Here is a 487,633-nt window from a genome sequence, read left to right on the forward strand (position 1 = left end):
AAGGTGCGGGTGCCTATATAAATAGAGTGAGTCGCCCGCGCGCCTCAGTTGGTTTTTGATTTTTGAAGTGAACACTTCGGCAAAATGGCTCAATGTAGCCACGGTTCTCGTCGGCTTCGCTCCGACGGGGAAAAATATAATATTGAATTTGCGGAGTCCTCGCTGCCGGGAGCTGTAGCGTGATGCGGACCAGGCGGCGGCGCGGGGCCTGCCGGCTGCTGCGCACGCAGCCATTGCTGAGGATTTCGCAACGAAGGTTTGAGTTGATAAGCCGTGAGTAAAATGCTATTATTTACTGCTTTTAAAAGCTCAGCCACTGGTCATAATGCTCCGGCGCTTGGGGTTTTTATCCCACGCAGTAGGGTCCGATTCAATAGTCGTGGTGATGATTGATCACATATTCCGGTCCTACTAGTGGCGCTTGAGCTAGATACTAACATTAATGACCGCTTTAAGTAAAGCATATGTTAATTTTATACAGGAAAAAATTACAAAAATATATTTTTCTACCCTCAATTTCTAATATTTTTAGAAAACAGTTGATAAAAACTTTGCTATTACAATAATGCACTTGATTATAGCTTATGTAAGGCTTTACAAACAGGAGCTTTCCAGGACCGTCATAGGATTTTTTTGCAGGAAGCACGTGGCTCCGAGTTTCAGTATGTTGGGACATTGTGGCATGTGCGGCGAGTAATGTGATCCGCCGGTACCTACCCGCTGAGGGTAGGCAGGCCGATTCGGTGAAATTGAAGTTTCGTGTAACCTGCACCCGACCCTGTGCTCCTGCGCTGGCCGCCGTCTCGTGGCACCTGCATTGCAGCGTACACCCGGCCCTGCGCTCCTGCCCTGGCCACCGGTTTGTGGTACCTGCATCGCTGCATAGACCCAGCCATGCACTCCTGCCCTGGCGGCTGTACACCCGGTCCTGGCCCTGGCCACCGTTTTGTGCCACCTGCATCGCAGCGTACACCCGGTCCTGGCCCTGGCCACCGGTTTGTGCTACCTGCATTGCTGCATAGACCCAGCCATGTACCTACTCCTGCCCTGGCGGCTGTGTTGTCCCACCTGCATCGCTGCGCACACCTGGCACTCCTGTTCTGGTTGCCAGATCCAAACGCCCCCTGTCTGGGAAGAGATTTTATGCTCAGCGGAACCGCCTGCACTATTGCTAGCACGGTCATCATCATCATCAGCCATCATTATGAGTGACTTATTTAGAAGGTATCGAGAAACGTGCGCTATTCATCAGTGATTTTGGCATATGCAGACGAACGTTTACTGCCAAGGTTGGTCATGTTAGCCATACAAGGGCACACCAACGAAGCCTGAGTAACCACCTGCAGTCGCCGTAGCCGCATCGGCATGGATGACGACAAATCGGGTAACGTGCACCGCTTCTAAAAGTGTTATAGCACTTCAATTTGATGCCTCCGCTGAGGTAGGGTATTCTATTAAAGCAGCTTTCTTCTGAACTGCCCAAAGTGACCTGTAGACTGCTCCCGGGGATAGTTGTGCAATCATTTTTTATTTTATTTCGATGTCTCTGCTGAAGAAACTGTCTAATGCAGCTTTTGTTCTAAACTGCCTAAAGATCATTGGACTGCTCATGGGAATGGTGACGCACGGTAAGTACAGGAGCGTTACTCTATACTGATGAGAAACGAACGAACGAGAGCTGTCGTGCAATCGGCACGTTTAATACATACAAACAGATAGAGCGGCTCGCGCCGCAGTGCACTGAAAGTTCGTTTTTCGTCATATAAAGTGACTCCCCAGACACTATCTTAAGTGTCATGACACATCGGCAGATTCCAGCTTTGAGTCTTTTCTTTTCTCGGCTGTGAGCAAAGTGAATCCCACCGGCGAGTGTTCAACCTAAAAGCACTGAGCTAATTCCTGATTTCGTGAAAGTCGCTGTTGCTATACCATACCGCTTCACAAGTTACCGAATTTATTATGATCCTACTGTCGGGTGATCATGATCGGAGTGTCATCGCGGTTTCTAAGTGGCACCATATTAGCTGTCTTCCTTATGTCCCAGTGGATTGTGAGTGTGTATCCGAGCTCTTTGTTGAAAAATGCGTGAACCTCCTACGCAGCAGCTGTCTACTAGTTGTGTAGCGAATAAATCGAGTAACGGTGCTCTTGCACGAGACGACTACCTTTTGGTAAAATTATAACTCCCTCTATTCTGGGAACATGCATATACCTACTGTGTACTGAGTATCACATCACGTGTAGCCGCAGCCCTACTCAATGTACGGGGCTAGATAATAAACAATGGCAGTCGTCATTAAATTTCTATGAATTTCGAAGGTCATCATTTGGAGCACAATCCAAAGTGTGAAAGTACCTATTCATGCCTAGACGGCTTCTCTAATGAAAATGCATTTTTAATTCGATTCTGGCGCAAACGTTTCATAACTATTTTTCAACACTGTATCTGCTGAAACTACTTAGACTGACTGGTTAAGATGCAGACGTGCCGTTTTCACAATTCCATTTTGAGTAATCCTCAACTGTTTTATGGATCTTTCAGTTAGTTACGTAACTAGTTACCAAGTAAAAAATTACTTGTGTCATGCTCGTACTCGCATCTCATTTAGGAGCTCTCTGGCCTCTAGCTGAAGGCTAGAACTGGTATATATATCTACTAAGCTAGTACAGAGTTATAACCGGGCAGCGGTGACGTGGTAGCTGCTTGATTTATTAGAGTTTGCTGAAAACTTTCTAAACAAAACTTTCTAATAATTAGTAGTCATAATATTAACTCTTCACAGTTCTTTCAGAATGCAATACCAGGTCGCTGAAGTAGGTAACCTTCCTTAGCTGGACAACAACATTATTCGCCGTTCCACTGTCATATCGATGTCCAAGGACTTTTTCTTGGGTATAGCTAACTACCTAAGTTTACCTATAGATAGCCGCAAGCTATCTGCTGTTGGTGAACTGTCAGTTCTGATTGATAAGTCAGGCTCGAGGTGGCTCGTCTAACTGTCCATGTTCCCGCCACCATGATTGTTGCTTCCACAGATTAGAGTCTATGTTGGCTGTCGTTGCATCAGGTCTGATCAGGTACAACTAACATCTTTACGTACCATCTTTATTTAATGGAGCTATGTTATTTTGTTTCATCTAGGTTGACTTAATGGTTTCAAAATCGAACCTACAACAATGTAAGTAGGTACCTACCTACCTACGTACCTTTGAAGTTGCAACAAGGCGAAGCCTTAAGGTTTTGGCCGAGACCTGCCCTTAGTGTTGACGAACGTACCTAAAGGTGACCTTGTTAATGTTTTTCATATGAAGTACTGAACATTTTACTTATCCTGGTGGCATGACTGATCATTTACTTACCCAGTTAAGACATGTTAGCCGGGTTTCATTTATCAACTATTATAATTGTTATTGTTGTGTTAATCAATCTTTATTAATTGATGTCATCTACCAAGGAATGCTGCCAGAGCTCATATTATTCACACATGATGATACAGAATGATAGTAGCCCATAAAATCGGTGCAAAGGCTTATAAAATAACTTTCCTTCATAGTAGGACTGCACAGGAACTCGTTAACCGCCGAGTTAGTTAGAATACAAAATTAGACTGTGTGTTACTTGTCAATCTAGAATATGAATATAGTGACCTGCATCATGTTTTGAAAAACTGAATACTTAGTTATCCGCCAGTGTCACAGCCTTCATCTAATCTTTTCCAGTAGCTGATGAGGCTAAGATATTTAGTTAAATTATCTTCCCTTCAAGCACCACTCCTCGTTCCAAGGACTAGATGCCGCGCCAGGTGTTGCCGGCCGTGTCGTCGTTCAGGACTGACTGAGCAGGTCCTCGAGGCTCCAGGGTCGGCTGCTGCATTTCTGAGGTCAGTCCAGAATTACATACCCTAGTCAGCATGTGCTGACCTGAGCCCCAGCGGCCTGGATCGATATTCTACATTTTACAGCTTTTAAATATTGTTGCAAAGTATTTCACTGGTTCCATCCATTCGGCTAGTGTATGTTAAAAATATTGCCTTGACAATAACAAGATTTTGATCAATAATTACTTATAAGTATTGCTTTCGAAGACCTACCTATATGTATAGGTACATACCTTCCATAACTTTCTGACAAGTCAGGAATAATAAGGAAGTTCTTAAGTCTTATGTATACTTATACCTTTCTTTTTAGTATATCTATTACCTAGAAATCTATGCATTATAAATTTATAGATTCAAATATTTATCTACTGACATACCTACTCATCAGTAGCTTATGGGTCACAGTTGGTTTTCTCTCCACCATGCGATAATAAACACATCTCACAATGTTTAACTAGGTTTCAGATAGGCTCAGACTACATAATAGACGCATTTTTCCTGAAATAAAAATGACATATTATGTATCTAGCCTATCTGAAACCTAGTCATTTCTGCATGGTGATATTACAACTGAGGCGCGCGGGCGACTCACTCTATTTATATAGGCACCCGCACCTTGCAAATTAAAGGTGGAGAGAAAAATGGACTTTATTTAACTGTCACTGTGACCCTTATGATGCCGAACACGGAGAAAGTCGAAACGCCATATCTCCCAATGTTTAACTAGGTTTCAGATAGGCTAGATACATAATATGTCATTTTTATTTCAGGAAAAATGCGTCTATTATTATATCTCGCCATATGGCTACTTGCAAAATAAAATTGGCAATAAATTGTATAATAGTAGGTAATAAAGTATGTAGGTAGCTAGAGTATTGTGATTTACTCTACGGGGCTAACGGATTTTTATTTGGATTTTTATGTTTGCAGATATACTTAGATAGCAAAGTTTTAGACGAGTCTGTAGTTCAGACAGTGGAGCTCCATGCATAAGACTGGGAAATGGTGTCGGATGATGTTAATTTCCCCCCAGAGGAATGCCAAACAACATTCAATATTTTAAGTAAAGAAGCGAAACAATCATCAAGCAAAATAAAACAACAAGCCATATTTTAAGATTTAGGTATATAATATACAGTGGTAACTAATAATAATAAACATGTTTTTAAATCAACTGGTGTTTGGTACTGGTGACGCTATAACCTTGCAAAATAGTTATTGATCAGCGAAGTTCTTGCATTGTTCCCAGACTGTAAGGCACGAGGAGGTTGGTCTATACAGGGTTATTGGTAAGTAGACCTGATCCTTGCAGGAGGTGATAGAGGAGGGCATTTCCAGTCGATTATACCCTATAATGCATTATCCGAAACTTAACCATTTGTAAGATATTTAATATCTAAAGTTTTTTAAATTTTAGCCTAAATGTCATGTTTAAAACCGAAAATAAAAAAACTAGCCATATTTCAATACTTTTTTTGTTTGTTTTGAATTAGTAACATCTTAATAAACTTATTAAAATAATCAAATGTGCATTATTCGACTTAAATTAGACACAATACCTCAAAATAGATAATCATTTTTTAAAAATATTCAAAACCTAAAAACAAATAAGTTAAATTAAAAAAGAATTTCATATAACAATTTATTGTGCACTTCAGCTTAAAAACATTGTCAACTTATAAGCTTTCAAATGAGATATTTCAATATCAAATCGATTTAGGTATCACCAAGATATGGCCAAAACAATCAGAAAAGGTGGACAAAATTCAACAGAAAAACTAACAAACTTAGCGCAATTTAAAGGTAAAAAGTGTGATGGTTTTCAGTCCTGTTCACTTTGGTATGGAAACCCCTGTTGAGTTTTCTCCGCTTAACTACTAAAATAACAAATCTGTTATTTTAGTAGTTAACCCTCCTATAAAAGTAAAGGGTATTCAAATATTCAATCATTTCTTTGTCGTCGTCTGAGTACATTTTTGATCTCCTTCTTCTTCTATCGTGTAAATGCACTAAGCTAACTTCCTCCAGTGTTTTGCTACTCTTATTGCGAGGTCATTGGCCTTCATCAGGTCTCCTTGACTGCACTTTGGGGCATTAGGGCACTCTATAAGGTGTGACGTAGTCTGGAGGCTTCCGCAACTGCATAGAGTGCTGGCATTGGCTGGGAGCATATCCCATCGCCTCAAACCTTTTGATATTACCGAGTAAGTTAACTAGAAATTCTAATTACTAACAACAATACAACCAAAAAGAATACTTCAAAGATTGCTTTTGACATTTGACCAAGATTTTAAATCTCGATTTACGCGTAAAACCGAGATATTGCCGGTTTAATTTTGACGTTTCTCTAAATCGAGATTTGACACTAAATCGAGATCGTGCAAGAGGATTTTGCTGATTTACGCTTAAACTGAGCTTAAGTTGAACAAAATCGAGTTTTAAGACGTTCTTGCAAGCCGCCCTAAAACATCTATAGAAATCCCACACTGACATCTCTTGTTCGCTTATATCAATACGCACTGCCTATGAGTTCTATAACGTTGACGATGTTGAAAACAATCTGAAATAGTTCTTATAGATCCCGCGAGATGGCATGGACAGTTTATTACATTATATTTTTCATTAAATGAAGAGTCATGCCAGTTAGTATGGGGCTGCAGTGGAAATTGTGCCATAATAAAATACACTTTTATATAATTATGAAGATTCATTTCCAACAGTGCGCTGCTAATGGCTTGAGATGAATATGATGAAGTAAAGATACGACTGATGACTCTTCTAGTTGTTTGAAAAGCGCGGGGGCAGTTTCTCAGATGCTAATAGCTAGTACATTAATTAACCCTTATAGGACCCACTTTTCTCGCTCAGCATTATAAAATATTAACAAAACATAGTCTATTTTATCTATATCGAAAAACTAATAAAAATTTGGTACCCCCTACGAGGATACACCCCCGCAACCAGGTATTCTCTACACGTTGGACGGTTGGACCCATGAAATAACGGTCAAGTTAGAATCTACCCAACAGATAAGGTAAGCATCAAAAAATATTACCGATTTTCGTTCTCCATTTGAATGTTTTTTTTCTATATTTCCTTGTTTTTCTCGTAAACCGTAAGAGATTTTATTTTATTTTATTTATTAGCGAAACAAACAGCATTATTTTAAAAATAAACTATCACTAAAGAAATTACAACTAAAATGCCAATTACATGTTTCGACTGTACACCAAAATATAATAGCTTAAATATTTTAAATAACTTATCTACATTAAAGGCCAAAATAATAATAATGTATTTATATAAAATTAATTAATTTAGAATAAAAACTATGATTACAATTTAAAACAAAACAAATCAAAAATATTACATACGCAAGCGGGGGTGAGTGTGTGTGTGTGTATGTGTGTGTGTATGTGAGCATGTGTGTGATGAAGTGTTTGTAGGAGACTAACAGCAGTTTGTCTGTAAAATAATAATACTGTTAGATAAGTATTCATTCCGATTTCTCAGCAATAATTTCCCTGACGTTATTAATGAAAATATTTCTGGATGTTGCAAATATGTCAAGACTGCTAAAGTTTTTATTATAGGATATCATTATTCTTTTCAGAGCGTTATTAGCACAGTAGTTAGTCTGGTAAGGCAGAGGTTTAAAAAGTGGAGTTACTCTGGTACGCTTGATTGGAACACACCATTGCAATGAAGACAACAGTTCAGAACAATCAATATTAGCATGAATAATGTCATACAGTAATTTCATATCCGATGTTACACGACGGTTTTCCAAACTATCCAGACCATAATATTTTTCTAGGTATTGGTAATTATCTTTGTAGAAAATTCGTTCCCTATATGCCAGCTGTCTAATAAATTTGTGTTGAACTGCCTCAATTCTTTTCTTATAAACCTCATACTGGGGTGACCAAACTGGTGAGGCGAATTCCAGAATGCTACGGACATGAGTCATATACAGAAGTTTGAGAGTTTCTGTACATGAAAATCCACGACCTATCCTCATTATGAAACCCAACATTTTATTAGCACGAGTTATTATGCTACTAATGTGTGCATCAAACATCATTTTGTTATCCATGATGACACCCAAGTCTCTAATTTTGGCTTTCTCCGTCAAAATTGTATCAGCTATAGTGTAGCTATGTAAAATTTTATTAGTTTTTCTAGTATAGGATATTTTAAAACATTTTTTAGCATTAAGTTCTAATTGGTTAACCGCACAATAATCCTGTAGACGAATTAAGTCATTCTGCAATCTGTTGCAATCATTCAATGAATCGATCACAAGGAATATTTTTAAATCATCAGCAAATAGATTGAAGTGGGCATTTTTAAAGCATTTGTAGATGTCAAAAATGTATGCATTGAAAAATAGGGGTCCCAAAAGTGAACCCTGCGGAACACCAGAGCTCATTTTGACTAATTCAGAACGTGCCCCGCCTACAACTACTGACTGGCTTCGATTGGTAACATAAGATGTTACCCATCTTAACAGACTGCCATGTACGCCCATGGCGCTAAGTTTCGACAAAAGCATGTTATGGCTCACTTTATCAAAGGCTTTTGAAAAGTCAGTATATATAGCATCCACCTGATTACCGCCATCAATATTATTCAGTACGTAGTACGATGACTGTAACAAATTCGAAACAACCGACCGTTTGCGCATAAAACCATGCTGGTTTTCTGGTATGTTCTTAGTTATTAATGGATAAATTGAATCATAAACTATTTTCTACAATAATTTGCTAATACACGGCAATACAGATACTGGACGATAATCAGTAGCCCTTGATTTAGATCTGCCCTTAAAAATGGGTGCAACCTTCGCTGTTTTCCATTTAATAGGCATGATGCCTTCTGTTATTGATCTATTGAACAGAATACACAGTGGGACAGCTAAGGATTCCTTGCACCTAACAATAAAAACCGGTGGGATGTTATCAAGACCACTTCCCTTATTTATGTCGAGTTTATCAATGTATCTTTTTACTATATCCGGTGTAATCTTGATAGTTCCTAAGCAATCAGTATTCCAACAGTCTTCATCACATGCGGTCAAGTGATTATTGATGTCTACACTAGAATTATCATTGCCATTAAAAACACTACCGAAATAGTCCGAAAAACAGTTTACTATCTCTGCTGGTGAGTTTGCCACATTGCTCCCACATGTAATTCTATTAGGAATCGACGAAGTGCCCTTTTTGACTTTAACAAAGGACCAGAAATTTTTCGGATTATCTAAAATGTTACATTCAGATTTAATAGTAAATTTCCGATAATCCTCCTTAATAAGTTTCTTTTGTCTAGTGCGTAATAGAGCAAACGTATCATAGTCACGGGGATTTTTGTAGAGCTTATACAGTTTATGGTACTTGGCTTTTTCCCGAGTTACTTTTCTTAGGTTATGAGAGAACCAATGTGGATAACCCTTAGCGGGTTTTATTTTAGTCGGAACATGATTACCTATAATTTCGTCAATTATATCATAAAATTTATCTACTGCTGCGTCTAAATTACAATTATCGAATTCAGTTTTCCAGTCAATATTAATTATTTCTTCATTAATAACATCATAGTTGGCTTTAAAAAATTGTTTTATATAAGATTTAGTTTTTATATTGGAACTAGGCAATATGTCAATATGTAAAGAAAGAGTTGGATGATGGTCATCTTCTTTCACTAGTGGCTCCGGATTCTTATTAACAGTGATATGCATGTTGCTAAACACTAAGTCAAGTATTTTATTTAACTTATTTGGAATTGCATTAAATTGGTCAAGATCAACATAAGCCATAGTATCTAATAATGCCATATTGGTTTTACCACTAAAACAGTCAGTGCTGCACACACCTAAGCGATCACAGTTCCAAAATATATTTGAGCAGTTGAAGTCACCGAGCACAATAAAATCATCATTAATATATTTATCTCTGTAAATCATAAGAGCTTCAGTAAACTCTAGCATCTGCTCATGGTGATTTGGACCTGGTTGAACATAAACACAGCAAATATGTAGCACTCGTGTACCTGCCAATGAAATTTGCAACCATATACTGTCAACAAAACAAGACACATCAACAACGGAAGCGTTCAAGGTCTTTTTTATCCCAACCATCACTCCTCCACCAGTAAGCGCGACCGAAGCGAGTCTATCCTTCCTAAAAACATCATATTTACTGATGTCGAAAAGTTCACCATCATGAAATCCATCATTTAACCAACTTTCTGTAATGAAAAACGCATCACATTCTAAATTTAATGTACTGAGGTAGAAGTCATCAATTTTAGTGCGCAAACCGCGCACGTTCTGGTAGATAAAATTGAATTAAATTAAAATATAATCAAAAATAAAAATTGCAATAAATGTCAAATCGCAGCGAATCCATATATCCAATGAGAGTGGTTTATTTATTTTACAGACAAGCGTAAGGGAATAGTGTGGTGAGTTGTGTGGTGGGTTGTGTTGTGTATGTGAGTTTGCGTATGTAAACATAATATTACTATAATAAACAACAATAATAACTAGAAACAAATAACAATCAGAGCCAATATTTAATTTGGAACGTTCCGTGACAGTTTTGACAGGTCGTCCTCGGAACTTATCAGTGTTTTGTCCGCACCGTCGTTGCGCTTTACAAATATTCTGCAGTTTCGCACCCAGACATACTGAAACCCCAAGTTCTTACACAGCGTCTTAGTCTTCTTCAACAGGAGTTTGTTGTTAGGCGTTAGGTGCTCGCTCACGAAGATGTCTGCAGATTTTCCAGGCAGTCCCAGTGCATTTGAAGTAAGCCGTTTTTTTCTGGCAGCAGATATCAGACCATCTTTAGTGAGCTTGGATTTTAATTTAGCTACTATTGAGCGGGGACGGCCATTGCCTGGATTAAATTGAGCTACACGACTGACAAATTCCACATCAGCGCTATCCATTGGAACGTCACATGTCTTAGCCAGTTTCAACAGCATTGACTGAAGATTCTCATCTTTAGTTTCTGGTATTCCACTTAGCTCAATATTAAGCATTCTGTATCCTTGCTCTCGATGCTCGTTATCATTTTGTATTCTCTTTACGGTATTAGTGAGTTCAATTATATTCGATTCCAGTTTTTTTATCGTAGAGATTTTTTTATCATGACTCAGGATCTTCTTCTCAACATCAGTAATTCTATCACTCGTATCCTGGGTAGATTTCCTTATCTCCTCCATATCGGTTCTTATGCTTTTTAAATCATCCTTGATAGTTTTGAGAATAAGAGATATTGAAAAACTAATGAAAGTTTGGTACCCCCTACGAGGTTACACCCCCGCAACCAGGTATTCTCTACACGTTGGACCCATAAAATAACAGTCAAGTTAGAATCTACCCAACAGATAAAGTAAGCCTTAAAAAAATATTGCCAATTTTTGTTCTCCATTTGAATGAAAGAATTTTCTATATTTCCTTGTTTTTCTCGAAATCAATCATATCCAGCCACCTTTCGCCAGTCGTCACCCCATCTAGCCGGAGGGCGTCCCACACTACGTTTGCCTAGTCGCGCCCTCCACTCCAGAACACGTTTACCCCATCGGTCATCGGTTCTTCGACAGATGTGACCAGGGATTATACACGTAATAATATTAATTAAGTACCTTTGCAAGTTTTAAGTAATTATTTCCAGATACTTAATAACTTTTTTTGCTATTCAAGTACTTACCCAAACATAGTCTCACCGAATAATAACTGAATTACTTACCTAATTGAGGTAACTAAACACTCATTAGTCCTCTGAGATAAAGCAGGCGATCAAGCTTGATCACTCTTGACACCGTAACATAAGACCCATATTCTGTGTTCCTTATTTCTGTTTAAGGGACATGTTAAGTTAAATGATGTGGTCACAGACCTAAATTCCGGTCTTTAGCCAGTCTGGTCAGCCATGTTGGAAGAATGTGGTTAGGCTTGAGATTTCCGCTTAAATACATGACTGTGAGCTTTTATGGACACCTAATGATGCCCTGAAGCAACTTTGCAAGTTGTAGGCAATCACAGCTTACATGGCATGGATTGTGCATAATTCTGTGATATCGAAGTTTAGAAGAATGATTGATTTATTTTTAACGCATTTATCGGTACCGGCGTTATTGAGATCATATTAATATAACTACGCCACTGCACTATAGGTACCTACCTCTAAAGCAAGGAATTTATCAGTGAAGGACAGCAGGATATTAGGAGATAGAATCTATATTCTGATCCTGTCGTATTATATCTAGTAGATATCAAATTGGATACAGACAAAATATAAAGTTAAACAAACATTGAATTATTAAACATTTATTTATATTTCACAAAATAATACATCTTTGATAATTAAACCACTAACGGACGGACTTTGTAGAGAATACCACTGGTTGTTACTAAAATATAGATTTTGCATAACATTTTATATAACAATGATATTTATCATATATAAATCAACAATTTCTGATATAAGTAATAGTTTTTTTGTATACCTATCTATAAATCTCAACATTTCAGTGCAATAATTTGTTTTCTTTCTAAAGTTATAACGACTGAAGTATAATATTCTCGAATTATTTTGTTTTTATAAAGTTTTTAATACAGTAAAAGTTAATTTGGCAACTTTAAATATAATCGTTTATAAGCATATTAGATTTAGATACTAAAAATATATCCTAAATACATACAGTAATTTCATATGTGTGTATATTACAACATAGGCTATCTAAAGGATATCTAACATATTTACAAAACTAATGGGAAGTAATGATTTTTATGAAGAAATTATGATATATGAGTATTTTTAAATCTAAACAATCGATATAAAAAAATACCTAGTACCATAGCGTTTGACCGTTTTGTATATCCAATATATTCATTAACGCTAAGTAAACTTGGAATAATAAGGAAGTACGTACAACGCAAGTAGTGAAAAAAAAGATCCCGACGAATTGAGAACTTCCTACTGTTTTTGAAGTCGGTTAAAAATCAAACAAAAGCTAAAAAGCTAGGAAAATTTAACTGTCTACTTACGTAAGTTGAACTCTACTGTATATTTTATCAGATTGGATATAAAAAACGATGCCTACAAATGTAAAAATAATATGGAATATTCCTACCTATAATAAGTACTTAGTATCTAAGTACAAGCTAGCTCCGTCTAGGTGTCTCTACAATACACGTTTTATACTTTAAACATACCTAATACAAATTAACATTCAAACAACATTACTTTTCTCATTAAAATTGAGAAGTCAACCTCACGAGCGAAACTAATGACTTCGCTTTACGAAACAAAATTATGACATACCTACCTACCTAGGTACAATATAACAAAACAATCAAGCTTTGTTCCAGCGTCGACTCAAAACTGCTAATAAACTAAACTTTTAATTGTTTTTTAATGATAAATATCTGTCCGCAATCTGCGGGTGTCAAAGGTACGACCGAACTAAGGACTATGAATATGGCATGTGGGTCAGTAGGGGCGCACCGCTCCGAGGCGGCCGCGGGGGAGGGGGTCCGCGTAGCTGTGGCGGAACTTGGCCGGCTGTTCGCGCAGCTCCCGGTAGTCGCGCTCGTAGAACCTCTCCCTGTCTCTGTCGCTCTCGTCCAGAAGGCGCGAGCGGCTGAACGCTCGCTGGCGGTCGTTCCAGTCGCGCTTGCGCTCCTCGATGACGGGCTCGATGACGTCGTCCTCGTCGATGCGGCGGTCCAGCTCGCGCCGGTAGCGGTCCAGGCGCGGCTCCCGGTCCAGCCGTGGTTCCCGGTCCAGGTAGTCCTCGCTGCCGTACTCGTAGCGCGTGTCGTCGCGCTTGCGGCCCAGGCGCGGCAGGCGCTCCAGGTGCAGCGGCGCGTCGTCCCCGCGCTCCCCGCGGTGTGTGCGCTCCAACCCTCGCAGACGCTCCTCCCGCCGCGCCGGTTCTCTCCTCTCTGGCCGCTCGTCTCGTCGCTCTTCCTCTGGGGAAGAAGTCGAGCGGCCGTTCCTCTCCAGCATGCTCCGCCGGATGGCCATGTGCTGCTCCAGCTCGCGGTTGAACCGCTCGCGCTCCAGGTTCATGAACTTCTCCTTGGCCACGTGGAAGCGGTCCTTGGGCGACGTGTCCGCCACCTTGAGGCTGCCCTCGCTGGCACCGCGCTGCAGTTTGCCGAACCGCCGCTCCTCGACTCGCTCTATGTTCCGATTCGAGGGTTTACTTTCTGCGGCGTATCTCCTCCTGTAGGCCGGCGCTTCGTCCGGGAACTTGTCCTGCTTGTCGATCTTGTTGATCCGCTCGAGCGACTCGTGGCGGAAGCGGCGGTCGAAGGCGGCCTGCTCGCGGAAGGGCGCGAGCTGGTCGCGGAACTGGTCGTCGAAGGCGTCGTGGTTGTAGGCGGGGCGGTCGAAGCGGCGCGGGGACAGCGCGCGGCGCGGCGGTGAGTGGCGGCGCGGGGGCGACGCGCGGCGACGCGGTGGTGAAGCGTGGCGCGGTGGCGAGGCATGGCGCGGCGGAGAGTGGCGGCGCGACGGCGACAGGCGACGCGGCGGCGACACGTGCCGCGACGGCGACAGGCGGCGCGCGGGCGACGCGCGGCGTGGCGACGCCTCGAACGCCTCGTGCATCATGTACGCCGTGCTCTCCGCCCAGTCCTCCTCTGTAAACAAACAAATTAGCAAATTAGCACGCGATTTGCAAACAAATAAATATTTATACGCGGAATTTCCATGACGTGAGATTTCACCGTGAAATAGCCGCATTAATCGGCGAAATTTATTCATGATGGCACTTGCTTGTGCGACATTCTCGACATTCAACTTGACCTATTGTCACTCGGAGCCGCTCAGAGCGTGAGTAACGGGACACTATCTCATCTTTGCGAATGGTCTGAGTGGTATAAGTGGCTAGTTTCTAAGTTATTTTGACACACAAAAATAACCTGTCGAGCTCCCACGCACGCGCTATCGGTCGCGATCGCCGCACTTCATTGTATGGGATTTAGGTTTGTCGGTAATGTCTCGAGTTTCGTACATTATTTACTGTGCGCAGACGCTCTGTTTCTCTTTGCACAATAGTCTTCATTATAACAATGATTAAGATTTCGTTAAGATCGCGGCGATGAAGTGTGTGAAGACTGTGATTTTATTACTTATTTTTAGTTTTCAAGGTTCAAGAGTTTTGTAAAGCAGTGAAAGATTAAACTTGTAAGAGTCGGGGGTTCATTGTCGTTTTGCCACATCGCCGTCGTGTGAATGGTCCATGATTTCAAGATTTCATTTCGTTTATTGTGGGAAGCTTCAGAAGCAATTCATAAATTAGCATCGTATTTCCTAACTTACTGCTTAGGTAGAGGTAACTTGCTGTCTTTATAATTGTTTTTTAACACTAGCTGCATATCAGCTTCACAGCATTTTATTGTATTTTAATAATCTCGTAATTATAGTCTAACAACAAAGGATAAAACTGACAGTCGGTACATCGCAAGTAGAATCCTAAGACTTGAAGAAAAACCCTTTACCATTGTGTGGACCTACAAAAGGTCGGACCTAGACATGTTTACCAAACAATCGTTTATTTTCCGTAGTCTGGGAAAAATCTAGCATCCTTGTCTTTTTTCTATGAAACATTGACTTTCTCCCTCGCACGCCATTGTAGTGCCTCGGAAGGTATGGGAACAAACCCAAATGTCTATTAGCAGGAAAATTACGTAAACTCTGGTAGGTACTTCTTGCATCTTGTAAAGATTCGCATGTGCCTGCTTTCCTATCGGTGAAAATATGAAAACCTTATAAATGGTGCCTTAAAAAAACGCCGAATGGGTCGGATTCAGGACGTTAGCGTCATTACAAACTATTGCTACGTCTTGTTGCATCTTTTTTATATTCATCACATTTACTATTAAGTAGTTTTTTTTTTCACGAATACGCTAAAGTGGTGGAACATAACGTTTTAAATTACTTTATTACATCACTTTGAGTAAATTTGAAATCTACGGTAATGACTCGTTTATTTCTCAGATTATTATTTTGTACCTAATGGGTAAAATATTCCCAAATGGGAAACTTAGAGAACTTTACCTAAGGTGTCGTCACAGCAATTTATAAGCGTTTAGAAATGTAGAGCCTTTCTCATGGAGGTTGAATAGTCTTGTTTTGTTTCAACCATGGAAACATCTGCCGTCAAAAATTAAGGTTTTGTACGCCCTCGTATCTACGTAGGTATATACGTGTACTTATATTTTTATTAGTTTGGGCACAAAACTGCTTGCGACATCATATCGCAAAAATGTGCGTGTGTTTCTGGGCAAGTGCTTGATTACTGGCGAAGTCGCAACGCAGTTTTGTGTACAAGCCCTTTATCTAATAAAGGAGAACGAATTCATAATAAATTAATAATATGCGAATTGAGCTTTGGTTTAGAATAATTGCAAAACAACCAGTAGAACGTGTATTATACTGTAGTGTACTGTAGTGTACTGTGGTATAAATTACTAATGAAGTATACAAAACAGAGAAGTTAAATGGAAGGTTAGGTCAAGTTTTGTAAAAATAAAAATAATTACTGTGATTGCTTTTAGTTCAAACAATGAAGGTCGCAGCTTGATCTTGAACTATTAGGGAATCATCAAAATTAAGAAGTCATTAAAATGTGAAAAGGTTGGCAATTAACTACTCATAAATGCCTGTTGGGGTCGAATTGAACAGCACTCACGAGCAATAAAAAACAAATTAATAGCCTATAAGTAGGTACTTTATATCTCTAATACCTTAATCTTGTCTGAAATAGGTCTCTATCATCAAAGACTAACCACCGACTGTATCACGATCATGTCGTCTACCTCACTTCCTAAGCATCATTTTAATTACACCCCTATATCGTGCTTCAATGTATTTAACGGTTTTCCTATACACATATATCCAATATACTATTACCTGTTTACAATAAGAGCTTCCTATTACTAGAAGAAACGGCTCCCATCATTCAAGATACATCGTGTACAGTTTTTTTACTACAAATTGATCAGCTTTGTGTTTTAATCGTAGGGCGGTACCATAAAAGTGTGTTGAGCGGCCATGTTGAATTTTTTGACGTTTACTTAGGGACTTTTGGTTTATAGAAGTTTTTGTCTATGGTTGGGAAATAGGAAGCTATTGTTTTATGTGTTTCGTTAATTAATAGGTTGAGGGATGTTAAGGCAATTACTGAGTATTTAACTATATAAACTGCCGAGTCATATTAGGTACGTAGAAAGGTATATAGCTCTAGATACATAATTATAAAAAACGAAGATAGGTAGGTACTTTCGATACCATTCGTACCAGGTAAATGTCATGTCTCTATCTCTAGCCGTACAAATGAATCCCATAAAAATACATAGAAACCTTATAGAAACAAATAGTAACCAGTGATTACTAAACATTTCGTGATGTATCAATTTATCGCTTTATAATGATTTGTTTATTATTTGTAGGCAACATGAATTATTCGATCATTTGCTTCCGACGATGAGTAGAAAAACGTGAATTGATTACAATTTATACAAATGATAGTATAAGTTTTTTCAATTTATACCTAATATAAATTATAGGATGAGGTCATATTCACAGCTCAGTTAACATCAATTTGTATAAAAAAGTGGTAGACAAATGAACTAACTCATGGTGAAAAAAAATAAGACAGCATAAGTGTTTTAACGAGAACGTAATTGTTATAATACTTATAATACACGTTCTTGTCTGATGGAGTTCAATTATCGCAACTTAGGCCTACTTTATTAACCGACTTCGAAAAAGGAGGAGGTTCTAAATTCGTCTGTATCGTTTTTTTGCTTCTTAGTAAGATATTAAACAAAGCCAATGTTGCCAAATAGAGGCTTACTGTATGTATTTATATTTATATATTTATGTTTTTGTGTTTGCTTCGAAACGTTTAAAGACTGATTTTAATTCGTTAAGTATTTCTTTGTCTGGTTTTTTATTATTATAATACTCTATCGTGTAATAGCAATATTATTATATAGGCTGTTGCAAAAGTTTTATACCATACTAAGCCGAAATCTACGTGTGCAGAGCTTCAAGATGAAAACAGAATGTCAAAGTTCGCGAAAAAAAAACCCATAGGGCATTGATAGGTATAACATGCTGCACACGTAGGTTTCGGCTTAATACACCCTTTTCGCAACACCCTGTAGATAAATATATGAAACTCACCGCTAGTGCTGTGGTTGTCTGGCTGGCGCACATAATCATTCCGTTCGGGCGACGGGGCCAGGTCGCTGCCGATACCAGAACTGCCCCCCGAAGACTCCAGCTTCCTTCTCGCGTTCACTCCGACGATGTTCTGGTTCAAACACCGGCGGGTGTCGATATTGCTGAGGTTGCCCTTCTGTCGGTGGACCGTGTCGTAGTCGCGCGGTGGTAGCAGAATAGGGCTCTTGCCTGCGGGTTGATGACTGGGTTAGGAAGGGTTGGTATGGGGGTTTGGTGAGCTGATGAAGCGAGTGAATTGTGCGTGCGGTATCACGAAGGATTTGGTTTTGTTTCGAATTTAAATATTGTGAAAATTATATTTAACTTTGGATTAGAATTGAACTTTGGATTGAGAGTGACAAATTATTCGTGATAATATAAATAGTGATGGTGAGGTAATGAATCGATAGATATATAATGAGTAAAGGTAAGTATGATGGGGATTTTGTACATTCATAATTAATATTTTTGTTAGTATTTAGTATTGAGAAAGTTATAAATAGATAAGCGAAGAACTGATAAACTATAAACAAAAACTAAGACCATAATTAAAAATTATTAAGTGTTTTAATATCATATTTTGTTCACAAGGTAACATAAGAAAAACATTACATAAAAAAATACTTAGATAAAAATAAACAGACTTACTTACATTTAAAAAAAACTCACATCACAAAAGCGTGTGCAAAAAAAAAACGAGCAGCAAGCCAAACCAAAGGAAAGAAAACCGACTGACCTATACCCTTTTTACCTGTAGACAACTTTTGCTTCAACTCAGCCGCCAGACTGTCGTAGAGGTTGGCAACGCATCGCTCCTCGTTGCTTCCAGAATCGGACTCCCGGGACACCTAGGAAAAATTAAAATGTGATAAAAATTGAATGAGATAACTTATATGAAGAGTAAAGCCTGATTTTCATTATCTTAGTGATTAGAAAAGTATTAAGTAAAACTTGAAAAACAAGACGACCGAATGGCGTAGTGGTTAGTGACCCTGACTACTGAGCCGATGGTCCCGGGTTCGATTCCCGGCTGGGGCAGATATTTGTTTAAACACAGATATTTGTTCTCGGGTCTTGGATGTGCCCGTAAAATGGCAATAGGCCCGCCCCCTATTACATTGGGACTAACATAACACTCTGGCGAAAAGTGGGTGCAGCAATGCACCTCTGCCTACCCCGCAAGGGAGTACATTAGTACAAGGCGTGAGTGCGTGTGTGTGTGTGAAAAACAAGTTTTTTAATACTGTGGTGCGCTGCGAGTGAACTAAGTAGCATTTACATGTTACAACGAAAGTAGGTACTATCCTAAAGCATTCTAGTAAACAGTAAGATAGTGTAAATCGAGCTTAATTTTGAAAACAGGGAAGTATATGTTTATGACATGTTATGGCTTACGTACGTTGGATATCATGTTTTTATTGAGCAATCAAAAACAGCCTAAACGCTGAAAATACTGAACTTTTTTCAAAAAAGGGGCTGGACTGGTTTCCGCAAAACCAGCCCAGCACGCACTAGGCCAGAGTGGACCAGGCCTACCATTCCTTTATTGGAAGGAGACCCGTGCCCCAGCAGTGGGGATCTCACGGGTCGTGATGGGGACACATGGGTCGTAAACTACATACCTCCGACCCCAGCGAGGAGTCGGGCGGCTTGCCCGCCGGCAGCGCCCCCCGCGTCTGCAGCTTGCGCTCGATGTCGGCGAACTTCTTCTGGTTCTCGGGCCGGTCGATGAGCGCCTGCAGGTGAGCGAACAGCATCCCCGCCGTGTGGTCCGAGTCGCATCTGTGGGCAGAATGGTGTGGGTGGTTAAGTGACACAGTGGTTGAGTTTGGACAAATGATGTGGTAATTAAGTGACACAGTGGTAGAGTCAATGTTGTGGCTCATTATGTGGGAGGAGTCTGGCGTCTAAACGACATTAGCTATAAATGCTCGGTTCGTTATCGTTGTAGCAAAACGTCAGAATCGTCATAAATACAGCGTAGGGGTTGGGCGAAGTTTATGGATATCGATAACTAACCCGTGTAGCGGCCGCAAGGCTCAAAGTCTGCTAAATTTTATACCTAGATGTCAACATGGATTTAAACACCCGGAAATTTCATATTTGTCAGTTTTTTGGTAGGCAAAAATAAGTACTTATGCTGTGTGTGTTATCTGACACGCACTATGTCTTCGGTAGATATAGACGGCCATAAATGCTTTAAAACTCATAGAAGCCATCCGTTTCTTGCATAATAATCTTATGATTGGTTATTTCGTAACAAATTACAGCTGATATCAGATTTAAAGCAATCGCAAAAAAAAGACAATAATATTCAATAAGTGTAACATCAATCATGTGGAATCCGGTTAATATGCATTAATGAGACCACAACAGTGTGAAGTAGGTATACTAATGTACAAATTCTTTAAATATGTTTATTAGTAATGATTTCATTACAATTAAACAACTATACATCACATTATAACTATCGTTCATATTTTAGTCTTTAAGCTATGCGTATTGAAAATAGTACTTACTTCTAAACGTAAGCATTTCATCGGAATTATACTCATAATAATATCTGTTACTTTACGGTTTTGACCTTTTTAACTAAAGGTCTAATATCAAAGCTCTTCTAATCGTATCTGTCGTTTAAGACCATGACTATTATTGATAAATCTATTACCAAATCGTGACAATGTCACCCCGCGATCGAAACCACTCAAGACTAACATGCCTTACAGTCCGGGCACTAAATATTGTTTACCTTGAATCAATGTTGGTAAAATAGTAGGTTACTAGATTGTTCTACATACTATATTTATATCTGAATGTATTCTCTAGTGACTTGCCTTTGATTTATTTTTACAAAACATAATTCAAAATAAAAAATATACAAGTTCGATCCCGGATACGCAGAAATATATAATAAATGCACTACGATTCATTGGTCAATATAAAATGTATATTGTTATCATCAATACTTGCTTAACAGCGTAGAGTATTACGTATTAATAGTATTTTTAGTTAGATAATTGGCCCTTTTAGGTGGTATTTCACCAAACGCTAAACGTATTTAGTAGCCTGTTAAACGTCTGTCAGTTAGTACAAAATTTGATTTAAAATTTGATTTAAATACGTTTAGCGTTTGGTAAAAGTGACCCTAAGATCTTAGCCATCTTTTCGTTATTGAAAAGTTATTCTTTTGTTTGACGCATTGGTTCGTTAATTTTAGGTGACAAGTTAAAGTGCACGTCCTGCAGTCATTGTGCCTAGTTGCGTGCGCGCTAATGTCAAAGTTGAACTGTTATTGACAAGGCTTTATTAGAGTGGTTACCGCATACCGGCTCGTTAGATCACTATTCAATACACATATACAGGGTGTCCCATTAGTCAACGTCATCCCGGTAGAAGATAATCGTAAGTCTAAGCAACTTCTTATCTTTAATTTTTTTTTAGAAATTCGCGGATGACGAGTTATATCACCTCCTGTCGGCAAAACGCTCACTAACTGGACACCCTGTAAAGGGCTATACAGAATCGTCTTTTTTGCTATTTGTTGGTATGAAACTGGAATCTTTGTTTGCCCACTTAATTTATGTTGTTTCGGAATACTTACGTAATCATTATGAAAAGGTATTTTAAATTAGCTCGAGCCAGTTAAATAAAAAACTTCAACGAGGAATCTAGTTCGTAATTAGGTAGTTACTGCTTAAAGCGTTTCTGATCAATACCATAAATCGACATATTGGCAATCCCTCCGTCAAAACTGTGTCAATCAGTGAATTCTAATTCTCCGCAATGCGTAGGTAGGCTTCGGATAGCAAACTCGCATTCTTAGCGTTCACATACCAACTCTAACTGGAGTCCACACACTAACTTTACGAGCGCAACCGAAATCCGAGCTAGCAAACACTATTTATTCATAAACCATTTTAAATTGCAAAAAAATATTTCCATAACTATATCTTCTTAGGCCCTATACAGAAAGAAAACTGGCAAATACTTGCGCCGATCTGTCATTTTCATACTATTTCCAAATCAGCGCTGATAATTACCTAATTAGTTCAGTCATAGGTATATACGTTTTTGGTATTCAGAATAGTCGCGCAAGTCTGACGGACATGGTGCAAGCAGTGGCGATGTCGTAACTATACACGCACATGGGCGGCTGGGCCCTTAATATCTGCATTAACATACATTACCATGTCATTATGTACATGTAACTTTTACATAAAATGAAAACCGTAGGCGCGATGCCATTAAATTTGTCACTACCTAAGACTAGGTTCTACTCGATGTCATGTCTCTATCTCATAGTGTTATACAGGCTAATGTCGGATAAAATAAGCCTCTTATTGTTAAAGAGGTATTTCCTACTATAGTATTAATTTGCCCACATCATAACAATCATAAAATTGTGAATGTTTACTACTATATTTGTACACCTTCCTCATTTATTCTTTAAGTCATTCCTCCACCCAAAGGTTGCTTGGAAGAGATCGCTTTGAGCGATAAGGCCGCCTATTGCTTTAACTCCACTGTATAAATTGTTATTTGTGTTCTGTTTTGTAAATAAAGTAGTATTCTATTCTATTCTAAGAAACAAAACCCACCTATCCACTACTAAAGTAACCAGTTACATAACGGCAGCATTGTTATTCATTTATTTATTGTTATGGTAATAAGAGTTGATGGTATTTAGGCAACTTTTTGCGTATGTATTGTCTCTGCCCTGCAATGTGTTCGAATGTCGATCGAGTGGAGAATGGATGTCGTCTAGCATGTTGTAATGAATAAATTAGATGTAAGCCGTCGATAAGGTCAATCGATTCATTCATGAGTATGTCAATATGCTGGGCGCAAGTGCGTTGATCCGAATGTAACGCCCAGTCTGTCACGATTAATGGTATTTTAAACCACAAGACATTTGGGAGTCGCTGTAATATCAAGTAGTAATAGCAGTTATTTGAAATGTATGAGCTATATTAAAAATAGAGGACGGCCCTATTAAAATCTTTCAGGCACAAGACCCGAGAAAGTAGCTAAAAAAATTCGAGCGTCATCGATGGTCAGAGCTACTATAACGTCTTTAACCACTGCGCCCACACGATCGTCAATACAATTATGCCGTATAGGTATTACAGTTTTATCTATAAATTAAAAGAGATAATTGTTACTACGACAGCTTTAGAAATTAAGTTATACTTACCAATTTGCAGCTCCTTATTTTCAAGTAACTAACTATAATAATTATGTAGTTAAACTGTACCTTATAAATAACTCAAAGGGCAACTATCGAGTAGAAAATAAACATATTTAGGTAGTTACTAAACATCCATAGATCAATAGAGAAAAACACTTTTTGCGGGATGAACTTTAAATAATAGGCGACCCGGCATCCTTGACTTTTGAACGGCATTCCTGCGCCGGATCGTGTCTATATGCAGGCATCTATATCCAAGAGTATACAGTCGACAAAAGATATAATCCACAGCCATCCGTTACGCTTATTTATTTATTTATTATTTAATTCTTTATTGCACAAATATATAAATAAGTGTACAAAGGGTGGACTTAATGCTAAAAGCATTTTCTACCAGTCCACCCACAGGAAGTACAGGATTAACTTAAAGTTAAATGTTAAAGGTATGCAAAAAAATTATAATAAAGAAATTGCAGTTGCTTATACAGAGGACTTAAGGATACCAAACGCTAAACTTAACTAAATTTTAAATAAATTTTATTCTGACAGACGTTTAACAGGCGGCTAAATACTTTTAGCATTCGGTGAAATTTCACCAAAATAATTAAGTATTTCTCAACCTTTTGATCCGGAGCATTTCAATCTATTGGCCAATGTTATTAATGATAAGTGATTTGATTTACTAGAGCTTGTGTTTATGTATGTATATGGATGTGTATCAAATAAATATCCTTTAGCACATAAAAACAAAATCTTTATAAATTAAAAACTTCGCACCGGGGTCCTGGGCTAAGTCGAGACCTGGCCCTGTAGCACGGGGCGCTATTAAGACGTGACAAAAATTCTCGGTCGCACTCGTTCTTGAGGCTGCGCGATGTGAGTGAGCAAATCTCTTGTGACGTCTTACATGTGACCCGTGCTACTAGCCCTATACTGCAGATATATTTATCTTTAACCTATGACTCTTAGGATCAAACATATAAGTAGAATAACCTTTTGTTGACTGTACACAACAGTTTAGTATCATCTTCATCACCTTTCATGGCATTTTGAATCAACTTGTAATAGTAAAGGTTACATACACGTTTGAAACAAGCAACTATATATTTCGTCGGCAGGTAAATGTTGTCAATTGAATGATGAAATTCTAGCTGAAATAAACTAAAGTGTCATAAAAGGTTAGTTTTTTTTTTATAACAAAATTTTAATTTATTTACCGACAACTTATCAAAAGGCCTCGTACGGGGTGCAAGACGCTCACGTGAAGAAGTGACAAAAGATTTCCGTCGCACTTGTTCTCGAAGCCACACGATGTTAGTGAGCGCGAAGCAAAACTTTTGTCACGTCTTGGCGTGTTCGTCTTGCACCCATGCTAGGACTTCTGACTGACTACGGTGACAAACCCTATCTCTAGAAACGCTAACAAGAAGTTGGTATATAACACGTAATGTTTAGTGATTATGTATGGATGTACATATTCATAAGTTTTGGTTATATCATTCAGTCCAACATTGCATCCTCCTAATACTGAAGGTCAAGGTTTTGTTTGAGAATCAACCAATTGCATATTTATAATGATTACGTCTTAATAATTTTGTATTTCGAATAAACACGTTTGAATGAATTTGGTTAGCTGATACTTAATAAGTATACACACAAATAAGTTTTTTTTTAAATTAATAATAACATTTTAACCGAGAAATATAAAAATGTTATGTTAAGTAATAAGCTATATACCTACACATTTAAGGTTTTATGTATTTAAACTTATGTGTATATAAAGAACAAACGTTTTCGTAACTGTTTTTTTTTTTCAATATAATCTTTCATCTTAAAGTACCTACTAAATTTTTTTGCTACATGTTTAGACCTCTTACATAATACAAGTACATTAGTACACATCAATTATAATATTAGTCAAAAATTGATGTACCTACTCAATCGAGCAAACAGCAAGTTTCTTAACTCCTTTTTTAGTCTTACAATAAATTCAAAATTAATTATGACTCAACACGCAACCATCTGTGACACTATCACAATCTCGTAATTTTTTCTTCATCTCTCTTCACGCCTTTTTTTAAATGAAAAAAGGCTTTTTTAGCGCCCAAACGTGCCCAGTTGTACTGAACAATAGGTTTTTATATTAATAAAAACCAGCAGGTGGCCAGTGAAAGTAATTTCGAAATAGGATTGTTGGAGTGCCATAACATAAAAGTATGTTTGTAAATGCTATTAACGTCTCTATCTTGTGTCACTATATTTAATGTGTCGTGCGTACTATTGCGGCATAGTGTTAAGCTCCATAGTACTGAATAATTATAAACTATATTTAGATTGTGTTATAGCTATTCACATGAAGGGTAGTAACAAAAGTATTGTAAGCGTAATGGCGTAACTCAGAGGGTTTATTCTATTCTATTTTATTCTCTGTGGGGGTGTTAGTACCTGCACCTCGCTCTCTCGAGTGGAACCTTTGTGCATATCCCCAAGGTCTAAACTGCCTTCCTAAGCTTGGACCATTTCCCACCACACTGGTCCACTGCGGGTTGGTGGGTTCACATATCTAGATGTGCTAAATCTAGATATGCAGGTTTCCTCACGATGTTTTCCTTCACCGTCACTCAACTCAGAGGGTCATTCTGGACAACTTTTCTTGGAAGTTCATGAAAAAAATCAATCTCCACGAGGCGATACGGCTCGCGACCTATCACGTGAGTACAAATGTACAGCGAGAAGCGGGTGGCTCGCTTGCGAGTGTACCCCTTCGGGAATTACAGTCGTGGGCATTAGTATATTTATAATGTAAGAACTTTCATTAGGCAACGCGTTGATGTCTTTTGTATGCAGAAAACGAAATGTGATGTTTTTAAACTCCCATCGTCAACATTTTATAAAATAAATAGATCTGAAACTTAGAAACTGTTATGTGTACGTGTATCATTTAAAAAAACAAATAAAACACCTTTATTTAATAAATAATATAATTAACTTAATCTTAATGGTTCAACTTTCTACGCTCTGAATAAAAACAACTTTAGTTAAGTTGTAGCACAAAGGTGACTGCGGTCACCTTTCGTCCAGTTATTTCTTTTCTAGTCTAGATTTTTTGCGAATTGTTATGTTTTTCTATTTTACGACTACACAGACCGGACAACTTTTACTTTGACTAGAAAACTGAGTTAGATATTTTTTATACTTTATGTAAATGTATAATTTAACTGAGTATTTGTGAAGTGGTTTCAAATATATTTTTTATTTTACTTAATTTTATGCATCAATAAATTTAATATAGGTATATAACAAAGTTTCAGTAGTTTTGATTTTTAACTTGCAGAGACGTAACCATATTTAGCGGGTGATATAATTATATGAAAAATAAAACAGAATTAGCCCTTTTCTAAGCAGTCAATACGTCTAGAACTAATCGTCAGTAAGGTCTATTCCATAAAAGGCTAGATCCTGTCCAAGTCTAGGAAGATGCTAGGACCAGTTTGGATCAAGTTCATCCTAGTCAGGGCAATAAAAGCCTTAAGGTGTCCAAGTAGGCACTGATTGTAATAATATACATATGTAAGATATTTATTTTAAAATACTTTAGCTGTATGAGTTACTGTGCCGCATCGACTTTCAAAAACAAAAAAAATATTACTCCTCCATAATAAATATACAAAGAGTTAGTAGCTTGAATTTTTTCAGATAAATGGACTACTAAACTCACCCTTTTTGGGTAAAGTGGTATAATTTTTGCAACATCCTGTATATTGTCGTTTAGCTTATGCAAATTTCTCTCTACAATCTTCAATACTCTACACGCCTGATAATATAAACTTCTAAACACAAGTATATCGTGTCTTAGTAGGAACCGAGCAATGTTACCTGCTGTACAGGTTCTCAATCTCTGCGCGTAAACTATGCAAATTGCGTACAAGCAGTGAACTTGAATACCATTCGCAATTAAGTCACCCACACGTAAGTGAGAAGTCGGGGGAGGTGAATTCTGTTCGAGTGTGCGAAATGAAATGAAATGAAATCGTTTATTTTTTCGACATAGAATATTAGAATTACTTGTCAAAAGTAATAATATTAAATAAACTAATAATAGAAAACTTATATTTGACTAGATGTATATATTTACAAATGTTGGTGGCGCTCTTCTGTTGCACCCCACCCAAAGGTACCCATAATGCTGGCTGCCTTTCCTTTTTGTCAAAAGTCAGAAAATTACTCTAAATCATAATATTACTCTAATGAGATTTTACAATGTTCGAGTAGTGGCGAGTAGACGCGAATTTGTATGCAGAGTCGTTACCTAGCGGTGCAGGCGCTTTATCGGCTCCGCGCTATACAAATTTTCATAGAACGGTAAACGAAAACGAAATCAGTAAAAAGTGCATGGCGTATACTCAGAAAATTCCGTAAATTTGGTCGAGACGTTTCAAGCTTTTTAAGCATCTGTCATTTGTATAATTAAATATATATATATATTAATAAAAATAGAGTGTTAACTAAATATTGTAATGTAATTTGCCTCCATAAGACCGCAATACAGTAAATTGAACAAAAAAGAATAAGGCTCCCGAAGCCGTTTTAATACTCGTAGTGCAAGTGATACTGGTAGCAATCAAATATGCATAGTAGAAAACTGTCGGCCCAATAAATTGGAAAATAAAATCAAACAGACGCCATATTTAATCGGGCTGTTTAATTTTGAATACCTTTTAGAAAAAACTAATTAATACTTAAGTGCTGTACGTGATAATCACGTATGTAGAATATTTCACTATGGAATGTGATTCAAAAAGTTTTTAGCTTTAATTTGCAAGTGTCCGAAGGTTATAGCAAATATTTAGGTATGTTTTTATGCGGCATTCAATCATGAATCCCTACATTTTAGTAACACGCATAATCCTCAGCTGCAATCGCATCATAATAATACTTATGTATATACAATGTGAGCTTTCGAACCTTTGACTCATGTTATGATATTTTAGTGGTTGACTTTACATTCGAATTTAACTTTAGGTACAGCTAAATAGGAGAGCTAAATAATTTACCTACCTGTCATTTCTCCATAAATTTTACCTCGACGGTCTAATGACAAAAATGAGATGCCAGATGCTTCCAGTCACAGAGAGCGGCGTATTTAGCAAGAGACTTAGCTCAGAAGGGTCTCTCTAGATTAGAGACCTACTTCGCTTACCACGGCTGTATCTCATAAACATCCCATTTGCATGAAAAGTCTCCTTAGTAATTTTTTTATGAAGCTAGAGTAACCCAAGTTGATGTTGCGAATAATGCGGTTCCCGCGACCCCTAGGCTCGTGATATGTCACCGTACACCGCTATTTGTCTACTGACGTTATGATAGGTACGTCTTTATGGTAAATATATATATTATATACAGGGTGTCCCAAAAGTCAACGTCATCCCTTAAAGGGCTGATAGGTCAGCTCATGAGAGGCCAGAATATCACAATATGACCTTAGTAAAAACTCGATAATTTTCGAGATATTGACACTTTTATAAATTTGCTGAAAATCGACACCTTGGATCAGTTTTTTGCGTGCCGCCGGTACAAAAATCCATATTGTTAAAATTTGTTTGATGTTGCATCACCCTGTATAGCCCTGCTATTGATCGCAGTCAAAATAAATATCGAGTAATGCTGTATGTTTAAAAAAAACACGGTTTTCAAAGTCATAAAAGGTAATCGTATTTTTTTATAAACAACTTTGACTCTACATACTGTAAAAAAAATATACCACGCAAACCTGGCACCTTATTTGAAAAGATTGCTCATTTAATGCAGTTTCCAAAATGGTATAAAACGTTGCTATTGTTTCAATTAACAAAAAAGTTATTGCTATTTTAGTACAAAACGACCTCGATGTAAAATTGTTTGAAGGAAATTTATCTGACTGAATTTATTAAGGGTAAGTCATGTTGGAATGAGTAAAAGTAAAATAGGTGGTGTGGCCGGGAGTGGAAAAACAGACAACGTTGTCAAAGTTACAAAAAAAACGCATTTTGAGTATCTTTCTCGAAAAAAGTGGACTATAGCAACTCCACATTCCCCATAAATGCATGGTAACGTACATTCCTGAGTAGTGCTAATGTGTGATATTGTACAAGTAAAACGCTTACACATGTACATTGTACACCCACAGTATCCAAAAAAGGGACAGATCAGTTTGTCATTAACATTACCTCTAATTACTTGTAATTTATTTTAAAGTTATTGTTAAACAAAACAAAACTCTCAAAATTGTGATTATGACCATTAATGAGTATTATTTTTTGCTGATTATGTACTTTTAATATAATAATGTGGTGTTATAATTTTGAGAAATACAAATAAAAGTCAATAAATGTTTGTTTTTTTAAATAAGGTGTAAAAAACGCAAAATATGTTTTATAAGAGTGTGGTAAGTTTTTTCTTAGCTATTTTTGCGTCATCTATGTTGCCACGGCTGACCCCACCACCTATTTTACTTTTACTCATTCCAACATGACTTACCCTTAATAAATTCAGTCAGGTAAATTTCCTTCAAACAATTTTACATCGAGGTCGTTTTGTACTAAAATAGCAATAACTTTTTTGTTAATTTAAACAATAGCAACGTTTCATACCATTTTGGAAACTGCGTTAAATGAGCAATTTTTTTAAATAAGGTGCCAGGTTTGCGTGGTATATTTTTTTTACAGTATGTAGAGTCAAAGTTGTTTATAAAAAAATACGATTACCTTTTATGACTTTGAAAACCGTGTTTTTTTTAAACATACAGCATTACTCGATATTTATTTTGACTGCGATCAATAGCAGGGCTATACAGGGTGATGCAACACCAAACAAATTCTAACAATATGGATTTTTGTACCGGCGGCACGCCAAAAACTGATCCAAGGTGTCGATTTTCAGCAAATTTATAAAAGTGTCAATATCTCGAAAATTATCGAGTTTTTACTAAGGTCATATTGTGATATTCTGGCCTCTCATGAGCTGACCTATCAGCCCTTTAAGGGATGACGTTGACTTTTGGGACACCCTGTATATAGGTATCACCAAGATATGGCCAAAACAATCAGAGAAGGTGGAGAAAACTCAACAGGGGTTTCCATACTAAAGTGAACAGGACTGAAAACCATCACACTTTTTACCTTTAAGGGGATCCCTAAAGCTAAAATGCTAAAGTCGGCTTGATATACTTGATTAGATTGGAAAAACGGTGGCTTCTATCACATTGATAAAAATATATTTTGTAGCAGAGGGTATACTGAACATGTTAGTTGCTTATAAATTGGTGCAGGATTATAATAAGTATGTTAAAAAAAAATGCAAACACACCATGTCTTTTGCCATTTTTTGACTTATTATGAAAAAACCCTCGAAATCAGAGGGCCCATTTTCATGGAATCTTATATGTATGTGTAGGTAATTAAATTCTTAACAAAGTTACCTTAAAGAGTTGGATTTAATGGACCAGAAGTCAACTTTTTTTGCAAAAAACTAATAAATTCCGGTTTAAAAATGATGACACCGTGACAGATTTCAGATTTCTTCAGTCGTCGCCCTGGTGGCGGCCTGTTAGGAGCGATACCCACGCCATTTTATTTTTTATCAAATATTTCACAAAAACTGATTAAATCAACAAATTATGACTACAAGTATTATAATACATATGCATTTGCTATGGAAAGTTAATTTTCTAATCATTTTAGATGCAGAAAAGCCGAAAATTCTTAGAAAACATTTCGCCTTTTCGATTTGTTTACATTTTTTACTATAGAGTTACAGATGCATAGATAAAGGTAAACATTGCACATAATGACACTTATTAGATTCTCCGAATAAGAACTATACGACATATACAACAACTATAAAACATAGAGGGTAGTTGTCAGACTCTATATCTAGCTCTACAATTTAAACTAAATAATAATAAATAAAACAAGTTATAATTTATATTATTTAATATTATGAAAGTATAGTAAATTCTACCTGCCAGCTATTATTCTCTCTGCTGAGTTTTCAAGATAACTCCAATTTGACACACTTATCTGACATAACCCTACTTTGACACAATGGACACACTGAAGCAATCTCTGGCCGACCTGAGCAATCACTTCAGCACTAGCATGGCTGCATTTCAAGAGGGCCTGCAGAATTCCCAGGCTACCCCATCCACGGAGAGGCTTGCTGCCGAGTTCGCGACGTTCAGGGCATTCATCATGACTGCCCTCGAGAGTCTGCAGCAGCAGGTCTTGTTGATGGCGCAGCAAATGGACCGGCAGGAGATGCAAAGTCGCCGTAAAATGCTCCTGCTCCATGGCGTGAAGGAAGAGAAGAAGGAGGACACAGCTGCAGTGGTGGTGAAGATCATATGTGATCACTTCAAGGACTCGGGATCCTTTAGCGCCAGTGACATATCTCGGTGTCACCGCAAGGGCCGCTTGGGAGGTGACAAGCCTAGGAGTGTCCTCATAAAATTCAAGGATGTCGCCACACGGGACCAGATTTGGTTTGCAAAGACTGGGTTGAAGAGCAGCGGCATGGTCTTGTCAGAATTCTTGACCAAACCCCGGCACGATGCCTTCATGGCTGCAAGACAGCGCGTCGGTGTCTCCAGGTGCTGGACGAGGAATGGGTCCGTTGTTGTGCAGAGCCCTGACGGCAAACAGCATCGGGTTACTACGCTGGGCGAGCTCGACAAAGTGTGCCCCGCGCCGGCGAGCCCAACCGCTCGTGTATCCCCAACTCCGCCCGTCATCCGTGATGCTAAGGTCGTCGTCGCAGATAAGCCAGCTTCCATAGCGAGGCCAAAAAGGGCTGGTACAGTCAGGAAGTAACTTCATTTGGGTGTACTTCTGTTTTTCTTGTTTTAGTTCTACCTTTTTTATTATCAATTATTTTTTTATTGTTGTGATGTTGTGTTTCTAAATGTCAAGTGTCAGTGTCAATCACGTGTCAATTTAAATTTTTCACAGATTAACTCTGTAACAGTTGTCTTTGCGTTTCGTTTCATTCAAAGTTTTGTTTTTCTTAGGACCCTGTTGCATAAGAGTATAAATATTTTATTTTTTCTTTAGCTCTCAACTTTACTGCTGGCAGATGGAATTTAAGTTTTAACTAAGTAATTAATTAGAATTAATATATATTTTAGATAACATATTTTTATATATAAATATTGGTACGTATAGTATTTATTATATGCATTTAGTATGTTCAACAACAGTGATGGTTGCGATTCAGATAGTGCAGGATTTGACTCTTGTTCCTCATCGGATGTTTTAAACAGTAGTAGTTGTAGTAGTTTCATAAGTTTGCCTTCTTTACCTGAAGTTTTGGACAGTCACTTCCATGATGTCCCGAAAAACTTCAATGTTGTGCACATTAATGCTCAAAGTATCCCGTCTCATTTCTCAGATATGCTGGCTTCATTTCACAACAAAAACCTACATGCAATTTTAGTTTCGGAGTCATGGCTTAAGCCATGTCTCCCCACTTCTTCTTATTCATTGCCTGGGTTTAATCTTATTCGCAACGACCGCACCGGTTCTCGGGGCGGGGGAGTTGCCATTTACCTTCGTTCCCATATTCCATACTCTGTGTTAAATTCCTCACCTCAACCACCCCCATCTGATGCAGGTGAACATCTTTTCATAGAAGTCACTCTCTCCCACACTAAGGTCTTGCTTGGTGTGTACTATAGCCACTCATGTCATGTCAACTTCTTCAATTCTTTTGAAAAACTTGTTGCGGACTTTACGCCTAGTTATAAGCATAGCATCATAATGGGTGACTTCAATACGTGTCTTTTGAAAAATGATTCCCGGTCTTCATGCCTTCAATCTATTGTTAAAGCTAGCAACATGAATATTCTTCCACTAGGTTCTACCCATCACTTTCCTAACTCTACTCCCTCTCTTCTTGATCTCATCATTGTATCGTCCACTACTCATGTTGCTAAGCACGGTCAATGTGGGGCTGATGGTTTTTCTTATCACGACCTCATCTTCCTTTCTTATAAAATTCGTCCTCCCAAGGCTAAGCCAAGAATTCTTCTTCAGCGCAATTTTAGTGGAATGGATCTGGATAACCTGAGAAGGGATGCACGGAATATTGATTGGAATGTTGTTCTAGATGCAAACAGCGTCGACGAACAAGTGTCTCTGTTCAACTCACTCTTAACCAATCTTTATGACGTGCATGCCCCGGTCAGGGCAATCAAAGTAAAGCACTTGCCGGCGCCATGGTTGACTGATGATATTAAAGACATTATTTATCGGAAAAATGCTGCCAAGTCCAAATACAAATCTCAGCCTAATGAAGGAAATAAGCAAAAATTTGTAGCTTTGAGAAATCACTGCAACAAGGTGTGTAGGGACGCACAACGACGCCACATCCATAAGTCTGTAGAAAATGGCGATCCGGCCAAAGTTTGGAATTTTCTAAAGTCATTAGGTGTTGGCAAGGCCCGTAATAACGTAGTCCCGAAAGACCTTGATCTAGAATCTTTGAATTCACATTTCTCCTCTACCTCTGATTTAGACTCCGCTACTAAAATCAAAACTCTTAATCATCTTTCTTCTATACCAACACCTGACTTTCCGTCTTTTAATATTCGTCAATTCTCCGATTGTGATGTTGAGAAGAATATTCTTTCTATTACTTCCAACGCTGTTGGGAGTGACAGCTTGAGTCGAAATATGATAGTTCCTATACTTAATATAATCCTTCCCATCATCACGCATATCCTGAACTCCTCTATTCACTCTAGTACTTTTCCTTCCCTTTGGAAAGAAGCCCAAATTATCCCCCTTCCTAAAAAACATAATCCTTCGTCTTTTTCGGACTATCGACCCATATCCATCCTTCCTTTCCTCTCCAAAGTCCTTGAACGTCTTGTCCATCACCAATTAACTGGTTTTCTCATTCGAAACAATCTTATGAATCCCTTTCAGTCCGGCTTCCGCCCTGGCCACAGCACGGTCACTGCTCTCGTGAAAATCACTGATGACATCCGCCAGGGTATGGAAAATGGAAAGCTGACTATCCTATCCCTTCTTGACTTCAGCAATGCTTTTAATACTGTCAATTTCGACATCTTGCTTGGCATTCTACGTTCTCTCAACATATCTCCAACGGTAATTGACTGGTTTCATAGTTACTTGCATGGGCGCCAGCAACGCATCCGTATAGAGGATTCATACTCTAAATGGTGCAGTACCTCAGCTGGTGTACCGCAAGGTGGCGTGTTGTCCCCTCTCCTATTTGCTATCTTTATCAATAGTATCTCTGAAAATCTATCTTCTTCCTACCACCTTTATGCAGATGATCTCCAAATTTATACACATGCAGTTCCTTCTGACTTACCTCGGGCGATTGCAGAGACGAACACTGATTTGAACAACATATCAGACTGGAGTAAACGATTTGGACTTAGAGTCAATCCATCTAAAACTCAAGTTATTATAATAGGCAGCTCTAGACTGTTGTGCAATGTGGATTTTCCGAACCTTCCATCAGTACTTTTTGATAGTATTAATATCCCATTTGCAAGTACAGTCAAGAACCTGGGAGTCTTTATTGATAAATACTTGTCTTGGGGACCTCAACTTGAATCAGTCAGCCGAAAAGTGTTTGGCTCTGCTGCTTCGCTTAGGAGATTGCGTAATTTCCTTCCAACTTCCACTAAGATTGCGCTTTCGCAATCTCTATTATTACCGATTCTTGACTACGCCGACGCCAGCTATCTCGATCTCACCCAGGAGCAACTTAACAAGCTTGAGAGACTTCAAAACTTCTGCATACGGTTTATATTTGGTTTACGTAAATATGACCATATCTCCGATTTTCGCACTAAACTCAAGTGGCTTCCTATTCGCCTTCGACGGAATACCCATATACTATCACTACTTTACAACATACTGTTTAACCCAGCATCTCCTTCCTACCTAAAAGAGCGTTTTAAGTTCCGGCACTGTTCGCATGACCGCACACTTCGGTCTGCACAGAACTTGCGACTGGAAGTTCCACCGCACAAAACCGATTTTTACGGCGATTCCTTCACAGTGACAGCTGTACTGCTCTGGAATGCTCTTCCTGAGGACATAAGACGTGCACCTTCTGCAGCTTCCTTCAAAGAAAGGGTTAAGAGGCACTACCTAAATTCACTGCCTTAGTTGAATATATTATTGCTGTATATCATTATGTATTATTGTATGTAAGTATAGGTATAATAATATATATTATGTATTTATTTATTTATTTTCTTGCTGTATTTATTTATTTAGTGTATGTAGTGTTTAAGTAGTGTATTATACACTTGCACCTCAGCTACCTCTAATTCTATTTCTATTTTCTTTTATAACTCTCTTCCATCCAAAGGTTGTCTGGTAGAGATTGCTATAAGCAATAAGGCCGCCTTTTTGTACTGTTTTTATTTTTAAGTTTTTTTTTTTTGTATGTTCTATTTTGGTGCAAATAAAGAGTATTGTATTGTATTGTATTGTATTGTATTGTATACGGTCAATGCAGTATGCCAAAGCGCGAGCCTGTTTATATTCTGAGGGGTAATTTATTTTATTGTAACGGTTGTGTATGGTAGGTAAGCTACACAATATACAGGGTGTTGAAAAGTAAGTTCATAATTTGTTTTATTTGAAACCATAAACCGTAGTTAATTAAAAAAATATATATTTTAAGATGTGGTAGTCTGTACACTACAGGTTGTTAAAAATAAGTAAGTATTTTTAAAAATTGAAGATCTAAAATTTACATATTTTTTTAAATCTATTTAACAAGCTTTGCAAAAAAGCGGTTAAGTGCGACTGTATCTCGCCATGAAAAAAATGAAATGTTTACTGTAGCTATGAATTTTATGCATTACAAGTGGAATAAAATACCGCATAATATTATGTACAACTATGTAAGAGCCTAGTTTTTAAAAAAAAACTCATAAGAAAATATTAAATACACAGGTTTTTTAACCCCTGAAGGAAATAGAGGGGTGTTATAAGTTTAAAGTAAGGGCTGAATTTTTTTTTTAATTAGGGTGATAGGTAATGTATATTTTTAATGATTTTTTCAAATAGATAAATGTTATACCATTTTTAAATTGCCATAAAATTACCTATAGTTATAGTTATAGAAAAGGGCAGGGCTACCAGTGCCCATTCGCCACTGCAACCTAAAAGATCTATAAATTATGACTCCCCATGCCGAGTCTCACTCTACAGGCCCAGGTATTTTATAAACCTGATATTACCTATACAGGATGTTGCAAAAAGGGTATACTGTGCCGAAAGGGTATGACTCAGGGGTTATTCTGAACAACTTTTGTTCTCCAAGTTCTGGAAATTCTCGAAAAATAAATTCGGTCTCTATAGTAAAAAGTCACGTGATCGAATAAGTTTCTATGTAAAAGGTTTTGTTACGTGAATTTTCAAAATTGTAGAAGAAAAGTGGATCAGAATGGCACCTAAATCCACTTTTGGCTAAGCTTTATACCCTTTTTTCAATACCTTGTATAAAATATCGTCAGCGTCACCTTAGATCGTAATCATCGTAACTCCTCGTCACCAAATTTTAGAGGAGACAAAAATACTGTTTTATTTGTAGTTCTAGTTGGCATACTACCCACCTAAAGTTTTTTTTAACTAGCGTAAAAATGATTTGTTTAGACAGTCTATCTTCCTGTTCAACCGCAGCCTGAGTGCCAGTGACTCAATGACTGAAAGGAGGCCATTAGTGCTCCTAAATAAATAAAGCAGGCCTGTAGATTATCTTTCAGTGTACCGACACATCTGATTGCTGTAAGAGCCTGATAAGCTCTTCGAACGAGTCATACCTCTGTGGTGGTACGGTTTCGACCTTTCGGACAGTCAGTTTGGCATCCGAAATGCGGATTCGAATAGTGGGTACAATACTTTGCGTTCGTTCACTGTCGGAGCAGGATAAGAACCACGGGCGAGTTGTTGCGCTGGCTGTTTGCTTAAAAATAGTAACCGCGTTCAACTCTATCCCCTAGAGGGCGAACCTTTAGGGCGGCTCTTGTATACCATCACTTGTCTTCTTATCTGCAGAAAATTGACAGAGGTCATACGTGTCTAACAAGTACATTAAGGATGCGAAAAGAGAGGGTTTGTTTTCACTGAAGAAGTTCAGTTGCGGAGTTCCACAGCGGTAGGTCTTGGACCCCTCTGCTGTGGAACTTGGCATACAACGCGGTCCTGCAAATCAAGCTCGCAAACGGCGTTAGCACAGTGCATTTTTCTAATGTCACACAGGTCGTGAGGTAGGCTGAGAGCCTCCTTCGGGGATGACATCCCAATGATTCATTACGAAAAAATTGCTGCAGCTGTGCTCGCTATGCAGTGCATGGGCTACTTCCGAATCTGGGGGGCTGTTGCAAAGGAGTCTGTTGCCTCTATACGGTACGGGTTCCGTGCGATCTATGATCCTTCCGGGAGCACCTGTCTTGTCAAGTCGAAGAGAATGGCTCGTATTCGACGCAACCTGCAGTACTGGTGGGATTGGTTGGAGGACAGGACAGCAGGAAGCTGCAGCAGCCGTCATGCTGTGATTCGACGCATAGATGCAAAAAAAAGTTGAAAGTAACTTCATGTTAATAAAATATTAGATCTTAATTTAACAACATAACATTGCAAAAGAAAAATTAACATTGTTGAGTATGTTATTGTAATTTACTAAAGTAGTAATAAAAACAAAGGCTTATTGCATAGTTTTCGTTCACGTTCGCCTACATCGCACGTTGTATATGAGAATAAAGGGTATAATTACTAAGTTTTCTTGTTTAAAAATCACGGTTTGGGGTTTAGAGGAAAACAAATGGTAAAATGCGGAATACAGTTTTTTTTTTCGAATAAAGAGGAAAACATGTGAATTCAAAAAACGTTTCTATTGACACCAAAGGGTACTTTTCGCCGAGAAAAGTGGAGTTACAATGTTTGCGATCTAAAGTGATGATAGAACTAGAACTTATTTTTTCAGTTCACCTGCTGTTGAGTGAAATCGTAATTAGGTAAATGACTCCTTGACATGAAAATAACTTTTTTTTTATAATCGTTATAACAAAACCGTTTTTTTTAATACAGCAATATTTGTAGGTGTACTTACAGTGAGCAAAAGAGCGCAGCAAGGTGTAAATTTTTTGGTTTTTAAGAAACAAAAATATTATTTCTATCATATCCCAAATACACATAAGTACTTTAAAAAAAAATACACACTCTCGCCTTGTACTAATGTACTCCCTTGCGGGGGTACTTACATGTTATTATTTTTCTGGTGACCTCCCCATATCCCTTTGCCAGCTACGTAACCTTTTGTGACACCCTGTATATGCAGAGTTCTGCAAACTACTGTTCTGCTTTTGAAACACCAAAAAAAAACAGGTCGTCTAACTAAAAGGTCACGTGACCAAAAAAAAATTATATGAAGAAGCGTTTTTTTCATGAATATAAAAAATTACGTAGGATAAAAGTTTTTCAGAGTGACGCCTGAGTAACGCCCTTTCGGCTAACTATACTTTTTTTATTACACGGGGGCAGAGTTTAATACAACACCCTGAACTATTAAACTCTGATAATATTTTCGCGATTTTTTTACATTCTGATTTCATTTCCTGGCTTAGAAATAACATCAATAACATGCTGCACACGTAGGTTTCGGCATAGTATTAAACCCTTTTTGCAACAACCTGTATAAATATCGGCACGGGTACGACTTTATATATAATTAATTATTAAATATTAAAAATACTTTCAAATAAAAATAAATATTTTCGTATCACAAAACAATATTACTTACTTAGTATATTTTTAACAAAGTGGCATGTCTTCACTTTTATGTTTTCGAGTACTATGTTAAAATTTCATGTCATTGTCCGTAGAACGCCCCGCATACCTCAACCCCCCCTCACTAGATTTGACAGATTCTGATTTTCTTCCAGCTTTAGTGACAGCCTTAAATTGCGCTAATTTTGTTAGTTTATCTGTTGAATTTTGTCCGCCTTCTCTGATTGTTTTGGCCATATCTTGGTGATACCTAAATCGATTTGATATTGAAATATCTGATTTGAAAGCTTATAAGTTAACAATGTTTTTAAGCTGAAGTGCACAAAAAATTGTTATATGAAATTCTTTTTTAATTTAAAGTATTTGTTTTTAGGTTTGGAATATTTTTTAAAAATGTTTATCTATTTTAAGGTATTGTGTCTAATTTAAGTCGAATATTGCACTTTTGATTATTTTAATTAGTTTATTAAGATGTCACTAATGCTAAACAAACAAAAAAAGTATTGAAATATGGCTAGTTTTTTTTATTTTCGGTTTTAAACATGAAATTTTGGCAAAAAATCTTTAAATATTAAATATCTTAGAAATGGTTAAGTTTCGGATAATACATTATAGGGTATAATCGACTGGAAATGCCTTCTTCTATCACCTCCTGAAAGGATCAGGTCTACTTACCAATAATAGTTTATTTTGAGCTAAATATTTATATATAAATATTTAGCTCAAAATAAACTAACTGTTTAACAATGTCTGGATAATGGCTACCTGTGGAATAAATGACATGCTCTAACTCTCTGTTATATCAGGGATTTATGTTTTAGACATCTGCAGGGTTGCGGGAAAGCAGTGGACCAGAGCGGCACAGGGCCGGAAGAATTGGCGTACAAATAAGGAGAGTTATACCCATGATGATCATGATGATGATTATGTTTTAGACAATGACATCATGTCTTTTATCCCACAGGTAGCAATTATCCAGACATTGTGGAACAGGCCCTTATGCATATTGTTTTCACCTAAAGGAACTTGTTAAGTATTTGTAAGCTAGCCATAGCCTTATTGCTTCGCTTCGACTTAAAAAGTTTTTACATGAAAAAGTAACAACATCCATACTCACAAACTTATGCGTTTAAATATTATTAGTATGATGTTTTGGTAAGCTGATAAGTGATGGATTTATTGTGAAATGACAAAATAAAATAATTAGACAATAGTGCGGCTGATTTGTGATTTCGTAAGATATTTTGTGGACTATTCGTAATGTGTATTTGAAGTGAAAGCGATTGTTTAAAGATCCACTCTAAACAGAAGAAGATAAAAAGTGCCACTCATATGTAAGTATTAAGACAATATTGTTTGACAGAAGTATACTGCAGGTGTCAAAAGTCAAGAATGGATTAGCAAAGAGTTATAGTTTTAAGATAAAAAAATCTATTTAACATTCACTTTAACTTGACCTCTAGATGCAAATAGGTAGAATTTGGTCATAGCTCTTATTTCTTAACGTTAGAAATACGTATATTGTTTGGCAAAGTTTCGTTAAGGCTGCTTCATATGTGACATGTGTGTCACACGAGGTTTGTCGTCAGAATTTGAAAGTGAAATTATGAAAAGTGGTCGTGACTAATGGAGCTATTAGTCCACATTTCTTCAGATAGTTGAGACCTTGATTGAGAAAAAGCATTTTAGAATTGCAGATTATAATTGATATAGGTATTTTATTCAAATCTCTTTTAAACTTTATTTGTGTATTTTGCAATCGTGCAGTACTTTGTCACCCTTTTTTGGATATCCCTGGATTCCTTGGTCATTATACATATTTCCAAAATTGTAGAATAAAAGTTGTTTAGAATGACCAGAGTCTACGACTTAATACACTGCAATGAGGTCGAATATGTTACCTTTACACCTTCAACAATTTAGCGATCCCTTCTCAGACACTTATGGTATGGTATTTAGCAACGATTAGCTAGAAATACTAATACAAAGGACCTCCCAATACGCTTATAGTTACTAATAACGCTTTGTTGGGCAACCAAGTTGCAGTTGAGTTCAAAGCTTTGAAGATGTGCGATTGGATGCACCTGTATTTCGAAATTAGTGGAATAGCCTCTTGGGAAAATGCCAAACATACAACATCGAATAATTGTAGGTACCTATGTGCAATGGTTAATTAGTAATAATTTGCACAATGTAAAATAATTACTTTTCTTCTTTCATGTAAGTAATTTGCATTAATTTTCACAATACAGTGCATTCATGAAAATAAAACTTAAACTTTCAATGGCACTTTCCGGATTTTAACTTTAGTATCGCATATTTGAAAAACTTTCTTGTTTCAGCGAAGATTCTGTTATATTGAGAATTTGAGTTTTACATTTATAGAAATATCCCATATAGTAAATTGTAATTCTATCGACATGCATAACAACGTATGACTCGTATCCAATGAAAAAACACAGAATTTGCAATAGTGTTTTTGTAAAATTCGGCAAAACATAAGTAAACTGAAGGAATCATCTTAGCTGAAAAGAACTAGGTGTAATAGAAGCGCCTAGGAGCGACCTTTTTGAACGAAGTTGCAAAACAGCCTACCGTAGCCGAGATGCAACATTCCCAGCGGTTGCAAGACGCTGCCAAATGCCAATCACGAAGACACCATTGTTCAAAGACTTGCCTAGATTTACCTACAAGGGGCCACTTTAGCTAACGAAAAATTTATAATAATATGGGGGGATATCTCAAACACGGCCATCCAACCCAGGCAGACAGGTTGTGAGGCTGTGGATGATTACAGGCTAATACCAATTAATAGGGATCAAGACCTGCGGAAGCAAGAAGTGCGGTTGTTGGCCATCTTTATTCGTTATTTAGATTTTTGTCTTTGGATACAACACTAACACTCGTTACCAACATAGAAAAACGCAGACTCGTGGTCGTCAAAGACAAAAATAAATATTCGCTAAGGATACCTTTTTAAACCTGAAACAGCATTCCTCAAAAGAAAGCTTACACATAATAAAACGAAAGTCATCAACAAAATAATGAATGTGAAATTATGAGAAACCCAAGGTCAATAAAAACATAAAAGTAGAGGTGAACAAACTAAATAAAATGTTCTAGCTTACTCATATAAAATTAATTATTCCTCTGACACCAAATCGCGCGCTAAACAATGCAAAAACATCTTTCTAACTCCAACAATAAAAGTTTCATTAAAAAGAACAATAATGAGACGATTTTGACGAGAAAGTTCGTTCCAAGTTCAAATACGATTGTTTAATGATCCCAATATATTATATTGTATAGGTTGGTTACACGTGGTTATTCTATTCATTTTTAACGCTATCTTAAATGCTATGTACAAAATATTGCAATCGAGGTCATGGTAACAATGTAACTTAATACTATTAAATTTAACCGAATGCAGCACCTAAATCTCGCTTCACTCTGAATTCTTGCTAAATAAGAGTGAAGTTTTGTTGTTTTAAGGAATCTGCCGCTAAGTAATATCGAACTGCTTATACATACTATCCTCTACAGTTTGCACTTTGTACCTGCTTTATTATTAAATACTACCTATCTGAATATCTTTGTTTGCTAAACTATAACGAAACTCTACGCTATAAACGTGCTATCAGAAGTTGTGTATGCTGGATAAAGTGAGAAGAAATCCGCTGCAATATACTTGTTATTACGCCATTTTATAGAAAATAAATTCATATTGTCCAGTTTTCAACATCGAAACTTTAAAAAAGATGTATAATATTTTTTTGCGAACCCTCAACTATGCTTGAGGTCTTAATGGAAAATCACAGTTTTTGATTTATTTGTGATTGCCTTGAAGGACTCTTGAATAGACTGATTTCACAACGTATGCTTGTACTAACCTGTAAGCATGTACATGCACAGGACACCCGGTAACAGGGTTGTACAGCAGCAGCACGCAGGCCACCACGTCGCCCTGCACCACAGCGCTGGTGATGCTGCCGTGCGGGATGAAGTGCTTGATCGTCTGCTGCTTGCCCTTCGCCGTCACGTTCTGGATGATCTTCAGCCCCTTGTGGGACACCTGCGGGAGTGGGAAATGAGTTAGTGATATAAAAAGGTTAATTTAACACTCGTTGTTATTTTGGTGGATTTGATAACTTTAAATCAGCGGTATAGATTGCCCAGTTTTTTTTTATATTTGCTTTTGTAAAAATATTGATTGGATATCCGTCTATCCGTTTCGTAGTTTTGATGCCACTGACACACACACACATCCAAACCCTTTCAATAGTAACTAATTTAACTAAAAGTGATTTGTTTGAATATGTCTGTAATTATAAAATAATATACTAAATATAATCCAAACAAGTGATCGCAACACACCTTTGACCCTCGTTACTACTCAACAATCGTGTGAATGTTATTTATATTTAATTGATATGCTGAGTAAGTTTGCACATTCTTAAGTACATCACCTAAATATTGCAAAACCTGCCTACCTAAAGTAAATACGTGAGATTTATTTGCCAATCCCGCGTTTTGGTCAACGTCAATGAAACGCTGAATAAACAATAGTGTAGTAAAACGCTAAGATTGCCTCAAATGAGGTTTACAATTTTACCACCGGCAATACAAGCCAAGGTTACGGAAAGAGGCTGCATCCATACAAAAGGTGGATTATGTAAATATTTAAAGACTCCAATTGCCTAATGGTGTTTGGACAAGCTGATATGAAATTACCGCTATTGGATGAAGAAATGCGACGACTCTGCCAGCAGATTGGCCTAATCTTTGTGGCCTTGTAGAACATGTCATTCTTTGTAATGGCCGCTAATCAAAATTGGTTCTAGTTGCGCTGATTCTCACGTTTACTACGTTACTTGATACACTCGTGCTTGTCGTAGTATACATAAGTATACTATAGTGTGTACTTATAGATAAAGACTTTATACTAGGTGCTTGTAAATAAAGTCATTGCACATTCACATTTTTTCTAATATCTCCAACCGTAGCTCCATAAATAACACAGAATCCATATTTTAAAAAAAACTGAATCGACCGGGAATATCTATCTCAAGATCATAGGTTTACCGCATTGATCGGTGCTCTGACCACCCTAACCTAGCATTGATAACTCACCTGTAAGGTAACCTTAAAAGGCTCCAAGTCGCGCGCCCGCTGCTCCAGATGCCTGATGGCCGGCAGAGCGAACTCCTCGCCCCGAAGCCCCCGGGACTCCTGCGCCCCCAGGAACCACACATAGTACGACGCCTTCTTAATGTCCTTCTTCAGTCGCAGCGCCATCTTGGATTTTTGACAGTGGCCTTTATGTCATTGTTTGAAGTTTCTGTAACAATTGAGGAGAAAATGTTTAATACCTACTTACTGGAGGAGTGAGTAGTGAGAAGCAGATTTGAAAGTAACTATTTTCAGCACTTTCGGCTACAGCTGTCTTGACAGCCGCATGTACCTATATAAAATCTAGTTGGGTGTAAACAAATAACTCATTCATTAATTAAGATATTAAATAAGTTATTCCTATTTAATAATTATTTCACTATAACAAGTAACCTTTCTCTTCTCTATTAAGCGATAGCTTTGCTACCAAGCCAGGGTATGTACATACTTTAATCAAACTTTAGGTAGTTAGTGAAAGTTGATATGGATTCCGGCTTGCATAGTAAAAGTTGTGTAAAACTATCCTAAAATATTGTTATTTGAGAATTTAGTGAAAGCGTTTGATTGCTGCTAACTTTGGTGTACTATTAGTATGCACTTTTTAATCTTTATAAATATGTTTAATTTGTTTAAAATTTCATTTTCGTCATAACTTCAATGATTTTCTTTTCCAATCCTAGAACTAGATTGTAGTCTTGAAACTAGAACCTGCCACTTCTTATATGAAGGGTTAAGAAAAACAACATAATTATATTTCACAAGATAACCTAATATTAAATTACTCGTCACATTTAATTCAGGTTTCGAAATGTCGTGTGAAGATATACTAGTTTGCCTTTAGCTAATCGACACAGAAATGAAGTAAATATGTATTACATAATCATAAATAACATTATTAGATAGCTTCATATCAATAAGAACCTTTATATTACCCACAAACAGTATTTGATGTGCGGCCTAAAGAAGCTAGAATCTCTAAGTTTTATAATACACAACATCTGTAACGTGCATTTTCCATAACTAAAAGACACTTACTAAGTTTCAATGTCAACTGAGTTCCAACACTTACAAAATAAAAGATGGCTGATCAGTCCGACTGTCGGAGTGTGAACAATTGAACATCAAGATTTATATTACACACATAAATAACGTAATGATTTGAAAAGCGTAGCGAAAGCGACGTCAGCGGTACATCAGAGAATGCCACTTGGAGCGAATGTTGCCAATTGAGCAATCTGGTCAATTATAAGAAATCTGTTAAGTTAGTAACAAATATCTTCAGTCAGCAAGGTCGTTAAAATGTAAAGTTACTATATTATGATTATAAGTTACTGTTTCACATATTTATGCAAAAAATTCAATCCATTTCATTTTACACAAGTTGTGAAGCTACAGTCTATATTGAAAAACAGTTTCATCCTATGTAGTAAGTCTCAGGTGAAACATGAATGAGCTGAAGAATATATATCGACCCACAAAAGCTCGACATCTATCTTATACCTACCTATCAATCCATCACTGCGACTCATAGGATTCACCTGTATCACGATAGGTAATAGTTATTATTTGTATTCTATACACAGTAACGGGTCTTCTCACACAGTGCGCTATTTGCTTTGTTTTTTACTCCCTTTCAATTGAGTTCACAGCATAATTTTGACATTAACAGTTAGTAACAGTTTTGGAACTAATGATGCGATAACTTGTTACTGAATTTAGTACATACTCGACATTCTAACTAGACGAGCCATTCGTACAGTGGGGGGGTCAAGTTGTACGTCAAACTTTGTAGGTATATGAAGTTAGTACTGCATGCCGCTTAATACACTCACGAACAATAAAAAAGTTCCAGTGATATATTATAGAATGGCGTGTTAAACGTATTATTATAAAATGTAACTTTATCCCGATTTATCGTATGAAACCACTGTGAACTACATAGAAATGTCTCATATACAACGTAGTAGGCACAAAACAAACAGAAGACTGAAATTATACTTTTCATATAATATTCCTTAAAAATGAAAATTTCAGTCATAACACTTTTACTTTTAAATTGCAAAATTTCTGCCAGTGTTTAACTGTGGCCCGTTTTAGTCTCCCAGTTTTCCCACACTAGGCACAAAGTGTAGGTAAGTGCAGGATATGGCGTGTTAATCAGATAATGGCAGGACATCCAGGCCTTAAGCGCAGTCTTCACTATGTTAGATGTTATGTACCTATCTATAATTTGCACTGATTCAACTTTGAACATAGGTTTTATCCAAATGTTCCTATCCCAACCTATCATGGCGTAAGCTGCAAGCGCTTAATAGAGTAGAATAGAAGGCTAATCTTTATTTTTCACCATAAAAGAAAATAATAACAACTTATACCTAAATAAAATAATACAATAAGGCGGCCTTATTACCAGATAACTTTTTCACGGAAGGTACAATTTTCACATACGAACTAATAATAATAATTTCAGTAGTAGTTATTGAATTTTTGCTGAACCACTCTCACGGAACCTATATGTACCCCGGAACACCAATCGGAAACCGCTTGAGGGAAGGAACCGGGGGTCACTCTGTAGATACTTTTTACTCGTTGTACCTCCTGCAGGTTGACTGGCAGAAAATGCTTTTAGCATTAAGACCTGATTGAACATTATTACTGTAGTAGATTGTGCAATAAAGTATAAATAAATAAATAAATTGACGAACGAACGAACAAAATGATCACGCGATCGGCACGCTTAATACAACGAGATGGAGTCGTGGTTAGCGATGCAGTTTTGTTTTTCAGATAGAATTTTAGTGTGACCACCGCGAGCACAGGATTCCATACTATTTTCGAATCAACACAAACATATGAAAAAAACAAATGCCACTTTGGAACTAACAAATTTGCCTTACATTTTGACAGTGGCATTTGACGATAAGCAACGTAAACGGAGGTTTCGAATCCTGTGCTCGCGGCTCTGCGCTACTCTAGTGAATTTACGTTCCAATATGGGACATAGCAGTCAGGGCAGTTAAGGAATATGAATCATAAACTTAATGTGAACTTTTCAGTATTTCCGTACACATATACATTTTCTTCTACAGGGAAATCGGCATATAGCTACATCCTATTTCAGCTCTTCCGTTTACGAGGTAGGAATAACAATACAATAAATTTGCATTTACAGCGTCAACCTGTAATTATTTATCATTAAATTCTGATGACAACTGGCAAAAACTAATTATTCATTGTCTACGGTACAAGAAAGCAGAGTTGCGCAAGAAAAGGCACAATGACATATTGTTTTTGGTATGTACCGCCAGCAAAATGCCTAGTTCCGAATAACAAATCAATAAGTACTTAATATTCCCAGATTTTCTGCTCGGTGGTGTAGTCAAAGTAAGCTTGCCCAATATTCCCATGCCCATCCTTTCTAATCTCGGGCTGAAAAAAACCCGCCTTTCCAGTCTTACCCTTCTCATCAATACATATTAATAAACTTCCATAACTTCCTAATTCCATTTAAGTCTCCGATAAATGGAAATATGTAGTTTTTGCTGTCTCTACAATCACTAGGCAAGTGTGTACGTACCTTAAATTATCATATGTTTGCATAGAATGCGAAGGTAGTTCCTAATTTAATAACCACAGTTACATACTTGGTCGGAGTGTAATTTGGTTATGTTGTGTAACGTCAAACGTATAAGTAGGTACTTAAAGAAAGGCATAGTGACTTTACATCCCCTTTGAAAATTAGACCTAAAGCTAAATTAGGAAAGACAAATACTCCGAATATGATAAAAAAACATAAGTAAGTACCTATTTGTGTATTATAAAATAATATTTATGTACTGGCAGTATGATACCCCTACCGTAGATTATGGCAAAAGCGCAGAAGTTTGTACAGCAGTAAGTAGTAAGTATTTATGTAAATTAGTTAACGTTTCAGTTATGGAGTCCAAACAAATCATAATTTCAAACGTAAGTTAAAAAAACATATATCTTATTATACCCATGCAGTATAGCGTGAGTAGCGTATACCTCCTAAGCGAAACATAAAGTAGGCTTCGAACTCATGACCTTACATAGCACAGCATGTCATGGAGGCCACAATTATTTTTAATAATACATTTTAATAACTACGCCAGCCTTCTAACGGGCTTTTGTACACCTTATAGAGGTATGATCGCCATTGCTATCGACGAACATTTCGCTTTTAATTGCTATGGAAGATTAGATAGCAATTATTTATATATAAAAATAAATTTAAAAGAGCTAGGTATCGCCTTCTTATTCGAATACCAATTATAGCTAGCATATTTTATTATGAATTTAAAAATAAATCAGTAATTATCATTTATGGGTAGATACCTAATACATCAGAATCGTAGAACAAAAGTGGTTCAGTGTAACCCCCACGAGACGGTCACTTTATTTCGCTTTGTGTAATCCTATTTGCAACACCCAAACACCCAATAATCATCAAGAACTTAATAATATTCATGTGACCTTCTCGCCTCGAAAGGTGAAAATATAGAATACAAAAAGCATTGACTTAAATATTACTAGCGTATTTTGAAATCATTGACAAAAAGATATAGTGCCACAAACTTATCTGTTCCGGTGAGAGCGAACTAAATTGATCCATATCTCATTACTTACTAATTAATTTATATTGATATAGATTAGATGGGTTTATTAAAACCTCAAGGGCAAATTACCACTACGGGAAAAACTAAAATCTTATAGAATGAAGAAATATTAGACATTTACTTGAACTGTCACCGGAACAGATAAGTTTGTGGCACTATACAAAAGTAAGTTCTCAGATGATTCACAGATTAGATGTCATCTTCGCTTTTTGTAAACTTGCACCTCCTTACTAGCTCACGCTGCGATGGCATGCGGCCTCTTCTGCGACGCAAGAAGGTTTTATTCTCCGCACAATACTGTAAGTTCACTGGCTGCACAACAATAGTTGGAGAACAAAATAAGCTTGTCAAATATTTAGGGTAAGAGGTTACTCGATCTTCGTTCCCAGGAAACGGATGGCGTTTCTAATAGTAAGAGAAATTATGTTTTTTGACTATGGTTATGGTGATGATATCAAATTGGATCTTTTTGCACTTGCCTTGGCTTTTTGCGTTGTGAGTTTGTGTTTGTTAAGTTGGTGTTGTTTATCGTGTCCTTTTTTTACTAAACTCTGGAAAGCATATGAACAGAAGATTATCATATGCGCCTTTAGGTGCATTTAACCGTACAACATAGGGACTGTTATCAGTGATTATGTTATTAACTTATAATAGATTGGCCACAAAACGACTCAAAAAACGTTCATACTAAACATCAGCAGTGGACCAGTGGTGCATATTAAACATCAGTTTCTTCCTCTGTTCATATTAGAATATCATTGACTGAAACCTAACCTAATGCGCAAATAAAAGTCGGGCACTAATAAACTTGCATTCAAAACAAGAACAGTCGGTGGCTAATAGCGGTTTTTTTTACAGTTACAACACGACATGTGTTTAAGGGGTCAGCAGACAATGGCGGTACATCGGTCAGCCGACCCAAGCGTAGGCTAATGATAATGAGACAATTGTTGTGTGAGACGTAGCCTTTTAAACTAAGTCACGCGGGAAATCAAGCGTGTTTCAGATTTTCCTTACGTTTTTCCTTAAGTTGATTCTCTTTGATGAACTATGTAGCTCAGTTGTAAAGTATGATTTTATGTTATGTTAGTTAAAACTCTTTCTTAAGACATAAATACATATTTTTTATGTTAGTAACAATCTTTACATACTATTATAATTTTTAGAATTGCAATACCTAACACACGAGATATATTATGTACAGTGTAAATTAAAAGCCTAAAAAATAGTGAAACGAATTACAACAATTCAATTTCAACGCCAATAGTTTAACAAACCAATCTGAATTAAGTGTGACATTTACGACAGCATAATAATAATCTATGAAATCGCAAACCGTAGCATATCTAGTAAATTAATTTCTGGTCCACATATTTAATAGGCTTTTAAACAGGCAGAACTGAATTAATAAATTTGTTACGGTTGTTACAGCTTTTGTTGCTAAGTGAAAGTATCTAATTCTTTGGCGATTGTCAATTAATTACATAATGGAATGCCTCGGGCGGTCTCGATGCAATGTACTGACGAGGAACATTAAGGTGCGTTCATATCTTGCAAGACACGGGCTTCAATGAACGGACGGACGACGGTGGTCATACAATCGGTAGGTTGAATGCAACGACACCAGCGCTTCCAAATTAGTTTTTTGTTAGTTAGAGTTACCCTCTGCCATGCCCGAACATTTTTCAGTAATTCCTCGGAAAATGTTTTTATAAAAATGTGTAAAATGTTGTTATAGAGGATTGAAAGAAGAAAGGATTTAAACGTGTTAAAACAGCAGCCAGATTAGACCTATACTAGAAATGGCGCGTGTCGCTGTCGCGCAATATCTGGACCCACCTTTAAATGAACCAAATCACGTAACGAAAATAGTTTAAAAAGAAAACATGCTGCAGTTTCGCAAAGAAGTTAGTTACGATCTATGTCCCAACGTGAGATACTTGTATATATGCCCTACAACCCTAAAATGAAATGATTTGGCGGGAAAGAACACGAACAGTTATAAAAGTAGAATAGTGTTAAACTCTTGTTATCAATAATTTTACAGTTTAGTCACCAAAGACGTTACACGCCAAAAAAAAAGTTTAGACAATAACGGTAGACTGCGTCGAACGGATTATCTTTGTACTGAATTATAGTGTGAAGAATCAATTGAGTATGGTGCAGATTTCAAATAGCCCTTTGGTTTTCCTATCAAGTCATTAAACCTATTCAGTTATCATTTAGAGGGCCGATCTGATTAATAGAATCATCATCATCATCATCATCATCAGCCTATAGCAGTCCACTGCTGGACGTAGGCCTCTCCCAAATGCCAGTGGATGCGATCTTTAGAATGAGATTAATAGAATGCTTACATTCATTCATCATTTATCTTAATTTGTAATTAAGTACTTACTTTTAATCCATATTTAATGGTCCTATATGTATACTATCTGCTTTAAATTGTATACTTACTTTCCTAACACATGCAACTTTACTCACCTGTGGCCACAATCGCAATAAAGAAATGTTTTCAATGGTTGTTTACATATACGAAGATTCGATAAGAAATTGATCGCGTTAACTAGTTATTTATAAGTAACGTAAGTGACTTTATAGGCGTATGATGCGCGCGACCTCGTGGCCCGTTACCCGGAGTCGACGCCGTTGCCGTTGCGTTGACGTCGGTAACGGTATATCAGACATAACCGTTTTATGCTGTTATATAATGCGGGGACAATTATGCAATAGGAATCTTTGACGTTTTTCCTCTTGGGTTACTGTTCAACGTTGTTTATCGGGCGCAGTTATAATAAGAGAGCGGGTTTATTGATTGAGATTGTATTCTGGCTTAGCAAAAAAAGTTAAAAAGGACGAGGCTATTTAATTAATTATTTTTCACAAAATGAAAATTGATAATTACGAGATAATTGTTATCATGTAGAAACTTCATCTTTGGCAACAAAAATGGAAAACCCTATTAGCATAGCCACGTTGTTATAAAATTAACAAGTAAGTATGTACGTATGAATTATTCAACATACAGAATTAATATGAAATCTCTGACTAATCTTCAGATGAACCCAATGATGCGTCGCGCGTTTTTATTAACCAACGAAAGTCGGAAACTGAGCGGAAAAATACATTAATTAATATTAATTATAACAAGACGAAGACAATTCTGAAAGATTATACGACGAACTTCATGTTTTCCGTAATTTATAAAAATTTGTGGAACGCGCAGAAATGAAAAAAGTTTAATTACTTTTTCACCTATAATTTGTGTAGCAAAAAGTGCATCCTTTATTTACTGGTACAATAAAAATGAGATTTTAGCTTATAATGTATCCCCCTTATTCTAAAAAAAGTTACTGGACGCGTTAGCCTGCTATTCAACTGTTTTGTCACTCTCTGTCAAAGAACAAATTGTTCTCTGTCAGGGAGTGACTAAACAGTTCAATAGCTAAAGCGTCCAGTAACTTTTTTATGAATAAGGGGGTATATTGTCTGTAAGTGGTCGCAATCATAATTATAACTTGACAATCTTACATGATAAGATCGTATTAATCTAGTCCATTACTCCAGAATAAGACCACTTCGACAGTAAAGTGAGTGTATTTGTTTTTGCCGTTTTGTGATTAACGAGACGATACATGTCGGAATAACGTATGCTAATAAATTGCATGCCTACTCGCTTAGGTGCAAGTAAAAGTGACAGGTACTCGTAACTAGAGTGTATTATGAATTATTATTATGCGTATTTGCATACTTTATTTTCTAGGAAGTAAAGTTTATAAAGGGTATTCTTTTATCGAAACAACTCATACCTATGTACGAGAAAAAAAAACTTGAGTACCCGATATATCACGTAAGTACATATTTAGCTATATAGGAAAATGCTGATTAAACCTAATACGCACAAACTATACATATAACTATTGAGCTTTCAGATACTCTTTAACTTTGACATAGTCATTCATAACGCGTACTTAAATACCTACTACCAAAATTTGTACTATGGTGTGTCTAAAGTTATTAATCAGCTTCTAAAATTTGTCATTGTATTTTAAGCAAATTGAGGCACTAAAGACCGTCCTTCGTAAGGCCGCCAATCCGACCATATAGATTTATTCTTATTATTATAAAATCAATGTACTTCTTCCCAGAGCTTGTAATTCAGCGAGACTTACGTAACTTCCGGTCAGTGGAGGAAGTGACGTCAGAGGCGGTCGGCGCAGCTTCGATATTCAAACTGACACATTTCACTGAGCACACACAGCCACGCGAATTTACACCTTACTCATTAGCACTAAAGTTCAAAACAATATAAGCTTTTAAGTTTAAACTTAACTTCGGTTATTTTGTAAAGGAGGCGAAAGCTTGTCGCGAAAGTCTTCTTAATATTTGGTTTACCAGATTTTAAAATGTACAGTCAGCTGCATAAGTACCTATACACTTTTGTACCTTGTCAATCTAACCGCCTATCCATTCATTGAAAAGTTTACGGTTTTGTCAGTTTGACAAGGTACAGAAGTGTATAGCTACTAATGCAGCTGACCGTATGTTTATTTTAGTAGACAGTCCGACAATGCAACGGGTAGAAGATGGGATCCTAGCCCTAAATTACTAAAGATGAGAAAGAAGTAGTTGGCATTCTGAATTCGAAACATAATTTATATCGCAATATAAGAGAAACACCTGTATACAAAATAGTAAGTAATTAACACAATAATAATAATATACCTTTGCAGTTTAAAGATTTTCTCCTCGTTTGTCAACCTGAAACAAAAGAGAAATATTTATTAGTGATGTTCTTAGAATACTTTGATAAACCATTTTTAATGAAATATTTTAATTATTAACATAGAGGGTAGGTAGTTTTATAGCGAACTGTTGGAATAATAATGTAAACTAGTAATGTAACCTTATTATGTGATTGTAGTGTATTTAAGAAAAGTAATTTATTTTACTTTACCAATACGAACTTCACGGGCAACAGCTGTTTATTTGTTTAATAATTATGCGAAGCGCATTTCAAAAACATCGAAGGTAAAATGTAGGCAGTGTTGCCAGAATGTTACAAAAGTAACATTTTACGTTACTTTAAACTCTCTTGTGTTACCCGCTTGAAAATGAAACTTTTTGATCTGCATTGTGTTATATTTGAATATATCAGCCGTTGTCAACACTGAATGTAGTAGTTTTGATCAGAAACTGCGCTGAAGTAGTTTTACATTCGTGCAGCCACCTAATTCAACTGGATTTAATCCAGTATGCAAACCTACACATTCTTGAGCTTAATGCAATAAGGGTGACATTGGCAAGTAAAGCCTATACACATAACAGTAATGTTTATAAAGCAAGCTTATCTAAGTTGTATGTTTGCCGGCAGGTGTCGCGCGCCGCCTTATCTAAGCTCGAGGTGAATGGCCCGAGATAAGAAATTTAACTGTTGTGTGTGAAAATTCAAACATGTTGAACATTAGATTCCCTCTATCGTGTTATCATCAGCCAATAATCATCCACTGCTAGACATAGGCCTCTCCCAAGGAGCGCCACAACACTCGGTCCTCGGCCTTCCTCATCCAACCACTACCGGCTACCCGCCTAAGGCAGTATCGTGTTATTCTGATTGAATTTTTATGTTTGTTACTTATGAATGTAGCAAAAGTAGGCAATGAGTTAAATTAGCTCATCATGATCACGAATTAGTAATTTGTGCCGAATTAACAGATTTAACGATCTTAAAATAACACGAAATCAAACGTAAACCCCAATTACATCCATACCAATACCATTTTTTTTCGGCCAGTTTCCCAACCTCTCTCGTCGTGTAGGTGCTAAAGAAATAGATAATAGTTTGGAACGTGATATGGTTATTGTACCATCAAGGAATGTGCTAACTCGATTTCAAAACCGTACCTGTCTCGTTTTACTGACCACGCTTGCATTACGTATTTAGTGGTTCAAAACTTGAGAGTACCGGATAATTCCTCGATAGTACGTTGGTAAGTAGTATGTTGTGAGTGGCCCTGTGACTAGAGCGGAGTTGCGACACACAGGCGACGCTCACAGTTGGCCGCATACTGCCTAATTCCATCCAGAAAACTATTTATTTATTTATACTTTTATTGCACAATTTACAAAAGTAGATGTACAATCAGGTGGACTTAATGCTAAGAGCATTCTCTACCAGTCAACCTGCAGGAGGTTCAGGAGCAGAAAGTAGGGAAGTGCAAAAAAAAATAACAAATTCGTAAGAATTACAAAAAAAAACTGAGTCTCACAAAATATAAACCTAAACCTAACATTCTAATAATATATAATATACTTACATTACATTTGATTAATTTCATATTCAAAAATACGAGCTTTTCCCTACCAGGCTGCTTTGCATCCTGAGTTTTGGGTTAAAAGTAGCTTGTATAGTTTAATCAAAATCGGTTTATTTTATTTACTTAATCAGAAACAAAAGGTCACACACTACAGAGATATTTATTAGATATACGCTAAGTTGCAGATAGGAACTGTCGCTAATGTCGACTTCTAATGTAGGTATTGCTGCCTTACTTTGACAGTATACGGACAGAACAAGACAGACTTAGATTTAATGCCGTCATCAGATTAAAGTTCCTTTCTGCAACTCCGCCATTATCACATAAAGACATTTAATCATATTACTATAATGTTACCTTAATGACCACAAAAATAAAAATAAACTTAGAGTTTACTTACTATATAACTGGTTTAGTTAGGTTTTTGTAAAAGAAAATAATATAAGAGAAAAATTATGAATATTTTCAATTATGGGATAAATAATGGTATCGGGGCTATGAAATTATAATTTATTTTAATTATGATATAGTTTGAAAAAACTATTTAAACTTACGTACATACCTACCTCCGTATACAACTATGTGCCCCACTGTACCAACATTACGTTATCTTAAAACTTTATTAGTTCTTCCCAAGTAACATTTTTGGTTTTGGAAAGGTTTTGAAAAGGTTCTAGAACCTTTGTATGGAAATCAACTCGTGAGACTTAGAAGGCTCGATAACCTTATATTAACCTTATATTAACCTCCTGAGTGCAAAAAGGGCCCACGTTTTAGAACCTTTCTGAGATCTACAGCAAAACCTATAGCTCAAACCCAGATCCTTTTGAACTACTTACACAGAACCTAAATAAAACCTTCACAACCTTAATTTAACGTTAACATAACCTTGGAAGACAACTTTTAAGTTCTAAATTAGTCCTGGATGTAACTCTACTATAACTTGTAACACATTTGATGGACATTTGTAATGCCTTTCCAATACTCTCGGGTTTTAAAATGTTTCTGTGTAAGATTTTATAGTAATTATAATAAATGGCGCCATTACTTGACACTTTCCAAGACTCAAAATGGCTAACTTGTAAGTGTTGTATTAATAAAAATATAGTACCTAAGTAGTTAGGCTGAAGTCGGGAAATATGAAAACCTTGTGCGACTAGCACTTTATTGTGATACTTTCGGATAATAGTTCTGTATAAGTGACGGGCCTTTTGTAAATAATAAATTTGAAGATATTTTAATTAAAAAAAATAGATAATATTTTATGTTTGGTGTAAAGTTATATTAGAAATAAAAGTACTGTCTATATAAAAAACATATATTTGGATTAGTATAGCAAACGCTGCTAAATTTTCCCCTAATTAATTAAAATGTATCTTTTTGCAAAGTATTTTTTTGTTATTTCAGTGAAAAAATATGGCGGCCGTTAGGAAATTACTAAAAAGCATTAAACATATTTTGAGGATGCCTATAAAGCTTTAAAATATTCTTGAAGGACTTAAATCATGCCTTTAGCTTATAGCCAGTGCTTAATGATTTTGGTTTTCACCAAGTAGTCCTAATTTGTTTGCCTAGACAACTCTCATCAACCTAAAGGTTTCAGATAGGTTTTTAAAAATACTTATAAGTGATTTCAATATTCCATAACTTTATGGTTGTATCAACGTTAAAAATTTAACCTTAAGCTCTCACTTTAGCATAATGCTAGCTTTTCTAGAACTTTTTCAGGAGTCTACGACAACTATAAGATCCTAGAACTATATGCTCTTGAAATACATGTTAAAATAACGTTAATATAAACTCTTATCAGCAGCTCCAAGGTTGTATTAATAAACAATTAGTTTTAGGACTTAGTAATCATTCTCAAGTACTCAATATGACCAGATAGCAAAGCATTAACCTTTTCACAACCCTTATAAAACCTAATGGCATTTCTTACAACCTAAGCTCGAAAGAAATGTTACTTGGGTTATTATGTGTAGGTATGTACGTGACTAGAGTTTAAAATACATGCGCTCATAGCCTTGTGGTTCACCAGTCATAGATATGATCAAAATTCATGTAATTGACATACATTTGTTGGAAAAATTCAATAATATAGAAAATGATTTACGAGGCCTACTTTATAATCCAGAACAAGTAAAAATTTAAATATTTATACAAAAAAAATGCTATGATATACAGTATACTTGTGTTGCTGACAATTGGTTAGCAATAATGGTGATTCTATTATAATATAAACGGTTAATTTATTATAAGCAAGAGATACCTACCAAGATATTGACATTGAAATGGACCTTACATACCTATATGATGCATAATGTAACCAATCAATAAAAAAATATGTAAATTTTGCCTTTCTAAGGAACAAATAATAAATACATCACAAAGACTAACAGCTTCATGTCTTATCTAATTCAAGGTTCCAACTTAGACTTCCTACAAATAAACCTAGGTTACGTCAAACTGGTCTGGACCTAGGGCTAGGTAACGGCGCGACTGGTTCTAGCTTAGAACAAGATACAAGAAGAAGTGCAATGGGCAAAGTTAATTTGTGGTGGAAAACTATAATTTATATATACTTACTGTATATAATTTACTGTGTTTGTTTATAATTTTTTATTTTTATGTTGTGTGATTATGAGCCATGCTCGAAATAAATGAATTTGAATTTGAATTTGAATAAACATACAGAGAGTGACAAAACAGTTCAATAGCTAAAGCGTCCAGTAACTTTTTTATGAATAAGATTAGTTAAAATGCATACTGGTTGGAATTTTACCATTGAACAACTAGCTGTGGATTAACTAAAGCTGCTGAGTAGTTTGATAATTAAGCAGCTAGAAATATTTTCAATGTAAAATGCAATACCTAAAGCTACGTCTTCCAATCTCTCTGTCCTAGGGTCAATAGTTAGAGCCTAGGTCTAAAACAGTTAGGCATGGTGATTCAGAACAATTTCGCTGTCAACTAGGAACAGCCCTCGTAAACTTGTCTTCATTGGAATTTTAGAAAATATCGGAGATAGCAATCAACCGGATCTTGATGGGAAAATTTACTACTTAATTCATGAAAATCATTATAAGTTTTAATCTATCAGTTTAACCGTATACAAAAAGGTTTTAAAATATAGATAAATATTCCTTAGGTAAGTACTTAAAAAATAAAAAATCAAACACACTTTGATGTAACAGTTTCGGTATGTTTGATGTCTAAATGGAAAATTATAGCTCAAAACTCTGAGTTAACCTTTTATCACTGAACCACTGTAAAATATATTCCATATTGCAAACTTAAAAGACCCTTGTCGAGTGGCATTAAACAAGTTCTAACGTACAATATGTAAACCTACACACACACACACACACTCACGCCTTGTACTAATGTACTCCCTTGCGGGGTAGGCAGAGGTGCATTGCTGCACCCACTTTTCGCCAGAGTGTTCTGTTAGTCCCAATGAAATAGGGAGCGGGCCTATTGCCATTTTACGGGCACATCTAAGACCCGAGAACAAATGTCTGTGTTTAAACAAATATCTGCCCCAGCCGGGAATCGAACCCGGGACCTTCGGCTCAGTAGTCAGGGTCACTAACCACTACGCCATTCGGTCGTCAAATGTAAACCTACCAATAGGTATATTAAGTAACCTTATTGCTATTATGAACTCATGTCACGAGTTATTACCGGAATATAGAGGTCACTCTACCTTACAAAAAAAGAAATATAAGAGATGTTGCGGTAATAAGGACTCTATCTCGTTGCATTAAACGATTACATGACAGCTCTCGTTCGTTTTTGACAAGCTAGAGAAACCTTCCAGTGACAAAGAATGTTAGCCAGACGTCTGAACTAGCAGTCACCACCTTGATTGAAAATTAAAGTTATTATTATTATTGATTTAATTTCAATTAATCTAATCGATAACGACTAAAAATATAGGTACTTAGGGTGGGTTGCACCATTTAACTTTAACTATTACAAACGTCAAATCTCTTGAAGATTGATCTCTCTCGTCAAGGGATTTGACGTTTGTAATAGTTAAAGTTAAATGGTGCAACCCACCCTTAGCCCCTGTTCCACAATGTCTGGTTAGTCGCTACCTGTCGGATAAAATACATGCTGTCACTGTCTAAAAAATAATAACAGAAAGTGACAGCATGTATTTTATCCGTCAGGTAGCCACTAACCAGACATTGTGGAACAGACCCTTAGACTAATAAACTTAAGGTATTTTTTTTAGTTTTTTTTCCTATTTATACGGACTGTCAACGACCGCCGGCACCCGTTACTCCAATATTCACCATATCTTGACCCCTGGCACCACTTAGTGTCAAGCAAAAATAGCCTCAATTTGAGCGTCATAAATTCAAATCCGTGCTACCAACTTAAATTCAGCAGTCTATAGGTGCTGGACTGCTGGTTAACCCAAGATTAAATGTTCAAACACAGATAAGACACGGATTTGAAATAGGATACTATAAAGCAAGCTGAAGTGGCAGTGGGCTGGTCATATCTGCCGAAGAACCGATAACCGTTGGGGTAGACGAGTTCTCGAGTGGAGACCACGAACAGGCAAACGCAGCGTGGGACGCCCTCCTGCCCGCTGGATGACTTTAGGCGGGTGGCGGGTAGTAGTTGGATGAGAAAGGCCGAGGACCGAGTGTTGTAGCGCTCCTTCGGAGAGGCCTATGTCCAGCAGTGGATGATTATTGGCTAATGATGACGATGAAGTAGTATAGTGTCTATGTACAGTACATTAACTGTAAAAACTGAAATTACTTCCTATTTAAATACTTTCGTGAATATCAACCGCATATCAGTATGAAGTTAATTACCGTAACAATTATATATCTATTTGATACAAACAGCGACGCATCTTTCTTTCCTGAAATTATATTCAGTCAATGAACATCAGATATTTAAATAGAATGCCTAAACGCGTGTGCGTTTTGTCCGCATTGCAATAATAAAGCCCGTCACAGACTTAGTTATTATATAATATATTTTCTATACATTTTCGCAGTGACCGCACACTCAGATATAATATATATTTCTGTTAAATCACCAATTGTACGGTATATTAATATATATTATGGGTATAGAACAGCTGATTTAACTACATAAATATACATATATACATGTTAATTATAAATTATAAATATCAACACCCAAGACCCGAGCACAAATATTTCTTTAAACAAATTTTTATATCAACTATTCTTTGGCCTCCCATCGCCACTTCTTGTCTTGTTTGTGGCCGAACAAAGACGTGATTCAATTTTAATAGCATTCGCCACGTTTAACGCAACAAAAACACGACCAATGGCGTAAGCTACGGATTTTACTTAGAGCAGGGGTCACTCTAGACTGCAAAAAACCCTTGGGAGCTCCGCTGCTTATCCATTGCAGGACATCTCTCGTTAGTTAATCTTTTGACAATGTAGAGCAACCCGCAGCTCCAACGGCATATAAGTCAGCGATTCTTTGAGCAGTTGTTTGGTTTTTATAAGTTTTTGAAATATACCGATTGAATCAGAACTTAAAACAATTGAATTATAATCAAAATTCCTATGTTTCACGCAATTTATGAATCTCCTACGAACCTCTTTTGTCAGTACTATGAATAAGGTATATAAACGAATGAATAATAAGTACTTAGTATACACACATACATAGGCAGTGACTGAAATCTAGTTTTAAGGACATCCGTTATAGAAAATTTTCAGTCGGAAGTAAAATTTTCCATCTCAGTGTATTTTTTTGTAAAACTTCTTGGCAGTAAATATAAGCGTTGCTTAAATTATTTATATTCTTTGTATCCTAAAGGCCTTAACCTCGACTTTCCCCGCAGGTTTCTAACCTTCTAAATATTTCTCCCTAACAGCCTCATTGATTGATGCACAATTAAACTTAGTTAAGATATATCAATTCACTGGCGGATCATTAAGGCATTCCACTATTGATTTATTAGTACAAGCCACTTACTGTTGCTTGTCAAAAGTATTTTATGAATCCTTATGAACCATGTCTACTGCATTACAATTATAACCGATACAGACAAACCATTCACAAAATAAGGGTTGCTACAGACATAAAATAGTCTATTTTTGCACTTGTCATTAAGGTCTGTGTTGTCTGAGATATAAGAATGATCTGTAAATACGATACAACAAGTTATAGTGACTGGTGCATGCTCGCCCACCACAACTTTCTTGGCTGAATTCATTATAAAATGTACCTATCAAGGCCGATTCGAGTTAAATTGAATGTGTAGATAGATACAAGGATTCTGTAAACTCCTTGTTGTAAAGAATAATGGAGATAGGCGCGTGGGTGTGGCGCAATGCAAGTATTTGTAAAATGTAATTGATATAAAATTGTTGCAATTCGCAATTAATTTACGGAGAAGGTCTGATACATGTTCGTCCCACTATTCATACTTTTAGTTAATACTTACGTTTTACAAGCATAATTTTATTTTGCAATAACAATTAATACTTCTACCTATTTCTTGAATCTTAAAATTATGATAAGTGGGACAACACTTTTTAGGATTTCGTACTACAAAAGGTAAAAAAGGAACCCTTATAAGATCACTTTGTCTTCCGACTGTCTATCTGTATGTCAAGACCCTTTATCTTAGAAACGCATAAAGATATCGAGTTGAAAAAGACAAAGTTTTCGGCAGCAAAATTCAGATTGCAAATTGGGTTCTCTCATTAATCTCTACCGTCAGGATGCTTACATAGAGAATAGGGTTCCCTGTATCTACTTGTACCGGTAACCTGATTAAACGAAAGCGCTCATGTCATTTAAAAATCCGAAAATGCTCCGTGAGTGAGCGCTTTCGCATAATCTGGTTACCGGTACAGGTAGATACAGGGAACCTGATTCTCTATGTAAGCACACTAAATCTACCAAAAAATATCTGATCTTTACTAGTATAAATCGACAGATCAGCAAACAATGCCCTGACAAGTTGCGGCCACACAATGGGAGGTGCGCCGCGCATTCTCACTTGGTGATGAATTACTGAATCTGTGTCAAGACAGAAACACCTAATGGTTATGATAATTATAACTTTGCCAAGGACCTTACTGTCACTTCTAAATGGCTAATACAGAAGGATTGTATTGGGCTGGTTTTGAACGTGTTGTGAACAGCTCTTAAATATAAATAGCAATAAATTCGTCGATAGGAGATATAGGAGGGAGAAGGTAGAATAAAATACATACGAGTATAATGAATGACTGCCAGAATACATAAATATCATTAAGTATTTTTATCTACCGTTGACTTGTAGTTCTTTACTGACACAGACCTGGGGCTGCAAATCTACATTTATAGATGTCAAGTGAATGTCATATTTGAAAGTTATTTTAGGCAAATATATCATTATTATATCTCATTTTCTCGTGTTAAATCCAATTGGCTCATATATACAATATGTATACGATTTTATACATATTGTCATAAAATGTCAAAGACTGCCAGTCGTCGGTAGTATTAAAATTGGAATCATAGAACAACGAGGACTCGGGTGCGGCACTAGCACTGGAATAGATACTTCGCAGTTAAGTAGTACTAAGTTGAGTAGATAGCGGCAGTAGTAACCGCGTCTAAAATCAACTGAGTAAAGTAACTGAACTGTCAATTATAAAATACTAGCTGTGCCCGCGAGCTTCGCTTCGCCTTAAAAAGTTTTCCCGTGGGAATTCCGGGATAAAAAGTAGCCTATGTTCTTTCCCAGGGTCTATACCATATGTATACCAAATTTCATTCAAATCCGTTCAGTAGTTTTGGCGTGAAAGAGTAACAGACAGACAGACAGACAGACAGACAGACAGACAGACAGACACAGTTACTTTCGCATTTATAATATTAGTTAGGATTGACACCATTGCAGCTACAAAACTATGAGGAAGTATGCAAATAAAAATACACAGGAAAGTACTTAAGTATTCTGCGCTTGCGCCTTCGGAGAGATTAACATAAGAAAATGTTGATTTAGGTCAGAGATGCCAAGATAAACTGACACGTGCTGTAAATAAAAATATCGATATTAACGATAACGGTAAGATAATACGAACTGAATATAGTAACGGGTCCACCGTTAGTTATATTCAATAATTCAATATGCATTCCACATACGAACATTACGAACCCAATATCGCGATAAAAACTTAATAGTAAACAAGATGCCTTGGCCGTGAGACTGGAATGGAGATACAAGGTTTTTTGAAGATACGAAATACTTAATAACCATTAGATAAATCTACTAAAGGTGTCGTAGTAAGAGCTTCGGTGTTAGATATACGTTAAACAAAAAATCCTTCGCAGTAACATCATGCTATGAAAGCTTTGGTTAATTGTGTTGATGCAGGCATATTTACGAAAAAGGTGTTACGAAGACACTTATTAGGTAACACTAACCCCCTTATTACAAAATTTAGACTAAAGATAATACAGGTTTAGAATCGGATATAGTCCAGATCCGTCATAGATATCAGTGGTCTAAGGCCAGGATTAAACAAGAACTATATTTAGTAAGTATTCGTTTTATATGTAATAAGGTGGTAAGTTAGCATCTAGACAATAATGAACATTGTTCATAGTAACTTATGGTTATTTGTCTTTTATGTTTGAGAGAAATCTTAACTATTGTTTGTCTTTGATATGCTTAGTAAAAGTGGTAATTGACCTAGGTAATAGAACAGTTCCTCCAATCTTTATATTTATACTCAGAGACCAGAGTAATTATTTATGTCATCGTATCCTAATACGAAGGAATCCAAAAGTGTAAATTCCAACCTTCTTATGTAACGCATACTTCAGCGTATGTTTTCACTTTTTTTATTGCTTCGTGTCTGTAACGCTTAGATGTTTTAGCAAGAGCACGTAAATTTGGCTAACTTGCCGAGTTAGCAGCAACACACTAAAACGTAACGTTTACAAATGAAGTGCAGACTGCAGATTATAATTATAAAATTGGTGATATTTATCTTGCAGTGATTGAAGTTGGTTTCAGTCAAGGACGTTATGTAAGTAATTAATCAAAAAATTAAAGAATGCATTTATATCATGAATACATTCTTGACGAAAGTGAACTAAAAACTATACTCCCCATTCGGAAATAAAAATGGCTCTAATAGTCTAGGAGAAGAACGGAGGCCAAATCTCCAGATACAGAGGATCTCTCTTGCTGTGCAACGTGGTAACGCAGTCTAGACATACACTACAAATCAAAGTTCCTATAACAGCTAGCCTCCTGGTACTCAGGCTGTGTCGTACCGGCGAGCGGCGCCCTCGCGCCAAGGTGACGGTTGACTGACCGCACATTCCAACTTCGAATCGACCAGATATTCTCATTTTCTTATTGTTCTTCTGTTGGCGCGATTGTAACCAGCCAGTGTTTTTCTTTTTATGTTTTATTTCATGACTTTTTCGTCTGGAAAAGTTGCCAAGGAGGTTTTTTTACGCACTGACCTCTCTATTCTACACCTGGTTGTTTAGTATGTATTAAATAATTGGATATTTATCAATAAAAACCTTCATTTTGTTCAACACGGAGTGTTTGTTGTCTATTTCATACCTATTTGGTGCCTCATTTCCAACCCAACTTTCCTCGCTTGAAGCGCTCAAGTGTCCGGGACAAAGTGTTGCAACAAAATCAATGCATGTATGTATTTGAAAACTATAACATGTAACCGGTTAACCTTGACCTTCCGACGCATTTGAAAATGCTTAGTACTGGTAACTCGCAGGGGTCTCCTCTATGTGGTCGGACGTTGCGTGCTGTCTCTACATACGCTTTCCATTGAGATTGTCGATTGTTTTGCAATGCCGTTGTTCTCGTTTTCTATTTTCTGTTCAAACTATTATTATCTAACTCTGTAAGGCTGTGGGCTACTGGTGCCATTTCTTCAGTTCAACTTGATTAACCGACTTTTAAATAGGCGTTGGATAGACATCTATGTAGAATTTTCCTTACCTATCTTCACGATCCAACATCTGCCTGAGTAGTCTCCCGACTCTTATTATATTTAAGGTACTAAAATTAAACAAAAAACCCATTATAGTGAAAAAAAAACTGTGTGATTTTTGACTAGTTCACTTTAGAAATCCCAACTCTCCCTAATAGGTAGAAACCTAACGTCTATTAAGCGGCCCTTTCATCTAATCCATTCTTCACTGCCACTTACACGATAGCAGTACTAAATCCAACATACATACACACATACATAGCTAATAACATTAACCTTTGCAACGGGACACCGCTTTTAACACTGGCCTTGCCTGCTTTCGCTAGCTCCACTCATACCGTCTATTCACCCAATCTATTGTCCCTCATCTGAAAGGACTTCCAGCTCTAAATCAGCATCTATTACTACGTAATAAGAACTTCGAGTAACTGCTGTAGTACTAAAGCTATAAGTCAATGAAAAGTGAACAGAAAGATTGGACTCCACCCTGGTGAAGAGGTCAAGCATAGTTACAGCTTAGTTACACCTTGTGTCCAGTTGCGTTTCTATTGCATTGGAATTAAGGTGGTTTTGCAACGGACATTGTGAGAGTATGGCTTTAGCTAAACGAGTGGTAAAGTTGTTTCGCCTTGATGATACGACTATGAAAGCATAGTCGTATGCTCCTAAGACGTGTAAAACATTTAGAAAGGAAGCGATATTATAGCACAGTCGAGCAGAATTCTAGAGTGACAGAGGGCAAGCATCTAAAGCGATGATGAATCGATCTGCCTTTCCTAGTGGGATCATAGACGTGTGACTTTAGTGAGTGTTTATGTTTTGTTATGCTATGAACAATCGTTGGGTAGCGTTTAACGTAAGCAGATTCAATTTATTAATTACATATGCACTCACGACTGTAATCCCCGAAGGGGTAGTCAGAGGTGGCTCACAAGCGAGTCTCCCACTTTTCACAGCACAATTGTACTCACGTGATAGGTTGCGAACCATATCGCCGTTTTGGAATAAGTACAATGCACACGTAGTGTTCTTTTCTCTATGCTATGCACTTAGGATACAGGAATCTAGATGTGCTGGTTTTCTCACGATGTTTTCCATCACCGTAAGAGCACGTGGTATTATTGTACGTTTAACGTAAGTAGATTCAATTTATTAATTTCATCATCATCATCATCAGCCTATGTCAACCCACTGCAGGGTATAGGCCTCCTCCATGTTATGCCAAGTCCCACGGTCCTGTACTACACTCATCCAGTTTGGTCCTTTGAATTTATTAATTTATTATCAATTTATTCCTAAGTATTTAAAATGTTTACAAACTTTACAATGTCATCTATAAAGAAACATCCTTCAAAAAGCCACATCCTTTATGTACCAAATAATTACCAACTATTGACGAAGTCGTGCTCTTTTGAGTGTCGTATGTTTGTTTGCTTAAAAGTTTAGTGGCTGATTAAATAATTGATTAGCACATTTATCATAAATTATGACAGGCAGCAGGTCAGAGGCCAAGTGAAGTGTACTTGCAATTGTACTCGCTAAAAATAATAATTTGTGTAATTGTGTATGGTCTGTAAATAACAGGTACCTATGTAAAGATTAACAACATTACCTAATTACCTAAATTATTTAGGTATTACAATACAGTTGGTGGTATTTTTATGTAAAAATAATAGTTAAGTTATAGCCCTACATGGACTTATTAATTAATTAAATGATAGACATAATTTTTTTAACTTTTTCACTTGCATTTATTATGAATAACGATAGCATTCTCCCCTGCCCAAAAACTAATCCTCAGAAATGTCAAAGAGGCAACTCGGAAAAGATTAAAAACGCCACAAAAAGTATAGTTAACAAAAGAGGCATTAACATACCGATGCGCACGCGCGGGCCTCGAACCCGGGACCATTAGCGCGCCCCACACCCTCCTACCTGTCGGGGGAAAAAAAACTAACGCACGCCGGTACAGTCAACAGAAAAAGGGACTGCACAGATTTCACAGATGTGGAAATTAAAGAAAATGTAAACGGGAAGTTAAGTAATTTAAGCAAGAATTAAGTAATAAATTATGCCAAGTGTTTTTTTTTTTGTAATCGTGAGTTTGAATTTGTTCTTGCTATACTCATATATTATTGGTTTTTTGACATTCGAAATACCATACATACTCGTATTTGATGACTGCAAAGGTAAATCAACTTTACTTACCAGACATAAGGAAACATAGTGGAAGCTGTATAGTAAACTTTGAATGATACAGTAGATAACTGTTTCCTCCTCCTATTAGTCATAAAATCATTATAATGGTTTTCATAACTAGTACCTAAATCTTATTTCAATCTTCGTATGCAGACTGTACTATATACCAAACACTTCGACGCCCAAAGCTTATAAACCAGTTTATAAAATCAGAGGAATATCCCATAAGTTCTTAAGTCTCTAAACAGTTTGAGGGCCGTTTTTCAAAACACAAATTACCGACTATAGCGTAGGATGGAGCGGGAGGATGATGCAACTCGGTAAATTCTCTCTCCTTCTAATTTACATAGTATTATTTCTAAATGTTCCTATTGAATCCAGGCAAGAAGCGTAACGTTTTAATATTTTATTTTATTTATTTTATTTTATTTTATTTTACTATATTAGGAAAACTTAACTAATTTATTTTGTAGGTAACAATGTCAGGGTAGCTTATGTTTCACAAGTTTCCACCTCTAGGTAGATTAGTTAGGTAGTATAGAGAGAGTTAACTAAAGGTATAATTAGACTTAGAATATGATTAGGATAGGTACTTATATTCTTCAGGAGATGTTTATATTCTTTTAAATAAAAGCATTGCCGAACCAATGCTGTAGTGTGATGTCGCGATTTCGATTCCAGGCCGTGCACATATTTGTCAAGGACTGATATTTAATTTGTAGTACAAATCCTAACTAATCCTAACTAATATTATAAATATGCGAAAGTTACTGTGTCTGTCAGTCTGCCTGTTACTGTTACCGGCCAAAACTACTAAACGGATTTGAATGAAATTTGGTATACAAAGACAAAAGACAAAGACAAAGACAAAGACATTTATTTGCGTCAAATGTGGTTCATACATATGATGTTACATTTTATAATCAGTTCAGCACATTTCACCTTACAGGCATGCAAATATTTAGGCCAATAAAAATGGATTAATGAAATTTAGCAAAATACAATAAATTGAAACTAATAAAATTCTAGACCCAATAAAATTACAATAAATTAAATTATCTGTATACTGATAATAATTATTACATATATTGATGATTAAAAAATAAAATAATTCAAATTACAAATTTAGTGCATTGCAAAATTTCCTATTGTATTAAGTAATCATTTAAATTCAAAATATTCTTTGGTACTATAAAAACATTCCATGACTAGCCATTTTTTTAACCTATATTTAAATTGATTAAGCGGTAAATCTTTAATAATTTCTGGAAGCTTATTGTATATACGGACTGCCATCATATAACAATTATTTTGTGCTTTTGCTGTTTTAAAACTTGGCAGAACTAGTTGCCTTGGGTATCTAGTGTGAAAAGTTAATAAGTCACCCTTTTTTGTGAAGAGATCAGTATTTTGTTTCACAAAAATACAAATTTCATAAATATATATACAAGGTAAAGTCAAAAGCGATAATTCTCTAAAGTAGTTCCTACATGATACCATTTGGCTGATGTCACACATTGCTCTGATACATTTTTTTTGCATAATAAAAAGATCATTAATATTTACACAATTTCCCCATACCACAATTCCATAATGCAAAGCTGATGCTACGTAGCCATGATAAGCCATTAGTGCTGTTTGTTTACCTGAGATTTTTGTTAGCCTATACAGTGCGTATGTAAATCTATTGATTTTACCAATGACATACTCAATATGATGTTTCCATGATAAATTTTGATCTATTGTAAGTCCTAAAAATTTTGTTACCTTCGAAGGTTTTACAGTTTGGTTTTCATAATTTATATTTATTTCCTCTGTGGGACCTTTCCTGTTAAAGAAGTGCATATATGTGGTCTTATCAATATTTACGCACAGATTATTATTTTTAAGCCAGTGAATAACATTTCCTATAGTACCGTTTACCTTTCGTTCAAAGTTATTTTTACCATCATCTTGTATGACAATCGATATGTCATCTGCGAACAATGTACATTTACATGAAGTTACTTTGGGAAGGTCATTAATATAGATTAAAAATAGCAGAGGTCCTAGGACACTGCCTTGAGGAACTCCCAATTTATTTTCTTTAAGAGAAGATCTATAAGCAACAAGTTCATGTTTGTCATTGAGCTTACTTATCTCTACACATTGATAACGTCCTGTGAGGTATGATTTAATCCAGTTATTTGCTGGGCCTCTTAGGCCATACTTTTCACATTTACCCAGAAGGGTTTTATGGCTAACAAAGTCAAAAGCCTTTGTCATATCAAAAAATACTGTTATTGTGGGTATTCCTTTATCAACAGTTTCGGTTATTTGTTTGACTAAGTTAAAACATGCCAAGGAGGTCGATTTGCCTTTCTGAAATCCGTTTTGTTCTTTTACTAATAAATTAAATCTCGTTAAAAAACTGGTTATTCGTTTGTGCATTACTCTTTCGTATATTTTAGAAAGCACCGATATTAACGTAATGGGGCGATATTTTCCCATATCTTCCTTGTCACCTTTCTTGTGAAACGGTTTGACAATTGAAATTTTTAATTTCGTTGGAAATTTCCCTTCTGTAAATGAAATATTAATCAAATATTGAAGGACTGTTGCCAGCTGCTTTGCACATGTTTTTAAAATTTTAGTTGTTATGTTGTCGTCACCTGTAGCATTTGTATTTTTAAGTGAAAGTATAATTTTAACTATTTCATTTTCATCTGAGGGTGCAAGAAAGATGCTTGATTCCGAAGATTTAATACAATCAAGTGTTCTTTCGTATGTTTCATTCGTGTTATCTGAGTTGATGAAAAAATTATTAAACGCTTCAGCAACTTTTAAAGGATCCTCAATTGTAGTGTGGTCAATTTTAATCTTTGAAATTCTATTTTTGGATGTCGAGTTGTTATCATTGTTATTTATTATTGACCACGATGCTTTACACTTATTTTTTGAATTGTCTATGTAATCTTTAGTTTGTTTACGTTTAGATGAATCTATACACTTTTTTAAAAGTTTACTATAATTCCTGTATGTAATTTTACTCTGTAGTGTTTTTTCAGTATAATATTTAAACCTAAGATACCTTTTTGTACTACACGACTTCCGTATTCCTTTTGTTAACCATTTTAATTTATTGTTTGCTTCATTTTTTTTAGTAACTCTAATTATTGGGAAGCACAAGTTATATAAACACAATAACTCGTCATAAAATTTGTTAAAAGCTTCATCTGGTTCTTTTATTTCAAAAACGTCAGTCCAGGTCATTTCTTTCAAGCATGTCTGCATCTTCAAGATATTTTCCTGACTGTAGTCCCTTGCATTTTGAAACCATTTAGTTACAGGTTTTAAGGAATTATCAACTGAGATTTTTAGAACTTGTGCTGTCTCATGATCTGATAGTCCTAGGTGATGTATTGACCCCTGGCCATCACTAACATTGCTAATGATATGGTCAATGCATGAATTCCGTCTTGTCGGTTCATTTATATGTAACTTTAATTTATATGGTTCTAAAATGCTTTTATATTTAACTACTGTTGGTGTCTCAAGCAATGTATTTATGTTAAAGTCTCCTAGTATCACAACTTTATTATTCTTAAATTTACCTCGCAAATGATATAGTAGTAAATCCAATTTATTTAGAAAAAGTAATTTATCAGATTTTGGTATGCGATAGATACCGACAATAACAAGTTTGTGCTGTGGAATTTCTACCGCACAGCATTCAAAAACATACGGCACCTGTAAATTTTGTGGTAGCGATATTTCTTTTGTTTGAATGTAATTACGACATAAAATAAACACCCCTCCACGATTTTTGCCAATCCTAGAAAACGAAGATGCCAAGACAAAATTCTTTAATCGAACATTTTTTTCATTTCCTGTTTTAATAAAGGTTTCTGTGAGACAAATGACGTCAATTTGTTCACCTCTCTCTTGAAATTCGTTTATAGCGATCTCCAAGTTATCTTGTTTACTTAAAAATCCCGCGATGTTTTGGTGAAATATATACATTAAATTACGATCGAAAAAGATTATCCTTTCTTTGTGTGGCCGTAGTGTCAGCAAAAGTACGTTTGTTTACTGATTTACTAGCTGAAAAACAGTAGTAATATGGTACTTTTCCTTGTGTGTTAGAAGTACGCGGGGGAATCACCTTATTTGTTTGACCTTTTGAAATTTGTTTAAAATAGTACGGGATAGTACCCTTTAGACTTTTGTCCTTTTTCTGGTTTGTTTGGATTTCACTTTTATTTAAGGTTTTTTTATTTTTTCCGTTTACTGTTTTCTTATTATCTTTTGTAATAAACTTTTCGTTATAATCAGTACAATCAATTTTAAAGTTTATTATCTTACACTGATATTTCAATAGCATTGTTTTTGACATACTCATTAGATTCAGTTTATCATATTCAATAAAATGGCTTTTTGGGAAATTCGAGCATACTCTTTTATTTTACAGGTGGTATAGACCCTGAAAAAGAACATAGGCTACTTTTTATCGCGGAATTTCTACGGGATAACTTTTTAAGACGACGCGAAGCTCGCGGGAACAGCTTGTTAAATATAATTTTCTTATTACATGGTAACACTTGTATACACTTGTACACTTGTATACTTATTACATGGTAACACTTATTACATGGTAACACTTGTATATAGATTATACACTGATTAACTGCAGACTAAATGTTCTTTTTCGTGGTCTGTTGAACGGGTTCCGCTCATCTGGCATAATCTTTATTGACCAAAACTCATTTCGCATAACTCGTATGGTCTAAACTTTTTTGGCCGAACCATCACTTTGCCAAGACTTATGTGGCATAAGGCTCGTTTCGTCTAAAACTCTTTAGGCACAATCTTTAAACACCTAAGTTTCGTTTGCTCAAATTTATGATCGTCTATACCTATGTATAATCTTGTTTCTCCTAATGTTATCTTAATAAATAATATATTAAGTATGTAGTAAATGTACAAATTGTAGTATTTTTCTCCTACATCCCGAAAATCACGATATTGTATGATCAAAAAATCGAAAGTTAACGACAAATATAATTATTACAAACCCCATGAGATCGAAACCTAAAAATAGGTGCGACGACGAGCAAAGCGAGGAGGAGCGTGTTAGGTGCACATGTTCATCAAAACCAAAGCGGAGCGCAGCGAAGCGGAGCGGAGCGTTTTCCAAACAGCGGAAACAATACAAGGCACCAGTTTGCGCTATGTAGGGAGACGCTCCGTCAAAGTTAAAGCCAAACGAATATTATTACTTTGTATAAACCTATGCCATAGCATTATTAGGCTATTCAAGATTTGGCCATACCATTATTAGGCTAAACAATGTTATGCGAAATAACTTTTTACTAAACGAGATTTATGCCATACGATTTTCGGCGTAACGAGACTTTGACCAAACGTTACTATGCAATACGAGATTAGGCAAAAAAATCTTATGCCAAAAAAGGTAGAACCCTGTTGAACAGGTAAATGTGTATGTTCATAGTTTATAACGTGCGATGTTATCGTCGCCATCATTGAATCTAAATAATAAGCGTGAAAACTGAACATCCTAACTAATATTATAAATGCGAAAATAACTGTGTCTGTCTGTCTGTCTGTCTGTTACTCTTTCACTCCAAAACTACTGAACGGATTTGGATGAAATTTGGTATACATATGGTCTAGACCCTGAGAAAGAACATAGGCTACTTTTTATCCCGGAATTCCCACGGGAAAACTTTTTAAGGCGAAGCGAAGCTCGCGGGGACAGCTAGTTTCATTATAATTACATAGGTACTAATGGCGACTCATGAAATAAAAACTTACTCTAGAGTTGGATTGTAGTTTCAGTAAGTAATGCTGGATACATACCTGAAAAAATAAAATAAGATAAGTAAATATTTCATAGGATAGGTCTATTACGAGAACAAGGTAGGTATCTAAATTTTTACGTACGAGTACATACAATTATTCACGTGAACACAATATAATTTAATTTATGCTTACTAATTAAAAACATGCATAGGTATATAAAAGAGACGCGTTTTGTACATAATTGTCTACTTTAATTACTACCTTTTGGCACATTACTCTCACGCACATACTAGTAAACATATATTTAATTATTACCTAACACCCATTTTCATTGTTTTCACTTTATCATTTACGATATTCTAGTAATTTGGTTCGAAAAACTTTGAAACACGCTTTAGAATTTTGCAATATTTAATTATTCTCCTCCCTGTAATGAAATTATGGTATACTTACATAGCACCTAAATTTTAAATATGCTTACAGTGCTCCAAAATTGATAATGCGCATAGAAATCTTTGACAGATCGGTTGTTTTCGATTATGTGACACATGATATTGACTCCTATTTCTTTCGAAAAAGATGCAAAATGCAAGTGTCTTTTTAAGGCTCTTACGATTTAATGATTCGGGTTTGAAGATCTGCATGTGCATTATTAATTTTGGACAAGTGTAGTTTGTTTATGAATACACATGTATTATATTTAATTATATCATAACAGTCAAATTTTGAATATCTATTTACTCATTTTGAAGGGCACTCTAGACATTAGACATTCAGTCATCTTAGCAAATATGGTTAATGCTTACACAAGGTTCTAGCTCGCTGAATAATTACATATTTCTAAGGTTATCAACAATGATCTCATAGATGAACGATAACGCTATAAACGCAGAGATTATAAAAATATTCTTAGTCGTGGACTTGATACGGAAAAAAATAAAAATATAAACCTTATGATATCATTCAGATTTTTTTGTAGCATCATCTTTTGATTCGTCTTGGCCTATTTCATAAATACAAATATACCCACGTAACTATAGTTATGTTTTTAAGTAGCATTAATACTTTAAAAACGCAAATATAATTTTGATTTTGGGTTTAGAATACACACTTATTAGAGCACTAATTACAATACACTTAACGGAAATGATAAAATTAGAATATATTTTTTCAGTAAAAAGTCACAAAAACATACCTACTCGTATTATTAATTGTTCTGTAAAAATTCACATAAACTTTTTTTATAATATTTTATCATGATAAAGATCCATTTAGGTATTTAGTAAACAGATGTGTCTCGGTTGAACCTCTGGATCGATGCCAAGGCGGACCTGAAAACGCCGAGCTAATGCTAATGACCCTACGACACTCGCAGCTTATGTGATGTCTGCAGGTATAACACGGCCATGTCAGGTGGAATAAATCAATACAGTCGGCGTTGTATGTTCGTCTTTTTATTAGCTTTGTCATAGATAATGACTAGAGATACCTTAGTCTAGACTAGGTGAAATATCGAAAGTCTGCCAGATTATCAGTCTTTGTTGCAGATGTATATGGTATACATGTATAAAAGTTTACTACTTAGCTCGGAAATGCTTCTTGCGAGCATTATGTGCCATGCCAGTCGAGCTATTTGAAACGAATTATAAATAACTAATAATTGATGTAAAAACAAATTTATATCCACGTTTGCAATTATGATATCCATTGTAAAACTTTAGACGCAAAGCATTCGCTTCGTTGAAGAGAAATCACAGGTACCTAGCCTAAGGTATACATAAATTACTACCCTTACACCAATTCAATTAGCAAATACATACGTAAGAATGAAAGTCAATAATCGATAACCACTCATCGGCGTCAGTGAAAACCGAAGCTAATCGTAAGTACCAATCTAATGAACTATAGTGAGTGGAACAATGGGTGCATAACCTTCACTTGTCTTTCCAATCGCCATAATATTGATAAGGTAAAAGTTTTACCAGGTTTTACGCCGCTTGACCGTTGTGACGACGTGTTTTGCGACTGGACTGTGTGATCGTTTTGTAAATGTCCTAGCGGAAGTAAGGAAACAATCGAAAAGTCAAATCAATATTTACCCCATATTCCCCATATAATATTGTCCCCTTTTTAAGGCGTAGCGAGGCTTGCAGTTAAAGCTTGTCTTCTGAACAAAACCGTTTATTACTGAGAATTGAGAAACTAGACTAGTAGATACTGACGGTTGCCTGTAAGAGATCGCTATATTGGACATAATATTCTATTGAGTGGTTATATATGCATGCTTAAAAGCAGTAACTGTACGTCATCGGTGTGCCTCGCAAGTTCAAGTTGCATAACACTCAGGTTAAGAAATTCAAGATGCATATCGAATTTCTTATGTGCAACGGTGTTATACTTTTCCTCGTGTCTTTAAGGTGTGATGGCGACAATGTCCACCGTATTTCGGGATGTTGCGACTACTTACTGTACTAAAGATAATAAAAATATGAAGATGCGGTCTTTTTCATTCTTTTAATAATTAATTATACTGTAAGGATTACAAATGCTTCGGTTATGGTTAAACACACACACACACACACACACACACTCACGCCTTGTACTAATGTACTCCCTTGCGGGGTAGGCAGAGATGCATTGCTGCACCCACTTTTCGCCAGAGTGTTACGTTAGTCCCAATGTAATAGGGGGCGGGCCTATTGCCAATTTACGGGCACATCCAAGACCCGGGAACAAATATCTGTGTTCAAACAAATATCTGCCCCAGCCGGGAATCGAACCCGGGACCTTCGGCTCAGTAGTCGGGTCACCAACCACTACGCCATTCGGTATGGTTATGTGCGGTTATGGTTAAACATAAATGCACAATCCGTAATAATACACTGCAGGACATGAGCTTCCTCCACGACTGGAGGGCCATTGCCATAATATCCTATAGCTTCGCAGGCGAGTTGCAGATATCATACAACTCAGACATATTTATTTATTATTATTTAACACCCAAGACCCTATTATTGCTGTAACTTTGTTTAAATTAATTAAGTACTAACTAGTGTTGTTTTCTTTTTGCACACCTTGTAATAAAATTTTCTTGCACCTCCTGTGGGTTGACTGGTTCAAAATGCTTATAACATTAAGTCCACCCTTTGTACGTTTATTTTTATATTTGTACAATAAAGGATTAAACAACAATAATAATAATAAAACAAATAGGTATCTGCCCCGGCTGGCAATCGAACTACACAAAATGATTGCCTCCTCTAGCTATCGTTAAAGCACTTATATCATTTATCTTTAAAGTGGTTATACATTTGGTAATAACAAAACATAACAATCACTATGTTATTTATGTTATCAAATGATTGCATTGTTTGTTATGTAAGATCGAATTCTTAACTAGAATGGGCCCGTTTACCTTGATAGGTTGACCCCTAGAAGCATACGAAATTATTTATTATTCATGTGAAATACCAATATTATAGATGCCTCTGCTACCAATAAAAAATATTTGTTCAACTATTTGTAACACTCCTTAGGAAATAGTAAATGGATTAAAAATAAAAATTCACAGCTTCAGTTCTTGGGAAATTTTATTTAATAATTAAGTATTTATATTTGGTTTGAAACTGTTTCACTCTTACGATAGTGCGATCTTCATTTATTTAATAAGTAAATAATTATATCTTACTAGCTCTTCCCGCGAGCTTTGCTTCGCCTTAAAAAGTTTTCCCGTGGGAATCCCGCGATAAAAAGTAGCTTATGTTCTTTCTCAGGGTCTGGATCATCTGTATACCAAATTTCATTCAAATTCGTTCTGTAGTTTTGGCGTGAAAGAGTAACAGACAGACAGACAGACACAGTTACTTTCGCATTTATAATATTAGTTAGGATGCCAAAAATACCAATCGCAATATCCCCAAACAATCGAACGTCGCATTTTTTTACTTCACCCATTTGCCGTTTCCAGGGTCCGCCGGCAGTCTTCATACGTTTCCCATACAACTCTCATACATTACATTATGATTATTGCGTTCATAAAAGGCGTTGAGCGGCTTTCTCTCAGTCGCTGCGACCTACTGAGAGCCGCGGCCCGCGGACCTGTTGCCGGCTTTTAGTGCATCAAAATATGCAGTTTCTAAAATTAAATAGCACCTTTTATTGTAGAAACATATTTTGAAAGTTTATACTAGTTGTGTCAAAACAAAATGCATCTTTGAGGTTCATTGTCATCGTTACTGCATGGCCACAGCTGGTATATAGGCCTTACAGTGCCACAGAAATTTGTCCTCGGCCTTCCTCACAAAAGTACCTACTATTTGTAACCCTATACAAGTACTGGGTCCTGTAGCCAGAATGTGTCTTTTGCTCGACTTATCCACCCTGACGATAACCCTTGAGTTTATTTATGATAAATATTCATATATTTATATGTACTTATAATATCTCTCATCATAATATATTAAACAATCTTCTCTCTCCGAAAACCGCAACATACAAAGACCAAGACTAGTGACATTGATCCCACTTCAGTATGCCACGTCTCCGTTCCACTCTACATAGCTCGAAGACAGCTCTAATTTGTAGCCTATTGCAGCTCAGACTAGACCCAGGATCAATCAAATGCAACCTAGGCATTGCGATGCTCCCCTGCGCCACTTGATAAGCAATCTAGGGTTAAGTGGAAGGCATATCATTGTGCGACGGATAAAACAAAACCTATCAACTTTCTCAACAATTGGTTTCTTGCATAGACTAATACATTAGTCTATGGTTTCTTGATTTGAAAATGGAGTTTCTAAATTAGTGTACGCTGTCGGAAACGGTAACTGCATTGTTGATTCAAATGTATAAATCTAATTTTGATATAAGTAGGTCTGTATATTTTATATAATTATGCAATTAAGTAAATAATAATAATATAAACCGATTGTTTTTGTCTCTAAGAGGTGTGGCTGACGATTGATTCCCTAGGACAGTTCCTGTTTAGAGTCAAAGTAAGGTGTAGAGTAACAGAAGATATGACGCAGCTACACCGTAAGTATTAAATAACTACTTACAATTAAGTAACAATAAACGCATGAGTAGTCTTGCGCTATACTTTCGACTCTATCTTATTATTTATAAGAGTCGTTTTGTATTTTACACGGTTGTTGAGATTTTTGACTGCATCCGCAGATGGTGTTTTATTGTACAACATATTACAGGGCTCATATAACTTGTTGTGTCATTACATAGGCATTTATTTCGTAACTAATTAATTTACTGCTATATCGCAACTTCACAAAAATTCAAAAAGTAACCACGTAATCATCATCCTGCTCTTGTCTTGTTACAAAAAAAAAAAACTGTTACTAAAGTCACGAGAATAAGCCCTTTTTATCAAAATACTATCGGCGCCTATTTCTAGGCGTTATTAGTCAGTAGCTAATACATAATAGGTATATAGATAAAAACGTGTAGGTAGAGTACATGATATCCTTTCAATTAAATAGTTTTAGCACCTAGTTCAAGATATAATTCAGCGCATTTCAAATTTGTACCTTTACTGAAGTCATCACATCACAAAGGTACCTATAATACATATTATTGGTACAAAATTCTGAATATTAGGTAAGTATATGTATACTTATATTTAAAAGAAGGTGCTCCAATCATGCATAAGAATTCCCCCACAAATAAAAACTTTCATAAAAATAGTGATTTATCTTGCAACCTGTTATTATATGAAAGCTCTTTATTTAACCGTGTAAGAAACAAGAGGTAATGAGGTAACGGATGTTTAACCTACCGGCTATGTAACGTGACTGTAGGTAATCAGCCGCTTAAATACATTGCCGAATAACGATAAAATAATAATCGAACAGTACACCAGCAGTGTAAGTTCGATCAAATGAGTTGACTAATATACAGGGAATCAGAATTTCAAAATTCGCAAAAAAAATTATTCATTTTCCATAGAAATTTCGTTGGTCACGTGACTTTTTACTATGGAGAATGTTTTTTCGCGAATTTTGAAATTCTGGTTTCAGTTTCGGGCTTACCATACTGCACATGTAGGTTTCGGCTTAGTATACCTTTTTTACAACATCCTGTATATAAGTGCGTTTTCATCTGGCATCCGAATCCGCATGCATCTGTTATTAAATTTGTTTCATCATAGTGACCACTAGCGGCACTGGTTTGGTTTATCGTATATATATAAGAATACGAAAAAGTTCCAGTGTCATAAGGAACGTCAATGGAAGGTGGAAGTTATTTTTTTTGCTCGTGAGTGTATTACGTTTGCGTAAAATATCCACGAGACGACCGAATGGCGTAGTGGTTAGTAACCTGACTACTGAGCCGATGGTCCCGGGTTCGATTTCCGGCTGGGGCAGATATTTGTGTAAACACAGATATTTGTTCTCGGGTCATGGATGTGCCCGTAAAATGGCAATAGGCCCGCCCCCTATTACATTGGGACTAACATAACACTCTGGCGAAAAGTGGGTGCAGCAATGCACCTCTGCCTACCCCGCAAGGGAGTACATTAGTACAAGGCGTGAGTGCGTGTGTGTTAAAATATCCAAACTTATACTTTTGCTACAGGCGTGATTTTAATGATAACAATCTCATGTGATTGGAGGCAAGCTAGAGATAGGGTTTTCATCTAAACCGACTAAGAACCGTCTGCAGTTTAGACTGCGACTGTAGCGAGAACCGGAAAAAGTAAATGATGCCACGTACTATAACCGCGGGGAAATTACTGAGAAATAAATAAGCTTAGACTAAATGATACCCCCAGGGTACTAGCGAAGCATTAAGATAGGTACGTATTGGATAGATAAGTAGGTACAGTGATCGCTATATACATATATCCACGTATACGTGTAGGTACACTTTTGTGCCTTTCAGTGTATAAATTCTAAAACTGTCAATCACCTCATTGGTAGTTTCTGAAGTTTTATTTTGACACAGTACAAAAACACACAATTGTGACGAAGCCTCCCGAATGCAGTGTTGGTAGGTAACACACACGAGATTTCGTGTTCTTTTTATTTATTTTGATCAGAAATTATATTTGAATATTATTATCTATTAAATTACTATTGAAAGTTAAACCACCATCGAGCTAAGCTAACTCCACAAACTCAACGCATCAAAGCTTTCTTTACATATTTTCATAAAAACTCCAACTTCCTCCGCAACCACAGATCATAGAGGTATCAGCTAGATATCATAGACAATTATAATTCTATGGCTGCGCGTGCGCATCCGGCCGCGCGCGTGGCGCGGAATGGTGACGGCGACATCTGCCGGCGATAATTACAGTTATATTATTTCCTTTCCAAGAACCACCATCGGAAATGACGATTATGGTATTAATGTGTGGAGAAATCATCGATTTGTGTTGTCGTTCCTTCGAGAACCTTCATCTTCCTCTTCTAGAGCCGTCTCCTAGGGAAGGTTGGCAATCATCCTGCTGGTTTCCGTCTTGGAGGCCGCCGCACGAAACAATTCTCCAGTGCTCAGCTGGAACCACTGCAGGTTATGAAATGTCTCCATTATAAAATTTTGCAAATAATGCATTTGACTGACGGCTGACTATAACAACAACATTATAAAACGTCTGTGCTATGTCTGTATTATAATACAAGTCCAGTCAAGAGTGGACCTACGAAAACGAAACGTCTATTTGTACGGTTGGTCCAGCTTGTTATTGAGCATAGTTTATGACCGCACAGTTTCTATATTAAGCCGTGGAGCAGCACCCTGCCCGCGCCGGCTAGGGGTGTTTCATTGAAACTTTAATATTATCTATCGATAAATTATGCAACCTTCACAACAAGGTCGAGTCTGAAAGTACAAATTATAATTTTAGAGCTGTCAAACTATACATTTTACAGCGAAAAATGACATCTACGGAAACATTCATAGAGCCGAATTGTAAACAAAGAATTTAAGGTTTTTACAGCATAATATAAGTATAAATACTTATAAGTTTCTGATGGTTATAATAAATTATTTACAGCCTAGAGGTATTATACTCACCCAATCGGCACCATCTTCACATGATATTGAGACTATTATTTAACTCATAATGGATTTATTTTTATGTTAGGTAAAAAAACGCTATAGCTATTACAAAATCGAATATGAACTTTATTATCTTGCATAACTACTATCTCCATTAGTTCCGTAGTTATCGCCTCATCGCTGATAGCATCTTACACTGACGTATGAACTATGTTACAAAAGATCTTTAGAGATGAATTTATTACTTAGGAGTTAGCTACGGCCTGTTACAAGGCTGATGCTAGTTTTCCACCAGCCTATTTTATACCCTATCTTATGTGAACAAAGTTAAAATATTCTTAACGTTTGTAATTTATACGCTTCATTGCAATCGGTAAATTATCAAGCATACGTTCATTTTGCCTCAGAGGCGGCTGATGCTAGTCCACACTTTGAATGACTAGAAAGTCAAAACTATGAAGTGATTGGATTTCTTGTCTAACGTTTTAATAATTTAAACGGCCAAGCTGTTAACAAGTTCTTTTACGTTATTAATGGTTGGACTTTCGTCTTTTAAGAGACAAAAGTGGAAAGCACTTTGTAGGTATACAGGGCTTTAGTAATATTAATCGCTTAATTCTCGTAGATCTATATAGATAGAAAAATATATAGATATAAGTATATATTTTCATGTAAATACAAAGTGGTTACTATCAGATGAAATTATGGTTTCATATTTATGAAGTAATAACCGTCCACTGCTGGACATAGCCTCTTTCAGGAGCAACACACACATTTTTTTATTTATTTCTACGTTCACTACAGGCACAAGTTAACCTATTCAAGACTGTCGCGTCATGTATTTCATCTCATGTAGGAAGCTTCAACTGTCACATGTCAAAAGTCATCGTAAATAATACACGACCTGTTATGTCCGAGGTCTTCGCTAAATACCTTCCTGACTTTAAGAAAAAGTTTCATATGTAGCTACGTGCTTAGGTTTATTGTGCCGTATTTGTATGAACAAAAGGAAGGTTTTGCCATGAATATCCGAGTCTTCCACTTGAGTTAAAAAGTGAATCTTATAGTACACACATATAAATCATAGTTTGCATAATACGCTTCAGTGATTTGAGTTTGTATCGAATGAAAATAATTGCTAATGTTGATGTGAGTCTTGACTCTCGATACAGCCTAAGTGAGGTTATGTAATACAGTCGCGTGAAAAAACAATAACTTAATACAAAACGGAAACAAGTTATTATTGTTGCATTTAGATAAGCACTCGGCTACCTATCTGTTTATACATGTAGCTAACCTGACAGTTGTGTAAATTAATACTTTACTTTGAGATTTGGACTCTTCCTTGAATAACTACATTATTTAAATTTTTACCTACTTCTATTCGAGTTCAATATGTAAGTAACTATTGTAAAATAAATTATGGACGATAGAAGGTAGTATAGAATAGAATACTACTTTATTGACTAAACAGGACACAAATAACAAGGTACTTATTTGACTCCATTTCATTCAAACAATTTAAGAAAATAGTGCTTACATTACATCGATAACCTTCGAACCCCATCTCTATTCACCCTACAGAAAGTCGCATCCCATACTTCATCATCTTTTATTTTTCGCCACCAGTGATGTTGCGAATGTTTTTTTTACATCGACCTTACCATTATTTAGCATTACTTACTCTCAATCAAAACATAGAAAAATATATCTCATGAAAATAATCTAAAGGTACACTTTCCTCTGACCTTGAAGTTATAAACTACATTAAGGAGGTACATTGTACCATTCCATGGTAATTCCTTCTCCCGATGCCCTGACGTATGATCTGTAGCTCAATCACAGAAAAAGTTGTACTAATTTCTAGGCGTCAGGGTTGAAATTGAAATGTACAAATATGGACATAAGATTGTATTTTTATAAAAATAAGAAGAATTATTGTCCTACGGGTGGTCTGCTGTCTGCGATGAATTATAATTTGTTTTGTCTCTTTGTGATTTGTTTATGTTTTGATCACGGATTTTTATAAGCACTTCTTTGTTTCAAATAATCTATAATTTTAAATATAGTATGAATATGTAAACTATATTAATTTGTGATCATAATACATCTGAATCAACAACTAGATTGGTCTTAAATATAGTTTTGTTTGCCTCAATTACAGCAGTACGCAACGATACCTAGATATACGCCTAAGCCTGCGATGCGAAGCTCGCGCAGAAAAGCTAATTTTTACCAAAAAGCTAAATCTAATGAAAAACAGACAATACACATCACAAATAATAATGTATTCACGATAGGCGATTGCAGCCCACTCAATCGCGCGTAGAAAACGAAGAAAGCAGGATAACGAATTACCAAGTTACATATATTCACCAGGCACCAGTGAGAAGCAGGCAGCTTGCCAAATATGAGCTTTCGCCTTCAACTTTCGTTCCCAAATCTCGCAGAGTGAGATGCACTCTCTCATACAACTCCATACAAATGAGAATAAATAAATATTTACACGAGCATTGTGTGACCATCGTGAAGAGCCACTTGAGTTTGGAAAAAGGTCATACGCTTCAGTTAAGGTGTTCTTGGAATTGAGTGGCTTATTTATTTATTTAGGCTAAACTTAAATCTCATGTAAGTTTCTTCTGAAAAGTCGTGACAAGAAAAATCTACGATAAAGTGTGTGTGTGTGTGGTGTTCTCTAACTAAAGGAGCGACCATAATATTTTAATTACCGATGAACTATAGAACCCCCATTTTTGTATTATCCCCGGTTCTAAGCCACATACTGTAGTTAAGTCAATAATACAAAAATATACCTATATTTAACTTTAAAGTTAAAACCAGAACTTTCATTTTTCGAACGCGTTGATGTCTTTTGTATCGAGAAAATGCGTATAGTCTAAACGCATTCAATAACATTATGATTTAAAGTAATTATGTTATAAAAATGTCAGAGGATTTTTAGTAAATATAGGTAAATATTGTTATACTAATATAAATAAAATTATTCTTATTTATTAATGATGTAAACCATTATTCAAAATTATTATTGCACCTCGAGTCAATGCTCCAACTAATAATTTGTCTCAGTGATATGGTCCATTATCTTATACATTGAGACATGGAATTTGTATTTAAACTGCACCATAGGTCTTATGTTGAAGAAACAATAACATATAGGTAGGTATATAGGTACATTTACAATCTGAAAAAAGTAAATAAGTAGACCAACCATCAAAAATAAAGGGTGTACCACAAACCATCAGGAAATTGAAACCACAGCCGCGGTCTGTAAGTGTTGCACTGTCATTATACCTGCACTAGTACCTACCTACTGTTATTAAAAACTTTTTGAACATATCTGCATAATCCCCACATGTTGAAAAAGAAAGTAAGCTTTCGTTTCATTTCAACGGAGTACGCGTGATGCATATATGTCTTTAGGTTATTTACCGGGCAAAGAGCTGTCTGAAAGTTAACTATGTTCTCAACTCAAATTAAGGTGCCTTCGTATACATTTATCTGACCTACTTACATAATTGTTTTAAGCTCATTAACTTTATATACCAGTTATTTTAATGATGTTATTCTTACAAATATACAAACAATGCCACCGAGTATTCTCTTAATTAGAACTAAGCACTAGTAGATATTTTGGACTACCTTCAAACATAATTAATGGCATAACACCTCGGGAAGTTGCATGTGACTAGCCAAAAAATTGCATGACAATAAGCTATTGAACTGACTAAAATTGACACAATAGATTTGAGACTCACCAGTCGAATTATATCCGCGCACAAATCACGGAACTCCAGCTATTATTGAGGAATGCAACAATTTTTTCTTAAAAAATCGTGCTCTAATCACTTTAACCTGAAATTAAAACTTTCAATCACTACCGTGTCCTTGCTTTTGGCGTAAGAAAACATTGCTTTGCTACCAAATAGGTACAGTTAGTATTTTTTAGAGAAATTCAGTTTTCGTATGCCAAAAGCGGCTTAACAATCCGCTGAGGTTTTAGGATTTCATCGAGTTAGCAATTTTTCAATAATGAAGCCACATTTGGCAGTATCGAACGCACCTCACGACACTTAAATGTTTTGTACACAACGAAACTTCAAAGTATGATAATTGATAGCGTTAGTAACGCTTGTTGTTATAAAGTAGCTATCGTAAACTACGTTAAGGCGTCAGTAGCGCGGGGCGGCGCGCGAGTCACTAAAGTTGGAGAAGCGAGAAGACGCCGTGCGCCCGAGCAGCTCACCTTTACTTCGCGCCGTGTAGTGTGAGGCAACAGTCTTGGTCATTGACTCGACTGCGGTGCCAGTTGTGGTTCGCTGATATGGCAACCGTTGTCTCAGTTTGGTGATGTTGGTTTTGTCTTTCTTAACTTGAATTAAACACTTTTTTGGTTGTTTGCGCTGGGTTTCCGTAATAGTCAATTTTAAAACGTTTATTGTGTGGGTCTACTCCTTATCCATTATTCCATTTAGGTACTACGTCATATAATCAATCAATAAATTAACATCACTAGAAATAAAATTTGATGCTATTTACCATACTTAGGTACTCAATAAAGTTATTAACAAAACACTCATGGCGAACTACTGCAACGGTAGCCAATAAATGTCTCTAGATGAGGATAGCCGGGAAGGAGAACATAGTATTGTTTAACCACTAAATCATAAGGATTATTATTATGTAAAGCAAAGAATTAAGTGTTGCCGGATAATGATGATGGGTACTTCCATAGAAGTAAATAAACTAACGTTTTGTGGATGCATCATTGGTTGGTGCACAGGGGTATTGGGACTAGTGGGTAGGTACTAAGTACCTAGGTAGTGGTAAGTAGAAGTATATAGTACCATCGACACATTAGCAAAAACAATCCTCAAACAGAGCTAATCTTTCAAAAAATTGTAAAATCCGTACAGTTACGTCCGTTTTATTTCTTATATGGTCAGATCGATACAAGTTATGTCAGATAGCAGTACTGATGACTGGACCGACCGATGAAAGATAAATGAAATCATCAAATTCGCCATGTATAGTTTTTACGCGTCTCCAAACAAGCCTCAACACAAGTATCAACACTTTGTATTGATACCTTCTACAGACGTCATCTCGAAGAGCGGCCTCGATATTTGGATACACACACAAATATACAGATTCACACATACACACACACAACATAAGACACCTCCTATATGAGATACTTACTCACCTCATGAAACAAAATATGTCCTATGTAAGTACTTTAATATTATTATACAGTCGCGAGCAATGAAACAGTTCCAGTAACAATATAGCACCATTGAATAACAAGTATACAGTCTTTATTCTATGATAGCACCAAATTACTCCTAAACGGAAACGGCTATCTTAATGACGCCGTCTGCAATATTATACCTAGTACTTTTAACAGCACGTCATAATTGATATTATAGGAACTAAAACATTTAATATTCAGTTAAAATTTTCAAGTGGGCATCTTGGAGAACCAAAATCATCAAAAAGTTCCAATAGTTACGATGAATTTTTCAATACGATTGAACCATACCACTACTCGTACTCGCTAAAGAAACTTCCATACATGCCTGAAGGCCTCATAGGAACTGGCTTCAGCGCGATATAACTAAACACACCCATAGTAGGTACACCATGAACAATCATCATCATAATCATCACAATTAATTATTTGACGAGCTAACGAAAGTTTCCTACTTGAAGTGGGTCACAACCTGCGCTGAACTTGACTCGGAACCGGTCGTCCTGAGACCTGTCGAGGTATTCCGGTGAAAATGAGATACCTATGTTAATTGTGGGTGGGGCGGGCTGGAGAGATTTCGTGAATATTTTAGGCAGGTTTTATCTTCGATGCGTTGTTGTGTTCTTAGTGTTGATGTTCGTATCTACGCTTTCTTGTGGATGGGTCCTCAATATCCAAATACAAATAGGATATTTCGCTTAGGTAGCGTCGAATAAAATATTATTTCGATAATCCGATACAAAAATCCATAATAGCTTATAGTTACTTACATCAAACGTTGATCATTTTACGGTGATCACCAAGGGATATGTACAAAGGTTCCACTCGAGAGCCACGTACAGGAACTTCACCCCCTCCAGAATATAATATAATACAGATATAGTATTAATTGAATAGAATAGAATACGGAGGTCCCCTCACTTCTCTGAAGTAACGTTCCTTCCACTTCTCAGCTTGGATATCCCAGTATACAATGGTGACTGTTTAAATTTTGTAATACGATTCAAATACAAATATGATATTTCGCTTAGGTACTGAGCCGCGAGCACAGGATTCGAAACCTCCGTTTACGTTGCGTATCGTCAAATGTCACTGTCAAAATGTAAGGGAAATTTGTTAGTTCCAAAAGTGACAGTTGACGATACTGTTATTTTTCCATATGTTTGTGTAGATTCGAAAATAGTATCGAATCCTGTGATTGCTGCACAGGTATAGCGTCGACTAAAATATTATTTCGATAATCCGACTTCTCAGCCTCAACATCTCAGTCTACAACGGTGACTGTTTCAATTTTGTAATACGATTAGTTAAACATTATTTTTGTTGATCACATAATTATTTCATAACCATCCTACAAGATGAAATTTAGCTATGTCTAAATATAGATTTCTTAATATTTACTAAATGGAATATACTTAAATTAAGAAATATATTTGGTTTTACCTATTATTGAGAAAATCAGACGTTTCCAGAGTTAGAAATTTGGTAATCAAATTGATTTTGATCTGAAATACATAGCTATATTTATATTATGTCATGTTGTGTACCTATAATAAGATAGGGGTGGTTATTTATAGGTATGATATATTTGATTACTAGTCCATTAATAACCTACCTATCAATATAGGCAGTAGGCACAATATAACAGTAACAAAGTTACCTACATTTCTTTATGAGCTTGTAGCTTTAAATAGCCTATTAACTTCGACAAGCTGTTACCTAGATCGAGCGATAGCTTAGACCAATTAACTACTCTAGAAAATAAATTGACTGACTAGACCACCTTATTAATCTCAATGAAAAGTAAGAAGCAATCTTTTTTACGACTTGATGTAGTGAAACAGATTGAGTAGTGCAAAAAGCCACATTCACTACAAACATGTTTTAGTTAACTGATAAATGCGTAGATAAATAATACATATTGGCTTTTCAATCTACGGAAGGTACTGACCACCCAAAAACCTGTACCCAGTAGTAGACAGGTACCTACCTACATCTAAATCCCAATCAATCACATTCGTTAGCAAAGTCAAGATCAAATTAATAATAATTTACATACCTTGCCTTAGGCGACCTTTCTCTTCAATAATACTTAAAAGTCATAAATGAACATACCATATTCACATAGTGAAAAAAAGAATATTTATGTGCCTACATAATGGTTATAATAACATACCAGCCTAAATATATTAGTTATTTCTGCATATTAATGGTGGTAAATGTACCTATTATTTTAATCCAAAACATTTGAACGCGCCCGTCGGACTGCAGGTCTAGTACAGGTTTGATAGTTTGTCGAAAACTATAAAAGTTTACGTTTTCTCGCATACTGAGTGGCGCCTCTAATGGAAACTATCATGAAACTTTTGACAGATAATGTATGCAAATGACAGGAGAAAACTTAAACTTTTTTCGTTTTCATAAATAGCAAAACCCGTAGGTACCCGTAGGTCTGATTTCAAAAGTGACATCAGTGCCAAGTCTAAGGAAACGATTAAACAAACCATTTCTAAAGCACGAGTAGAACACGGTTATTTCAGTATCGATTACTATTTATTAAAGAAGCTACGGATCGGAGGATATACCTACTAAGAATTGTAGTATTTGTAGTGCGTCTTTGCCATATAGGTAAGATCAATAAGACCTAAGTCCTAAAACCAATGGTGGACGTCGCTCGCGCTCTTTTAACACATTACAGGCCAGCGGCTGCGGCACGGGTCTGTTATCGACGTCGATAAACTCGTTCAAGTTCCTTATATCAAAGCGCCGTATTTATGGCGGAGTTCGATATAGAGATATTTATCTACGTCGATAACGAACCAGTGAAGCGGCAACTGTATCTAAACAGGGTGCTCGGTACATTGGTCAAGTTACGTGGTTTAGTGTAGGTGTAATACAAACAAAAACTCATGAATTCGTATATAAACAGATATATATTTTGACATTGTCAACTTACAAATATTAGGTACCAATCTTCTATACAACGTAACAATACTAATTATATTAAAGTATAATGTTATGTACTTAGACTTTTCATCTTGCACGATCGATTATTTATTTATTTAATACAGATAATTATATAACTATTCATAATTATGATGAATTTTCCAATCACTGTGTTCCCAAACACCCATAAATTTATTGAAGTTATAAATAAAAATTGCATCTCGCACAGGCTTAGCGCGAAGCAAAGTATGTTCAAAAAATCAACCAGCATGAATTAAAGATGGAGCCAAAAATTAACACATTAGTGTTATCTGTGTGATAAAAAACACACTATACGCCTTTTATCCCACAGATAACCTTTTTATCCAGACATAGTGAAACAGGCGGTAAAATGTACATAAATAAATTTCGTTTCAAATTGCCAATGGTACATGATACTAAGATTAACCCTTAAGGATATAATATGATAAATTTTAAAACATGATTATAACATACTTATAGGCCTAGTACCCAGTAATACTGTGACTAGAATTAAAATTCTAACAGGCGACACAGGGATGAGAACTACTAAATAGCACACCTCAAATTAATAAAACTAATTTCATTCACTTTTTGTTACCAACAGAAGCTTGTAGAAGTTGTATCTTTAGATTACTACATGAGTGAACCACCCTAAGGGCGTATACTAAAACTGCTTAACACTGCCTATCTAGGTATCACTGTCTCTATAAATGATGAGTGACAGGGGTCATTGTATATGACGAAAAAAGAAATTACGGAGCGCGACCCACGACTCTATCTCGTAAAATCTTATTGTATTAAACATGCCGATCGCACGACGGGTCTTGTTCTTTCGTTTTGCCTCAATATAGAGTAACCCTCCAGATCGACACTGGTAGCTAGCTTTCTACGCGAATTTCCCCAGTAAGGTGGGCCAAGATTCATGTCTAGTTAGACATTAAGATCTCGTTAATTCATGGAAAGTTATTTTGTATTAACAGAGATTCTGCTTGGTTCGTAAAATCAAAAAAAAGGGGATAATACTAAAATGGAATGGTTTTTATAAAAGCAAAAATAAATAAGTCTTTGTGTTTTTAAGACTTGCACGGATTCATAAATATTATAATGCACCTTGGAATGATGTCCCGTCCAATATTCGAAAATGTGTCGTCATTTGCAAATTTTACATAAATTATCAAGTTTTGTTTTAATATGATTAATTATTATAGTTAAACAAATGATGCAGCTGAGTTAATCATAAAACTATAATACATATTATTTCTTCGTATAGTGCCACAAACTCATATGATAAACGTATTGCTGCCATAAATAAATTATTAGAGAAAATGTAATGGAAATGGAAAGTATCTGTACTAATATTAAGGTTATAAGTAAGTGAAGCAAGTTTGTGGCACCCCATACATTTTGTTGTTATCATTCTATCTCTTTCGTATCTACACCCAGACCTGAGATGAGAGAAAAGGATGCTCGATTGCCAGGCTGATTGCCCCCTGGAGCAGAGCGGGTTGACGGAACGGAGAGCGAGGCAAAAATCGACCAATAGCTTTGGTCAAAATCTCCACTCGTGAAATTCTATTGGTGGATTTTTATTAATCCGCCCCCCTCTAGTGGTCAGGCAACCTTAATCTAGCGTCCAAAAACCACAGCATAGATAATAATTTTAGTCAAGTCTGAGTATATGCGATGCGATTGTGACAGTTTTATAGTACAGTATAAACCCTTTTCAAACGGTCAAAGGTAAAACATTTTGTTCCTCCTATCGGTTTCAAAATTTAGGCCATGATCAATAAATTAAATCTATCTAATTCTTTTTGTTTTCGTTTTTTTCTCTCAATAAGTCATGCCAAGATATGTTCACTCTTCACTTTGGTCCAGCAGTTAACCATATTGAATCAGACAAGTCTAAATTAAATGGCACACTTGCTATAACATTTTGGTCTAATAATCATTACAGTGCATTGAAATTTTAACTAAGGTACATCCCGACTAGACACAATCAGGGTTTTCTTGAGTATATTTTACTTGAATGAATGATTTCCGAACCCTTGGTGTGGTATCTATTCCTCCGGGTACATTCAGAGCTCAGTACAGGGACTAATACGGGCTGTGATAGTTTGCTTAAACTATGAAAGTTTACGTATAGCATAGAAAGTGGCGCCTCTAGCGGGAACTCTTATTAAATTTATACGAAAAATTATTGGTTTTCAAGATAACGTTTAACTTTTAAATTTTTGTAAACTCAAAAAGCTGTATTGCCAAATATGTGCTCAAGAATGTCGCGTCTTAATAGGCGTTTAATCGAGATGTGCCTAAGTTAATTGTGATTTGACTTAATAAAATGATTCACAACAGAGGGCACCTAAATTATAAAGGACCAACATTTAATTCGTTTATGTAACTTAATAAAAAATCGTTTTCTATTCTTATAGGTTACTTTCACACTTCCTTACAGAGTACGTTTCATAAAGTATGATGTATTTATGTGTTAGAAATGCTATCGAGTAGTAAAATATGTATAAACAGATATATTAAGGTAAATTAGACCAAATTCATTAGATAAGAATATTATGTTATTTATGTTGGAAATGATTAAAACTGTACAATGCAAGAAATTAGTACTCATTCTTATAAACAATATAAACACAAAACAATCGTGTAAATCACAGAAAAAATATCATAATTTAATAGGGTTCATTTGTTTGGCCAAGTCTATCATACGTTAGGGCTCATTCACACATGACACTCACTATCGCACTACGCGACAGCAACAGAATTGTACCATTGTAATGAGCCCTTAGGTAAAATAGACTTGGCCAACGATACAAATCAATTATGATCCATATGTCTCAACCAAAGACCAAGCATTAACTTCAAAATGTGCATGATACACTTGTACATTTCTCCGTCATTCAAATTGTTGTTTTCGTCCCAAACCACTAACTTTCTATCCTTGTTTTTCATTATAACATTAGTAAACAGTTTTCTAAAAACCCTACTGATCAACGACCCGCTATCTCTTTCACTCTTACCGTCTCTACATATACGACAATCACAATCGCTACTTAGGTCTAAACTTTTGGAAGTATTATGGGAAAACGAGTCTTCTAGTTTGGCAACACATTCTATTTTCGAATCAACTAAATTTGTATTATCTGGCACATCTGTCGAAACGAACATGTTCAGTTTAATCCTCCTAACGTCTACGGATATGTTGCCTAATTCTACTCTCTTATCTTTTGGAAGACCAAGTCCTACACTCGACAATGACATGGTGGATTCCGACTCGGATATACTTCTGCCTCTCGCCACAAACAAATCGTCGCAACTGTTACTGTTCATCATTTCTTTGACCAGAACATCCTTTCTCATACTGTTCTGTGTCTTCCTTCCGTCGAAAGACAGAAATCTTTCGAATGTTGGCTTATCCTTTGTAGATCCTATCGTGAAATTTCCATAATCCAGCAACCCACCACTGTTCTCGCAATTTCTGCCAACACTCATGTCCCAATGAAACGATAACTTTCTGTTCCATTTTGGCGAAACACTCCCTCTGTCGTGTATTTTATAACTGCCTTTCAATGTTGACGCGAAATACGCTCTTATCGACTCTAAAGATGCTCGCCTATTTCTCGACAGCGGAGAAACGGGGATATCTTCAATACTGTACTGCAACCAGCTACGATCCGACCCACAATAAGAGAACGAGGACGCCACGCTATCTAGGGAGCCGGTGACGCTTACACTTTGTAAGTACCTGATAAGTTCAAGCCCGGTCTCTAAAGAAATCGACCGTTGCAATGCTACGTCACATGTTTGTTTTACTATTGGTTCGTACCGGCTGCCTAGCCACGTGCTCACCTCCGATTGGTTGAGATCTAAGCTGAGCAGTTCTTGCCGCAAGTCCTGATTGGTCGGCGGTGTTGGCTCGAGGCGGGTGATTGGCAGGGACAGTCTACGCGGGGGCGTTGGGGGCGTTACCGGTGGCGGCCATCTTGGTTGCGAAGGTGGACAGGGAGCGTCGGGGGAATGACCCCACGGCAATGTCAGACTCTGCAAAGAGCTTGCGAAAACTGTGGAAGTAAAAAATATTTGTCAGTACATATATACATAATTAAAAAATAAATTTAAAATATTCCTGATACTTTTACATACTTTCAAGTTAAATAGTAAGTATTTAAAGTACTAGTTAGTATTTAAATTTGAAATCATATCAGATAAAATATATAAAAACTTTTCAAGAAAAGGGTTATCGAATGTTTGTTAGTAATTCTTAATTACTCTAAGGTTATAAGAGTTCAAGCGTATAACACCACTAAAAAATAAAATAATCTAAGCACAAATAAAAAGTAAATAATTTAAAATAAAAACCCAAAAAATATTACGAAAAATAAGTGTAAATAAATATTTTATTAGCGAATAGCTTTGCGCATAGACCATTTTACTTCTGTGGCACTGTTCAATGGTTTGATTGTCAGCTCTAGTCTAATATAGTACGTGTAAATGTTATACATATTTATCATCATAATATAATATCAAAGAGCTGACAAGCCTAACCAACAACCAAGTACCTCAAAGTTCGTTCTCGCGCACTATAGTGTTGCCCGTTTCGGCTAAGTCAGTTCCAAGGGCCGAAAGAGATGCGAGGCGGCGGCGACCTTCGGCCTTCGTCCTTTGTAAATAGAGCCAGCCAAAACCTAACCAGAACATAACCATTTTGCTTTTAAAAAATATATAAATCATGATTTTCCTAGTAGTGCAAGTCCTATCAAAAGGATAAGTAAAACTTTCGCCTTTTTTTTCGTTAAGAAACAATCAATGATAGGGAATACAATTAAGAAACGAGTATTTTCTGAAAGTGGTTAATAATGAGGTGAAACCTAAATAATACAGTGTTAAAAAATAAAAAGATAAGGTATAAGAATACAGTAGGCATGTAATAACAATTTAATTCTTGTTTCTCCGTTCATAAAGATAAATTGGAAAGTTAAATAGTATAAGGTAGGAAGGAAGCGTCCGTAGTCGAGCGGGCCTCAGTGATCGCTGAGGTTAAGCAACAACTGACACGGTCAGCCATTGGATGGGTGATCAATTTCAAGTGGTGCTTTTCTGGACGCTTCCGTGCTTCGGACGGCACGTTAAGCCGTGGGTCCCGGTTGCTGCTTCGGCAGCAGTCGTTAAGCCTAGTCAGAGGCCTTCGGGCGGCTTGAAAACATCTGACAGTCGGGTTGCCCACTTACCCGACAACTCTTTCAGCACAAGCTTGCTTGTGTTGGGGTCCACCAACCCGCACTTGGCCAGCGTGGTGGACTAGGCCTAAACCCTTCCTTCATTGGAAGGAGACCCGTGCCCCAGCAGTGGGGACGTAATGGGTCGTGATGTGAAATAGTATAAGGTATGCTTTTAATCCCGCGATTGTCACGGGTAAACATTAAAAGCATTCAATTTCAGCATATTAAAATCAGCTAAAATCTGGCAATGAAAGAAATAGTGTACAGAAAACGATAGGAAATCAAAGGAAACGTTTTTTTATAAAACTTTTCGCTGGTTAGAATGATTTTGTCGCCTTTTCTCCAACACATTTTTCATTGGTTAGAAAAAGACAAACGATTCTCTAAATCGGCGAACGAACGAATGAGAATTGACACGCAACAAGATAGAGTGGTGGTTAGCGCTGCAGTTTTGTTTTTCCTATGCTCCGAAGCGCATCGCTAACCACGGCTCTATCTCGTTGTATTAAGCGTGCCGATTGCGTGACAGTTTTTGTTCGTTCGACGATTTACTGGCAGTTTCAATAACTTTTTCTACCGATTTCTGGTAGTTACTTTCATACGATTTTGACAGGTTGTAACTTTTAATGTGTCAAAATAGTATGAAAGTAACTACCAGTCATCTGTAGATAGAGTTATCGAAACTGGCAGTTAGACAGTGACCCCCTTGTAGCACACATCCCTTCAATACAGGATGTTCAAATCATGCGATGTCGTGCGCCGTGCCGTGTGATGTTATTCATTCTCTATCTCTTTCGGCCCTGGTTGCATTTTTGTCGGTCTCTTTCACTCTTATAACAAGACACACTTACCTTGGAATTTGGAAAAAGTTAGATAGTTTGTCTACGAACTAAAAGTAATTTAAAGCCCAAAATCATAAAGTAAAACCCAAAAATGTACCAGAACCAAAAATATAATAATATGTATATGTATAAAGTGTAAGTGAAATAAGCGTACATTTGAATATTTTAGAGGTGTGAAGAGAATTGAGTGCACAAACACCATATTTATATAAGAAAAAAATAAACAGAAACAGAAAATGAACAAAACCCACATACATAGAAAGAATTAACAAACAAAAACAATCACCGAATCAAAAAATTACAACTAATAATAACAACTACTTTTCGTCTAGAGTCCGACAAAGCTATGTTTGCAACGAGTAAAAGATGGGAGATATTTTTTCTTTTAACTGGTATCTCTAAATTATTGAAGAAAAGTACGTACGTACTGTCGTACTACGTCATTGTTAGATATTACTTAGAATAGTTATTGCCCTAATAAGTTTAATAATAATAAACTTTTTAAAGCTTTGTCGGGCTCTTCCATATAATAAGTGACAGTTGGCACGTCACTGGAGGAGGTTCGAAAAAACTTTTCCAGAATAGGTTTCGTGAGGAGGAGTTCGTGCACCTCGAAAAATACATTATACAATAACTGTTTCAGCCACGCTACACCACACTACACAGTGGTACTCACAACTTGCGTATACACTACACAGTGAAACTGATCCGATTGGCCTCAGTCTACTATACAATAAATATAACACATTTTCTAAGCCAGACTACACCACTTCCCCACTACACAGTGGTACTCACAACTTGCGTATACACTATACAGTCAAACTGATCCGATCGGCCTCAGTCTACTATACAATAAATAAAACATTTCCCAAGCCAGACTACACCACCTCCCAACTACACAGTGGTACTCACAACTTGCGTATGCCGCCGTTCTTCTTCCAGGGCGCGTCGTCGGGCTCGCACGGCAGCGGGCCCTGCACTGGCGCCTCCTCCTCCTCGTTGGTCAGCGTGCTGCTCAGAGACGGACTCGTGTCTGACTCGCTGGGGAGATTAAAATAAAATGTGTAAGACAAAGTGAGATTCCAGGATCTGGAGATGAACTTAAAGCCTTATGCTTTTTTGGAGTTGGATAAATGAATAAAAAAAAGAAAGCTTAATTTACTGCTGGGGATAGCATCCTTATGTTTGGTCCAACGATCGCGACTCTCCGCAAATTCAAACCACTCATCACAGACATAGTGTCTGTAGGGTCCTATATGCATGATTCGAAATGTAGATATTGGTTCCACAACGGTTATATTTGATGTTTTAATAGGGAACACCCAAATATTCCGAAAAACTTTTTTCCGAATTTGATAACCCCGAATATGTAATTTACGAAAAATTGCAATACCGATTTTTTTAAATACCGAATTATAATATTCACGAAAATTATAATTTCGAATATTATAATCACGAATATTGTTATTACGATTGTTAAATATACGAATGTTAAAAAATACGATTACTTTAATATACGAAAAATAAAATACCGATTTATTATAATCACGAAAAAGTCAAATCCCGATCGGAAATATGATAATTCGTGATTTTGACAAAAAAACATAAACTTCTTTAAACATTAGAACCAAAACCAAAAGATAGGTGCGACGACGAGCAAAGCGAGGAGGAGCGTGTTAGGTGCACATAGATATCGAAAAACAAAGCGGAGCGCAGCGAAGCGGAGCGGAGCGTTTCAAATATAGAGCAAAACAATTGCTAGGATTTTTATGGTGTTTAAACTTAAAAACCTTAGGACCTAAACCTAAAGATAGGTGCGACGACGAGCAAAGCGAGGAGGAGCGTGTTAGGTGCACATAGATATCGAAAAACAAAGCGGAGCGAAGCGGAGCGGAGCGTTTCAAATTTAGAGCAAAACAATTGCTAGGATTTTTATGGTGTTTAAACTTAAAAACCTTAGGACCTAAACCTAAAGATAGGTGCGACGACGAGCAAAGCGAGGAGGAGCGTGTTAGGTGCACATAGATATCGAAAAACAAAGCGGAGCGCAGCGAAGCGCAGCGAAGCGGAGCGGAGCGTTTCAAATTTAGAGCAAAACAATTGCTAGGATTTTTATGGTGTTTAAACTTAAAAACCTTAGGACCTAAACCTAAAGATAGGTGCGACGACGAGCAAAGCGAGGAGGAGCGTGTTAGGTGCACATAGATATCGAAAAAAAAGCGGAGCGCAGCGAAGCGGAGCGGAGCGTTTCACATAATATAGCTTATAAAATATTGTTTTTATACGCATTATGCTGCATTATTCATATAACCATTTCTTGTTAACTAAGAAACATTCGGGAATTTGTATTTTCGGAATATTAAAACTTCGGGATTCGTAATTTTAACAATTCGATATAATAAAAAATCGTACTTTTCAAACATCGTAATAATAATATTCGGAAAATTGACTTTCGTCATTTTAATAAATGTGTTGTTTGAAATTTCGTTTATAAACTATTCGTGATTTTCGTTATTCGGAAACTTAAAATTCGGGATTGTGAATTATTCGGAACTATGAAATTCGAAATTTTAAAAATCGTTATTTTCATATTCGTAAAAAAGTAATTCGGAATTATGTAGTGTACCCGTTTTAATAGAATAATAGCCCCCTAACGGAGTTAACATTGTTAGGATAAAGATTGCAATCATCCTAACAATGTTAGCTAGTGACTAACTAATAAAACTGATAAACACACATTATACCACCCAAATTCCTTCACCATCATCAGCGATTACAAAGTACCAGGAGCGCATACCTGTCAGGCGGCTGCTCCACCCGGAGCGCGTCCAGCTGCTCCTCGGCGCGGCTAAGCTTGAGCTTGAGCTCGTTGCGCTCGTGCAGGATGGCTCGCAGCTCGCGCACGCTGAATGTGGGCCGCGACGACTGGTCCTCGTCGTCGCAGCTGTCCGGCGAGCCCGCGCCGCAGGAGGCGCACTTCTGGGTGGAATAATGTTAAAGATTAGGAAGACATGTGTGAGACTTGGTAGAGTTCTGGCACGAAAGATATAGGCCATAAAGAAAAATTCATGGGTGCCATCGGCCCTCAGAAAGGAGGCTACTTTCAAGACTAGAATTTATATATAATATATGTTTTTATGTATATGTTAGGATGTATCTTATATTTTTATATCAACTAGGAGCATAATAGAGTCACAAAGAGGTGAGAAGAGGTAAAGTGAGGTCCCACTGCGGCGACTGCACTATGGCGCCGAGCTCTGGACATGTACCAGGAGTGCATACAATGTGAACAAGTGTAAGTCACCTGGTTCTGTGCGGAGTTCTGCTGCAGCGCGGCGATGTCCCGCTGCTGCGACTGCACTATGGCGCCGAGCTCTGTGCGCTCCTCGCACACTAGGCGGAGCTGGAATATAAGAAATTCAACATTCATTTATGACTTCACAAACGTCTGCTATCCTATTAATTTTAACATCCTAATTTACCTCTGTCTTATTTATATGAATATTAATCATCTTCGTCTATCAAGTAGGTTAGGAGAAAATACGAAGAGGACTGAGGAACATAAATACATGGACACCCTTTAGTAAGTAATGTATATTTTATTGTATTTCATGATAAAACTTGGGAAAGGTCGTGTTTTAGCTTGCAAGGTCAATCGACCTGCGGCGGCAAACATAATGCAGATAGTTAACATAATTTATATGTAGGTGCTTATGCTGATGTAACGCCCTTATTCACAATACCAGTATAACAGTAAGTAGAAAGGCTATGTTTTACCTCATATAGTCCTCGATTATCACATTCAGTTATATGAGGTAATGATTATTAGTTATTAGGTTAATCCACGTTTATTAATGAAAGAAATCCAATAATAATTACTCTATACTATGTAATGACAGTTAGGACCATCTGCAAGATAGCCGATATAAAGGTGTTGAAAATACAATAAGCCAAAATAGAGACGCAAGGGCTCGGCTCGATGGGTACAACTTTTGTTCTACGTTTTCGTAAAAAAAATAATGCCTTAGGTCATCCCAGGATTATTCAAATCTAACATTAAATGATGCAGCTACATATTAAATTATGTTCATGCATAGAAAAAGAATTATTCAACAAAAAAACATCATCCCAATAATTTTACCAGCAATTAGTACAAACAAAATAATTATCTCTGTAGTTAGGTATTTAGATTGTGGTCATAAAAACTGTGGCATGCCATAGTCGGCATTCTATTACTACCATTATGTGTAATGAAAGCGTATGATCGAGTTTTTATCCATCATTATTATTTTGTACCACTAATAAGTTTCTTTTTAAAACCTCCAATGAGTTATTCGGGAAATCTATACAATATTTTAAAAGCTATGAATGAAGCATCTTGTATTTATTTATGTACAGTCAGCTGCATAAGTAGCTATACACGTTTGAACCTTGTCAATCTAACAAACCGCCTATCCATTCATTGAATTCAATTGACGGTTCGTCAGTTTGACAAGGTACAGAAGTGTATAGCTACTTATGAAGCCGAGCGTATATGTAGCTCTAAAATAAAACTTAAATTGAATCCGTCAAGTTTTCTAATCATTCTAACCGCACACAGAGTACTAACACGTGCCGAAATTACACCGCAAACGACTGCTTTACGACCCACATTTATGAGGGCAGTAAAGGGTTGTATGTACTAAACAGTTTGATGTGTTTCCCCTTTATCTATCTTGACATGTTTCCCTTTAGCTGTCACGACCCAATCTCGAACACTATTATACTTTCACTCGAGCTAAGTTATGAACTTTGGTATGTTATTTTCTATACGACTACAAAAATCATATTTTATAGTCGTAGGCAGTGTTGGTAAGCTACTTATGTTTTGCTTAAGTTAAATCAGATGACTAAAATAACTATGTGTCATGGAAGGTGACTGAATGTGAATGGAACATGAATAACATACTAGGTACTTATGTAAATAACAAACACATGTGTATATGTAATTATAATAACCGATTGTGCGAATGTGATGCTATGAATGAATAGATGACTGCCGACTGCCTACCGGATGCCAAGGTGATTAGTAAGTCTAGGTCTTCTGTTAGGTACATGATAATTGATACTAAGTGGATACCGTTCGGATCAGCTCAGTACTAATCTTTACATTTTTATTTTTAAACCAGATGTAAAAGCAATGGTCAAGCTAAGTAACTAATCCTCAATTAGAATATAATAGAAAGCTATACGGTAAGAGCATGATTGGCAGTCGTTGTCCGATAGCACGGCACGCGAATCACGTGTCATTTACACATTACGGCGAGGCCCCATTGCTGCTATTTTGTTTATGACAAGACGGTGAAAATTTTATGGAAAACAACGAAGCGCGACGACGCACCGCAGCAATGGGGCCTCGCTCATACAGTCTAAACATTCACTCTCCGTCGTCGGTACGTACTTTAATACTATATTATACACGTAGGTATAATAAGGGGTTGACTCAGGGCTCATTCTGAACGACTACGACTTTTGGAAAATGAACAAACCCTTTTTGCAACAGCCTGTATAATAAAAACTATAAATAATAAGTCACCTGATTCTGCATCTGCTTCTGTTTCCTCCTGAGATCGCGCGACACCTGTGCCAGCTTTTCCACCTGTCCGCTCAGCTGCAAAGAGGCCAGAATTGCCATTTTAAAAACAAAACAAAAATTATTTAATAACCTCCTTGCAGGTTCAACACCACGTGTCACTGGCAGGCAACAACAAAGTAAGATTAGAAGAAAAAAACACTTTCGATATCTGTGTAGTGATATTGATGTGTCGATTATTTATGAGATGTGTGAGATAAGACATTTCACCTTCGATATAATCCAGTAGCTAAGGTTTTGGCATAAAAACATGCGTAAGAGATAGCTGGATTACATATCTGTGATATGTGGGGGATCGTATTTATCGATTTGGATTGAAGTAAATGAAGAGTTGAAGCTTCGGATTATTTTCCGATTTACAGCAAAGAAATAGCAACGAATTGAATGGGCTGAATGCAATGCACCTTCTACGTGCCCTGAAAGGAATTACATGCAGTATATTTATTTTAATGTAGATATTTTTAACACAGAGGAAAATCCATTTAACAAATTGGAATATCGTCAATAATGACATGTAAGTTTCCGCTCGTGTGTTACGTGCAATCATTTGTCATACAAATTGGATATACGATCCGCACGCGGTGACTGCGGCTTTATCAATGTCACACACCATGTAACTATCTCATGACCAATATCAACTGATTTTCCTTATCAGCGGTACCAGATTAATAGTAAACTATTGCTATTCATTTATGAAATTGTTAAATAACAAGATACGATCTAAATTAGCAGCAATCAGAGTGAGATAAATATTTTAATCGTGATTTTTACATGTAGTTTGATAATCAATGCGTCAAATCGCAAATTATTAACAGATTACGTTTTAACTCATTACAACACAAAATAAGTGGCTAACGAAATAATATAAACGGTAACAAGAAAACTTCTTACTCTGAAAAGCCATTTCATAAGAATCAAAAGATCTGCCACATCTTATGATTCTTATGAAATGGCTACCCACAGACCTGTATTTGAATAGACAACGCTTGTCTCATTCCTTGTATAGAAACCAAGCATGCCATTATTTTTATACCTACTGTCACGTCAGTCACGTCACTTGAACGATTTAGTTTAGGAACGTCCCTAATGACACTGCGCTAAGGAAGATAATTTCACTCCCTTTTTACACGCGAAGTACATGCACTTGCGTTGTCTACTCAAATACAGATCTGTGTGGCTACCATTATTTTTCCCCGTTTATTATGAACGTTAATAAACGCAGTACAGAACTTATTCCTAGTCCTGCTCTCCTAGTCTTCGTTATGCGTTTGAGTCGAGACAGCATCTGCTATCCCTGCTTTCCTGTACCTTTCTCAAACTGCTTTAAACAAAACAAGAGATCAACTATAAGGGTATTTATCGGCACTCTTGGTTTACTTATGCTGATGATGAATAAACTCACGCTGTCAATGAGCTGTTGCTTCTCCTGCAGCTGCAGCTTCTGGTGGCGCAGGGTGGAGCGCTGCTTCTCCGCCGTGCTGCTGAGTCAGAACAACACCTCCTGTTCCTACTCTCCTAGTACCTATCTCTCACAAAACGCTTTCGACAAAACAAGGTACATATAAGCAAGAACTTCTTCCTGGTTCTGCTACCCTAGTACCTATTCAAGTGTAACTCACGCTGTCAATGAGCTGTTGCTTCTCCTGCAGCTGCAGCTCCTGGTGGCGCAGGGTGGAGCGCTGCTTCTCCGCCGTGCTGCTGAGTCGGGACAACACCTCCTGGTCCTGCTCGCGCGCTGGCGACGGCGGCGCGCTGCTGCCTGCGGGGGGAGGGGGGACTTTCAGTGCTTGCGAAAGAGGATTAGGCTGTTTTTAACAGCATGCGGATTTCATCACGCACGCGGGATGGCACGACATTTCCCCGCGTCTCGCGTGCATATTCCACGCGTTACAATGAATACTTGTATAAACACGTGCTGGGCAATCGCGCGTCGTGATCAAATCCACATGCTGCTAAAAACAGCCTTATGTATACTTATAGTTTTCCTTGCGTGCTTAGAAAACTGAACGAAGTAGTGAGGTAGACGAAGTTGTCCAATCAGGATTGTAGACGAGGTCGTCTGAAGGGGCCTAGTGATATTATTGTTGGATTTCCGTGAAAGGTTCAGTCCAGAAAGTATTACGAACTCATAGCATTGTTAGTCTAAATGGGCCAGCTAGCAAATGCAGGCATTTAGGCTTAAACTGTAAAAAGTATTGAATTTACAGTAATACATAAGCTCATTCATTTTCTCATCATGATACATTAAGACAAAATAACCCCTCTTTTCGCCTCCACATCTATTTATCCAGGTATGAACTTTGTGCTCGTTTTAAGACCATTATCTTTTTACCATGATGTTGTGCAATAACTAGTTTCATTACCAAGGTTACAAGGAAAAAAACGCGGTTTGAAACTTGGCATTAAAGTTATTAAGCAATTCATTAAATAACTTCTCATAACAACTCGTATTTACAGTGGCGTGGCATTCTAGCAGCTTAGGATTAGCTCGTAAAATATTTTGGGAACGCCTAAACAGATTTTCTTCCAATATGCCTAGTAACACAACAACTTTCAAACAGACATGCATAAAGCAACATACAGATACATGACACGTCAAACCCACAACACGATTCTTTTTCGGTCAAGGGTAAACTTTAAAGAGTACACACATATTTTTTTGTTGTGTAATTACAAAATTCCTAACGCAAGTCCTATTGACTACTCCCCGTTAGTCAAATAAACTACCAGATTCAACACATCATAAACATAATTTGTTACGTCCTGTTGAGTCGGTACTATCTAGCTGACCCCAGCGGACCTCTATTAATTCTAAAAATAGATATTCTTATTGGTATCTTGTCTCTTTCGAGTCCACACCCTATCATCTTTTCACCCTATATACAATAGCGACTCAAAAATTGGGGTTATTTACACCTCATAGCACGCTAGTATCCTAAGGGTGGGACAGTATGTAAACTAGGTACCTAGCTCTCATTTAGCTATCATCAACCAGGCATCATACCCATGTGTGTATGTAAAGTATTAATTGCAAATGTTATTTTTTAATCCGATAACTGTTACTTTGCATTTATCCACGTGGTTACTCAATCGGAACCCGGTGAACCGTAAAGTGAATTAAAACATAAATACGTCAAGGTATTCTGATCCGGGATGTTACGAAAGTTCCTATTAGATAGAACTAGAACTCGCTAATTACACTGACAACTTTCGGATGAAATTCTGGCAGCCAAACGGAGAGGCAATTTTCATAAACTAATCACTAAATTTAATCATCTTCCAATAAACACTCACTGCTCAACATCTTATAATTAATATGCCGGTGACAAACGCTAGAGGGATTACAGTTTGCCACACCGTTGTGGAAATATTACAGAGCAGAGCTTTATTGTCATCCAGTGGCAGAACTGCCATGAAACACAGGTCACTCTAATAACATAGGTGCCTATTTAATTTTCAGCTTGATGAGCAAATCAATGAGGGGCTTATAATTGACTCTGCCTCAGCCCATAATTTATTAATTTTCAGTCGTGGTCTCTGCAAAATATCCAGAACTTTCTACACGTTTTGCCTACACAGGTGGGTGTATTGTATAACTTAGGCTAAACTCCAGCCCAGATAGAAATAACTTAATCAATAAAGTCCCCCCACGTGCGAGGCGAATGACTAAACTTTATATTGCTTTATCCAGACCAGACTAAAGGAAGGTAGGTACATAAAAGTCAATATAATCTCGTGGAATTCCATTTAATTAAGGCTGGCAAAGAGAGCGACGGTGTTTTATTAAAATTGTATGCCGAAACTATGAGCAAACAAAAGCAGACACCTTATTAAGGCTAAAAACCTGTCCACGTCTAGAGCTATAGGTATGTAGGGATTTTAAATTGTAACCTAAAAACATTTACGTAGGGACTTAAAAGCCTGGCGAAAAATCCTGACGTTAAATTGTGAGCCTTACTGCTAACGACATAAGAGTCACGCAGTATGAAAGTTACAGGTTGAATAGTAGGTCTTTGTGTCACTATTTTGCGACGCGGAAGACGCAAAGGTTACATTCCCGTGCAGTTAAATGCCACGCTATAAGTAGCATCATAAATCAGACGGGAAATACTGACCCATATAAGTTGCCGAAATGGCTAACATTTTAAAAGGTTGCTTTCAAAAGGAGCTTGACAAGCTTTTATCATATTTTTAGCCCCAGTTTCACTATAGTCTGTTAGATCATTAACACCCCTGTTACAATGTAATGTCATCAATTATACGTCATCTCCATATTAAATTCTTAACAGATGTGTCAAAAGTCAACAACTAATCCCTTGTTATGATCTAACAGAGTATGGTAAAACTAGGGCTTAGTTTCAGTTTTTCATTGCGTCGTCTCATCGTCATTACTGCAATTTGGTACTTTTTTATGCCAGTTCCTTTGGGACGTTCGGCAACGCACCAATGGGGCCTCTCTCTTACCATCGCTGGGCGCGTTGAGCGTGCGGCGCAGGCGCTCGTTCTCGTCCTGAAGACGCGACTCGGCTGTCACCAGACATTTACAAAAAATCTCCGTCGCGCTCGTTCTCGAGGCTGCGCGATGTGAGTGAGCGCGATGCAAAACTTATGTCACGTCTTAAATGCTACTAGCTCAGGTCCGCCGACTCGTTCCGCCATTGCTCCTCGACCGCCTCACACTCACCGTCGCTGGGCGCGTTGAGCGTGCGGCGCAGACGCTTGTTCTCGTCCTGCAGGCGCGACACGGCCGTCACCAGGTCCGCCGACTCGTTCCGCCATTGCTCCTCGATCGCCTCGATTTCCTGAACCAAAATGAGAAAGTTAGTCTTTATGTTTTACTACTTTTAGGGACATACATACAGCTACATCATTGAAGGGTTATTCGGTGGTATTCAAATAGGAGGTGTAGGTAACTAGGTATCTATCAACAGGCGATTGACATTATACATAAACTATTATAGTATAGTATAATAATTATACCATAAATGTTTCGTCCGTACATGTAGTTGTACATCTAACTATAAGCGTCAGGGCATTGGCACATTGGCACTCCCTGTTCGACAAACGTTGTTCACATGATCAAATTCACATTCGCAATCCATCATCAAGGATCTTCAACACTTTTCTAAAATCTAAGGGTAAGTAAAATATTTTTTTTTTTATTGACAATGGAAAATAAATTTTCCATCTTTTATTTAGTGTAGTCGTAGTCCATCATGAACAAAGATTTCAGTCTTAAGTACATAAAGGGAAAAATATATTAAAGGAAAATGGTTCTTGTCAATGCTGCCTGAAAGCTTGTTATTGTGCGAATCAACAAATCTTTTCGAGACCCAGCATTTCACAAGCCAACCTTTTATCTTGATGGAATTTAAAATCCCCGACTTATTTTTAATTCTACAAGATTTTCTATGAATGGGAATTTAGATTGCTTCAAAGATGTTTTTGTGCTTATTGTGTACATACTGTGTAACGAGACTATATGGTAAATCTGCAATAAGGTTTATTTTAGTAATTACAATATTAAACGATAGTATGAATGTAAATTAATTGATTTATTTACAATTGATTCATTAATGTTTCTGCACCCACACTCAGCCTACCTCGAAACGGAGTACTGTAGTAGTGGCGTGATTGTGTGTGTGTGCTAATCTTCATTACTACGGCAGAGTGGAGGGTGTCCCACGCTACCATTTCCCATTTGATTTATTTACACTTACTCATGAATAAATGTATCGCCTTCAATGGAAGTTTATAAACACTTTTATCTGTACATTCTGGCAGAAAAAGCCGCATAAAGCGACCTAACCTACATTTATAGCGTAGGTTTCTAAGTCCTACTATTTGCACATTATTCTAATGTTTTGAAATAAATTATTTGCATTCTGCTAAATACATACGTCAAGGTAATAGTGGCATATAGCTGATAAATTGATTTTGTTGGCCAAGGTCTATTGATTCAGCACAATAACTAACGGTATCTAAGCATTTTAATGTCAAGAAACTTACCGCTATGTGTATGTAATGATACCAAAATAATCATAATCTGTACGAAAAATATTATGCATTTTGTATAATTATGAAATGATTCACGTAACTTGACCAAAAATAGCGACACATTAACATTATCACTCAAGTCAAATATCAATATAGCATCTCGTGCTAAGTGAAAATAAGAAATAGTGCAAGTAAAGTAGAAGAAGTAGTGTAATATTTGTGCCTACCTGCTCTTGGGTAAGAAAAATCAGCTGATTACAGCTTGGGTGCAAAAGAAAAAAATTACAGGAAAATTGTTCAAGATTCGTGGACTCTACAGCAATACTTGCAATTTCGGCGACCAATCAACTAACTTTTAGGTCTTCTTCAGCATTATTTATGCATAGGGCACCGTCCAGCACCCTTTCCATCTTATACAACTAAGTTCCCATTCATGTCGTTCAACGATGCTCTAAGAAGCCATATTATGTAGTAAGTGTAAAAAACATAGATAGGATTTCCAGAGGGTATTTTACCAACAACGGTTGTACAGGAAAACAACTATCTCAGGAGACTAATTTTGATGGATGGGTCCATAATTTTGGCTGGCATTTCATTCATACTAGTAGTTTTGTTTGACCTACATGCACGACCCTACAGAGTGTATGGCTGAATTTGTGTGGAGGAGGATAGTGGGAAGGCTGGAGTGTCACTTTTTAACCAAGAATTCTCGAGAGACGGCCTATTCCCCATTATATTAGGTCTCGTAACATAACAAAATATAAGTTAGGAGTCGGAACATAATGTGGATGCAGTATTTACACCCCTGCCTACTACCCCTAACGGAGCACATTATAAAACAAAGTGTAGGTATATGTTATATAGTTATAACAGTCATGTAGTTTTCACGATAAAAAACTTCTGAGGCTAGACGAAGATCAGATAAGGTAATTATACAAGGAACCTAATGCAAGTGTTTTACGAGTAAATGTGAGTTCATTGAATCTCATCATTGTGTTTATTTGTACAATGAAATATTGATACAGATAACAACGAACATTATGATCTGCTAGAGAGCTGAACAAACAATAATTCATGATTTTTTACAAGTCAAGTAAAGAATACATTTATCTTATTTTGAGACTTCTATAGATTGTCATTTGTCATGTTAAGTGATATAGAAATAGTACCAAAAAGTAGAGTTACCTTAGATCAAATTAAGTATTACTGATTAACCGACTTCGTTTTGACTGGACCCGTGGAAAAAGTAATGTGTAATACAGGTCTGTAAGGCTACATTTTCTATTAAATAAGAATACCTACTTAGCTATATTATGTATGCAAAATAAAGGGTGGATCGGCATAGTAAACGAAGTTGCAACGATATTAATTAGGAATACTAGAAAAACATAACGCAAGTGTTGTGAAAATGTAATTATGTACAGTTAATGTGTTTGTATTAAGTTTTTTTTTATGAGATGAAAGACTAACTGATTACATCCATTTAACATAAGTTAGTAAATGGTTAGTGCTTGCAGTTACGAGTAGTATGCAGATAAAACAAAATCAAGACTCGAAATCTCATATTCGTATAATCTCTCAAGGTTATCACGGGAAAAGACTTTATGACTTCAGAATTATGTGTTACTAAACCGAAGTAAGAGAGCCCAACCCATCGCATATTATTAAAGCATTTATATCATAGATTGCCATAACGCCTTATGAAATATATCAAAAGTACGTTAAACTAACAAATGGATAACGTAAACTAAGTAATGCAGCGGTATCTTACCAAACAACGGAGGCCTTCAGTTTAGGCATTTGCAACAAAAACTGTAATTTAAATTGAGGTTGCAGTCGGTACTCCAAGTATAGTTAGCAAATGACAAGTACTTAGGGACCTTATCTCGTTGCAGTAGAGTCCAATCGATAACGGCAGATGATGATTAAATCTTGTGCATTTATACCAATGGATTTAGGTATGATTGAATGTACTCAGAGCAAACACGCATACTGAGGATGCTTCAACCAACGTATTGTTTAACCGTTGGTTCAGTTATTATAATGAAGCTCGGCCAATTATTTCATTTGTAAGATGATACCTTAAACGGTAAAGAAACGATGTTATAAGTTTGAAATGTTGTCTATCAAGGGATTGTTGTGTCTGACTGTCTGTGGCATCGTAGCTTCGAAATATCGTAAAAATCTGTTCAACGGATCTAAAGTTGTAAGGAAATTTCTTATGAAAGCCTAATCTACGGTTTACTTCAGTAAGGGTATGGTCAAAGATTACAAAATAAGGTATGGTAATAGTATCTATGATCAACAGTATTTTTTGTTTGAACAGAAAAAAACGTTGTATTACAACTTAAATGCGAGAGGGGGAATGGTCCAAGCTTAGAAATGAGTTGAAACCTAAGGGATACGCACAAAAGTTCCAGTCGAGAGATCCAGGTGCAGGTACTTAAACCCCAACAGAGAATAGAATAGAAAGGTAATTTTGTCAATCATTTGTATAGTACAATTTGAGATGACTATTGCACCAGTGATTAACTTTTGCTTTCACTATGTGAGTAATTGACACAGCAGTTAGTAAAAAGTTATCAATATGTAACGGTTCAAACAGATAAAAGTAAAAGTTCTATTAGAAACTTACAAAAAAAGTGTTGTAAACTCAATACATGTATAGCCTGCTACAAGTAGGTATAGACAGGCAGTATAGGAAATTATTACTATATGTAGGATCATAAGTTATAAACTGGTAAAAGTCAATCAGTAGTAGTAGCATATTATACTAAATATTTGAGTTCAAGCTTTTTATATGAAATGCCCTAAATATGGAATTATGGTACAATAAGGCCATTGCTAATTTGGACTGGGACTCTTGGCCAATTATTAAGGTGTCTATGATATCAAGTGCATTTATTAAAGTTATTTATTTTATAAGTACATAAATAAACTTAAATTCATTAAAGAGTGTTATATTTTTTCTTTGAGACACTATTATGCACTCTGTGGTTAGAAACTAACATGAAAGAAGTGTAACTGTTGAAAACAGAATTCACCAATAATAATAAGCAGGAGTCTAGGCTGGCTGAGCTGAAATCAAGGGGATATGTACAAAGGTTCCACATGAGAGAGAGATGTACCGGAACTTCGCCCCCTCAGAATAGAATAGAATAGGAGTCCAGATTAACAAGGCTCTTCTATGTGTACATTAATACCACATGTTTTAGCAGGATATGAATAATTACTAGCAAACATGCATATTCACACTTTGGGAGCGTACTTAAAATGTGTGATTTAGATTTATCTTTGATGATTCCTCAATTATTTATAATTTGTACATTGAGCAGAAATAAATAGGAAGTGTCTATTTAAAACATGAACACATAAAAATAGGAGTCACAATGAGTATATTGAGGAGGCATGTGTTTAGTGCACATAATACTATGTCAATAAGGACCCCAAAGTGTACTAAACTGTGGACGCTACAAAGTATCTTACATCTATGTTTACATGTGAACCACAGGGCTTATAATACTGATTATACTTTGTAAATTATAGTTGACAGTGCAATAAAAATTCCATTGCACCGCTCAAATACTAATTTATCTACATCGTGACATTGACCTAAACACCATGTGAAGGTGTATTGTAGTATATATGAGGTAGCTGACCCAATGAGTGTATATAGCGACTTCGCCAGTGGTGCGATGTCACTGTCGCGCAATAACACAGCCCCTACAGAACTGTTGCACTGTTGCAACTGCTTGCGCCCGATGCAAACAGAATGTGTCGAAACGAACGCTGGTTTCGTGCACTGCTGCACGCACGCACCACCAGCCGAATTCAACTAACAGTGACCTCTAAGCACTTACCTTTTCGAAGCGTTGTCTGTATTCTGCCTTCTCAATCTTGTCATTTTCCAGCTGCGATATCTTGGCCGTCAGCTCCTGTAGTGCTTGGTTCTCCTTCTCCGTGCGCACGGCGAGGTTCTCCAGTAGCTCCAGCGCATTGATCACCTTCGGCAGCAGCGCTGTGACGGCGTCAGCGCCGTATCTCTCGATTATTATTTCACATTCCTTCCCGATGTCCGCGGCCAAGTCGTACACATCCACCACCGTCACCTCGTCCTCGTAATCGGGCATCTTCATCGAGATACGCCTGCGGTACGACATTGAAAACACTTTTTTCACTGTATAATCACAATATAAAGATAGGATCTGTCCGATTTATCGAAAACTGACCACCTTTCCCAAATACGCCATCTTCACTTGATTCCCCCGTCACACGCACACACAAACACACACGAATGTCACGAATGACGGTCGGGAACTGACAAAACAAAAGTACTCTGTGGTGTGGAATGTGAATGGGAACGAACGAACTAAACAAAAAGAATGAAATAATCGATGTGACAAAATAAAATTCGTTCAGGGTAGTGCTGTGCTATTTCCGTTAGTAACGAATATTACAACGGTTACCAACACTGTACGATAATAATTAAAAATATAAGAAGCGGAAGTTCCGTATATCCTCATCCTCACAACTCACAAAGCGGTAAACCCAGTGGTGTACTTATAAAATGTGGTTGGTCTTTTTGAATTTTAACCAGCACTGCGTTTGTATTTTCTTATGTAGAACCAATTTTCTGACATTATGCTTTTTCCTGTAAGCATTGCACCTATATTTAGTATAAGTACCTACCTACCTGTATAAAGCTAAGTAAGTATACCTAAGTAGGTAAATAAGTGCCTATGTACAAAGCTTTGATTAAGTATATACAAAGTATATAATTCTAGTTAATATTAATGGTAAAAAATAGTTTAAAATTAAAGTTCTATGAATTTGGAGATACCTAGTAGGTAAGTACCTATTTTTAATTACATAATTTACATTTTATCAACATCGTAATATGACATGCTGTACTGTGTGCCTTTACCACTTTTAAACCAAATGTAGGTAGGTACGTACCGAAACTACCTGTAAACTTATTCATACTGTCAAAAATGAGCATATTTATATCAATTTAACATAGGTAGGTACAGTAAAGCAGCAAATAGAAAGCAGTATTAAATAGAAAGCAGTATATAGGCCTACTTTATTATTTATCTGAAAATAGTCACTGAATGCCTTCGAATTAATTCACATATAATTATCACATGGCCGACAGATAGTGAAATTATGTCGTAGCCATAGAGTACAACGTTAAGCGTTTTCAAGTAGGTACCTATATAAGGTTGTTATCGATTTGTAGCTTGCAAGCGAGAAGAGAAGCGAGCAGCTGAAGCAACAGTTGGACGCTATCAACAGGCGGGAACGCGCGGCTTTTGCGCCATTTTGTAAACAAAAAACATTCGTACACTTTTTTTATTCAGTGAAACAATGAATTACACTAATCAAAGTAAAGCTAACAAATTCGTGTGTCCTAATGACCGCCAGCTATCTTTGAGAGCTAAGTAAGTTTTGTTCTATACAAGTTTGTGTATTGTTTTGTTTGTGTTTTGTTTTGATCTCAGCCAACTAAGTTAGCTGATTGATACGAAATTAAATGTAATTAGTCGGGAGTTTGTTAATTACTTATTTTAGTAAGTGGTAAGTACTACTAAGTACTTTGATACAGATGGGTATTTAATCTGGCATCTTGTCTGAATTTTTACGTGTACAGTCATCAGTCATGTGCATATTGTGCAGGAATACACTTTTGTACCTACGTTAGTATCGTTTTCCTACATTTATTTACACTATTTAAATGTACATGACATTCAGCTTAACTTTTGCATGTACTTAAATATACCCTAACAAGCGACTTGACTCTACTAAACTCTACTTATTTAAAAAAATACGTACTTATTCATATTTATTAAGTGTTGTCGTTGAGTTTGTTTCAGTTAGGTTCATAGGATTTTAAGATTCTTGCGAAGGAATGGTTGCCAAGAAGCGAAAGTACCTAAGTTTAGGTTATAGTCAAATTATTGTATAGGTAGCTGCTTTTAAATAAGTGCAAATAAGTGCATGGAGTAATAAATATAATAATATATAAGCATAGGGCAGTGGCCAGCTGGGCAGAGCTCTGATATTTAAAAAAATATACAATAATGATCCCATTTATTTTAGCTGTTGTTTTAGAACATTTCGATTAAAAAGCCACACCAAGATTTTTTTACCTTTTATGCCAAGTATGAAATAATGCAGTATAAATGCGAAAGTATAACAAGTAGAGACACTTAGTACATATACTATGTATACCTAAGCTATATACTTATGAGGAAAATGTTTAATCAGGCGAGACCTTGTCCGCTACCTATCTGCCACCGACGTATCCGCTTCCGGAACCTTCCGGCGAACATTTATTTATAGCTGACAACTATTTGTAAGTTACTTCGAGGTACTAAGTGCCAATTTCTCCATTCTCGGTTAGAGCATAACCAGAGAGTAGGGGTTAACTTTTGACACATCTGTCATGAATTTTGTATGGAGATGACGTTTAATTTATAAATAAATCCCTGTCGGTTACATAACCGACAATGGAGAAATTGGCACTAAGTAGGTACTTTTCCAGTCAGCTTGTTCTGAGCACGGAGTTACTATCACATTCGGCAGCTTATGAGTCTTATGACTATCAAGTGGAGCGGAAAACCTTCGCCCACTCATTTTAAAGGATATCAAACAGTTTTAATACAAATTAATAGTTCAAGTACTTACATATATTTGCTATCACTTCAAAAGGCATAGGTACTACTGCTATGTTACACCGAAAAGTAGTTAAATCAGGAAAAAATATATTTACCGTTCTGTTAAGTCCATTGTAGAGAAAAATCGAGGTACATTATTTTTGTCAGTATAGCAACGATGTTTTCACGCATGATGTAAGTAGTGTACCTACTAAGTGCTCGGTGGTTACAGGTAAAAACCTCACACCGTAAAAAGCAAAACACAAAAATAATAGAAAAAGTTAAGGATTAATCTCAATCCATTTCCATTTTAGTGAACACTTTGTACTTTTACCACGACGTGGAAGATTAGTGAAGCGACAACGGAAGACCGTAGCAAGGTCCCGGGGTTCGCTCTAGCTTACTATAACCTTTAAAAACACCCGACATTCAAGGCGCATAAATGTTGAACGGCTTAGTCGATTTTTATAAAACATGGCAAAAGAGCAATCTGGGTAACTATGACCCAAAAAAAAACAAATTGAAAATCGGTTCAGCCATTTGGAAGCTACGCTATTCCAAAGACGGATACACATATAGGGATACGCAAAGTTGTAACGTCCTCCTTTTACGTCAGTGGTTAATTACGTCAGGGGTTAAAAAAACGGTCCGCCTACTAACTGCTGCGGTAACCACGACTCTATGTTCTCGTATTAAACGTATCGATTTCATGACAGATTTGATAGTTTGTCAAAAACTATAAAAGTTAACGTTTCCTCGCATACAAAGTGGAGCCTCTAGCGGAAACTATCATGTAAATTTAGACAGGTAATGTATGGAGATGACAGAAGAAAACCAAAACTTTATTTAATAAATTGCAAAACCCGTACTTGAGGCCCAGGTCTCGATCGTTCGTTTTTTCGTTAAGCCAGAGTCGTCCCGACGCCGACGCTTTATTCTCCCACATTTGCATATCTATGGCGTCGTACGGCTATATTTAGACATGTAGATTTTTCCAGATATAAAAATACTTTTAGTTTTTATGTAGGTTTACTAGATTTAATATTTGAGTACTAAGCTATACAAGATGGAATTTAATCAGTGTGCGAATCGATATGCAGTGTTAATGCACTCGACTTAGGTACTTGATATGTAGGTATTTCTTGTAAACGGGAACTCTGTCTCATTGTTCTTCAAATTACCTAACCACTGCTTTTAAAAAAGCTTATAATGTGCTACAAAGAACAAACATAAAAAAACACTTTAGCCATTGTGGGTGGAAAATCCGAAAACGAAAACTTGGATTTCAGAACTTTTTCAAGACCATTTACGCAGGAGATTAAACATGACAAAAGTGAAAAAGACATTTTCTTTTCTTATTTTTTTTTTACAAAACCTAATTTAATACGCCATGAGTATTATTTAAGATACTTTACTAATTGGTACTAGTTCTATAAAGTATGGATTTGGATTACTTTTTTTTTTTTTTTCTTTAATTAGCCTATTTTGTTTCCCACTGCTGGGCAAAGGCCTCCCCTTTTTCCTTCCACACCCTTCGATCCTGTGCACTCTCAGCCCAGTTATTATCAAACTTATCCAGGTCGTCCCGCCATCTCCGTCTCGGCCTGCCTCTCCGCCGGCGCCGTCGCCCGGCACCCACTCGGTCGCTATCTTGGCCCACCGGTCCGGGTGCATGCGGCAGACGTGGCCGGCCCAGTTCCACTTGAGCTTCGCGGTCTCGACACCAACATCGACTATGCGAGTTTGGGAGCGTAGTATGGTGTTTCTGACACGGTCCGTCAATTTGACACCTAGAAGACTACGACTACTACGACTACTCCATCGCTCTTTGGCAAACCTTCAGTCTGGTCTTTTGATGTTCGGTCAGTGACCATGTCTGCGCGCCGTAGGTTAGGACGGGCAAGATACGCATGTCAACGAGTTTGCGCTTGAGTGACAGTGGAAGGTTACCCTTCATCAGCTGCTTCATAGACCAGTAGCTCTTCCAGGCGTTTTCGATACGTCTATGAATTACTTACATATTATTTTAGCGATGTCCAATATTCCTACCGGAAAAGCATATTTATGGCGAAGCAAAGCCAGCGGAAAAGCTAGTAGTTCAAAATCTGATAAATATGGACATCTTAATAATTTTAAGTGCTCGAGCCTTTGAGCCTACGCTCAAGAAAATAGAAGTCAATCTTTATTTTACTAACAAATGTTTTTGTTAATTTGGTTTAAACTGGATTTTTTGAATGGCATTTTGATTATTTAGGCCGCAGCTTTAATCACAATGTCTTGGTAATAGCTACCTGTGGGATAAAAGACACTCACGGTAATTATGTTTTAAACAGTCACAGCAAGTCTTTTATCACATAGGTAGCTATTGAGAAGCAGGCCCTAATTATAGTACGGGAATAATGTATAGTAAAGTTATTGTATTTCTTTGTAACATGACTTGCTACTGTATCACCACCGTACGAAACTTTTCACCGCAATCAAAGCTTGACAATAAACGGCTGCTGTTAGAGTCATACAGTAAGTGCCAATTTCTCCATAGTCGGTTAGAGCATAACCAGGTATTAGTGATTGACTTTTAAGAAGTCAAGAATTTTATATGGCGATGACGTATACTTGATCAACCTTTCCCTGGTTACGATCTAACCAACTATGGAGAAATTGGAGCTAAGTTTTTCAGATTCCACACATAAGCAATGCGGCCGATGGCTAATATTCGATCGATGGTGGTACAGAATCCAATTCATATTTTTAATACCTATAAACAATTTTAATTAATATGAATTATGAACTAACTCCACAGTACACCTTTAAAGTGCCGCTTCAGTTATGAGTATATTAATTAACATTGCACGTGGAGTCCACTTCCTAGGTACTCTCGGCTATTCTACTTATTGTTATTACATTTATGGCCGTCTCATACTACAAAAGCGTAAGGAAAGTAATGAAAGCTCTACTTAATTTAAAAGCAAATTAATATTTGACAAAACGACTTCGGTATGATGATATTTTTTGCTTTTTATTTATTTACTTAGACAATTTTTGGCTTCAGTGTAGACATCTCAGTGTACATGTACAAGGACTGGAATAATTAGTAATAAGAAAAGTAATAATTAAAGGTGCTTGGTGACTCGAAAAACCAGTAGCTATGCAGCAGTCACACATTGCAAAAACCAGTAATTGAGAGAAAACACAGACTGTTTCTGAAATTACTTAGGAAATTGCTGTACACATCAAATAAAAGCTCGCAGTGAGCTCTCAATAGTGGTAACAAAGGCTGCATTATTCAACAATAGGTCATTTACCACAGTCGTTGAGTTGTTAGTTGTTAGTAAACAGTAGGTACTACCTACAGCACCTACTTACGTTTCTACAGTAAAATTCAATGCTGCGGTATAATTGATATTGAAAATTTATTTATTTATTTAACTCTTTATTGTACAAATATTACAAATAAAAATACAGAGGGTGGACTTAATGCTAAAAGCATTTTCTGCCAGTCAACCCGAAGGAGGTACAGGAAAAATAGGTAATAAGGTGTACAAAAAAGAATTTTAAAAAAAGGAAAAGAATAGTAAACCTAAGTCACTTTAATATTATACCTATCAAATCAGTATTACTTGTCAGGTCCCACGCACAATGTTACGCTTTATACCAAAAGTTTCATTTTATGATAGATTTATATGTATTTATATCTAGCACTGCAAATGCAAAGATAATTATTTCAAATCTTTATTCCCTTACTACGAGTCTACGACTAGGCGCTACGAGCTACGACTGCTACGAAATGTTGCTACGAAAAGCCGTAGCATTACCCAAAATACAAAACATAACCTTTTATTTGAAACATTGCCTTTATACATTTCAAATTACCTAATTACAATGGCGGTTTTATACAATACATTCGATCACGATACCCGCGTCGATAAGTAGAGATTTTAAAGAAATATATATCAGGTAGGTCGATATAACAAAGAAATTCTAAACAGGGAACACAATACCTCCCCGGGAGCTGTTATTAGCTTAGCCGCAGCCGTGATCGCCGAGAGTCCTTCAGTTCGTATTTCACTACACGAGAACAAAAGATGCCGTCGTACTTATCGACTTAAATTACAAACGATTACCTTTGATTTTATACGTACTTTTCTAAGTAGGTCGTCCTTTTTAACTTTCAATTATATTAAGTATTATATTTTTATACTCCCTCGCCACCAACGATGTCTTCAAGAGATTTTATTTATTTATTTATTTACATTTACAAATAAATGCCATTACAGTAGATACCAATGCGACATTTTTTAAATATAGAAACTTTACACACATAAAATAATAATAATTACAAAGTTACAACAATAACAAATTTTACAATCTAATAATTTTATACTTGATTTTACTATCAAATAATTTCTATCTTATAGATTTTATATACATTTTTATAATATTTACACAAAAAAATATTTTAACAAAATAATTAAATAACAATATTACTCGTACCTACTTTGTATTTCCGTAGCACATGAGGTTGATGACTGCTTTCTCTAGCTCGCTCATCTTGCATACCAGGATGTCGACCTCTATGACTGTATTAAGTATGTTACTTTCAAGGAGCACCATCAATAACATACTGTCGGCTAATTTGTTTCCAGTTTTTATTGCTTTTGCAGACGTAATCAGTTCAACAGCAGGTATGACAAGCCAACTGTAGCTTGTAGATGTTGAAAATGCCGACTGTTTTGATAAACAATATAAGTGTCATAAAATATAAACATACAAAAAAAAACTAAATACAGTCCAGTTTACTGTCAAACCGAGATAAGCTTTTTAAGTTCAACCTAATGAAAACCACCACCAAAGTACCAAATCTGTAAAGTCAAATCCAGAACTAATTCAAAATAAAAGCTCTCTTGTAAAGTGAGTTATTTATACACTCACGGGCAATGAAAAGGTTCCACTGAGAAAAGCACCAATAAATTACTCCTAAGCTCAATGACGCCTTCTGCAAAATTGAAGTACATTTAACAGAGCATCAGAATATTACCAAATAAAAACTATAATATTTTGTTCAAATATTAAATTGACTGTTTGAAAAAATTGGGGTCGTTTGGGGTCTGCATTTTGTGAGTAGAACTTTTTCATTTCCCGTGAGTGTATATTATTATGTGTTATTTGTTCGGGTCATTTTTTGCACTGACACTCATGTAGTTCGCATGTTTATCAAAGGGCGGCACGTTTAATCTCAGACGGACTGAATTTCATTTTTGATGTGAAAAAAAGGTTAGCGTTTCTCCTCATCTATCTATGTATACGTGGAAATTACACCTTGTTTATGCGATAACTTGCTATCTCGCCATTAATCCAAAAAAGGGGAGATAGCAGCAGTGTTTCACCCATGTTCACTATAATGCCGAGGTTCTATACATAAAAACTAGTATTGTTCCTTAGTTTTGAGTATTTTACAAGTAAATACTTAGTAGGTACTACGTTCTTTGCCTTTGTCGTTTAACCCAACTGTGGGAACGCAAAAAGATAAATGTTTTAAATTTTAAATGAAACGTCAAATCACAAAAGCTGCTCGTAATATTCCTCTGCCGGACTCATACCTCTTCGGAGGGAGACTGTGACTGGGCAGTTATTGCTATATATCTACCTCCACGCTTGGCAGGCGGACTGGACACAACACAAATATTTAACAACCAAGACCCGAGAACATAGAACACGTGGACTCCTCCGGTGTACCCTCGAGAACAAGTATCTGTATATCTGTAATATCGGCATCGAAAGTAATTTTCACAATTATTCCATTGCAGGGCCGCCTGAAGGGCACAGCTAGAGTGTTAACCCCCCTCGGGGATGTAGGTACCTACTCAGACCTAGGATCTAGGTCGTTCTAATGGCCTAGTTATTATTCGTTCACTCCGGGTGTTATTTCTTTCTCGGCCAGACCTAACGAACTTCGAGCATTACGCCATAATGTCATTAGAGAATATGCAAGGTACAAAATTATCAGTGATCAACTTAAGATAAGGACCTGTAAATAATAAAATTCACATACTAAGACTCCGTAACAACTTCATGCAAATTTTATAAATAAGATCACTTTTGTGTTCTATTAGATTTTAAATTGATTAATTTTACCTCTCTCTATATCGGTGTACCTAGCACAATGGTATTCGGGTCGACCACTCATAAAAGTTACCCCCGTTGTGCGAGTTAATTGAGTATCTGTCCAACGTCTGGACAATACCAATGTCACGTTACATGGGATTGTTTTCGTACTTACTGCTAATTAATTGGTCTCGTTTCTCCAAATATATTTAAGTGTAATTTAACAAATAAATGTAGCTTTACGGTCGATATGCAGCGATAGCTCAGTCGGGTAAGCGCCCGCTTCTCATGCAAGAGATGCGGGTTCGATTCCCGGCGCTGACATGTACCAATGAGTTCTTTGAATTTAAGTACAATGTATACCATCGCTCTTACGGTGAAGGAAAACATCGTGAGGAAACCTGCATATCTAGATTTAGCACATCTAGATATGTGAACCCACCAACCCGCAGTGGACCGTGGTGGAAAATGGTCCAAGCTTAGGAAGGCAGTTTAAACCTTGGGGATATGTACAAAGGTTCCACTCGAGAGAGCCAGGTGCAGGTACTTACACCCCCACAGAGAACAGAATAGAATAGGTCGATATGCGGTACAGTGTCAGTGCCAGGTGCAATAGCCCGACATCTTACGGAGCTTATATGTATGAGTACAATCGTTAAACTCAATAATCACACCTGTAAGATCAATAATCTCGAGTGGCTGGTCACTATATAACGAAAACCGAAGTTTTGAAGCGCGAGCCACGACCTTATTTCATTTTATTAAACGTGCCGTTTGCACAAAAGCTCTCATTCGTTCGTTTTATTTATTATTTGAACACTTTATTGTATACAGAAACAAAGTAGGTATATGAATACATGTACGCCATGTTGGCTGAGCACGGAGAAATTATATAATATACTGTAATCCATCTTAACCTAACCTGTGACTCACAAATAAATTATTTTGATTTTGATTTTGAATACATAATAAATGAAAAACACAGTAAAAGCATACAAGGGCGGGCTTATTGCCAAAAAGTAATTTCTTGCAGTCAACCTTTGTTAAAAGAGTTATTTACTAGCCCCCTTATTCATAGAGAAGTTACAGAACGTTTTAACTAATAAACTGTTTTGTCCCTCTCGGTCAAAGAACAAATTGTTCTTTGTCGGAGAGGGACAAAACAGTTTATTAGTTAAAACGTATTGTAACTTTTCTATGAATAAGGGGGTAAAAGTATTTAGTTACAGGTACAATAACAATACTACACTCCCGGGCAATGAAATAGTTCCACTCACAAAATGCCAACACCAATCGACCCCAATTTTTCAAAGATCTAGATTTAAAATTGGAACAAAATATTACCGTTTTTAATTCGTAATATCCTAATCCTAAATGTACTTCAATGTTGCAGAAGACGGCATTAAGCTATAGCCTTTTCCGTTTAGAAGTAATTTGGTGCTTTTTCATTGCCCGTGAGTGTAATACAGCCTACAATGATTGCTGCGTTTTCCGTCAGTATAGCGTAACCCTCCACATTGCAGACTGCGCACGGGGTGGAGCGCGGCCCGCAGCGAGCCGCCGCTCACGCCGGACGAGCGCGAGGCCATCGCCGAGGTGGTCCGCCGCGCCGAGAGGCTCGAGGAGGTGGAGGCCAAGCGGGTGGGCAAGCTCGTGTCCAGGCTCGAAGGTAAAGGGACTAGTATTGCAGGATCAGACCGCTAAAGACTAGTTCAAGTAACAATCGGCGAAATTAAATACGATGCGATTCTTGTTTAGTCCTTAATCCTGACCGAGGGAAACACTCTTCACACTCTTGCTTGGCGAAATAAGAGATTTCTGTGAGCTGACACGATGATCTTTTCGTCGTATTTGGTCAATCTATGCATGCGTTACTCAGCCTAAGGCCGTGGTCGGATGAGGAAGTAAACATTAGGCGATGTGGCGCTCCTTGTTGGAGAATTCAATATGCCTAGGATGGCGATTATTGACCGATGATAGATAGATAAAATACACTTTATTTGTACACCAAAAAAATAAAACTTAATTAGGGTGTTATTACTACTGACAGACAGACAACCTTTGGATGGAGGGAATAAGAGATACTTATTGATGACATTAGGTGTTTATACTTGATACTTTGCTCTTCTGACCCAGGCATGCGTCGCTCGGCGCAGGGCCCGGCGCCGCGCTCGTGCCTGCTCTGTGGAGAGACGCCGCGGCTGCTGGCTCCGCTGAGGACCTGCAGCGTCTGCCGCAACGCCGCCTGCCCCAAGTGCGTCATTGAAGGACCTCCACACCGGTGAGCAAGAGACGGGTTAAGATGTTGAAAAGTTATTATTGCAACCGAAATTAAAAATTAAATATTGCAAGAAAAAGAAAGTGTTATCAAATGAGTATTTTTCACAATGAGGAGGAGGGAGGAAGGCAGACAAGAGGAGTTCTGTCGTCTAAATAAAAAGAAGGCCAGGTTCTTCATCCAGAAAAAATTAAAAAATATACCGACCTGCTTAGACAAGTAAGTAGCCGGTGGTGGCGGCCGAGGGTCACGTTCTTTGCTGAAACTCTGTTATCCAAAACCATATAAAACTAACTTTTATTACTATAAATTAATTGTTTTCTCCAACGTTACCAGGAGAGCAGACGACAGGAGGAGCAGATCACCGCTCTACTCGCGCGACCAGTACATGTGCAACATCTGCGCAGAGACGCGTGAGATGTGGAAGAAGTCAGGCGCGTGGTTCTTCAAGTCCTTGCCCAAGTACATCCTGCCAGAGAAGCGCACCACCGGCCGGTACCACGACACCGAGCTGTCCCGGTCTTTGCAGGTAGGGAGGGGATCACCAATTACCAACATTTAGGGAGCATAGAACAACGCGGGCTCGGGTGTACTGGGGGTTTTAATTATTAATGTGGATGTGAATGGATAATTTTTTTTTCAATGTTGTGTTAAAATTATTTTGGTGCCTTCAGATCGGCTATAATATTGATAATATATGTACTTACTTATACGAGCTTCATTCCCGCATACTGCTAACCACATACGCACATCATAAAGCATATGATTGCAAATTGAGTGCAAATCATTTCCATGTTTTAACATGATTTGTGAGTTCAGAGCGAAGAGAGATATCATTTGCAATTACAATGGGTGATCTTGATTGACGCGCCATTTCACAATTTCATTTTCCATATGGAATTTCCTGGAATCCAATATTGGATAGCTTTGAATTTGGTTTCAAAATAGCGCAGTACGAATACCTGGCAATATTGCATTTCTGCGTTTTCCGTATTCCTCGTTTTTTCAGAGGTAATAATATGACTACCTACTAGGTAAAGAAGAGTCCTATATTGACTCTACTATAGGTAGTAATTACAATAGCCACATTAATGTTAAGTACTTACATAGATTGTTAGGTACTTAAGTAATTTTATTCCGAGTTTTCAGTATCCAACTCTACGATCAATAGAAGATGGAACTGCATAAATGCATATGTAGATCACTTCACTATGTCTTAATTTATTCTAATGACATACGCTATCCCATTTCTGCTTTCCCTCGGGATATTAAACTTCCATAAGTTCGGTCCGGAATGTTGCTCGGTTCAAAGGGCTCATAAAAATGCAAATTTTTTCAATACTTTGAGAAAGAATTCTAAGGAGGTTTTATTTTTGGTTTAGATTGTAACTTTCGCTTTTAATTTAAAAGCTTGTTAAGCATTATATTGCACAAAGTATTTTGTAGCTTATGCAAATTACCTACCTTCTTTTATCTATTTGAGGAATTCTATAGCTCTTAGATTTTAGCTGTCGGGGAATTCATAGCTAATCCACATAATATTGCAGCAACATTGTTTTATAATCACTAATCACAGCTTGAACTTATCCACCACCCTCTAACAATATCCTTTGTTACCATGTCTGACCACGTCATAGCCGGTAACCTGATCTACATTATAGCGATAGCATTGTCATATCAAAATAGGATACTGCTATGTCCACCTACCTATCTATTCATACTGATACGTCAATATAGTACTCCCGTAAGTTGCCAGGGCTAGACCATCTTATAAAATATGAATAAAAATATGTAGGTAGCATATTGACACTCTGGGAGGGGTCAGTTTTATTTGCCCTAGACTCTACCAAAGGCGAAATCCATGCTGAAAATCCACGCACTATTAGTTGTGTGAGCGTGTGGGTTTGGTGTGAACACGGAGGCTGTTCTTCTTCTTCGGCTTCAAGAGGTTCTAATCTTTAACTAGATAGACGACTTGCCGATTCCCCGATAGTACACAATATACAGGGTGTTGCAAAAAGGGTATACTAAGCGGAAACCTACGTGTGCAGCATATTATATCAACGCTTGAAAATGAATCAGAATGTCAATATTCGCGAAATAGTATACCCTTTTTGCAACATCCTGTATTTAGGTAGACGTCTCAGTCCAACGTACAAGGTCTCCACTCGCAAACCTGTCGATGACAACCACCTTTATAACTGCAATCCGTCTTCAGCAGCAAGAGGCAGGCAACAGCAGCAACGAAGGCAAGACTGACTCGGAGCCCGGGTCCCCGCTGAGCGTCAGCGCGCCCGCCTTCTCCCGCCAGCCCAGCCACACCAGCCAATCAGAGAGCCGCAAGTCCGTCATACTGTCTCCTCACGTGAGTTTTCTTCTTCTTTTTTTTAGCCTTTTCCTTATTTACGGTTGGCTTCGTCTCCTCACGTGAGTATCAACATAAAAACATACGTCCAATTTCAAGACAGTAGGTAATGATGTTCCTAAGGTGGTTCACCGTGGTTCTCACACAGCTTCAATGCGAGTCCGAAGGTTTTAAAACAAAACATAAAACCAATGAAATACTAGCAGAAATGATTAATTTATGTCGCAATTAAACAATTTATTTTATCAGTAAGTAGGTAGTTATTTTTTTAATAATATTTTGATTAAAAGGACACACAAAGATTTCAAACAACTTTTGTGCCTAGTAAGAATGAATTCAGTATAACGTACCGCATTGTTATTTTTATATATAAGTAGATGTACTATTAAAATAAAAACTACATAATGTATTCCCGTTTCATCGCAACGACAAGCGATAATATCATTGAGTGAGTATTATCACATGCATCCTGTTTGATGTTTGCTTTTATAGTGTATTTCCTACAAGATAAATGTATTTTATTTTCATTCGCTTCATAAACTTTCTTGTTTACGTTGACAAGAGTATAAAATATTGTTCTCTACATTGATTTATAGTTATAGTGTACTAAATAACTCAATGGCTATTTGTGTCATTTTCATAAATCTCACAATATGATGACCTAATAGGACCTAATTAACCTCATTATCCAATAATCGTCTACTGTTGGACATAACTCCCATAGATAGAATACAACCATACATAATAAATCTTAAGTCTCAAATAAAACTGAAATATTTTCTTCAACAACTTCCTAACATATAATACTTTGTAACATCGCCCTTAACGTGTGTACTCGTACTCGTATCAAAGGAGCGCTGCACCTACGCACAACACAATTTAACCAAGGATTTCTTCAACAATAAATATTTACTCATCTTTCGAACATATAAGTATATCTAATGATGCTTTTTTATAGCGATTTACCATTCCAGCTGTAGGAAAAAACGCTTTTCTTTCCAAATTCATGAATTTGAATGAAACGTGAAATCGAAATTATACCTAGTACAGTATATTTATTCAGAAGGCATGATTTGGGTCTGTTCGTTTCCCCATCAATTAGTTTGCTCTCCAACAAGTTGACGTCAAGGCTAGCGATGTGTCATTGCGGGTTAGAGTCAACTGTCTCGATTGTCACAATATCCCGATTAATCGGGAATCGTATGGGTACTAAATTGTTGGATTGTCTCATGGGGCAAGAAATGATAACAATTTTCTTGTCATTGAACTACATTCGTCTGGTTTTCTTTTTGCACTCCTTACAATATACATTTTCTTGCACCTCGTGTGGGTTGACTGGTAGAAACAAGAATCCTTAAATAGTTGTCAAAGCGATTTCACGATAGGTAGCCAGATTATCTTGTACTTCTCCCGATTGTGGGATGTATAGTACATTAGTACATTATCTGTGACCGTGTCGCATCGCTACTCAAGTCAAGGCCTCCTAAATATAGAGGCTCGGGATCAAATTCGAGCTTCATTATCATGTGCCATGGTGTTCTGGCCTTGCCTTGAAGCTATTTTTATTTACTTAGCAAGGTAATTTCAGCTTCTTTATTTACTAAGTTTCAGTCGACACCTCTAACATTATAATCAAAACAATGACAGTGTGATTTTATCTTAGAGATAACTGTTGTCAAGAGACGTAGTGAAACAGGCTCTTATTTTAATTGAGATGTGAAATCTTTAACGTATTATTTTATTTATTTATTTTAACACTTTAATGTACAGAGAAAAATAAATACATAACAATTGAAAAACACAGTAAAAGCATACAATATGGCGGGCATATTGCCAAAAAGAAATTTCTTCCAGCCAACCTTTGTTATTATTACACTCTCATTCTCACCGCAGTCCCTCGAGATTCGAGGTGAGGCGTATGTTTCCAGAGGATTGTTGAGGATTAGCTCGGGATACTTGCCCGCTTTGCTATTCACTCTAAACCGACCATGAATATATCAAGAGGATTTACCTGTACAACCTATTATAGGAGTAGCAAGATGAGATTGAGGTAAGGCCACATAAAAGGTGATTAAATTAAAAATGTATACATTTTAATAGCTCACTTGTTATCTAATAAAACATAAAAGGGGTCGTAAAAAATCTTTAAATTGTTTATTATATCTCATAAACATGTATGTGCATGTACATGTATCTTTGCTTAAACTCTCATTATGATGAATTAATAAAAAACCAATGATAATAAAACGAATATTTTGTCAGTAGATGACATAATTCACTTTCACTGAATGGTGTATCTTAAAGGTTTGCATCCATACAAACATACTTTTATAATTTCGGGGTTTTGGGTTGTCTCTTCGGTCAGTGAACTCACCTCGTAGCAATTATTGCGTAGCATTGGCGTAGCGGGCGTAGCACGTAGCAGCGTAGCAGGAAGTGCTACGCTTGTCGTAGCTAACTACATTCTCTTTTGCACGGATAAAAAAAGCAAATATCTAGTTGAAAAAAAAACACAAAAGTAAAGTCTAGCCATTATGAATTTTGTACGATAAGTTAAATAAAATTAAATAGTTCATATCAAATTCTATTCAAATTTAGATTTAACGTTGCCTTAGTGCCAATTTCACCATTCTCTGTTAGAGCATAACCAGGGAGTAATGGTCTACTTTTGACACATGTGTCATGAATTTTATATGGAGATGACGTTTAATTTATAAATCAATCCCTGTCGGTTAGATAACCGAGAATGGTGAAATTGGCACTTAAGTTACTAATGTGTCTGAATAAAATTATACTTGATTACTATTAGTACTACTTCTGTTTTTTATCGTGTTGACGACACTTTCACTACTATTAAAACGTGTCCCGCATATAATTTACCTATTATAAGTAAGATACAAATCTTTAAAAAAATGTTGCATTCAAAATAAGTCATTTAAATGTTTTGCATATAAATCCCTTTGATATCGAAACAAAAATTTTAGCTTGCTTTAGTTAGCAAGCTATGTAACCTATTATTAGTGAATAGGTATATAATTATATACCTACGTACTGAATAAAGAACTTTATTGCGTATTTGAAATGGAATTCCCGTGAAAATATTTCTTGATTTAATTTCTATAACTCTTTTCTGATACTGCAGCTGTTAGTTTAATACAGGTCGTTCAGGAAAGATCATATCCCAACATAATATACTGGCCAGATAAATACCTGAAATGAAATGTAAATGACCCGAACGATGCCACTCAATAGATACACATTATTTCAGCAAATAGGTATTACACCATAATACGCAATTCCTTCTGTAATTGGGCTGAGCCCACTACAATCCCGTGAAATGATGACGCAGATACAAATCTACGCAAACTAAATAACTATATACTTTTACCTACACCCCCCACCCCCTCCTAAATGTTGTCCTCGCCTACGTGACGAATGTACAGTAGAGCACATAGATAATGGTCCTCTGCCAGACAATAGTAACTGTTATATCGTTTGAATTAAGTATTATATTCGCAAAGGATGACGCCAGGGAGACTGAGTCCTCACTTTACCCATCTGTTTAGCATCTTGAAGACTGGCGTAAACTGTTCGTGTTATTTGGTTAAATGAAGTGTCAAAATACTGGCGTATCAAAAGATCAAATTTAATCACGAGCAGCGATACTTTATTAATTAAATAAATTCAACTCGTACCTAACTTTGATCCTGTGCTGTTTAATTAATATCTTTATTGAAAACACGGTGATAAGCCTCGGTACCAAATTTCGTATTTTGTACCGATTTCAAAACTGTGATAGGCACATTATGTGATTAAGAACAACCTACTTCATTATTTGTTAACATCATAGAATATATACAGTACAAAATGGACAGATACCTTGTAACGTCACAACGTTGTATGTATAATAAGGGCTTCCCGTTGAAAGCACTCGGCCTCGCTTCGTAGACGGATTACGCACTAGAATAGATCTAGCGAGGAAGCTATTACAATAGTGCAACAGACATAGTGCATTCACAAGTTTGTAGCATTTCGTATTGTTACTTAGGTATTTGATCGTTTTCAGGAATTAACCAAATTACATTAGGTATAAGACGGTCTATACACATGTGTACAAAGTAAATATGACATATATGTCGTACCTACTTATACATATAGGAACCCCATTATGTTTTGCAACAGCCGGTTCGTAGCCTTTTTGCCCTTTTTCCGTTCGACTGGCATCCAATATTTCAGTCAGCTAAATATGTAGACATGTATACCTACCTCTAGTACGAGTTTTTCAATTTATGTAAACGAAAAAAGTTTTGGTTTTCTTCTGTCTCCTGCATACATTGTCTGTCAAAAGTTTCATGATAGTTTCCGCTAGAAACGCCACTTTGTATGTGAGAAAACTGAAACTTTTATAGTTTTCATAAACGTTATCAAACCTGTACTAGACGGTATGATCGATAAGAAGTAGTATGTATACCTTCAATATAAAATAGCTCAATCGGTGAGCTACTCGCATTTTTTAGATCATTCTGATGTTTATTTAGTTACTAGCTTTTCCAATGAGCTTTGTTTGGTCTAGCTAGCCAGGTTTGCTGCGGGATATTAAGATACAAAATAGGATTATTTTTTTATGCCCTTTCAAAGGTTACATTCTATGTTTCTATGCCAAATTCGCTTTCAAGCCAAAAAGTAGTGAGCTTATTAGAAAAGTACGGACTAAATCAAAAGCTTTTTAAAAGTTTTATGTGTGAGGATCAACTGTTCTTATGTGTCTGCTTTGAGCCATGTTTCATCAAAATCGGTGCAGTCGTTGAAAAGATCGCTCATTTAACTTATTTGATTAATTAAAATACGGTATCATAAAATTAATTAACAACACCACAATTCACAATTGATATTTATTGGTAAGCACTAATTAAGACTGAACAATTTTAGGTACTTACCACTTTTATTGTTATGTCATGGACACGGGCAAATGCTTTTATTGGTTCCATTGTGTCCATTATGTGCACAGCTGGGGATCCGTGCTATTGACACGAGTGTTAAAGGTTCAGGATTATTACATTATGTATGTATGTACCTAGTTATAGCGATCTCAATAGCTATTCAACGACCACTGAAGCCAGCAGTTTGTAGAGACGTAAATGTCGGGATATGTTAAAGCTTTATTTTAAAAGTAAGTCGATCTGTAGTATAGTAGAACATGAAAATCGCGCTTTATATATTTTTTTAAGTATACAAGGGTAAATTGTCATTTAAACAACTTTTAATCTACGACTTTTAATAATTTGCGAATGTCTACTAATTTCTGCATATTTACATATTTACTATGTTGATCGCGTGACTTTATAGATAGTTGATGGTAGACTATAGGCTATAGGTACATTTTTGTTTTTTTTCCACTACTTTTTAAAGTTATAGAACAAAAGATCCCCCTAAGAACAAAACCCCTCTTTGGCTTACTATACAAGTTTTGCAACACATACTTTTTAAATCTATTTATACCATACCTTTGCAATCAAACAGCGAAAATACGCTTCAATATGATATTCGTAAGATACTTTACCATTATTGTCACCCCATAAAAACCCCACATCATCATACCTGTCACCCCTCCGCAGGACACCCACCGAGACTCCTGGTCCGAGACCGACATCCTCACACACGGAGTCAGCGGGCTCAGCCTGCAGCGCGTGGACAGCACGCAGCGCCCCCTGGCGGCGCTGAAGAGAACCGGCAGCAAGGGCAGCGCCTACAGCCTGCGCAGCCTGCGCAAGGAGGGGAAACCTGCGCCCGTGGAGCGAGCGCCGACGATTCCGGACGCGGGGTTCGGGACTTTGGAGGTACGTTGGCATCAGCAAATAGACGTAGGTGCAGCAAGGAACCTTGTCCTCGGCCTCCTTCATCACAGTAGGTTGCGGATCTCAACACTTTGGCTGAACCAGTGCTGATAAGAGCGCGAAAAATATCCATAGTAGCGCTATAGTAAGCTACCATTATGCATAGCACTAGTAAAAGTTTATAAGTTTAAGACCTAAGATAGGTACCGAAACATGTGCATTCTTAGTACTCAAGTTACTGATAATTTTAAGATAATAATTAGATATTAATTTGCTTTTGCCTTTGGGTTCACTGATAAAATTCAGCCTATATATAATTCAAATCAACAAATATATATTTGAATGTGTAACAAATTGAATTCAATCAACCTACACATTAGAAACTAGCTTAACAATTCAGTCCACAATCACAATCCTCTTTATATGATTGACCTTTTCTTACAGTATATTTCCAAGAAATATTTCAGCGAAAATGTCTAAGCCCTTTCAATTCCCAACACGGACCGTTGAAATGAATAAATGATAAATTCTCGTAATCTGACCACGACAGCCTCTATCTAAGGAAGAATAGCATTTTCCACACACTGCCTGGTTGCTGAGTGGTTCTACCTTTTTTGGCATAAGATTTATTTGCCTAATCTCGTATTGCATAGTAACGTTTGGTCAAAGTCTCGTTACGCCGAAAATCGTATGGCATAAATCTCGTTTAGTAAAAAGTTATTTCGCATAACATTGTTTAGCCTAATAATGGTATGGCCAAATCTTGAATAGCCTAATAATGCTATGGCATAGGTTTATACAAAGTAATAATATTCGTTTGGCTTTAACTTTGACGGAGCCTCTCCCTACATAGCGCAAACTGGTGCCTTGTATTGTTTCCGCTGTTTGGAAAACGCTCCGCTCCGCTTCGCTGCGCTCCGCTTTGGTTTTGATGAACATGTGCACCTAACACGCTCCTCCTCGCTTTGCTCGTCGTCGCACCTATTTTTAGGTTTCGATCTCATGGGGTTTGTAATAATTATATTGGTCGTTAACTTTCGATTTTTTGATCATACAATATCGTGATTTTCGGGATGTAGGAGAAAAATACCACAATTTGTACATTTATTACATACTTAATATATTATTTATTAAGATAACATTAGGAGAAACAAGATTATACATAGGTATAGACGAACATAAATTTGAGCAAACGAAACTTAGGTGTTTAAAGATTGTGCCTAAAGAGATTTAGACGAAACGAGCCTTATGCCACATAAGTCTTGGCAAAGTGATGGTTCGCCCAAGAAAGTTTAGACCATACGAGTTATGCGAGACGAGTTTTGGTCAATAAAGATTATGCGAGATGAGCGGAACCCATTCATAATATTATGTCTAGACGACCGTCTTGCATCGTAGCATAATGACGACGATGATGACGTTCGTTGTGTAACTTTATTTCGTGGGAAAACGGAAAACGGCATTTATATTTGCCATGTAAAGCTGAAATCCTTTCTTAGATACATAGGTAAGTAATTCTTTATTGCACATAAACACAAATTGCACAACGAAATGTACAAAATGGACTATGCACTAAAGCGGGAATGCTTGTGGTTACCTACATAAAATGTACCAAAGTTTTGTGTTTCCCTAAAAACACCATCTATGTAGGTAAATACATCTATCTTAACATGTTAAGTTTTTCCTGTATAAAAACGCGTGTTTCTTTTCCACACCCAGGTGAAGTTGTCGTACGACAGCGGCACGTCATCCCTGGCGGTGACGGTGCTGCGCGCGCGCGGGCTGCTCGGCATGGACATGACCGGCCTGGCCGACCCCTTCTGCCGCCTCGAGGTGTTCCCCAGGGGTGAGTTGTCATACGTGACTAGGTTATAGTAAGGCTGTATTTCGGATTTCATGACGCACGCGGGATGGCCGCCATTTTCCCGCGTCTCGCGTGCATATTCTGTCATACGTATGACCACGTGCGGGGCATTCCGTATGCGTGATGAATCACGCACGCTGTTAAAAACAGCCAGTCTCCACCGTTGATTCATTGATTCTGACCTACAAAAATAAAACGAAAAATAACAAATTAAAAATGAAGTCTTTTTTTTGAATAATTATTTTGCCAGGTATTTTAATTAAATTTTTGATGTACTTAACTATTGGAAAGTTATTCAGAATAATATATTTTGTGGAGAGATTTCATTGATTTTTTTTCGTACTTTGAAGCAGTTTTATGTCCGGAAAAATGCGTAGGTAAGTATATCTACTCAATAAAATTTACGTCCGGCGCACTGCTTTGGTAACAAAAATATTTCCGTGATGACATAAAATAATAATGATAATTATCTGTATCAGGGAGTTAGGTAGGCTAGTAACAAAGTTTTAAACTTCGCAAGTTTTAAACTAAAAGGTTTCCCTGGTGAATTAATTTTACAGCTTTGTTGCTATACAGCTAGCTATCCGCTCTGTTCCATCGCTTCAATACGCTCGGCAGCATTTGAATCCAATTATAGTATAGTACCTTAATAGGCACCTTCTTTTAAATAGCCCATAATTCGTAAAGAGCATTTTTATTTGGCGCCAAAGAGTTTAATGGTATCGAATAATCGGATTATCGACTTCCTTTCCTCTATATTACACGCCACAGCGGTGGGTAAAACAAGGTTAAACCCAATGATTTCAAAAGAATATATACGCCCTGAAGGGGTAGGTAGTCAGAGGTGATCCGCAAGCGAGTCACCGGATTTTCGGTGTACATTTGTACCTACTCATGATAAAATAAATACAAATAAGTAATATATATGTCAATGGTTAAACCTAAAAGACTGATCGCTCAGTGATTCCATCAATCTGATACGGTGTGTGCAGAGGATTTATTGAGACATCCGAAGTGATAAATGAGACACCAGCATTGCATTGCAATGAGATTATCAAATGCGGGGTAGGCAGAGGTGCATTGCTGCACCCACTTTTCGCCAGAGTGTTATGTTAGTCCCAATGTAAAGGGGGCGGGCCTATTGCCATTTTACGGGCACATCCAAGACCCGAGAACAAATATCTGTGTTTAAACAAATATCTGCCCCAGCCGGGAATCGAACCCGGGACCATCGGCTCAGTAGTCAGGGTCACTAACCACTACGCTATTCGGTCGGAGATTATCATACAATGCATTATACATATTATTATAGGTATATGCTCATGACTGTAATCCCCGAAGGGGTAGTCAGAGGTGATCCGCAAGCGAGTCACCGGATTTTCGGTGTACATTTGTCCTACTCATGATTATTCATACAGTAAATACAAATAATACATTTATCTATTGTACGCAATTTGTGACTTTCCCGGTCGAACCCATTCCACGAATTGTGTTTGCTGACAACAGTTCCCAAAAAACAATTTCGAGGAAACATTTGTATTGATTTTTAATTTATTTCATGGGCATACTGTATCTTTTGTAAATTTTCTTCTTTATATACAGGCTATTGCAAAAAAAATATAGCAAGCCGAAAGGGGGTCTACTTTTTTTCTATGTCTTTTGGAAAATACGCGAATTCGGCGTACTGCCTATACTACTTTTGCAATACCCTATCATAGGGATACCCTACATTAGGTAGAATACACACGAAGGCAATAAGCACTAGGCAAAACATAGCTAACTAATCACATCACTTTTATATTGAAAAGTTCTTCTCATTAACCATTGAGGTTTGAGTTTTCGGTAGGTACAGAGGATTTTCATTGGTGTTACAGCTTTAATGAGGCTTGTGGTTTTCAACATGAATTAATCCCCTGTAGGTAGGTACAGCTGAACGAATTCTCATTAAACTCTATCCTATCCTTCAATAACGAGCTCAACTAAACTCTAAATCGAATTTACTGGAATTTTAAAGGCACCTAAGCGATATAGCTAGATCTATTTATAACCTATGTAATTAATCCTCCAATTGTTTAATAAATTGCGTGGGTAAATTTACCTAGTAGTAAATAATAATACAATACAAACCAATATAAGTACATACAAAGGGTAGACGGAAATTTATCAGTGGCACTCTTCCTACCAAGAAGCGTGAGTATAACAAACCCGTATATCTTCCAGAGGGCACCTACTCCAACCGACTGCGCACGAAGACCGTCCACAAGACCAAGAACCCGGAGTTCAACGAGAGCCTGCACTTCTTCGGCATCACCGAGTCCGACCTGGCCGTGAAGACCCTGGAGATTGTGCTCTTCGATGATGACAGGTACCTATACTTACAGGATCTATCCTGATGTGTCTTAGCAAGAAAAGGCTTTCAGAAGATATTTACATCTGGCCCGGATTCTTGGGAGGTTGTTAATAAGGAATGCTTCTACTTTCCAACACAGACTGCCTTGTCCAGATAGTTGCAGCTACCTGACGAGCTACCGAACTTAAAAGCTGATGTAGTAGCATGGAGCCAAAACTGGATTTTAATAGCCATGAAAATCTCCCTTTCTTTTCGAAAAGTCATTTCCTTATAATCATCAATTAATCTCCTCCACGTCTCCCGCAGATATGGTTTCGACGAGATGGGGTCAGCCACCGTCCCGCTCCGGGAGTGCGCTAAGGCTCCCTCCCAGATGCGTCTGGCGCTGACGGGGCCTTCAGGCGTGGAGCCCACCGGCCCGAGGGTGCTGCTAGCTCTGGCCTACAGCACCAAGCGGCGGGCGCTGGTGGTCACCGTGTGCAAGGGCGCTGATCTACCGTCGCAAGACAGCAACGGGTATTCGGACCCGTTTGTTAAATTGTAAGTGTTGTCATCTTGTCATCTATACTACCTAGCTGTAGTGTTCACCTTGATGTATTGGTATCTTATTGCAGCTTTCGGTTGGTATTGCCATCAGCCAATGATATTTTAATACGAACGTATTAGATAATCTAAGCCGTCACGAAGTCCCCAAATCCTAACTAATCCTAGTCCTAATATCATCATTCCTAATATTCCTAATATGAATATTATAAATGCGAAAGTAACTGTGTCTGTCTGTTACTCTTTCACGCCAAAACTACTGAACGGATTTAAATAAAATTTGGTATACATATACGGTCTAGCTAGACCCTGGAAAAGAACATAGGCTACTTTTTATCCCGGAATTTCCACGGGAAAACTTTTTAACAGCTAGTCTTTCATAAATGTATGAATATGGTAGTGTAAGGGTGCTTTTCCACCAGAGATGTGCTATGCAGCTATGCTGCGAAGATGTGATATCTACGCTACGAAAATATGTGACCGTTTCCACCAATACTACGCTAGGTAGCTTTGCGAGGAAGATGCGCTACGAAGATGCGCCGCCGCAAAGTAGCTGTGCGAGAAAGATGCGCATCTCGAGCTATGCTATGTATCGATAGTAGGGAAACGACGGGGGCGGCGGCGCCATAGCTACACCACTCGCGATGGTCCATAGCACATATCCATAGCACGCATCCATAGCACACATCCATAGCACGCATCATTCCATACAAAAAACATATCTTAGTTGAATCCGTTTCCACCAGTGCTAAGCTATGTGCACCAATAATTATGATTGGTGGATATCAAACGCATCCATAGCATCGTAGCATAGCACATCTCTGGTGGAAAAGCACCCTAAATTTGCTACACCCCTTAGCTACGTAGCACCCTAGCGGCAGCTTAAAGTCATTTTCATTCAATGTTTCTGTTTAATTCCAGGCATCTGGACCCCGACCCTTACCACAAGAAGCACAAGACATCCATAAAATGGCGCAACCTGAATCCAGTCTGGAACGAGGAGTTTCTATTCGAGACTCGCCCCACCGAGCTTTCCCGCCAAAATCTGACACTGACAGTTTGGGACAAGGACTACGGGAAGGCAAACGACTTCCTCGGAAGTCTGGTCCTTGGAGCCAGCAGCAAGGGAAGGAGGCTGAAGCACTGGATGGACTGCATCCGGTTTCCAGACCATAGACACGAGCAATGGCACTCCTTAACTGATACACAGCATTTGTAAACGTGATAAAAATGCAGGGCTATGAATGAAAAGATACTGTACTTAGGTAGATTTTTAGAAAAGTGTTATGTAGGTATTAAAAAGCTATAGATAAATGAAAAAATATGCGGATTGCATGTTATGTTGTAGGTGCATTTAAAATTTAAACGAATTTATTGTTAAATATACATCACAAAGAATTACTTTTTACGTTAAATGTTGTTAAAAGTACTTATAAATAGAGAATAACTGATGTGGTACGACCGCGTAAGTACCTAAGTACACACGTGAAGGTGAAGTGGATTTGACTTCCAACCACCGTGGATTAAAGAGGTAGATAGTTCGGAAGATTGTGCCAAAATTTATTGCGATTTTAAACCAATGTAAATGTATCTTCTAAATAGTGTGATCTGTGCCACACATTTAGATGATATTGGTAGATATACCTACCTAGGTTTGATCTTTATGAAAATATATATTAACGTAACATATAAAATGCTAATTATATATTAGGCATGTAGATGTATAGAAAATATTAAAACATATTATATTATTATTAAAATTTAAAAGACGCATAATATTTTCAATATATTAATTATTGAAAAATGTTCACATATTTGTTTTATTTTCAAAAATATGAATTCTTATGAACCCCAACCGTAATTATTATAATACAACATAAATATAGACGACTTGATAGAACTTAACTACGGAATTACTTCAAACATAGCTCGTAAGTAATTTAAAATTATGGTGAACCGTACACAACTAGTTATCAGGGCTCTTGATTTGATAACGATTTTTTCTACTTCGCGATAGTAGGGCCCTTACTGTCACCTAGTAAGTAGTCTGCCTAGTTTGTCTTGTATAGAAGAACATAGTATTTGGTATACGATTGTAATTGCCAATATGCTTATAGCACGCAACGGGCCTCCCGGTGCTCCTAACTTGGCGAATTTAAACCCTGATATGGAATAAATGAACCCGCTTTTCAAGACTCGCATCTATTTTGATCCTATTCCCTGCATGCTAGAATCTGTAACTGGCTGAAACCGCGAATTTTAAACATATAAAAAAGAAAAATAACGCATAGGGAGGTATATAAATATCCGAGTAGTAACGATTATATCTAGATAAATAACGATATATTTAGTTATCAATGTGTGCGGAAACCCTTATGAACACAGAATAACATGTCACGGCTGTCAATTTGATATTTTATCTCGCTCTCGCATCTCCTCTCTCTTTTTAAAGTGACGTGCGTGGAGTCCAAGCTGGATTTCCTCACAATCTTCCAGTTTTCTGAAATATTTTCATGAATTTACCAACCATACCCAGTACGAAGTCAAGATTATTGAGTGTTATTCATACCCGAAGGTATACCATAGTGTTATTGTGCGTCGGCTTTGTTGTAAATCTTCTAACCTAAAAGTCGTGTCAACAGTTTAATTTTCGCAGTTTTTTCGTGTAACTTTCCGTTGTAGTCCTTAATTAGTTTACATTTACAACTTAATTTAGTGTAGCGATTGTATCAGTATATGTGTTTGCAGGTAAATTAACAAGTATTCGTCAAGATGAGTCGTTTCTTCGCGACTGGTACGGACTCCGAGTCCGAGAGCTCGAGCGAGGAGGAGCAGGTTGTGCGCGCGCCAGCCCCCGTCTACACGGTCAGTAATATGCCCTGCAGGTATCATTGTACAAAGTATCTGTATTGATAGAATAGAATATTTTTTTACTTTACTTACTTACATAAATCAGATATACAATAACATACTTATAGACTAGAACCTATGTACAATAGGCGACCTTATCACTGTGAGCCATCTCTTACAGGCAACCTTATTGATCAGAAGTTATTGTGCTGCTTTTTGGTACACAAAACAACAATAACACTATGAATGCATATTCTTCTTGTATGTGTTGGCATAGATTTTGATCTAAGTTACTAAACCTCCCATAAATACTAAAATTTCAACATTTTATTGAGATGCCTAGTTTATACAAACTATAACTAATAACAAAAATACTTTTTTTACACAACAGTTCAGTGATGATGAGGAAGAGACAAAGCGCGTGGTGCGCTCCATGAAGGAGAAGCGGTATGAGGAGCTAGAAGGCATCATCCACACTCTGCGCAACCACAAGAAGATCAAAGACTTCTCCTCAGCACTCGGCTCCTTTGAGGAACTCCAGAGGGCATACACCCGCGCATCCACTGTCATCGCTAAGGAAGAGAATGGAGTTTCACCGAGATTCTTCATCAGGGCTCTGGTGGAGCTCTCTGATTGGGTGGAGAGTGCCTGGTCCGACCGGGACAGCAGGAAGGCCATGTCTAAAGGGAACAGCAAGGCTCTCACCTCCTTGAGGCAGAAACTGAGGAAGTTCTCTAAGGACTTTGAGGCTGACATTGCCAAGTTCAAGGAGAACCCTGATCTACCTGATGATGACAATGAGAAGAAAGGTAATTATTACATATAAATAATACCTAGGATTTCTTAGGAATAATACTTAGGAATCATTTTCCCTCAAATCTTATTAAAAGGTATAATAGGTAAACGGGACAACCGAATGGCGTAGTGGTTAGTGACCCTGACTACTGAGCCGATGGTCCCGGGTTCGATTCCCGGCTGGGGCAGATATTTGTTTAAACACAGATATTTGTTCTCGGGTCTGGGATGTGCCCGTAAAATGGCAATAGGCCCGCCCCCTATTACATTGGGACTAACATAACACTCTGGCGAAAAGTGGGTGCAGCAATGCACCTCTGCCTACCCCGCAAGGGAGTACAGTAGTACAAGGCGTGAGTGCGTGTGTGTTTTGTATAATAGGTAAACATAAGACAGAGAAGAATGTGTGGCTTGTATTAGGTGCCAGTTATCACATCCTTTTTTATAATATTAGTCATAAATGTGGAAGATCTATTATAGCCATCTTTGAAGCTCATCCAAGCAATAACCTGTGTAAAGCACTACCCTGACTCCAAAACAAGCCCTTAATATTCATCACCACAATCAATTTAACTAACAGGCAGACCACCTAACAAAAACTCCCTCAATTTCAGAATCGTCATCTTCCGACGACTCCGACGATGAGGACAAGAAAGAAAAGGAGAAGGTGAAGGTCCGGCGCTCCCCGGAGCCGCCGCGCCGCCCGCCGCCCGCCGACGACGAGTCCTCGGACTCCATGGACTGGGGCTCCAGCTCGTCCGGCTCCAGCTCCGAGTCAGAGGATGAAGGGAAGGGTGCCACCAACCTGAGGGAGCGGTTCTTGAAGAGAACTACGGAGGGAGTTGAGGATGAGGACAGGTAAATATAAAGCTTTATTTTACGTAATATACCTACATATTAAAATATCATACTGTTTAATGATAATTTAATAGCCACATCTTGTGATAAAATTTAATAGATTTTAATGCCACCTTAAGGGATATATCAACTGTCTTTACATACCTGGTATCAAACCCTAGCTACAGCTTAAGGTTTTTCACTATGGTGCAAGGATTGGCCAGTAAGATTAGTGCCAATTTTACCAAATTTTAATTACTTATCTCTACCTTACCATCCTATTTAACATTGGGTACCATCTGCAGGGACAAGCGTCGCGCCCGTCGCGAGAAGCGAGTCCGCGGCGACAAGACCAGCAAGCGCGAGCCGGCCGACGACGGCGGCGAGTGGGAGACCGTGCGCAAGGGCGCCGCCACTTCGGACAAGCCCAAGATGTTCGCTAAGGTGAGAACAGTGACAATATAGTGAATAAAAACGTATATGAATGTTTGAACCATTACAGAGCGTCTACGTGCAGCACGGTATTTGATCGTAAGTGCTAAGTGCAAAGGCTGTTCTGTTATATTTGGTTGGACATACTTTAACGCAAGCAAAACGAATAATTCCAGCCAATTTCAAGTCAGCTAATTTACCTATATTATAATGATGTAGTGATGTAGTATGTCCGTACAGAACCACAAACCACAAAATAAACCACTCACCATTCCACTCCATTCCCCCAAGGACTCTGAAATCGACGCGGCGCTCGTGGTGAAGAAGCTCGGCGAGATCAGCGCGGCGCGAGGCCGCAAGCGCACGGACCGACGCGCACAGCTCGAGCTGCTTCACGAGCTGCGCACCGTGGCCGCCGCACACGACCTCGGCGATGCCTTGCAGCTGAAACTACGCGCTGCGACAGTAGCAGCACTCTTCGACTACAACCCTAAAGTCTCCGACGCGATGAAGCCGGAGTACTGGTCGAAGCTAGTTGAAAACGTAGACCAGATGGTCACCCTACTGCTGGCTCACGAAGACATGGTGTTGAGCGAAAGTATTACTGAGGAGAACGAGCAGCTAGTCGCGCCCCCGTACCATGTCAGGGGGTGTCTGTTGACTGCTTTAGAGCGTCTGGATGACGAGTTTACGAAGCTGCTGAAGGAGTGCGACCCTCACTCCAATGAGTATGTGGAGCGTTTGAAGGATGAGGTGCGAGTGTCGGCGCTTATTGATCGCGTGTGCCAAGTAGTGGAGCGAGACGGCAGCCCACAGGAAGTATGCCGTGCGTACCTGAGGAAGATCGATCATCTCTACTACAAGTTCGACCCCCGCGCCGTCAAGAAAGACGCTCCGGCTGGAGAAGACAACTCCATCAAGAAGATGGAGAAGCTCTGCAAGTACATCTACGGCAACGACGAGTCCGACCGTCTGCGTACCCGCGCTATTCTCTGCCACATTTACCACCACGCGCTGCACGACAACTGGTTCCAAGCGCGTGACTTGCTCCTCATGTCTCATCTGCAAGAGACGGTCCAGCACTCTGACCCCAGCACTCAGATCCTGTACAACCGCACGATGGCTAATCTTGGTCTGTGCGCCTTCCGCCGCGGCAACGTCAAGGAGGCTCACGGTTGTCTGGCCGAGCTGATGATGACGGGCAAGCCCAAGGAGCTGCTGGCCCAAGGTCTGCTGCCGCAGAGACAGCACGAGCGCTCCAAGGAGCAGGAGAAGATCGAGAAGCAGCGCCAGATGCCGTTCCACATGCACATTAACCTAGAGCTGTTGGAGTGCGTGTACTTAGTGTCCGCTATGTTGATTGAGGTGAGTGTCATCCATGATCGTAGTTTTTGGTACGCTATTCAAAAGTATCTTATTTTTGGAGAAATGTTTTATTATTTCATTGATGTATAATTAGAATCGCAATAACGTGCCGTAATAATATGCCGTGGCAATGATTTTTCATCAATAAAATCCATTACAGCTTATCAATACACCATGTCAACTACAGCACTGTCTTAGGGAAGACTCAAGGGAGATAATACAGGCCCCGTCTGTTATTTTATATTGTTTGTTTCTATGCCTTCAACACTAAAAGCTATCTTGTGCTACTATAATTTGTTTCTACCACCACACACCTATAAAATAACCACCCCCAGATCCCGTACATGGCAGCGCACGAGTTCGACGCCCGTCGCCGCATGATCAGCAAGACGTTCTACCAGAACCTGCGAGCCAGCGAGAGACAAGCCCTGGTGGGGCCCCCGGAGTCCATGAGGGAACACGCCGTGGCCGCCGCCCGGGCCATGAGGCGGGGCGACTGGCGCGCGTGCTTGAACTTCATTGTTAATGAGAAGATGAACGCTAAGGTGAGTGAGGTTTCGTTGGTGGAGGTTTTGTGTTGCTGTTTTGGTGAACCAATCGCAGGCTGCATTATGTTCGGGATATCCACAGATCAATAATCCACACACTCTGAGCAAGGTCGATAAATAATCAATAACCCCGTTTCTCTATCGCTCCAGAGAGACTCCAACTATAGCTCTTTCTACATAATTATATTTAGCATAGAAAGAGGTGATGTGATTAGCAATAGGGACCCCTTAATCCGATTTTACTAACCTGCATTCTCCCCAGGTCTGGGACTTGATGGTTGGAGCTGACAACGTGCGCGCGATGCTGGGCCGACTCATCCGCGAGGAGTCGGTCCGCACCTACCTCTTCACCTACGCTCACGTCTACGCTTCACTCTCCCTTAAGTCCCTAGCCGACATGTTCGAGCTGCCGCGCCAGAGGGTCCACTCGCTGGTGTCTAAGATGATCATTAATGAGGAACTGCTCGCGTCGCTGGATGATCCGAGCGAGTGCGCGATATTGCACCGCTCTGAGCCGAGCAGGATGCAGGCTTTGGCGCTGCAGCTGGCTGATAAGGTATGTGGTTTTGAAAGATATTTAATTTTGGAGTTTTATAGGCTTTCGCAAGTCGTAGAACATGATTACTCCCTGAGTCACCCCAATCCGAAATGTTATGGGTGTACATAATTTCCATTGGCAAGATACATCAGTTGCGCGTGGTAGTCTTAAGCCACGAAGAGCTAAAACTATATCACACTGATACCATTGCCATATTCTTATAAAACGCATGTTAATCGATCATCGTCTCCTCAGGTCGGCAACGTGGTAGACTCGAACGAGCGTATCTTCGAGAAGCAGGGCTCGTTCTTCCAGCGCGGCGGCGCGGGGCGCGGCGGGGAGGGCCGGCAGCGCGGCGACCGGCAGAACCGCGAGGGCGGCGGCTGGAACCGGCGCCAGCGCAACAACCGGCGCCGAGACGACGAGCGCACTCACGACGACTGAAAACAACTCTACATTCACTAAGCAGAAACTTCCGCCAGTCACCGCTAGATGGCGCTGTTACTGTAATTCGCAGAGAACATCATTTAGACGCCACGGATTTTTCGCTTAGATGGAATGTTTTACATATTTGTATTTTTTTTGTCTCCATTATTATAGATACTTTTACATGGCATATATAAATATCAACAATATTCCAGGCTTATTGTATTGTATTACAGTGTATTAAAAATAAAAGTTGTCACAAGAATGGAAGGGTTTTATTTTCTAGTTACAAGTCACTGGGTCATTTCTTGGATGAAATCATTCTCTCGTGTACCTACATACAGTGGAAAGATAATAAATGTTAGTGTATGAAATGTTTTATTAGGATACAACTAAGTAAGGGAGTTATTATTCTGGTACACGAGGCCTACAATGACGATTGTTCCATGGTTCCATGGTAGCGGTTTAATGGGTTTAACCCAAGTTTAACCATGGTTTAACCAAACAAAGTATACTCTGTGGTTGCGGTCTTAGTGGTGGACCCTTTTCATCGATAGATGGCGCTCTGTATGTTTTTTTTACATCATGCGTTTTGTTATAGCAATCGTCTTGATAATCAAGCGAGTAAAATAAATAACTGATTCATACGAACAAGCACGTCGTGTTGCACGATATAAAATACACCCGAGCCCGCGTTGTTCTATGGTCGCGGCTGACAACCGATGATGTGTCGGCACCCCATTGACAAAGGAATAAAGGAATCTTTATTCCTTTGTCATTGCGGCACCCAGCCCTCTGGCAGTAGGAGAGAGCGCAATAGCGCCGCATGTTCTGAGCTTTCGCTAGTCTGTGGTGATACGGTGATAGCAGTAACAAAACGCGTTTATTTTTTATAAATGGTGGTCATCAAATTTGCCGTGGAGTGAGTGACGTTTTTACGGTGATTTTTTTTGAGCTAGACTTTGATTGTGCTAATAGAATTATGCTATAAATGTGCCCTAGTTCACAACTAAAACTAAGACTTATTGTAATTCTTAAAATTTATAGTTTGCTGGAAGTTTGAAATAGTTTCTTACAATGGCTGCAACAAGAAGACTTCAAAAGGTATAAAATATTTTTCTCGATTTTTCTTTGGCTTTGCGGATTAAAATATACATATTACTCGGTGTTGATCTGGCCTTATGTGTTATTTTGTGTGAATGAGGGTGTAATTAACCAAATAATTACATTTATGGAGCTGTGACTCATGTCATGACAGTATCAAAATACACCTTATTCTTACAAGTCTGCCTGTTCTCATTAAAGATTCCTCCATTATTTTACTTCGTTTTATATGTGAGATTCAACTTCAAATATTTATATTTCAGGAACTAACTGATATAAGACAGTCTGGACTAAAATCATTCAGAGACATTCAAGTTGATGAGTCAAATATTCTTACATGGCAAGGACTAATTGTACCGGTAAGTAAAACTAGATTGCTCTCCAAATTCTCCTCTCATTGTATAATATTGCACTGAATTCTTATAACCTTTGATTTATTCAAAGGTTATAAGATAATTATTACATCAAAATTATCTATGCATATTTATGCTATACTTAAATCTTATTATCATTCTTTACCATATGAAGCACATTCATAACTCCACCAATCTGCTATACATATTTTGTAACAATATTTCTATTCCATGTAATGTATATTATATCAAAAGCAGTAAGTATACATTAGTAAGTATTCACTAATACTCCACAGGACAACCCCCCATACAACAAAGGTGCCTTCCGCATTGAAATCAACTTCCCAGCAGAGTACCCATTCAAGCCCCCCAAGATTAGCTTTAAGACCAAGATCTACCACCCCAACATTGACGAGAAGGGCCAGGTGTGCCTCCCCATCATCAGTGCTGAGAACTGGAAGCCGGCTACAAAAACTGATCAAGGTAATTTTTACATACCTTAGTGATCATTTCAAATCCGGAACTTCTATCAACAAGTATTTAGATAATAACACCCAAATTATAGTAAGTAATTGTATGATTTGCCACTACTGATTCCAATTCAGTTGATAATATACAATTTCCACAGTGTTAAAATAAATTATATCTACATAATCCTTCAAATACAATATGTTCTAGTGAAGGTTGTGAATTTTCCTCGACCTTATAATTTGATTAGAGGGATTATATTCCATGCAGTTTTAGTCTAATCTTGTGATCAGAAAATGTATTTAAAGATGAAATGAGTATGGTTATGTTATTGTTTTCATCTTTAAATATATTTTCTTTTTATTATTATTAGATAGGCATTTAAAAACTTGCATTACTCTACACCTACCAGTAGAACCGTTTATATTTTTGGACTACTTATCTTTAGCAATGTTGATTCTTTAACTTCAACTTTATTTTGTGGCAATCTGTTGGTTGGTTTTGCCAATAATATGGAACTTATTTACGCAGACAATCATAATGTTGAATTTGAACTAAAGAAAATAATTTTGTATGTTTGTCAAAAATCTTCACACAGATTTAATCATTTTGAAACAACAAAATTTTTAGCTAACTGTACATTTTTCTTCCTACAGTAATTCAAGCATTAGTGGCATTGGTAAACGACCCTGAGCCGGAACACCCACTGCGCGCGGAGCTCGCCGAAGAGTACCTTAAAGACAGAAAGAAATTCACGAAAAATGCGGAAGACTTCACTAAGAAACATAGTGAAAAACGGCCTACCGACTAAGCTTGGCATTTATTTTAACACGCATACATAGATTGATTGTCCAGTGATACTGTTGTCTTAAATACACGAGAGTTTCCTATATAAGTGTGCTTTTTATTGTTACTAAAATATTTTCTTGTTTAGAGTTGGCTAGATTGCGGTATGTTGATATTAGAGGTGTCACTGTACTTCCCTTTCAATTTGAATGTTTTAGCTTCAGCTAGTTACGGTCTGGTACACTTTTGAGGACTCATTTCATTGACAAATTAAAAGAAATTGTTTCGAAATATAGTTAACGATGTGTAGTACCTAGATCATGTGATAGTGCTGTGCAAATAAATGTAAATACATTTTGTAAACACTATTGAATGTAAAGATTGCATACATGCATGTAACTAACTCTATAAAAAATGCAGTTCTTGTAGATACCCTAGCTTGATAATTGTTTTTTACTTTAGCACGAGTTGAAATATTAGAAAACTAATTGTACAAGCATCGATTTTGATTAATGATATCTTGCATTTGCATGACCACTTACAGCATCACATTTTTCACTAACCACTCGCAAATACCTAGTTCTTGGCCATTTTCTCGGCCGATATTATAATATTGTTTCTTTATCTGCACGGGTAATACCCAGTTATTATCTCTGAAGTACCTCCACGATACATACCATCATTGTTTTTATTTTTTGGCGGTGGTTTTATTTTCATAGTATGTAGTATGTGTCTTTTTTATTTATAATCAATTCCATTTACTAAACAAGCCCTTGTGATTCTTGATCTTGAGTATCGTGACTGTACTTAGATGGCTTTTAAATTTTTCACTTAGGTATGCTTAGTTCCCTAAGAACGTATAAATAAATATTTTTCCGAATTATGTATTTTTTCATTGAAAGTATGTAGTATAAATAATAACTCCTAAAAAGAATTTAAGTATTTTAATTTGTACTATAAAAGTATAAAATTCTAATTCATTAGCAGCATTCTCATGAAATATCACTTGTACAAAACTAGACAATCACTAAGTCCTAATAGTATTCAAAAATATAACTGGTGGCGGGTAGTGGCATCACTCAAATCGGCGCAGTCATCCTATATTCATCTTAATGCAACGTTTGCAGCTGACTAACTGCATGGCAGTGGGGCTCTAGCTGGGTGGTAGATAAATTTTACCACTCTCGAACGACGTCGGAGCAAATATAACCGTATTCTTTCTCCTTCATTTCCAATAATTTCAGTCCTGTCCTGTATCTTTTCTAGATTTTTGGTTCATGTCCTCGTTTTGGTAGATTGTGGAACTTGTGGCGACGGCGGCGGCAGCGGTCCTATGTACTGAGTCAAATTGTCTGGAAAAATAATATATTATTCTTGATTATTTTATGTAACTCTTTATTGTACAAAGTGGGTGGCGAAAAGTGGGTGCAGCAATGCACCTCTGCCTACCCCGCAAAGGGAGTACATTAGTACAAGGCGTGAGTGCGTGTTTTTTTTTTTTTTTTTTTTATTGTACAAAGATATTACAAATAAAAGTACAAATATAATTCCAAATACATAGTTAAAAATATACAGTAGAAGTTCCCTCCCTTGAGCTTTTATAAGCCTCACGTTATATTTGCCTCTTCATGGTTTACATTTGTTATCAGAGGATTATAAAACCTATGGTAAATACCTTTAATTCTTCCGATGATATCGTCTAAATAACTCTTCTGATTCGGGTCTTTGATTAAGGTTTTCTTCATCGGCAGAGTGTATTCAGGCGCATACTCGTCAAAGTCATCGTGCTCGGGGATATCTTCGGACAGGCTTCTGTTGAGGACTCTAGATGTGATGCACGTCCATAGACGAGCTGTATTGGTGTGGTTGTAGCCGCCTGAAACAGCGGGCATGAAATGGAAAATCATTCAGTTTATACTTAATGTGAGGTGAATGGAGCATGCATGGCTATAGATATAAGTATATATTTCTACCAACTTTAAAGTTAATTAACCAGCTAAACTCAAAGTGTAGCGCTGGGACCTCAAAGAGGCGTCTGAAGATCTGTCACTTGGACGAAGCATGTAGTTCGAAACTTGGGACAATTTTTGCAAGCGACGAACTAAAATGTGTTACTATTACAACAACAGTCTCACTGCATTTATTATATCTGAAGCATCCATCTCATAAGTGCTGGCTAGCCACTGTACTACTAGCACCCAAGTCAGTCATTTGGTCATTTCACAAGTGCTTAGCCATTTTACTACTAGCACACATTTGCAATACCTCCTCCAAGCAGCAGCGTCGGCTGCCCTCTCTCCAGCACCAGCGCCACACAGCGGCAGTAGGCCAGCTCCGTGAGGTTGGCGCCGCCGTGCGGGTCCCTGGCGAGGGCGTCCGCGCCGCACTGCATCACCACCGCGTCCGGGGCGAAGTGACTGCACACTGCGTCAAGTGTTCTGGAAGAGTGGGGTGGGCAAAGAAAAAATCCATATGTATTTGAATTGATAAAAGTTTTGATTGGATGAGTACAAAATGTATTAATAACATCAAGTAGATGGTGTGTTTATCATAATTATTTTAGCAATTTTCTTTATGATTATGTAGGTATAAATAATTACGAACCAACCTTTCAAAAACATATACAAAGGTCTCGTCAGAGTAATGAGCTTGCAAAGGCACATTGCAACAGTACCCCTTGCCCACCAGACTCCCTACGTCTTCCACTGAGCCTGTCCCGGGATAGAACCCGGGCTCGTGCTTGTGAAAGGACAAGGTGAACACTGTTTTGCTCAAGTTGAATGCATCTTCTACACCATTTCCTGTAAAAAAAACACGATCAAATATGTTCAGTTGCACCATTCTTTTATCATATCCTTCATGGTGTTTTATGATTATGACTCTCAGGAGGTAGAGGTGAATACAACAGTTTTCCATCTTTTTCTGTTGACTACAGCCAACTTTATAAAGGAACATCATTCTATCCTATATCCAAGGGCGTACCCAGGATTTCAGCTAGGGGGGGGCAGCTCATACCTGTTCTGAGATGATGGTCGGTCGGGTTATATTGAAACATTAAAGATAAAAGAATATTAAATCAAAATATCTGATTAAAAAGAAAAGATACTTTGTTTCCAACACTTTATATTGCGCACAGTAAGTAACACGTTTTTAATTCCCACTTGGCAGGAAAATTAACGTTTATTTTATCTTCTAGGGGGGGCAGCTGCCCCCCCCTGCTCCTACCTGGGTACGCCCTTGCCTATATCTCTGTAGCAAATGAACAGTGCCATGTCTATTTTGGGTTACTATTCAAGATCAAAATATATTCATACTGTTATCCTAACTAATATTATAAATGCGAAAGTAACTGTGTCTGTCTGTCTGTCTGTCTGTCTGTCTGTCTGTCTGTTACTCTTTCACGCCAAAACTACTGAACGGATTTGAATGAAATTTGGTATACATACGGTCTAGACCCTGGGAAAGAACATAGGCTACTTTTTATCCCGGAATTCCCACGGGAAATCTTTTTAAGGCGAAGCGAAGCGCGCGGGAACAGCTAGTCTAATATAAATCTGCTAACCATGATGTACATCTAAGTCAATGTACAGGACTTTCGAAAATTTCTTCCTCAACACTCCTATGGCTAGAACAATGTCATTGACATAACAGAAGCCTTCAGCTCCAAACCTGAAATATAATACATTATATCACTTCTAAATTTTTTCCATCCTTATGTCTTTGAGCCAATGGAATAATTTTAGTTTTAGAAGTTTGTTTTAAGACCCAGATCATTCAAATCAGTAGGTTAGCAATTCAAATAAAGTTATCAATAAGTTATCATGTGTTAAAGATTCTAACTGTTGATTTCAAAAATATAATAAAAATTTAGTTATCATCATAAACAATACTGATACCTGCCGGCATGATGCCACCCTCCACACCAGTTGATGGCGACACTGCACAGCCCCAGGGTCAAGCACCGGGCTGCGGTGATGGAGCCTCCCGCCAGCTGGGAAACTAACTCAAACATGTGTGAGATGGGAGGGCAGTCATACCCTGAAATGAAATAAATATTATACATATTGTGGCATTGTTTTCACTAATGTTGTACAGTGAACTTATTATAACTACTATGCAAATACAGTTAGCAAGAGATATACATATTATAACTCAGTGAATAATAAAATTAAAGAATGTGTTTATGTCCTGGGGTGGACTACATATTTATTTTGCTGACTGTACAAGCAGGAAGTATCTGCTCTTGTCATGAGTTGCTATTAGGGCATGCAATACCGGAACTATTTTCAATACCGGTATTGAGTTCCGGTATTGCAACTCAATACCGGGATCCCGGTATTAATACCGGTATTAGACATCCTTGTAATAAATGGCATATATTGTGATTAAAGGTCGTAGAGGTCAGAATAAAACGAGAAAAAGCAATGAAATTCAGTTTTTTGTAATAGATTTTACGAGAATTGAGTATTAGAGTTTAAATTTTACATAAATTATTATTTTTACATCCAGTGTCCGTTTACGCATGGACAACAGTAGATATCAAACGCCCGAAAACTGCATCAAACGGTTGGAAACAAGTGCGCTTTCACAGTACATAGGAATACTATAACTTAATCGCTTTATTATAATATAATATAAGCCTAAAAAAGTCCGATTCCGGTATTACTTCAATACCGGTATTAACTTTCAATACCGGTATTGAAAAAAGCGTAAATTTTGTCCCTGATACCGGTATTACGAATACCGGTATTGCGGTATTGCATGCCCTAGTTGCTATATGGGATGGAGGTCTACACTTCAAGCTATGTTAAGCCCTATCTCCTAGGATTAGGGATCTTAGTACATGATAATGATGGAAGTACATACCAAGTCCGTACTCCTCATCTTGAGGAGTGGTCTCATACTCATCGTCTACATCTTGTATCGTCTTCAAGTGATCCAAGTATAGTTCTGAGTGAAAATCTTTCAAATCTTCATAAGATGCCGGTTTTGAATTGACAACCTGGACATGTTTTAACAATCCGTAAGCGCCTATAAGGCTGTGCACCAATTCAGCCTGTAAAGAACCTTGTCGTTAACAACTTGCCCCGAAGATGAGCCACTAACCAAGGATCCAATTTTACATTTTGTAGTAATAATGGTCGAAGGCTAGAGGTTAAGGAAATACTACTTCTTTTGACTATAAAATTATACTAAGTAGTACTTACACGCCGAGGAACGGCTGGCAAGCGATTACAATGATTAATCAAATCTTGGCTCCAAACATAACAAGTTTTCATTTTATATTGTTATTTTGTTTTGTTTTGAAACTGGCTGCTGAGCTGAATCTGAATGAAAGAAAAAAGCCGGAGCCCGGCACCATAGAGCAACGGAAGTCGGACCGAACGAAAAAAATAGTACTAAAGTCCCACAGAGCAAAAACATCGTAAAGGTAGTGACAGACTGGGCCCACGTACCCAACTTATACAACACGACGCGCGACGTGGAAAAGATAATGTGTTTATTTCAAGTTTATTTACGTTTTGTTCGTGTTTAACAAACTGCGAACTTAAGATATTTTTTAAAGACTAGTCAAAAAGTTAAAGAGACTTTCACTTCGCTCTACTTTGCCGAGAGTCTGGCAGCAGCATTATAACAATTGTTTATGGTACCTAGTCTATGATGCTTTGACCAAGTTTAAATTGATTGGCTAATAATCTGTCAAAAGTTTACCATATGATTTAACCATTATCGCCTTTACGGCTATTGTAATATGATACTTGACACAAATGCAATAGCGTCTATTAGCTCTACATTATGGACCAATGAGAAGAAAGGTGAATGACAAAAAACAAGCGGCCATTTTCTATAAAAATTCCTCCGCGCTCTCCGCGTTCTTTAGCGTCTTTTAGAATAAATCGTTTTAATTTTGTGGTTTTAATGTTGTAATTTAAAATAAAACATTTAGAAACTAGAGTAAGCATATGAACTTTTGATTACACGAAGTCGTGACACATTGAGATTGTATTGTATCATATGATTTGTCTCCACGATCTCTTGAAGGTCTATTACAAAATATTCGTAACACGAAACAAGTTTGTTTGTATTGTGAAAAGCGCATCTTCAATGGTGTTCCTGGATCAAATTGTAGATGTTATCCAGTTGAAATCGATATGGTGAAAGGTTAGTAAAGTATCATTATAAATAATAAATCAAATGGCCTTATAAATTTATTATATCCTTTGTTCGCGGTAAATGTAATTCATTCTTTACCTCCATAATGTGTAGCTATATTGAGGGTATAGTTATTTGGTTAATATTTCTTGATGAGTCGTTATTTCCATTTTAAGAAACATTAATATTGCTCTACCTGTATCATACACACTCAAGTGTTCACCTCATCTACTTCAGTTTACATTATAATAGGTTATTTTTTATTATTATTAACACCACTTAACCTAAGAAGGAATTCCAATGCGTTTATGGGTATACATTTATTATAACAGTGTAGAGAACATCCACATATATCTTGCTCCTCATATTTTTATGACACAAGATGTAAAAATTCTATATAAATATTTTACACCATAAATATACCTACTTATATTTTTCTAAATTATGTCAATGTGCTTCTTTTTTTCAAATAACATTAATTAATGCACTTCTTCAGCCAACACCACTTTGGTATCTTCGCCCGAGGCTGTGAAGACTCCTCACCGCATTGAGTTGTGTGAGGAGAAGCCTGCAAGACCCAAGCGTAGTTATAAAAAACGAAGGTAACCTATCCATAAGTTAACCTATATTCAAATGCAACCCATTAATACTGATAAGATTCTAGGTCACATAAAATCACATTTCTTATCACCATTTTCTGTTTCCATTTACAGAATTATAACTACAACACCAATTAAGACTGAAAATGCAAAAGCAGTGACACCAGCCAAAAAGATTGTACTTCGCACTAGGCCTTTAAAGACTAGCAACGGTATAACCAATATGACTAACGGCCACACACTGAGGTCCAGAACGGCCAGAGCTGCGGCCCGCGCAGCCGAGAGCCACAAATTGACTGAATATTTCAAAGAAGAGCCAAAAAGTCCTAGAACATCCATTGACACACCCCCTGACTCACCCCCTCCTGTCATTGAGAGTATTAAAGTAGAATCTATTAAAGCAGAGAACAAGGTTGCAAATGGTGTAACTAATCATAAGCTCACTGAGTATTTCCCTGTTAGACGAAGTGTGAGAAAGACATCAAAATGTGTAATGGCAGAAAAAATGAGAGACTTGGAAAGAGCTATTCGGGATCAGCGAGAAGATGGACTTGCGGTAAGATGGTTAAAATATGCATGAACTTTCATAGTAATTCAGTTATTCACCAGCATTTATTCTGTATAACATCAAGTATATTAAACAAATTCTTATTTCAGGTTGCATACTTTGAAGGCAAGGGTAGAGGTATCATAGCGACGAGAGCATTCTGCCGCGGTCAGTTTGTGGTGGAGTATGCGGGCGAGCTGGTGGGCCTGTCCGAAGCCCGAGACCGGGAGCTCAAGTACGCACAGGACCCAGAGGCCGGGTGCTATATGTATTACTTTAGACATGGTGATCAACAGTATTGGTTAGTAACAAATATTAAGATTTTATTTTTTGTATTAATTAGCATAAGTTTTGTATGTTAGATTTGCTATGATAATAAAAATAGCTAAGATATAGCACAGCACACTCATCAAAGTCACGATTCCATATTTTCTACCCATTTCAAAGTGATATTGCCTCACACAGATGGGTATCACCCAAACCAACTAACCTAAAACACAATTTTTTCATTCAACCTGAAACCTCAAACCCACCAAACAGCATCCCTCCGAACTTCACCCTCACCGTTCCCCCGCAGTATCGACGCGACAGCCGAATCCGGGCGCCTGGGCCGTTTAGTAAACCACTCGCGCAACGGCAACCTGGCCACCAAGGCGCTGTGGGTGGACGGGCCGCGGCTGGTGCTGCTCGCCGCGCACGACATCGCCGCGGGCGAGGAGCTCACGTACGACTACGGCGACCGCTCGAGGGAGTCGCTGCGCCACCACCCCTGGCTCGCGCTTTGACCTGGGTGAGTTTTTCTATTCTGCTGTTTGCTTGAGTGAGTTCTAGGGTCCTAAATTTTGCCTGATCTACCATAAAAAAAAACTTTAACAGATGTTTAACACGAAATTAGACATACATATTTGATGACCGTGAATATTTATTTTGCCAATTTTGATGGCAGGGCCCTAAATGTTTATGTTAGGTGCTGTTATATCTCCAAAATGTTTTGGGAAGGACCATTGGCAGGCCTGCAGTGGACTACAGGTTGTGTGTGTGCGTAATACAATAATTACTAGAACAGGCCTAGAGCTCTCTCATGAAGCGAAAAAGCAATAAATTATCAGCCTTCCACATCTAACCATAGTAGCTTCCAAGATACAAGCAGAAAAGCACTTCACAAGAGAAATAGTATATATGTTATATCACCGTCTAGATATAGGGTATGGTATAGAGAAGGTCGCACGCGTCTTTATAATATTTATAAGTACATATATTAAAAGAGTAGATACTTGTTCTTGACCTCACATCACATCATACGAGAAACATCATAATAATATAAAACCTACTTGGCAAGCATTTTACATCGTATACCGTTGTATCTCAGACCTACTTATCCATTTATTTAGCACCCTTGCTTGTCAAGCGTAACGACATAGGTCATTGCCATTCAAGAAATTGCTGTAGGTTTTAAATAGTGGAAGCGCTTTACTTCAACAAGCATAACTCATAAGGTATATAGTAAGCAAGTAACGTCTAGTCTATATCCTAGCTAGCTTATGTTAGGCTCTCCAAACTTCGATAAAATTGCAGTCTAACTAAAAATGATGTCGATAAAATAAGTTGACCCACAGAAAGAAAGCTGGCTACCAGCATCATTCTGTCAGATTCATACTTTTGCCCAACCTCGCTGATAAAGCACGGGAAAACTATCCATAGTAAAAGCGATCGGCGCTGGTAATATGCCTTCTTTCTGTTTACGGGCGTACGTACTCAATAAACAAAAGTCTTAAATTGTTTCTATTGTTTCAGGAATTCTTGAAAACACCACCATTGGACGTTTAAGAGATATTTATTAACGTAGTATAATAATTATGAAATCTGTTCGTTGTTAGACAAATTATTTTGTTTGTTTTCGTGAAAGTACGAATTGTGTGTTTAGTGGTAAGACGAGTGGCCTAATGTGGTATGATAATTAAGTAAAGTTTACTATGCCTTAAGCCACTAATATGACCGTTGACACTTTATTAAATAAGGTTTAGATTTGTATGTAAAGCTTACTTCAAGTCGGGATAAGGTAAACGTGCCTCTAATGTTTCGTACTTGTTAAGTGGGTGGTAGTACTTACTCAAACACCACCCACTTCAAAGTTAAGCAAATAAATAATTATTCTGCCTCTGTCATAATAACAGAGAGCGAAAGAAACGGCATAAAAAGACTTGAAACCATAGTATTATACTAAGTCTATGCTTGAAACTGAACAAATAAAGCCAAACATATTGTGACAAAATGACAAATTGTTTTGAAGCATGTTCGTTGTATTCGACTCAGAATTCGGAGTATACCGGTGAAGTGGTGTCCTAAAATAGGATTTGTGATGATGTCCAGACAGTTCATATTGTCTTGGGAGCACTGATATGAAACCAAAATGACATTACGCTAGAACTGCGTACAAAGCTAGTTATACCCGCAATTAGCTTATATTGATAGGACTTGAGAATGAACATTCTCTTTTAGAAAAAAGCATGGGATGAATCCTTAATAAGGCTATGGTTATATGGATCCCACGTTGACTGAACCAAAGTTAATGGTGAAATCCAACGAAAAAATTCATGTATTTAAATGACGGGAGTTTTTTGTAAGTTACCTCGTTATTATGGTTCAGGTGAGTGTTCAATGCTCTCCTGAAATATGTTCAAATAATGCGAAGTAATAAACTATAACGTAGTTCCAAGCATACCTATGAAAATAGCCACGACGTGATATGCTGCACGAGGCATGGAAATTCCTGTATATGGTAGAAAACTACCAATCATGAAGTATTATTATTAAGTCACATCTAATTTTACACGAGATTCAGATGATGATTTTATTTATGGTACAAACCAAAGGGCGTATTCTTAAAGTTTACTAATTTCGGACACAGTACACGTTGATTTCCTAACATAACGTGTACGCCGCAATAGTAACTTATAGAGGCACCTGTTTATGAGACTTCAGTGTCTAGATATCACGACACTAACTCGAATAATTTCGTAATATTTATTTCATTTTAATTTAATTGTAAGTTGTTTTTAATACGCAAGGTTGTTGTTTATATTGCTCACATGTCAATGAAAATTCGTCTTTTTTTGCATCTTTAATTTTTATTTACCTAAAGGGCTAGTATAGCTGGGACAATCGGAATTCATTATGAGTATGTTTATAATTGCGTCTCAATAAAAACACCAGCCATGTAGACCAAAAATATTTTTATGCACCGACACCATACAGTGTCCTGAAACACCTCAACAATTTGTTAACTGTGCCGTAAAAATATGAATTGAAGTAATTATTGTATAGATAGATAGAAAATAGGATCAAATTAGAAATGGCCCACCGTATATAAAAAGTAGTCTTCCATCCAATAATAATTTATAAATCGAAGCTGACTGGTTCTAAATAAAACAATAGAGATACCAATAACTCTGTAGGTTCCTCGGTGGGCTGCATGGAAAGAATTTTCATTTTTTACTAACTGAAGCTGTGACTCTCATTAAATAGAAAGTGCACTTCTTGTTTTAAGTAATAAAAACGTAACTTCAAACTGTATTTATAGGTCTTTTAGTTTAGATTTAAAATAAATTTCCAAACAATTTTGTGTAATGAAAAGCGTATATGTGATAGACTGCATCCAAAATTAGTGAAATTTTCATATGGCATTTGTGTAATAATAATAATTAACATAAGTAAATTAATATATGATGCGCTATGATATACGAGTAGTAATGCAATTTCGATGTATTTTGATCATACTTTGGTTTTGAATATTGTATAATGTTATTTTTTTAATGTTCATAATAAGTCGAGATGGCATTGTGATAAAGTGTGTTCGCAACCTAACAAGTGAAACCTAACATAGTGTTTGTAAACTAGGCGGGATCGCCCTCAATACGTGAAAGTTAATTAATGATTTAATCAATAATAATATATTTTACATATAAATCATAGTGATTAAAATAAATATGCACTAAGTTTGGTGGGGAACCGTTATCATTTTCACCAATATTTTTTCGTTGTTATGTCCTTTTACTTTATTTTCCCTTAAAACAGCCGAATCGCTTGTGATTTAGGAATTTAGATCCAACAGTATATTTCATCCCATTTATTTTCCGTAATTAACAACAGTTTTACCAAAGATAAACTTAAATGTTAAAATAATATGATATTAGTATAACTTGCGTAAAAACTAAGCGATACAAGAAACTATATCATAATTTAATATTTAATTCAGCAATAAAGGCGACCAATTTTTAATTTTCATCTAGTATTTATTCACATATAAAAGTAGTAAGTATAGATCTAAAATCGTTCAGCACACTAATCTATCATGCAAGAGCTTTTTCAGGCTTTGTACATTCTTGACTTCACTTTATTTTGACTCTTCGTAATTTGTTAAATCTTTGAAATCTCACATAAATAATTTCCTGTTGATTGTTAAATAGATAATATTTTTAGACCTAAGAAAGTTGTAATAAGTTTGGATAGTCTTGTATAAATGGGGGATGGAACTTTGAGATACTGATAGTTTGGTGTCAGGCTATTGAGGCTATCAATAATGCAATTTATAATTTCATATAATTACTTTCGTAACTATTGTATTACTACCACCACCACCCTAAAAAGTATCTACCTACTTAAAAAAATGTTTAAAGAACAGTTACACCTATATTTTTTTCTTTGTAATCTATATTTCTTAAAGTACATTTTCATTTGCAATTAACTATGAATTAATGTTAACCCTTATTAATGAAAACCAAGGTGTTATAAGGATATGAAGGTTTAATTGTATTGAAGAGTCGAGGGGCTCAGTCCGGCTTTACGTATATGCGTAGTTTTCAAGCGCTGCCACGCCAATCGCATCTCTATTGGGACGCAATAGAGTTTTTACTGCTACACATCCCAAAATTAATTCATAAAGTCGGCAAATATAGGCACGTATAGTATACGTCAAGCCAGACGAGCACGTACCACTCGTGATGTTATATCAAAATACGCTTGTATATGAATTCTAAATAGTATATAAATCGGCTCCCGACAAAACGTGTATGTAGAGAACAGTATTTGTTAGCGGCTATTTTCCTACATAAAGCTGTTATTTTTAAGAGACTTAATATTTATTTTTACGTGTTGGGCCGTCATGCACTGCCCTAAGATAATCAAGTAGCGATCGATAATTGAGTGAATTATAGAAAACGTAAAATTATGTACTGGTTTTATTCGATTACCTTCTTTCGATTTGTCGTATGCCTAGGTTCTACATGTACAAGTACTACTACATTTACTCCAAATGTCGATTTCCTGTATTATTTGTACCTACATGTAGAACCTTGGTGGTATACCTTAGCAGTAGGTATATTATCCTACCTGTTCAACATTATGTTGTCTTAACTATAGAACTAAATTTAGAGTGATTGAATTTGGCATTTATATAAGGAAAATAATATAAATGTTATCATATTGATTGATATATCAGTCATTTATTATAGTTAGGTACTTATATGTAATATGTGTAGTAATAACAATAAATAAGTAATAGACTTCACTGTATGGTAACGCTAGCTTTGTGATGGTTCTTGAGGTAGTAGAGCTGCGCCTGCGCCTCCAGCTCCTGCAGCTGGCTCACCACCGGCGCCATCTGGCTCACGTGGTCCTGGAACAAAACATCAATCCGTGAATAAAGAAACTATGTACCTATATGAAAATTGCGGACGGAGTCATACTATCTCGCTCCAATCCTAGGTCTGTCAATGCTCCTTAGTCTTCTTACTCTCACTTAGGTATTTAAAGGCCGCCATTTTGATATTGTTTCCTCAATCTCGGGAGTTATATTACTCTGCATTCTGGATGAACGTGTTTTGTAGTTCGGATAAAACTAACAAAGTTTACGTTTTTTCTCATACAAAGTAGCGCCGCTAGCGGAAATCATCATAACTTTTGACTAATAATTAGAATCAGCAAAATGAAACTGTTTTCGTTTACAAACTCAAATTGCCAAACGCACTACTTAACTATGATCGAAGAGTAGTACCAAGTGTTTACCTTATATCCCGTGCCGATTTGTTTCCTCTTCTCCCCGTAGACGACCTTCCCGTCGAACTCGTTGCTGGGCACCTTCATATCCGACTCCACCTGCTGGATCGTGATGTTCAGGTGCTCCTCGATGTCCGCCAGGTACTGGGAAACGATTGTGTAAGTTAGTTATTCTGTCATCATCTCTAATGCATCTAAAATTAGCAAGGCATAGATAGAACACTGGTGCCGGAATGCATTGAATGCGCCATACGATGATAAATTTTTGATTGTTGTAGATTTTTTATCCATTGGAGACAATCCAATGGATAAAAAATCTACAACAATAGAGGATCCCTGTTGGTATGGAACAGATTGTTAAGTATAATTATGATTCATTCTGAAAGTCTTTTGCCATATAGCCCTCTTGCTTATTTTTAGCTTGTCGGTGACAAATGAAATAAATTAGAATTCATCGTGGCAAAAGGATTACCTATCCAGTAGATTTGCGTTAGTTGCCAGAGATGACAGGTAGAACATCGCTCGAAGACGCTCATTTCTTTCACCATCTCACTCTCTGGCACTAACAAGTCATGTATTAGAAAGAGACAGACCTGTGGTTCGTTGTACCACACGCAGCAGCCCTTGGGCCGGTCGGTGGTGAGGCTCGTGTTGAAGCAGTTGCGGCCGCGCGACGAGCACCACTCGCCGTGGTACCACACCTGAGGGCATTAACATAGGGTAAGATTATGTTTACGACTGACAGGTTGTGATATACCTATACCTAACTAGGTAATTTCAAACGCCTCTGATCAATGGTGCTACTGTGCCATGTGCATATATCTATTTAAAAAAAAAAAAAAAAAAAAAACACGCACTCACGCCTTGTACTAATGTACTCCCTTGCGGGGTAGGCAGAGGTGCATTGCTGCACCCACTTTTCGCCAGAGTGTTATGTTAGTCCCAATGTAATAGGGGGCGGGCCTATCGCCATTTTTCGGGCACATCCAAGACCCGAGAACAAATATCTGTGTTTAAACAAATATCTGCCCCAGCCGGGAATCGAACCCGGGACCATCGGCTCAGTAGTCAGGTCACTAACCACTACGCCATTCGGTCGTCGTATATCTATTTATTATGATGAATATGATGAGGCTAGGCATTGCCACTTTATCAGACCTTCCGCTCGCATTTAAAGGCATATGGGAACGCCAACATGAGTGCGAGCGAGGTCTGATGGAGCTGTGGCGGACTCCTAGCCACTACTTCAGATGAAGATCAACAGATGGCGCTCGGAACGCAATACAGAGAAGATGTATGGGAACTACGCAAATTACTATGAAAATCCTACATCGCGCATTCGAAGTTTCTCACCTACTCTGCAATATATAGAAATCCCCAACGCTAACCGTTGGGCAGCTGCCCGCCAGGCCACACCACCCGGCCTGGTCGGAGGATCCTCCCTTTGCATGGGGATGCTCCAACACCTCCAGCATCTCCATAGTGGTGACCCCGTGAAGAACATCAGCGCAGCCTTCTGAAGACCCGCAGAGCAGCCTCCAGGCCATCTTCCATCGACTTTCTCTCCTCACCTCAACAGCCGTGCAGCAGAACCCTCAGCAAGCAGCCCCTGGAGCCAACCAGCCAGCATCCGGTCTCAAAGGGCATCATGACCACCAGCATGCAGCGAACGCGCAGGCCTGGTCACACCCTCGACCCACACCAGCAACTTGGCACAGCACCACTGCACTTCGGCCGGTCAGCAAGCAGAGCCATCCTCTCCTGGTCGACGCAGCACTCTGCCACCATGCTCCACTGCAGGCTCATCCCGACTCACCGTGGACATCGCCACTGCAGCATCACCCCGACTCACTGGGGACTCCTCACCGCACTCACAGTCCCGACTCACTGCGGACTACGCGGCACTGGCTGGCAATCAAGACTCTCGGCTGCACTGAAGACTATCGCCCTCCGGTCTCGGTGGGGGAGTGATGTGGCGGACTCCTAGCCACTACTTCAGATGAAGATCAACAGATGGCGCTCGGAACGCAATACAGAGAAGATGTATGGGAACTACGCAAATTACTATGAAAATCCTACATCGCGCATTCGAAGTTTCTCACCTACTCTGCAATATATAGAAATCCCCAACGCTAACCGTTGGGCAGCTGCCCGCCAGGCCACACCACCCGGCCTGGTCGGAGGATCCTCCCTTTGCATGGGGATGCTCTACCACCTCCAGCATCTCCATAGAGCCTTGAAAGGCGGGAAGGAAGAATAGCGTTAGGTTAGACCGTCATGTGGAAACGCCGGAATCGGAAAACCGATCCGTGGTCTACACGGCTGAATTTGAAGAGCCCAGCAGCCGTGGATGAAGTTAGTTGATATTGGGCGATCATGCTGATGTAATTATGATTGAATCAATCCGTAGACAGGCTCACCTTCTCGGGCACGGTGGAGACGAGGCTGATGGCGAGCCCCATGCGCTCAGCGCGGCCCACGCGCCCGATGCGGTGCACGTAGTTCGACTTCTCGTCAGGGAGAGTGATGTTTATCACTGAGAATTAAATTAAAAATTAAATGGTTAACATAATACATTTGTTTTGAAAATGCACATGTAATAAAGGTGTTTTTATAATTTTCTGGCTTGGCAATCGGTGAAAGATGAAATTCACACATTGTAAAAGGCCGACTCAATCTCAGGGTATCTTGCTCTAATCGTAGTCATTTTCGTAGTAATTAGCCCTTTGCCAATCTACACTGAAAGGGAAGCGCAGAGAAGCACAGTTTTAAGGTGTAAAATCTGTTGAACAGGCTGCAGCAGCCCTTCCGTTTTTACACCTCCAGGTACCTATTGCACATACAATTTATAAATCTTGTTTATTATTAAAACCGTTCAGTTCCCTTTCAATATAGTTTAGTCCAAAACCACACACAACAGACTTAACCTATAACATAATAGGTAAGTATAACTCACTGAAAGGCAGCCCAGAGATATCAATCCCCCTGGCCGCGACATCAGTACAGATCAAGAACTTGACCTCCGCCTGCTTGAACTTCTCGAGGTTAGCCTTGCGCTCCTGCGGCTTGCGGTCCCCGTGCAGGCACACGCACGAGTACTGGGAGCCGCCGAGCGACTTGAAGAAACGCTCCAAGTTGTCGCAGTCGATCTTTGTGCGGCAGAAGATTATTGCCCTGTGGAGGGGTTGGGTTGGATGAATATGGAGTAATATGGTGGCTAAGATTCTACCGAATTGGCAGTTTTGGATTAGAGGAGTGTGCTGTGGAGAGGTTTGGGTTAGAGTGAGTGTGTTGTGGTGTAGGCTAAGCTTCTGCCAAAATTGGCAGTTTTGGATTATAGGAGTGCGGTGTAGGTTTCTGCCAAATTCGGTACAGTTGAGAGGTTTATTTATTTATTCAGAAAGGTTCCATCATAAGAATCATAGTGCGACATCACAACCAAAGTGCGATAGGGTAGAGGAATTTTGAAGTGGATACTACATTCGTAGCTGCTGGAAGAGGAAGTCTGAACTGAACACGTGAGAATGGTGTCCCTTGCGAGACGCCTATGTACGTTGATACGTCAAACCCGAGCGACGCCATTGGCGCGCTATATGCCGCTCGATCTCTATTGGTCCTTTAAAGCGCCGCGCTCCGACAGCTCTCTTACCTATCATTCGTTCATTCATACCTGTCCATCTTATGTTCGTTGATGGCGCGCACGCAGTACTCTCCCTTGAGTATCTTGACGGCCTCGGAGAGTGTCTCGGGCGTGGTGTTGCCGCTGCGGATGTTGTCCTTCGCGTGCACCCCATCCGTTTGTACGTGTCTGCGGATGTATTGCTATAGTTAGTGGCGGTAAGGAGCTAGCTCCTTATTTAGATCGTGTTGAAACGGATGAACTCAGGGGTATAAGATGTATGCATGCGTTTTTTATACACACATTATGTCTTGGCCAACTCATAATATCCTTTACATTGTTAGGTCTGGTAAAACGATAGCCAGTCAGATTATTTGTCAATCGGTGACAGCCCAGGGTGCTACAGTACATCCTACAAACAAAATTTTGATTCCCCCAGACACGACCCAGCATAAGGTTTTCTTGGCCACAACTTAATGAAAAATTACAAATTGAACCCTAACACAGATCTCAACAACGTTCACTCCCAGCTCCTGTGTCTCTCAGTTTCTGTCTAGACCATTGGTACTAAACCTTTTTTTATACAGGGTGGCCCAAAGAGTGACGTCCAAAGGAAAATGTTTGATTCCTTAGGTCAAGGGGTAGCCAAATCACCCCCATGTATGTTCAGCAATTTTTAGTAGTTTAGGAGTTATGATTTTTTTAACTAATTTTTTACGAAAATCGACCTCAGTGGATCAATTAGGTTTTATTATTTTTTTGGATAACTTTTTTAATATATTTTTTATTTTTGTGTCATCCTCTTAAGTTGTTCTTTTAACCATAAAAGTTTCAGCTTCCTAGCTGTAATGTAAGTTAGTTATTTTTATGTCGAAAGTTCAAATTATATCATCGAGCTAGACTGCTCTGAATTTTCTACTTGAAATTAAAAATTGAAATAGATATTCTCATGGTCCCTTATTATTTTTAAAAACTCCGCAAGGTTCCAAAATAAAATAAAAATAAACTATTGCTTAATGGGGTATTATTTGCAGAAAACAGCCTTCAAAGGTACTTGGGTGGAAATTACCTAATAAATTATCTCATAAATCTTACAACTCAGACTAAAACATTTTACTAAGAATTTACATTCAAAAATGTAACTTAAATAAAAAAATAGTAAATAATTTTATTTTCCCTTTAATTTGATACTTTTTCTAACTGAATTAGTCCTTAGTATAACAGGAATCTTTCAACTTTCTGAAACAATTGACTAATGAGGTAATTTCCACCCAAGTACCTTTGAAGGCTGTTTTCTGCAAATAATACCCCATTAAGCAATAGTTTATTTTTATTTTTATGCTATTTTGGAACCTTGCGGAGTTTTTAAAATTAATAAGGGACCATGAGAATATCTAGTTCAATTTTTAATTTCAAGTTGAAAATTCAGAGCAGTCTAGCTCGATGATATAATTTGAACTTTCGATATAAAAATAACTAACTTACATTACAGCTAGGAAGCTGAAACTTTTATGGTTAAAAGAACAACTTAAGAGGATGACACAAAAATAAAAAATAATTTAAAAAAGTTATCCAAAAAAATAATAAAACATAATTGATCCACTGAGGTCGATTTTCGTAGAAAATTAGTTAAAAAAATCATAACTCCTAAACTACTAAAAATTGCTGAACATACATGGGGGTGATTTGGCTACCCCTTGACCTAAGGAATCAAACATTTTCCTTTGGACGTCACTCTTTGGGCCACCCTGTATAAGGGCCACAAACACGTTTAAGACATGTAGTCGCGGGCCACAAGTAATTTTTATTAAAACTATTTTAAAGCGATGTAAACTATCGAATATTAATATAAATAAAACACATGCATATGATACACTGTGTAAAAAGTATCGGGATTAGACCAATAAAACAAAAAATGATTGGGGTACACTACATAAATCCGAATTACTTTTTTACGAATTTGAAAATAACGATTTTTAAAATTACGAATTTCATAGTTCCGAATAATTCACAATCCCGAATTTCAAGTTTCCGAATAACGAAAATCACGATTAGTCAATAAACGAAATTTCAAACAACATATTTATTAAAATGACGAAAGTCAATTTTCCGAATATTATTATTTCGATGTTTTAAAAGAACGACTTTTTATTATATAGAATTGTTAAAATTACGAATCCCGAAGTTTTAATATTCCGAAAATGCAAATTCCTGAATGTATCTTAGTTAACAAGAAATAGTTAAAGTCAAACAACATATTTATTAAAATCACGAAAGTCAATTTTCCGAATATTATTATTTCGATGTTTTAAAAGTACGACCTTTTATTATAACGAATTATTAAAATTACGAATCCCGAACTTTTAATATTCCTAAAATACAAATTCCCGAATGTATCTTAGTTAACAAGAAATAGTTATTAAGAATAGTGTGTTTATTAACAGCATAATCCGTATACAATTTAACAATATTTTTTAAGCTATATTATGTGAAACGCTCCGCTCCGCTTCGCTGCGCTCCGCTTTGTTTTTCGATATCTATGTGCACCTAACACGCTCCTCCTCGCTTTGCTCGTCGTCGCACCTATCTTTAGATTTAGGTCCTAAGGTTTTTAAGGTTCATCACCGTAAAAATCCGAGCAATTTCATTGCTTTGTTGTGTTACTTAACAACAAATACTACAAATAGGGGTACACTACATAAATCCGAATTACTTTTTTACGAATATGAAAATAACGATTTTTAAAATTACGAATTTCATAATTCCGAATAATTCACAATCCCGAATTTTAAGTTTCCGAATAACGAAAATCACGAATAGTTAATAAACGAAATTTCAAACAACATATTTATTAAAATGACGAAAGTCAATTTTCCGAATATTATTATTTCGATGTTTTAAAAGAACGACTTTTTATTATATAGAATTGTTAAAATTACGAATCCCGAAGTTTTAATATTCCGAAAATGCAAATTCCTGAATGTATCTTAGTTAACAAGAAATAGTTATTAAGAATTGTGTGTTTATTAACAGCATAATCCGTATACAATTTAACAATATTTTTTAAGCTATATAATGTGAAACGCTCCGCTCCGCTTCGCTGCGCTCCGCTTTGTTTTTCGATATCTATGTGCACCTAACACGCTCCTCCTCGCTTTGCTCGTCGTCGCACCTATCTTTAGATTTAGGTCCTAAGGTTTTTAAGATTTAACACCGTAAAAATCCGCGAAATTTTATTGCTTTGTTGTGTTATTTAACTACAAATAGTTCTCTATTTACAATATTTTTACTCTATATTTGAAACGCTCCGCTCCGCTTCGCTGCGCTCCGCTTTGTTTTTCAATATCTATGTGCACCTAACATGCTCCTCCTCGCTTTGCTCGTCGTCGCACCTATCTTTAGGTTTTGGGTCTAAGGTTTTTAAGACGTTTATGGATTTTATGTCAAAATCACGAATTATCACATTTTCGATCGGGATTTGAATTTTTCGTGATTACAATAAATCGGTATTTTATTTTTCGTATGCTTAAGTAATCGTATTTTTTAACGTTCGTGTATTTGACAATCGTAATAACAAATCTTCGTGATTATAATATTCGAAATTATAATTTACGTGATTTTTAGAATTCGGCATTTAAAAAAATCGGTATTGCAATATTTCGTAAATTACATATTCGGTGTTTTCAAATTCGGAAAAAAGTTTTTCGGAATATTTGGGTGTTCCCTACAAATAGTTTTCTATTTACAATATTTTTACTCTATATTTGAAACGCTCCGCTCCGCTTCGCTGCGCTCCGCTTTGTTTTTCAATATCTATGTGCACCTAACACGCTCCTCCTCGCTTTGCTCGTCGTCGCACCTATCTTTAGGTTTAGGTCCTAAGGTTTTTAAGGTTAAACACCATAAAATTCCGAGCAATTGTTTTGCTCTATATTTGAAACGCTCCGCTCCGCTTCGCTGCGCTCCGCTTTGTTTTTCGATATCTATGTGCACTTAACACGCTCCTCCTCGCTTTGCTCGTCGTCGCACCTATCTTTAGGTTTTGGGTCTAAGGTTGTTAAGACGTTTACGGTTTTTTTGTCAAAATCACGAATTATCACATTTTCGATCGGGATTTGAATTTTTCGTGATTATAATAAATCGGTATTTTATTTTTCGTATGCTTGAGTAATCGTATTTTTTAACGTTCGTGTATTTGACAATCGTAATAACAAATCTTCGTGATTATAATATTCGAAATTATAATTTACGTGATTTTTAGAATTCGGCATTTAAAAAAATCGGTATTGCAATATTTCGTAAATTACATATTCGGTGTTTTCAAATTCGGAAAAAAGTTTTTCGGAATATTTGGGTGTTCCCAAATGATTGTTATTCATCCAAATTTATTTTATTACCTTCAAAGTATGCTCCTTCAGAAACGATACACATACAGTGCAACTAAAAAGTCCTGACAATAAAGAGTGCGATTTTGCTAAGACTTTTTATCATTTTCAGTTATTTATTTACATTTACATACATTTTAAAAATAAAATACCAATTGATAATGGCTTTTTAACGGAGTTTTCCTTAAATAAATATAATGGATCGATTAAATACGGACTTAAACAATTAGTTATAATCACACTTCCGTTTTCAGGACTTTATAGTTGTACTGTACGCCATCATAGTAGTACTAAACACAACTCTGAAAACAGCGTTTAAAAAAATATTGTGATGATTGGATAATTCGTTGGCGTATATGTATCGTTTCTGAAGGAGCAAACTTTGAAGGTGATAAAATAAATTTGGATGAATAACAAACATTTTTGTTTTATGGATATAATCCCGATACTTTTTACACAGAATGTATACATACTCTCTATTATCTCTCATGGCACGCGGGCCACTGATAAAGGCCCGGCGGGCCACATGCGGCCCGCGGGCCGCAGTTTGAGTATAGCTGGTCTAGACCTTCGATACATACTTGCGCAGCGTCTCCCAGGCCCGGTCGCGCTGTGGGTCCACGTTGACCACCACGTGGTGCACGGTCTCCGGCACCGCAATAACAACCCTTATCCCAGCAGCAACAAGGTACATACTTGCGCAGCGTCTCCCAGGCCCGGTCTCGCTGTGGGTCCACATTCACGACCACGTGGTGCACGGTCTCCGGCACCGCGATAACAACTCTTATCTCAACAGCAACAAGGTACATACTTGCGCAGCGTCTCCCAGGCCCGGTCGCGCTGTGGGTCTACGTTGACCACCACGTCGTGCACGGTCTCCGGCACCGCAATAACAACCCTTAACCCAACAGCAACAAGGTACATACTTGCGCAGCGTCTCCCAGGCCCGGTCCCGCTGTGGGTCCACGTTGACCACCACGTGGTGCATGGTCTCCGGCACCGCGATAACAACCCTTATTGTAACACACACAAGGTACATACTTGCGCAGCGTCTCCCAGGCCCGGTCGCGCTGTGGGTCCACGTTGACCACCACGTGGTGCATGGTCTCCGGCACCGCGATAACAACCCTTATTGTAACACACACAAGGTACATACTTGCGCAGCGTCTCCCAGGCCCGGTCGCGCTGTGGTTCTACGTTGACCACCACGTGGTGCACGGTCTCCGGCACCGCAATAACAACCCTTAGTCCAACAGCAACAAGGTACATACTTGCGCAGCGTCTCCCAGGCCCGGTCTCGCTGTGGGTCCACATTCACGACCACGTGGTGCACGGTCTCCGGCACCGCGATAACAACTCTTATCTCAACAGCAACAAGGTACAGTTCTCCCATCTTAATAATGCGCATGCAAATCTTCGCAAACTGTCGTATTCCCGGAAACACCCGAATCAGTGCCTTAAACAAAGCACTTGCATTTTGATCCTTGTTCGAAAGAAATAGTAGTCAATATCATGTGACACATAATCGAAAACAATTTGGGCGGCCGGTGGCTGTCACCGATCAGTCACCTGGTCTCAAGGTCAAGATCAATATTACTTTTGTGGAATTATAAAGAGCTGCAATTACACATCGTTCTTGTTATTTTTTTCAAATGTGAATTTAATTTCAACTTTAATTATTTTTGACGATGCCATATTATGAGGCACATTTAAGAATAAAATATGCGTCACATTGATAGACTTCACTTTGCCAATAAAGCCACACCCAAAAGACCAAGTTTGTAATTGTAATATTATTGTGAATGATCAGCGCTGTAAATACTTTTGAACTGAGATTTTAATGTAAACATTTTTATTCATGTGAAATAATCAGTGCTGTAAATACTTTTGAACTGAGATTTCAATTTTTTTATATAAACCTGTGTTTGAAATCCATTTCTCCTTATAATATAAACCTTGTGTTATTCAAACCTTCTTTCATCCATCTTTACATCACTTGAAAAGTACCTACACTAACTAACATTTTCGAAGTAAATTTTAATATTATGGAATATTATGAATTATCGAATCAAATTTCGTTACTGATAAATCAATTATCTCTTTTAGCACCAATTACATAATTCTACTAAAATTTCATGAAGAAAATGCACTTAACCACTCTAAATACATAATAGTTTTCTAACGCTCGGGAATACGACCGTTGCCGAACAATTACGAAGATTTCTATGTGCATTATCAATTTTGGGGAACTGTACATACTTGCGCAGCGTCTCCCAGGCCCGGTCTCGCTGTGGGTCTACGTTGACCACCACGTCGTGCACGGTCTCCGGCACCGCAATAACAACCCTTAACCCAACAGCAACAAGGTACATACTTGCGCAGCGTCTCCCAGGCCCGGTCCCGCTGTGGGTCCACGTTGACCACCACGTGGTGCATGGTCTCCGGCACCGCGATAACAACCCTTATTGTAACACACACAAGGTACATACTTGCGCAGCGTCTCCCAGGCCCGGTCGCGCTGTGGGTCCACGTTGACCACCACGTGGTGCACGGTCTCCGGCACCGCAATAACAACCCTTAGTCCAACAGCAACAAGGTACATACTTGGGCAGCGTCTCCCAGGCCCGGTCGCGCTGTGGGTCCACGTTGACCACCACGTGGTGCACGGTCTCCGGCACCGCAATAACAACCCTTAGTCCAACAGCAACAAGGTACATACTTGCGCAGCGTCTCCCACGCCCGGTCCCGCTGCGGGTCCACGTTGACCACCACGTGGTGCACGGTCTCCGGCACCGCAATAACAACCCTTAGTCCAACAGCAACAAGGTACATACTTGCGCAGCGTCTCCCACGCCCGGTCCCGCTGTGGGTCCACGTTGACCACCACGTGGTGCACGGTCTCCGGCACCGCGTCCTCGCCCTTCAGGTCCACCCACGTGGGGAAGTGCATCAGCTTCTCCTGTGGATGGGGAGGGGAGTCAATTGTAGATTACGTCATGAAATTATATTGAGGATAAAGAAAATGGCACATCTTTAGAACGGTTGGACTGGTTGCGATCGCTGTAGTTGTCATAAAACCACGCAATCAAATCTGTCTTGTAGCTAAGTTTCAACAGACAGGAAAATAAAACACAAGTCATATGCACGTCACTGAGGCCGTGAGAGACAAAAATTTGGCAAGTAGGTATAAAGATTGGCATCGCAGATTCAACCACACTACCTACAACCAACCAAATAAACCCGTCAACTCACCGCCATCTTCTTAACCTCGAAGGCGTGTAGCGTCGCCGAGCACACGACCATCTGCAGGCGGCGTCCATCGGACGTGATCTTGGGGATCTGCCGGTGCAGGCGCTCGATCAGCTCCGTGTAGCCCGCCTTGAGCAGCCCGTCCGCCTCGTCCAGCACGAAGAAACGGCAGTGGGTGAGCGCCAGGTAGCCTGGGGGTTAAATAGGGTAGATGTTGTGAAAGTGGATTTGTAAACGAGTAATTGGAGGTAAGGGGCTCGCAGGAAAGCTAGCCTTATCACTCGATAGTCTACTTTCCGATAGCTTTTCGATAAATAATCGCGCGCCGGCGCCGTTTGTCAGGTCGATCAAACGTAACACAGCAGTGTACGAAACTTGTCTATGTCAGTAAATAGCCTGAATTAATAGAGTTATATATTCCTTTAAAAAGTTTAAAAGCCCATGTATAACGGTTGCTCTATGACAGCAGTGGCAGCGCCTTATTACTTACCTTAACCCTTTATACGGCAGGGTATAAGTTCAAATATATCATTGGTTTTGGACTTTAATTCAATGTCGTAAAGTTAGAAATATGATGGTTATAATAATACATATCGCGATAGAGCCCTATAAAGGGTACGAAACTCTTGGTTCAGTACCCACCTCCCTGTATAAGATCCTCAAGTCTTCCCGGGGTGCCCACCACAATGTCCACCCCTGGCTGATCTGCTCCTCGACGTAGCTTGATTAGCGACAGACGCTTTACTGACTGACCAATACTTTCACGACTTTAACCAACCGTAGTCCAGCTATGACTGTCACTAACACACACAAGAACTACAAGAACCAAAAAAACTCCTCACCTCCCTGTATAAGATCCTCGAGTCTTCCCGGCGTGCCCACGACTATGTCAACCCCAGCATTGAGCTGGCTGATCTGGTCCTTGACGTTGACGCCGCCCACCACCAGCAGCTCGCGCACCGCCGGGTCCGACAGGTGCTTCTTGAACTTGCTGATTTGAGTGCAGGTTTGTTCGGCGAGCTCGCGGGATGGCTGAGGAGAAAAGTACATTGTTATACAAGAGAGGAAATGCGCTGAGTGTAGGGCGCTAATAGCTCGAGGAAATAAATAAGGGGTTTAAACACTACGCTTTTCGTTACAAAAACGATGAAAGTTAAAAAAAATAACAAGAAATAAATTTTTTGCTGTACACGAAAAGAGCTATTTTAATTCCTCTTTTCAGGCAACTCATAACTACTTTCATAGCACGAGTGAAGAAAAATTATTTTAAAATCAACAATAGCATGGTTGTGAAAGGATTTTTTCATTCAGAAAACGACATCGACAGTACAAGAAGTATCGAAGTAGAGTTCGCCGGTCAGCAATATTTTGTATATTTCTATTTAAATCAAAAGCCACTCACCTCAATAATAATAGCCTGCGGCGCGTTGTTGACGGGCTTGCAGTCGACAGCGGCAGCGGCGGACACCACGTTCAGCTTCACGCAGTCCTTGGCCGCCGCCGACACCGCCACGTAGCCCGCCGGCGGCTCGTGCTGCGGGGGGCAATGGACGGGATTTCTTCAATATAAGCATAATATCTACTACATTAAATTTATGAAAAGGGATATCAGCTAATGTACTTAGTTAAAGCTCCTGCTGCACAAGGTTTTTTTCTGATTCATAGAGCACAGTTGACAGTCTTTTTCTTTAAAACTACAGTATGGTACATAGTGTTTAAAGGATTTTTTTGAAAATTTTGAATATGGGCTATTGATGGATTTTGAAGCATGTTAAGCTCTTTTATCCATTTCTTACCTTGAAAGGTGTAGCTCCAAAGTTGAAGCTCATTTCTGCGTTCTTGAGCACCACGGCGGGGAAGTAGCAGTCCTTGCGCCGTGCGGGGTCCAGCACAAACGCCACTCCCAGGTCTTCACCGTTCTTTGTGTACCGGATCTCACCATTGTTCAGATTTAGTAGACAGCCTGTAAATGAGAAATTTAAACTTTTACATTTCAGGTTATTCAGGAAGCGTGTATTTTCCATTGAATGATTTAATGGAAAATAATGGATTGTGTGTAAATCTGGTATTGAGTCCTTGGTGAGAAATGTTTTCCTTCACATTTTCTCATATAGAGGTATGTGAAAATGAATGGCTGGACTAGTAATTTAGGACTCTGGGATAAATGTTTTGATTTTACATCAAATGGATTGTAAGATTATGATTTTCTTTTGTAAAATTGTATGTTTTAAGATGATATCTTACCAATGACATCATTCTTTCCAAATGCAGAGCCATAGTCATCAAAGTTTTTGGCATTAGACTTCTTGCCAGTTCCTCCAAACCCAAAGCCCAGTTTACATGTGCCCAGGTCAAGTCGAGCCTGTAAACAAGACACAATGTTAGTAAAACATATAAAATATGACACAGTCTGCTATAAAAATTGGGTTATGGGTTATGGGCCGTATACTAACAAATGCACCAACCATTGTTTTAATTCTGGCATTACTACATATCACATTACTTATTTTTTATGCCTTTTTACTTTTACTATATGGATGTACCATTGGTCTTTGGGAGAGGCCTCTACATCCAGTCATCCAGCAGTGGACTGCTACAGGCTGAAGAAGGAGCATGTACCATATTTATGAAAATACAGATTAAACTTTCTACAACTTACTGCTTGAGTAGACCATCCCACTCGGCACAGGCCTTCATCAGTGACGGTGGCCTCGTAGTAGTAGGCACCCTTCGAGTGGACGCCCTTGGTGGCGCGGCCGCCGTGCCAGCCGTTGTGGTCCCGGGACTGGCAGCGCAGCCCATCTGGAGTCACTGCGAGCGCATCGGTACGATCGAAAAACGACATCGTCCAGTTTGATGAAGTCGTCAGGATGACCTTACTGGTCTTCCCTTCTTGAATATCCTTCAGTGTCTCCCATACTATCTGTAGGATGGGCAGACAGAAAGCACCAGTCTTTCCACTGCCGGTTTCTGCAGCCATGAGGACGTCTCCTCCACCAAGAATAAGTGGTATAGCTTCGGCCTGCACGTCCGTGGGAAGGGTCCATTCCATTTCATCAATGGCTTTCCCCAGTTCGGGGAGTACCCCGAACTCTTCGAAGGCAGTCATAGTAAAATTATATTGAAATGATTTCAAGAAATTTCGATATCGAAAACCACAACACTGCACGATCGCCGGGACTTTTGTTTTTAATTTTAGTTTTTTTTTACAGTTCTGCCAACTTAGCAAATTAAAAATGTTTTTTTTTAATGATTACCTACTCCCACCTTACGACTTCAGGCTCCAAAGGAATAGATCCTAGGCCGTAAAGCAATAAAAAAAAACACTTTTAATTTTCGATATGGCATTGAAAACAGACTCTAATTTGTAATGTCTATGGAAAACAGCTGATTGTCAATGTCAAGCAAGTGCTCAATTATGTAAACATAACCTAAAAACTTAGATTATTTTCATCTTAAATACTAATTTACCATGGAGTTAGAACTTTTGAATACTAACAACCCACAGAGCTCAAGAAAATTGTCCCCTGTGGGTAAAATACTCATTTACACGACAGGTGGATTAGCAGTGGGAGTCAGTATTATTTGCATACCATTCGTTTCACCTGCTTTACGTAAAGTTTGTCTGCCTTACGTCCCGGCTACTACAGAGCAACTGCTTGGAGTGACCAAGGCTTTAGCTGGAAGAAGCGGAAGACTATTGGATGTGGGATCTGGCGATGGGCGCATTGTCTTCACAGCTGCACGACTTGGGTTCAAAGCTGATGGAGTGGAACTGAATCCCTGGCTGGTGTACTACTCGAGAATAGCCGCCCTCTTCACACCGCAATGCCGCGACACAAACTTCTACAGAAAAGATTTGTGGAAGTTTTCCCTGAAACCATACAATAACATTGTCATATTTGGAGTCGAGCAAATGATGCAGGAATTTGAGACAAAATTGGTGAAAGAAGCAAATAGTGACACCACTGTGGTTGCGTGTAGATTTCCACTGCCTAACTTAGTGCCAGTTGAAACTATTGGACATGGAGTAGACACAGTTTGGAAGTATGAAATAAAACGATAAAATTGTAACTTTGTTTTAAATATGTAATCTTAAGTTCTTAGTTTATAGTACAAGATAATACAACTATCAGAATCGGCCGGCTCTTTTTCTTCCTGTGAACTTAGTGTCAGGCTTGGTCTCTTTGCCTTGTTTTCTTCTTCTTTCCTTCTTCTCAATGATCCAAGCGCGGCTGTTCTTCAGTGGCTTGCCTCTGGCATTCTTGCTGGCTTCCCTCTTGGCATACTTCACCTGGAGACTGTCACTTTCTTCAGTACCTGGAAATAAATAGTTTTTATAGTAAAAATACAGATTTTTATGTATTTGTCAAAACTAATTAGTGATTATGAGATTATCTATAAATTTATGTAATTTTAAAATAGTATCAACAATATAAATACAGGTAAATAAAGGGACATTTAGGGAAAGGGTCATTTTAAGGAAGGGACAATATGGGAAAGGGACATTTTGGGAAAGGGACATTATGGACCTGAACAGTTTTAAATAATCATAAATTAATAACAGTCAAATCAGATTAAAGACCATACCTAATGCTTGTGGTAAAGGTGCAGCCCCTCCAGTCATCAGAACAAGGAAGAACTTCTTGGCTTTAGCTGAGTTAGGGTAGTCCACAACCACGCCTCCGTAGAAGCCCGCCTTCATGGCCTGTGACGTGAGCAATTCCAGCTGGCTCTCATTCTCTGGGTAGAACTGGAATACTGCTCTGGCTGATCTTGACTGAAAAAGGAGACAAGAATATTGTTTTTTTTTTACTTCCACCCATATTTGTCCCTAGACTGGGCAAAGGCCTTCCTTGCTTACTCTACATGTTTTATTTGTATGTATATAACTTACCAATGCGGCATACAATGTGCTGAAGAAGTTGTATATCCTTTTGACTGGTTTGTGTGATTTCTTGTCGGCATTGAAGAGCCACTGTATGGCTGAGACAGAGACTGCCCCATCAAAGCTGCCAGCTCTGAATGGAACTCCCTCACCCATATCAGATAGCACCAGGTCTCCTTCAGCTTCTCTTTCTAGTGCCACCTCTGTAATGTTAATTTGTTTTATTAAAGTTTTAAACATGTTTATAAGATAGAGAAGATAATAGAAGATATAGAAGAAGAGAATAGATGCTTCCATAAAATACTTTCCTTTATTGTGATTTTGACCTATTGAAAGTCTATCTACTTTGAAATCTTGATAGCTTTATGTAATTATTCATAAATTTATTATTGATATACTAACAAACACAATAATGATAAACAGTGTGTCTTACCAAGCATAGCAGGGGCTATATCCATGCCTATCCACATGTGACCGGACTCTTCCAGCACGGCCCCGGAGAGCCCCGAGCCGCAGCCAATGTCTAGTAGAAGACATGATGTGTCTTCAGGTAATAGCAGCAACTCCAAACATCTTTCTGTCATTTGGGCTTGGATGTCTATAATGCGAGTACTGAAATTAAATAGGAAAAGTTTGATTTAGAATATGTTTGTAGGGTATTTTAAATTACATTTAGTTATGTAGTAGAATACTAACTTTTGAGTGTATTTTCTTGCTTCGTCTTCATTGTAGAACTGAAACAAAATAAAGATTCGTTTATAGTTGTTTTTTTGTTGTAGAATAATAACTATGCATTAGATGATTTTGGTACTTACTATCTCCGGCGGAGCTTGATGCTCAGGTCTTTTCGACATGGTTTGTTTAGTTTATCCTATCATTCAGTGATTAAATTCAATTTAAATGGCAATAAGTACAAAGATAACCTACAAAAATCCTCGTTGTTATTTATTTTGACTTTTTTCTTTTTAATTAAATTTTAATGAATGAAGTACACGAGGAAAGCACGAGTTTCTGAATGACACAAACCGCATCATTCACTGCCCCTCTCGTACTCGCTGACTATGTGCGACAAAATAAATAAATATGTGCGACACAAGATACGAGCTGAGGCACACCATCCTAACTAATCCTAACTAATATTATAAATGCGAAAGTAACTGTGTCTGTCTGTCTGTCTGTCTGTTACTCTTTCACGCCAAAACTACTGAACGGATTTGAATGAAATTTGGTATACATACGGTCTAGACCCTGGGAAAGAACATAGGCTACTTTTTATCCCGGAATTCCCACGGGAAAACTTTTTAGGGCGAAGCGAAGCGCGCGGGAACAGCTAGTAGAAAAATAAAACTGTCACTGTCACAAGTCAAAACAAACAGAAAAAGCGGGAGACGGTTTTAGATCTCAAGTTCTCAAGATCTATGTAAATATTGCTTAAAATAAATAAATAATGCCGAAGGCACTTAGCTTGAAAAAAGTAAGCCATTCTTTACTTCATATTATATCATTTACAACAAAATTTCTAGTGCTTCGGGTCCTTAAAAATATATTTTTATCACCTTTCAGGTTAGTGGACCAGCAAAGAATCAAAAGTCGATTACAGCTTTCTTTACCAATAGTAATGGGAATCAAAAGACTGGTACTAGTAAGTCAGTGGCTGAACCTACTAAGCCACAGCAAGGGACCCCGCTTAAACGTAAGGCATCCTCTCCACTCAATAATGATGCAAAACATTACATGCCACCTCAGAACGACACTAAAATCATCGAAAATGGAATCACAACTGGAATTAAAGAAGAAAAGGTGTCGCCAATGAAGAAAGAGACTGATTTAAAACACAAAGGGAACATAATAAAAGAGAATCATGTTAATTTATTGTGCCTTGAACAAGACAAATGTGATAGTAACAATTTTAAAATTATTGTAAGTAATAGTAGACAGTCTCCTAGGAAAGCAAAAAATTCAAATGATAGAGCAAACAAGAAAATATCTTCAAAACCCTTACTGAATGATCATGCAGAAGCTATTGCCAAAAATAAATCAAGAATACCATTATCTGCAATAAAAAGTGAACAAATCGAAAACAAAAATCATGTAGACAGGATAGAAAATTCCACAAAAGATAAAAATACTGATGGAGTAACTGAATCATGTAGTAAAATGGAGATCAAAATATCTCCAAAGAAAAAAGATATAAAAAGCCCTGGAAGGATACAAAAAACAACAACTCCAAAGAAAAGTCCTGTAGCTGGTATGTATGTTAGGAACAAAAAAAACTGTCATTTATCATCTACATAGTAGGTATGTTTAACTAGTTGTCTCCTGTCTCGATACAGTCATGACTCATGTCCATGCTGAGGAATGTGTTGGCATCCAGTCTAAACATATTCACTCTTGCCATACTAATACTGTGTCTCATATGATGACAATGAGGGCCTTTGTGAAATGGTGGTAGAGTGATATTATATTATGACAATGGACAAATAATTGTAAAATTTTACGTCCAATAAAGAATATTTCATTTCATTACCTCTATAATGATCTACCATACCATATATGACTTACAATGGCGTGGCTTATTATAAATTATCATGACCAAATATTCCACAGCACCATCAGAGCTCCGCCGGTCACCAAGGATAGCCAAGCTGCAAACACCAGACAAGGCACCAAATAAATCACCAATTAAGAATGCCTCTTCTGTGAAAGTTGCTCTGGACTTCGATAATGTTGATGACATGTTTGGTGATGACTGGGGCAACACAGACCTTGTTGAGGTAAAGTAGACAGAATACTTACTTTAAAAAAATATATTTTTTTAACAATAATTCAGAGTGCTTTTGTTATTTATATGCTTTCCTTTCTCCAGCAGTGGATAACACTAGGCTGATACAAGTATGTATACCAAAATACACTCTACAAAAACTGTTATACCTTTCTATTCTATTATAATACAAACAAAAGAGTTATTTTCCAGGAATGTTCAGAAGACCTGGACTTGAGCACAATGCAGAGATGTGAGGTAGTGAGCGTGGAGCACCAGGGAGGCTGCAAGGTGCTTAGACTGAAAGGAACTGATGATAAGCAGGCCACATGCAGCATTGAAGGGATTTGGTAAGAACTCCTGAATTTTAACAACATGAGGTATCCTGCCTAATGTTACAGGGTGCTTAAACTTGGGAATCCTGGGATTAAAGTTTATGAATATGTCAGGGTATGTGTAATTTTTGTACCTTGTCAAAAACAAACCGCTATGGAGTTGCCTTTACCACTCTACAAAGTTCAATCTCTATGCTTTATAAAATTGTCCAAAAAGACAAATAACCACACTTCATATAACATTGTCATATAAAATCACACAGCTTTCATTCATTATAACTACAACCAACAATTCTTTCCAGGAGCGAAACCCCAGTAACCCCTGGCGAGATAATAAGCATCATAGCTTCCCGCGACCCCACCGGTCGCTTCGCCGTCACCACCACGTCGGGCCTGCTGGTGCTGAGGTCCGACCACCTGATGTCCACCACCAGCGTGGTTGCTGGTGTGTTCTGTAGGAGGAAGGCTGTGCTGCAGGAGCGGTTTAAGGGCGTTGATAGTGCTAATAGTGCGGTGAGTACCGCTAACTACTTATGGCGTTCGTCGGCACTGCGTAAAGAGCACTAGAGACTTAGCATAAGATAATAATACACAGTGGTAACTACAGTAAACACAGTTTATTACTGTCTACTTTCAAAGAGCCGTGCCGTCTACCTTTTATCGCGCAAATACTAGCTTTCATAAAACGATTTTATTCTAGTCAAGACATAGTAGGTAAACCACTTTATCATTATCTAACCCCAACATTAACTTCCAGATGACAATGGGCATTCTAATCCACGAGCTAGTCCAAATAGCTCTGACCAGCCGTCTGTCCAGTTTACAAGACCTCCGCGCCACCGCTGACACCTTGATAGCGCAGTCCACACAGATGCTGTACGACGCTGGTCTCACTGTGGAGGAGACTAGGATGAATATGGAGATTTACTTGGCGCCGCTGTCTGAGTTTATGAGGAACTATGTGGTGGATAAACCGGGGAATGTGGTAAGTGAAGAAATGGTTGTTTTATGCTTTTTTTAAGACAGAAGCTAGATAGATTCATAGATTATTCATTATTGCACACAAACACAGAAATTACAATAGGAAATACAATAGCTAGCATTGGGTTCTGCATACTGTGAAAAGCGGCGAAAAGTAAACTCAAGTATTTACAATAGCTTAACAAAAACCAACTAAGTATGAATTTATTCACAGAATGGTCAGAAGAAGAAGTGGAATGGTCACATAGACGAAATTTTGGATATAGAGGAGAATGTTTGCTGCCCGCAACTCGGCTTGAAAGGCAAAATCGACGCCACGCTTCAAGTTACTATACATGAGAGAAAAGGTATGTTACATGAATATTTTATGATTTAAAATGTATGTGTTTAGTTTATAATATGGGCCACTGATGCCTGAAATAAAGGTTTATTATTATTATTATTATTATTATTTTTAATTTTCTGATGTTATAAATGCTCATGACTGTAATCTCCGAAGGGTTCATCATCATAATCACGGAATCTTTTACTTTTTATACTCTATGAAGCTTGAATCTATCATTTGTACTGCACTGCAGTCTGCGCCTGCGCTGCCCGACGATCTAGGTACTTTGATAGACGGGGAAAAGTACTCGTACATAAAAGTTTATGTCATTACTCCTTACACACTCACACTTACTTACTCACAGTTACTCCCTTGCGCGAAACCCTGTATGCAAACCACCAATCCAAATCTCACTCCCCATTTCCCAGGTGTTACCCGCGCCACGGTCCCCCTAGAACTGAAGAGCGGTCGCGCGTCGCACTCAGCTGAACACCGCGGCCAGATCGTGCTCTACAACATGATGCTGAGCGTGCAGCGAGCCGGTGACCCCGTGGAACAGGGGCAGAGGGGGCTGCTGCTGTATCTCAAGTGAGTTAGCGTGGGACGCCGCCCCACAGTCCCTCTGAGGACAAGAGTGGGACCCCGTGCTGCAGGAGCAGAGGGGGCTGCTGCTGTATCTCAAGTGAGTTAGCGTGGGACGCCGCCCCACAGTCCCTCTGAGGACAAGAGTGGGACCCCGTGCTGCAGGAGCAGAGGGGGCTGCTGCTGTATCTCAAGTGAGTTAGCGTGGGACGCCCCGCCGCAGTCCCTCTGTAGACAGATCATGTGCAGCGAGCGGGGGACCCCGTGGAACAAGGGCAGAGGGGGCTGCTGCTGTATCTCAAGTGAGATAGAATATTCTTTATTTGTACACAACACACACATTAAATAAAGCTACGTAACTTAAATACTATCACATATGTACAAAAATGGCGGCCTTATCGCTTGAAGAGATTTTCAAAATCAAAATCAAAATCAAAATTATTTATTTGTTGAATATAGGTGTAGGTATGGTGTTATAATAGGTAGGTACATGTTGCTTAAAACTATATTCTACCCTAAAGGGTGTACAATTTTTTTATATATCAATATGAATTGAATTTAAAATTATTTATAATACGAAAAATACATTATTAGCTAATTATTATGTCAATAAAATTTTAACCATGCAAAAATTACAAAATAAAATGATAACATTCACATTTAATAAATATACCTACTTAACTAAAATGATTTCATAAACATTCATTCTAAAATCATAAATGGGACATAAATTATATTTTATCTTGGAGAAACTCATTGACACTATAGTAGGCTTTTCCAATTAAGAATTGTGACAGTCGTTTTTTAAATAAATGCAGCACTTGTATTTCCCTAATAGAGGTTGGCAGATGATTATAAACTAACGGTGCCATACCGAATATACTTTTTTTAAATAATGCAGTTGAGCGTCGTGGAGCACTGATTTTGTTTTTGTACCTCTCGCTATTGAAATTGTCAAACAAATCGTAATTAATATTATTTAATACCTATTTAATTTAAATTTAATTATTCATTGATAATATTGTTAATTGGATACCTTCTTTTGTACATTTGCCTGTTACTATTAGTTTGCATGTATTAACTAGTGTGCTATATCACTAAATGTTCGTATGCTTAATAAGCAGTACATGGAATGTACCTACTACCAATTGTATAAGATCTCCATTTACCTGTGTACACGAATAAAGAGTTTGATTTGATTTAGTTTTTACGAAAGTGGCTACCTCTAAAATGTATAAGGAAGGCAATGTTAATATTTTCAGTTCAATAAAGTGGGGTTTGCACGTATCCGTTGGCTTCAATTTTCTGATTGACCTAATACACCTTTTTTGAGCCTTGAAGGCAATTTCTTTGTCTGTAGAGTTGCCCCAGAAGATAAGTCCATATCTCAGAGTGGAGACAACATATGCGTAATAAGCAGCTAGAACTGCCTTTTGATTTACAACTTTAGACAGCATGTGTAAAGCATAGGAAAATGTATTTAATTTCATGCAAACTTTAACTATGTGTTCTTTCCATGTAAGATGTGAGTCAATATTTAAACCTAAAAATTTTGTTGATTTAATTTCATTTATGATTTTATTATTATATTTTATGATAATATTATTCAATTCTGATGTAAGTCTGTAGTTATTTTTAAATGTCATTATATTTGTTTTGTCAAGATTAATTAAGAGATTATTTGCAGTTAACCATTTAATCACGTCCGTTAGTGTGTTGTTGATGTCAGTTTCTAAGTTAATGATATTTTTGTTCTTAAATAGTATAGTGCTATCGTCTGCAAACAATACCATTATATTTTTAGTTTCTCTAGGTAGATCGTTTATGTAGATTAGAAACAGAAGGGGCCCAAGGACACTACCCTGAGGTACACCGTATTCAACCATTCTTGTGTCGGAAACGTAATTCTGTAGTGTTTTTTGGACTGGACATAGTTTTGAAACTATCGTTATTTGCTTTCTTCCACTCAAATAAGATTTTATTAGGTTTAACACATTACCTCTTACCCCATAGGTTTGCAACTTCATGATTAACACAGAATGATCCACGTAATCGAAAGCTTTCGTCATGTCCATAAACAAGGCTACAGTAGGTATTCTTTTGTCTATTAATGTGACTACTTCATATAAAAAGTCGTATATTGCCGAATTTATGCTTTTATTTTTCCTGAATCCTTTTTGTTCTGCAGCGAAAATGTTGTTTTTCTCAAAGTAAGAGTAAAGGCAGTTATAAATTACTTTTTCAAAAATCTTTGCAATGATTGGTATAAGGGGTATTAGTCTGTAGTAAGTCATGTTCTCTTTATCAAGTTTTTTAAACATTGGTTTAATAATAGCTGTCTTCAATTTTGCTGGAAAGATACCTTGCTCTATACATAGGTTCATGATATGGCTTAAGATAGGTGATATAGTTTCAGCAACGTATTTAATAACCTTTGTACAGATATCATCGTTACCGGTACTAGATTTGTTCTTAAGGTTTTTTATAATTTTATTTATATCCTTTGATGTGGTAGGGCTCATAAATATTGAGTTGACATTAGAACAAATGTTTGCTATTGAGGGTTTGTCCCCAGTGATTGGCTTAATTTGGTCGATATAAAAGTCATTGAAAGCTTGTGCAATTTTTTGAGGATCCGTAATAGTATTATGACCAACTTTGATTTTCCTTATATCTTCAGCGGGGAAATTCAGTTTATTTTTATTGATAATGTTCCATGTTGCTTTACATTTGTTATCGGAGGTTTTTATGTAGTAGTCGTTTTGAATTTTTCAAGACAACCTTAGGGTGGAAGGAGATTTATGATCAAAGAGGGGTCAAGTGTACTAAAGAATTCTAAAGGAATAATTAAAATAAAAAGCGTTAGCGTTAGATAGTCACCCTGCCACAGTCCCTCTGAGGGCAGATCGTGCTGTACAACATGATGCTGAGCGCGCAGCGCGCCGGCGACCCCGTGCAGCAGGGGCAGAGGGGGCTGCTGCTGTATCTCAAGTGAGTTAGCGTGGGACGCCCTGCCACAGTCCCTCTGAGGACAGATCGTTCTAGGGCACGAGAGCGGACGCCCTATAGCTCGAAGGTATTGGTTGAATGATGAAGGCTGTGAGTTAGATAGCGTGGCCAGAGTATAGACAGCTTAATCTATATTATTTGTATCTGTGTTTCTTTTTCTCGTACTATTATACCCGCGAGCTTCTCATCGAATTAAAAGCGTTTACCGTGGGAATTCCAGGATAAAAAAAAAACTAGACTAAACTCGTCGAAATATAATAGGCCAGCCCATTTGGACAGGTCGAAAATGTATGGGATGACAGCTGGTGTCAAATCTAAATCATAAAAAATCTAAACAATAAGAAACTTTTGGTGCTTCAAAAGTTCTTTTTTCTTTCAGCCGTTAAAAAATAAGCCAGATTATGTGTCTTTTTATGTATTTCATCAAGTAAATCAAGAGTAAATAGCAAATTTGTGTAGCTGTCCAAACGGGCCTATTATATTTCGACGACTATAGAGCATTCAGGGGTAATGTAGAATAATAATAGAAAAAAACGACCCGTAGGTAGATGCGAAGCTTCTTCAATACAAATTAACTCCTACTTATAATACCTACGCATATAACACTATGCCCTATTGTCCAGAGACGCGGTGGACCTGTGCGAGGTGAGCTGCGGTCATCCAGAAAAACGCGACCTGGTGATGCTGCGCAACCAGCTCGTGCAGTGCCTCGGCGGCGCGCCGGCAGCCATAGACACAGGTATACCCTATAACTTAGCCTCTAAGAAAACGGCGGAATCTTTTCAATGGTAGAGGTTGACGAAGAAAGACAATATTTATACCTCACCATATTTATGATGATGGAAAAAATAAAAATAAACATAAACGTACATTGGGTACAATCCGATGACTGATAAATTTTCCCCTTGAAAGCAGAAACAGTATAAACATGTATTTAATTAATCACCAAAATGTATCTAATTTGGAAATTAAATTCATAACCAACTTTTTCCATATTTTAAAAATTACTCTTATTTTTCTAATTTTAGTATATTCTATTCTTCCATCCTAGTTCCATTAATAAATTTCATTACAGAGAAGCTCTGCGACATAGAGGAGGCGGCGGGCCTGCTGTCACAAAAGCTGCCAGAACCAGTACATCACGAGAACGCGTGCGCCAAGTGCGCCTACCTCACTCTGTGCTCGCTGCATCTGTGGTGAGAATTCATTGTTTATAGTCTATGGTCAGAAATTATAATAATATGCAACTAAATATGCAAATAATATGCAAATAAAAGGTGGTTCATATCCGGCTCGAAGGACCAAAAAAAATAGGGGTGATAGGGGTTATAGACCCTAAAATAAGTGATATAGAAAACCGCCCGGATTGAATGCTGGCAAATGACTGGTTTTATTAATAACTAAAATGTTGCGCGTGTAATTAAAGTAAATTATGACGGTGCGACCTACTTAAGAAATATACGTTGCTCGTACACAGACAGGAGTATGTTTGACTTCTTCCTGCTCTGTTGGACAGAAAATCTGATAAGAGTGTCCCTATGTGCACCAATATAGCATAGATTATCAAATAAAATAATAATATGTTTATCCAAATCCGCCCCAGGCACACAGAAGGCCCAACAGTATCCGAGACGCATCCTCTATCGAAACTCCGTCCGCAAGCCACCGGCCACCTGACAGATGATCACATTAAATACTTCTTGCACTGGCACGCTTTGCTCAAGGTGGAAGAAAAAGTACAGATGACGTCATCACCACTGCACGCCTTGTGGACTGATGATGCGGAGAAGAGGTCGGTAGAATTCGAAATTTGAATTATTTTCTTATTTTTTCAAATTATCTCTATATGATGAGGGCCACATAAGATTGTTTCACAGTACTGTAGGTAAATCTTGGTCAAGCCATTAAGCTCTTTGTTATAGATCCAAGCGAGGAGCTTGCGCCGCTAATCTGAAGCTACAGTCGGTGGTGCCATCCGGCGACAGGCATGTGCACGTCTTCGAGAGACCGGACGAAGACCTTAAAATAGGTAAAAAAATGCCGATTATAAAGATTGAATGAGAAAAAACATCGAATAAAAAGTAATTGATAATATTATTTACAGACGCAGGTAATGCTTCTCAGAAAAAGGGACCGCAAGAGGGTGAATTTTGTATAGTGAGCTTGAAGAACCGACCTTGGGTAGCCGCTGGAGTCATTTCACTTATCAAGGGAAAATACATACACATTTTATTAGAAAGGTAACTTATTTGTACTCATATACTTGTGCTTTTCATCCTTTAAATATTACTTCTTCATGAGTTTCATGACGAAGGCCCCAAGGAAGAATATTTTTTAAATAATCTCATAAGAAAACAGATTCCCTATCTGAATTTAGGTTCGAAACTGACTGCGCCATTACCTACATACAAAATTTACAAATGCATTGCATACTAACTTCGTCATTACAATATCCAACAGAAACCTGGGTCGTCGTCAGACCAAAGACACGTTGTTCTACATCGACACATACGAGTCCTACGCGACTACGGTTCAGAACCTCACCAACCTGGGCGTGCTGATGGAGGATACTGATCGCGCTGATAGATTGAGGAAGTAAGTTACAATATTTATAGCTACGATTGCTGTAAACGGGTTTGATAGCCATCGGTGCGTATCTTAGAACGCAGTAAAATGCGCTATCTGCAGTATTTGAGGCTTAACAGCACCTTATATTGCCCTTTATAAAATTCCTGTATTTAATATTGTTAGCCGTCATTATAGTATCCTGAAACTAAAACTCAAATCGTTGAGCAGAGGCTACGGTACGCGTAAGAAATTACGATAACGGCACGTATACATTTATAAGTTTGACAAGGTTTCAACGCGCTATCAATTCGCTGGCATTATAAACTATGGTTGAATTGCTTTTCCCCTTTCCAGGTTAATAATAGACAAGTCACCAGCGACCTTCGAAGGCAAGCTGCCCAGGGAAGTGGGTCGTTTAGGACTGAAACTCATGCGGCGGCTGAACGTGGAGCAGCAGCGCGCCGTGCTGCGGGCTGTGTCCGCGCGCACGCACGCACTGCTGCGGGGGCTGCCCGGAACTGGTGAGTATACAGTTCAATGGACAACATTTCATTTTCTTTACCCTATATTTTTATTAACTATTCGGAAAGTTTATAAAAAAATAGAGGACCCGTATTTTTTTATTTTGTATATACATTAATTTTTGCATGTTATTTTTAACTTTAAAGTTAATTATTTTAAAACCGGAAGTGACATCACATATTAGGCTCAATTTTTATTTTTGTCTATTGCCTTAGTCTCGAAAAAAAACATAAATGACACTGACAAGTGACATTTAAACTTTGTTTACATGCCAACCAACAAATGGGTCATTAACAAATGACATTGATATTTCTAATCGATACAAAGTACTTATCATGTAAAAAATAAGCAGAAGCATTTTTCAGAAGCATTTTTTCAGCTATGTAGGCGGTGGCATGCTCTGGGACATATTATACAGGTGATTGGAAAGTCGATGTATTCCTTTAAATGAGTTGTATATGAAGGCGTTTCCAGTCGATTGAACCCCATAATGCATTATCCGAAAGTCAACCACTCTGAGTTATTTAAGTTTTAAGTTTTTTTTAAGAATGTTGCCAAAATTTATCTTTATAAGCAAAATATTTCAAAAACCAACGATTTTTTTAATACTTTTTTGATTGTTTTGTATTGGAGACACCTTAGTCAACTAATCATAATCATTAATAGCGCAATATTTAACTTAATTTAGACACAGTGCTTCAAAATAGATGAAACATTAAGAAAATGTTACGAAAGAAGAAAACAAAAAAGCTAATTTAAAAAAGAATTTTATCTGACAATTTTTCAGGCACTACAGCTTAAAAACATAATCAATTTATAAGCTTAAAAATGACATATTCCAATCTAAAATCGATTAATGTATGACCAAGATATAGCCAAAACAACCGCATAGGCGGGCAAATCTCAGTATGGAAACGAACTTCATTTTGTTTAAATTTTAAGGTAAAATGTCTTATAACTGGACTTTTTAGAGCACCGAACCGCTTGCTAATTATTGTTCGATAGCGCGGTTCCTCAAAGGCACAGATCGACTACAAGGTTGCTTCACCGAAATAATGCTTGTCCGATAACACGGTTATCCGAAAGTACTTTTCGATGACGATAAGTTCAACGATAGAATGCTTTTTTCGACTGCCCAGTTTGTCAAATTGTTTAACCACCAAATTAAATCTCCTATAACACTATTCGGTGAAACTTTTCAGCTAAAATATTTGGCACGGTGTTTGAACACGTTGTATTTAAAACAATCATTGTCAAACAGTGCTATTGTCACGTGCAGTAGCATTGGCCAGTAGGCCAATCATGTTTTCGGCGAATTAACCGTCGTCGAACAGTAGTTTTATGGACCGTGTTGTGAAGAATTATTTTGTTTTACCAATCATAATTGAAAATTCCAATCGGCTAACCGTGTTATCGGACAAGCATTTTTTCAGTGAAACAACCTTGTCCTAGATCTGTGCATTTGAGGAACCGCACTATTGGAACACAATAATTAGTAAACGGTTCGGATAAGTCCAGTTACAATACTTTTTACCTTAAAATTAGAACAAAATCTTGGTTGTTTCCCTACTGAGATTTGCCCGCCTATGCGGTTGTTTTGGCTATATGTTGGTCACACCTTAATCGATTTTAGATTAGACTATGTCATTTTAAAGCTTATAAATTGATTATGTTTTTAAGCTGTAGTGCCTGAAAAAACCGACTTCAAAAAACCACTAAAATGTAAGAAATAATTTAAGGTTTACACAAATTCTACTCGTATGTGACAGTACAAATATACCTAAGCAGGAACTGTTCTTTTTTGATGTTGGTGCGGTGAGAAAGTAATCTAAAGAAATATGGCACCAACTTCAAAAAAGAACAGTTCCTGCTTAGGTATATTTGTACTGTCACATACGAGTAGAATTTGTGTAAACCTTAAATTATTTCTTACATTTTAGTGGTTTTTTGAAGTCGGTTTTTAATTTTTTTTAATTATTATTTTATTTTATAGTTTTTAGTTTATTTGCAATAATTTTCAATCAAAAGTAAGGTGCAAATGATACCAAAAAGTCCTACTAATCAATACGAATCATTCAAGCCTAAACACGAAGTAGTTGCTATATACCGTTGAGGAGTTCCCCTGACTGCCTTCCGTTTCCATCATCAGATCAGCTCAAGGTCACCATCATATTTTTTTGTTATAAGAACTATATTTACGTTCTAAATTTCATTAGAATCGGTTACTAGGTGCCCAAAATGGAAATTCATACCCTGTTTTTACCCCTTTACCCACCCTTGGGGGTGAACTAAAATTCTGAAAAAAAAAATGGGACCACCTGGGAGCTCACTTACAACCAAATTGTAGATAGAATTTTGTCAGGACAATACAGTGCAAACACTACATTAGTATTGTTAATTGGAAACAGCTTAGATGTGACAGAAAATGACTTAATAAGATGCTATGACGCCCTTTCTACCATGGAAATCAAGAAAACGATAATCTGTGCCTTTCCCTATTCCGCTTCACGGTCTCATAAGCAGAACACTCAGATACATGAGTTAAATATGTTGATATTTAACATGACATTTGGTCATAGGGAACAGATGATGTATTTCGATACAAATAAATTTATTCACAATTTTATTTTGACCAAGAGTACATTATTTGTACCTAAGTTTTATAAGCGACAGATAGCTAAATTGTTAGCTTACAATATTTATGACCCTGTTATAAGTAGTATAACAGAAGTAGGACCAACTGATACGATAGTTAGTAGTAATACTAATGTAAATTTAAACTGCCATGCACGACAAGAGATGAGCAACTGAGAGTTGTACACCAGAATATTCAGGGGCTTTCTCGCAAACTTCTAATGCTAGAATTATTTTTAGAACAATACGACATAGACATAATTTGTATTACTGAGCATCACCTTAAAAATGATGACATGAATTTTAATGTAAAAAATTACAATGTTATTAGCTCATTTAATAGGAAATCGTTAGACAAAGGAGGATCATTAATATTTGTAAAGAAAAATTTAAAATGTAAGGATAGGAAAGATATTGTAAAATTATCGGTCGAAAGAATAGCTGAACTAGCTTGTGTTGAGATGGACAAGTATATAATTTTAAGCGTGTACAGGCCCCCCTCTTCTGACTATAAAGTATTTGAGAAAGTGATGGAGGATAGTCTTACCATCTTATCTAAGAGCTCAAAACAAGTGGTCGTGGTGGGAGATTTTAATATTGATTTATTAGTTGAGACTTCTATGAAATGTTGTATAATTAATTTGTTCAAGTCATATAATTTAAGTAATGTCTTCCTGGAACCTACCAGAATTACTCCCACCTCAGCCACTTGTATTGACAATATTTACTGTAATTGTGATTTTACTAATCATTCTGTAATCAATTGTTTACCATCCGACCACAGTGGGCAAATTATTACTGAAGGGGATGACTCGTGGATGTGAAGGAAACCGCGTGTTGGTAATACTGGATACTAGTTTATTGTTGCTTGTACAGCGAGGTCCCGTGGAAAGAGGCCGAGACTCCGCCTGTAGCGGCTTATATGCTACCACCACCTCCGACACTGCGCCATCTAGCAGGATGTATAGGAACTTAATAGTGTAGTAATGCTTAATAATCGATCTATGCAAGTAGCCTGCGAGATAACGCTGTGTTTACATAGGAAACTAAGTAGTTAAACCTTCTAATTTATAGATGGCGCTAATATATTGTTAACACAGTTAACATGCTGCGCCCCAAGATTCTAATTAGAAACTAGTTAAGTATTTGGTTTCGAATGGCGCTTATGCCCAAATAATAATTTATTTATCTGTTATTACCTACCTATCTAAGGAAATGAAACTCATGTTATTAGCACGTTTAATTCAATAGTTAGATGGTACTAATATAACAGATTTATATTAAGTAGTTACTTATTTGTATTTTTAATATTTAAATTTCGAATCTAAATCCTAACGACTATGAACTATTTACAATATTGAAGCCTAACCTTTATTTAATGTGTAAGCTAAAATATTCCACAACCTATCATATTATCGGTAACTAATAGACCAAAATTGTTAAAACTGAACTATACGGGTATTAAATGAGATTTAACTAGTTATAAGTTATTTGATTGTTACAATAAAAGGCATTTTAACATGTAATCGGTAATGGACAGATATTGTTGAATGCTCTCTTGATTATTCCACGCGCCGTGCGCATCTCTGCGACCCGCGTGATGCCGTCGCGACCCGGGCAGCAGCCGACGATGCGTCCCAGCCTCCACTGGCAGGGCGGCAGTCGGTCATCTTTGATCAGCACAATGGTACCCACGTCGAGTCCGGCACCCTTGCAGCTTCTCCATTTCGTGCGTTCTTGAAGCAGTCCTATGTAGTCTCTTGACCATCTTCTCCAGAAGTCGCATTGGATCTGCTGCAGCTGTTGGTAGTGAGATAAGCGGTTTGTAGGTACATTTTCATATTCGTAGTCGGGCAATGAGATAAGTGTCCTACCAATCAGGAAATGAGCTGGCGTTAAAACTGATATCTCGTCTGTATCCGAATTTGGTAAAGGGCAGAGCGGACGAGAGTTCAAGATACCTTCCACCTGGGTAAGTATAGTACTAAATTCTTCGTAGGTTAATAGGGCTTGGCCTAGAACTCGTTTAAGATGAAATTTACAGCTTTTAACGGCCGCCTCGTACAAACCCCCCATGTGTGGAGTGTAGACAGGTATAAATTTCCAATTTATTCCCTCATTTGCACAAGAAGCTATTATTTCGCTCGAACATTCGTCGATAAATTTATAAATTGCACATAATTCGTTATTGGCCCCATGAAAGGTAGTGGAATTATCACTCACTATTGTTTTTGGTATACCTCGCCTGGACGTAAACCTTCGCAGCGCAGACAGGAAGAGCTGAGTTTCTAGACCTGAAACTAACTCTAAGTGAATTGCCTTTGTCGAAAAACAAATAAAAATTGCTATGTAACATTTGTATGACCTGCAACCACGCCCCCTTTTGTCCCTCACCGCAAAGGGTCCTGCATAATCAATGCCAGTTGTGAGGAAGGGCGGTGCTGGAGTTACTCTTGACCTTGGTAAATTACCCATTAGCGGTGAGTAGATCTTCGGACTGTTCCTGAAGCACGTTATACATTCTCGTACAACCTTATTAGCGACGATCTTACCGTGTGTCGGCCAATATCTCTCGCGGACAGATGAAAGTAATAACTGTGGCCCTGCATGCATTAATCTTATGTGTTCTCCACGCATTATAAGAATTGTTAGTGTGTGTGAGTGATGTAGAAGTATTGGGTGTTTTTTATCGTAATTGTATGAGGACTGTTCCAGGCGTCCCCCTACTCGAATAATCCCATTTTCCATAAATGGTTTCAAACACAATATGTTTGATGTTTGTGGTAGTTGTTTACTATTTTTTAGTAACTTGTACTCCATTTGGAACGATTCTGTTTGTGCAAATCTAATTAATTCGAGCAACGCATGTCGCATTTCATCTACTGATAAGACCCCGACTATTCTATTGTTCGGATGTCTAGAGTTGTGAATGAATCTTCGCATGTAAACAAATACTCGATTGAGTTTATTTAAGTTAGAATATTTTTTTTTTTAAGTTTGTAATTAACTCGCTTGACTTGTTTGTACTTATATTACAATGTGTCTCTTGTTCAGTTTCGGGTAACGTTATTTCCGTTTTGGGTAGTTGAAATGTAGGCCACTTCTCGATGGGCTCGGAAAGCCAGGAGGGCCCCTGCCACCATAATGAACTACTACCTAACCTTTCAGCAGCTAGACCCCTAGATAACAAATCCGCTGAGTTGTTACCAGAAGAGACCCAACGCCAATCATCGATGTTTGTAATTTTTTGTATGTCATTTACTTTATTTTTTACGAATGTGTTTAATTTTTGTAGTGGTGATTTTATCCATGCTAATACTACATTTGAATCTGACCAGAAGTATTGTTTCGTCCATTTAAATTTAAGCGCATTGTTTACGTCGTCAGACAATGCGGCTAACAGCCAGGCAGCTCGCAGCTCTAATCGTGGAATAGTTTCCTCACGCGCAACTCTCGATTTCGCGCGCAATAATCGAACCATAATCCTGCCCTGTTTATCTATAGATCGTATGTATATAACGGCCCCATAAGCGGTCAAGGACGAGTCTGAGAATCCGTGCATTTCTATGGTTATGTAATCATTGATAACGACTCGCCTTGGAATAGATAGTGTGTCTAACGTAAACAAACTGTTATAGAATGTTTCCCATTCATTAATTAATTGAATCGGTAGTTTTTCATCCCAATTAAACTTTAATTTGAAAAGTTTATGTATGAAACATTTCGCAATGATAATTACTGGTCCTAACATACCTAACGGGTCGTATATCGACGAGGCTATAGATAAAACGTAACGTTTTGTTATTGATTTTGACATTGGTTCCCGCTTTAATCTGTAACTTAATCGATCCTCATTATTATCCCATACAATACCCAATACTTTGTGTGTGTTATTATTATCTTGACCTATCGGGGTGGTTATGTATGTGTCATGTGTGGTACTGTGACTTACCTCGTTTAAGATGGTTTTCGAATTGGATTTCCATTTTCTTAATTTGAAATTAGCTGTGCTCAGGATACGGTCGACCTGTACTGAGGTCTCTGCTAGCCTGCGCTCGTCGTCGTCGCCGTGAACGTAGTCGTCCATCAAAAAATCATGCTGTATCGCGGCGGATGCTAACGGGTACTCACCTTTGTTTTCGTTCGCTAGTTGCGTCAGGCACCGCGTCGCTATATAGGGTGCACATTTCAGACCAAAACTGAGACTCGTTAATTTGTAGGTGAGTAGTGGGTCAGTTTGTGTTTCACGCCATAGAATGCATTGTAGGTGACGTTGGTCTTCTCGAACATATATATTTTTGTACATTTGAGCTACATCTGCGATAACGATGTATTTGTGTTTTCGAAATCTTAACAAAATGTTCGTTATTTTGTCCTGACTGATTGTACCTTTGAATTGAATATCGTTTAATGACATCCCTGAACTAGTTTTATGGGAGGCATCAAATACGACCCTAAGTGGTGTCGTAACCTTTTCGCTATTAATTACCGCGTGTTGCGGTAGGTAATTACATGGTTGAGTGAAATCATCATTTTTTATCATAAGGCCCTTTTCTTGCAAATCCCTCATACAATCGACATATCTTTCTTTAAATTCGGGGTTTTTCTGAAATTTCGACTCTAATGTAATAAATCTTTTATAGACCGCGGGACGAGACTGACCGAGGGAAGAGATAGGCAACCTTAACGGTAAATCTACCACAAAATTACCCTCAGACGTGCGTGTGTGCTTATTGAATATTTTCTCACACTGTATAGTCTCATCATTGGGTAAGGTTCTTGAATCGAACTCATTTGTATCAAATAGCGATTTCATTTGTGTATTCGACACGAAATTACACCTTACTGACTGTGGCGGCGGGCTGGCGCCGGGAATCGAACCCGTGACCACCCAGCCGAGTCGAGTTTTTTGCAGGGTCGGTTGTCCATCTCCCAGGCGGTGTCGTCCTATGCAGAGAAGCTCGAAAAATAACTCTGCACCTATTATCATATCGACTTCACCTGGTTCGTGATAGAAGTCATCGGCTAAGTTGAATCGTGGTGGGATTTTTAAAGACGTGGCATTGATCTGTGACGGTAACTTACAGATGGTAGGTACAATTAGACAAGACAACTCACCAGTAAATTGGTTATCTTTCGACTCGAATGTAATTTTACATCTTTTTTCGATTATCGTGCTATTTTCGTTAAAGCCTAACACCTCCATGTTTATGTGTTGTGTAGGTAGGTTAAGTTTGTCGTATGCTTGTTTCGTTATGAAGTTTGATTGTGAGCCTGAGTCTAATAGTGCTCGGAATGTGTGTAATTGGTTATTTTTATCGAAAACATTGATTTGTGCAGTCGACAACATCACTGTTTTGTTCGGTAATAGATTGTCATCGGTTTGACATAACGTAGTGTTGACTACTTGATTGGTATGCAAATTTATCGACTTTGATTCGTTTGTACCTACGCATCCAGTTGGTTTGGACTCGTAGGTATACAGGGTAGTTGGTTGTGTTTGTGCGCTCGGTTGCGAGTATGTATTTGGCTGAAGTTGTGTGTTTGAATGTGTGTTTGTGTGTGTGTTTGAATGAGTAATGTTGGATGATTGGACATGTAAAAGCGTATGATGCTTACCTTTACATATTTTGCAAGTGGTAGCTCTGCAGGTCGGCAGTGTATGTCTCGTACTCAGGCAATTGTAACATAGTCCTAATTTTCTCACGACTCGAATGCGTGAGACCTCGTTTAGGGCTAGAAATCTTGGGCATTGGTTAATATAATGCCCCTCCTTACAACCTTTTGTCGCCGATGCCTCGGGCCGTCGCCTATCGCGCAACGAAACCCCAGCCCTCTAACGACCGAACTTCACGGGATTGCACTCCTTTCGACTCAGATTCGAGAACTAGGGGTCACCACATGAAGGGGATGACTCGTGGATGTGAAGGAAACCGCGTGTTGGTAATACTGGATACTAGTTTATTGTTGCTTGTACAGCGAGGTCCCGTGGAAAGAGGCCGAGACTCCGCCTGTAGCGGCTTATATGCTACCACCACCTCCGACACTGCGCCATCTAGCAGGATGTATAGGAACTTAATAGTGTAGTAATGCTTAATAATCGATCTATGCAAGTAGCCTGCGAGATAACGCTGTGTTTACATAGGAAACTAAGTAGTTAAACCTTCTAATTTATAGATGGCGCTAATATATTGTTAACACAGTTAACAATTACGTTTCCTTGTACTTTTGAACGTAAGTCAGCCACTTTCAAGTTCAGACCAGTAACATCATACAGAATTGATAAGTTTAAATCTCGATTGAACAGTAAACTTGGCTACTGTAGAAGCTCTGAAAGAAATCCCAATGATGCCTTTAAGGAAATATTTCAAGGTTTGTCTCAAGAATTTGAAAACGTGTTCACTAAGAAAGAAGTAGATGTTAATTGTAAACTAAGTCTTAATGACTGGGCAACATCGGGAATTTATAAGAGCAGACGTACATTATATGATCTCTATGAACAGCGTACATTTACTCATGACGATAACTTTAGAGATTATGTAAAGAAATATACAAAGATATTCAAAGCCGTTTGCCACCAAGCTAAATCAGATTATATAAATAGAAAGATTAAAAACTCTAATAACAAGATTAAAACCGTATGGAATATCATTAATACTGAAACTGGGAAGAATAAACCACGTGATTTAAATTTTGAACTTAAAATTAATGATAAAATTGTTTCATCTAGTGAAGAAGTGGCTTCCGTCTTTGAAGATTTTTTTCCGTAGTATACCGATAGCTACAACTGAGAACCTTGATTCATCTTGCGCTGAAGCTGAACGTTTGCTAAGAGGGAATGCACCGCCTTGCGATCTCGACTTTCAATTTCATGGTATAAATACACAGACCATAATTACCACTTATAAAGAATTAAATTTAAAAATGACAGAAGATTTATGGGGCATGTCCGTTAAAGTTATTAGTCATGTTATTGATATCCTAGCACCCCACTTGGCTAATCTTTTTAACAGATGCATTGAGGTCGGTGTATTCCCCGATTTGATGAAACTTAGTAAACTAATACCGCTTTTTAAATCTGGTGAGAAAAATGATCCCAATAATTTTAGGCCTGTATCAGTTTTGCCAGTACTGAGTAAAATATTTGAAAAAATTATGCTGCATCAAATGCTTTCGCACTTTAGTATTCACGGCCTTCTCCATAACCAACAGTTCGGTTTCACCAAAGGTCGATCTACAACTGACGCTGGTGTCGCGTTGGTCAAACACATATTTAGTGCTTGGGAGGAACGTCTTGATGCTGTGGGTGTATTTTGCGATCTATCGAAAGCATTTGATTGTGTGGATCATGCCACTCTACTTATGAAACTTAAATATTATGGGCTAACTGGCAAAGCTCTTACATTATTGGAATCATACTTGAGCAACAGAACTCAACTAGTTGACATAAATGGAGTGCGTTCGGCTGGCTGTCCTGTCAGTATGGGTGTTCCCCAAGGCTCGATTTTAGGACCATTCTTGTTTCTTGTATATGTTAACGATTTACCGTTTTTGGTAGATAAATTATGTGAGATAGTACTGTTTGCTGATGATACTTCACTTATATTTAAGTTGAAGCGACAAGAAGTCAATTTTGACAATGCAAACAGTACTCTTTCCATAGTTGCTAATTGGTTCACTGTAAATAATTTAGCTCTTAACTCCAAGAAAACAAAATGTATTAAATTCACTTTGCCTAATGTAAGACAAGTAGAGACATATTTGACATTGAATAACGATAAGCTAGAGTTAGTAAATGAAACGGTATTCCTGGGTATTACAATTGACTCAAAGTTGCAATGGGGACCCCATATTGAGAGGATAAGCGGTAGATTGAGTTCTGCAGCTTATGCGGTTAGAACCATTAGACAGTTAACTGATGTAGATACAGCCAGGCTTGTGTATTTTAGTTATTTTCATAGTGTTATGTCTTACGGAATTCTGTTGTGGGGACGAGCGGCTGACATTAATCAAATCTTTGTTCTGCAAAAACGAGCAATTCGAGCCATATATGTATTAGGGTCTAGAATTTCATTAAGAGATACGTTTAAGAAAATAGGTATACTAACTGTTCCATGCCAATATATCTATGAAAATATTATGTATGTTCGTAAAAACTTAAATTCATTTAGTAAAGTAGGAGCCACTCACGGTATTGAGACCAGAAACAAAAATAAGTTGCTTTTCCCCACACTCAGACTTTCGAAAACAAACACATCATTCATGGGGAACTGTATACGTTTTTATAATAAATTATCAAATGAAGCAATAAACCTTACTGAGCAAAAATTTAAGAATTATGTTAAAGCTACATTATGTAGTAAAGCTTACTATAGTATAAATGATTATTTAAACGACAAAAACGCGTGGTCTTGTCCACCTCAGCTAAGGCTATTGAAAAAATGAAATGGATATAGGTACTTAAGTAAAATTGTAGGTACTAGATATAAGTAAAAATTGTAATAGATTATAAGGAAAAAGTTGAAAAGATGCTCGAGGAGTTTCTTTCGCCATTTCTTTCCTTCTCAATGACGGGGCCTTTGTGAAATGGTGGTAGATGACTATCGACAAATAATTGTAAAATTTTACGTCGATTAAACCATTTGAATTTGAATTTTGAATTCAATGCAATACAACAAAAAAAGAATTTTCAAAATCGGTCCATAAACGGCGGAGTAATCGGTGAACATACAACAACAATATATAAAAAAAAAAGATCCCGACGTATTGAGAACCTCCTCCTTTTTTTGAAGTCGGTTAAAAATTGTCAGATAAAATTCTTTTTTAATTTAGCTTTTTTGTTTTCACCTTTCGTAACATTTTCTTAATGTTTCATCTATTTTGAAGCACTGTGTCTAAACTAAGTTAAATATTGCGCTATTAATGATTATGATTAGTTGACTAAGGTGTCTCCAATACAAAACAATAAAAAAAGTATTAAAAAAATCGTTGGTTTTTGAAATATTTTGCTTTTAAACATACATTTTGGCAAAATTCCTAAAAAAACTTAAAACTTAAATAACTCAGAAATGGTTGACTTTCGGATAATGCATTATGGGGTTCAATCGACTGGAAATGCCTTCGACTACAACCCATTTAAAGGAATACATCGACTTACCAATCACCCTGTATAGAGGTCATCTATTAATACGTACTAACCATTTTATATGATAAATAAAAAAAATTGTCAGAAAGTGTCAGAACAGAATTTATGAAAATGACCCAAATAAACAACAACGTCACGATAAAACGTCAACGTCAATCAAAAATGAAACTGACAGTTACTTTGTTTTTAAATCTATAGGCTTTGATCATCAAAATGCATCGCACCTGATGCATGACGTCATCAGCCCTTTTTTACTATTTTATGATTTTCTCAAAAATGATACAACCAAAAAATACAAAAACATTTTTTTTGTGGCCTTTAGAGCTAAATCTCGAAATGGTTTTCGATTTATAGCAGCTTTAGTTTTTTGGAATGTTGTCCATTCACGGAAGTTGACCACTGTCCGTAAGGTATTCGTTCATGTGTATATGCAATGCCGCCATTTTGGTCTAGTCTCGTGAATTTTCTACCAAAGCATTATTTATAAAGCAGCATTTATTATATTCCATTCCACAGGGAAAGACATCTGACAGAACCCTTATTACATTCGAATAAGGGTAGTTTTTGTTTGTATCAGATGTCTTTCCCGTGGAATGGGATATAGTGGTTATTCCGTAGAAAACAGAAGAATGAAAAGTTAAAGATTGGAGACATTGGTTTATTTGTTGTTACAGGTAAAACTCAAACGATAAGCGTGCTGATACAGATGCTGGTGGCGCTCAAACAGCGAGTGCTGGTCACGGCGCACACGCACTCTGCCGTCGACACCGTTTTAACCAGGTTAGAGCATTAATAGTCTTATTTCGTTCCCCCACAAGATTTAGATCACCTGGAAAATTTGTCCCATTTTTCTGTCGTTACATACATACATAATAATGCTCACGACTGTAATCCCCATAGGGGTAGTCAGAGATAACTCGTAAGGCACCCACTTTTCGCTGTACATTTGTGCTCACGTAATTAATCAATAATGGTCGCATCATTAATCAAACTCTTTTTCACATCAAGCTCTATCTATTCTCCAAATACTAATAGCGACTATAATTATTATATCTGCCATTTTTGTACCTATGTGTTGTGTGTAAGCCAAGTGTAAGCTTTGTTATTATTTTTTCTGTTTGCGTACAAATAAAGAATATTCAATCTATCTATCTATAATCGAATCAACAGATTGCCGTCAACTCTGAAGATACTGCGTCTTGGTTCATCTGCTCGCGTGGCCGCCTCGCTGCTGCCTCGCTGCGAACAGACGCTAGCGGCTAATTGTGACACTCCGGAGAAACTAGCCGAGCTCTATGACTCTATGGTAAGCTCCCATTATAGTTATTGTTCTTACGACTCAGTAAAAGTGACTAGAGAGGAATGAATCGCCAGCAGACACTAATTTTTCCTTCTATGTATATATATTTTACTATCACGAGTAAATTATGGGTAACAATAGTAAAAAGACAGGGATTATCAACGTACCCGTTATGGCATCATAGAGCGCTAGCAGTAATGTTGATTTGGAATGGGGCAGTATAATTAATTAGAGTGCAAGAATCAAGATGTTCTGTCCGTCTCCGTAAGAGCACTTTGTAGTTTTGTACTGAAATTCATGAACTGAAAATACCTATTTATGTAGTACCTGCAAAATCCATTGAATAAGGTGATCAGAGACCTTATCCGACACTTCATCTCTGCTTTATCAATTCAAAAGTCATCATACGTGCTTTGAAAAAGTGTACTTTATGAACCAGTTGTTACAGATAAATTTCCCTCGACAGGAGGTGGTGGGCGTGACGTGCCTGGGCGCGGCGCACGCGCTGCTGGCGCGGACCGCGTTCGACGTCTGCGTCGTGGACGAGGCTACACAAGTAAATATTATATGTCGTTTTTATGCCCAGCCAGTTTTCCAAGCTAGCATAGCCAGCTAGTGTTAGTAAGCTAGCAAGCTAGTAGATTTGCCAACATAAAGTCTCAGATAATCAGTAACTGATTATCTGAGGTACTACATTAGCTGTAAAGCTAGATACATTGTACTCTAGCTTTACGCCTTGTGTAAGGGATACACTTTCATGTTGACAGTTACTTACAATAAAGTCATAGCAAAAGTGCACATTTCACAGATACCAAGTACTTTTAAAGGCGAAGTAAAGGCAGTTTACAGCGCCAATAATTTTTACTTAAACAGCTTTGACTAAATTTTAATTGTTTTTCAGGTGCCGCAATGCACGGTGCTCAGACCTCTGCTGTCAGCGAAGAGATTCGTGCTGGTGGGGGACCCGGAGCAACTGCCGCCCGTGGTGCGGAGCCGCGCCGCCAGGTCATTATGAACCTTATTGTCGAAGTATAAGGGTTAGGGTGACATGAAGCGATGGTACCACATAATATTATAGTCATTCCGTCCATTGTGTCGTGGCGCTGCCTGTTCAAGTTTTCATACAAAATGCCGCGATTAATCCTTGTCTTTTAATTAATTAAAGGGGAGGGATCACCCTCTAAAATATGTAGGAGGGTATATCTGCAAATTCATATAAACCATATTTTTATGAGTATGTCATCGGATTTGATATAGAATGTTTAATTTTATGATTTAATATTAAATTTCAATTACAATGTAAATTGTTACTGAATAGATACAATACAATACTATACAGAATTCTAAAAAGAAAAAAACTTTGTTCGCTGGAAAAATCAAGTTATTTCTACATAAGGCTAATAAGTTTTTATACCTTCGCAGACGCCTCGGCATGGAAGAGAGTCTATTCCACCGCCTGCAGTCGCCCGCCTCAACATTCTCGCTGCGTCTCCAGTACCGGATGAACAAAACTCTGGCTAAATTAGCCAATGAGGTGGCTTACAACGGCGGCCTCGAGTGTGCGAGTGAAGAGGTGGCGGGGAGCACTGTGTCAGTAGATTTAAAGGTTTGTTGTCTCTTTCTGTCTTGGTTCTGGGATAGGATATGGCGTATTTGTATGCGCTGACGACAAGCGAACACGATCGTGAAACTTGAATGAATGGATTAGTGGCTCTAGTGTGTCGTTTAGTTTGAGGTATTGGCCGCTTTATATCACCAACGCCTTTACCGATAGATTCTAAATTTACAAAATGTCATCCCATATGGTTATGAGTAATGAAATGATGAAGGAAAACATCGTTAGGAAATTTCTTTTGTAGCACACGCGTAGTCTGTTTTTTATGTTTTCGCTATACGACTCGCGAGCCTATGGTCGACAAATTTCATGATATCATTAACTATTACCTACACTTTCAACAGAAAATATCAACCGTCTACGGCGAAGAGTCGTGGCTTGTAAAAGCGTGCAGTCCACACCTAGATGATGCCGCTCTCTTCATTGACATGGGTGCGACAGAGACAGCTAGCAAGGACCGCTCCTGCACCAATAGGATGGAGGCATGCGTGGTTTTAGCACTCATTGAGGCTTTTAAAAAGGTAAGAGAATACTGCTATGAGTATGTTAAATTTGTGCGTGCGTGTGATGTAATCCGCTCTATTCTTGAGATCTTTAAAATTCAAATGTATATTTATTTGACATCAAATGTTTCTTACAATTAGTAACCTAAACTAGGAGTAATGCCGGTAGGTGATTAGGGTTCCCTTGAAAATTAAAATTTGCTTCCTACTTTTTTATATAATAATTAAACATAATGCTATTCTCCCAGGGAGGCGTAAGTCCACAGGACATAGGCGTAATAGCGCCGTACCGCGACCAAGTAGCATTACTGCGACGCGCTGTAGCTCGACTGAACTACACCGCCGCGCCAGATGTCAGCACCGTCGACCAGTTCCAGGGCAAGGATAAGTCGGTCATACTGTACTCGTGCACAAGAAGTGATGAGGGAGCGGATGAGAAAGTTAAGGTTGGTATAGAATAGAATAGATATGTATTCTTTATTTGTACACAAAAAACATGGACAAAATTACAAAAAACTTAATCTAATTCATGTGTAGGTACAAATAAAATGTATGGGTAATGATAAAGGGGGTGGTTGTGTACCTAAATCGGGTGGTGGTGGCACATTGAGATGGAAAGATGGTGGCTCAATAAAGTAAGGAGTCCGATTCTCATGTCAGGGACAGAGAGGCGAGCCCAAAAGCCTTGACTTGACCTAAAACATTTCCGTTATAATGTACTGATCGATTATAGATCTAACAGTACCTATTTGTTACTGTTAGATCTATACAGCACAGCACCTGCACAGATTTTTATGCCCATCTTCTTTTCCAGGAGGGCGAAGTACTGAACGACCAGCGCCGCCTGGCAGTGAGCGTGACTCGAGCGAAGCACAAGTTACTCATCATAGGACACGCGCGGGCGCTGCGGAAGTATACCCCGTTCCAGCGAGTCATGGACCATTGTGCCAGCTTGCCTATGAACATTGAGGCAAGGGACGAGGTTGCTAAGAAATATGAGGCCTTTTTGTTGTGATGAAGAGTTTGGCTTTGAATGTTTACTTTATAGGTGAAGATGAAGAGGTTATTTATTTCGCATCATGTTGTTATTATAGTAGGTTAAAATTAATAAAAATGTATTAAATTTTATAAGAAGTGTGTGATAAATTAAGTTATTATTATTTTTATACTATTAATAAATGAATATTTTCATATATTACGGTTTTAATGTATAAAGTTGTAAGTTAGTTTTGAAACGCACATTTTAAATCCGTCATGTTGGCACACGTGCACTTATGTCAAAATCATATGTTTGCTATCAGCTGTCACTGTCACTAGTGTCCTCGTTTGTCATTTGTTTTCCGACGCGACGTAGTGCGGGCCGGTGTTTTCCTCTAATTTATTTCGTTTGTTTTCATATTTATCAAATATCTTATCAAAGGTCCGTAAGGTCCACATTACCTAGTAAAAAATAGTCGTTGCCCACGTGTCTTCCAACCAACTTCCAACTCGTTGCGGCCTAAACCTGTAAGTATTTTTAGTGTTTATTTGTTGATTCTTATGTACTGACTTGACACAGTGTTTATGTAAACATAAGACTATAAATATCCGTGTTATCGCGTCCTTTGGCAGCCTCCTAATTGGAGCATGAAAATTGAAATTGAATTCCTTTCTTAGTAAGTATGAAAGTAAGAGTGGAACAGATTATAAGGAGGTAGTTTCAAATTCCTAATATCATCTACTTGGGTATGATTTAAAGCATGAGCGTGTATATACTTATATTATGTATAAACAGTGAATAAAACATTAATTTCTTTGAACTTCTGACATTGTAGCAAAGTACTGTAATAATTTAATATTAATAAACCATAAACAAGTAGCAGTATCTGCTGAGGAAGGTAGAGGACAGGTTATAGTGCTCCTTGGAATAACCTTTGTACTGTACAAATTGTACAGCAGTGGATGACTATGAGATAATACCTCAAACCAGCTTTTCTAAACTCTACTCTTAAACTTAACCAACTTACATAATATCTGATAATACACTATGGAAGACTATAAAGTTATTTTCTACTTATATCCCTATTTTACAGGTTCCAAAATGGTGAAGGCCATTGCAGTAGTCACAGTAAGTGACTCATGCTTCACTGATCCAGCCAAGGACACATCGGGGCCTACCCTTGCTGGTTTCGCCAAACAACTGTTCCCTGACGCCACCCTTCACACTATTGTCATCCCAGATGAAAAGGACATCATAGAGAGAGAACTATTATACTTCTCAGATGAAGCAAATGTAGATTTAGTCCTGACAACAGGGGGCACGGGTCTAAGCCGCAGGGATGTCACTCCCGAAGCCACTAAAGCTGTCATACACAGAGACGTCCCAGCTATATCTGTAGCCATGACTATAGATAGCCTGCAGAAGACCTCCATGGCTATGCTATCTAGGTCTGTAGCAGGAATTCGCAACAGAACACTCATAATCAACTTTCCTGGCAGCAAGAAAGCAGTGACAGAATGCTTTGAGGTGGTCAAACCAGTGCTTTCCCATGCAGTTGGACTATTAACCAATGATGAGATTGAAGTGAAAGGAACTCACGACAAGGTGCAAGGCTTTGTGTGCCACCACAAGCATGGGATGGCGAATAGTTGTGTGGACATATCAAAGGTAGCATTTAGGCCGAGAGAGTCTCCTTTTCCAATGGTGGACATGTCGGAAGCGTTTGCGATAATTGATGAAGTGATGCAGCAATGGAGTTTGAGCCTTGAGGTTGTGCCGATAGGGGACAGTCTCGGCCGCGTGGTGGCGGAGGCGATCTACGCGAAGGAACCCATGCCACCGTTTCCGGCTTCTATGAAAGATGGTATGTATGAATTTATACACACCTATGTAGGTACTACATATTTAAATGATAATAAAATAAGAGGTAAAATTAGTTATGTAGGTACCGTATGTTATGTTAATAGTATTTACAAACAGTAAACATCACGCCCAGGCCCAGCTTCCTGTTTCATTAGTAGAAAGCTAATAGCCGGAAAAATTATGAAAATTCATTCTTATGCCACACACAGGTGGTTCCAAAGTAAATGTTAATTTACTTAATATTTTCATGGCATACCTAATTCACACATTTGACACCTGTTAATTAGGAATGAATTAAGAACTGTTAATTTGTGTCGTTTAACGTGTAGGTATTGTAGGTATCTTCTAAATACACACAAAAATATGGAAGTAATACTTAGACAAAGTAACTGAAAGGCACCTCTACAAAAGACGGATAAACACGATCAAAGAATCATACAAAACCAGCTTGCACTAGGTACAAAGCAATGGCCTCTTCATTGTCGTGCAGAAGTGTTCCTATTACCGTGTCCGCCACTGTACCTGCATTCATTGCACTTCATTGCCATTTCACTTCGCTGCATCGACGATACAACGTGATCGTCATTTGTTTACGTCGAGATCATAATTAGTTCTCATTGGGGACGCACGTGGGAACAACAACCACTGATACTCTTTGTGAGGGCATTGACTGAAACATTGGCCGAGATTATTTTTAAAATACTTTAGGTATAATACAATTTATCACGACCGTAAGATATGCCTACTATAAACATTTGCCTAAGGTCGCGAGCGCGATATTCGATATCCTTTAAGCTTCTCTAAATTTACAACGACATCCATTACATGCGTGTGCATGCGCAAAGCTGGTATGAGGTTCAGATGATGAATAGTCGCATTCACTGATTGTACCTACTACCAGCCACTACCTAATCCCCATGCCTCGTTGAATAGTATAAAATCTAGTGAATCCGTAAATGGTAACATTCATTTAATATCTCCCCATGCCCCCGCAGGCTACGAATGCATAAGATCTTCATATTTAATCCGTCAATGGCCAAGCCAATGTAACCTATCCCCACACCGCACAGGCTACGCATCTATACGCTCTTCATATGGATTTCGACTGTGATGTGGCCGATTGAATACAACCTCTATCCCCACACCCCACGGCTACGCATACATAAGCTCTTTATATTTAAACCGTCTGTGACTAATTAAGTGATGTAACCCCTATCCCCGCACCCCACAGGTTACGCGTGCATCAGCTCGGACGGCGCGGGCGTGCGCCGCGTGCGCGCCGCGCTGACGGCCGGCGACGCGCCCACCATGCCGCTCAGCTTCGGCGAGTGTGTACGGATCAATACTGGGGCTGCTTTGCCGGCGCGGGCCGATTGTGTTGTCCAGGTGTGTATGATGCTGTTGGTGCGCTATGATGGACACAAGAGCCATCTTTCTCTCCATACCGGCGCTGCGTTGCCGGCGAGAGCTGATTGTGTTGTTGAGGTATGATGTTATTGGTTACCTGTGGGTCGCTAATATTATACTTAAAGAGTACGGACACAACAGCCACCTGTCTCTTAATGCCGGCGCTGCCTTGTTGGCGAGGATGTTCTGGATACAACATGGGCCCTTAGTAGGAAAGAAGAGAGAAAGTCAGAGAGACTATACTGTCCCTGACAAACAAATCTGACTGGACCGACTGACCATCCATGTTTCGCCAATATCCCCGGTCCAATGATACACTATCCAGCTGTCACCCATAACTTTCTTTACCGAATATTCCAGGTGGAAGACACGAAGCTGGTCTCAGCATCAGAGGACGGTCAGACGGAGCTGGAGGTGGAGGTGGTGGTGCCGCCGCGCCCGCAGCAGGACGTGCGCCCCATCGGCTGCGACATCGCCATGGGCGCCGTACTAGCTGATAAAGGTATATGGTTTAGTTAGACTACTAGCCACGAAGTACCGATTTCTACCACTACTTACTACTCTACCACTGCGCACTACCGATGGCGCTAGTAGTGCAAGAAACAGGACTTGTATGGAATCCACCTGCAATAAATAGAAACTCCCAACTCAAATTCAATCATTATTTCCAAACTTTACGCCTTACTCGTTATGGGTGTCTTCGTATATGAGGAATCCTGCTGTATGTGCTGTGAAATATGGCTTGGCCTCGAGTGACTTATCAACTTTCGAAGCACCATGAGCTGTCACGCTGTCAGTGACAGACTCTAATCTGACTGGGCAATCCTTTCATCACGGTGATGAACCCTAGTCTATAGTTCTAGTTTTTGTCACCGAGACGCCAAGAAGAAGACATAGGTATGTATTTGGTTTAGATAATATGAATACTAAATATTTATTTGTTTGTTTGTCCGCAGGGGCGATTCTGGACGCGGCCATGATCGGCGTGCTGGCCGGCGCTGGCTACCAGAATGTTACTGTTCGGTCTAAACCAAAGGTAACAACACCATTCCTACCATTCCTTTTCTGCATGCTCCAAAAGGATGAACCACTAGATGGCAAGCATTCGGACACAAACATAACACAAGAACAAATATGTAACCGGCCTGCAATCGAGAACTCGGCGCTTTAGCCAGAATACCCTTTAACCGCTACATAGTTCAGTATTTAACTGGCGTAAATCTACACAAATGCCTTATTGACATGAATTCACTGTCTAATTGGTGTTCAGTTAACAAAATGCAGTTAAATGTTGCAAAATGCTTTGTTATGAGATAGTAAACGAGACGAGATGACTTAAAAGATTTTGTATTTAACATAGGCGGTCAAAAGCTTGAAGATGTAAACTCTATACGAGACTTAGGAGTCATTCTTGATAATGAATTGAATTTCAGAAAGCATTACGAGTACCTTATCTCGTCATGCAACAAGCTTCTTGGTTTTTTATCTCGTTTCAGTACTGATTTCAGAGATCCCCGGTCTTTGATCACTCTATTTAATAGTTTTATTCGCAGTAAGTTAGAATATTGCTCTGTAGTTTGGAATCCGTATTATATATAGTATCCATACTAAATCGTTAGAAAATATTCAGGCTAGATTTTTAAGAATTATATCTTACCGATTTAAACTAAATTACATTTGTAACTCTTACCAATCAAGACTTCAACACTTTAAAATAACCTCCCTCGAATAACGTCGAATGTCAACTTGCCAATTTACTCTACATACGATATTAAATGGACAAATAAACACGACTCTTTTAGAACAAATAAAAATTAGTATTCCTCGCAGTACACAATGCAGACAAGTAAAAAAACTCAAAACCTTCGAATTACCGGTTTGTCGAACTCAAAGGGCATTTCATGAACCTTTCCTTAATATGTGTCGTCTATATAATGAGAAAATAAATCATGGGCCAATAGATATATTTGCAAACCTCCACACCTTTAAAAAAAACTAAGTATTTACATTAAATTTAAAAGATAAGTAACGTAGTGAAGATCTGCATGTACATTACTAATTTTGGACAAGTGTATTTATTTATAACTAGCTGTGCCCGCGCGCTTCGCTTCGCCTTAAAAAGTTTTCCCGTGGGAATACCGGGATACAAAGTAGCCTATGTTCTTTCCCAGGGTCTAGACCGTATGTATACCAAATTTCATTCAAATCCGTTCAGTAGTTTTGGCGTGAAAGAGTAACAGACAGACAGACAGACACAGTTACTTTCGCATTTATAATATTAGTAAGGATTTTTTTCTTTACAATTAAAGTATAGAGAAAAAAAAAACATATTAGCTAGGACTAAATACTTTAATATAAATAACGTATAGCATGCTGTCATCATATCCTTAAGGGTTAGTCACTTGATTGTTTGTTAAATAACATATTTACTTAGATATGTATTGTGTCTGACCTGTTTTATGATGTTTTAAAATAAACATGTAATAAAAAAAATTATATAATAATGTAATGAATGTTGTCGCCAGGTGGCGCTGATGTCGACGGGCAATGAGCTGCAGGAGCCGTCGGAGCTGCAGCTGAAGCCGGCGCACGTGCGCGACTCCAACCGCACCATGCTGCGCGTGCTGCTCAAGTGAGTACCGGCACGTGTCGTGGGACGCCCTCCCGCTGGACGGAAGAATATGGACAGGTAGCCTCTGGTGTTTCTTGGTAAAGGCCTAAGTCCAGCAGAGCACGGTCTTTCTATCCTTTGCATATTACGTGACTGCTACCGCACCATTCTGTGGATGATGCTCAAGTATCTTCAAGTTTCTTCTAGATGTCGGTGAAAAATACGGCTCGACTAGGGTTTGGCACTGTGGTGAAAGTAGTATCCGGTGTATATGCCTTTACGTAATTTGACCATGATTTTAAACTTTTCAGAGAACACGGCTTTGACAGCATAGACTGCGGCATAGCACAGGACGAGCCAACAAAGCTAGTATCAGCCATCTCGACCAGTCTAAGCCAAGCCGACATCCTGGTCTGCACCGGAGGGGTCTCTATGGGCGAGAGGGATCTACTTAAACCGGTCCTGGTGAAGGACTTCGGGGCCACGTTGCATTTCGGCCGAGTGAGGATGAAGCCGGGAAAGCCTAGTACGTTTGCGACGTGCGAGTTTCAGGGAAGGAAGAAATATGTGTTTGCTTTGCCTGGTGAGTTTCATTTATATTTTTTTGACTTACTTACCTACAAACCGATTTTAGAGACGTTGACGTCACGCCATAAGTCTTTCTAAGTCAAGCCAGACCTAAATTACAAACCTTCGACTATCCTGCGCTTATACCTACTTACTAAAATTACGGTAGATCAAGTAGCCTTTTAGAGCAGTTTTTAAACGCGCAGCTGAGACAGTTATGGCGTTCGTTCATAAATATGTACCTACTGACTACTGACCCACTTATCGGTTCGTTCATCACTGTAGTTTCAGAGTGCTAAACATTACGTTTCATACTTATCCTTCTTCCACTAGGCAACCCCGTATCCGCCTACGTCTGCGCGCACCTATTCCTACTCCGCGCGCTGCGTCAGTGCTGCCACCTGCCGCCCTTCCTCGCCATCCGAGTGAAACTAGCGCACGCGGCGGCCCTAGACGCTAGACCGGAGTATGCACGGGCGACGCTACGGTATCCCACTACTGATGACCTGCCGAAGGCTACGCTGATTATGCCTAATCAGGTGAGTGCGACAAATAACAGTTGAAAGTGTAAGCGTTCAAATGTAATGGCTTGTTTTGGGACACGATGGATGGATATTGTGCGGTGGTTTCGCTCAGTGCTGCCACCTGCCGCCCTTCCTCGCCATCCGGGTGCGACTGGCTCACGCGGCCGCACTGGACGCTAGACCGGAGTACCTACGCACGGTCGACGTTGCGGTATCCTACTACACTGGCCTAATCAGGTGAGTGAGACAAATGACAGATGAAAGTGTAAAAGTTCAAACTTAATGGCTTGTTTTCGGCCACGATGGATATTTAGCGACGCTATAGCTCAGTGCTGCCACCTGCCGCCCTTCCTCGCCATCCGAGTGCGACTGGCTCACGCGGCGGCCCTGGATGCCAGACCGGAGTACGCACGGGCGACGCTGCGGTATCCCACTACGGACGATCTGCCTAAGGCTACGCTGATCATGCCTAATCAGGTGAGTGAGAGAAATGACAGATTAAAGCCTTAAAAGTTCAAACCTAAGCCCCTTCTCCCACTACGCGATTCACAAGAGACGCCTCTGCGACGCAACCCACGATCGCCTATAAAAATGGGTGTTCGACGCGTCGTTGACTCGCCAAATATTGCGTCGCATTCGCGTCGCTTGAGAGTCGCGTAGTGGGAGAAGGGGCTAATGGGTTGTTTTGGGACACGGATGTTGCGCGGGGCTATCGCTCAGTGCTGCCACCTAAACCGCCCTTCCTCGCCATCCGAGTGAGGCTAGCTCACGCGGCGGCTCTGGACGCTAGACCGGAGTACGCACGGGCGACATTGCGGTATCCCACCACTGATGACCTGCCTAAAGCTACGCTGATTATGCCTAATCAAGTGAGTGAGACAAATGACAGATGAAATCGTAAAAGTTAAAACCTAATGGCTTGTTTTGACAAAACTTTTAACTATAAGTAATTAGCCGCACCCCGTGCGGTCCAGTACAGTATTCCAGTATTCACGAAACCTTAAGCTGGAATTTCGTATGCGTCCTCGCGACCGAGCGTCCTATCAGCAAAAATTCTTAGGGTCCACGGCGTGCTTGCGCAGGTATTTAAATAAAAATCGTGATTTCGTGTTTAGACGTTATTCCTCTGCCCACAGAGCAGCAGCCGGCTCCTCAACTCGGCGGGCGCGACGGTGCTGCTGCAGCTGCCCGGCGCCACCGACACCACCACCCAGCTGGAGCCCGGCGCCGTCGTCACCGCATACCTCATCGGACGACCGTACTAGGCGTTATAAGGCGTTTACACACCAAAGCCGACACACGATAAATCATAATGAAAAGTGTTCGGCCGGTAGGGCGAGCTTTGATGTGTAGACACGCGTAGTAGTCACCCTACATGGAAATCATGGCGTCTTTGGGACTGTATACATATATGGAACTGCATTCCTGTCATGCATGGGATAGTACTTACATTTATAACTGCCGGAATACAATGCCATGAGCTGATTATAAATCATGATAAAAATCAATTGTAAATATTTATTAAGTCCTAGACTTTTTCCGCAGAAGGCAGAATGATTCTCGAATAAATGTGTAGGTGCTAGTGTTTTTGAAATTTTATTATGAATGATAAACATTACAAATTGAAAATTTATGTGTTTATATGAAAATGTTATAACTTTATAGTGCCTGTCTGTTACTGTTACGTATGATAGAATCGTCGGGAAGTAAATAAAAAAGTAATATATTGTAAAACATTATTAATTTACTTTTATTCAAAACACAACTACATACATCTCGCAAGGTAGTTTGCACATGTTCAGATCATGTTCGCACACACACGCACCTCGGCCGATGATCCATTAGTGTGATGATCAGAGAATATTAAGTATTTATATTACATAAATATATTATTTCAATGTGCGTCGAACTCTTACAAATACTGCATGGGATGATATCTACTATATTATAGCGACATGACCTCGAATGCTTTATTTACACAGGTGTCCAATGAATGAACAGACTTAACAGTAATTAAGAAACTGAATTTGTTTCATCGACCATCGAGGTGCTATTTAATGGGATAGGAAGTACTTTGGGCGAAGTTAAACTTGAAGGGGAAAGGAATCATCAAAATTATAATCACAGAATTTCATTTATAAACCCATTTTCACTTCTCTATAACATTCATTCACTTTAGCCGGTTGATTTCTGGCCAGTTAGAAATTGAAACAAAAAGCTTTCCCCCTCAATAAAAAGGTTTTATACTACTCGTTGCACCTCAAAGAACCTCTTTAGGTAGTAGACCTGTCCGACGGTCATGACCAGCAGTACGGACGCCTCAAAGATGGACCACATGACCACGCGCGAGTTCGTGCTCTCGTTGATGGCGCGGTGGATGCGGTCTCGGACCTGGAAGATAAAAACAAAATGTAAATAAGAAGCATATTGTAAACTGGTGGTCAGTAACAGTGACTTTTGGGTTGGGATTCCGGATGATTAAACAATAAATTTTTGCTCTCAGGTTTATGAAGTTTGTTGTAATTTTATAGTAAAGCCCTCGAAACTTACGGGCCCATGGCTCTGCCAAAATTGTGAACTGTGTATGTATAATTTTGTGCATAAATAAACTGTAAAAATTAACATGCAGTTAATGAGCATGGTAGGAAATGGGAATGAAAGGCTTTGACTGTATGTACATGCACAATGCGCAGAATATAATTTTTTATTCTACCCAATAACTTTCAACTAACACTATATTATTAACCAACCTGCATGTACTCCTGCTCATGCTTGACAGTCTTGAGCGTGGTGCCGAGCTCCTTGATCATGTCCTCCAACTTGTTGTGGTTGGCCTCGTCCTCCTTGCCGTCCGGCTTGGAGGGGGCGTCTCCAACCTCCAGGTTAAACATTACCACCTGTGGAGGGGCAAAAATATATTGTTGAATGTGATTTTGAGGTTTTATCAACAATATAATATAGGTCAGTTTACTTTGCTTATGAAAAAAACTATTATTATAAAGTGTAACAGGCACTATTGGCATTCGCACTACTAAAAGCAATCTCCTTTGGAGTAGTAAAGAATATCCCTTGTCCTCTCATTTGAGAGGCCAAACAAAGTAGATAGAATAATAAATTATAAATACCTATAAACTTTTATTTTACTGAAGACCATTAAACTAGTCTAGCATAACAAGTACAATAATTAATATAAATTAAAACATAATCATCATTAGCATGAAGACTACAATAGAAGATTATTTCAGTCAGATTATGTGTGAATTTTAAGGTCCAAGAATGCATCATAAAAATGGTTAAAAATATCTATCCAAGATCTTTTACACATGTTGGTTTATTTTTAGATTAACCTGTTCGCTACCTAAGTTTCAATTGTATTTAATTTCCCAGTACTTAACAAAAACATACCTTAGGAGTCATGGTAGACATTTTATTGCTGAAGCAGTAAGTATACCGTCCAGATGTATGTGCAGAGAATGTGTACATTCCCGAGGACTCCCGGTCTCCTTTGTATATGACTACACCATCTGGACCAGTTATTGTTACATCTATGTCTAGGAAACCACCTTCAGCTATCTCAAATGTTAAACCTGAAACAGAAAATTTATTTGTCAGTTGTGTTCAGGCCATAAAACTTTATTTTAAAAACTTCCATTCAATTGCAATTAAAGGTTATATACAGTTATGGATAATTATTACAGGTTCGGGCAAAATCTGCCGTGTACCGGAGTATTTAGTTTCAGTTAGAAATTGACTCAATACAACATAACCCAATCCAGAATTGAAGTGGCGAATAATCATAGTCCCCTAATAGCTTTCAAACATAATATTCATAAAAAACAAGGGCTACCGTGCTTTCATCCTGAACATACTACAACATACCCATTTTAGTGTCGGCTTCCACATTTTCGAAGAAGCACTCTTCGGCATGAGCGTCCACTGTTATTGTGTAGCAACTTGCACTGCCCAATAGTCCCACTATTACTAAGGAAACTAGCCATGACGAAGTCCATTTGCACTCCATTTTGTGTGTAAAATGTTTATTCCGTGTATTATACAGAATTCTGTTTAAAATTGCTGTGAAATGAAATTCGGATTTATTTTTCTTTGCGGGCCACGTATGATGACAAATCATGACACAAACTGTCAATTGACACTGACAGCTGTCTTTTCCCTATGTAGTCTATGACTTTCATCTATTCTATGGAATTTTTACTATACTTATTCCGAGATTTTTATTTAGTTCTGCTACTCAGTAATAGATGGCGCTGCTACGCAGTAAAATCCACTTTAGGCTCGGCTTACACGCGCCAACGAACGTCAATAGAATACGATTCGTTTTACTTATTCTTATGTTCTAAAATTCTGTTTTATTTCGCTTTGAATTGTGTAAATCTTTATTTATTTTATTTTATTAGTGCAGCAATGCACCTCTGCCAACCCCGCAAGGGAGTACATTAGTACAAGGCGTGAGGGCGTGTGTGTGTTTGTGTGTAATAAAATAAAAACACACACACTCACGCCTTGTACTAATGTACTCCCTTGCGGGGTAGGCAGCAGGTGCATTGCTGCACCCACTTTTCGCCAGAGTGTTATGTTAGTCCCAATGTAATAGGGGGCGGGCCTATTGCCTATTTTTCGGGCACATCCAAGACCCGAGAACAAATATGTGTGTTTAAACAAATATCTGCCCCAGCCGGGAATCGAACCCGGGACCTTCGGCTCAGTAGTCAGGGTCACTAACCACTACGCCATTCGGTCATATTAATTTGCTACTTACCTAGATCATAGATTAATAAACTAGTTAGTCTATGCCTAGATTAACTAAGTTTTTGTCTAGGATTTATCAAAGTGTATAAGATCTACTATTATTATACTATTAGATTACAAAATGTAGGTAGGTATCTGTTTTTTCTTTAAGTGTATCTGTTGTTTTCTTTAAAATAATATACGTTGCTGACGACATAGGGTAGTAAGAGTCGCAACCATACCCTTAAGGGTTAATTATCTTGAAAACTTGCCTGACCATAATTATTGTTTCAAAACTTGTATAGGAATGTGACCTAGCCGTACCCCCTTAGTCCAGTCAATAAATGACTCAAAATGAGGTGTAGAGTGCGTGAGCAGGTAACTAAGCGATTCCTTCAGAAACTTGTTCAGGGGGCTTAGGTTGTTAACATACCAAAAGTCCTGACTCAGGTGATGAGCGGGGGGGAGGAGGGGGGGATAAAGGTACGATTTTTTGGTTTTTAGCTTATATCTCGAAAACGGTGCATTGGAGAGAAATATTTTCAATCAATGAAATGGAGTTCTTAAAATTATCTAAAACTTTTATATCATATGTTTTTTTCTAATTCCTAACCGTTTTCGAGTTATTACCCTCGCTGTAACTGTAGGCGGGTTGGACATTGACCAGCATAAATGTAAATATATTCTAAAAGGGAATTTAAAATCTACAACTTCTTTTCTATAATTTTTTTTCATTTATGAATAGGTTAGGCAATATGATGCAAAGTTTATGATTGTTTTGACATGAATACATTTTTGTGGAAAATTTCAACTTTTTCTGAGGGTAATAACTCGAAAACGGTTTGGAATTAGAAAAAAACATATGATATAAAAGTTTTAGATAATTTTAAGAACTCCATTTCATTGGTTGAAAATATTTCTCTCCAATGCACCGTTTTCGAGATATAAGCTAAAAACCAAAAAATCGTACCTTTATCCCCCCCTCCTCCCCCCCGCTCATCACCTAGGAGTCAGGACTTTTGGTATGTTAACAACCTAAGCCCCCTGAACAAGTTTCTGAAGGAATCTCTTAGTTACCTGCTCACGCACTCTACACCTCATTCCTTGACTGGACTACCTATAGAGTGCTCAATAATGAAATACGGTATTTTCTTACAGTTTTTTTTATTAATTATACTTATGTGCCTACTTACATCATTTATTGTAGAAATATAATAGTTTATTTACCTACTATTAAGGTATAATTCATAATTTAAATTAGACTTAACTATAATGCAACTTATTTCTAGGTTATCTATAATATATTAACGAAAATCACATAGTTTATTTTATAGGATGCCTCAGATTCTTACAAACCGAAGTAACGCTTGTGTGCTCTCAACCATATCCAATCGGTACAATTCATAGCTACAATACAAACTTTCCAACCAACTTTATATTATCGATAAACTCATCACATCCCTTACGTAAACGACAGTGGCGCGCGTTCGACCAATAGCAGTCGAAGATCCCGCCAATGGTGTACCCATAGTGTCGGGCGTCGATTTTGCTAGTCGATATCGAGTTTTCTGAATGCTCCTACTGTTCCATAGATGTCGTTGTCTGGCTTGGGTGCAGAAGCATTTGACATTTCATTCAGGTTTCTTAGATATTCGCGGAGCTCGTCAGTCCTTTGCCGCCATTTTCTGGCCAGGATATCGATGGATTCCTCTTGTCCGCCGTACTCTATGGGCAGCACTCGGCTCGGGATGTGGTCCAACAGCTCGTCTACTTTTGCGTGTAGGTAGAACTGAGGAACAAAAAAAATTAATTTAATTACTTACTAACATAATTAGTTACCGCTGGGTTGCTAGATAACTAGGTACCTAAGTATCTAAGTACGTATTGTTTCTTTAATAAGTAATTTATTAGTGTGAGGAGCATAATTTACGCATAAAAATATAGTTAACGTCATTAGGTCATAAATACTCATAAAATATAAATAACAGTGGGTGATTATTTTTATAGTTTATCTTAGACACAAACAACACAATGAAAAAATGACTATCTAGGTAGCTAGTTGGTAATGAAAAGAATTTATAAGTGGCAATATATTTTTATTAAACAGGTTATGACATAAGACGCATTGCATTAAGTAATAAGTAGTTACGAATACACCTCAGATTATAATTACTTCATGTTTACTATTATTTTTGATAATTAATTCTTCCTTAAGTGACTCCCAACCTGAAATCTTTTGGTAGGCTATCCTATGACCAAAATATCTTTACGCTTAATAAGAAAAATAGAATGCGTGAACAAGTAAGTACCTACTTATACCTACATTGAAATATAGTGAGATATGGGTGGATTTCAACAAGTCCTAAAAAATCTTCATTTCCGTGGACTTTTTTATCTTTAGGTTTTTTATATTGAAAAAGCGCTTTTATTAAAGTTTTTGTTAATGTTAGTGTTCTTACTTAATGGCTATCAGATAAGTTAAAAACTTAACGAGATACAGATGATCAAAAATTTCGTGCCACGGCGATGACACATGCGTTCACGGAAATGAAATAAGCGTCCACGGCAATGAAAAAAACATCCACGGCAATGAAACTAACGTCCACGGCAATGAAAGAACTTTGCTATGGATATGAAAGAATCAATCCACTGCAATAAAAAAAAACTGTGAGGGAAACGCAAACTTAGACAGATTATGTATGGTAGAAATATTTGGATAGATATTGAAACGAAAGAAAGAACGACAGTATGTATAAAATAATAAAGAATGTAGTATGGAATTCTTTAAGTAGTATAATGAGGTTCGTATTGCAACTTATAAAAACGAAATGTTTAATTTCACATTAATATCGTTCACAACATATAATTAACCTTACCTAGTATAACATCTATATTTTCATAAAGTATAATATTATACATGTATTGACCTACGGTGCCGAGACGTGGTCTTTAGGCCTCTTAAATAAGCTCGGAGTCACCCAGCGAGCTATGGAAAGGGCTATGCTCGGAGTATCTCTACGTGATCGAATCAGAAATGAAGAGATCCGTAGAAGAACCAAAGTAACCGACATGGCCTATCGAGTCAAATGGCAGAAATAGCAGTGGGCCGGACACATTGCTCGAAGGACTGATGGTCAGTGGAGCAGAAGAGTCCTCAAGTGGAGACCACGTACCGGCCGCGGGGAAGCACTGGATGCGGGCCGCCTCCGATCGGACAAGGTGGAAATCATTGGGGGAGGCCTATGTTCAGCAGTGGACGTCCTATGGCTGAGATGATAATGATGATGATGATGATGATGATGATAATATTATACAGTATACGAACTGTTAATTTTAAAATATATTATGATGTGACATGATCTGTGCTGAATTACAAATCACCGAACAAACCACCAAAAGCACGAAAACCTAAAGATAGGTGCAGTTAGGTGCACATGTTCGTCAACAGCGAAGTGGGGCGCAGCATGTGCACTTAACCGCTCCTCCTCGCTTTCCTTGTTATCGCACCTATCTTAAGGTTTTGGTGCTAGGGGTTTTGATGGTGTTGTGGATGTTGATGGATTTTACACAGATTACGTGATATGATAGAATATTTTATGAGCTCTATGCTAAATGAAAGTATATTTTAATTGATATAATAATATGAAATGTATTTTATCATCATCAGCCTATAATCATCCACTGCTGGACATATGTCTCTCCCAAGGAGCGCCACAACACTCGGTCCTCAGCCTTCCTAATCCAGCTACTACCGGCTACCTGCCTATGCTTGCACATTTTGACAGCTATGTCGGTAACCTTAGTCCTGTGACGATAATAATACTTATTTTGTGATTGTTATTAATGATAAATTATACATTTAGTTTTTATACATCGCGATACGCGCCCGTTTTATCGAACTGCAAAAAAAGGTAATAGGCTATGTCTGAAAAAATTGAACAACGCTCATAATTTTTCTAATGATAGGAATAACCCTCCGTATCATCCTAAAAAAATCTCAGATTTTTCCTATGCGTCAGTAATTTTATAAAAATAAAAACATTTCAAGTTTCACAAAACGGGGATATGATGGCACTTCAGGACTTTTTCCATCGTCTCTATAAAAATATATGGGCAATAAAAAAGAAAAAATTGACAGGCGTCAGCTTTTACATACTCTTTGGTCACACGTCTATCCATAGACCTCCCATAGACCTACAACGTCACATCAAAACCTGTCATATTTTTTTTTAATGCCTATAGAGACGATGGAAAAAGTCGAAGTTCCATCATATCCCCGTTTTGTGAAACTTAAAATGTTTTTATTTTTATAAAATTACTGACGCATAGGAAAAATCTGAGATTTTTTTAGGATGATACGGAGGTTTATTCCTATCATCAGAAAAATTATGAGCGTTGTTTAATTTTTTCAGACATAGCCTATTTGACAAGTCCTGTAGGTAATTTCAGTGATCGGTATTATTAACTGTATTACAAAAGATGGTAAATATATTTTTATTTGCCTAATCGTACATACCATGGCGATGAAAACATATGTCACGGAAATGAATAACCTGGCCACGGAAATGAATAACCTGGCCACGGAAATGAATAACCAGGCCACGGCAATGAATACATATTATTTAACAAGACATGGCGATGAAATTTTTTTCATTGCCGTGACTTTTTTTTCATTGCCATAGCAAATTTTGGCCACGGAAACCACGGAAATGAAAGCATGGCGATGAAAATCAAGCCATTAAATATAAATAACAAAAAATGTATTTACTATTCGAAGAAACAAACACTTTATAAGATGAATATTTTCAAAATGCTTTCTTTTGAATGTTTACTCAAGAAGACAAACTTAATTTTATAGAAGTTATATCTATCCACGGCGATGAAAGAAAAAATGTCCAGTGACCAAAAACAAATATAATTTTCACTATAGCGCGAAGACGTGGACACCTGTGTACCTCTTTCCACGTCGAGTAGTTAGGCAACACTTGTAAAAAACGATGAGCGCCCCGAGAGGGGGACCCAAGTTCATAGATAAAACAATATCCTTGATCATGTTTAGGTCACGGCGATGAAATGTAGTTCTGGGACACATGAATTTTCACTTACCGTTCGTTATATTCTTTATTTATTTGAATAAATGTATTTCGTAACAATACTTTAACTATTAATGTATCAAATGAAACTAAGTTTAAATCTAAACACTCAATATTTTTTCATCAATGAAGAATAATACAAAACGAGATGACCTGGGGACAAACACGGCAATGAAAGATTTGGAGGTTTAATATTTTTTTGTAAAGTATCCATTAATCCTATTGATAAAATATTTAGTGCTTCATATAGATTACTATTACACATAACCGGAAAAAAATATTAGAAAATTAGAACTTTGTTTTTTAGTACCGATCTCATTGATGCCACGCAAATTTTGGCCGCGGGAAATTCACCCATATGTGTTTGATGAATAAACTATGAGACTGTAATGTAGCGATAGTGAAACGGACCGATCGCTGCTGAAATAGCTGACCCATCATAATTCTCTAAGCGCCGCTGCATGCACGTTTCTACTTTGTAGATACACGTAGTTACATCGTAACGCCAAGAATTGTTGTTGTTTTGATTTCCGTGGAAGCGGAAGCACATAAAATTTAGCAGAAGAACTAATTTTAATAATAAACTCATTTCAATTCCGGAAAACAGGAAGCGTCTATATTTAGACAACTTGCTCTTAAAGATTTACATTGTTTCCTAAATAGAATCATCATCTCAATGTCTCTTACCCACAAATGTTTCAAGATTTACCCATAAGTAGAAGTGTAAAGAAGGAAGGCTTCAGCTTTACTCTGACAGAGAGTTTGTGGTGCTGAATTAGGTATAAAGGAACTTTCCAAGCTAATGTCGAAATTAAGTAAATGTAAGATAAAAAAAGATAAAAATTCTTTATTCGGTGTCCAGCACCACACACCAAAAATAATAACATACACAAAAAAAATAAAAAAACGAAATTAAAATTAAAACAAACAAAAGTGTTGCTGCCTTGCTTTGGCAGTATATGGATAGAAAATGACAGGCATAAGACAGGCATAGATGTAATGCTGATATTAGCTTAAAGTTCCTTTCTGCAACTCAGCATATACAGGGTGTTGCATAAAGGGTATACTAAGCGGAAACCTACGTGTGCAGCAAGGTATATCTAAGCCTTACCCTTTCTGCAACACTTACAACTGCCCTTTATCCAGGCATCCAGCCATACGGGTACCTCCATCACCGACGATAACAATAAAGTAAGCTTCACTCTCACTCACCCGTCTCTTAACCTTCTCGTTCATGCAGGACCTCATGAGCTGCAGCGACGAGGCGAGGAAGGCGGGCGCGCCCACGATGTGGTTGCGCTTGAGCCGCTGCGGGTAGGCCGCGTGCGCCAGATGGATGCCGCGCCGGATCGCCGTGATGGCCGACGCTACCCGGGAGACTATGCCGCCGCGGACTGCTGACACCTGCGGGAGAGGAAGTGGATTTGTTAATGGGCTGATGGGTCTTAGAGATGGCGTGGCGTGGTGAGAGACAAAATACAGGACTACCAATAATAGACCGAACCTGCTAACTTTAAGTAGTTTTGCCTTTGATCTGGGATTAGATTTGCCTTTGATCCTGATACTTATTACTTAGTGACATACTGATGAAGCGAAAGAGTGGTGTGCTCAGAAACCTTTCCACACGTTGCCAGTATAGATAGCGATAGCGTGCGCAAGTCCAGATACTTGCACAGGTTATATGCATCTATTATATATGGGCATTCAGTGGATGAAAATTCAGTAAGAGAGGCTCACAAGGCACTAACATTGACTAAATACGCTCAGGAGAGAATCACTCAATCACTCAGAATACTGGTCACGCATAACACACGCAACACGCTCCAACTAGCACCGGGTCACACCCTCAATGAAAGCAAGTCAAGGATATCTATAGACCTGATGCTGCCTAGATCTCTAGGTTTATCTGAGGTCAAACGCAGGTACGCTCAATAGATTATCAATTAAGTACTAATTACTATGTTGGTACTAACAAATAAAATCTTGCATAAATACAATAGCGATCAGGATAAGTAAGTAGGTAAGTAATAGATTTAATTGGCCAGTCGATAGTTTCCGTGACTTTCCGGACTTGCTACTTCCCACTTATTCATCGTCATCAAATCAATCATTCATTGACCTTAGATACCTACATATCTTACATATGGAGAGGTGATATGATACATATATTAAAGGTATTAGGAAATAGCCCTTGAGATACGATGGAAATAATTGTCTTGATAGCTGTCTTTCTTTTCTAATCTATTTATTACTATAGTAGTCTTGAATGTATTAAAAGTTAAAAAGTTTTTTATATAAGGTACTTATAAAGGACCATTTACTGACTGTAAAGATGAAGAGAGCAAGAAACTCATATTTTAAAAGTTTAAATGAATACCTACGTATAGGTATCCGTTAAGTTATTTTTAACACAGGCGAATAACCTCTTTGGTATATTTTAAGAACTTGATATTAAGTTTATTCCTTTTGCCTCCTCCGTTACTAAAAATGAACTCGCTACATATAACAAAGTTCCGGTTCCTTATTTATTGTTCTGCTCGGGTTTTTTAGACGCAAATGTATCTAGTTGAAGTAAGAAGCCTATGTTTCTATTTTTGTTTTTAAATTATGTTGTTTGACTACTTACAACTTACACGAGTAGATATACCACTAGGTACAATAGTAGGTATAATATAGGTACAACCAACAACAACATCATTAGATAACTTTCAATAAGCTCTACCATTTTGTGAGAACCTAACTGAGTACATAAAGTAGATACGTAGATATTTAGTTCTTACAAAATAGAACTTACTTACTCTCCTTTGTATTTCTAAAGTAGGAAACAGTATTTACTTAAACGTGGGAGCTGGTAAGTCACCTCATAATTATGTTAAATATTTCCATTATTAGTCGACGACGTTGCTACACTTGCCTCTACGTCAACGGAAGCTACATCATATTTAGCAATAAGCATAATGAAGATGATTCAATCTACTCAAGATCAAGATCAAAACAAAAGACTTTACTTTAGAATAGTGTAATGATTAAACTGTAAGTACCTTCGGGTTATTAACCCAATCCATAATCCGATTTCCAATTATAAATTCTTTATAAGTAAGTACAATATACTCAAAGAAGAACTCTAACTAAGATTTACTTATTTAAAGCACCGATTGTTTTGTTTACGTTTTTTTTCGCATAATTTAAAAATATGTGCGTAAATAGGGGCATTAAAGTTTACTTCCTATCTTGATATACATCTAAAATGGTCTTATTGTTTTTTTTTTTGCGAATACATTTGCGCAAGTATCTATTATAAACAGTCATATATCCACTAGCTTGGCAGGTACCTGTTGTAATGTATGTGTCTCATAATAATAAAATTCTATGTATCCTACTCCTGCTACGTAAAAAATGTTTAAACCATGTTTAAAGTAACCATTTGGAATACACATTCTGTAAACATCTCTTTTACGTTTTTTCTAGTTTTTATGACTATCTAATGTTTTGGTTTAAACTGGCACACTATATCTATAAGTGGCTGTATTGTATAAATAATTGAAAAAAAAAAAAAAAAAAAAAAACACGCACTCACGCCTTGTACTAATGTACTCCCTTGCGGGGTAGGCAGAGGTGCATTGCTGCACCCACTTTTCGCCAGAGTGTTATGTTAGTCCCAATGTAATAGGGGGCGGGCCTATTGCCATTTTACGGGCACATCCAAGACCCGAGAACAAATATCTGTGTTTAAACAAATATCTGCCCCGGCCGGGAATCGAACCCGGGACCATCGGCTCAGTAGTCAGGGTCACTAACCACTACGCCATTCGGTCGTCTTCGGTCAATAAATAATTGACTACACAAAAAACCTTGTTTTGGTTGTTTGTTATTGGCCAAATCTAAAATTAGAATCTAATCTGGTTAGTGCTATATTTAGAATCACTTCTGACGTAGTAGAGCCAATTTTATACCGCCTTATTAATTATAATCTACGTCAATAGTGTTACAATAACATATTTTTTGCGATATTATTACCACACATTGGGTACTGTGTTGTAAAAAATTTGGAAAGTTCCATCATAAACAAACACGATAACGATTTCGAACAGGCTTTAAAACAAATACTTCAATAACATAAAACTTTGTATGGAAGCTTATTGTTATTAGCCGTACCCAACAATCATTTCTAAAGATATTTGTATTATTTTTCATGAAAATTAACTGGCTCACTTTTCCAATCTACTTAAATGAACAATTGAACATAACATATACCTTGGTATCAACCACAGTCCCCTGAACAGATGACAAACCCTAGACGCTAGACATGCTAAAAAGAATACCTCGGTATCTATGTAATGCAAAAATTTAGAGCTGAACCAACAACCCCCTTAGAAAAAATCGTAGTTCATATAAACTGACCTCCCAAACGAAGACATCTCCAGCGATGGGCTTCTCATCCCGCATCCTGACATCACTGAGCAGCAGCACGGCGCGCACGGTGGCGGCCACGTCGCAGCTGCTATCCGGGTAGTTGGGCCTGATGCGGAAGATGGTCACCCGCGCGCCCTCGTCCGTGAGGAGAGGGAGCGATACGATGTCCCTGGGGGAGAAAGAGTAAGGTAAAGCATGGGTGCTGATATGTAATGTTGTAAAGGAGGAAACCATGAACTGCTATGCTCGTGATGATGTTCAAATGATAGCCGTAGTCATTACCATCTCATCTAGCCTTTATAATGCGTTGCACACCATTATAGTGACATGATAGAGACAGGAAGCCTGGCTCTACCTCCCTAAGATTATACAGATTAGATTTAGTTTGAGATACTAGGCTTGCATAAACTTGCAAGCTTCATTGAGCAAGTCCATGAGCTTCGTCATCCAGGGCCCAGCCACACCCTGTCTGCTACTACTGCCTGACTTACAATGGCTTATTACTTTAACTTTGAGGTACCAGGCTTACATGAACTTGCAGATGTCGTTTAGCGGCGGCTCGGTGAGCGAGCGGTGCTCGTACAGGTCCCGGTAGCGGGTGCGGGCCACACAGAACTGGTCCAGCTTCTTGCGCGCTCGCTCCATGTCCATGCGGCACCCGCGCACGAACAGCTCCAGGAAGGGACGGTCTGCGGACAATGGAAGATAAAGATGTGTAGAATACTTTTGTAAGGAAGGGGTCAAGAGAGAAATATTTATGTAGAGCCACTTTCTAGTTGTACTTAGAGTTATAATATATGTACCTATAAGCAATGTGAGTTTAAATCCTGAAAAAAATGTGTCTTTTGAAATGGGTTCGAGCGTCGGCCGGGCCATCCCGCCAGTCCTTTAATAGTAGAATATAAGTTGTACTTATGTGGACAACAATAACCTAGAAACCTTGTAACAGAAACTTAGTTTTTTGTCCAATGCCGTCGGATCATAAATTACAATCATTATGAACCTATATTTAACGTCTCACATCCATTATGGAACGTTCTCGTATCTAAATGCCTCACAAACATAGGAATATTTTTAAATTAATGCAATTTTTTCAATCTTATACTGACTAGTAGAAAAACAACAACAAAATTTGCAAAAAATAACTAAGTAGGTAGGCAAGTATAAGTAAGTAGGTATGTATAATAAAACCTAATCCTGTTTACCTAATCTACGAAAGATCTTATTAGGCTATAAATAATATTCATACCTAAACGGTACAAATTTAAATATACCTACATTAATATGTCTATAAATTAGTCATTGCCTACGTAGATTATTCTCGTTGAACAAGTTTATAAACCGTTAAGTTATGGCTAGGTTTTCAAACCCATTATAAAATTAAGATCATCATTGATTTATTAGGCTTTTTTAATTTGATTATTAATTGTACCGTTGTACGAACATGGGCTCAAGTACCTGAATGATAAATAAAATATATAAATATAGCCATGTAAAGAACATATAATAAAACTTTAAGGATGTAATACATACGTATTAAAACTTTAAGGATGCTGTCCACCAAATATGTACTATATCTATCTAGGTGTTATGCACCCACTAAAGCCTCAAACTAAATTAAGACAAGTAACTATGTACCTACATACCCATTTCGTTATTAAGTACTCAATAGAGTTACATATAGGTAGTTATATTAATACTTGTGTATGTAAATGGTGTAGAATTTCTGGCAGCATTGACCCACAAATTCGGTATAGCGCCGTGAGATACACCTACATACAACAATTGAATTAATATGCATTTATCGTTGTATTTACAACACGTACAAGTATGTATTTACCTGATAAGTATATAAACAATACAAGTCACACCGTCCATCTACGTTGGTCATACGTAGGTGCTGACCAGTGACTACTGCAATCATAATTACGTAATTGACGTATGTATGATGAATACTTATATGTATATAAATGGTGTAGGTGTTATTTATAAACAGACTATGTTTACAGCAATTTTCCAAATCATTGTAAAAATATACGGTTGGATCTAGTTACCTATTATTATTGTACGTACACTTATGTCTTTTTATACGAAAAACACTGGATGCATTATAACATATAGGACTGTATGTATATGTATAAGAAATGGAACCCGCCGGGAATATCGGTTTAAAATCTCGGTTTAATTACCTAATAGTTTTATACCGTGCTTGTTTTCTTCTTCTTATAGTGCCTCTCCATCATTGGAGGTTGGCAGTCAGCTCCGTGTGTACCGTGCTTGTTTTGCCTGTGCCTATTACTCGCATGTAAATGCTGATGCTGCTGACTAAGTACTTAATTATTCTCGGAACTTCCCAACCCAGTTTACATAATTTTTAAACCACACGTTACTTTGCCATCTTCAATGGTCTCCGCCGGTAATTTCAGTGAATTCAGTTACGTAATAAAATGCTCAATCACATAATTAACTAAGTATATACCTATACCCTCTGTCATTTGAGCGCTACTCATTGAGTCTGGGCCAATAATTAATAGTAGGTAGTTGTTGTTGAGCATCGGTAAGTAAAATAAGACGCATTTTTTAGACTAAAACACATTTACTCTACTTAGGTAGTACCTATAGGTATACCTATTAGTAACCTTTGATAGCGAATGAAAGAAAGTTAACTATCCCTTTAGTACTGAACGGGTTATTGGTAATAGTTTATGTTGTAAGTTTATAAATAAACTAGTACTTTAGAGTTTTGTAATACTGTACCTAAAACAGGTTGTGTAGCGTTTAAATATCAACCTAATGTTTTGGTACTTAGATTGAGATTGTTATAGATGTAGACCAACGGTGTTAAATAATACTTTTAAAAGTTTTTTTATTACCTATATTTTAGCTACCTTGTAAGTATAACCATAGACATTAGACACACTAATTAATACTAACAATAAGAGGTTATACTAGCGCGTGAGTTTACACTTTTGATACTTTTATTTTATCAACATTTTGTACTTAAATACTCATGTGGGCTGCTGCATCTAACAGTAAACATAAATACAATAAATACATTACATTAAAATACCTACTTCAATATAAATAAGACTTTTTAAGCGTATTGTCCCCGTTCCTCAGGACGCGCGTTGAATTCTTTTGTATGGAAAATTATGAGTGTACATTAAATAAAAAAAAAATACGAAGTGTAAATGGAAAAAGTAGTTAAGTATTGTCAGATCCTTATGAAATAATCTGTTTGTGCTAAATGGTTACACGTCAACTCCAATTCACACATTTAATTTGGTAGCTACTTGTCTTATTGGGTATTTTAGGGATTATGTCATGTTTAGTTCTAGCTTACGATCATAAATATTTAGGTAGGTACAGCCTAATATTTTGTGTGTGGGCAAGACCTACACCATCAGGCATGCATTTTTTACGATTGCATATCTTAATATGGCGATTGTAATTAATGTAAGACGGCATACATCTGCAGCTTTTATTCGTAAGAAAATGTGTCGAACTTGATGTCACGTGCGTGGGTGCATTGTATCTACTCATTTTGTATTTGCCTTTTTAGATCGATTGATGACATTGAGACGGGGGCCATTTCCGTAAAATTTCCCAAGCGGATATCCTTTACAATACAGGATATTTCTCTATAACTACATGTTCATATTGTAGTGATTTATTAGTTTCCGCCATTCTGATTTTTGTCACAATCCAAAATTAATAATAATTTAGTTTGTATCTACATATTCTTACTGAAATTAGGTCATCGTTCTAGACGTAAATCAAAAAACCGCATCTTGTTCGTGACACAGAAATGCGACCACCGAATTGTACAATCAAAGACGCATCAAGCACATCCAACATGTTCAACCGCATATTAAATAGGCTACTAAATAACATGTGACACGTTCCCACTTGTACCACTGAGTAAGAGGCCAAGCCAAGTAAAGTAACAGCGAGTGAAGTGAGATAGGAATGCTAAATGGAGCCTAGGAGATTACAGAATCGTAGCGTTGCGAGAATGTGCGAGCTACGAACCACAAAGTCGTAGGTACACACATTTACTTATGTGTGCCTCCAACACATAAAATGATCGAATACACATTTAAGTACCATCCTATCAAAAAACATAAGCAAACAGTTAGACCCCAAAAGTGTCAGATAAATATGTAAGTAAGTTGAAGAATATTTATTCGATATACATGGGTATGGAGGATGGTAGCTCTTTATATAAATAAAATGCGCATTATAGAATCATCTCTCATTCGGTTCATCAGTAGGTATAGTTTTTGAGATGAAAGTCATCGGGTTTGATAGTGGAAAGTTAACAATTGTGATAGGTAAGTATTATATACTTATTGGGTGTGAAATCACCGCAGTTAAAATCTAATAAAGTAGCCTATAATCCTCTAATAGCTTTATATACACTAGATCATCATCATCATCGTCAAATATTACGTACCACGCCTGTCACCTGCGTGTTGCCAAACGATAAATGATCTAAGTCATTCCTATTTACGATATTTCGAAAGCTTTTGTTATCATGTTGCAGTTAATTTAAAGTTGGGTGAAGTGGACAGCCATTTCATTTCTTGCAATATCTAGAAATTCTCGTGTACCTACCTACTTTTATGAAAACATCGCCAAGTCAGCAGTGGCACTTATAAGTAGTGTATGAATTACCTAAGTAGCATTATATATTTTAAGTAAGTATATAGGTACAAGGTAGAGTAAACAGAACATTAATATTATTATTACCTACACCACAATCATTCTTTCAGAATTGTTCAGATTCAATCAAACTGCCGTTTACCGAATAGCTGCCATTAACCGAAAAAAATATTATTTCCAGTAGGTACTTAATAGCAAGTATTATTATTATTTATAAACGGATATAAAAATACAGTTTTGTTAACTGAGTACAGTCCTTGTCCTTTATATTATACGGTACATTATGTTTTTGTATGTATTTTACATGCTACGAGTATCTGTGGACCGTGGAAGCATTGAACTACATATAAACTGGTTTGGGAGGTATCTAAATCCACGGGTCTTATTTGTTATAATAACATACACACAACAAAAAGGTAAGTATATGTATGTATTTTTATGCGAGTACATAATGAAATTTTTTATGTTATCTACATACTCGTAATAAAATAAATAAGCATGTTTGTATGATTATAGTTTTTTAGTAAGATTTAAGACATTGTTTCCATCCTATTTTAGGAACATAAAACTTAATATAATTTTTGATGCTTAGTAGAATAGAATAGAATGCTTAATATTGTACTTAAGACGTATGTATTCAAAAATACATATTTCATGTACTTAGTTAGGTATTATTGGAATGCCTAGGCTAGATTGGTGATAATAATTTATAGAACTAGTTTATCTTTAAGTCTAGCGTCATCATAAGGAAACTATTCAAAACTAGAACATAAATAGATAAATTACACGCATGTTTGTATTTACTATAACATTATGTAGGTATTATACATACACAAGTCTTTAGGTTATAAGTAAGTCTTAGGTTTAGGTATTGAATTTAATAAATAGGCATTTAACCAAAGTTAATTATAGACATATATGGCAATAGGCCCGCCCCCTATTACATTGGGACTAACATAACACTCTGGCGAAAAGTGGGTGCAGCAATGCACCTCTGCCTACCCCGCAAGGGAGTACATTAGTACAAGGCGTGAGTGCGTGTTTTTTTTTTTTTTTTTTTTTAATTATAGACTGAAAAAATAGCTTATATATTCGCTAAAAATATTTTTATACTGTTGTTTTCGCTGATTTTAATATACCTACCTACTATACCTATATATCGTATCGCGTCGTCAATCTGCGTTTGACGGTGATAAAAGTTTAATATGAATACGTAAACCTTTTCCATTATAATGGCACGTGTAAGGAAACATAAATTATCACACATAGTTTCAGGAATGGAGGTCCTCAGCCAATGTGGGCCTCACATCTAACTTGAACAGCTTAGTACAGTAAATCTGACCCCTCTCAGAAGCATTGTTACTATGAGAGGGGGGTCAGGTTTCTCTGCGCATGACCGTACCTAAATGCTTTCAGGTTCGTATTCTTCCTTACCCACTGATATACCCTGAATATTATGGAATTCCCTCTACCTACATACTTCAGGACACTTGATAAGGAAATTACATGGTCAATTTATTGCCATTGTTTATTTGCGTACCTATTCAATAAGTAAACATGTTTGCAGTGCAAAATTATAATAATTATGTAAACACTTGTGCTTGAGCTATATAGACTAGTATTGAAGTGTATGAATATTTAACTACATAAGTTGTGTATAAGTTTAAGTTAACACAACACGAGAATTTGTCACCGTGGTTAAAGATTTTTTGCCAATTTTCATCAGAAGGTACCTACAATAAGATAACTATCACATAATTCTGTGTTTCGGGAGTCTACTATCTTGCACCCCCGAAGCAAAACGTTTATGTTTCATGAAAATCGCTACAACCGTTTAAAACTCTTGAGATCTTTTTTTATTAGAATTGTAAAGTTCTCATATAAATTTAGGTAAATACCTTGTGGCAGGGCAGATTTTAAAATCTCACCATCTGTAGGCAACAGAGTTTTGTAAAAATAGCACGTACCACGTACATTTGTATCTTGGGTATTTAGATATACCTACGTATTTGAACAAAGAATTAGCTGACAAATGTAAACTTTTCCAAGTATCGTCAAAGACATCTTATCTCCTAATAAATAATTAATTAATCTGATATTTACTCTTACGGTTGACGATATAAAACCTGTTCTAACCAATGATGTGTTGGTTGTATCGATGCGCTTGTTCGTTTACCGTACCTTAAGACCGGTGTCTAGAATCACCAAATTGTCCTAAATTTATAGCTGATTTGAAATTCCAGAGGGTAAATCCGGTTTCATGTAAGCTATTTGTTTGAAGATATTATAGAGACGTGGTGTTTAGCTATTTTCTGTTATATATCGTATTGCCATTCCACAAGACATACCTGCTGTACTTACAGTCAGCTGCAGAAGTAGCTATACACTTTTGAACTTTGTCAAACTCACTAACTGATGCCTATTTATTCATTCAATCATTGATTTGTTTAGTAGGTAGTTTGACAAGGTACAAAAGTGTATAGCTACTTATGCAGCTGACTGTACCTATACTACCAAATTCAGTATGAAACTAGAGTAAGCAGGTAGGTAACTTACCGAACACATCAGGCTGTGGCAGGTGCGGCGAGGCGGCACACATGGAGCGCAGGTCCCGCACGCAGCGGTCCATGTCCCCGGGACCCTCCCCCATCTCCTGCTTTATTATCTCCAACTGCTTCGCCGATGGCCCTTGCAGGAACGCCATTGCACAAGGAAACCTTCCAAAAAGTATCAAACTCTATGGTCAATAAAACTTTTTCGGACTCCTCGGTCAGGCTGCAAAACACGTGAACTCAAACCTGCTGAGTTCTAAATTTAAATTTGTTGTTGATTTTTTATGAAATTCCGCGATCGGTTGGCACGTTCGCCGGGTTGCAAGCGGGTGGCGGAGTGGACTGTGCGTGCGCGCAGACAGCCTCCTTTTATAAACAATCCAGTATTGCGAGGACGCGGAGGCTGTTCCGACCGCGACCAGTGATCTACTCTATTGCCAACCCAATTATTTGTAGCAATTTCCTTCTGGTGTCGTTTTTTACGTTCTTCTTAATTGGTGCTTAGATGACGTTGTTGCTCGCTGTAGATCGGATCTGTGGTAGAATTATAAGTTTATGAAATAACGTAACTAGGTACAAGGTACATATCTCTACTATTGCAGGCTGTATGTGAAACTCTTATCTATTTAATAACAAAATGAATCATATTCCTTGGAATGTTTACTTAATTAAGTAATTCCTACTTACAATTTCACATGTAAATAATATTATAGTCGTGATTATTATTATCTAGGGTACTTAACTCTGAACCTGCCCTAGTTAGACGACCGAATGGAGTAGTGGTTAGTGACCCTGATTGCTACGCCGCAGGTCCCTGGTTCGATTCCCGGCCGGGGCAGATATTTGTTTATAAACCGATTGATTGATGAGACAGAATTGTGTAGAATGGTATTAATGATGACGGACAATTGTTAATCGTGGTGCGCAATCGGGCAGTTGTCGGGTATTTGGGCACACTTCAAAGGAATCGTGGCGTAGCGTGGCCTGTGGTCTTCACACAGTGGCCCATTATACACAATTCTGTAATGCTTGTAAGTAGTAAATACATAAATAGACTAGCTTAAATCGCAAGTGGTTTCCCAGGCATCAATGAGCCATGCGCCATTGTGTGAACACCAAGTGGTCGTTACCTACAGTTATGCATTGCAAAGCGTGGCCCATCACAAACCATTGTGTACTGGACTGGAGCCTTTATATCGGGGGGGAGTATTTATAGTAGGTCTTAGAATCAAAATAAAACTAATGCTAATGAGCTGTGAGGGTAGTACGGTGCCTGCTGGTTGAATCATTTTACTACTAACTTATGTAGGTTCCTAATCGCCATTGTATACTCTATGCTTTATATCAGTTGAGTTGATTTTAAATTAGAATTAGCGCCATCTATTATGGAGTAGTAAAACCACAAATTATGCAGTTGAGTTCTCAGAATATTCATTTTAATTAACGCCATCTAGCGTTGAGTAGCTATACTAAATTATTTGAACCATAGACATTTAATAGTTTTTTCTTCTGACAAACCATAGACTTATTTATTCTTCCGGAATGTTGGCAAAACTGTAACATAAATGTCAAAATTTCGAAAATTTTAACGGACGGAAACAAGAAGGTTGTTTGTACGAAAGTTTACTAATAATTTTACAAATAAAATAACAATAACGGTGCATAATGTGTTAAAGTGTTTGTTTAAAAGCCATGGAGCCGTCAAAGGAAGCCATCGCTGTTCGGCTGACCCGTCTCAATCGCCAGATATTGGGGAAAGTGACGAGTGGGAACACAACGAATTTTAGCAAAAGAACTATAGACCGCGAAGCTCTGCTTGATGCGCTTACAGTTCTCTACGACGAGTGTAATGATGACCCCGTCAAGAAGTGCGATGAGCTGGTGCGAGCATTCGTTGATAAATGTAAGTTTTCATTCATGTTTGTTCCGTGGTCATTGTCCTTTGAAAGGAACTTTGCTCCTTGCAGGTGGGCATGCAGCTGCTCACATACCAGCATTTGTTGAAAGGTCAATTGTTATATAATTTTATATTCTTATTATTACAAGCTACCAGTATTCTAATGATAAAAGAAAATAAATATTAAATATGGGATCTGAAATTTATGTAAGTACTTATGTTTCTGGGCAGGCAATACAGGATATTTATGTTTGTCAAACAACTGAGGACAAATTGTATTTGTTGCTTTTCTTATAAACAAATATGGTTCTTGCTATTAAAACTGCAAGTGGAGGCAGTTGATTGTAGCCAAAAACGTTTCTTGTTTTCCTTGTTTGTATGCCTAGATTTAAATAGGAAACTATCAGAGATTTCAGAAATGGCTATGCACCACGATAAAAAGGCCATTGTAATTTTCATACACTCAAAACCTGTATTATTTTAAAATATTGTTTGGCATTTGTTATATACTTTATATATTTGTTAATATATTTGTTAATACTGTTTTACTTCAGACCGCAGCACATTGGCGGAGTTGCGCAGGACGAGGGTCTGCATCGCTGACTTCGAATTACTTCAAGTTATTGGAAGAGGACACTTTGGAGATGTTCATGTAAGTATTATATTTAAATACATAATTGTGTTTAAACATTTACTAAAGAGGTGAAGTTACTGATAAACCTATAATGGTGCATGAGAAGTGTGCACTCCATGGCATTATTATATAGAAAAATAAAATAAAACATCTGCTTCAGGTGTTTGCTTTGCTCCAACCTAACTTCTTTTATGTAATAGACATTAAAAATGTATTTTTAGTTTTCTTTGCACACTTTTAACATAGTTTCTCCTGTACACCTGTGGGTTGACTGGTAGCAAATGCTTTTAGCATTAAGTCCACCCTCTCTACACTTATTTATATATTTTTGCAATAAAGGGTTACTTAAATACACATAATATGTGCCCAGATGGTGCGTGAGAAGCAGACGGGCGACGTGTACGCGCTCAAAGTCGTGCGCAAGGAGGCGGCGGCGCGGCGCGCGGCGTGCGCGGGCGACGAGCGCGACGTGCTGGCCGCCGCCGCCGCGCCCTGCCTGCCCAAGCTGCAGTACGCCTTCCAGGTATAATATCACTCACGCTACGTATACTGAGGCCGTCGTTTCGGATCGCCTGTCCTAATATCGGCTGTACAAAAAGGTATATTCCCAGTGACGTCTGTAAGCTACAGACATATAAGATAGAAACATACGGCAATTCTGTCACCACAAAGACTAGATGTCGAGGCGCTAAGAAGAAGAATATCTGCAGCTGGCAAAGTGCCACTTTTTCAGATATTTTATTCTCACCACACTAATTTATGTTTCAGTATCACAAAGTTTTCTAATACGATAGTTGAAATGATAGCTGAAGCCTTTATCGATACATCCCTTGTTCTGGCATAAATCATTTATATCAAATTATCATGAATCATCACAATATGTTTGATCATCATCACTTGATCCTCCCCAGGACAACACAAACCTGTACCTAGTGATGGAGCTGTGCTCGGGCGGCGACCTCGCCTCTCTTCTCTCTCGCCGCTCGGAGCCGCTGTGCGAGCGAGACGCCGCATTCTACGTCGCGGAGACTGCGCACGCGCTGCGCACGTTGCATAATCTAGGTTTCGTGCATCGCGACGTCAAACCGCATAATATATTGCTGGATCGGTGAGTTGGACTACATCTGTTATTGTGTTTGACGAAAGACTCAAATCGAATTCAGTTTACTATGAACGTTGAGTATTTATAAAACAACGATTTTTTTCACTACCTACCAAGGTAAATTTGAGTTTTTCTAAATGGAATGGAACTTTTATAATCATATCGTCAAGGTCTAAACTGCATTTCTAAGCTTGGACCATTTACCACCACGCTGGACTGCAGCCATCGGGTTCACACCATCTTGATGTGCCAAATCTAGTTTCTTCATTTAACTTTATAAGAGGACGTCATATAGACCTTCATTGAAAAGAATTGCACCGCAAGAGTATCAGCTACACCACCACCACAGCGCCTTTCCCTTTTACAATCCAACCTCTCCCCAGATGCGGCCACATCAAACTAGGCGACTTCGGCTCCGCCACCCGCCTGTCCTCCGACGCTGCGGCGCCGCCGCCCGCCACGGCGGATTACGTGGCGCCCGAGCTGCTGGCGGCCGCCGCCTGCGCCGCGCGACACGCCGTCTGTCTCGACTGTTGCCGGGGGCTCGCGCCCGCGCCCGCTGTGCGTTGCTTGTTGTGGTTGGGGGTGGGGCGATTCTGGGGACCTTGTGGGGCTTAAATATACTAGGACTACAGCTACCTGGCAGGCCAAGGGTTGACTAATATTCCGTTCTTCAATACATTTATTATTTGACAGAGAGGGACGAAACAGTTTATTAGCTAAAACGTCCTATAACTTTTCTATGATTATGGCTGTTAGTGCTGAACAGCGCTGAATAGTGTGAAAAGTCGTCTTCAAGGTCCATAGACTGTCATTGCACCGACTAAACCAATCGGTGCTGGGCGCTTATGTCCATTATAAAGCCGTCCCCAGAATCGCACCGTCGTCCATTACGTCCACGGTGTACTTACACAGCTCTTAGTAGGGAGTGTCGGTGGAGGAATGAGTCACGTGCCTTGTGTTCTGTGCAACAACCATGAGTTAACTATAAAACAGCGTAGGCTCGAGCTGGAAAATAATGTAGTTTACTGATGGTTGGCGTACTGTGTGTTGCAAGCATGCTATTAAGGCAAACACACTGGGCTAAAGGGCTGCTTAAATTCCTATGAAAAGGAAAGCTCTTGGCTCATAAGCTATATGTATATAAAAAAACTTACCTATAGGTAAAACACACAACGCAACTTTAAACTTTTATTAGCTTTGTCTTCATATAAAGTGCAGACTTTGATTGTATGTAACTATGGGTGCAGCACCTATAAAAGTTTTCAAATAACATGAGTACTCTATACATTATAAGAATTTACGTGAATCTAGACGACACTGGCAGGATAATTAACTTTGGTACTTACACTTACCTAATTAGAGCTGATATTAACTTGGCACTCGCTTTCGAGCCGTTTTGTAGTTAGATTGTAATGAATTTAGGCATGAAATTGAAAAGAGTTTGAATATGCACACGGAATGATTGTATAGGTAGCACTAGCCACTAACAGCACGGTGTGACGGTTTTGTAAAGTTGTGTTTACTGTTTATTATTCATATCTACTGCCCGTAAACTATTAGAAATTCAGAAACTGAACCCTTCAGCTTCAAAATCTATCCATCCTTTATCGGAATTAAAGAGACCGAGAAATTACTGTCAAATTAGGGCTTTGCAAGAGCTGGAACGAGGTCAAAAGTCCAGCCGAAGTTATGCAGGAGTAGCGCAAATTTATGAAGACCCGTTGACCTCTAGAGTGCCCCAAGACTACAGCAATGATGACCTCTATACTGACACAAGACTACAGCAGAAGAAGGCTAGCAAAGGCTGGATGATGGATATCAATTTGTACCACAAAATCTTAACATAGAAAAAAAAAGATATACATAATCAAAAAAATCCTGGTGATGGTACAACTCACTACATCTCTTCCGCTCTTATATTGTAACTCAATTGTTGGTTTTTTGTCCAGACGGCGTGCGACTACTGGTCGCTGGGCGTGGTGGCGTTCGAGCTGGTGACTCTGCGGCGGCCCTTCTCCTCGGATGATGATGATTCTGTCGCGCTTATACTTAGTAATATACAGAGGTGAGCTCATTTTTGTGGTATATATCGAGTTCCAATGGAATATGTGCCACAGACTAAAGGTGGGTACTGACCAACGTTACGGACTGTAATGTAACATTCCCAGCGAAAATGTTATGCAACGCTTTGTTCTAAAATCGGCTCGTTGCTCGCTGGTTTCCTCGTAACACTACGTACTGACTGCGTAAATGCTCGCTGTGTAACATGTTACGTTACAGTCCGTAACGTTGGTCAGTACTACCTTGAGTATTATAAAGTACCCATCGTGTAAGATCACTAACGACGATTAAATATAGAAATATACAAATATACATCCATCCTTTGTAAAATGAGCAATGCCTAAGCATAGAGTTCTTACCACGTTTAGATTTCCAACAAACAAAACCACCAACCCTCCCACCCCCAGATACGAGCGCTCAGACCCCGCCGAGCTCCCGTTCGCCCCGCCCCCCGCGCCCCCGTCCCCGCAGTGGCGCGCGCTGGTGGCGGGTCTACTCCGAGTGCACGCCTCCAAGCGGTTCAACTATCTGGACACGTTGCAGCATCCCGCGCTCAAGCACTTGACCATGCACACTATTAGGGACCAGGTATGGACGTTTACAGTTTGGTTGAATAAGTTAGGGAACTTAGGGAGTCATTTTTAGGTTCCCGACTTTCCCGAGGTACGTTAAAACTGAGCGACTCTATTGGCGCCTTGGCGCATTGACGCGCTACAAATGCTCTCGCCATTTGTTTATAAGTTCCAAGGACAGAATCAAAATTACCGCCATTTTGGTATTTTATTGTGAATCAATGTCACAATCATTGCACATAGGGGACCATATTGATATTATTGGTCTCCTATACCTTGTTTCACGGGGAAAGACATCTGACAGAACCCTTATTACATTCGAATAAGGGTAGTTTTTGTTTGTATCAGATGTCTTTCCTCGTGAAATGGAATATAGTTGAAAGAAAAACTATCATAGCAAATATTGTACCATCCACGAAACTGTTTGTTATACGCGTATGACTAGGTGATTTTGCCCTGGCGACTTATTTATCGTTTTAACTAACTTGTATAATTCCAGGCGCCCCCGTGGGTCCCCTCGCTGCGCGGGCCGGAGGACGCGTCGTGCTTCGCCCCCGCGCCCCGCGAGAAGCCGCCCGCCCCGCAGGCGCCCTTCCGCACGCGCGCGCCCTTTGCCGGGCAACTGCCCTTCGTTGGTGAGTGGCGAAGAACCATTAGTGCGTTTGCGTCGTCGCATTTATATTTGATTATTCAAAGAGGTATGCATATATTTTATGACATGTCCCATTAGACCGCTGTCGCGTAAACGCAACATTATCATTAATTCGGCATTACATTTGTGTTGTGGTAGTGTAAAATGAGATTTACGGAACACCCATAGAGTCAAATTTTAAACAAAGAATTAAAGGTTTTGACAGCATTAAAATTTTAATTTGTGTCTTCAGAATCGACATCATATTCTTATCATGATGCTTCAGGTTTCTCGTACGTGGCTCCGGAGGACAACGAGGACAGCATCAGCGGCGGCGGGTTCAACGCGTCGCACGACTGCACCGCCATCGACCTCGCCACCTTCAAGTAAACTAACATTTACACCTTCAACTGAAATATTCAGCCGTACCGATATCAGTTCATACATACCCTTTTTAGTTGATGCCCTTGCACCTGCACTCGGGAAGATTTACCAGCCCAACCAGAATGCTATTAAAGTTGATTCTTTTTTGTCTGGAAAATTTTTACACGCAAGAAGAACCAGTCGATTCTGATTGTATAACCTAGGTAAGGTTAACAACCACTTCGTTTAAATCCACATATTATTTGTACAGTCCAAAAGTGGTATACTCAGCTGAGTCACCCACTTTCTGCTTAGTATACCATTATGCCACACTCTGTATATTCAAATAAGCAACTTCCTCCCCCAGGTCAGCCGAGAAGCTAGCAGTAATGCGTGCGCGCGAGATCGCCTCCCTACAGGGGCGGCTGGCGGCGGCGGAGGCGGCGGCGGCGGCGGACGCCGAGCACGCGCGCCGCGGCGCCGAGGCGGAGGCCGAGCGAGTGCGGGCGGCATTGCAGGCGGAGGTCACGGCGCTCAGTGCTCAGAACAAGTACGTTACACGTAGATACAGACAGAGATCACGGCGCTCAGTGCTCAGAATAAGTACGTTATATGTGTAGATATATCACAGCCGGATCGTGTAATGAGCCATATTATATTACGGCGAGCCGTTTCCCAAAACAGCGCCGTTTTGAAATGTGGCGGCTGAACGCTTAGCTGGAATGAATGCAACTGAATAAAAAACCGACTCAATTTAACTCAATGTCATAGCATTCCTTGGACGATGACTATATCCACCAATGCGCGATTGCAGAGCTACGTTCCCCGCCAGAAAATTTCGTCGATTATTTTATTTTTAATTGGAAATGGGGTGCTTCTGAATCGGTTGCCTTCTTGTACTACTTATAATCGTAAGTTTATAATTAATTAAATTCACTGGCAGTTGAAATATTCCAAGCATTTCTATTAAGTATATCATGGTTATGAAATGCCATCATAGTTATGCGAAACATTTAGGAAGGCAACCAGCGAGGTTTTCACCAGCGAATTTAATAAAAAAAATAATAAAATATCATAAAATCTCTCTCGCAGGCGACTCGAGCGCGAACTGGACATAGACAAACAAGAGCGGATGTCGCTCGAGCGAACCATACAGGAAATGACGTCATCGGCCAAGGAGCGCGCCAACTCAGAGCTCAGAAGAATGCAGGCGAAAGTGGCTGAGATGGAGGTGGAACGGAACTTGTTGCGTGAAGAACAAAAGAGGTTGGAGACGAAGGTTGAAGAGATGAATGCGCAATGTGAGAGGAACTTAGCGGCTGCGGACTCGGCTAGAGCACAACAGAGGCATTATAAGGTGAGATCATTAGATAATAAACATTAAACAAAACGCGCTCTTTATAACCGACTTCAGAATAAGAGGGTATATAAATTTGATCAAGGTTTTAAAATAGAATTATATATATTATCGTATAGCCGTATGGCCGTAACCGTACTACGTTTCTTACTTTCTAACATTTTACATGGATGAAAATCATAGAAGTATTGCATTCAATGTACACTTTTTTAATTGTTTTTTTCAAAAATATTCTTGTTATTCAGGAGATAATAGGCTACGTACAAGATTTGAGTCACAGAAGACTGACGGAAATCAGCGTGCGGCCTATTGTGAGTTTACAGTAGATAGAAACACCAGTTCAAACTGTAGTTGTTGGTAGATTAGAAACAGATAACAATGTAGTAAAGTCCACAGTACCATCTCCCTATTTTGAACTGTACTTGTTTCCAGTCGTAACTGAATTATAGTAAGTCACAATGAGATATGATGGATGGAGTACTTATTGCGTAGATGTAGTAGAGCTGTTTTTAATAGCATACGGATTTTATCACGCACGCGGGATGGCCGCCATTTTCCCGCGTGTCACGTGCATATTCGTAATTTGTGCGGCGCAATCCCGCATGCGTGATGAATCCCACACGCTGTTAAAACAGCTTAAAAAGGAGATGTGCTTTCAATCTTTATATATTAAAAACAAATTAAAAACTCAACAGGAATCCATGGCGAAAGAGCGCGCCCTCCGGCGGCAGACGCTCAGCGGTTGCGAGGCGGACAGCCGCGCGGTCGGCGCCCGTATCGCCGCGGCCGAGGCCACCGCCGCCAAGGAGACGCGGGCTAAAGACGAGGCGGAGAGGAAGCTGTTGCAGGCCGAGCAGACTAACCGCACGCTCCAGGTTGAATTGAGTGGTGTGAAAGAGGAGCTGGGGAGGGTACAGGTAATTAACATAAATTAGTTAAAAATATGTGTATATATTCGACATTCCATCTCACTGACGTCAAGCTACTATGCAGGAGGTTATACAAGTTGTGCCCAAGTGTGTCTACAGTAAAGGAGAGGACTTTCAATTCCATCAGTTGTAAATGCCAAATAATCCTAACACACTTGACACATTTTCAACCGAAGATTACGAATGGCCGATTGGATATTTGCCTTTAAAAAATGCAGAATTCATATAATCCAGTAAACAGTTTTCTCTAATCTTATACTTTATACTCTCCCTGCAAACAGGAGTGCTACAGCGACAAGAAGCGCGTTTCGGAAGCGTCTTCCGAACAGCTGAGGCAGGCGCAGCTGCAGCTTACAGAAGAAAAGGTCAAGTCCGCCGCGCTGCTGGCGCAAGTACAGGTATGTTGCGGTATTCTGGGCCTTAAGAGCGTAGAAATAAAATTTATAATAGAGTTACACTATATTTAAAAAAAGAGGATTTGCGAAATGCTTTTGAACGTGAAGTACATGCAATTGAACTAACACTTCCACCAACTATTGCTAACGATCAAAAAATCTAAAATGAACTGCTGTACCGCCCCCATTTTCAAACTTAAAACGTTGAAACGCTAGGTAACTTTATAACTACTTATTCCAAAACAGTGCAATATTTTAGTTAACCTTACTCTTATTCACCCTAGGAGTTACAATCAGAACTCGCAGAAGTGCACCGTCGTGAGGCGGCGCTAGAAGAGCTGGCGTCACGCACGGAGCGGCGCCTGCAGGAGCGAGTGAATGATGCGGATAGTAGAGCAGCCAGTGCGGCTGAGGAGAATGCCAGGCATCGGGAGAAGGTATTTTACATCTTATTGCGTGAGGATTAGAGTTAGAGTTGCCAGTTTCTAACTAAACGACAGAGTGTGATTGTGTGCCAACGGCATCTGCAAGAGTGAGTGAATGATGCGGATTCTAGGGCTGTTAGTGCGGCCGAGGAGAACGCACGGCATCGGGAGAAGATATTGTACACCTTACGTCGTTAGGGTAAGAGTTGCAAGAGTGGTGAAGATTCTAGATACACCTTGTTATGCAGAGGTTAAATTTTAAGTGTGCTTCAACCGAGCGGCGCCTGACGGAGTGCGTGCACGACTCGGGTACAAGAGCAACAAGCGCTGCTGATAAAAACGCCAGGCATCAAGGGAACGTACCAGTTATTGTTGGCATTATTGCGTGAATAAATAGTGGCAATAAGGAGTTCGTAAGAAGGCTATAAACAGCAGTGTGTATGTACTATAAAACACAAGTCACTGCAACGTATACCGAAATCTAAAGGCACCCTCGATATAACGCATATTATCTCCCCCACAGGTGAACTCTCTGGAACAACTAGTCCGGCAACTAGAGCGCGAGGTGAGCGCGCTAGAAGCCCGCAAGAAGGACGCACACAGCGACGCGCACAGCGACACGGAGAGCGTGGGCGAGGACGCGCACAGCGGTGCGCAAGTGCAGCTATTGAAGGAACAGCTGGCGAGGGCCGAGGCGCAGTTGCAGGTTAGTTAGAGTGAGAAAGAACAGCTGGCCAGGGCCGAGGTGCAACTGCAGTTGCACTTCATTGCAGTTGCACTTCACTGCATTGCAGTTGGTTAGATACTTCTAGAAGGAGTTGGCTAGGCGCATCCAACTAGGTAGAGCAGTATTCGAGAAGCTTCGTCACATATATTCCTCGTAGCCAATCTTCTAAAGATGACAGGGTTATCGATCGCAGCAGCAATCATTTATGTATTTAGCCTAGAATACAGCCAGTTATAGACTAAGCTCTTAAAATTCGTAAGTTGAAGTGAACGTGGGCCGGTCATATCCGTCTATAACCAACAAGTATTATTTGTTTACATCCATTAATTACTCAACTTAATATCAAAATTATCACCAGGCACGTACAGAAGAGATGGCGGCATTACGGCAAGAAGCGAGAACGGCCAACCTCGAGAGATGGCGCAAGGAGCGCGAGTTGAACGACCTCTCTGTCACACACAAGACATCGGAGAGGGAGCTAAAACGACTCGAAGAGCGGATCGACCGCGCCACGGAACTACGCAAGGCGGCGGAACAGAAGGCCGCGGCGTTGCAGACTGAAGTGGACAGTCTTAGGCCCCGCTGTGAGAGTGTTAGCAAGGAGTTGGAATTGACGAAGAAGAGGTTGGAGAGGCTGATGAAGGAACACGAGGTGGCTTCGGCGGAGGTTGATAGGTAAGATAATTATGATAAAAGGTTTTTTGAGTTTTCTAGGTTATTCTCAGTTGGTTGTTCTAGGTAGGAGTAGGAAAGATAGACTGTTCTACATATAAAGCAAGATAATGTGATTCCGACCGCCATTTTCAAATTCCTTCTTTATCCACGCGCGTTATACCTGAGAGCGAGTTTTTGTGAGAATGTGATATTTTTTTATCTGACGGCGCATAACCTATTTCTAAGGCCTTACTCTTCATCGCAGGTCACGCAACGACATCCTGAAGCTGAAGAGCGAGCTCCAGTACAGCGAGAAGCGGCGCATCAGAGCGGAGCAACAGGAGGAGCTGGGGGGCCGCGAGCGCGCCGCACTAAGGGACGACGCCGCCGCCGCGAGGGCTGAGGCAGCTAGTCTGGTGCAGGTAACTAATATAAAATTAATAATTATGTATACTGCTGTAGTAACTACGTAACATGACCGAAATGACGGCCATTTCCGCGAAATTAGACTATTTCGAGCGCGTCCTTTCTGCGATAGACGAATAGAAACCGAGCGTGAGCCAATGATTGCGTGCTGCGGCATCACCGGTGTAATGTACAAGGCAGAGAAATCTGACCCCTCTCAGAAGCATTGTTACTATGAGAGGGGGGGTCAGGTTTATGTGCACCTGCCGAGGCAGCTAGCCTCGTGCAGGTAACTAATATAATACCTAGTATTCATTGCGGCTTTTCAAGGGATATAAATGTTATGATTTATTATAGCTTGCGTGGCCATTTATATTGTGAAGAGTAATGGGATAAATATGTTGACATAGAACTGTCGTGGCAAATACGCAATGTGGCCGCAACTAGTAGTAATATGTACACTAGGTAGCAAATAGACGTGGAACATGCGCAGTAAGCTACAATATAGTAAGAAGCTGAGAAGGGTTTAATCAGAGCAGAACAACAAGAGGATTTATTTATTTAATTCTTTATTGCACAAATATATAATAAATGCACAAAAGGTGGGCTTAATGCTAATTTAGGAGGACGACAAAGAGCTACAGTCTCTTTATACTAAACCAGGTTATTCGTATCGAAACCGTTAGGATCCCGATATGATTAAGCATCGATATCTTGCGTCCCGTACATTGATTTCAATGATTACTTCATAAGTTCATATATCATCAGATCATCACACTGTGTTTATAACACATACCATTGTTTATTGTTTAAGTTATATTCCATCATAGCTGTTTTCCCTCCCTACCATAATAATGCATTTTGATTTCCGGAAACAATTCTAGTCTTTCGTTTTAACACTCTGTAACAGTCGTCTTGTAAATTAACAAATGTAACAATAAAAAATATGGAGCGTAGGCAATTTGCGTCTCTAAGGAAGAAAGTGCAGGATTTTTTAGAAGCAGACGCTGAGAACAAATTGAAGTCACAACAGAGTTTAGTGAATTCAGAAATTAAACCGGTTAATCTTCAAAAGATATGGATAAAGAAGAATAATAAGTTTTGGCAGAGTACTAGGCGCGATGGGTTTTATCGCGGTGGTAGCTTGCGGATGCCAGTGGGGTTGGTTAAGGTCCCGTGCCCCACGGCAGATCAGGGGCTTGAAGAATGCGGCAGAGCGGTCTATTTGGTTCGTAGATGGCATACTTAAACGAGGCTATTTTAATGTAAATTGACAAGAGAGTGTTATTCCAATCATCCAATCCCAAAAACAAATGGGTTTATCCCCTGTCTACCTACATTCCAGTGATTGTAGGTCACTCTGCTATTTTGGGATGTTTTCACGCATCCCTCGCGATATCAGATGCTGATTAAGAATTTTCAATCTCCGAATAATGTAAAATGTAATCCATATCGCTATTCAATTCTGCTTCTGCATCTATCATCACGACGTCGATCGACGATTTTCATTTCCCTCTTTATACATTTATCTTTTAGAAATGTGATCGCCAACATTATGTGTTAATTACAGAACAGCAAGGCTCTTCAGGAGGCGTGCAGCTTGATGGAGGAGCAGCTCACAGACCTGGAGCGACTCACGGACCTGCACGAGCAAAAGAACAAGGAGTTAGAGGTATTTATTCAACTATTAATTACTGATTAATTAAAACATTTATTAATTACTAGCTGTTCCCGCGCGCTTCGCTTCGCCTTAAAAAGTTTTCCCGCGGGAATTCCGGGATAAAAAGTAGCCTATGTTCTTTCCCAGGGTCTAGACCGTATGTATACCAAATTTCATTCAAATCCGTTCAGTAGTTTTGGCGTGAAAGAGTAACAGACAGACAGACAGACAGACAGACAGACAGACAGACAGACACAGTTACTTTCGCATTTATAATATTAGTTAGGATAGATAAATTCATAAATATAGTATTTTCTTCATTTTTAACAAAAGAGTGCTGAGGCACATTTCCGATATTGACAGAGTGATGGGTCATTGTAAGGACCAATGGGAAGTAACGCGTGTGAATTTGCCGCTAGGGGCGCTGGTGTCGACTGAGGTCAAGTGACATTTACTTTTCACTAGTTTTCAGTGGTATAATTTGGCGGGCTTCGTAACATTAAATTATATTTTCGTTCATTTCCCTGTTGAAAAGTGATCTCATTTCACAAAATTATCGCAAATATGGATTATTTGTCGAAGAATGTGCACGCTTTGAAAGCTGAATTAAGGAAAAGAGGCCCGAATACATGTATCCTCCTTTTCTTTCCGAACATAGCGGAACTGCACAACATTGCGGCATAGTAACTCGGTATGATGATAGTTATTAATTATTTATAATTAATAAGCTTATGACATACATACATACATATATGGTCACGGCTGTAACCCCGAAGGGGTAGTCAGAGGTGCGTGTCACCAGCTTTTCGCTGTACATTTGTACTCACGTGATAGGTCGCGAGCCGTATCGCCGTTTTTGAATGAGTACAATGCACTGAAGTTGTTGGGTAAGTGGGCAACCCGACGTCAGATGTTTTCAAGCTGCCCGAAGGCCTCAGAGCCAATTCAAAAGTCTTCAACCACTGTGACCTGCCAGTGATGACGTATGGTGCAGAGACGTGGACACTGACGGTAGGACTGGTCTACCGATTTAAAGTTGCTCAGCTTGCTATGGAGAGAGCTATGCTTGGGGTTTCTCTGATGGATCGTATTAGAAATGAGGTTATCCGTCAGAGGACTAAGGTTACCGACATAGCTATCAAAAATAATATATGCAAGATGAAGTGGCAGTGGGCTGGTCATATCTGCCGAAGAACCGATAACCGTTGGGGTAGACGGGTTCTCGAGTTCTCGAGTTCAGTAATTTTAAAGTGAAGACCACGAACAGGAAAACGCAGCGTGGGACGCCCTCCTGCCCGCTGGACTGACGGTCTTAGGCGGGTAACCGGCAAGGTTGGATGAGGAAGGCTGAGGACCGAGTGTTGTGGCGTTCCTTATTGGGAGAGGCCTTATGATGATGATGATGAAGGCCCCTGACTAGGCTTAACGACTGCTGCCGAAGCAGCAACCGGGACCCACGGCGTAACGTGCAGTCCGAAACACGGAAGCGTCCAGATAAGAACCACTTGAATCGGTCACCCATCCAACGACTGACCGTGCCAGTTGTTGCTTAACCTCAGTGATCAGTTACGATCACTGAAGCCAGCTCGACTACGGACGCTTCTAAACTTATGAGATTCAAGATTTTATAATATAAAAAGTATAAGTAATAGATAAAGTCGCCTTTGATAAGTTTGACAGCTAGACCTCTTGACCTCAGTCGACAGTGGCATCAACTGGTGAGCAAAAAAACGGTAGTCCCCATTGCAACGCAGTAATAAATTACGGGGACCAATAGCAACACAGTAAACAAGCTTCGGTTCTTTCGCTACTGTTAAGTTATTATTTTATTCGATGTTGTTAATATTTCCAGCCAGCATAACAAACCCCTATATTTAATTATACATGTATATCAACCTCTTTTCTAAAATCAACGACACCGATCATGCAACCTCTTTCGTAAAAAATCCTGGCCACTAACATGCCACCTACTTCCACAGAAAGAGGTGGAGTCCCTTCGCTCCGAGCTATCGTCTTGCTCCGTCAAGTTGGCGGCGGCGGAGCGCGCGGCCGTGGAGCGAGACAGCAAGCTGCGCGAGACAGAGATAGAGTGCGAGGAGGCCAAGGAGCAGTTGGGGCAGGCGCTCAACGAGATTGATGTTTTGAGGGTATGTTGTAGTTTTTACTTCTTTAGGGCTAATTTCAGTATGGGCGTTTTTCTTGTCTCGTTGCCTACGAATTACTGCTCTAAAATTTAGCCCATATTTGTATCATTTTTCCGTATCAGATTTTCGTATTATAGCCTCGTAACAGTGGTTGCGTATCATGATCGCCAGTTTTACGTTACATTTACATCTTAACAATCCAGATCATTTCACTCTACTTAAATTTCATATTGTTTTACCATTATTAGGTAAACTCTTGCTCTCTACTCAATTTCACATCAGCACCCCCTTCCCCACAGGACCGTCTAGACGACCGCACCGACCGCATCGCCTCACTCGAATCCCAACTCTCCTCGTCAGAGGACGAGCGTCAATCCCTCTCCCAGTGCCTGGCGGGCGCGGGGAGACACTCGCATGCTCTGCAAGAGGAGTGTGCGGCGCTGAGGACACGCGCCGCCGAGCGACACCGCCAGGCCATGGAGCTGCAGCAGCAGCTTAATGATGCACAGGTAGAGTCACTACTGTAGATAGTTTATAGCTCAGGTATAGTGGACTACTGAAGCTATAGTAGTGGGTAAGCCGAAGGGGAGTGGAGTCACTACGATACATTTTTCCTCTACCAATTTTGAAAATGTTTGGTCTCGAATAGCAGGACGCCACCGCCATGGCCATGGAGCTGCAGCAGCAGCTTAATGATGCACAGGTAGAGTGGACTACTGCATATGTCTAGTGAATATAGTTAGATTGGCGTTTCGTCTGCAACCATTGTGGCAAAAATTGTCGTGCTGCTTTTATTTGACTGTACAGCCATCAACGACGGTGCGGCCGTCGTAATTCATAACACACGAGCGCTGCAACAATCATCTACATATATGCTGTGACGAATGATGAATGATGATGCAGCTATAGTAGTGGGTAGTGGGAGTGTGTCAGCTAGTCATTTCGATATTTTTTTTGTTTACGAATGTTTTGTTTTGGAAGTAAGAAGGAGGACAGACCTATGAATAGGGTGAGATAGCAGAAGTCCGTCCTCGATTGTCATACTGTTTCTTTAGCTGTAAGCGTTTTTATTTTTTTAACACTATATATCTGGACAGCATGCGTAAACAGAAGCAGTACGGCTATTGTTAACCGACAATGATGGAAAACTGTTGTGTACTGCTCGACTATAGGGCAGAGGAAAAACGACACCATGTATTCTTAGTGAACACAAAAATTACAGGGAAAAGATATTTAAAACTAAATAGCCTCTTATTAAAATTCAGCTGTCGGCGGCTTCGTTGAAAGCGGTTTCACATTAATCCTAATTACCGTAGTAATAAATATTTTTTGTTCCAATATTGTAGGAGGAGATAGCGGCGCTGAAGGAGGCGGCGGACGCGGCGGCGGCGTGGTGGCGCACGCGCGAGACCAAGGCCGACGCCACGCTGCGGCAGCAGGCCAAGCTCATCGACTTCTTGCAGGTACTGATGAACAAAATATTCTGTAGTTGCACTTGTATAAAATGTTTATGTGCGTATTATAGAAGAGTTATATGTAGAATGTCCGATATTTCATGATGCGGGATATACTCCATCACACATCATCATCATCATCAGTTGATAATCATCCACTGCTGGACATAGGCCTCTCCCAAGGAGCGCCACAACACTCGGTAATCGGACGTCCTCATCCACCTAAGGTCGTCGGTCCAGCGGGTATGAGGGCTACATCAGACAATAGTAGTTATTTGTTATAATTCCCATAAATACTCGTATTAAGAATGCTATAGAAATAACACTAAAACAAACTTGTCCATACTTACCAGACGAAGATAGAGGAGGGCAAGCACAAGAAGTCTCACAAGTGGTTCGGCAAGTCGCCGGCGCGCGGCTCGGCCGGCTCGCCGCCGCTGCGACGCGCCAACAGGTAATTACCAATACAATTCAAACAGATGATGTCACTTTTGTTAAAAGATGGTGCAGTGTGAAACGTGTCGGATAAGTTTCTCGTAAAGTGTTGAAAAGAGCATGATGATGATATCTGTAGTGTGATAATACTCCGATAAATTTTACATAAAGTGATGGATTTTATTATTATGTTTCATATCAATGAAGATGGTTGGAATTTGGATAAAACGCAACGTAAAATTGTATACCTAATACTTTCTGTAAAATAGCTTTAAAATCGACTTCATAAAATGATAACGTTATTTCCAATATCCAGGGAGTTGCGTGATGAAGTGGGGCGGCTCCGCAAGCAACTGTCGTCCGTAAGCGGCAGCGGCATCAACGAGTGAGTACAATCAACATTATACTAAGAGCTAGCTTTATAGACTGTATGAAAGTGTTAGATTATTTTACTTGCTAATTTCTATTGAAATTTAAAATCTCAGCTGCATTATTTAACATGCAATAATAGTCACCAACACTAAAGATAATTAGAAATAAAAAGTAGAAACAGTATTTATTAGCATATTCTTTGTTTCAGCACGTTGGCAACACCAAAACGCGACACTTTCAAGAAAGCGAGAGATCTCAATATTAACAAATCATTAGAAGGAGAGAAAAAGACTCAAGTTAATGGGTATGTTTTAATCACGTACTAATAATAAAACTATTCATCACTTGCCAAATTCGATTAACTGTTATTGTTGATGCATCAAAACTCAAAATTAATCGATATTGCTTTTCTTTCAGTGTAATGAGCATTGACATGCCTGATGGAACAAAATCCAGCAAGGATGACGACGATACGGTCAAAATTGTTTGGTAAGACCTAAAAGGTTATGCATAATGCGACAATCGTCTATTAAAATATTCTTAGCCTTCATATTTCAACCAACACCGGTTACCTACATTATATGTAAGGTCGGTCTAGATAGCCCCCCCCAACGGCCTAGAAGTCGCCACACACTAAGGCCCAGTTTTTTGATCCGTGGTCATCTTTAACTATTAGTCAAGTCACGTGTCAAGCATGACATCTGCATACGAATTTCGTTGGTTTTTAACTAATGGTAGCCATTTTTGACCATTGGTTGAGTTAACTAGGGATCAAAAAACTGGCCCTAAATGATGAGTATAAGAATAGAAAAACTCGTAAATTCATTTTAACTAACAGCACACCCACCCCACAGGAGCGACGGTCACGTGCAAGAGCGCGTACGAGTGCGCTGTTCGTCGGGGGCACTCATTATAGTCCGCGACGGCCGCGAACTGCGCGCCCGCCTCGTGTCTACCACCACGCAGAACTTGCTGCATAATGAGGCACAGAGGGGCTTTACTGTGAGTTTTACTAAAGTATTTTTACTTTATTTGCATATAAAATCATTAGATTAAAAACATGTAACAGTTTTGCACAAATCTGTGTAGCCACTGGCTTTTGGCTGTGTAACCTCTGAAAACTGAGAAATACCTCACGAAAAAGCAAATGTTAGTCACTATAACAAGTATAACAACACACACTACACATTGTCAAATTCCAGATAAAAATCGACTCAGATTCCACCCCGTCGGAAGCGAGCGTAGTCTGTTCCACCATCGAACAGCGCGCGCAATTCATCACTCAACTCACGCCGGCAGCGAGCCGCGGGTACGCGCCCGCCGAGACCGCGCGTCTGAGCGACGACGCCGCCGTGGCGTGCTGGCTGGGAAGTGATGCTGTTGCTTTTGGTATGGACTTGATTAATTATCAATCATTATGTGTTCCGTAGCGACATCTGAAATCCATGTTATGAGATAGCATCTCCCTTATCGTCACGCCAACTTGCAGTTTTCAAATATTCGCGCCTAAATTCCACGCTTCTCATTGGTCAAGCACTCGGGCGGCGTCCTTTCTAGCCGTCAAGTTGGTGAATTTTCCGCCATTATTGCGTCCAACTTATAGTCGTACGCATTGCAGTTTTTTCAAAATCTTGTTTTAACTGAAATATTAGCAAATTTCCAACAAGATTTTGTTCGCGTCTCGCGTGTTGTGTGAAAATACCAAAATTAAGATGGATGCAGTGTCAGATGAGTGCAATTCGACCGCGGAAGTGTTTTCCGCAAGTCAAAATGACGCTTGCCTTTCCGAAGAAAATGAGTGTGTGGTGTACATGCTGCGGTCCCCCGTAGCAGGCGCACCAGAGGAACACAACACGCAAGTGCAGGAGGCGGGCGGCCCGGCGCCGCGCCCGGACCGCGCGGCCGCCGCCCCCGCCACGCCCACGCGTCTCCTGCCGCCGCCCTCTCGCTCTCGTAAGAGACGTCGAGATACGTCGAGTTCCCGAAGCCATGGTTCTCGGAGTGGCAGCAGCAGGAGCAGGGCCAGCAGCTCATCAGAGTGCGCGCGCCGCAGCCGCAAGGATCGCCGCGGCACGCGCCGCGCGTCCCGCCGTCGCGCGCGCTCGCGCTCGCGCCCGCGCCACCGCCGCCGCCGGGGCGCACCCCGCTCCCGTGTCCGCTCATCGAGTTCTTCTGGGCTCGATACAAGGTTTGAAGTTCTGTCGCAGCAGCTGGTAAGTCAATTATCTGACTTAGTGAGTGCAAATAAGGAAAACCAACTAAAGCCACAAAAATTTTTACTTCCACCACAATCAAATGACGAGGTGTGTAATTTATCAATTTCCATAAAAGAACCGTTAGTTCCGGCGGCGCCATCTCATAGAGTGGCTAAACTTGTGGAACATCAACACTTTAACAAAAGTGACTGGAAGTCTGTGCGATATGCTGACACCCAAAAGAAATATTTAGCGTGTCCCGCGTTCGTAGACTTAAAAGTTAACGAAGAATTGGCTAGCCTGGCCGACGAGTCGAGTTCCTTTATTAACTGGCCTCGTATGGAGCGTAGTATTGCAGCATTATCGAATGCATTTTTAACTCAAAATGAAATAGTTAATTCTTCACTGCAAAATGTTATTGACTGGGCGTCAAAGGTCAATGAACCGATAACAGCTTCTACCTTGTATACGAAAATGAAAGAAATTTTTGATAAGGATTCTAAGTATAAACTAGTGTCTCAGGATATATTACAGATTATTTGCGGAAAGCGGAACGAATGTATTGCGGCACGTAGGGGGGCACTTTTGAAACTTATTGGCGATAAATATATCAGTCAGGGCGTTGACAATATTCCACCGTCATCTGAATATTTATTTAACCCAGTAATGCTGGCAGAGTACATCAATAAAATAGGCGGTATTGACAAGTTAAAGCGTGCTACCGTGAAATATAACACTGACCCACAACCTTCGACTTCAAGGTCAGGGTTATCGGTCTTTACATCGCCGACAAGATAACCCGCCCGCAGTGCTAGGCCGTTACAGTCGGTACATCCCGTGCCCCCGGCACACTCTGCTCATCCGTCTTATAAGCCAATGCCCTTTCGTGGTTTTCAAGCAGGAGGGGGAGACAAAAAGTTCGATAACAAAAACAAGTCCCATTGCAATAAATTCGAAAAATCTTATAATAAATGACTTATAGCCGTTTGTAGGTGGCTGCCTTCAATACTACCTTCACGTTTGGGAATCACTCATGGTGCCACCTGTAGTACTAAAACTAATAAAATCAGCTCGAATCCTAGTTTTTTTACGAAACCACCACTGATTATACCGTCAGCAGAAAACATAATAAGTTTCCATACACAGATGTTGCAAAGAATGACTGCTCAGATAAACCAAATGGTTGCAACAATCACCAATTGGATAGCAGAAATCCTCAGGACTCGAAGATTTCACATAATTGTATATCTCGCCGATTAATGCCTTGTCAGTCAGTGCAAAGAGAGAGATCCTCTTAGAACACACAAGAGCAACCATAGATCTTCTACAAAGCTTAGGATGGATCATCAACTTTCAAAAATCCATAATGACTCCATCAAAAAGCCTGGATTTCTTGGGTGTGGGTTGGGACATACACGCAAACTGCAAGTCCCTCCCACCGTCAAAGACAGACAGTATTCAACAGTCAATTACTCGTCTGTTGGCATGTGGCAGTTGGATCCTAAAGCAGGCACAACGCCTCTTAGGGAAACTCAACTTTGCAGCCTTCATCACCCACCGGGGAAGGCTGCATTGCCGTTTTATGCAAAGACACTTATTATTATTATTATTAAATACTTTATTGCACAATAATAAAATTATGTACATAGGCGAACTTAATGCTAACAGCATTCTCTTCCAGCTAACCTTGGGTGTTGTGGAGAAAGTTATAGGTAGTGCGAAAGACTGAGAGGAAAGATAATTTTGTAAAAATACCTACAAACACTAGAATACACTTACTTGTATATAATACATGTATAATAAATATATACCTATAGGTTACCTATACAATACATAAACCTAATACATACTATACTTAACTAAAATAATATTTTATATATATATAATAATATCATCGTCATCACACTTACATACTACTTACAACAAAACATGTGTATTATATCAGTTAAGCTGATTGTTCTGTTTCTGGAGGTAGTGCAGACGAACCTTAGACTTAAAAGTTTCAATGGACTGCGATTGCCTTATATGCAATGGTAACTGGTTCCACAAGCGAACCGCTGACACGGTGAAAGAATCCGAATACCCTGCCGCATTATGCTCTGGGGTTCGAAAGATCATATTTCTACTTGACCGTTGAGGACGGTCAGTAGAGTCGAAGAATGAGAAGCGTTCTGTTAAGTAAGAAGGGGCATTAGGATCATACACTATACCATAGACTAGGGAAACAATATGAGCATTCCTTCGATGACGGATATTGAGCCACTTGAGTTGATTCCGAAATGTAGAGACGTGATCATACTTACGCAGGCCAAAAATATAGCGAATGCATAAGTTGAGTAGACGGTCGAGTTTATCAAGTAGCTCTTCGGTGAGATCAGGGTAGCACACATCTGCGTAGTCAATAATAGGGAGCAACAAGGAGTTGACTAGCGTAACTTTGGTCGAGTACGGCAAGAAATTCTGCAGTCGTTTTAGTCCATGCATCGAGGCATAGATCTTGCGACTAACTTCTGAAACTTGCAATTCCCATGACAGGTTATTCTGAATGTGAAGACCCAGGTTTCTAACATTGTTACAGTAACTCAAGGAAACTCCATCAAATGTTACTGGTGGTAGTGGGCCGTTTCGCAATCTAGCCAAGTGATACCTGCTGCCAACAAACATAACTTGGGTTTTAGTGGGATTAACTAGGAGACCGTAAGCTGCTGTCCATGTTTTGACAGCCTCGAGATCAGCAGTCATCCTGTCAATAGCCTCTAAAACTTCACCGGGACCACAGGAAACGTAAAGCTGAAGATCGTCAGCGTACAGGTGGTAGGAGGTGAACTTAAGGACAGTGACAAGGGTATTGATAAATACTGAAAAAAGGATAGGGGAAAGGACACCACCTTGGGGCACGCCGGCTGTGACATCACACCAGTCTGATTCAATATCATCGGCCCGGATGCGTTGTCGGCGACCACTCAGATAAGAAGAAAACCACTCGGCTACAGAGCCAGATATATTAAGAGAACGGAGTATGGACAGGAGGATATCATGATCCACACAGTTGAAAGCGTTGCTGAAATCAAGAAGTGTTAGGAGAGTTAATTGGCTATCGTCCACAGCCTTACGAAGGTCATCAGTAATTTTTATTAGAGCAGAGCAAGTACTGTGGGATGGACGAAATCCCGATTGAAGGGGGTTTAAGAGATTGTTAGAAGAGAGAAAGCACGAGAACTGTCGCAAGACTACACGTTCCAGTACCTTAGAAAGAAACGGGAGAATTGATATAGGCCGGTAGTGTTTAAATTCCACAGGCACAGAAATTTTTGGGACAGGGACCATGAAGGCTAATTTCCAGAGGAGGGGAAACGTGCCTGAGGATAAAGAAAAATTGATGATGGAAGTAATAGAAGAGAGGATAGAAGAGAGAATCGGAAGCAGCATGTCACGACCAATGCCGTCACTGCCAACTGCTTTGCTAGGGATAGAGAGGATAATCTTTTTAATATCTGACTCAGTAACCGGTGTGAAATAGAAAGGAGTAGATGCTACGATTGGCAAGGCTTGAATGTTGGTGATAGTGAGTGCTTTAGTGAGAGGATCCAGGATATGGGGAGGGGATGAGAAGTGTTGGTTGAGCCCGTCCTTGTCAACAGACAGTGGCAGGTCCTTCCTACACCTTCCAAGTCCCAGAGAGTGAAGAAACCGCCAAAGGTTTTTGGCTGAACAGTTTTCAACAGACGAGTGGATGTGGCGGCGCTTTGCATTTCGGATCATCTGATTGCAGCGATTTCGCGCGAATTTGAAATTGTTCCAGTTGGCCTCCGATGGATCCTTCTTATGTTTGCGGCGCAGTGCGTCACGGTATGCCTGCTGTTTACGTATCGCAGCTGTCAGCCAGGGGGCTGGGGGCCGCTTCATGCGGACTGGATGGAGAGGCGCATGACGATCAAGAAGGTCGGTGACGAGGCTATTAAAGCACTCGACCTTATCATCGATATTGTCGATACGCTCTATTTGTGTCCAGTCGGTTCTAGCAGCATCGATAGCCAGTTTTTCATGGTCCATACTCGCAAAGTTACGCTGAAATATTATTTTAGGTTTCATTTTGGGAATTCTTAACTTGTAGGAAGCAAATATAAGATCGTGATGGGAGAATCCAGAGGCAGTAAACTGCCCATGGGTTGCAATCCGTTCACTGCTAGAAGTTAAAATATGATCAATAAGGGTATGAGAGTCATTTACGTGGTGAGTGGGGTCAAGTTTAGGAATATGTAGGTTTAAAGAAGAAGTTAATGTAAGAAGCTTACGGGAACGGGTGTTATCTTGCAGAAGGCAGGTGTTAAAATCACCCATGAGGACCGCATGTTCATATTCCGGCAGATGTGTGCCAAGCAGTTGTTCAAGCGTGTCAAAGTAGTCGGAATTGGGAGGGGCATAAACCACACCCAACATAAATTTCACAGTATTGAAATTGAGTTCCAGGAGGATGAATTCCATACCTTTGCTATAGTGAGGCGAGGAAGTTGCAAGTATTTTGTACTTTATGTCAGCACGAAGGTAAATAGCTACCCCTCCACAGCCCTTATCGATCCGGTCGTTTCTTATCAGAATGTAACCTGGCAAGGAGAAAGATGTTGTAGGCAGCGACGGTTTAAGGAATGATTCCGACACTAGGCACGCATGAATACAACTACTGGTGAAGGTTGAAAGAAGTTCAGAGTAATGGGAAGGAATGCTTTGAGCGTTAATGTGGCAGAGATTAAGATTCTTAGGGAATGGAGAAAAAGAGTTGTGAAGCAGATCACTGAGATGAACGCAGTCACTGGATGCATCTGAAAGGTTATCAATCGAGTCCAATGAGTAAAACAAATCAGAATCAATCGATAAATCCATAAGCTAAAAAGTAATAATATATGTGACGATGACGATGAAATATAAATAAATAATATATAATAAATACTTATGTTATAAAATTATTATACAATTACTATTTACTATAACTATTACTCAATTTACTGTAACCTAAACACACTTTATCCACATCCACCGCCGGCGCACTGAGATGAGAAGAGATCCTGCAACACAAACATAGTTTCTCAGAACATGAACTTATTGATATGTAATGAATATAAACAAAAAACACAGAGCAAAAAGGTGAGTAATTTCATTTATATCATGTGGCAACATTATACAGATGCGATCACATGACTTAAATCTGTCAGTGTCACTGTTCCAAACTGTCACTGTCAAAGTCAAAAATAATCAACAAAACAAAAATGCTGCGGGTAGGTAATTTTAAAAGACTGTACTGTGTAATATTAAACATTTTCAAGAAAACGGGGGCAAAAGGGATATTAGCTACAAATACACATAAGAAACAATACAGCAATAAGAACTAAGGTGCTGTGGCATATCAAGAAACTTGAAGTAACTACGTACATAGGTACTTATGAAGTGGACAGGTTGGACTTATTTTTAGTAGGCGGCTTAATACCTACAACAATGTGTACTGGGAAACAAATTAGGTTGGTAAACGATTTACTATAAATCAATAATTTAGAGTCTCACACATTTTTGTGTCCTGTAGCACCTAATTTGGTCTTTTTTGCAGCCCGGTCCAGTGCTGGTCGAGATGCCCCGTCTGCCTGGGTCTGTGTGGGCGCCGGGGTCTGGGCGGGCACCGGTATCGCGTCGAGGTCCTGCCTGGAGTTGAGACGGATCTTGTGACCACCGTCCGGAGACTTGAGGAAGACATTGCCATCCTGTGTCCAGCAGTTTTTCATGCCAAACCGGCGACGGGCTTCAAGGAAGATGTCTCGTCTTCTCGCTGTCAGGAACTCGCAGATGGAGATCGCCGTGCCTTTGAGCACCTTTTTCTTGTCCCACACAAGTGCCCTTGTAGCCCTCTCACTAAACCGGACCAGAATGGGACGTGGTCGGTCTGTCGCTGAATGAGAGCCACTGTGAAGTCGGAAGCACTGTTTTATCTGGGACTGCTTGAAGTCACTGAGACCGAGTTTCTCAACACACACAGCCGTCACAACAGTGGAGATCTCTTCATCAGGGGAATCACTAACACCACGGAAGAGCAGGAACTTTCGTCTCCCCTGGTTGTCGAGATCATCGGAGACCTGGGCAACAGCTGATATCTGCGTCCTCAGGAGATCGAGTGCTTGGAGCATGCACTCCCTGAAGCTCCGAAAGTCTGCTGCCAGCTGATCCAGGCTGGGAGTGGTGGTGCTCGTGGCGGCCAGGCGAGCATCAAAGGCGGCCAGCCCCTGGCTCATCTTGGCCTCCAACTTGTTGATGGCAGCCACTGGGTCGGGTGATGCCTGTGTGGGCTTGCTGTTGGTTCTCTTCTTCATGTTGTGATAGATTTTTGATGTGTCAGCAGTGGATTGGATGAAGTTGTTAATTAAAGTGCATAAGCCAGTTTCTTTTGTTTACTTTGATGGAGTAATAAGTAAGTATACTTTTGGTATAAACAGTGTTCAAATAAACGTAAATAAACAAGATATTTTGAATTTATTTAATACGAAAACAAATACACAAGTGTATCCATTGACTACCCTCAAAAAAAAAAACACAAAAAAAAGACACTGACAAAAACTCAAACTATGCCCCCAGACAGAGTTATTGATTCCAGAAGAGGTTTCAACAGAACTAAAGTGGTGGCTACAGAATCTGCACATCCCGTCCTTGATCCACGAACCACTTCAAGTGATATATTACCTGGCCACAGATGCCTCAGACCAGGCACAGGGAACCCAAATAAACGATTCCAAAGTCATCGGCCAGTTGGAGAGTTTTCAGATGTCATGACATTGCAATTGAAAGGAAATGTTCGCTGTTATAGGTGCCATAAGAATGAAATACAAGACACTCAGACATACAACAGTATTACTGCAGACTAGAGCGACAACTGGACAGTTATGGCCTACATCAAGAAAGAAGGAGGGACCAGGTCGTTGACCCTACATTGTCTAGCCAAGACACTACTGGACCTCATTGACGAGCTCGACATTATGCTGATTTACTCAGCCTAGCAGTAGAAAGGATCTTCAGCCTTTGGGGCATACCTCAAATCGGTTCTTGTTCATAAATCTGTAATTTCTAGTATGTGTGAATTCAGTTCTCAGGAAAAAACACCACAGAATCTGGTGGAAAAACACGATTTAAAAGCTATTTCAGTAGCAAAACCTGTGCCCATGAAAGCACCCATCTGGGATGCATGGGTGCTCATAGAATATTTACAACATTCTTCTCCACCGGTAGATAACTGGTTTGAAGTAACCAAGAAAACAGCTGTTTTAATCCTATTATACTCGAGGCGCAGGGTACATGATTTAACTTTGCTGCGTTGTGACAATGAACATTTAATTGACAATGGTAATAGTATAGTCCTAATTCCTGTATTTGGTTCAAAAACAGATACCAACTCATTTCAACAGTCAGGTTTGAAGCTGTTATCGGGGGCAGATCATAATATTGATGTAATTTTCTGGTTAAGACGTTTATTAGAATTGTCTAGTATTAAGAGAGAGGGGAACAGCTCACTGAATTGTTTTTAACATGTAGAGGATAAGTTAAACCAGCTTTGGCTACTATTATTGGTGGATGGATTAGACGTTGCCTTAAGGATTCCGGTATAAGTGCTTCACCAGGAAGTACACGGTCAGCTGTTTCTTCCTTAAACTGGATAGAACAATATCCTGTAAATTACAGTATTTCTAGAGCCAATTGGCAAATCTTTTCGTAAGTTTTATCAAAGAGAATTGCTACCAGTTGTTAAACCAAATGAGGGCAAACGTTCCTTTTCATTATATTTTGAATCTGTGTAATACTCTATTGTTAGTACTCTATTCTTGTTCTTGTTACATTGTGATTGAGATAAGAATATTTTGTGTGATAATAATTATATTTTTAGAAAATTGATTTCTGTTAACAGAATTATTATGTGATATTACATGCCTAAATAGGTACATAATTATTCTAAGTTGTTGTGATTAGGTCCTATAGGTTCATGGCCAATTTATTTCCAATAAATTAGTATTATTATATAATATGGTTTCCTCCATTTCATTGGTATTTCCATAGTTAGTACCTAGATTCTCATCACAGCTTTATATCTGATGATGATCAAAGTACCTACCTACTTCCGGTAGTCCTTACTACAGGTTTTAAAAAAAACCTATTTAGGACACCACTGACCCCAGATATACAACTAACATGTATTCACGCTCTAGTGCCTACTTTAAGAATACTGTAAACATATTCGGAAATAAATAATTTTTAATTTTTTTTTTTTACTTCACATTATTGCGTCATCTCTAGCCGCCAGGTGATAACAGACATTTCTCATAACATGGATTTCAGATGTCGCTACGGAACACATAATATTAGAGTTTTACCTACCATTAAAACTCTTATTATGTTTCCAGCGACATCTGAAATCCAGCAAGCGCTACCTGGCGCTGCATTATTATGATTATTCGGGAATATAATGGCGGAAAATTCACCAACTTGACGGCTAGAAAGGACGCCGCCCGAGTGCTTGACCAATGAGAAGCGTGGAATTTAGGCGCGAATATTTGAAAACTGCAAGTTGGCGTGACGATAAGGGAGATGCTATCTCATAACATGGATTTCAGATGTCGCTGGAAACATAATAAGAGTTTTAATGGTAGGTAAAACTCTAATATTATGCTAAGGTTAAGGACACATGTACGAACAGCCAGACCTATAGTCTGAGCGATGAGGCAGATGTGGTCTGATGTATCGGCAGCGATGCTGTTACTTTTGGTTTGTTGATACTAATAGATACTTAGATGGATATTCTTTGTTTGTAGACATAAACATGTTACATTTTCGGTTTTTTGTATAAATTTGTGTCAACGAGACATTGATAAGTTAATGCATGCATTAACTTATCATGAACACTTCTTGATACGTTCATAGTCACTTCATACTCATTCATTTTGCCTTAATGAACCATAAATTGACGGTTACGTATGTTGTGTTAACTGCTGGTGTTCCTTATTTAAATAAATATATAAATAAATCCCCACAGGTTGCTCCAAGGGCATCTACTCGCTGCGCGGGCAAATCCGCCTCGAGCACAAAGAGCAGCACATGTGGGACGGGCCGGTGTCGGCGCTGGCGGCCGCCGCGACCCGTGTCGTCGTCGTGAGCCGCGGGCAGGTGCTACACGGCAGCCTGCATGCGCTGGAGTCGGCCCTGCGCAGAGCTCCCAACCTGAGCCCCACGTTGCAAGTCGAGAAGGTGTACTGTTTGCCTGAAGGGACCACGTATTCTTTGCTACAGGTGAGTCTGTTGTTCAGCTTTTAGCCCGCTACTGAATAAGAGTGTTGTCTATGGTATCAATGGTATGTGTATCTGTCTCTGGCCACATAGTTTTTAAATAGATGTACTTACCTTATTTCTTTCTTCTCCGAATTCTAAAACCGAATAATCTTATCATCATTTGGAAATACTTTTATTTCTTTTAGTTATTACTAGCTGTTCCCGCGCGCTTCGCTTCGCCTTAAAAAGTTTTCCCGTGGGAATTCCGGGATAAAAAGTAGCCTATGTTCTTTCCCAGGGTCTAGACCGTATGTATACCAAATTTCATAAAAATCCGTTCAGTCGTTTTGGCGTGAAAGAGTAACAGACAGACAGACAGACAGACACAGTTACTTTCGCATTTATAATATTAGTAAGTAAGGATTAGTAAGGATGAAATATCACTGTTCAAACGCCTCTTGTATAGGGTAATACAGTATTTAACACTTTTAAAAGTAACAACACTTCTTCCAGGCCATCCAAGGCGACGCTCCAGACGCCGCGTGTGTGGCCGTGGCGGGCAACCAGCGCGTGTTCTTGCTGCGGTACGACTTCTCCCGCGAGGCGTTCACGACGTCCCGCTCGCTCACAGTGGACCGCCGCCCCTCCTCCCTCCTGCTCACACCCGCCGCGCTATACATAGCCGGAGAACGACCGCTCAAACTCAAACTACCGTCAGGCGTACTAGAACACTTCGCCATGGAGAATGCCACAGTTTCCGCAGCGGCCAAGAAGCACAGCCCGCCCAAAGCCATACTACTGATACGAGAGCATCCCGCAGAAATACTCATCTGCTACAACGAGTGCGGTGTGTTTGTGGACGAGAACGGAAAGAAGACGCGGTCGGAGGAACCGAAGTGGTCGATTGCCGCCGATCGCTTCGAGTTTGTCAGTCCGTTCTTGTACATAGTAGGCAGTGAAATGATCGATATAGTGCATGTGAATGACGAGTCATACCGCGCGCCACCCTGCACTTGCGACACCGACTCTGTTGCCTCCTCCGACTGTTATGCCACTGAACACGTCTTCCATCTCAAAGTCACAGACTGCACGTTCCTCGGAAAAGCACCTAACGGCATCCTAATACAGTCCAAAGTCGGGGGCAATCTGGTGATATCGACGGTAGAAGGCATGGCGGCGTTCAGAAGCATCGGCGCTTCGGTGGAGTCCCTCGCTACTATCTCAGACACGAAGGGCTCTACCGTCAGCCTGGCGCAGTCAACGACCGACCCGAGCACGGAGGAGTCCTCGCGCGACGCGTCTCGCCGAGAGAGTGTTGAGAGCAGAGAGCAGGAGACCGCGTTCCAGGCGGATATTAGAAAGAGAGCGACTCAGTTGCGACAAAAGCAACAGAGGCAGGCGGCTCCATCGAATGACGTCATCAAAGCGGTTCTCACCACAGAGCTGAGTCTCAAGAGAAGCTCTAAAGGCAGTCGCAAGTCGGCGCCGATAGAAGAGGAGACTGACTCCGACACTAGTCAGGAGAAGGAGAATAAACCGAGGAATCCAGCGGATTTGTGCGCAGAGATGTTCACTAAACAAGTGAAGTTCCAAAAGATCTGATGTGTTGCTCAACGTATTGTAATTTATTAGACCAAGTGTTAGTCACAGATATAACAGCATGAATACCTCTTGATATAATTACGTAATCTTCTCTTTGGCTAAGATTTGTGAATATGCAATACCTATAAGTAGCCACAATTAACTGAGTAATTCCACAGCTCTACATTCCTACAAATTACATAGAACTCATATGTATGCAATGTTTTACTTCATACTTTAACCTTTTATTTATTGGCTAAGATTAACACAGCCTCTACTGATGTGCTCTATTACGTTACGAATAGGTTTTGGAAGTTCGATAAATAATTTGCACACATTTAGTCGCTCAGTACTTAACTTAGTTACCCTACGGTAAGTTAATATTTAACTACTAACGCCTCTCTAGAATATAAATACTAATACATAATTAGGTTCACTATTTATGATTATGATTAGTTTTAACTTATTGCAATAATAATAGATAAAGGTGCAGTATTCGAATTTTGCTATAATTTAACTCCCACTTTTTCCGTCATTCCAGTAAACAAAGGAATAGCTTAACGGGGTTTTTTTAACATTTTAACAAATTCCTGCAATTAGAGGCATAATAACGGATTTGACTTCACTTTTAGACGTATGGAATGATTCTTTTAATTCTTGCCATCGTTTTTTTCTAATAAGTATTAATTTTCAATTATTGTGAGGACCAATTTTACTGTGATTTTATAAGATTTTAATTGTGTTTAGACTTAGTTGTATTACAGTGTAATGTAACATTATTTTAAGGGATGTTTGTTTTGTACTCTAACCTGTTGAAATAAAATTTATATTTCCATAAACTCAGGTGTTTTGATTTTGCAATGAACGTAAAAAAATATTAACCTTTTTAAAATGATGGGTTGTTAATCAAGGACTTTTGTTAATTCGCCAAACCATAAACTTGAAATTTAATTCGTCAAATGTTTTGGAGGGTTCCGTACCTCAAAAGGTATAAACGGACCGCTTTCAGAATCAAGTTCTGTTTGTCTGTCAAAAACCTTAATCTCGGGAATAAATATGTCGACTTACCATTTCACTTGCCGCCGCTCCGTCCACTGGCGATGGCGTTGTGGACAATCGTATCGGTACACCCCCGCAATAAGGGGTTCTCTACACGTTGGACCCATGAAATAACGGTCAAGTCAAAATCTACCCAACAAGGAAAGTGAGGTCTAAAAAATATCAACAATAGTCGGCCTCCTTTAGAATCATAGAACTGGTCAATACTTTCCCGTTTTTCTCGAAAATCGTAAGAGATATCGAAAAACTAATGAAAATTTGGTACCCCCGCAGTAAGGAGTTCTCTACACGTTGGACCCATGAAAAAACCGTTAAAGTCAGAATCTACCCAACAAGGAAAGTAAGCATTTACAAATTACCTACTACAACAATCTAAACATATGAATATCAATGAGTCCTAAATCAACTCTCAAACGGGGTATGTTTATACTATGAATTGTTCATAAAATTATTACCTAAAATGGGGATAAGGGGTCTGATACACAAAAAGACAAGATAAAAATTGTTGAATTTTTTATTTACAATCTTATAAATTTACATTCACCTCACGTGCAGTAGGAAGTACAGCGAGCACACACATTCATTTATAACAATTATATTCCACACAAACTTACTACCTCTTTCAAAGAGTCGAGTTTCATCGAAACAAAAGGAAGATAAAACCACATTCTGGCTACAACTTATAACAAGACCATGTACTTAATAAGTGTACTACACGGATCTGACATTACGCAGAGATCATCATTGTTTATTCACAAAAAAAAAACTGTACAACATAAAATAACATACGCGAATAGATTCTGACTTCACATCTTTGTCTTGTTATAATTAAGTCAGTCAAATCTGTACCAATATACAAGTACATTAGAGTTCATAATATTATAATTACAATCAGCTTGCACCAACTCATTTACATTATTTAAATACACGTAGAATCATACGAAGTCATTGGAATTCATAGACTTTTTTTCAAAGAAATACATTTTCATGATTAGGCTAGCAGTACTTGGAAGCCCTCCAGCCTCTACTAGGCACTTTGATATCGTAACTACTCCCATAAAGGATTCCTCTTCGTTAATATATAATGGATAGATAGATAAACCTAGCGGATGGAGGGTGTTTTTGTGACGTTAACAGGTTAAGGTGACGGTAAATATAATTTAATCAAATCACACGCAATAATGGTTTCGACAGAAATTCCAAAAAATCTAAAGGTTTCCTGTTTATTTACGAAACATACAACACTGTTTTAGTCGTCAAAAGAGAAAAAAACGAGGAAAAAGAAAGAAATACAGCATAATTATAACAATAATATAAAAAAAGAAAACATTGCAACTTTAACAGCATTTTTAAATTTTTATATAAATAAATAAAATGAGGTACGCATTATTTGGCTTACCGCAGCGCAAATTAAATACAACGTGTTCTAAGGAAGATTCTGATAAATCGTCTGCACAGATCATAAGGTATATATTTCATTGACAGGGTCCTATGTATTCGTAATAACTATCTAAAGTAGTCACAACCGAAACGAAGTTTCACGTGACGATGCTAGTAGATCGCTCTACCAGTTTCGAGTGTACTTCAACCATTTAGGACTTGTTTCTCATGATTTCAAAAAATAATTTAATACATATTTTTTATGTTGTATGTGCGTAATTTGTTTCCACATAATAAAAACAAACTATCATTTTCGCCAATGCCATCGATCAGTCCATTGATTGGCGAAAAATAAAAACCCGGTAAATTTTAATGCCGGCAGAAACAAAACCCGAACGGCCGAAGTACCTACAGCAAGTCGTACAAAACCGTCCCCTATCACCGTGTCACTGGGTGTCTAGTTCAAGAAGCCGCGGCACTGCGGCGCGCCGCACAGGCAGGCGATCTTCTCGTCCTCTAGCGGGAACTTGTAGTCGTACGTGATCTCCTCGTCGACGCCTATTGGCTGCTTCGAGTAGATCACGATCTTCTTCTGAGACTCGATGGTTATGATTTTCGCGTAGCAGTTCGGCTGGAATGGATGAGAAAATACAATAAATAAATAAAAATATTTATAAAACATTGTCTGTTTATCACCAGATGAAAGTAATGTTTGCGATTTAAAATTACACGATGTTGACACCGAAAATGAATACAGGGTGTTGCAAAAAGGGTATACTAAACCGAAACCTACATGGTATATGTAAGCCCGAAAATGAAATCAGATTTTTGCAACACCTACAAAGGTTACTACATACTAAACCATTTCATTTGACCTATTTCATATTTTATAGTTCGCATAAAATAAGAATGTTGTAGTTTTCTGTTGTTTCTCGTTTCAGGCGTCTCTATAGGAAACTACCATGAAACTTTTGACAAATAATTCGTGCAAAATGCGACCACTACTATTTTTAAGTACATGATTGATTCTATAATGTCTCAAAGTTTTGTGGAAACGGTATTGACCAGTTTTTCATTCTATAAAAACTATGTTTAGAAAACAATACTCACATTACAACTGTGGTTGATAAACCTGGCCAAGTTCCCACATTTCGTCGCATCAATGATGGTATCAAAGTCTATACGGAACAGGTAGGAGGACCCGATACCGGTGGCCTCGTACTGCGCCTCGCGCACGTCCGCCACGATGGGCCGGAGATTTTTATAGTTCGCAAGTTGCATAAACTTTGTGTTGTAGTTTTCGCTCATACAAAGTGGCGCCTCTAGCGGAAACTACCATGAAACTTTCGAACCAAATGTAAATACTGAGGTATTTTTACATTTCTATAAACTCTACAAACTGAGGGGACAACAAAACAACGTTGCATTCCTGCAAACTATAAAAACCAAGCCCACAATACAAGTACAAAAACAGTACTCACATTACAACTGTGGTTGATAAACCTGGCCAAATTCCCACACTTGGTCGCGTCGATGATGGTATCAAAATCTATACGGAACAGGTACGACGACCCTATCCCTGTGGCCTCGTACTGCGCCTCGCGCACGTCCGCCACGATGGGCCGGATCATCTGCCCCACGTACTCGATCACCATCTCGTCTGCTGCTATCGGCTCCTGGGGGGAAAAATGGGTTCATGAATGATTAGATTTTCCCGCGAGATTTGTCGAGATTTTCGCACGGCCATCCGGGATATAGGCCTTTGAAATTTATGAGTACCTAAATGCAATGAACTTGCTACATAGCAAATGTTATAAAAATTGGTCCAGACGTTTTCCCGTGAATGAGTTACAAATATGTATCTACAATTTTTACATCACAATCTGTTTATTTATTTACAGAATAAAGAAATAGCACTCTAAACTAGGGTTCACATTATGAATATGTACTCGGCGATTGCTAGCATGTAAAATGGTAAAACAATATATAAACGTCTATTACCTGAGCGAATAATCCCCAGTCGTGAATCCCGGACTTGGCGAACTTGAGTTGTTTCTTCCTGAACTTGAGCTGGTTGAACTTGAGCAGATCCGAGTCCGTGTCAGTACCTGCGGGAAACACATTATACGTTAGGACATGATCGCGATTTTATTTCTGAGCGACAACATCCTACTTTTATACCCAAATAGCATTAAGAGAATCGTTGTAAACGAGACGCCATTCCATTTACGTCCTTATGAATCTTCACGCCTGTCGTATTTATTTTTGCATGCTTTGTTATTGCTAAATCAGCCATTTGTGAATTTATAGTTGCACATTTTACGCCTGTGGTATTTTCATAGCTATAGTAAAAATCGTGAGAGTTGCCGCAGGCGATGAACGATTGACGAGTGCAGTCGTAGCGCGTCAATGTCGCTATAGACGCATAGGAGCACCAATGATATAATTCCTAACACAACTTACCGAAGGCAGTGAGCAGTCTCCTCTGGTTAGACCTGGCCTCTCTCGACATGTGCTGCATCTTGCTGATCATGGCGGCCTTCTTGTCCTGCTCCTGTGCGGCCTCCAGCGGCGTGGCCGACGCGACGCCGCGGCCGTGGTGGTACTTGTACTTGGCTTTGAGCTTGGAGTCCATCTTGTAGTAGCCTTCTGTACGCGCTGAGCCGCTCTTGTGTCCCTGTGAGTTAATGTTAGATGTACATTAGATTGGAGTATTCGTACATCTAATGGCTTTGTTTTAGACGGACAGGCTTCTAAACATAATAGAACAAAACTTAGGCAGTGTTCAACAAATGTTTGGCTATGTGAAATACCATAGAAAACTTTCAAATTCCGTTCTAAACACCTGTTACTTTTTGTGGTAGTAAAGAAAGTTTGCAATCTGAGAGACAGATACAGGGACTACAATAAATTAAAATTTTAAATAAATTACTAAATTGTGTTTAAAAATACCGTAACTCGTTGAAACAGTTGAAAAGGGCAAAAATAAGGTTGTATATTATAGAAATCTGCACTTACTTGTAGATCCTCATACATGTTGTTATGTCGCTTGGACTTCTTCTTGGGCGGTGAGTACCGCACATCAGTGGGCGGGTGGTCCACCCAGTGCGTGTCGTTCAACCAGTAGCCCTGCGCGTCTTCCGCTAGCAACGTCTCGTACGCTCTGAGGAGACAAGTGTAATATGTGTAGGAATGAATTCAAATCATTAGCCAATAATGGTTGCCGAGTGTATTTTGGCGCGCTTTGGGGGAGCATTAGCCCAGCAGTGGACGATTATTGGCTGATGATGAAACAAAATGTGTAAGCAACATTCTATATCACTTTTACGACACTAATGTAAAACGTGTGAGAGTAAATTTACAAAGAAGTATTGCCCCAATATCTTCTAATCGAAAGTCTTGTAATGTAACGTTAGACTAGACTCGTTTGATTTCGACCGTTACTTACTTTCTTATGCTCTGGCAACACGAATGTAAAATATGTAAGAGTACATTCAAGTTTTAAAAGCTTGGCTTACCTCTTCAAGTACTCGATGTCTTCCCGGTCGATGCCCCGCGTCAAGAACTCGTACATGACCTGCATTTCAGCCATAATGTCTCGTGTCTTGAACGTGATATGGTCGAATTTCGGCCGCACGTCGCCCCGACCATCGTACAATCTGAAATTATGGTATTAGTATTATAAATGTTTCTGTATTTCTTTCATTGCCGTACATTTTTCTATATCACATTTCAAAATATTAATCAGCAGATTTCACACTCACTTGATTTAGTAAACAAACAGTTACATACTTGTTTTGTATTTCGGCTAGTTTGGTGGTCTCGTGTTTTCTCTTGTAGGGCCTCTTCTCCTTCTTGGGTTCTGGAAGCTTCTTCTCTACGACTACGGGCTCTGCGCCCGGCTCCTGCGTCATCCATGTGTAACCTGCAGGAATGAATTTGCGAGAATAGTATTTAGATTTATTTTCTATAAGTTTTTGAGTTTCCAAATCTTTGAAAAAGGTTTGATTTCAGTATGCATTGAAAATACACATACACTAATTTCAGCTCAATCAGTAAATGAAACATAAATCAAATTTAACTTGTAAGGTTATAGACAAAACAGTAGACGAGTAGCAGTTGAGATCTTTTAAAATAATTATAAATAAACATAGTGGCTCCCCAAGACGCCTTTTGGGTCGCTGTGCCAACGGAGTATAGTTCTTGAGCATTTAGAATATGCTTCATACTTATGATTATTTTGTGTACGAGTTTGATCACCTGTCAAGACTATAAATTGTTAATGACAATCTCCTCACCATGGTCATGCTGCAGATGGTTGGCCGTCGACGGCGCGTCGTCGGTCGGCGGGCGGCAGTACGAGTGTTCCAGTGCGACCTGCGACGCCTGCGACGCTTGAGACGCTTGGGACTGCGGCGATGAGGTCTCCGAGAGACCGCCCTGGGGATAGGTTGATTAGTTATTGTTTGTTGAACAAGTAGCAGAAATACTTACAAATATGGCTAGGGTACGTGGTTGGGCCTTTTTATGTAGATGTGGCTAGGGCGCATCGGACGGATGCAAAACTGATATTTAAGGAAATTGCGTCATGAATGCTTCGACTGACCTTAGGTTTATGTTAGCTACATTAATTTAACTGCATTGATTAGAAAAATTGTGTCTAATTATTGCTCAATGTATAGCATTATGTGTTTTAAACGGTCTCAAAAGAGTGAATATGCCGACACTTCATTGAGCTGTAAAATACATACGGAACTTTACATACGGAAACAAAAAAATACTTACATCGTCCATAATACCGTTCATGCTGGGCGCGGTATCCGTATTACTTTGGTCGTCAGACAGAGACACCACTCTCTCCCGCTGTTTCTCCCTCTCTTTTTCTCTCTGCTTCTCCCTCTCTTTCTCCTTTTCTTCCCTCTTCTGAGGCTTCTTTCTCTTCTTTTTAGTGTCTTTCTTCCGTCTTGATTCGAGCATTTCTTCGTCTGACGTGATTTCCCCTTCCTCTGCCTCTTTCTTCTTCTTTTCGGGGGATTTCAAATGGTTCGAGACTGGGCTTCGTCGCTCGATCTTGGGTTCTTCCGAGATCTTGGGTTTGGGTTTGCTTTCAGTTTTGGTTTCAGGTTTACTGTAAGGAAAGTTAACAGTGTTGTAAAGTATTTATTGTTTTGTTCAAAATTTCAAACACTAATTTAAGCCAAAGAAATGTGAATCTCTACTTATTTACGAAACCTTTCATTTGACTATTCATACGAGGTATTGTGAGGGCATTTGCCATTTTTTGTTCACGCATAACTGACACCAGGACAAAGGGAGGGACTAAACATAAGACCTAGGGTGATGCATGTTAAGAACCTCCTCGAGTGACGTGTACGTAGCTTCCTGAGCAGTCATCAAGCGACACGACAACTACGTTTCTTACCCGAGTACTTAGCGTATAACATTATCTATCTATTTACCTATCATGCGGCAAGTCCGCCATCCTGCTCAGGCGCACATGGCAGTCGTCGTACTTGGCGTCGGGCTTGTCGTCCCGCGCGCCCGCAGAGCGCAGCTGCTCCTCCTTGAACTCGCGTTCGATCTGCTCCATGTACTCCGTGTTGCGACGTCTTCGCTCCTGTGAATACATAATATAGTGAGCACTAGATGCGCTGTATTGTATGGATAATGGATACGCATACTTTTTCGTTTAGGTAAAAAATATACTTAAAGCATTTCTCACAACACACCTATTTGGTATCAGAACAATGCAGAAGGAAATATACATTTTTTAATAGTAAACTCATTTTTTTAATGTGTGTAAAATATGCACAGCTATGTTTCTAGATAGATAGAATATTCTTTATTCGTACACATACAAACAAGAAGTTACAGCAGTTACATAAAATAATTTACACTAACACATAGGTACAAAAATGGTGATCTTAGTCTTTGGACTTTGGATAGAAGGCTATTTAATTGTTTATAATGACACTCAACAATTTGAACGTGAAACTTGACAACATAAATTTACAGCGAATGTTACTCCAGTGTTCATATCATACCTGGTACTCTCTCTCCTCCTCCGAGTCGGAGTAGATGCGGTCGAGTAGGGGCGCGGCGGGGGGCGGGGACTTCTCCGCCGCCTTGGCTTCTGAAGCCGACGGCTTCTCTCGCTTGTAGGGCTGTGGGGAAGCATGAACTTTGTTAGCATACTTATAGCGGGTTTTGCTGCATGAATTAGACAATAACCAAGCCTAGGAATAGCTTTCTATCGTATAAAAACAAAACGTTTTTTAGCAATAGTGCAGGTCCATCGAGCCAATTGGTCGTCTGAGTTTTCTGTTTTCAATCTCTGCATACCATTCTTGTTCCTCTTACATATACCATATAACAGTAAAACAGCGGTGCCATACATTTTGGAGACATTTTCTTAACTTTAAGAACCTCTAAAATGTATGGAAATATGTAACAAATATTTTTTTACATAGATTTCAGTGTTGGTCTCATATTTAAAGTTTCCCGGTATATCACTTTATATATACTGTATGTAATTTGCCTAAAATGCATATATCTGCCGTAGTGTTATTTAGGTTACTGACCTGGAAGTCATCGGTGTCGGAGTCGGCGGCGCGGTCGCGGCGCGCGGGCGAGCGCTGCGGCGACGCGGCCAGGTGCTCGTCCGCCTCCACCTCGGGGATCGGCGTCTTTTCTGTACGGATTATAGAGGAAGTTTTTTAGTACACGTAAGTGGATCATAGGGCGATATTCTTGCACGTAAGTTATATAAAAGGAATATGTAGCCGTAAGGGTTACACCCACGAGTTTTCTTCCCATACAAATATTTATTGTAATGTTTGAATCACGCACTCGGGGCGCGGGAAAATGGCGTGTAACTCTGCGTGTATGACGAAATCCACACCATATTAAGACACCCTTAAGTTTTGGGCATGAGACTTGAAAGTTTGTTTGGATGTTTGTTACTCTTTTACGTAAATCAAATTAACAGATTTCAATGGATTTATATTGTGTGCAGGAAACGGATACATCCCTCGATTAACATATAAGCTACTTTTCGCCCCAGAATTCCCACGGGAAAACTTTTAAAGGCAAACCGACTCTCGTGGCAATACCCTGTATTCTATACTGGGCAATCTTCCTCATCCTTACCTCTAGCAGACTGCAAAATGTTACTTTTAGTGACATCAGAGTCTTTTTTGCTTTCTAATAAATATGCCATAGCGAATTGGGTGCAAGATGTAGCAGCATCCAATATTATGGACCTCCACATGACATAACTTTACAGATGGTGTAAAAATAAAGCCTACCTCTAGCCCGCTCGGCCTCGCTCTCGCTGCTCGAGTAAACCCGCCTCAGGCGCTCCTTGTTAGCCCTCAACTGGAACTGCGACACGTCGAGCGAATCATCATCATCACGCTGTAGATGCGGCGCTTGCCACTTATACAGGTTGAAAATTACATGCTCCCGAATAATGTGTAGTTTAGCCCTTATGTTTGTCAAAGAAAAAGAAGAAGATGGCCACTTATACAGGTTGAAAATTACATGCTCCCGAATAATGTATAGTTTAGCCCTTATGTTTGTCAAAGAAAAAGAAGAAGATTGCCACTTATACAGGTTGAAAATTACATGCTCCCGAATAATGTATAGTTTAGCCCTTATGTTTGTCAAAGAAAAAGAAGAAGATTGGCACTTATACAGGTTGACAATTACATGCTCCCGAATAATGTATAGTTTAGCCCTTATGTTTGTCAAATCCTAATCCTAACTAATATTATAAATGCGAAAGTAACTGTGTCTGTCTGTCTGTCTGTCTGTCTGTCTGTTACTCTTTCACGCCAAAACTACTGAACGGATTTGAATGAAATTTGGTACACATACGGTCTAGACCCTGGGAAAGAACATAGGCTACTTTTTATCCCGGAATTCCCACGGGAAAACTTTTTAAGGCGAAGCGAAGCGCGCGGGAACAGCTATAGAAGATAAAGAAGAAGATTGTCATTTGTCACCTCTAGCCCGCTCGGCCTCGCTCTCGCTGCTCGAGTAAACCCGCCTCAGGCGCTCCTTGTTAGCCCTTAACTGGAACTGCGACTCGTCCAGCGACCCGTCGGACGAGTCGCTGTAGATGCGCGGCGCTTGCCGCCGCGGCGACGAGCTCGCTGATGAGGAGGAGCGCGATGATGATGATGAGGAGGATCTGAGGGAGGGGAGTTACATTGTGGTTATCAGGAAAGCATTTTAATATAAATAAGCGACTCTAATTAACATAAGAACGTTAAAGTAGTTTATGAATTTAACGCCGCCGCCGGTGGAGCGCGAAAAGATTTTTACACATTGTAAACGTATTGGATTAGTACATTGCTGCTTGGCCGCTGAAGACAAGCTGGATTGGCCCCTACTCCGTGGCTTCAGCAACCGCTCGCTGCATGCTAAAATGCGTATATATAATGTGCATAATTGTTATTGTACCTGTAATTAAATAGCTAGTAATGTATAACTCTTTCATCGACCAACAAAGGTTGGCTGGAAGGCATTGCTTTTAGCAATAAGCCTGCCCTTGTATGCTTTAATGAGTTTTTCATTTGTAGTACTATGTTTTTGTGTACCTACAATAAAGTGTTCAAATAAATACAGTTGTTATTGCTTCGCACCGCTTGGTTCCGCGATCGGCTGGTGGTTATAGCACACAAGTCAGGACAAGGAGTCAGGAAGCCCTGACCCCTTAGCATGAATATTCATAGTGAACGTGAAGTTGAATTCATCGAGTAATTTTGTATGAAAACATGAACAGCGCCCCTGCCGGTCGGTAGCAGAACTAAAATTTCCCTACAAAATTCATTGAGGTAATTTCACGTCACGTTCACGATGAAAATTCATGCTAAGGGGTCTGATCAAGCTAAACTAGTCCTTATGTGCATACCTGGATGAGCTGCTGGACTGGCGGCGGCGGCGCGACAGGTAGGAGCCGCCGGTGCGCGAGCGCGGGCTCACCGGCACCTCCTTCTCTTCATCAGAGTTCTGCACCATCTCCTCCTGAGGAATCACGTGTGATGAGGTTAGTTCAAATATCAACTACTGTTCACGTTAAGTTTGCTTTCTACCGTACCGATAACCCTACCGTAGTGATGGAGCTGTGCTCGGGCGGCGACCTCGCCTCTCTTCTCTCTCGCCGCTCGGAGCCGCTGTGCGAGCGAGACGCCGCATTCTACGTCGCGGAGACTGCGCACGCGCTGCGCACGTTGCATAATCTAGGTTTCGTGCATCGCGACGTCAAACCGCATAATATATTGCTGGATCGGTGAGTTGGACTACATCTGTTATTGTGTTTGACGAAAGACTCAAATCGAATTCAGTTTACTATGAACGTTGAGTATTTATAAAACAACGATTTTTTTCACTACCTACCAAGGTAAATTTGAGTTTTTCTAAATGGAATGGAACTTTTATAATCATATCGTCAAGGTCTAAACTGCATTTCTAAGCTTGGACCATTTACCACCACGCTGGACTGCAGCCATCGGGTTCACACCATCTTGATGTGCCAAATCTAGTTTCTTCATTTAACTTTATAAGAGGACGTCATATAGACCTTCATTGAAAAGAATTGCACCGCAAGAGTATCAGCTACACCACCACCACAGCGCCTTTCCCTTTTACAATCCAACCTCTCCCCAGATGCGGCCACATCAAACTAGGCGACTTCGGCTCCGCCACCCGCCTGTCCTCCGACGCTGCGGCGCCGCCGCCCGCCACGGCGGATTACGTGGCGCCCGAGCTGCTGGCGGCCGCCGCCTGCGCCGCGCGACACGCCGTCTGTCTCGACTGTTGCCGGGGGCTCGCGCCCGCGCCCGCTGTGCGTTGCTTGTTGTGGTTGGGGGTGGGGCGATTCTGGGGACCTTGTGGGGCTTAAATATACTAGGACTACAGCTACCTGGCAGGCCAAGGGTTGACTAATATTCCGTTCTTCAATACATTTATTATTTGACAGAGAGGGACGAAACAGTTTATTAGCTAAAACGTCCTATAACTTTTCTATGATTATGGCTGTTAGTGCTGAACAGCGCTGAATAGTGTGAAAAGTCGTCTTCAAGGTCCATAGACTGTCATTGCACCGACTAAACCAATCGGTGCTGGGCGCTTATGTCCATTATAAAGCCGTCCCCAGAATCGCACCGTCGTCCATTACGTCCACGGTGTACTTACACAGCTCTTAGTAGGGAGTGTCGGTGGAGGAATGAGTCACGTGCCTTGTGTTCTGTGCAACAACCATGAGTTAACTATAAAACAGCGTAGGCTCGAGCTGGAAAATAATGTAGTTTACTGATGGTTGGCGTACTGTGTGTTGCAAGCATGCTATTAAGGCAAACACACTGGGCTAAAGGGCTGCTTAAATTCCTATGAAAAGGAAAGCTCTTGGCTCATAAGCTATATGTATATAAAAAAACTTACCTATAGGTAAAACACACAACGCAACTTTAAACTTTTATTAGCTTTGTCTTCATATAAAGTGCAGACTTTGATTGTATGTAACTATGGGTGCAGCACCTATAAAAGTTTTCAAATAACATGAGTACTCTATACATTATAAGAATTTACGTGAATCTAGACGACACTGGCAGGATAATTAACTTTGGTACTTACACTTACCTAATTAGAGCTGATATTAACTTGGCACTCGCTTTCGAGCCGTTTTGTAGTTAGATTGTAATGAATTTAGGCATGAAATTGAAAAGAGTTTGAATATGCACACGGAATGATTGTATAGGTAGCACTAGCCACTAACAGCACGGTGTGACGGTTTTGTAAAGTTGTGTTTACTGTTTATTATTCATATCTACTGCCCGTAAACTATTAGAAATTCAGAAACTGAACCCTTCAGCTTCAAAATCTATCCATCCTTTATCGGAATTAAAGAGACCGAGAAATTACTGTCAAATTAGGGCTTTGCAAGAGCTGGAACGAGGTCAAAAGTCCAGCCGAAGTTATGCAGGAGTAGCGCAAATTTATGAAGACCCGTTGACCTCTAGAGTGCCCCAAGACTACAGCAATGATGACCTCTATACTGACACAAGACTACAGCAGAAGAAGGCTAGCAAAGGCTGGATGATGGATATCAATTTGTACCACAAAATCTTAACATAGAAAAAAAAAGATATACATAATCAAAAAAATCCTGGTGATGGTACAACTCACTACATCTCTTCCGCTCTTATATTGTAACTCAATTGTTGGTTTTTTGTCCAGACGGCGTGCGACTACTGGTCGCTGGGCGTGGTGGCGTTCGAGCTGGTGACTCTGCGGCGGCCCTTCTCCTCGGATGATGATGATTCTGTCGCGCTTATACTTAGTAATATACAGAGGTGAGCTCATTTTTGTGGTATATATCGAGTTCCAATGGAATATGTGCCACAGACTAAAGGTGGGTACTGACCAACGTTACGGACTGTAATGTAACATTCCCAGCGAAAATGTTATGCAACGCTTTGTTCTAAAATCGGCTCGTTGCTCGCTGGTTTCCTCGTAACACTACGTACTGACTGCGTAAATGCTCGCTGTGTAACATGTTACGTTACAGTCCGTAACGTTGGTCAGTACTACCTTGAGTATTATAAAGTACCCATCGTGTAAGATCACTAACGACGATTAAATATAGAAATATACAAATATACATCCATCCTTTGTAAAATGAGCAATGCCTAAGCATAGAGTTCTTACCACGTTTAGATTTCCAACAAACAAAACCACCAACCCTCCCACCCCCAGATACGAGCGCTCAGACCCCGCCGAGCTCCCGTTCGCCCCGCCCCCCGCGCCCCCGTCCCCGCAGTGGCGCGCGCTGGTGGCGGGTCTACTCCGAGTGCACGCCTCCAAGCGGTTCAACTATCTGGACACGTTGCAGCATCCCGCGCTCAAGCACTTGACCATGCACACTATTAGGGACCAGGTATGGACGTTTACAGTTTGGTTGAATAAGTTAGGGAACTTAGGGAGTCATTTTTAGGTTCCCGACTTTCCCGAGGTACGTTAAAACTGAGCGACTCTATTGGCGCCTTGGCGCATTGACGCGCTACAAATGCTCTCGCCATTTGTTTATAAGTTCCAAGGACAGAATCAAAATTACCGCCATTTTGGTATTTTATTGTGAATCAATGTCACAATCATTGCACATAGGGGACCATATTGATATTATTGGTCTCCTATACCTTGTTTCACGGGGAAAGACATCTGACAGAACCCTTATTACATTCGAATAAGGGTAGTTTTTGTTTGTATCAGATGTCTTTCCTCGTGAAATGGAATATAGTTGAAAGAAAAACTATCATAGCAAATATTGTACCATCCACGAAACTGTTTGTTATACGCGTATGACTAGGTGATTTTGCCCTGGCGACTTATTTATCGTTTTAACTAACTTGTATAATTCCAGGCGCCCCCGTGGGTCCCCTCGCTGCGCGGGCCGGAGGACGCGTCGTGCTTCGCCCCCGCGCCCCGCGAGAAGCCGCCCGCCCCGCAGGCGCCCTTCCGCACGCGCGCGCCCTTTGCCGGGCAACTGCCCTTCGTTGGTGAGTGGCGAAGAACCATTAGTGCGTTTGCGTCGTCGCATTTATATTTGATTATTCAAAGAGGTATGCATATATTTTATGACATGTCCCATTAGACCGCTGTCGCGTAAACGCAACATTATCATTAATTCGGCATTACATTTGTGTTGTGGTAGTGTAAAATGAGATTTACGGAACACCCATAGAGTCAAATTTTAAACAAAGAATTAAAGGTTTTGACAGCATTAAAATTTTAATTTGTGTCTTCAGAATCGACATCATATTCTTATCATGATGCTTCAGGTTTCTCGTACGTGGCTCCGGAGGACAACGAGGACAGCATCAGCGGCGGCGGGTTCAACGCGTCGCACGACTGCACCGCCATCGACCTCGCCACCTTCAAGTAAACTAACATTTACACCTTCAACTGAAATATTCAGCCGTACCGATATCAGTTCATACATACCCTTTTTAGTTGATGCCCTTGCACCTGCACTCGGGAAGATTTACCAGCCCAACCAGAATGCTATTAAAGTTGATTCTTTTTTGTCTGGAAAATTTTTACACGCAAGAAGAACCAGTCGATTCTGATTGTATAACCTAGGTAAGGTTAACAACCACTTCGTTTAAATCCACATATTATTTGTACAGTCCAAAAGTGGTATACTCAGCTGAGTCACCCACTTTCTGCTTAGTATACCATTATGCCACACTCTGTATATTCAAATAAGCAACTTCCTCCCCCAGGTCAGCCGAGAAGCTAGCAGTAATGCGTGCGCGCGAGATCGCCTCCCTACAGGGGCGGCTGGCGGCGGCGGAGGCGGCGGCGGCGGCGGACGCCGAGCACGCGCGCCGCGGCGCCGAGGCGGAGGCCGAGCGAGTGCGGGCGGCATTGCAGGCGGAGGTCACGGCGCTCAGTGCTCAGAACAAGTACGTTACACGTAGATACAGACAGAGATCACGGCGCTCAGTGCTCAGAATAAGTACGTTATATGTGTAGATATATCACAGCCGGATCGTGTAATGAGCCATATTATATTACGGCGAGCCGTTTCCCAAAACAGCGCCGTTTTGAAATGTGGCGGCTGAACGCTTAGCTGGAATGAATGCAACTGAATAAAAAACCGACTCAATTTAACTCAATGTCATAGCATTCCTTGGACGATGACTATATCCACCAATGCGCGATTGCAGAGCTACGTTCCCCGCCAGAAAATTTCGTCGATTATTTTATTTTTAATTGGAAATGGGGTGCTTCTGAATCGGTTGCCTTCTTGTACTACTTATAATCGTAAGTTTATAATTAATTAAATTCACTGGCAGTTGAAATATTCCAAGCATTTCTATTAAGTATATCATGGTTATGAAATGCCATCATAGTTATGCGAAACATTTAGGAAGGCAACCAGCGAGGTTTTCACCAGCGAATTTAATAAAAAAAATAATAAAATATCATAAAATCTCTCTCGCAGGCGACTCGAGCGCGAACTGGACATAGACAAACAAGAGCGGATGTCGCTCGAGCGAACCATACAGGAAATGACGTCATCGGCCAAGGAGCGCGCCAACTCAGAGCTCAGAAGAATGCAGGCGAAAGTGGCTGAGATGGAGGTGGAACGGAACTTGTTGCGTGAAGAACAAAAGAGGTTGGAGACGAAGGTTGAAGAGATGAATGCGCAATGTGAGAGGAACTTAGCGGCTGCGGACTCGGCTAGAGCACAACAGAGGCATTATAAGGTGAGATCATTAGATAATAAACATTAAACAAAACGCGCTCTTTATAACCGACTTCAGAATAAGAGGGTATATAAATTTGATCAAGGTTTTAAAATAGAATTATATATATTATCGTATAGCCGTATGGCCGTAACCGTACTACGTTTCTTACTTTCTAACATTTTACATGGATGAAAATCATAGAAGTATTGCATTCAATGTACACTTTTTTAATTGTTTTTTTCAAAAATATTCTTGTTATTCAGGAGATAATAGGCTACGTACAAGATTTGAGTCACAGAAGACTGACGGAAATCAGCGTGCGGCCTATTGTGAGTTTACAGTAGATAGAAACACCAGTTCAAACTGTAGTTGTTGGTAGATTAGAAACAGATAACAATGTAGTAAAGTCCACAGTACCATCTCCCTATTTTGAACTGTACTTGTTTCCAGTCGTAACTGAATTATAGTAAGTCACAATGAGATATGATGGATGGAGTACTTATTGCGTAGATGTAGTAGAGCTGTTTTTAATAGCATACGGATTTTATCACGCACGCGGGATGGCCGCCATTTTCCCGCGTGTCACGTGCATATTCGTAATTTGTGCGGCGCAATCCCGCATGCGTGATGAATCCCACACGCTGTTAAAACAGCTTAAAAAGGAGATGTGCTTTCAATCTTTATATATTAAAAACAAATTAAAAACTCAACAGGAATCCATGGCGAAAGAGCGCGCCCTCCGGCGGCAGACGCTCAGCGGTTGCGAGGCGGACAGCCGCGCGGTCGGCGCCCGTATCGCCGCGGCCGAGGCCACCGCCGCCAAGGAGACGCGGGCTAAAGACGAGGCGGAGAGGAAGCTGTTGCAGGCCGAGCAGACTAACCGCACGCTCCAGGTTGAATTGAGTGGTGTGAAAGAGGAGCTGGGGAGGGTACAGGTAATTAACATAAATTAGTTAAAAATATGTGTATATATTCGACATTCCATCTCACTGACGTCAAGCTACTATGCAGGAGGTTATACAAGTTGTGCCCAAGTGTGTCTACAGTAAAGGAGAGGACTTTCAATTCCATCAGTTGTAAATGCCAAATAATCCTAACACACTTGACACATTTTCAACCGAAGATTACGAATGGCCGATTGGATATTTGCCTTTAAAAAATGCAGAATTCATATAATCCAGTAAACAGTTTTCTCTAATCTTATACTTTATACTCTCCCTGCAAACAGGAGTGCTACAGCGACAAGAAGCGCGTTTCGGAAGCGTCTTCCGAACAGCTGAGGCAGGCGCAGCTGCAGCTTACAGAAGAAAAGGTCAAGTCCGCCGCGCTGCTGGCGCAAGTACAGGTATGTTGCGGTATTCTGGGCCTTAAGAGCGTAGAAATAAAATTTATAATAGAGTTACACTATATTTAAAAAAAGAGGATTTGCGAAATGCTTTTGAACGTGAAGTACATGCAATTGAACTAACACTTCCACCAACTATTGCTAACGATCAAAAAATCTAAAATGAACTGCTGTACCGCCCCCATTTTCAAACTTAAAACGTTGAAACGCTAGGTAACTTTATAACTACTTATTCCAAAACAGTGCAATATTTTAGTTAACCTTACTCTTATTCACCCTAGGAGTTACAATCAGAACTCGCAGAAGTGCACCGTCGTGAGGCGGCGCTAGAAGAGCTGGCGTCACGCACGGAGCGGCGCCTGCAGGAGCGAGTGAATGATGCGGATAGTAGAGCAGCCAGTGCGGCTGAGGAGAATGCCAGGCATCGGGAGAAGGTATTTTACATCTTATTGCGTGAGGATTAGAGTTAGAGTTGCCAGTTTCTAACTAAACGACAGAGTGTGATTGTGTGCCAACGGCATCTGCAAGAGTGAGTGAATGATGCGGATTCTAGGGCTGTTAGTGCGGCCGAGGAGAACGCACGGCATCGGGAGAAGATATTGTACACCTTACGTCGTTAGGGTAAGAGTTGCAAGAGTGGTGAAGATTCTAGATACACCTTGTTATGCAGAGGTTAAATTTTAAGTGTGCTTCAACCGAGCGGCGCCTGACGGAGTGCGTGCACGACTCGGGTACAAGAGCAACAAGCGCTGCTGATAAAAACGCCAGGCATCAAGGGAACGTACCAGTTATTGTTGGCATTATTGCGTGAATAAATAGTGGCAATAAGGAGTTCGTAAGAAGGCTATAAACAGCAGTGTGTATGTACTATAAAACACAAGTCACTGCAACGTATACCGAAATCTAAAGGCACCCTCGATATAACGCATATTATCTCCCCCACAGGTGAACTCTCTGGAACAACTAGTCCGGCAACTAGAGCGCGAGGTGAGCGCGCTAGAAGCCCGCAAGAAGGACGCACACAGCGACGCGCACAGCGACACGGAGAGCGTGGGCGAGGACGCGCACAGCGGTGCGCAAGTGCAGCTATTGAAGGAACAGCTGGCGAGGGCCGAGGCGCAGTTGCAGGTTAGTTAGAGTGAGAAAGAACAGCTGGCCAGGGCCGAGGTGCAACTGCAGTTGCACTTCATTGCAGTTGCACTTCACTGCATTGCAGTTGGTTAGATACTTCTAGAAGGAGTTGGCTAGGCGCATCCAACTAGGTAGAGCAGTATTCGAGAAGCTTCGTCACATATATTCCTCGTAGCCAATCTTCTAAAGATGACAGGGTTATCGATCGCAGCAGCAATCATTTATGTATTTAGCCTAGAATACAGCCAGTTATAGACTAAGCTCTTAAAATTCGTAAGTTGAAGTGAACGTGGGCCGGTCATATCCGTCTATAACCAACAAGTATTATTTGTTTACATCCATTAATTACTCAACTTAATATCAAAATTATCACCAGGCACGTACAGAAGAGATGGCGGCATTACGGCAAGAAGCGAGAACGGCCAACCTCGAGAGATGGCGCAAGGAGCGCGAGTTGAACGACCTCTCTGTCACACACAAGACATCGGAGAGGGAGCTAAAACGACTCGAAGAGCGGATCGACCGCGCCACGGAACTACGCAAGGCGGCGGAACAGAAGGCCGCGGCGTTGCAGACTGAAGTGGACAGTCTTAGGCCCCGCTGTGAGAGTGTTAGCAAGGAGTTGGAATTGACGAAGAAGAGGTTGGAGAGGCTGATGAAGGAACACGAGGTGGCTTCGGCGGAGGTTGATAGGTAAGATAATTATGATAAAAGGTTTTTTGAGTTTTCTAGGTTATTCTCAGTTGGTTGTTCTAGGTAGGAGTAGGAAAGATAGACTGTTCTACATATAAAGCAAGATAATGTGATTCCGACCGCCATTTTCAAATTCCTTCTTTATCCACGCGCGTTATACCTGAGAGCGAGTTTTTGTGAGAATGTGATATTTTTTTATCTGACGGCGCATAACCTATTTCTAAGGCCTTACTCTTCATCGCAGGTCACGCAACGACATCCTGAAGCTGAAGAGCGAGCTCCAGTACAGCGAGAAGCGGCGCATCAGAGCGGAGCAACAGGAGGAGCTGGGGGGCCGCGAGCGCGCCGCACTAAGGGACGACGCCGCCGCCGCGAGGGCTGAGGCAGCTAGTCTGGTGCAGGTAACTAATATAAAATTAATAATTATGTATACTGCTGTAGTAACTACGTAACATGACCGAAATGACGGCCATTTCCGCGAAATTAGACTATTTCGAGCGCGTCCTTTCTGCGATAGACGAATAGAAACCGAGCGTGAGCCAATGATTGCGTGCTGCGGCATCACCGGTGTAATGTACAAGGCAGAGAAATCTGACCCCTCTCAGAAGCATTGTTACTATGAGAGGGGGGGTCAGGTTTATGTGCACCTGCCGAGGCAGCTAGCCTCGTGCAGGTAACTAATATAATACCTAGTATTCATTGCGGCTTTTCAAGGGATATAAATGTTATGATTTATTATAGCTTGCGTGGCCATTTATATTGTGAAGAGTAATGGGATAAATATGTTGACATAGAACTGTCGTGGCAAATACGCAATGTGGCCGCAACTAGTAGTAATATGTACACTAGGTAGCAAATAGACGTGGAACATGCGCAGTAAGCTACAATATAGTAAGAAGCTGAGAAGGGTTTAATCAGAGCAGAACAACAAGAGGATTTATTTATTTAATTCTTTATTGCACAAATATATAATAAATGCACAAAAGGTGGGCTTAATGCTAATTTAGGAGGACGACAAAGAGCTACAGTCTCTTTATACTAAACCAGGTTATTCGTATCGAAACCGTTAGGATCCCGATATGATTAAGCATCGATATCTTGCGTCCCGTACATTGATTTCAATGATTACTTCATAAGTTCATATATCATCAGATCATCACACTGTGTTTATAACACATACCATTGTTTATTGTTTAAGTTATATTCCATCATAGCTGTTTTCCCTCCCTACCATAATAATGCATTTTGATTTCCGGAAACAATTCTAGTCTTTCGTTTTAACACTCTGTAACAGTCGTCTTGTAAATTAACAAATGTAACAATAAAAAATATGGAGCGTAGGCAATTTGCGTCTCTAAGGAAGAAAGTGCAGGATTTTTTAGAAGCAGACGCTGAGAACAAATTGAAGTCACAACAGAGTTTAGTGAATTCAGAAATTAAACCGGTTAATCTTCAAAAGATATGGATAAAGAAGAATAATAAGTTTTGGCAGAGTACTAGGCGCGATGGGTTTTATCGCGGTGGTAGCTTGCGGATGCCAGTGGGGTTGGTTAAGGTCCCGTGCCCCACGGCAGATCAGGGGCTTGAAGAATGCGGCAGAGCGGTCTATTTGGTTCGTAGATGGCATACTTAAACGAGGCTATTTTAATGTAAATTGACAAGAGAGTGTTATTCCAATCATCCAATCCCAAAAACAAATGGGTTTATCCCCTGTCTACCTACATTCCAGTGATTGTAGGTCACTCTGCTATTTTGGGATGTTTTCACGCATCCCTCGCGATATCAGATGCTGATTAAGAATTTTCAATCTCCGAATAATGTAAAATGTAATCCATATCGCTATTCAATTCTGCTTCTGCATCTATCATCACGACGTCGATCGACGATTTTCATTTCCCTCTTTATACATTTATCTTTTAGAAATGTGATCGCCAACATTATGTGTTAATTACAGAACAGCAAGGCTCTTCAGGAGGCGTGCAGCTTGATGGAGGAGCAGCTCACAGACCTGGAGCGACTCACGGACCTGCACGAGCAAAAGAACAAGGAGTTAGAGGTATTTATTCAACTATTAATTACTGATTAATTAAAACATTTATTAATTACTAGCTGTTCCCGCGCGCTTCGCTTCGCCTTAAAAAGTTTTCCCGCGGGAATTCCGGGATAAAAAGTAGCCTATGTTCTTTCCCAGGGTCTAGACCGTATGTATACCAAATTTCATTCAAATCCGTTCAGTAGTTTTGGCGTGAAAGAGTAACAGACAGACAGACAGACAGACAGACAGACAGACAGACAGACACAGTTACTTTCGCATTTATAATATTAGTTAGGATAGATAAATTCATAAATATAGTATTTTCTTCATTTTTAACAAAAGAGTGCTGAGGCACATTTCCGATATTGACAGAGTGATGGGTCATTGTAAGGACCAATGGGAAGTAACGCGTGTGAATTTGCCGCTAGGGGCGCTGGTGTCGACTGAGGTCAAGTGACATTTACTTTTCACTAGTTTTCAGTGGTATAATTTGGCGGGCTTCGTAACATTAAATTATATTTTCGTTCATTTCCCTGTTGAAAAGTGATCTCATTTCACAAAATTATCGCAAATATGGATTATTTGTCGAAGAATGTGCACGCTTTGAAAGCTGAATTAAGGAAAAGAGGCCCGAATACATGTATCCTCCTTTTCTTTCCGAACATAGCGGAACTGCACAACATTGCGGCATAGTAACTCGGTATGATGATAGTTATTAATTATTTATAATTAATAAGCTTATGACATACATACATACATATATGGTCACGGCTGTAACCCCGAAGGGGTAGTCAGAGGTGCGTGTCACCAGCTTTTCGCTGTACATTTGTACTCACGTGATAGGTCGCGAGCCGTATCGCCGTTTTTGAATGAGTACAATGCACTGAAGTTGTTGGGTAAGTGGGCAACCCGACGTCAGATGTTTTCAAGCTGCCCGAAGGCCTCAGAGCCAATTCAAAAGTCTTCAACCACTGTGACCTGCCAGTGATGACGTATGGTGCAGAGACGTGGACACTGACGGTAGGACTGGTCTACCGATTTAAAGTTGCTCAGCTTGCTATGGAGAGAGCTATGCTTGGGGTTTCTCTGATGGATCGTATTAGAAATGAGGTTATCCGTCAGAGGACTAAGGTTACCGACATAGCTATCAAAAATAATATATGCAAGATGAAGTGGCAGTGGGCTGGTCATATCTGCCGAAGAACCGATAACCGTTGGGGTAGACGGGTTCTCGAGTTCTCGAGTTCAGTAATTTTAAAGTGAAGACCACGAACAGGAAAACGCAGCGTGGGACGCCCTCCTGCCCGCTGGACTGACGGTCTTAGGCGGGTAACCGGCAAGGTTGGATGAGGAAGGCTGAGGACCGAGTGTTGTGGCGTTCCTTATTGGGAGAGGCCTTATGATGATGATGATGAAGGCCCCTGACTAGGCTTAACGACTGCTGCCGAAGCAGCAACCGGGACCCACGGCGTAACGTGCAGTCCGAAACACGGAAGCGTCCAGATAAGAACCACTTGAATCGGTCACCCATCCAACGACTGACCGTGCCAGTTGTTGCTTAACCTCAGTGATCAGTTACGATCACTGAAGCCAGCTCGACTACGGACGCTTCTAAACTTATGAGATTCAAGATTTTATAATATAAAAAGTATAAGTAATAGATAAAGTCGCCTTTGATAAGTTTGACAGCTAGACCTCTTGACCTCAGTCGACAGTGGCATCAACTGGTGAGCAAAAAAACGGTAGTCCCCATTGCAACGCAGTAATAAATTACGGGGACCAATAGCAACACAGTAAACAAGCTTCGGTTCTTTCGCTACTGTTAAGTTATTATTTTATTCGATGTTGTTAATATTTCCAGCCAGCATAACAAACCCCTATATTTAATTATACATGTATATCAACCTCTTTTCTAAAATCAACGACACCGATCATGCAACCTCTTTCGTAAAAAATCCTGGCCACTAACATGCCACCTACTTCCACAGAAAGAGGTGGAGTCCCTTCGCTCCGAGCTATCGTCTTGCTCCGTCAAGTTGGCGGCGGCGGAGCGCGCGGCCGTGGAGCGAGACAGCAAGCTGCGCGAGACAGAGATAGAGTGCGAGGAGGCCAAGGAGCAGTTGGGGCAGGCGCTCAACGAGATTGATGTTTTGAGGGTATGTTGTAGTTTTTACTTCTTTAGGGCTAATTTCAGTATGGGCGTTTTTCTTGTCTCGTTGCCTACGAATTACTGCTCTAAAATTTAGCCCATATTTGTATCATTTTTCCGTATCAGATTTTCGTATTATAGCCTCGTAACAGTGGTTGCGTATCATGATCGCCAGTTTTACGTTACATTTACATCTTAACAATCCAGATCATTTCACTCTACTTAAATTTCATATTGTTTTACCATTATTAGGTAAACTCTTGCTCTCTACTCAATTTCACATCAGCACCCCCTTCCCCACAGGACCGTCTAGACGACCGCACCGACCGCATCGCCTCACTCGAATCCCAACTCTCCTCGTCAGAGGACGAGCGTCAATCCCTCTCCCAGTGCCTGGCGGGCGCGGGGAGACACTCGCATGCTCTGCAAGAGGAGTGTGCGGCGCTGAGGACACGCGCCGCCGAGCGACACCGCCAGGCCATGGAGCTGCAGCAGCAGCTTAATGATGCACAGGTAGAGTCACTACTGTAGATAGTTTATAGCTCAGGTATAGTGGACTACTGAAGCTATAGTAGTGGGTAAGCCGAAGGGGAGTGGAGTCACTACGATACATTTTTCCTCTACCAATTTTGAAAATGTTTGGTCTCGAATAGCAGGACGCCACCGCCATGGCCATGGAGCTGCAGCAGCAGCTTAATGATGCACAGGTAGAGTGGACTACTGCATATGTCTAGTGAATATAGTTAGATTGGCGTTTCGTCTGCAACCATTGTGGCAAAAATTGTCGTGCTGCTTTTATTTGACTGTACAGCCATCAACGACGGTGCGGCCGTCGTAATTCATAACACACGAGCGCTGCAACAATCATCTACATATATGCTGTGACGAATGATGAATGATGATGCAGCTATAGTAGTGGGTAGTGGGAGTGTGTCAGCTAGTCATTTCGATATTTTTTTTGTTTACGAATGTTTTGTTTTGGAAGTAAGAAGGAGGACAGACCTATGAATAGGGTGAGATAGCAGAAGTCCGTCCTCGATTGTCATACTGTTTCTTTAGCTGTAAGCGTTTTTATTTTTTTAACACTATATATCTGGACAGCATGCGTAAACAGAAGCAGTACGGCTATTGTTAACCGACAATGATGGAAAACTGTTGTGTACTGCTCGACTATAGGGCAGAGGAAAAACGACACCATGTATTCTTAGGGTGGATTTCAACAAGTCCTAAAAAATCTTCATTTCCGTGGATTTTTTTATCTTTAGGTTTTTTATATTGAAAAAGCGCTTTTATTAAAGTTTTTGTTAATGTTAGTGTTCTTACTTAATGGCTATCAGATAAGTTAAAAACTTAACGAGATACAGATGATCAAAAATTTCGTGCCACGGCGATGACACATGCGTTCACGGAAATGAAATAAGCGTCCACGGCAATGAAAAAAACATCCACGGCAATGAAACTAACGTCCACGGCAATGAAAGAACTGTGCTATGGATATGAAAGAATCAATCCACTGCAATAAAAAAAAAACTGTGAGGGAAACGCAAACTTAGACAGATTATGTATGGTAGAAATATTTGGATAGATATTGAAACGAAAGAAAGAACGACAGTATGTATAAAATAATAAAGAATGTAGGTAGTATGGAATTCTTTAAGTAGTATTATGAGGTTCGTATTGCAACTTATAAAAACGAAATGTTTAATTTCACATTAATATCGTTCACAACATATAATTAACCTTACCTTTCGAGCAATGTGTCCGGCCCACTGCCATTTCTGCCATTTGACTCGATAGGCCATGTCGGTTACTTTGGTTCTTCTACGGATCTCTTCATTTCTGATTCGATCACGTAGAGATACTCCGAGCATAGCCCTTTCCATAGCTCGCTGGGTGACTCCGAGCCTATTTAAGAGGCCTAAAGACCACGTCTTGGCACCGTAGGTCATCACTGGCAACATGTATAATATATACTTAACAGTATATATTATACATGTTGCCAGTGGAGCAGAAGAGTCCTCAAGTGGAGACCACGTACCGGCCGCGGGGAAGCACTGGATGCGGGCCGCCTCCGATCGGACAAGGCGGAAATCATTGGGGGAGGCCTATGTTCAGCAGTGGACGTCCTATGGCTGAGATGATGATGATGATGATGATGATGATAATATTATACAGTATACGAACTGTTAATTTTAAAATATATTATGATGTGACATGATCTGTGCTGAATTACAAATCACCGAACAAACCACCAAAAGCACGAAAACCTAAAGATAGGTGCAGCTAGGTGCACATGTTCGTCAACAGCGAAGTGGGGCGCAGCATGTGCACTTAACCGCTCCTCCTCGCTTTCCTTGTTATCGCACCTATCTTAAGGTTTTGGTGCTAGGGGTTTTGATGGTGTTGTGGATGTTGATGGATTTTACACAGATTACGTGATATGATAGAATATTTTATGAGCTCTATGCTAAATGAAAGTATATTTTAATTGATATAATAATATGAAATGTATTTTATCATCATCAGCCTATAATCATCCACTGCTGGACATATGTCTCTCCCAAGGAGCGCCACAACACTCGGTCCTCAGCCTACCTAATCCAGCTACTACCGGCTACCTGCCTAAGCTTGCACATTTTGACAGCTATGTCGGTAACCTTAGTCCTGTGACGATAATAATACTTATTTTGTGATTGTTATTAATGATAAATTATACATTTAGTTTTTATACATCGCGTTACGCGCCCGTTTTATCGAACTGCAAAAAAAGGTAATTTGACAAGTCGTGTAGGTAATTTCAGTGATCGGTATTATTAACTGTATTACAAAAGAAGATGGTAAATATATTTTTATTTGCCTAATCGTACAAACCATGGCGATGAAAACATATGTCACGGAAATGAATAACCTGGCCACGGAAATGAATAACCTGGCCACGGAAATGAATAACCAGGCCACGGCAATGAATACATATTATTTTACAAGACATGGCGATGAAATTTTTTTCATTGCCGTGACTTTTTTTTCATTGCCATAGCAAATTTTGGCCACGGAAACCACGGAAATGAAAGCATGGCGATGAAAATCAAGCCATTAAATATAAATAACAAAAAATGTATTTACTATTCGAAGAAACAAACACTTTATAAGATGAATATTTTCAAAATGCTTTCTTTTGAATGCTTACTCAAGAAGACAAACTTAATTTTATAGAAGTTATATCTATCCACGGCGATGAAAGAAAAAATGTCCAGTGACCAAAAACAAATATAATTTTCACTATAGCGCGAAAACGTAGACACCTGTGTACCTCTTTCCACGTCGAGTAGTTAGGCAACACTTGTAAAAAACGATTAGCGCACCGAGGGGGGGACCCAAGTTCATAGATAAAACAATATCCTTGATCATGTTTAGGTCACGGCGATGAAATGTAGTTCTGGGACACATGAATTTTCACTTACCGTTCGTTATATTCTTTATTTATTTGAATAAATGTATTTCGTAACAATACTTTAACTATTAATGTATCAAATGAAACTAAGTTTAAATCTAAACACTCAATATTTTTTCATCAATGAAGAATAATACAAAACGAGATGACCTGGGGACAAACACGGTAATGAAAGATTTGGAGGTTTAATATTTTTTTGTAAAGTATCCATTAATCCTATTGATAAAATATTTAGTGCTTCATATAGATTACTATTCCACATAACCGGAAAAAAATATTAGAAAATTAGAACTTTGTTTTTTAGTACCGATTTCATTGATGCCACGCAAATTTTGGCCGCGGGAAATTCACCCCTTAGTGAACACAAAAATTACAGGGAAAAGATATTTAAAACTAAATAGCCTCTTATTAAAATTCAGCTGTCGGCGGCTTCGTTGAAAGCGGTTTCACATTAATCCTAATTACCGTAGTAATAAATATTTTTTGTTCCAATATTGTAGGAGGAGATAGCGGCGCTGAAGGAGGCGGCGGACGCGGCGGCGGCGTGGTGGCGCACGCGCGAGACCAAGGCCGACGCCACGCTGCGGCAGCAGGCCAAGCTCATCGACTTCTTGCAGGTACTGATGAACAAAATATTCTGTAGTTGCACTTGTATAAAATGTTTATGTGCGTATTATAGAAGAGTTATATGTAGAATGTCCGATATTTCATGATGCGGGATATACTCCATCACACATCATCATCATCATCAGTTGATAATCATCCACTGCTGGACATAGGCCTCTCCCAAGGAGCGCCACAACACTCGGTAATCGGACGTCCTCATCCACCTAAGGTCGTCGGTCCAGCGGGTATGAGGGCTACATCAGACAATAGTAGTTATTTGTTATAATTCCCATAAATACTCGTATTAAGAATGCTATAGAAATAACACTAAAACAAACTTGTCCATACTTACCAGACGAAGATAGAGGAGGGCAAGCACAAGAAGTCTCACAAGTGGTTCGGCAAGTCGCCGGCGCGCGGCTCGGCCGGCTCGCCGCCGCTGCGACGCGCCAACAGGTAATTACCAATACAATTCAAACAGATGATGTCACTTTTGTTAAAAGATGGTGCAGTGTGAAACGTGTCGGATAAGTTTCTCGTAAAGTGTTGAAAAGAGCATGATGATGATATCTGTAGTGTGATAATACTCCGATAAATTTTACATAAAGTGATGGATTTTATTATTATGTTTCATATCAATGAAGATGGTTGGAATTTGGATAAAACGCAACGTAAAATTGTATACCTAATACTTTCTGTAAAATAGCTTTAAAATCGACTTCATAAAATGATAACGTTATTTCCAATATCCAGGGAGTTGCGTGATGAAGTGGGGCGGCTCCGCAAGCAACTGTCGTCCGTAAGCGGCAGCGGCATCAACGAGTGAGTACAATCAACATTATACTAAGAGCTAGCTTTATAGACTGTATGAAAGTGTTAGATTATTTTACTTGCTAATTTCTATTGAAATTTAAAATCTCAGCTGCATTATTTAACATGCAATAATAGTCACCAACACTAAAGATAATTAGAAATAAAAAGTAGAAACAGTATTTATTAGCATATTCTTTGTTTCAGCACGTTGGCAACACCAAAACGCGACACTTTCAAGAAAGCGAGAGATCTCAATATTAACAAATCATTAGAAGGAGAGAAAAAGACTCAAGTTAATGGGTATGTTTTAATCACGTACTAATAATAAAACTATTCATCACTTGCCAAATTCGATTAACTGTTATTGTTGATGCATCAAAACTCAAAATTAATCGATATTGCTTTTCTTTCAGTGTAATGAGCATTGACATGCCTGATGGAACAAAATCCAGCAAGGATGACGACGATACGGTCAAAATTGTTTGGTAAGACCTAAAAGGTTATGCATAATGCGACAATCGTCTATTAAAATATTCTTAGCCTTCATATTTCAACCAACACCGGTTACCTACATTATATGTAAGGTCGGTCTAGATAGCCCCCCCCAACGGCCTAGAAGTCGCCACACACTAAGGCCCAGTTTTTTGATCCGTGGTCATCTTTAACTATTAGTCAAGTCACGTGTCAAGCATGACATCTGCATACGAATTTCGTTGGTTTTTAACTAATGGTAGCCATTTTTGACCATTGGTTGAGTTAACTAGGGATCAAAAAACTGGCCCTAAATGATGAGTATAAGAATAGAAAAACTCGTAAATTCATTTTAACTAACAGCACACCCACCCCACAGGAGCGACGGTCACGTGCAAGAGCGCGTACGAGTGCGCTGTTCGTCGGGGGCACTCATTATAGTCCGCGACGGCCGCGAACTGCGCGCCCGCCTCGTGTCTACCACCACGCAGAACTTGCTGCATAATGAGGCACAGAGGGGCTTTACTGTGAGTTTTACTAAAGTATTTTTACTTTATTTGCATATAAAATCATTAGATTAAAAACATGTAACAGTTTTGCACAAATCTGTGTAGCCACTGGCTTTTGGCTGTGTAACCTCTGAAAACTGAGAAATACCTCACGAAAAAGCAAATGTTAGTCACTATAACAAGTATAACAACACACACTACACATTGTCAAATTCCAGATAAAAATCGACTCAGATTCCACCCCGTCGGAAGCGAGCGTAGTCTGTTCCACCATCGAACAGCGCGCGCAATTCATCACTCAACTCACGCCGGCAGCGAGCCGCGGGTACGCGCCCGCCGAGACCGCGCGTCTGAGCGACGACGCCGCCGTGGCGTGCTGGCTGGGAAGTGATGCTGTTGCTTTTGGTATGGACTTGATTAATTATCAATCATTATGTGTTCCGTAGCGACATCTGAAATCCATGTTATGAGATAGCATCTCCCTTATCGTCACGCCAACTTGCAGTTTTCAAATATTCGCGCCTAAATTCCACGCTTCTCATTGGTCAAGCACTCGGGCGGCGTCCTTTCTAGCCGTCAAGTTGGTGAATTTTCCGCCATTATTGCGTCCAACTTATAGTCGTACGCATTGCAGTTTTTTCAAAATCTTGTTTTAACTGAAATATTAGCAAATTTCCAACAAGATTTTGTTCGCGTCTCGCGTGTTGTGTGAAAATACCAAAATTAAGATGGATGCAGTGTCAGATGAGTGCAATTCGACCGCGGAAGTGTTTTCCGCAAGTCAAAATGACGCTTGCCTTTCCGAAGAAAATGAGTGTGTGGTGTACATGCTGCGGTCCCCCGTAGCAGGCGCACCAGAGGAACACAACACGCAAGTGCAGGAGGCGGGCGGCCCGGCGCCGCGCCCGGACCGCGCGGCCGCCGCCCCCGCCAGGCCCACGCGTCTCCTGCCGCCGCCCTCTCGCTCTCGTAAGAGACGTCGAGATACGTCGAGTTCCCGAAGCCATGGTTCTCGGAGTGGCAGCAGCAGGAGCAGGGCCAGCAGCTCATCAGAGTGCGCGCCCCGCCGTCGCGCGCGCTCGCGCTCGCGCCCGCGCCACCGCCGCCGCCGGGGCGCACCCCGCTCCCGTGTCCGCTCATCGAGTTCTTCTGGGCTCGATACAAGGTTTGAAGTTCTGTCGCAGCAGCTGGTAAGTCAATTATCTGACTTAGTGAGTGCAAATAAGGAAAACCAACTAAAGCCACAAAAATTTTTACTTCCACCACAATCAAATGACGAGGTGTGTAATTTATCAATTTCCATAAAAGAACCGTTAGTTCCGGCGGCGCCATCTCATAGAGTGGCTAAACTTGTGGAACATCAACACTTTAACAAAAGTGACTGGAAGTCTGTGCGATATGCTGACACCCAAAAGAAATATTTAGCGTGTCCCGCGTTCGTAGACTTAAAAGTTAACGAAGAATTGGCTAGCCTGGCCGACGAGTCGAGTTCCTTTATTAACTGGCCTCGTATGGAGCGTAGTATTGCAGCATTATCGAATGCATTTTTAACTCAAAATGAAATAGTTAATTCTTCACTGCAAAATGTTATTGACTGGGCGTCAAAGGTCAATGAACCGATAACAGCTTCTACCTTGTATACGAAAATGAAAGAAATTTTTGATAAGGATTCTAAGTATAAACTAGTGTCTCAGGATATATTACAGATTATTTGCGGAAAGCGGAACGAATGTATTGCGGCACGTAGGGGGGCACTTTTGAAACTTATTGGCGATAAATATATCAGTCAGGGCGTTGACAATATTCCACCGTCATCTGAATATTTATTTAACCCAGTAATGCTGGCAGAGTACATCAATAAAATAGGCGGTATTGACAAGTTAAAGCGTGCTACCGTGAAATATAACACTGACCCACAACCTTCGACTTCAAGGTCAGGGTTATCGGTCTTTACATCGCCGACAAGATAACCCGCCCGCAGTGCTAGGCCGTTACAGTCGGTACATCCCGTGCCCCCGGCACACTCTGCTCATCCGTCTTATAAGCCAATGCCCTTTCGTGGTTTTCAAGCAGGAGGGGGAGACAAAAAGTTCGATAACAAAAACAAGTCCCATTGCAATAAATTCGAAAAATCTTATAATAAATGACTTATAGCCGTTTGTAGGTGGCTGCCTTCAATACTACCTTCACGTTTGGGAATCACTCATGGTGCCACCTGTAGTACTAAAACTAATAAAATCAGCTCGAATCCTAGTTTTTTTACGAAACCACCACTGATTATACCGTCAGCAGAAAACATAATAAGTTTCCATACACAGATGTTGCAAAGAATGACTGCTCAGATAAACCAAATGGTTGCAACAATCACCAATTGGATAGCAGAAATCCTCAGGACTCGAAGATTTCACATAATTGTATATCTCGCCGATTAATGCCTTGTCAGTCAGTGCAAAGAGAGAGATCCTCTTAGAACACACAAGAGCAACCATAGATCTTCTACAAAGCTTAGGATGGATCATCAACTTTCAAAAATCCATAATGACTCCATCAAAAAGCCTGGATTTCTTGGGTGTGGGTTGGGACATACACGCAAACTGCAAGTCCCTCCCACCGTCAAAGACAGACAGTATTCAACAGTCAATTACTCGTCTGTTGGCATGTGGCAGTTGGATCCTAAAGCAGGCACAACGCCTCTTAGGGAAACTCAACTTTGCAGCCTTCATCACCCACCGGGGAAGGCTGCATTGCCGTTTTATGCAAAGACACTTATTATTATTATTATTAAATACTTTATTGCACAATAATAAAATTATGTACATAGGCGAACTTAATGCTAACAGCATTCTCTTCCAGCTAACCTTGGGTGTTGTGGAGAAAGTTATAGGTAGTGCGAAAGACTGAGAGGAAAGATAATTTTGTAAAAATACCTACAAACACTAGAATACACTTACTTGTATATAATACATGTATAATAAATATATACCTATAGGTTACCTATACAATACATAAACCTAATACATACTATACTTAACTAAAATAATATTTTATATATATATAATAATATCATCGTCATCACACTTACATACTACTTACAACAAAACATGTGTATTATATCAGTTAAGCTGATTGTTCTGTTTCTGGAGGTAGTGCAGACGAACCTTAGACTTAAAAGTTTCAATGGACTGCGATTGCCTTATATGCAATGGTAACTGGTTCCACAAGCGAACCGCTGACACGGTGAAAGAATCCGAATACCCTGCCGCATTATGCTCTGGGGTTCGAAAGATCATATTTCTACTTGACCGTTGAGGACGGTCAGTAGAGTCGAAGAATGAGAAGCGTTCTGTTAAGTAAGAAGGGGCATTAGGATCATACACTATACCATAGACTAGGGAAACAATATGAGCATTCCTTCGATGACGGATATTGAGCCACTTGAGTTGATTCCGAAATGTAGAGACGTGATCATACTTACGCAGGCCAAAAATATAGCGAATGCATAAGTTGAGTAGACGGTCGAGTTTATCAAGTAGCTCTTCGGTGAGATCAGGGTAGCACACATCTGCGTAGTCAATAATAGGGAGCAACAAGGAGTTGACTAGCGTAACTTTGGTCGAGTACGGCAAGAAATTCTGCAGTCGTTTTAGTCCATGCATCGAGGCATAGATCTTGCGACTAACTTCTGAAACTTGCAATTCCCATGACAGGTTATTCTGAATGTGAAGACCCAGGTTTCTAACATTGTTACAGTAACTCAAGGAAACTCCATCAAATGTTACTGGTGGTAGTGGGCCGTTTCGCAATCTAGCCAAGTGATACCTGCTGCCAACAAACATAACTTGGGTTTTAGTGGGATTAACTAGGAGACCGTAAGCTGCTGTCCATGTTTTGACAGCCTCGAGATCAGCAGTCATCCTGTCAATAGCCTCTAAAACTTCACCGGGACCACAGGAAACGTAAAGCTGAAGATCGTCAGCGTACAGGTGGTAGGAGGTGAACTTAAGGACAGTGACAAGGGTATTGATAAATACTGAAAAAAGGATAGGGGAAAGGACACCACCTTGGGGCACGCCGGCTGTGACATCACACCAGTCTGATTCAATATCATCGGCCCGGATGCGTTGTCGGCGACCACTCAGATAAGAAGAAAACCACTCGGCTACAGAGCCAGATATATTAAGAGAACGGAGTATGGACAGGAGGATATCATGATCCACACAGTTGAAAGCGTTGCTGAAATCAAGAAGTGTTAGGAGAGTTAATTGGCTATCGTCCACAGCCTTACGAAGGTCATCAGTAATTTTTATTAGAGCAGAGCAAGTACTGTGGGATGGACGAAATCCCGATTGAAGGGGGTTTAAGAGATTGTTAGAAGAGAGAAAGCACGAGAACTGTCGCAAGACTACACGTTCCAGTACCTTAGAAAGAAACGGGAGAATTGATATAGGCCGGTAGTGTTTAAATTCCACAGGCACAGAAATTTTTGGGACAGGGACCATGAAGGCTAATTTCCAGAGGAGGGGAAACGTGCCTGAGGATAAAGAAAAATTGATGATGGAAGTAATAGAAGAGAGGATAGAAGAGAGAATCGGAAGCAGCATGTCACGACCAATGCCGTCACTGCCAACTGCTTTGCTAGGGATAGAGAGGATAATCTTTTTAATATCTGACTCAGTAACCGGTGTGAAATAGAAAGGAGTAGATGCTACGATTGGCAAGGCTTGAATGTTGGTGATAGTGAGTGCTTTAGTGAGAGGATCCAGGATATGGGGAGGGGATGAGAAGTGTTGGTTGAGCCCGTCCTTGTCAACAGACAGTGGCAGGTCCTTCCTACACCTTCCAAGTCCCAGAGAGTGAAGAAACCGCCAAAGGTTTTTGGCTGAACAGTTTTCAACAGACGAGTGGATGTGGCGGCGCTTTGCATTTCGGATCATCTGATTGCAGCGATTTCGCGCGAATTTGAAATTGTTCCAGTTGGCCTCCGATGGATCCTTCTTATGTTTGCGGCGCAGTGCGTCACGGTATGCCTGCTGTTTACGTATCGCAGCTGTCAGCCAGGGGGCTGGGGGCCGCTTCATGCGGACTGGATGGAGAGGCGCATGACGATCAAGAAGGTCGGTGACGAGGCTATTAAAGCACTCGACCTTATCATCGATATTGTCGATACGCTCTATTTGTGTCCAGTCGGTTCTAGCAGCATCGATAGCCAGTTTTTCATGGTCCATACTCGCAAAGTTACGCTGAAATATTATTTTAGGTTTCATTTTGGGAATTCTTAACTTGTAGGAAGCAAATATAAGATCGTGATGGGAGAATCCAGAGGCAGTAAACTGCCCATGGGTTGCAATCCGTTCACTGCTAGAAGTTAAAATATGATCAATAAGGGTATGAGAGTCATTTACGTGGTGAGTGGGGTCAAGTTTAGGAATATGTAGGTTTAAAGAAGAAGTTAATGTAAGAAGCTTACGGGAACGGGTGTTATCTTGCAGAAGGCAGGTGTTAAAATCACCCATGAGGACCGCATGTTCATATTCCGGCAGATGTGTGCCAAGCAGTTGTTCAAGCGTGTCAAAGTAGTCGGAATTGGGAGGGGCATAAACCACACCCAACATAAATTTCACAGTATTGAAATTGAGTTCCAGGAGGATGAATTCCATACCTTTGCTATAGTGAGGCGAGGAAGTTGCAAGTATTTTGTACTTTATGTCAGCACGAAGGTAAATAGCTACCCCTCCACAGCCCTTATCGATCCGGTCGTTTCTTATCAGAATGTAACCTGGCAAGGAGAAAGATGTTGTAGGCAGCGACGGTTTAAGGAATGATTCCGACACTAGGCACGCATGAATACAACTACTGGTGAAGGTTGAAAGAAGTTCAGAGTAATGGGAAGGAATGCTTTGAGCGTTAATGTGGCAGAGATTAAGATTCTTAGGGAATGGAGAAAAAGAGTTGTGAAGCAGATCACTGAGATGAACGCAGTCACTGGATGCATCTGAAAGGTTATCAATCGAGTCCAATGAGTAAAACAAATCAGAATCAATCGATAAATCCATAAGCTAAAAAGTAATAATATATGTGACGATGACGATGAAATATAAATAAATAATATATAATAAATACTTATGTTATAAAATTATTATACAATTACTATTTACTATAACTATTACTCAATTTACTGTAACCTAAACACACTTTATCCACATCCACCGCCGGCGCACTGAGATGAGAAGAGATCCTGCAACACAAACATAGTTTCTCAGAACATGAACTTATTGATATGTAATGAATATAAACAAAAAACACAGAGCAAAAAGGTGAGTAATTTCATTTATATCATGTGGCAACATTATACAGATGCGATCACATGACTTAAATCTGTCAGTGTCACTGTTCCAAACTGTCACTGTCAAAGTCAAAAATAATCAACAAAACAAAAATGCTGCGGGTAGGTAATTTTAAAAGACTGTACTGTGTAATATTAAACATTTTCAAGAAAACGGGGGCAAAAGGGATATTAGCTACAAATACACATAAGAAACAATACAGCAATAAGAACTAAGGTGCTGTGGCATATCAAGAAACTTGAAGTAACTACGTACATAGGTACTTATGAAGTGGACAGGTTGGACTTATTTTTAGTAGGCGGCTTAATACCTACAACAATGTGTACTGGGAAACAAATTAGGTTGGTAAACGATTTACTATAAATCAATAATTTAGAGTCTCACACATTTTTGTGTCCTGTAGCACCTAATTTGGTCTTTTTTGCAGCCCGGTCCAGTGCTGGTCGAGATGCCCCGTCTGCCTGGGTCTGTGTGGGCGCCGGGGTCTGGGCGGGCACCGGTATCGCGTCGAGGTCCTGCCTGGAGTTGAGACGGATCTTGTGACCACCGTCCGGAGACTTGAGGAAGACATTGCCATCCTGTGTCCAGCAGTTTTTCATGCCAAACCGGCGACGGGCTTCAAGGAAGATGTCTCGTCTTCTCGCTGTCAGGAACTCGCAGATGGAGATCGCCGTGCCTTTGAGCACCTTTTTCTTGTCCCACACAAGTGCCCTTGTAGCCCTCTCACTAAACCGGACCAGAATGGGACGTGGTCGGTCTGTCGCTGAATGAGAGCCACTGTGAAGTCGGAAGCACTGTTTTATCTGGGACTGCTTGAAGTCACTGAGACCGAGTTTCTCAACACACACAGCCGTCACAACAGTGGAGATCTCTTCATCAGGGGAATCACTAACACCACGGAAGAGCAGGAACTTTCGTCTCCCCTGGTTGTCGAGATCATCGGAGACCTGGGCAACAGCTGATATCTGCGTCCTCAGGAGATCGAGTGCTTGGAGCATGCACTCCCTGAAGCTCCGAAAGTCTGCTGCCAGCTGATCCAGGCTGGGAGTGGTGGTGCTCGTGGCGGCCAGGCGAGCATCAAAGGCGGCCAGCCCCTGGCTCATCTTGGCCTCCAACTTGTTGATGGCAGCCACTGGGTCGGGTGATGCCTGTGTGGGCTTGCTGTTGGTTCTCTTCTTCATGTTGTGATAGATTTTTGATGTGTCAGCAGTGGATTGGATGAAGTTGTTAATTAAAGTGCATAAGCCAGTTTCTTTTGTTTACTTTGATGGAGTAATAAGTAAGTATACTTTTGGTATAAACAGTGTTCAAATAAACGTAAATAAACAAGATATTTTGAATTTATTTAATACGAAAACAAATACACAAGTGTATCCATTGACTACCCTCAAAAAAAAAAACACAAAAAAAAGACACTGACAAAAACTCAAACTATGCCCCCAGACAGAGTTATTGATTCCAGAAGAGGTTTCAACAGAACTAAAGTGGTGGCTACAGAATCTGCACATCCCGTCCTTGATCCACGAACCACTTCAAGTGATATATTACCTGGCCACAGATGCCTCAGACCAGGCACAGGGAACCCAAATAAACGATTCCAAAGTCATCGGCCAGTTGGAGAGTTTTCAGATGTCATGACATTGCAATTGAAAGGAAATGTTCGCTGTTATAGGTGCCATAAGAATGAAATACAAGACACTCAGACATACAACAGTATTACTGCAGACTAGAGCGACAACTGGACAGTTATGGCCTACATCAAGAAAGAAGGAGGGACCAGGTCGTTGACCCTACATTGTCTAGCCAAGACACTACTGGACCTCATTGACGAGCTCGACATTATGCTGATTTACTCAGCCTAGCAGTAGAAAGGATCTTCAGCCTTTGGGGCATACCTCAAATCGGTTCTTGTTCATAAATCTGTAATTTCTAGTATGTGTGAATTCAGTTCTCAGGAAAAAACACCACAGAATCTGGTGGAAAAACACGATTTAAAAGCTATTTCAGTAGCAAAACCTGTGCCCATGAAAGCACCCATCTGGGATGCATGGGTGCTCATAGAATATTTACAACATTCTTCTCCACCGGTAGATAACTGGTTTGAAGTAACCAAGAAAACAGCTGTTTTAATCCTATTATACTCGAGGCGCAGGGTACATGATTTAACTTTGCTGCGTTGTGACAATGAACATTTAATTGACAATGGTAATAGTATAGTCCTAATTCCTGTATTTGGTTCAAAAACAGATACCAACTCATTTCAACAGTCAGGTTTGAAGCTGTTATCGGGGGCAGATCATAATATTGATGTAATTTTCTGGTTAAGACGTTTATTAGAATTGTCTAGTATTAAGAGAGAGGGGAACAGCTCACTGAATTGTTTTTAACATGTAGAGGATAAGTTAAACCAGCTTTGGCTACTATTATTGGTGGATGGATTAGACGTTGCCTTAAGGATTCCGGTATAAGTGCTTCACCAGGAAGTACACGGTCAGCTGTTTCTTCCTTAAACTGGATAGAACAATATCCTGTAAATTACAGTATTTCTAGAGCCAATTGGCAAATCTTTTCGTAAGTTTTATCAAAGAGAATTGCTACCAGTTGTTAAACCAAATGAGGGCAAACGTTCCTTTTCATTATATTTTGAATCTGTGTAATACTCTATTGTTAGTACTCTATTCTTGTTCTTGTTACATTGTGATTGAGATAAGAATATTTTGTGTGATAATAATTATATTTTTAGAAAATTGATTTCTGTTAACAGAATTATTATGTGATATTACATGCCTAAATAGGTACATAATTATTCTAAGTTGTTGTGATTAGGTCCTATAGGTTCATGGCCAATTTATTTCCAATAAATTAGTATTATTATATAATATGGTTTCCTCCATTTCATTGGTATTTCCATAGTTAGTACCTAGATTCTCATCACAGCTTTATATCTGATGATGATCAAAGTACCTACCTACTTCCGGTAGTCCTTACTACAGGTTTTAAAAAAAACCTATTTAGGACACCACTGACCCCAGATATACAACTAACATGTATTCACGCTCTAGTGCCTACTTTAAGAATACTGTAAACATATTCGGAAATAAATAATTTTTAATTTTTTTTTTTTACTTCACATTATTGCGTCATCTCTAGCCGCCAGGTGATAACAGACATTTCTCATAACATGGATTTCAGATGTCGCTACGGAACACATAATATTAGAGTTTTACCTACCATTAAAACTCTTATTATGTTTCCAGCGACATCTGAAATCCAGCAAGCGCTACCTGGCGCTGCATTATTATGATTATTCGGGAATATAATGGCGGAAAATTCACCAACTTGACGGCTAGAAAGGACGCCGCCCGAGTGCTTGACCAATGAGAAGCGTGGAATTTAGGCGCGAATATTTGAAAACTGCAAGTTGGCGTGACGATAAGGGAGATGCTATCTCATAACATGGATTTCAGATGTCGCTGGAAACATAATAAGAGTTTTAATGGTAGGTAAAACTCTAATATTATGCTAAGGTTAAGGACACATGTACGAACAGCCAGACCTATAGTCTGAGCGATGAGGCAGATGTGGTCTGATGTATCGGCAGCGATGCTGTTACTTTTGGTTTGTTGATACTAATAGATACTTAGATGGATATTCTTTGTTTGTAGACATAAACATGTTACATTTTCGGTTTTTTGTATAAATTTGTGTCAACGAGACATTGATAAGTTAATGCATGCATTAACTTATCATGAACACTTCTTGATACGTTCATAGTCACTTCATACTCATTCATTTTGCCTTAATGAACCATAAATTGACGGTTACGTATGTTGTGTTAACTGCTGGTGTTCCTTATTTAAATAAATATATAAATAAATCCCCACAGGTTGCTCCAAGGGCATCTACTCGCTGCGCGGGCAAATCCGCCTCGAGCACAAAGAGCAGCACATGTGGGACGGGCCGGTGTCGGCGCTGGCGGCCGCCGCGACCCGTGTCGTCGTCGTGAGCCGCGGGCAGGTGCTACACGGCAGCCTGCATGCGCTGGAGTCGGCCCTGCGCAGAGCTCCCAACCTGAGCCCCACGTTGCAAGTCGAGAAGGTGTACTGTTTGCCTGAAGGGACCACGTATTCTTTGCTACAGGTGAGTCTGTTGTTCAGCTTTTAGCCCGCTACTGAATAAGAGTGTTGTCTATGGTATCAATGGTATGTGTATCTGTCTCTGGCCACATAGTTTTTAAATAGATGTACTTACCTTATTTCTTTCTTCTCCGAATTCTAAAACCGAATAATCTTATCATCATTTGGAAATACTTTTATTTCTTTTAGTTATTACTAGCTGTTCCCGCGCGCTTCGCTTCGCCTTAAAAAGTTTTCCCGTGGGAATTCCGGGATAAAAAGTAGCCTATGTTCTTTCCCAGGGTCTAGACCGTATGTATACCAAATTTCATAAAAATCCGTTCAGTCGTTTTGGCGTGAAAGAGTAACAGACAGACAGACAGACAGACACAGTTACTTTCGCATTTATAATATTAGTAAGTAAGGATTAGTAAGGATGAAATATCACTGTTCAAACGCCTCTTGTATAGGGTAATACAGTATTTAACACTTTTAAAAGTAACAACACTTCTTCCAGGCCATCCAAGGCGACGCTCCAGACGCCGCGTGTGTGGCCGTGGCGGGCAACCAGCGCGTGTTCTTGCTGCGGTACGACTTCTCCCGCGAGGCGTTCACGACGTCCCGCTCGCTCACAGTGGACCGCCGCCCCTCCTCCCTCCTGCTCACACCCGCCGCGCTATACATAGCCGGAGAACGACCGCTCAAACTCAAACTACCGTCAGGCGTACTAGAACACTTCGCCATGGAGAATGCCACAGTTTCCGCAGCGGCCAAGAAGCACAGCCCGCCCAAAGCCATACTACTGATACGAGAGCATCCCGCAGAAATACTCATCTGCTACAACGAGTGCGGTGTGTTTGTGGACGAGAACGGAAAGAAGACGCGGTCGGAGGAACCGAAGTGGTCGATTGCCGCCGATCGCTTCGAGTTTGTCAGTCCGTTCTTGTACATAGTAGGCAGTGAAATGATCGATATAGTGCATGTGAATGACGAGTCATACCGCGCGCCACCCTGCACTTGCGACACCGACTCTGTTGCCTCCTCCGACTGTTATGCCACTGAACACGTCTTCCATCTCAAAGTCACAGACTGCACGTTCCTCGGAAAAGCACCTAACGGCATCCTAATACAGTCCAAAGTCGGGGGCAATCTGGTGATATCGACGGTAGAAGGCATGGCGGCGTTCAGAAGCATCGGCGCTTCGGTGGAGTCCCTCGCTACTATCTCAGACACGAAGGGCTCTACCGTCAGCCTGGCGCAGTCAACGACCGACCCGAGCACGGAGGAGTCCTCGCGCGACGCGTCTCGCCGAGAGAGTGTTGAGAGCAGAGAGCAGGAGACCGCGTTCCAGGCGGATATTAGAAAGAGAGCGACTCAGTTGCGACAAAAGCAACAGAGGCAGGCGGCTCCATCGAATGACGTCATCAAAGCGGTTCTCACCACAGAGCTGAGTCTCAAGAGAAGCTCTAAAGGCAGTCGCAAGTCGGCGCCGATAGAAGAGGAGACTGACTCCGACACTAGTCAGGAGAAGGAGAATAAACCGAGGAATCCAGCGGATTTGTGCGCAGAGATGTTCACTAAACAAGTGAAGTTCCAAAAGATCTGATGTGTTGCTCAACGTATTGTAATTTATTAGACCAAGTGTTAGTCACAGATATAACAGCATGAATACCTCTTGATATAATTACGTAATCTTCTCTTTGGCTAAGATTTGTGAATATGCAATACCTATAAGTAGCCACAATTAACTGAGTAATTCCACAGCTCTACATTCCTACAAATTACATAGAACTCATATGTATGCAATGTTTTACTTCATACTTTAACCTTTTATTTATTGGCTAAGATTAACACAGCCTCTACTGATGTGCTCTATTACGTTACGAATAGGTTTTGGAAGTTCGATAAATAATTTGCACACATTTAGTCGCTCAGTACTTAACTTAGTTACCCTACGGTAAGTTAATATTTAACTACTAACGCCTCTCTAGAATATAAATACTAATACATAATTAGGTTCACTATTTATGATTATGATTAGTTTTAACTTATTGCAATAATAATAGATAAAGGTGCAGTATTCGAATTTTGCTATAATTTAACTCCCACTTTTTCCGTCATTCCAGTAAACAAAGGAATAGCTTAACGGGGTTTTTTTAACATTTTAACAAATTCCTGCAATTAGAGGCATAATAACGGATTTGACTTCACTTTTAGACGTATGGAATGATTCTTTTAATTCTTGCCATCGTTTTTTTCTAATAAGTATTAATTTTCAATTATTGTGAGGACCAATTTTACTGTGATTTTATAAGATTTTAATTGTGTTTAGACTTAGTTGTATTACAGTGTAATGTAACATTATTTTAAGGGATGTTTGTTTTGTACTCTAACCTGTTGAAATAAAATTTATATTTCCATAAACTCAGGTGTTTTGATTTTGCAATGAACGTAAAAAAATATTAACCTTTTTAAAATGATGGGTTGTTAATCAAGGACTTTTGTTAATTCGCCAAACCATAAACTTGAAATTTAATTCGTCAAATGTTTTGGAGGGTTCCGTACCTCAAAAGGTATAAACGGACCGCTTTCAGAATCAAGTTCTGTTTGTCTGTCAAAAACCTTAATCTCGGGAATAAATATGTCGACTTACCATTTCACTTGCCGCCGCTCCGTCCACTGGCGATGGCGTTGTGGACAATCGTATCGGTACACCCCCGCAATAAGGGGTTCTCTACACGTTGGACCCATGAAATAACGGTCAAGTCAAAATCTACCCAACAAGGAAAGTGAGGTCTAAAAAATATCAACAATAGTCGGCCTCCTTTAGAATCATAGAACTGGTCAATACTTTCCCGTTTTTCTCGAAAATCGTAAGAGATATCGAAAAACTAATGAAAATTTGGTACCCCCGCAGTAAGGAGTTCTCTACACGTTGGACCCATGAAAAAACCGTTAAAGTCAGAATCTACCCAACAAGGAAAGTAAGCATTTACAAATTACCTACTACAACAATCTAAACATATGAATATCAATGAGTCCTAAATCAACTCTCAAACGGGGTATGTTTATACTATGAATTGTTCATAAAATTATTACCTAAAATGGGGATAAGGGGTCTGATACACAAAAAGACAAGATAAAAATTGTTGAATTTTTTATTTACAATCTTATAAATTTACATTCACCTCACGTGCAGTAGGAAGTACAGCGAGCACACACATTCATTTATAACAATTATATTCCACACAAACTTACTACCTCTTTCAAAGAGTCGAGTTTCATCGAAACAAAAGGAAGATAAAACCACATTCTGGCTACAACTTATAACAAGACCATGTACTTAATAAGTGTACTACACGGATCTGACATTACGCAGAGATCATCATTGTTTATTCACAAAAAAAAAACTGTACAACATAAAATAACATACGCGAATAGATTCTGACTTCACATCTTTGTCTTGTTATAATTAAGTCAGTCAAATCTGTACCAATATACAAGTACATTAGAGTTCATAATATTATAATTACAATCAGCTTGCACCAACTCATTTACATTATTTAAATACACGTAGAATCATACGAAGTCATTGGAATTCATAGACTTTTTTTCAAAGAAATACATTTTCATGATTAGGCTAGCAGTACTTGGAAGCCCTCCAGCCTCTACTAGGCACTTTGATATCGTAACTACTCCCATAAAGGATTCCTCTTCGTTAATATATAATGGATAGATAGATAAACCTAGCGGATGGAGGGTGTTTTTGTGACGTTAACAGGTTAAGGTGACGGTAAATATAATTTAATCAAATCACACGCAATAATGGTTTCGACAGAAATTCCAAAAAATCTAAAGGTTTCCTGTTTATTTACGAAACATACAACACTGTTTTAGTCGTCAAAAGAGAAAAAAACGAGGAAAAAGAAAGAAATACAGCATAATTATAACAATAATATAAAAAAAGAAAACATTGCAACTTTAACAGCATTTTTAAATTTTTATATAAATAAATAAAATGAGGTACGCATTATTTGGCTTACCGCAGCGCAAATTAAATACAACGTGTTCTAAGGAAGATTCTGATAAATCGTCTGCACAGATCATAAGGTATATATTTCATTGACAGGGTCCTATGTATTCGTAATAACTATCTAAAGTAGTCACAACCGAAACGAAGTTTCACGTGACGATGCTAGTAGATCGCTCTACCAGTTTCGAGTGTACTTCAACCATGTAGGAGTTGTTTCTCATATGATTAACAAAATTATTTTATTAGATATTTGTTTTGTTGTATGTGCGTAATTTGTTTACACATTTAATAAAAACAAACTTAGGTCATCATTTTCGTCAATGCCATCGAGCAGTCCATTGATTGACGAAAAATAAAAACGAATTTGAATGCCGGTAGAAACAAAACCCGAACGGCCGAAGTACCTCCAGCAAGTCGTACAAAAATGTCCCTTATCACCGTGTCACTGGGTGTCTAATTCAAGAAGCCGCGGCACTGCGGCGCGCCGCACAGGCAGGCTATCTTCTCGTCCTCAAGCGGGAACTTGTAGTCGTACGTGATCTCCTCGTCGACGCCTATTGGCTGCTTCGAGTAGATCACGATCTTCTTCTGAGACTCGATGGTTATGATCTTCGCGTAGCAGTTCGGCTGGAATGAACAGAAAATACAATAAATAATTAAAAATATTTTTATAAGTTTGTCTGATGAACTTAATGTTTGCAATTTAAAATTTTACGACGTTGACACCGAAAATTTATATTTTAACAATATAAAATATAAAATTTCGTAATAAACATAGCGTATATCGCTATAACGTAGCGTTTATACGCTATGTTTATTTGAATGCAGTTACGTATAGATGTTTTGTCAGTTATTACATACAAAACCATTTTTTTGCACAAGGCCTATTTCAGGTGCTTAAACTAAGAACGTTGTGTCGTAGTTTTAAAAATGGCGCCTATAGCGCAAACTACCATGAAACTTTCGACCCAAATGTAAATACTAGAAGCAAAGGTTAACATTTTTCATTCCTACAAGTAAACTAAAAAAAACCAGCCACAGTAGTCAATAATGTTACTCACATTACAACTGTGGTTGATAAATCTCGCCAAATTCCCACATTTGGTCGCATCAATGATCGTGTCAAAGTCTATACGGAACAGGTACGACGACCCTATCCCGGTGGCCTCGTACTGCGCCTCGCGCACGTCCGCCGCGATGGGCCGGAGGTTTTATAGTTTGCAAGTTGCATAAACTAAGAACAATGTGTTGTTGGTTTCTCGCATATACAGTGGCGCCTCTAGCGGGAACTACCATGAAACTTTCGACACCAATGTCACGATACCAGAATCAAACGTTAACTTTTTTCATTTCTACAAACTTTGGGCACTACAAAACAACGTTGCATTCCTGCAAACTATAAAAACCAAGCCACAATAGAAAAAAGTAAGAACATTATTCGTAGGTAAGTACTCACATTACAACTGTGGTTGATAAACCTGGCCAAGTTCCCACATTTCGTCGCATCAATGATGGTATCAAAGTCTATACGGAACAGGTAGGAGGAGCCGATGCCGGTGGCCTCGTACTGCGCCTCGCGCACGTCCGCCACGATGGGCCGGATCATCTGCCCCACATACTCGATCACCATCTCGTCTGCCGCTATCGGCTCCTGGGGATGAAAAAAAAAGGTTCATGAATGAAATGAAATTAAACCTTTCTCTGCTTCGGTTAGCCTTAAAAGGTTTTCCCGTGGGAGATTCGGGATAAAAAGTAGCCTACGTGTAAATTCCGGGATGTTAACTTGCTACATGTTTAATTTCTTAAAAAAAATAACGACCCGTTTTCCCGTGAGTGAGAAACATCTATCTACCCATCCATACTTTCAAACTTTTAGGTTTGAGATAAAGTAGGTTGTGCTTTCGGCTTATTACTAAAGCTAGAAATTGACAGAACCAAGATGTATCACTTGAAAGTAGGCTTTAATTATGATCAATATAATATGTTCTGCGATTGCTAAATTAAATATTCAAATCGGAGCTCAAATAATGGAAAACGAAAATAATATATAAAATTATATTTACCTGAGCAAACAATCCCCAGTCGTGAATGCCGGACTTGGCGAACTTGAGTTGTTTCTTCCTGAACTTGAGCTGGTTGAACTTGAGCAGATCCGAGTCCGTGTCAGTGCCTGCAGGGAACACAGGTAAGTAAGTATACATTAGTATATAACCACAAATTCGGAATAATATTTGTGGTCTACGCGACACAACATCCTCATTCTTTCTTACGTACATTCATAATAACTTACGGTATTCATACCTATATCGCAGCGCCACGATGCCGCCATAGACGTATAATGACGGGGTGGCATAAATACCAATGACATGATTCGTGATGTATGCAACTCACCGAAAGCAGTGAGCAGCCTCCTCTGGTTAGACCTCGCTTCTCGCGACATGTGCTGCATCTTGCTGATCATGGCCGAGTTCTTGTCCTGCTCTTGCGCGGCCTCCAGCGGCGACGCGACGCCATTCTTACTTACATTAATAACACCACCCGTTGCCGAAATGTATGTATGCTTATGCTAAATAGTTTTAATACTACTAGATTTACAGCGGCGGATATTGCGTTTGTAGTATTTGCGGGCGCGTTACTTGAAGAATAACAACGTAGCGGCGATACTGGCACCAATATCCTCGTTCGTTTTTATACATTTCGCCCTTCTCATTAGAGAAACCTTTAAAAATGCCTTCGTCAACTTAAATAACTCACCGAAAGCAGTGAGCAGCCTCCTCTGGTTGGACCTCGCTTCTCTCGACATGTGCTGCATCTTGCTGATCATGGCCGCCTTCTTGTCCTGCTCCTGTGCGGCCTCCAGCAGCGACGCGACTCCACTCTTACTTACATTAATAACACCGCCCCTCACCGAAATTTATGCTTATGCCTAGTAATTTGACTACTGCTACTAGATTTACAGCGGCAGATTTCACGTCAGTATTTGTCTGCGCGACAATGTCACCAATAGTCTCGTTCGTTTTTATACATTCCGCCCGTATAATTAGGGTGACCTTAGGGCTTGTACACAAAACTGTGTTGCGACGTCGCATCACAAAACCTGCGACAGTAATCATTTGCTCTGAAAAACTATCAAAACAGTCGCAGATTTTTGCGATGCGACGTGACAACGCAGTTTTGTGTACATTCCCTTAAAAATGCCTTCGTTAAAAGGAATAACTCACCGAAAGCAGTAAGCAGTCTCCTCTGGTTAGACCTCGCCTCTCTCGACATGTGCTGCATCTTGCTGATCATGGCGGCCTTCTTGTCCTGCTCCTGCGCGGCCTCCAGCGGCGTGGCCGACGCGACGCCGCGGCCGTGGTGGTACTTGTACTTGGCCTTGAGCTTGGAGTCCATCTTGTAGTAGCCTTCTGTACGCGCTGAGCCGCTCTTGTGTCCCTGGGAGGTGTGAGTGAATGTTAGATATGAGTATTCGTACATCTATTGGCTTTGTTTTAGACGGAAACACTTCTAAATATAATAGAACATAACTTACTCAGTGGTCAACATTATAAATCTTTCAAATTCCTTTCTAAACACCTGTTAAACTTTTTGTGGTAGTACAGAAAGTTTCCAATCAGAGTAAGATATATGCTGGGAGACAATACTATAAATTAAAGCTATTCATAAATTACTAAATTCTATTTAAACATTCAGCAATGTTGTAGTGATGGTAACCCAACAAACAATACACTTCAAAAACAAAATCTGCACTTACTTGTAGATCCTCATACATGTTGTTATGTCGCTTGGACTTCTTCTTGGGCGGCGAGTATCTTACATCAGTGGGCGGGTGGTCCACCCAGTGCGTGTCGTTCAGCCAGTAGCCCTGCGCGTCTTCCGCTAGCAACGTCTCGTACGCTCTGAGGAGACGAGTGTAAAATGTGTAGGAATGAATTTACAAATACAAATCTTTTGCATTTCTGGCAAATTTTCTGGTTGCAGAGTGTACGAGTAACTTGGGGGAGCATTAGTCCAGCAGTGAACGATTATTGGCTGATTATGAGCAAAACATAACTTTGACGACACATTATGTAAAACCTGTTGAGAGTAAAATTCCAGGGGCAGATCGGCCAAAATGGAATTTATACGAAATCCCTCGTAATGTAACGGTAGACTTGGTTGATTTCGCGCGCGACTATTTTTATACTCTGGCAACACGGATGTAAAATGTGTAAGAGTGAATTTCACACTATAGGCTTACCTCTTCAAGTACTCGATGTCTTCCCGGTCGATGCCGCGCGTCAAGAACTCGTACATGACCTGCATTTCAGCCATAATGTCTCGTGTCTTGAACGTGATATGGTCGAATTTCGGCCGCACGTCGCCCCGACCATCGTATAATCTGAAAACAAGTTTTATTTCATATTTCAGTGAGTCTATCATTAACTGTACCTTTTGTTTAATCACTCATGACTTCGTGACATTTTACTTTTTAAAATATATATTAGCAGATTTCACATTCACATGACTAATTCAATAACTAGTTACATACTTGTTTTGTATTTCGGCTAGTTTGGTGGTCTCGTGTTTTCTCTTGTAGGGCCTCTTCTCCTTCTTGGGTTCTGGAAGCTTCTTCTCCACGATGACGGGCTCCGCGCCCGGCTCCTGAGTCATCCATGTGTAACCTGCAGGAATGAATTTGCGAGAATAGTGCTTAATGTTCGATTTGCTACTGTTAATCTTTTTCAATATACCAATTTCTTTATTTATAGGAAAACTTACAGCTAATTTGATTTACATAAGAATTTTGAAATCGCGATAGATAGCCAATTACAAGTTTTCACTTATATGGTACTGATTAATTTAAATTTGTATTTTAACAGTCTTATTCATAAAAAAACCTTAAAGTAGGTTTACTGAGCTCAATAGCTACGGAACACTTTAAGCCTATTTGAGGTTTCATAAAAATCTCTATTCATAATCGTTCCGTAAACCTTCAACAACTATAGTGATGCTAATAGATTTCACAGACCAAACATTTTGACATTTACCCTATTTAGTTGCCGGTCTGACGAAACCATAAACAAAAATAGCGAAAACTTTCATTCATTTATCAATCTCTATTATCTATGTTAGCCACGGCGCGGCACTTAAAAAAGTTTACATTGGCTTAAAGGCGCAGTGGCCAAGCCAAAACCCACAAAAAAAATATTAAATTTTTACGTTACCATGGCAACTTATTTTCAGCAAATATTAACTCACAACAAATGTCAAATCGTCAATAAAGCAGAACAGCTGTTGACCGGCCGCCATGTTTTTGTACAATAGGAGGTTTACGGAAGGTGTATAGTAGGGTCCAGCCAACTTTAGCATATCAAGGTTTTACGAATCAGTTGGAGAGTTCTTTAGCGCTATTGATCGTTTATGAATAAAGTTTTTTTTGACATTTGCTTATAACAGGCCTATAGGTCTCCCGTAACTTTTTATGAATAAGACCGAAAGTTTGTAAAATAACAATAATCGTTGTATCAACTCTTCAAAATTTCAAAATACTTGGAAAGTTGATACTTTAGATTTTAATCAACTGTAGGTAAATAACAATCTCCTTACCATGGTCATGCTGCAGATGGTTGGCCGTCGACGGCGCGTCGTCGGTGGGCGGGCGGCAGTACGAGTGCTCGAGCGCGACCTGCGACGCCTGCGACGCTTGAGACGCTTGCGACTGAGGCGATGAGGTCTCCGAGAGACCGCCCTGGGGGGAGGTTGATTAGTTATTGTTTGTTGTTGGGATAGCAGAATTGCTTACAAATATGGCTAGGCCAGGGATACGTTTTGTGACTTTCGGTGTAGATAAAGTAAAACGGATGTTTAAGGAATGGCATTAGCGGCATGGAAGTGCGATGCTTCACTGGTTTGCATATCGCATCGTAGTGTTAGATTTTTTATAGCATCCATAAAGTTGTGTCTGCGCTAAACGGGCACAAGAGAGAATATGTCAGACCCCTTAGCATGAATTTTCATCGTGAACGTGACGTGAAATTACTCGATGAATTTTGTAGGGAAATTTTAGTTCTGCTACCGACCGCCAGGGGCGCTGTTCATATATTCATACAAAATACTCGATGAACTCTACTTCACGTTCACGATGAAAATTCATGCTAAGGGGTCAGATTGCTGACAATTCATTGAGCTGTATAATACATTAAACTTCACATACGGAAACAAATAAATACTTACATCGTCCATAATACCGTTCATGCTGGGAGCGGTATCCGTATTACTTTGGTCGTCAGACAGAGACACCACTCTCTCCCGCTGTTTCTCCCTCTCTTTTTCTCTCTGCTTCTCCCTCTCTTTCTCCTTTTCTTCTCTCTTCTGGGGCTTCTTTCTCTTCTTTTTAGTGTCTTTCTTCCGTCTTGATTCGAGCATTTCTTCGTCTGACGTGATTTCCCCTTCCTCTGCCTCTTTCTTCTTCTTTTCGGGGGATTTCAAATGGTTCGAGACTGGGCTTCGTCGCTCGATCTTGGGTTCTTCCGAGATCTTAGGTTTGCTTTCGGTTTTGGTTTCAGGTTTACTGTAAGAAAAGTTAACAGTCTTGTAAAGTATTTATTGTTTTGTTCAAAATTTCAAACACTAATTTAAGCCAAAGAAATATTAATCTCTACTTATTTACGAAACCTTTCATTTGACTATTCATACGAAATTTCAAATGAGGTATTGTGAGGGCATTTGCCATTTTTTGTTCACGCATAAATGACACTAGGACAAAGGGACTAAACATAAGACCTAAGGGGGGTGCATGTTAAGAGCCTCCGCGAGTGACATATCCACTATCGTGTACGTAGCTTCCTGGGCAGTCATCAAGCGACAACTACGTTTCTTACCCGAGTACTTAGCGTATAAAATCATCTTTCTATGTGTACGGTGACCTGCGCCTTAAAGTATACAGGCGGAGTTTTTAAAATACCTATCTCAAGCTCACATGCTGCTCAAGCACATCCACATAAACACCACTGCTACACACATCACACACAACACGTCCCCGGATTTATAACACGTGTAGCTGGTCCCTACATCATCAGGATCGCTATTTTAAAAACTCCGCCTGTATACTTTTAGGCGCAGGCCACCGTACATAGCTTTCTGAGCAGTCATCAAGCGACAACTACGTTTCTTACCCGAGTACTTAGCGTATAAAATCATCTATCTATAGATGGCGTATAATTGATGAACCAATCCTTGGTCGGTTAGATAACCGACTATGGAGAAATTGGGGCTAAATGGGTGATAGAGGGAACTATTTGCAGTCTTCGCACTCTATAATGCATTATTCAAAACTCAACAATTTGCTGTGTGTACCTATCATGCGGCAAGTCCGCCATCCTGCTCAAGCGCACATGGCAGTCGTCGTACTTGGCGTCGGGCTTGTCCTCCCGCGCCCCCGCTCCTGCAGAGCGCAGCTGCTCCTCCTTGAACTCGCGTTCGATCTGTTCCATGTACTCTGTGTTGCGACGTCTTCGCTCCTGTGAATGAATGGTACAATGTTTTGGGATCTAAAGAAATATACGATGCATCATAGTGGCCACTGGAGTTGCCGTACCCGTACTCTTAAAAGATAATGTATTCAATATAGTGTTGCGTCTTCTTCGCTCCTGCAAATGAATGATACAAAGTTTTTCATTCTGGCGCCATATCTGTTTCGTGATGAGCACTAGAGGCGTTGTATTGTATGTAAGAATACGCATACTTTTTCGTTTACGTATACTCAGAGCATTTTCCACCACACCCGTACTTGTTCCCAAGTACGGGTGTGGTGGAAAATGCTTTGTTCCCAAGTACGGGTGTGGTGGAAAATGAGTATACGTAAACGAAAAAGTATGCGTATTCTTACATACAATACAACGCCTCTAGTGCACCGTATCATGAGAAAATTTTCCATAAACTTTTTTTTGTAATTCTTTGTTTTATTGGCTCAGCTATATGTCTAGAATTCTAGATAGACTATACAATATTCTTACAATACAATATTCTTTATTTGTAGACAAACAAACGAAGTAACTTCTGTTACATAAAAAACTAATATATAATACACACACAAAAATGCCGATCTTATAGCTTCAAAGCTATTTTTCTAAGATAGTCTTGGCATGGAAGGCCCTTTAATTGTTGTGTGACACACAAAATTAAACGTGAAATGTGACAACATAAATTTACAAATTTACAGTTAATTTTACGGCAGTTTTTAATCATACCTGGTACTCCCTCTCCTCTTCTGAGTCGGAGTAGATGCGGTCGAGCAGCGAGGCGGCGGGGGGCGGGGACTTCTCCGCCTTCGCCTCTGTGGTAGACGGCTTCTCTCGCTTGTAGGGCTGTGGGGAATTATGCGCGCTGTTAGCTTACTTATATATAGCTGGTTTTATATCATGAGCTTCTACTACGTATGAACTTAGACTATCGTATGAGATTGATATTGTGAAATAAGAGAGCTTAATTGATATTGTGAAATAAGAGAGCTTAGATTCCACCTGGTATAAAAACATATTCAAGATCTAAGGGCACATTCAAGATCTAAGGGCACATTCAAGACCGGAAAGCAGACATCTGTTTATTTATTACCAAAAGCTTGTTTTTTTTATTAGTAGGTTTGGTAATTGAGTCGGGTACATGTACCTGCCGCCGGCAAGTACCCTCATAACATACCACCTTGTATACTATAATTTTGGCGAATGAATATATCTGCAAGCTTATATATTCACGAACAATGAAAAAGTTCATCTGCCATTGACGTTCCATATGTCCCTGGATTTTTTTATTTCCTCGTGAGTGTATAAGATACTGTAGAAGACTGACCTGGAAGTCATCGGTATCGGAGTCGGCGGCGCGGTCGCGGCGCGCGGGCGAGCGCTGCGGCGACGCGGCCAGGTGCTCGTCCGCCTCCACCTCGGGTATTGGCGTCTTTTCTGTATGTCATAGAGAAAACATTCTTTAGTACACGTGAGTGATATGGGACGAATATGAAGCCCTAAGAAATTCATTACGTACCCAGAATTGGTCAACACCCGCAAGTGTAATGATGTTTAATGTGAAATACGCACTCGGGACGCGGTTAAATAGTTAGTTAATAAGAACAACTGAACGGATTTTCCTGAAATTGGGTATGCAGGCAGTGGATACCCTGTATTAACATATAGGCTACTTTTCATCCCGACATTCCCACGGGAAAACTTATAAAGGCAAACCTACTCTCGCAGGCAACACCTTGTATTCTATACTGGGCAATCTTTCTTATCCTTACCTCTAGCCAGCCCCCAAAACGTAACTTTTAGTGATATCAGAGTCTTTATGCTTTCTAATAAATATCCCAGAAGGGCTAGCATGGGGCGCATTTAAGACGGGACAAAAGTTTTGCATCGCGCTCACTCATATCACGCAGCCCCAAGAGCGAGCGCGATGGAGAACTTTTGTCACGTCTTAATAAAGTGCTAGCCCTTCAGGAGGGGCATGATGTAGCTGCTTCCAATATTGTGGGCCTCTATAAGACATAACTTTACAGATGGTGTAAGCCTACCTCTAGCCCGCTCGGCCTCGCTCTCGCTACTCGAGTAGACCCGTCGTAGGCGCTCCTTGTTGGCCCTCAACTGGAACTGCGACTCGTCGAGCGATCCGTCGGACGAGTCGCTGTAGATGCGCGGCGCTTGCCGCCGCGGCGACGAGCTGGCCGATGAGGAGGAGCGCGACGATGACGATGACGATGATCTGAGGGAGGAAGGCGAATTGAGTGTTTTATTTGACAGATGTCACAAGATTGGCGTTTTAACCTGAAGGAATGAATGCGAGTAAATTATTTGTAGAACAAGATATATGCCACTTATGCAACACCCTGTATAGACAGAACAGTACAATACATGTTAGATAAATGTGATGCGTGCAATGTGGCGGCTCTAGCGGTAGATGTCATAATATGTCTGACAGAAAATAAGGTCAACACGAAATCCATTAGTCTGAGTCAAGCTTAAGGAGTCTACACACCAAACCCGCCGACACAGCCCGGCGGCTTGGTGTCGGCGACCCAAACCCGCCAACCCGCCAACATGTGTCATGGGGCTGTGTCGGTGAGTGTCGGCGGCAAGAAATCAGTACAACTTTTTTAGCTCGTACTTGCACGCGCGGGTACGAGTCGCCGACATGATTCTTGAAACAAAGTCGCCGACACCAAGCCGCCGGGCTGTGTCGGCGGGTTTGGTGTGTAGACTCCTTTATCTTCGTAGCGTCAGCAACCGTTGCATGTTAAAATTCCTAAATGTTCTACAGCGTACAGCTGTGATTGCCTCGCACCACTAATTGGTCTGAGAACAGCTGGGGGGTATTTGTTTATAGCGAGCAAGTCAATGGGAGTCAGGAAGGTATGATCAAGCTAAACTAGTCCTTATGTGTATACCTGGAGGAGCTGCTGGACTGGCGGCGGCGGCGCGACAGGTAGGAGCCGCCGGTGCGCGAGCGCGGGCTCACCGGTACTTCCTTCTCTTCATCGGAGTTCTGCACCATCTCCTCCTGAGGAATCACGTATGATGGGGTTAGTTCAAGTATCAATTATTCATGTTAATTTAATAATTGGACACACCGTATACACACAATAGGGATATCAATGCAAAAGTTTATGATAGTTGATGCTAACCTTAGTACCTTTACATATAAGATGGCCTGTCCAATGTGCTGGCCTAAGTTTTCTAGTGTTTCTAGTTTCTATACCTGGTGTTTCATAACAAAGCAGTTGGGCTAGCAGAACCTTTCCAATTATTCGATATTTTTTCTTTTATAGTGGCTGGCTCCTCAGCCAGCCTGTGTCAACAGAGGAGATTACGGTCTACGATGGTACGATGATGATGACACACATACCTGATCACTGCCCCGCTTGTTGTCTTCATCCATAGTAACCGGCGAGGGTATCTTCCGCTTCTTCCTGAAGCTGGGCATCTTGGGGATGGCGGCGCGCAGGCCCAGCCTCTTAATTCTTCAGAAAAACCCAGCAAATATCTCGTTCCACAGCGTAAACCGAATTTATTACGCATTAACAAAAGCCATTATCACACATACCTGATCACTGCCCCGCTTGCTGTCTTCATCCATAATCACCGGCGAAGGTATCTTCCTCTTCTTCCTGAAGCTGGGGATGGCTCTTAATACTTCAGAAAACCCCAGAAAATATCTCGTTCCACAGCATAAACCGACTTTATAAATGCCACAATCACACATACCTGATCACTGCCGCGCTTGCTGTCTTCATCCATGGTGACGGGCGAGGGTATCTTCCGCTTCTTCCTGAAGCTGGGCATCTTCGGGATGGCGGCGCGTAGACCGAGCCCGATGCCGATGCCGTACCCACCGAGCTCGAGACCGATCTCGCGCGATTCCATTATTGATTTTATTGTGTCGACTGATTCTTCTTTCTTGTTTGATATGTCCTGTGGGGTTGGGGTTGGGTTTGATTGCGTTTATTTTTGGTAATTAAGGACAGATTATAACAATTTTATAAAGAATTTTTAATACTCATATAATTGGTGTATGGGGAACTAATTTCATATCTTTTTAATACAAACACTCAGACAACACAGCATCAGAATAATTCCCCAGATACCTTTTATCTGACCATCAGTTAGTTAACTTTCACGATTAACCGAGGCCCCATTGCTCTGGTGCGTCGCCGAACTGCGGTGTTTTCCATATATATTTCAGAGTAATGTCATAAAAAATATATGGAAAACCGCACCGCAGCTCAGCAATGGGGCCTTCCCTTAAATCGCATATTTCGCAATAGACAACGTACAAAATTCGAATAAAAACTGACGAAATTAATCGAATATAACAACACACAAACACACGCACTCACTCCTTGTACTAATGTACTCCCTTGCGGGGCAGGCAGAGGTGCATTGCTGCACCCACTTTTCGCCAGAGTGTTATGTTAGTCCCAATGTAATAGGGGGCGGGCCTATTGCCATTTTACGGGCACATCCAAGACCCGAGAACAAATATCTGTGTTTAAACAAATATCTGCCCCGGCCGGGAATCGAACCCGGGACCATCGGCTCAGTATTCAGGTCACTAACCTCTACGCCATTCGGTCGAAATTATTCGAATGTTGTTAAAAAAGGAGTCTCACCTGCAAAGGTTGTTGCGTCTCGCCAGTCTTGACCGGTTTAGGCGCAGTCTGCTTGCGGCTCTGCTCGTCCCACCACGTCTCGAAGTTCTTGAACGCCGTCAGCTCGATCATCTTCTTGTTGAAGTCTCGCTTCAGGATCTGCTTCAGTTCCGCTGTGATGCGTTCTATGACGCTGTTGATGGTCGGGAAGTGCGGGTTGTCGAGCTCCTGCTGATGGTAATGGATGGATGGATGGTTAGTTCAAGAACTGTGTTATTGGAATATGTTAAGTTATGTATTTGTAAGGTTATTTTAAGAGTTTATGTACTTACTAAGGGGTTGTAGTAGTAGAGAGAAAGTTTATAGATAAACTGCAGCCCTTAGTAGATAAACTCACATATTTCAGGAATATTTTATAATGTTGAAAAAAACATTAAGTAATATAAATACAATGCCGTTTGATAGAGCCCCTGAGTAACAATCAATACAACTTGTGTATGTTAATTATCTTTTACCACAGATTATTAGGACCAAACTACTGCAAGCCTTGCATTCGTATCTCTTTTATCGCGTATTCTTATAATCATTTATCTTGTGATGTTATATTACCTGTGGCGTGACGGGCGGCGGCTGGCTGAAGGGCGCGGGGTAGGGGTAGGCGAGCGGCGCGCCCACGTAGCCCGGCGCGCCGTACACGCCCAGCGCTGCAAGCAAACGCATGGTTCAGCCACGGACTTGATAAAAAGATAGATAGGTACTAAGAATGTAGGGTGATGCGTCGTCCGATTCGTTAGAAAAAATAACCGCCCGTTGTTGACACGTCAGGCTTAACGCTCTTATAGTGGCTCATATGGATTTCCCATGATTAAAATAATTTGGAGCACACTGGCGTATCATCGTCTAAATGCCCCGTCTGTTGTCTAAATATACCTTACTATACAACACATTTGAAAAATTTATATCATATCCGCAATTAATTTCTAGTTGCTAAAAACGCGTTACATTGACCTGCCTTCAGCAAGTTCACTGACAAAACTCCCCTCTGTACAAGTAGGTACATACGTTGCTGCGGCCACACGGGGTGGTAGTAGGGCGGCGGCGCGGCGGGCGGCTCGTAGTAGTACGCCTCGGCAGGTACTTGCTCCTCGATCTTGGCCTCCGTCGACGACAGTGATGACAGCGACATCTGTGGTGGCAGATTGGAGAGTGAAGAAAATAAATAAGGAAATTGTATAATGAAAATTTAACGGAGCTTGTCTTACAAAGTCTGGACTGAATGAGATCCACCGACATACTTACAACCTATAAAACAGATACACCTATCAAATATGACGAAACGAGCTTCGTTTCGAATTCGAACGTTCCACATATACCTTGCAGTGTCTCCTTGGTGACGGTTTCAGAAGCTTACTATTATCTTGTACAACATATTTTCATTGTTATTCTTGTAACTAAGTTTTTAACTGTGTTTCTTGTACTGAATAAATTTAAATTTATTATTTATTTATTACAATAAATCCCACATTACCTGATCATCGTCCAGGTTGTCAGCATCCTTGTCCATCTGCTTCGGGAAGCCAGCTGGCGAGCGCCGCGGCTCCTCGCCCGTCAGCAGCTCGTCCTCGGAAGAAGAGATGTCCGACCCGATCTTGTCTATGGCCGGTATCCGCTTCCGTTCCGCTTCCCGCGCTTTCTGTTTTGGAGTTTTTGGTGCGAAATTAGTTTATTTCAAGTAATATGCGTAGTTTATTTTACCTAAGTATGTCATACTGAATTAATACAGAAAGTTATAACTGTTTGACTGGTGCTTTGCAATATTGAAAGATAAAACAAATAATCGGGAATTGACAAATGCGGTTGTTTTGAAGCGCATTTATTGTGCGCTCGCTGGTTGACGGCTTAGTAGATATAGCGTCATCTATAGAACGTGTGCGATATCAAATTAAAAGGGTTCGAAAATATGCACACTGACTAGGTTTCAAGCCAGTGTGCACACTCACCTTTTTAAACCTTACTACAAAAAAATACACTATAGAAACAAAGTGTTGATGAAAATGGTTAACGGGTGACTCTCAAGGAGTAATTTTAAACCACTTTTGTTTTTTAACCGACTTCCAAAAAAGGTATTCGTCAGGATCTTTTTTTTAAATGTACCTTCTCCACGGTGATCCGCAGACACTCGAGGTAGAACTCGCGCGTGAGGTAGGGCGACGGCGTGTTGGAGAGAGGCTCCGGGTTCACCTCCCGCGCCTGCGCCAGCGAGATCATGCTGCGCCCCGAGCTGCCTGACACTGCCGGTGGGATATATATATTATAAAACGTCATTATACATAAACACTGACGAAAAGTGGGTGCAGCAATGCACCTCTGCCTACCCCGCAAGGGAGTACATTAGTACAAGGTGTGAGTGTTTATATTATTATTTATATATTATAAAACGTTATTTGTGTTGTTTTGGCTTAGTTGGGTAATGAAAACCAAACATCTACCGGTAATGTAAATAAATTCGATTTTGATTAAGTGTCTAGATTTTCTGCAATTTATAGGATGCCAAATGGCCCTCACTCAGCGTGTGTTGTATAGAAAGGTTGCTCCTATATTTTTGGTAAATAATACCTCTTATAACGCCAGTCTCGATTACAAGCCGCAGACGGTTCCAAATCAGACCTAGACTACGTTTTATAGTATAAAGGATAGGACAAACAGCACCAGGGCCAAACTCCCGTTTACAGGAATAACCTTGCGCGTGTTGAGAGCTCTATATTATACCTTCGTCGTCAGAGGGCGGCTGGGGCGCGTCCAAGTCGGGGATCTTGGCCGGCATGTGGCGCTCGTCCTCCTCCTCTGAAGAAACTCCGAGAGAGAGGAACGGAGGCGCCATGCCACGCCAGCACCTCGCTAGCCACCCCGAGTGAGGAGTCAACTGTACCTATAGACGTATCCGTCCGGCGCACCCAGACTAGTCAACGACGCGCGACTGACGCCATTCTGTTTTTTACCATGGTGACCAGCCCTAGTTTAAATTAGCTCTATAGTGTTTGACAACCACGATAAGAATAAGGCTGTTTTTAACAGTGCCATCCCGCGTGCGTGATGAAATCCGCATGCTATTAAAAACAGCCTAAGATTGTGAAAGGGCTGTAACCAATGGGAGCTGTTATTTAATTATTACCTTCGTCGGGGATCTTGGCCGGCAGGTGGCGCTCGTCCTCCTCCTCTGAAGAAACTCCAAGAGAGAGGAACGGAGGCGCCATGCCGCCGCCGCCGCCCGCGCCTTTCAGCAGCCTCGCTAGCCTCCACGAGTGACCAATCAACTGTACCTACAGATTGTTTACGTTCGGCGCACCCTGAGTAGTCAGCGACTGACGTCATTCTGATAGACCAATCCTTTCACCATAGGTTCTGACCAACCCTAGGTTAAATTAGCTCTATAGTGTTTGACAACCACGATAAGAATAAGATAGTGAAAGGGCTGTAACCAATGGGAGCTTCAGCTCTATTCTTGGACTAAGCGAGCGCCTATATCAGCTATTGCAACACCCAGGCTTGCTACTCCAGTTTACTCGGGAGCTAGGCTGGCTGAGCTGAAATCAAGGGGATATGTACAAAGGTTCCACTCGAGAGAGCAACGTACAGGAACTTCAGCCTCTACCAGAATAGAATAGAATAGAATATACCTTCGTCGTCGGAGGGAGGCTGCGGTGCGTCCAGGTCGGGGATCTTGGCCGGCAGGTGGCGCTCGTCCTCCTCCTCTGAAGAAACTCCGAGCGAGAGGAACGGAGGCGCCATGCCGCCGCCGCCGCCGCCCGCGCCTTTCGGCACCTCACTAGCCTCACCGAGTGACGGATCAATTATACCTACAGATTGTATACGCCCGGTGCACCCTGAGTAGTCAGAGACTGACGCGTCTGATAGGCCAACCTTTTACCATCGTGACCTACTCTAGTTTAAATTAGCTCTATCTATATTGTTTGACAACCACGATAGCAATAAGATTGTGAAAGGGCTGTAACCAATGCGAGCTTTTATTTAGTTATTAACCTTCGTCGTCGGAGGGCGAAAATCTCGGCACTTGCACCAACATATTGAATGTAGATTTAGTGTTAAATCTCGATTTATGCCATAAATTTATATGGACTATCTTTTCTTAAATCGAGATTAGACACTAAATCTAGATTTCACTTTGGTGCATGTCAGCCTAAGGGTCTGGCCCTATTACCTTCGTCGTCGGAGGGCGGCTGCGGCGCGTCCAGGTCGGGGATCTTGGCCGGCAGGTGGCGCTCGTCCTCCTCCTCTGAAGAAACTCCGAGAGAGAGGAACGGAGGCGCCATGCCGCCGCCGCCGCCCGCGCCTTCAGCACCTCGCTAGCCTCCACGAGTGACCAATCAACTGTACCTACAGATTGTTTACGTTTGGCGCACCCTGACTAGTCAGCGACTGACGCCATTCTGATAGCCCAATCCTTTCAGCATGGTGACCAGCCCTAGTCTAAATTAGCTCCAAACAAGTGCTTAAAACGATATTTGATAGATTTCTTAGCGCTAAACATCTGTTAAATACCTAGGGCCTTAGCACAAAAACTTGGACAATGTTTAACAGATGTTTACTGCTGTCAATCGCCTACAAAATCTGTCAAATTTCGCTTTGAGCACTTGTTAAACAGTGTTTAAGTTTTTTTGTGGTAGCACAGCTACTGTCTAAGTCTGACAACTACGATAACAAATAGATTGTGAAAGGGCTGTAGTAAGCAAAGGGAGCTTTTATTTAGTTATAAACCTACGTCGTCGGAAGGCGTAAATCCCGGAAACTAATATTCTGGCTCTATTACCTTCGTCGTCGGAGGGCGGCTGCGGCGCGTCCAGGTCGGGGATCTTGGCCGGCAGGTGGCGCTCGTCCTCCTCCTCTGAAGAAACTCCGAGAGAGAGGAACGGGGGCGCCATGCCGCCGCCGCCGCCCGCGCCTTTTAGAAGCATCGCTATTCTGTTGGGGGAAGAGAGGTTTTTCAGTAAGTGTTTTTGAAAACAGCTAGGTTGTTCTGTTAGTCGTATACCTCGAAATCAAAAAATCCTTGTAGCTTTTCACATATTCGCATTTCGCCGCGATATCAAAAATTTTGAATACATTTTTATTGTTGTAGTATAATTTTTGATCGCTACTGACAATTGTCTGAAAAAATCATAGTAGATTTACTTTCCTGCCTGCCTTCACTGTAGTCGCTTTTCACCTTGATAAATATTTGTTTTTAATGCATTATAAGGTACATATCGCGATATTTCTTTTACACTACAACAATATGCGACCCAAATAAGATGCGACATAAAATACTTACCTGCTATTCAAAATATATGCAGCTTAATAAATAAGCTATTGATAATACATGCTACATAAAAATTTGCTATTGTTGTAAAAATATGTTAAAAATATATGCTAGTAACAAAATATACTACCGAAATTATACGCTACAACAAAAAACGCTATCAAGGTGAAATGTGAATAGGTGAAAAGCTACAAGGATTTTTTGATTTCGAGGTATACGACTAACAAATGAAATTGTGGAACATGATAATGTTACTTGATGATACCTAATCACTTTAACTTATAAATGAGGCGCTTGCTAATAAAGTCTATATTTGGAAATGGTTTTAGTGCTTATTTTTACTTAACAAAACGGAATCAATATCGTTTCGGTAACGCTGAATACAGTATCAGAAGGGCTACTCAAGCATCACAAAAAACGAACAAAGGTGAACTGTCATGGATTTCGATTCGGATTCGGATTCGATGGGTCCGTTAAATTTTTTACTACCACAAAACAGGGTAAGGTCATTAGCGCAAAAATATAGTTTTTCGTAAATTTGAGTCACTCCCCAATTCCAGTAAGTATTTATCACTGCTAAGTATACTATACCTAGTATCCAGGTCGACATTCTTCCCGGGCGGCTCTCCCGGCGGCGGGGGCTCCTCGGCCGGCGCGTCGCTCGCCGCGGCGCTCTCCGGCACTTCCGGCGCCTCGGGAGCCACCTCCTTCGAGAAAGGAACGGTTAGTCTATGGTTCGTGGTGAAGTTTTGTTTGGTGTCGAATAGCCTGGTTCACCACGGACGATTGAACGCGATCCAATCGAGCGTAGCAAGGATTTTTGTAGGAATAAATCTTTGCTGTGTACCCGGCTAATGGTGTTTTAAATGTAGATAAAAGCTTTGTTGTCGTCCTAAGGTACCCCAGTGGTATAGAGAGCCTTCCTGTCCTCAGCAACCGCTCCTTGGCAGCGAAATGCGATTTTCATGGTAAAACTTGTCAGAGGAATAAAAATATGTAATTTTTTCCTTTTTCTTTTCCATAAATAAGGTAAAAAAACAATATACTTACCTTGTCATATGAGAACTAATTTATCATGCAAATAGATAGGTATAGGTACGGTGGCCTGCGCCTAAAAGTATACAGGCGGGGTTTTTAAAATAGCGATCTCAAGCTCACATGCTGCTCAAGCACATCCACATAAACACCACTGCTACACATATCACACACAACACGTCCCCGGATTTATAACAAATGTAACTGATCCCTTCAACATCAGGGATCGCTATTTTAAAAACTCCGCCTGTATACTTTTAGGCGCAGGCCACCGTACATAATACAATTTTAGGCATGAACAAACAGCCAATCAAGTGCTGCTATGAGAAAAATGCGAAAGTACATATTATTATCCAGCACCGATAGGTACTTAGCGACAAAACCAAAGATTCCAAGCTGTTAAAAAAACAATATTATGATATAATGACAAAATCTCAGATAACGAAGTTCTATAAAACGTGCATAGTTATGTTAATGAAATTCCAATCTCAAGCATGCTGTGAAGAAAGCGTGGTAATCATGATAATGATACGTGTGTGTCGGTACAAGTGTGATGTGTGTTAAAATAAATATAGGTTACTCTTAGCACAGTGTGAGAAAAAAACATGTAGTGGTCCAACGGATACTGAGCAATCGTAGTGTGGTCCCACTGTACTTTTTTATTACACTGTTATATTTCTATCATCTTCGTGAACCAAAACGTACTAGTGAAATTACTGATATTGCGATATACTTACTACATCATTATTTTACTACGCTACATTTCAATATGTTTATAATTAATCTTCTGAAACTACAATTAAAATTAAAAATACAGGTACCATCCTCGTAAGCTAGACTAAATACAGTGCATCGTAAGTGCCCAGACACCGTACAAACGAATTCGAACTCAGTGTCCAACCTTTTGCGGTTTGATTTCCTTCTTCTCTTTGATCTCTAGCGGGGACGAGTGCTCCTTCATGATAGGTGTCGCTGGTGTCGCCCACTGCGGGGCGGGGGTGGTGCCCGAGCGGCGTTCCAGCTTCGTTACAAGAATTAAAAAGTTTAAGTTCCAAATTCAAAAATGAGTTTTGAAGGTTTGAGGTTTTGTTCTAAATAGTTTGATTATTATTATTTTATGCCAGCAGTTTGGGGTATTCAATTGATTTTTTTTTTATTATTTAAGTATTTCCTTGAGGTTGTGGAATGTGTTAACTATGAAGGTGTAGGTAGTTGTTGATTGCAGAGTATTTTGATGTCTTTTCGTCATCCTTGTAGAGTCCTATGTCCAGGAGCGGGCGATCATTGGGTGATGATGATGAATGTACACAGATATGATTATGAAACAGAGCATGATTTTAATGGAATGAGACATTCAGCACACAATTAAAGGGGGCATGATACACTGAAATTATTAGTATAGACACAGAAATAAAGCACAAACGCACAATATTGAAGTAAGAAGATTTAGCCTTTTTCACGTGCCTTTAAGCACAGGGGACATAATTAGGGATCACATTCCATTGCAGCAATTTCTGTACCAAAGTCAAAGTATAGGTATGTACATTCAGAAACTTTCAATAACATTTATTTCGACAGCGTACAAAAGTATACAAATTAGGCACTACTAGACAGACAGACCACATTTCACCTGAAATAAAGTAGACTGCAATCCAACTGGAATCGGTTTGCAGCTCTGTTTCTGCTATAGCAGTCATTTCCACTGCAGTTGCGGTAAGAATGCAGATGAAACGCAGTCCATTTGTCTAGAGCCTTAATGCACATCTGCACAATATCATCGCAGAGCAGTATACTCGATTGTACACGGTGATACAACAGCTGGACAGTATACTCACGGGGGGGTGCAGTGGCGGCGGCTGCGGGTGCCGCCAGTCGCCCCACCACACGCCGCTGCCGCCCGCCGCCGGGTACGCGCCGTGAGGCGGGTAGCAGTACCTGGAGGGGGGATATACATTTCAGTATTTACAAAGTCTGGTCCTTCGAGCCGGACCAAATAAGTGCGAAAATGTTTTATTTAAAATTCGACATATAAGATTGTTTAAGTACTTAAATGTAGTTTCTAATGGTAGATGTCAAAGATATCGCTAAATTTTAATTAAGTTGGTTCAGGAATCGCTGCTGATAATTTTGATATTTAAAACTTTGTCAACTTAAACGACAAAATGATTCAATCAGTGCGTTCGGACCGTAAAGAATCATATTATGTGTCAGAAACGTGCTGCCTGCAAACAATTATGTTATAGAAACTTAGATATGCCACTCTATTTGCCTGATCCACTGATGTACCACGGTTACACAGTCGCTCAGTCACCGGCCACAACAAAGCCAAAACCCAACTCACTGCGGCGCATAATACGGGTCATACGGCTGCGGCGGCGCCACGGGGGCGGCATACGGCGGCGGCGCGTCGGGCGCGGCGGCGGCGGCGGCGGGCGGGAACTCACGGGCGTCGCGCGGGCGGTCGCGGCTCGAGTGGCGGTCGCGGTCGCGGCTGCTTTGGCGGTCACGCTCGCGGTCGCGGTCTCTGTGCCTGGGGGTGGAGTGGTTAGTACCTAAGTTATGAATTATAAATAACGGTTTTCCTTTCTATACATAAAGCATAATTTTTATGTTTCTAAAGATAAAAGATAAAGATAAAGAAACATTTATTCGACACATAGACAGCAACAACAACAAAAAGAAAAATACAGACTTAAAGAAAAGAAAGAAATACATATACAAGATAACAAGGCCAAAAAAAATAATAATAAAAAATGAACATGAGGCAAAAAATACAGGCAAAATATAAAACAATAACACAACGGGTTGCTGTCCGGAGTGTCGAAACGGCACCAGCTCAGCATGAGCTGTGGACAGTAAGGCCACAGCGCTGATTTTCAGCTGGCCCTTTTAAGTGACCTCAGTCACGTACACGAGTACCTACTTAACTATGTACAAACAAAAAAATAAAAAATAATAATATATAAGTATAGGTATATGGGACGTGTGTGTTGTGTGAATTACTGTTATGATTGTGTATGGTAAGTAAATAAATAATGCAGCTTACATTAAAAATATATAAGTATGTGTGTGTAAAATCTGTAAAAAATAAATAGTACTTGTTAAATAATAATAATAATATATATACTAATTCCATTAATAATACATAAATATAATACATTTAATAATAATACATTTCTCACTTTCATTGAGCCATTAGAAAGCTGCGAAGTATCTTATCAGACCTCAGACATAAAATGTTCGCGTTTTGATATGCCTTTAAGTTTAAGCGGTGGTATAGTAGTAATCTTTGTAATGTAATCTTGTAATCTAGTATACTTGGCCCATTACAAAGATTAAACAAGGATTATTTAGGCAGTTATTTGTGACTTAAATATTATCGGAAGCGTATTTTTTGCCATGTCAAGTAAATTGGCTCTACAATTTGAAATGTACCCATGTATGTGCTATTTATAGTTGTCCCTTACTCAATTAATAATAGTTCATAGGTTAAAGGTCGACTATACGTCAGCCATATTATCTTTTTCTACAAGCACTAGGTTTCAACTAAAATCGCGCCAAGAGCATTTTAATGTTACATTGTATATCTGATAAAATTATGAAGTCATAATAAATACCATACCTTCTTCTACACTTCCTTTTCTTGCCGCTTGTAAATAATAGATAAGATTGAATTACAATTAAATAATTAATCAATACAAGACAGAATACCACATATGAAAGATCTAAAAACCATCGATAGATCCAACACACAGAAAACCACAGATACACATATGTATACTCAAGAGTGTAATGACTGTAAAGTCTGTTATTTTGTCGTAAAAACAACCGAGACAAAAGAATAGACTATAATCTTATGTACGGTGGCCTGCGCCTAAAAGTATACAAGCGGAGATTTTAAAATAGCGATCTCAAGCTCACATGCTGCTCAAGCACATCCACATAAACACCACTGCTACACACATCACACACAACACGTCCCCGGATTTATAACAGATGTAGCTGGTCCCTTCATCATCAGGGATCGCTATTTTAAAAACTCCGCCTGTATACTTTTAGGCGCAGGCCACCGTACCTGTCTCTCAGCCTATCTCTCCTGCTCACACTCACCTGTCTCTATCCCTATCCTTGTCCCTGTCTCGCTCGCTGCGGCTGCGGTGGCGGTGTCCCGCTCGGTAGTCTATCTCTCCTGCTCACACTCACCTGTCTCTATCCCTATCCTTGTCCCTGTCTCGCTCGCTGCGGCTGCGGTGGCGGTGTCCCGCTCGGTAGTCTATCTCTCCTGCTCACACTCACCTGTCTCTATCCCTATCCTTGTCCCTGTCTCGCTCGCTGCGGCTGCGGTGGCGGTGTCCCGCTCGGTAGTCTATCTCTCCTGCTCACACTCACCTGTCTCTATCCCTATCCTTGTCCCTGTCTCGCTCGCTGCGGCTGCGGTGGCGGTGTCCCGCTCGGTAGTCTATCTCTCCTGCTCACACTCACCTGTCTCTATCCCTATCCATGTCCCTGTCTCGCTCGCTGCGGCTGCGGTGGCGGTGTCCCGCTCGGTAGTCTATCACTCTCCCGCTCACACTCACCTGTCTCTATCCCTATCCTTGTCCCTGTCTCGCTCGCTGCGGCTGCGATGGCGGTGTCCCGATCGATAGTCTCGCTCCTCGTCGGACCAGCGCGAGCTGCTGTCGCTCTGCTCCACCTCCTTATAGCGTGCGGGGTGCGCAGGGTGTGGCGGGTACGGCTCTGTCTGCTGGGGTTGGTATACAAATTAGTGTTATTAAGCTGGTAATTTTTAAGAGTTATTTAGTGCCTCCACTGCATTGAGTGGGATGTATTTATAAATGATCCAGTTTATTGAGTTTATCAAAGTTAAGAAAGTGTTATGGGCCAAGAGACAAAACGATCCAACTGAATTTTGTATGTAAAAAACTGGTCATTGGGTTACCAGCTATACTTTTTTAATTTAGGATACAGCAATAAGTATACTGCCCTCCTGCCCACTGGATAACTAGTGAAGAATAGACTCAATCATACTTCATAATTACATATAGGTACATATAAACACTGCCTACCTTCTCAACTATCTTGGTATCTTCCAGCCGCTTGCTAAGCGATGGATCCTTGCCCCTCAAGTCTTCCACCACTCCGGGCGGAGGCAGCTTGGCCACCGGCGGCACCACGGGTGGTGGTTTCCGTTCTGTTGTTTTGCTCTCAAACATCTCTTGACATTTCTTGCCAAAAGCATCATGGAACACTTCTAGCACCTGGAAAAAGACCAATGAAAGGTAAATATGATTCAAAGTAGCCCAAACAGGATTAAAATTTGGGGCCCTGGGCACTAGAGAGACTGGTCTAATTAACATTTTCACCACATACCTGCCCCATAACAGATTTTCCATTGTATTTTTCAATACATAGTTTAGAATGCTTAACTTCGTGAAAAACAATTCTAGCAAATCCTAAATGCCTATTTGTAATTGGATGATAGAATATGGTAAGCTCTTCATAAGGTCCAACTTTATTCATCATATCGCTTAAAAATGCCTTATCAATGTTATCATTGAGATTTGCTATAGTTATTTCCAACTGAGGTGGCACTCCAACATAGTTCTTATCAATTTTGAATCTGAAAAAGAAAAAATCAAATCATTATTTTGAATTTCCCACTTCCATTTCCATCTGTCAAAAAGTTTTTATGTTGGCAGCACTGACAAATAATGGAACAAAAACAATCAAGATATTTGTAAATTTTAAGTATTTTCACTAATAATATGGGGAAAATTTGATAATTATATCGATAAAATACCTATTTAACTTATATTTTATAACTGTAGCCATGAATAATTAGATTTTGCAACAAATTCATATGATGTTGATATAAGTATGAATGGCAAAGTAAGATTTTTGTTTATTTCTACATTTTACTAATTATTCTAATAGAATTGCAGTTCATAATGCTTGTGAATCATTTGCAACGAGGCATACTATATGGGAAGGTATAAGTTTCTTCTGCTTGGTTTGTAAATTTCTCAACAATTGGATCGGTACTCTGCAAGATGTAAATAAAGTTTGAATGTATACCTAGGGACTGGCAGATCAGCTGGCTCCAGTCTGTTCCAGATCCGCGACAGCTGGGACCGGGGGTCCCTGCACTGCACGGGGGGGAAGCTTGAATCCCCCGGAACACATCCATCATATCTGTACAATTTTGTTGCTCCTTTCACAAGGAATGGGTCCATGAGCAACTTGTAATTTTTTGGCGCTTTGTGAAGCGCAGCATTGTGTCCTGGCGTTTTCTGCTCCATTCCTCCATTCATTCTGAAAGAAAAACTGTAAAATTAACAAAAAAATGTACATAACCTCAACCACCCATTACAACTTCTTTCTTTCCGCAGGGTTTGACACCAGTTATGAGTTAATGATGTCGGGGCCTGCGAAAAATTGTTTTTATTATAAATAAACAACAATATTAATCCATACAAACCTTATACGTTAATAATACAAAATTATGACAAAATTAGTTTCCAGTTTTTGTCGATCGTTTTGGAAACATGAACACATGACAAATTTATGAAACGCATAAATTTTTACAAATATTGAGCTATTCCAATGATAATTAACACTGTTCTAAACACGTAATATCGAATTAAAACATTTTTGTGCAACAAGCTCTCTCCATGGTGACATGTCGGTAGCGGCGAGCGCTGGAGTTGTGTTGGTTGGTCTCGTTTTAGTTTGGGGTGTTTATCTCCGAAAATGTTTATACGAGGTCAATTGAACTATGTGTGAAATAACTTCAATATTGTAATTTAAATATGTGTGTTCATTAATATAATTCAATAGATAACAATTTTAGCATCTTTCATTTTGTCATAATAAACAAGAAAAAAGTATTGCACTTGACTTTTTCTTGGTAGAATTCATTCATTCACTAAGGTTTCGTTCATTCATTTTTTTACACCATAGACAACAGAGTAGAGATTATTTCTACATTATGGTTGAGATAAGCACAAGGCTTGGATAAGCATTGTGTCGTAGGTTCGTAGTAATAGTAAGCTGCGTACAGACCGGCCCAACGCTAGGCCTAGTCCACCACGCTGGGCCTAGTCCACCACGCTAGGCCTAGTCCACCTCGCTAAATGTATTTGGACGTATTAACGAACTCCAACGAGTGTGCGGAACCCTTCCTTCATTGGATTGGAAGGAGATCCGTTGAGCCGGTCTGTACGCACCAGTAGGTAGGCATGTCGGAAAGTCTGAAGCTGCGTACAGACCGGCCCAACGAAAGGCCAACGAACGGGCCAATAAATATCCATCGTTGGGATAACCGTTGGCGTTCGTTGGGCGTTCGTTGGCCCGGTGTGTTCGCAGCTTTAGGTGGAACGATCCCGTTACTAACCCATTTTCCTGCGACGTAGAAAAAGAAGATTATAATACCGCAACTCTGAATCATTATTTTACGGTATCGAGCGACAGCTGTTTTTTCTTAATTCTTTAATTATTTCAAGGTTGGCTAACTTGATCTTCTGTCTTTTTTTGACTAATGTCAAAAGTATAATGCTATCCTGTTGTCATCCTATTTTTGAAGTACCAGTACACGACTATATCTTCCCTCTATGATCGTAAAAACTTTAAAATTATTACACTTTATCCTTGGTAATGGGGTCTTATTTATTAATATTTAATTAAATTCGACGTTTGATAATCCTGTAAAAATTAATAAATTCAGTTTAATCAGAAATATAGAAAAAGCGCCAATGCGGCCTTTAAAAAATACCCTATTATGACGTAAATTCTTAGTAGCATAGCAACACTGACTTTTTCGCCATTGTATTGAATTTGTCGAAGATTTCGTTGCGTCATCGATTTAGGTAATTTTTACGTATTTATCACCCAATAAAAGCTTGTAAACTATAAAGAAACTAATCCTAGTAGTGTTTGCAACAAGTCTTATTCATTCGTGAGCTGTGAAATTAAGTGGTATTGTTTTTACAGGAGAAATGTCGAACAAACTGATCCCTGTGGTCAAGGCTGAGGAGGCTGAAGAGGAAGACCTGGTGGACCCCCAGGCTGCCCTCAGGGTAATATATTCACTTTATTTATGTCGCCTGTACTGCTGAAGTCTCTTGCATACACAGTACTTCTAACCATAACCTCAAACTTTATTTGAGGATTAGGGGTTATCTTAAACACTTAACTTTTTTCCAATTTTCTTTCACTATGAATAACGGAAGCTGCGTCCGCTAGTAACAAGAGTAGATAGATTCCACCGTGGACCATTAAATACTGTAAGGTTATTTTAAGCTAAGAAACAACTTTTCAAGATCAAGAGGAAAAATATGGTTTCAATGTTTTATGAATTACATTATCTGCGGGGGTGTAAGTACGCCTGGCTCCCTCAAAGGGAACCTTTGCGCATAGCATAGCCATAAGGTCTAAACTTCCTTCCTAAGTTAGAACCATTTCCCAATATCAAGTCCACTGTGAGTTGGTTTGCACATATACATGGCAGGTTTCCTCACATTGTTTTTCATGGCGGGATTTGAACCCACAGCCTCTTGAATCTGAGGAATTATATTTTTGTATATTACTGTACCATGGCTCTTGTTCGACTTCTATTATCTATAACCATTACTCAATTGTTGATGCAGGTGTGAACTCTTCCCAAATGGAACTGTTGGAAATAATTTAAAGTTTCCTAAAGTTTATTATTTATTTTTTGTTTTAGCAAAGAAAACCAAGTGACTTTGATTCCTACAAGGTTAAATTAATTTTTGTTATTGTATTTTATAGGTTTTAAATAAAATTAATGTATTCAATTATTGTATATTAATTATTATTGTATACTTACCTTTAGTCATAGTTTGTTGCAGTAAATTTATATTTATTTTATCTTAGTGGTAGAAGTAAAGGTGGTTCCATGTAGGTACCATCTTAGAAATCAAATACTGAACAGATTATGAAATTAGTATGTAGGTGGCTAATCCCTCCATAACTTTATTACTTTATGGCTAGTATGTCTAGTCATGTTGAATTATCTGTAGCCTAGTCACCTCCACATTTTCATTGCAGCACTGTGTTTGAGACCAGTTGAAAGTAAAATTGATTTTCATTCACTTTTGAAGCACACGCTTTGGGGCATAATGATCTATCGCCTAATGTATACACACTCTTATTCCATTCCACAATAATAATTTTGTCAATGACAATTCCAGGAAACATGCGCGGAGAAGCCCAACATCCAGAGCATGTGGGGCCGCGTGCAGGAGTGCAATGACCGTGTGAACTCGCGCACACAGACCGCCGAGACCTGCGAGGAGGAGCTCATCGACTACATCCAGGCCCTCGACAAGTGCGTCACCAAGGACCTCTGGAAGCAACTCAAGTAAACCAGCAAATGAAGTCTCTTGCCAACTCGGGAGACTTGTATGGGTTATGTTCACGATGTTGGTAGAGGCAATTTAGTTTATTAGACCATTATTTAATTCTGTGCAGAGTGTGATTAAACAAATGTTGTTTATTTGTAAATAAATATCAATACCGTTCATGATGTCTTTTATTGAAACCAACTGTTTTAGCCATATAAACTCGTTTATTTATTGCATAAATATAATGATTAAAATTTGGAATGACAACATAATTAGATTGAAAACACATCTTTAAACATTAAACTAAAAGTTTAATAAATAGATTTACAAAGAAGAATGGGACATAATATACCAAATAATGAAATAATACAAAATAGGAAATTAAGGTAAACTAAAGTCCAAGTTACTTGGAATGTGAATAATAAGTAGCATAGTCATCAGTTAAAAAGCCTCATTTAAATTAACAAAAAATACATAATTTCACCGATAATAATAATCTTACATTCTAATCAAAAAATAAAAATTATAAACATCTTAGTACCTAGTCCTTATGACTACGAATACAAAATTGACGAAGTCTTCATTCGTGTAATATAATTTGGGGACTTGGTGAATAACATCTAATCTCAAAATTGCCCATTCAATGTTAGACTGTACAACCCGCGCAAAGTTTCTAGACACCTGGCCCAAAAATCTACCCCTCTCCCCTTTCCCCGCGCGAGGCCCCGCTCACGTCCTTTTGTAGCGTTAGCATAAGAATTATCAGATGATTACCTAACAATAAATATTTTTTATCGCATACTTTTTGTTACTACTTTAACAAGTAGGTATCAACTTGAATACTTATACAGGGTGTTGCAAAAAGGGTATACTAAGCCGAAACCAGCATGTGCAGCATGTTATATCTAAGCTCAAAACTGAAATCAGAACTTTAAAATTCGTATTTTTTTTTTATTCATTTTCCATAGAAACTTAGTTGGACAAGTGACTTTTTACTATGGAGAATGATTTTTTTTTTCGCGAATTTCGAAATTCCAATTTCAGATTCGGGCTTAGACATATCATGCTGCACATGCTGGTTTCGGCTTAGTATAATACCCTTTTTGCAACACCCTCTGTATAAACAAATATTTATACATTTTATTACAATATAACAAAAGTCAGGTAAGTAAGTAGGTTTTTAGATAACCAGAATAATTTCAAATATCGGGGCTCTACATGTATATATTATTATGTTTACGTTCTCGCAACAATTTTATTTATAAAATTAGTTCATTAAAACTGCGCAGTATGGCGAGGTTCATTATTTTTGTAGCCGAGGTTAGTTATAAAAATACTGATAGCAAAGAGGATATTTTTTGTAATATCGATATTACTTTTTTTGCACTCAGTACTAAAGACAAATGTCATTTAACCCAGGTGTCTAGTCATCTCGCCCGCCTTGTATATAACCTAACATTGATTGCTACGCCTACAACCTACATGATATCAAATTAATTCTATATTAATGAAGTAGGTAGTTGATAAAATTAATTATAGGCATCAATAAAAACTTCAAGTTATTATCTAGAAACAGAAATTCGGTAAGCCGGTTAAATATGCTGTAACCCATGAAGATAGTAAAGTACTATAGCTGTTGTAACTGTAAATTAGGTTCCAGCTAAACGCACTGGGATGATTTCAGAAAATGGTCTCAAAATGATAGGCACATTGGACGGGCTGCACTCACTGCTTACAAGTAAATGCAGCAGAGAGGTATAACATGATCAGATACAAAAACTATAACAATGAAAATACATGGATATTCAGCCATTGAGATAGAACTGAAGGTAAAACTGTCCGAATATTGAGCACTTTAGTGGGAGTAGAAAGGACAGGCTTCGATTATATAGCTATCCGCCATATTTATATAGATTTTTTATCTGATCATGTTACTACACATACTCACAGTGATTCAATAATACAGTCTCTTATGTTTAAACATAACAAAAATAAAAACAGAATAGCTAATAGACTTCTACTGCAGTTTATACCCCTTTCAGTCACTTTAGTTACCACCGACACATCATTATCGATGCAACCTCTCTCAATACTTATCACCCGTAATTACTTTAGAACAGCTATACTCATCCTGCGGCCCGCGGGCGTTTTTCAGTGGCCCGCGTGCCATGAGACATAATAGAGAATATGCATTTTTTTTAAATATATTTTATTCAATAGTTTACATCGGTTTATTATACAAAAAAAAAAACATATATTTTTTTGCTTTAATCCAGCAAAACGATCACTTAAAAGTTTTTGTGGCCCTTAAAAAAAAAAAAGGTTGAGTACCAGGGCTTTAGAAACAAGCGAATATAAACTTTATACAATCGTAGCCACTAAATAAAAAAACATAATACATTAGCAACTAAACTCAGATTTTATCATTGCAAGAGATGCAAATTTCAAAAAAAAATTAAAATAATAGAAAAAAAAACTTGTAACACAAAATATAATAATTTGGAATGCATCCGCAAAGTTTGTGAACGCAGCCGTAGAAGCTGTCATCGACAGGGTAAATTTTAATTTTCGAATTTATCAGTCGGTTACTAACTGGCGCCTACTTGGAGAACGTTGAAGCAGATCTCACAGACCCGTTGCGGCTTGTTCTGTCCGAACTTGAGGATCGGCACGTCCTGGCTCGAACACTTGTTGCACAGCATGCGCCCGCAATGGCGACTGGAAAATATAAACATGGACTCATTATAGTATACGTACCTGATCTACCTAATGACGTTTACCCGAAAATTAAACTGCTCAAGAAACCTCGAGATGTTTCACAGAAAAACCCAACCGAATAAAGGAACCTATTTGCAGTTCCTAGGACCTACAAGTACTTTTACGTTTTGTATTGGTACCTACTAAGCAGACAATCAGAATGCAGGCGATGGACGAGAATGGAATCTGATTCGACTAGAGAGCCGACCCCGCTTAACAACAACGCATTCATTCTGTCACTGGAATCATAGACTTGGCCGCCCCACGCGCGCCCCGCACTACCTCACGGGGCACACATATTTTGTTCGCGGCGCTGTTCTAGTACGCTATTACATCATACTTCAATGGTTTTCTATCATATCCTTCACTCACCAGTGATGCTTCCGCATGGTGAGCGTGAACTTGGTGCCGCACTCCTGGCACAGCTCGGAGTCTGCCCACGGCGCCTCCGCCGGCAGCGCGTCCAGCAGCCGGTGCAGCAGCTGCTTCGTCGCCACCTGGTGGGGGACGGGGGAACTAGGTTATAGATGCACTGTAGGGTGGCGGATTTTAATGGGTTGGAATCACAAATTTACAGAGCATTAAGTTTACCCTTTGTACAAAAAAAATAAAAAAACACGCACTCACGCCTTGTACTAATGTACTCCCTTGCGGGGTAGGCAGAGGTGGATTGCTGCACCCACTTTTCGCCAGAGTGTTATGTTAGTCCCAATGTAATAGGGGGCGGGCCTATTGCCATTTCACGGGAAATATCTGTGTTTAAACAAATATCTGCCCCAGCAAGGAATCGAACCCGGGACCATCGGCTCAGTAGTCAGGGTCACTAACCACTACGCCATTCGGTCGACTTTGTCGACCCTTTTTACACTTATTTAATTATAGATTTGTGCTATAAATATTTAAATAGATATACAGAGTGTGGCTAAACTGGTATAGTAAGGTGAAAAGGGTTGGCTCAGGGGGTTATTCTAAGTATGACCTATACACTATACTATAGTATATAGTGACTATAGAGTGTCGCTCCTTGGAGAGGCTTATTACGTCCAGCAGTGGATGACCTTGGGCCGTTTATGATCGTTGGATAATCTCATCCATGAACCTACATAGTTCCTTCATCACGACCCATTACGTCCCCACTGCTGGGGCACGGGTCTCCTTCCAATGAAGGAAGGGTTTAGGCCTAGTCCACCACGCTGGCCAAGTGCGGGTTGGTGGACCCCAACACAAGCAAGCTTGTGCTGAGAGAGTTGTCGGGTAAGTGGGCAACCCGACTGTCAGATGTTTTCAAGGCGCCCGAAGGCCTCTGACTAGGCTTAACGACTGCTGCCGAAGCAGCAACCGGGACCCACGGCTTAACGTGCCGTCCGAAGCACGGAAGCGTCCAGAAAAGCACCACTTGAAATTGGTCACCCATCCAATGGCTGACCGTGTCAGTTGTTGCTTAACCTCAGCGATCAGTTACGATCACTGAGGCCCGCTCGACTACGGACGCTTCTATAGTAGTTCCTTCGTCAGCCCACAATCCAAGCCGTCTCTGTAGATAGGTCTCGGACAAATCTAAACACGATACAGCCTACACAAGACGAGACGAAAGTTCCACACATTGCACAGCTTCGAAGCTTGTCACATGGTGCGCCCCGCGTCCCGTATGTGACCGTAGTCAGCTCTCACCTGGTAGTTGAAGATGCTGACTCCGTCGCGGTTCTCGTGCGCGAGGCAGGCGCCGGCGCGCACCAGCACGCGGCACAGCGCGCCCTGCCCGTTCATGTAGCCCAGCAGGAGGGGGGGGTGCCATAGGTTACTGAGTAGTTACTAGCGCCGTGTGTCATATATTACTTCATAGTTACTAGCGCCGTGTGCCATATATTACTTCATAGTTACTAGCGCCGTGTGCCATATATTACTTCATAGTTACTAGCGCCGTGTGCCATAGGTTACTTCATAGTTACTAGCGCCGTGTGCCATAGATTACTTCATAGTTGCTATTGTACCTATTACTACATTATTATAGGATATACAGTATACAGCATAGGGCTCTCAACAGCATCGCTATAGAGCGCGCTATACTCCTCAGTTGCATGCCTAAATTGCCGCATCGACTGTAAATAACAATGATCGTAATTTGGCCGAATTACTGAAACTGAATGAGCGAATGTATCATGTGTAGATGCATCTCGGACAAATCTAAACGCCATCCAACTCACTTAACATGAGGCGCAAGACGGCTACACGTATCAAGAAACTTGTACCATGGTGCGCCCCGCGTCCCATATGTGACCGTAGTCAGCTCTCATCTGGTAGTTGAAGATGCTGACTCCGTCGCGGTTCTCGTGCGCGAGGCAGGCGCCGGCGCGCACCAGCACGCGGCACAGCGCGCCCTGCCCGTTCATGTAGCCCAGCAGGAGGGGGCGTGCCATAGGTTACTGCATAGTTGTTATAGAAATTCTATAGCATACGTTCCGACAGCATCGCTTTAAATTATAGAGCGCGCCCCCTCAGACGCATTCTTTTACTGCGGCACCGAGACGCCTCGACTGAATATAACAACGTCCGCAATTTTGGCCAAATTACTGAATACCGCGCGAACGTATAATGTGTAGATGCGTCTCGAATAACTCAAACGCGATCCAGCTCACTTGACATGGGGCGCAACACAGTTTCACATATAGCGCAGCTTCAACAAACTTGCAACACGGTGCGCCCCGCGTCCCGTATGTGACCGTAGTCAGCTCTCACCTGGTAGTTGAAGATGCTGACTCCGTCGCGGTTCTCAGGCGAGGCAGGCGCCGGCGCGCACAAGCACGCGGCACAGCGCGCCCTGCCCGTTCATGTAGCCCAGCAGGAGGGGGGGTGCCATAGGTTACTGAGTAGTTACTGTTGTATTATTACTCAATTATACGCTATACTCGTATATGCTGTAGCATTCGCGCTTCAATAGCATCGCTATAGAGCGCGCTATAATCCTCAGTCGCAATCGTTTATTGCCGCATCGACTGTAAATAACAACTGCCGCCATTTTGGCCGAATTATGAAATTATGAATTACTGAAACTGAATGAGCGAACGTTTCCCTGTCTCGGATATCTCTAAAAGCTATCCAGCTCACTAACACGGGGCGCAAGTCGAGAAACTTTCACATATCGTGCAGCTTCAATACACTTGCAACACGGTGCGCCCCGCGTCCCGTATGTAACCGTAGTCAGCTCTCACCTGGTAGTTGAAGATGCTGACTCCGTCGCGGTTCTCGTGCGCGCGGCAGGCGCCGGCGCGCACCAGCACGCGTCACAGCGCGCCCTGCCCGTTCATGTAGCCCAGCAGGGGGGGGTGTGCCATAGGTTACTGAGTAGTTACTGTAGTATTACTTATTATATGCCATGTATGATGTTCATAGTTACTATTGTATTACTTATTATAGGGAATACGGCGTACGGCTCTCAACAGCATCGCTATAGAGCGCTCTATACCCCTCAGTTGAATTCGTTTATTGCCACATCGACTGTAAATAACAATGGCATTTCCGTCATTTTGGCCGAATTAGTATCCTGTGTAGATGCGTGTCGAATAAATCCCAACAGTCTTAATCTGTCGACGTTGTGCCATAGGTTACTGAGTAGTTACCATAGTATTATTGCTATATTAGACGCCATGTACGCTGTAGCATTCGCGCTTTAATAGCATCGCTATAGAGCACACTATACCCCTCAGTCGCATTCGTTAATTGTCGCATCGACTGTAAATAACTACGGCCGCCATTTTGGCCGAATTAGTATCCTGTGTCCTGTAAGTAGATGCGTCTCGAATACATCTCAACAGCAACACTATAGAGCGCGCTATACCCCTCAGTTGCATGCGTAAATTGCCGCATCGACTGTAAATAACAATGATCGTAATTTTGGCTGAATTACTGAAACTGTCTTGGATAACTCTAAACGCAATCTAGCTTGCTTGGGGCACAAGACAGTTTCACATATCGCGCATCTTTCATAAACTAGCAACATGGTGCGCCCCGCGTCCCGTATGTGACCGTAGTCAGCTCTCACCTGGTAGTTGAAGATGCTGACTCCGTCGCGGTTCTCGTGCGCGAGGCAGGCGCCGGCGCGCACCAGCACGCGGCACAGCGCGCCCTGCCCGTTCATGTAGCCCAGCAGGAGGGAGGGTGCCGTAGGTTACTGAGTAGTTACTGTTGTATTATTACTGTATTATACGCCATGTATGCTGAAAAAATTCGCACCACAACATAATTGCTAATGGGCGCGCTATCCCGTTCGGTCGCATCCGCTTATAGCGGCATCGATACAGCCGCCATTAATTATGGCCGATTTACTGTTACCATAGACTACTTCATAGTTACTATTGTATCACTTATTATAGGGATACAGCATACGGGTTTTAACAACATCGCTACAGAGCGCACTATTACCCTCAGTCGCATTCGTTAATTGCCGTATCGACTGTAAATAATAACGGCCGCCATTTTGGCCGAATTACTGAAACTGAATGAGCGAATGTATCATGTGTAGATGTGTCTCGGATAACTCTAAACGCAATCCGGCTTACTGAACATGGGGCGCAAGACAGTTTCACATATCGCACAGCTTCAATAAACATGGTGCGCCCCGTGTCCCGTAAGTCACCGTAGTCAGCTCTCACCTGGTAGTTGAAGATGCTGACTCCGTCGCGGTTATCGTGCGCGAGGCAGGCGCCGGCGCGCACCAGCACGCGGCACAGCGCGCCATGCCCGTTCATGTAGCCCAGCAGGGGGGGGGTGTGCCATAGGTTACTGAGTAGTTACTGTAGTATTACTTATTATAGGGATACAGCATACAGCTTTCAACAGCATCGCTATAGAGCGCACTATTACCCTCAGTCGCATTCTTTAAATACCGCATCGACTGTCAATAACAACGGCATTTCCGTAATTTTGGCCGAATTAGTATCCTGTGTAGATGCGTCTCGAATGAATCTCAACAGCAACCTGTCGACGTTGTCGTTTACCTGTATCGGATATCTCTAAACGCAATCTAGCTTGTTTAACATGGGGCTTAAGACAGCTTCACATATCGCGCAGCTTCAACAAACTTGCAACATGGTGCGCCCCGCGTCCCGTATGTGACCGTAGTCAGCGCTCACCTGGTAGTTGAAGATGCTGACTCCGTCGCGGTTCTCGTGCGCGAGGCAGGCGCCGGCGCGCACCAGCACGCGGTACAGCGCGCCCTGCCCGTTCATGTAGCCCAGCAGAAGGGGGGGTGCCATAGGTTACTGAGTAGTTACTAGCGCCGTGTGCCATAGATTACTTCATAGTTGTTATAGAAATTCTATAGCATACGTTCCGACAGCATCGCTTTAAATTATAGAGCGCGCCCCCTCAGACGCATTCTTTTACTGCGGCACCGAGACGCCTCGACTGAATATAACAACGTCCGCAATTTTGGCCAAATTACTAAAAATGAATGGTAGCGAAATCCATCGCGAGCCGAGCCATCTATGTGTCTCGGACAAATCTAAACGCGATTCAGCTTAATTAACATGGGGCGCAAGACAGTTTCACATATCGCGCAGCTTCAATAAACTTGCAACACGGTGCGCCCCGCGTCCCGTATGTGACCGTAGTCAGCTCTCACCTGGTAGTTGAAGATGCTGACTCCGTCGCGGTTCTCGTGCGCGAGGCAGGCGCCGGCGCGCACCAGCACGCGGCACCGCGCGCCCTGCCCGTTCATGTAGGCCAGCAGGAGGGGGTGTGCCATAGGTTACTGAGTAGTTACTAGCGCCGTATGCCATAGATTACTTCATAGTTGCTATTGTACCTATTACTACATTATTATAGGATATACAGTATGCAGCATACGGCTCTCAACAGCATCGCTATAGAACGCGCTATACCTCTCAGTCGCATTCGTTAATTACCGCATCGACTGTAAATAACAACGGCCGTAATTTTTGCCGAATTACCAACTTAAAATGAATGAGCGAACGTGTCTTGTATAAATGCGTCTCGGATAACTCTAAATGCAATCCACCTTCCTAAACATGAGGTTGGTAGGTTAAATTGAGGACAGTTTCACATATCACGCAGCTTCAATACACTTGAAGCATGGTGCGCCCCGTGTCCCGTATGTGACCGTAGTCAGCTCTCACCTGGTAGTTGAAGATGCTGACTCCGTCGCGGTTCTCGTGCGCGAGGCAGGCGCCGGCGCGCACCAGCACGCGGCACAGCGCGCCCTGCCCATTCATGTGACAGCAGGGGGGGTGTGCCATAGGTTACTGAGTAGTTACTAGCGCCGTGTGCCATAGATTACTTCATAGTTACTGTAGTACTATTACTCTATTAGACGCCATGTACGCTGTAGCATTCGCGCTTCAACAGCATCGCTATAGAGCACACTATACCCCTCAGTCGCATTCGTTAATTGTCGCATGGACTGTAAATAACTACGGCCGCCATTTTGGCCGAATTAGTATCCTGTGTCCTGTTAGTAGGTGCGTCTCGAATAAATCTCAACAGCAACACTATAGAGCGCGCTATACCCCTCAGTTGCATGCGTAAATTGCCGCATCGACTGTAAATAACAATGATCGTAATTTTGGCCGAATTACTGAAACTGTCTTGGATAACTCTAAACGCAATCTAGCTTACTAAACATGGGGCGCAAGCGCAAGACAGTTTCACATATCGCGCAGCTTCAACAAACTAGCATCATGGTGCGCCCCGTGTCCCGTATGTGACCGTAGTCAGCTCTCACCTGGTAGTTGAAGATGCTGACTCCGTCGCGGTTCTCGTGCGCGAGGCAGGCGCCGGCGCGCACCAGCACGCGGCACAGCGCGCCCTGCCCGTTCATGTAGGCCAGTAGCAGGGGGGTGTTGCCCTGTAGGGGATAGGGGGGGGGTTAATAAGACAAAAGATGATGGGCACCAATATATGGAAGCTGGGACCAGCACCAATAGAAATGAGTGATACGTCGTTGAAAAGGTATTTTTTTGCAGAATATGAATAACGGAAGCGCTAGTCTTGATTTACTGTCCAATTAGAATAATCGTACCTTGAAAGTTTTTATATTTTATTTCTGTAATTTTAATGTTTTTGTTAGTTTTTTACATTCATTTATAATTTTTATAACAAAATGATCATATTTCATATAATATTATATTTGTTTATTATCTCAGTAAATAAAACCAGTTGAAAGTAATTTCTCCAATTTCAATAATACGTGTTTACGTGTATTACGCCCTAACTGTCATCAGGAGAGAGAGTGCAATGCCATAGAAAAATACTTCCTTCCGATGAATATATTTCAAAATGGACAACTTATACGGATTTGTCGCCATAATACTTTTTTGCTCACTTGAAAAGAGCTATCCAACGATGTATGTCTCATCTTTATTGGACATAGGTCCCAAAACGCCCATTGTCATTTATGGAATAAGAGGCGTTATCAGAATTATGGCCTAAGCAGACCCGACGGTATGGCAAGGGATTTTAATTTTTAATATTGGACATACAATAAACAGGACCAAAAATCCCTTGCCATGTCGTCCGTGTGCGTAGGCCACTACGAAATTCTTTATTATTATAAGAAGCCTGTAGATATTAATTTGCCATTGAAGGCTGATCAGATAGGAGACAGGGTAGGAATAAAATAATTTAATTTGACATTCATTTAGATTTAATTGCAAGTTTTTAATATAACTTGACTATTGCACAGTATTCATGACTCCTGTGAGTAATATTTGCTCGGTATTACTTTATTGCGGCATTGATGCTTTTCCGATTGCTCTCTCATTAGTCCATGAGCACCCTCAAACATGGCCGCCATTTCAGTCATGTCTCGTGACCCGCACTATACTGACCTGCAGGTCGGTCCGGTCCAGCGGGTAGTCGGGCATGCACTGCAGGAACAGCTCGCACAGCGCCGCCGCGTTGTCCTTCTTGCACCAGCACAACTCGTGCAGGGGGTTGCGACCTGGAGAAACGTTATTATCGTGTTATTTATTATAAAAATATATGTCTTTTTGTATATATAAACGTAAAAAGTCCGTAAAAAGGACAGATATTGTCTCTAATACCCAGTCAGACATATAAACTTTGGCACCTTCACTGCGATGATCGGATAACCCGAGCGGATGTCTGTCTTGAAACTGCTGTTTTCTTTTGTTTACTTAATCGAGGGCCCACGCCTCCGGCTGTCTGACGGCACCTTTACAAAACATCGGGAGCCGAGCGAAGCGAGACAATGTGATATACACACACATTATTTGCTAGGCTTTAAAGATTTGTTGTCGGGTTGAGGTATGGCTTTGCTTAGCTTAGTTTTCTAGTTTTTGTCACAGCACATAGCACACCTTTAATGTTAGCTGCTTATAGCTAGTCTTAAATACCGCTCTATAGGCTCTCTTCTGCAATTTCTTCATATCTGTACATATTCTCACTTCAGCGCCATCTATTGACCGCAACCGGAACTACTACGTACCTTTAATGTTGGCTCGTGCGGCGTCGACGTCGGTCTCCTGCAGCAGCGCGGCGGCGGCCTGCAGCTGCCCCTCGCGCGCCGCGTGGTGCAGCGCCGTGTCGCCGCCCGCGTCCGCCAGCGAGTAGTCGCAGCCGCCGCTGACTAGAGCCGAGACTATGTTGGCCTGCCCCGCCGCGGCCGCTATGTGGAGGGCTGTGCGTCTGAGGAGGGGAGTAAAGTAAATAATAATAATAAATCAATTTATTTTCAGATTATCAAATCCATACAATGTAATTTTAATTTTAATAATAATGTAATTTTGAAATAAGTTAAAAAACAACGATAAATAGTGTGAGGGATAACCTGATAATGCTACTCTCTAGGGGTGTCTGGGATGAGGGAAAAATTCCGCAGAAGTTGACTTTCCCTCCAGTGAGAGGGGTAAATACTATGTCCATAGATTCGCGTCCATAGTAATAGAGATCAGAGGGAACCAAAATAAATAGATGTAGAGTTGGTAATAATCAGGAATCAGGATGTCATCCATATAAGCGAGAGATGACTCAAACCTGGAATTGCCCAATACCTTGTTTATAGTTCTCTGAAATACCGCTGTAGAGTTGAATAATCTGAGCAGCATTTTTTTAAATTGATATAATCCGTCAGGTGTCACAAATGCTGTTAGAATTGCTTGCAATCAGGGTGCATTGGTATCTGATAATACCCACTAGCTAAGTCTAATGGATGACCCTTTTCTTTGCAGTTGTAACATAAAAGCTCGGAGTTCACTCACACTTCCACTGAGAGGAGGAACTATAGTACCGTATGCGTGGCATTATGGGTCCTTTATCCATGGTTCTATTTCTAGTGTCCTATATCCATGGTCCTATTTCTAGTGTCATATGTCCATGGTCCTATATCCATGGTCCTATGCCCAGTGTCCTATATCCATGGTCCTATTTCTAGTGTCATATGTCCATGGTCCTATGTCCACGGTCCTATGTCCATGGCCCTATGTGTAGTGACATATGCCCTATATCCATGGTCTTATGTCCATGGTCCTATATCCATGATACTATGTCTAGTGTTCTATGTCCATGGTCCTATCACCACTTAATACTAACTTGCTAGAGTCAGTCTGGCTAGGTCTAGCTCCGGCCAGCAGCAGGCTGCGCACGAGCGCCTCGTCCCCCCCCGCGGCCGCCAGGTGCAGGGGGGGGGGGGGGGGGGGTGAGCGACGCGTCCTGCACACGCGAGTTCACGATCACCTCCACTGAGAGTAGGGACTATAGTGCTAAGTGCATGGCTTTATGGGTCCTATATCCATGGTCCTATATCTAGTGTCCTATATCCATGGTCCTATGTCCATAGTCCTATGTCTAGTGTCCTATATCCACGGTCCTATGTCCATGGTCCTATTTCCATGGTCTTATGTCTATGGCTCTATGTCCATAGTTAGTGTCCTATATCCGTGGTCCTATGTGTAGTATCCTATATCCATGGTCCTATGTCCATGGTCTTATGTCCATGGTCCTATGTCCATGGTCTTATGTCCATGGTCCTATGTCCATGGTCCTATGTCCACGGTCCTATGTCAATGGTCTTATGTCCATGGACCTATGTTTACTATACTATATTCATGGTCATTATGTCTAGTATTTTATTTCCAAGGTTCTATGTCGTCGGTCCTATCTCCACTCAAAATACTAACTTGCTAGAATCAGTCTGACTAGGTCTAGCCCCAGCCAGCAGCAGGCTGCGCACGAGCGCCTCGTCCCCCCCCGCGGCCGCCAGGTGCAAGGGGGGGGTGAGCGACGCGTCCTGCACGCGCGAGTTGACGTCCACCTCCACTGAGAGTAGGAACATGACTGACTCCATGTCGTTGTTCTGTATGGCCACGTGCAGGAAGTTGCGGCCTTTCTTGTCTACCTGTGGAAGACAGTGGGGACGTTAGGTTTTTGGATTTTCTGCAGAGTACAGAGTCCGTCTGGTGTGATTAGATTAACGGGAGTTGATGACCCTTTAAAGGTATGAGCACATTATGTAGAGAGAGTCGCAACATATGATGTAGAGCCGCAGTACATTATGTAGGGCTTCAGCCGAAAATCGCTCTAATACATTTTTATGAACTGTCTACCTATCACTATCACACACGATGCTGAGTCACAGTGGGCTACATTTTCACATACTACAGGATTGTGGCACACTGCGGCCTACAATACATAACTTTAAAAATGTTCAATAACTATGAAGGTATTTACAACGTACCTGTTCAGCGGCATTAGGGTTCTTCTCGAGCACGGCCTCAGCAGCCTTGTTGTTCTTGGCGAGCAGCGCGGCCGCGAACGGAGTCACGCCACGGTTGTCGCGGATCGACAGGTCCAGCCCTAGAAAGTAAAACAGTCAAATTAGGGTTCCCACAATGTTATTATGTCTGTAAAGTCCCTGGACTGGCCCTTTGGCCATGGTGACAGATGATATATCAGCTCCACGTTAAGATGATAGCTGGCCACCAAAAGTCATAAAGAATATGACCAAAAATTTTTAGATTACGCTAAAATCTTTTAACTATATTTGTCATTAATAAAGGTATAGGTTGCCCCTCTATCCGGAATTCTGGCTGGAACCCAAGGACCTAAAGACATGTCAGGTCAAATCTAAAATAACTAGGTACTTGGGTTTGGTCAATTAACGATTTAAAAAAGTTGCTAATTCAGAATGGTTACGCAACTAGCTTAACCAAAAAAATAAATATTGCACAATATTTTTTGTTTAAACTATCTAAGGCTACTGTTGCTAACCTGGCTGTGATAGAACGAGAGAGATGATCCCTGCGTGCTGGTTCTCTATCGCGATGTGGAGCGGCGTCTTGCCCTCCGCGTCGCGTGCGTTGATATCAGCACCGTGCTCTAGGAGAGTCTGTAAGAAAAATAAGGTTTAAATATTGATTGAAGTAGTCCATACTCATTCTATACACTAATACAGATTTATGCCACGTTTTTCTAATACTATGAAAAAACTTTGCGAGAATATTTTGAATAATAATAATAAAGTACCAGGGCAGCAGAAATGCTAAACCTCCGAAAGTCGCACCGCACCGTACGTTATCGTTGTTTTTTTTACCATTTCATACTATCATCTCATACCTAAATTCCAAATGCACTATATAGTACGCTACCTGTATGAAATCTCTCAGTCCCCAGCTACAGCACAGGTGCAGTGGTGTTTGCTTGTCGCGCGCGGGCTCGGCGCCGCGGTCGCAGCTGCACCGGATCACGAACATTACTCCTGGCTACTTTTGTTGTCCTGGTACTTTGTTGCAGATTCCCGCAGGTTTCTTTGTAAGCAAGGCTTTTGCTCCTTGCTTCTTATGTTGTCCTGGTACTATATTACAGGTTTCTGTGTAATCAAAGCTTATGCTATACCGATTTTGATTAAAAAAATATACAGAACAAAAATGGAACCATCAGAGGGTCATACCGTACCTTTGCATATTTATTTTGTTTCTTTTAGTACTGCTTTAACTGCTGCCTAACGTTGTGATGGGCTATATTTTCAAAAGTGTCCAGTACCTGTATAACATCCCGCAGCCCCCAGCTACAGCACAGGTGCAGTGGTGTTTGCTTGTCTCTTGCGGGCTCGGTACCGCTCCGCCGTGGACTCTGCACGTCGCAGCCGCAACGGATCAGGAACATTGCTCCTTACTACTTCTGTTGTCCTGGTACTTTGTTACAGATTCCCGCATGTATCTTTCGTAAGCAAGGCTTTTGCTCCTTGCTACTTATGTGGTCCTGGTAGGTACTATATAATAGGTTTTTTTGTAATCAAAGCTTATGCTATACCGATTTTGATAAATAATTATACAGAGCTAAAACGGAACCCATCAGAGTGTCGTACCGTACCTTTTTATTATTATTTTTTTGGCACCTAATGATGAGCTATTTTCAAGAGTGTCCAGTACCTGAATGACATCCCTCAGACCCCAGCTACAGCACAGGTGCAGTGGTGTTTGTTTGTCTCTCGCAGGCTCGGTACCACTCCGCCGCGGACTCTGCACGTCGCAGCCGCACCGGATCAGGAACATGGCCACCGACTCCTTGTTCTCGTCTATTGCTCTGTATACAAGAAAATCATTACATCGGTATGTGATAAAAGCTTATGTTGCGCTCTCAAGGGCGACCGGTGTGAGCAAGCAAGATGGGTGACGGTGAAAAGACTTTTATCGCTCATTCTATGTTATATTCTTGGCTGCAGGGGCTTCAAGCATGGCGATAAAGGATGGATAGCGCTATTTATCGTCCGATTTATCGCTGAACTGTGCGTGCATAATACATGCGTACATCGCACCGCTATCGCCTGTCCCCGATAAAGACCAGGTGGGGCTAGAACTTACACATATTAGGCATCAAGAGATCACTATATTCTATTTATAAACACCCTCTAAAAAGTTTATTAAATGGGGGACAGTCAATGTTTCATACATAGCACTTACTTGTGTAGAAGTGTTTGTTCACAGCCATCAGGCCCCGGGCCCCAGCAGTCGGCATCAGCTCCATTTCTGACTAGAATCTGTTGACAAAACAAACCCGGTATACTTTACTATTAGACTGCAGTTGATAACTTATTTACAACTAAAGCTGTAGAAACAACTCACGCTAGCAACCTCCTCATGGCCAGAGTACAATAGAGGCGATACCCGTTGGCGTCCGGTCTACTCATGTCTACTCTTCGCACGCACAACGCTTCTATATACTACTACTAGACTACTCGACCAATAGACAATAAATTTACAACCTTACAGCTATAGAATCAAAGTCCAACTCACGCTAGCGACCTCCTCCTGGCCAGAGTCCAAGGCGGCCCACAGGGGCGGCACCCCGTTGGCGTCCAGTCTACTCATGTCTACTCCCCGCACACACAATGCTTCGACTACTAGGCCGAGCCGGCAGTGGATGGCCAGTTGTAGGGGCGTCTCGCCGGCTTCCGTTCTGCGGGTAAATATGGTTTAATTGAGTTTTAATTGAGATCATAACTTCTCTCCTCTTAGCCTATCGCACTACTAACCACTTTCTCGACATCACCAAAGGTTAACTGGTAGAGAATGCTACTAGCATTAAGTTCGCCTTTGTACAATGTTTTTTATGTGCAATAAAGAATTTATAATAATAATAATAAGGGCTAGTACGGGGCGCATTTACAATACAATACACTTTATTTGCACCAAGAACAAAAATTACAAAAAACAAAACTTAAAAATAAAACAGTACAAAGAGGCGGCCTTATTGCTTATAGCATTGAAGACGTGATGACAGGTCGGTCATGTCTCGTGAACAGCACTACACTGACCCGCAGGTCGGTCATGTCTCGTGAACCGCACTATACTGACCAGAAGCGCCCCCTTCTGGTCAGTATAGTGCGGTTCACGAGACATGACCGACCTGCGGGTCAGTGTAGTGCTGTTCACGATTGACGACATTTAAGACGTGACAAAAGTTTTGCATCACACTCACTCACATCGCGCAGCCTCAAGAGCGAGCGCAACGGAGATCTTTTGTCACGTCTTAATTGCGCCCCGTGCTACACGATCAGAAGAGTATATTGATGAATTTATGAAGAGAAACATTTCATACTGAACACAAGTTTTCACAGTCAACTCCTATGGTAAAGTGTTGTCTTGCACCGAGAACACCGCGGTTTGCGGCGCCGCTATGAACGCTTTGTGAGCTACATTATACATTCAACTAAATAATGTAGCTCACAAAGCGTTCAAGTCGGCACCAAGGTCCAGTAGAGACATCAGTCCTGAGTCTTCCACGAAGATGGCTTGAGGCTAAAATATGACCTAGATGAAGAAGGAAAGAATGAAAAATAATTTATTGCTGACCAGCAGACACAATCCGCTCTTACAGACGGTCGAATGGTGTAGTGGTTAGTGACCCTGACTGCTATGCCGAAGGTCCAGGGTTCGATTCCCGGCTGGAGCAGATATTTGTACTCGGGTCTTGGGTGTTGATATTTGTGTATGTAATGTATCTATCTATGTGTTTGAGTAGATATATCAGCTGTCCGATACCCATAATACAGGCTTAGTTTGGGGTCAGATGGCCGTGTGTGAGATGTCCCCACACATTATTATTATTATACTCATGTGTATAGAGGTGGTGGTGCACTCACAGCGCGTTCATGTCGGCGCCGCGGTCCAGCAGCGCGGCGGCGGTGCGCGAGTCCTCGTCCACTATCGCCTGGTGCAGCAGCGTGAGGCCGCTCTTATACTCATGTGTATAGAGGTGGTTATTGCACTCACAGCGCGTTCATGTCAGCGCCGCGGTCCAGCAGCGCGGCGGCGGTGCGCGAGTCCTCGTCCACTATCGCCTGGTGCAGCAGCGTGAGGCCGCTCTTATACTCATGTGTATAGAGGTGGTTATTGCACTCACAGCGCGTTCATGTCGGCGCCGCGGTCCAGCAGCGCGGCGGCGGTGCGCGAGTCCTCGTCCACTATCGCCTGGTGCAGCAGCGTGAGGCCGCTCTTATACTCATGTGTATAGAGGTGGTTATTGCACTCACAGCGCGTTCATGTCGGCGCCGCGGTCCAGCAGCGCGGCGGCGGTGCGCGAGTCCTCGTCCACTATCGCCTGGTGCAGCAGCGTGAGGCCGGCCCCGTTGCGCACGTCGGGGTCCGCGCCGCCCGCCACCAGCAGCATCACGAGGCTCTTGTGACCTGCGGACCGCAATATAATATAGTTTACAAAGATCTCTACCCTGCATCAGATTTTAATTTTATTGAGATGAGTTGCGGGACGAGGTTTTTATGACCTGCGGAGCACAATATGAATCAGTACGTCATAAAAGTAGGAAGTGTACGTTTTTACAGCAGACCCAGTAGCGCCTCTAGCGGAAAATATCATCAAACTTTTGTCTGCTAACGATAAATAATGTATGCAGGTAAAATTTATGGAAACTTTTCCGCTAACTTGCTAAACCCGTACTAGACATATACTGTACTACCACAAAAAACTATAAACACTGAATACCTCCTCCTACAAAATCTGTCAAATTTCGTTTTAAACACTTGTTAAACAGTGTTTAAAGTTTTTTGTGGGAGCACAGATAGTTCTTAACCTTCCGCCAGAAAACCTACAACATATATCCAGTTTTGGCTCCTCGAATACCTTCAGTGAGCGCGACGCTGGCGGGCGTGTCCCCCTGCGAGTCGCACAGGTCCAGCGCGGGCCGCTCGGCCCTCGCGGCCTCTAGTATAGCGCGCACGCAGGCCTCGTGGTTGTTTAGGACTGCCAGGTGGAGGGGGGTTTGTCTGTGGGGGGTTGGGAATGTTAGTGGAAGAATAAATATGGTCATTGGAACGGATGATAGTTTAGCAACGGACGGTGTGGTCGGAGCGCTACCGCCGGCAGGGTAAGGGTTGAATGGTTCTACCTTTTTTGGCATAAGATTTTTTTGCCTAATCTCGTATTGCATAGTAACGTTTGGTCAAAGTCTCGTTACGCCGAAAATCGTATGGCATAAATCTCGTTTAGTAAAAAGTTATTTCGCATAACATTGTTTAGCCTAATAATGGTATGGCCAAATCTTGAATAGCCTAACAATGCTATAGCATAGGTTTATACAAAGTAATAATATTCGTTTGGCTTTAACTTTGACGGAGCGTCTCCCTACATAGCGCAAACTGGTGCCTTGTATTGTTTCCGCTGTTTGGAAAACGCTCCGCTCCGCTTCGCTGCGCTCCGCTTTGGTTTAGATGAACATGTGCACCTAACACGCTCCTCCTCGCTTTGCTCGTCGTCGCACCTATTTTTAGGTTTCGATCTCATGGGGTTTGTAATAATTATATTGGTCGTTAACTTTCGATTTTTTGATCATACAATATCGTGATTTTCGCGATGCAGGAGAAAAATACCACAATTTGTACATTTACTACATACTAAATATATTATTTATTAAGATAACATTAGGAGAAACAAGATTATACATAGGTATAGACGAACATAAATTTGAGCAAACGAAACTTAGGTGTTTAAAGATTGTGCCTAAAGAGTTTTAGACGAAACGAGCCTTATGCCACATAAGTCTTGGCAAAGTGATGGTTCGGCCAAAAAAGTTTAGACCATACGAGTTATGCGAAATGAGTTTTAGTCAATAAAGATTATGCCAGATGAGCGGAACCCGGGTTGAATGAATGAATAATGAATCAAATTTGATTGTTACAGAATAAACTGATAAATGAACGACTGAATGCATTCAGCATTGCATCTGTCTGTATAGTGCCACAAACTTATCTGTTCCGGTGAGAGCGAACTAAATTGGTCCATATAATCTATGTCAATATGAAATTCATTAGTACAGTAAGTAATGAGGTATGGACCAATTTAGTTCGCTCTCACCGGAACAGATAAGTTTGTGGCACTATACATAGTATAATTCATTCCCCATTTCTTCTTTCATTCATTCTTGATTTAAGGACGAATTTACGACAGACTGAAAAAATAACAATATTCACCTGTACACAGTATCATTGAGTTCCCCATAACTAGTCTGTAAATTCGGATTGGCTCCTTTCTCCAGCAGCGCCGTAGTTAAACGACACAGTCCGTTGGCGCAGGCGGCGTGCAGGATGCTCATGCCAGCCTCGTTGGTGTGGTTCACGTCATCGTTACTGAGGTGTGACGTCAGGAATACTGCTGAGTCCTGGTGGTTGGGAAATAAGGTTGGTTTGTGAATGAGATTGAGGCTTTAAAATTGTTTAGAAGGCCTGGCTAAAATTAAAAATTTAAGTGTCAGACTGGCTCTATAACTGACTTGAACTTTCATCACCGGAGCGTGAATACATAAAGTATATAAAGTATATTGTACATAATGATAGCCGACCTACGATAGTAGATGGCACCTGAAGAAGATCTATCATTGTTCGATCCGAGCATGATAAAGCACAAAATATTATCATGTTTATCATATCTATGGCATTGTACTCAAGCATTATTAACAATACATAAGATTTCATAATTTTCCCAATACTGACCTCGAACCACCCTTGCGCCAGGATGTGCAGTAGACTGTCGCCATTGGCGGAGTACACGGGGTTGGGGACGCACCCCTTCTCCAGCAGTTTAGCCGCGAAGCCTCTTTCCACCACTGTCTCTGTTTTACCTACAAATTAATAATTATTTAGTGATCTCCTCTGTATTAATTAGGTATAATACGTTGTGCCAATATCTAATAAAAGAATAGTATAATTATGATGCAAAATTAGAAAAGTCGATTATCCAAAGCCCACGGAGTCTACGCTGGGTTCCAAAAGATCATCCTCATCATCAAGGGTAAAAGTTATTTGTTGAAATAATGATGCAACAATAAGAGAAATATTATGAGAAATCATGGTGACTACAAACACTTCCATACAAGACAGCAAACAACATGACATTACCTTCAACAGGATCCTCGCTGAACGCATTCTTATTCGTGACAGGAGTATCAAACGGATTGGACCCGTTCATAACCAGGGTTTCACTGGACGATATCGACGCTCGCCTGTCGTCCACGAGCGCGTAGTACAGGGGCGGGTGCTCGTCCGTCATTGTTCTGAGGTTCGGGTCGAGCTCGGGTTGCTGAAGAAGGAGGTCGAATATCCTCTGGTTGCGAGCTATGACTGCTTGGTGGAGCGCTGTGCTGGAATAGAATATGTGATTGTTGAGTTTTTATTGCTTACACTTATAAGAGTTGATGTAAAGAAAATAAACAGATGAGGGTTAGACGCAGACCCTAAACGGATTTGAAAGAAAAGAAAGAGAGAAAGAAACAAAGAGAGTTTTCCAGGTGGCACTTTTCTTTTATTATGCTACGGTTTTTTATAATGCTACGGTTATCGTTATGGTCAGCGGCGCTATCCGCTCATAGCTAGAGCCTGAATGTTACACGGTGTAGGTACAGTCACTCACAAGCCCTTCCTGTTCTGTCGGTTGACGTCGGCGCCGCTATCCGCTCATAGCTAGAGCCTGAATGTTACACGGTGTAGGTACAGTCACTCACAAGCCCTTCCTGTTCTGTCGGTTGACGTCGGCGCCGCTATCCGCTCATAGCTAGAGCCTGAATGTTACACGGTGTAGGTACAGTCACTCACAAGCCCTTCCTGTTCTGTCGGTTGACGTCGGCGCCGCGCCGCAGCAGCTCGCCGGCCACGTCCGCCAGCGCGTCCAGCGTGTCCGCATCGCACGAGCTCGGCGTCAGCGCCGCTATGAGGTGCAGGGCTGTGTCGCCTTCCTCTCTGGGAATATAAGATAAAATATAGTAGAGGTATATAAACAAACTACAGTACTAGGAGTAAACTGGCAAGATGTGGCCTACAAACGGCGAATGTCTCTAAGAAGGGGTTTCTAAAGAGACTAGGAGATAAGAGGGTTTTAGTATATGTATTCTCGACCTTCCCGTATAACGATGGCTTCGACGCCAATTCAAAGCTGTATATCCACGCCTCCACGTTGGGAGAGTGTTGTACCAGGGTAGTAGCTACGAGGGGTATTGTCTGTACTGTCTCTAAGACCTCCCAATGTAGGAAGACTTACAGTGTAATGATGCTCTACTTCAACAACATACCTATCCTTCTGTCTATTCTAACCACTTACTTTGTAGTCAGATTAGGATCAGCCCCATTGCTAACCAGGAAAGCAGCGGAGAAGGCATCTCTCGCATCAACTGCCCTATGCAGCAGGGTCCGGCCCCGCGCCCCCCGCGCCTCCACGTCCGCGGAGTGTTGTACCAGGGTGGTAGCTATGGAGGTGCTGCGACCACGCAGAGCCAGTTCGAGCGGTAGCTCGCCGCGTGACGACATCGCGTTCACAATGTCTGTTAGCTGTAACAAGCGATAGGGGCAGTTTAGAATATGGATAGACTACAATAATATATAATGTAATGGTGGTACGGTAGGCTAAAGTAAATAGTCGATTCTCATAAAATCTGTATGAAGTAGAAGTGACAGGACATATTTATATCGAAGAAGCTATCATTGGTATAGACGAGTTCTAAGGTGGAAGCCATGAAGAGGCAAACCTAGCGTGGGACGCTCTCCAGCTAGCTGGACCGACGTCTTTTCATACTCATAGTGGTGATGGTGATCGAATATGTAAGTGGAGCCAATACCTTCTCTATCGAATGGTATAATAATTTGTAACTCCTATATGACATTCATTGTAAAAATAATTTCATTCTTAAAACATATTGATGTTTTTTTTTGTTTAATTACGAAACTAATTTAAAATCATAACGAGCAAATAATCATGCAACATATATGCAACTAGCCAATGACAATAATTAAAGCACGCATGCCATTCAGCTTCCACTCTCACTATTAAACAATTATACCAATCTATCTGATAACTTTCAAACCCAGTCAGGCATGCGAGGAAAAACGTATTAAACGTTCAAATATTCACTAAGTACAATCATTTAGCATCTAGTGCGATAGCATCAGCGTTTTTATTGCCAGCGGGTTAAGGTCCGAAATGCAACATACGCAATGACTATGTACTAAATCGCGTGCAATGCTAGTTGATGCAATAGGAGACGTCAGTACAAATTCCTGGAACGTCATTGAATGGTGCCGATAACTAGCCACTGGCAGGATGTTTCGGATTTTCAGCAACTATTTGATTAACATTGTCGATATTGTGAAACTTTCACACACGACACGGCTGTCGCGACTGGATGAGATTATTCGGTATCTCGGTCTCGAAAGGAAAACTATTACATTTTTATGTACTATGAAAATGCAAATAATTTATTTTCAAGCCGTTAAATATTAATGACAGCCATTATAGATGGAGAATGGTATCTAGATAAAGTACATTTGGTAGCAATTTTCAATCGATTTTTTGCTTATAAATCCACATAATATGTCTTATGTGATGCTTATTATTATAGTCTCTTGTGTACGTTACATTATACCTACTTAGATCGGAACTAGATACCCAACAATACCGGCTGACGTAATCAAGAATGGAAAAGGCTTTAAATAACTAAAGTATCTGTAATTAATATCGGAGGTGTCACTCCTGCTTTAAAAATAAAATCTTTCGCACTTGGCAACCGGAGTGAACCTCCAATAAATGAGTATTCTCTTTGATTCTTATCTCGGTTACGTGATTTGGAGTTGAGTACAATACAACAGCGCTATCTGTATCAAATGTGACCAAAATACAGATTGAGAGACACGTTCAATTTGACTGTCAGGAAAGAAGCCGACACAAAATAACGAGATACATTTTCGAGAATTTAAAAAATGGGTGAAATTACAAAAAAATATTAATACATGTCCATTTCACCTTTTGCAACATCCAGGCCAGGTACTCCAATTTACACGGGAACTAGACTGGCTTAGCTGAAATTAGGGGGATATGTGCAAAGGTTCCACTCGAAGAATCCATGTACAGTAGGAGCTTGACCCCCCTCAGAATAGAATAGAATAGGCATGGTTCAGTCTGATCTGGAAGTCATTTCTTTTTCACTTAAGTACATTATCTTTGTCGAATCTGGCTTTACAGAAGCGAGGGATGAGTCACTCATGTGAGCTGTTTGTTTTGGGATGCAAGTCGCGCGTGCCTCACAATGTAAATTCGCTCATAACGTAATGCAGTCTATGACGAATTACAATGGGACACTCTCTCTTAAGTTACGCAATATCGGGGGCTAATTTGGAGGTGTTATTTTGGAGTCTTGTATTATGATGTAATTAGTTTGTGCGTGGCTTGGGCAAGCATGTGTCGCAGACGTGGTTGTATTTAATAAGCTAGGTAATAAATAATAATAATAAATTTTATGTTAGAGGACAAGAATATAAGTTCCACGGAATCTGTAATCATGAGATGTTGCAAATATTATCAGATGTGAACAAAAGGACGCGAACGACACAGCATAAAACAAAATTTCAACAGCTTTAGTTTTGTACAAAATGATACTGTGACATTTTAAAGGCACTCCTTAATTTTATTGGTTGCATCAAATATTTTATCGACTGGTGACAAAAGAAACTGAGCTGGTGCTGGGCCGATGACCCAAATGAAGATATTTGTAAATTAATAAAGCAGCATTAAACTGAAGTTAGATTTTATAAAACTGGAAGCTTGGCATGGTATTTTTAACTACGTTTATCATGGTAGTGGCGCAATATAATACAATACAATATAGTTATTCTTGTTTTTCCTTTGGACCACAAAAATACTTATCATCCACGATAATGACTGTGTGTCCAGTTGTCCACTGTTTACCAAGCAATTACGGCAACTTCCTATGTATGTATTAATTACTACGATAGATTCATTATCAACGTAAATTCAACTTTAATTATATAATTTAACAATCAAATTTCCTTACTTTACCAACATTACATTGTACCAATTCTATACATATATGTAAATACCTAAAAACTTGTTAGAACATTTACATTTTCGTAGGAAATGAGCACGTTCTCTATCTCTTTTCTTGTACTATGTTCCGCCCAGACCACAAAGGAAGTTTAACAAAAACAAGATAAATGTGAAACAACGCTTTGTGATGTCGATGTCATATAGGAAGAGTGCATATGACCCGGGATGAACTTGAATATAAAGGGTCAACATGTCGACTAAATCGTTGTGTCCGCTCCACAAACGATTTGTATTCAGCTAGTCTAATAGATAAACTATTGCTGTGATTGTCACATCGGCTTGTCTATTTAGTTAACCCCGGTCAGAAAAATATCGGTATTATACATTTACTTCTGTGTTGTCTGTGGCCAAAACAGGTGAGGTCAAAACAGATGATACATAATTCATATTTTCATCAAAATCATTTCAGCCATATACAAGTTATGCTCTAATTTTGTATAATTTGTAATTTGTCATCACTTACAAATTTTAGGGTTACTTAAGTTAGGGTCTGGTGCTTTATGTTACTGAAAAACCAGACAGAATATAATGAATGCGAAAGTATCGGTCATTTGTTTTACTACGATAAAATTAAATGCGGCATACTACAGCTGGGTAAAACAAATGACGTTAATAATGTCCAATAAACAGAAGAGTTTATTGAATACATTCCAATCCATCTTAGATTCGGTTGAAGATATCACTCACATTCCGTTCTTAGTCATCTTTGCTCAATGATCAAATGTTCTTTATTATCGAGGCATATTAGCGAATAATCTATACTTATGTATCAGAAACGCAATAGTACAACTACAATATTAGAAGACAACTTAAACTACTAGCTGGAGGTGGTCCCACGGACAAATGGGTGGGAACACCTCACTTCTGAAATGATCCATCAGGTTTTTAAACAAGCAGTGGGTAGAGTTTGACCGTGATGACGAGAGGAATGTGACGTGAAATTGATCTATCGTCGTCGATCGTGCTTCGCGCACAGTTCACGGTTTAGAGTAGGTAGGTCATTAACCGATTCAGCTATAAACGTATGGAGCAGAATTAAATAAATGTACTTAGCGGCTTATCGATCTGATTCAGTCAGGCATAAAGGGCGCCAATTGCCCAAGTAAATTTTCATCAACAACGAATTCAGGGTTTCAAATTAAAACGCAACTGAAATGTAAACGTAACGTAAATGTCTTATAAAAATTCAAATTTTGCTTTTGAATAATTTGTCGAGGGGCAAAAGATCAGTTTGTTTTGATTTCAAGAATTTCCAAAATGTAATCAATACTGTGCAGAAGAAATGACCTCCTAATTATACGGTCATATATGTATATGCATTTCGTACGTGTGTACATACATGGACCTCTCTGCGAGCCCAACATCCTCACCGGTCCCCTAGTTCGTCCTTGCTTTACCTTGCCGCACACGAGACCAATGACTCAGTTTAGTCCACTGCCGCCCGTCGCACACGGCGCTTGTTCCAAACTCTATCGAGATCGAAGAAAAACGAACGTCACTTGTCTTGTCTGTGGTCAAAAGAGCGCGTGTTTTGCAGTGCTGGTGAAAAGTGCATGCTATTCTGTTGGTGATACGGTTGTGTTTTGTGACGCGGGATACGTATGGTTCATTGTTTTTTTTTATCGTGTAAGTATTGTTAAAAAAAAAACTTTTAAAACCAATCATTCATCGGTCAAAATGTATAAGATCTACGAATTCACATTTAATAAACAACACAATACTAGTAACATCGATTAACAATTAACAAGCTATTAAAATTAATATTAATCTTGAAAGATAACAGTTTAATAGTACTTAATTGACTAATAGATAACTTGAAATAGGTAGGTACGGTACGTAAGTACGAATTAGATAGGTATTTTTATTTCAGACGGGGTAGGCAGACCACCTGTTGTGTTTAGGGCCTATACAATATTGCCATGATCCAGGCAAAATCAACACCGAGACTGTGACATCTAGCCCAGCCGTGGGCGAACCTGGGACCTTCGGCACAACGGTTGAGTTACTAACCACTGCGCCATCCGAATGTTCCATTTGGTATATAAAATATAGATAGTCGTATACATACATAATACATCAATATCAAGTTCAGCTTCATAGTTCAATTTGTAGGCAAGCATAGTATAGCAAGAAACATAGTTGACAACAGTTCACCGACCCCTACTTCTTTTATTTGCTGAAGACCATATTTGAATCATTGTATAATATACACATACATACATCAGCATTACTAATCACTAGGTAGGTAGCGCAAGAAACGTTCATCTCATGTGTCATGAAATAAGATTGATCACTGAAATAACTAGGATTGATGACCTAGCCATGACTAAGTCATGACATCGATAGGAATAATCTGTAGCAAAAAGCATATACTTAAACAAAAAACAAAACACAATGCAGTAAAACAGGAACTCGACTCCGATACTTCTATGTACTTCTTCTCTCTCAAGCGCACAAACTATTCAGTAATCTGTGTATTTGACATTCCTCAACCCGACTCATGATGATGGTAAAGGGTAGAGTCACAGATTAAGTACCTACTGAATAGTTACTACGTAAATGGAGTGGAAACGAAGTGAGTGCCTACGATGAATGATGATTTATGGTAAATAACTTTGTCGAAGAACTGGTTTATAAGTACATATATTGATGATGATGATGTTATGATGATGTATTTACTGTAGGTACACCGTGCAAGTGTGTTTGCACGTTTCCTTGTTAAACTTCGATGGTGGATGACACTTCCGCTTACAGTGTCAATGAAGCTGTTTTAATAGTCACGGAAACATTGCAAAGCAAAGCGCTATAAACAGCAGCGAACGCCTATTGCGTAAAATATGAAATGAAAAGCCAGGAAAGCACATGTTTACTGCAGATTATCATAAGACTGGTGAACTGGGATTGGGAACTTCTTGAAATTAAAACATAGGAAATGAAATGATAATTGATATTTTGATAACAAGACGAATAAGTGTACTGTTTTTTTTTACAGCAAGTAAGTATAGTAAGATAAAGTAGAAGGCGGTAGGCTTCCAAATATAAAAATCGATTGTTAATTATGGTGATACTTTTTGTTTTAAGCGTTTAACCAGTTCTGTGTATTATAATGAAATTCCTTGACGCCGGTCATCAGGTATCGGATGAACATCAAGTGAAAGTTTAAAACAAAAAGACTCAGGTCCTTAAAATATATTACAACTTTCAGCCCCTACGGCCTTTATAATAAAATTAAATTGGTGAGCAGCTGGCACATTTATAACAGTGGTAATGAATACAAACAATCGTGCAATGCAAACATCCATGAGAACCACCAAAAAAAGTTTTTCAGTACAACTGTAATTTTTGGCACTACTAATAAACATTTAAAGAAAAAACTTAACCTTCCATATTTTACCTGTTGCAAAGTTAAAGGGGGTGGGAATTACAGTGGATTAATGAGCAGACGGGATAAAAAACATAAGCTGCTATAATATTTACCTAACAGTTTCATTAAATACTCTACAAAGAACTGAGAGTAAGACGACCAACATTATTAATTGCAAAGTGAATGATGGCGTCATGGTGCTTCAATCAGTGCGTGAATCGAGTCGACCGAATAATCGATTATAATTATTGCCAATAACTTAAACTTATTCACTCCACTCCAATGATATTGAAGTAGAAATAACGTAATCTTCATTAAAATACGTCGATTGATGTTTAAATGTACATATTTTGTTAATAATAATATCCTCCTAGTCGAATTTCGACCACGGCGGCCAATCTCATTTGAGATCATCCCAATACAAATAACAATAAAAATGCATTTGACGTGAAGTTACAGATTCAAATGTGAACTTATAATACTTACCCCCCCTTTTCGCTAATTACTGTTGTACTTAATTATAAAATACTGCTTTGAATGTACATGCATTTGCTTTTAACATTTTCAAATCAGTCATCTTACTTTATTACGACGCGTACTTTATTATTTAATACATATTTATATATTATTATGTAAATGCGTAGATTACTTTGTAAAGAATCTAGGCTCAATCGGTCAAGGCTGCTATCCTCATCTGATTACCTCATAGTTCACTCACATTATAAAATTATAAGCTGCATATTAGGTCATGACCAAGTTATACAAATATCGCCTTATTTGAGATCACTGAGAGAACTGCTATAAGTCATACGTGTTTAAACTTTACAGTTCATTGGGTGTACGAAAGGAGCCAACGAGTTTATCGACGATAATACCCGTGTAGCGGCCGCTGGCAATAGTAGTACTTATATTATAATTCATTAAGATTTTTATTAACTAATTCATGTTAACAAGCCTTAAATCCAAAGTGGCATTACGAAAAAAGCTCACACATCGCCGCATAAGCATAAAATAAGAAACCTTCGAGTTACTAAATTAAAATAGGTACTTAATAAACCTAATACATATTATACTCAAACATCTCTACATATATGGATAACGTAACACACTAATCAGGTACACAAAGGAGTAAATATTGCACAATGCGCAATGAAGTAAGAAATGCCTATGAAATACCAACATAAAATTAACAACAAAGAGTAGGATTAAAAGATTAACCTTAAAACCTAATTTCCAACGTACGTCATACGAGGCATATTACTTAGTTGCAGTTATCGTTAAAACTTTGTATAAATAAAGTACAAACTGTAATTTTTTTTTTTTATATGCCTTCTAATAGCTTTTTTAAGAGGTATTTTTTAAGTTGGTAAATTCTTTCGACACAAAAACAATTTTAAATATTTTATTTAAATTATATTTTCTAAAATATTTTATTTATATACAATTACCGATAACTTGATTTGACTGTGGTGGTTTGGGAATGTTATGAGGCGAAAAGAGGCGCGTAGTAACGTGATAAAGAAAGCCATGCACATCCCAAGTAACCCGAGAGGAAGAGGACGACCACCATCAACATGGTGGTCCAATATCGAGAAGGAGATGAAAGCTGGAAACCTGACCACATCGACAACCCGGGATGGAATATCCTGGCGCCGAAGTACGAGGATGCTCGACCCCCAGCTGAACTGGGAAGATAAAGATACGTTTATTCGACACATAGACAACAACAAAAACAAAACGAAAAATATTAAGATTTAAGATTTAAAGAAATACATAAATATACAAAACAACAAGAACAAAAAATAGAAGGTGAGACAAAAACAAAAATATAGACAAAATACAAAACAATAACAACGGGTTGCTGTCCGGATTGTCAAAACAGCACCTAAGTTTTTCAATTAAATAAAAAAAAGTTAAAAAAAAAAAAAAAAAGAGTAAAATTGAGACTTCTGTTCTGTGTGAATTGAATCAAAACAAACAGTGAGTCAAGAATAACAATAAAAGCAAACTATTAAGGAAACAGATCGTTATATGAATCAGAAGCCAACAATATGACTAAATTCTATACTTAAACAACAATCAAAAGCACTAACCAATTCTGCGAATAAAATAACTTAGTCATTATATTGATTTGTGCGATAACGCGATTTGAATAAAATAAATAAAATCTAAACCTACAAACAGCACACTTGCAATATGCATACAATAACATTTTGATGTCTGTTTTGATAGAGGCTCTATAAAAACCATTGCGTACATTGTTTCTAAGTATTACTGATGCATACAAATCGATTCAGTAATGTATTTTAGATTTAGACAATATAGCCACCTTAGTTGGCCAATTTATTTATGACCAATATATCTAATAGAAATGTTATTATATAAATTTATGATCGCATACATTGCACTTACTTACATGTTGCTTATACAAAGAACTGTTTATCTTAAAATGGTATAACCAAAATATAATTGTAAAAATATATAATCATAAAGCCTGATAAGAGATGACCACCATATTGATTCAGCTTCTTTCTACATATTCATCGTTATCATCATCAGCTTGTAATCATCCACTGCCGGGATCCTTATCCATAGGCCTCCCAATATAATAATTTATTATAATAATTATGTATATAAGGATATATGTAACGAAACATAATATGCACCGTACGGCAACCTAGAAAGTTCTGTGGTCATTCAGATTCAATATCGGTCCGTTGACCTTGACCTCTGCGTTGGCACACGTAAATTATTCTAACCGATTACGCACACAGGTGTACACTCAGTAAACAGACATTTTAAACTAAAACGACGTAAATTATACAAATGAAATATCATCCAGATACAGAGTAGACTCTTATTATTATGTACCAAAGACCAGGGTAGATTTGGTCTCAGTAACAGACCATAATCGATATGGAAGGCGAAGATGAAACTAAGGAGCCCCATGCATGGGCGAAGTACATGCCTGTATTGCCTATGTCCATTATCCAGCGATAGAATAATTCAATTCAATTTATTTATTTCAGATTTGCAAGATCCATAGTTGTTAGTATGTAACATATATATAATATAGAATAGAATAAATCTTTATTCAAAGAAAACAACTTATGCTATTACATACATCCCACAAAACCAAATGTTAATATGGTTTGACTGTGGGGTGGATGGAAGTGTGTTTGATGAAGAATTTAGGATGCTTTTAATAATTAATTAAAATGTGGGATCTATATCGAAAACCTAGTTCACATGCAGTTTCCACACTGTAGCCGATGAAGATATTTCTATTCTTCGCGACACTTGAAACCAGTTCGTCATTACGTCACCGTATTTTATTACGCTTCACAGAAGCAGTCGCGGTCGATGCAAAGGCTTTGTTGTTTGCAACATTAACTGCGTGTGCGCACTTAAACATTTTCAGTTGATGTACTGAAATTATTACGGAAATAATAAAATTCAAATCATTATCATCATCATTAGCCTATAGCAGTCCACTGCTGGACGTAGGCCTCTCTCAAAGCACGGCACTGGATGCGATCTTTAGCTCTCCTTTAAAATTCAAATACTATGTATTTCCGATATTACTGCACCTATTTGTGGCCTTCAGTTATATTATGAATGAGATGCTTTACAATTCATGCCCAAGGTTCAAAGAATCATGTTATTTATTTAAAAAAAAATATAGGTACCTATTGCCAATTATATTTGAGAGAGATAAAACATGCTTGATATGCCTAGTGCCTCATAGAACAATGCGGACTCGGGTGTACAACCGAAGTCACTGTTGCTGGAAAGAACAGAATTTTCTTTTAAATATGTTTATAGAATCACACTGCTCATACACAACACTTCTAACCAGCCAGAACCGTGGCACGCAAAGAGGATGTTACCCATCCCACTTCATTTATTTAGTTTCTGTTAACAAAAGACGGTTTACCATAAATTAATGTCGAGTGGCGTAGCGCCCACGTCCCCGCAGGCTGTATGTCGCAAGAATCTCAACTCCCGCGCAGAAAAGATTCTGTATTATTGTTTCATTGTTGGCAAATATTTACGCAAATCGAATTACTTGCCCGAGCAACTTGGTCAAGTTTATCGTGCAACTACTTCCGTGCTGCAAAACCAAGTTTCTTTTTATGAGACGTTTTCCAACAGCTAAAAATCTGTTTATACGATAAACTGCAATTACTAGGACCATCTATGATTAAGTTTTTTTTAAATGAGCTGTCAGAAAATCTCCCATTGTACTTATTTCAATAACTGACCTGTAGGGCGATCACGAAAAACAGAGCTAACGTATAGAATCGAATGCGAGTGCGACTATTCGAAAGTGCTGTCAACCTGTCAACAACAAAATGGCGGTGTATAGATTTGCGAAAGTTTGACAGCTATCATTCCATAGGTCATTCTCAGAATAATATTATGTACTCTGCGGTCATTCTATTCGAACGGTAAAAATTGTTCGAAAGTGCTGTCAAGTTGACAATAGTCGCACTCGCATTCGATTCTATACGTTAGCTCTGTTTTTCGTGATCGCCCTACAGATAATCTGATTATTATAAATCTAATGAACTAATACCAGCGTGCAATTAATTACATGATGCAAATCTATGATTACATAGACCAGTGTCTATAGCACAGGTCTATTCCTATTATAGGCAATGGCTACTGGTGACCTTTTATGTCACCTATAAATTGAAATAGCCAACTTGTAACGTAACTAATATGTCTTACTAATTTAATTGTAACCCAAATATTGGCAAATAAATTATTATTAATTAATTTATTAATTAATACATAGTGTTGAGTTGAGGATACGGATTATTTTCTAAGCAGTAAATTATTATCTGAGTTATATGCCAAAACCTAACCATGCATTTTACTAACAGCAAAAGTTAGCACTATGACGATAATTACTTACACAATATTTATTCTACATCCACCTTGGTCGATGCAAGTTCGCATGGAATTCTAGCGAATCGAATGTCCCCTCGGTAATTGTATGGATGCCCTTCAGGGGGTGATAGACCTCACCTCCAGAATATTCATACCCATTCAACTTTGGGCGACATTGATCAGTGAAACAATGCGGCGCGACCGGCCGCGGCCGTGAATGCGATTAGGTCGTTGGACCAGTCAAGGAATTAAGGAACTCTAATGATGAGTTGTATTGAATCGAGGTAGGTACACATCGGAAAGAAAATGGGAGTTTCGAGAATGCCTTATCTAGTAACATAGCTAATGGAACATAGCTAAGAAAACGATTAAATAAAATAAAAATGTTTTCGAATCAGTCCACTTGTGTACGAGCTACGTGCCCAAATACAGACAAAAACATCCCGGCCCAACAAACTTATAAGAATCTTCTACCATATCCAAACAGATAACACGATAAATTTCAGGGTATTTGCAATACTTAATTAACGATTAATTGCACTTGCGTCCATTTTAAACTGTGATAAGCCTAAGTTTTCCGACGGAGTTTTCAAAGGAGCGCGAGGTTGCACCCATTACACCCAATTCAATAGCAAGAGTACGACCTTCAATTATTGCGACCTAGAACGAAATAACTCCAAGTAGGCACAGACATCAGACATTTAATTTAACACGGCACGGTAACTGTTAAGCTCCTAATTCAGGTTCAGAACTAGGTATGTACTTGTACCTACCTGCTCTGATGCAGTGAGCCCTAAGCTACATACATAAAAAATATAACTGCGAAGTCTTCCACTTTTGGACATAGGCGTACCTGATATTGATATTTATCATAGTAGCAATAACATTAGATGGGACAGGGTCAGGGGCTCATTTTTTAAATATAATTTACTAGCTGTCCCCGCGCGCTTCGCTTCGCCTTAAAAAGTTTTCCCGTGGGAATTCCGGGATAAAAAGTAGCCATGTTCTTTCCCAGGGTCTAGACCATATGTATACCAAATTTCATTCAAATCCGTTCAGTAATTTTGGCGTGAAAGAGTAACAGACAGACAGACAGACACAGTTACTATCGCATTTATAACATTAGTAAGGATAAGTATTGTCTTGTAAAATGTCAGGTAACTGTTGACTGGTATTGTGTAATAAAATTCGAAATAAAAAAACTGGTTTTAGGATTTTGAATAATTTTGCTATTGCACACACAAAAAAAAACGCGGACTCGGGTGTAGCCTGCACGGATTAAGAGCAAGAGATATACACATTGAACAGCATGACTAGGAATGTGTTGAAACAACAATATTGGTTACTCAGAGCAATATTGATTATACAGCATGATGCAAAAATGGTATACTAAGCTAAAAGGGTGATTAAGGGGGTTAACCACTATTGATCTCCTACTTTTGAAAACTCTCGATATTTTGCTTTCTTTTATTATCAGTTTGACTCCCAGAGTCCTTTGAGTCATTCTCACTAGTATACGCTGAAAAGGAGTGACTCAGGGAGTCCCTCTTTTGCAACACCCTGCACAAAGCTATGAACTAAGCTTTGGCAGTACCGCCTTAGCAATTTACTGCCTATGTCAGCACCGCGCCCCTATTCTGTAAACTGGTTGCGGTTCTAGGTCGGTCCGGCGAAAGGCCGACCTTGAACAGAGAACTGTGCCGCTACGTCACCGTCACTTGCGCTTGTTGTTACGGCACTCTGGCGTAACACTCGAAATCGAAAAGTGCGTAATCCGATTTCGAAGTGTTTGTATATTAACGAAAGATAAAGCCACCAAGGATGTAGGATATATATGTAAGTATATCTTTAATCTGAAGCGTAGGATTAAAATAAAAAATCCTCGAGCATGTAAAGATATTATAGAGGACTTTATCTGAAATATGAATACAACACACAAAACAATAATAAAATTCCTAGCAGAATTTCCCATCTGTAAAAACCAAGTGTGATAATTGTATGGTTTGCTATATTTAAAAGCGAATAGCAAAATGATGTAATAAAAATCTACGATAACATGATAATAATAGCATACAACCTCTAAGTTATTTAAACGCTATTACTCTTGTGTTTGATTTATTATGCAAAATGCATCATTTGCTTAATTAAATTGCATTTTCTCATAAGCTTGTTATTATGTGGTTATATCTATAAAGAAATAAGGTGTAATGTCAGGAAAAATGAAAAAATACCAACAGAATAATATGCTATTATGTTGTATATTCGTTTTAAATGACAAAAGTGAGAATCATTACAATACTTACATAAAAATAAATAAATAAATAACAATAATTGCAAAAATACAACCTACATACTAGTTACACACTAATGATAAAAATGAAGCTGACTCAGATTGATATGAAAGTAAAAGTGGCACAGTTTCAGTCGATACCAGTGACACAGTTAGATAATAATTGAATCTCGCTACAGTTGAATGAACAGTATAACATGAATGTAAATATAATTACGAAAATCGGTGATTTTAAATTGTCTAAATATACTATGATTGTACATAAACGGCAGTTGGAAATTATTTCCCAAAGTCCACTATAAATAAGCATACTGGTAGAGATGATTAATCAGAGGGTATTTTTGCTGCTAACAAATGAGTGTTCCATACACGTAGCTTAACCATTGAAAACTTTTCAAATACTAATCTAGAGAAATATAATCCAGCAAACAATATGAACTTATCTTTATAGAGACTTTATTCTAAAATGTTGCATTTCTTTTTTTCCAGACCAGCCAAGGCAACCTTGGAACAACTGCTTCATCCAGGGCAAGCAATACACTCGGGCTGAATGTGAAAGCAACATGGAGCAAACAATTTGGGCTTTAGCATCAATATTGACCTTCATAAGTACAGGTTAGTACCAGACCGGCTGTACTTTACTGGCTTTAGGCAAACCTTGAAAGTTATGCAAACGAGAACGAAAATAGGTCTACTTTATTGGTCAACCAACAGGGTTAATGTTACAATAAATAATATTTCATGAATATGTTTTATGAACTCATATAAGTAGTGAATAAAATATGTAAGACTACGTTATTGGAAACTGCTAATTGATAGTTAACAAGTTAATTTAATGGAGCGAAAATGTTCCGGGTGTAAGTACAACCGCTTTCCAACGGGAAGGAAACATAAAAACTGGATCACGACACGACAACTACTCAAACTAAACTTCATAAATCATGCAGAAATTCCTTCAAGTCTGTCCTGCCTCCCAGTGATACCAAAAGAGTATGAAAGTATTGTATAACCAGAGTACAAATACCTACGTATGCTGCGGTAAAACACTTACGCTTTTATTGGAATAGTTGGTGTAACCGCGTGTGATGTTATTGTAATAACAAATAGATAATTAAAAATAGTAATTTCACCAGCTGTTAACATAACCATTTGCCATCACAATTTTATAAGAATCATCTCCCTACTCGATCACTGTAAGTGATTGACATAAGTATCCAACATTCTATGGCATGATCTGAATGTCCAGTATCCGGCAAAAACTAACATAGCTTGAACATGAACAATGCATCAGACAAGGTTCCACCGACCTTCGCTAGTGTAAACCATTCGTATTCACAACTAGATTCTAATTGGCAAACATACGAGTTAAAAAGGGAAAATATTAGTACTTTTTGGTGAATCATATTTAATAATTATTCTACAGTTCCCGCTTTAAAATTAAAACAAAGGTCTTCTAAACTTATGTTAATATATACCTAAATCTGCATTTATATCACTTAGTACACATACCTATTAATATTTTAGGTGATAATAATACGACTAATAAGAGTTAGTCTGCCTCACAACCCCATTGAAGAGATCATATAGTATGAGAGTAAACAGAGCCATAGGTGCTATTATTGCCACCAGCCTATAACCCGGCGTGGGGTCCCCAAAATCATAGCATAGCGATGAGAATCGGCGCCCGCGCATGTTACACGATGACCCAGGAGCCCCCTCCTCGTACACTCCCTCTGAGCAATTCCGGTACACCACCGATTTAAACCTGTACTTCGTCACCATCCGAGCTATATAACCTAATGTACCATTAGTAAACGTGTTATTAGTGGAATTGTCGCCTCTGTTACGAGCCCAGCCCGGCTGGTAAATGTTAAAGATGCTGTCGACTCCAAACAAGGGTGATTTTTCTTCCTTGATAACGATGTTATTGGTAACGTGGCTGATTGTTTGGTGTCGATTCAGCGTCTTGTTTCCGGTGTCGTAATGGTCGATGATACTGATGCCGATCTTGGCTGCGAAGTCGGTGCTTGTGACGTCATGAACATTGTCGAAGCGATCAATGATGTCATGGTGTGGGATGATGCCGCAGTAGTATTTCGCGGTGAGCCTGAAGGGCGCACTAGGAGAGAAGTAGCAAAGGACTCGCTCGTCACCATTTACGGACTTCCCAAACGCGCATCCCACGTTGGTGGTGCCGGCCCACAGCAGCTGCACCGTGTGGTAGGTGTTGCGGTGGATGTGGCCGCAACGGATGTGCTCGGCAGTCAGACTGGCGCCGGCACTCTCGAACCACACGTGGATGCATCCGATGATGGCTGACACGAAACATTCCCGAAGTGGCTTACTGTAAAACAGTGGTTAACACATTTTAACCTTAAGATATACTATAGATACGTAGCCATTGAAAGTAAGGGATTGATTCACTTACCAACCCTCCTCTTTATTGAGACAGCAAAATTTGGCATATTTAGTGCACTCCAGCTCTCCAACTAGTTCGTTGTTAAAGGCCGAGCACGTGGCAGGCCCCGGGAGACACTGTTTCAACCACGTTTTAGCCATTTTCTGCAGATCATAGTTGTAGATCAGTTGCTTCATATTCGCTGCAGTTGGCAAATGCTTGTATGTCTTCGACTGGCGGGTAGCCACACGGTTTCGCATAGCATTTATAGTGTTAACTATCGCCATTTGATCTAACACGTTAGGTGTTTTGACTTTATATTGGCTATCACAAAATACGGAATTGTTGTCAGCGAAAAAGCATAGAGTATGGTCTGCGTAACATGGAGCTTTTAAGCACCATTTGCATTTGTTATGAGGATTATCGTAATTTTTTAATGGCTGAGGACTGATTGAGGAGCTTTTTTTGGTCCGGTTCTCATATTTGACATTACGGAGTTCTTCAATATGGATAGAGAAAACTTCATGTTTACGTGGTTCCATATCGCCATAGAGAATGGGAAGATCCCAGCACGGGACTTGTTCTGGGACGACCCAGGAATCAATGTCCTTGCTGTAATCATCTTCATTATCATGCTGATGATCGTCGCTATCTGTATCGTTGGAAAGCTTAGATCCCATCGACGATACATCACTCTCATAGTCGTAGTCATCTATTCTGCTCCTATCTGTGCTTGTAGATCTGGCCCTAGGTGTCGTAACTTTATGTACTTTTGTCGGGATTGGCGCGGTTGTGATTAACTTTAATTTTATCGGTGTATATGATTCTGTTTTATATTTCTTAAATATGATATAATCCTCGTCTTCATATTCCGAGTCTTCACTGTTTAGTACATTAAACTCAGTGATATTTGTTTGATTACCTACATCAGTTTCTCTGAGAGAGCTTTTTGTTACGTTTGTATCTTCTGGTCCTTCGAAGTTCTCATACTCGTCGTAGTAATCATCTCGTAAACACAATATTGCTGGTGCAATAAATACTATCAAGTAAAAATTCAAACGTGAAACAAACATTATTGAAGTACCGAGCCTAGCCAACTAGATTACAAGAACTTTTCATACTTTGTAAAATGTAGTAAGAAAAGTAAATGATTGTTATCACTTATGCAATGACTCAATGAAAACAATATTATGGAAAAGATTTTGCTTACAAGTAAATAATGATAATGTTGATCCTAAGTAGATACCTATAAAGTAACACAATCTATACATATAGGTATGCTTATGCTTCACATATTATGTTATGTTTTTGCAAAAACCCAATCATAGATGATTCATTGTGAGCCCACTCAGTGTGTGATGCATTGACGGATGGACGGATGACTAATTAATCTAATTACAAACAGCTTGAAACAATATTGAAATATGTTATAGGTATAAACATAATTTATAAACTAATAATAATTAAATCGAAAATATAAGCACCAACAGTCGTTTTCAGATTAATTAATAGCAGTCACACTAACACTCTGGCACAGTGGCAAAGTAATGTAGAGTAAATAGAGTAGAATAGAGTAAATAATAAAAATTTGCAGATAACAACTGAAACATAAATAGCTGTGTTTTAACCCTCGACCAAAAAGGTCGACGTGCATATTTGTTAATGGTTTTTCTAGCGCCTGCTCAAAAAGGTGGCTACTACTAGGGTGGTGTGGTCAGTGACCAAATCCACCTGGATCCGGCTCGAAGGACCATGAAAAGGCTTGGTAGCCTTATGTTCGGATCGCTGGTAGTAGAAGCAGTGTTTATTGGTATATTACAGAGGATCATTGACATATAAGATAACTTAATACCGCGATGTAGTTTGCGGGATAGTGACATCTATGTATATGCGTAAATACTACTTGATAACTGAACAATGGTAGTAGCTGTGTTTTTTTGCCTTAACTATGTTACATAGTTCAGTTTTCTGAGAGCGGAGAAATATGAGCGCTTATTCGCTGTCGGTGTATTTAAGTCAGCTTAAGTTATTGTCGTACTATTTAGCAATACGAGTCTGCCACACATGGCGGGGAACTTCATGTAAAGTGTTCATAAACAGGTCATCGACATTAGCACTTCAACGTCGCTCGTGGTGATTCATCAAAGTTCAATCCCAAGTGAGTTCGATGTAAGTAGAGAGGAATAATGCACAAGTCAATTAGGAGATAATAATTGTAAATAGGGACTTGCGCAACTTTTAAAGGTTATTTTAATATCCCTAGACAAAAGTCAAAGGGTGTAAGTACAAGCTTTATTAAGTATAAATAGTCTAAGTAATAATTTATGACTGAGCGTGACTACTCATAAAATATTGAACCTACATTTTGTCTTGTCGTTTTGATTGCAAAAGGCTTCAATATCTGTTCAGCTTAATGGATTTGACTTGATTTAACTATGGTTTACTAACCATACCTTTTTACTAAAAATATTATAAACCACCCAGTACTAATGGGACACTTGAAGCTGAAGGTGGATGAATGACATTTATTTAGATTTAATGCTAACTAATATTATAAATGCGAAAGTAACTGTCTGCCTGTCTGTCTGTTACTCTTTCACGCCAAAACTACTGAACGGATTTGAATGAAATTTGGTATACATATGGTCTAGACCCTGAGAAAGAACATAGGCTACTTTTTATCCCGGAATTCCCACGGGAAAACTTTTTAAGGCGAAGCGAAACTCGCGGGAACAGCTAGTATTTTGTATTTAGACAAGTAACTCCAGTTTTGATTACTGCAGACATCTTAAAATCCAAATCAACTCATCCACAAACCACCTCTGATTCCAGGCGCGACGTCCCTGCAATGCTACCAGTGCTTCATCAACCCGCCGCCGGGCCACTACTACAACACCACGGAGCGGCTCTGCAACCACTTCGACCAATCAGACAAGTTCATCGTCGACTGCCCCTACTCCACCATGTGTATGAAGCAGGACATACATCTGGACATACAGAATGGAGGTGAGATATGTGCCAATTTATTATTCTTCCATATGTAAGCAAAATTTTCTATTGTAGTTGTGGGAAGCCCCCACGGTAAAGCGGAGAGACAGAAAGAGAGTGAGAGTGTACCTATTCAGTATCTACCCCTTGACCCAAAAATTTGAAGCAGCCAATGCAAATTTCAGTAGTGCTAATACTGCTATATTAGATCCATCCGTCAAAGACGTCATCAGCGCATAAACACACGCAAGCGTCTTCAAGAGCTGTTCGTTTGCAGGCTGGCTAATACTGAAAGGGAAATGCTTCTGATTACAGCGCGCTTATTTTTTTCCTTTTAATTCAAAAAAACTCGCAATGAAGTCCAAAAAAATGTAGAAAGTCCAGGTCCAGCGATATCTAACTTCTGAAATTCCCTTTCTAAACCACTAACTCGTCTATTTCCAGTGCGAATAAAGGGCGTGCTCCGCGACTGTGCGTCACAGAAGCACGAGTTCCAGGCGTACGTGAACGGGCGCTGGGAGCCGCGCGTCGAGGTGCTGGAGCCCTACGCGCAGGGGTGCCAGCAGGTGGACAAGGGGGAGAAGATATCTGACACCAGGTAACGACGCTTACATTAAACTGGAATAACGAAACTCAGATTTTGAGTCAGCAAGATTAATAGGGACAATATTGCTGTTTATTTTTGCCATGGCAAACTGCATAAGGGATGGCCTATTTACTACTACTAAAACCTTATTTAATACGATTCATATAATTGTGGAAAACCAGCAAGATGTTCAGTTGACTCTATATTATGGCTCTTGATTACACATTGAAATTGGAAGCGCGGAGCACCATAAATGAGAAAAGGTGTTCTGTAACGATCTATGTACATTCTACACATTTCAATTTGATGTATAGCTTCCACGCCATAGCAAAGACAGCCAGGTCTCACAAAATTTCAAACAAGCAAATTTCTACTATGAAAAACCTCCTCATCATCATCATCGTCATCATCTCCAAAACCACCCCACAAATTCAAAATCTCTAATACTTCAATCTCAAACTTTCCCTAAACCAATCCCTCTTCCTCTTCCAGATACTGCTACTGCCGCGACAACCTGTGCAACACGTCGACCAGCACCGAGGGCTCCTACACCGACATCATGGGCGTCATCATGGTGTTCAACCTCATGAAGTACATCAACAGCCTGCGGTAGTGCGGCCGGAGTAGCCGCCCCGCTGTGTAACGTGTGGACTGTGTGGGAGGACCATTGTGTGTGTCTATTGATTAGTTGGACGGAGTTGGTGTTAGGTACTCTTCCTTGGCGAAATATGAAGTTTTGGGGAGCTACTCGTATGTAGGAGGACCATTGTGTGCTGGAACTGTGTTGTGAATGGTGCCGCTACTTGAATCGTGGTGCTGAGGAGAATCTACTGGTTTTTTGGACGGAGTTATTGGGGTTACTTTTTGGCATAGAGTCGTGGTTAGCTCAGCAGCTTTTCGAAACTTCATAAATATGTCGAAATTGCCAAGAAAGAGTAGTTTATGCCTGGGGCATTGTAAAGTTGTGTGATAGCAGCATTATTAATACAAAAAGGTAATTCTTCAAAAGCGCCGATTTGGATGTAAATTCGCTCTCGATAAAAAATCAAATCAAGCCTACCATATAAAAAATGCATACGAATCAATGGCTCTGTAGGTATATCGGAGCTATTTTATAGCCCTTGAAAGACACACAGACATACCCTGAGAGGCATACCTCTATACATATAACTCCTCTCTTTTAGTCGACACATTGCCAGATCTTTTGACTGATCAGCACTTACCACTGTAGGTACGAGGACTGAAATAGCATTCGGATAAGAATGAAAATAATGTTTTTAAATTAATTTGTTAAATGTTCTCATTATAAGAAATATTGAAACTAAATTAAGATGGATTGTTAATTTGTTAAGAGGTTGAAATAAAATAGAACTCAGTTGGTTTGTATTGATGATAGAGTTCTTCTAAGTCAACAGTGCACTTAATATTATCTGTAAGTGGTTATTTATTTTTACGATATAAGTAAGTAAATAAATAGAAAATTGCTCTACACCTGCAACTAATGTTCATCAATCTCCTCAAAGTTACAATAATTAAGGAGGTAAGTTATTATGGATGTTACCAATTTCCTTCTCTAATGTGATTTCTTATTTTGTAAGACCAAAGTATAAACATGAAGTGAAGGTATTCTGTAGTAATACATGTCTTAGTACTTTTTTATTGTGAATGAAACAATGATAATATTTTTAATAAACGAGAAAAAAACGTATTTGTACATACATGTAACGAGTAACGACCACAATATTAAATGTTGTAAATAAACTAAGTGTTATGTTATATTTTTTTACTCTACCTTAACACCCTCACTCACTATAAATGTAGTACAATACAGAATACCTACTTGATTGGATGCTGCATTCATTTCGGCATTTGGCATGGAGTAAGAATGGAAAACTACACTAATATTTAGGAACATTTTTAACGCCCATTGTGTTTTTTTTTAAATATTAATAAAAAAACGAGTGATTGAAGTCTATTTATGTTAGTATCTGCGTGCTTATTAGTGTAGGGGTAGGGGTAGAGCGCTATCTAGGGCGGTATGTCACGACGACGTGTACCCTAGTTTAACTTAATTAAATACGAACTAGAGGTTTTGTTTTGGTCTGATCCTGGCCTCTAGTACGGGTTTTGCAATTTACGTAAACGAAAAAAGATTTGGTTTTCTTCTGTCACCTGCATACATTATGTGTCCAAAGGATTATGATAGTTTCCATTAGAGGCGCCACTTTGTATGCGAGAAAACGTTAACTTTTATAGTTTTCGTCAATCTATCAAACCTGTACTAGACCTACCTATCTTTTTATTTTTCTATTCTGAGTTTATGAATTACTATCTTTTCTCACGAGCTTTACACCTTATTTAAAGATATTTCCCGTAGGAATTTCGGGATAAAACCTAGTTTATAACAGTTATGGCTTATAGCACTCCAAAAATAACGCATGATAATGGTGAAATAATTTTGGAAATAACGTGTGTATTTGTATTTGTGGTAGTTTGTTTGCTGCAAACATAAATTCGTTAATATTTTCAAACTACATAAATAATGGTCTTGGTCTAGACATGACGACATACCACTTAAAAAACCGAGTTTAAGTAATCACTAGTTTCATTAGACTTAACCTAATTCGATAAGTACTTATCTGTAAAGATGCATCCACACAGCTATAACAATATATTAATATCGTTTAAGAAAACTACTTTTTCATAAATTCATGCTCTGAAAGAAGGTAGGTATGTGTATGTAGAGTACTGTTCAGGCACCTTAAGTAAGCACTCAGTATTCTCAGTTAGTATATATGTCGCAGGCAACTGGTTTAATCTCCTGTTTGATTGAACCACTAGCCCGTTCATTGGATGGCGCTGTTCAGTTGTATGACTAGGCCGAACGTTGATTGTACAAGCGTCACAAAACGTCCAACTAGTTAGCTGACTTAAAATCAGTCAGGTGGTGAATAAAACAAATATGGCGTCTAACAGCTAACAGCTGACACAAAAAGCACCTATATTGTTTGAGTTTTAAGTGCGTTATTTGTGTTAAAATAGTGTGACAACATGAATTAACCTATTATTACGCCGCGGGCGGATAGTTTCAAAGAAAAAAAGTGGCGAAACTGGATAATTATGAACAACAATATGAAGGTACGTTTATTGTTATTGTTTAGTTAATTTGTGAGATAAGAGCTTTGTGACATAGTCTTTTTGTTGACTCTTGTCTGGTCATGTTCACCCTAACCAGACATTACAAAGTTGCTATACTATATCCCATTCAATGACTTCGCTGAATGACGTTCAGTCAAGACGTCGAACGTTACAATCAACGACTTGACGAGTTGTCCTTTAGTCATACAACTGAATAGCGCCATCCAATGAACGGGCTAGTGGTTCAATCAAACAGGAGATTAAACCAGTTGCCTGCGACATATACACTGGATCGTAGGCAACGATATTTTGAAGATAATTTACGTCTTAGTTTGCACAACATCTACTAAGTATGTAAGTTATTTCTTAAACAGTATCCTTATACTGTAAGCAGTGGAAGTGTTCTTAATGGTAACAGCATTAAGAGTGAATAACACTGCACTTGTCGTACTAACTGTGTCTTTTACTATAAGCTGTCTACAACTTGTGTTTACACCTATAAACTTCTCATTTTGCTTGTCTTCCATCACTTGCAGTTGCATCTTAGGGTGATCCCTCATTGGTGCGTTGCGTCGTGTCGCATCGTACAGGAACGCCATAAAAATATATGACAACGAGGACACTGCGAAGACACAACTGACCAATGGGGCCTCGCCCTTACATGAAATGCTTTCTTGACGGAATTTCAAAGGGTAATCAACGTTATAACTACGATAGGCGACTCAAACTGCCGACCGTAATTGCATACCAACTAGGTATTACATCCTCCTGCAGGCTGTCCGGTAGAAAATGCTTTCAGCATAAAGTCCACCTGGTTCTTTAAGTGTAAATTGTACTATCAAAGAATAATCATAAAAAGAGGGTTTATAGCTCTAGAAGCAGGCGCAATCCTACTCATATTGATGATTTTTGTAGTACATATTTCAAATTAGGAATGTAGGAACAAAGTGCGCAGTTACTTTGACCATGCCTACAGGATGTGGGTTTAGTTGAGCAGGCATACGAGATTAACTTTTGATTGCTATGCGGTCTCCTTGCGGCCACGTCGGCCTCAGAAAGAGTAAGTACCCAGGCAATCCTGTTAAATACATGATATTGAACCCTCATTCTTTCAGAAAGCTAAATTTTTTTCGGTAACAACGAAAATACATCGATTGTGAGGAAACCTGCACATTTAATTCTAGAAAATCTACACGGAGAACCCATACCTAAACCCACAGTGCACCAGCATGGTGAGTAGTGGTCCAAGCTTAGGAAGGTATTTTACACTTTATTATACAGTGCATGATTTCATTCGAGTGTCCCAGGTGCGGACAGGCAATAGAACTAGAAACCCCGCAGCCAATAGAATAGCATTAAAAAAACATCTGAACTCTACATCCAATCATTGACATTTCAGTTAATCTGTGCCACTACGCATATTCAAGTACGTATAAGTGCTACAGTCATGTCGTGCATAATGAAATGAGTAAGAAGGAAGCCGTATTATGCCAGCCGGGTCAGTGTACAAATAGCTTTTTATTTTTTATCGACACTGGCAAAGGATGTGAACGCAAGACCCGCTATCAAGAGAGGAATATTTCGCAACATCGAACGACAAATCAGTAAAAAATACTTAAACCAATCTATTTTTAAAGAACCGCAGTAGTTGCACGCAAAATTAGCTGCATTCTTACACCAGTACTTCAAACAACATCTACCTCTATAATACCACGGTGGAAAGGTAACAGTGAACAGATTTTCTACTCACATACAAATAATAATAACACTCAACAGCGCCGTGTAACAAAAATAACTAAAGAAGCAAAGGCTGATAGCAAAATTCAGAAGCCGATATATTCATTTTAAAAAAAAGCTGCAAATGAGTTGGCGCCAAAATTCGGCAGTCGCGCATCGGCGCCGCTATTGACCGGGTGATTCACCGCACGAGAGGCACTTGCCACTTTCAGACGATATTTGGATATGTCCCGTTTCGAGTCCGGGCGCCTTCCTGTGATTCATGGCTGTTTCGAGTCGAGGTGCCGGTGCCACTGTAGTGTACGCATGTGCCCGCACTGGCCACTTGTTAACTCCTCGTAATGTAATTAAAAAATAAAACTAATTCGTTCCTATTTCAAATGCGAGTGGAGTGTCGCGCTTTGTGTTGTTTACCATGGAGTTGCCAGTATTTTTGTTAGTGTTCTCGTCGGTATTTAAAAGTAAGTTGTTTTAAAACTTAAATGTTTTGATGCCAAGGTTATCAAGTGGCTCTATTATCATTATCATATTGGGTGTTACGTATGAACATCTGTATCATTTGTTATGTCGTCGTTTCGAAATTTTTATTGAACAATAAGGACGTAGGTGTGAGGATAAGGCTGTCGGTTAAAAATTAAATAAATCAGAATATATTTATCGTAAATTATGAATACTTACTTGTTTCCTTGTGATTGTGTTAATAAATAAGTTTGCGCGTATGCGATAGTTAAGTTTTTTTTTCAATGGATATTACAGGAACACTACATTTTTTATAAAGAGTATCCTTATATGTGATATTTAACTAGTTTAACTATAATACTCGTATGTACTAACCCACATGTGGTCAATAGCCATACTAGGTCAGATCGTGACTAGGCGCCTACATGGATGTAGACTAACAGAACGAGCCTTTTATAACAATCTTATGCAACCTATTAGTGACTTGTGGCAAATGTGATCATTTAAGGAAATGCGACGATTCACGGAAAATGTTACAGCAAATGTAATACAAAAATGCAACTTATCATATCATACACAGCAGAGGGAAATAATAAATAAAATGAAAACCAACCATAAATACATAATATTATTATGTAAGAATAAATTTTGCACCGCACCGCAAAGAAACATAAAGGTAGTATTAATAAGTACAAGGCGTCACTTTTTCAGGTCTACTGAAAGATATGAACGATTTATGCTCTACGGCTTTTCCAAAAGTTGTTCACCCACTTTCAGTTTACCAGAACACTTTTACAACACCCTGTATAAGGACAAATCATGATTCATTGAACAGAATACTTAGTTGTTTCAAAATGATCACGTTCGTGACTGAAATACATTGTTACTACTTTATTTACAAATGAAAATGTAATTTACTTAATTGATGCTAAGTAATTAATGGTTGTTTTGTCTGGGAAAAGTTTTTCTTCTCGGAAGTTATCATCATTTAAACGCTTTTAACAATAATTACACTGTAATCCCTTGAACGGTGGGCAAAGAAATATTTTTTTATTATTCGGGCGCTATAGTCAATTTCCGCGGAGAAAAGCCGCTAGAAAACATTTCTGAATGTAATATCGTTGTCCAAACAATATCAATCGAAGGATGTCTGGAAAATTTAAGCTATAAGACCGCCATTTTTGTACCTCTGTGTTAGTATATAAAATAATTTTCTGTGTACAAATAAAGAAGATTCAATCAATCTATCTATCTATATTTTCTGGGGAAATTTGATAATTTTGACCATAGAGTCAAATTTTTAGGCATGTTATTTACACGTTGTATAAGTTCACCAAACTTTATCCAATATAAGAAACCATAAAACGACAATAAACAATCCACTGAACTGAGTGCTTATCGTGAAACGAAACAAGCCCGCTGAACCCATAAGACACAGTTTATTATCGAGGGCTGGACTGAACTCATAAAGTCAATCACACTGACCCTTTGCTGAAATTACTCTTCGTTATTTAGTTATTAGTTATACAGGGTGTTCCAAAAAAGGTATACTAAACCGAAACCTACATGTGCAGCATGGTATATCTAAGCCCGATACTGAAATAAGAATTTAAAAATTCGCGAAAAAATAAACTTTGTTGGTCACGTGATTTTTTACTATGGAGAATGTTTTTTTTTTACTTACATACTTCGATTGTTCTATCCATACGGAAAAGTATGACTTTCCGTATACATAGATTATTTTTCCATTATTTAATGGGAAATATAAAAAAGTGATACATGTATAAGTTTCACAAGAAAATTATTCTGACAAAGTTTTTGTACTTAATACTTTTCTAGTAATGGTCTGAGGATAGTTGGTTAGTTTTTATTATGATCCCTATTAAAAGTTTCAGCTAATTTAGCAGTAATATCGATGACTGAAACATGATACAGAATTTATCGATATTTAACGAGTAATATCCACTCAGACCCTGAAGAAGATTATCTCATAAAAAGAGGCCTACAATAATAATACGCAACACATATACGTTCGTTAGTTATATTACAAATTCAGATCAGGCCAGTAAGAACTGTGACATGAATTAATTTAGCCAAGTTTTTAGTGGTCACGTACCCAACGTGTATCAAATAAACTCGGTGACAAGAGAGACTACGTATCTTGTATCACCACTCGGACACGCCAAACGCATACAGAGTTTGCTGACGATATACTCGTAACATACGTAATATAATTTAGGAAGTCACGATTACACTACAATGCAGTGACTACACAATTTATAATCAAGGAGGCAGCTGAAGCCTACATAACTTTTAACCCATATTACCCGTACTATATCGCGAAATTTTAGGTATAATCTTAGGTCTTAAAGAGTGCCTGTGTATTAAATAATTCCACACAAGCCATCACGAGTTGCACACTGGACATTGATTTTAAAACAGGCCATCATGGATTTCCCCAATGGTCCCCATTTCCCATAATAATCCTACCAACAAAGTCTATCAACCCCTCTTAATCCCTTCCAGTATCCCACACGCAAGTGCGTTGCTACAAGTGCGAGCCGCTCAGTAACAACGGCATCGGGGTGCCTCCGTGCGAGCACTTCGACCACTCGGCGCGGTACCAGGCGACCTGTCCCGACTCCACCGTGTGTCTCAAGAGACGGACGTCCCTGCGACTGGCTGATGGACAAGGTTGGTGTGAAAACTTAGTGTGGGACGCCCTTGTGCCCGTGGCTTTGGAGCGACTAGCTTGGCTAGATTGGTGTGGTCTTTAGTGCTTCTTGAAAATTTAACAAATGATTAGCAGTGTTTTTTTTTTAAATTAAACTAATATAATTTAAACATTCTAGCATGTTTATATATTTTGCGAATCAAACGTAGTTCTATCAAATAGCTGGCCTTGGTATTCCAATACAATAAAGTCGTAAGTAATATACGGGATTGCCATTTCGGCTCTTTCCAACGAGTTATTCAGTCATCAGTCAATAATCATCCACTGCTGGACATACTCCTATCCCAAAGATCGGCACAACACTCTGTCCTCTGACTAATGACTTTTGAATACCAGCGTCGTTATTCAGATAATGAAAAAAACCATGGAACGTTATAATTATGTTAATTAGACAATACGCGCGAAGTCTAGACGTATAATATGTATGTTTAAGAGTCTAGACGTACATGGTAGCAGAGTAATAAGTCAGTCTGCCTTAATTAGTCACTGCCACCCACCTGTTTTATACAAATTAACAAAGTTTACACTTTCGGTGAATAGTGAAGTGAACACATTCGTGTAAAATTTATTAGTAAAAAAATTATACGCCCGCGCTTTAATGAACACTAATCAAATTATCAACAGTTCCTTTTAAAATTAATGAATACAACACAACACTTCCTGTTCGAATTCACCGTAAATATGAATCAATGCCTGCCTCTAAATGCGTCGGGATTTTGGTCCAATCACCGGTTCATTTCGTTCCAATAAATTAATGTGTTAGTTTTTGTTCACTGTTTCTTTTAACTTTCAAAAGTTTATTCAGAAAGTTAGGATATTTTATTCCAACAAAATTAGGTCCTTAGAACTTAATTATTTTGTTATTTTATTACTTTAATTAATTAGGTACTACGAAAACACCATGACCCTCCTTACAAGGCACCCTTAAGCTTAACAACCTGCGCAACAACGAAATCATAGGAAAAGTGTGACCCCAAAACAACCCTACTTACACAAAACCTCAACCTCCTTTTCCAGAGACCCACATAGAGGTGCGGGACTGCGCGCCGCAAACCCTCAGCGGGAACCAGGAGAAGGTGGGCCGGAGCTGGCGCCCCGTCAACAGAATATACGAGGCGTATGAAGACTCCTGTACTGAAGACAAGAGCGAGGGTAGACCCACCGTCACCGTCTCTTGTTTCTGCCACGGAGACTTTTGCAATAGTTCCTGCGCTTTAAGTGTTACGACCTCTTTGGTGGTGATGTGTTTAGCTAGTCTATGGTTTGCGTTGCAAGGAGGTTAGTTTGTTTTGGTTAGGTTTAGTTTTCGAAGTCGTGAAGAATATTTTTACGTGTACTTAAAGTTGCCATTGTTGATACCAATTAATAATTATAATCTTATTACTTTTATACATAAGATAAGCCTTGCGTCCACTATGTTGTTTATTCCAAAAACAGGTATTGTATACTAAGAAGAAAATTCGCAATGGTTCCGCATACTTTAGAATATTATAAACTTTATCATATTCGAAAAGGCATAAATAATCGTTTCATCGAAAAATATTGAATATTTTTTCATTTTTTAAATATATACTCATTCCCTAGTCATAATGTTTAATGGTCCATGAAGTGGAACATTCGTGAGAGATAAAAAGATAATTTTGTATATTTTGTTCAATGTGAAAAGTAAATAAATTGCTTACTGTGTATGCTATGAATTTTATTGCCTATTTTTGGTCCTGTGTTGCACTTCTTCTTCATTATGGTGAAAGAATTAAGCGGTAAGAATAGCGTCATTAGCTGATTTCCCACGCTGGTGCATCGGAAGTATAAATTACATTAAAAAATTGTACGGTATACACCCCCGGTCCCGTAGAAAATCGTTTAGATTTCCAAATAGGTACGCCCTCATCCATTTTCAGCTGTTTTACAAAGTTATAGCGCAAAGGACAATGTATCCCACATTAGGAAAAAGAAATCTAATGTTCACTTGGGATTCATCCTGCACTTCAGCGGCGAATCGGATTATCCGGCTTTTTCGGTAACGCGAAAATCGAAATAACGTTCAAAGTTCGTGCGAATTTGTACTCTGCACGGACGCATGAACGAAATAAAGAACGAAGTTTCGATTTTCTATACAAAATTGACACTAAACTGCAAATAAATATTGAGTCTGACAGCTCATTTACTGTCATTTTAACCTCTATGGGTACGTCTTCTGCAATGTCAAAGACGAAATATTGAGTTTGACGACTCATTTATAGTGCCACAATCTTATCTGTTCCGGTGACGACATCGCTGTGATCGAATCCAGTGTTGCCATCGATTAAATTTTACCTATTTGTGGTTTAAACGACAATGCATTTCTGCTATTACCTATTGTTATAATTAGGTACATTCATAAGTATACAACAAAACACACACACACGCACTCACGCCTTGTACTAATGTACTCCCTTTCGGGGTAGGCAGAGGTGCATTGCTGCACCCACTTTTCGCCAGAGTGTTATGTTAGTCCCAATGTAATAGGGGGCGGGCCTATTGCCATTTTACGGGCACATCCAAGACCCGAGAACAAATATCTGTGTTTAAACAAATATCTGCCCCAGCCGGGAATCGAACCCGGGACCATCGGCTCAGTAGTCAGGGTCACTAACCACTACGCCATTCGGCCGTCATAAGTATAGATAAATCAAAATAGAGGGTCGATAGTAAATGAAAGAGGATATAATATAAATAGGATATAATATATCGTCTTTCATTTAGTACACTTGACCCTATCTGAACATAAATATTCTTCCATCCAAAGGTTGTCTTGAAAAAATCACCTTTAGTGATAAGACCGCCTTTCTTGCACCTATGTGTTTGTATACAAGCTTTGTATAATCTGTTCTTGTGTACAAATAAATAATATTCTATCTATCTATATCAAACGACATTTGTTGTATAGAAAATTTGTCCACGGCGAACAGAAATAAAATTGGTTCTGATTTAGGAGATTAAATCTATGTAGATTACAATAATGTAATAAGGTAATATCTGTGGGTCGTGGGAATAACGAGATAGATAGACTTAAAAAAGACTATTAATTATTATTTTTGAACACTTTATTTTACATTTTCTAAAGTAGCAAGAAACAAGAGCATAAAATTAAAACAAATTCAGACAGTGTACAAAGGCTAATTGCCAAAAAGCAATTTCCTCCAGCCAGCCCTTGATAGGTTGGGAGAACATGTCATTAATCATCATTATTTCGTCTAAAATCGCTGCAGGTGCGCGAAATTCTTCTTGGTATACTGCCTAAGATTTAAAGTGTCATGTCATGTCCTCACACCTGTAATCAGAGAAAAATAAAATAAATAAATATACAGGGTGATTGGTAAGTCGATGTATTCCTTTAAATGGGTTATAGTCGAAGGCATTTCCAGTCGATTGAACCCCATAATGCATTATCCGAAAGTCAACCATTTCTGAGTTATTTAAGTTTTAATTTTTTTAAAGAATTTTGCCAAAATTTATGTTAAAAAGCAAAATATTTCAAAAACCAACGATTTTTTTAATACTTTTTTTTATTGTTTTGCATTGGAGACACCTTAGTCAACTAATCATAATCATTAATTGCGTAATATTTAACTTAATTTAGACACAGTGCTTCAAAATAGATGAAACATTAAGAAAATTTTACGAAAGATGAAAACAAAAAAGCTAGTTTAAAAAAGAATTTTATGTGACAATTTTTCAGGCACTACAGCTTAAAAACATAATCAATTTATAAGCTTTAAAATGACACATTTCAATCTAAAATCGATTAAGGTATGACCAAGATATAGCCAAAACAACCGCATAGGCGGACAAATCTCAGTAGGGAAACGAACTACATTTTGTTTAAATTTTATGGTAAAATGTCTTATAACTGGACTTTTTAGAGCTACGAACCGTTTGCTAATTATTGTTCTCCGATAGTGCGGTTCCTCAAAGGCACAGATCGACTACAAGGTTGCTTCACCGAAATAATGCTTGTCCGATAACACGGTTAGCCGAAAGTACTTTTTGATGACGATAGGTTCAACGATAGAATGCTTTTTCGACTGCCCAGTTTGTCAAATTGTTTAACCACCAAATTGAATCTCCTAATAACACTATTCGGTGAAACTTTTCAACTAAAATATTTGGCACAGTGTTTGAACACGTTGAATTTAAAACAATCATTGTCAAACAGTGCTATTGTCACGTGCAGTAGCATTGGCCAGTAGGTTAATCATGTTTTCGTCGAATTAACAGTCGTCGAACAGTAGTTTTATGGAACCGGGTTGTGAAGAATTATTTTGTTTTACCAATCATAATTGAAAATTACAATCGGCTAACCGTGTTATCGGACAAGCATTATTTCGGTGAAACAACCTTGTCCTAGATCTGTGCATTTGAGGAACCGCACTATTGGAACACAATAATTAGTAAACGGTTCGGATAAGTCCAGTTACAATACTTTTTTTCCTTAAAATTGGAACAAAATCTTGTTTGTTTCCCTACTGAGATTTGCCCGCCTATGAGGTTGTTTGGCTATAACTTGGCCATACCATAATCGATTTTAGATTGGAATATGTCATTTTAAAGCTTATAAATTGATTATGTTTTTAAGCTGTAGTGCCTGAAAAATTGTCACATAAAATTCTTTTTTAAATTAGCTTTTTTGTTTTCATCTTTCGTAAAATTTTCTTAATGTTTCATCTATTTTGAAGCACTGTGTCTAAATTAAATTTAATATTACGTAATTAATGATAATGATTAGTTGACTAAGGTGTAACCAATGCAAAACAATCAAAAAAGTATTAAAAAAATGTTGGTTTTCGAAATATTTTGCTTTTAAACATAAATTTTGGCAAAATTCTTAAAAAATATTAAAACTCAAATAACTCAGAAATTGTTGACTTTCGGATAATGCATTATGGGGTTTAATCGACTGGAAATGCCTTCGACTACAACCCATTTAAAGGAATACATCGACTTTCCAATCACCCTGTATACTTTTCATCGCGACCCATCCCGTCCTCACTGCTGGGGCACAGGTCTCTTGGGAAAATATTAATAAAATTACATGGAGTAAGTATATGGGTAAAATTATTCGTCATATTTGGCAACACTAACCTGTCGCCGCTGCAACTCGTTCTTCCAATTTTTCAAACGGAATTAAAGGCGCCTGAATACGTTATTCTTCCTTCATAAAAGCCAATATATCTAGTATTACTTTACTTGCATCACATTTTAGCGCTTTTGGCATTATTTCACCCAGAAAATCACAAAACAAATTAAATAACGTAGCGTCAGCCTCTTCGCAGAAATTGACAACTCAAATAACGCACAGAGTATGAAATGACGTTTGACAATGACGTCTCGTTGTTGCACATTTTGACCACCGGAACAGATAAGATTGTGGCACTATACTGTCATTTTTACCTCAAAACGTACGTCTACTCATGAGGTAACGTTGAGATTTTCGTTGACAAAAATGGCAAGGTATTTGCTGATGAAAGAAATTCTTCGGGCAGAGAGAAGGAAAAGGCGAGAAGACCATCGAAAAAACTTGGACGAGGAAGGAAAAAGAGTGCGAAGGACACTGATTAACCTGTTAGAAGCACACAAGCACATTAGTGTGTTCACTTAAAAAATAATAATTACGTTTAATTTGATTTTTATGAAGATTGTAGGTAGTTAAGTTAAACATTAAAATAAATCTTAACTAAAGTTTAGGATCACACACAAGATTTTGTACACAGTAAAGGAAGTGTTATATGGTGGTCAAGAAACACAACCATACCGAGATGTAAAATGTTTCACACCAGCGCTATCTAGTCTATCTATCTAGTGAGAATTACGTAAACAGTAGGTAATTTCTAAACTTAATAAAACAATTAATCTAAGTGAAAGTTTTTATTTATTTTTTGGTTTATACGATAGAAAACCACTTTTAGACAATGGACAACATTTCAAAAAACTAAAGCTGCTATAAATCGAAAACCATTTCGAGATTTAGCTCTAAAGGCCACAAAAAAAATGTTTTTGTATTTTTTGGATGTATCATTTTCGAGAAAATCATGAAATAGTAAAAAAGTGCTGATGACGTCATGCATCAGGTGCGATGCATTTTGATGATCAAAGCCTATAGATTTAAAAACAAAGTAACTGTCACTTTCATTTTTGATTGACGTTGACGTTTTATCGTGAAGTTTTTGTTTATTTGGGTCATTTTCAGAAATTCTGTTCTGACACTTTCTGACTATTTGTTTATTTATTATATATAATGGTTAGTACGTATTAAGAGATGACCTCTATATAATATGTCCCAGAGCATGCCACCGCCTACACAGCTGAAAAAATGCTTCTGAAAAATGCTTCTGGTTATTTTTTTACATGATAAGTACTTTGTATCATCAATGTCATTTGAAAATGACCCATTTATTGGTTGGCATGTAAACAAAGTTTAAATGTCACTTGTCAGTGTCATTTATGTTTTTTTTCGAGACTAAGGCAATAGACAAAATTAAAAATTGAACCTAATATGTGACGATACTTCCGGTTTTAAAATAATTAACTTTAAAGTTAAAAATAACATGCAATAATTAATGTATATACAAAATAAAAAAATACGGGTCCTCTAATTTTCTATAAATTTTCCGAATAGCTAATAAAAATATAGGGTAAGGAAAATGAAATGTTGTCCATTGGTAGAATCAAAATAATAATAATAAACTTTTAAGACATGTAAGCAACATTAAGAAAACTTTTTGGCGCGTTGTTTACTTGATTGACGTTTTTATGAGCCTTTTTGACAGAAAGTCACAGACTATCAGACTATCATAGTGAAAAAAATAATAATATGCATTGTTTTAAGGAGCTTCTAAACGGGAAATATTTTTCCGCAATTTGTGGCTGCAACACAATGGCTGGCAACATTGCTAGCAATATCAGCCAGACTAAGCAATATTGCAGTAATATCCCAGCCATATAGCCACAATGGCCAGTATGGCCGATATTGTTTATTTAGGTTGCCAGAGGATCGCTGAGCGATCGATATTTCTGCAATATTGCCCAGCAAGTTCTAAGCTGCTAAGCTGTTTCCGTCGTCGTCCTCTCTATTATTATGGTATAATGCATGCTTTCCTACGTGACATTAAGTTTGTGCAATAAAGTTGTCATGTTGTTTTGGGATTGATATTAGGTTAAAAACCATTGACTTATATATTACTAGCGTAAGGACAGGCCCAACCGCTCTAGAAAATGACACCCTCGCGTTGGCCCTAAAACCTCATAAATCTGTCATAATTTGTATGAATTTAGGGCCAGCACGCGGGTGCCATTTTCTTTTGACAAAACGTTCTGACGGGCGTATCCTTCCTTTTGAAATCATTGTTAAAAACAAAGCTAAAATCATTAGCTACAGTAATACGTGACAAAACTGACTAATACGTGGAATAAAGAGACGGTTATTGATTTCATTAATGAAGTACATGTACACCCTGAGTTGTGGGATGTTAAAAGCGGTATTTATAATGATAAAAATGCTAAAAAGGATAGATGGTTTCATATTTCAGAAAAATTAGGTGTAACAAGCGATGAGGCTTCGTCAGCCATTGTTGTCGGTTTATGTACCTAGCTCGTTTAGGAGTCTGTAACATAAGCCATACTATTGCAGCCAATTTCCAACACATATCTCGGCCATGGGTTGCTCTGGAATCAAGATAGCTGGCAATAAGTAGCCAATGGTGCAGCCATAAATTGCTGAAAATCATTGACCGTTTAGAGGCACCTTAAAATAAAACCGGTCATCCACCGATAAGCTACTTGAAAGCCCAACCAATAGGTACATTCATTCATTACATTATTTCGTTCACTCACGAAGTTGTTATAGAGTACCGATAATGCCATCATCAACGTACGAACTTCGTATTTCGTATTTCGCGACGGAACGTGTTAGGGAGTAGCCTTCCAGGGGGCCTACTCGGTAACGCGAAAATCGAAATAACGTTCAAAGTTCGTGCGAATTTGTACTCTGCACGGACGCATGAACGAAATAAAGAACGAAGTTTCGATTTTCTATACAAAATTGACACTAAACTGCAAATAAATATTGAGTCTGACAGCTCATTTACTGTCATTTTAACCTCTATGGGTACGTCTTCTGCAATGTCAAAGACGAAATATTGAGTTTGACAACTTGTTTGGCACGTCAGATAATGAACGTCAGACGACCGAATGGCGTAGTGGTTAGTGACCCTGACTACTGAGCCGAAGGTCCCGGGTTCGATTCCCGGCTGGGGCAGATATTTGTTTAAAGACAGATATTTTACTCGGGTCTTGGGTGTTGATATTTATATTTAGTATCTATTTATCTATGTATTTGTGTAGATATATCAGCTGTCCGACACCCATAACACAGGTTCTGCCTAGCTTGGGGTCGGATGGCCGTGTGTGAGATGTCCCCACATATTTATTTATTTATTTATATTTTTCAATGGTCTACGCACACCGGGACGGCATAGCAAGGGACTTAAATCCTAACTAATATTATAAATGCGAAAGTAACTGTGTCTGTCTGTCTGTTACTCTTTCACGCCAAAACTACTGAACGGATTTGAATGAAATTTGGTATACATACGGTCTAGACCCTGGGAAAGAACATAGGCTACTTTTTATCCCGGAATTCCCACGGGAAAACTTTTTAAGGCGAAGCGAAGCGCGCGGGAACAGCTAGTTTTACATAAATACGACATAAACTGATATGCTTTAAAATTATGCCGTGGCACTGAAAGGGATTTTTAATGCCGTCCCTGTGTGCGTAGGCCATTATCCGGCTTTATCCGCAAATGAGTTTGTTCATCTAAATTTGTACGCACAGCATTTTTGATCAACGTAAAATGCAGCTAACCCCTAAAGTACTTATTCTACTACTCACGTTGGCGTGGTTCTCCACAAGGCACAGGAACACCACATCCTCTCGCAGCAGGCGCACGGCTCCGTGCAGCGGTTGCGCCGTCTTGCTCTTCAGCATACGGTAGAGGAGAGCGGACGACATGTGCGCGAAGTCCTCGCCTGGGATAATAGATGGCGTTTTAGTTATTTGAATTACTTATAAATTAATTATACCTTAGCATGCAGCATGACGGGGTATAAGTATCGCTTTTATGACTACATTATTCTTAAATGGATGAAATGGAGAGAAAAGTTACGAAACTTTCACAGCACTATACAATGACGAGTGCTTACTGCTTTTACCTATTAGACCAATTAAAATAATCGTAAATCAAAGTAAGTAGTTTTTACAAACTACATGGTTAAATCAACCAATAACTAACAGCGATTACAGTAGAGACTCGATAATCCATACAAAGGCTTATCCGAACGCCGCTGTAATCCGACCTGGGTTTGGCTGATGAAAACAACTTGTCCTTACCCAAAAAGATGATACTGGGTAATTTGAGGAACAAAGCCTTTGTTTGGTGAAAAAGAACCCGCCAGACTAAAATTGGCCACTTTATTAATAAGTAACTTGTGTAAAAAATGGTTTAAATATTTATCTTAAAATATATGGGATAATTTTTGCGTACTATAATCCTAACGCTCCGTGAGTCCGAACAGGGATTATGATTTGGTGTTTCGGATTAACAAGGCTCTACTGTATATACAAAAGTAATACCATGGTACACATAGAAATATACGACAACTAAGAATTTGCATCAAGCCAAATTCAATCTTCTGTTGTACAGGGTTATCTATATCACAAAAGATGAGTGTGCAAAACAGTTCATTGTTATTGAAAGATCTAAGTCACCTTTAAGCTATATCTGGTAGAATATAATCTAGGTTACAAGCTTACAAGTATAATATGGTATTCTATTCTGATAATATTTATTGTTTCATAAAACTAAAATGAATTGCTATGAGTGACAACACTCACAACAGTGGGAGAATAAGGGGGAAAAAATGATAATATGTATATTCTAAATACCTACTTCACAGTCAAATAATAAGAGTAATATACTATTTTTTACCAGTGAGATCATCCCAATGGGCGGATATGAGTCCAGAGCAATGCTCTTTGAGTGCTGAAGCTCCTATTTCATCAGCTGCCGAGTAAAACTTCACACAGGTTCTGGAAAAAATATAAATAAAACAATCAGAAAGATAAAATTGTGTATTAGAGCTAGGTTGATAAGATTCAATTGGAAGCTTTATTTTAAAGAGCACTTGTGTATCTGCATACTTTTTTACCTCATCAAACTACTATTATTTCTCATTCAAACATTGATAGTTGTGTAATGTGACAAGGTATCCAGAAGTATATAAAATTATGAACTTACTAACTTTTTTCTTAGTAAGATGCCTATTATATCAATTTGATATAAGCAATAAAGACACTAAATTTATGTTTATTGCATATTTCCTCACCTGACTCCCACAGTAGCAATCAGTGCCTGCTCACACTTGTTCACCAGTCCGTGCAGCTTGAAGCCGGCGGCAGACTTCATCAGGTTCATAGCAAATACGTCTCCACGGGACAGATCCACTACATCTGTGTATAGCCACTTGAGCAATGCTGCACCAACATCGTCTGGGAGGTTGGACCAATCTGGAAAATACAGATAAGAGTTCCTTTTAAATTTCATAGTAGTATAAAACATTGCAATGTTATATTGATTTACTGTCTTTTACAAATACTTTATTTCATACCTACACAACCATAGATAATATTCTACCTACTTATTCATAGAAAATAACTCATGTGGAACATAATTAAGAGTTCATGTTTGTAATTCTTTCAGCAAACATTTCTAATAAGAATTGCCTCATGCACTACACACTCACTGAAGCATATCCTACATAACTTCACATGGAAAGAAAGGCTATAATTACAAACTGACCCACTGACCCACACAACACTGGGGTTTAGTGGGAGAAAATGCTTAAGTATAGCATTAAGTCCCTTTGCACAATTAGATATATTTGATCACTAAATAATTAAGTTAACACTCACCTAGTTCTTCAACATCCTTCAAAGCATCCTCACTCCAGTCATCGGAGCGCGCGTTGAGCACAAATTTGTGTCCGGGCATCGCCTTGCCCTGGAGCTTGATGCGGACGTCAGAGTACGTCTCCCGTGCGTACAGCGTGGTGACGGTCATCAGCAGCCGCGACACGAAGCTGGCCTCGCTGAGGTCGCCCGCCGACGCCGCCGCCAGCGTGTACTTGCGCTCCACGTCCGCGCAGTGGCTCTGCAGCTTGCTGTACTCCTCCTTCAGCAGCGCCAGGTGCTGCTGCAGCTTCGTCACCTCGCTCGACGCTGCACCACAAACACACAAAGATAAAAACACCGCCCACCATAACAAACCTATCGCAGAAGTTGGTAGGTAACGTTATAGATGTTAGGATCTACTCACCCATGGCGCGTATTTGTTGTTGTTCACTACAGCGGGGAATTAGCCGTGACCGCAATTATTGTTTCTTTTCAAAATACAAAAAAAATCCTATCGGTAAATAATTAACATGACAAGCACTTGTCAATCTCAGTTTCTAAATAACTTACGTTTCGTTACTTTTGATAGGTAAATAAATATACAAATAAACCAAGTACCGACATAAACTTATACAGAGATCTTTTTTGTATGTATTTCTCGACTTATTTGCTTTATTATTGCCACATTTGTACCTATCTAGGTACTACAGTGAATACATTTTTGTATGGATTCTAAAAAATTACGATCCAAATAACGTTTCGTTACAACATTAGGGTTTCGTTACAGTCATCTGCATTGAACTTCATGCAAGCATAAAGCGCTGCAAGTTACAAGTTAGTGAGTATGCCGTGTATATTATATCAATGAGAAAGATACGAACTATGAAGCTTATGTAAACCTTTCATTGATTATTTATAATGGCCATATATTCCATGTGTCCTAAGTTTACGAACGATTAAAACTATTGTCAAATTGCTGCTTATTTAGCGCTAAAACCACTTGAACTGACGGGAACTGTCAGATTAGAAGCTGTCACTCCTTGTATGCATAGTGATGTGGTAATCTATGGGTCTTAATGACTCGATATATTTTATTATCAACAGTACCAAGGACTATTTGAAACTTCTTCTGTATTAATTCCTTTTTACAAAAAGTTTGGACCAGGTTAAAGGATATTTGACAGTCCTGTTAGGATGCATCTGTATACTGAAGCATGAGCCCTACTACTTTGTAAAATAAAGCATGAGCCCTCTGAGAGCTGTCAAATTCATACATTTTATTTGTCATTTATTAGTTTTCATGGGAATACCAACTTCATTATAAAGTCGTAAGGCTCATGCCATATCTTAAAAAGTATAGTAGATAAACTGCTGCAGTGCTGCTCGCTACCGAATACCGACCAGGGCATATTGGTTTAGTATACCAATTGTGCACAGTTTGTTAATTTTGAGCTTTATCTAGGCAAATTATATAATACCTATACCTAGTAATTTTTTTAACAGTAGTCTTTACAGGCCTAAAAAAAATATTTAGGACACCACACTCGACAAGGAAGTTCATCGATAGTAATAGGATAGCCAGAGTGTAGCATTGGACATCACTATTTATAAGGATGGACGACGTTCGGATAACCTTCAAGTGATTTTGTCAAATAAATTAGTGATAACAAGTGTAGTACTCTTATTTTCAGTGTATCTATCAAACTCTTATCGTCATCATTTAACTAACTATCGGTTTCTACGACAGTATCAAAGATGACTGCTCTAAATAGAGTGCTATGTTTAACGTCGGCGATTCCTAAAAATGCAAGGTATTTTGTGTGGATACAGTGCCGCGTTCTATTTTTAAAATACTGTCTTGATTGTGTTGTTATCTTGAAACTTTGTTTTAGGTTCATAAGTACAAGTGCGGTGAGATTGAACGCGGACGATGGCTGGCTATCGAAGTTGTTGGTGCGGCGGATAGAGCCCACCAAGGAGTCCCACAGCCGCATGCTGAGTGATAAGGAGATCGTATACGCGCTGCACACGCACAATATCCGGCCGGACTCCGTGGACAAATACCTGAAAAACTAGTATGTACAACACTGGCCGCATAGAAACAAAACAAACAGCTGTTATGCAATGATCTCTGTACAAATAGATGTTTCTATAGAGATTGACTTGATTGAGTTAACTTGCCGGTAGATTGCGCGGGCGCACATTGTTGTTTACTATTGTAGTTATCATAGGAATGAACCTTGAACTTTGAAAGTTCACTCTTATCAGTATGAATATCAGAACTCTTACATTTTGAAAATAGGCCTAGTTATGAAAATATTGTATGCAAATGTTTCAATGCCTTAGTATTTCATTGATGTACAGTTGATGAGTGCAAGAAAAATTAAACTCCTAAACAATAGTGTTTGTGTATGCACTGAAACACTTTTTAACAAAACATTTGTTTTAACTTCTTCCTCCAGCAAAACCTCTGTGGAGTTTGTGCACTCCCGCAAGGCGGAGCTTGGCTGTGAGCTGGTGGGGTCATGGACCGTGTCCGTGGGGGACATGGACCAGGCGCTGCACCTGTGGCGGTACACCGGCGGCTTCGAGAAGATTGACAAGGCCAAGCAGCTGTTTAGGGAAAATGATGTGAGTTTCTTGTTTACTGTGGACTTGGCATGTGCCACATAGTTATTTATTTAACCACCTACATCCCGGTGACCCATTGGTAAACCAGGCACAATAGATTTTTAATTGTCTCTGATTCTAAGTACTCCACTCCAAGCAAACTGGATTTTCATTTTCATCTGTGTTCTATTCATGTTCTATTCAACTATGTGACTTTATGTTATAATTAAAGTTCCAAATTCGAAAGCACTGTTTTTCCTCGCTGTGGTTCTTCATTTTATGTAACAATACACCAAGTTTTCGTTAAGAGGCAGGCTAGATGGAACCGCATTGGATTGGGATGGGTTGAAACTAAAGGAGAGCCTATTACAGAGAAAAATATTGACTTCGAAAAATATACATTTTCTAGCCCTTCTTCTCCCCTTTCCAGGACTACCGCACGCTGGAGAAGGAGCGTGGGGGGCTGGTGCGCTCGCGGCACCTGCAGTACCTGCTGGCCTTCAGCTTCTGGCCCAACGGGGAGCCCCGGGAGCCCAACAACATCTACGAGATCAGATCTTACAGGTAACACACTTCATGCTTATTCATCAAAATAAAACATACAACCCGCGCCGCGCGGGTTAACATGAAATCTAGCCGATAAAACACCTATACCTATCGATCGTTCATTACTCCGCTTTTTGGACTGATCAAAACTTTACAATATTTAATCTGTTTTTGATCTTAACTTATACGCATGAGAAGCAGTTTGGATCTTAACATATAGGCATTATATATCCTTTTCAAAATAACATTCATGACTTCATTCTCTTTCGCAGTCTGAAGCCGGGCACGATGATCGAGTGGGGTAACAACTGGGCGCGCGGGCTGTCGTACCGCCAGGCGCAGAACGAGGCCTTCGCCGGCTACTTCTCACAGATCGGACGGCTCTACAATGTGCACCATATTTGGTGTAAGTACATTTACTTTTACTACAGCTTGACTGCAGATAGTAGAGCCGATTCGTCTGTGGACTGACTCTCTACGGCAGAATTTTACACGATGAAAAGAAAGAATGGAGTGGTGCATATGTACCGACTCACTTTATTCCTTACTGGCCCGAAAGGTTATTGCTTGACGGAATATGAAGCTTCGGGGCGCCACTGCGCTAACTACGACTCTATATAAGTGTACCGATTGCCTACGCTGTTCAACACTGCCTACCCAGGTTCGATTCCTGACAGATTTTGTTTCATAACTTCCAGATCTGATATTTGGTTTCTGGTTATATCAGTAGGGCCCACCAGCTATAAAATACTTACCCTACTCCCCCACCAGGCTACAAGAACCTGCAGGCGCGGCGCGAGACCCGCGAGAGCACGTGGCGCAACCCCGGCTGGGACGAGTGCGTGGCCTACACCGTGCCGCTCATCCGCGAGATGCACTGCCGCATCCTCGAGCCCACCGAGTTCTCGCCCACGCAGTAGATGAGCGATTACGATGATGTACGGTACGTTTGGTGCAGGTTTTTGTAGTTCGCGTACATAGTGGCGCCTCTCGCGGAAAGTAACATGATACTTTTCAAAGAAAATGTATGAATAGAAAACGTTTTTCTAGATTTTGTTAGCTATAAAACCTGTACTAAGGGTACCCTTACTGAGTGTGGGTGACGATTGGTTTATAACGGCAGTTAGTTAGGTAGATTGGAGCGCTCCTAGAGCCACGTAAGCTATGAAAACCAAGGCACTTGCTACAACCTAACCCATACTCAGATTACAGAAGAGAGATGTCCGAAATCATAATAACACCTTTCACATTGAAACCTTAAATTGGATAGTCAAGCTGACCTAGATAAAGTAGATCACATATCAATAGTACGCGCCTAGTAACACTCTACAATTTTCATGTAATGGTGCTGAATACTGTATAAATAAACGCAACTAAAATTACCAATTGCTCATTTATGACGAACTACTGCCGTCGAGTAAAGATAACATCGCTAGTCGATTGAAAACGTAGTCCCAGAGGATGTCAAAAGCTATAAGCAGTTTCCTATTTTTTATAAATGTATTCGAATTTTATAGGCTGAATGCGAAAGAAATCGAAGTAGAATATTGTATAATTTACCTGGTAATTTACAGCCAATAAAAATAATTTGAGCAGTTATTTTGTCATACCTACATAACAAGAGAACCTATATCTGTTTAGTTTTAGTAGGCATGCTTTTTAAATGTATATTTCAACGTTGGAATAGGTGTACAACTGAGTTGATATTGTTAATAACTGCACAATATTATTTGTAGAATAGTTTTACTTTTCGTTTTATAATTATAGGCATTGGCATTTATTCTACATTTATCGTTATAGAAATTTTACTTACCTAAAACTACATGTAATATATCTTGTAAATTAAGATCAACATTAGTTATAAGTACACTGTATTTTTTCTTTACACTATGTTTTTGTTCATGTTTTAAATATGAAATTAGATTTTTTTAATCAGCCGATTTGTTTTATTTTAAGGTTAAAATCACAAAAAGCGTTTATATTTCTTTCTATTATTTATTTTCAGTTTGATTTTTTCATTAATAAGATTATATTACAATATAATGATAATAATTATTAAAACTACAAGTCGATTGTGTTATTTAAATATATAACAAAAAATAAAATAAAACAACAATAGTGCAACGAGCGAGTCGGAGCGACATGCTCTCCCGCTCTCGCACCTTGTCTCACCTCGGTCAAGTATTGCTAACTACCTACGGTGATAAACGACTATACAATGGTAAAATATAAAAATTATTTAGTTACAATGTACATACAATAATATGCGATCGCTAACTACGAGTTTGGTACTTCTATCGTAATAATTTCTCAAAATCGTGAGGTTTCAAAGGGGCTATAACTTTCTAAACACGTTGACTGGCGAGTAACGCTGGCAACACTAGCCTAGTGCCAATGTTGCCAGTTTACTCGCCGCCAGCATAACATTGAGAACAGGCTAAGTCGTGTTGTGTTTGGGAAGGAATGAAGCGTCTATGCACTAGCCCAGTCTTTGCAGTCGTAACAGGCCGTCATCTATTGACAACTACGTTTTTTACATCGTACTTTGTACTTGCACCGTTTACCTATATGTGTCGCAGGCATCTGGTTTAATCTCCTGTTTGATTGAACCGCTAGCCCGTTCATTGGATGACGCTGCTTAGTTGTATGACTAGGCCGAACGTTGATTTCACAAGCGTCACAAAACGTCCAACTAGTTAGCTGACTTAAAATCAGTCAGGTGGTGAACAAAACAAATATGGCGTCAAACAGCTAACAGCTGACACAAAAAGCACCTATATTGTTAGTTTTTTGCAAATAAATTAGCTTTAAACTGCGTTATTTGTGTTAAAATAGTGTGACAACATGGATTTACCTATTATTACGCCGCGGGCGGATAGTTTCAAAGAAAAAATTGTGGCGAAACTGGATAATTATGAACAACAATATGAAGGTACGTTTATTGTTATTGTTTAGTTCATTTGTTAGATAAGAGCTTTGTAACACAGTCTTTTTGTTGACTCTTGTCTGGTTATGTTCACCCTAACCAGACATTACAAAGTTGCTATACTATATCCCATTCAACGACTTCGCTGAATGACGTTCAGTCAAGACGTCGAACGTTACAATCAACGACTTGACGAGTTGTCCTTTAGTCATACAACTGAATAGCGCCATCCAATGAACGGGCTAGTGGTTCAATCAAACAGGAGATTAAACCAGATGCCTGCGACATATGCATCGGATTGCTTTTCGTTTCGAGGAAAGCTAGTTGCGGGAAAAGCCGACATAAATATAATACTAGCATAATATAGATGGCTATGGTGAACTGAACTGCAGACATGACTTATGACGTACAAACGGCCTGTTACGACGCACACGCATATACCTGAACCAACATTCCGTTAGATACCCGAATTTACTATAAAATGGTACCTTAGTGTTCCCTGTAATGGGTACCAGAAATTTACATACGTGTTTTCGTAAGGATATACGTATATAGTTTTTGGGTAGGTATATAGGTCTGCTGCAAGACTGCGAGGCACCTAGCGGTGAGCACTACGCCTAACTCGATGGCCGAGGGACTACAGCGCGAGCCTAGTTACAGCTTACAGGTCAATTCCATAGTGCTTCGGATTCAATACTGGCGGCAGAACGTGACCAAGCGAAGAGGGAATAAGACATGTTGCATGATGGCGCAGCGAAAGGAGCTAATATACTAATGAAATGAAATAGTTTATTTGCCAGAAATGTCGTACAATTGGTGGTCAGTATAATAAATAACGATCTACACATTTCACCTGTACAGGTATGCAAAAATTATGTCTAGAATTTATGTCACAACTTATCTATTTGAAATATTGACAGTCTTCATTTAAAAGATGTTGCCGGTCTGCCGGTCAGAATCTCATCTTCGCTCGGCCACCGATCCACCGCCGTTCTATTTACATCAACAAGGTGTTAGTCAAGTTAGGCTGAGTGTGAGATTATTGTCATATAGTTGGTCGCGTAGGGCAGTGCGCGGCCGGCCGGCCTTCTTCCACGCTGCAATATTTACTTACAAATAACTACAACATTTCCAATACTGCTAATGAATCTGTCGACTTGCGTGCGCTAAGTAGGTGGCAATGTGTGTCGTCATTATTGAATAACAGCTAATTTATTTATCTCAACATTCGTTATTTAATTTACAAACTATTTTGCTCTTTATCTAAACCGTCGAAATATAATATAATATACTAAAAAAACGCTAATCCTTCAAATAATACAATAAGATCACCAGTGTGATGCTACAAGCGATGTGATATAGGAAAAGAAGAGTAAATAATAAAATAAAATTATCCATTAAAGGGCATTAACTAAATTTGGATTTTTATGACTAAAATTGGGCGTTAAATTAAATTAACTAATATGTAATCGTCTATACATACATGACTGGTAAGCTTAGCAGACAATACAGTACTAGTAGAAGACTAACAAAGGAAATAGCACATCGGCGCAGCGCCTCGGCCGAAGTACATAGCATGGCTTATGTACACGCATGTACTCCGAGCCTCACATAATAGTTACACGATATTGTTCTTTATATACAATAGGTTGAGCCTCACGCGCCTCCCGCCCGTGTAAGGCAATTTCTGTGCTTAACATACATATATACTTTATTATTTACAAATTATAATTGGCAGTTGGTTATTTCTATGTATTCCCACAACGTCGTCAGCACCTGCATTTTGTTACCATTTAGTTAAAGCATATTTAAAATCTAAGTGTGAATTATTTTAAACACAATCTCGATTGCATCGCTGCAAACAACTTTTACCGCAACAAATCAAACTAGGCCAAATAAAAAAAGAAAAATATATATCAGTCCACTCAATAAAATTTCAACTCACAACAACACAGCTACATATATAAAATGTAAAAATTGCTCCTAAAGTAAAACCTAATGATATGAACATTAGAAATTTCGACTATCTAAACATGTAAATAATAGTTTCTGTCCAATATTTTCAACCAATGGGCGACGAGCGCGGGAGGCTCAGTTTGAGCAGACTGCGCGGGGCCGGGTCACTCCTGCGCAACACGCGCGGCCCCTACTTGTTCATTCGTTCCTCTTTCATCTCTGCTGCTCTCACATAGAGATGAAAAGTTCCCTAAACACTATAGAAACTTATTGTACACTACAATATTATACAAGAGCTGACAAGTACTAATCATTTGAATCGCGTCGTCTATTCCATTCAGTACAGTTGCGCGTGCGCTCGTCTTCATAGGACGGACGGTCTAAACGTCATGTGTCACCTGTGATTCATTGTCTTACGCCTAGGAGATCTTGGAACATTTATTGCATCATGTTTAGTACTAGTCATGGGCGGTCGCAAGCGGAACTGCACCGAGCGGCGTTGTGATAGGATTCCTAATAGAAAAAAGCGTCTCATTTTCACTTATCATTGCATTTTCATATAAATAATTAATAACACCATTCTATCAGCACTCGACGCTTCAACATACACACTAAATGGTAAGACAACAGTGTGCCTTAAACTTTACAGTCAATCTCTCAACGTACAACGCCAAATTAAAGACAACGAGGTAACATGTACATTTGCGATTAAATATGCGCCATTTATTTGGCAGTGGCGTGGTAATAAAAGCAATGTTATATAGATCAGTTCGGGTCAACCATTACCGTACAAAAATTTAGGACACACTCTTGCATATCATTTACATACTGACGCGATATCTTATCAAAATATAGAACAGGAAAAGCCCTCCCGCACTTATCACTTGGTAAGTTGGAAGACAACGTAAATACTATTCAAGCGTTTAATACGAATGCCGTAGAGTTTAATATTGCGTGTCTGGTCGCTAAGGGAGGGCCGTACAGTCTCAGCGATTTAAATTATAATAGACCACGATCTATTGCTAATAGTCCGCTAGCATTTTGTATACTTTTAATTACTGACTATATAAAAATACGTTTACCTCGTGATTCAACAGCCTATACCGAGATTAAAAGCTTGCCTATCGACGGGACCTACAGGCATACTGTAACAATACTGACATGACATCGAATCTATAAAGCACTTTTTGGTGGAATCTTTAGAATAATTAAGGTTTCAATATTTGTACATGATTGAGTCAGATTGTGGGCGAATGTATTGATTATCCGTGTTCAAAATGAAGTGATTTGATTTTGGAACGCGCGCTCGTCATCCAACTATGACCACGAGTCCGTAAATTTTTCTTCGAATTTAACTTTTTATTTTTTCCGAGTGGCCAGTGTGTGTGGTACGCAAGGAGGCGGGTGGCTAGCAAGAGAGCGAGTGGGCGGCGCGCTAGAGCGAGCCGGCGGGGAAGCTGGCCGAGGAGTTGCTGTGCGCGAGCGAGAGCATCGACCCCGACAGCGACTGCTCCTCGTCGTAGTCGCCGCGGCTGCCCTCCGCTATCGCCATCGCACTGGAAGTTAAATAAACATTTTATTAGTAAACGAGAGTTAAAAGTACTCTTGAAGTGACATGTAAATGTCCAAGGTACCTAACCAATTTTCTTTCATCTTCACTGAACTGACTGATCAAACCCTTAAAATGAAACATAATCTAATTTACACAGGCCAATCTCGATCGATCGCTACAAACAGGTTGCATACATGAAGCCGAGCCTCGCGGTTTCACTGCAACAAGCGGATCCTATGCTGTCATGTACTCGTGATTTGTATTTTGTGAGCAAACAAATTTAATGATGTCGCTACGCTGTCCATACGCTATATTTTTTTAACAAACGGTGCTGACTATGTCTCCCGCACATTTCCGATATTGACACAGTGAGGTAGCTCAAAGTTAGGACCAATAGCCACGCAGTAAAACAATTTCAGTACTCGTTTATTAAATATCCCCTTATTCATAAAAAAATATAGGACTCTTTAGATTTTAAACTGTTTTGTAACTCTCTGACACAAAACAATTTGATCTTTTAATAGACTATACAAGAAGGTTGGCACATACCTGAACCCGAGCCTGGCGCTCTCGCTGTCGAAGTGGTCGAGCTCGCGCTCGTGCCGCTCGTGCAGCAGCCGCGTGCGCTCCGCGCGCTCCGCCACGAACTGGGCGCCCTCCGACTCCATCTGCAGATTGCATACAGTAGATAAATACAACTTTGTCATTTGTAAGACAGTGTAGTTCGTATAAAAAAGAAAGGGTCAACTTCGGTGAACCGATCTGTAGATTAGAAGACATAGCATGGAGCCGCGCAAGAAATTTATATCTTGCTCGAAAATCTTGCAATTCACGTATCGAATGATACTTGATTGAACAACTAAGTTTCCTTTAGCCAGATAGATGCGTTCTTAGTAGGGAGTCTAATGATCACAGCACATGCAAGCGTAACGTAAACGGATCGCCTTTCTTTTCTTCTGTCAACCAGGCGTTCGCGAGCTCGGGTCAGGAGAAAAGAAAGGTGATCCGTTAACGTTGCCGTGAAACTATTGAAGCTTAGATACGTGAATCAGGCCGTGTACCACAGGGCGCTAATAATACGTGGCAAAAGTTCTCCGTCGCGCTCACTCTTGGGGCTGCGCCATGTGAGTGACAGCGATGCAGAACTTTTGCGCCCCGTACTAGCCGGAGCCCTTCAGGGCACTATACGCTGTGGCCACCAAATATTTTTTAAACGAATAACAAAAAAACCACTGTAACTGTACCTTCTGCTCGAGCAGCGCGCGGCGCACGGCGACCCGCTCCTCCAGCTCGCGGCGCTCGCGGTTGCGCTGCGCCTCCGCCTGCATCTTGCTCTTGCTCTGGTACGCCGTCAGCATGTCCAGCTCGTGTTCTAGTTGCATCTTCAGCTGTTGGCACTCCATCTGGGAAGGGTGGGTATGAGATGGTTAGTTTGTTTGTAGCGCACATGCAACGTATCAGTTGGGATCACCTATTTGCCTAGTAGATTGCGTAAGATATAATGATTACTACTCTCTTGAATACTTTACTGACTGTTTGTGTATCAGAGGCCATCGGGCGTTTTCAAAAGATCTGAAAGTCTGGTTGCCCACTTACCCGGCAACTCTTTTAGCACAAGCTTGCTTGTGATGAGGTCCACCAACACTCACTAGGCCAGCGTGGAGGACTGGGTCTAAAACCCTTCCTTTATTGGAAGGAGATGTGATGATGTGTGTATCTGATTATTATTATTGTGGTGCTGATCTTCAATCTACCTTATTATTATCAGTCACCATATGGCTCTCATCGATCCAGCCTGCTTCTGCAGCATCTCGCTGATGATCTATATACCTATAGACCTAGTTTCGAGGCAACTTCTACATTACACCAGTTTTTATGGTTTACATCCACACTCACTATCGGCCTCTTGACCCGCCTCACAGACCCTTTTTGTGACATCACCCTTACACCCCAGTACTTAAGGTCCACATAAGAACTCACCATCTGGCTCTCGTCCAGCCGGACGGACTGCTTCTGCAGCATCTCGCTGATGCTCTGCTCGTACTGCTCGCCGAGCAGCACCAGCTTGCGGCGCTTCTCCTCCTTCAGGTTCTTTATCACCTCCTTCTGTTGCTCCTGGAAGAGAGTTCAGCAAATCGTTATAGGGAGGAGTTTTCAACAATTTGCGGCGAATATGTTGGATTTATTTCCTTTATTTGTTTTCATTGCAAACTGGAGACTTTGAAACTAGCTACGAGAATAAGTGTACTGTAATGCGACTGTAAACGAATAAACCAACATCAGACATCACCAAATTTATTGAGCACTTACTCTGGCTTCAGGGAAAATAGGCTTGGCGAAGGTTTCTAATGAAAGTAGCCAATGCCGCATATAAATGTTGTGCCTTACTATTTGGAAATTATCAAAATATGCAATATGCATACTAGTGATGTAACGAATATTCGAATTCGCATTCGCGAATATTCGCATATTTTTGGATATTCGCATTCGCAAAATTTCGTGCGAATGTTTTGCGAATATCAGTGCTTATTATAAAAAAACTATTTTAAAATAATGGTAGGTTAACATAATCAAAATCCATTCGTATATAACCTTTTATTACAAGTTACCTTAATCACATCTTAATCACATTACCAGTCATACTTTATCATTTGGTAGGTTTGTCCACCTCTATTTCTAAAGTTTTATTACCTACCCAAAAAGTAGGTAATAAAACTTTAGAAATAGAGGTGGGCCAAAAGTAGGTAATCACCCTATTGGAAGTTGCTCTCATTTGTACAAATTACATATCATAATCAAAATCCATTCGTATATAACCTTTTATTACAAGTTACCCTAATCACATCTTAATCACATTACCAGTCATACTTTATCATTTGGTAGGTTTGTTTTTTTTGTAATAAAACTTTAGAAATAGAGGTGGGCCAAAAGTAGGTAATCACCCTATTGGAAATTGCTCTCATTTGTACAAATGGCCGCCAATTTCAAATTTGTTTTGATATTGGTGGGCGGTGGACAAATGCAGAATACAAGTTCAGAAGCCATGGAGTGATATACTCCCCAAGATCGCAGAATAATTGTGTATACTTATTCACATTTCGGGACGCCTTTTTTTCGTTTTATCTGTCATTTTTCTTTGCAAAATCGCCCGATTTTACCATTTGAGACTGTTTTTGTAAGGTTTTTTGAAGACCCGTGTTTATGTGAATAAGCCCGTGTCTCTGGAAGCCCTTAAGGACAACATTGGACACGAGTGCGAGAATCTCTCGCCTGAAGCTCTCGCTGATGTGATGAGAAATACCATAAAAGGAGCCTGTATGGCAATCAATTGTGACCGCGCCCATTTGGTCGATATCATGTTCTAGACTTTACCAATAAAATTGTAAACGTTCAAATAAACATAATCAAAAAACATAATCCAAGTTTTTCATTTAGAAAAAAAATGAGGGCCAAACAATATCGGATGACTTCTTTTGGACCACCTTGTAGTTTCATAAGACTTAAACATACACTCACGTGCAAAGAAACAGTTCCACTTAAAATGCAGACACCAAATAGCCCCTATTTTTTTAAACATTTCAAAGTAAATTTGAATAAAATATTAACGTTTTTAGTTGGTAATATTCTGATGCGTAGTTGAATGAACTTAAATATTGCAGAAGTCGTCAAAGTAATTTTTTAGCGCTTAGGAGTATTTTGGTGTTTTTCTTAATGGATCTTTTTCATTGCCCGTGAGTGTAATTAAACAAACAAAAAGCGTGTTTTGACAGTATAGTGACAGATTTAAATACGTTTAAATTTTTCGTGTAAATCGTTCTCAGAAACCGCACACAGTCGAAATGTGTGGTAACTGTTATTATTATTATTATTATTTCAAGAATGCCACCAAACCATACAAATGACGCCAAATTTGAACACAAACTGAATATTCGCATTCGCATTCGCGAATATCGATATCAGATATTCGCATTCGCATTCGCATTCGCGAATGTCCAAAAACACACATTCGTTACATCACTAATGCATACATCCACCAGAGTTTTATATTTACAGTATATTTATACAGAGTGAGTGAGTTACTGTAAAGAATTAAGTGTTTTGTTTACCTTAGGTGTTGTTTGTAATATCTGCGCTTTTAACGCCTTATACTGCCGCGTTTGGATCTTACACGTTTCCCGTAACTGCTTCCGTATTTGCATTTCTTTTTGCTGAAAACAAAATAACAAAATTGGTTGTAAAATCGATAGGTAGCGAAAATGGTGGTAGTCGTAGAGTACAATAAGTTTCTTGGCCTTTTTCTAGAATTTTAGGTCTCTTCCCTCAGCACTAACTATTGCGCCTCGCTGCCTCTGCTACCGCATGCAATAATGACCTTTAACTTTTTTCAATACTTATATCGATGACGAAATTTGCATAGGTACCTATCTCATTTGGCAAAGTTCAAGCGCGGTATTGACGACGATTTATTGCATTTATTCCTTATCACTTTCAAGGAAGAAACAAAATAAATGTATTTGTCTCTATAGCACACAGAAAGATAAAATAAACAAAAAATAATAACACTTGGAGACCAAAAGGGGCATACTCAGCATCTGCTGCGAGCTGCAAGGCAGTATCGTAACGCAGGCGCAATAGCATCATACCGACAGTACCTTGAGGCTCTTGGGCTGCTGCTTGAGCTGCAGCGCGTGCTTCTTGCGCAGCTCCTGCTCGGCGCGCTGCATGTACTCGCGCTGGTTGGCCAGCTCCGTCGCGTGCTGGTTCGACAGTTGCTCCTCTCTGGAGTGAGAAAGAAGGATGTTATATAGAGACGTGTTCATTGCAAAGGAGATTTGGGTGTTCCCAATCAAGAGCTCTACGGCAAATTCGCCAAGGGACTACACTAGTCTACAGTAAATTGGCGTAAAAATGGGGGTCCGCAATTTGAGATCGGGGATCATATTAACGATAAAGTCGATAGGCCCATGATCGGTCAGCCCAAAGAATGTTTCGCGCAAACAAACGTTTCGTCCACAAACGTTGAACGTTCGTGGTCCAAAAATCCTACAGGCTTCATCTAATAATTAAATCCTACGATCTAAAATCTTAATCCTACGGATAACAGTTGATGGGTTCATCGGCTGTTGATGAAAAGTTAGATTCCCCTGTTTATCGTGAGCTGCAATGGCCACCCTGTTTGCCGTCTGTACATTACCTGAGCGCGTGCACGCCCTTCTGCTGTCGGTACTCGAGCTCCTGCGTCTTCTCGTGGTGGCGCAGCAGCATCGCGTGCGCCTGCTCTAATTGCAGCTGCCGCTTGTTCAGCTCCTGGAAGAGAGATGACCAACAGTTAGTAAATAAGTAAAGAAACGTTCAAGGCGGTACTATTTATGAATAGCTGTGAATTAAATAAAACTGTGTCGATCTCTGGGCACATTAAAATTGTCCATATTTGACGTCGCAAAAGCGCAATGGCTCCAGCGTAGCGCTTAGACGGGGCAACCAGTAGTGGATAAGTGTGTATTTTTACCAGGATAATGGCATTCGTTAATGCTACATAAAAAGACATGTGTCGCCAACAAGCCGAGGAACACACCGCCCTAATTACCCTTAGACTAAGGGTACGAAACTTGCGACGGGCGGCGCGACACCGGGGCAAGGATGTGCGGCGCTCCATCGCGCCGTTTCGTACACAACGCTATGTTTTTAATGCATTATTACATCGCCGTCGCGCCGCCCGTACCCGCAGCCTTATAGCTTGCCCTATTCCGAGCGGTATACAATTATTGGCAGCCTCCACATCCACACAGAGCACAGACAACATGGGTACCTCTCGGAGCAGCTCCTGCTGCTTGTGGTGCGCGGCGAGCATGCGGCGGCGGCGGAAGCGGCGCAGCTCCAGCTCCAGGTGTGAGCGCTGAGAGCGCAGCAGTCGGGCTTCTTCTGCCGCTTCGGCTTGTTTGAGGGTGTCTTTTTGGGACCTGCGAACGGATTAGATGCAGTTTTAAGTTTGAGGACACTAATCCTACTTTAAACGGTTAGTCTGTAGACTATGTTGCTGATGACTCCGGATACGATTTACAGGGCAATTTAGTTCTATCTAACACCAATAAATTAGTTCTTTACATGAGGCGAAAAATGGCACTTTGGACTACTATTTATCCACCAATGGAGCCCATTATTTCAATTAGCATTGGCGTTTAGCAGCGATTACACACGTCACAAGTTAACTGGTGTATACTGGCATGCCAACATACTTCAGCAACATTTACTACTAATCTAAACCTCGCTTATTCAAATGTTAAAGTATACTCACTGCAACGTAGCGTCCCGCTGTCTCTTAGGCGTGGCATCATCCATACTCAGTTCCCGCTTCCACCGCTCCTTATTAGCCTTATACTCCCTCTTGCGCGCCGCGTCGAACGCCTTCCGCTCCTGCTCCTGTCGCGCCGTTATGTCCTTTATTAGCTTCTTCTCGACGGCCGCGTTTTGCTTGGTCTTGCGCTCGAGCTCTTGCGCGTGTTTCGTCTGAAAACAATGGGTGGAGAATGAGTTTAGAAAGGAATATACAGGTTGTCGCTAAAGTGGTATACTAAACCAAAAGGAGGTGACACAGAGGGTCTATTCTATTCACACACTAGGCACTAAACACAGAGGTTCACTCTGAACAAGGTTTGTTCTACAAAATGTGGAAATAGTAAGCCACAACATAATAAAGTTTATGATATAGTGCTATATCATTTAGGTGAATAAGTTTGCTTTTTAGGATCTTAGCTTAGTTTAGCCATCGTTATTCATCAACGCACTAGCGAGTAGTACCATCTGTCCTTTAGACACGGAAGTGGTTAAATGAGAAAGACCATGGACAGAGTGCAGTCTAACAGAGGACGATTTCCGACTGAGCATAATTATGTCGGTATGCCGAACTTCGATGTAGGTATATGAGTTCGCTTGCAGCTCAACTCTCCACACTAGACGCACCTGCAGCCGCTCCAGCTCGCGCGACAGCTGCTGCAGCAGCGCGTCGTACTCGCGGTCCAACTGGCACTTGTGCGCGTCCACGTCCGCCTTGCAGCGCTCCTCCAGCTTCAGCAGCGCCGCCTGGTGCTCGCGCCGCATGCGCTTGTAGCCCGACATCTGCTCGTGCATCTCCTGCGGGTGACAATTAAGTTGTAGGAAAACATTGGTACAATAATGGCGAGGGAGCCTTTGCCCAACAGTGGGATACTAAACAGGCTACACATAAAAATAAATACAACAACACAATACAATAAATTACAGATTACTTCATGAGATTTATGGCTGTGGTGGGATTTTCGATGACAATAGGGTTTGTTTGTACAGCTCACATTTTTGTCAGCAACACGTTATAAGATGCCCTTATAATATCCTTCGCTTATTTATACCTTTTCAGTGCGAAGATAAGAAGACATTTTACACTTTTTAACGAGGTGCGAACAGAAAGTCACTACACTAAAACACGGCCACTACGTGTAAGTTTGATATTAAACTAATAATAGAACTACTTAGAAAGGGAACCTTGACTTCAAGACAGGAAGCTACTTTCGGAAGAAGACAATTATAAATTCGCATTAGTGATTTAGCAAGAGTTAACCAGGCCAATCCATCGTAACAGTAATATATTACGTGTCATTTACCTAATACTCAAACTTAGCAATTGGATTTATAAACCGTGACGCGTTGCTAGCTTAAAACTTCTGTAATTCGCGTTCTTGTATTGTATTGTATTTTTAAAAAGCAAGTTTTTCGGATCAGTCACACGCCGTATTTATGTCCGTACTATGTATATCATGGAAACTGATCAGAAATCCATTGCGGAAGTTCTATTTTAAAACATAAAAACCGTAAACCTAATCAAGTTCTACTTTAAAAACGTACAAACCGTATACCCTTCAAATAACTTTAAAATTCCATAGCGCATACCTGATTATGTTCCTTCTGTTGCTTGGTGACGATGCTGGTGGTGCGTATCGTGGCGAAGTTGTTCGCGCCGTGCTCCGCCAGCGAGAGCGCCACGCTCACGTTGTTACTCACACCTGACAAATTTAATCATATTATTTAGATTGTAAGAGCTAGTGTTAATTGCATGGGCTAGGAAGCAGTAAAGTAAAGTATTGTGCCCTAGATAGAAGTTTTGCTATCCTCAAGTGAAAATATGTTTGTGAAGTATTTGATAAAAAGGTGGTTTGTGCTTATCATTCTATACCATGTTTTTGGTGATCTACAGTTTCCCTAGATAATACTACAAAATTCAAACTTGTTTTTCATTTACCTGATCCAGAAATTCCAACACTTAAAAGGAGTACGAAATTTGGTACAAGCGAAGAGAGCACAATACACAAAAACATGATTAATTTACACAATTTTGTACAAAAACATACAGCGAAGAAGAATTAATTACAAATCGACTTGCACTCACCAGTTCTATTAGGCGCCGGCCGGCGCTGCGTATTCCTATTATCATCCGAGTCCTGCTCACGCTGCCACGTCGACGGCGCGTTCACATAGTCTCTGTACTCATTGGCTTGCCTCTCCCGCTCTCTTTCCCGCTGCGACTCCCGTATCGCGTCCCTATTCGCGTAGTCATCGCCGTAGTCGTCACACAACGAGTCTCTGTTCGCGTAGTCGCGCAGGGCGTCCCGGTTCACGTAGTCGTCGTTGGCGGAGGGGAGAGGGCTCTCGCTCTCCCTGCGTAGGAAACAGCAGAATATGTTAGTCCAGCGCTTTCGTGCCCTGAAAGGCAAGGGTCGGGTCTAGTGCGGATGAGCGGCCGTGGGTGATGGTGGTGAGGCCCTACTACTTGTGAACTAACTATGTGATACTATGGCTACTAAGTTTACTACACAAACAACACTAAGCTACACTTACGATAGGGAAACAAAAATGTAATAATAATAATCTACAGGCATTCAAATAATAGGGCAAAACTAAACTGACGATTCAAAAAATAAGTAACTAAATTTACAAAAACAAAGCGTTACTATCATGCATAACAAAAAAAAATGCACAACATAATAATCTTAACTACAACAACAGCCATAACAGGCATGAACTGCACTAACTACAGTATGGAGTGATGAGAATGAGTGAGTAATAATTGAAATATATTTACCTGACCGAGTGAGACGAGTGTTGGTGGTTGAGGTGCGTGTACTGGGGCACCTGCTGGTCTTGACTGTGGTGGTTGGCGTTCATCTGAAATGGGCATAAAAGATCGTGAGCCACAGAACTCTCAGTTTTACAAGGGAAAAGGTTCGTAAACGTGAATAGCCGGACCACACTAGACAATCCAATGCGATCCGATCGCGCGCTCCAAGCAATTTTGTATGAACGTCTGGTGTGGGCGGTGACTATCGCAAATTGAATAAAATAATTGAGTTTTGATTCGCATCTAACCAGAATTCCGAACTTCGTTTTGGTGTTTATTTTGTAAAATCGTTGCAATCATTATATTTTGTTTATAAACAAAGCATTCCAATAACGCAATTAATTAACGTAAGTTAAGGAAATTGGAAAAAATAATTCAATAACGAAAAAAAACAAAAGAATATCAAGACAGAGAACAAGATCTAGCTGGAGGCACCTCCAACCCGTACAAAGATTAAATTAAACATGTGGGAGACCGTTTAAGATGATCAAAGCGAAGCGCGATCGGCCTATCAGTCGTGAGGCCACTCACTGCGCTGTAATCCGTCAAGTTATTTGAATGTGACTGACCGCATGCCGCCGCCGCAGACTGCCCGAGGAGGAGCTCTGGCTGGAGGCGCCGGCCGCGCTGTGCTCCGAGGTGGCCGAGTTGGACTTGGAGCTGTCGCCGCCCGACCGCTCCTCCGCCGCCTCCTCGCTGTCGCCTGCGGGATAGCGATAACGTTTTTAATAATGATGATGGTAACTAATTTCAGCTGCTGATATTATACTAATAAATGGGAGGTAACTGAAAATCTGTGGTTTGTTCCTGGGCAAACATGTGCACTGAGTTGCTTTTTCCTTTTGGTCTACTTCAATACACACATTTCGCATCTTAATTTAACTGTTCTGTACCTATCTCATTTCTTGTATCTGTTATGTTTAAGTGAAACAAATAAATGATTTATCTATCTAATCGTAAGCCATTTGCAAAAAGTGGATGGTAAAGATTGGATGCTAAAAACCTATACATAGATCGCATCCAGCCGCGAGGGAGAGGCCTGCAGTGGTCATTGAGTATATCGAAAAGAGAGGTATATCTTCATTCACGAAGTTTAACCATATCGGTGGGTAAACTTTCACAAGCTTATGAATAGCTTAACAGTGTTAGCATAGCCACACACAATAAATTATCGATTTAAATAACTATGAAATATTTTGTACAAGGAAGTATTGTCCCTATTCAGTTTTCCTGGTTTGGGATATTTTTAAATCTTTAAGTAAGAATGTAAGTCAGGTTTTTAGAGGTAATGTGTTGTTTTGCAATATGTATTTGAATTGTTGTTATCATTAGATTAATAACAAAATACACAAAGCCTAAAATTGGATATCGGAGATTCAAACATACCAATAGCACTCTCACTATCCGCATCGACCATCAATATCTTCTTCATCTTCCTATAGTTCAAGTTGTCCAGATCTCTGACAGCTGCCTTCGTCCTCTGTATGAGGTCGACCAGCACATTGGGAGACCGCTGCTTGCTGATGAAGGGGTGTGAGAGAAGCTTGGATGAAGACGGCCGTTCTGAGGGGTTCTTCTGAAGACACGCCTCCACGAAGTAGCGGAAACGGTCAGACCATTCTGGCGCCTGTTGGAAGGGAGAAAAGGTTTATTTATGAATGAGTTTGGACTATGTAAATTTTACAATGCAAGGGTTAGTATAATTTATAAGAGTCACAACCATTCCACAAATCAAATTTATTTTGATTCATAAAAACTTCATAATGCCGTGTCAAGTGAGTGTTTGCGTGTGTCCTATTATCGGATGGCTTCCTAGATGACGTTGGGATTGTGGAAAATCTCCAATTTCTTTCGAGCAGTATCATGTACATTACACGTCCATTGCACTCTGAACAGTTAGCGAATGTCTTTCATCACAGAGATGAAACTCTAGTTCTGCTCTAGTAGTTATTACCAGCACACTAAGAACTTTGACAAGGTACAAAAGTGTATCCGTACATCATCATTACGACCCATCCCCACTGTGGGCACCTGGGCACGGGTCTCCTTCCAATGAAGGAAGGGTTTAGGCCTAGTCCACCATGCTGGCCTAGTGCGGGTTGGCGGACCGTACTAATAAAGCTGACTTATGTGAGGTGATATTTACCGCGAGCGTGGGCGAGTCGTTCTGCGCGATGTGGTACAGCGCCGACATGGCGTTCATGTTGAAGTAGGGCGGCTTGCGCTCCGCCAGCTCGATCACCGTGATGCCCAGCGACCACACGTCCACCTGGAATAAGTGTTTAATTCGTTAGAAACGTACTACATAAACATATAATATAAATAATAGCAAATTATTGTATATGATAGCAATATTAGGCCATTCATTTCGTACAGTCTACGCATGAGGGGTGACAGACGGTGGCGGTGGTATAGTGAGGAAGGGCATCTCCTGAGCTTAAATTTTATGGCTATCTCAGAGAGCACCAATGTTCTGCGGCTGCATACAGGCCTCTCCCAAGTAACACCACAAGCACAACACTACGTCTTTGGCATTTATACTACTAATACTTCCTTCTTTTTATCTATAGTTTCTTGTATGATGCCTTTAGTCCAACGTGCTGGATGGCATTGTACCTTAACAAAGCCACTCAATAATTTATCTACACCAACTTTTATAATTTCTTCCATAGTTCCAAAACAGCTGAACATGCTCACAGAATCCAGCTATACACAACTCTTCTAACCGCCAAAACACTCACCTTGCCATCATACTGCCCCTCATCCATGGCCAATATAACCTCAGGAGCCATCCAGTATGGAGTCCCCACAAAACTATTAGCCGGGCACTTGATGCTGGCGCTGCCAAAGTCAGCCAACTTCACTATGCCGTTCTCAGTGAGCAGTATGTTGCCCGCCTTGATGTCGCGGTGAATGCGGCCTAGGCTGTGCAGGTAGGACAGACCACAGACCACGCCCTCGCATATAGCTGCGATCTCCTCTTCGCGTAATGGCCGCTTGTGTACCTGTAGAGGGGAGGGGTTGGGGTTAAGTTGTAGGTGAAGTATTTGTTAATTTATATTACATTAATATTAATTTATATTTCGGTTTTATCACAAAAACTCATCATCATTGGCATTATACGTCTAAGACAGACGATTTCATTCGTATCTGAAACAAGATTTTTCGTTACTACACACACCACAAAAACTTTATGCACGAAAAATTTCTGTTGTAAAATACCTTATGTGTCTGTATTTTTGTGGTCAGTTTCTTTTTAATTTGGACTTAGAATTTAATATTTATTAGCCAACAATATTGACCGCTGCTGCTAGGATTATGGCACTCCTTGGGAGCATGTACTAATACCTGGCCTTTCTCTACCTACCTATCTTACATGTGTTTATAGTATAGTTATCAGTCAATCGTTAAACGATTCTAAAAAACATTTGGAGAGGAACCGACCAGGTGAATGTAATCAGTTTTCCACATTATCTTCATCATACATAACTAATTCACAATAAGCATATATTCTTGTATATATGCCTTCTAACACTAGATGTAAGAACATTGTATTACTAACTACTATGGACTTCTTGTCTGATAATAAATAAATAATAATGTATTAGGTGGCTATCAGATTAAATCTCAACTTCGAATTTGAATCATATCAGCAGGTGACGTAATACGAAAACAGGAAATAAGACGGACGTAAATAATAATTTGCTATCGTAATTTGACTGAATGACACACATTACATTGTAGGGTGTAGTGGTTAACAACAGTGGCTGCTGTACTTAAGTTCCCGGATTCCAATATCAGTTGGGGCAGATTTTGGTTTATTATTATAAATACATATTATTCTGATATTTGGTCTTTGTTATTCATTTATTGGTTTATCATAATATCAGCTGATACGTCCACTGCTAGATAATGGGGCTTCCCAGATTTCCCAGTACTAAGTCCTTAGCCTCCCTCACAGACGTAAAGACGCAAGACTAATGGCAGTAGACTTTGTACGTTATTAATGCCCTTATATCTTCTCTAGCTCCCTACAATAGATTAAGTATGTAAATTACCTATTAAAGTTACTCATTGGAAAAGGGAGGAAATTCCAAGAACCACAACATCACCATTGTAAGAAAGGTTAACAAAAAAAAATGTAATGAACAATATTGGTCAGGTCGGTCGTCCTCTAAAACCACAAATAAAAACCGCAATTTAATCGGTACAGCTATAATTTCGGAGCTACGCTAACATACTACGAATACACGCCACACAAATATGCCACCACCCCTTTAGACGGCTAACAAAGAAAGGGTAGTAAACTTACTATGACGGTGTCTATGTATATCTAATAATGTAGAATCTGATACTCTAATCTACATTGTTTCCTCGCCTCCTATGAATAGACTTCAATGAAAGATTGACATGAAAAGCATTGTTAAACCTAGACAAAACAATCTGGTGTTTTGACGGGGAAAACATCTGAACTACCACAAATATATAAACTAGGTATAAAAATACCAACGCATCAGGTATTTTACAGTGCTAAACAGCTGATTATCGGTAGTCTAGCTTTTGTGATAAATGTCTTATTTTGTATCGGTATTTTTATTCCAACTTTATCATGATTTGAAAACTTCACGCAGCTTATTGCCTATATGAGTAATAAACAAAAAAGTGAGGCCCAAATAATATTTCCTTTGGCTGGGAGCAGTTCTTTTTCTGTGGCGAGCTTTGGGAAGCCTACGTCTGGCTAAAGAAAAAGGCCAGTATGGAAATTGACCTTGACCAATCAGTCAAAAATTAATGAACCAAATGAAAAAACAAATACAGAGCAAATTATAGTATTTTTATTTTATAATGAAAACTAACTGATGACTACTTCATCTGCCCATTGTATGTGGTGAACTTTACATAATGCTTTCTCCTCTGTGCGTAAAAACAAAATGTATCATTTTGTATAAGACATTAACATGCGTGGGAACAAAAACTTGGAAGAAGTGTTGTAAATTTGCTTACTTATTAATTTATTATTAACAGGATGGAGTCGGACGACGAGCAAGTTAACCATACATAAGCTGTAAATACTATCTATATATCTGCTGTTGTGTAACTTGTGTATACTTAATAACATGTAAGTCAGTACCTAACGTGAAAATAGGATAGTAATAAGATCTTACTAAAATACTAAACGTACTAAAACTAATCTAACCGAAAACACTGATAATGTCTAACATTTTCGTAAGATCATATTTTAATATTCAGACTATAGTCTGAAGATATAAAAGATAAAAAGATAAAAGATAAAATACTCTTTATTGCACACAAAAAGAAACAGTATTACAAACATGAACAGAAAATAAATAGCACAAACGGCGGCCTTATTACTAAAAGTAATCTCTTCCAGACAACCAAATTGAAAGGACATAGAAATAATGAAAAAGGGTAGCGTGTGAAAATAAGAGATATTTATAAACTACATTAATATAAAGCATAAACGATATGTAAACACCTACATATAATAATATATAAAGCCTACATAGTTAATAATAAATATATACCTATATATTCTATAATAATACATAAATATTATTAAAAATAAATAAATAATTGCTGGTGCATTCTAATCAGGATAAGATAAATTTAAGTAGTGCTGTCGGAGCTTGTTTTTGAAGGATGGTAGAGAGGGTGCGAGTCTGATTTCAATGGGCAGATCGTTCCATAATTTAACAGCCAGATATGTACTATGGAGAAATATGTTTTCTAAAGAAATTTAGATAGGGGAAGATGCTTACCTCTATGATATCTGACGCTGACCCCACACAGTATTCCATCACCAGCCATGCCGTGTGCTCCCGCTTGTAGCAGCCTTTATACTCTATGGTGTTGGGATGTTCCAGCTGCTTGAGGAACCTGGATAGAAGAGTGAAATTTTAACTAAGTGCATGTATATGTCGCAGGCATCTGGTTTAATCTCCTGTTTGATTGAACCGCTAGCCCGTTCATTGGATGACGCTATTCAGTTGTATGACTAGGCCGAACGTTGATTGTACAAGCGTCACAAAACGTCCAACTAGTTAGCGGACTTTAAATCAGTCAGGTGGTGAATAAAACAAATATGGCGTCTAACAGCGAACAGCTGACACAAAAAGCACTTGTATTGTTATTTTTTGCAAATAAATTAGGTTTAAAGTGCGTTATTTATGTTAAAATAGTGTGACAACATGGATTTACCTATTATTACACCGCCGGCGGATAGTTTCAAAGAAAAAAATGTGCTGAAACTGGATAATTATGAACAACAATCAAGGTACGTTTATTGTTATTGTTTAGTTAATTTGTGAGTTGAGAGCTTTGTAACATAGTCTTTTTGTTGACTCTTGTCTGGTCATGTTCATCCTAACCAGACATTACAAAGTTGCTATACTATATTCCATTTAACGACTTCGCTGAATAACGTTCAGTCAAGACGTTGGACGTTACAGTCAACCACTTGACGAGTTGTTCTTTAGTCATTCAACTGAGTAGCGTCATCCAATGAACGGGCTAGCGGTTCAATCAAACAGAAGATTAAACCAGATGCCTGCGACATATACATGTTGTTAAATACAAGAAAAAAAACAAATGTCTGTTAATTCTGTCCCAGCCTAGACTTAAACCCAAAATGGAAACAGGGCAACAAAGAAGTAAAGTGTGACCGTGGCCTTATGGACTTATTCCTTTCAAAAGCAGTAAGTATTTAAAGTAAATTTTGATAGAGATCTTGAATTTCTAATAAGTTCATATCTAAAATACATCTAAACAACACAGCACTCAATATTTTTGTACACAGAAGATACTGAAACTTTATGTAACTGAAGAAACCAGCTCTTTTCATGTTGATCATGACCCAATCTCTATCCACTGCAGGGCATACGCTAGCCACGCTACTTCTTTCCATGTCATATAGAGCTGATTAGACAATAGCCAGAAAAACAATTAATCAAATAAACAGAACATGCCAGCAACTTACTTGATCTCTTTCAGGATGTCCTGCCATTTCTCCTCGCTCTGCTTGCCGAGGTAGGACATCTTTTTGATAGCCACAATCTCCTTGGTGAGGTTGCAGCGAGCATAGTACACTGCCCCGAAGGAGCCGTGACCAATCTCGCGCAGATCCTCAAATATCTTCTCTGGGTCATGCTTGCTGAATAACTCCGCAATGTCCGGGTCCTTCAGACTACCCGGACGCGGCATCTTGATCTGTGAATCAAAGACTTTTTGAAGAAAGTGTAAATGATTTTCAGCAAGTAAACTTCATAAAAAAAATTTGCTAAGTAATAATATATTTTCAGTGATCCATAGCCTGCAAGGCTACAACTATAGGCATTAATGTATGTTAAGGGATATTATAATCTTCATTCATCATACTATTTGTGATGATGATGATGTATTATATGTTTCACAAACTGTCATGTTGTCCTTTAATATCACAGCATAGTGATGGTAAGAAGGTTTGAAAGAAAAAACTAAATTAAAGCCTAAAATTCCTTTACAGTTAACTATACTTGAATTATAAGTGTACATTAATTTCAATGATGAAAATGCATGGGATAATACACATTGTGTGTGAGAATTTAAGCCCAGAGAGTTCAGGGGACAAATACCAGAAGTATAATTTAGTTCTAACATGAAAATAAAAATACAGTTAAATACTTTATTAATTAAAAAATGAACATGCATTCATATCTGAAGTTGAAATAGTACAATTTACAGGCACCCTTTTAGTTGAAATCTATCTCTTCCAAGCAATGTTTGGGTGCAAGAATGAGTTATGAAATAAATAAAAGAGTTCACTGGTGCCTGTCTGTATGTAAATAGATAATAATGTGAAATGGTTGGATTTTTTTATAATGATAACTAGGGCTACACTGTAAAACAATTTATTGTATATCTTATAAGATTATTGAAGATTTGTATGTACACTGACAAATACACTTTACTACATTATCTTCTTTCATGATAACCTGCCATGCTATTTTGCGTTAAATGACATAGGTAAGTCCATTGTGTTTTTCAATCAATCAACAATCTTATCTTAGAATTCCTAGAAAATGTGATTATCTGCAAACTGTATTGATTATCTAAAGCTTGTGTATGTGCCTCTAAATTCCACCAATCAGAACCTTTCATCAAACAGTTCCTGATGTATGATTCATGGTTGAGTCAAGGGCGTACCCAGGATTTCAGCTAGGGGGGGGCAGCTAATACCTGTTTCGAGATTATGGTCGTTCAGATATACTGAAACAAAAAATCGGCCAAGTGCGAGTTGGACTCGCGCACTGAGGGTTCCGTACAAGTCAGTCAACTTACCTGAGAAAGTTTACCTTTTTAATTTAGTCATATTATTTACTACATCAGTGATTTTTTTCATATTGTTTGGACTAACCATTTAGCCAGCAGGGGGGACACACTTGAGTCAAACAAAAATTGCCACTTTGAAATTTAATATTTCGTAAACCAATCACTGAATCAAAAAATTGTTTGAGCATATACCTACCTACCTATTATATTTTTAAAAGACCTATTCAATGATACCCACCCACACCGTCGAAACACTGGAAAAAAATATTCATCCCCACGTTACGTGTATTTAATGTTTTTTTTAAAATACCTTACTTTGTTACTTTGTCGGGGCCGTACATTTGTACAAGGTGGACCAAAAGTAATCACCCCACTGGAAGTTGCTCTCATTTGTGCAAATGGCCGCCAATTTCAAATCTGTTTAGATATTGGTGGACTCAAGGTGGACTAGACAAATCCAGAATACAAGTTCAGAAGCCATGGAGTAATAATACTCCCTAAGAACGCGGAATAATAATTGTGTTTATTCAGTTTTCAGGTCGCCTTTTTTTTCGTTTTATCTGAAATTTTTCCCTGAAATATCGCCTGATTGAACAGTTTCAGACGGTTTTTGTGGGGTTTTTTGAAGTCCAGTGTTTATGTGAATAAGCCCGTGTCTCTGGGAGCCCTTAAGGACAATAGTTGACAAGAGTACGAGAATCTCTTCCCCTGAAGTTCTCGCTGAAGTGATGACAAATGCCATAAAAGGAGCCCGTATGGCAATCAATTGTGACCCATTTGGCCGATATCATCTTCTCGTCTTAACCATTATTATTGAAAAGGTCCAAATTAACGTTATAAAAAAAAAATCGAAGTTTATCATTTAGAAAAAAAATTAGTGCTAAACAACATCGGATGACTTCTTTTGGTCCACCTTGTATATATCTATGCGAAATATAAGCTTCATCTTTACCCGTTTCTGAGAAAAAGTGTGGTGACAGACAGACAGACAGACAACCTGACGGACAAGAAAGTGATCCTATAAGGGTTCCTTTTTTTCCTTTTAAGGTACGGAACCCTAAAAATCATTAAAATTTATTTTTATTAATTAGTTTGGCAAACAAAATATTAATTTAACAGTAATCTTCTCGTATTTGACGAAAATTTGTCTATGAAATGACAATAAACCCGCTGTTTTCTTACGCTCATCAGACATAAACCTTTCTTCACCCATGGTGCTTCTAAGCCACGTTTTAACTATTCGCAGCGTACTGAAGGACCGTTCTACGATTGCCGTGGTGCATGGGATAGTGCTTAAAATAAATAATCAGTGCCTTTCTGATAGCACGGTAAAAAATGTTGGCTTCGTTGAACAGATCAACTATGTCCCTTAATTGATCAACTGATAAACCCTTCTTCACCCATAAATTATGCTAAGGGTTCAGTTCACCGGTGATATCCAGATCATAAAATTCTTGGAATGATAATTATATTGCGTAGCTAACAGTATACCTACTATAACGAAGTTTGTACAATATTTTAATTATACTTAGATAAAAGAAAATTAAATCAAAATATCTGACTGAAAAGAAAAGATATTTTGTTTCCAACACTTCATTTTGCGCAGAGTAGGTAACACGTTTTTAATTCCCACTTATAAATAAATAAATAAATTCCCACTTGGCAGGAAAATTTACGTTTATTTTATCTTCTAGGGGGGGGCAGCTGCCCCCCCCTGCCCCTACCTGGGTACGCCCTTGTGGTTGACCATCAAGCAAGATAGTGAGGAAAGGTATAGTGAAAAGTGTAGTATTATTGATGAGTGAAGTGATGTAATTTACTAAATTTTTCAATAACAATGGTAGGTACGTACGAGCGCCAGCTGCGCGGCTGCAGCGTCGGTCGGTCACTGCGGGAGCGGCCGGCCAGCCATCCTCCACGACCCGCGCTATCTGCAACCGTCGGAAACACCAGATAACGACAGCCACTCCCGACACTCCACAACCACGATAACACAACACCATACACCCCTAAATGTGCCACTCGTATGAGCACAAAAGACCAGCTATCATTAATTTAATTAATGCCAACCAGGATCGGGGGCGCAGTAACCCACCACGGTGGAACCACCTCGGCCTTTTCTCCGAGTAGATAATAAAATGTCACCAACGCCTGGACAGGCGATAGACTTTTCTATTCATGCTTTTCAATTATTAGATAATACATAGCCTTGTAAGGGTACGGATTGACAAATATTGCAAAATACTGTAATTGTAATACATACAAAATTTCGCCTCAAAATGGCGTTGGGTATATCGTGCGCAACGACAGTTTTTTGTTTCATAGGTCGCTAGAACTTGTATTTCACTTCACATAAAACTTTCACTTTATCCCATCAAAACAGAGCATCACTTTTCAAAGAATATAAACCAAAAAAATAAGAATTCGTTGATATTTCACCAAAAAATTATTAACTTTCCCGTTTTTGCTTTCAGATTTTTCTGAATAAAACAACTACGCCCTCTTGCGGCAAATCCGTGTTCATGTCATGGGCATAGACATAGATTAAATATTTTTTTGAATTTCTTGCCACATCCAAAAAGTTGAATGGTGAGCACAAGAAAGCGAGCGAGCATCCTCTAACGTCGCTGAAGTTAAAAAAAAAATAGAACTAGAAACGTTTAGTTAGATAGACCGCATGAGGAGTTGGAGACTGATGTGGAGGGTCGCAAGTTGTGTTGCGACTAAATGACCTACACGGTCAAGTTTTACAAAAACACAGAACAAAAAAAAGTTGGTTTATGGTTTGTTTATTATTGTATTGTTGTCAACACTGACATTGACTTTCTTCACTTCAATCCATTCAGTCTTTCATTCATTTCGTTCGTTCATTAAATTCATTCATTCATAGTCATAGACTCATAGTGTGTGTGTGTTGCAGAAAAGAACGCCGGTATGCATTTACATATTTACACACTTTCCTGCTAAATATTGACTAGATTTTATTGAAATTAAGTCATGTACGTGTTAACCGCTATATTTTAATCCCTTTTCATGTGTTCCTTTTCTTAAATTTGTTGATTAAAAATGCGCGCGGCTTGCGCTTTTACTACTCTCAAGATGGCGGAATGTGAATTTGTTTCAATAATAAACTATAAATATTTCTTTATTTAGCTTTGAATGTTGCTTATATTGCCCATATATCATTATTTATAACCTTAATCTTTTATTGAGCATCGCACGGGCCTATCATCGGGTTTGTTTATTGTGATTGCTTTGTTGATGAGACGATGGGGATACTCGCTTGATACTTGTTTGGCGCCGCGCCGCGTTGATCCCCTGCCGCCGTTTTATTTTGAATTTATCTTATCCTTTGAATTTTTCATGTTCCTTCCTTTTCCCCTTTTCAGTCACTTTCATATAGATTTGCACTCAATAATTTAGCTTTGTTATACATTCCTAAACATTTATCTTGTAGGTACATAACCTATTATATTTTTTTTAGTTTAATTTGAAAATATAATATTTTATGTTATTTGTGGAATCATACATTAAAATCAGGGAGAAGTTATTATATAGCTTATTGAATTTCTATTCTTTACTTATTGGCTAATCCTTTAATTACAGTAGTGGCAAATCCTGGTCTGAGTGTTTCTCACAAACAAGATATAATTTGTAGGCTGGGACTGATCTTGTTCCATGGCCTACGGCTAGTAAATCACATTGGATTAGTTAGACATAACACTCTGGCGAAAAGTGGGTGCAGCAATGCACCTCTGCCTACCCCGCAAGGGAGTACATTAGTACAAGGCGTGAGTGCGTGTGTGTGTGTGTGATTAGTTAGACCAAAATACTGAATGTTCTCCGAAATCGAGAATGAAGTGATCTTGTTTATTTATAAACAAAAAACATTGACTGACTAGCTCTCTGTGTCGACTCTACTAAGATAAATTCGTGTAAAAGTCGTCGTAAAGTGTATGTGAACCTTTGACAGTAGCAAAATTGCACAACCCTATAAAAAGTCGAAATTCACTTCTTGGTTTTCTTCTTTTTCCTACATCCTATGCCCCAATGCCACCTCCCCCCTCTATGTATTAGAAGAAACGAAAAACTATTCATGAAACTAGTAGTGAACAGCATCCAATGCTTGGAGCTTGAATACCGACCAGAGCAATGGTATACATATATGTGTATCAGCTGTCAAACACCCATGTTACAGTAGTTTGGGGCTGATGGCCATGTGTAAGATGTGCCCACATATTATTCTGTTTTTATCCTGTTTCAGATTTATAATGGCTGAGAAGAAGAAGGATGGCGAGCCAGAGGGAGAGGAAGAATTCTCTGTAGAAAAAGTTCTAGACAGAAGAGTGAGAAATGGAAAGGTAATCTCTATAATTTTTTCTGGATTATTAAATACACCTACACTACTACATAGGATAATAAAGAAGAGGGGGTTATTAAAAGATAGCTTCATACTAGGGCATTAATTTACACTGAGTAAAAATAATGGTCCCATGTAAGTAACACTAAAAAGACTGCAACATTTACTAGGCCTACAAATCTTGCTTACAAAAATTATTTTGAATGAATATTTAAATTGTAATGTAAATTTAAATTTCAGGTAGAGTACTTCCTCAAATGGAAGGGATATGACGATGGAGACAACACATGGGAGCCCGAAGAAAACTTGGACTGTCCTGATCTCATATCTGCATTTGAAGATGCAAGAAAGAAAAAGGAAGCTGGTAAGTTTTTAGTCTACCTTACAAAAGATAGAGCTTACAAATGACTTATAACTTACTTTAAATTATGGTTAAATATCAAGCCCCATCCACACGCTTGCTGTTTGTTACAAACACCGCAAACAGCAAACAAAGTCCCAAACACCAACCACAATCACCGAACACAAACAGCCATCCACATGCTTGGCGAACGCTCATAACATTCCGAATCGGCAAACACGGCGGACGACGAGCTATTACTTTCGGGTTAACATATTTTTTATTATATAAATTAAAGCAAGAGAAAGAAAAAAGGAAAATAAGAAGAAAGCAAAGACGATAGTGGGATAATAATAATAATTAAAAAAAAAAAAACCGACTTCTTCTTTTTAATTATTATTTTGTTTTATAGTTTTTAGTTTATTTGCAATAATTCAAATTAAGTAAGATGCAAATGATACCAAAAAGTCCTACTAATCAATACGAATCATTCAAGCCTAAACACGAGGTAGTTGCTATATACCGTTGACGAGTTCCCTTGACTGCCTTCCGTTTCGATCATCAGATCAGCTCAAGGTCACCATCATATTTTTTTGTTATAAGAACTATATTTACGTTCTTAATTTCATTAGAATCGGTTAATATGTGTCCAAAATGGAAATTCATACCCTGTTTTTACCCCTTTACCCATCCTTAGGGGTGAGATAAAATTCTGAAAAATGGGACCACCTGGGAGCTTAACCCAATATAACAAAAAAAGAATTTTCAAAATAGGTTCATAAACAGCGGAGTAATTGGTGAACATACATAAAAAAAAAATATCCCGACAAATTGTGAACCTCCTCCTTTTTTTGAAGTCGGTTAAAAATACATAGAAATCGTACAATGTGCTGCTTTATTTGGTCTTTAATTTGTTTTATATTTTTATTTTGATAAGCCTCCAAAAATTACAGAATCGTAGGTGCTCTATTCTATTCTCTGTGGGGGTGTAAGTACCTGCACCTGGCTCTCTCGAGTGGAACCTTTGTGCATATCCCCAAGGTCTAAACTGCCTTCCTAAGCTTGGACCATTTCCCACCACGCTGGTCCACTGCGGGTTGGTGGGTTCACATATCTAGATGTGCTAGATCTAGATATGCAGGTTTCCTCACGATGTTTTCCTTCACCGTAAGAGCGATGGTATACATTGTACTTAAGTTAAAAGAACTCATTGGTACATGTCAGCGCCGGGATTCGAACCCGCATCTCTTGATTGAGAAGCGGGCGTTCACCCGACTGAGCTACCACCGCTCCAATCGTAGGTGCTGATCAATCAGACATTTTTACGCTTTGAGCGCCAACGAAAAAGTGTAGCAAGTTGATACGTCCGCCTCCCGCAATGCTAGCGCGCATACTGACCGCTGCCAGACGTGTGGATATGTAGCAAACTGTTTGCCGAACATCCTTTGATCTGGCAAGAAAAACCGACACCGATGCCGAACACTGGCGAACACAAACACAAACAGGCAAACAACGACAAACACCCATCCACACGTCAGTGTTTGCTGTTTGCCATTGTTCGCCAAGCGTGTGGATGGGGTATCAGATCTTATTATAGTCAAAACCATACACAGAGTGTTGCAAAACTGGTATAGTAAGCTGACAGGGACTCAATATGTAAATCCTGAATAACTGCTCAATGAAAATTTGATTCTCAGCTTACTATTCCACTGCTACAGATAATATAAGATACTTATTGATCTTATTGTTAACAATAAACTAACATAGTTCTACATTTCTAGAAATTTTAAATGAACATAATCATTAACGTGATTACTTTAAATGCTTAACATAATCTTATGTATTTCCGACTTGCAGAAGGTAAGGGTAAAGTTGACAACAAGGACCCCAAGAAGCGGAAGTCTTCTGCTGCGACGCCAGACTTGAAAGGAGCCAAGAAGAGTAAATCAGATGACAAGAAAGCGTCAGGTTTTGACCGCGGCCTAGAACCGGAAAAGATTATTGGTAAGTTAATACTAGTTTTCTTTGATTCTTTGCCATAAAAAATACAACAGGCACGAAAATCGTGAGACACCCTTCAGTCCTTCTGACTGACGACCTCACTGACAGCCATATGTGTAGCAGTGGATGATACTGGCTAATGATTAGATTTATTGTGAGATGTCCCCATCTCAAACATATCCATCTGATACGGTAATATATACATAAATAAACAATAACAGAAAACTGCTCATCCCACGAATGTTTGCCCTGGGCGGGATTCAAACCTAAGCATGTGTGCAGCTTCACTTCCGTCTGAGCTATAATGATTATTTATCAGAGAGCATTCAATAAAAGTCAATGCCGCGTTAATCCATTCTGGGCCTGTCCACCTCCATCTCCAAGGGAACCTAAAAAAACCTTTGCACATTCGGTCCGACTGTAAACCTTCTGTGTTTTACAATCCTTGTGTACTTTATCATCCAAGGTGTAATACAACAAGGTTTCCCTGCAGGTGCGACGGACAGCAGCGGCGAGCTGATGTTCCTGATGAAGTGGCAGGGCACGGACGAGGCGGACCTGGTGCCGGCCAAGCAGGCCAACGTGCGCTGCCCACAGGTGGTCATCCAGTTCTACGAGGAGCGGCTCACGTGGCACACGCCAGCCCCCGACGACGCCAATAATGAAGACTAAGCGGCAGATATATCGGCTGATTTCATGATGAATTTAAGAAAGTGTACTTTAGTTTATGTTAATCGGACATACTTTTTTTCTTGGAATACCTGCGTGTAAGCGAATGTTGCCGGATTCGGGAGTGACCATATTGTTGGATGTTTTATCAGTCTAACCCCGGCTGCCTTTTGCACTCTTGGCAATGATCGGAATAGATGTTTGCATATTTGGTTTTTGCACAGGGTTTGTAAGGACAGTCAGGAAAACTGGTGTGGAGAATAGTAATTCTAAACGTGCTTTAAAAAATAAGCAGAAGATCTTTCTTATAAAAATTCTTAGAAATATGATGTATTATTGAGATATGTATATCAAAATTTTCATGTGTTAAAACTTTTTTGATCTTGAGTTTTGTCTTTTGACTTCCTATTCTCCATTCATAGTTGGTGATTACTTGATTGATGTAATAAATTGACACTTATTTCATAACGTAATGAACGTTGGATATACTTGCTGCTACAGTTACACATTGATTGTATAAACAGTGTTACGTTAACATACGGTACTTTAGGATAACGAGGAATAATTTAGTGTTTAAGCTGGGCAATAAATATATTGTCAAAAATTCTGGTTTTTCATTTTAACTATGAATAACTAACTAAATATCTTGTGTTTTTAGTACCTCATATTATAGGGATAACGGGTAGGTGTTGGCAAAACACACCAAACCCTTAAGGTGCCGACACACTAGCAGACGCGACTGATAATGTGCACTTTGGGACAGTTCGTGCCAGATCGCTCTCGGATGTCTTTCGTTCAGCTTTCAGACCATTTCAGGCTTCCGAGAGCGATCTGGCACGAACTGTCCCAAAAGACCGTTCACACTATCAGTCGCGGCCATGGAAGTAATATACGTAGTGTGGCGCTTCCTTTATTCACTGTATGTTGGGACGTTGGGAGATACAATATAGGTATCATTTTGGTCAGATTGGGTCAGATTCACATGTATGAAGCAGCATATGTAGCATAGATTAGAATACTAGAAAGATTGACATAGATAGATCAAAGAGTAAAGTAATAAAGGGGAGGGGGAGACATAGATGTGTCAATCACATAGACCTACTACCAATCACATAATCAAAACCATACTGTCTTGTTAAAACGTAGTGTTCTTTTCTCTATGGTTACAGTTAGGAGACAGTTAGAGACTTTTAAATAGTGCTCTTTGGTTAGAGATTATTTTAGAAGGTATGTTTATTTTGTGAATAGATACTTCACGTATTAGGGCAGGCGAGGGGACAAAACATGGGATCTGTGTCATCATTCTTCGAATTTATAAAGGCTACGTTTCGGGCAACTGAGAGGTAGGTAACAATAAAAGTATTTTGTCACTGAGAGGGTCAGTTTCACTGCCCGGCTCGGCTACTGTACCTTTGTTTTATAAAGATGGCGGAGGATTCGTCTCATGCTATCTCGCGCTATTCTTAATAGGTACTATTAGGTATTAGGTACCTTCAGACTTATCCGTTCTTCCTACTCTCACTTGCATGTTCATTGTTCATCTGAATATTATTCTTTATCTATATAATACTAGCTGTTCCCGCGCGCTTCGCTTCGCCTTAAAAAGTTTTCCCGTGGGAAATCCGGGATAAAAAGTAGCCTATGTTCTTTCCCAGGGTCTACACAGTATGTATACCAAATTTCATTCAAATCCGTTGAGTAGTTTTGGCGTGAAAGTGTAACAGACAGACAGTTACTTTCGCATTTATAATATTAGTTAGGATTATGTTACAGATACAACCTACGGTTTAAATTTAGCACCATTAGTTTAGAGAGCCCACCATGAAGGCAGCCTCTGCAGAATACAAAAATAGATAAGTATTTAAATATTATTTATAATATGTATTTTCAGTGTCTTCAAATGTGTCGCTTTCACCATCACAGTAACAGCATTGGCTGTAGTAATACTGGCGCTGTCCGTCACTAGCATCGGCCTCGGGTACCACTATTGCTCCGCTGATTTCTACTTATCACAAATAAGTAAGTACATACTTACATACCTACCTACCTAATACCTAAAACACACATTGCCGCACTCAACGCAAACATCGCGTTTCCAAAGCCATAGTTCATAGTATGTAGTTATGTATAGGCCGCGCAGATAAAGAATGAATATACAGGGTGATTGGTAAGTCGATGTATTCCTTTAAACGGGTTATAGACGAAGGCATTTCCAGTCGATTGAACCCCATAATGCATTATCCGAAAGTCAACCATTTCTGAGTTATTTAAGTTTTAAGTTTTTTTTGTTTTTCGCAAAATTTATGTTTAAAAGCAAAATATTTAAAATAATAACCATTTTTTTAATACTTTTTTGATTGATTTACATTAGTGACACCTTAGCCAACTTATTACCTATAATAATTAAATGCGCAATATTTAACTTAATTTAGACACAGTGCTTCAAAATAGGTGAAACATTATGAAAATGTTACGAAAGGTAAAAACAAAAATGCTGAATTTAAAAAATAATAATTAAAAAAAATAAAAAACCGACTTCAAAAAACCACTAAAATGTAAGTAATAATTTAAGGTTTACACAAATTATATGTGACAGTACAAATATACCTAAGCAGGAACTGTTCTTTTTTGATGTTGGTGCAGTGACAAAGTAATCTGAAGAAATATGGCACCAACTTCAAAAAAGAAGAGTTCCTGCTTAGGTATATTTGTACTGTCACATATAATTTGTGTAAACCTTAAATTATTACTTACATTTTAGTGGTTTTTTAAGTCGGTTTTTTATTTTTTTAAATTATTATTTTATTTTATAGTTTTTAGTTTATTTGCAATAATTTTTAATCAAAAGTAAGATGCAAATGATACCAAAAAGTCCTACTAATCAATACGAATCATTCAAGCCTAAACACGAGGTAGTTGCTATATACCGTTGAGGAGTTCCCTTGACTGCCTTCCGTTTCCATCATCAGATCAGCTCAAGGTCACCATCATATTTTATTGTTATAAGAACTATATTTACGTTCTTAATTTCATTAGAATCGGTTAATATGTGTCCAAAATGGAAATTCATACCCTGTTTTTACCCCTTTACCCAACCTTAGGGGTGAGATAAAATTCTGAAAAAAAAATGGGACCACCTGGAAGCTCAACCCAATACAACAAAAAAAGAATTTTCAAAATCGGTTCATAAACGGCGGAGTTATCGGTGAACATACATAAAAAAACATATGAAAAACAAAAAAAAAATATCCCGACGAATTGAGAACCTCCTCCTTTTTTTGAAGTCGGTTAAAAAGAATTTTAACGATAAAATGAGGCGTTTGTTAAAAAAAAAAAAAAAGTTCCTTTTTGGAGAAATAGATGGCATTGTCTAGGGTTGTACCAACTGTCAAACCCTCAGAACACACTCAGATCACATGTTATTCTGTGAGGCTAACGAAATGTGAAAGTGACGTAGGTAGGTAGTATTGTAGTATTATTTTCTCTCTCTCTCTCTCTTTCAGGCTATGTGTCCCATATGGTGGTGGGGTCTGCCTTCCTCGTTTTCTCTCTTCACTTCGCCCTGTCTCCGACGTCGTCTTCAGAGACTTGGCAGTGTCGTAGGTCTTTTTGCATTATTATTTGTAGTATTATTTTCTCTATGATGTCGATGTCACTGTTGCTTCAGCGTTCAGTGCGATTGTGCGTACAGCCGTTCTTTTCAAGTTTTCTCAGTTTCCTTGTGTTTCTCCTGTATTAATTGAGTTGTAGTTGAGCGTTAGCACCCGTTCAAACGGCGCGGGTAGAACTATTCACAGAATACTTAGCACTATCCCAAGCCACATGCAGTCTGAGCCTCGGAAGGATGGCTCGCGCTACCACCCGACATTTTATCACAACTAGTGAGTTCTTATTCTGAGTTTAGTACTCTTTGCTCTCTATGTAATTTTTGACAGTTGGTACACTGCGTTTTCACGCCATCTATCGGCTTACCCAAAAGCTCAACTGACAGCTGTCAAGGAAAACGGCTCATTCTTTTTAAATTCAGCATTTTTGTTTTCACCTTTCGTAACATTTTCTTAATGTTTCACCTATTTTGAAGCACTGTGTCTAAATTAAGTTAAATATTGCGCATTTAGGGTCACTTTTACCAAACGCTAAACATATTTAAAATTGTATTTAAGTCTAATTTTAAATACATTTTGTACCAACTGACAAACGTTTGACAGGCTACTAAATATGTTTAGCGTTTGGTGAAATTCCACCTTAATGATTATAATTAGTTGGCTAAGGTGTCACTAATGCAAATCAATCAAAAAAGTATTTAAAAAATCGTTATTATTTTAAATATTTTGCTTTTAAACATAAATTTTGGCAAAAACCAAAAAAAACTTAAAACTTAAATAACTCAGAAATGGTTGACTTTCGGATAATGCATTATGGGGTTCAATCGACTGGAAATGCCTTCGTCTATAACCCATTTAAAGGAATACATCGACTTACCAATCACCCGGTATACTGTACCTCAGAGGTAAACAGCAAATAAGTCCACTTTTTGAATGAGTCACATAAGTGTAAAAAAAAAGTGGACTTATTAGGTAAGTACAGTGTCACAAACTTATCTGTTTCGGTGAGAGCGAACTAAATTCATCCATATCTCATTATTTACTAATGAATTATATATTGATATAGATTACATGGGTTTATTGAAACCACAAGAGCGAATTACCACTACTGGCAAACTTTAAATCTTATAGAATGAAGAAATATTACACATTTACATGAGCTGTCACCGGAACAGATAAGTTTGTGGCCCTGTACCTACTGTTTACCTCTGAGGTACAGATATGAAAATGGCGGAGCGAGATTCCTACGTAGGTTGGCTGGTAGAAAATGCTCTTAGCATTAAGCCCACCTTTTGTGCATTTATTATATAGGTATAGCTGTTGCCCGCGAGCTTCGCTTCGCCTTAAAATTATTTTGCCGTGGACTACTCCCGAACTACCTACCCAATAACATGCCATGGTGGTATTAAATTAGATGAAAGTTGACAAATAAGTACGAAGATACTTGACTAAAAATGATTTTCATGACTTCATTGAGCAAAGACTTGTATAGCAATGGCAGAATAGTATTCTACATTCTATTCTATTCTCTGTGGGGGTAACAGTACCTGCACCTGGCTCTCTCGAATGGAACCTTTGTGCATAAACCTAAACTGCCTTCCTAAGCTTGGACCATTTTCCCACCACGCTGGTCCACTGCGGGTTGGTGGGTTCACATATCTAGATGTGCTAAATCTAGATATGCAGGTTTCCTCACGATGTTTTCCTTCACCGTAAGAGCGATGGTATACATTGTACTTAAATTCAGAAAAGAACTCATTGGTACATGTCAGCGCCGGGATTCGAACCCGCATCTCTGGCGTGAGAAGCGGGCGCTTACCCGACTGAGCTACCACCGCTTCAGGCAGAATAGTAATTTATAAATGTTTAATTTCAAGCATCTAACTTATGCAGTTTTGGTTTTTTTCATACTACTTATTTTTTTTCACTTTAACTCCCATTTTTCAAAACAAAACCATAACTTTACTAAGGTGTGCAGACATGTTAGATTGAAAACATCTAGGTATCTTGCAATATCCTATTGTAACTAAGCTTTACGGCTGTTTTAACAGCATGCAGATTTCATCACGCATGTGGGATAGCACGCCATTTTCCCGCATCTCGTGTGCATATTCCACGCGTCACAATGAATACCTACTTGTATGAACGCGTGCGGGGAAATCCCGCGTGCGTGATCAAATCCGCATGCTGTTAAAAACAGCCTAAGTTAATGCCGAATTTCAACCGCTAACTCCGGTTTTTGTGGGAAAATACGGTACCTAAGCTACGTCCCTTCCTAATTTCAAGTGCCTACGCTACGTTTAGCCTGTGCGTGTCAGTCATGGGAATTCCGTATAGAAAATCTCTGCATATTTTCCTAAAACACCTACGTAATAAGTTTCATGGTTTTATCTTCAAAAATGACGCATAAGAACTAAATGACAATTAATTAAACGTATTGAAAAGTACAGTCGTTTATTGGGTTGTTTTCGAGGACCTAAAAAACTTTCTGCAAATACATACAAACTATAAGTACATTAGCTAAAATCAAACCATACCGCGATCTATATCCGATCCGACAACGCCATCTAGGAGCGGACATAGCTACTATATAAATTAAACTTCTAAAACTCAACACCCATAAAACTTTCAACCCCTATATTACACCCCCACACTGGGTTTTTTTTTATATGCTAATTATTATTTTTTTGTGATTATGTAGTGCCTAAATACAAAATATAATGTTTTTATCTTCAAAAATGACGAACTTCATACAAAATATGAACACCTATTTCATCCACTCACAGATCGAAGTTTCAAAAACGCTAGAACAAAATGTTTAATTATTGCTCATCAAGTGCTTAAATATAAAGTTTATTCAAAAAAAGATCTACCCCGGCCGGGAATCGAACCCGGGACCTTCGGCATAGCAGTCAGGGTCACTAACCACTACGCCAGTCAGCCGTAGTATTTTTATCTTTTAAAATTAAGTATTCGCATACAACTTTTAACCCTTCTTTTAACCCCTTACAACCTCCGTTTCGTAATAAAAAGTAGCCTATGTTCTTTCTCAGGGTCTAGACCATATGTATACCAAATTTCATTCAAATCCGTTCAGTAGTTTTGGCGTGAAAGAGTAACAGACAGGCAGACAGACAGACAGTTCCGGATATAACCAACAGATGGCACTAAAAGCGCAATACAGAGAGCTTGTATGGAACCGAGGCGAATTAATATGAAGATCCTACATCGCGGTATTAAAGTTTTTCAGTTGTCTGAAATAAATACAAAACCTAATATGTTAAATCTATCCTATAGTGGGAGAGTCAGACAGTGACTTTCGCATTTATAATATGAGTTAGGATTTGTGCAATAAAGAATTAAATAAATAAAAAAAAACATTAAGGGCGTCTTGCATAACAAAGTTAAATAAAATTAAATAGTTTGTCTCTTGCTCTGACAGTATAATGTCAGAGCAAGAGGTCATAGATTTAATTTTATTTAACTTTGTTGTGCAAGACGCCCTAAAACAATAAAGTCCTGAAAACGGAAGTGGATTCTAACTAATTGTTTAAAGCCGCGTACAGACCGGCCCAACGAACGGGTTTCGTTGACCTTCGTTGCTGCAATCTGCCCTGTATTATGTATGATAAATATCCATCGTTGGGTGTTCGTTGGGCGTTCGTTGGGCCGGTCTGTACGCAGCTTAAGACCGTATTTTATGGAACTATTATATTTATTTAAGGACAAATCCGTTAAATAGCCATTATCAATCGGTATTTTATTTTTAAAACGTATAAGTAAATAACTGACAATGATAAAAAGTCTTAGCAAAATCGCACTCTTTATTGTCATGACTTTATAGTTGGACTGTATGGTGGACACTTTTTAATCATAAAATTGTTTACCTATTGATTGCTCTTTGCTGCAGAGGACTACCAGTTAATAATCGACGGGAGCGGCTACACCTTCGCGTGGACGTGGGACTACGACTATATGAAATATTTTTGGTATTATAACGATCATTACCGCTCACAATGGACGTCCAAGACTTATGAGCCATTTCCAGGGACCATAAGTGTAACCGAATTCTGGTACCATAACCGATATACGCGCGAGATGGTTGAAAGGCGATTCCTGAAGCGTCTACTGGGTGTAAGGAAGAATGGGTCCCCGCGGCGGATTGAGGACCACTTCGCGGACCATAACGTGCCTCTGGACCACCTGGTGCCGCTGTTGAAGCTGGAGTCCGCGCTCCACAACCTCACGTCCTCCGCCGCGCCCGCCCGCCCTCACACCATACACCTGGACTGGAAGGAGATCGTTGGAAAGCTGTACAGGGCTGTAGCGAAGAATAGGAGTAATGATTATTATAAAGACGGCTGGAGCCCCGATGATGAAGATGTTACGTAGGTCACTATAATTTGCGTTTGAAATATTTTAGATATTTAGCCGTCATTATTAGGTACTATTTAGATTATATTTATTTTGTAATTTTCTATTTATAAGTGTTGATTATATTATTTTATGTTTCAAAGTTAATTTTATTATTCTGAGGTATGTAGGTACAGCTCTCCCATATTAATAATGCGCATGCAAATCTTCGCAAACTGTCGTATTCCCGGAAACACCCGAATCATTGAATCGTAATAGCCTTAAACAATGCACTTGGATTTTGCATCTTGTTTGAAAGAAATAGGAGTCAATATCATGTTTACATAATCGAAAACAATTCGGGCTGTCAGCGGCTGTCACCAATCAGTCAAAGGTCCTTCAGTTCTCTTGTCAGTCAGTTCTGTGGAATTATATGTATAGAGCTGTTATTACATCGTTCTTGGTTTTGTTTTAAAATGTGAATTTAATTTCAACTTTAATAAAATAAGGTGAAGTGCGGTAATTGCAACTAAAAATATTGAAGTCGTAACTTCATCATCTGATAATTCTTTATATATAAGGAAATAGTATTACTGTAAAATCATGCCAAAGTCAAAATTTTATGTAGATTTTATTCTACTATCATGACAAAGAAAAACTCTGAAGAATAAAGAGCTATTGCCAAAAGTTCCGGCAAAGGCAGAAATAGTTGCAATTACCCCTCCTGGCGGGTAATTGCAACTAATCGTTTTATCTCCATATTTTTCTATGTGTGGTGTATATTGTGTATTTGAAACACAGACTAAGAGAATATTCATAGGATTGTGACACTTATCTCCTTGTAACTACGACCAATTGCGCATGAAACTACTGTTTAGCCGTGGGTCTGGTCAGTGGCGGATTTACAAATTTGCCGCCCGTAGGCCATTCAATTTTTGCCGCCCCTACTGACTTCTGATATTCAATTCGTTAGTTTAATCCCGATATTTCTATGTCTATCTGTCACCAACTTCAAATGTTACACCAAATCTTTTTTAAAGTTCCGTACCTCAAAAGGAAAAAAGGAACCCTTATAGGATCACTTTGTTGTCCGTCTGTCTTTTTATCTGTCTGTCTGTCACCACCCTTTTCCTCAGAAACGGGTAAAAATATCAAGCTGACATATTTCGCAAAGAGATACAAGGTGGGCCAAAAGTAATCACCCTATTGGAAGTTGGTCTCATTTATGCAAATGGCCGCCAATTTCAAATTTGTTTTGATATTGGTGGACCACACAAATGTAGAATACAAGTTGAGAAGCCATGGAGTGATATACTTCCCAAGAACGCCAAATAATTGTGTATATTCAGTTTTCGGGTCGCCTTTTTTTTCGTTTTATCTGTCATTTTTCCCTGCAATATCGCCCGATTTAACCGTCTCAGACCGTTTTTGTGGGTGTTTTTTGAAGTCCCGTGTTTATGTGAATAAGCCCGTGTCTCTGGAAGCCCTTAAGGCCAACATTCGACACGAGTGCAAGAATCTCTCGCCCGAAGTTCTTCTCGCTGAATTGATGAAAAATGCCATAAAAGGAGCCCGTAGGGCAATCAATTGTGACGGAACCATTTGGCCGATATCATCTTCTAGACTTTACCAATAAAATTTTAAAGGTTCAAATAAACATAGTTACTAAAAAAAAAGAATCGAAGTTTTTAATTTAGAAAAAAAATTAGAGCCAATCAACATAGGATGACTTCTTTTGATCCACCTTGTACAAATGTACGGCCTCGACAAACTGGTACGATAAAATATGAAAAAAAAAATATTTTCGTTACCTTTCATACATGTAAAAGGGTGATGATTTTTTTCGTTGGTGTAAGGTATTGTATTGGTCTTTCAAAAATATCAAAGGTCTTCTCACACCATTTTTTTATTCAGTGACTGGTTTACGAAATATTAAGCTTCAAACTGTGAATTCTTGGTAGACTCAAGTGACTGTTTGGTCCAAAAATATCACTGATGTAAGTACTTAGTATACATATGACAAAATTCCACACAACTACCATTACAGCCGTTTCCAGTTTCTCCAAATTCGAAAGTATTCCCGCCGCTTCTTGTCGCGTTACAGGCTTATCAAATATTCCGAATCTTCGATTGATTTCAAAGAATAACTGCATGCCTAGAATCTCTTTAACTATTACATGCTTCATTTCTGCCTGACCAACGTCTCAAATCCACTCTATTCCTGGTTTTATTTTTTAAGCCAGCGTTGTGTCGAGTTTACAAAAAAATCCTGTAGCAGCATGAAAAAGCGACAATCTTGGCTAGTAGCACGGGGCGCATATTTAAAACGTGACATAAGTTGTTATGCATCGCTCTTACTCACATCGCGCAGCCTCAAGAGCGAGCGCGACGACGTAGAACTTTTGTCACGACTTAAATGCGCTCCGTACTAGCCCTTCTGAGCATGATTCAGCAGCGACAGTTGCCACTAAATTCAAAGAATATAGGTACCTACTGATTTAGATTAGATAGATTTAGACAGTGCGTTTATTTATATGTAGATTGTGTACACGTAAATTTGTATTTAAAAAATCTGTAAAATAAAAAATTGCTAAATTTGCCGCCCCTCTAAATCTGCCGCCCTAGGCACTGGCCTTTTTGGCCTATTGGTAAATCCGCCACTGGGTCTGGTAATTGCAACTAATTTCTCAAAAATAGTGATGGGAACTTTATCGTAATTTTATCGACAGTCATGTAGTGTCTGCCATCGACAAGCCAAGAAGACCATGGTAGCAGAATAAAACTCGGGGATAAAAATTAATAGCTATATTTTTATTAATCAACATTAAATATTTTACTTATGTTTAATCAAACAGCCTTTTTACAATTTTTTTGGAAAGTTTTCGAAATTTACCGCAGGCTGGATGCCGGGTGGAATTTTACAGGTTTTCTAAAAAAATGTATGCTTAACAGATATGTTTAAAATTTGGTATTCAGCCTTTTATTCTTATTTGTGTGTTATTTTATTAGTGATGGTATCGATATATTCATGTTCACTGCCCCATCACTGGCTTTTTCCAATTTCATACAAAAATTGGCAGCTAATTGTAACCACCCTAAAAACTGCAAAATAGTTGCATTTACCAGACTTTGCATTTTTTGTCTGGTAAATGTAACTACACAGAAAACTCGGAAAACAATCGTGTTAGAATAAAACAAATACATACAAAATGACTTACCGTTATTAGTTTTCACTTTTTTTTGGTAAAACCTTGCGAGGAACCACTAAAAACTATTTTATAAAATAAAAATGCACGCCATGTCCATCCGACTCCAGCAGACTCAAAATGGCCGATGACAAAAAGCTTTATAACTACCACAATTCTTGAGCTATCAGCGCCATCCACATTTTTGGGTAGAACTTTTATGATGTAAAATTGATTTTAGTCTGTCGTTTTACAATGAAGTAACTCTAGAGGGAGTTATTGAAGTTAGTTGCAATTACCGCACTTCACGTTGATGACGCCTTATTATGAAACAAATTAAAGAATAAAATATGTCACATTGATAGACTTCACTTTGTAAATAAAGCCACACCCAAAAGACCAAGTTTGTAATTGTAATATTAATGTGAAATGATCAGTGCTGTAAATAATTTTGAATTGAGATTTTACATTTTAAATGTATACTTATTTACCTGTGTTTGAAATCAATTTCTTCTTATAATATAAATCTTGTGTTATGCAAACCTTCTTTCATCCACCTTTACATCAGCTTCAGTAAGACACTTGAAAAGTATTGTAACATTTTCGAAGTAAATTTTAATATTATGACAATATTATGAATTATCGAATCAAATTTCGTTACTGATAAATCAATATCTCTTTTAGCACCAAATACATAATCCTACTAAAATTGCATGAAGAAAATGCACTTAACCACTCTAAATACATATAGTTTTCTAACGCTCGGGAATACGACCGTTTCTGAACAATGGCGAAGATATTTATGCGCATTATCAATTTTGGGGAACTGTACATAGCTTAGGAAAAATCCATGAGACTGATTAAAATTCAATTTCCCGTGTGCTACTAACTAACTCTTCATGCGTACCGTGTGTTAATAAGTATTAATTTATTGTCGGTATCAACGTAACTAGGTCATTGAGGTTACTTTTATCCTGAGATTCTCACTTAAACTCTTTTTTAACCAAAATATAATTTACAGGTCTTTGAAACATAAAGTAAGTTTCCAAATGCCAACTGAAGATACTTTTTGAAATAAAAAGGCATTTGTTCGGCAGGTTTTTTTGTAACTATATTGGTATTTATATTTTACAGGAAACTTGAAATTATATAATTATATTGACAAAACATCATATTTATCCCTTTATTTATAAAATTGTATGTCTTATGTTTCATTCGGAATCAAAAATGAATTTATAATGGTTAGTTATTAATTAGGTAGTATACTGATAAGATCAACGACTGCACTTGAAACATGCTTTTCAACAATAATATTAATAACCTTCCGATAAACTATTAGTTGGATTCATACAGTTTTGGGTCTTTATGCGAAACATGACTATATGGAATTGTAACTACAAGTTATTGGTGCAAAAAAAAATGTACACAACTTTTTCATAGATAAGGGATTATAATTTTTTACTCTGTCGCGTTAAAGGCAGGCAGTGAGTAAAATTTTTTGGATGTAGGTATTTTATATGTATATGTATTTATTTACTAATTCTATTTTATGCAGTCTATAGCTTAATTTTACTTTAGAAAAAGCACCTAATATGGACGTACATATATATACCTTTATCATATTTATTATTTACAAGTAATTTTGTCATACAGTAAGTATTCCAGTCAAGTTGTGGTGGCATTTCATATATTATTGCTTGCACTGTAATCCGTAAGGAGTAGGTTGCTCCTTGGTTCAGTGTAATACTAATTAAAAGTTCATTTGAACATGTCGAATTATAAAGATAGCTCGACTTAATCTCTGGCCCTTCTCTAGACTTAGCTAAGTAAGTACGGCAAAGAAAAATGATAGTTATGATTTTGATCGCTATTTATACTTACAAATAGAATCGAACACGTAAAATTTTTCGTCATCTACAGTCATCGTCAGTTACAACTAAACACTGTAAACCGAGAAAAAATATGACACCTTTTTACATTTTTTTACTACAAACCACGTAACTTGACACAAAGGGCAATCTGCACAAATAAAATTTCCGAACGTAGCATATGAGAGAATTACGAATAGCGGCCGAGCGGCATACCAAGCCACCAATGGCGTTGCGCAGTTTTGACACACCCGGCCCGCACCTAAAAATACCCTCTGCGCATTGGTCAATTTACGTGGTACTTATAAACTTAACAAGGCAAAGGACATCAGCATTGTGCCAACTCGACCTTAGGGATCGTCATGAGGGGTAGATCCCGCTTGAATTGCTGAATATCTTTAATGAAGTCTGCGTTGCTTTCTACTTCTTTCTTGTCGCCGATGGGGTCGCTGGCGTCCAGGAACGTGAGGTCGAAGCTGTGGAGGTACTCCGGCTCTTGTTCCCGCTCGTTGGAGCTACTATTCGTGTCTGCCGCTTTGTGACCCATTATCTGAAATTTAATATTGTTATTATTATTACAGTAGGTATGCGCTACTACCTTTGCATCTCCAAAGTGGTGACCCCGACGTGATTGGTGATTCATTTCATGCGTAATTATTTTAAGTGGAACTTTTTATGAATGATTTACCTGTATAGAGAGCTTCCTGAACTTGGATTTGTTTCCGTTGGCGAAATGGTTCTCTACCCACGCCTTCAGCTCCGGCAGCTTCACCCTGGAGATGGCACCTGCCTGGGAAAGGATTTTTTAATAAATGAATGATAGTTATTTTAGTGCGCGTGCGAAAAGAACGTTGAGGATAGAGATGGGCCGAATATTTCGGTTTAGGCATTTCGGCCACTATTATATGTATCAGTGTTGGATGATATTAATTATAAATAATAATGATGCTTTCTCAACATCATCGGCAAAATCATCAACAAAATGTTAAACTTAATAAAGAATAAACAACTATTTTGCACGAAAAAATGCACAAAATATAGTAATGATCAACTTTTCTGCCTTGTATAACAATGTGCCATTAGTTACCTCGTTGTAAAGTCTTTGGAATTGGTATTCCTGGCTGGAGATTTCACGCCAATTTCTTTCTACCTGAAATGAAAAAGTAGGTACTTAGTTAATTTTAAATTATGTAAAAAAACTAAATTGTCCTCGAGCTTCCATTTTTTTCTTATTCATGGTCAATGTCATCATCCGTGGTCTTTTATAAATGATTCAAATCTAAATAGCCAAATTGGCCCCTCGAACTCACCTCCTGTCCACATCTCCCTTCATCCCTTCCATTATACACTTCCTTACCCTTCTTCTACGCTCCCCTCCCCTCCCCGTCGCTTTCATTCCATCCCACCCTACACCTTATATCGTCTTCGCTACCCTTCACACCCTTAACTAAACACTTTTATTATATAAAAAAAAAACATATTTACAAAAATGGGCTTAAAAAGTAGTGTAGGTGTACTAAGGCGGGCTTATTGCCAAGAAGCAATTTCTTCCAACCAAACCTTTGTTTGGTGGAGAACTAAAGTTTTTAAATATATGAAACTCTTTCAATACAATAAAAAACTATAATTTAATTTAAACATAAAACAATTTCTTTGTCATAAAACAACCTCTGTGACTTAAAAATCCCTCTCTAGACATTATTAAGCATAAAAGTAATATCTACGTAATATCGCACCTCCAAAACAAAAGAGACTGAACTTACAATTTCACTAAATTGAGTTAGTTACAACAAAAAATATGTTTCATCAATTTATTCTTCAATTGCACAGTATGATACCGGATTGTAATACAAAAGTAATTATGTACAATCAGGTACAATACTAAAAGCATTTTCTACCATTCAACCTGCAGGAGGTATAAGACGCAAAAAGTATAGCCGTCCAAAAAAAAGGTTCTTAACACGATTTCAATAACGATCGATTCGTTTCGTACAGTCAGCTGCATAAGTAGCTATACACTTTTGTACCTTGTCAATCTGAAACCGCCAGTTTGACAAGGTACAGAAGTGTATAGCTACTTATGCGGCTGACCGCTTACCTCCTCTTTCAGCTCGTAGTCGGTGGTGTGCTTGAGCTGTATGAGCGAGGTCTTGGTGGTGTCGAGAGTGGACTCGTTGAGGCGGCGCATGTCCCGCAGGAACTTCTTCAGGAAGTTCTCCACGCGACCGTCCACGTGCGATACGCTGACACATTGAAAAAGACACGTTATTTAGATTAAAAATATATTTATTTAATCTTTAACTAAGGGTGAGGCCACACGAGCGTAATTTTGTGCGGGGACAAGGGGGGCGGGGAAGTTAATCGTTCCCCTCGTCCCCGCGCACACTTTTCTGCCGCGCACAACTCACAAAATTACGCTCGTGTGGCCTCACCTTAAGTGCTAAAATCATTTTCTAACAGACCACCGACAGTAAGGAGAAGCTATGTCAAAAAAAACATACATCAGACGAATTCAGAACCTCCACCTTATTTCGAAGTCGGTTAAAAAAATAAGGAAATATGTATATGGATGTAAGTAAAAAGTGCTCACATCGCGAATATTGTTCACATAATATAGGACAACAAAACGGATTAATGCCTATTCGTAGAAGCTTCGCTTATAGTCCGTTTTTCTTTGTTAGGTAGCGTATCTTTGACAAATATTTAGGAAAAAGCTGCAGTGAACCATATTAAAGAACGAACAAACAAAGTGTTGATTGTGTTACTTTTTACACTAAAATAATGTAAATAAAATGTGGCCATTAGTGCTGTGCACTCCCCGAGGTATGAGAGAGGTGAGATGTTGGGCGCTTGGAGTAGTGATTGAAGTAGGAAATGATTAACGCGACGTGTCTAACTGTAGTAAACTCTCTTTATTCAGTAAAATAGTAACATATTTATATGAAGATTCTGGAATTCGCTATGACGTGCAGCATGTCAATAAAGTCTAGTTTGGCTATCTATTAAATAGAAGGTATGCGACTTGTGAGTCTTATAACGTATGTTGTTTAGAGATAGTATTACAAATATTTATGGAATGCATTGTACTACGTCACATGCTACAGTGCGGGGCGAGGCCGCAACGAGCGAGACAGAGATAGAGACTTAACAGCCGATTCTCCTACCCGTCTCGCATACCTCAGGGAGTGCACAGCACTATAGAGCTTCCACTATATTAATGTATTTTTGACGTTTCCTTATGTATGGTAAGTAAAGTTGGTTTTCCTTTGCAGTCATCAAATATGTATGGGATTTCGAATGTCAAAAAACCAATAATAAGATGGACAGAGTATAATGGTCACACTAATAGTCTACCTCAACGGTTATCGGCACAGAGGATAGAATAAAATACAGGGTGTCACAATACCTGAACTTGTCGACCTGCGTGTTGACAGTGACGGAGAAGCCGAGAACGCCGAACGTGTAGCGCATCATGCTGAACACGCTGTAGCCGAGCTGCTCTTTCGTGCGCAGCGCGTCGAACACCGGCTCCTCCATCAGCATCTGTGGTAGACAAAGGTCACACACTCAGCATGTGCTATAGACAATGAAGCCGAACGTGTAGCGCATCATGCTGAACACGCTGTAGCCGAGCTGCTCCTTCGTGCGCAGCGCGTCGAACACCGGCTCCTCCATCAGCATCTGTGACAGACAGACAAAGGTCACACACTCAGCATGTGCTATAGACAATGAAGCCGAACGTGTAGCGCATCATGCTGAACACGCTGTAGCCGAGCTGCTCCTTCGTGCGCAGCGCGTCGAACACCGGCTCCTCCATCAGCATCTGTGACAGACAGACAAAGGTCACACACTCAGCATGTGCTATAGACAATGAAGCCGAACGTGTAGCGCATCATGCTGAACACGCTGTAGCCGAGCTGCTCCTTCGTGCGCAGCGCGTCGAACACCGGCTCCTCCATCAGCATCTGTGACAGACAGACAAAGGTCACACACTCAGCATGTGCTATAGACAATGAAGCCGAACGTGTAGCGCATCATGCTGAACACGCTGTAGCCGAGCTGCTCCTTCGTGCGCAGCGCGTCGAACACCGGCTCCTCCATCAGCATCTGTGGTAGACAAAGGTCACACACTCAGCATGTGCTATAGACAATGAAGCCGAACGTGTAGCGCATCATGCTGAACACGCTGTAGCCGAGCTGCTCCTTCGTGCGCAGCGCGTCGAACACCGGCTCCTCCATCAGCATCTGTGGCAGACAGACAAAGGTCACACACTCAGCATGTGCTATAGACAATGAAGCCGAACGTGTAGCGCATCATGCTGAACACGCTGTAGCCGAGCTGCTCCTTCGTGCGCAGCGCGTCGAACACCGGCTCCTCCATCAGCATCTGTGGTAGACAAAGGTCACACACTCAGCATGTGCTATAGACAATGAAGCCGAACGTGTAGCGCATCATGCTGAACACGCTGTAGCCGAGCTGCTCCTTCGTGCGCAGCGCGTCGAACACCGGCTCCTCCATCAGCATCTGTGGCAGACAGACAAAGGTCACACACTCAGCATGTGCTATAGACAATGAAGCCGAACGTGTAGCGCATCATGCTGAACACGCTGTAGCCGAGCTGCTCCTTCGTGCGCAGCGCGTCGAACACCGGCTCCTCCATCAGCATCTGTGACAGACGAACAAATGTCACACACTCAGCATGTGCTGTCGACAATAAAGCCACAGCCCTACACCGGCTCTTCCATCAGCATCTAACCAGAACATTTAAAATATTACGGGACGCAGGTAATTCAGGAAACAATATAATACAAAACAAAGAGTAACATAAAAGATTGATGTGCAGAGCGACAAAAAGGTGCCAGTAGGCCAGCTGAACATGTGCTAAAATAAGGTCACAGCGCTGGTTTTTAGCTGGCACTGTCTTTATAAGTGCGATATACCGAGATTCAATCTTGAAAGCTGCCAATCACGAGTTTAGACTTTACCTACTTATAAGGTGACCTCCAATCACACGTCTGCGTGAATGTTTATTTAATTTGCTTCATTATACGTAGAATATCAAATACAGGCTCCTCCATTCCTTAAGTACAAAAACAAATTTAAAATAAATTTCACAATTGAAAAGCTTCCATTGGCTTAACTCACCATGAGCACCTCCAGTATGGCGGTGTCCTTCGGGTTGGAGGTGCCCGCCTGGTAGTAGTCGGTGACGATGCTGTTGGTGGAGTGCGGGTTGAGGCTCAGCACGAGACACGAGCCTACAGCACTGTGGCGACATCTAGCTACGATGCGGGCAAGCTTAGCGAAGAGGTACCGTAGACTACCGACAGATGGCAGGGGAGCGAGAAAGCAATTTTATTTGTGTTTCATTCACGTATCCTTCGAGTCGCTTTGTTGTAGCTGCTGTAACACCCAATAGAAGCCAAGCCAAGCCAGCCCTAGCCAAGCCGACGTCATAGCCGACGTCACAGCCCCCTCCAGCCGCACGAAAGCCTGTGCGCGCCCCACTGCGGCCGCAGTGGAGGGAACAGCCACGCCTGCCTATAAAAGTCTAGCCGCAAGTTGATTCGTCTCTCATTTCTGCTATAACTTTTGTGTAAGGCGTTACTCTGCCCGTTTGTGATTTGAAATAAAATAAAAATAATCAAAGTGTCCACGTATTTAATTTAGCCCTTCATTATACTCAGAAGTGGCATAAGTGATCCACAATGATAAGAGTAATACGACGATCTGCAGAACGCAAGAAACGATTGCGACCTCCGGATGAAGAGCCCCCAACCTCGCCGAGCGTACAGCCAGAAGCTGAAGATCCAGATGAAGACGACTCGCCACCTGCTAAGAAGCTTCTCAAAAATCTGCTAGTGCAAGAGGTAGATCGAGCCCTAAATGATCTGAATAATGAGACGCCAGTGTATCTGCGTTCAAAGCATCGTGCAGCATCATTGATACCAGAGTTCGATCCTGATAGTGAAGAATGTACTGTCACCTCGTGGTTAAAAAAAATAGAGCAACTGGGAGACATTCACGACTGGGATGAAAAAACTATGTCATTCCATCTGCAAGACAAACTACGAGGGCAAGCAAGAAAATGGTACAACCGCCTTGAAGATTATAATTATTCGTGGACAGAATGGAAAAACATGTTATTACGTGCATTCCCAAAACACCGAGATTTCGCAAGTATGCTAGAAGAAATGATCAACCGGAAGAAACTAGCCTCAGAAAGCATGACGAAGTATTATCAGGAAAAAATAGCCATGTGCTTCCGGTGTAAACTATCCGATCAGGCCAGCGTGTCATGCATCATACGCGGCCTGCCACCATCTCTACAGTCAAATGCAAGAGCTTTCCAATGTGATCGACCTGACGAGCTATACGAAGGCTTCCTTGCAGCATTTGACGACTACCGTGCACCAGTTCCTGACCTACGAGGAAGCATAAAAGATGGACCTCGTCAGATTTCAGAGAAAAGACCTATGTCTATAAATCCAGATATTGATCCGTGTCCTCGCTGCAAGAAAACAGGGCACATGGTACGATTTTGCCCTTTACCTGATCAACGTACTTGCTACAAATGTGGGAATCAAGGTCATATTGCGCCAAAATGCCCAGGAGCCAGTAAACCAAGTATTTCGACCAGTAATGACGTCATCAAAGAAATTAAGCTGATACAAAACTACAACGAGATTTACAAGAAAACTGTGAAGGTAAATGGCATTTTTGTGAAAGGTTACCTCGATACCGGAAGTCAAGTAAACGTCCTATCAACTCAAGTAGCGGACGTTTTGAATTTATCAGTTACTAAAACCAATGTACAATTAAAAGGATTTTCCGGTGGAATTATAACGAGCCGGGGTGAAGTTGAATTCAAATTGGAGATAGACGGCTTACAAATAGATTGCAAAGCCTATTTGTCAGACATGGACATGAATGGGGTAAATTTGTTGATTGGCCAGCCCGTGATAAACAATGAAGGTTTTTCGCTAATTGTACATAATGGTACAGCCACTCTCAAGCAAGATTGTAATTTCTTATCACGCGTCGAAGCCGAAGAAAACAGCCGCTTCAAGGTCGTGACAGCTGATAAGGAACGTTTGCCACGTGGAATTTCAATAGTGAAAGTCCACATACTGGGAAATAAGGAAGGAAATGACGTCATAACGCCTGCCCGTCACTTCGAGTTGGGAGCTAAGTCATACTCCTTACCGGCTTCCGTGCTCCGAGGCAGTCAAGGGTACATGAAGATCATCAACGTCGGGTCTGAGGAGATCACGTGGCAGCCAGGCGAGGTGCTGGTGCGAGCTGAAGACTGCGAGCAGACATCCCTTGATCACCAGGACAGACAGGTCAGCCCTAAAGCCATTATTAGCCTTCAGCCTGCAGCCAAAGCTTTATTTTGTAATCCCATTGCCAGTTCAAGCATAAGTAGTATTGGGGGTGTAGCCATTGACGACATAAAAATCGGCCCTATTGGTGAACATGAACGTAATTGTTTGATAGACTTGTTGTCCCGACATACATCATGCTTTGCTAGCAATACCAGTGAGTTAGGTTGTTCGGATTTAGTACAAATGCGTATAAAACTAACTAGTGAACAGCCAGTGTATCGTCGCCCCTATCGCCTTTCGCACCCTGAACAAGAAATTGTGAATTCCAAGGTCAAGGAATTGTTAAGTGCGGGAATAATAAAAGAATCCGAGTCTAGCTATGCATCTCCCGTAATACTCGTTAAGAAAAGAAACGGTGATAGTAGGTTATGCGTAGATTATCGAGCCTTAAACTTTATAACGGTACGTGACCGGTACCCTTTGCCAAATATTGATGACCAGATATCAAAGTTAGCCGGTAAAAGTTATTTTACATGTCTAGACATGTCACAGGGGTACCATCAGCTTAAAATCTGTCCCGAGGATACTCATAAAACAGCGTTCATTACAACACAAGGTCACTTTGAATACTTGCGCGTACCCTTCGGTTTAGCAAATGCGCCTTCTGTTTTTATGCGATTAATCAATAAAATCGTAGAGTCCATAGGAAACTCAAGTCAAAGTCCAAATCTAGAATCCTCTGAGTTAAAGTCTGATTCAGGTCCTCCGGAAATACTAGCTTTCTTAGATGATTTATTATTGCCGTCTCATGATGTTCCTTCTGGCTTGCATCTGCTGAACACTGTGTTACAAAAATTTAATGACGCGAATTTAAAGCTTAACATGAGCAAATGTTCTTTCCTACAAAAAAAAATCACCTATTTAGGTCACGAAATCTCTTCTGAAGGCATTCAGCCGGGTGAATTAAAGTTGGCCGCTGTTGACAAATTTCCCATTCCATGTAACGTTCACGAAGTACGTCAATTTATTGGACTATGTAGCTATTTTCGAAAGTTTATTTTCAATTTCGCCGTTATAGCTCGTCCTTTAACCGAACTTACTAAGAAAAACTTAGACTGGGTTTGGAATGAAAACCATCAAAATAGTTTTGAAACGTTGAAAAGTCTCTTATGTAGTAAGCCAGTACTCGCTTTGTACGATCGAACGCTGCCAACTGAAATTCACACGGATGCATGCAAACTAGGGATAGCTGGTATATTATTACAACGTCAAACTGATGGGACATTGAGACCGGTTATGTATTTCAGTCGTGTAACTAGTCGCGAAGAGAGCGTTTATCACAGCTATGAGCTGGAAACTCTAGCAGTTGTAGAGTCATTACGTAGATTTCGTGTCTATATAGTAGGAATGCATGTGAAAATAGTGACCGATTGTAGTGCAGTCCGTGACACTCTAACAAAACGTGATATAGTCCCGCGCGTAGCAAGATGGTGGATGTCCATACAAGATTACGATATCAGTATCGAGTACAGACCGGGGGATCGGATGAAGCACGTTGACGCTTTAAGTCGAAATCCTATAGATGTTGCGAATGTAAATAGGTTAGAAGTTGCGGATTGGTTCTATTTGATACAATGTCAAGACGAAAAGCTGAAACACACTATTGATCTATTAAATAATGGTTGTACTGACAGCGATATCGTGAATAACTACGAGTTAGTTGAGGGCCGGTTGTACAGAAAAACTCTCGATGGCAAACGCTTAGTAGTACCCGGTTTGGCCCGGTGGCGTATAGTACAAATGCATCATGATGAAATCGGACACGTAGGCTTCAAACGATGCTTAGAATTAGTAAAAAAAGATTACTGGTTTCCTAAAATGACCCGTTTTATAAGGAAATACGTTGCGTCATGCCTAAATTGTGCTTATGGTAAAGGGGAATATGGTAGAAAAGAGGGTAGATTGCATCCGATTCCTAAGCCGATAGAACCTATGAAAATGATTCATGTAGACCATCTCGGACCCTTCTGCAGGACGAAAAAGGGGTATCAATACATTCTAGTTATCACTGACTCATTCAGCAAATTTGTCATTGCTGAGCCAACTCGTACTGTTAATTCCGTAGAAACGATCAGAGTACTCAAGAAGATATTCAGTCTTTTTGGATACCCAGGGCGCGTTGTTTCGGATCATGGAAAAGCCTTCACTAGTCGATACTTTAAGAGGTTTTCAGCACAAAAACAATTTAGACATACATTGAATGCAATTGCTTGTCCGCGCGCTAACGGTCAAGTAGAACGAACGAATCGTACAATTCTAGATGCATTAAGAACGACTGAAGGTAGTGAAACGACAAACAATTGGGACAATAGTTTACCAGATGTAGTCTGGGGCATAAATAACACTATGAATGCTACAACTAACTTTACGCCGTACGAACTAATGTTCACTCAAACTGGTAGGCCGGTCTGCGATGTTTCAACTCCCGATCGGAGTAACGAATCGGTACAATCCAAGCGCGCCAAAGCTAGTGCGAGAATTAAGAAAGCATCTGAACGAATGAAACGTAATTACGACAAGCGGCGTAAAAACAGTACAGTATATAGGAAGGGAGACATTGTACTATGGAAGCAGGCCCCTACTAGCAGTGTGGGTAAAGTCAACACAAAGTTAGATGACCTATACTCAGGCCCTTATATTGTTAGCAAAGTAATAGGTAACGATCGGTATAGGATTAGAAGTATCAAGGGTATTCGAGGTTACAAAAGTTTCACAGCCCTAGTCGCTTCGGACTCGTTGAGGCCCTATAGAAGCATAGCCCCCATGTCAGATAGTGCTAGTAGTACTGATGAGCAACTAGAAACCGAAGATTTGATTGACCTTTTGGAGAGTTAATGACCTTCTTTCTGTTCCTATTGCGGGAGCAATTGTTGCAGGATGGCCGAATGTAACACCCAATAGAAGCCAAGCCAAGCCAGCCCTAGCCAAGCCGACGTCATAGCCGACGTCACAGCCCCCTCCAGCCGCACGAAAGCCTGTGCGCGCCCCACTGCGGCCGCAGTGGAGGGAACAGCCACGCCTGCCTATAAAAGTCTAGCCGCAAGTTGATTCGTCTCTCATTTCTGCTATAACTTTTGTGTAAGGCGTTACTCTGCCCGTTTGTGATTTGAAATAAAATAAAAATAATCAAAGTGTCCACGTATTTAATTTAGCCCTTCATTATACTGCCATACATTCTGCTAGATTCGCATATGACGCGTTGACGTAGGTTACGAGCCTAGCGCACTGTGGCGACATCTATATAATATACGCGCAAGCGAAGAGATTCTAAAGACTACCGACAGATGGCAGAGGAGCGAAGAAACAAGTCTTACATAAGCACGGTCGCTAAAAGCACCGCGAAAAACGGGCATTCCCCTTTTTATATTTGTCTTTGTCGCGAGCGCACAGGTCAACGTTCGATTTTCTCTGTGCTTGCTGCAATCAGTATCTTCTAACCTCCTTACACCTTCTCCTGTCTCCCTCACACTCACCATAAGCACTTCCAATATGGCGGTGTCCTTCGGGTTGGAGGTGCCCGCCTGGTAGTAGTCGGTGACGATGCTGTTGGTGGAGTGCGGGTTGAGGCTCAGCACGCGGGCCACACGCGAGCCTAGGGGCAGCTGGTGGACGTGGACCTAAAGGGGGGAAAGAAAGTTACATACTTTGTTTATACAGGGTGTTAAAAAGGGGTATAGGAATTGGGTCTTAGGAGGTATCTTTTGGTTCAACAAGTTTTGAAAATTCGCTTCTCCATATAGCATAAAAAGTACTAATGGCGGTCCAGCCGCTCAAAGAGATTATGTGTACATTTAAATATGCAAATTAAAATTATTCAATTCATAACTTCATATTATTATTCTTTCCAAACGCTTTTCATATATCAGTTATTATTTTGGGTTAGAAAGGCCTATTTACTGGATATCGCTTAACTTAGTACAAAAATTGCGTAATATGTTTCTGTTGTAACTTACCATCGGTATTTCTTCAAGTACACCCCATTTTAGGTTTGCGAATGCCCGCTCCGATATCTTGAGCGCATTCGTCCAGTGGAGGTTGCCTTGAATTAGTACCTGCAATAATTATAAAGTGTAAATGACATATTTTATACTTTTATATTTACACCTACGTATTAATTGATTCGAAATGTTGTAGCTTAAGCACAACCTCTTCAAAAGGTGAAATGTTAGCTTACACCACCATTTGACTGCCATTTTCACTGAGAAATGTAGCAAATTTCATTATTTTCAAATCGCTGTCCTTTAGGCACTTTTCTGTTGTTTATGAGTTTTTAAAAGAACATATTTTTGTACAAACGGCTGTGCAATGTAGGTATATTGTGCTAACTAACGCGGCAATTTTATTGTTAAATCATCATAACATATTTCACAAAGACATTTTATTCTAATTTATATAAAAAAAAGTTTTTTTTAATTGGCGGTCTAAAATTGTACACATTAGCCAACATAACAAAGATAATATAAAACTACAACAAGCGCACACAAACCCACCTGCGCATACATCCGGTCGAACAGCGTCCGTCCGAACTCCTTCAACTCGTCGAGCGTCACGTTGTGGATCTCCGCCGCCTTGTGCCGCGGCGAGATGTACGGCTCGAGCAGGATGTGCATGCGCACGTCTCTGTAACACACATACTGACCTCAGTAATACTTAAGAAAGAAAGAAAGAAAACATTTATTTGACACAATGTCAACAACAAAAACAGAAAATGCTACAAAACCACAACAAAATACAGAAAATAATACAATACAAAACAAGCGAAGTAAAACGACTCAAACAATGGTTGCTGTACAGAGCGTCAAAAAGGCACCAGCTCAGCATGTGCCGTGGACTATTGTCCACGCGGAAGCCACAGCGCTGGTTTTCTGTTGGCTAAAGTTTACTATGGAGATCCAAATCCAATGCTGCACTTTTTACACTTGTGTAAATACATATTATAATTGAGTGAGGAACTTACAGAGTCTGAATTGAATTTTAATGGTTGATCGCTATGTATTTTCGACATAATGAACATAACATAAGTAAAGTATTATGAGAGGAATAAATCCATTGCTGCACTCTTAACACTTGTGGATCTTTAGCTGACTACCTTGCCAGGTTTGACCAGTTGAATGGGGACGAAATAATTATGTGCAATCTATTGAAACTGTTGACGTCTAGGCTTCTGAGCAGAAACACCAAACTCAGAATTTACAAAACGGTAATAAGACCGATACTGATGTACGGGTGTGAGGCCTGGACGTTAACGCAGAAAGAAGAGAGCAAACTGCTGGTGGCGGAACGGAAGGTCCTAAGGAAGATCTTTGGCCCAAGACAGAGACCCGATGGAAGCTGGAGAGTCCTGAAAAACGCCGAACTGGAAGATCTGATGGCGGGGGCTAACATAGTGGGAGAAACAAAAGCCCACAGACTTCGCTGGCTAGGCCATCTCCAGAGAATGGGAGAAGATCGTAGCGCAAAAAGAGCCTACATGGGCCGTCCGACGGGGCGCCGACCGGTGGGCCGGCCCAGGTACCGCTGGAGTGACGCGGTGGAGGCGGACCTGCGCGAGCTACAAGTCGTTGACTGGCGGGAGACTGCACTGGACCGTCAGAAGTGGCGATCTCTTGTATCGGAGGCCAAGACTCACTTTGGGTCGCTGAGCCAGCGGAGTAAGCATTGAGTATGAATGGTCTGGAGAAGAAATAGGCAGACGTTCCCCTCTGGCGGGGTGGTAGGCCAGAAAGGCCCACCGATTTATAAAAACTAGTTGCAGTCTCAATTTTCACTAGACTCAATCTAGTTGGCAAAGCGTTCGTTTCATAGAAAATGATTTGTTTACATACTAAAATGACAGCTTCAATAGGGAATATGCGTAATTTTTTTTTATACTTTTATTGGATAGATTTACATCACTTTATTATAGTAAAAAAAAATTCAACGCCAAAATAAGTAATTTAAGGTATTTTAAAGAAAGTTAAAAAATTACAACCATCACGACCACTTTGAAATTCCCGTCAGAATGGCGGGCTGTCGTGACGTCATAATCGTTTAATTTCACGGCTCAGAATAATGAGTCCCGTCAGTCGGCATAGATTTTTTACCTAATCAAGTAATCACAGAGTACTTTTGTATTTTCAACAAACCAATGTTGTCATGGTAACAAACGAAAAAGGAAGTGTATAAAGTGTGATCAGTGGCTGTTTTGTATTGGTAATAAAGTGTGACCAGTGGCTGTTTTGTAATGGGAGCTCGTAAACCAGAGGACCTTTGTACACAATATTACGCTATTATGGCAATATGAATATAAAGTAATATTTGTATTGTATGTAAGTACTTACTGTAACTTTGGTTCTCAGTAAGAGAGACTAGGGTTAGTGGGTCATTCTATTCTATTATCTGTGGGGGTGTAAGAACCTGCACCTGGCTCTCTTGAATGGAACCATTGTGCATATCTCAAAGGTCTAAACCCCCTTATCTAAACTATCGAATAAGAGTATAAAAATATATGCATATTCCCTAATATTTGGGCACACGGCTCTCGACTTTTCAATAGTCTTTGCTGTCCTTTTCCGCAGCTGGCCACAGTTTACTCGTTCATACTGCGTAATAAATTTAATTTGTCCAGTTCTTCTGATTACGAGAATTCTTCCATAACTTAATTTAGAAAAAAATAACAACTTCTAACGACTGCCATTATAACCTAAAAGTAGAAAGAGCAACTTGTGTCATGTTAATGTCATAATACTTACAATACAAATTTAATTTTATTGTGTTGCAATATGGAGCATATTTGAGTGGCTCGTTGACTAGCGAATGGCTGTTTACGCCTCATTACAATAGAACAACTAGTGGCAGCCCATACACTACCAACAAAAAATATAAAAAGTCCTAAACTTTGCAAACAAACAAGCATATCAAACAAGAAGTGGAGAGGTTATAGGAGGCTAGGATCTACTCGTATTGGAAGAATTTTTATGTGATCCATCGTATCTGATCACAACGAGCATCACAAATACTCGGTGACATTAACATTTCTTTGTTTACACTTGACATTTATTTAACTATACGCAAACGCAAAGAAGTTATTATTCTGAGATTGATATATTAAGAATTATGACGTCACATCCGCCCTAAGAAAATGGGTGACGTTTCTCGGAAGTTAGAATTTACCGAAGTTTTTTTGTACTTTTCAACTTCATTTACTTGCTCAAAAATAAATTATAATCAAAAATAATGATGGAGTCGTAGTTATGAAACAACAAAGTTTATAATAAATAATATTTGACCTTTATTTGAACCACTTGCATATTCCCTATTCATAGAATATCCGGATTCCGGATTTGATCACAGATTTGGTCATGGTTTATTGTTATTAGCTGTTTCCTAGCAACCAATGTCAAAAAAATGCAATAGTGATGTACCGGTATGTAGATATGTATTAATCGACAAAAAAGGTCATAGTTGGGAAGCGTCCGTAGTCAATTCGGCTACAGGCTACGGCTTCAGTAATCGTAACTGAACACTGAGGTTAAGCAACAACTGACACGGTCAGCCATTGGTAGGTACAGCATGAGTTACCGATTTCAAATGGTTCTTTTCTGGACGCTTCCATGCTTCGGGCGGGACGTTAAGCCGTGGGTCCCGGTTGCTGCTTCGGCACCTAGTCAGAGACCGCCCGAAGGGGCGGCTTTAAAGCATCTGACCGTCGGGTTGCCCACTTACTCGACAACTTCAGTGCATTGTACTCATCCAAAACGGCGATACGGCTCGCGACCTATCACGTGAGTATAAATGTACAGCGAAAAGCGGGTGACTTCGTTTATTAATAATTCCTAATTAAATTTAACTATATACCTAATTAATTTGAAATTAGTATTTCTAACCCATGTTCTCGAATTCATCGATAACACTTATCGATAATTGTTACATCCATTGGCAAGAAAAATGAAGACACTGTGTTCATTATAATACCCCATCCACACGCTCGGCGAACAATGGCAAACAGCAAACAGCAAACACTGACGTGTGGATGGGTGTTTGTCGTTGTTTGCCTGTTTGTGTTTGTGTTCGCCAGTGTTCGGCATCGGTGTCGGTTTTTCTTGCCAGATCAAAGGATGTTCGGCAAACAGTTCGCTACGTATCCACACGTCTGGCAGCGATCAGTATGCGCGCTAGCATTGCGGGAGGCGGACGTATCAACTTGCTACACTTTTTCGTTGGCGCGCATTTTTTTTATGTATGTTCACCGATTACTCCGCCGTTTATGAACCGATTTTGAAAATTCTTTTTTTCTTGTTTTGGGTTGAGCTCCCAAGTGGTCCCATTTTTTTTTTCAGAATTTTATCTCGCCCCTAAGGGTGGGTAAAGGGGTAAAAACAAGGTATGAATTTCCATTTTGGACACATATTAACCGATTCTAATGAAATTAAAAACATAAATATAGTTCTTGTAACAAAAAAATATGATGGTGACCTTGAGCTGATCTGATGATGGAAACGGAAGGCAGTCAAGGGAACTCCTCAACGCTATATAGCAACTACCTCGTGTTTAGGCTTGAATGATTCGTATTGATTAGTAGGACTTTTTGGTATCATTTGCATCTTACTTTTCATTAAAAATTATTGCAAATAAACTAAAAACTATAATACCTATAAAATAATAATTAAAAAGAAGTAGTCAGTTTTTAATATTTTTTTTAATTATTATTATTATCCCATCATCGTCTTTGCTTTCTTCTTATTTTCCTTTTTTCTTTCTCTTGCTTTAATTTATATAATAAAAATATGTCAACCCGAAAGTAATAGCTCGTCGTCCGCCGTGTTTGCCGGTTCGGAATGTTATGAGCGTTCGCCGAGCATGTGGATGGCTGTTTGTGTTCGGTGATTGTGGTTGGTGTTTGTGACTTTGTTTGCTGTTTGCCGTGTTTGTGACAAACAGCAAGCGTATGGATGGGGCTTAAAATGTCACTTCACGTTACCCTTATTGCTGGGAATTAAAACTCATAATGATATATCCCATGAGACATAATCATGGTAAACGGTAAAATTTCCCCCCGCAAAAATTGGCAGACTTTTTTGTATCAAGAAAGATAGCTATGACGCTTCCCGAGGGTACACCCGAGTCCGCGTTGTTCTATGGGAGTAAGTAAGTAAGTAAGTATTGAAACTGTCTTTATCATTATCAACAATCACCCTATTAGTATAATCTCACTAAATCCAATATTGCACTTTTTACACTCGTCTAACAACTTACTTGGCAAGTTTGACAGGTTTGATGAGCACGTTATGGTAGTTGCGCATGCGCACCTCGCGCACCGCCTCGAACAGAGACGGCGTCACGTCCTCTGTTGCTGAGCGCATGCCTTTTGTTATCAGGTCTACTAGTAGCTGGGGGCAAGGAGAGAGGCATGATTATTCATAGGCATGCTTATTGGACCGACGAGTTTTTGAGTGAGGACTACGGACAGGGAAGCGTAGTGTGGGTCGCTCTCTAGGACGCTGGATAGAATGAAATACTTAGACAGGTGGCTGTTGGTGGCTGTATATGGAATTCCAGGGAAATAGTACTGTGGCGCATAGTATGATTACAGGCAGATGATGATTATTCAAAGACATACTTGCTCTTGAGTGTCAGTGTCTTGAATGCAAACTTTTTTTCAGACCTAAAAGAGGCTCTATGTCAATAAATTGAAAACATAAATAAAACTCACATGTAGATTCTGACTGTACCCGGCCACTCTCAACATGAGTCCCTTGTCGCCTATGGACAGCGAGTGTGAGAGATCCGCCATGTCTGCAGGGTATAACTCTTCCTTCATCGTTTGATGTATCACATCGTTATAGAGATCGAGTAGGCACGACCTAGAAATAAAAAAAAAACAATTAAAATTTATAAAAGCCATACGGACTAGCAAAGCAAACTGTTTTTTTTAAAGGGAATACTTTATATCGTAATGCTTATATAAGTGTAAGATTAGATGGGACATACATTGTTCCTAAAGTAGCTTGCTGCATACTTAAAACTGATTCGAAATTAATGCACTCGTATATTATAGCGTTTCATTATTATACAGTCAAACATTTTTACAGTAGATTAACTTACTCTCTAGGTGATCGCAGGCTGAGTGGCGTGATGAAGTAGAAATAGAGGAGCGCGGTCGGGAACCGCCATTTAAAGTCGGGTTTGTACCACACCTCCATGTGACGGTTCTTTCGGAACAGATTCGGTTGGTCCAACCTGTTTCAACATAAAATAACAAACATAAAAAATGTACTTTGTTCTTTCCTCTTCATTCCTTTCTATGTGTAAACAATGCTAAAATGAATTTCAACAAAAAAATACAAAACACAAACCTGAAATTCTTCACAGCAGTCTCGTAACTATGATCTTTGAACACCACATCTCGAGGAGTCATCTCTTTCATCTTCCTGTGAACAATCCTCGCTGGGGTCCTTCCCAATTGCACTTCAGCTTCATCAGCCAAGTCTAAGTACGGTTGCGCCGGCGGCAAGAGTGTGAAATCTGTCGCTATGAATTCGTTCTTCTCCGGTAGATGGAACTCTTCGTACGGTTGCGCTGACATCCATTTGTCGAGCCATTGTTCGGGGATGTCTGTAGAGTTAATTATGAAGTTATAGGCGTGACAAATAATGAGCGTACAAAGTAAAAAGAAAGTTACACTTGTCCAAAATTAATAATGCACATGAAGATCTTGACGCCCGAATCATTAAATCGTAAGAGCCTTAAAAAAATACTTGCATTTTGCACCTTGTTCGAAAGAAATTGGAGTCAATATCATGTGTCACATAATCGAAAACAACCGATCTGTCAAAGATTTCTATGCGCATTATCAATTTTGGAGCACTGTAAAACTTGTTCTTTATAATTTTATGCTTAGTTAGACCAAAATATCTAAAACACAGCTTACTACATATTGTGCTTTAAAATGATAAGACAGACTATTTGTACCTTAGTTTAAGTTGTGTAAAGGCGTCAATGAAAAATGATTATCTATCTATGTAATCCGATTATTCATGTAAGTGTGTGTATGTGTGTGCTCACCTTCCTTCCTGTACTCGGTGCCGAACCACTTCTCGGTCTGGTTGTAGTGCACGGGGCGAGAATGCTTGTTGGACAGGATCATGATGTTCACCTTGTCCGGACGCATGGCCTCCAGCAGTTGCATTATACCCTGGTACATAAAAAATATATCAGATGGAGTGCATGAAAAAAGTCTCCTTGAGAGACGGTCGCAGCGACTGAGACTAATCTCACTCGCCAATCCTTTCACCACAGAGACAGGACCTAGACTAGAAAGGAAGTATTTTTGCGGTACCTACTCTACAATCCACCGGTTTAGGTATCACTTTCATTCAGGCTTCTTTTAAACAATATTTTTACTCTTAAATCAAAAGGGATATTGGTAAATACCTACGAATGGCAGTAGGGAAAATGCCGAATGGGCTGCATTGACGCTGCTTGGAAGAGGCCTATTTTCAGCACGATCATTGAATAATAATAACGATGACGAATGAGGATTTTTGTTGGCATGTTGCTTGGACCGCTATCTTATTATCATACACTCGCATACAATGAAAAATTCCCAGTGATATAGAAATTTATCTAGTGGGTGCTTTGTCAAACAGGACGCGTTACTAGCTCGCGTCAAAACGCTAACTTGACGCGGCTGTTTGAAGGTAATTTACCATAGTAGTACAACACAAGTTAGCGCTCTGACGCGCGCTAGCAACGCACTCTGTTTGACGAAGTCTTTAGGTAACTCACCTCAGGATCATACTTATAGTACAGCTTGTCCCCTGTAATATAGTGCTCGGGCGGGTAGAAGTGCATGTTCTCCGACAACGTCTCCACGTAGTCCGCCGGCTGGTGCTCCTCCTCGAAGCGGAAGCTGTTGCCCTCTATCGTCTGTGGGGTAAGGGTTGTTTTGGAATGCAAATTGGTATTTAAAACGGGAAGGGAAGATAAAAAATTAAGGCCTTTAGATTTCTTGCTATTGGAGCTGAATGATGATTTATACCGTATACTATGAAGAAGAAATTGTGATAAAACAATCAATATAATGGACGTGCTTAATAATTTACTGAAGTCATATTACATACCTGAATTTCCTTGAATATTCGCTCGGATGGCCCCAAATTCCTTAACATTTCTAAGTAAGAAAACACCGCCTCTAACACCTGAAAGAAATAAAATACATTATTAAAATCAATAAACTAGATTCACAGGTATATAGCAGCACTAGTATGGGAAGGGGTTAGATATATATGTTCCATGACCCAATAACCCATATCTTCCATTTTTATGAAGTCCTAAAAGACTAGAATGCGATACTGAATTTTAAATGCAGTACACTACACCTTTATACCAAACACAATTCAAAACATTCTGAACTCAACCAAGTCACTCATTAAGCTAAAACTCACCTCATCAACATGTTCCAGCCCATCCTTAGTAAGTACTATTTGCGTCGTGAAGAGTGAATACATGGAGGTGTAGTCCAGCCCCGACTCAGAGTTGCCCGTGTACAGGCCCATCGCCCACACTCTGCAAGAGAGAAGGGTTGACTGGTAGATATTATCTTTGAGTTTTAGGGCCGACTTTTTTTAAATAATTTATTTAAACCGATACACCAGCAGCTTAAACGACTAACATATTACTTGTATTCTTAGTTTAACCGCTCACGTCCCAGCGACCCATTGGTAAACCAGTCACAACAGATATTTTATTTTATTGTCTCAGATTTCTCGGGATGTGTTAATCGGGTTAATCGTGCAAATAATTGAATTATTTTTCTTAGAGTTGCGGTGAAAAACTCTAGAGCTCTACAAACTATTGTAATTATGAAAAATTACCTGAAATAAATGAATTTATTATTATTATTGTCCACAGACCTTATCCTATAGATCACCTTGTTGAAACGATTGGCGAGTCAGATTAGCGTTAGTTATTAGGCAAGCCGAGAACAGAGTGTTGTGGCTCTTATTGTCCAGCAGTGGACGATTCCAAAAAGGGTATCCAAAGCCGAAGAGGCTTTCGCTAAAATACTCCCCAAGACATTTTAGAACACCCTGTACACTACGTACTTGTTGCGCAAGTAGGACAGCAGGCTGCCCTTGCCCTCGTGTCCGAGCAGGAAGGAGATGTACTGGTGCGGCTTGGACTGGTACTCGGGGAGCAGGGAACGCATCATCCAGGTCAGGTGGATCTGTGGGGGTAGTTGTATAATTGAAATAAAAAGAAGAAATTATTTTCTCTAATACATGTATCAAAATTGTGAGAGCTAAATGTGAGTTAATCGAAAGTAAATAATATAAGACGGAAATCGACATGATTTGGCAGCGTTATATAAAAAAAAAATGAAAATGGCAGCATTATGCTATCTCGGTATATTCGTATGTCGGTCGCTCATTCATCCTTACCACTGTCACTTATGGAACGGTATATTTACAAAACACAACGACACTCGTGCTATCTAACTTTTAACATACTGTGTCCAATCAACTCCGATTTACAAAACATTGAAAATATGGTCGCTATATTTCGACCAGTGCGGATTAATCTGCCGCTCATCCATGAGTCAACGACGCACTCACCTCGCTGGCGTCACTAATAGGCTTCACATAGTAGAGGCTGGTGAACTCCGGCGTCACCAGCCGGTCACTGTAGCGGTGCTGGCTGAAGTCCAGTTGTTCCATACTGTTCCGTGGGATGTGAGAGAAACTGTCCACTACGTACTTTTCCAGGGATTTCAGGTCCATACGTGCCTGGAATTATAGGTGTAAAACATACAGATTCTAAAAGTGGTATAGATAGTTTTAGTAGAAACAAAAGAGGCTCACTGTGAAAATCTTTTGTATTTAAATCTTTTGTCTATCTGTGGTCAAACTTATTACACCTGGATAGGTTCTAGCTCATTGATAATTAGAATGCAATTTATTAATTTCAGAAGTTTTGTTAATATTTCGTTTGTAAGATGATAAAATTTACCTGGACAGCCAATGTCATCCGATGTGCGCTGTAATGTCTTTTCCTAAACTCGTGCGCTGCTTTATGTAGCTTGTCATCGTCACCTGCAAGATATTTGTGTCATAAGTTAAAGACTCATTACTCACAAGACAATATCTAAAAAGTACGTCCTTTTAAAATGATGAAAATAGAATAGATGAGAAGTCCTTTTTAGATCGTCTTGGCGATGAGACGCTGGTGGTCAAAACCGGCCGCTATTGGTCTATTAGGGTGTCATTCAACCAGAGCTGTGCTGTGCTATGTGGACCAAAGAATATGATTGTTGGATATCAAACGTATCCATCCGAATGCCCTCTATCACTTCCTAATAAATTCAACATATGACATACCCACCATTTTGGCCTTCTATCGTTATTCAAACAGCAATATGCATAACTACAGGTACACTTACCTATTTCCTCCCTAAGGCTCTTGAGGTTCCCCCACGTGAAGGTGCGCGCGGGGTGCCCCTCCGGGAACAGCGACGAGAGCAGCTGGTCCTTGCGGTTGCCGTCAGATGGCGCTGCGATCGCGAACTCTACAAGAAGAGATAAATGTTGGTCAAAGTATAGCCCGTTTAGTTTGTCGTAGCTACATGCTAGTGATAGTCTGTTTAGTGAAGTGGGGTAGTACCGATATCGTTAATTAACTTAATATAAGATTGATGACAAAGTTTTTGGCATTTTTGTCTACGCGATAAGTTATGCTATGCCGATGGTTCTGGTAGTGGCTCTTAGTATGACTTTTAATATAACAACCAAACTACAAACCCGACTGTATAGCCTCCCTCTCGCGCTGCATGGACTCCTTCTTCATGAGCGGGCTGACGAAGAAGTTGCTGAACATGTCCATGGCGCGCGGCAGGTACCGCTCCTGGATCTCGAAGTAGAACGTCGTCACCTCGCAGTCCGTCGACGCGTTGTCCGAACCGCCCTTCTTCTGAGGATTCGTGATGGCATATGTTACACTCGTGGTGTATGGGGATGCGGATTGTGATGGAATTCATGAGCATTCATGGCATATTTTACACTCGTGTTGGTGTTGTGGATTTTTAGGGAGTGTGGGCTGTATTGTAGGGATTCATCAGGAGAAACTTTGCATACAATTTCTTTTGTGAATTCGTGACAGAATATGTGTTTCTTCTGTGAATTCGTGACAGAATATGTGTTGTGTGCTGGCAGGTTTGGATGTTCGGGGTGTGTGTGGTGTTATGTTATAGGTATTGATTAATTACGAGCAAGTTTGCCTGCATTTTTAATTGATTATTCGTATTACATGTTTGTATGTGGTATGATTGGGTTGATTTAATGGGAGATTTTCAACCATAGACAAACAACCATAGATTATAGATGACTTCATACTCTGCATTTTTTAGATGCCGGCTAAAAAAAATGCAGTGCTGTTGATTTGAGATTTTGACCTTGGAATCAATAAGCAGTAATACATTTTACTTCAACAATGAATTCAGTATCTCATAAATCCGACATGCTATAAAAATCACGTTTTACAGTTTTTACACGAATAACTTCCTTGTTATGTTTATTTATAGAGAAGTGAAGAATCAGCATCTTGAAATTAATTACTTAGGTATTTGCAAAAAATACGACTCATGTGACCGACAGGCTGTTACGACCCAGAACATCAAAACATCTTAAAATAGATTTAATTAAGTTTCGGAAAAATACAGTCTTCACATGCATGTTGAGGATGTTGAGTTAATATTTATGCTAAGGTGCGTCCAACCATAACGTTTTAACATTTGGCGCATTCAAATCCTAGGCCTGCTTGCGACATGCCTCGCTATGTTCGGAAGCGCCTTAACCCTTTAACCTAGCCTGGCTACTTGATTTTTTTTTCATTGCTTTTCGTCTGGTCTCATGGAGTTAATCCATGGGTTAAAGTTCAATATCATTTTAATCTTGGTCCATATTCACATAGCCTGATTAAGGGTTAACTTAAAAACGTTTAAATATCATTGTATTTCCACCTTAACTCCATGGCAGTTCAAAATACGGTGGCAACATTTCAGCCAAAAGTTGAAATACTTAACTGTAATTCAACCTTAATTCCATGGCACTAGCTCAAAATACGGTAGCAATATCCACTCTGTCGGCGAAAGGGTTAACAACTCACCTTAATATAAGCATCGAACTCATTCTCCTTGGGGTACTTCTCGCTGCCCATGAACACCATGTGCTCCACGAAGTGCGCCAGCCCCTGGATGTCGTGCGGGTCGCTGTAGCTGCCCACGCCGACGCACAGCGCGCACGCCGCCTGGTGGCGAGATGAGGAACTTTAGCGGGGGAACAAGATGGCCGCTGCCAGCGTAACTAGACTTTGTAGAATATAGAATGGGCATAACTATGACGTTTTATGGGTAGACTGTTATCTTTTGATTGGTAAATAAAGTTAGTTTCCCTTAGAAAACAAACAAATGTCAATATATATCATTTTTGGATTTGACAGCTGTCATAGAATTCATGCTATATTTTACAAAGTATAGTAATTTATATTCCTGTAAATACGATTTTTAATTAAACTAGTTATTTCATCTGCAACTTTCTTGGCATAGTCTTCAAAGAGGCATACCTAACTACTATTACTAAACAAAACTATAAAACTATAAAAAATATATAACTAAAATACTCTCTAGCAATACCATCAACAATACCCAAATAAAAATTCAATGATGCATAATACCTATGACTTCAATCAAAATTGGACCTTAGATACCTGAATAAGTGCCAATTTCTCCATAGTCGGTTATAGCATAACCAGGTATTAGTGGTCGACTTTTGACACATCTGTCAAGAATTTTATATGGAGATTACGTATAATTTATAACCAATCAACTGACCGGTTAGATAACCGACTATGGAGAAATTGGCACTAAAGATACCTACATAATTACAAAAACAGAGCGAGATTTTCCCTGCCATTCGATCAGCAACCTACAATCCTTACTACACAACACATTCGTTACCGTGTCGAACGACAGTTCGTGCGTTCGCTGAGCGTTCTGCTGCGGCCGCGGCAGCCGCTGGTGGTAGACCATCTCGGAGGAGCACGACTGAATCCGCTGCCTCGGGGGCCTCATCTTTGACACTATGCTTTGCTTGTAACGTTTCACCTGCCGAATTCTCTAATGAAGGGTTTTCAACTGTAGATGTCTACGGTTGAAAACCCTTCATTGCTACTAAAAAAACTCAATATAGATAGGTAGGTATTTATCGGACGATTGACAACATAGTTTTGTATGGTGTTGAGTTAGTTTCCTATGCTTTGGAGGTACATAGACTCATTCATCGGATTTTTTAGGTATTCGTTCGGATTAAGAACAATAAAAGATACATGATATGGTATCAATTGACTATTTCTTTCCACTAGGTCTTTAGTGGTTCTCATATATGTAGATTTTAAAAATAATCCTATAACAACGAGTAAGTATGTGTAAAAAAAATTATTGAAAATAATTTGTAACTAACTTCTGACTACTATACAGAGTTTTTATATTTAACTAGGTTCGAATTTACAACATGTAAGTAGTTAGAAATGAGTAAATTGACCGTGGCAAACTTATTCAATTATTCACGTAACATTTGTAACGACATTCATCGCACTCGTAATACTTGTTTTGTATTGGACACAAACGATTTTAATACAACACGTGTTTATTGGAGCGTATAATGTAGAGTCAGATTGCAAAGCAGCGGCAGCTGAATGCAAAACTAATTTCTTTTTTAGCCTTGAATATGCACATCATACAATATAAACCTATACATTTATTATCTTGTATTCATATGAATATAAATATTTAACCACATAGAAAATTACGGGAAACCAATGTATGACTGTTAAGTCTACGATGTGGCTGAAAATATCTAGGTATACTGATGATTTATTTATTTATTTATTTAATACTGATGATGATGGTAATAATGTTTCTATTTTTTATTAAAATAGATATACTTTTCCCGGGGGCATATTTGGTCCACCTCTCTAATATGCTCACGTAGCATATATGTAGCAGATATGCACTCCTTGCCATACCATTTGAAACTCAAACCTATGTGCTCTAAGATATTTGATAATATTTTTGTCTTCTTTACTTGTTCATGTAAAAAATACAGTTTAGGTTTAAGTATTTTAGAGTAAGAATGTAAGGCTAACACAAGGAAGCCTAAGGTATAATTAAAGGTCGGGAGAAACCAGAAAAAATGGTAGCCAAGCACTAACATAACAGTTAAGTTAACGTTATAGAAGGTCAATCATTATCAAGGTTATTATGAAACAAAGAGTTGCCTAATAATGCCAGTGCATTGAATTTAAGATATTCCTGGTCAATAGGTCTATTCTAATACGATACCTCATAGGTTTGTTTATTTTCATAGTTGGGGGATGTCAGTGTAAAACAAGTACAAAATATAATATGAAATATTGTTAGTAGCATGTTAAATAACAAATCAGTAAATCCAAAATGGAATTCGATGAGAATCATATTTTGTAGACCCTTTTCCACTGTTGTTTATGGGTCTGTACCTTTACTGCAATAGCTGGATCAATGGTTCACTAGTTAAGTTTCATTTCTGAATGGACCTTCTTAATATAATCCATTGCTGGCAATACTGAAATAGCCTAGACCTACCATCGAGAGTCAAGCGAATGCCCTACCAATTTATGTCACTAATCTTTCGAAACAATCCAGGATAATAAACCGATACCAACATAGATACATAAATCAATAGGTAACATAGTATCATAATCGCATGGTAAAAGAGCTGAGATCGCATGAATATTCAGAATAGTCGCGTGCCAACTTAATGCGCTGACTGGCACGTGCGACGTGGTGCCGCTCAGCTGTCTCGTGTCTCGTAATGATGGTCTATTCCATAGCAAGCTGCAGTATGTAACCTTCAACTATCTCTCTGTATGCTTTGCCTCGTGTTTGAGATTTGAGAGTCAACATTTTTGTGAACTAAAGTTTGTTAAGTTTTCAGTTTCTCTCTGATGGGAAATAACGTGGCTAAGTAATAATAATTACGCCCTCTTTATTTAAACTGTTTTTATTTTTTTCTTTTACTTTTTTTGGTTTATTTTATTTTAGAGGCCTATATTGTCCAGGTGTGGTGAATTACTATAGTTATGTCAATCACTGTAAGGTAAATATGAACAACTGGACGTCAAAAAAACTTTCTTTTATGCGTTTATGCTAATGTATTTGCGACTAATATTAAATCATCCGTGTAGAGGTTTGCTCGACCAGTCACAAACCACTTTCTGAAAGAAAGCCGGTTTCAGTGTAGGTCAGTTATGCCGGTGGACGCTTTATTAGACAATTTCACTTAACACTCGACCAAGTTTAGTTTTTTCTCTAATTTGTACTGTACAAAATTATACATCTGACACAGTCGGGTTGCCCGCTTACCCGACAACTTGCATTGTACTCATCCAAAACGGCGATACGAGTGAGAACAATGTACAGCGAAAAACCTCCGACTACCCCTTCGGGGATTACAGTCGTGAGCATATGTATGTATGTATGTATGAAATTATTCATATTAGGTATATACTTACATACATTAACATGTTTTTTTTTAGAAGTGTACAATGGTATAGTTATACGAATAAGACTGACTAAAGAGCTGAAGGTCCCGGGTTCATTTCCCAGATAGGAAAGACGTTTTTTCCTGGTTATCATACCGCGCTAAAGGCACCGTCTACTGATAACTCTCTCTAACTAATACCTATCATAATTTATTATTGCTCGCTTACCTTGCGAAGCACTGAGAACCATTTCTTTTTTATAGAGTCCGAATGTCGCTGCCATTGTATCGTGTACACTTGATAATTTAGGCCCTAAAAAGGAAAGGGTTCTCCGTAGGTATATAGATGTATAAGGAAGGAAATAAACAAAAAAAAACTTAAAGGAGGGAAGGAGGGATGTTGTGAATATCTACAGAGCTACGCCACGTTAAGACCGCCTGGCTAGCCTAGTGCTAGGCTAAACGAATTTTGGAAAGAACTGAACATCATTTTGAAACAGTTATACAGTATAATATATGGTGTGGCCTACACAATTCACACATGAAACCTCTCTGTTTAATCAAAACAATCTAACTAATCTACATAATGACTATACTTTGCAGAATATGCCCTTTTGTTTCAAATGGACAAGAAAGTTGCAGGTTACATGGATTTTTATACACAGCTGTTATTATGTTCTAGCAATCATGTTTCCTCACCAAAGTGGTGGCCATCCAATTTTGAATTTAATGAATCAGAGATAATAGAAGGATATTTTGTAGGAAGAATAATTTGGAGACATTCAACACAAGTCTCAAGTCCACAACCAAAGTGTGAATTATTCAAGAAACATAATTTCTACTGAACCAAGAGGCTGATTCACGCACTGTTTAGTATGAGTGTTTAGTAGACATACATAAACAGTTTGTGAATCATCCTTAATGTAAAAAAGAACCAAAACCCCAGGTCTCACCAGTTTTTCATCATCGAGTTCTCGTTTGGGTCCCGAGCCGTGCTGGTCGCTGTCCTCCGATTGTCCCGACGAGCTTTCTCGGCTGTGGGTGCTTTCGGAGCCACTGTCGCTGGCTTCGGAGGAGCTCGCGCCGCGCGCGACGGCCGGCGGCGGCGTCGTTGGGTCGGAGATCAGGAGGGCGGTAAGGCCATTGTGCAGACGGATTGTTCTGAGTGGAAGGAGGTTTTGTTAGTTGTGGAATGTGTGTAGCTGTGTACTTTTATAGTTTTTACTATGTCTAGTGTTAGGGTTGTATATGTCTAGAGTGCTGTGTGTTTTCTGTGTACATGCTCAGTGCTTATACATAGATTTATCAGACACAATAGATTTTTCTTGTTTCTAATGTCGTGAAATAATGATAGCCTATGTTTAATTGTGTATAATCTTTGTTATTTGTCTAGACAACTAATTCATAACATTATTTACAGCCATTTAAGGATCATAGAAGACAAAATGGCTGTTAAAAAATAAAACTCTTGAGATTCAATTAGATTTTAAACTTATCAATCAGAAATAATGTATGCTATAGCTATATATACTACCTATTTTGTTAAAGCTTTCTTAAAGCACATTATGTTAACAATACACATTTTTTATCACTGAGCTAAATGCCATTTTTATTCACATTATGACATCATATTTAAGGTGCCTTTAAGCAGCCTGAAAGAGAGGGTTAATGTGCCATTTTATAATATGCAAAAAGTCCATATTTCATACAATTTTAACCAAATACTTTGGGTTGAATCTTTATAGGACATTAATTAGTAAATATTTACCACAACCTCAAAATTTCTGTCAGAATTGCAACCCAAAACCAAGGGTGTCTATAAAGCCTTTACTAATACATAATATTGAGGCAGTTAACTTACTTGTATAGCTTTTTGTCCGCCTCAGATTTGATGGGTTGCTTTAGAACCTCAACTTTCTCCCTGTATTCTTTTTCCTTACGCTTGTCGACGGCATGAGGCGTATGTTTAGCGTGAGTGTGGCGCCGGGTGACCTTACGAGCTAATCTTGCTATACTCGGGTTAAACTGGGGGGTTCTCTTAATTCTTTTGGACATTGTAGCGAATAATGTGTATTGGAACTGCGGAAAGCCAGATGTTTTTTGAATGAAGATGGACAGAAATTTTGACATTTCATCGACTGTATGGTGGTGGTATATTGTTGCCAGTTTTAAAAACCAATATGTCATGCTCAAAATAATAACAAGTATCAAAACACGATCTTCGTTCTATGATGCTGCTAGAAAGTAGATTATTTATATCCCATGCCCTTTTCATATTCGACTATATGGAAGTAGGTAATAACTACAAGACTGTAAGTACTTCTCTCATGACCAACTACGTCACAAAGATAAGGGAGGATCAAGGAGGATTTGACCATGAAGTTACCAACTATTAGGTATTACACTTAAATCAAGTGTCAAGAAAACTCAGAATACGGAGTAATATTTTGAGAGTTCATGTTCATATTAAGGAACTTAGGAAGGAAGGAATCTCTAATGAAGTTCATACAATTTCTTCTATGGTACATACCAAGGAATTTAAGTCTTACACCCATATTCTTAGTCACTTCCTTTCCTTATAATTTCCTTGACTTAAGGTTTCTTCCTTAATTCGGTAGCTATAGTCGTAAAAAGTCTCCTTCACTTAAGCATTTTCTTACTCAAGGTTTTGGAATGAACTGTCAAAGTGAAGGTACCTCTTGAGCTACCTTATAGATACTCAAAGGATAGAAATAGCGGAGTTTGACGAATTTATTGAATACGTTTTAGGAGAACCATATAATTTCTTGGCACGGCGATACATAAGGGATGCTGAAAACCCTTTAAAAAACGCAGCGCGAGGTAGCATGATAAGGAGTGCATTTATAACTAGGCATTTTAATTAGGTATGATATGAAAGTTTGATTTTTGTTAAATAAATAAGACAGTATTTAGCTAAATAAACATTTTATCGTTTTTACTTTTTTTCATATGTATGATTTTGTAATAAAAAATAACAGGTAGGTACTTTAAAATGTTTTATTTAAGTATCACAATGTTTTACATAATAATCAACGAATCAGTCTTCCTCATCCAGCTTCTACCTGACTAAAAACTTTAGAAATAACATAGGAAATGTAGAACAACAAATAATCAAATATTTATTAAATAATTAAAGATAAAAAAAACTATGTAATTAGTCAATTCTTCCACTTCCACTCATTTTCACCTATTGATTAGATATCACAGGAAATTTCTAAAGATTACGATTTTAATAGGTACGCTGTTAAAACTGCAGGAGTGAAGAAATTGTTTTCATAGATGTTAATGTTGATTGTTATTCTTTTTTATACAATGACACTAAACACGTTTCGTTACTGCAATTTTTTTTTGACATTGTTTGAAGATTTGAAGTTATTTATTCCGTGTCATAGATTGTAGCATCTGCGTAGAACGAAATGTGTTGATAAATCTCAAGAAAAGGAGTCGTATTTCTACCATAGACAAAAGAAAATGAGACCGGAAATGATTTAATTAGCTATAGAACGTAAAAAAATCCTAAGCGAAATGTTTCTAGCTTCCTTTTTGAAGGAATGTCAAAATACCGACTTAGAATACCGATTTGAAGTGTTCTGTGAGAGATCCCTTATGGCATCCTTCAACAAGTGAAGTAGAATCTTAAGTGAAGGAAATGACTTAGAATATGGGTGTAACACCCATATTCTAGTATCTGTTCACAAAAAAAATACCTATAAGTACCTAAGTACCTACTCGACGGAACGTATCGTTGAAGCAGGTAGAGAAGTGGGACTGTAAGAAGCTCAAATCAGTGAAATAACTCAACGAACGGTCAGACGTTCGTACAATCTGATTTAGAAGTACAAACTCACCCCCTTATTCATAGAAAAGTTACAATACGTTTTAACTAATAAACTGTTTTGTCCCTCTCTGACAAAGAACAAATTGTTCTTTGTTGGAGAGGGACAAAACAGTTTATTAGTTAAAACGTTTTGTAACTTCTCTATGAATAAGGGGGTCAGTCTCTTACATAACAAAAAGTATAGATACACAACAAATGATTAATAATCTTATTTATTTACATGTGTATTTAATAACTTAAAAATAAAAATAAATATTTACAGTTTTTGCTCATCCCTTTTTTATACAAACAGCAGTAGGTATTTTCATCATTCATTTGTTTTTTGACAAGCTTATAAACATGAGACCACGACGTCAACCCCGAATTGGTTGTCGAGGACATAATAAAAGACAAACACAACCTTAACACAATGGCACAAAGTTCAAAACACGGCAATATTTTTTAGTAAACGATCTTGATCCTTCCATCCAGGTCTTGCATGACGGTGCCCTGTTGCCGCATGTAGTCTTGCAGCATCACGTAGTCCAGCTCTATGTACTCCATGTCCTGACGGTGCTCTGACAGCATCTGTGAAAAAATATATATAACTACTTATACTTTGTAAAATATGAGAGCCCTATTTTCAGACTTTTACTGCTGAAAACTATTGGTATTACTTTCCAATATTTTCCTGTGTGATATTTAGGGGAAATTATACAAGAGTTTGTTGTAGCCATTCTTATATTCATTATGTTATCCATGAAGGCCTCCTGTCCTTATAAACCTGAACTTCAGTCAAGCGGTTCTCCAGTTTTATCAAGACTATCGAATAGCAACAGATTTATATTCGTCTCTCACCGTAAACCCGCCGCCGCCGTCTCCGATATAATCCTGCGAGACGACCCGGTACACCCGGTCCGGTTGTAGCGGCTCGTAGCGCGGCACGTCGCAATCGATGCACCGGATGAGAGTCTCGGTGATCCGGGCGTTGACCGGCGCTGACGCGTTCACTGTCATCCGCAAACCTGCGGAGGGAGAGGGTTTGTGATGAAAGTTGTACAAACAAGAACAGCTTGATTACACCTTCTGGTAGAGTGGCCGAGACGGTATCCTCGGCCGAGCACTCGGTCAATTGCTAGCCGTTCATTGGTCGCGGATAGGACGAGTATTGTGTCTCGCCACTCTACTCGATAGGTGTAACAAGGATATTAGAACCGGTTTTTGTCCATAGTCCGTCTGGCATCAAAATTCTCGAGACTAAAGATCAAAACACGATGTCATAATTTGCATACACTCACAACCAAGTAATTAAATAGTTCGACTTCCAAATTTTTTACACCAGATGACCCCGATTTTTTAAAACATTTAAATTTTAATTCAATCAAAATATTTACGCTTTTAGTTGGTAATAATATTCTTTCCTTTTAGGAATAAACTTGGTGCTATGTTCACTGGAAATTTTTCATTGCTCGTGAGTGTATTTTATCCAATCCAACGCTCACCTGCGACCTGCAACATCCGCTGGCTGCGGAACCCGCTCCCGGGCTCCTGGTAGGTGCCCACGGAGAACTCCAGCGCCTCCAGCAGGTGTTCCCCGCGCAGGGAGTACACTTGCACCATGTTCTCGAACGGCATCGCCATTAGCAGAGATCCTGTTGTTACGTCTGACGGAAAGACACAAATAATTAATACACTAGAAACAATAACACTTATTTTGTTACCTTATTTGCCACAATTAAATAGAGCCTATAGACGCAATTTTATCCGAATTATTAGTTATACTAAAATTATTGAATAAGTAGTATTAAAATCGATGGCACCTCCTCGAGTTTTACGGTCATAGCACATAGAAATATTAGGTCCTTACATATGAAATTGGCGTTTTCTATAGGAGGAACATAAAGTCGTTTTTTTTTTTAAATGAAATATATAAAATTAATCAAAGTATGTACCATTGCTATGTATGCACTTTTACCATCTCATAGGTAGTTCATTGATCCCCTTACTAAAAAAACCATTCGGGCGGGAATCAATAAAATCTTTGAAGGCGGTTTGGACTGCCCCATCGGAGTTGAATTTTTTTCCTTGCAAGTAGTTATCCAAATTGCGAAAAAAATGGTAATCTGTTGGAGCAAGGTCCGGAGAGTACGGTGGATGTCTAAGACATTCTAATTGAAGCTCCTCTAATTTGGTAGCCGTCTGTTGTGCAGTGTGTGGTCTAGCGTTGTCCTGAAGCAGCAGTGGCCTAGAGCGATTGACCAGCCTCGGTTGTTTAGCAGCTAGCTTTTCCATCATGGTTTGCAGTTGCTGACAATAGATATCTGCCGTAATCGTCTGGCCAGATTTAAGAAAGCTGTAGTGAACGACACCGGCACTAGTCCACCAAACACTTACAAGCAACTTTTTTTTAGTCAATTTTCGCTTAGGGCAGGATTTGGCTGGTTCGCCAGGGTTCAGCCATTGCGATGAGCGCTTCCAATTATCGTAGAGGATCCACTTTTCATCACAGGTAATGATTCGATTTAAATTCCTTCATTATTGTGCCGGTTGAGTAACGTAACGCAGCAGTCGACGCGCGTTTGTCGGTTTGCTTCACTCAATTCATGAGGTACCCACCTTTCAAGCTTTTTCACCTTCCCAATTTGCTTCAAGTGGATTAGAATAGTTTTATCACTAACACCGGAGCCTGCAGCTAACTCGGATGTGGTTTGCGATGGATCCGCTTCCACAATAGCCTTCAATTCTTCATTATCAACTTTGGTCTCCGGCCGTCCACGAGGCTTGTTCTGCAGGTCGAAATTTCCAGAACGAAAACGTTGGAACCAAAAACGCACTGTGTTTTCTTTTGCGACACCGTCACCATACACATCATTAATCCTTCGAGCCGTTTCTGCAGCACTGGTGCCACGGTGGAACTCATACTCGTAAATAACGCGATATTTCAAGTTTTCCATTTTGTAAACAGAGTGACACAAATGAATTAGGGGGTTTGAAACACAAATGCATGAGTAAATAGCTGTATGAATTTGAATTTGGAATTCCTAACCATAAAGGTAATATTTGAGATCAAAGTGGCCAGTACGACAAAACGCCAATTTCATATGTAAGGACCTAATATTATCAGTAACATTTGGAAACCTGGTCAATATACCTACTCGATATACTAAGCAATTTATGAACGCCAACGAACGGGTTTCGTTGACCTTCGTTGCTGCAATCTACCCTGTATTACGCATGAAAAATATCCATCGTTGGGCGTTCGTTAGGCCGGTCTATACGCAACTTAATAGGAATCACTAATAAAATTCCTCCCGTATACGTAGGTGTTTTTTTCTATCTAAATGGGTGTACTTACTTCCCGGGTTGATCTGCACGCGCAGGCCGCCCGCGTTGATGAGGCACACGTGCGCATAGCCCCAGCTGCCCGGCGCCGCGCGCGGCATCAGCTGCGAATACAGAGTTACACTTATTACACTTAGGAGGCATGCGGGAGGCGACTGGCTCTAGCCTCACGAGTAGAGGTGCTCGGCTATATGTGTCGTTCTATCTTTCTTCATGGCGATATTAATAGGAACAGCTGTTTAGATATGCGGGAAAGATAGTAGAAATACTACTTTGTATAAAAGGCTTAAAATTTTGGCGTTTATAGTTAATAGTCAAAAAGACCGTCCATTCCGCAAGCGGGTCTACCTATATTACATCATACTTAGAGCAACGCTTTGTAAACGCTCCCGCCGCCGCCGTAGAAGAATGAAATGTCATCAGGGCAATTCCCTAACAACCTGTATTGCCCTGTATACAGGGTGTTGCAAAAAGTGTATACTAAGCCGAAAGGGGGTGACTCAGGGGGTCATTCTGAACAGTATTAGAAATTCGCGAAAAAGCTTTACTATACCCTTTTTGCAACACCCTGTATAAATAGAGTATTTACTACCTGATGCAGGAACCCGTCGGCGGCCCAGCTGCCCATGTTGCACTCCCGCTGCGTGCACCACGAGCGGTTCAGCGACACGCGCGAGCGGCCCAGCACCTCCTTGCCCACGGCGTCCACTTGCTGCCTCCACGGCTCTAGTAGCCCCGTCACGAGTAGAGAGTGGAGACTATTATACATTGTGTCTTTCTATCTATCTCAAACTATGCCGATTTTGTGACGTTGCAATGGGTATAATAAGTAGATATGAAAGTGTTTTTTTTTTATATTGCCACTTGATTCTCTATGAAAGATGGCCACACTTTGAAATTTATAAACTAGCTGTTCCCGCGAGCTTGGCCTCGCCATAAAAAGTTTTCTCGTAGGAATTCCGCGATAAAAAGTCTCCAATGTGATAATCTAGGGTATCAGCTAACTCCATACCCAATTTCATTAAAATCGGTTCAGCCGTGTTGACGTGAAGCGGTTTTTGCGGTCTCCCGTAGCGCTTATCTAACCCTGCGGACAGGATAAGCATAGAAAACCATAGAGCCAGTCTAACCTGATGCAGGAACCCGTCGGCGGCCCAGCTGCCCATGTTGCACTCCCGCTGCGTGCACCACGAGCGGTTCAGCGACACGCGCGAGCGGCCCAGCACCTCCTTGCCTACTGCGTCCACTTGCTGGCGCCAGGGTTCCAGGAGGGCTTCGATTGTTGGGTCTGGAAGGTGACGTCACAGTTGTAGGTTTACATAGATAATGTAAAAAGAGGGCAGACGAGGGTTGAATAAAATTGCGGTTATATGAACTTTGGCTGAATGATGAGAAAGCGCCAAAAAGTCGTGAGTCGTTCTAGACCCATTAATCCTTTCTTTGCAGCCAGGGCCCGGCCCGGTAACCCCTTAGAGGGTTTTTGATAGGGTTTTTTGATAGGGTTTAATTAATCAAACCATTTTCACTAAAACCCGAACCAATTTGGTTACCAAACCCTTTCAAGACTTTGGTTACCCCAAGAAAGTGTTTTTGTAGATGACATATAGAGGGTTTACTTAAGTCGTTCATTTGGGTTCAAATAAACCCTATCGGTTCGAACTCTCAGCTCGAGCTCTCGGCTCGGCTCTGTCTTCGCGGGGCACTCGGGTAGACTCGGATATTATACTGTGACGTGCCATCGTATATTTTTGTTTTGATTTGACAATTGAGTATTTCAGAGTTTACATTATTTGTGTTTTTGCATGTTGAGCAGGGTGGAACTTTATTAGTGGTCAATCCAGTCAGCCCGTAGACCGATATATGATTTAGGTAACTACCTATTTATTTTCAGTTGTGGTTCAGTCCTATGTGTTGCGTAGCACCAATATTCGAGTTTATATTTTTTATTTCAATAAAATAATAATATGGGTGATATTGAGTGCTGCTGTTTCTTACATTGCTTACTAATTAATTTACAAATGCGGAGTTTCTGATTTTCCTCTTCATGTGTAGTATTAGGCTGCAGTTATACTCGGCGAGGTTTATAGTTATAGGTTAATGGGAAATACCTTCTCTAATATTTTTAATAAATTATATTTGAGACCTTTAAAATAACTTTATTTTAATGTATCCGTTTTTTGTGTAAACATAAAAGCTTGAGATAGAATGTAGGTACCAAGTGATATAATTAACATTATTCACTGATAAAATTCACCCTGAATATGCAAACCGAGGTAACGTCAATGTATCCAACATAGCCCACAGTATAAAAGGGTGTAACTCAAAATTTAACAAAAAAATGTTACGTCATTATCTTCAGAATATTGGAGAATTTGCAGATCACTGCTCTTACGGTGACGGAAATCATCGTCTAATTGTATTGTAATGCGGTGGATCAACGTTTAGGCGGATTGTCATTTCTTTACGTTCTTCAATACGGCGGCCCACGTTTAGCCGCATCGTACTACAGCTGGAATTGTATGTTGACCATGTCCATAATAAGAATTACATTACAGCTGAAGGAATTTTGTGGTATCGGTAGTTTAAAAACCATTTTGTAACAGTAATAGAGTAAATCTATCTTACGTACTTCCATTAAAGTATGAAAATACTGTTCCATAGGTACTACTCGGATTGCAGGATTTTCGGAATTATTGTTCTACATCTTCATCATCATTATTTATTTTGTTTATTTTGAAAATTGTTCTTGAAGTCACCGTTTACTAACATCTTTAACACGATTTACATTACAATACAGGAAATCCTAGTGTAAGGACTAGAGATAAGAGGCATTAGTGTGTAACTTTACTTTAGCACCAAATAAACGATTTGTATTTGTATTTCTTCGTTTTAATCATCATCAAATATCTGTATCCAACGCCATTGTTGTTGTTATGTCAAGCAGCGCAACGAGTGTAAAAAAATAAACTAAAATCATTCAAAGCGGCGGCTAATCTCTCGCCGTATTACATAACGAACGGCTGTCGAATGGCGTAGTGTTTAGTGGCCCTGACTGCTATTACGAAGGTCCCGGGTTTGATTCCCGGCTGAGGCAGGTATTTGTTTAAAGACAGATATTTGTACTCGGGTCTTGGGTGTTGATATTTATATTTACATATATTTAATATGTATCTATCTATGTATTTGTGTAGATAAGATATATCAGCTGTCCGATACCCATAACACAGGCTTTGCCTAGCTTGAGGTCGGATGGCCGTGTGTGAGATGTCCCCACATATTATTATTATTAATATATTATAAGTATTATAACTGCCAGCCGTATTGAATGACGTATGATGTCTAATACAATCCGGTGCATTTTCATGCAGCCGTATTCATTACGGCTAAACGTTGATCCGCCGCATTACAAATCGGCCCTGTCTTGTTATGCAGCTAGCCGTAATGTAATACGGCGGATTATACGATCTGGCTGCGACATACTGAGCTACTGAGCCGAAACCTACATGTGCAGCATGTTATTAATTAAACCTTAAAATAAAGTCAGAATTTCAAAATTCGCGAAAAAATATATAATTTTCCATAGAAACGTTGTTAGTCACGTGACTTTACTATGAAGAATGCTTTTTTTTCGATTTTCGTAATTCTGTTTTTATTTTCGAGCTTAGATAGAACATACTGCACATATAGGTTTCGGCTCAGTAGCTCAGTATGTCGCAGCCAGATCGTATAATCCGCCGTATTACATTACGGCTAGCTGCATAACAAGACAGGGCCGATTTGTATACCCTTTTTGCAACACCCTATATAAGGGTTGGATCCGATGTTATCAGCTTGATGACATTGAATAACACAACTTAACCAATAAAGATACACTTAACCTTTAACTGCCGACCTATACGTCTCACAGACGGCCGCGTTTTTATTTTGTCAATATTTTTTCACCTGAAGCGTTAGCAAGGTTCCGCGGCTCAGTACCCTCCTCCCCCCGCGTGTTTTACGTGCCGTCAGCGTCCCGCTTACGTCGCTTGCACAGGTGTTCTATGCGGAGCTCGAGACGTCTCACAGACGTAAGTACGGTGTTTATGTTCCAAACTTGATACGTCTCTTGGTCGTCACCACGTTGTAAATGCATGTACTACCTTAGTGTCTTGAGGTCGTCACATCGTAATAACCATATGTTTTTTTTCTACGGAATGTCTGAAAGTGGCAGTTCAGGGTCAAAAGAGAGGACACTACCTAGTGATTATAAAAATCAAGCAATTGATAATCATAGGAAACTGAGAGATAGGAGACAGGACGTGGGAGGGGATGAAATATCAGACCACCACGAGAACTACGTTGTACCATTGAACGAGTTATTGGCCCTACAGATATATATGCCCTCACCGACTCCGGCCAGAGCATACCGTAGCGTAGATCTGTGCAATTTGTCCAAGTCGACTAAAAAGACGCACAAAAAATTCATGTTGGCTCTGCAAGAAACCCATGTGCCTTACAAATATGCAATAGCTGCAAGCCATAAATATGCTAACTTGATTGTGTGTCAGTTTTTTTTTTCGTTAAGTTTTTGTGCTGATTCTTTTTTATTTTATTTTATTCGTTATAAAAGAGTAAAATTATTTAAAAAAATCTACTGATATGTGTATAAATAAAAAAATATATATGTCTAATAAAAGTTCCTAAAAATGTTCAAATAAAACTTGGGGTCTCATGAAAACAGGCTGATTTCTTGTTAAATTAACTAATTGTTTTATTGACTATCCATATATTATAAGCCATTTAACTATAGTATTTTTATGAGTTGTTATAAATGAAATAAAACGAATACTTTATTTTTAATTGATTTTACAATTATCTACGTCTCTCAGACGTAACCTCGTTGTTAGTGGCGCGTTTAGACCACGTCGGCAGTTAAAGGTTAAATACCAGTTTTATACTTAGGTAAAAGTTTATTTTGGCTCTACTGAAAAGTTTCAAAAATGGACATTGCCCCTCATGGTTCTGATGTCGAGATTTGTAAAATGACAACTAATTTGATGACAAGTTTTACAAAAAAATACTTGTATTCTTAGAAGGAAGGACTATTTTGCAATAGCAAGCAATAGCGGTTCAAAACCCTTTGTGATAGGGTTTTAAAAACACTTCGTGATAGGGTTTTAAAACACTTCGTAAAGGGTTTTAAAACCTCTTTGTAAAGGGTTACCAAATGAACTGGGTTACCAAATTAACTGGGTTATGCAATGAACGAATTAACCTGATCATAGGGTTTGAAGTGGTAACCATTTGGTTTGGGTAAGTGGTTTTACGATAAAGCCAATTGAATGAATAACCCATTGAAAGGGTTTTTCACGGGAAAGGGTTGTCCGGGCCCTGTTTGCAGCTCCTTTAACTGCATAAAGCATGTCACCTTTAAATGCATGGGTGAAGATGCGTCCGAGCCCTTGTGAAGCCCTAATGATACTTAGGTATGAGTAATATTAGCGAAATAATCATGGATGCGTCTCCAATTAAATCATTGGCATGGTAACGTCAAGTATTCCGCTGTTTACATTACCTCTTACAAAATTTCGGCTGATGATATCAGTCGCGCCAGCCCTAAAGGTCGCACCGGCGTTCGCGAGCTCGCGTAGTACTGGTTGACAGAAGAAAAAGAGGCGATCCCTTTACGTTACGGTTATATGTGCGGTGACCATAAACGCCCTTACCTCTAACAATAGTAGTGCCCAAGAAGATGGGCAGGCCGCTCCAACTCTGCACGACCCCGGCTGAGTCGATGTAGAACTTGATGTTGCCCAGGTAGCGAGTGTAGCACGACGCTTGCACGATTGGGATCTAGACAAAACAAAATACTCTCGGATTAGAAATAAACCATTAGGGGGACTTTGAGAAAATAACTTTTTCCTAGCTTGTCTGTACTAACACAGCGTATACCTTAAGATTAGGGTTTGACACCGTGATGAAAAGGATTAGCCAATCAGATTAGCGGCAGTCGCTGACTGCCCAGGATTCGCCGGGCGGATATACCTAAAAAGGTGATACGTCACTCGCAGAGGGTCCACCCCTGAGATGAGAAGAGGTGAAGTGGTGACTGGTGATACTATCTATTCGTGTGCAAATAATTACGTAACTATTCACTATCAACGCCAACATAATCTTTTACGATAACGGGACGTGCCCACCAAAGCCAGATAGATTAATATATTAGAATTAGACAAACGATTACGTCCACGCATCGATCACTAATTTCGATTGCCGATTTAAATTCGAATGATACGATAAAGTGGCTTAATCACCGATACTGAGTTACAGGTTTTATCTGGACATCAAACGTGCACGCGGGTAGCACTGAATGACCGTCACGTGCTATTTGTTTAAATAATACAATTTTTTTGACATTGTTACTACAGTCGTCGAAATATAATAGGTCCGTTTGGACAGCTACACAAATTTGCTATTTACTATTCTTGATCTATTTCTTGATTTACTTGATGAAATAAATAAAAAGACACATAATCTGGCTTATTATTTAACGGCCGAAAGAAAATAGAACTTTTAAAACAACAAAAGTTACTTGTTTAGACTTTTTATGATTTAGATTTGACACCAGCTGTCCTCCCATATATTTTGGAGCTGTCCAAACGGGCCTTTTATATTTCGACGACTGTAACACTTTTTGCGATTAGTATCATAGCTCTAGGCGATTGAGATGCCTCCGGAGCACGTGGTTCGAAACCCGTATAGTATAGGCCTAACATAAGATGCACATGTACTTGTGCGAGATGTTTCTACATATATTAGGTACTTACTAGGAATAAATGTTTTCTTTTTATATTGTTATGTCAGACAGACGATAAATTTTACAGACATGGTATTGCAAAATAAGTGCCTAAACCAGCTCAGATCCAGCTTAGATCCTTACCCGATGCCCACTACTCTGCGTGACCACAGTAGGGTAAGCTCCAATCGCATTATCTCCACTGGGAGCCTCCCCGTTGTAGAGCAGCGAGTGGGAGTGCGCGCCCACTATGATGTCCACTTCCGGGACCACACGGGCCGCCATGCGCCTTGAGGAGAAGGGGGGAGAGGTGAGTTTTGCTTGTATAGGGAAAATAGGGTCAGTTTCATAAGTAGCTACATATGAGTACACTTTTGTACCTTGTAGCGTGTTTTGAAATATACAAGGCCAGAACGCACCCATAGTGCACTAGCACTGTATAGTTTCAAGTGAAAAAAAATAATATTTTACTTGAAAATATACACGATTTGTGCGTACTAATCGCGTATACTTTCGTGTGTTTCAAAGTAAATTTTACCCTTGTTGTAAATTTACAATACGGTCTAGATGTATTTAAGTGATTTTACCAAGACTAGCCGATGGTAATGATGATGACTTACTGGTCACTATCATAGCCGCAGTGGGAAAGTACGATGATAATGTCAACCCCTTGCGCAGTCAAGATGGCCGCTTCCCTGTTCACGGCTGTCACTTCATCCTCCATTATTATGTTGCCAATTGGAGCTGAAAACTGAATCCAAACAATAAATATATAAAGCTAATTTACTAGACTTCATTCCATTAAAATATATTAAGAAAAAATATATACATACATCTTTCAAAAGCACTCCAATAATGCCTATTCTTCTTCCCTGACGAACGACGATGGTGTGGTTCTGGTATAAACCTTGCATCCTCGGCTCTAGGGTTGAGTTCACGTTGGCTGCCAACATCGGAGCGTTGAGTGCTTTTAAGTAGGGCACTAGCCCGTCGATGTCGTGGTCAAACTCGTGGTTTCCCAGCACCTGAGGAGTTAAAGAATTGGCCATGCTACCAATTTATGATATGTATTTTTTATAATTTATTTTGAAAATATAGACCATTTTAAGAAACTAATTTCGTTATTTTTGATCTTTATTCATTACAACTATTTTTAATAGGGTAGCAATAAAACGAGTGACTGTAAATTACAGTTCTAAGTGTCAAAATTAATTAATTTGGGTTATAGAATTACTAAGTGAGCGACTGACTGCGAGTGACGAGAAATCAACAGAACAGCAACTTACAAACATTAATTTGAGTTACTTAAAATACAAAATGAGCATCTTCATAATATTTGAGCGACCTAATATTTGTTTGAGTGTCAACGTTACGTCCTGCATTTTTTTCAATATTTGGCAAATGTATTTTTTATACTGAGCGGCATTTTATCTTAAATGAAGTGTTTCGAATACAAAAACCACTTTGAAAAATACACTAATGAGCAGAGTATAATGAGCTCACATTTAAAAAAAAAAAATAATATGAAATAACTATTTGAAGAAACACTATTCTATTAGTTGAGAAATTTTATTATTAAAATATAAGGGTAATTAAATAAAACAATGTACTCCATAAAAATAAAGTAATATGCATGCATTTAGTTCAATAAAATGAACAAAAATTTAAATAAGACGCTTCAGTCAACTAAAAAAAAAACTTGTTATTAATACTAAGAAACATTGATAGGTATGAGGAGCCCTACTACTCATCGTCACTGGTAAATACCTAAGTGCGGGCTTGGACTTATTGGGCCGGCCTCGTTTTCTTTTTTGTCCAATGGGTAACATTTTGCTTCCAGTGGTGGTGTTGTTAGTTTGAGCCGAATTGATAGCCCCAAAACGTGTTTGCATACATATCTATTGAAAAATTCGGGACAGTCGCACGATTCTTTTTGCCAGTGCATTTAAAAATCTGTAGTTTTCATTAAAAAGCGTATCAAAATAAAAAAACATAAGCCCTCAAATAGAATATCAGTATCCAATAATAATTAATAAAGCAGCATACAAAACTTTGCTCAAAGTGAACTTTTTAGTAGTTCGCTAAGTATAACCTCACTTAGAAAAATCGAATATATCTTAATATTGAAGTTGCCCTCGCTGTATTTCCAGTCGCTCACTTAGTAATTAAGTCGCTCGGATAAAATTTTAATATCTGAAATGGATTTATCACAGTCCACTTTTTGTAAGCTCGTTCTGGATTTTATTATAAATCAATATTCGTCGTCAGTTTAGTTAATTTTTCGCTTACTCAAATTCATACCGCTCAAGTTATTAAAACAGTATGTCATCATCAGTCGCAAAGTTTTTTTTTGTTCGCTCGTTTTATAATTCCCCTTTTTAATATAATTTTAAAATTTGGCCGGCTGAATGGATGTATGACGTCACAGAACCAATAGGTACTAAAATAAATATCTTTGCCTGCGCCACAAAAAAAGCAAGTGTCACTTAACGTCAGTGAGGTAGAATGTCATTGTCATCTGTCATCTAACTCTTAACCTACAAATAATACTCTGTGAAGCAATAATACTCACTGAAGAAATACTATCTCTGTTCTTGTTGTCATCGTAGTATCCACTGGTTTATTATTTATTCGTAGTAGAGATTCAAAACAAGGTAGAAAATAAATAAATTAAATCAATAAAGAGAAATAAACACACGGGCACCTACTCTGTGCACACGGGTGACACGGGCTGTGAGGTTCACAGAGTACATGAGGTTTGCGTTTATTGACGTTTGACGTTTACTTTTGTTTTGTGTTTTGTAGGCAAATGTAATTATACTCTATGATCCTAATCGTCGTCATAGAAAGGACAAATGAAGGTTATTAGTTTTTATTGAATAATTTAAAAAATAGAGACTTAATTTAAAATCTGATGACCAGAAATTGTACTGGAAGCATATTCCTCGAAACGGTTTTAAGCATTTCATTCTTGTTCAGAAAGTTAGCATGGCCAATTGATTATTCTTCTTGTTTACATAATGTCACAAACACTAGAGCTTGAGTTAGGAAAGGGTTAGAGGGAGTTTGAACATTACCTATGTAACAGTTGATATATAACTCAGGAAACCCTCAGAATAGTTTCCAAATTGTCTTCCAAATTACTGGCATTAGATTACTAGCATCCTAGTAGTAACTAGTATTATAAGTAGAAAGCGGTTGCCTCTTTGAACAAAAAAGGCCAAAAGACTTTCGATACGTAGAGTTGTGGGCAGAGAAACCTGAGCCTTCTCAGTAGCATTGTAACTCTAAGATGGGGTCAGATTTATTTGTCCCAGCCTGCACCTAGAACCTAATAGAAAACCTAACACCAAACCCCAACTCACATGAGCATCATGAGGCAGCATATTCATGAAGTGTTGGCTGACGTCCCATCGCAGGAAGTTGTACCAGATGGTCCCCTGGAAGGTGTCGCCTCCGTTCAGCACCAGGGAGTCTGGTTCAGCCTCCACCGCCTCCTTGACTGCCGTGAATAGGCGGGCGAACCCTCCGATGCAAGTCTCGCCGGACTCGCACGGGCCCCCGTTAGGGCTCACTTGGTCGAAGCTACAGGAAGAATGTGTTAGAGGGACAGCGAATATGGTTTTTAAGAGAAGTTATTTGCTTATGGTCGGAAGTGGGGACCGTGATCAGTGAGCATCACTTATGGAGGCTTCACATTGTTAATTTATTCAAGATATTGGTAGACAGGGTACCGTTAAGGGTTGGTTTATAGCCAAAGAAAGTTGTTTGGAGCTTTACGCTTCTTAAAACAGCTGGTCAGTAGCAAAAAACTATTAGTACCTAATTTTATATAAAAATACATACAGAATAAAAGATACTTACTGAGCATGGAAGTCGTTGAAATGCACTATGTTTAATTCAAAGAGATCACTGTTGTCTTCACCGACGGTCACAGATAACCATGCAGTGAGAAATAAAACTATTACTTTGTACATTTTAAACCTAATCTAATAAAATAAAAATATTCGAGAATCCCGCTCTTGCCTGTTGCTTGCGTTCGTTGTATTTTAAATAACTTTGTCGCACCTCAAGGATGCCAATATATTAGGTGAGATTATTGTAGGTAATAAAACTAATAAATTAATGTACTATATTATCCATTATCATGACGTCGTCAGGTTTTGCTTATGTATTAATCTACGTAAGTTTGATCGATTTTATCAACTCATAAATTATTAGACGATAGCTGAGGGTTGCCCATCAATCAATCAAAGATACAAATATTCTACTACAAAAAATAGACAAATCGAAACTGTACCTACCTTGTTAGTTTTAGGTATAATAATGTAAATACTATACCTATTTCGAGACTGAAAAGTAAAAAAACAATTTAGACTAGGTTGGTTTTTTGCAAAGCTTTAAGGGTTGGGATTGGTTTGAGGCCCAGCGCCACCGTAATCTAACTAAAACAACCCGATAGGAGGTTTTTCTTACTCACTAATAGTTCAACTAACCTTGGCCTAGACTGAACAAACTAGACCTCAGGGCGGAAACAATTACCTACAACACAACTGCCGCCCATTCAGCTAACCACATAAGTATAATTCAAGTCATAGATCTACGTGTTTTCTTAGTGACACAGCTTTAGTTAACAGACTTGTATGCAGACTAAATAAACGCGAATTCGTTAGTAGTGCAGTTCGTTTACCGCTA

The 487,633-nt window shown here is 39.3% G+C and overlaps 32 protein-coding genes and 3 long non-coding RNA genes across 49 annotated transcripts; 21 read left to right on the top strand and 14 right to left on the bottom strand.

Moving 5' to 3' along the window:
* Nucleotides 1-12,200: 12,200 nt before the first annotated feature.
* LOC105384042 (BUD13 homolog) lies at nt 12,201-85,495 on the bottom strand. Of its 2 annotated transcripts, none has more exons than XM_038118326.2 (9): nt 85,338-85,495; nt 85,033-85,129; nt 53,665-53,700; nt 44,264-44,471; nt 43,024-43,205; nt 19,753-19,912; nt 18,882-18,978; nt 18,092-18,319; nt 12,201-14,538 (listed from the first exon to the last, which is right to left on the bottom strand). In XM_038118326.2, exons 4-9 carry the CDS (start codon nt 44,426-44,428, stop codon nt 13,382-13,384), a joined length of 1,989 nt encoding a protein of 662 aa, XP_037974254.2. In that variant the 5' UTR covers nt 44,429-44,471; nt 53,665-53,700; nt 85,033-85,129; nt 85,338-85,495; the 3' UTR covers nt 12,201-13,381. The 2 variants fall into 2 exon arrangements, with proteins under 2 accessions (XP_037974254.2, XP_037974253.2); XM_038118325.2 differs by having other exon boundaries at nt 18,867-18,978.
* A 7,801-nt stretch (nt 85,496-93,296) lies between these two features.
* Nucleotides 93,297-111,518, bottom strand: LOC105383997 (RILP-like protein homolog). Of its 2 annotated transcripts, XM_048626238.1 has the most exons (9): nt 111,052-111,518; nt 105,879-105,996; nt 102,814-102,953; nt 101,138-101,212; nt 98,867-98,965; nt 98,360-98,541; nt 96,475-96,603; nt 94,061-94,186; nt 93,426-93,562 (listed from the first exon to the last, which is right to left on the bottom strand). In XM_048626238.1, exons 1-8 carry the CDS (start codon nt 111,349-111,351, stop codon nt 94,108-94,110), a joined length of 1,122 nt encoding a protein of 373 aa, XP_048482195.1. In that variant the 5' UTR covers nt 111,352-111,518; the 3' UTR covers nt 93,426-93,562; nt 94,061-94,107. The 2 variants fall into 2 exon arrangements, with proteins under 2 accessions (XP_048482194.1, XP_048482195.1); XM_048626237.1 differs by lacking the exon at nt 94,061-94,186 and having other exon boundaries at nt 93,297-93,562; nt 111,052-111,517.
* A 937-nt stretch (nt 111,519-112,455) lies between these two features.
* On the top strand, nt 112,456-136,947 carry LOC105394823 (rabphilin-3A). The gene is made up of 10 exons (XM_048626502.1): nt 112,456-112,632; nt 121,473-121,618; nt 122,086-122,230; nt 122,588-122,756; nt 124,449-124,592; nt 130,208-130,429; nt 132,146-132,272; nt 134,511-134,655; nt 134,947-135,180; nt 136,105-136,947. Exons 1-10 carry the CDS (start codon nt 112,559-112,561, stop codon nt 136,400-136,402), a joined length of 1,704 nt encoding a protein of 567 aa, XP_048482459.1. The 5' UTR covers nt 112,456-112,558; the 3' UTR covers nt 136,403-136,947.
* A 651-nt stretch (nt 136,948-137,598) lies between these two features.
* On the top strand, nt 137,599-143,239 carry LOC105394820 (eukaryotic translation initiation factor 3 subunit C). Its single transcript, XM_038118509.2, has 9 exons — nt 137,599-137,758; nt 137,932-138,048; nt 138,425-138,842; nt 139,443-139,686; nt 139,971-140,109; nt 140,389-141,462; nt 141,798-142,007; nt 142,273-142,566; nt 142,804-143,239. The coding sequence occupies exons 2-9, from the start codon at nt 137,956-137,958 to the stop codon at nt 142,990-142,992; spliced, it is 2,661 nt and encodes an 886-aa protein (XP_037974437.2). The 5' UTR covers nt 137,599-137,758; nt 137,932-137,955; the 3' UTR covers nt 142,993-143,239.
* Nucleotides 143,240-143,824: 585 nt separating this feature from the next.
* On the top strand, nt 143,825-146,568 carry LOC105394818 (ubiquitin-conjugating enzyme E2 L3). Of its 3 annotated transcripts, none has more exons than XM_011566739.3 (5): nt 143,825-143,896; nt 144,022-144,078; nt 144,342-144,437; nt 144,728-144,914; nt 145,556-146,568. In XM_011566739.3, the coding sequence occupies exons 2-5, from the start codon at nt 144,052-144,054 to the stop codon at nt 145,708-145,710; spliced, it is 465 nt and encodes a 154-aa protein (XP_011565041.1). In that variant the 5' UTR covers nt 143,825-143,896; nt 144,022-144,051; the 3' UTR covers nt 145,711-146,568. The 3 variants fall into 3 exon arrangements, with proteins under 3 accessions (XP_011565041.1, XP_011565040.1, XP_011565039.1); XM_011566738.3 differs by having other exon boundaries at nt 143,855-143,914; XM_011566737.3 differs by having other exon boundaries at nt 143,858-144,078.
* LOC105394817 (histone deacetylase 8) lies at nt 146,211-151,148 on the bottom strand. Its single transcript, XM_048626361.1, has 8 exons — nt 150,893-151,148; nt 150,552-150,741; nt 149,582-149,723; nt 149,248-149,354; nt 148,294-148,486; nt 147,951-148,123; nt 147,361-147,561; nt 146,211-147,037 (listed from the first exon to the last, which is right to left on the bottom strand). Exons 1-8 carry the CDS (start codon nt 150,962-150,964, stop codon nt 146,961-146,963), a joined length of 1,155 nt encoding a protein of 384 aa, XP_048482318.1. The 5' UTR covers nt 150,965-151,148; the 3' UTR covers nt 146,211-146,960.
* Nucleotides 151,149-151,514: 366 nt separating this feature from the next.
* LOC105384001 (histone-lysine N-methyltransferase PR-Set7) lies at nt 151,515-157,268 on the top strand. Its single transcript, XM_038118482.2, has 6 exons — nt 151,515-151,847; nt 152,335-152,440; nt 152,552-152,993; nt 153,095-153,285; nt 153,562-153,774; nt 154,779-157,268. The coding sequence occupies exons 1-5, from the start codon at nt 151,838-151,840 to the stop codon at nt 153,767-153,769; spliced, it is 957 nt and encodes a 318-aa protein (XP_037974410.2). The 5' UTR covers nt 151,515-151,837; the 3' UTR covers nt 153,770-153,774; nt 154,779-157,268.
* A 1,192-nt stretch (nt 157,269-158,460) lies between these two features.
* On the bottom strand, nt 158,461-173,510 carry LOC105394815 (ATP-dependent RNA helicase Ddx1). The gene is made up of 13 exons (XM_038118380.2): nt 172,951-173,510; nt 172,536-172,653; nt 172,088-172,254; nt 171,694-171,825; nt 171,134-171,323; nt 170,295-170,482; nt 169,877-170,001; nt 162,709-162,846; nt 161,995-162,212; nt 161,459-161,574; nt 159,632-159,739; nt 159,048-159,182; nt 158,461-158,658 (listed from the first exon to the last, which is right to left on the bottom strand). Exons 1-13 carry the CDS (start codon nt 173,398-173,400, stop codon nt 158,548-158,550), a joined length of 2,196 nt encoding a protein of 731 aa, XP_037974308.2. The 5' UTR covers nt 173,401-173,510; the 3' UTR covers nt 158,461-158,547.
* A 162-nt stretch (nt 173,511-173,672) lies between these two features.
* On the top strand, nt 173,673-174,432 carry LOC105384004 (ATP synthase subunit C lysine N-methyltransferase). Its single transcript, XM_011554144.3, has one exon. It carries the CDS (start codon nt 173,764-173,766, stop codon nt 174,355-174,357), a length of 594 nt encoding a protein of 197 aa, XP_011552446.3. The 5' UTR covers nt 173,673-173,763; the 3' UTR covers nt 174,358-174,432.
* On the bottom strand, nt 174,363-176,187 carry LOC105394814 (probable 18S rRNA (guanine-N(7))-methyltransferase). The gene is made up of 6 exons (XM_048626494.1): nt 175,995-176,187; nt 175,876-175,913; nt 175,613-175,791; nt 175,189-175,382; nt 174,882-175,071; nt 174,363-174,611 (listed from the first exon to the last, which is right to left on the bottom strand). The coding sequence occupies exons 1-6, from the start codon at nt 176,031-176,033 to the stop codon at nt 174,424-174,426; spliced, it is 828 nt and encodes a 275-aa protein (XP_048482451.1). The 5' UTR covers nt 176,034-176,187; the 3' UTR covers nt 174,363-174,423.
* Nucleotides 176,188-176,541: 354 nt separating this feature from the next.
* Nucleotides 176,542-179,632, top strand: LOC125489727 (DNA replication ATP-dependent helicase/nuclease dna2-like). Its single transcript, XM_048626565.1, has 7 exons — nt 176,542-176,653; nt 176,743-177,427; nt 177,787-177,953; nt 178,154-178,290; nt 178,578-178,788; nt 179,033-179,260; nt 179,471-179,632. Exons 1-7 carry the CDS (start codon nt 176,627-176,629, stop codon nt 179,630-179,632), a joined length of 1,617 nt encoding a protein of 538 aa, XP_048482522.1. The 5' UTR covers nt 176,542-176,626.
* Nucleotides 179,633-183,068: 3,436 nt separating this feature from the next.
* On the top strand, nt 183,069-187,544 carry LOC105394812 (DNA replication ATP-dependent helicase/nuclease DNA2). Its single transcript, XM_048626566.1, has 9 exons — nt 183,069-183,154; nt 183,796-183,911; nt 184,248-184,368; nt 184,776-184,964; nt 185,095-185,201; nt 185,277-185,412; nt 185,633-185,767; nt 186,095-186,261; nt 187,465-187,544. The coding sequence occupies exons 1-9, from the start codon at nt 183,084-183,086 to the stop codon at nt 187,542-187,544; spliced, it is 1,122 nt and encodes a 373-aa protein (XP_048482523.1). The 5' UTR covers nt 183,069-183,083.
* Nucleotides 187,545-189,733: 2,189 nt separating this feature from the next.
* On the bottom strand, nt 189,734-195,114 carry LOC119692048. 3 transcript variants are annotated; one of them, XR_007267164.1, is made up of 2 exons: nt 194,795-195,114; nt 189,734-190,696 (listed from the first exon to the last, which is right to left on the bottom strand). XR_007267164.1 is itself a non-coding variant. In XM_048626279.1 (2 exons), the coding sequence occupies exons 1-2, from the start codon at nt 191,837-191,839 to the stop codon at nt 190,412-190,414; spliced, it is 1,005 nt and encodes a 334-aa protein (XP_048482236.1). In that variant the 5' UTR covers nt 191,840-194,594; the 3' UTR covers nt 189,734-190,411. The 3 variants fall into 3 exon arrangements, 1 of the variants encoding a protein (XP_048482236.1); XR_007267163.1 differs by lacking the exon at nt 194,795-195,114 and adding an exon at nt 191,120-194,602; XM_048626279.1 differs by lacking the exon at nt 194,795-195,114 and adding an exon at nt 191,120-194,594.
* Nucleotides 195,115-198,747: 3,633 nt separating this feature from the next.
* LOC125489728 (DNA replication ATP-dependent helicase/nuclease DNA2-like) lies at nt 198,748-199,957 on the top strand. Its single transcript, XM_048626567.1, has 3 exons — nt 198,748-198,821; nt 199,212-199,347; nt 199,808-199,957. Exons 1-3 carry the CDS (start codon nt 198,748-198,750, stop codon nt 199,955-199,957), a joined length of 360 nt encoding a protein of 119 aa, XP_048482524.1.
* Nucleotides 199,958-201,384: 1,427 nt separating this feature from the next.
* On the top strand, nt 201,385-202,474 carry LOC125489729 (DNA replication ATP-dependent helicase/nuclease DNA2-like). The gene is made up of 3 exons (XM_048626568.1): nt 201,385-201,477; nt 201,708-201,905; nt 202,274-202,474. The coding sequence occupies exons 1-3, from the start codon at nt 201,385-201,387 to the stop codon at nt 202,472-202,474; spliced, it is 492 nt and encodes a 163-aa protein (XP_048482525.1).
* Nucleotides 202,475-202,939: 465 nt separating this feature from the next.
* On the top strand, nt 202,940-211,149 carry LOC105384005 (gephyrin). Its single transcript, XM_048626252.1, has 9 exons — nt 202,940-202,965; nt 203,532-204,302; nt 205,533-205,687; nt 206,069-206,210; nt 206,665-206,744; nt 208,234-208,340; nt 208,631-208,902; nt 209,220-209,425; nt 210,547-211,149. The coding sequence occupies exons 2-9, from the start codon at nt 203,540-203,542 to the stop codon at nt 210,673-210,675; spliced, it is 1,854 nt and encodes a 617-aa protein (XP_048482209.1). The 5' UTR covers nt 202,940-202,965; nt 203,532-203,539; the 3' UTR covers nt 210,676-211,149.
* On the bottom strand, nt 211,135-213,551 carry LOC105394809 (transmembrane emp24 domain-containing protein 2). Its single transcript, XM_011566728.3, has 4 exons — nt 213,290-213,551; nt 212,816-212,997; nt 212,161-212,307; nt 211,135-211,801 (listed from the first exon to the last, which is right to left on the bottom strand). The coding sequence occupies exons 1-4, from the start codon at nt 213,540-213,542 to the stop codon at nt 211,652-211,654; spliced, it is 732 nt and encodes a 243-aa protein (XP_011565030.3). The 5' UTR covers nt 213,543-213,551; the 3' UTR covers nt 211,135-211,651.
* A 1,750-nt stretch (nt 213,552-215,301) lies between these two features.
* On the bottom strand, nt 215,302-231,247 carry LOC105384006 (alpha-tocopherol transfer protein-like). The gene is made up of 5 exons (XM_038118334.2): nt 230,884-231,247; nt 224,192-224,351; nt 223,651-223,831; nt 220,462-220,653; nt 215,302-215,945 (listed from the first exon to the last, which is right to left on the bottom strand). The coding sequence occupies exons 1-5, from the start codon at nt 231,029-231,031 to the stop codon at nt 215,706-215,708; spliced, it is 921 nt and encodes a 306-aa protein (XP_037974262.2). The 5' UTR covers nt 231,032-231,247; the 3' UTR covers nt 215,302-215,705.
* Nucleotides 231,248-232,420: 1,173 nt separating this feature from the next.
* On the top strand, nt 232,421-263,005 carry LOC105384047 (citron rho-interacting kinase). The gene is made up of 30 exons (XM_048626570.1): nt 232,421-232,782; nt 233,331-233,428; nt 233,781-233,933; nt 234,322-234,518; nt 234,896-235,073; nt 236,465-236,580; nt 236,984-237,164; nt 237,648-237,783; nt 238,066-238,165; nt 238,510-238,692; nt 239,235-239,499; nt 239,745-239,810; nt 240,195-240,416; nt 240,710-240,826; nt 241,108-241,260; nt 241,772-241,954; nt 242,334-242,650; nt 242,895-243,051; nt 244,605-244,706; nt 246,674-246,841; nt 247,138-247,347; nt 248,185-248,301; nt 248,646-248,746; nt 249,044-249,112; nt 249,308-249,403; nt 249,517-249,588; nt 249,954-250,101; nt 250,302-250,488; nt 260,353-260,606; nt 261,099-263,005. The coding sequence occupies exons 1-30, from the start codon at nt 232,572-232,574 to the stop codon at nt 262,185-262,187; spliced, it is 5,646 nt and encodes a 1,881-aa protein (XP_048482527.1). The 5' UTR covers nt 232,421-232,571; the 3' UTR covers nt 262,188-263,005.
* On the top strand, nt 256,746-257,715 carry LOC125489680. Its single transcript, XR_007267165.1, has 2 exons — nt 256,746-256,807; nt 256,894-257,715. It is a non-coding gene; the product is annotated as an uncharacterized LOC125489680 (long non-coding RNA).
* Nucleotides 263,006-264,917: 1,912 nt separating the features above from the next.
* Nucleotides 264,918-331,648, bottom strand: LOC105384048 (histone-lysine N-methyltransferase SETD1). Of its 3 annotated transcripts, none has more exons than XM_048626147.1 (31): nt 331,507-331,648; nt 331,104-331,340; nt 330,399-330,648; nt 330,095-330,286; nt 329,606-329,772; nt 328,651-328,677; nt 327,370-327,558; nt 326,864-326,963; nt 325,930-326,049; nt 324,585-324,700; nt 323,505-323,656; nt 320,831-320,967; nt 320,205-320,369; nt 319,739-319,862; nt 319,286-319,380; nt 318,698-318,904; nt 317,793-317,999; nt 316,976-317,088; nt 316,106-316,293; nt 271,187-271,296; nt 270,650-270,769; nt 270,065-270,222; nt 269,391-269,733; nt 268,904-269,045; nt 268,398-268,530; nt 268,124-268,264; nt 267,624-267,768; nt 267,069-267,282; nt 266,607-266,713; nt 266,087-266,281; nt 264,918-265,236 (listed from the first exon to the last, which is right to left on the bottom strand). In XM_048626147.1, exons 2-31 carry the CDS (start codon nt 331,337-331,339, stop codon nt 265,063-265,065), a joined length of 4,767 nt encoding a protein of 1,588 aa, XP_048482104.1. In that variant the 5' UTR covers nt 331,340; nt 331,507-331,648; the 3' UTR covers nt 264,918-265,062. The 3 variants fall into 3 exon arrangements, with proteins under 3 accessions (XP_048482104.1, XP_048482103.1, XP_048482105.1); XM_048626146.1 differs by having other exon boundaries at nt 318,698-318,907; XM_048626148.1 differs by lacking the exon at nt 328,651-328,677 and having other exon boundaries at nt 318,698-318,907.
* LOC125489659 lies at nt 298,690-299,659 on the top strand. Its single transcript, XR_007267140.1, has 2 exons — nt 298,690-298,751; nt 298,838-299,659. It is a non-coding gene; the product is annotated as an uncharacterized LOC125489659 (long non-coding RNA).
* On the top strand, nt 330,731-331,872 carry LOC125489658. Its single transcript, XR_007267139.1, has 2 exons — nt 330,731-330,917; nt 331,418-331,872. It is a non-coding gene; the product is annotated as an uncharacterized LOC125489658 (long non-coding RNA).
* An 866-nt stretch (nt 331,873-332,738) lies between these two features.
* On the top strand, nt 332,739-334,569 carry LOC105384007. Its single transcript, XM_011554148.3, has 3 exons — nt 332,739-332,893; nt 333,018-333,103; nt 334,238-334,569. Exons 2-3 carry the CDS (start codon nt 333,023-333,025, stop codon nt 334,409-334,411), a joined length of 255 nt encoding a protein of 84 aa, XP_011552450.1. The 5' UTR covers nt 332,739-332,893; nt 333,018-333,022; the 3' UTR covers nt 334,412-334,569.
* Nucleotides 334,570-336,358: 1,789 nt separating this feature from the next.
* LOC105384011 (rabankyrin-5) lies at nt 336,359-395,176 on the bottom strand. The gene is made up of 24 exons (XM_048626154.1): nt 395,022-395,176; nt 394,619-394,924; nt 394,033-394,213; nt 393,636-393,736; nt 392,540-392,676; nt 356,225-356,451; nt 355,723-355,866; nt 355,030-355,271; nt 354,625-354,752; nt 354,106-354,293; nt 352,760-352,902; nt 352,155-352,308; nt 350,416-350,578; nt 350,083-350,159; nt 349,552-349,705; nt 348,392-348,509; nt 347,859-347,977; nt 347,302-347,519; nt 345,612-345,811; nt 344,992-345,104; nt 343,887-344,009; nt 337,520-337,644; nt 336,737-337,108; nt 336,359-336,510 (listed from the first exon to the last, which is right to left on the bottom strand). The coding sequence occupies exons 1-23, from the start codon at nt 395,023-395,025 to the stop codon at nt 336,979-336,981; spliced, it is 3,495 nt and encodes a 1,164-aa protein (XP_048482111.1). The 5' UTR covers nt 395,026-395,176; the 3' UTR covers nt 336,359-336,510; nt 336,737-336,978.
* On the top strand, nt 360,434-376,724 carry LOC105384010. 2 transcript variants are annotated; one of them, XM_048626153.1, is made up of 6 exons: nt 360,434-360,646; nt 363,213-363,285; nt 370,060-370,185; nt 374,801-374,974; nt 375,401-375,554; nt 376,035-376,724. In XM_048626153.1, exons 1-6 carry the CDS (start codon nt 360,437-360,439, stop codon nt 376,153-376,155), a joined length of 858 nt encoding a protein of 285 aa, XP_048482110.1. In that variant the 5' UTR covers nt 360,434-360,436; the 3' UTR covers nt 376,156-376,724. The 2 variants fall into 2 exon arrangements, with proteins under 2 accessions (XP_048482110.1, XP_011552453.3); XM_011554151.3 differs by lacking the exon at nt 363,213-363,285.
* On the bottom strand, nt 370,371-373,572 carry LOC125489660. Its single transcript, XM_048626152.1, has 2 exons — nt 371,999-373,572; nt 370,371-371,914 (listed from the first exon to the last, which is right to left on the bottom strand). The coding sequence occupies exons 1-2, from the start codon at nt 373,039-373,041 to the stop codon at nt 371,110-371,112; spliced, it is 1,848 nt and encodes a 615-aa protein (XP_048482109.1). The 5' UTR covers nt 373,042-373,572; the 3' UTR covers nt 370,371-371,109.
* LOC105384008 lies at nt 380,549-384,951 on the top strand. Its single transcript, XM_011554149.3, has 3 exons — nt 380,549-380,878; nt 383,403-383,570; nt 384,628-384,951. Exons 1-3 carry the CDS (start codon nt 380,833-380,835, stop codon nt 384,891-384,893), a joined length of 480 nt encoding a protein of 159 aa, XP_011552451.3. The 5' UTR covers nt 380,549-380,832; the 3' UTR covers nt 384,894-384,951.
* Nucleotides 395,177-396,200: 1,024 nt separating the features above from the next.
* Nucleotides 396,201-399,690, top strand: LOC105384012 (protein NipSnap). The gene is made up of 6 exons (XM_011554154.3): nt 396,201-396,408; nt 396,490-396,672; nt 397,060-397,228; nt 397,638-397,771; nt 398,026-398,159; nt 398,525-399,690. The coding sequence occupies exons 1-6, from the start codon at nt 396,353-396,355 to the stop codon at nt 398,671-398,673; spliced, it is 825 nt and encodes a 274-aa protein (XP_011552456.1). The 5' UTR covers nt 396,201-396,352; the 3' UTR covers nt 398,674-399,690.
* Nucleotides 399,691-402,513: 2,823 nt separating this feature from the next.
* LOC105384015 (serine/threonine-protein kinase Tao) lies at nt 402,514-424,338 on the bottom strand. Of its 3 annotated transcripts, none has more exons than XM_038118681.2 (21): nt 423,927-424,338; nt 423,516-423,594; nt 420,333-420,562; nt 419,116-419,233; nt 416,077-416,340; nt 415,482-415,604; nt 414,722-414,962; nt 413,905-414,038; nt 413,300-413,382; nt 412,607-412,920; nt 412,111-412,223; nt 411,148-411,318; nt 410,483-410,694; nt 409,997-410,147; nt 409,382-409,494; nt 408,840-408,966; nt 408,294-408,395; nt 406,168-406,302; nt 405,432-405,590; nt 404,737-404,855; nt 402,514-404,191 (listed from the first exon to the last, which is right to left on the bottom strand). In XM_038118681.2, the coding sequence occupies exons 3-21, from the start codon at nt 420,554-420,556 to the stop codon at nt 404,071-404,073; spliced, it is 3,024 nt and encodes a 1,007-aa protein (XP_037974609.1). In that variant the 5' UTR covers nt 420,557-420,562; nt 423,516-423,594; nt 423,927-424,338; the 3' UTR covers nt 402,514-404,070. The 3 variants fall into 3 exon arrangements, with proteins under 3 accessions (XP_037974609.1, XP_037974610.1, XP_048482447.1); XM_038118682.2 differs by having other exon boundaries at nt 412,607-412,875; nt 423,927-424,334; XM_048626490.1 differs by lacking the exon at nt 423,927-424,338 and having other exon boundaries at nt 423,516-423,902.
* Nucleotides 421,491-429,637, top strand: LOC105384014 (chromobox protein homolog 1). Of its 2 annotated transcripts, XM_048626491.1 has the most exons (6): nt 421,491-421,519; nt 423,405-423,434; nt 425,928-426,024; nt 426,264-426,387; nt 428,221-428,367; nt 428,858-429,637. In XM_048626491.1, exons 1-6 carry the CDS (start codon nt 421,506-421,508, stop codon nt 429,034-429,036), a joined length of 591 nt encoding a protein of 196 aa, XP_048482448.1. In that variant the 5' UTR covers nt 421,491-421,505; the 3' UTR covers nt 429,037-429,637. The 2 variants fall into 2 exon arrangements, with proteins under 2 accessions (XP_048482448.1, XP_011552458.1); XM_011554156.3 differs by lacking the exons at nt 421,491-421,519; nt 423,405-423,434 and adding an exon at nt 424,502-424,595.
* A 600-nt stretch (nt 429,638-430,237) lies between these two features.
* LOC105384017 lies at nt 430,238-437,159 on the top strand. The gene is made up of 3 exons (XM_011554161.3): nt 430,238-430,376; nt 430,925-431,052; nt 436,549-437,159. Exons 1-3 carry the CDS (start codon nt 430,318-430,320, stop codon nt 437,028-437,030), a joined length of 669 nt encoding a protein of 222 aa, XP_011552463.3. The 5' UTR covers nt 430,238-430,317; the 3' UTR covers nt 437,031-437,159.
* Nucleotides 437,160-441,269: 4,110 nt separating this feature from the next.
* LOC105384018 (nardilysin) lies at nt 441,270-471,129 on the bottom strand. 2 transcript variants are annotated; one of them, XM_048626232.1, is made up of 24 exons: nt 470,845-471,129; nt 469,937-470,144; nt 465,574-465,714; nt 464,211-464,379; nt 463,853-463,978; nt 463,423-463,505; nt 463,029-463,199; nt 462,519-462,640; nt 461,859-461,979; nt 461,535-461,612; nt 461,200-461,340; nt 460,477-460,606; nt 459,768-460,026; nt 459,517-459,651; nt 459,125-459,275; nt 458,668-458,801; nt 453,924-454,053; nt 453,387-453,485; nt 452,907-453,050; nt 445,451-445,587; nt 444,143-444,287; nt 443,132-443,194; nt 442,733-442,834; nt 441,270-442,594 (listed from the first exon to the last, which is right to left on the bottom strand). In XM_048626232.1, the coding sequence occupies exons 1-24, from the start codon at nt 471,111-471,113 to the stop codon at nt 442,373-442,375; spliced, it is 3,480 nt and encodes a 1,159-aa protein (XP_048482189.1). In that variant the 5' UTR covers nt 471,114-471,129; the 3' UTR covers nt 441,270-442,372. The 2 variants fall into 2 exon arrangements, with proteins under 2 accessions (XP_048482189.1, XP_048482188.1); XM_048626231.1 differs by lacking the exons at nt 441,270-442,594; nt 442,733-442,834; nt 443,132-443,194; nt 444,143-444,287; nt 445,451-445,587 and adding an exon at nt 446,474-446,711.
* On the top strand, nt 447,452-452,567 carry LOC119693809. The gene is made up of 2 exons (XM_038118416.2): nt 447,452-449,391; nt 452,310-452,567. Exons 1-2 carry the CDS (start codon nt 447,754-447,756, stop codon nt 452,322-452,324), a joined length of 1,653 nt encoding a protein of 550 aa, XP_037974344.2. The 5' UTR covers nt 447,452-447,753; the 3' UTR covers nt 452,325-452,567.
* Nucleotides 471,130-473,038: 1,909 nt separating the features above from the next.
* On the bottom strand, nt 473,039-487,231 carry LOC105384019 (apyrase-like). 2 transcript variants are annotated; one of them, XM_048626620.1, is made up of 12 exons: nt 486,803-487,231; nt 486,304-486,523; nt 483,772-483,963; nt 483,559-483,689; nt 483,083-483,227; nt 481,869-481,995; nt 477,411-477,451; nt 476,756-476,872; nt 476,177-476,267; nt 474,324-474,485; nt 473,680-473,846; nt 473,039-473,409 (listed from the first exon to the last, which is right to left on the bottom strand). In XM_048626620.1, exons 1-12 carry the CDS (start codon nt 486,913-486,915, stop codon nt 473,284-473,286), a joined length of 1,632 nt encoding a protein of 543 aa, XP_048482577.1. In that variant the 5' UTR covers nt 486,916-487,231; the 3' UTR covers nt 473,039-473,283. The 2 variants fall into 2 exon arrangements, with proteins under 2 accessions (XP_048482577.1, XP_048482576.1); XM_048626619.1 differs by lacking the exon at nt 476,756-476,872 and having other exon boundaries at nt 477,294-477,451.
* Nucleotides 487,232-487,633: the final 402 nt, after the last annotated feature.

Source organism: Plutella xylostella, chromosome 16 (assembly GCF_932276165.1).
Source record: "Plutella xylostella chromosome 16, ilPluXylo3.1, whole genome shotgun sequence".
Taxonomy (NCBI): domain Eukaryota; kingdom Metazoa; phylum Arthropoda; class Insecta; order Lepidoptera; family Plutellidae; genus Plutella; species Plutella xylostella.

What these genes read in the sequence shown, in the direction of transcription:
- LOC105384042 (XM_038118325.2), bottom strand. Translation starts at nt 44,428, where the DNA reads ATGGCGCTGCGACTGAAGAAGGACATTAAGAAGGCGTCGTACTATGTG. An exon ending in CTTTTAAGGTTACCTTACAG is followed by an intron (nt 43,206 to 44,263) that starts GTGAGTTATCAA and finishes CCACTCCCGCAG; the next exon opens with GTGTCCCACAAGGGGCTGAA. An exon ending in ACTCCTCGCTGGGGTCGGAG is followed by an intron (nt 18,979 to 19,752) that starts GTATGTAGTTTA and finishes AATTTTTCCTAG; the next exon opens with GTGTCCCGGGAGTCCGATTC.
- LOC105383997 (XM_048626237.1), bottom strand. Translation starts at nt 111,351, where the DNA reads ATGTCGTACCGCAGGCGTATCTCGATGAAGATGCCCGATTACGAGGAC. An exon ending in GCTCAACGCGCCCAGCGACG is followed by an intron (nt 102,954 to 105,878) that starts GTGAGTGTGAGG and finishes CTCCCCCCGCAG; the next exon opens with GCAGCAGCGCGCCGCCGTCG. An exon ending in AGAACTCCGCACAGAACCAG is followed by an intron (nt 98,542 to 98,866) that starts GTGACTTACACT and finishes TATTCCACCCAG; the next exon opens with AAGTGCGCCTCCTGCGGCGC.
- LOC105394823 (XM_048626502.1), top strand. Translation starts at nt 112,559, where the DNA reads ATGAATTACACTAATCAAAGTAAAGCTAACAAATTCGTGTGTCCTAAT. An exon ending in CCGTCATACTGTCTCCTCAC is followed by an intron (nt 124,593 to 130,207) that starts GTGAGTTTTCTT and finishes ACCCCTCCGCAG; the next exon opens with GACACCCACCGAGACTCCTG. An exon ending in TCGGACCCGTTTGTTAAATT is followed by an intron (nt 135,181 to 136,104) that starts GTAAGTGTTGTC and finishes GTTTAATTCCAG; the next exon opens with GCATCTGGACCCCGACCCTT.
- LOC105394820 (XM_038118509.2), top strand. Translation starts at nt 137,956, where the DNA reads ATGAGTCGTTTCTTCGCGACTGGTACGGACTCCGAGTCCGAGAGCTCG. An exon ending in AGCCCAAGATGTTCGCTAAG is followed by an intron (nt 140,110 to 140,388) that starts GTGAGAACAGTG and finishes CATTCCCCCAAG; the next exon opens with GACTCTGAAATCGACGCGGC. An exon ending in TGTCCGCTATGTTGATTGAG is followed by an intron (nt 141,463 to 141,797) that starts GTGAGTGTCATC and finishes AACCACCCCCAG; the next exon opens with ATCCCGTACATGGCAGCGCA.
- LOC105394818 (XM_011566739.3), top strand. Translation starts at nt 144,052, where the DNA reads ATGGCTGCAACAAGAAGACTTCAAAAG. An exon ending in GGCAAGGACTAATTGTACCG is followed by an intron (nt 144,438 to 144,727) that starts GTAAGTAAAACT and finishes AATACTCCACAG; the next exon opens with GACAACCCCCCATACAACAA. An exon ending in GGCTACAAAAACTGATCAAG is followed by an intron (nt 144,915 to 145,555) that starts GTAATTTTTACA and finishes TTCTTCCTACAG; the next exon opens with TAATTCAAGCATTAGTGGCA.
- LOC105394817 (XM_048626361.1), bottom strand. Translation starts at nt 150,964, where the DNA reads ATGAAAACTTGTTATGTTTGGAGCCAAGATTTGATTAATCATTGTAAT. An exon ending in AGATGAGGAGTACGGACTTG is followed by an intron (nt 149,724 to 150,551) that starts GTATGTACTTCC and finishes ATTTCATTTCAG; the next exon opens with GGTATGACTGCCCTCCCATC. An exon ending in TGACTTAGATGTACATCATG is followed by an intron (nt 148,487 to 149,247) that starts GTTAGCAGATTT and finishes TTTTTTTTACAG; the next exon opens with GAAATGGTGTAGAAGATGCA.
- LOC105384001 (XM_038118482.2), top strand. An exon ending in CGTAGTTATAAAAAACGAAG is followed by an intron (nt 152,441 to 152,551) that starts GTAACCTATCCA and finishes TTCCATTTACAG; the next exon opens with AATTATAACTACAACACCAA. An exon ending in CATGGTGATCAACAGTATTG is followed by an intron (nt 153,286 to 153,561) that starts GTTAGTAACAAA and finishes GTTCCCCCGCAG; the next exon opens with TATCGACGCGACAGCCGAAT.
- LOC105394815 (XM_038118380.2), bottom strand. Translation starts at nt 173,400, where the DNA reads ATGACTGCCTTCGAAGAGTTCGGGGTACTCCCCGAACTGGGGAAAGCC. An exon ending in CGCAGGCTATTATTATTGAG is followed by an intron (nt 171,324 to 171,693) that starts GTGAGTGGCTTT and finishes TTTTCTCCTCAG; the next exon opens with CCATCCCGCGAGCTCGCCGA. An exon ending in TGTGGTACAACGAACCACAG is followed by an intron (nt 159,183 to 159,631) that starts GTCTGTCTCTTT and finishes ATCGTTTCCCAG; the next exon opens with TACCTGGCGGACATCGAGGA.
- LOC105384004 (XM_011554144.3), top strand. Translation starts at nt 173,764, where the DNA reads ATGGAGTTAGAACTTTTGAATACTAACAACCCACAGAGCTCAAGAAAA.
- LOC105394814 (XM_048626494.1), bottom strand. Translation starts at nt 176,033, where the DNA reads ATGTCGAAAAGACCTGAGCATCAAGCTCCGCCGGAGATA. An exon ending in ATCAAGCTCCGCCGGAGATA is followed by an intron (nt 175,914 to 175,994) that starts GTAAGTACCAAA and finishes ATTTTGTTTCAG; the next exon opens with TTCTACAATGAAGACGAAGC. An exon ending in TATAGCCCCTGCTATGCTTG is followed by an intron (nt 175,383 to 175,612) that starts GTAAGACACACT and finishes TTAACATTACAG; the next exon opens with AGGTGGCACTAGAAAGAGAA.
- LOC125489727 (XM_048626565.1), top strand. Translation starts at nt 176,627, where the DNA reads ATGCCGAAGGCACTTAGCTTGAAAAAA. An exon ending in GCAACACAGACCTTGTTGAG is followed by an intron (nt 177,954 to 178,153) that starts GTAAAGTAGACA and finishes GTTATTTTCCAG; the next exon opens with GAATGTTCAGAAGACCTGGA. An exon ending in TTGATAGTGCTAATAGTGCG is followed by an intron (nt 178,789 to 179,032) that starts GTGAGTACCGCT and finishes ATTAACTTCCAG; the next exon opens with ATGACAATGGGCATTCTAAT.
- LOC105394812 (XM_048626566.1), top strand. Translation starts at nt 183,084, where the DNA reads ATGATGCTGAGCGCGCAGCGCGCCGGCGACCCCGTGCAGCAGGGGCAG. An exon ending in ATACACATTTTATTAGAAAG is followed by an intron (nt 185,413 to 185,632) that starts GTAACTTATTTG and finishes AATATCCAACAG; the next exon opens with AAACCTGGGTCGTCGTCAGA. An exon ending in GCGGGGGCTGCCCGGAACTG is followed by an intron (nt 186,262 to 187,464) that starts GTGAGTATACAG and finishes GAAACTTTTCAG; the next exon opens with CTAAAATATTTGGCACGGTG.
- LOC119692048 (XM_048626279.1), bottom strand. Translation starts at nt 191,839, where the DNA reads ATGCGAAGATTCATTCACAACTCTAGACATCCGAACAATAGAATAGTC. An exon ending in GAGGTATACCAAAAACAATA is followed by an intron (nt 190,697 to 191,119) that starts GTGAGTGATAAT and finishes CACTACCAACAG; the next exon opens with CTGCAGCAGATCCAATGCGA.
- LOC125489728 (XM_048626567.1), top strand. Translation starts at nt 198,748, where the DNA reads ATGCTGGTGGCGCTCAAACAGCGAGTGCTGGTCACGGCGCACACGCAC. An exon ending in GTCGACACCGTTTTAACCAG is followed by an intron (nt 198,822 to 199,211) that starts GTTAGAGCATTA and finishes TCGAATCAACAG; the next exon opens with ATTGCCGTCAACTCTGAAGA. An exon ending in CCGAGCTCTATGACTCTATG is followed by an intron (nt 199,348 to 199,807) that starts GTAAGCTCCCAT and finishes TTCCCTCGACAG; the next exon opens with GAGGTGGTGGGCGTGACGTG.
- LOC125489729 (XM_048626568.1), top strand. Translation starts at nt 201,385, where the DNA reads ATGGGTGCGACAGAGACAGCTAGCAAGGACCGCTCCTGCACCAATAGG. An exon ending in TCATTGAGGCTTTTAAAAAG is followed by an intron (nt 201,478 to 201,707) that starts GTAAGAGAATAC and finishes CTATTCTCCCAG; the next exon opens with GGAGGCGTAAGTCCACAGGA. An exon ending in GAGCGGATGAGAAAGTTAAG is followed by an intron (nt 201,906 to 202,273) that starts GTTGGTATAGAA and finishes CTTCTTTTCCAG; the next exon opens with GAGGGCGAAGTACTGAACGA.
- LOC105384005 (XM_048626252.1), top strand. Translation starts at nt 203,540, where the DNA reads ATGGTGAAGGCCATTGCAGTAGTCACAGTAAGTGACTCATGCTTCACT. An exon ending in GGGCCGATTGTGTTGTCCAG is followed by an intron (nt 205,688 to 206,068) that starts GTGTGTATGATG and finishes CGAATATTCCAG; the next exon opens with GTGGAAGACACGAAGCTGGT. An exon ending in CGCTGATTATGCCTAATCAG is followed by an intron (nt 209,426 to 210,546) that starts GTGAGTGCGACA and finishes CTCTGCCCACAG; the next exon opens with AGCAGCAGCCGGCTCCTCAA.
- LOC105394809 (XM_011566728.3), bottom strand. Translation starts at nt 213,542, where the DNA reads ATGATTTGTCATCATACGTGGCCCGCAAAGAAAAATAAATCCGAATTT. An exon ending in TGTCTACCATGACTCCTAAG is followed by an intron (nt 212,308 to 212,815) that starts GTATGTTTTTGT and finishes GCCCCTCCACAG; the next exon opens with GTGGTAATGTTTAACCTGGA. An exon ending in ATGAGCAGGAGTACATGCAG is followed by an intron (nt 211,802 to 212,160) that starts GTTGGTTAATAA and finishes TTTATCTTCCAG; the next exon opens with GTCCGAGACCGCATCCACCG.
- LOC105384006 (XM_038118334.2), bottom strand. Translation starts at nt 231,031, where the DNA reads ATGGCGTTCCTGCAAGGGCCATCGGCGAAGCAGTTGGAGATAATAAAG. An exon ending in AACGACATCTGCAAGTTCAT is followed by an intron (nt 223,832 to 224,191) that starts GTAAGCCTGGTA and finishes TTTCTCCCCCAG; the next exon opens with GGACATCGTATCGCTCCCTC. An exon ending in GAGATGTCTTCGTTTGGGAG is followed by an intron (nt 220,654 to 223,650) that starts GTCAGTTTATAT and finishes CCTCTCCCGCAG; the next exon opens with GTGTCAGCAGTCCGCGGCGG.
- LOC105384047 (XM_048626570.1), top strand. Translation starts at nt 232,572, where the DNA reads ATGGAGCCGTCAAAGGAAGCCATCGCTGTTCGGCTGACCCGTCTCAAT. An exon ending in GACACTTTGGAGATGTTCAT is followed by an intron (nt 233,429 to 233,780) that starts GTAAGTATTATA and finishes ATATGTGCCCAG; the next exon opens with ATGGTGCGTGAGAAGCAGAC. An exon ending in GCGCTCAGTGCTCAGAACAA is followed by an intron (nt 238,693 to 239,234) that starts GTACGTTACACG and finishes TCTCTCTCGCAG; the next exon opens with GCGACTCGAGCGCGAACTGG.
- LOC105384048 (XM_048626146.1), bottom strand. Translation starts at nt 331,339, where the DNA reads ATGAATGGAGGAATGGAGCAGAAAACGCCAGGACACAATGCTGCGCTT. An exon ending in ATACCAAGATAGTTGAGAAG is followed by an intron (nt 329,773 to 330,094) that starts GTAGGCAGTGTT and finishes TACCAACCCCAG; the next exon opens with CAGACAGAGCCGTACCCGCC. An exon ending in GACCCGTATTATGCGCCGCA is followed by an intron (nt 326,964 to 327,369) that starts GTGAGTTGGGTT and finishes TCCCCCCTCCAG; the next exon opens with GTACTGCTACCCGCCTCACG.
- LOC105384007 (XM_011554148.3), top strand. Translation starts at nt 333,023, where the DNA reads ATGTCGAACAAACTGATCCCTGTGGTCAAGGCTGAGGAGGCTGAAGAG. An exon ending in ACCCCCAGGCTGCCCTCAGG is followed by an intron (nt 333,104 to 334,237) that starts GTAATATATTCA and finishes TGACAATTCCAG; the next exon opens with GAAACATGCGCGGAGAAGCC.
- LOC105384010 (XM_048626153.1), top strand. Translation starts at nt 360,437, where the DNA reads ATGACTCAGTTTAGTCCACTGCCGCCCGTCGCACACGGCGCTTGTTCC. An exon ending in AGCGGCCGCTGGCAATAGTA is followed by an intron (nt 363,286 to 370,059) that starts GTACTTATATTA and finishes CTTTTTTTCCAG; the next exon opens with ACCAGCCAAGGCAACCTTGG. An exon ending in ATTGACCTTCATAAGTACAG is followed by an intron (nt 370,186 to 374,800) that starts GTTAGTACCAGA and finishes CTCTGATTCCAG; the next exon opens with GCGCGACGTCCCTGCAATGC.
- LOC125489660 (XM_048626152.1), bottom strand. Translation starts at nt 373,041, where the DNA reads ATGTTTGTTTCACGTTTGAATTTTTACTTGATAGTATTTATTGCACCA. An exon ending in CTCAATAAAGAGGAGGGTTG is followed by an intron (nt 371,915 to 371,998) that starts GTAAGTGAATCA and finishes ACTGTTTTACAG; the next exon opens with TAAGCCACTTCGGGAATGTT.
- LOC105384008 (XM_011554149.3), top strand. Translation starts at nt 380,833, where the DNA reads ATGGAGTTGCCAGTATTTTTGTTAGTGTTCTCGTCGGTATTTAAAA. An exon ending in GTTCTCGTCGGTATTTAAAA is followed by an intron (nt 380,879 to 383,402) that starts GTAAGTTGTTTT and finishes AATCCCTTCCAG; the next exon opens with TATCCCACACGCAAGTGCGT. An exon ending in GCGACTGGCTGATGGACAAG is followed by an intron (nt 383,571 to 384,627) that starts GTTGGTGTGAAA and finishes CTCCTTTTCCAG; the next exon opens with AGACCCACATAGAGGTGCGG.
- LOC105384011 (XM_048626154.1), bottom strand. An exon ending in GCCAGGAGGAGGTCGCTAGC is followed by an intron (nt 350,160 to 350,415) that starts GTGAGTTGGACT and finishes TTTTGTCAACAG; the next exon opens with ATTCTAGTCAGAAATGGAGC. An exon ending in TGGACCGGACCGACCTGCAG is followed by an intron (nt 344,010 to 344,991) that starts GTCAGTATAGTG and finishes TATCCCCTACAG; the next exon opens with GGCAACACCCCCCTGCTACT.
- LOC105384012 (XM_011554154.3), top strand. Translation starts at nt 396,353, where the DNA reads ATGACTGCTCTAAATAGAGTGCTATGTTTAACGTCGGCGATTCCTAAA. An exon ending in GACAAATACCTGAAAAACTA is followed by an intron (nt 396,673 to 397,059) that starts GTATGTACAACA and finishes TTCTTCCTCCAG; the next exon opens with CAAAACCTCTGTGGAGTTTG. An exon ending in AGCTGTTTAGGGAAAATGAT is followed by an intron (nt 397,229 to 397,637) that starts GTGAGTTTCTTG and finishes TCCCCTTTCCAG; the next exon opens with GACTACCGCACGCTGGAGAA.
- LOC105384015 (XM_038118681.2), bottom strand. Translation starts at nt 420,556, where the DNA reads ATGCCGCGTCCGGGTAGTCTGAAGGACCCGGACATTGCGGAGTTATTC. An exon ending in ACGACTCGCCCACGCTCGCG is followed by an intron (nt 414,963 to 415,481) that starts GTAAATATCACC and finishes CCCTTCCAACAG; the next exon opens with GCGCCAGAATGGTCTGACCG. An exon ending in CACTCGTCTCACTCGGTCAG is followed by an intron (nt 412,921 to 413,299) that starts GTAAATATATTT and finishes CTTGCCTTTCAG; the next exon opens with GGCACGAAAGCGCTGGACTA.
- LOC105384014 (XM_048626491.1), top strand. An exon ending in AAGCAAGATAGTGAGGAAAG is followed by an intron (nt 423,435 to 425,927) that starts GTATAGTGAAAA and finishes ATCCTGTTTCAG; the next exon opens with ATTTATAATGGCTGAGAAGA. An exon ending in AAGAAAGAAAAAGGAAGCTG is followed by an intron (nt 426,388 to 428,220) that starts GTAAGTTTTTAG and finishes TCCGACTTGCAG; the next exon opens with AAGGTAAGGGTAAAGTTGAC.
- LOC105384017 (XM_011554161.3), top strand. Translation starts at nt 430,318, where the DNA reads ATGGGATCTGTGTCATCATTCTTCGAATTTATAAAGGCTACGTTTCGG. An exon ending in ACGTTTCGGGCAACTGAGAG is followed by an intron (nt 430,377 to 430,924) that starts GTAGGTAACAAT and finishes ATGTATTTTCAG; the next exon opens with TGTCTTCAAATGTGTCGCTT. An exon ending in TTTCTACTTATCACAAATAA is followed by an intron (nt 431,053 to 436,548) that starts GTAAGTACATAC and finishes TCTTTGCTGCAG; the next exon opens with AGGACTACCAGTTAATAATC.
- LOC119693809 (XM_038118416.2), top strand. Translation starts at nt 447,754, where the DNA reads ATGATAAGAGTAATACGACGATCTGCAGAACGCAAGAAACGATTGCGA.
- LOC105384018 (XM_048626232.1), bottom strand. Translation starts at nt 471,113, where the DNA reads ATGTCAAAATTTCTGTCCATCTTCATTCAAAAAACATCTGGCTTTCCG. An exon ending in AACTCGATGATGAAAAACTG is followed by an intron (nt 465,715 to 469,936) that starts GTGAGACCTGGG and finishes TCTCGCCACCAG; the next exon opens with GCGGCGTGCGCGCTGTGCGT. An exon ending in GAATATTCAAGGAAATTCAG is followed by an intron (nt 461,341 to 461,534) that starts GTATGTAATATG and finishes CTTACCCCACAG; the next exon opens with ACGATAGAGGGCAACAGCTT.
- LOC105384019 (XM_048626620.1), bottom strand. Translation starts at nt 486,915, where the DNA reads ATGTACAAAGTAATAGTTTTATTTCTCACTGCATGGTTATCTGTGACC. An exon ending in CCGACGGGTTCCTGCATCAG is followed by an intron (nt 476,268 to 476,755) that starts GTAGTAAATACT and finishes CTGTATTCGCAG; the next exon opens with CTGATGCCGCGCGCGGCGCC. An exon ending in ACGGCGGCGGCGGGTTTACG is followed by an intron (nt 473,410 to 473,679) that starts GTGAGAGACGAA and finishes ATTTTTTCACAG; the next exon opens with ATGCTGTCAGAGCACCGTCA.